The sequence below is a fragment of the Diabrotica virgifera genome, chromosome 4 (assembly GCF_917563875.1).
Source record: "Diabrotica virgifera virgifera chromosome 4, PGI_DIABVI_V3a".
NCBI lineage: Eukaryota > Metazoa > Arthropoda > Insecta > Coleoptera > Chrysomelidae > Diabrotica > Diabrotica virgifera.
This window is the reverse complement of record NC_065446.1, coordinates 115,835,189-116,385,296: the sequence shown is the minus strand read 5'-3', so window position 1 is coordinate 116,385,296 and position 550,108 is coordinate 115,835,189. Positions and strand designations below refer to the sequence as shown.

The window sequence follows — 550,108 nt, the reverse complement described above, 5'->3', positions numbered from 1 at the left end:
AAAAACTATATGAAGAATTTTTGAAATCAGAAGATCCCGAAATCGGTGACAACTTACTCAAGTCACTGGATGCAACTAGACTTAATAAATGGAAATCTACCGTAGAACATATTGATTTCTCCCGTTCCAGTCGGAAGGCATGGGGACTGATCCGCAAACTGGGCGAAGCAAGCAGAGCACAACACTTAAACAAATCAACAATTGAGCCAAATAACATAGCCAATAGAATAATTGAGAACTCTCGAGCTCCATCTGAGAAAACTCATACATCGATGGTAAAAAAAGCTCTTAAACAACTTAAATCAAATACCCCCACAACATCAGAATACTCACGTGCCTTCTCATTGGATGAAATAAACGAAGCGCTTAACCAAACCAAAACGGGAAAAGCAGCTGGTTTCGATGGAATATATCCTGAGTTTATAGTCCACACTGGTACAAAAACAAGACAATGGCTCAAAGAATTCTTTAGCGACATTGTGACTACAGCTATGCTTCCCCCAGAATTTAAAAGAACAAAAATTATCGCAATCCAGAAGCCTGGCAAAGACAACAAGCTGCCTGAAAGTTACCGGCCTATCGCCTTACTCAGTTGCTGTTATAAATTACTAGAACGACTCTTATATAATAGAATATGTAACACCATTGAGGACGCTGTACCAATTGAGCAAGCTGGATTTAGAAAAGGACGAAGCTGTTGTGACCAAGTGCTGTCCTTAACTACATTCATCGAAGCTGGCTTTGAAAGACGTGAAAAATCTGCCATAACATTTATAGACCTTACGGCTGCCTATGACACTGTGTGGAGAGAGGGCCTTATTTATAAGTTGATGAAAATCATACCCTGTCTCAAAACTTGTCAGCTGATAAACAATCTACTAACTAACAGACTGTTTCAGGTATATATAAATGATGCACGAAGTAGCGTTAGAAAACTTAACAACGGCTTACCTCAAGGCTCAGTGCTAGCTCCTTTATTATTTAACCTTTATACGGCGGATATACCTGAAACAAAATCGAGAAAATTCGCTTATGCAGACGACCTGGCCATTGGCTTCCAAGATAATAGTAAGGAAGCTGGAGAACGAGCTCTAAACGAGGACCTAACTACACTTAGTAACTACTTTAAGAACTGGCGCTTACGTCCTAACACAAGCAAAACTGAAACCTGTCTCTTTCACCTGTCGAACCAACTTGCGGGCGATACCCTCAATGTAACTCTAAATGATGCAGCTATCAAACATAACAACAACCCCAAATATCTAGGCATCACACTTGATAGAACATTCACCTTCAAAACTTGCTGGAACAACTTGGGGTGCTTCTGCAGATACTCTTCGGACCTCTGCTCTAGCTTTGGTTTTTTCAGTGGCAGAATATTGTGCACCAGTATGGTTAAATAGTGCACATACAAACAAAATCGATGTCCAACTTAATCAAACCATGAGATTAATCACTGGAACAATAAAATCAACCCCAGTGAGATGGCTGCCTACTTTGAGCAATATTGCCCCACCAGATCTACGCCGTACAGCAGCATTAGTGAGAGAGTATCAGAAAATTGTAGCCAACATACAATTACCAATCCATCAAGACATACCAGACATCTCAAAAGAGCACCAGCGACTGAGGTCTAGAAATCCTCCAATCAGAACTGCCCGAACAATTGGTGATTCCTATGATATACAAAGGCAATGGTCCACAAGATGGATGCCAACAATAGCAGCAGACTATATTCAGATATCCACCCCAACCCAGGGTTTCATCGGATCGGGTCTGCCCCGGCCCACCTGGACGAGGCTTAATCGCATACGTACCGGACATGGTAAATGTGCTGATTCTCTGTTCAAATGGGGTCGTGCAGAAAGTCCACAGTGTGATTGTGGATCGCTTAGACAGACCATAAGTCATTGTGTTTCAGATTGCCTAAATCGGGCCTACCGTGGAAACCTCCAGGACTTTGTGGAATGCTCCCCAGATGCAATTGAATGGCTATGTAAATTGGACATTAATATTTAGATTCATTCATTATGTTTTGGTGTTTGAATAATATATGTGTATATGTGTATATGTGTGTATATATGTATATATGTATATATATTATATTTGTGTATTTATCGTACTGAGAAAGTCCATACGCTAAATAAATAAAAAACCTCGAATGTAATAAAACTTATAATGAAATAATGGCATCTCCTGAGGTAAAATGTTCCGGAAACAAACTGAACCTCCGTTCGGATTTTCGGGTGAGGACTATTTCAAGGGGAACACTATTACAGGTGGGAAAAATTAGGATATGGTCTTGGAATCTTGGAAGTCTTACACAGAAGAGTGTGGAGATCGTTTAAAAGTTGCGTTAAAAAGTTGCGTCGAATTCGTTATGTAGAGATGGTTTAAAAGAAGGAGAGTACAAATTTCTTGCATTCAAGAAACTAGGAAAGGACAAAGGGCGAAAGAACTAGCTGAAGAATACAAATTGGATAAAAAAGTAATACTAGGAACGGAGTTGTATAGTTGTGTTGATAGAGTAATATCAGTGAAATTTGTAATTGATAAAGAAGTATTAAATGATGGGGTATTAGCTTTCTAATGAAGCTTTCTATTAGACATGGCGATTGTTAACACATTCTGTCAGCGAGAAACTCAACATACTACATACAAGAGAGGACAAGAAGGACATTTCATGATAAGAAAAGAAGATATACATGAATGTAAGGACTGCAGGGTAATAGTTAGTGAGACAATAAGAAAACAAAAAGTAACAAACAAAATATAAACCAAAGTAACAAAGAGGACCAAAGCGACGGAAGCGAGTAGTGTGTTGTGTGACAAAAAAAATTCCAACGAAGCTGAAGGAAAAATTCTATAAAACATAAGACCGGCTATGATGTATGTATGGAACTGAATATTGGGCAGTTAAAAGAAAGAGGAACAGTGAATGCATCTGGTGGAAATTAAAATGCTTAGATATTTGAGTGGGGTGACAAGAAATAATAAAATTAGGAATGAGTATATTAGGGATGACACCAATTGATGCCAAAATAAGAGAGCATGGGTTGATGGTTTGGTCATGTTCAACAGACCAATAGAGCCAAATGATGATGATGAACGTCGAGAGTTAATCAGCCAATACGAATAATTGCTGATCTACAAGTTCTTCTATAAGTCGTCTACAAGGAGTAGGAGAGGAAGACTAAAGAAGACCTGAGTGGAGACGCTTATGTAGGATGTGTCGGTTTCTATCTTGATATGACCCAAGATAGAAACTTATGAAGAAATGTAACTAGTGAAGATGCCCCGTATAAATAGGGATGAAGGCAAAGATAATGATGATGATGATTGGTGCAGATAAACAATTTGTTGGTCAAATTTTGTTAAAATTTGTTTCAAACTATAGAAGAAATGACTTTTGTTCTCAAAGTACCTAACAGTTTTAAAAAGGTTCTGAAACCGTTTTTTTTTTCATGTCTCAGCATGTTATTAGGCCTGGATTCCGCGTACCAAAAAAAAGTATATTAATAGCAAGTTGAAAATTTGTTAATAGCTTAACGCTATCTAGTCGGACAAACTTTGATGTACGGGAACACTGGAACAGGGAAAGTTTTAATTGTGGAACAGGTTACAGGTTTCGAACTTCAGACTACCAAAACATCCCATGTATTTTGTCGGACAGAACTTCCAATTGCTTTGTTACCTTTTCATTAAACTGTCATGCAAAAATCAGACTGCTATTTACCAACATAATTCCTGTAATTTGACATGTTCTACGTGTCGGACTTATTAAAATGCCCAACATATTTGTCGGACAAACATTTTTCATATAGGTAATAAAGTTTACTATTGAATAAACTTAAAAACAACCTGCTAGTTTTCACAACCATAAACTTGTCAGGATGACACGTTCCACAATTAAAATCACGTTCCACAATTAAAACTTCCCCTGTTCCAGTGTTCCCATACATCAAAGTTTGTCCGACTAGTGCCTAGACACCGTTAAACTATTAACAAATCATCATCATCATTCAACCCGGATCTATCCACTGCTGGATATAGGTCTCCCTCAGTCTTCTCCATGTATTCCTGTCTTGTGCTGTTTGCATCTAATTTTTGTCGATCCGTTTTATGTCATCAGACCATCTTGTTGGTGGACGACCTCTACTCCGATATTCTTCTTGTCTTGGTCTCCAGTGAATTTTATTCGTTGTGTCCATCTGACATTCTAGCTGCGTGCCCCGCCCAGTTCCACATAAAGGTCATAATTCTTTATATGGCATCTGTCACTAAGCCGAAGAACAGGAGTGACAGATGCCATATTAACAAATCAGCTTGCTATTAATAACCTTTTTTTGGTACACGGGATCCAGGTCTATATCTAAAAGAAGCTGGAAAAATAGAGAACTCGTATATTGGTTAATAATCAAAGAAATAAAAGCAGAAATAGGAATACCTACTTAAGAGTGCTTTTATGTAAATTAGATTCACAAAAATTCAAGAAGTATGCTGCAGGTAGTAAAAAACGTCGAGTTGCGATTATGATTATCACCTCGATGTGTTGCGAGAAAAACTGAGCTAGTATCCATTTTCAGATGGAATATATCTTTATTATGCCAAAATAGTGTTTTTTTTTCGGATAAAACGTTATTTACACCTTGAATTCTATGTTTTAGCCCAACTCATCCATTTCGTTGATAAGTAGGTTAAGCCCTTACCATTTAAGAATTTCTTGTTCGATTTTTAAAAACATTACTGTATTAACCCTAGTATACGGGACCGTTTTTGCCAAGTGTAAATACGGGACCATCGTAAATTTTACTACTCCATAGAAAAAAGCCTATATCTTTTACTTTGAATTTTTTATTCAGTGTATATAAAACAATTAAGATTCTTAGAATAAAAATAAAAGCATACAATTATGAAACATAATTTGGATATATTAGGGTTGTATCTGTTTATCACCATGACTATGACTGCTATCGGAGCCATAGGATTCAGTTTCCAAATTGTCCTCTTCCCAGTCACTATCACTATCTTCAAACAGATCTGGATCACTCTCTTCCCCGTTCATAATACGTGCCGCTTCCTCCTCCAGTTGTTTTGCGGACAAAAACTTTGTATTTGACATTCTAATAAGAAAAGCTCAAATATTAAATAGTATATTATGTAATTAGAATGAAAAAACAATTTACCTAATTTTTTGTTACTAAAACACTCAAAATCAAAATAAAAACAATAGGGCTTTTCATCGATTGTCATTTGTTTCGAGCTTCTGTCAGGTGTCACATAATATTAGTATATCTACGTCATACGTCTTTGGTTTGTATCATTGGCAATACCAATAACGTATGACGTAGATATATTAATATTAGATGACATATGACAGAAGCTCGAAACAAATGACTGTGAATGAAAAGCCCTATAATAGCCAGCTGATTTATTATGACATAAACACGGGACTTTCGTAAAATTTACGAACCAAGTGACGAAAAATGGTCTTAGAATTGGAAATTATAACAACTGTCTGCTACATTATCAAGCTCAATACTAATGTGGAAGGTACTCAATTAAGGAAATCGTTAAAATAAACGACGAGTGGACAAAAATGCCCAATGTATTATGAGCGTCGTAAAATTTACGAATGACCCGTATTCTAGGGTTAAAACAGTTGAAGTGCTCCAAATTCCAAAGTAATGGGAATATCCAGTCCAGTAAGAAAATAATTATTTAACTGTGCAATATTATAGCGTTTATTTAGTGCCTAATAATTACAGAAGACTTGGAAAGTGATAAAATCGAACGCAAATATGTTTTATCTAAAGTAGTACGAAAGATGCAAGCAAGAGGCTGATGGCAATTTCTTGAATCATCATCCTGCTTGATAGTTACTAATCTGACATTCCATTATTTGTAAATGTAAAATAAGCAAAGCATCGATGATTTTCCGTGTGAATCACTTTTTGGTTCTCCGTCTATGGATACCAGTGAAACACTGACGTCAAGGAAAAAGAAGCACACCAGTAGGAACCGTGTACCAGAGAGAGATAGCGCGACAAGAAACTTATTAGAGTAGGGAGCACGGGCGACCCAACCTAACCATACTCCAGCCCGTCGGCCGATCGATCCGAATGCCGGAATAGACAAAGACAGACTATGTTTTATGCATGGCAGCGATCGCCAGACGGGCCGGCAAACGGCTGAGTCACAGTAATTGATAATAACTTAGACATTGCTCTTTGCTGCTACGTTCGGGCTATTCGAAAACTGAATAACGCGTCTCTCTCTTTTGATGATAGAGTCCACATTACAGTTTTCTGTTTTGTCAGTGAGCTCAGGTTGCCTTATGCGATTAAAAATTAGCAGTAGAGAAAAATAAATATGAGTTTTTGTCGTCATCAGCGTTTTATTGGCTTTGCGAATCCTACACGGTTATATACCTATCGCAATCGCTATCTGCATTTCTCGCATTTGCTTGTTTATGTTCACATTTTGCCGCTGCAAAACATGTTTATTGTTCATGATGTTTGTCGAAAAATGACGTCATGCAATTAAATCTTGAATGGATCCACTGCTAACAGAATTTTCCATGCTAACAACACTTTATTTCCCCGAATTATATACAGGGTGTTACGAAACTTTCAAACAAATCGAGGTTTTTTTTAATTCATTTATTTGTCCATTACAATCGCTAGGGATTATAACTAACGCCATTGCAATTCAAAATACTATTATTGGTTGAGGTGGATTATTCCTCTGTCATTTATAGCTTTCTGTGTGGCTTTGCTGCTGTCGTGACTATTTTCCTTTTCTTCCTGTCCTTGCATTGAACTTTCCAGTCTTTAGCATTAATTGCTCTTATATCTTCTTCTACATCATCCAGCCTTCTTCCTCTACACCTGGACCATAGTGGTGTCCAGTTAGTTACCCTTCTCAATGTGGGCGTCTCTGTATATGTCCTATTCATTCTAAGCGAAGCATTTCCACTTTCCACTGTATTCCTTCACTCAAACGTTCTCTCCAGTTCTTTCTGTTTTACCAGTCCCCTTCTGCAGATTTCTTCTTTCTATTACTTCATCCCCTTCATCTCTGAAGGATCTTCGGATTTGACTCTCTTCCTGCTTCTTATTGAGCACATATCTGTTATTCTGTTTATCCAACGTTATTTGTCTGCTCTTCTGACATGTTCCAGGTTAATCTCTTATAATGTTCTATGTAGGTATCCAAGTTCATTCTCATCATTTTCTTAATCTCTATGTTATTTATTCTATCTCTTCTTGTTACTCTGCAGCTTCTCCTTAGGAATTCCACCTCTGTTGCTTTTATTTTACTTTTGGTTTTCTTATTTATTTTAAGTCAGGATACTTCTTATCATGATGATATTTATAATTATTTCTTTTTATACTGACGTTCTTATCCCACAGTACCGGGTCTTGTTTGTCCTAGTCCATTATTTATATAATCTTCAGATGCTCTTTTGTTCATCATCATTCTCTTTGCCTTATCCCTATGCGGGGTTGGCTTCCCTAATTGCATTTCTCCACACAATTCTATCCTGGGTCATATCAATATTAATCCCCTTTACCAACATGGCTTGCCTAATCGTCTCCCCCCACGTCTTCTTTGGTCTTCCTCTCCTACTCCTTCCAGAAATCTGCACTTCAGCTACTCTTCGTATTGGATGATTAACGTCTCGACGTTGAACATGACCAAACCATCTCAACCTATGCTCTCTCATTTTGGCATCAATTTGTGCCACACCTAGACTTCCCCTAATATACTCATTTTTAATTTTGTTCTTTATTGTCACTCCACCCATCCATCTAAGCATTCTCATCTCCGCCACATGCATTCGTTGTTCCTCTTTCTTTTTCACTGCCCAACATTCAGTTCCGTACATCATAACCGGTCTTATGGCTGTTTTATAGAACTTTCCTTTCAGCTTCATTGGAACTTTTCTGTCACACAACACACCACTCGCTTCCTTCCACTTCATCCATCCAGCCCTAATTCTACTGCATGCATCTCCATCTATTTCTCCATTACACTGTAATACCGATCCCAGGTACTTAAAACTATTGCTTTTTTACAATCAGTTCACCATCCAAAGATACCATTTTATTTGTAGTAACTCCATCTTTAAATGAACATTCCAAATACTCTGTCTTTGTCCTACTAAGTCTTAAACCTTTTTCCTACAGAGCTTGTCTCCACTGTTCCAGTTTTTGTTCTAAGTCTCTTTCACTATTTCCTACTAACACGACATCATCAGCATACATTAAGCACCATGGAATGTTACCCTGTAGTTTCGCTGTTATCTGGTCCATAACTAATGAGAATAAATACGGACTAAGCACAGAGCCTTGGTGCAATCCTACTTTCACATGAAATTTATCAGTCTCTCCCACACCTGTCCTAACACTAGTCGTTACTTCTTCATACATATCCCTCACAATCTTTACATATGCACCAGGGACTCCTTTCTTATTGAGTGCCCACAACAGAATCTCTCGAGGAACTCTATCATATGCTTTCTCAAGATCAATAATACCATATGAGCGTTTGTTTCTTTACTCCTGTATTTTTCCATCAACTGCCTTATAATGAAAATTGCGTCTGTTGTTGATCTGCCCTGCATAAAGCCAAACTGATTCTCGGATAAGTCGGTCTCTTCACGTATCCGTCTATCAATTACTCTCTCCCATATTTTCATGGTGTGGCTAAGCAGTTTTATAGCCCTGTAGTTTGTACACTGCTGTATATCTCCCTTGTTTTTGTAGACAGGTACTAATATATTGCTTCTCCATTCGTCTGGCATTTGTCCAACTTCCATAATTCTATTAAATAAACCTGCTAGCCACCTTGTTCCTGTCTCTCCCAATGCTTTCCATACTTCCCCAGGAATATTATCTGGTCCTACCGCTTTTCCTTTCTTTATTTTTTTTTGAAGCGCTTGAGCCACTTCCTCGTTTGTTATTTTGGTGACCATTGCTGCTACTGTCTCCGTTGACTCCACAGGCTGTCTGTCGAATTCTTCATTTAATAAGCTGTCAAAGTACTTTCTCCATCTCAGATGTTCCTTTGTTCGATATTATGAAACTTAAATACTTGTAATTTTCTGTTCCTTTGATTTGTTTACCTTCTTCTGTTTCCGCCTGTTTTATTTATATATTCTCCGTTGTTAGGTATTCAGTTTTCTTTAGATTTACTTTCATTCCATTCTTTGTATATGCCTGTATATTCTTAACAGTTATAATTATATTACAAAACTTGGTATCAAGTTATCAAGTGTGGTGGCTTCTTGTCCAATCATGCTTCCTTGCCTACTGAATTGACTTACCATTCTCCTCCATCCATCCCTGTTTGTTGCTCTTTATTCCCAACCACCAATTCCCTCTTTTCTCAAATCGTCCAATACGCTATCAAACCTTCTTTGTCTGGGTCGTGCTTTCCTTCTTTTCATGCTTGGGCCTCGTTTTAGGTAGGATCATCTTTGGCATCTTTTTCCTTTTCATTGTCATCACGTGCTGACGTGCTCCATCCAATCTGTGCCTTTATGAAGCGACTAATGTTTGGTTCGGTATACAGTTCCTCTAGCTTCCTGTTTGTTCGTTGCACCCAACCTTCAATCGTGTTTTTGCCTCCGTATATATCTCTGAGCATTTTCCTTTCCCATCTTTCCAATTTATCCGTATTTGCTTTTTTCATTGTCTATACTTCGCTACCATACGTCACTGTGGGATTTATTAACGTTTTATAATATATATAGGTCACTTTATTTTTCTCGATACATATTTGGATTTCATCAATGCCTTGGATACACCTCTTTCTCGAAATTATGTTCCCTTGATTCATTAGATATGAAAGTAAGTAAACTGTTCCTCTTCTTTTTGCTCTGTATTTCCGAGTATCATGTACTTTAACTTTTCCTGGTTTCTTTTTAGATCAAAATATGTATTTTGCCCCCTTTTTTAATATTTTTATATTTATTTACAAATCCAAACAATCCTTGAAGGTTTAGGACCGAAAAGATATATTTTTTATTACAAGTACATAGGTACTATTTAGGTACATTATTTTTTATTTATACAAAATACATTTTATCTTTTTTATATTCTTTCCATAAATTTCTTAGCCACTTTCTTCCATTGATGTCTGTCCAAGGCTTTATCTTTCCAATTCTCAATATTACTTTTTTGTAATTCTTCATATACGCTGTCCTTACATCTCTTTCTTGGTCTACCTTTTCTTCTTTTTTATATTGGCTTTCGTGATAGTACCATTTTCGGCATTCTTTCCTTTTGCATTATTTCAATGTGTCATAAATATCGTATTCCCTGTGCTTTGATTACTGTCGATTTTTTTGGTTCGTTATATAGTACTTTATTATTTCTTTTTCTCCATTGACCATTTATTTTCACAGCTCCGTGTATTGCTCGTTGTATTTTTATCTTCGATCTTTCTAAAAGGTCTATTGTATTCTTTCATGTATTTTCTCCTACCCTCAACCTGTCTTTTTTCTTTATCTGTTTCACAAATTATCATGTATTTTGTCTTTTCCTTATATATTAATAATAATAATAATTAGCGCGTTGAGCCTAGTATATAGGGTGACCAAACGTCCCGTAAAAACGGGATTGTCCCGTTTTTTAACGATTTGTCCCGGGGTCCCGAAAAAGTCTCTCGGGACGGCTAAATGTCCCGTATTTGCGTTGGGTTGATTTTTTGTATCTGACTATATTTTCTCTCTTTCATTTTTCTTCACTTTCGGCATTTGTTTTCATTCTTATTTCTCCCTCTTTTGTTACATTGTGGCCCAGTATTGTTCTCATTATTTTTCTTTCAAATTTCAGAAGGCTATCTTCCTCTTTCTTGTTAATCGTCGTTGTTTCCATCCCATATGTAACAACAGGTCTTTTTAAGGACTTATATAGGTTCATATTATACTTATAGTCTTGCTTCTTGCTTCTCAGCAGATTTATATTCATTCTATATGTTTTTCTGCCTTTCAGAATTCCTTCTTCTGTTCTCTCTTTTTTGGTTTTCCCTATGGTTACTTCCAAGTAGCTAAAGATGGATACAGTTTCAAAATGGTTCTGTGTTATTAGAGATTTCTGAGTTGTTGTGTCATCCTTCCCTATCGTCATGTATTTTGTTTTGTGCTGGTTTATCTCTAGTCATATTCTCTTCGCTTCCGTATGTAATATTCCAATTGCTTTTATAAGTCTTCGCCTTCGCTATTATGACTAGATCATCTGCATATGCTACTAATAGTTGAAGTTGATCTGTAATCATGGTTTTGTTTGCAAAGTTTGTCCTCCTTTGTTTACATTAATCTTCTTAGAAGTTGTTCCGTCGAAACTGATCCTTGCTCTGGTGTTCGTTAGGCTCACTGTTAGCATGTGTCTTAATTTTTCTGGGATTCCAACATTCTCTAGCAGCTCCATCATTTTCGTCCGATTAATTGTATCAAAAGCGCTTTTGAAATCCATGAACATAGGCGGGTTGACATTACTAGTGAATAACGAACGTGGCTCACGCTTACGTATTTTGCCCGTGCTATTGTTAGATATTTTATTATCTATTTTCAAACTCGAGCAGTACATTTGTATCTATGCATTGCATAAACTTATATTCTATATAATAATTCTCTTATATTATATTCTTAATTTTTTACATCTTGATATGCATTTATTTCTTACTGCCTTAAAACCTTCTTCCTCTTTAAGTGCCGTCTCCGAATCGGAGGTTGGATATCATCATCACTATCTTTACTCTATCTACCGCTGCTCTGAAGAGTTCTATTGAACTGCATCTAAGCCAATCCCTTAAATTTTTCAATCTTGAAACTCTCCTTCTTTCTTTTATCTTTCCCTGTATTATCTTATTTGGGTTCTTGCTTCAGAGTCCAGCTTTCAGTTCCATAATATGGATTGTAGTGTAGACAATATTATTGTAGTGTCGAAAAAACGTAACATCTCAAAGCTCTTACTCTCGGTTCTAATCTATGGTCTTTATTGCAGAGAATTATTGTTTTCATTTTTATAAACGCATTTCTTACTATTTCTATCCTGGCCGTTATTTCTGATAAATTCAGGTTTCCAGGTGTATTTATCAACTCTTTCTATCGGTACACGGTACACTTTCCAAATGTACCTACTAAGTTTTTTTGTATATTTGTTTTCTTTGTTATTATCTTTATAGACCTGGATCCCGCGTACCAAAAAAAAGTTGATTAATAGCAAGCTGAAAATTTGTTAATGGCTTAACGGTGTCTAGTCGGACAAACTTTGATGTACGGGAACACTGGGGCAGGGGAAGTTTTAATTGTGGAACAGTTTAAAAATTTGGAACGCAGATTACGAAAACGTCTCATGTATTTTGTCGGACAGAACATCCAATTCATTTGTGACCCTTTCATTAAGCTCTCGTGCAAAAATCAGACTGCTATTACTAACCAACATGATTCCTGTCATTTGACATGTTCTTCGTGTTCCACTTATTAAAATGCCCAGTTGGTGATAAACACCAGTCTGATTTTTGCATGAGAGTTTAATGAAATGGTAACAAATCAATTGGAAGTTCTGTCCGACAAAATACATACATGGAACGTTTTCGTAGTCTAACGTTCCAAATTTTTAACCTGTTCCACAATTAAAACTTCCCCTGTTCCAGTGTTTCTATTCTTCTTCTTAAAGGTACGTCTCCTCAATGGAGGTTGGCTACTACAATTGCAAACTCTTCTCTGTCTTCAGCTGTTCAAAATTTAGTCCTGTCCATTGTCGGATATTTCTGAGCCACAATAGTCTTTTGGTCTTTTCCTTCCTAGTCTTTTCCTTCCCTCGATCTTTCCTTTCACTATAAGTTGAGCATATTGGTACTTATTATTTCTCAGTATGTGGCCCAGGTATGATGTTTTTCTAACTTTTACTGCGTTGAAAAGTTCTCTTGCCTTGGCTATTCTATGCAGCACTTCTTCGTTTGAGGTATGCGATGTCCACGAAATTTTGAGAATTCTTCGGTAGATGCACATTTCAAAGGCCTCCAACTTATTTATGGTTGATGTTTTAAGGGTCCATGTCTCAACTGCATAGAGAAGAGTCGACCAGACGTAGCATTTGGATAAACGTAGTCGAATTTCGAGATTTATTCGAGAATCACAAAGCAGTTTTTTGCTTTTTTTGAAAGATTTTCTGGCCTGTTCTATTCTCGATCTTATTTCTAGATCAGGATTTAGGATGCTATCGATCCAACATCCCAAGTACTTAAATCTATTGACTTGTTCTAAGATGTGCCCATTTATTGTGCAAGGTTGAGGTACGTTTTGGTTTTTTCGGATTGACATCACTTTGGTTTTCTTCATGTTTATTTTCATACCAAACTGCTCACAGGTCGAGTTGGTCTTGTCGATGAGTCGTTGTAGACCCAAGTCGGAATCCGAAATCCACACCGTATCATCGGCGTATCTGATGCTGTTGATATTTACGCCATTCACCTTGACTCCATCCTTGGAATCCTCCAGTGCCTCTTTAAATAGAAACTCGGAGTAAAGATTAAACAGCAGAGGGGACAGAACACATCCCTGTCTAACTCCCCTCCTAATTTCTACTTCTGCGGATGTGGAACCCTCGATCCTAACTCTGGCGTTTTCACTGGCGAAGCGTCCATGTAAGCACTGTTACCATTGGTAACAGTTAAAAATCTTGCGAATACATATTTTATAACTACTATGAAATAACTCCATTTATATTTTTTACCAACAGAAATATTTGTTAATAGTACCTAATTCAGTAAATAACCAACTACTCGTATAACACACGAAAATATTGGCGAGATTATGCGAATCCTTTGCACATTATTATACGTTGTTACCACATTTGGCAGTGGTAACGCAGAAGGAACCTCGCTATCGCTCGGGACTAGCTCGTTTCTGAAAATTTTGAAGGAGCGACGGCTCTAGAGACGGCGCGTGGGTACGCTGTGTATATCAGTATTGTAACCATTTTTTGGATTGGTAACGTTGGTTTAGTACCTATTACAGACTACAGTGTGCGTGCATTTAAACATGGAAGAGTGTTGCTGCGTATTGCGTAATTGATCAAATACTTGAAAAGTCATTCTTCTTGTATTTTTTTTATATATAATTTTGAAGAAATGAAAGAATGAAAGAATTATTGAAAATGGAGTACTTAAAATATAAACAATAGTTTTCAAAATATGTTCTTTTTCCTACTTGTTCATTTTTTTATGTTAATTTTATGGTATTGGTAGAATAATATCTTTAGTTTGTTTATTATTTATTGTTATACCCATTACATTTTGGGAATAGTGATTTGTTTAATGTTATCCCACAGTATTGAATACAAAAACATATATTTGGGAGGTTTAAAATTATTTTTATTAAATAAAGATTTTTTACATCTGGTTTTGGTAACACTTTAGAAAAAGTCACGCGTCGCCACTGGGCATTTTGGTTCCAGTACAAGTTCTTTAGTAAATTGATGTCTTTTCCATATAAACTGACTTCTTGCAAACGTTCTAATAGTAGGTCGTGTCTTACTCTATCAAATGCTTTTTCGAAGTCTATAAAGCATATAAATGTATCTTTCTGTTGGTCGTAGCATTTTTGCGCGAGAACTAGTAAATTGAAGAGGGCTTCTCTCGTTCCCATGCCGGCTCTGAATCCAAACTGATCGTCTCCGATGATTGTTTCGCACTTTCTATAGATACGATTATGTACGACTTTTAACAGGACTTTTACTACATGACTCATAAGGCTTATCAGACGGAACTCATTGCAGTGTTGTGGGTTTGGCTTTTTTGGCTTTTTTCCCATACATCAAAGTTTGTCAGACTAGACACCGTTAAGCTATTAACAAATTTTCAGCTTGCTATTAATCAACTTTTTTTTGTACGCGGGATACAGGTCTATTAGTCTTTTATATTCATTTTTAGTTGTCTAGTAGTCTAGTGTTTTAGTAGCAGTTAAAGTTGTTCAGCAATTCATACATCCCTGCCTAACTCTTCTTCTGATTTCAATTCCTGAACTGGGTTCGTCATCTATTACAATTGGTGCTTATATTGCCAAGGTAGGTAGATATTCTTTAAATATTTATTGATGAAATCCCGAAGAGTTTCTTGCAATACAATATCGAAAACCCCTTTGTTTTTTAATTGCTAATCAAGCGGGCGCGACACTGTAGTATAAGTAAGGACGTTTGAGTTGGCATAAATTCATTATCTCGAGAATGGGCAAATTTGTAGAGAAATCCTCAGATAGGTCGATTTTTATTTTTAAATTGGGACTTTTTGGCATATATATAATACTAGTGACGACATCCATCTGAGCGTGATGACGTAATCGATAATTTTTTTAAATGAGAGTAGGGGTTGTGTGATAGCTCATTTGAAAGGTTATTTAATTCTATAGTCAGTAATATAAACCTTAACATAATTATTTATACAGGGTGTACAAAAATTTTTTTTTATTAAATTAACTTTGATCAAAATTGACAAATAGAAGAAAAAAATTTTTTGTACACCCTGTATAAATAATTATGTTAATGTTTATATTACTGAATAGAAAATTAAATAACCTTTCAAATGAGCTATCACACAACCCCTACTCTCATTTAAAAAAATCATCGATTACGTCATCACGCCCAGATGGATGACGACACTAGTACTATATATATATATATATATATATATATATATATATATATATATATATATATATGCCAAAAAGTCCTAATTTAAAAATAAAATCGACCTGTCTGAGGATTTCTCTTCAAATTTGCTCATTCTCGAGATAATGAATTTATGCAAACTCAAACGTCCTCATTTATACTACAGTGTCGCGCTCGCTTGATTGGCAATTAAAAAACAAAGGGGTTTTCGGTATTGTATTGCAAAAAACTCTTCGGGATTTCATCAATCAATGTTTAAACAATATCTACCTACCTTGGCAACATTGAAATTTTTAGTTAAATGTCCGATTTAGGCTTAGAAATGGCCGATTTCGCAATTTTCAAAATTTTTAATCGCTTATATAACAAAAACTATTAACCTAAGAGAAAAATCACTAAAGACCTTTTCTGTTTGGAATGATTCAAAAAACCTAAAAAATATTTGTTCGATGCAAAAAAGATAATTTTAGGAAAAACCCCTAATCTTTCCCCTCGCCTGGCAAGGTCTTATGCTCTTCAGAATCGCCTGTCATTGTACATATTTCTTCTAAATGACTTCTTCAAACACATACTTAAATTTGAACTTTACAGGAGAAAGTTTATTTTACCCCCTAAATTTGCACTTTTCTATTCACCTGGTAGATACACGTGCACCGCTGAGGCCTGCCAGGTCATGGTTTTTAGCCTTGGTGTGCTATGAATTATCACTAGACAAATTTCTAGCCTTACAGGACGACCGTTAGTCGGAGGGTTCACTAGCTCTTAGACTATAACTCAAGTTGGAATCAAGCGAAGGAAATAAGTATAAGAATAGAAAAAGCAAGAGCGTCGTTCACCAGCATGATGCAAATTTTCACCTCTAACAGCCTCACCCTACCTCTCAAAATCCGACTTTTGAAATGTTATATATTCCCGGTTTCGTTATATGAAATGAAAGCGTGGACAATGGCCGCAACATTGATGAAAAAAGTAGAGGCCTTCGAAATTTGGGCTTACCGACGTATACTGCCGTCCTCAATTAAAACGTGGTATCTGCAAAAAAAAATTGAAAATCGAGTTTTTGCTATATGTGGTTTCCTTGTGACCTTATTTATACTTCTGCAATGTCTGAAAGCCGTATCAGTTTACGTGGTACCAACCAAGGTTGGTCTGTGTCCATCAAACTGGCAAGTACCACCCGTTACCATCGAGCACTGAATCATGTTGCCCTTTGAGCACTCTTAAATTTATCGCTTAACATCGACCTAGAGTCGCTACTAACATCAGTTTTTAAAAATGTAAATCATATTTCTCGATGTCACCTATTCTATAAGGTTGCTAGTTTCATGTACTAAGCAGAACCCACTGAAGATGATCTGATCTAGATTGAAAACGTTTTGCGAATCCTTTTGGATGACTTTTTAATAGTTTTTCAATAAACTCTTTATGCCATTATACAAACGAAGTTTGTACTTGTTCTGTATGACTATTTATTTGTCTTTTTTGGTAACTATTCTTCCTGGTAAAGAATCCTATTTGTAAATAAAATGCAGATACGGCACTATTTCTGATCCAGTAATATGTCCGCGGCTCAATTAAAATACTCTATATGACTTTTTATTTACAGCTTTGATAAAAACATGATTTTTTTTAAGAATATATTTCTAAATAATGTTCAACTATCATTAGAACATGGTTTGCGTTAAAAAGTTGTTCAAACCTTTAGAGTCATGAGAAAAAACTTTGAGAGCCGATTTCTCGGTTTTAAGTTGGCTGCACATACCGCGTTTTATTTGAGGACGGCAGTATATTACGTATATCCTGGACCGAGCACGTGCCCAAAGAGGAGGTACTACGCCGGATAGGTAAAGAGAGAGAGGTAGGAATAACTATAAAGAACCAGGAGTGGTCCATATATAGAGAAAAACTGACGCAATATAATAAGGAGATCCGAAAAGCCAAAAGAGACTCGTGGCGAAAGTTCTGCGAGGAAGTCGAACAGGCTCCCGCATGCTCCAGAATCCACAAGGTCCTGGCTAAGGATGGTATTGTGAATCAGGTCGGCCTCTTGAAGAAAGAGGACGAAACGTATGTGGAAACCCTGGAGGAAAGCTCCTCCAGGGAGGAAAGGAGGAAAGATAATGCTCACCAAGGCACATTTCCCCGGCTCATCTATTGACAATAATCCTCCGGTAGAGGTAGCTTATCCCAGAAGGCCTACTAAGGCGGACTGGAAATTAGCTTCCGACATCACGAGACCGGAAAAAGTCAGGTGGGCGATCAATAAATTCCAGCCATATAAATCACCTGGAATGGACGGGATCTATCCAGCCTTCCTACAGAAGGGACAGGATGTGATTATCCCGCATCTAACAAAGATCTTTAAAGCTAGTTTGGCATGGAGATATATTCCAACTGCATGGCGAAGGGTGAAAGTCACATATATCCCCAAAGTTGGTAGGGTAATGGACCAGACCCCCAAGTCATACAGACCAATAAGTCTATCCTCTTTCCTAGCAAAAACGCTGGAAGGATTGATAGACAGGTATATTAGGGACGATGTGCTGATGGAAAAACCACTTAGCGATCGTCAATACGCATACCAGCCAGGAAAGTCAACTGACTTGGCACTGGATGATCTTAACAGACTGCTCTCAAAGTCGCTAGATGACAAAGAGATAGCGGTGGCGACGTTTCTGGACGTGGAGGGAGCGTTTGATAACGTCTCCTTCGAGTCTGTAACGGAAGCGCTTAAAAGGAGAGGAGTTCCTGCCTTCATATGCGAGTGGACAAAGGCGACCTTAGCAAACAGGATCATGGTGTCCTCGTTAGGTGAAGCCACCATTGAAGCGAAGGCAGTAAGCGGCTGCCCACAAGGAGGAGTTCTATCCCCATTACTGTGGGCTACGCTTATGGACGACCTACTTAACACGCTGTCCAGGGAGGGTTTTTACTGTCTGGGATATGCGGACGACTTGCTAATTGTAGTTCGAGGACGCTTTACCAAAGTAATTTCAGAGAGACTTCAAGTCGCTCTGAGGATGGTGGACAGCTGGTGTGAGGAAGAAGGCCTGAAGGTTAACCCTCAAAAAACATTCGTTGTTCCCTTCACCAGGAAAAGAGCACTGCAAGACTTACAGCCACTAGCGCTCAAGGGAGTAGAAATCCCATTCACAAGTCAGGCCAAGTACTTAGGGGTAATATTCGACCAGAGGCTGACATGGAATGCACACATTCAAAAAGTCACACAGAAGGCCATTATGGCCCTGAACAGATGTAGACGAATGTGTGGTAAGAATTGGGGGTTAAATCCTAAAATGAACCTCTGGTTATACACAAGGGTTATAAGGCCCATGCTAACTTACGGTTCAGTGGCGTGGTGGAACAAAACGCAACAGACCGGGGCGATTCGATTTCTCAGTAGCACACAAAGACTTGCATGCTTGAGTGTTACAGGAGCCATGAGAACAGCCCCAACGGACACGCTAGAAGTTCTACTAAACCTACCACCTCTACATATTATATATATATATATATATATATATATATATATATATATATATATATATATATATACAGAGTGAAGCCAGATCAACAGTACATCGGTTGATCCAGGGCCAAGCTCCAATAAGTATGATGCAGGGAACTGATAACTTAAGGCTATACCAGGACATAAAGGCAGACCCCGTTCTAGGAATGCCTGTAGACCGAATGGTTACGAGATATAGCTTTAACAAAAATTTTCAAGTCACAATACCAAAAAGAGAGGACTGGGAAACTGATCCGCCGATAACGGCAAACTCAATATGGTATACGACGGCTCCAAAACCGATATAGGTACAGGGGCTGGAATATATGGCTTAAAACCAAGGACGGAAGTCCGGGTATGTCTAGGGACATATGCGACCGTATTTCAAGCCGAAGTAGCTGCTATAAAAAGGTGCGCTATGGAACTAATCAGTCGAAATCTAGATAACGACTCCATCGTTATCTATTCGGATAGTCAAGCGGCTCTGAAGGCTCTCAGTTCGGTACAGGTCGATTCATGGCTGGTATGGAACTGTTTGAGTGTCCTCTCTCAGGTGGGAAGTCGAAACAGATTGACACTTGTCTGGGTACCTGGACATAAGGGTCATCGTGGCAACGAGAAGGCCGATGAATTGGCCCGAGAAGGCGCATCTACGCCACTGGTTGGTCCGGAACCCGTCTTTGGAATCGCAAATATGATAAAAAGAGCAGCTATAAAAAATGGGAGCAACAGAAGTCTCTTGAATGGTGGAACAACTCCCCAGGACAGAGGCAGGCCAAACAGTTCATCAAAGGACATTCGGCTAAATTTACAACAGACTTACTTTCGCGCAGTCAAAGCACTGTCAGAATGATAGTGGGTCTGCTGACTGGACACTGTAGACTCAATAGACACTTAAGTCTCATAGGCCTGACAGAAGAGGACACCTGTCGGTTCTGTCTGGAAGAAGAGGAAACCGCTCTACACGTTCTGTGTCATTGCGAAGGTCTCGCACGAGTGCGGTTTCTAGAACTCGGTGAGGAAAAACCGGAAGCACCAGGCTACATGAAAAGGCCACTATCAAGGCTGTTAAGTCTCATTAAGAGGACTAAGCTAGATGAAGTGCTTTAAAAGAAAGGGGAAACACAATAGATCTACTAAGGTCGCAGTGTATCAGGCTCTATTGGCATTCTACATTCTACATTCTACTATAAAGAAAAGAAAGTTGGAATACTTGGATCACGTTATGAGGCACAATAAATATGGAGTACTACAGCTGATCATCCAATAGAAAATAGACAGCAGAAGAGGTTCAGGGAGGAGGAGACACGCGTGGCTCCAAAACTTGCGGCATTTGTTCGGATTGTCATCTCTCGAACTATTCAGATCTGCCGTAAACAAAGTCAGAATAGCCATGCTGATTGCCAACGTTCGGAACGGACAAGGCACATGAAGAAGACCAGGTCCCATTTTCCCTTCGATTTTACCCTTCATAATCAGCTGTAATAACTCGTACCTATCATTTCTAAGTATGTGCTCCAAATATGCTGTTTTTCTCTTTTTAATTGTGGTCAAAAGTTCTCTGTCTCTTTCCATTCCGTGCAACACCATTTCGTTCGTAATATGATCGGTCCACAGTATTTTTAAAATTCTCTTAAAAAGCCACATCTCAAAAGCTGCTAGCTTTCTCATTGAGTCAACATTAACAGTCCAAGCTTCATTCAACACCATAAAGAAGAATAGAGTGCGGATATATCATTTTACCATCCGATATCGGATTTGCACATTGAGTCTTTGATTACTCATAAATTTCCTCATATTTAAAAAAGCTGTGTTAAATGGTTAAATAGAGCAAATGTCGTTCGTGAGTTACTGAAAACGATTAAAATAAGAAATATTTCATACCTACAGCATGTTATTAGAGGAGACCGGTACAGATTCCTTCAGTTTATCATGAAAGGTAAAATCGAGGGCCGCAAAGGAATTGTAAGGAAGCAGATGTCATAGCTCAAGAACATTCGCGATTGGACAGGAATACTCAGTGCCGAATTTCGATTAGCTGAAGACCGTGAACAACTTGCCAATGTAATTGCCAACGTTAGGGGGACCTAAGATGGCACTAAAAGAAGAAGAAGAATAGGAAGAAGAAGAAGAAGAAGAAATCAATATTCAAAAAATCCAATAGATGATGATAGGTACCTACTTCTTCTTCTTCAATTGCCATAATATGCATTCAGCGTTTACACGTTCATCTGTCATTTATTCGTAATCGTAATTGTCCAAACCCTTGGTTCCTCCGATTTCTCAACTTCAGGACACAGGAGTGCCCTATCTCCTACCATAGCTTACCCAGGGACTGATCTTGCAAGTGACGCCAACCTTGTTTTAGCAGGCACAAAACTCAAACTAAAGAAAATAATAACAGCCACCAAAACAACTACAATTTATCTAATAAGACTAAAAGAAGCTGATCTCTGTCAATAGATCAAAGAACAAAAATACACAAGGAAGTCCAGAAACTAGAAAGACAAGGACAACTTAAAGTTACAGAAAAATGGCAAGAGTTAGAAAATATCCTGAGGAACATCATACAACACAACTGGAGGGCGATATACAGAGCCGTAACTACGATGTTGTGGACTCCGGGGCAAATGTAATCTACCCCCAGCGCAAGGTGTGGTCCGGAAAAATGTTTGATATTTAACCCCTTGAAAGCGCATTTTCCCTCCTATGTGAACACCACACTCTCTTCTTTCTTCTTCTTTTTCAGCATGTCCTGCAATAACTATAAAATTAACAGCGCTAATGATTACAGCTTAATCTGTATCTGATATTGCGGACGGATTATCAACGAATGCGTTCGTTCGCTACAATGTAAATGGTCTTACTTTGTACCGAACGAATAACCAAGCGAACACCTACGAATTCGTGCCTTCGTTCGTGTTCACTTTGATTTAAAAGCACCTTAAGGTGCCTTAAGCTACTGCAGTGTGAGCCAAGCACACTCAGTGAAGCTGGTCAGTGTACTGGTGGGACTGATCCTATTGTGGTCATTTTATCTTATGTATACCTTTCTTTTCAATATGTGGTTCCTTTCACGTACCAAGATGTGGTCTGGGGTAAATTGATTAGGACAAAGTAGCTGGGACCTGGGGCTCTATTCCGGTTGCATTTTAGTTTTTATTTCGCCAAAATAACTAATTTTCTGTCACACGTTCTGTCATATGTTTACGAAAGGTCTCGGGGGCCCCAGCTTAGCCCGGGCCCCCTCTTCCAATGGCATTTTAGGTTTTATTACGTCGAAATAACTAATTTCTTGAGTAATAATTTAAATTTTTATGTTAAGGTCTCGGGGGCCCCAGCTTAACTCAGGCCTCAGGGACCCTGTTCTGTTCCAATTGCATTTTAGTCTAAAAGACTAATTTCCCCAGTGAAAAATTAAAACTATGTTGCGGTCTTTTCAAAATTGTGTCATTTGAAAATATTTCCTTGGGACCGGCTTTTAAAATACATATTTTTATTTTCCTCGTTAAAATCTATGCACGGGCCCCCCTTGGTCGGGAGCCCCGGGGCACTGCCCCAGTTGCCCCAATGGTAGTTACGGCCCTGGCGATATATCCCCTCAAAGCAAAAGCCAACAATGGATAACACAAGAAATAAATTCATTGATATTGGAAAGGAGGAAATACAAGAATAAAAACGAACACTACAAAAACGTAAATGAAACAATCAAAGAAGAAAAGGAATTGTGGCTATAAGGAAAATGTGTAGAAATAGACAGATTTAGACAAACATGACAGCTTTAATATACAGGAAAATAAACACCTGGCACCACAAAAAATCTGGCACTACAAAAAAGGGGTATTGGAAACATAATGGACAAAACGAAAAAATAATAATAATTGAAAGTGCAGAGAAAATAAATAGATCGGAAGAATATATTTATAAAATAGAAATAAATAGAACAGGTAGAAATGAACCTACAATTATTAAAGGGGAAATTGAAAAATGGGAGTGCGAAAATGGGAATTAGTGGCACATTACCGACAAACATGGAAAGCACTAGTAAACCCGGCAAAGACTCACAAAGAGTTGCAACGTCATTGATGATGATGAAATTGAAAAAGCCGTAAAATGTATAAAAAATGTAAGTAGAATTATTCAACGAAATTTACCATACAGGGAAAATTCTGAAAAAATGGCTAATATCCCAATAACCAAAAACTCAACGCAATGAATTGTGAAGAATATAGAACGATCAGTTGGATGAACCATGTTTTAAAAGTCTTCTTTCTTGAGAGTGATACACGAATATGTCTACAAAAAACTAGACGATAGATTAACCAACTTAGATTTAAAAAACGCTTTGGAACTTGCGAGACATTAATTCGAATTTTTTTCGAAAAAAAGATATCTTACTTTCCGGTTTTTAGTGACAGGAGACACATATACGAACAAACTATTTTCAATGGGAAATAAGCCACAATTTTACCAAAAAAATGATTTTATTAACGTTTCTATGCCCAAGTCGGGTGTCGTTGTCAAAATGTATTTTGACAACGACACCCGACTTGGGCGTCGAAACGTTAATAAAATCATTTTTTTTGGTAAAATTGTGGCTTATTCCCCATTGAAAATAGTTTATTATAAAAATACCATAAGAAAATAGCTTCAGAATAACGCATAATATACGAGTTTACAATAATAAATAAATTTTATTTAAAATTTTTAAACAACGTATTGATGTCATCGTTATAGAATCATTTATTTAGCTTTTTTACAGGCCTTTTAGGCCCAGAGCTTTGTTGTTCTTTCCATAGCTTTCTGTTACTTGTCAACTTCTTCCAGTCTGATATTCCCTTTTCTTTTAGGTCTTCTACTACCGCCTCTCTCCATCGCTTTCGTGGTCTTCCTCTCTTACTTTTATAATCTGGTACACTCCATGCTATTTTCTTGACCACTCTGTCATCGTTCATTCTTTCTATATGGCCGAGCCACTGCAACCTTCTTGATTTTATTACGCTATCTATTTGTGGTTCTTTGTAAATATTATAAATTTCCTCATTTGTCCTTCTTATATATCCTTCCTCTGCTATCTTCCCTCCTAATATTCTTCTGAATATTTTCCTTTCTCATCTTCTTACTGTTTCTTTTGTTGTTTGGTTGAGTATCCATGTCTCATATCCATATATCGCTGTTGGTCTTATTATAGTCTTATAAATCCTGAATTTCGTATTCCATGACAGCTGCTTTGATCTTAGTAAATAATTCATGGCTCCCGCAGATCGATTGGCTTTACTCAATCTGACATCAATTTCTTTCATTTCTTCACACTTGTTTGTTATCCTTGATCTTAGATATACAAATTTGTCTATTTCCTCAAACTCTCCTAATTGTGTATTGTGTGCTTACCTTGAACTTTGTGCCATCCCCCCTTTCTCGTCCTACTTTCATAACCTTGCTTTTCTTTTGATTTATTTGTAGACCCAGCTTATACGCTTCATTTACTAATATTTCTGTTATCTCTTTCAGTATCTTTTCACTCGTCGCTACAGTTGCCACATCATCTGCATATCCCACTAATTGATGAGTCTTGTACAATATGTGCCCATTTCTATTTAAGTTGCTATTCTTAATGATATTTTCTAGTAACATGTTAAATATTAGCGTTGATAGCGGGTCTCCTTGCTTAAGCCCTTATCTGACTGAAAAAACTGAGGTTCCTTCTTTTACTCTTACGTTGCAGGTAGTATGCTTCAATATCATCGTCACTAGTTTCTTTAGCTTCGTAAGTATTTCAAATTCTTCCATAACTTCCACAATTTTTTCCCTCTTGACAGAGTCGCACGCCTTTTTAAAATCTATGAAAAATACTATTGCCGGGATTTTGTATTCATAGCAGCTAAGTAACTCTTTCATTATGAATATCTGATCGGTTGTTCCTCTGCCTTTCCTAAACCCTGCTTGATATTCCCCTATCTGTGGTTCAACTACTACCTCCAAGCCTCCAGCCTGATTTTAACGATTGTCGCTATTATTTTATAGGCCACATCTAGCAGTGATATTCCCCGATAGTTTTTACACTCTGCCTCATCGCCATCCTTTAAAATCGGTATTATTGTAGCTTTTTCTATGTTATAGAAACATGTCAAGCGTTAATTCAAGAACTGAGGGATTAAATAAAAGTGAAGTTATTTAATACCTATATTACCTAAAAAATATTGACAGGTTTTACCAATTATCAAAATCTTCGAATTTTACAGAATGTGCCGAAGCGGTTTGATGTTGTGGGGAAGGGGTAGGTAAAGGTGTCTGGTTTGAAGTAGCTTGGCTGGAATATGCAGATGGAGATTGTGGAATACTTTGATGATGTACGGGAGGAGTCACTGTATAACTATAGTGTCCCATGTCAGCCTTAAATAATATATTATTTATGTGATGTTCTACTATGTTTCTCGTTGTTCTCGTGTAGCTTCTTAGCTTAAAAGCCACATGTTGCCCGTAGACACCACATGCGTCTGATGTTACATTATATGCAACAATTTTTAAAATTCCCAAGGCTTCATCAACCTTAGCATCATCTGAAGATCTCCTATCTGTATCTTCTGATATAGATTGCCTTTTTCGTTTTCGCATTGGAGTCGCCGATGTTACAGCTACAGTAGCTTTTCTTTTACTTTTACTAGTTTCTGGCGATGGTATCTGCAATTCTGCTTCATTAATTGTAAAATTAGTTAAAGTTTCTTTCACTTCTTCATTATTCTCATTTACTGACTCAATATAGACTTCCTGAAATATAAACGTTATGTATTAAACAAATTTGCCTAAAAATATTGATGTATAAATGAGCAAAAAACAAAGTATATGGAAATGGGGAACAACACATATTATGAAGACACACAACTGAAGACTACCACAAACAACTAGAGTAAAGAGTATTGCTTCAAAAAAGTGACGGAATTTGAGTATCTAGGAGTAATCCAAACAAGTAGGGGAAGAAAGCTAAGAAATGAAGAAGCTAATTTCGAGAGGAAGAAAGACTGCCGGAGCCCTACACAAATTACTAAGAACAAACAATATCTCCAGAAAAGCAAAATTGAGACTGTACCGAACACTGATCCAGCCCACAGTCTTTTACGGGAGCGAAACATGTGTTATGAACAAAAATCAAGAATATATGCTGAATACCTGGGAGAGGAGTGTTCTAAGTAAGATATTCGGGGGGAGTAAAAAACGATGAAGACGTTTGGAGGAGATGAACAAATGCAGAGATCAACGAGCTGTACCGCAAACCAAAAACTTGCCAGATGTCAGAACAAAGAAACTTAGATGGTTAGGACATCTTGATGGCCTACGAAAGGTGGGTAAAGGATAGGTGAAGGAAAGAAGAGTGGCTAGAGCATGTGAGGAAGACCTTGAAACAATCGAGATAACAAATTGGAGAACTGCGGCCGTGGACAGAGGAGAATGGAGAAAAACAGTGGAAAAATTCCAAGCCATGAGCCTTTAAGGCCTCTTGAGCTGTATATGTATTTTCAGGTTTACAAGCGAAGGGAACTATGGAGTAGAGCAAGGATTGTAGTGGAAAATGTTTTTGGGATTTTATCTGCTGTTTTCAGAGTCTTTAGAAAACCACTTTTACTAAATCCTGGATTCTACTATGTATGTATACTAGTTATGGATACTTAATGGAGAGAAGATAATATCGATCTTACATCATTTATGCCTTTTAGAAATATAGCACAAAAGTCTCCGACTGTCGCAAAAGACATTCGAACAGATTTCGCTCAATATTTTCTTAAAACACAGTAGGTACATATTAACAGTTTGTAAACTATATTCCATATATTCCATGAATGGAAGACACAAGATGGCCCAAAAAGATTATGCAGTGGGTACCACCAAACCGCAAAAAACGAGGAAGACCCAAAAAGACATGGAAAGAAGGGGTAACCAAAGCAATGAGTACAAGGGATCTTAGAGATGGCCAATGGGATGATAGAAGGACGTGGAAGTTAGACATCGGTCAACGTCGAAAGACGTTCTAAAACCGATACATACATACAAACTATAATACAGGGTGAGTCATGAGGAACTGTACATACTCCTACCTTGTATAGAGGCTCCTATGAGGAATAACAAATGACCATTAAAAAGTGTCTGCTCCCATTGTTTAATAATATACAGGGCGAGTTTCGCATTTTGACAGAAATTTGTATTCGTCATAATTTTTGAACGGTCAGATCGATGTGTCTCTTATTTTGGTAAATCGTTACACTATTACCACCTAATCAACTGATTTATTCAAACTAGAAAAAAATCAGGTCCGGCTTCAAAAAAATTAGTTCGTTTGGGTCGTAGAAAAAATTTCACCCTGTATAAGCTTTTTGAAAACTGTAATATGAATTTTACAAATTAGACAAATAAGCAATTAAAATGACATATTAATTTTTTTCCCCACACGATTACTTAATTTTTTATAAAAAAATCAAATTTGACTATGAATTAAAAGTTTGGTAAAGTGAACCATAGATTTAAAAAAAACTTTTATTACAAAAATTAATTTTTTTTTAACAAATATTTAATTTATGTTACCACTCAATCAACTGATTTATTCAAACTAGAAAAAAATCAGGCCCTGATTTAAAAAATTAGTTCGTTTTGGTCTTAGAAAAAATTTCACCCTGTATACGCTTTCTAAAATGTCTAATATGAATTTTAGAAATTAGACAAATAGGCAATTAAAATGGCATATTTATTTTTTTCCCCACACGATTACTTAATTTTTTATTAAAAAATCAAATTTGTCAAAATCAGAATTTTAACCTAAAAATGAAAAAAAAAATGAAATCACGGTTTAACTCGCTACAACTCTGTTTCAGTTTAATATTTTTTTTCTGAAATTTTTACAGCACATATCTCTTACCATTGTGAAGACTATGAAAATTGTTGTAGACTTTCAGTCATCTTCTCATAAAAGTTATGAATTTTAAAAAATGAAAGGTGCAGATCGCAAATAAACTATAGAGTCCAAAGAGAAGTGTTATGGGTTTTAGATCTAGACGTGGTATAGAAAAAAAAATGGTGAAGCTTTTAATTTTAAGAAAAACGGTCTTTAATTTTTTTTATTTTTATGGTAAAATTCCGATTTTGACAAATTTGATTTTTTAATAAAAAAATAAGTAATCGTGTGGGGAAAAAAATAAATACGCCATTTTAATTGCCTATTTGTCTAATTTGTAAAATTCATACTAGAGTTTTCAAAAAGCGTATACAGGGTGAAATTTTTTCTAAGATCAAAACTAACTAATTTTTTAAATCCGGGCCTGATTTTTTTCTTGTTTGAATAAATCAGTTGATTGGGTGGTAACATAAATTAAATATTTGTTAAAAAAAAATTAATTTTTGTAATAAAAGTTTTTTTTTAAATCTGGTTTCTAGTAAATATGGTTCACTTTACCAAACTTTTAATTATTCATAGTCAAATTTGATTTTTTTACAATAATTTTTTCACAATAATCAGGCCCATAGTAAGTTATGGCTGCGAAACATGGGTGCTGACACAGAAATCTGCTAATGCATTAGATGTGTTTGAAAGAAAAGTATTACGTAGGATACTGGGCCCAATAAGTGAAAATAACAACTGGCGAATTAGGTATAATAGAGAAATATACGATCAATATAGCGAACCAACTCTAGCACAATACACTAAACTGCAGAGATTACGGTGGGCAGGGCACGTGGTCCGCATGCATGAGAATAGAATCCCCAGAAAATTGCTGAATGCAAGAATGCAGGGAAGAAGACCTGTTGGAAGACCTAAAAAGAGATGGGAAGACGAAGTCGATGAGGATGCCAGGAACTTCCTGGGAACGCGTTCATGGAAAAGAACAGCGGTAAATCGAAATGATTGGAGAAGCTTGTTGAAGGAGGCCAAGGCTCGATTTGGGCTGTAGTGCCATTGGATGGATGGATGGAAAATTGATTTTTTTATAAAAAATTAAGTAATCGTGTGGGGAAAAAATAAATATGCCATTTTAATTGCCTATTTGTCTAATTTGTAAAATTCATATTAGAGTTTTCAAAAACCGTATACAGGGTGAAATTTTTTCTAAGACTAAAATGAACTAATTTTTTAAATCCGGGCCTGATTTTTTTCTAGTTTGTATCAGTTGATTGGGTGGTAACATAAATTAAATATTTGTTCAAAAAAAATTAATTTTTGTAATAAAAGTTATTTTTTTAAATCTATGGTTCACTTTACCAAACTTTTAATTCATAGTTAAATTTGATTTTTTTATAAAAAATTAAGTAATCGTGTGGGGAAAAAATTAATATGTCATTTTAATTGCTTATTTGTCTAATTTATAAAATTCATATTATAGTTTTCAAAAAGCGTATACAGGGTGAAATTTTTTCTAAGACACAAACGAACTAATTTTTTTGAAGCCGGACCTGATTTTTTTCTAGTTTGAATAAATCAGTTGATAAGGTGGTAATAGTGTAACGATTGACCAAAATAAGAGACACATCGATTTGGCCGTTCAAAAATTATGGCGAATACAAATTTCTGTCAAAATGCGAAACTCGCCCTGTATATTATTAAACAATGGGAGCAGACACTTTTTAATGGTCATTTGTTTTTCCCCATAGGAGCCTCTATACGAGGTAGGAGTATGTACAGTTCCTCATGACTCACCCTGTATATAACTATTATCTATATAATAAAAATTAAATCTTACTCTTCTTCACGTGCCATATCAGAATTATCCGACATTGGCGATCACCATTACGAAGACTTCTCGATATTCTGCATTATTGAATAATTGTCCTGCATTTCATATCTGAGGCCACCATCATACACTTCTACGGCCCTCTATTTTGCCTTTAAGGGTCAGTTGTAGTTGTAGTATTCTATATCGATTTTCCCTCACTATATGTTCCAGATAAGACTTTTTCCGGTATTTAACAGTGTTTAGCAGTTCTCTATCTTTGTTGATCCTTCTTAGTATTTCCTCATTAGTTTTTCGTGCTGTCCAAGGTATCTTCGGCATCCGTCTATGAATCCACATTTCCAATGCTTCAATTCTTGTCAGGGGCGATATTTTTAGTGTGCATACTTCTGCATCATACAAAAGTACATACCAAACATCTCTCTCTTTCTCTCGCTCTCTCTCTCTCTCTCTTCAATCCTGACCACCCGGAGAGAGTGTAATGGTCGAGAGTGATGTCGTGTATTTTCCGTCTCCAATGATCTCTGTCTTTGGTCATTTTTTTGACTCATGCATAGGTCTTTTGCTTTTTCCTGTAATTAGATCGATTCATCTTGTTGGGGATCTTCCTGTTGATCTTCGGCCTTACACCTTTCCCTGTATAATGAGTCTTTCCACGTTTTCTGTGTTTGCTCTCATAACATGTCCAAAGTATTTTAATTGTTGAAGATGGACTTTATGGAGAGTCGTTGGCAACTTTTAGCTCTCTTAAAATTTAATTATTTGCCCTATTGTCGGTCCGGTGTAAGGAATTAGTAACATTCGTCTCCAACAGAACATTTCAGTGGCGTCTATTTTTCTTCTTTCCGATTGTCTCAGGGTCCAAGATTCACATCCGTAGGTGAGTATTGGGAGTATTAACACGTTCGGTGCACATCTTGAACAAGCTCCACTTGGCTGGTGACGCTACTCGTGCGACATGGGCAACGAACTTGTTAAGCAGTTGCTCAACCTCATCTTTAACGCTCTTGAAATTTGACAGTCATTCCATATTTTGGTCATTTTTACTGTGGCAACTTTTGCCAGATCACATTTACGTATTACGTTTAATCTCTTTCTGTCATGATAGGGCAGTCAATGAGGGTATTTGGCTCCGAATTCCATCCTACTACATGGATTTACTTGATATTTTCACTTCACAGTAAGTAGGGAATACCTCAAGAAACATTTTGAACATAGAAATAACACTATAATAAAAGATATCATAGAAGGAAAACGATGCATTTAAATTCTGGTGGATGAGTGGTTAAATATACTTCTCATTTTTTCTTAATTAGTCTTCAATTTTTTTTGCAGCATATTTTGCAGCTTAGTTTGAATGTAATCGACATTTGATATTGCTCATTTTAAAGGTCTTTTCAAGCACTACAAAAGGTATTGGGAGCATTATACACCTAAAATCGACCGTTTCTCTGTTATTTAAGTTGAATACACCGGTTTGAGCATGCACCAGCCACCAAAAACACAAACTCTTCACCTACCATATCTCCTTTTGTATTATAACTAGAAGATTTATGAAGGAACGAATCTCTTTGCTTTTTTATAAGCTACAAACATTTTAAATTAGTTATTTTAGTTAGATGCATAGTTTTTAAGGAATTCGCGAAAAACCGTTCGAAAACGGTGTTATGTTTAAATGAAAATGGCCAATTTTCAACCACGAATAACTCAAAAAGTATTGAGTTTAAAAAAAAAGTTATAGAACAGATTTTGCTTAGAATTTGGTTCTCTAGCCAGCTCAGTGTCCAAAAAATTTTCTACCCCCGGGAATGGGTGGGAACCGCCCCCAAGATAAAAGCGCCATAGTATATAGGGTAGACTTTGAATTAGGAGATAAGTAGAGGCTATTCTTAAAGTTTCATTAAAATCTATGCAGTAGGATAGAATTCGGAGGTAATATCCTGTTCTTGCTCTCATTGACTGGCGTATAACCCTGTATTTGTGGTCAATAATCCCAGATATAAGTATGAGCTCACAACCTTAAACCGGTCAATTGTGGTTATGTGTGGTTAATTGTTATGTAGTATATCCACTATCATTGACTATTTGCAAGAAGGGCTGTGTCATCTGCGAAACGTAGAGGAGCGTCAAGGTTGTTTATTTTATGACCATTTATCGATATGCCCTTTTCCCATCCTTCAAGTGCTCTTCTCATAATATTTGTTCCACATATAATATATATATTGAATAATTGTGGAGATAGTATATTTATATCTTTGTCTGACACCCCGTTCTGGATGAAATTCGTTTGAAAGTGTGTCAATCCATCCAAACATAGTACTTAACCATTCTTTGTCTTAGTTCTAAACTGAGATGATTATTGCAAAGAAATGATTTCATTTTGATAAAAGTACATAGTTTAAGTCATTGCTATTCTGCGTTTTCTATTTTATTTCTATGTCTGGATCTAGTTAGTCCGTTATGAGTTATGTTATGACAGTTCCCAAATATGCCATTTTGTGAACTTTTTTTAACTTGGACTCCATTTAATTGAAGCTCTGCATTCGGATGTGGATTACGACTAAAAACTTGATTTTGTTCGATTTTATTTTAATGTCCATTTCCTCGTCTACTTCGTGGATCAAGCAGAATTTGGAAACCTTCAATATTTTCTGACAAAATTACTGCATCGTCCGCGTATCTACATAATTATATTAAGTAGTTCCCCGTTGATTTTTATTCCATATGACTGTCTCTCAAGTGCCTTTTTAAATAACTGGTCCGGTAAACATTGAACAATGTTGGCGACAAAATATGACCTTGTCTGACTCCTCGTTGTATGGAAATTTTGTCAATGTAGTTATGTATCTCCAATTTTTACGATAGCAATTTGATTCCAATACAAATTTTTAATGATACGAATATCTTTGTCGTCTATGCCTATATTTTTTGCATCTGCATTAATTTTATATGCTGTACCTACTTTATCAAATGCCTTTTCGAAGTCCACGAAGCCTGCAAATACATCTTTTCTTTGATCACGGCATATTTGTAATAGCATGTTTAGCGCAAAAAGTGCTCCCTGATTCCTATAGCATTTCTAAAACCTAATTGGGTATCTTCGAGATCTTCTTCGCATTTGCGTCTAATTCTGCTGTGAAGTATTTTTAGGAAAATCTCAAGAGTGTGGCTCATTCTCAGAAATCTAACTCACTGACTGACATCACGATATCTCCGATTGTTGTAAACGGGCAGTCATAAAAAATGTTTTGTATACCCATTAAATGAGTATCTACATTATAATACAAACCTACTTACCTCAACAGAGTCTCTAGCTGTTTTCGGTTCATCTCTATCTAAAAGAAATACCATACGGGAAAACCCAAACCATTTAGACACATATATTTCATCCGTTCCTAAAAAAGTAAACAATAATTATTATTATTTTTGGTAAGAGTTTTGAAAAAAACAACCTTTTGCTGTACCCCTCGATTTGATAAGTTTTATCTTTTCTCTTCGGAAACTAGCAAGCAAAATGTCCATCTTTTTCCTGGCTTCTTCTGAAGTACATCCTACTTTTTCAGCTATCAATATCCAGGCATCATTTTTTTTTATTTTATTATAATGTTGCTCATGCTTTGGATTCCATAACACAGGATAGCGTTCATATAATTCAATAAGATCTAAACATTTTTCTCTGGTCCATTCCATTTTTTTTTTCAGAAAATCAAAGTTCAGAACGAATCAAAGTTCTTTTTTAATTAAATATTTGCGCGAACACAACGAATACACTAAACGCCTATACCCTCTGAACATAAACGAACAAACGCTCGCTTTTGATCTTTCCTCTGTTACCGACACCCCTCCGAGAATGATCGCATGCTCAGTTCGGCAGAATAGGGCTTTTCATCGATTGTCATATGTTTCGAGCTTCTGTCACCTGTTGTATAACCTGTGTATCATATTAATATACACGGATTATACGACATTTGACAGAAGCTCGAAACAAATGACTGTGAATGAAAAGCCCTATATTGCCAAACGGAGGGAAATTTCCCTTTTTGCCGGAATTTTTAACACAAAAGGGAAAAAGTTAACTCAAAAAGTAATCTTTAGTCCAGTCCAAATTGTAAAATATTTTTTAAAAAATCCAAAAGAACATTTCTAAAGAATTAAACATATTAAGTATATCTTCTCCTCTAGTACCTAGCCATTGAAATGATCAAACTGATCCGAGTTGAAGTTATTTCTTTCTCTTTCTGCCTGAGTTTAATAAGAGGAATCACATGCCATGTGCAATGAAGATAAAAATTTGATCAGCGAATAATAATGACGTGTTTCGGGAAATCCCTAATCTCTTTTCTTATAAGTGAATCACAGTAATACAGATTACAGTTGAAAACCGACCGAAATTGTCTTATTCGGTACTTTCTTTATAGACGGAGAGATAGAGCCGAAAAATCATCGTCATAAGTAATATGGAGTTTTTCCTGTGAAATGTGTCCATTGTATGTTGACAATTATGACCCCTTTCAGGCTGACACCTCAGTGGATACAAGAAGTAGCAATAAGGGATGAAAGGAGAAAGTTAGTGCAGTCATTAAAGGTTTTCACCTCCTATTTTGTTAAACCTCCATCGATTTGCATGAAAATTGGTGACTAGTTAGAGCATACCTCAAGAAATAAAACTGATTTGGTGCCAACTTGCACTTTTACCCTGGTGGTGAATACCACCCCTTCTCGCGGGTGAAAACAATTTCATTAAAAATAACCCCACAAATCGATAGAGGGACAAATTTTAAGTAAAATTTGTTATATCATGTTATTAAAATAAATCAATACTTTTTGAGTTATTAAAGATCAAATATGTGTCTATTTAAGAGCATATGCGTGGAGTTACGGATGATAAAAAGACCATATTAATTAATTGTATGTTAGTAAAATATTATTTTTATCTTATTTCGATATTTGACACAATACTGGTAATGGGAGATTTTAATGCCCAAATAGGTAAGGAAGACTACATTAACCAAGTAGCAGGTAAGCACACAATACACGAAAAAACTAACGACAATGGCCAACGATTATGTAATCTAGCATCTAGTACCAATATGATTATCGTTAGTACAAAATTCGAACATCCCAAATACCATAAAGTGACGTGGATTTCCCCAGACCAAAAAACATGGTCACAAATAGACCATATTCTGATTACAAGAAGGAAGCAAACATCGGTAACAGACGTGAGGTCCTACAGAGGTGCACATGCAGACACAGACCATTTTATGGTGACTGCAAAAGTAAGACAAAAAGTCAAAAGAACACTAAAAAACACGACAACAAAAAATAAATGGCACGTAGAAAAACTGAATACTCCAGACATAAGGATTAAATATGCTGATGACATGAACAAAAAACTGAAGGAACAATCTAAACCTACAAAGGATATAGAAACAGAATGGAGAAATATAAAAAAATGTATAAATGAAACAGCGGAAGTACACGTAGGGATAAAAAGAAACAAAAAAAGACAAGAATGGTATAATGAAGAATGCCATAAAATGTTAAAAAAGAAGGTAGAAATGAGACAAATGTGGATAAGAACAAATAGACAGGATTATAGGGAAGAATACAATATAATAAGGCATGCATGTAAGAAAAAAATAAGGAAAATTAGACGTGAGTGGTTGGATGATAAGATAAAAGAAATAGAAAAAGAGAGTAAGAACAGAAACACAAAAGAATTCTATAAGAAAATTAGTGAGCAGAACAAAACGTTTAAAGGAAAGATAAAAAGCATAAAAGATAAAAATGGAAAAGTATCAGAAAACGATGAAGAGTATAAAGAAATTTGGACTAACTATTTTAAAGAATTATTAACAGAACAACAAGATCAAGACCTAAATGAAAACAGAGGAGAAGAGACAATGATGTTAGGAAACCAGCTACAAATACCAACAAAAGAGGAAGTTGAGGAAATTATTAATAGCAGCCGTAATGGTAAAGCCTCAGGATCGGACTGTATCAATATGGAGCTTATAAAATATGGTGGTGAAGAATTAAAAGATAGATTATACAATTTAATAAAAGACATATGGGACGAAGAAAAAATGCCGGAAGAATGGTACAAAGGACAAATTATCACGATTCATAAAAAAGGAGATCAACAGATGTGTAAAAACTACAGAGGACTGACTCTATTAAACACAGCATATAAAATCATGTCCGCCTTAATACAACGAAGACTGACCGAAGCTACCACGAATATCATAGGACACTATCAATGCGGATTTGTTAAGGGAAAGTCTACAACAGATGCCATACATACAGTTAAACAAATTATGGAAAAAGCTCATGGATATAAAATAGAAATTGAACTGCTTTTTATAGATTTTCGACAAGCATTTGATACAATAAATAGATCAAAACTAATGGTAGCTCTGAAAGAAATGGGAATACAACATAAATTAAGAAGATTAATACAAATGACAATGAGTAGAACTGTAGTTAGTATAAAAACTCAAGTAGGCGACACAGAAGAATTTGTCATCAATAAAGGGGTGAGACAAGGAGATTCATTATCAGCAACTCTGTTTAATCTTGCCCTAGAATACGTCGTCAGGAAGATCAACAAAGGCACCCTCCGAACGAGAGAAGGACAAATAATAGCATACGCTGATGATATTGTGCTAATAACAAAAAATAGAAAAACAATGGAACGAATGTTAAACGAAATGGTAACAGAAGGAAAAGTAATGGGATTAAAAATAAACCAAGAGAAAACCAAAATAATGAGATTTGACAAAAACTTTGAAAACAGAAAGGTTAGAGTAGGAGAATACACTTTTGAAGAAGTCGAAAAATTTAAATATTTAGGAATATTAATAACAAACAATGGAGAAAGAGAAACCGAAATCAAAGAAAGGATTATTACAGCAAATAAGAGCTTCCATGCAAATAAAAAATTACTTAAAAATAAGTTATTGAGTAAGAAATCAAAAATGAAAGTATACAAAACAATAATTCGACCGACGATGATGTATGCAGCCGAAACTCTTAGCATGACAAAAAAACAAGAGGAAAACCTTAGAATACAAGAAAGAAAAATACTAAGAGCAATATTAGGACCAATAAAAATAAATGACAATGAATTTAGACAAAGAACGAACCTTGAGTTACTGGAAGAAATTGAGGAGGATATAGTATGTAAAATAAAACAGCAAAGAGCAAAATGGCTAGGACACATATGGAGATCCGGATCAACTACGACGATATACTCAATATTGGAATGGACACCAGCTGGCAAAAGAAGACGTGGAAGACCAAGATCTACATGGTTACAAGAAGTAGTAAGTGATCTCAACAATGCGGGCATACGACATTGGAAAGGGAAAACCAGAGACAGGAAAGAGTGGAGAAAAATAACAGAGAAAATTAAATAACGAACATGAGGACTGATCTACCTCAAAACATAGATCTAGAGAGCGTAAGCGGCGTAACCCCTAAAGGGGTGTTTAGCCACTATATATATATATATTTCGATATTTAATTGAATTTTTTCTATCAATATAAACTGAATATGTCCAGAAACTGGGGGTGTCCAATAATGGGTACATTTGACATATTCGAATACACTTTTGCTAAATTTATAATATCGAAATAATATAAAAATAATATGTGCTCTTAAACAGACAAATCTTTGATCTTTAATAACTCAAAAAGTATTGATTTATTTTAATAACATGATATAACAAATTTTACTTATAATTTGTCCATCTATCGATTTGTGGGGCTATTTTTAATAAAATCGTTTTCACCCCGACAAGGGGTGGTATCCACCTCCAGGGTAAAAGTGCATCTTGGGGTATACTCTAACTAGTCACTAATTTTCATGCAAATCGATGGAGGTTTAACAAAATAGGAGGTGAAAACCTTTAAAGACTACACTAACTTTTCCCTTTCATCCCTTATTGCTACTTCCTGTATCCACTGAGATGTCAGCCTGAAAGGGGTCATAATTATCAATATACAATAGACACATTTCACATGCCACACTCCATATTACTTATGACGATGATTTTTCGGCTCTAGCTCTTGGACTATTATAAAAGTGGCATGCCTTAAGGTATGTATAGATATGCGTGCCGCGCACTTAGCGCCGTGTGTACGCCGTGCGTTCTTGGCGCCGACAGAAGTTGAATCATGTGCGCACCGTTTGTGTACCACTTGAAAACACGTACTAACGCGTACTAACGTGTACTAATCTAACGAACCCGCCACGAACGCGTACCGCACACACGGCGCGAAGTGTTCGGGGCGCATATCTATACGTACCTTTATACAAAGCTCGAACACCATGAAAACGACTAAAATCCAGGAAACGCTTCCTTGGAACAGTGCAGGATGAACCGTTCGAGTCTTTTCCTCTTCCCCGGGTTCAATAGATCAGCCAATCTCTGAATTTTGACGTGGAAAACTCTGAATAGGATGAGAACGGAAGTCGCTTCAGTAAAATCAAACGTGCTAAAATGGGGAAAATACAGCAGGATGATGTGAACTGTGACTGTGGAGAAATATAGAATATGGAACATCTTCTTACATGCAGAAACTGTCCTCATCGGTGTACCCTTGAAGATTTGTGGCTCGCCAACAAAGATGGAACCGAGGTAGCCCGATACTGGGTCGAAACCACATAAATGACATGTCCGGACACGATAAAGTAAGTAGCAGAAGTGATGAAGGTAGCAGAAGCAGTGACTTCCAAAGGTACTTCGACATAGATACTGTTAATCATACCTTCGAGTTTGCCGGAAGTCACGAAAAATCAATCACAATAACCCCGAGACCATCCAACTCCTCGACAATGACAATTTGGTCAGAAGACTAAGAGGAAGAAGTTCGAGTTGATGAAGTATAAAGCAGGTCGTTACGAGGATCCAGATAAAAAATGAAGAAATTCAACAAGTAAGGAGGGTCAACAAAGATAGAGAACTGCTAAAGACTGTTAAACATCGAAAAATGTCTTATCTGGGACATATAGTGAGGGGAAGTCGATATAAAATATTACAACTGATCCTTAAAGGCAAAATAGAGGACCGTAGAGGTGTAGGAAGAAAACAAGTTTCTTGGTTAAAAAACTTTTGTGAATGGACTCAGATATCAAATGCAGGACAATTATTATTCCATATTGCAGAAGATCGAGAAGCCTTCGCAATGGTGATCGCCAACGTCGGATACTTCTGATATGGCACGTGAAGAAGAAGATTGAACAAGTGGACAAGATAAAATACTTAGGAGTCTGGATAACGGAAGATCTAAATCCGAAATCAGAAATTCGATCAATAATAAGGAGTAAACAAAGAGTCAATCTGCAAATCCGATATCGGATGGTAAAATGTTGTATCCGCACTCTATTCTTCTTTATGGTGTCGAAGCCTGGACTGTTAATGTTGACTTAATGAGAAAGCTGGAAACTTTTGAGATGTGGGTTTTAAGGAGACTTTTGAAAATACCATGGACCGATCATATTACCAATATTACGAACGAAATGGTGTTGCACTGAATGAGAAGAGATAGAGAACTTTTGACCACCATTAAAAGGCTAAAGACAGCATATTTGGGGCACATACTTAGAAATGATAAGTACGAGTTGTTGCAGCTGATTATGAAGGATAAAATCGAAAGAAGAAGGGGTCTTGGTAGACGACAAATATCCTGGTTAAAAAACATTCGTGACTGGACCGGGTTAAACACACAGACGCTTTTAAGAAAAGCTGAAGATAGAGACGAATTTATAGAAGAAGATAGACTACAATGACCTCAGGATTATATCTAATTTATACTATAAACAACGAGCAAAAGTATCGTGTTAACGATCAGCTATCAGAGGAAATTGAAATCAGACGTGGAGTGAGACAGGGATGCGTGTTGTCGCCAATTCTTTTTAATTCCTACTTGGAAGAAATCTTGAAAAAAGCTCTTGAGGGTCAAACAGCTGGAATAAAGGTAAATGGAGTTCCCATTAACAACATTAGATATGTGGATGACACAGTCATCTTAGCTGAAAATATTGGGTATCTTCAGAGGCTGATGACCAGAATAGCGAAGTTTGGACAAGAATACGCTCTAACAATGAACGTCAAGAAGACAAAGTTTATGAGAATATTAAATACTCAAAGAAATAACGAGCATCTCTTCATAAACGGATCCAATATTCAACGAGTCGACCAATATGCATACCTTGGAACAATGATCAACTTCACAGGAGATTACTTAGAGGAAATCAAAATCAGAATAGAAAAGGCTAGAGCAAATTTTAACAAAATGAGAAAAGTGCTCTGCACAAGAGATTTGAAGTTGGAGCTAAGAGTTAGGTTGGCTAGGTGCTACGTTTTCTCGACTTTGTTTGATGGAATGGAAGCTTGGACCTTGAATACTGCATCAATGAAAAAACTAGAATCATTCGAGCTGTGGATGTAAAGAATTTTAAAAATATCGTGGGCAGAACTCGTCACAAACAAAGAGGTTCTGAGAAAGATGAATAAAGAAATGGAAATCTTAAACTTAAATACCATCAAAACAAAAAAATTGGTATGTCTCGGACATATTACACGTGGAGAAAGATACAACTTGCTCCAATTGATTATGCAGGGAAAGAATCAAGGAAAAAGAAGCATAGGAAGACGCAGAATATCGTGGCTGCACAACCTGAGAGAATGGTACGGATGTACATCAAATGAACTTTTCAGACCAACCGTCTCTAAAATCCGAATAGCTATGATGATTGCCGACCTCCGTCGCGGAGATGGCACTTAAAGAAAAAGAAGATAGCCAACCTTCATTAGTGGAGTCGGCACTAGAAGAAGAAGAAGAAGAAGTATAGAGCAGAGTACGGTGCGGCTAAGGATAGTTATTGAGCAGGTATTTAGTTTAAGTTTTCTTGTTAGTAATATCTTCTTTTTCTTCCACTTCATAAGCAATTCTGCTTGTTCATTGGCGAATTGATACCTCTATGTAAGCACTCCATATTTGGCACGGTCGGCTGATACTTCTTCTACCGATTATGATTTATCTCTTGCTGTTTTGACCACACGTGTCTTCCCCTTTCTGTTTCAGTGGTTATTCCACTCTTTTTTTCTATTTAGTATCCATTCGCTTATACACCGTACGTTACATTTTCTTCTAATATCTTCACTCATCTTCCGATCTCTCAGCGTATTTCCTGAGTACTATTATTTCTCAGTACTCTCATTTCTGCTGTTTCTAGTAGTCTTTGTGTTGTGGCTGTATCGGGTCTTGTTTTTGATGAATATGTCATTATTGGTTTTACACTGGCTTTATAAATTATTGACTTCATCTCAGTGTTAATATGTCGGTTTCGCCATATAGTTTTATTAGGATTCCTGTCAGTCTATTTGCTTTTGTACTTGATTTCTCACTTATTTGTGTAGGTCTCCGTAGCTGGACAGTGTAATTCCAAGGTATTTTATTTACATTACTTGTTCAATACTGATGCCATCAATTTCTATTTTTTTTTATTTGATTTTCTTACAGATTACTATTATTTTAGTTTTCTGAGATGAAATGGTCATATTGAATTATTTTGCTCTTATACTTGCTTCCATACAGCCATGATGTGAACAAGTCAAATTGAGCTCAATCATAGCCACCTTTACTTAACAAGCCATGAAGTTGAAACTTGGCAACATCTATTGGTAGACCGATTAATTCTGACAGTTCTCATTTGTTTTTAAATAATTTTCACTGTATTTACAGAGAAACTGAAATATTTTACAATATTTCGTGCTCCAAATTATAAAGAACATTAAAAGGTATGTTATTAAGATGATTTTAGTTCAATATAATATATTTTTATATAAACTTGCGTGCATATAGAAATCCGTCAACTTAAAAAATTTGTCATTTTTAATGTCTCATATTTCCTAAACCTGTTGGCAGATTTAAGTGATTTTTTTAATATGGTATAGCCTAATTCTTTAACAATACCCCTGTAATAATATTGTTGCTAACCAGTTAAATTTTTATGGTGTACAGGGCGTTTATAAAATACTGAAATTAAAACCCAACTATAGACTCCGGTTTTCTTAACATTCTGTTTTTTTGATTAATTCGTTTATATTTAACAACTAGATTTGTTATTTATCAATTCAGGGCGTTTCTAAATAAGTCCGACAAACTTTAAGGGGAAAGGAACAAAATGCAAAATTTGGCGCCTGTATTTTAAATGAAATCATTTTTTTCGAATTCTGAGAAAACTAATAAGTATTTTTGAAAAATTTAAACGCAGAATAAAAGATTACTTTATTACCGATGGCCAAAAGTACCTTAGAATGAATAAAAAGTTTTTTTTAATGACAAATTTGAAACTAAAAATCACACTAAATTTTCTTAGTTTTTCACCCCTGTAAGTTATTAAAATAAACATAGAAGTTTTCAGGGACTTTGGGCCCTCGGTCCTAACGTAATCTTTCACTCTGTGTTTACATTTTTGAAAAATACTTATTGGTTTTCTCAGGATTCGAAAAAAATGAATCCCGTTTATATTCTTGTTATTGGTTTTTTTTGTATAATAAACGTTACTTACAAGGAATTACATTTAATATTATTTTATACAAACTTCTAATCATAGGCGCCCATACACACGGGCAGGGGGGGCCGTGGCCCCACCCTAGCTTTTCGGGAAAGAAAAAAATTAAATTTATATTACATAAACGTATTTTTGTCAAATCAATATTGGATAATTTTGAGAGATAAATTGGAAACAACATATTTATTAATAAAAAAAATTCACATATTGGGTAGTTATTAATAGTTTAACAGAAAATCTTTGTGTCTGCGACAGTGGTCTGTATGGAATGTGCATAATATACATTTCCCACAATCACGGTATGCTACTAACGAAAACATTGAAAGAGATTAGAGGCGTGGGAAACATATACACTGTAATTGACACCCAAAATTACAAATTAAATGAATCATTTATAATACTGCAAAAAAACCATATCAGCAAGAAATCCGATCTCTGATCGATAATCACTAATGAGCCATTTGTCTTTAACAAGTGGTATAAAATAGTAATTATATTTTATATTTTGAAAAAATTCATACTGAAAAATAATTTTTAAAATTTATTGAGCATAGTCAAATTTTAGTTTGCAAAAGTATTTTTTTAGTACATAAGTAGATTATTTTTAAAGTGTTCATTATGATGAACAGAACAATTTTATTTAAATTAAAAACAGGCGATCTTTCATGATGAATGAGTGTTATATACAGGGTGTCCCAAAAGTAGCGGAAAGGCCGAATAATTCGCGAAATGAACATCGGATCGAAAAACTGAAAAATACATGTTCAATAATTTTCAAAAATCTATGCGATGACACTAAACAAGTCCACCACTTCAACCCCTGGGTGTGGAGCGGGGGGTAAATTTTAAAATCTTAAATGGAACCCCTAATTTTTGTTGCAGATTTGGATTTTCCTTGTAAAAATAAACAATTCGAGCATATTCGAGCCATTTTGCGAATTGTGGATAGCGCTATAATCGGAAAAAACGGTATATCGTGATACCACAGCAAAATTATAGAAACGGTCTAATATCTCGAGAAATATACTTCCAAATAAAAACTAAAAAACACGTGTTTAATATTTTTCAAAAATCTATAGAATGACACCAAACAGGATTTTTCATTCCACACTCCGGAGGTGGGGTGAAAGTTAACTTTAAAATCTTAAATAGGAACCCCCGTTTTTTCTTGCAGATTGAGTTTCCTCCTAAAAAAATAAGTAACATTTATTCGAACTTTTTTAGAATTGTTGACTTGACGGATGGCGCTATATTCGTAAAATGCGATTTATTTGCGCCATCTATCAACAATTCTAAAAATGTTTGGAATATGTGTGCCTTATTTTTCATAAGGATTCTATATCTGCAAAAATAAAGGGGGCTCCTTTTTAAGATTTTAAAGTAAAAACTTGGTTCGACACATACTCATGGTTAGTCTGCTCGCCAAAGTTGAAGGGAAGACTTTGCAAGCATTGTATTCTTTTCAAATGGGTTTTAAAGAGAGGCCCAACTTTTGTGGTACCCATGACATTTCCATTTAAAAACTTGGTCTAGTGTTTAAATGTATGAATAATTCCTCACAACAGGGTTCAAACTAGGTTTTTTAGGTGGTTTAAACTACAGTAGACTCCCTCTATAACGAGAACTGAAATGGTGAATTAATTATCTCGTTATAAGCGGATCTCGTTATATCAAACAATACATAATAATAATGAAATTTTTTGATGCCTCTTACGTAGTTTATTATGTGTCGATGGTCAACCTGAACAGTGAACAATGAGACTTCGCCGCCATAGATTGTAAATTTCCTATAGTATTCAGTATCGGTCGATAAACAGGCAGATGTTTATTACAGGTGGCCGAGTTTATTATAGCACTGGCCTCGATAATAAGACAGACGTTGGGCATTTCTATGTACAGGTAGTTGGGGCATTTATTTATTTATGACCATTACAACGCTAAAAACAGGTAAAGACAAGTATTGTTCGATTTAAATTTTCCTCGTTATAACCAAATATGCCTCGTTATAGAGCGTTATAGTTCAATAGGGATTTCATGGGACACCTAATGTACCTCGTTATAAGCGAAACCTCGTTATATCCGTGTTCGTTATAGAGAGAGTCTACTGTATATATTGTCATCCGAAATATACAAAATGTAATGTGCAACATCTTCACGTTTGGCCCCCCCCTAAAAATTTTTATATGGGCGCCCTTGCTTCTAATTAATAATATTTTCTTGTTCGACTCAAAAAATACTATAAATTTTACCAGAATTTGTACTTTAAAATCGTAGTTTCGAAAGCGGTAGTCCGAAAGTCAGACTACCGACGTCATCAATTGCGACGTTGCCTTTTTCTCTTCATGGCTTGTAAAGTAAAGGTGGCTATGGCTCAATGGTACCTCGAACATGAAACATTGGATATTTTAAACATCCATGTTTAAATTCACATAATTTTTCTATGTTCCTATGACGGATTAATTATAAAGGGTTTTTACCCAAATATTTTTTACTTTGGTGGTTAGCATGTTAGATTCAAGTTATACACATTTTAGGAAAACACTGATGATGATCGGTCTGCCGATTGAAAACTAGTTTTGTTTTGTGATGTAGCCCTGTATAGGGATTTTCACAAATATACCTTTTATAAAGGATTTTATGGTTTTTTGTAATAAATGGTATACAGCCAACTACAGGAAATTTTTTCCTCGCGGATTTTTTTGCTCTTATATTAAAACTGTGGACTAATCTTTGCAGACTATCTTCATCTTGGGCTATCAGTTTTGTGTCGTCTGAGTAACAGAGTATTTTTAATTCTTTGTTTTCCATTCAGTATCATCATCCTTTGTTGACGCTTTTGATGAATGCATCTATGATTAAAGAGCATAGGGCTCAATAAGTCCCCATGTCTTATTCGGCTGTCTATTTCTAGGTTCTGTAAGTTGTCCATCTATTCTGACTTCCATTTTGTTGTTTTGGTAGATGTTTTCAATAGTTTTTATGATAACATCTAGGGGAAGTTCTCATTATACAGAAGATGAATTACATCTTTGAGTCTTACTCTGCCAAATGCTTTTTTCAAGTTAATTAGACATAGACTTTAGTGATTTCTCAGTAATTTGCTTTATGACGAATATTGCATCTGTACACGAGCTGCCAGTACGAAAATCCTGTTGTTCATATGCTAAACTTATCCTCTGATTCATTAGTTCCCTTTAAATTTTAGTTGTAAGTTGTAGTAGGGTAGTATTTAACAAGTTGATACCTCTGTAGTTTTCTGGCTGTTTTTATCTCCATTTTTGAATAGTAGAATAATAAATTAGTTCGCTCGTTCTCCATTCTTCCCGTATTTTATTGTATTTTATAATTTTGTTAATTAATGTCGTTCCTGTGTATTACCTATATTAATTTCTTTATTTGTGATAATTTCTTCTGGTGTTACCGGTTTTAGCGTCATTTGTTCTTCCTCTGCATAGAGCTTTTTTAGATAGTCAACCCACGTATCCTTTTCTATGTGTTTTAGTTCTATAGCTGGGCATTCACGGTCAATCCGTTTGAAGCCAAGCCAAACGGCTTCAGTCAAATGGATTGACGCCAAAATCATAGCCCACTCACGATCACTCCAAATTGGTTATTATTTCGTATTTGACGTGGTTCAGTGAAAACGCACAATGTTGGATTCCGAAGAAGAAGAACTTTTACTTTGTGCGGCTGCTGTTTGTCATCATAAACTTATAAAAAAAAGAACAGAAATGGTGCAAAGAGTGGTTGAGAAAAAGGAGTACCTTCAAGCACGTGAACTTATTAAACGAATTGTCTGTGGAGCCAAGTGATTGGAGAAATTACCTGAGGATGGACGAGCCAGTATACTTCAAATTACTGGAGCTCGTTACTCCACTAATAAAGAAACAAGACACCTATGATAGAAGCTAAAAGTTCTCATGAGAGGCTTTGTGCATTGCTTCCTTTCTTAGCGACGGGTATGACTTACGAGAAACTTAAGTTTCAGCCCGTAATATCTTCGTAAGTTTTGAGAGTCATAATATACTAGACTAGAGACATGTAAAGTAATTTTTAGCATATTGCAGGATTATACAGTGCACGCACTTGAATAAGTGTTACCCCCCCGTCCCCCCGTTATTAACTTATTTATTTTTAGCACATAAGCAAAAGGCTCGGACAGGTCGATTTTTAAAATAATTAAAGTATATTATAGCATCAATGTTTCGAACTTTACGCGATTCCTCTTCAGGCGACAGGCATAACTTTGATTTTTTTAATGGGAAAGTACATCATGTGACACCTCATTTAAAAGCTTTTGAAATACTGATTACAAACATGTATGTTACGTTAATCCTTTTTGAGACAGTAGGCGCACAGCATCGGTCGAATTATTTTTAAAGGCATTCATTTTTTTCGAATCCTGAAAAACTAATAAGTATTTTTAATTTTAAACGCAGAATGGAATATTATGTACAGTATTATCGATGGTTGAAAGTCCCTGAGGCCCTTCTATAATGTTTATTTTAATAAGTCACAGGGGTGAAAAAAAAAGAGAAAATTTAGTCTGATTTTTAATTTCAAATATATCGTTCAAAGGCAACTTTTTGTTTATTCTAAGGGACACTTTGCCTTTGGCTATAATGTAATCTTTCATTCTGCGTTAAAATTTTTCAAAAATACTTATTAGTTTTCTCAGGATTCGAAAAAAATAAATGCGTTTAAAGCGAATTCAACCGAAATTTTGCACCTACGCTCTAAAAAAGGATTAAAGTAATATACATTTTTGTAATCTGTATTTCAAAAGCTTTTAAATGAGGTGTCACATGATGTACCTTCCCATTTAAAAAAAATCAAAGTTATGCCTTTCACCTGAAGAGGGATCGCGTAAAGCTCGAAACATTGATGCTATAATATACCATGATTATTTTAAAAATCGACCTGTCCGTTTTGCTTATATGTTAAAAATAAATAAGTTAATAAGGGGGGGGGGGGTAACACTGATTCCAGCACACTGTATGAAGGTTCTGTTTATTTATATAGTTCTTATCAGGCACCCTTCACAAGCATTTCAGTTCCTTATTTGTACTTATCAATAAATTCAATTAATGAATCAGGTCCGGATGCCATTTTGGTCAGTAATTCTACTGTGTGTCTGTCTTGATTCACTATTCAGTACTAAGTAGTGCTCGACATTGACGGGAGCGTGGCGCGATAGCATGACGCGGTGTATCGCCACTTACGAGCAGATGGCATGATGGCTTGGCGTCAAGCAATGGCGTGGCGCGATGGATTACGAAGTGACTGGAAATCCAGATTTTGGCGTCACGCCAAAAAAGCAATCGCCATTAAACACCGACGATCAAAATTTGGCTGTATATCACGCCATTTGACGCGACGCATGACCGTGAATTTCCAGCTTATTACCTCCGTTTTTGACCTCTTATAAAGCACCATATTTCCTTTTGCAGACAATAAAAATCATGTTTTATGTTCCATGTCTTTCGAAAAACGTTCCCAGTGATCATTTTTTATTCTTCTTGCAAGTGCTTATGTTTCGTTTCTTATTGTCTTATAATTATCGTAGTATGCCTCTTGCGTCTTGGTTGACATGTATTTTAAGTATCTAAGCTTTTTCTTTTCTTATTTTTCTAAGTGGGGTAGTTCCCTGGGTTGGCTGTATACCATGTAGTTAAAAAACTCTAACATGAAGTAAAACCACTTCTATGTAATAGGTATATTTAATAAAATTTTAAAAATCCCAATGGATTGAATAAAATAGGTTCATTCAGAACGTTTTCGGACCTATCAGTCCATCATGAGTGAATTCATATATACTTGCTAACTAGCCCCGGAACCAGAACCAAACAATGGTTGTACTTATAATCCAATCTACATTATAGTGTTGTAAAATTGGAAAGGCTAAACGACGATGTTAAAAGAATACCTCCGGGAACATGGTGAAACTCTAAACGAGAACGCTAACCAACCATCTTGGACCAACGAGGCCCAAGATGGTTGGTTAGGGTTGGAACCATTGTTTGGTTCTGGGGCTAGTTAGCAAGTATATATTAATTCACCGATGATGAACTGATAGGTCCGAAAACGTTCTGAATGAACCTATTTTATTTAATCCATTGGGATTTCTAAAATTTTATTAAATATACCTATTACATATGTAGAAGTGGTTTTACTTCATGTTAGAGTTTTTTATATTTTTCCTTCACTTCTGTACAAAACCATTGAGTTCTTCGCCTTGTTAGTAATTTAAGTTAGACAAAAACTGCTTATTGATGTTTACAGATCCAATTGCAGTTATGATAAAATATACCACGTTGGGATATTTTATTAAAAAAAAAACTTTTAAAATCGTTTTCTTCCGATTCCAAACAGACGTATTGGTGCAACTGACGAAAAAACGTTTTATTTCCGTAGTACTTACATACAATTAGGTAACCTAACCTATTATGATTTCAAAACCTACATACACCTACCATTGCTGCTAAAACTAAAGGTAATAACTACCCCAGAGAAATAAGAGATCGAATCTTTTAAAAGAGAAGACTCAAAAGTAGCTGGCATCAATCTAGAGTAGAGTTCCAGCTGACAAAAATAGACTGGACAACGCAACGCATAGCCGCTAAAGGTTCAAAAACAATTTTTTTATCTCCAACCGTCGCTAAAGTCATTTATTATTGTACCTACTCATTTGCGCTCATTTGCGGTAGTAAAGTAACACTTTATTGTACTGAAAGAAGAATTTTACTTTACCTGCCGCGATTATTAATCAAATTAACCGAGATTGAATGTAAGTAGTCGATGGCAGTAATCGATTATTTATTTGAGTGAACTTAACTTACTTTAATTATTAAAAATATTATTCAAAATTTACGTTATTATTAATTAAATAATTAAACGTAGGTATGTCAAAAAGTGAAATTCTGTAGTATTTTGCAATTACATATATTCATACAACATAAATCCAAACTTTACAGATTTAGTAATTAGGTATTCAATATTGATACCAACTATCGATTAAACATCGAAACCGGCCATCATGCAAAAGCATTCTGTCATTACTGTCATGCGAAATGTTTATTTCGTCTAATATTAAAAAAAATTTAAGTCTTTTGAGTTAGGTATTAATGCAAATAAAGTGTGAAATGGCGTTTTTGTTAATTCGATTATATATAGGACGGTGATAGATATTTACTGATAATTTGTTAGTAAATATATTTATTTAGATTTTCTACGATTCATCAAGGGAAAACTAACTGCGGGGAGGCTACAGTTCATAAAAAGTGACGTAACTATTAATGTTATTTTTAATTTTTGATATTATTTTAAGTATTAAAATTAGTTTAATATTTAAATAAAAATACAATTAAACTGTTTAAAATATATTTATTTCGTCGAAATAATAATAATAGAAATATAACTTCTTATGTGCGTACAAAGTACCCACACTCTTTTTCATTAGAAGGATGTAATTAGGTAAGTGTTAAGTAAGTGTTAATGTTTTTTATAATAAAAGGCGATAAAATTTTGTATACACCACGTCAGTAAAGACTCTTTATCGAACTCGTCTGTTACTCGCCTCGCTAGCTTCGCTCCCTCTGCTCGTAATATCGGACTCGTTCGATAAAGAATCACTTTACTGACTTGCTACATAAATAACTATTAGATTGTTGGAAATTGTTTTTTCCAAATCCCGTAATTGAAGATAGACGAATTCGAAGTTAAAACTTATCGATGGTGAAAGTTCCCAACCTCCTATGTCAATTTTTAGATATTTTGTTTTGTTACGCTAAATTAAAGAAAATTAAAAAAAAAGTCAAAGACGAAAGCACTAAACTTAAACAGAAGCGAATGGAGGAGACTGGGGGAAGCCTATGTTCAAAATTGGACGAATTAAAGGACAAAAGAAGAAGAAGAAGAAGAAGAAGAAGAAGAAGAAGAAGAAGAAATTAAAGAAAATATGTATTTTTACTGTTTACAAGCTCCTATGTCGGTATTTCATATATGGCCATCTAGAAGCCAATTAATGAAATAACGATATAGGAGCTTGTAAACAGTAAAAATGCATATTTTCTTTAATTTAGCGTAACAAAACAAAATAGCCAAAAATTGACATAGGAGGTTGGGAAGTTTCACCATCGTTATGCGACCAGCTTTTCAGCGGGAAAGAGCTTGCCCGCCCACAGATTTTGATTCCACACTCTCTTACGTGTCATAAGGTTCGACGATAGCAGTACCAGAAAGGATAGAGCAGAATTTGACAATTTGGCTCCAATACGTACGATGTTTGACGGTTTCATCCAAAGTTTTATTCTTCTTTACATGCCATCTCCGAGACGAAGGTTGGCAGTCATTATTGCTATTCTAACTTTTGACACTATAGCCCGAAAGAGTTCAGTTGAACTGCATGCAGACCATTCTCTGAGGTTTCTCAGCCAGATGTATCCCAAATAAAGTACTTGCCTCCTAGTGGCGGGATACGGGCAACAATACATTGGTTTATAGGGCAGTCCTTACAGTAGGGATCCTGGCCTATACAGAAAAATGCAGGCGGGTGTGGGGTAATACTGCACTTTGGTTGAATTGGTGGTGTATTGGCTAAACGTGCAGGGCAGGGTATGGTGCTGATAGAAAAGGCATTCAGGCATCAAATATCCAAACAACATCTTTTCAGGCCATAAAAATGAAAAGACCTTCTCCCAAGATATAAAAACTTATACTGAAATGATGGCATCTCCTGAGGTAAAATATACCGGAAGTAAAATGAGCCTCCGTTCGGATCTCCGGGTGAGGAGTATCTCAGGGGGAACACCGTTGCAGGTTAGAAAAATCAGGATAGGGTCGTGGAATCTTGGTAGTCTTACAGGTAAGAGTCTGGAGTTAGTGGATGCGCTCAAACGAAGGAGAGTTCAAATTCCTTGCATTCAAGAAACTAGGTGGAAAGGTCAACGGGCGAAAGAACTAGGTGAAGGTTACAAATTGTGGTATGCAGGGAGTAGTAACACTAGAAATGGAGTTGGTATAATTGCTGATAGTGAAATGAAAGATAACGTAGTGGAAGTTGTAAGAACGAGTGATAGAATGATGTCAGTGAAATTTGTAATTGATAAAGAGGTATTGAATGTTGTGTGTGTGTTTATGCTCCTCAAACAGGTCTGGGTGAGAATGAAAGAAGAGCTTTCTATGACCAATTAGGAGACGTCCTGAGTGATATTCCGTCAGAGGAGAAAGTTATAATAGGAGGTGATTTCAATGCACATGTGGGCCAAGCCAAGGCAGGATACGAAGCAATACATGGGGGATTAGGCTTTGGAACTAGAAATGAAGCTGGAGATGACATGCTTAAATTAGCAACAGCATTGGATATGGCGATTGTTAACATATTCTTTAAAAAGAGAGAAACTCAACTTATTACCTACAAAAGTGGACAACATCAATCCCAAATAGAATAGAATAGAATAGAAATATGCTTTATTGCCATGAAAAATTTTACAATTTTATCGACAAAGCTTATAAATAGTAAAAAAAAACAAAACAGTAACAATCCAATTTACTAAAATTACATAAATCGTCAATAAGTTAAATAAAATAAATAAATAAATCGAAGTTAAAACAGAAATAATCAATTGCAAAAATTTAAATAAATTGCAAATTCATAGTCTACCTAATAATTAATAAAAAAGGTTTAAAAGTTAAAAAGTTAAGCTGCTGCATATGACACCCAAATATAGATAAAAAAATAATAAAAATATTACTTGTGCAAAGGGTACTGTAATTTCTTAGTTATTGACTAAAATAAGACTACTTCATGATAAGGAAAGAAGACATACGTGAATGCAAGGACTGCAAGGTAATAGTTAGTGAGACAGTAAGCCAACAACATAAGCTGCTTGTTCTGGACATCGAAGTAAAAAGCGAAACTAAACAAAAATATCGGAGAGGACCACAAAAAATCAAGTGGTGGCTGCTAAAAGATGAGAAAGAAGGTCTATTCAGGAGAAGAATAGTAGAAAAAATATGTTGGAACATGAAAGGAAGCCCTAATACAATTTGGAGAAAAATGGCCAGTAGTATTAGAGAGACTGCTATTGAAATACTTGGGAAAACGTCAGGAAAAAAGTTTGAGGATAAAGAAACTTGGTGGTGGTCAAACGAAGTACAAGGAAAAATAAAAGAGAAGAGAAAATTATATAAAAAGTGGCAAGAAACCAGATCAAACACAGATCTTCAAAACTATATGGTGGCGAAAAAGGAAGCGAAAGTAGCAGTAGCAAAAGCCAAAGCAGAAGCGTATTCAAACCTATACGATCAACTTGATACCAGGGAAGGCGAAACGAAGATATATAAAATAGCCAAACAGAGAGCAAAGAAAGCAAAAGATTTTAATCAGATTAGATGTATCCGAGATGAAAATAATAAAATACTAGTTCACGAAAGGGATGTCAAAAAGAGATGGAGAAAGTACTTTGACAGCTTATTAAATGAAGAATTTGACAGACAGCCTGTAGAGTCAACGGAGACAGTAGCAGCAATGGTCATCAAAATAACAAACGAGGAAGTGGCTCAAGCGCTTCAAAAAATAAAGAAGGGAAAAGCGGTAGGACCAGATGATATTCCTGGGGAAGTATGGAGAGCATTGGGAGAGACAGGAACAAGGTGGCTAGCAGGTATATTTAATAGAATTATGGAAGTTGGACAAATGCCAGACGAATGGAGAAGCAGTGTACTGGTACCTGTTTACAAAAACAAGGGAGATATACAACAATGTACAAACTACAGGGCTATAAAACTGCTTAGCCACACCATGAAAATATGGGAAAGAGTAATTTATAGACGGATACGTGAAGAGACCGAAATATCCGAGAATCAATTTGGCTTTATGCAGGGCAGATCAACAACAGATGCAATTTTCATTATAAGGCAGTTGATGGAAAATACAGAAGTAAAGAAACAAATGCTCATATGGTATTCATTGATCTTGAGAAAGCATATGGGAGTTCCTCGAGAAATTCTGTTGTGGGCACTCAATAAGAAAGGAGTCCCTGGTGAATATGTAAAGATTGTGAGGGATGTGTATGAGGGAGTAACGACTAGTGTTAGGACAGGTGTGAGAGACTGATAAATTTCATGTGAAAGTAGGATTGCACCAAGGCTCTGTGCTTAGTCCGTATTTATTCTCATTAGTTTTGGACCAGATAACAGCGAAACTACAGGGTAACATTCCATGGTGCTTAATGTATGCTGATGATGTCGTGTTAGTAGGAAATACTGAAAGAGACTTAGAACAAAAAATGGAACAGTGAAGGCGAGACATTAAAATTGACGGGGAGACAAAAATCCAGAGTCAATGCTATGGAATTGAGGTTCCTGAGGAAAATAGCAAACAGAAAGAGGACAGACAAAATACGAAACGAAACAATTAGACAAAACCCAAAACTAGAACCAATCAATGAAAAAATAGTAGAAGGACAACTTAGATGGTTCGGGCACGTGTGTAGAATGTCGAACGAGAGGCTAACAAAACGAGTGTTCGAAACGAGAGTGCAGGGGAAAAACAAAAGAGGGAGACCAAGAGTTATGTGGGTAGATGAAATCAGGAAAGAAATCGAGAAGAAGGGATTGACATTGGAAAGTGCAAGAAACCTAACGCAAGATCGGAAAGCATGGAGACTACAATGCCAAACTCAACTCCACCAGCCTTACACCTAAAGGTAGAAAGGCTTAGGACTAAGTAAGTAAGTTTTGGACCAGATAACAGCGAAACTACAGGGTAACATTCCATGGTGCTTAATGTATTCTGATGATGTCGTGTTAGTAGGAAATACTGAAAGAGACTTAGAACAAAAACTGGAACAGTGGAGGCAAGCTCTGGAGGAAAAAGGTTTAAAACTTAGTAGGACAAAAACAGAGTATTTGGAATGTTCATTTAAAGATGGAGTTACTACAAATAAAATGGTATCTTTGGATGGTGAACTGATTGTAAAAGCAATAGTTTTAAGTACCTGGGATCGGTATTACTGAGTAATGGAGAAATAGATGGAGATGCATGCAGTAGAATTAGGGCTGGATGGATGAAGTGGAAAGAAGCGAGTGGTGTGTTGTGTGACAGAAAAATTCCAATGAAGCTGAAGGGAAAATTCTATAAAACAGCCATAAGACCGGCTATGGTGTATGGAACTGAATGTTGCGGGCAGTGAAGAAGAAAGAAGAATAACGAATGCATGTGTCGGAAATGAGAATGCTTAGATGGATGAGTGGAGTGACAAAGAAGGTTAAAATTAGAAATAAGTATATTAGGGGAAGTCTAGGTTGGGCACCAATTGATGCCAGAATGAGAGAGCATAGGTTAAGATGGTTTGGTCATGTTCAACGTCGAGACGTTAATCACCCAATACGAAGAATAGCTGAAGTGCAGATTCCTGGAAGGAGTAGGAGAGGAAGACCAAAGAAGACCTGGGGGGAGACGATAAGGCAGGACATGTTGGTAAAGGGGATCGACATTGATATGACCCAAGATAGAATTGTGTGGAGAAATGCAATTAGGGAAGCCGACCCCGCATAGGGATAAGGCAAAGAGAATGATGATGAAATTAATATTGAAAAATAATATTTTCTTTACGAAAAGAAAAAAAAATGTTAAATAGTGGTGTGGACGGACCAGCTAACAAGACAGTAAAATGTAAAATACGGATTTTAAATTTATTATTTGTTTTCTGTTAGCAGTTATTACTAACAAAACATTTTTTATTTAATTTACGACATTTTTCTTCCGATTTCAATCACACGTATTGGTGCAACTGACGAAAAACGTTTTATTTCCGTACTTACATACAATTAGGCTACCTATTATGATTTGAAATTCTGGTGGTTGCGCGATTCTGATAAAAATGCGTCTTCGATTGTGACGAGCTGTCGAGTTATCGGCTCGTAAACGGTGAGATAGAGATCCTATGCCTAGGTCACGGTTTTTATCATCGCTTCGCTTTGTCGTGCAACGAATGCACCAATTATTCAAATGTTTTGACGGTCATAACCATTGATTTTTATTTACGAGTTTATTGTTTATTTATTGCGATTGAGATATGGCACAAATAATTAAGGTTTTAGTGGCTTAAAAGGGGGAATGAAAAACACCATAATGAAGTATCGGAAGTACTTAAGGTATATCTACATAATTAAGGACTAAATTTTTCGTTTTTTCTACAAACTGTATCTATTATTCTATTATTAGTGCAGCCACTGAAGGTGGATATGAACTATTACCTTCGATTTCGTTGAACCTCCTTCTATTTGCATGAAAATTGGTGAGTGGTTAGAGTGTTAGAGGATATCTCAAGGAACAAAGGTGACATGGTGCCAACTTGCGCTTTTACCCTGGGGGTGGCTGCTACCCCTTCTCGGGGGTGAAAATTATTGGGGGTTACATTACATGGTTACATTACAATACATGGGGTTATTTTATTAAAAATAACCCCATGATTGTTATTTAAAGTTATTAAAATAAATCAGAACTTTTTGAGTTATTAAAGATCAAAAATTTTAATTTTTCGTGAGAAAAATGAATGTTTTTAAGATTTTTGTCAGTAACAGTAACTCAAAAACTATACGTTTTTACAAAAAAGTTGTTATTACCAAAAGTCAAGCCAATAAAAAATGAAATAAACTCCTTACCAGAAAATCCTTTTAATGTTAACTAAAAGTGAGTTATAGGTAATTTAATGTATGTATATTTTTTTCGGCGAGTACGTAAATCTAAGTATTCAAGCTTAAATAACGGGAAAATGATGCATTTTATAACAAAAACTTATTAAACATTTGTCAAAGTACTTAGAACTATCTATCATATGAGCCCCAGAAAAAGTTAATAGCATTAATATTTATGTTACAATTAATTTTCAAAATTTATCTTTTAAGAATTTTTACAAAAAATGTTATTGTTTTTTTGTAAATAACTCCGTTAATTTTTACGATATTAGGTTTACCTAAAACCCATTTGAAAACTAATTCCAATAGCTATTTAATCGCGCTGAATTTAGTCTTTTAAACACCTTCCTTTTTTTAATAAAAAGGTTAAATGGACCCGGTTACATGGTTTTTACAGCAAAATTTAAGCTTTAAACGTTTCTATCTCGGTTATTTTTTACTCTACAGAAATAACAAAAAAGGTAAAATATTTGGTAAAGAAAAAACTAATATTTGTTTATATATCATTTTTTACGTATATTGAATATTTCTGGAGTTATTATCAAAAGAATATGAAAATTACGATGATTTTAAAAATCCTGATTTTTTTAAATTAACTTTTTTTTAAATATGCATTCTAAACCGGTCAAAATTGTTGAAATCATTACTTATGCTAATATAAAGAAATTTTTTGTAAGGATTAGGTACTATTAATTTTAATTTTTGTAGAAATGGCGTATGTTTTATTTTTCACTTTTTCCTAAAAAATTCGAAAGGGTTCTTTTATTTTCATCATATCTTGCCTAATTTTGATGCTATTAGTTTCTTCTAGAGCTCATTTGATAGGTATTCCGAAGTACTATATATATATAGGGTCAGGAATTTTTCGTTTACTATAAATTAATAAATATAGTTTCTGTCCTTGTGGGATCGGTACTCACCGGAGGGACCGCAGACGTTCGGATACAATTAGCGTCTCTTTGCAAAGACAATGACGTCGACTTTGCAAAGTAACAAGACACTTACTCAACACACACACTATACATGATACTAAGTACCTCATGTTGTGACTGGCTGAATGACATAAAGTCCATGCCATTAAAAAAAAAGCTTGAATACTTAGTTTTGAGTACTCTGTGAAAAAAATATACATTGAATTGCCCATAACTCACTTTGAGTTAACATTAGTTTAGTTCTTTAAGTGAGGAGTGTATTCAGTTTTTTATTATCTTCAATTTCGGTAATATTAACTTTTTTGTGGAAGCTTATATTTTTTGAGTTATACGTGAAAACCGCTTTAAAACATGCATTTTCTTTACGGAAAAATAAAATCTTTGATCTTTCATAACTCAAAAAGTATTGACTTATATTAATAACTTTATATATCAAATTTTGCTAAGAATTTGTCCCTCTATCGATTTATGGTATCATAAATAAAATAAAATAAAATAATTTTCACCACCGAGAAGGGGTGTCATCCACCCTCAGGGTAACAGCGCAAGTTGTCATACTGTCACCTTTGTTCCTTGAGGTATCCTCTAAGTACTCACCAATTTTTATGAAAATCGATAGAGGTTCAACGAAATCAGGGGTGAAAACCTTCAGTGACTGCACCATATACAGGCACTAAAAGACCGTTTTTTGAAAAAAAAAATTTAAACTTTTTTTCAAAACGGTGCATCCTGTTTTCGTTTTTCTAAATAAAGGCGTTCTGTAGTTATTTACAAAAAAAAACTAATTTCAAGGTGACATCTTCAAAGAGCTCTAGCTCACTTAACGCATTTTCGGACTACATAGGTGAATTGGGTTAAATTGTCTTAAAATTATCTGACCAATATCTGGTCTTCGTTTGTCAGGAGAGTTTCTGGACACTCTGTATATATGAAGCTCTGAGACAGTGGAAAAATAAGTGCAATGGAGTGAGATTACCGATTGGAGATACTCTACACTCTACACTCTACACTCTACACTCTACACTCTACACTCTACACTCTACACTCTACACTCTACACTCTACACTCTACACGCTGCACTATGCAGATGACCAAATTTAATTGCGCAGGACCAGGAAGAGCTTGAATATATTACAAGGAAAATAATAGAGGAATTTACTATTCTAATTAGGAAATAAGCCACAATTTAAGTTGAAAAATGATTTTATTGACGTTTCGACTTCCACTTCGGATGGGTTTATTTATTCGGATTTATTGATGTTTTAACTTCCACATTTATATGTATTTTGTATTTCGATAACGACCTCCAAAGTGGAAGTTGAACGTCAATAAAATAATTTTTTTAACTTAAATTGTGGCTTATTTCTTAATTAGAATAGTAAATTACATAAACGCCACAAAGAAATAGTTTCAGAACAATAGAGGAATATAAAAAATGAGTTCTAGAGGTAAAAACCAAAAATAACATAATATCTATGCGTAGGAAGGGAAGAAACGGAGAACTAGGCTATTGATTATATTCAAAATAAGATAGCTAAAAGGAACTACAACGTTAACGGGGTTTTATTATTTCATATGGTCAATGGACATCTATATATGGAAAAACCGCGAAGTGCTACCATTTAAAGTGGTGCGCTTTTGAGAAATGGGTGAATTAGTCCCTGGGCACATGTTACATTAGGGTGAGTTCTATGCACTTTTGGTACAAACATATCTACATAAAAATTTTTCCTGGTTAAATTTCCTATCTAAATATCACTTTTTAAAGTCAATAATACTTTTTTTTACAAAAATATATTCAAAAGAAGAAGCACAAAGAAACCCAAAAGAAAGAAATTTTGTTTTTTGTCTCATAACTTTTGTCCACGAGGATATAGGTATAGACATTGCTTTACAGAAAAAAAATCTACATATTTCTTCTTTAAAATGGTGTTCAGTAGAGGTAATTAACATTTATAGTTTTCGAAATATGATTTTTCAAAGTTCGCCACTCACAGCAATTTTTGGCAATTTTCCTTGTTATTTCGCAAATATTGTTCTGTAACTTTTTTCTACTTAACTTTAGGTAGATGCAATGGTACACGTAATAGAAATAGAAATCAATTACCTTTAAAATGGTCTACTGCAGCGGTTCTCAATCTGTGGTACATGTACCACTGGTGGTACATCTCATCATTTGCGGTGGTACACAAAACACAAAAAAAATCAAAATAGTAGTACATAGTGAGTCTTGTTAATACAATATAAAAATATAGGTGGTACCAAATTTTTTAAAAAGAACTGTAGGTGGTACATGACTCAAAAAGTTTGAGAACCGCTGGTCTACTGTATAACGTTGTACAACTTTTTTTTAAGAGATTATGGTTTTTCAAGGTTTTATACTTTTAACTATTTTTTATAATATAATATAAAAATAAAATATTATTATTATATAATATGTTATATATTATATAATACAGTAAAACCTGCCTATAACGTTCTCTAAAAATGACAACACTATTGGCCGATATAAAAAGGTGGCCTCTAATACCAGGTTTTGTAGTCCACAAATTTTGGTTGGGGGAAATTTGAAACTGGCCGGCTAGTTCAGGTGGCCGGTTTTGACAGGTGGCCGTTAACACAGGTTTTACTGTATTATATTATATATAGTTTATAATATATTATATTATATAAATATTATATAATACGTAATATAAAGAAAATATTATTTTTTATATTTTTTACGATTATTTTTGAAATTTCTCATTATAACTTTTTTCTTCTACATTTAGGTATATATTATATTATATAATAAAAAAGCTTATTTTGTTTACTTTAAAATGGTGTATTACAAAAAATTCTAGGATTATTTTTGAATAAGATATTATTTTTCAAAATGTAATAAGTACTTGCAACGATTTTTGATTTTAGGATTATTTTTTAAATTTCTCATTACAACTTTTTTTCTCGCACATGACTACTATATATTGCTCAATAAAGAGGGCTTACTTTCTGTTCTTTAAAATGGTGTATCATCTACATTTAAATAATGGAAACCGAGTGATTCTTTAATATTTTTTAACCTGTATTATTTAAAATTATTTCTTTTACAAAAATTACATAAACATTAGTCTTAGAAAACATCACTTTAGTTAAAATTATTTAAACGTTGACATTTAAAAAAATTTCAAAATCAAAGTCCATCTCTTCTTCGTTAGCATTAGCTTCAATACATTCCTCTGACACCTCAGATATCTTAGAGTTCCCACAATTAGTACCCATGCACATGCACCTTTTACAAAATTTTGAACAACTAATTCCTATGTTCCTACAACCGCAGTTTTTTGTACATCCTTTGATACATTTACATGCTATTTTTTCAAGCAAAGCTTGTGGTGCAGGAGCTTTGACAGTAAATATTGGAATTAATCCATATTTTGAAGTTTGCCCGGCCGAGTCAAGTGGATCCAAAGTATTACCTATAAAAAATAAGATTCAATCATAACACACAATCATATAAAAAACTTACAATGAGAAATTAAAAAAATAATCCTAAAATCAAAAATCGTTGCAAGTACTTATTACATTTTGAAAAAACATATCTTATTCGAAAATAATCCTAGAATTTTTTATAATACACTATTTTAAAGTAAACAGAATAAACTTTCTTTTTTATTATATAATAGATACCTAAATTTAGAAGAAAAAAAAGTTATAATGGGAAATTTAAAAAATAATTGTAAAAAATATAAAAACTCGTTAAAAGTATAACATCTTGAAAAATATAACCTCTTTAAAAGAAGTCATACAACATTATACAGTAGAACATTTTAAAGGTAATTGATTTTTATTCCTCTTACATGTACCATTGCATATGCCTAAAGTTACGTAAAAAAAAGTTACAGAATAATATTTGCGAAATAACAAGGAAAATTGCCCAAAATTGCTGTGAGTGGCGTACTTTGAAAAATCATATTTCGAAAACTGTAAATCCCAATGACCTCTACTAAACACCATTTTAAAGAGAAAATGTGTATGTTTTTTTCTGTGAAGAAATGTCTATACCTATATCCCCATGGACAAAAGTTATGGGACAAAAAACAAAATTTCTTTCTTTTGCGTTTCTTTGTGTTTTTTCTTTTGAATATATTTTTGTAAAAAAAGGTATCTTTGACTTTAAAAAGTTATATTTAGATAGGAAATTTAACCAGCAACAATTTTTATGTAGACGTGTTTGTACCAAGAGTGCATAGAACTCACGCCCTAATGTAACTTGTGCCCAGGGACTAATTCACCCATTTCTCAAAAACGCACCCCTTTAAATGGTAGCACTCCGCGGTTTTGTCATATATAGAGATTCATTGACCATATGAAATAATAAAACCCCGTTAACGTTGTAGTTCCTTTCTAGAATACATAATCAATGGCCTAAACCTGAACCTGGAACAAGAGACAGTTACAAGCTGCAATAAATATTTATATCGGGGAATAAAACTAACGAATACGGGACGAAACAAAGAAAATATTAAAGAAAGGATAGTAAAAGGAAGACAGGTGAAAGGAGCCTTGAATTCGATACTGTTGCAAAAAAAAATCTTCTTCTTTCTTTAAAGGAAACAGTGAGATAGAGATCCTATGCCTAGGTCGAGGTTTTTATCATCGCTTCGCTTTGTCGTGCAACCTTTTGACGGTCATAACCATTGATTTTTATTTACGAGTTTATTGTTTATTTATTGCGATTGAGATATGGCACAAATAATTAAGATTTTACTAGCTTAAAATAGTATGGTATAACTAGACCCAAACCCAGACATCCAAAGTGAAAGTTATCCTTCAACACCAAATTGTTCTATATGGTCCACATATTGTTCAGTAAAAAGTCACACCATTTTGAGCGTCGGATTTGGGAGGGGAGGTGGGGAAGAAGTCAATAAATTAAGAGTTTTTTACGTTTTCGTCGATATTTCTAAAACTATGCGGTTTAGCGTAAACAATGTTCTATACAAAAATGTTCTACATTAAATTTTAAACAAGAAAGGTCCAATGCATAATCCTTCTAAAACGAACGGTTACAAAGGTACGGAGGTAGTATAGTATAATTCGTCCAAAAAATAGCCTAACCCCGTCATCCAAAATAAAAGTTTTCCTCCAACACCAAATTGTTCTATATAGTCCATAATATATTATTCAGTAAAAAGTTACACCATTTTGAGCGTCGGGTTTTGGGGAGGTGGCGGCAAATTAGTTTTTTACGTTTTTCGTCAATATTTCTAAACCTAAGCGGTATAGCGTGAACAATATTCTATACAAAAATGTTCTACATTAAATTTGAAACGAAAATTTTACTGTTGAAAAGAAATTCATGCTACATTGTCCATCGAAAGTTCAGATTGGGTTTCTCTTTACCACAGATTTATATGGCCTAGGCCTGTAGAGTAGAAGCCTCTTGATGAGGTTGACGTTCCTTCAAGGGCTTATCAGTAAGATACCACCGGTCAATGAAATAGCAAATTATATTTAGAAAACACAATCCTGGTAAAAAAAATCAGTTTCTTGAGTAATAATATTATAATTTGTCCAAACAATATAAAAAATATGGAAAACCTCCACTTTACACCCTTCGTAACATCGAAACCGTTGATTTCAGAACAATTATGCATAAAAACTTTTTCGTTTCAAATTTAATTTAGAACATTTTTAAAAGATGAAGTTTTTCAATCCTAAAAGCAACATTAATAATATTGAAAATATTAAAAATATTACTAAAAGATTTTTAAATTGAAAAACTTATTGGTACATTTTCCTGGTGACACCTCCAAGGCTTCTACAATTTGCAAGCAAAAAGGATGCTGCAGTGAAGACAAAGGGAAGGAATTCTACACTATGCAATTCACATCCCCGTCTGCAGCTTGGTAAAGTTTCAACGGAAAATGCACCTATTAGTTACTCTACGGAGCAATACGAATATAAAATAAAAATGTATACCATTTTTATTCAGTTGCAATGCGAAGGCAAAACAATCTTACTTTTCAATTAGAATACGGAGTGCAATCCAGCTCTGTGAATCGCGATTTCCGATTCTTATTGGAATCTCATCGGAGAGAGCGCAGGCTTGTTCTCCATATCCTAACTGACCAGCACCGAGAGCTTCTCCCACACATTGCAACTGAAACAAATAGGGTAGGTGACTAGCGTCATCTGGCAATTGAAAGATGAAGTTTTTCAATCCTAAAAGCAACATTAATAATATTGAAAATATTAAAAATATTTCTAAAAGATTTTTAAATTGAAAAACTTATTGGTACATTTTCCTGGTGACACGTCCAAGGCTTCTACAATTTGCAAGCAAAATGGATGCTGCAGTGAAGACAAAGGGAAGGAATTCTACACTATGCAATTCACATCCCCGTCTGCAGCTTGGTAAAGTTTCAACGGAAAATGCACCTATTAGTTACTCTACAGAGCAATACGAATATAAAATAAAAATGTATACCATTTTTATTCAGTTGCAATGCGAAGGCAAAACAATCTTACTTTTCAATTAGAATACGGAGTGCAATCCAGCTCTGTGAATCGCGATTTCCGATTCTTATTGGAATCTCATCGGAGAGAGCGCAGGCTTGTTCTCCATATCCTAACTGACCAGCACCGAGAGCTTCTCCCACACATTGCAACTGAAACAAATAGGGTAGGTGACTAGCGTCATCTGGCAATTGAAAGATGAAGTTTTTCAATCCTAAAAGCAACATTAATAATATTGAAAATATTAAAAATATTACTAAAAGATTTTTAAATTGAAAAACTTATTGGTACATTTTCCTAGTGACACCTCCAAGGCTTCTACAATTTGCAAGCCAAATGGATGCTGCAGTGAAGACAAAGGGAAGGAATTCTACACTATGCAATTCACATCCCCGTCTGCAGCTTGGTAAAGTTTCAACGGAAAATGCACCTATTAGTTACTCTACGGAGTAATACGAATATAAAATAAAAATGTATACCATTTTTATTCAGTTGCAATGCGAAGGCAAAACAATCTTACTTTTCAATTAGAATACGGAGTGCAATCCAGCTCTGTGAATCGCGATTTCCGATTCTTATTGGAATCTCATCGGAGAGAGCGCAGGCTTGTTCTCCATATCCTAACTGACCAGCACCGAGAGCTTCTCCCACACATTGCAACTGAAACAAATAGGGTAGGTGACTAGCGTCATCTGGCAATTGAAAGATGAAGTTTTTCAATCCTAAAAGCAACATTAATAATATTGGAAATATTAAAAATATTACTAAAAGATTTTTAAATTGAAAACTTATTGGTACATTTTCCTGGTGACACCTCCAAGGCTTCTACAATTTGCAAGCCAAATGGATGCTGCAGTGAAGACAAAGGGAAGGAATTCTACACTATGCAATTCACATCCCCGTCTTGCAACTGAATAAAAATGGTATACATTTTTATTTTATATTCGTATTACTCCGTAGAGTAACTAGGTGCATTTTCCGTTGGAACTTTACCAAGCTGCAGAATGTGAATTGCATAGTGTAGAATTCCTTCCCTTTGTCTTCACTGCAGCATCCATTGGGCTTGCAAATTGTAGAAGCCTTGGAGGTGTCACCAGGAAAATGTACCAATAAGTTTTTCAATTTAAAAATCTTTTAGTAATATTTTTAATATTTTCAATATTATTAATGTTGATTTTAGGATTGAAAAACTTCATCTATCAATTGCCAGATGACGCTAGTCACCTACCCTATTTGTTTCAGTTGCAATGTGTGGGAGAAGCTCTCGGTGCTGCTCAGTTAGGATATGGAGAACAAGCCTGCGCTCTCTCCGATAAGATTCCAATAAGAATCGAAAATCGCGATTCAGAGAGCTGGATTGCACTCCGTATTCTAATTGAATAGTAAGATTGTTTTGCCTTCGCATTGCAACTGAATAAAAATGGTATACATTTTTATTTTAGAACATTTTTGTATAGAATATTATTCACGCTAAACCGCTTTGGTTTAGAAATATTGACGAAAAACGTAAAACACTACTAATTTACCGACTTTTCCCCTCCGCTCACTACCAAACCCGACGCTCAAATTGGTGTAACTTTTTACTGAACAATATGTGGACCATATAGAATAATTTGGTGTTGGAGGAAAACTTTAATTTTAGATGACGGGGTTAGGCCTTTTTTTGAACCAATTATACAATACTACTAAACAAAATTTGCTATTTCAGTGGCCGATGGTATGTTAGTGATAAGCCCTTGAAGAAACGTCAACCTCACCACCCAAAATCATCATCAATTGTCCAAATAATATAAAAAGTATCGAAAACCTCCACTTTCTCCCTCCGTAACTTTGGAACCGTTTATTTTAGAAGTATTATACATCCAACCTTTTTTGTTTAAAATTAAATGTAGAACATTTTTGTATAGAACATTGTTCACGCTAAACCGCATAGTTTTAGAATTATTGACGAAAAATATAAAAAAAAAACTCCTTTTTACCGATTTATCCTCCACCTCCCCCCCCAACCCGACGCTCAAAATGGTGTGACCTTTTACTGAACAATATGTGGACGATATAGAACAATTTGGTGTTGAAGTACAACTTTCACTTTGGATGTCTGGGTTTGGGTCTAGTTATGCCATAACTGGATCATAGGTACTAAAAGGATAAATAGAAGTGGGTGAGCAAATGGACATTAAAATAATCTCAAACAACCAAATTTTTACTCTTTAGTCTTTATTAGTTTTTTTTTCTCACACATTTTCTCATTAATCTTTTTAAAATGATTCCCAGAGTGGAAGTTGAAACGTCAAATTAATATTTCGAGGTAAAAATGTAACTGTGATTACAACCGAAATCTAGCCAGTCCCATATAAACATAACATTTAACTTAGACATTAGACATGCCACAAGATAACAAACAGTTTCAGAACCTTCTTAGTCTTTAGTCGTAATCGTAACCTACACCAAGATGTAGACCTTCAATTGAATGGAGTCCATGTTGAAACAGTTCACAAAATGGCATATTTGGGAACTGTCACAACTAGATCCAGACATAGAGATCAAACGCAGAATAGCAATGACTAAAACTACTTTTATGAACATGAAGACATTTCTTTGTAATAATCATTTCAGTTTAGAACTAAGACAAATAATGGTTAAGTGCTATGTTTGGTCTGTACTTTTGTGTGGTGAAGAAATGTGGACACTAAATATATCGACCATGAACAGAATTGAAGCATTGGAATTATGAATTGATTCCAATGAAATTGATTCCAAGGCATTTGTAATATGCCGAAAGAACGCTGAATTTAAACTTATTACAAACGATCTCATGTCATTGGAAATGCTTCCACTAAGACGGCATTGGGTGGAATTTGTAGTTGAAGTTGTGTAGTTTCGAAAAAGGTGCTTCTGCAATAAAAAAGAATCATGTAAATGTTTAAATTCGGCATTTTTTAAGCATATTTCACATGCCTTAATTTTATTTGCTGCTAAATCTCAAAATCGAAATTTTATGTTCCCAAATGAAAACTGCACTCTTCACCTTTAAAATGCATTTTGATTTTTATCGATAGGACACTCAAATCAAAAGATACCGAATTTTTCGCTCCTACTATGATATCTACATCGTCTGCATAATATGCACAATATGCAGTAATATTTTTGTAGATACTGATTTGGTATTAGTATGGCAGGTTACATTGGTTTTTCTGATGACTGCCTCAAGAAGTAGGTTGAACAGCATGGTTGGTAATGCGTCTCCCTGTCTCACTCCTACATTGATGTCAAATAGGGGACTCAGTTCTCCATCTACTCTTACTACAGCTTTTGAACCCTGCAACGTCATTTTTATGAGACTGATATATTTTTTAGGAATACATAGAATAGAATAGAAATATGCTTTATTGTCATGGAAAAGGACCCCGCACAAACCTTATGGAAAATAGGTCCCAGTGGATTTCGTTCATACTTTGGGAAAATACCCTTTGAAGCATCCTGATAAAAAGTTCTCATGGGCACAACTCAATCGTATGAAGGATTTTCAAAATATAGAGGCCCAAACTCGGAAAATTATAAGATTTACGGGGTATTCCAATTCCGTGAGTTACTGGTTATTTGGCAACATGTAGAAGTTTGGATCAAGGAAAAATACTAGTAGTTTATGATTTTTTCCTGGCTATCCAATGGCGAACTTTACTTTGACCTTCATCTTCTAGAGTTTCGAGGGTTTTCGGCATTCAATTGATATAAACAGATTACTCATGGGTTTTTGGGATCGATAAACACGAATATGCCATCAGAATTGCCCTCCGGATGACGAGGTGGCCAGGGCCTCTGGAAGGGACGTCATCTTCTAGGGTTTCGATTGTTTTCGGCATTTAATTGATGCAAATGAATTACTGGAGGGTTTTTTGAGGTCGCTAAACACGAATATGCCACCAGAACCGACTCCCGGAGCACCTGATTTCCAAGGTCAATAAAAGGGGCTCCTGGAGTTTCGAGGGTCGAAGAACCCCAAAAACCTATAATTAATCCGTTTGCATCAATGTTGTACCAAAGAATCTCAAAACTCCAGGAGCCCCTTTCATTGACCTTGGAAACCAGGTGCTCCGGGAGTAGGTTCTGGTGGAATATTCGTGTTTAGCGACCTGAAAAAACCCTCCAGTAATTCATTTGCATCAATTAAATGCCGAAAACCATCGAAACTCTAGAAGATGACGTCCCTTGCAGTGGCCCTGGCCACCACGTCATCCGGAGGGTAATTCTGATGGCATATTCGTGTTTTGCGATCCCAAAAACCCATAAGTAATCTGTTTATATCAATTTAATGCCTAAAACCCTCGAAACTCTAGAAGATGACGTCCGTTGAAGGTCAAGGTCAAAGTAAAGGTCGCCATTGGATAGCCAGGAAAAAATCCTAGTCTAATAGTACTTTTCCTTGATCCAAACTTCTACATGTTGCCAAATAACCAGTAACTCACGGAATTGGAATACCCCGTAAATCTTATAATTTTTCGAGTTTGGACCTCTATATCTTGAAAATCCTTCATACGATTGAGTTGTGCCCATGAGAACTTTTTATCAGGATGCTTCAAAAAGTATTTTCCCAAAGTATGAACGAAATCCACTGGGACCTATTTTCCATAAGGTTTGTGCGGGGTCTTTTTACAATTTTGTCGACAAAGCTTATAAAAAGTCATGAAAGAACAATAACAATACAATTTACTAAAATTACATAAATCGTCAATATAATTAAAAAAATAATAATGAAGTAAAACAGAAACAATCAATTGCAAAATTTAAAAATTTAAATAAATTGCAAATTGCATACTCTACTTAGTAATGGTAGGGGAGCCCAAGCGGGGATTTTTGCAGTTACTCGAGCGCGTCAGATTAGCATATGGGAGAAACCTGGTACCCTGCAGATGAACCTCTACCATATATTGGCTCTTAACACAGGGGAGTTCGTTAAGGGGGGCCCGAAAAAAAAAATCTATCCTTAAAAATACTCGAAATTGTCAGATTAAGATAAGGTAAGTTAAGTACATGCAAAAGAGTGTATATTTCAAAAATCTGACGATTTGAGCAGGGGGTAAGGAAATGGGTGAGTCCCAAAGTTTCACAAGAAATAAGCGAATATGTCGCGAAATAAATGACAGATCGAAAAACTAAAAAATATGTGCTCAATATATTTTAAAAATCTATCGAATGATACCAAACACGACTTCCCACGGAGAGGGGTGGGGGGTAAATTTAATATTTTAAATACGAATCCCGCGATATTTCGCGAAATGAACATCAGATCGAAAAACAGTAAAATACACTTATTCGATACTTTTAAAAAATCTATCGAATGGCACCAAACACGACTCCCCAAGGAGATGGGGTGGGGGGTTACTTTAAAATCTTAAATAGAAGCCCCCATTTTTTATTGCAGATTTGGATTCCTTACGTAAAAATAAGTAACTTTTATTCGAAACATTTTTTCGAATTATGGATAGATGGCGTTATAATCGGAAAAAACGATTATTGGAAATGGAAAATTAAATTAAAAAATGGCAAGCGCCCACTAAAATGGAAAATTTTACTTAACTTTTTTTGGTTTTAGGACCTACTCTTCACAACCCAATAGGTCCCCATAACGCTCGAGTGACTGCACATTTAGCATACTTTGCTCCCCTACCATAACTAATAAGTTTAAATATGCATATGACACCCATATATAGATAAAAAAAATACCACTTGTACAAAGGGTACTGTAAGTTCTTAGTTATTCATTAAGAAATTCTTCTACTGAATAATATGGTCTTTCAGTTAGGTAGGCTTTTGTCATTTTACGGAATTTGGGGAAAGATGCTGCAGATTTAAGTTGTAGAGCAGTGATTCTTAACCGGTGTTCCGCGGAACACAGGTGTTCCGCGAAAGTGTTGCAAGTGTTCCGCGAAAAATATACGTTAATCTCGCAGACCGACGTGAAATTGTGTAGCTTCCAAGAGATCGGGAAGAATGAAAAATTCTCTTGACAATCTCGTCGGCGTGAGGTGCAGCAACAGATAAATTTGCAATATATTTAGAAAATAATATTTGGCTTGCCAAATTAGGATATTTGACTGACATTTTTAAATACCTCAATAATATTAACACGAGTGTCCAAGGAAAATCTGAAAATATTTTGTCTTGTACTGACAAATTATCAGGGTTTCAAAAGAAAATATCTCTTTGGAAAAATCGCATATTAGAAAAAGGTACATTGGATATGTTTCCCAGTATTAGCGCAAATATTGAAGAGATGCAATCCGTTATCATTGAACATTTGACGCTATTAGAAGAAACAATTGATCACTACTATCCTTCACTAAATACAGATAATTATGATTGTATTCGAAATCCTTTTATGTATCTCGATTAATATGTCGAAATACCAGCTATCATTTCAAGAGGAAGAAGAGTTAGTAGGCTTGTCAACGGATCGCACTCTAAAACTAAAGTTTTCTGAAATGCCATTTGAAAAATTTTGGATTTCTGTGCAAGCTGAACACCCACTTCTTTCTACAAGAGCATTAAAGGTTCAAGATTAAAGATTAAAGATTACTACAGTTTGCAACTTCATACTTGTGTGAATTAGGTTTTTCACCCTTCACAAACATAAAAACAAAGAAACGTGAAAGACTTGGGAATATTGATGAAGAAATGAGGGTAGCGCTATCGCATATTAGACCGGACATTGCTAAAATTTGCAAAAGTCATCAGGCTCAATTGTCGCACTAAATTTGTGTAATTTTTATGTTATTATGTTAGTTATGCCCATACATCTAATTGTAAAATAAAATGTAATAAAATGTAATTTACTAATCTACATATTTTTTGTTAATTTCTATGTTTAGAATATGTTTTTAGTATTATATTTTGTTTTTGCATGTATGTGCAGTTAAAGAACGTGTTTTATTTACATTTGTATTTACATTTGCACCCCTTATTTAGTGTTTCCTATAAAATAACAAAATGGTGTTCCGCGACTTTTTCAAAATGTGTCAAGTGTTCCCCAGCTTTGAAAAGGTTAAGAACCACTGTTGTAGAGGGAGATGGTTAGTGGCGGTTCTAGACCAAAAAAACTGGGGGAGCAAGGGAACACAACCGGTGAGTAAACAAGATAACGTGAACGAAAAGTCCTGTAAAAACTTGGGGGACAGCTGCCTCCTGAACCGGGTTAGAACCGCCACTGGAGATGGTCGCACAGAATACCTAGAACCTAGAATACCTAGAACCTAGATTAAAAACAATTAATCATTGGAGATGGAAGGAGAAAATACATAATGTTCATAAGAGTTTCAAAATTGACTTACCTGGGCGTAAAATTATATCAAAAGGGAAATGAGGAAGTGAAGATAAAGGCAAGACAAGAATAGCAAAAAGAAACAAAAAGTATGGAGTCTTTCGATCATTAATGAAATCCAAATATGTCTCAAGAAAAACAAAAATTAGAATCTACAAAACAGTTATCAGGCCTACAGCTACATATTTATACAGTTACAGTATAGTGCAAATGAAAGGAATAAATTCGTTATTTCATAAATCGACGACTTTAAGGAAAATTGCCGAAAGAGGTCAATTTTTATTTTTAAATTATGATATTTTGGCCTATATGTCATACTAGTGACGTCATCCGTCTGGACGTGATGACGTAATCGTTGATTTCTAAAATGAGAATAGGGGTCGTGGGCTAGCTCATTTGAAAGGCCATTCAATTATCTATTCAATAATATAAACATTTACATAATTATTTATACAGGGTGTCTAAAACAGTTTTTTTAAATTCAATTATTTCACAATATTTATGGATAGTCCATCGGTGCTACAGGAAGATTTGCAATCAATAGTATCAAAAGCAAATCTTCCTGTAGTACCGATGGACTATCCATAAAATTTTTCTCAAATCTCCCAGACAATGTGTTGGGAGTCCTCATCTCTCTAATTAATGATTCTTTTGAGGAAGGTAAATTTCCAGAGTGCCTAAAGACGGCCATCGTTATTCCTCTTCATAAGGGTGGTGAAAAATCTGATGCCTGCAATTATAGACCTATTGCATTACTACCGATACTCTCCAAAATTATTGAGAGACTCATAAAAGCCCGACTTATGTCCTTTCTCGTTGATAACAAGATTTTATCACAAAATCAGTTTGGCTTTTCAAACAATAAATGTACCACCGATGCCATGTTTGGTGTACTACATGAGGTTTATCAAGCATTAAACACTAATCTGCACACTGCCACTGTTTTTTGTGATTATACCAAAGCTTTTGATTGTGTAAATCACGACATTTTGATAAAAAAACTAGATTTCTATGGAATTCGAGGTATTTCTTTGAACTGGTTTCAATCTTACTTGAATAATAGGAAACAACCGGTTAGAGCAAATGATACAGACTCTAGTCTTAAAAATGTTGTATGTGGGGTACCACAAGGTTCAGTATTGGGTCCTCTACTTTTCCTTATCTTTATTAATGACATCACTAGTTTAAAAATCGATGGAAAAGTTTTTCTTTTTGCTGACGATACCAGTATCACTTGGAGCAACTCAAATATCGCAACTCTCAATGCTACTATAACTTCTGATCCACTTACAATAAAATCCTGGTCCGTTTCTAATTTACTCTCTTTTAACGTAGATAAAACAGTAGCATTATCCTATAAAGGAGGAACTATTCAACCATTACCTCTTCATAACAGCCAGATCAATATCGTTGATTCTGTAAAGTTTCTTGGTATTTTTTTAGATAGCAACCTTAAATGGTCTCTTCATATCGATGTGTTAAGCAAGAAACTATCCTCAGCTTGCTTTGCAATAAGATTTGTTTCGAAGGAAATGAATTTAGCCTCTTCCAAAATAACATATTTTTCTTTGTTCGAGTCCCATCTTCGATATGGTCTTACTTTTTGGGGTTCTGGTACAGCTGCCCAATCCGATGTTATTTTTAAATTACAAAAAAGAGCAATAATATATCTGTTTGGCCTCAGAAGAACAACACATTGCAGAAGCTACTTCAAAGATCACAGGATTCTAACACTACCTTCTTTATATATTTTAGAAACTGTTTGCTTAATTCGTAAATATCTACATTATGTCTTTCCAGCAAGACCTAGACATGACTATTCCACCAGAAATTCTACCTTTGACATCTATTTACCGATCCCGTCCAGTGAGTTAGTAAAGAAATCTATATTATATTCAGCAAAAAAACTATACAACCATCTCCCTCTACAACTTAAATCTGCAACATCTTTCCCCAAGTTCCATAACATGACAAAAGCCTATTTATCTGAAAGACCATATTATTCGATAGCAGAGTTTCTTAACCAATAACTAAGAAATTACAGTATTCTTATGTTTAAGTAGAATCTTAATATATATTTGAGTGTTATATGTAGCAGCTTAACTTATTAAATTTCTTAAGGTAGATTACGCAATTTGCAATTTTTTTTTTAATTTTGCAATAGATTGTTACTGATTTTTATTTCACTTTATTATGTTTTATTTATATTGACGATTGATATAATTTTAGTAAATTGTGTTTGTTATTGTTTTTATTTATGTTTCTTGTAAGCTTTGTCTATAAAATTGTTAAATTTTTCATGACAATAAAGCATATTTCTAATTCTAATTCTAAAAAAAGAAGAATGTAGGTATGTAATTTATTAAATTCAAAATATATTTTACTGCTGTTAAAAATCAGACAAAAATGTTTATATCACAAATAAACATTGCTTTTCGCTTAATTAAATGTTCAAATTTCCAAGAGGCAGATGGTGGCGGGAACTGGCTTGAACATTGAATTTAATCGAAAAGCAATGTTTATTTCTGAAATTAACATTTTTTAAATAAACTACACACATTCTTCTTTTATTTATCAAATAATTTAATTAAAAAATTTTTTGGACACCCTGTACGAATAATTATGTAAATGTTTATATTACTGAAAAGAGAATTTAATGACCCTTCAAATGAGCTAGCACACGACTCCTATTTCCATTTAAAGAAATCATTGATTACGTCATCACGCCCAGATGGATGACGTCACTAGTATGACACATATGCCAAAATATCATAATTTAAAAATAAAAATCGACCTATTTCGAGATTTTTCCTTAAAGTCGTCGGTTTACGAAATAACGAATTTATCCTTTCATTTACACCATACTGTAGGTACATGCGAAATATGGGTGCTTATAAAATAAGAAATAGACCTTTTAGAAAGATGGGAGAGGAAAATACAAAAAGCAATATATGGAGGAGTCAAAATAGTTGGTCAGTGGAGAAGAAGGAATAATAAAGAACTTGAAGAGCTATATAACGGACCTAACATAACGACGGTAATCAAAGGACAGAGAACACGATATTTAGGACACATTAAAAGAATGGGAAAGGAAAGAATGTCGAAAATCTTACTAGCAGGAAAGCCAATACAAAAAAGAAAAAGAGGTAGAACAAGAAAAAGATGGAAGGATTGAAAGGACAGCGTATATGAAGACTCTCAAAAATATTGAGAATCGGAATGAAAAAGCATTGGACATAATAGGCCTGGATCTCGCGTAGAAAAAAAAGTTAATTAATACCAAGCTGAAAATTTGTTAATAGCTTAACGGTGTTTAGTCGAACAAACTTTGATGTATAGGAACACTGGAACAGGGGAAGTTTTAAATGTGGAACAGGTTAAAAATTTGGAACGTCAGACTACGAAAACGTCCAGTCCAATGTATTTTGTCGGACAGAACTTCCAATTGATTTGTTGTCCTTTCGTTAAACTCTCATTCAAAATTAAGTATTTTCTCTGGGAAATAAGCCACAATTTTACTAAAAAATGAATTTATTAACGTTTTAAATTAAATAAAATTTAAATTTATTTTTTTACGTTACTAAATTCATTTTTTAGTAAAATTGTGGCTTATTTCCCAGAGAAAATACTTAATTATAAAAATGCCACAAGGAAATAGCTTCAGAACAACATCTCATTCAAAAATCAGACTGCTAGTTATTACCAACATAATTCCTGTCATTTATTGACATGTTCTACGAGTCGGACTTATTAAAATGCCCAGTTGGTGATAAATACCAGTCTGATTTTTGCATGAGAGTTTAATGAAAGGGTAACAAATCAATTGGTAGTTCTGTCCGGACGTTTTCGTAGTCTGACGTTACAAATTTTTAACTTGTACCACAATTAAAACTTCCCTGTTCCAGTGTTCCCATACATCAAAGTTTGTCCGACTAGACACCGTTAAGCTATTAACAAATTTTCAGCTTGCTAATAATCAACTTTTTTTTGGTACGCAGGATCCAGGCCTATAAATCAATGGAACGACTATAAGAAATATTAAATAAGTAATTGTAATGGAAAATTAAACTTTTCAGCCCCAGACCTTCCAGACCTGTTGAGCTTCATAAATAAATAAATAAATAAATAAATAAATAAATAAATAAATAAATAAATAAATAAATAAATAAATAAATAAATAAATAAATAAATAAATAAATAAATAAATAAATAAATAAATAAATACATAAATAAATACATAAATAAATAAATAAATAAATAAATAAATAAATAAATAAATAAATAAAATATCAGAAAAATAACCATTTCTTGAATTTGATTCGTAAACATACCTACTTCAAACACAATGCTTCATATGATACATTTTCTCGATTCTTCCAATATACTTCGTATAAAAAAAGAACCAAAATATCTGTAATTTCCGTATCTCATACAACACACCGATCAGATTTATTGTCATTTACGTTGGACACAAAACATAAATCTATTCTCCTTTTTGGTGGGCTACTAGAATAGAAACATTTTCCGCCGTTGAATTTTTGGAATGGAATATAAATTTCTTTGAATTAATTGCTGTTTCGCCAACAGAGTTGTTGGTTTTTCAAAACCCAAATGAACATTAAAAGAATTTGAATTTGACAAGTTTTTTTATTTTTTAGTTTGTGTGACGGGGATATTTTGAGCTGAATTTATCAATATTGATAATAGATTCGTATTTTACGTTTTTCAACCATTTATGTTACACTTAGGACCTTCATATTTCATCCTAAAAAACTTTATGATACAGTAAAATAATACTGTAAATTTCATTAAGATCAAATCAATAGATTTTGCAAAATAAATTTTGCAATACGGCTTTCGTAAAAAAAATTCATTTTTTCAAAATGTTACAGGACTGAAAATAAAGCAGATGGCAAGTTGAAAATTGTTTTGAATATAGAAGTGTACTGTACCTTTCATTTGCAATTTTGAAAAATTAAAATCGATTAACACCACGGCGTCAGGAATTTTTTAAAATAAACATTAATTATTGGTGCTACGCGCAGGACAGCGGATAGTTTGCTCTGATTGGGCATTCCAATGACCTTTGATAATGATTGATACATTTTAATTTTTATTACATTTCGATATAAATAAATAAATTTGTTTATTGCAAAATAAAAACACCTACTCTATCCTTTGAAATAACACTTTTATTAGCAAAAACTTTCTTTGTTCATATATTTGAACTTAAATAATAAAATTTTATTATTTTTAAACATATGCAATTGTTTAAACAATATTTCACAAACAATAATAAAATTAGTTTGATTTTTGTGGAATTAAAATATTAAAATACAACAAAATATAGAGTAAGAAAATAATATATTATATAAAGATTGGAAGAAATTTTGGTGGAAATCAACTTGTGTGAATCGAACACCGCTGTCCTGCGCGTAGCACCAAAAATTATATTTTATTTCAAAAATTTTCTGACGCCGTGATAATTAATCGATTTTAATTTTGAAAATTCGAAATGAAAGGTACAGTAAACTTCTATAAGCAAAAAAAAATTCAACTTGCTATCTGCTTTATTTTCAGTCCTGTAACATTTTGAAAAAATGAATTTTTTTTGCGAAAGCTGGATTGCAAAATTTATTTTGCAAAATCTATTAAACCGATCTTAAAGAAATTTACAGTATTGTTTTACTGTATCATAAAGTTTCTCTGGGTGAAATATGAAGGTTTTAAGTGTAGCATAAATGGTTGAAAAACGTAAAATGCGAATACTTGTTTTTGTATGTTTTTTCGCAATTATTGCTATTTTGCAACTAGGGTGACTATTTTTTAAATTTTTAACATATTCTATATTGTAGGAAATTTAACTACGCAACTTTTATGTTAGTACAACTTTTCTCGAAAATGAATACTTTTAAAGTTATAATCAAAAAACCAAGAAAAAAATCGAATTTTTCCTTCAATTTTTGACATTTTGATTATTTAAACAATGTTCCGGACCTTTTTGAGAGGGAGGATAACTCAAATATTATTATTTGATTTATTTTCAAGAAATTTCTGCAAAAAAATTTGAGTCACCTCTCAACGTCCATCTCAAAACAGATGCGCCCTGGACTATAATTGATAGGTAATTACGAACGAAAATACCATAGAAATATAATGAACTGTGGAAAATAAAACGTGGCAAACTATGTTCGATTTGAAAATGCATGATTTAGTCCATTCTTTCACGGTTTTTGCTCTAAATTTTAAAGAACCGCTTGGATTGACATGGAATTTGGCATACGTATTATAGCTTACATGTCAAAGAAAAAAAGTGATATTGTGCCGATGTGTGCTTTTGCCCTGGGGGTGACTTTCACCCCCTCTTGGGGGTGAAATAATATATGTCCAAAATAAGTCCGGAAATGGGTAAACTGACTAATTTTAAGTAACTTTTGTTCTATAGAGCTTTTTCGCCAAGTCAACACTTTTCGAGTTATTTGCGAGTGAATATGTTCATTTTTCAACAAAATAACCACATTTTTAGACGGTTTTTCGCAAATAACTCAAAAAGTAAGTATTTTGTCGAAAAAAACGTTCTTAGTAAAAATATAGCATATAAAAAAGTAAAAAAAATGATGTACGCTTTAGGTCTGTGGATCTCGTAGAACCAGAGTTATAGCCAATTAAAAATAGATTCATATTCACCAAATTTCGACGTGAAATATCCAAAAAATTAAGCACTTTTTGGGGAAAACTCGTTACAACTTTCTTAAAGTGTTTCAAAAAAGCTTTATTTCTGTTTTTACAAAAAGTTTCTAGCATTAAATTTAAGCAAGTTACGCTCAAAATAAAGTTGGTCCCTTTTGTTTTTGCAAAAAAAAATCGGGAAGACCACCCCTAATTAGCAACTTATATGAAATTAATCGTTACCGCTCCACAAATTATTTTACTTATGTTGTGTTTATATGATCCTGTAAGTTTTATGGATTCAAAGTGCTTATTTTTGAAAAAATTTGGTTTTAAAGTAAAATTTTTAAAAATTTAAATTTTGAAAAATATGCTTTTTTTCAAAATAACTTAAAAATTGTTAGAGATACCAAAAATCTCGAAAACCAAAAAAAGTCAGATTTGCTTTTCTGAATATCATGTATTTCTTTGGTTTTCTGTTAGACAAAAATTGATTAAGATTTGGTGTTTCTAAATTTGCATACATTCGTGATCAGTGACTCGTTCAACCCCTTTTAACTACAGCCCTTTCAATAATAATAACTTTGAGCCGATCAAACTTACAGATCATATAAACAATATATACACGAGTCAATAAACTTGTGAAGTCGTAACGATTAAGTTCATTTAAGATACTGATTAGGGGGTGATTTTCTCGATTTTTTTACCAAAACCAAAAGGGACTAACTTTATTTTGAGCGTAACTTCTTTAATTTTGATGCTAGAAATTTTTTTTATAAAACAAAAATGAAGCTTTTTTAAACACTTTAAATAAGTTGAAATGAGTTTTTCCCGAAATGTGCTTAATTTTTGGTTATTTCACGTTAAATTATTCCATTTGGAATTTGACGAATATGAACCTATTTTTCATTAGCTATAACTTTGCTTCTGCTAGGTGTAGATACGTGATATATACACCATTCTTTTAAATTTTTTACAGGCTATATTTTTACTAAGAATGTTTTTTTCGACAAAATACTTACAATTTGAGTTAATTGCGAAAAACCGTCTAAAAGGGTGGTTATTTTGTTGAAAAAATTAACATATTCACTGCCAAATAACTCAAAAAGTATTGACTTAGTGAAAAAACTCTATAGAACAAAAGTTACTTAAAATTAGCCAGTTTATCCATTTCCTGACTTTCTTTGGACGAATATTTTTTCACCCCCAAGAGGGGGTGAAAACCACCCCCAGGGCAAAAGCACATATCGGCACATTATCACTTTTTTTCTTTGACTTGTTAGCTATGTGTATGCCAAATTCCATGTCAATCCAAGCGGTTCTTTAAAATTTAGAGGTTTTGTAATATTTTACCGTTAAAGAACGGACTAATTTTATGACAGACACCATATCAGATTATGTAGGCTTATTACGCCAGTCAATGAAAGCCAAAACAGGATATTACCTCCGAATTCTATCCTACTGCATGGATTTTAATGAAATTTTGGGAATAGCCTCTACTTATCTCCTAATTCAAAGTCTACCCTATTATACTACGGCGCTTTTATCTTGAAGGCAGTTCCCACTTCTTCTCGGGGGTGGAAAATTTTTTGGTTAAAATATCCACGGAAGTGCCTAGGCCTAGAGAACCAGTTCTAAGCATAAACTGTTCTATAATTTTTTTTTGAAAACTCAATACTTTTTGAGTTACTCGTGGTTGAAAATTGGCCATTTTCATTGAAAAATTACACGTTTTCGAACGGTTTTTTGCAAATACAAAAAGAGATGTGGTAGGTGAAAAGAGTTTGTTTTTTTGGTGCATGCTCAAATCGATGTATTTAACTTGAAATAACAGAGAAACGGTCGATTTTAGTGTATAATGCTACCAATACTTTTTGTAGTGCTTAAAAGACTTTTAAAATGAGCAATATTAAATGTCGATTACATTCAAATTAAGCAAGATATGCTGCAAAAAAATTGATGACTAATGTATTTTAAGAAAAAATGAGAAGTATATTTAACCCCTCATCCACCAGAATTTAAATGCATCTTTTTCCTTCTGCAATACCTGTTATTATAGTGTGATTTCTATGTTCAAAAAGTTGGAAGGGTTTAAAATTAATGGTTTTTGAAAAAATAAGATCAAATTATAGACCGCATTTTTAAATTTTCTTAAAAATCTTCCTTTTTCTCCATGTAAGTTGGAAATGATAAGAGATACAGTAATGAAAAACTAAAACAAAATTTTTATATAAAAACCCTACATTTTTGTACGGTATCTTTTTTTCGAATCTCTTATCATTTTCGAGTTACATAGAGAAAAAGGAAGATTTTTAAGAAAATTTAAAAATGCGATCTATAAATTAATCTTATTTCTTCAAAAACAATTCATTTTAAACCCGTCTAACTTTTTGAACATAGAAATAACACTATAATGAAAGGTATTGTAGAAGGAAAAAGATGCATTTAAATTCTGGTGAATGAGGGGTTAAAAATACTTCTCATTTTTTTCTTAGAATACATTAGTCATCAATTTTTTTGCAGCATATCTCGCTTAATTTGAATGTAATCGACATTTAATATTACTCATTTTAAAGGTCTTTTCAAGTATGTACTACAAAAAGTATTGGTAGCATTATACACCTAAAATCGACCGTTTCTCTGTTATTTCAAGTTGAATACACCGATTTGAGCATGCACCAAAAAGAAACAAACTCTTTTCACCTACCATATCTCTTTTTGTATTATAACTAGTAATAGGTATAGCATAGGTATTACACATAACATTTTAGTAACTTGATTCTTAGTTGTCAGTTCAGCTGAGAATTGCATAGTATAGACGTATAGATCTAACCACATCTTACTAACCACAAAGTAACTTTGTTTTTGATGTAGGTATTTATGCCAAGTCCATTATTGGAGATAGAGCATTATCTAGCGACTCGATCTACTAAGGAATTAAAGACCTTCGATACTTTCAGCGATGATCGCTGTGTCATCAACATTATCTGAAGTTAATAGTTTCTCCCCCAATTAGAACTCAACATTGCACTTCCAAGGCTTTGTTGAATATTATTTCAGAGTACACGTTGAACAAAATTGAGGATAACACATAACCTTGTCTGACACCTCGTTGAATGAAAATTTTGTCTGTTTCTTTATAATATATATGTTACGGGCAATAACGTAAATCCGGCCAATAACGGAGTCATTGTCAATACCGGCCAATAACGGCCAATAATGTTAATATCCGGCCAAGGCATTGTCGACAATGGCCGGATATTAACGTTATTGTCCATAGAAACTGGACATTGATGATAATTTTTAATTCTTGATAACAATAACAATTCCATCATTGTCCGGTCGATGTCAACAATGCCCGTTGTTAATCGGTCAACGTTGAAATTTAGACCAAAAGCTGGGTTATGTTTATTATTTGCTTCATTTCTGTGCGCGTGCTGAAATTATTCGTAGTAAATTTAGGTAAAAAGCATAGATATAATAATATAATACACAATAAAAGCATAGATATAGTGTATTATACAGGGTGTCCCGAAAAGATTGGTCATAAATTATACCACACATTCTGAAGTCAAAAATAGTTCGATTTAACCAAACTTATCTTAGTACAAATGTGATCATAAAAAAGTTACAGCTCTTTGAAGTTACCAAATGAAAATCGATTTTTTTCAATATATCAAAAACTATTAGAGATTTTTTTAAAAATGGACATGTATCATATTATGGCAGGAACATCTTAAAACAAAATTATAGTGAAATTTGTCCACCACACAAAAATGTTATGGGGGTTTTGTTCCTTTACCCCCCCCCCCCCCCAACTTTTGTGTAAGTTCCAATTAATTCATTATTGTAGTACCATTAGGTAAACACAACGTTTTAAAAACTTTTTTGCATCTTAGTATTTTTTCGATAAGCCAGTTTTTATCGAAATTCGGCTTCTTTTTAATATATTTACATAAAAATTTTATGGGAGTTTTGTTCCTTTAAACCCCCCAAATGTATGTGTACGTTCCAATTAAACTATTATTGTGGTACGATTAGTTAAACCGTTGATTGAGGTATTGAGGTATTGACCCTCAATACCTCAATCAACAGTTAAACACAGTGTTTCTAAAACTTTTTTGCCTCTTAGTCTTTTTTTGATAAGTCACCTTTTATCGAGATGTGGCTTCTTTTTCAAAATACACCTAAAAATGTAAATTATAAATACATTTTTCTACGGCCGTGCTTAAACAGCCACTTTCTAGCACGCATTTCGTTTCCGAAAGTTGCACTTTTCCGCACGGCGTGCGTGAAAGTAAATTTTCCCGCACGGCGTGCGGGAAAGTAGAATACCTTCTAATGTGGCATTATAATATACTATAATACATGCAATCAACTAATATTTAGATATTTTTTACTAATTTATATAAAGTTTATCTTATTGTGTTCATGTTTTAATGAAATTAACGCAATAATTCGACGAAATAAAATTATTTTGACATAGTATTTAAAAGTCAAATCAGTAGACAATTACAATGGTTTTAAATCGTCGTCATGGAAACCAATACTGTCGTCGTGGTATCCCATTATTTTGAAAGTTTGGTTTTGACAACCTTGTCAAAGAATTAATTTGTGTATTTTCACTCCTAAATAAGAATTGATATGACTCTATTTTTTGTGGCTTTTTTCCAAACGTACGGCCCTAGAAAAAATATTGTTCCTAACTCATGCGGAAAGTGTCTTCCCCGCACTCGACTGCTTGCCCTAACTCCGCTATCGCGTCGTTCGGGTCAACGGCAGTCTCGTGCGTGAAAGTATCACTTTCCGCACTAGTTAGGAAAATAACTATTTTCTACGGCCGTGCCTAAACAGCCACTTTCCCGCACGCAGTTTGTTTCCAAAAGTCGCACTTTCCCGCACTAGTGCGGAAAAGTAAATTTTCCCGCACTAGTGGGGAAAGTAGAATACCTTGTAATATGGCATTATAATATATTATAATACAGTCGAACCCGCTTATTGGAATAGACTGCTTGCCAAGCAAAAGTATTACTATAGTCGGGATATTCTAATAATCGATCATTGGTTAGTAATATAAACGTTTCGGGTCCTCAAATTTATATTCCTTAAACCGGGATATTTCTTTAACCGGTATTCTAATAAGCGGGTTCGACTGTATATGCAATAAACTAATATTTAGATATTATTTACTAAAGTATTTCAAATTTATCTTATTGTGTTCATGTTTTAATGAAATTAACGCGAAATTCTTTGAAATAGAATTATTTTGACATAATATTCATAAGTCAAATCAGTGGACAATCACAATGGTTTTGAATATCGTCGTCATAGGGCTTTTCATTCACAGTCATTTGTTTCGAGCTTCTGTCATGTGTCACATAATATTAATATATCTACGTCATACGTTATTGATATATACCAATGATACAAACCAAAGACGTATGGCGTAGATATATTAATATTATGTGACACATGACAGAAGCTCGAAACAAATGACAGTCGATGAAAAGTCCTATTGAAACCATTATCGTCGTCATAGTAACCAATTTTATTGAAAGTTTGATTTTGACAACCTTGTCAAACAACGTATACATTTGTGTGTTTTCGCTGCAATTTTTAAAAAATTACATGGATTCATCGGACGAAGAGATCCCGGAAGCTGTCTTGATAGCCGCCGCGGAAGCAAATTTAAATTTGTTGCCTGCCAAATCCAAAGAGAGGTATCAAAAACAATTTATCCATTTTGTGAACTGGTGCGAATCCATGAAAGTAAGGAGCTATAAAGAGGAAGTATTTTTGGCATACTTTTTAGAACAGGGCTTTTCATCGATTGTCATTTGTTTCGAGCTTCTGTCCTATGTTGTATAATCTGTGTATAATATTAAGAGGAAAAGTAGCGATCAACAGGTAGCGAAAACGCGTTCCAAGATTGCGGCTGTAATTTTGAATATTTTTTCGAGATATTTGGCACACGTATTCGTAATATAATAAAGAATGGCCTTACAGAGCCCAATTTGAAAAATATATTAATATGTGGAAATTACTCTGTAATTAAATACAATATTTAAAAAAACGAGCCTGTACCGCCATTAAGAAGAACAAAAAAATACACTTTTTTCAAATAAACTTTTTTATCCCATGCCTAGATTTTGTGTCATTTTGGAACTACTAAAATTTTTTATTTCATTACTAGTTCCAAAATGACACAAAATCTAGGCATCGGATAAATAAGTTTATTTGAAGAAAGTGTATTTTTTTGTTCTTCTTAATGGCGGTACAGGCTCGTTTTTTTAATATTGTATTTAATTACAGAGTAATTTCCACATATTAATATATTTTTCAAATTCGGCTCTGTACCGCCATTCTTTATTATATTACGAATACGTGTGCCAAATATCTCGAAAAAATATTCAAAATTACAGCCGCAATCTTGGAACGCGTTTTGGCTACCTGTTGATCGCTACTGTATCACCTTAATATACACGGATTATACGATATTTGACATAAGCTCGAAACAAATGACTGTGAATGAAAAGCCCTATTGAGCAAAGTGCTTAAATCAAACACACTTTGGTCACGCTATTCCATAATTAAAAGTTTAATGAAAATAAAGCACAATATTGGTATAAGTAAGTTTTATAAACTAACAACTTTTTTGAAAAAACAAAATATTGGTTTTCGAACACAAAAAGCAAAATTTTTTGGTAAAGAAGATATAGCCAAATTTATGTTAGACGCACCAAACGAGATATATCTTATGATAAAAGTAGTTACCATTTTTGGTTTATCTGGGGCTTGTCGTAGAGCCGAACTTACGAAAATCACTCTCGACGATATTGAAGACAAAGGGAATCTAATAATCTTCAAAATTACGGACTCGAAAAACAACTCTGCGAGATCATTTGTTATCTCAGAAGAAATAAACAATGGAATGTTTTTGAAGCTATACAGAGAATACGTCAGTTTACGACCTTCAACCACAACTCATCGGCGTTTGTTTATAAAATTTCAGAAAGGAAAATGTACAGTGCAATGTGTAGGAATTAATACATTTGGAAAAATCCCCTCCGAAATTGCAGCCTTTTTGCATATACGCAATCCTGAAGGTTACACAGGACACAGCTACAGACGCTCATCAGCAACCTTCCTAGCCGATTCTGGAGAAACGATTACAAATATAAAACGTCTAGGAGGTTGGAAAACAACTTCTGTAGCCGAAGGTTACCTAGAAGACTCTGAAAAGCAAAAAAGAGATGTGTGTAACAAAATTTTAAGTATCGATTCTTTACAACCATCTACATCTACGTCGAGTGATCACAGCGAGCACAGGTCGAAGGAGAATACACAGTGCCAATTCAAGGATCAGCCTGCATCCGTTATAAATTTACAGAATGCTGCGAATTGCTCATTTATCTTTAATATTACGAAGCAATAAATAGACGTTCTTCTTTTTCCACAAATATTTTGTTGCATTTACTAGTAAATAAAAATTGATATAACTCTATTTTTTGTGACTTTTTTCCAAACATACGGCCGTAGAAAAAATATTGTTCCTAACTCATGTGGAAAGTGTCTTTCCCGCACTCGACTGCTTGCCCGAACTCCGCTATCGCGTCGTTCGGGTCAACGGCAGTCGCGTGCGGGAAAGTATCACTTTCCGCACTAGTTAGGAAAATAACTATTTCAGATTATTAACAGCTGTCTATAATCGTACTTAACCATATATGTATACAAATATGTGGTGGATTCGAAAAATATTCAAAATATCTCGATAAACACTGGCTTATCGAAAAAGTACTAAGAGGCAAAAAAGTTTTAAAAACATTGTGTTTAACTAATGGTGGCACAATAATAATTTAATTAGAGCGTACACAAAAGTTTGGGGGGTTTAAGGGAACAAAACCCCCATAACATTTTTATGGGGTGCACAAAGTACATCGCACACATCTTATGGAAAATATAATGTCACTCAAATTCGATAAAATTTATACGATTAGATTCGTTTTAATATAACGATCAATTCTTATCATTGCGCCAACTCTTAATTATGATTAATTACGGCGCAAATTGCAATTAAAGTTTATCGAAATCACATTTTTGGAGTCCATAAAATGTTAGTTTACAATCATTATTGCTCTGAGTGCTATTCATAACAGCTTAAATCCCGCTGGGCCTAAGCGGATTAGTGAAACTAATCCGCTGATTTAGGCAGTACCGAAAATCTGGGTATTATTTTAAAATATTTTTTCTCTATCTAACTTATGTACCTACCCATTTGCTTTCAGATTTATTTATATCAATTTCTGCTCTTATTTTTGAAAATAGTTCCATAAGATGTGTGCGATGTCCTTTCATTTTAATTTTTTTTAAGATGTTGCTGCCATAAGAATGCCACATGTCCATTTTCAATAAAAAATAAAAGTGTTTTCAATATATGAAAAAAAATCGATTTTCATTTTGTAACTTCAAAGGGCTGTAACTTTTTTTGTGTGTACTATTGTATATAGTGAGTGGTAAGTGAGGTTCAATCAACCTATTTTCGACCCCAAAATCTGTGGTATAATTTATGACCAATCTTTTCGGGACACCCTGTATATCTATGATAAAAAGTGTTACAAAGTGCTATGGTTCACTATCTTATATAAAAAAAATAATAAATAGGACATCAAACCTAATTTTATTTATTTATCAACATTGGCCATTTGCTGTTGGCCACTGGCCACCTAATTTTAGGTTATTTTTCTTTTTTCTACAACATTGGCCAATAGCTAATGTTATTGTCGTTAATGGCCGGGCATTGTCGTTAATAACCAGGGGAAATGGACATTCACAACAATGCCCGGTCTTTAACGTCAATGGCCAATTTACATCATTGTCCGTAACATACCTATTTTATTTGTCTGTTTCTAATAGAAGCTTCTTGAATTCAATATACGTAGATGTTGTAAAAGTCTCAGATCTTTATCATCTATTCCAATTATTTCTAAATACTCCAACACCGATCAGGGAGCGTTCAAGTATTGCGTAACGCATTTTTGGAGGTTTTTTAACCGCCCCCGCCCCCCAACCTGCGTTACGTAATACTTGAACGGTCCCTAAACGCTTTTTCAAAATCTGTAATTGTAAATTGGTTTCTGTACTTCCCATGATCTTTGAAGTTAGTAATGTTAGCATTGAGAACAAAGCTTCCCTTGTTCTCCAATAGGTATGGTATATTTACAATCTGCAGAGTACTTTTGTGAAAAGACTTTTTGGACACCCCGTATACTGAAACGTTCGACAAAAGTAATATACATACCATACTAGGCTTAAACCAACAGCGTCGCAATAAAATATAAAATCGTAATAACAAGACGTCTTTTAAAAATTACACCGACGAAGATGATAATTATTATTGCCTCTCTCACCGCCGCAATTGCGAACGCATGACATGTGGAAAAACCACATTAAAACAGGTAGGCAATAATGAGAAGAGCATTTGCCAGAATACTTTTTATTAATCCCCTATTCTCTTTTGATTCCGTTCTTTGTTTTTTCGAACGAAAGTGGATATTTCACATGATCATTTGGGTAGACATATTTACATCCACTTATCAAGGTCTCGTTATATCCTGCTTAAAAGCCAATTTTCGAAATAATCAACAGAATATTATTCATTAGGCAACTTTGGGAAAGTACGTTTTATAACAAACATCACTGCTAAGCTCGATACCAGAGAGATATTTTTCGTTCTATACAACGTTGCCAGCGGTTTACTATATATAAATCTGTGCTGTGCGTCTGGATTGTGATGCTAATTAAAATCCTTAGATTTGGTGTCTAAATCCGAGCAGCCGGCAACGCTGCTCTAACATAACCTTTCGCAGCAGGCCTGTTATGCAGGTGGGCCGAACCATTCCGGTCTAAACCGAGCTCCACCGATAGATTTAGACCGGTCTTGAGAGTTTGCTGTATTTTCGTGCGCGATCTAGTAACGTTAGGTGCTACGAGAGCTCTGTTTCAGCGTTCAGTGAGTGACGACGAAAGACGAAATAATATAGCGTGTTTAATTTTTGTGCTCGTTTTAAATTTTAAGAAATGTTGCAGCAGGCAGCAATGTCGACCTTCAGCCCCCATTAAAAATGTGGTTTGAGCCTCAGGTAAGCCAGATTTATCAGCTTTTTTCCTACAAAATGTTAAAAACGTCAGATAATTTTGTTTCGAGACTACCACTTTTGCGAATAGTTGTACAGAAAGTGTTTGTTTTGAGTTAAATACGTTCTGTAATTGAGTATATTTTGTAAGGTTTACATTCTGAATGTTGTTTAAAGCGTATGTGAACGGAAGTAAGTGGAAACTTGCACATTTTCAGTGAAAAATCGTGTTTTCCTTTTCCCACGTGACAACTGTCAAATGTGATCTAGTTACCTATGCTATCTCCGCATGTGTTTTGTTTTGAAACGAGCGGGATCGCAGTATGCATTGAAATGATTTTACGCGCAATCGCCCAGTGGAAGTATGGGCGTAATGCGCGTATTTGTGGCCGTGGTGTTGCGAAATGTATTCGAAGACTTGTTTGGGCGACTGGTTTATACTCTTGTATATCCAAAGACGATCGCAGAGGGACCGGCGCCAACGCTAGGCCATGGGATGGGATGTTTACGACGCTGGTTTTTTTCGTTTTGATCGGTGATGCATAGCGTCGCGCGAGTTTTTAAAATCAAATCGTGTTTATCGCGACGATTTCTACGTTTTTCGCTCCTTTTTTTTTTTCATTTTTCACGATTCCCTTTTCCACGGACTTCTTATAAATGCTAAATGTTTTTTTAAAAAGATTTTCTTCTTACGAAAGATGTCATTATTAGTTAAAATATTGTTTATAAAAGTATTAGGTATATTTTATTAAAAATACGCACAGTAGTCTGTCTGATGAAATAAAATTACAATACACATAAATTAAAAATGTAATTAGGTACAGGTTGGAAGAAACTTTGTATCAAAGTTTAGGTAAAAACAAAAGTTATTTTCAAGAAAGTAAATGATTTATACAAGGGGATTTTACAATAAGTGTCTCTTTGTAAAGACAATCAAGTCGACTTTACTAAGTAACAAGACATTTACTCAGTACACACATTACACTATAATCTGATTGCAAAATCAAATGTACCATGCCAATGGCATTAGTTGTAGAGAAATTTAAGCTAAATAAAAAAATACAACGAGGTCATTGTTTAAATAATGAAAAAGGGTCATATTTGTATTTAATTTACTTTTTTAACTGCTGCGTTAATTCATGTTTTTATGAAGGTTTTTACTTCTGCAAAGTTAAAGGGAAAAGCTTTCATTTAAGACATGCTAAATTAAATTTGACCCTTAATTTATTTAAATAATCAAGTAAATAATAATAGTAGGGGAGCAAAGTATGCTAAATGTGCAGTCACTCGAGCGTTATGGGGATCTATTGGGTTGTGAAGAGTAGGTCCTAAAACCTGAAAAAGTTAAGTAGTTTTCCATTTTAGTGGGCGCTTGCCATTTTTTAATTTAATTTTCCATTTCCAACCACTGTTTTTTCCGATTATAAAGCCATCTATCCATAATTCGAAAAAATGTTTCGAATAAAAGTTACTTATTTTTACGTAAGGAATCCAAATCTGCAATAAAAAATGGGGGCTCCTATTTAAGATTTTAAAGTAACCCCCCACCCCACCTCCGTGGGGGGTCGTGTTTGGTGCTATTCGATAGATTTTTCAAAAATATTGAATAAGTGTATTTTACAGTTTTTCGTTCTGATGTTCATTTCGGGAAATATCGCGGGATTCGTATCTAAAATATTAAATTTACCCCCCACCTCTCTCCGTGGGAAGTCGTGTTTGGTATCATTCGATAGATTTTAAAAAAATAGTGAGAACATATTTTTTTGTTTTTCGATCTGTCATTCATTTCGCGAAATATTTGCTGTTTTCTTGTGAAACTTTGGGACTCACCCATTTCCTTACGCCCGCCTCAAATCGTCAGATTTTTGAAATATACAGCCTTTTGCATGTACATGTACAACTTACCTTAATCTGACAATTTCGAGTTTTTTTAAGAATAGATTTTTTTTCGGCCCCCCTTAACGAACTCCCCTGTGTTAAGAGCCAATATATGGTAGAGGTACATCTGTAGGGTACCAGGTTTCTCCCCATATGCTAATCTGACGCGCTCGAGTAACTGCAAAAATCCCCGCTTGGGCTCCCCTACCATAAGGCTTGACAAACAAATTTGCAAAATATTATTACATTTGCATAACTTTTATAAGGTCTCATTTTTTTTGTTTAAAATTGCGTTTGAAAATTGTTCTAATTTGTTTATAACTTTATTTTAATAATGTAGCGGGTAGGTATTAAATATTTTGAAATGTTTCGATATTCGTCTTCCTGACAATTTTTCACACATTAAAAAAAGTTTTTCTAGGTCCATCTTTTGGCGAGACCGGAGATAGATAGCTTTTCCAAATTTAAAATTTTTTAATTTGTTTATTTATCAATATTAACATTTAAAACTACGTAAGTACATCTATCAACCCTACTACTTAACAATGTCAGTCATTTAGGTACACAATAGAGGTAGTAACAAAATTTTCGTTGAAAATTGTAGAATATTTTGAAAAATAATGATTTTATTCGTAGCGACCTTAATGAAAAATTTTTGTCTGAAAAGTGGTAAAAAAAGTAGTTTATCTACTCTATGGCATATTATGTATAAGTTTTTAGTTTGTGAAAACTGTCATTATAGATAGCAGTGCGTGAAGTGTTTAAAGTGTGCGTGAAGTAACAATGTATTTTAAATGGAACTTACTTTTTCGCACTGTTTTTGACACACTTTCATATAATCAAATATCCCTAACTTTCGCGTTGTCATGGTGATGACATATTGAGCAATCAATTACGACAAAAGTTTTGACAGTTTTGTGGTTTGAAAGAAGTTAGAATTTTTAAATATCAAAGTTCAAAAAATTGTAGAATAGAAATAAATTCCAGTGACGAAGAGTTACAGTTTTTTTATTTGTTCATCATAGATAAAATATTGTATGAAACTGTGCGTGAAGTACTTTTTGCGAACTTACGCGATGTATAGCACTCGCTCCGTTGTCGCTCGTGCTCTAAACATCGCGTGCGTTCGCAAAAAGCATACTTCACGAACTGTTTCATAAATAACTATTGCAATGTCTCCGTTAATAACGGAATAATTCCAATGTTTTTTTTTTCAAATTTGGGCTAGCATATAATAACATCTGCCTGACCCTTTTTGCAATAAATATTCATTAATTTGGTATGAACAATTTTTTTCCTCTAATATTGCGATATTCACTTGGACATAGAATCATCCAATTGAACATGATAATTCTTTGTTTATTTAATAAAATATCCAAAAATGTTTCATTTTCTATCTAACCAAGATGTTTCCATTGGAGAAAGTGTTTCTTTGTGATGTCGTTCCAATACGAGATTTGTAATCTGAAATGAACAGGTGTGTGCCTCAATATATTTTCCTATAAAAACTACAAACTGTTACTTTTGATGCAACTATTAAAGATTTTAATTTTTGTTGTTTCCGATATTTCGTTTGGTTGTCAAATTTTATTTAAAGCGTTCAATGCATGTTTTGCCCTTATGATTCTCGTCTGTATATCCATTATACACCCCCCGTTCCTTTCCAAGAGTGCTCCAAAATATGTGAACTTGTCTACCTCTTCTACTTTCTTACTTACCCGTTTATCATTATTTTTTTTATTTGGGTGGTTATTATTATTGTTTAAAAGTTTGGGTTTCTCTGTGTTTATTCTGAGTCAGACCGTGTCGGAGTACTTATTGTGCTAACCTCTCGATTTTTGTTTGCATATTTCAGTGTTCAGTTAGAAGGCAGATCCGCAAATTCAAGATTCTAAAAAACTGTTTTTTGTGAGTGGGACATATTATTACTTCCGACCATTCTTTTGGTAATTGTTCATTTCATATTTTTTTAATTAATATCTGCATTTCTGCCACACACGCTCTTATTTTGGTCAATTTTCCTACTGACGCGACGCTCACCAGTTCTGTTGTAGATGGAAAGATAGATGTAGAATGTAGACGGATCTATCTCTTGAATGTCAAAAAATATTCACTAAATTCTATTCTACATCCGTAAATGGCACAATTCTCATGCTATTTACGGATGTAACCTGAGGGAAATACAATATTTATGGTACTGTGTTGGCAGATTTGACCTACATTATTTATTCGTTCCTGTTAATGATGACCGACAGGAATTTTTAATATGCAGAGTTGGAATTCAGCCACTGTAGATACATTTTCATTGTAGTTTGACTTTGGAGTAGGTAAAACTTGTTCCATGAATAAAAAGGTCATTCCTCATGACGCGCTAGAACTTGTCATTTATATTCACGTCGTCCTTTATCGATGGCCTTACCAAGACCGCTGAAAAATCCTAATAAAATATTTGTTCTTTTAGTGCCCTCTGTGATTATCGAACATTGGCGATCATATTGGCAATAATAACTTTGTTTACTGCAATTCGAAACACATACTTAGGCGGATGTCTTTTGATACCACTCTCGTAGATTTCAGAGCCAGGATGTTCCTCTTCGGCCTATGCCACTTCTTCTGGCGATCTTGCCCTATATTAAAATTAAAACTTTGAGGTGTAGGTTCTCCACACATCTCTGAATGTCTCATTACATGGCCGAAATATTGTAACTTTCGAATTTTGATTGTTTTTGTTATTTCTGTGGTAAAATTTTCATTAGCGATGTGTTACGCTAAGATCGCTACACTGTTCAGGGCTTATTTTGTCGATATCATTACAAATGTTGACAGTAGCCAGTCTGTTGGTAAAATATGCCATATTTCGTATATTCTATTGAAGATGTTTGTAAGAAGGGAATGTTTAACTTTAAGGTCGCGGCATATTATGCACGTATTGTTTCCAGCACGTAGCGTAGTTTCTGAAAAACCTGATTTTACAAAGAGGTGTCTGATCCGACACGTTCCAGACAGTGTGAATTTTTCGGAAACTAAACGCTACGTGCTGGATTCGCTACCTGCATGATAATGATAATATGCAGCGACCGTTAAGGTCGCGGCATACTATCATGCACGAATCGTTTCCAGCACTTAGCGTTTAGTTTCGGAAAAATATTGACTTTAAACCAAGAATCATATTATCATGCCCGCACCGTTCCGGCACGTAGCGCAGTCTTCAAAAAACCTGATTTTACAAAGAGTTGTCTGATACTATACGCTCCGGACAGTATGAATTGTTCATTTTTAAAACCATTAAAATCAATATTTTTCGGAAACGAAACGCTACGTGCCGGAACGGTGCGGGCATGATAATATGATTCTTGCTTAATGGTTTTAAGTATGAACAATTCACACTGTCTGGAACGTATCTTATCAGACACCTCTTTGTAAAATCAGGTTTTTCGGAGCTACGTGCTGGAAAATATTCGTGCATGATAATATGCCGCGACCTTTATCGTCGAATAGTTTGGACGGGTTGCTTTCTTATTCTTTAATATTGTTATAGTTCTTTCCATTTCTTCGATGGTTATGTTTGGACTAGTCGATATATTTTCGATTTGAATTTCTGTTCTTTCGTCATCAAACAGCTCCTCACTCCCTTTACCACTCCAGTCTGTCTTGTTCATTGGCTATAATATTTATTTTTTTATCAAGTAAACTAGGTACTTGGTGTTGACCTATATGGTCTAGTTATTTCTTGCATCTTTTTGTACATATTAAACGTGTCATTATTTTTCTGCAGTTCTTCTTTATGAAGATATTTGTTGGTACCATTTTTTCTTTCCATCACGAATTTTTCTTCCGATTTCTCTATTGATTTTGTTGTATTCTTCAGTGTTTTTATTTTTCTGGTCCCATCTGTTTTTTATTAATCTCAATATTTCATCAGTCATCCATTGTTGTTTGCGTTTATTAATAGTTTTATACTTTTTGGTTGTTTCTTGCATACATAATGGTTTTGATCTGATTCCAGTGGTCTTGACGTTTTGCGTTTCTTTCGATTTTTCGAACTTCTTTTTCGAATACAGTCAGTGTTTATTCGGTTAAGTCGGTTGTTGGCGTTTTTATGAGTTTTATTTCACTGATTATGAAGTTATGATCTGAGGGGATATCTGCTTCAGGTAGTGATTTAGTTTCTCGATTGAATTCCGGTAGCTTTCAGTAAGTTTTTATAATATATTCGATCTGATTTCTTTTATTTTAATCGAAAAATATTTGTTACAATCCTCGAATTATTTATCAATGAGATTTCTGATAGTAAATAATAATGTTGTCTACAATCACTTCAAAAATTTCCACCAAACAAAATAGCGTTGCCAAACCGTTCGTTCGAATAACAAATGATTTGCTTGGTCTCTAACTTAGATTTTATTTTTCATAAACACACAGGACTCAACTATTTTAATTTTGGAATGGGACGTCAGATCTAAACTCCCCAGGTCTATTTTTAAGCGTTTACTGCTGCTGAGAAAAGCTACACTAACTGAAGATGCGATTCGCAGCTTGAAATAGGGTGGCAGACGGCTGGAAACTGTTCGAAAAATTAGAAAATGCGATTTGAAATGTATATTGTGATATATAAACTTTTTTGGTCTTTTATATTTCTGAAAGATCATGAAGATGATGTTTTTTTTTGTTATTTGTCTGTTGAGAAAAAGACTATGTGTATTAGAATGGTCCTAGTTCGCCAGGGGTTTAAAAATTTGTAGCACATACCGAAGACGAGTGTAATAATTGATATACCTACGTGTGAAATAATTATTGCTCTACGACTTATATAGTATAGAAAACAGCTCCGAAAAATACCCTGGAATGAAGAAGAAGGGTATTATACTACATGTTTTGCACGATGGAAGACCTTTTCAAAGTCAATAAATCTTACATCTATTTATATCTTTACCCCATTTATTTGTTTGTTCCAGGATATTTCTAAGGGTGCAAATGTGGTCAATGGTGGAGCGTTTGGAGCAGAAGCCTGCTTGGTTCTCAGTTTTTATCTAGTTCCGGCTTCAATCTTTCCAATATGATTTTGGTCAACACTTTGGATGTGGCGCTTAGTAAAGTTATTCTTTTTCTTTTGGCATCATAACCCTGGATGGATCTTTGTCTGGTTATGTCCTTCCATTCAGATCTCTCTTGTGCCCTTCTCCTCCATTGTATTATATTCATAGTTTTTAGGTCGGCTTCCACGTAATCCAACCATCTCCTTCTGGGCCTTTTCTTCGTCTTCCCATCGGCTTCCATTGTAACATTTTCTTTGCAGCCTTTGCATCTTCTTGCGTCTCTGGACATGTCCCAGCCATGACAATCTTTGACTTCACAAATCTTACAATATTATACCTTCATTCAATTCATTCAGTCGTTTCTCCTGATTCTCCATGTGCCGTCTTCCTCTTGCACCGAGCTATAAACTTTTCTCAGTATCTTTCTCTCGAATTTCCTGAGTTGGGCTTCATTTTTTTTTTTCGTCATTACCCAGGTCACAGTCCACAGTATAAAGAGGGACAGTAGAACTACTCTCCGAAAAATTGGAAGTAAAATCTTTCAACGCCCATGGCGACCGCGCAAGATTCCCAGTCGCTAGACCACTCTTGCATTGCTAGTCGCGTAGAAACGTACGGGTTTTAACAGGGAAAACCCGCATCCACCACTGGCGAATTACCACTGCCGGTATTACTTCTTGAGATCAAAGTGCCGACATAGAAGAGGTTTTTTACTGTCCCTCTTTATACTGTGCCCAGGTTTCACAACCATAGGTTACTACGGGTCTAATCAATTTTGTGTAATCATTTTTGTTTTTTTGTCTAATAATTTCGATGTCATCAATCTTTTATTAGCATAGTAGGTATGTACGATTCCCACTGGAAATACGTGCATTCATTTCGCTACTTACGGAATTCTTCTGATTGATTTCTGTGCCTGCCCAGATATATGAACTCATCAGGCCCGGCTCAAGACGAAATTTTCACCTGGGCAAGGATCCTTTGAGTCGCCCCCCCCCCTCCTAGTAAAAACCCCTATAAAAACAACAACAATCAGCTGGTTTTTAAGTTTGCAACACTTTTCAGTAACTGCTCATTTTAAGACCTTTGACAGCCCCACTGTAAAAATGTTCGTGTTAAATCAACACAGCATGATATCACAGGATGTTAACACCTTTTGTGTGTGTCATATTGACACCGTCTGTGTGTAATTTGGACACCAACTGTGTGTTATATTGACACCGTATGTGCATATGACACACAGACGGTGTCAATTTGACACTCACAAAAAGTGTGTAATACCATATAAATGTAATTGGATTGGAATGGACCAAAGGTCCTTTGCGATATTGATAATTTTTCGGCTTACTTAAGTTACCTAGCGATTGGTTTGCCATTAAAACTATCTAGTATTTGGTGTATAGCCATCGTTGTTATTATTAAAAATGTAATTTGATTAACCCCATTATTTCCAAAGTAAAAGTGTCGCAAGATAAGTAAAAGGAAAATGCACCACACGTTGTTTGTTCAGAGCTATGGATCACCAACTTAGTGGATCGCCCGCTGTTGGTGGTCGACAAAGCTGAGGAGTCGCGAATGCAAGGGCGCCTCCGGCGCCCTTACTTTCGCGGCGCCCCGGGCAAGCGCCCGGTTTGCCCGGCCCTTAAGCCGGGCCTAGAACTCATCAACATGTTAAATGTTATAGTTGTTTATCTTTTTCGTGCTTCAGGATCAATTTCCTTAAACTCATTTCATTAACCGTTGCTTGCTTCTACTAATGATAGCTACATCGTCTGCATAATATGCAGTAATTTTTGTTATAAATGTTATTAATTTTGGTTTTCGCCAATCTTGACGAATTTTACCCGTAGTTAAAAAACCATCATAAGAAGTATATTAAGTATACACAATGATTTTCAAGAAAAAGAAATATCCAAAGCGTACGCGTAAATGCAACCCAAGACAAATACGTTGAAAGAACAAGAGCAGAACCACCAGAGACAGCTTATGATGTAACAAATACTCCTACAATTTATGAATGAAGCGTGAAAATAAAAATATCATAATCGTACTTGTATTAAGATGTCATATCAACAACGATTACGTTGCGATAGGTCAACTACACCAATTAATTATAACATAGTTATAGTATTTTTATGTAAATACCGAGAGATAAACATTTTCATTGTTATGTTTACATTTTTAACGAGCGTATTGAATAATAAATCGTGCCATTCAATAGTGTAAAGCGTGTGTGATATTTAATGGATTTGAGTCAATTAAATTAATTCAGTTTGTGTTTATTATTTGACGGGAGATTATTATCGGTTTCACTTTCTTTCGTTTCGTTTGTTCGTATAAAAACGATCAATTTTTAATCGAAAGTGGAAGTTGATTTTTATATAAAAAACATTACATATTAAGTACAACTTTATAGTCAGATCTTTCCTTTTCTGTATCGTTCTTATTTTCGTTTGGAATTTAGCTTTAACCTGAAGATAATTATAAACAATGTGTCAAAAGTGAATAGTTTTTGTGTCCTTATTGTCCAAATCAATAAAACTTAGTACATATAATATATATTAAAGCTTCATTCATTTATTAAGCATTACCTAGGTATTATAGCTAAAACGCCATGGCGTTCAAAATTCTATTTTTGGGTGATGTCGATTATTCCTGTACCTTATTTAGCTGTTTGTCTTTGCTACTGTCATGACTCTTTTCCATTTCTTCTTGTTCTTGTACTGAATTTTACAGTCTAACATTCATTGTTCTTATATCTTCTACATCAGCGGTTCTCAATCTGTGGTAGGTGCATGTACCACTGATGGTACATATCATTATTTGCGGTGGTACACAAAACGCAAAAACAGCCAAAAGCAGCACCGTAGTTAACCAGATTACCTAGCTAGATAGGTGGGTATTTCAGTTAGGTGGTACCAAAAATAATAAAAAGTATTTTATGGTACATGACACAAAAAGATTGAGAACCACTGTTCTACATCATCTAGCCATTTTCTTCTAGGCCTTCTTCTACACCTGAGCCATCATCATCAACCCGTACGCGTCCACTGCTGGACATAGGTCTCCCTAAGCTCTTTCATCGGCCCATCTGGTTAGTGGGCGTCCTCTGCTCCGTAGTGCTTCTTCTCGCGGCCTCCACTCGACAATACGTTTTGTCCATGGGTTGTCTGGCAATCTGGCGACGTGTCCTGCCCAATTCCACTTTGCGACGCGATTTTTTCGACAGCGTCTGTTGTTTTTGTTCTACGGCGTATTTCTTCGTTTGGGATTCGGTCTCAGGGAGACACCCAACGTCTGGCGCTCCATGAGAGTTACGCGAGTCTTGTTCACTACCTTTTTTGTTAGTGTTAATGTTTCGGCTCCATAAGTGAGTACAGGCAACACACACTGGTCAAAGATTTCCCTTTTGAGGCATATGGGCAAGTCCGATTTAAATACATAGTTCAGTACACCAAACGCTGCCCAGGCTAATCCTATGCGACGTGGGAGTTCGCACGTCTGGTTATCTCGTCCCAACCAAATTTCATGTCCCAAGTACTTATAAGATGCAGTCTGCTCAATATCCATTCCATCAACAACAATATTACGATTTAGCACCAGATTAGTCATTATTTGCGTCTTGTTGATGTTAATCTTTAGTCCGACCTCTAAGGAAGCGTAATATAATTTGTTCAACATTATTATTGCATCATCCATACGATCGGCTATAAGGACGATGTCATCTGCGAATCTCAAATGACTGAGCTTCTCTCCGTTTATATTGATACCATATTCGTTTAGATCTGCCTTCTTAAATGTGTGTTCTAAAAGGGTTGTGAATAGCTTTGGTGAGATGGTGTCTCCCTGCCGTACTCCTCGCTGTATACAGAATGTATTTGTTTGTTGTTCAGACAGTCTTACGCTAGCCGTTGCCTTTTGGTAGATATATTTGATCATGTTAATGTACCGATGGTCTATTCGGCATTCTGTCAATGCTTTTAACATTTTCTGCTGGTTTATGGTATCGAACGCTTTCTCGTAGTCCACGAATATCAGTGCCAATGGTTTGATGTATTCCGCCAACTTCTCTATCAAGTTTTTTATTACCAGTAAGTGGTCGTTAGTGCTATATCCGGATCTAAACCCAGCTTGTTCTCTAGGCTGATAAAAGTCTAGCTTAGCCTCCAGTCTTTTTTTGATAATTTTTGTGAAAAGTTTATATATGTGTGGTAGCAAACTGATAGGACGGTAGTTTTTTAGATCTGTTATGTCACCCTTCTTGTGTAATAAAACAATGACTGCATTGTTCCATTCAGAAGGAGTTTTTCCTTGGTAAATGCATTCGTTGAAAAGTTTGGCCAAACCCTGGATAATTTTATTTCCACCTTGTTTGATTGCCTCGATTACTATTCCGTCATCGCCAGGGGATTTATTATTTTTCATCTCTGAAAATGCCTTTTTAACTTCATGTGGTGCTACTTCTGGCATTAATTCTGATTCCTGGTTTGTGATTTTGGGCAGGGGCTGATCTTGCCTTTTGTTGGTGCTCTCATACATTTCGCGATAAAACGGACAACCTTGAGGATTTCGACTTTATCCGTGCCAATTTTGCGATCTTTGTTTCTGATTTTATACATATTTTTGTTACCGATGTTATTCGTATTTCGCCTCAACTTTTAAACCTTTGTTTTCTTGAATCATGTGAGTTATTTCTCTTGTGTTGTTTTCCCTTATGTCTTTTCGGATTGATCGGTGGATATCTTTATTTAATTTCTTCAGTGTTGTGTAGTTGGAGTCGTATTTTTCCGTCAACTTAGCCATAGTGGTGTCCAATTAATTATCTTTCTCAGCATATCTGAGTGTGGGCGTCTCTGAATAGGCCCTATCCATTTTAAACGATGCGCGCGATTTTATGAATCTGACTATATTTTTTCTCTCTTTAATTCTTCAATTTCCGCATTTTTTTCATTCTTCTTTCTCCCTCACTTGTTACATTGTGGACCAGTATCGTTATCATTATTTTTCTTTTAAATTTAAGAAGGCTTATTAAAGCTAAAACTGAGTAAAATTTGATTCAAATGAATTGAATAATATGATGAATAGAGGAGAGAAGCAACAATGAAAATCGATTAGTAAAAGTAAAAGAGGCAATCGAATATGATGATGATGATTATGATAAACAATGAATGATTTCGAAACCATCAAGAAAACGAAAACTGCATATCTGGGTCACATCATGCGATATCAAAAATACCAATTCCTCCAACTTATAATCGAGGGTAAAATTGAAGGCAAGAGAGGAATAGGATGCAAGAAAATGTCCTGGCTCCGAAACATAAGGCAAAGGGATTAACGACATACAAAATCTGATACATATTGCAAAGTACAGAGAGTTAATGGAAAATGTGATCGCTAACATCCATAACTCAAGATACTCTACCCACAGCTGATACAAGAAGAGAATTTAATAAGTTGGTATAGATGATAAAGACCTTAGAATCATTAAAAACATACAAACACACCATAATCAACTTCGAATACACTTAGAACACACTTATCTTCAAATAATATCTAATTCGTAGTTTTCTAATCACAACCTACCGCAATACTACAGACCATATTTCAACAGGCGCGTGCCTTAGCCAATGTTTATGTTTATTGCAGGATGAAAGACATTTCAAGGGTTTCCATTCCATTCTCATTTTACTGGGCGCTTAATGGTTCTATTAACCAACCGTTAGGGCGTCTCTTTTATTTGATTTACGCTTACAATGGTCTTTTTAAGTGGGATCTGATGAATCAGGTACGAGATTTACGATGTTAACACTTGTTTTCTGGTGATAAATACTGTAAATATTGGTTAAGGTGGTTAGTGACACCACGCGCCGGGTTTATTTTCATTTACATTTTTTTAGTTCAGCATTCTACAAGGAAAAAGGATTTAATTTGCGGAAAAAAAGGTGTAAAGAACTAGAAAAATATTCATTGAAATTTAATTGAATCAATTGACATACGCGGCAGAAACACGACCTGACACTAGGGATGGACTCGAGCCGAGCTTTTGATAAGCTTGAGCTCGGCTCGAAATTTCGACTCGTTTCAAATTCAGGAAAGTTCGGCTCGTTTCAAATTCATCTCGGTTCGGCTCGAAAAAAATTTGATTCGGCTCGCAAAAAACAAACCGGCTTGAGCTAAGCTCGAACTTGTGACCATCCCTACCTGACACAGAGAGGACAAAAATATTGCTCGAAACAACGGAGATGAAAACCCTTCGAAAAATCGATGGTAAGACTCTATGGGACAGAGCTAGAAGTATAGATATACGACGGAGATGCAAGGTAGACAACATTAATAACTGGCTAGCGAAATTAGCGACCGTCATCGCTTCGACGAAAGAAATTTTTGAAGTGGAAATTTCTTTAGGGACGTTGTGCACTTTTTGGATGGAAAAAGTATAAATTAGCGACCGTCATCGCGACCATCATCGCTTCGACGAAATAAATATTTGAAGTGAAAACTTCTTGAGGGACGTTGTGCACTTTTTGGATGGGGAAAGGTACCTACTAAATTAGCGACGGTCATTGTTTCGACGAAATAAATTTTTGAATTGAAAATTTCTTTAGGGACGTTGTGCACTTCTTGGATGGGGAAAAAGTATTGAATTTGCGACCGTAATCACTTCGCTGAAATAAATTTTGTACGTATATAAATTATGTGTATGTATACATAAATAGCATAGGGTATACACATCGCGTTAATGATATAGGTATAGCGCTTCTTTTTGGATGGGCAAAAAGCATTGAGCTCGTAATTTATATACTATGAGAAGTTTTCACTTCTGTCGGCATTCCCACGAGTGCCTTCAATTTTTTTATTTAATTTTGTTACTTGTACCTATTTAAAGTTAGATACCTCAAATTAAAAAAAGTATAACTCTTTTAACCAGATAATAATAATGATATTATATTATGTACTTCTAAAGCCACTTTTAATAAACAATATTTTCTAAATTTTTCGTTATTTTATCTGTATAGTGTCACAACTCAAATTTTTTTAAAAAATATTAGTATTAGACCTAATGCGCTATTTTGTAGACCCTCAAAAACCATTATTACTTACTTAAATAATTATTGTTCTAATTTTAATAGTTTTTTAATTAAACCCAGAAAAGTTCTAGCACTAATGTTAAACGTCGTTTTCTCGATACTTTGCTTTTTCGACTTATGACACTATTTGTTATTTATCGATTTTAAACAGGCATACGACTACATAACTACATAGAAACAGTTTTTCAGAAAATTAAAGTAGAAACGAAAAGATACGGATTTAACAATAAACCAAACAAAAGCGCTATATATGAAAATGAGAGGAGGCATAAGAAATAATAGCAAATATGTCAAAATGAAAGGAGCAGAGGCTGTAATCCGGTCAACATCAAAATAGTTGGCAAATAACAAAAATTGCCGGAGAGCCAAATTTTGGTGGAGAGCTAGAGTTTACCATAACAAATAAAGTTTTAAAAGTCCCCATTGATCCCATGTGTGCAACAAAAGTTTTCTTGTAGTGCCTATCCGTTTCGGATGTTGGCGACCATCATGGCAATCTGCACTTTGCACACTGCTGCTCTGAAAAGATTTGTAGTGGTTGTATTGAACCACGTTCGTAGATTTTTCAGCCAGGAAATCCTTCGCCTTCCTGGTCCTCGCTTTCCCTCTACTTTTCCCTGCAAGACCAGTTGCAGCAGTCCATATCTCTCACTGTTCCTCATGACAAAAGTTATTCGGGGTCAAAGGTCAAAATTTGAGATTTTTTGGATTTTTCTCGAAAACGGTAAGTTTTATCAAGAAAAAACATCAAACCAAAGTTGTAGATCTTAACATTCTCTACAAAAATAGTCCTTACAATTTTTTTCCTAAGAGTTACCATTCCTGAGATATCGCGATTTTAAAAGTTACTTTATACATTATATGCACATAATAAGCCACCTATATACATAATGTGGCACTTAAGACAAGTAAATGCCTATTTGTGTCTCTTTTATATAATATATTATACTATTCTAAAAATATTTCTTCAAAAGATAATCAGTCCCAAACTGAATTTCCTCTATCCACGTGGCCTTAAAAAACATTTGGCTACAGTATTGTCCGTAGGTCTTGTTCATATTATCTGTTACTTTTAGTGGTTCAGTTCAAGTGAATATAAGTACTTATTACAAGCGTCTACCATTTAGCAGACATTACTGGCTTACAGTGACAGTGGTATTTGACGGCTACAGTGACTCGACAAAGAATATTAAAGCTGCAGAACAACGTCGTCGAACTACAAAAACATCATCGGGTTCAGAGATTATCTTTGATGAAAATATAACAGTTCCAGCGAATCAACAACAATTTTTCGCTAACATTAATAATAAATCTCGTTTCATTTCCATGTTAACTGACAAATTAACAGCTGCGAATATTGAAGTGAAACAAGCTAAAAATTACGCAGAAGTCCTTATAATTTAGACAGCAATTGAAAAATTTAAGGCAACAAACACAACAATTGTAGTTGGTGAAGATGTTGATTTGTTAATATGTATTGCTTACTTCAAGGACTCCAGTAGATGAAGTTATTTATTTTCTGAAACCTGGAAGGGCTCAACAGCGAACAGAGATATATTCTTCGAAAAGTTTATCGGCTTATCCCAAATGCCAAAAGTACATTTTATTTTTACATGCGATAACCGGCTGCGACCCTACGTCAGCAATGTACAAAAGGGGCAAAACGTCAGTATGTACTTGAATTATTCAAAAAAAAAAGTTTGTTACAGACTGACTGCTGTAAAGTTTTTACAGAACTTGATTCCACACCGCAAACAATAATTACGGAAGGAATTCGCTTTCTTCTTGCGGTTTATGGAGCTCCAAAAAAAATAGTTGTCTTGATAAATACCGATACCATTGTATAACTAGACCATGTGTAGATAAACAAACAAGTACAACTATCATGTCTTCCTCCAACATCAGCATCTGCTTTTCAACATTTGTATCCAGTATATTTTCAAGTTCAAACATGGCTAGGCAATGAACTGAATCCAGAAGACTGGGGTTGGAAATTTATAGATAATACTCTGGAACCGATTAAAACCTTACTCCCACCTGCTCCAGAAAAACTCCTTAACACTATTTTTTGCAATTGCAAAAAAGGTTGTAGTGCCAAATGTGGATGTAAAAAAGTCGGGTTGCTGTGTTCTCTAGCGTGTACCAACTGCCAAGGTCAGTCTTGCTCAAATGTCCAGTTTAGTATAACAGAGGAAGACTCCTGTGATTTTAATGAAGAGACCAATGACTCAGTCACATTTGAACAATTTTTGAACATCCAGCAAGAGGAAGAGGAAGAAAATAAAATCGAAGAAGACTTGACTGTTGAAGTAGACTTTCAAGAATATGAATCTGATTAAAATATCTAAAGAAATCAGTGGAGTAGGTCTACAGGGGAAACCACGGTAAAAAAAACGCGCCGAGTACACTACCTCACAGGTGGTGTGGAAACGTGTGCATCATATCATGTATAATGTGACTCTTAGAATCGCGATATCTCAGGAATGGCAACTCTTAGGAAAAAAATAGTAAGGACTATTTTTGTAGAGAATTTTAAGATCTACAACTTTGGTTTAAAGTTCTTTTTTGATAAATCTTACCGTTTTCGAAAAAAATCCAAAAAATCTCAAATTTTGACCTTTGACCCCGAATAATTTTTGTTGCACACATGGGATCGATGGGGACTTTTAATACTTTATTTGTTATGGTATACCCTAGCTCTCCACCAAAATTTGGCTCTCCGGCAATTTTTGTTATTTCAAATGTCTATATAGACCGGGTTACTGTCTATAGAATTGAAAAAGTATCAAAAGTTGAATACTTAGGAGTAGGGTCACTTGTCTAATGCATTATGAGTAATTATAAAATAATACATTGACTGAATATTAAATCGAATTCTGGGAATTATAATAGTGGAAAAGTCCCGTAACGAAATTTGAATTTATGTATTTTGTCAAAATATGTAAACAGAAAGTAATTTTGTTGTTGAACAATACAATTTAAACATTTCCATTATAGTAATCACCGTATTTAGCAGAGCCATTTGGGAAATGTATATCTAAGTACAAAGCATTTTTTCGACTTCCACTTCATTGAGAACTCGTTGGCGAAATTAAATCAACAAAAGCTTAGCTCAGAAAAGTTTCAAAGAATGTACGTTAATACTACGAGGACACTTGTTGAGCGGTAAAAAAAGAAGCAGATAACGGCGCGCCTAAAAAGTCGAGAGGCGACGGAATAAAAATATTCCAATAAGAGAAGACACTCTCCAACGTCTAGCAAAGCGCGCAAAGCGTCATCATTATTCGAAAACTTTAAAAGGAAATCCATCCGTCAGGACCCTTCTAAAGAAGGTCAGTTTCAGTCTGGCGAAGGAAAGGGCCAGACGGGGACACAGCCGCGATGAATGGGCAAGTAAGTTGCTTTCTCCGTGGCCACATTCTTGCATTATTACTCATTCCTCATTCCCTTATGCGAAATCAAATCCCTTTTGAGTTGCCAAGGTGTAGAGTAATCGAAAGTGAGTGAGTTCTCTCTTTTCATTCATGAATGGCCCCAGATTGAAAACGTCTATCTATCTCTCTCGCATGCATATAGAGACCCGACGTCGTCGGGAGATTCACATATATCGACTTTGAAACTTTTAGGTGCGGAATATAAGAAGCGACGAGCTAGTTTTGTTTTTGTTTTCTCTTTGCCTTCCATTCATGGAACGGCGAATTCAAATTTTTATTTCTATCGAAAGTTTTCGACTGCCGCTTTGTGTTCTTCTTTTTACTTCGAGAAAATGGTTTTATGTCAGTAGGTTTGGCGATCAAACTTATTCAAAGATTGTCTTCCACGAATTGCATTGAGGTTTACAAAATAAACCAAAGGCTGGGAACAAACTATTGACCTATTAAATGATGTCAATAAATCTTTTATATCCATTTGAAAATTATTTACACTTTATTTCTCAATTATTAACATCACGCTGATCATATATAAATAAAAAAAACTCTACTAAGTTGTAAATTAGAGCTAGAGGGGGTCAGATAATAGAACAAGTGATGTAGTGGAGTTTAAATATCTAGGCATCACACTGTCTAGCTATGGAAGCTCGAAACAGTAGTGGAAGATCAAGTGAATACAGCAAACAGAGCAGCAGGTCTCCTGAATGAAACAATAGGTATACATAAACAAAAATATCGGAAAAGCAATGAAAGGAAGAATTTACAAAACAGTCATCAGACCAATAATGACGTAGGTACGCGGCAGAAACACGACCTGATACAGAGAGAATAAAAATTATATGCTAGAAACTCTTCGAGAGATCGCAAGATCTCTTTCCGAGACATCAAAAACCGATGTTAAGACACGAAAAATCGATGTTAAGACACTATGGGACAGAGCTAGAAGTGCAGATATACGACGAAGATGCAAGATGGACAACATTAATATCTGGATGAAAAGTAGATTGGAACGACCACATAAGTCGAATGACAGCAAATAGAGTAGTAAGGACGACGAAAGACGGTTCCCCAATGGGAAGACGATCAACTTACTCGAGGCATATTGAAAAAACAGAGTCATGTCTAAACAAAAAGAACAAGAACATATCAATAAAAAACTGGAAGAAGGAATAGATGAAGATGAAGATGATAGTCAGTTTGGGTTCAGAAACGGATTAGGAACCAGAGAGGCGTTATTTGCTTTTAATGTAATAACTCGTAGATGCCTAAATATGAATGTGGGGGTGCATGTTTGTTACATTGATTTTGAAAAATTATTTGACAAAGTAAGACATGAAAAATCAGTCCAAATTCTAAAAACAGAAAACATAGACAAAAGGCACTTAAGATTAATAAGAAACCTTTACTGGAATCAAAGAGCACAAATTGTAATAGATAACGAATCCAATTCAGAAATTTAAATCGGGAGAGGAGTTAGGCAGGGATGTGTCCACTACTACCGGGTGTCCACTTATATTTTCCCCCATTTTAACTGCCTATAACTTCTAAACGGCTCAAGATAGAAATATGCGGTTTTCACTGAAATGTTTTATTTTAGTAAAAGTTTTGTCTGAATGGATGGAATTTTTTATATCGCTTTCAAATACGAAATAAAAAATGGCGGATTTTTGAAAAGAAGTTTGTTGACTTTTTTAATGGAACACCCAGTATATTCTTTTGTAAATTGAAAGAAAGGTCATTCACCTATCTAGCGATATAAAGTTTTTCAAAATCGGTTGTCAAATCACTGAGTAATTAATTTTTAAAATGAGAGGTGCAACGTGGATATCACATACCTAAATAACATAACTAAGCAAGTTATGTGATTTCCACATTGCATCTCTCATTTTAAAAATTAATTGCTCAATCATTTGACAACCAATTTTAAAAAATTTTAATCGCTGGATAGATAAATGACCGTTTTTTCAAGTTTTCAGGTAAATGACCATTTTTTATGTCGCTTTTAAATAAAAAATGGCGGATTTTTGAAAAAAAAAACGTTGTTGACTTTTTTTATTAAAACAACCAGTATATTTTTTGTGTCTTGAAAAAACAGTCATTTACCTATCCAGCGATATAAAATTTTTTAAAATCGGTTGCCAAATGACTGTGCAATTAATTTTTAAAATGAGAGATGCAATGTGGAAATCACAACATCATTTCACACAATCATTTTACTCAGTTATGTTATTTAGGTATGTGATATCCACGTTGCACCCCTCATTTTAAAAATTAATTACTCAGTGATTTGACAACCGATTTTGAAAAACTTTATATCGCTGGATAGGTGAATGACCTTTCTTTCAATTTACAAAAAAATATACTGGGTGTTCCATTAAAAAAAAGTCAACAAAGTTTTTTTCAAAAATCCGCCATTTTTATTTCGTATTTGAAAGCGATATAAAAAATTCAATCCATTCAGACAAAACTTTTACTAAAATAAAACATTTCAGCGAAAACCGCATAATTCTATCTTGAACCGTTTAGAAGTTATAGGCAATTAAAATGGGGGAAAATATAAGTGGACACCCGGTACTATTCAGTATTCAATATTTGTAGTAAGAAATGCGTTTGAAAAAATGACAACAATTCTCTGCACTGAAACCTGGGCAGTGAAGCTACATACAAGGCTACATAAATATAAGCTATAATCATTTGAAATGTGGTATTACAGAAGGATGCTTAGAATAGCATGGACACAGAAAAAAAACTAACACGGCATTATTGCGAGAAATGGGCAAAGAATACTGAATAATACACCCAATAAAAAATACGAGAGTTAAGTACAATATCTGGGACACGTAATGAGGGGACAGTGGTGTGAAATGCTATATTTATAAGATTGATAATACAGGGACAAATAAGAGGAGGGACTGTTTTAAATGTAGTTCCATAGAACTCTTCAGAGCAGTGGTAGATAGTTTAAAGCTTTCAGTGTTCAATTAACGCTTAAAGATAGTGATGATGATATCCAATCTCCGACAATGAGGGAGACGGCACTTAAAGAAGAAGGGTAAATTTGAAGCACTATCCAACCTTAATAGTGATAACAGGAAAAACCGGAAAAGGGAGAACAGACGAAAGATTTTTTATAGACAAGACATGATTCTGACAAACACGACTCACAAGACAACAACAATAAACCTAAAGAAAGAAGAATGTAAACAAATATATATAATATAGGCTTTTCAAAACTAAAATAAAGTATTGAAAATTGTAAGCAATAGTATTTACAAAATAGTATTCAATTCCCACGGAGCAGATTCGCTTTTCTAAAAATGATAAATCGTGAAAATAGTAGATAGTGACAGCGATTCACGTAAATTACTACTATGACCGTGACACCTGCCGCATGAGCATGAATCCGTCGATCTAGAAACATAAATAAAACAAAACCATTCTAAGTACATGTAAATAAAAACGCTAAACGAGGGAATCCCACTAAAATATTCGAAAAGTTTGAATCATCGTAATGTCTGTGCATAAAAATAGCCTGGGCAAATTATTGAAAAAAAGGTCATTTTTGGGAAAAGTTTGTTAGCAGTTATTTTATTGCTGGAATCGAATCTTAAGATTGCAGAAAGTGTGCTATTTTGTTTATTAACAAATGAACGCTCCGAAATCTTGTTTTTTATTCAATTATTGCTCTATAACTCCGAAGATTTTAACTTTAAACCGAAAATTCTGCACAGAGATATTTTTTCCCGATTTCCTTCGATGAAAATTTTCCTCGGAAAATCCGGATTTTCCCAACAAAACCTTATTTTCAACTAAAATTTTAGGAAAGTGATTATTTAATAATAATTAAATACCTTGGTGACATCAAAGCCGGCGAAAATCGAACAATTAGTTTAGCAACAATTCAATTGTTAATTAAAAATCTACAGTAGCGATAATAGAATAATGATGATACACCAGAATAACTATGATTTCGTATAAAAGGGCACTATACCTATCCAGCGAACTTTACAGAATTGAAATAGGACTATTTGAGCGGCCTCGCGAATTATTTTAACGTTAAAAACAATTTTTGGCGTATAATAATAATTAAGGTACCAAGGGTATTATAAGGATAGTAACGCTTGAGGTCAATGGTGTATATACCGAGGGCCTTTGGCCTGAGGGATATACGTTGACCGAAAGTGTGATTATCGATAATACCCGTGGTGCCTTCAACTTTTAATGTCCGACTAAATTCTTCTTTATATGCAAAAAATTTGAATGAATTTTGAATTAATTGGTTTTCAAATAAGTAGGTACATTTACCAGAAATAGTAGTAACGTAATTGTGGTAACCATAGTTTTACTTAGGTTTTTATTTGTCAACTAGACAGTATTTAACTAGTTATTTAAATTTAACGCCCAAGGGCGTTAGTTTTCAAAATAACGCCCTAGGGCAGGGCATTATATCATATTTAACTGACTTCAAAGTTATGTCATTATTTGTCAAATAATATACAAGTCGGACATTAACAAATAATATAATATCTCGGTAACTATTAGTTGGTCAGTCCAATAGGTAAATATGTTTGATTCAAATTGAGACAGTCACCAGATGTCCTCACAATTTCTGTCAGGGTCGCGACGTCAAAATGCATAGACACCAAGTTGGATACGATCCTATTCATAACACCCCAACTCGCATACATATTAAGAAAAATAAATATATAGAAGAGTATATTTAGAAATTGAATTAATGATGTCATGCTACTATACATTCTATATATAATAGCATGACATCATTAATTCAATTTCTAAATATATTCTTCCACATAGATTTATTTTTCTTAATATGTATGCGAGTTGGGGTGTTAAGAATAGGATCGTATCCAACTTGGTGTTTATGCATTTTGACGTTGCGACCCTGACAGAAATTGTGGGGACATCTGGTGACTGTCTCAATTTGAATCAAACAAATTTTCCTATTGGACTGACCAACTATCCCTATATAAACAATGCTGTTAGATTAAATTAAGAGAACTGTGTTGGAAAGGACTCGGCAATACGCTTCTTTTAAAAGAAAAAAAAAGTTGAATTGCGTGGAGTGGTTCCTGAGATACAACCGGTCAAAATTGAAAAAATATGTAGTTTTTTTTGTTATACATAAATTAATTTATTATAATAAAACTAAAGCATCTTTGGCATTTAGTAGTACGTTAGTTAGGTGGCTCTACTGGAGTTACGTACTTCGGATTAAAAAAAACTGAAGAAAATTGTTCTATACTATGTATAAGCCAAAAAATTATTTATAAATAATTAATTATTTATTTATAATTTTTTGGTTTTTATACAACTTTATAACTTTAAAAACATTCCTGAGGCCGCTCAAATAGTCCAATTTCAAATCTGTAAAGTTAGATAGGTATAATACCTTTTTATATACGTAAAATCATAGTTATTCTGGTGTGTCAAAATTATTCTGATTATTATGGCGACCATAAATTTTTAATTAACAATTTATTTGTTGTTAAACTATTTGTTCAATTTTCTCCGGCTTCTGGGAATATAGACTACTATCAAAAATCTTTTGTCACCAAGTCAGTTAATAAATAATTACTTCCCTAAAATTTTACATCTTTTATATTTTAAAATAACATACATATAAAATCAGAGTTTAGTGTAAAAACAAATTCTTACCATGTCGGGATAGTATCATAGGTTTTTTTACTGTTTTTTTCCTCGTGATTTACTATGGAATCACTAACACGAGAATTTTACTGTCATCATAGCATGTGGTTGTCTTTTTACAGACAAATCACATGATATGATTTTTTTCTGACGGATATTCTTAAGTTAAAGTTGATTTCATGTAATCGAATGAACTGTCTTCCAATAAAGTCGTCCCAGGAATACAACTCATAAATATTAACAATATCATTTTAAAGTTGTCTACTTTAAAATGTTTAATATTGTCTGAATTGTCAATACGAATGAGCCAGATAAAATTATTAAATTATTAGAAGAATTTTTGTACCAACCAACAAGAACACAATTTGTTTAATTTATTAATGTTTTGTACTTTGATAACGATTTTCGAAGTGGAAACGTCCAACAAATTTCAAATTGTGGTTTATTCCCAAATAAAATACTAAATTGAATACTGTCGCTAAAAATTTTTCCTTGTTTTGTCCTAATTTGCCCAGAGTAAAAATATTCGAAAAGTTTGAATCATCGTAATGTGCATAAAATAAAACAAAACGTAAACAAAAGCGGCAAAAGCGCGTGCCGGCGACATAATGATTTATTGACAAGTATTTATACCATTAATAATTAATTGTGATGTAATAAAAAGTTGATTTTATGAATGAAGTGTAACACGATAAAAGTGCTGTAATTACTTGCTTTGCTTTACGATGATGCCAAATCAAAAACGTGTTAATGGGAAATCGTTGATCGATGACTCATTCATTTTATTATCATCGTGAGAGTATTGAGATCAATCAACTATTTATTTTTATTTTGTACAAACTTTTACATCGCGATTGTTTAATTGTGTTTTACTGCTTTTACAAGACCAAGTTCAATGGAGTATTTTTGTATCTGTTGGGAAGTAAACGCAAGTTTAAAATTTAAATGTCAAATCGTAGACTTTGCTGATGTTGAAACTTCCCTGCTTTTCTTTTGATCATATTACATATTATATTAGATCCATAATAATTGATTATATATGTGTTCTATATGGTTCAGCTTCTAAACTTATTCTAAACAGAGTAGACGTTGTACAAAACTTAGGACTGTGCATTGTTTGGGAGATATGAAGTCAACTCCAACTCCTTACATGTATACATGTATTAGAAGCTTCAGAAAATCGATTCAATTATAGAAGAGAATAATGTCAGCCAGAAATTTTTAATTAAAATTCGATACCAAAATATCAGTCTTTATCAAAATATTAACAAATTAAATATTAAATTATATTAAATAAGTAATTAATAAATACTGGGAACTCAAAAACTCGACTCTACTTTGGGAGGCTTTTTTAAGTCTGACAAAGTTTGATTATAATAATTATAACTTAGTTTACAGCTTAGACTTGAAGATTTTCATTCTATTTTGATGGAGATCTTCCTCTGGATGTCTGCCTCTTACGTTGCCTTCAACTACATATCATCCATTCCATGCTTTTTCTTTTAGTTATGTCCAAAATATCTTAATATATTTTGGTTGATAGTTGTAGTGAGTCTAGTTTTTATGTTAAGTTCTTCTAGTATTGAATTATTTGTGCGATATGCGGTCCATGGTATGCGCAATATTCTATGGTAGACCCACATTTCAAATGCCATTATACGCTTCGAATCGGTTTCTTTGATGGTCCACGTTTTTTGAAACGTAGGTGGCTATAGAAAATATTAATGTTAGAGAACAAGGTATAACTTTGTGTTTTTTGTAATGTCAATGATCGTCCATGTTTTTGTGAGTTTGACTGTTGCTGATCTGGCCATTGTGATGTGTCGACGGATGTCGTGTTCGCATCCTCCACTGTTTTTTAGTAATAACGGAGCCTTACTAATTAAATTGTCTGACCACTTCGTTCCTGCCATGTTTCTTATCTGTTTGGTTATTTCTGTTTCTATCGATGATCATTACTTTGGTTTTTTGTATATTTATTTTCAAACCGTATTCTGTACTCACCATGCCCAACTTATTCATAATTTGTTCCAGTTCTTCTGCTGAAGACGTCAATATAACTGAGTTATCAGCATATTGTAGGTTTTTGATTTTTCTTCCTCTATGCATTACTTCAATCCCTACCTCTACCATTTCTTCTGAGTGTTATCACAGCGTTTATTCTTCGGCTTTTCTGAACTAGCATTTTTATCGTCGTCTCAACTTATGATTTCAGTATTTGTGGTTGAACATCAGTTTGGTTTTCGGGAAAATCACTCTACTACACAACAAGCCCATCGAATAGTAAATGAAATATCAAAAACTCTCGAAGAAAAGAAATACTGCAACGCTGTATTCCTAGATATCTCACAAGCGTTTGACAAAGTTTGGCACAGAGGTCTGCTTTACATAGTAAAATAAGCACTATCTAGTAACTATTTCCTCCTAATCAAATCCTACTTATCAAATAGATATTTCTCAGTAAAATTCAAAGATCAACAATCCAGCCTCTGTCCTATTAACTCCGGAGTTCCACAAGGTAGTGTTCTCGGGCCGCTGCTTTTCTCACTCTACACAGCCGATATACCAGAGTCTCATAATAACGATCGCTTCCTTTGCTGATGACGTAGCAATACTAGCGGTAAATGAAGATCACATACAAGCCTCACAAGACCTCAACACCATCTGGACATTACTCAGTGAATGGTACACAAAATGGCGAACAAAAGTAAATAAAACAAAATCATCTCAAATAACGTTTACAAACCGCCACAACACATGCCCACCTGTAAGAATGGAAAATGTACGAATACCAACAGTAACAGACGCTAAATACCTTGGCCTCCATCTTGACCAACGTCTTACTTGGAAAAAACATATACAGACTATAAGAAGACAGCTAGACTTAAAATTTCGGCAAATGTATTGGCTCCTTGGACGCAGATCAAAACTCAACATCCAAAACAAAATTCTTCTGTACAAAGCAATACTCAAACCTATTTGGTACTACGGACTACACCTCTGGGGCTGTGCAAAGTCAACATCACTGAATATCATCCAAAGATTTCAGTCTTAAGTTCTAAGATCAATAGTGGATGCACCATGGTATGTAACTAATCAAACACTTCACGAAGACTTAAATATACCTTTCATCGGAGAAGAAATCCATCGAGCCTCGGAATCACAAGACGAGCGTACCATTCACCATGACAATGAGTTAGTAAGGGAATTATTCCATAATGGCCCTGCCACAAGGAGACTAGATAGAACCTGGCCTCAGGACCTATTTTAAAACTTAAACATAAATAGAATAAGATAAGACAGCATTGGAAGTCTCTTCTTCGTGCCCAAAAACATGGAACAAATTTACTTAATACTCTTTTAATGATGTAGATTGTAAATAAACATAAAAAAATATTTGTGGTTCTTTACTCGTTAGAGAATAATATTATTTCGCAATTTTTTCCACACTGCTGCTAATATATTTTCTGGGTTAGTTATGGTAATATTTAATATCACTATTATCTTTGTTGATTTGGATCGGCGTTTTGAATTTTAGCAATTTCAATACGACTTTTAATCGTTTGAATTCAATCGCTTAAAAGAAAGAAAACATATTATCTTTGTCAGAAGAAAGCAGCAGATCATAAACCAGAATGTTCTGGCTCTTGGGATGAAGCTTAATTTATCAATACAAAAATTGCCCCTAGACAAACCTTTATAATACTAAACGCTTGACGAGAGTTTTAATTTAACCTCTTTATCTTGCCAACATTTTCTTAAAAAATGTTTTTTCATTAATCTGCTTTCTCTTCTATGTTCTTTCTCTATAAGTACTAATTTTCTATCGTATTTCTCCCAATTTGTTTGGCAAAGTTTCGTTAGTATTGAAAGGAATGCATTTTTCTTCGAATTGTTTGTTTTACAATCCCTTTCTTTTCTGGGGCTTTCTTCCAGTTGACTGAACTTTATGTCGCATTCACAAAGGAAAAATAACTATTAAATTTCATACAAGAGAATTGTATCATTATAAAAATATTGATAAATGTATGATCGTATGAGAGACCTATTTTTCATTCGTGCAATGAGCTTTTATTTCAACAATGTATATGGAAAGTTTAGTGATATTGGAAACGACCTTAAGCCATTCATAGCCCACTTACGTTGTTACTTTACGACTATTGTTTCTCTTTGGTGTAGGAATTCCACACACACGACACGATTCAAGGGTAGCCCAGTCGCAGTCGTCGAGAGACTTCATTTACGTATGCCGGAGACAAAGTATGCCATGTCATAAGTTTTATCAGAAAGGTCCATGACCCAAATAGACATGAATCGCAGCACCCAGCGGCACAGTCGTGTCATGTCGTTGTCGGCAAGCAACATGGGCATAATATGACTCGGGTTGTTGGAGAGAAATACACAGTAGACGAGAATTCACGTACAAGAAGCGTCTCTGATGTCATGAATGAACTTCACTTTCGATTACGATATCAAAGGAATCCGTGCTTCGGATAAGTTTGGAGAGAGTGAGAGGGATTGAGAAAGACGGGCAATCTGGGTGACCGAGACGAGGATTTTCCCAATAATAATAAATCCTAGTCGGCTGCGGAAATTGACGGCCTGTTGATATATCGCCACTTGCGCACTTTATATCCTTAACAAGGCGATTTGCTTGCTTTATAGGCTAGAAATGATACCGGCCCGTTCTTTTGCTCAACCATTCCGCAAATTCATAGACCAGGAAACATAACTCTATTATACATACTACACTATACTATACGATACATACTGTATGTGTTTACCAAAAATCGGTTAAATAGAAAACTTTGAAGAACCATATCTTGTTTAAAATTAGTCCTAGGACCTTCTATAATCGATCATTTTAAATATTCTTCTTCTTAAAGGTACGTCTCGTCAATGGAGGTTGGCTACTACAATTGCAAACTCTTCTCTGTCTTCAGCTGTTCTTATTAGCTGTTCAAAATTTAGCCCTGTCCATTGTCGCATGTTTCTGAGCCACGATAGTCTTTTCCTTTCTAGTCCTCTCTTTCCCTCGATCTTTCCTTTCGCTATAAGTTGTCATATTGCTACTTATTATTTCTCAGTATGTGGCTTAGGTATAGTATTTTTACTACAAAAGCGATATTACGTAGGTCAAAATTTTTGACGTAAGAGAACTGTCAAAACATTAGAATGTGACTTTTCATTATTGCCATGTTTATAATAAACATGACAATAATGAAAAGTCACATTCTAATGTTTTGACAGTTCTCTTACGTCAAAAATTTTGACCTACGTAATATCGCTTTTGTAGTAAAAATACTATATGATGTTTTTATAACTTTCACTGTGTTGAAAAGTTCTCTTTCCTGGCCTATTCTATGCAGCACTTCTTCGTTTGAGGTATGCGGTCTCCATGAAATTTTGAGTAGTGATGAGCAAAACAAGAACAATACCAATACCAGGCTAGTGTTGGTCTTGGTCTTGCACTAGCCGGTCTTGTTCTTGGTCTTGGTCTTGCTGCAAGAGTCTTGCTGGTCTTGCTGGTCTTGCTTTTTTGGTAGTAATAATTTGAAAACAATTTCGAATAAAATGTACATTGAAATAAATAAAGATGTGAAGAATAAAACTATATTTTTTGCTTTAAAATTTTAAAAGAATGTATAATATAGTTTCAAACGGATACCAATTTTAATATAGGTATTCACCTAATTATTTAATTAAAAAGTATGTTTCAAATATAAAGGTTTATTTTCAAATTTCAATTTTAAGTTGAATTGAGACACAACCTGCTTTTTATACATTCAATAGCATATGATATAAAAGAAAAAAAAGTGAAAAGAAAAAGAAGAAAAAAGAAAAAGTTATTAGTTAAATTTTATTTTATTTGGAGGAAATACGCGCTTTATTTAAGAGGAAACAGTAGCAATCAACAGGTAGCGAAAACGCGTTCCAAGATTGCGGCTGTAATTTTGAATATTTTTTCGAGATATTTGGCACACGTATTCGTAATATAATAAAGAATGGCGGTACAGGCTCGTTTTTTTAATATTGTATTTAATTACAGAGTAATTTCCACATATTAATATATTTTTCAAATTGGGCTCTGTACCGCCATTCTTTATTATATTACGAATACGTGTGCCAAATATCTCGAAATAATATTCAAAATTACGGCCGCAATCTTGGAACGCGTTTTTGCTACCTGTTGATCGCTACTGTATCACCTTAATTATACATACTTATATACAAGGCAAAAGCAAAACTGTGTTTTTTATGTGGAGAATAAATTTAAAAAACCTTCAATTTTAACCAGATGTAAAATTCCTATTGAAATGATGTATCGAACATGAACACTGATTTCTCATTTAAAAAAATATTTTCAGTTCATATGAACGTTTAACCTATAAAGTTTGTACACATACTTAGTAAACATTCTGCATATACAGGGTGGCTGTATCGTGTGATAAAGCTCGATTTCTCGGAAACTGTTCATAATAGAGAATAACTGAAAATAGAAAAATTAAAGAAAATCATTTTCCGAAGAATCCAGTATCACTCAACAAAATTTCATTATCATTAGCTTTTTTCCAATTAGAAACAAATATGGCGGAAAATCTATTATACTGGAAACTGTTGAACTGTCATAGGAATAATTGTATTTCTGTTTCTACATATACTGTTTTTTAAATGTCATTTGCAGTGGCGGCTCGTGATTTTTACAATAGGGGAGGCTATACCTAACTGTAAAATATCTAGACAAATTTGCACTAGCAAAAAGATGCGCCAAAAAATGTAATTTAAGGCCCCATCTTTTGACCATTTTTTACTTACATTTCATAATATCATCCTAATTCATAATTTCATGATATCATCATTTTAAAAATAGTTAGTCTAATAGTAAAAGTTTAATATCAAAGTTTGTGTCGTTTATTTGTTAACAATTCCATCTATTTGTAAATAGATAAATATGCATATCAAAATAAATACAGATTTAAAGTTTTGCAGTCCATACATAATGAAGCTTCAAATTTTTTAAGATACTCAACTGAATTTTTTTAATTCTAAACGCGGCCTACTGCGAATTCAAAAACACGATAAATTACCGATATTTTGCTTTGAGTTAGAGATATCGGAAAAAGTTATTTGAGCAAGTTGTTCCAAATATTATTATAAACCCACATACCAAATTTCATAACAAAATTCGCGCTTTTAGATTTTTCATTATTTTTAGTCAGGACCCTAAAATTCGTTGTCCCGAGACGCACCCAACCACCCAACGGAGCTGAGAAGCTACACTGCCTCCCTTGGTATATCTCCGGGCAGCGTGTGATGGCGCCGTAGATGCCACTGTTAGGAGACCGGATCTCCTTAAACGCCTGCTGCGCTGCACGGAGCATTAGCAACGGAGAAACTGGGCTTCTCGACTCCGTTCGTGCATCTCGGGATAACCCAGGGTCCTGCCTACAATAATATGTAATAAAACTGAGACGCGATCATGCGTTCTAATGCTAATGCTCCGTACGTATGGATAATAATTAGTGAGAATATGGAATTTATACGTTGTATAATAGTGAGAGTAATTGTTGTTTTCGCGATTCATGATAAACAAAACAGTATAGAGTGTGTAAAAAATTTATGGGGAGGCTGAGCCTCCCTTGCCTCCTCTGACGAGCCGCCACTGGTCATTTGTGGGTACTACAGAAACGACGTCATCAGTATTCTTTTCATAAAATGTGTTCTCATACGACAGTCTAATACGGAACATTTTTTTTTTAAATTCGATTGTGCTCCCTTTTTTTGACGATCGATTGCTTTTTTTGTTATTTGAGTGGCATGCTTACGTTAAATACCATGTAAATACTTACTGTTGTAAAATTATAAGATAACGCTAGAAAAGTTAGAAGAGGAATGTTAAAACCAATTCCCCTTAATCTGTTTTACTACCGATCGAAGTATAATACAGTAGAACCCCGCAAATCCGAACTAATTGGGGGGACAGCCTGTTCGGATTCTGAAAAGTTCGGATTATTCGAAAGTTAGCCTAAGAAGCTAACGAAGATGATTTTTAAAAGATTTGGACTGCCACCGATCCCTTTATGAAACTTTATCCGCACGTTTATGCCTCCAATATTCTAAAGCTTAAAAATATTTAGATTTATGAAATAGATCACTGAAATATTAAATCGCTAACGCTAGTAGTTTTGTTTCGTCACGGGACATGGGAATTCGGCCATGTAAATGATTCATTTAATTTGTAATCTGGATATTGATTACACTATGTTTCTTATCTTTTTCAATGTTTTCGTTCATAGTACCTATACCATGGGAAATGTGTATTATGCACATTCCTTTATTGATTGTGTTTAAGTTTTTATAAGTATGTACTACGTATAAAGTATATAAAGTAGGTATATAAAGTAAAGTATATAAAGTACGTATTTATTTTTAATAAATTTCACATGTCCAAATTCCTATTAATTTTACATTGTTAAATTTTCTGGTTCTCTGTACATATAATAAGCATGTTTTTAAATTTTTATTTTGAATTTTTAAAAAATTTTTCACTTTCTGTTCGGATTTGCCGAAAGTTCGGATTTGCGGGGTTCGGATTTGCGGGGTTCTACTGTATATCAAAATTGTTGATTTTTAGCTTAAAATATTATGTATTTTAAAAATTCGTTATTGTTTAAGGTTTATTAAAATGTCAGTATATATTATTGAACTAAAAAAATACAGTTAAATAATAAAAAAACAATTTCGCAAAAAATTGCAAGAGTCTTGCAGGTTGGTCTTGGTCTTGCGTAGTATTGCAAGGTTCGGTCTTGGTCTTGGAATACTTTGTCTTGGTCTTGGTCTTGCTGCAAGACCAAGACCAGTCTCGCTCATCACTAATTTTGAGGATTCTCCGGTAGATCCACATTTCAAAGGCCTCCAATTTATTTACGGTTGATGTTTTAAGGGTCCATGTCTCAACTGCATAGAGAGGAGTCGACCAGACGTGAATGATTCTGTACTGGTCTCTTTATTAAGAACATGCTCTGTAGGTATGAAATTTGTCTTATTTTAATAGACGCCTCTTGGCGATTGATCATATCAGACTTCAGAGTCCAAGTCTCCGTGACAGAAAATAATATTTTGAAAACACATTCTTTGAAATATTCCATTCGCAAATACTTTGTAACTTGAAAAATAACTCGGTAAATTTTAGTCCTTGTTTCTTTTTTAGTATATGTCCTTGTTTTTGGTAAATTTTGTGTAGAGTTTGTGGTATATTGTATAACAATTAACATTTGTACAATCAAGTATTGATCCCTTAATGTTCTTCTGTTTTATGTTCATTATATTCTACGACTTTGTGCACTGAACTATAATTGGAACCATTCTTGTTTTACAAACTGTTTTGATATTGTTATCAAATTGTCATTGACACACAAACATTTCCCTAGAAACCTTCATTGACGTCACTGTTTGCTACAACACCAGACGAATGACTGCACGTAACATTAATACAAAATAAGAATAAGGTTTTTTACGAATACTATGAGATATTGTCAGGAAGAATTACTGTTAAGATTACCTACTAGAAAAAACGCCTAAATTTATTCTAAATGTATTATAAAAGCCGTATAATGGAAGACGTAAGACGTCCAAAACTGGAAAAAGAAACTTAGTACAGTCTGCTGAAAAAACTTAGTACAGTCTCAGCCAAACGCAATCAAAAAAAATATATTTCTTAGTCGTTATATAGAATACTCTTAGAACTTCAGATGGGTTTTCTCACTATGCATTGCTCAACTATACTAAATTCACAATCAATATGCAGTAGAAATAAACAATCCAAGACACTTCAATGTTACGAGGAGCACTCCCAAATTATGATTTTCAATGTATATAATGTATTACGGACAATGATGTAAATTGGCCATTGACGTTAAAGACTAGAGCTTCACGATACGATACAATATCGATACTTTTTAAGTATTGAGTATTGTATTGGTTATGCCAATGAAGTATCGTATCGAGTATCGATATCGGCAATACTTTCTTATAAAAATATCGTATTGATATTGCTTTCGATACGATATCGATACAATACTCGATAAAATATCGACATAAAAAGGATTATACATCTGAGCTGTGTAGGCCCTTTATGCCCACTTTTGCATGCTTGGCAAATGGACATTATTCTAAAAATATTACGAATATTGCTCATAACTTATATTATATTCTTATAAAGATTGAATATGGCTGAATGCTTCTTTGAAAGTCGACAAATACTAATTCTGTATTGTTTTAAAACTACTTTTGAAAATATAGGGAAATCCCCGGAGATTCGGAATAAATCGCAATTCAATATTTTTGTTAAAAATTATTTTTGAGTCATCATCCCTTACCTCCATAATATTGCCACAAATGCCACATGATATAAACAGTGTAATCATAACAGACATTTACTCACTCTCAAGAATTTCAAGTTCATGCACTCAAGTGTAAAATATTATAACAGCTGATGCTTGGGTTGCAGATCACTTATACTTTTATGTAATAAATAATTATTACGATCTAAATACCTATTCCACAAAACATAATCAAACAACTGTGGCGTTTTATTTTGTTTTCTCGATATCGATATTTTCCATAATATCGAGGCAAGCGTATCGACAATACAAGAGTATTGTATTGATTTCAGATAATGAGTATCGTATCGACATTAATATATTGCTAAGGTATGTGTTGTATCGGTATCGTATATGTTTTCGATACGATATCAATACAATATCGATATTTTTATCGAATATCGTGAAACTCTATTAAAGACCGGGCATTGTCGTGAATGACAATTTCCCCTGGTTATTAACGACAATAACATTAGCAATTGGCCAATGTTGTAAAAAAAATAACCTAAAATTAGAGTTTTCATCAGCAACCGGTCAATAACGACAGTGGCCAAAAGCAAGTGGCCAATGTTGATAACTAAATAAAATTGGGTATGATGTCCTATTATTTTTTTATATAAGATAGCTTTTGAAGCCTAATCATTTTTATTTTGACAAGTAAGTGAACCATGGCATTTTGTAACACTTTTTACATAAATTTACTACGAGTAATTTCAGCACGAGCACAGAAATGAAGCAAATAATAAACATAACCTATCTTTTAGTCTAAATTTCAACATTGACCGATTAACAACGGGCATTGTTGACATTGACCGGACAATGATGGAAATGTTATCAAGAATTTAAAATTATCATCAATGTCCAGTTTTTATGGACAATAACGTTAATATCCGGCCATTGTCGACAATGACTAATTCAACAGGCCATTGTCGATATTGACCGGTTATTAATGTTATTGGCCGGATTTACGTTATTGCCCGTAACATACAGGTACATTGTATAAATCTCAAATCATAATTTACAAAGTTTATACATTGTAAATCATGATTCGAGGGTGCTACTGGTAACATTGAAGTGTATTGGTTTGTTTATTTCTACTGCATCTTGATTGTGAATTTAGTATAGATCTAATCTAATAGACAAAAATGCAGATGGAACTGCCGAACGTATTGTTTGCAACAGCAGAATTGTTTCCCATTGCCATAAATAGTATAATTATGGAACAGCGCTTTTTTACATCCGATCAGATTTCTTAGAAGCTTAGATTTTTTGAAGTAAAACACATAATATGTGGGGTATACAAAATATCTTGGTCGCAGTTGAGAAATGATCTATGAGTCCAAGTGACCCTACTGAAATCTACAATCTACTAGACATATCAAGGGGTATATATTATATCACATGATACAGTTAAAAATAAAAAAAGAAGGAAATCGGTGGAAAAGATTCGAAAAGAACATTTTTCTCACCGATTTGTTCTGTTAAATACCGTCTTTGATCAACATCCAGACTTTTTATCCACTACTGGACATAAGCCTCCCCTAATGTCCATCCATTCATCATACTTAGTCATCATCATCTTAGCAGATGTATTGTAGTTCATCATGTAGCTTCTTCAGCAGCTCGGATAGTTAAATTAATGATCAGAATGACTACTGTGTGTTGATCAGCTTTTTCGTAATGTCTGCTAATCGCTGTGGAGACCTGCCGCGTTGGCATTGACTCTGAGGCTCTCCTTGGACCACCAACCGTCCCATTTTGTAATCGCTTCGATGGATATGACCAAAGAACCATAAAATTCTAGAGTAAACAGTACTAAAGAGTCGTTGATTGGGTTTAATTACATCTAGAACCTAGACATTCATGGGGCGAGCCATGAATGGAATTCCAAGCAGTGGTCTCCATGTCCATATTTCAAAGGCGTCTATGCGTCGCCTATATAATTCTTGGACTGTCCATGCAATGCTTTCATAGTAAAATATTGATAAGACCAGAGTTGAAACAAGTATCTTCTTGTTTGTCATAGTACTGTGGCCATCATGCCATACTCCCTTTAGTTCAGTCATTGCTGCTCTTGCTAGTTGTATGCATGCATCTTCGAATTTCGGGTTCAAGTGCCTGTATTTATAGAGAGCTCCAAGATTTGCAGTAGCGCGGAGCGCAAGTGTAGTGGATACCTGCCTTTAAAGACTACCTCACACCCCGCAATAGTTCGGGTTTCAGGAAAGTGTTGTTGGCGACCAATAACAATGGTTTTAGTTTTGTTGTAGTTAACCATGAGTTCAAATTTAGTTAATAATCTCTTCTGGAGTGGAGGCTAGAAGTGCAGTGTCTCTGCGAAACGGAAGTTAGATATCTTGACAGGGGTATCAGCGGGCATCTAGTCGGTATCGGAGTATAAAGACTTACAATACGCCCTCCAAAAATCTATTACCTTTGTCCAAATCCGTCTGTACATTGCTTTCATCATCTTGGATACACTAAGATTTCTGCTTGAGTTTACGTGTTCATAGTCTGGCTTTATCGAAGAAATCTTTGATTTTGTTTGTGTCCGCATGTTGTTTATTTATTCCTTCTTTGACTCTGTATTTTTTCCAAGTATTTCATATCAATTGAATACCTTTCGCTCATGATATAAATACTGCGTTGAAAGGAAGACTGTTAAGGCGATATTATAGATTAGTGTGACATTTGTAACATAAACAAACAACATTCTTTTGCGTATAAATCCGAATAAAAGCGAAAAACAGAGGCAGGATTCCATGTAAAGAAAATCACTTGCACACCTCAAAAGCCGCGACAGCCGGTGTCACCTTTGGCATTGCTAACCTGCTTCGAGATGACAAAGAAAGAGAGTAAACTAAGGAATTCGTTTGGCACGTGCTGATTGTGGAGAACATAAAACTTGTTGTAGATTAGTGGTACACACAGCACAGAGAGCGGTCGTCAAGACGACCAATAATGCAATAAAAACGGGCATATGGGCGTAGCTATGGGCTTTACACCCAATCCGGCTTTTCGAGCCATTATCGGAAGTGAATGTGAGTGTGAAGTGTGACATACCTGTTCATTCAATACACGACTACTTGATACGGTAGGTCAGTGTCAGGGAAGAGGACCCCGATGATTGATGAGTGATTTGTTTGCGCTTTGTTTTGATTCTCCTCGGTCGACTTTTTAATAATGAGCCAACGCGCTGTTGCCGGTAATGCGAGTCTCACGTCAAATTCTACTTTAAAATTTATGCCATAATCTTTTAGTTTTAGATATATACAGGGATACTTAAAATTCCTGTATTAACTTTATAAAATATAAAGCGATGTAATGTGTATGTGCAATCCGTTCTTTAAAAATTAATTAAAAGAGACTCAAAATACGAACTTCCATTTGCTACAATGAATCGTCTTCTCTTCTTCTTCTCGTGCCTTATCCATTGCAGACGTTGGCTATTAACATGACAATTCGTATCTTGTTGGCGACTTGTCTAAATAGTTGTCTGACTGAACATTAGATATCCAAGTGTTTCTTCTTCTACCTGGACCTCTCCTTCCATCAATTTTTTCCTGGAGAATGAGTTGCTGGAGGTGCTATTTACTCTGTCTTATAATATGACCGCAGTATTCTAGTTTTTTTGGCACTATAAACGCCTGTTGTTTACTCATTATTTTCAGTATTTTCCGTTATATGGCGATATCCGAAAAATTCTTCTATATACCCCCATTTCAAAGAGTTTTTTCATCAACTGTCCAGTCAGGGTCCATGATTCCACATCATATAATAGAATTGGGAATACCTAAAATTTGATTAAACGGATTTTTTGATCTTGCCTTTTTAATCTTGCACCTAATCTTTGTCGTTGTGTTCCATTCATTGTGAACAGTTGTTCTTCTTCTTTATGTGTCGTGTCCATATTCAGACGTTGGCCGTCATCAGTCATCATGTTTACAATTTCCTGAAACCTCTCTATCGAAACAGTTCTTCTATTGTGGACCACACGATTGTCTAATAGGTATTACGCAGCCATGAAAGTTTCTTTCGAACAATCCATCTCTTTCCCTCCACTTTTATATGGCCGAAGTATTCTGTTTTTCTCCCTCTTATGATATTTATGAGCAGACGTTCTGAATTCATAATTTTAAGAACATCTTCATTGGAAGTGTGGGAAACGGGAAACCCACCATATTTTTAGGATTCGTCGATAGCGCCGCAATTCGAATGCTTCTAATTTGTTAAGCATTGTGATTTTTAATGTCCATGTCTCACAACCATATATATTTCTCTTACATCAAACTGGTTTCCAGGTCATAAAAAGCTTACGTGATATTTCGATCCAGGTTATTATCTCTTCATTATAGAGATTAGAGTCACAATTTACATTTAACCGGCTGCTAAGGTATTTATGCTTTACACATTCTATCTCGTCTCCAATAAAAAAATCAGTCTTTGTCTATAGTCTATATTAATCTTTCCAACTGCCATCTACTTACATCAACAAAATATCAGCATAATGATTGCACAACATAGTTAGATACTATTCTCTAGTAGAAAATACATATACCTACCTACCTGCTTTCTGTATTTTCCTGTTAATATATTGATGATTTTTATATTACCGTTTCTTCTTTCTTTTCAATATTTTTGAGAAAAATTTCAAATTGTGGCATAAAATTAGTTAAATTTTTTTTCTTTACTAATCTTTAAACGAAAATATAGGCTATCAAAATATTTATTTTGCCTGTACGGGCTTCGGAGGCATTGGCTAACAAAACACACATGGTTGTTTTGTGCAACGTGTTTTTGTATTATGAAATGTCACTTACTCTATTTACAAACATTTGTTTGTGTGCTCAGAGATACGAATTCGATAATACGTAAATAATGGAGTGGAAATTACAACTAGATTTTGAGAGAGAAAATCAACAGCCAAAATTAATCCTTCATTAACCTAATAAATCATACAAAACATTGGAGGGCATGGGTTTGAATATAAATGAAAGACTGTACCTGCGGGTTGTTTGTATATTGTATTAATACGCTCACAGTACAGTGAAAATGGATCTTTAAAAGTACCTAACAACAAATACAGATTATGGTTTATAAAGTCACGTTGTTTATGGATATAACAATGATTTTTGACGGGAGTGTTAGCCAACAAACAAGCGATACACATGACGAAGCAAAATTAAAGCTCCACTGTCATTTAAAACTTTAAAAAATGAACATTTTAAAGCAAAATATAAATAAAGCATGCGAAGAACAAGTGTCATAGATACAATTGGATTCCGCGATGCCAGGCTAAGGATACATGGACGAAAATTTACGGCGCCGTAAGAGCAGTAAACCTGACGAGGCATTGGTTGACTAACTCCTATTTCATCTACAATTGGTGGAGGAGTTAGCCAACCAATGGGTTTACTGCTCTTACGGCGCCGTAAATTATCGCCCGTGTGGCCTTTCGCAGGGTACGGACATGCCGAAGATACATGGCGTGCGCGTGCGCGGTGGAGGTCGCGGTAGCGGTCGAGGTTTACATCGATGTCGGGCAGAACATACCGAAGATACCTTCCTTTCAGTGTTCTTTGGGGTTTCTGAAGTGACTGACACGTTTTCTGGGAAAGTTAACTTTTTAACATTAATGTAGACATTTTTTTACAATAAATATTAAATACATAATAATAAATAATAAAATTTATTCAATAAATTACCACGCGATCAACAGCTCAATCGCGATGTAAATGAACTATTGTGTTCTGGCATCGGCATCGCTGTAAACTGCGATGTAGGTCGCGAGGGTGAACTGGTGAAATATCCTTGGTATATGCGATCTTTATAAGTAAATGAAGGTTTGTTTTGACATCTATGTAGCGACCGCGATCACGATCTCCACCTCGCATATCCATGTATCTTCGGCATGTTCGTACCCTTAGCTGAGAGGCTCTATTCGTTGTACAATTGTTTATGCAGAGCTCCAGGGATGTCAACTGTGTCATATATATTTGTTTTATCGACTACAAAAATGCATTTGATAGAGTAAAACATGAAGTTTATAACAATCTTGAAAGAAGCAGGCTTAGATGATAGAGACTTTATATATAATTTATATATAATTTATATTACAACCAAACTGCTAACATTAAAGTGGATGACCAGTTGACAGAGACAATCTTCATAGATAGATTAGTGAGACAAGGATGCATTCTGTTCCCGGTATTATTTAACATGTACCTACTCTGAACATATATCTTCGAGCAAGTACTGTGAGAACGCAGTAGTTTTTGCAGATAGCTTGGATATGGAGTAAGTAGAGAATATGGACTGGATCTCATTACGAAAAATAAAACAAAGTAACATGGTAGTCAGTAAGCGAGAAATATTAAATACACAGCTTTGGGTTAATCAACAGCCAATTGAGAGGGTAAAAAGCTACGTAGACCTTGGTACTAAAATAAACAGTCAATGGGACCACTCTACTAAAATAAAACAATGCATGGGTAAAGCAAGATCAGCGTTCGTACAGACAGATAAAGTATCTTTTCAGAGTCAAGATTTACCACTTGGTACCAAAATCTTTATCATAAGATTCTACTTGTGTTCTATGTTATTATACAGAGTAGAGGCTTGGACATTCTCTAAAGCTTCTTTAGGAAAACTCAAGGCCTTCGAGATGTGGTGTTAAAGGCATTTTAAGAATTTCATAGGTGAATCGTGGGACTAATGTTGAGTATTTATATGGGAAATAAGCCACAATTAAAATGAAAAAAATAATTTTATTAACGTTTCGACGCCCAAATCGGGTGCCGTTGTCAAAATTAATGATAAAATATAAAATTATTTTAATTTATTTCCTTATTTCCCATATAAATAATTAATGATAAAAATGCCACAAGGAAATAGCTTCAGAACAACACTAATGTTGAGGTCCTACGTAGAATGAGCAAGGAATGCGAGATTATTAACACCATCAAAGAGTGCAAATTAGAATATCTTGGCCATGTTATGGGAAATGAACAGATATATGGCTTGTTGCAACTCATTATTCAGGGCTAGGTATTCGGAAAGAGGGGAATCAGGGTGAAGAAGAATATCTTGGCTTCAAAACCTGAGAAAGTTTTTCAATACGTCTACAATCGGACTATTCCGAATAGCTGAAAGCAAAGTTAGAACCGCACCGAAAGAAAAAGAAGTCATTTAAAAATAATATTCAGATTATAAGTGTCTTATCAATAGAAATCAATTAACAGCTGTTGATTGTAAAAATGGTAGCCATTTTTTAAAAAACACATTAAATGTGATATTTTATACATTCAAGGGTTTTTACCCTGACCAGTGGTTAGATCCCTGGGTTAATTTTTAATAGTAGAATGTGTTTGTTCGAAGTTTTCTCTTCATTTGAGGTATTTACAACTATAAGACGATAACTCTGATGATGGAATTAAAAATGCTGAAAGTACTTAGCTGATTTTAATAAATTTATTTACACACTATCAGTCTTTGAAAACATACACCAGTTCCCGTTTTGATTTATATAGAAGTGTGTACAAGTCAAACAGTCTTTTTCTATTCTATTCTTATCAATAGGACTTGGATCTAACATTGCTATTGTACAATTAGAAGACAACAGGTCTTGTTAAGGAACAAGCTATTAATTAACCAGGTTACGGAGGTGAAAGATGTAGAAAAAGCAAAATACATAAAGTAGACATTTTCAGGCAATGACATCAGGAAGAAAGACGATAGAGGGAACAATAACAACAAGTGCTGCATTTGAGACTCTGGGGATTAAATCGACCCAAAGGGAGACCACAGATGAGGTGAGGAGAAAATGGATGAAAATCGTAATGTACAGAGAAAAATAGAAGCCAGAGGGAGAGGTTTATATCCGAACTTGGATGTAAAAAGGGTTTTAGATAGATATATAGATTACTTTTTCTTCTTCTTCGGCTATCCAACTCTTACAAGTGAGTCTTGGCAGCGTTTACTATTTTCCTCCACTCTTGTCGATTTTGCTCAATAATCTCCCATTGTTGCAGCCCCAACTTACGAGATCACTAGTTACTGCAATACTGCATCTTTCCATCTTTTTCTTGGGCGACGAACTGACCATAGAACATTTCTGCCATCGGACCTTTCCCAGAGGTTTTATTTAGTAGTGTTTTATCATTCGCTCTCATCCTACCCATCTTATACGATTTGCCTTGATGTATCGAACTATATTTTAATAGATATGTAGTAATCATAGATAGACTACTATTTTCTTTAATACCTATATCATTAGTGTATAGTATAGCACACGAGGAAGAAGTATATTATGTATGCTTCCTTTAAAAATAAGTATAGTAGACACAGGACAGCTAAATATTTTTCGAGTAATTTTCAATCGCTTGATTGTACTCGTAAGAAGTACAAAAACGTTAAACTTACAAGTAGAATTGACAACAGCGCCCGATATCATCAATAACAACTATTATTAACCGATCGCCGTGATTTTATAATCATCGTTTTTTCACGACCCAATCTAGTTAGTTATGGATGGAGGTCACGGTTGTCTCGATTATCTCTCTTGGCTTGCTGGCCGCCCCCCTGCAGACTATTGTTTTAGTGTTTGCTCTCTCCCGCTCTCTCTGTCTTGCCCGCATATCGAATTGCATTGCTAATTGCAGCAGTCGGCCAAACAACAAACAGGTGTCAGAGGAACCCATTATCATCCTTCTCTCTCGTTGAGGTCGCCGGAACAATAATCAAGTGTGGCACGTGCGTTATTTAATCTCATTTAACAACTCAACTACCTCAGTCGTGATGTGTTTCGGCGGACCGCAGAACGCCTCAGACATTACCCTAACCCTAGCGATCGGTCTTCTGTTTGTCTTATTGTTAATGGAGGCTCGTTTATCCTAGACAATTGCGAGCGACCTTTATCTCTGAAGATACAGTAGCTAGAATCTTACATTACTTGTATACAACATATCCTAACTTGACTGTATTTATTGTAAAATTGTTGAATTATGTATTTATTACCTGACATATCCTTTGTAATTGTCTTTTTGAACAATATAGAGAAAACAATCTTCTCCACATAGACTGGAATTTGACAAATTTTGTAATCAATGTCTTATTCATCATAATTTAATCAATAAATTATTTCTCACTTTGTCACAAAAACTGCTTCCAATAAATTTCAAATTAAGTATCGATGTGATTTGTAGATCTTACTTTCAAAATTTTGGATTTTTTATCGTCTATTTTTGGAAATATGCCTATCCCAACTCCTTCCATCGATCTCTATCCTGAGCAACATGCTCCAGTTTGTTCCGGCTATTTTCTTGATGTCATCTAACCATCTCCTCTTGATCGTCTACTTTGTAAGGTCTCAATGTTGTATTGTAGCGGTCCAAGTCTAGCAGTGTGTCAATTTTTTTCTGATTTCCTTGACTTTTTTTATGTTGCCCAGTCGTTCCTCTTTTTATTTGACAGTCGTATACCTAATATGGCCCTTTTCTTTGTGGCTAGTCGTTCATATTTCCTTAGAGTCCAAGTTTATAAATTATAAAAATCCACAAGGAAAAAGTTTTCCTGTACTTGGCTGTATACCATGTGATACAAAAAACAATAAATCCTGTATAAAAGGTATATTTAAATTTTTTGAAGATATTCTTCTTTAGCGACGAATCGATTGAGGGTAAAATTGTACATGATCCGCGCGCCTGCGCACACTGACAGTATGTAGTTCATTGCTAATCTTTCAAGATAGGTATGTATGTATCTGTAACCGTGCAAATAAGTCATTAAAAGAATATATTAGTGGTTTTAGGAAATGTACCTATTATTTATTATAATTCTTGTGTTTTTGGATTTGTGTTTCCCTGTAGTAAAATAATAAAATATTATGTAAGCATAACATTTTTACACTATATGTCGCCGTGTTGTGTAATTATATCCGAAACTTACATGTCTATTTCTAGGGCCTCGCTGGAGTAGTGGGAAATGCGTTAGCACTGAGATTGGAAGGTTGCGGGTTCAATTCCTGGGCGATTCATATATTTTTTTTATTTTTGGTTGTTTTGATAAGCATTTTTTGAAAGTGGTAGATAAGAAAGTTAGTTTGATTTTTAAATAAAATACAAATCACCTTTTAAGCATATTTACTAAGTTTAAATTACCTATTATATAATAGAAGAATATCTTCTTACGTGCGTACAAAGTACACACACATTCTTTTTTTTTAATATACCTTTTATACAGGATTTATTGTTTTTTTTATAAATTATATGTCATGATAGGAATGGTGACTGGTTGAACAATTTGCTCCTGAAGTATTGAGGTATTTTGCGGTTTTTCAGTATCCAACTAAATTTTCCAAATCCTGTCCATGTCAGTCTTATTCATCTTCCGTTGGGGTGAGTTGACGGAATTAATTAAAAATAATAAAAATAAGTGTAACGACGAACAGTAATATATTTATTTATTTTGGGTGAACAAGCGGTGTGTTTGCTTATATCTCGAAAGAGGGTTGATTGTTCGCGAGCCGAGGGTTTGTCTGCATCGTTTGCATGCTGTGTAGAGACTGGCCTCCGGACCACCACTTTTATGTCAACTGGTTTTGCGGTTTTGAGATAATGACCAGAAAGGGCCATAAATTCTGCATCTGCCTTTTAAGAACCTTTTTGTATCTCAAGAAGTTGACATAACGAGTGTGGCACTCTGGGGGTATCGCAATCTATTAGTGTTTCCTTGAAAGAAACATTAATCTTACACAATCTGTTTAATTAAGGGATAACATTTCGATTCTCGAAATCAACGGCATATGGTTTGTATATCACATGTGGATTTTAAATGACCAATGCCGTTTCGTTTTGAGAAAAGTTATCAAAAAGTAAGAAAATAAAATTAGCAAAAATAGTAATTAAAGCGTACCTCTATACTTCTAATGATTTCAGCACTTTCCGCAAATGCCTTTTCATAGTCTACGTAGGTAAGAAATACGGATAGTTGGTATTATTCATTAGCCTTCTATCAACGTTCTCATTGTCAGCAGGGCCTGATGTAGTATATCCTTTGCGGAAACCAGCCTGTTCTACCGATTGGTAATTATCCATTTTGTAAGTCAACCATTGTAAATAATTCTCATAAACAGTTTGTACACTTAAGAGGATCGGTACGTATTTTCGGCTGCAATGCTATTCAAATGGGGATTCATTTTTTTCGAATCCTAAGAAAACTAATAAGTCTTTTTGAAAAATTTAAACGCAGAATGAAAGATAACGTTATTAGCGAGGGCCGAAAGTCCCTGAGAACTTCTATAATGTTTATTTTAATAAGTTACAGGGGTGGAAAACTAAGAGAAAATTTAGTGTGATTTTTAATTTCAAATATATTATTCAAAATAAACTTTTTATTTATTCTAAGGGACTTTCGGCCCTCGGTAATAATATAGACTTTCATTCTGCGTTTAAATTTTTCAAAAATATTTATTGGTTTTTTCAGGATTCGAAAAAAATAAACACAATGTCGTGGTAATATTTTCCAAATCTATCTTTGTCTTACAACGCACTCAGCCGAATATAATATTGTCAGCATATATTGTCAGTCAGACACTGACAATCAGTGACAATTTTAAATATTTGACATTGCATCGGGAATATGTTCAGTTATTGATTAAATATTATTGTTATAGTATTTTTACTACAAAAACGTTATTACCTAGGTCAAAATTTTTGACGTAAGAGAACTGTCAAAACATTAGAATGTGACTTTTCATTATTGCCGTCTTTATAATAAACATAGCAATAATGAAAAGTCACATTCTAATGTTTTGACAGTTCTCTTACGTCAAAAATTTTGACCTACGTAATAACGTTTTTGTAGTAAAAATACTATATATAGTGTATTTGATAAATAATTGATTTAAGACGTGAACTTAATAAAAAGTTATTTATTGTGTATTATTTGTGGAAGATCCAAGCAGAGAATACATCAGGATAATATATTCTGTGATCCAAGTATTTTGTTGTTAAAGATGTTCAAAATTGTAAGCGTTCCATAACAATATATTATTAAAAAATCACTTTAACACTTTTCCTCTTTTCTCGATTGAGTATTAGTCTTTGTTGTACAAATAAATTATTACAATCACTGAATACATAGTTAGTGAAAAAATTATGACATTTATTAACTGAATTAATAATTTGCAATTATAAAAATAACAGTATCCAAGAACATTCAAAACCCATCTCTTTAAATTAATGATGACATTTTCAAGTAGAATGACATTCTAGTAATGTTTACATATCCATACCAGTGTGAATTTTACTACACGTAATTTGCCATGTAAAGACAGAAAAAGTAGGGATACACGTAAAATATTTGCGAATTATGTACCCATAGCCTTAAGGCTGATCTATCTTTCTTACGACGGGAGATGTATAGTATTTTTACTACAAAAGCAACATTACGTAGGTCAAAATTTTTGACGTATGAGCACTGTCAAAACATTAGAATGTGACTTTTCATCATTGCCACGTTTATGTCATTACTTGTCAGAGATATTTTTGTTTGGCTTTGTTTACTATAAAAATAATATCTATATATAATTACTTATTCTAATTAATGTTGTCAATTGGTTTTCATTACTTGCCGAAATATATTAATTAGCAACAATATTATCATAGTGTAGGTCTAATCATTAAAATAGATTATTTCACAGCTCACAGCATAAATTGACCGCAACCAGCAACACTGAACTGTCATTTGCTTTTGAATGTATGTAAAATATATATAAAAAACTCAGTCAAAGTAAAAAATGTTTGTTTTGTCTGATCAAAATCGGTCCGACTTATCCGGACTTCCGGGTTATAGGAGGCCGACTTATCGAGGTTACACTGTACCTCTGATCCCGCTTTTTTTATTTTTCTTGTGACGTTCATCACACGTATCTACGTGTGATAAGTTTGAAAATCTCCTCGTCTATTTTAAAATCCTGGTTTTATTGCAGTGATGAGTTGGTACTATTATACTAAATTTACAATCAAGATGCAGTAGAAATAGACAAACCAAGACACGTTAAATTATATTACTAGGAGCACTCCCGAATCATAATTTACCATGTATATACATTGTAAATCCCAAATCGTGATTTCCAAAGTTTATACATTGTAAATTATGATTCGGGATTGCTCCTAAATAGTAGCATTTAACGTGTCTTGTCTTGGTTTGTTTATTTCTACTGCATCGTGATTGTAAATTTAGTATAGTTTTCGAGTTCAATTATGTTAATTGGTGATAAGTTTACCTGTACTCATTTATTTATATAAATATGTTTTAGAAAATCTCTAGTACTATCATTAAACAATAAAATTAACTTCTTTCAACATCATTTAAGTAGGTACGCATGTGTACGTAGTACGTAAGATGGATGAACCCCAAATAGACGACACATACAATATTATCGTGAGGTATTTGTCCATCGTTGATGAATTGTTGTATACACAGTGGTATATTGATTTCCAAATTGGAGTAGGTCCTCTGGCGGACGTAATATAGATTTAAAGGGGTTAGTCCGCCGAGGGTGTATCAGTTTAGGACACTATTAAATATTCAACAACTAAGAAACACCTACTGATGGTTCGATGTATTTATGGATAAAATAATCCAAAAAGAGGACAATATGAATATAGTTCTAGATGTATTCTTTGTAAACAAATTCAGGAAATACGAATATTTCATCGTTCTCAATGTGTTCATGGGGTACAAGAAGTCAAATATTTATAACCCATAACCTAATTCGTACATACAAAAATCATCAAAGTGTGACGCAATTTTGAATCTAGGTAAAATTATCTTAACTCACGGTATAAAATAGCTACTCCATAGAATTAATGTGGTAGATATCTATAGTAATTTATAGGTACATTATAGCATTTGATCTTACATAAGCGTCATACATCATCGAGAGATGTAACATATGGTGACTAGCACTCACTAATTATATTAAACAAGATATCCCTCATTTAAAATGATGGTATTCTTCTTAAATATACATATTCTGTATATATTAATCGAGTCAGCGATTGTGAATTTTAAAAAATCATGATTTTTCTTCAGCTGCAATAAACTTTTTATTTCATATCACTTTTTTTCGTATTGAGGTCCCAAAATCTTCTGGGTATGATGGGTTGTTTTTTTTAGTACGACTATCTCCAATTTTTTTGACACCTATGGCTAACCTTCTGTAAATTTACCTTACTTATCCGCGGCCTAGTCTTGTGTTGTACGAAAATGTCCTGATGGGTCCCTGGACGAGCAGTGTGTGTCCCAGTTAATGTCCCTTTTGTTATAATTATTGATTTTTCTTTTGGATATTCGCTTTAGGATTATTTAGGTTAGTTAGGACTAAAACATTAACTTGTAACTGGCTGAATCACTAATGTATATGCCAATAAAAAAAATTCCAATTTGGATAGAATCTACTTAATTGTAATTTAAGTATATTGGTCTTATATCGTAGTGGTCAAATCATGTTGCCCGCAGGCAATAAAAAGTGTATCGTGTTGTAACTCGGTCGAATACCTTCTCGAAATCGATAAAACAAACATCAACGTTGTTTCGGAACTAACATTTTTTTTTTGTAAGAAGACATCTACTTTTATCGCCGATTTTGAATACATTGTACTTTAGCACAAAACGAATACAGTATGCATACTACAAGTGGGCTTGCTTTTCTTTGGTATTGTTATAAAGGGTGACTCCAACTAATCATCTGATATTTTTCCTTCGTTGTAAATTTTGTTAAAGAAATTGATTAAGGTTTAGGTAATGTTTTCCTCATCCAAAAGTTTAAGTAGCTCAGCAGGGATTTGGTCTGGTCCAGGTGTTTTATTATTCTTGGCTTGCTGTATTTGCTTTTCTGACTACTGATTTCATTTTTTTCACTAATATCTTATTGTTTTTGTGTAGGATTCATATCTTCTTCTTCTGCTAGCCTTTGTGAGTTTTGGCATGCTTAACAATGTTCCTCCATTCTGATCTGTCGGTTACTTTTCTTCTCCACTGCCTGATAATCATGATTTTAAGGTCTTCGTCACCGTCCATCCATCTTTTACGGTGTCTTCTCTTCTTCTATTAGGTGATTACAATTCTATTCAAAGCTGTAACACAATCTCACTACGAGTAAGTTCCAAATTAAGTAAATTTACTCACTAATATTATAATCATTTTCATAGTTGGCATGAAGAAGAAGAATTAAATAAATTCGAAAGCTAGACAAACGTCCAAGAGTTTTATTATATTGCTTAGACAAGACTATTATTGACTGGCACTCCACAATAAATATTATAATAATTTGTTTATTTATTTTATATTATATTTTATATAGTTTAATGGAGCAAACAACACTTTTGTTGCCTTGTTCTACGACACTATAATAAATGTATATAAACGTAGGTATAATAAATAAATCACTTCGGTTCACACCGCCTATTCAATATCATCACTTTTATAATTATGTCAACAGCACGTGTCACCGGATCATAATAACAGTAAATCACTTTCATCATGAGTGCTGGAAGCAACTCTGCAGGTGGCGCCGACAAGCCCTTTATACCAAGGTCGAAATAGCTTTTTCGGACAATGCACACAACAAAAGAGATGCACTTGTCACCTTCTGCTTCAATTATGCGTACGGAACGTAAACAGATCTACCTACTGACCTAGTCAAGCGACGACGGAGCAACTTCCTCTTCATTATTGAGAGCTTTTTGGCGCTTAGTGCGATTATTGCTCCACCCTCTTTTATGTCCAATTAAATAATAGGAGGCCAGGCAATGAGGCAATTTAGTAGTTGATCGTCGCCGTGGCGGAGCGGTGTCCTGTGTAATTTCTGCTCTTTTTTTATTAGATTATTTACAGCCGGTTGGCTCGTGCCAATCTAATCCAACAGGTTGGATTTTCAACACGAGATAATCTGATTCAGCAGAGATGATAGCAGTCATTCCAAAGCATGAACCTTTTATATTGTTATGGACAAAATCGGAGCACACTAGTTCGCTCCCGAGGTCAAAAAACCCTTTTAATTATGTACTAGTTCGCTCTCATGGTGAAGCGGATTAAGCACTTATCTACTTAAGTTCTAGGAAAATTAATATCGGCGAAAATGGTATTGTGATTTTTGTGTTTTATATAGAAAATATATATATATATAAAATATTGGTTGTTATATACAGAGCGTTTCCTTTTTAATTAGATATACCACATTGAAGGAAGCGCTAAATTCGGCAACATTGCTTATTATTCCACTATAGTACCGATGCGTGATCGTTCATCGGCAGATTCAAACAAATGCATACTTTCAAGTTCTGAAATTACTAATTTACAAGGAGTATGGAGTAAGTAACGTAATATGATAATATAATTTTGAGAAAAATGGTTTTGGTCAAGACTCTCTGGTGTTTGTTTATTATTTATGCACTGACTAAAACTCGTTTATTCACTATATTTGCTGGAATTACAGCGATGGCATCAGCCTATGTGTACAACATGACATAGCACTTTTTTCGCCGGGACCGCGCGTACTTGCCACCTTCTTAGCCTGACTAGAGAAATTAAAATATATTGTTATTCCTCACTGAACACGTTTATAGCGGTGATAGAGACACAGAAGAAAACGAATACGAAAGTATTACGAGAATTGGTCAAAGAATACGAAATAATAAATACAATAAAAAAAAGAATGTGCGTGTACTTTGTACGCACGTAAGGAGTTAAACTTCTATTATGTGATTTCACCGAAATTTATATAAACATGTACTTTAAACAGTTTATTTATATTTTATTTAAAGATTAAACTAATTTTTACGTACTACTTTCCAAATTTTTTTATTAAAACAATACCAAAAATTAAAAAAAATTAGAAAACACCAGGATTCGAACCGGGGACCTCTTGATCTCCAGTCGAACGCTCTACCACTGAGCTATACTCCTTTTGTTTGTGCGGGTGCGGACTACAAGATTTCTCAGACATACCTATTGTCAAATATACCAAGTGAAGTATTATAAAAATACTTTAAATATTAGGTACCTACTTATTATCTTATTCCCGAGGTAGATAAATCTAAAGATACAAAAATTATAATAAATATATTTACTAAAAACACTAATATATTCTTTCCACACCTTTTTTGGACTAACACATACATAACTTAAACCATTTAGCAATTAACGCCATACTGCCTGTGCGCGCATGCGCGAAGAATAATAAAAATTCACTTACAATCGCGCCTAAAGAAGTATAACTTCAATAAGAAAGCTGCAATATCTGGGTCACGTAATTAGGGGATAACGACATGAAATACTAAAATATGTCATGGATGAAAAATTTAAGGGCCTGATTTAAGTAAATGCAGTTGAATAGAACTCTTTAGAGTAGGGGTAGATAGAGTAAAGGTATAGTGATGATGATATCCAACCTCCGACTGGGACAGCACTTGGAAGAAGAAGAAAACCGATTTAGTCAACAGCAAGAATATTTCAGTTAAAGACAGGGACATCGAAGAAGTTGACTTAAGTCGAGAGCTAAAGAGAAAAATAAATCTAGCTTGGACTGCATTTGGAAATATTAAGGATATTTTTAGATTAAAGATTCCCGTGTTTCTGAAAAGAAAAGTATTTAATCGGTGCTTTCTGCCAGTGACGACCTATGGTGCAGAAACCCTAAGCGCTTGTCCATATGAGGACGGTTGGCCAGCGTTTGACGCCGCGGTTAGCCGACGTTTGCATCGTACACATGAGAGCGATTGACTGACGGTCTCATTCCTCCCCTAGTAAACTTACAACCGCCGCGGTTTGACGACGGATAGGTTGCATGTGACGATTTGTTCTTTGGCAACATAGGGCTTGTCCATATGCGGGCGGTTTGCCAACGTCGACTGCGCGGTTTATCTGTTTGACCCCTGTTTTTCTTGGTATTAGGGTGAAACTTTAAAGGCGGCATTAGGGTGATATAAAGTAAAACTGGTAAACCACTCGGTCGACGTTGGCAAACCGCCCACATATGGACAATCCCTAAAGCGTGACGTCGACGTTGGCAAACCGCCCTCATGTGGACGAGCTTTAAGATTCACAAGAACAACGACGAGTAAACTACAAGTTGGGAAAGAGTAATGGAAAGAATAATGTTAGAGGTTTCTCTACGTGATATATATTATAGTACATAATGATTACGCAAAAGATCAGGAGAAGCAGACATAATTGAGAGAATAACAACATTATTATGAATCTGGTCAGGGCATGTAGCAAGAGCACGATGATCGGTGGACAAACAGAATTTTGAAATGGAGATCCCGAATACATGCTAACAGAAATAGACGTCGATCTCCGACGAAATGGACCGATATAAAAAGAGTGACTACAAATTGGATTAAAATGGCACAAAATCGGTCTAAGTGGAAAAGCGTGCGAGAGGTTTATGTTCAGCAGTGGACGTTGCAGGCTATATGATGATGATGCAGATTGCTAACTTACTTGCTTAGTTAAAACTATATCGAGTTTTAAAAGTCATATCGATTTTATGTTATAGTAGGGGAGCCCAAGCGGTGAATTTTTGCAGTAACTCGAGCGCGTCAGGTTCTCATATGGGGAGAAACCTGGTACCCTGTAGATGTACCTCTACCATATACTGGCTCTAAACACAGGGGAGTTCGTTAAGGGTGGGCCGAAAAAAAATCTACCCTTAGAAAAACTCGAAATCGTCAGATTAAGGTAAGTTAAGTACATGAAAAACAGTGTATATTTCAAAAATCTGACGATTTGGGCGGGGCGTAAGGAAATGGGTGAGTCACAAAGTTTCACAAGAAAAAAGCGAATATTTCGCGAAATGAAAGATAGATCTAAAAACTAAAAAATACGTGCTCAATATTTGTCAAAAATCTATCGAATGATACCAAACACGACTCCCCACGGAGAGGGTGGGGGTAAATTTAAAATTTTAAATACGAATCCCGCGATATTTCGCGAAATGAACATCAGATCGAAGAACTGAAAAATACACTTATTCAATATGTTTGAAAAATCTATCGAATGGCACCAAACACGGAGGTGGGGTGGGGAGTTACTTTATAATTTTAAATAGGGGCCCTCATTTTTTTGCAGATTCGGGTTCCTTACGTAAAAATAAGTAACTTTTATTTGAAACATTTTTTCGAATTATGGATAAATGGCGCTATAATCGGAAAAAACGATTGTTGGAAATGGAAAATTTAATTAAAAAATGGCAAGTCCTCACTTTACTTAACTTTTTTTTGTTTTAGAACCTACTCTTCACAACCCAATAGGTCCCCAAAACGCTCGAGTAACTGCACATTTAGCATACTTTCCTCCACTACTATTACGAATATTTTGTAAAATAAGACTCTTTGAGTAATCCTCTTTGTTATTTTATAAAAAGTCAGCATAAATATTCTTCCGTGATTTAAAATACTAGAATATAAACAAATTCACCTGTTACACCATAATACATTACAATAAATCAAATGTATTGAATAATTATCTAGATATGCATAAATATGCAAATTTTTATTATTAACTTTTGTTTACATTTTCAAGACATTGACCCTGTTTTAAGATCTGATAATATTAATAATAATTATAAACTAGTATTTCTTTCAACATAAATAAATTAAATCCAATTTGTAGTGGAATACGGGATATATGTTTATCCGCTGTTTCGTTATATCAGCTCGAAAGTTTGCATTGTGATAAGATATCAGCGTGTTTTTGCTTGAGACCAGCCACAAATTATATTTTTCACTCCGGTTATATTCTCGAATATTTCTTTTGCCAGTTATCTCACAGATGGAGTCATCGGTGCATTTAATGAGAACATGCACTATCTTGTTCGACAGTATCATCTGACCTCATTATCAAATGTTTTGTTTTGTATTTCTGGAAATTATCTTCGTCAGTCCTATTTTTGTGTTTGATAGATCGGAATATACGAAGTTATGGAAAACATGAAATTAAGTCATTCAAACGTTTACTAGACATGCATTTCAAATCTTACCTATATTAAAATCACAATAAAGATGCACTAGAAATAAAAAAAAAACAAGACACGTTGAATGTTACTAGGAGCACTCCCAAATCATGATTTACAATGTATACACTTTGTAAATCATGATTTGGGAGTGCTCCTCGTAACATTCAACGTGTCTTGATTTGTTTATTTCTAGTGCATCTTTATTGTTATTGTAGTATAGTAAATAAACTAGCCACAGACTTGCTAACAATGGAAAATTATGGCAAAAATCTGAATTTTTCACCCTTGCATGTAAAACACTTCTTTTTATGTAAAAATCTTCTTAATTTTTAATTAATAAAAAACTTACACTTCATACAAACAAAATTTCTTTATTTTAAATGACTTTTATGGATAACAGTTGAAACGAATGACGACAGTTATTATACAGTAAGCACGTAAAGGTTGGAATAAATTAATTTACGTCATCCATCTGGGTGTTATGACGTAATCGATGATGATTTAAAATATTATAATAGAGGTCTTGTGATAGATCATTTGAAAGGTTATTCAATTATCTATTCAATACTGTAAACATTAACATATATATTTATACAGGGCGTCCAAAAATTATTTTTGAATTAAATTAATTAAGACAAACAGAAGAATGTATGTAATTTATTTAATTCAAAATATGTACATTTTACTGCTGTCAGAAAACAGAGAAAAAATGTTTATTTGACAGATGTATTGTTTTTCACTTAAATTCAATGTTAAATCTGCCATTCACCTTCCTATTAGCAGTTTGAACATTTAATTTAAGCGAAAAGCAATGTTTATTTTTCATATCAACATTTTCTGTCTTCTGACAGCATTAAAATATATTTTGAATTAAATAAATTACATACATTCTACTTTTTGTGTCAATTAATTTAATTAAATTTTTTTTTTGGCATTCTGTATAAATAGTTACGTTAATGTTTACATTAGTGAATAGAGAATTGAATAACCTTTCAAATGAGCTATCACACGATCCCCATTCTCATTAAACAAAATCATCGATTACGTCATCACGCCCAGATGGATGACGTCACTGGCATGTATATGCCAAAAAATCCTAACTTAAAAATAAAAATCGACCTGTTTCGGGATTTGTTTCCAAAATCGCCCATTGAGGAAAAAATGAATTTATTCCAACCTTTATGTGCTCTTTGTGCAAGTCAATGGTCAATAGACAATGAAAATTAGCTAGCAGTTATTTTATCATTCACCGACGCGCGGCGGCAAATCAAAGAATTAGAGCGGGCTGTATCGTCGCCCCCGTTAGCGAAATTATTTCGATTATTTTTTTGCACAAACTTACTCAAAAAGAGGTCCTTATAGCAAATTCACAGGGTGCCAGGCGGTGCCGTGCTCGAAAAATTGTTTAAACAATTTTTTTAAACAAATTTGCAAAAATAACTGTTTTGGGCCATTCTGAGCCAAAATTGCCTCTTGTGGTTTTTCTCTAAAATTGATTGTTGTCGAGTTATACGCGATTTAAAATTTTTAAAATGCGAAAATGGCCATTTTTAAGGCTTAATAACTCGATTAAAAATTATATTATTAAAGTCAGAAAGTGATAAAATCAAAGTTTAATACCTCTCCTTGAATATCCTGAAGAAATTTTTGTCATTATTTTATTACAAAGCTGTTATTTTTAATTATTAACAATTAGCGCTATAATAGTCCAGCTGTATCGTCGCCCCCGGTAGCGAAATTATTTCGATTAGATTTTTTTGCACACAGTTACTCAAAAAGAGGTCCTTATACCAAATACACAGGGTGCCAGGCGGTGCCGTGGTCGAAAAATTGTTTAATTTTTTTTAAACAAATTCACAAAAATAATTTTTTCACTTCGAACAATTTTTTTAGATAATTTGGGTCATTCTGAGCAAAAAAGGTGATTTTTCTCTAAAATTGATTGTTATCGTGAGCTATACGCGATTCGCTTAGTTATTAAGCCTTGAAAATGACTTCGCATTTTTCAAATTTTAAATCGCGTAGAACTCGACAACAATCAATTTTAGAGAAAAATTACAAGAGATCTTTTTTAATCAGAATGACCCAAATTTTCTAAAAAAAATTGTTCGAAGTGAAAAAATTATTTTTGTGAATTTGTTTAAACAAATTTTCGACCAAGGTACCGCCTGGCACCCTGTGAATTTGTTATAAGGACCTATTTTTGAGTAACTTTGTGAAAAAAATCTAATCGAAATAATTTCGCTAACGGGGGCGACGATACAGCTTGGACTATAGCGCTAATTGTTAATAATTAAAAATAACAGCTTTGTAATAAAATAATGTTAAAAATTTCTTCAGGATCGTGAAGGAGGAGTATTAAGCTTTGATTTGGTCACTTTTTGACTTTCATAATAATATTTTTAATCGAGTTATTAAGCCCTAAAAATTGCCATTTTCGCATTTCTCACATTTGAAATCGCGTTTAACTCGACAACACAAAAATTTAAGAGAAAAATGACAAGATACCTTTTTTGTTCAGAATGACCCAAATTATCTAAAAAAAATTTGGTCGAAATAAAAAAATTATTTTTGTAAAGTTTAAACAATTTTTCGACCTCGGCACCGCCGGCACCCTGTGGATATGTTATAAGGACCTCTTTTGAGTAAGTTTGTGCAAAAAAATCGAATCGGAATAATTTCGCTAACGGTGGAGACGATACAGCCCGCTCTAAATAGATATCGCCAAAAGGCCGTGAAAGCACAATACACACCCTTTAAAACATCGAAATAAAAGTGAATCGATTACAAAAATAGTAATTTAGCATTATACAGTGTCTCACAGACAATCATATATGAATATTAAATCTAAATATGTAATCCAGCCTAGTGCAGATTTTCCATCTTATCCCGCTACAGCTTTTATATAATGCACCAGAATGGAAACAAGAACCTTAAAGCCATTGTAGAATGGAGTTATGTCAAGTAAGAAAATACAGTAAGGTGAAATAAAAAAAAATGAGAGATGAAAGTTTTATTCACAAACTCACCAAGATCTTTGTTTTTTCTTTTTGGCCTGATTTCTCGTTATTATTTTTGTACATTATTCAAAACTTTTCCTTCTATTCCCAGTATACTGTAAGATAATTTATTTCCAGTGGAACTGATATTTGCAGACCATCTAAACTCTGAGATAAAATCAACTTAAACAAAACAATCAAGGTGAGTAGATTTTTCATTTATACGACCATTTCGTGTACATATTTTTAATAATTGTGTTTTACCCCCTCTGTGGCTCAGTGGTAAGAGCGCCTACCTTTGGACCTAAAGGTCGTGTGTTCGAATCTCACCTGGGTGGAGAATGTTTCGTTTATTACAAATTACTAAATAAAAATAGTTTCTATCCTTGTGGGGTCGGTACTCACCGGAGGGACCGCAGACGTTCGGATACAATAATTAACGTCTCCTTGCAAAGACAATGACGTCGACTTTGCTAAGTAACAAGACATTTACTCAACACACACACTGCACATTACACTAGTTACCTGATGGCATAAATCCACTATACCATGCAAATGGCCATAAGTTGTTAGCAAATGGCTCATTTGATAGATATTTCTAAGTACTTTGACAAATTAATGTTTAATAAGGTTATGTTATAAAATGCATCATTTTCCCGTTATTTAAGCTTGAATACTTAGATTTGGGTACTCGCCGAAAAAAATATACATTCAATTACCTATAACTCACTTTTAGTTAACATTAAAAGGTCTTTTTAGTAAGGAGTTTATTTCATTTCATTTCATTTTTTATTAGATTAGATTTTGGTAGTATGTAATAATAACCTTTTTGTAAAATCTTATAGTTTTTGTGTTATTTATGATAAATCGGTTAAACACATTTTCTCACAAAAAATTAAAATCTTTGATCTTTAATAACTCAAAAAGTTTTGATTTTTTTTAATAACTTTATGTAACAAACTTTGCTTAGAATTTGCCCCTCTATCGAATTCTATGGATATTTTTAATAAAATAATTTTTACTCCCGAGAAGGGGTGGCATCCAATCCCAGGGTAAAAGCGCAAGTTGACACCATGTCACCTTTGTTCCTTGAGATATCCTCTAACCACTCACCAATTTTCATGCAAATCGAAGGAGGTTCTACGAAATCGGAGGTAATAGCTCATATCCACCTTCAGTGACTGCACTAACTCTCTTTAAATATTAAGATATGTCAATTGGTGATCTTATTGTGGTATCCAAATGCATTCCGAATGCATTCATGCATGAATGATGTATCTTGGTTGTCTTTATTTTGTACCGGATTTTCAGCTTCTTTAATAATTTCTTCATTGCTTAATTTTGACAAATCTGTTAACGTTGATAAATAAGTCGATAAGATTCCAGACGTCTATTTAAGTCTCTTATCAGAGTATCGATTATAATATAGAATGTGTGGATTTTCATCTCATCACTAGCTAAAAAGTTTAGTTCATCATCGGCCCCCTCGTCAAATTGAATTTTTCTTTTTCTCTTTCTTATTTCTTTATATGTTTTATTTGGGCAAACTTTTTTGGCTTCCTTGCGGTAAAGTAATTTGAAAGAGCTTCATACTCTTTAATGACAGAACCAAGATCCATAATTTTTATATACAAATGAGGGGTCTAGATTCAAAACCGGACATTTCCACTTTATGTCATTCTGAGTAAACTAAAAAAAAACAATTCACAACTTAACTTTTCCCTATCTCAAATTGGAGGAAAAGTCTACTTTTGCATCTGAACCAATTCTTTCACACTGAATTACTACTAGGAACTGTCCAATTTTGCTCTTTATCAAATTGTTAATATATGGATCTTTAATCACAGATTACAGAGGTGTATTCAACTAATTTTGACGAAAAAGTGGAAATGTCCGGTTTTGCATCTAAACCCCTCAAATATTTTTTGTATAGTATTTGTGCCGCCCTAGGCAACTGCCTATATTGCCTAATGGATAAAGCAGCCCTGCTGCCCATGCTAAGGACCATCTTCTATTTAAATCAGCCTTTAGATTCAGCTTTGACAGTTCTATTTTTTGTCCCAAGTATATATTCGACTCAACTTTTTCTAGAAATAGGAAGGATAATTACTAAGATTAAATTGCAAAGAGAAGATAGAGATAGTACATAGTAGTTTTCATTTGCTCTTTATTGTAAAAGTAATGCTAGGCATTTCCTTTCATTAGTAATAATTCCAAGACCTTGTCCACCCTGTAGCAATGACAGCAGCGTAGCGGATAGTACAAAAAGTTAAATCATAACCTAGAATAGCTCTCCGTTTCTCGATCCAACTCCAACAACCAACACTCACTCACACTGCACACAACACCGCGTGTTTTGTGCTTTGTGCTGGCTCTTGCCAGTTTCAATATAATAAGGTCGACCTTCTAATTTCTAACCATACGAAAGCTAGTTCCAACGAAACCGACCAACTTGAATGTATAAACGCTACATACGAACGCTTGTCAGACTTCTAAAAACTCCGATGCAGTGGCGGTCCGCCATTTCATATTATAATATATAATTCAATAATAAATATCCCTTAATTACTTACGTGGATTTTTTAGAACGTAGACACTGACATGCAGTATGTCCTACCGTTGCCTATTCTCCTTTGTTTTCAATATGAATTTGTCTTATATCACTGTATGTATTTGTTTTTTACATATCAACTACGGAATGATCCTTTACACTGCTGTAGAATAAAATATTGTTCGAAATAAAAAAAAAGAATGTGTGTGTACTTTGTACGCACGTAAGAAGATATTCTTCTATTATATAATAGGTAATTTAAACGAAGTAAATATACTTAAAAGGTTATTTGTACTTATTTGATTTGAAAATCAAACTAACTTTCTTATCTACCACTTTCAAAAAAGAAGAATATCTTCAAAAATTATATAATAATATACTTACAATAATAAAATCTATAAAAAAAAATAAAAAAATAATAACTTGCTTGGGGCTTGAACCCACTTCACGTCTACCGCGCCGTACGAAAGTTGACGCCATTTCAAACTGCACCAAACAACTCTCGTATACGTCATGTGGGAATATACACAAACTAAACGTTTAAACCATAAAGGACATCGCACACATCTTATGGAAAATATAATGTCACTCAAATTCAATAAAATTTATACGAATAGATGCGTTTTAAATTAACGGTCAAATCTTATCATTGCGCCAACTCTTAATTATGATTAATTACGGCGCAAATTGCAATTAAAGTTTATCGAAATCACATTTTTTGAGTCAGTAAAAGTGTCAGTTACAATACTATTGCTCTGGGTGCTATTCACAAGAGCTTAAACCCCGCTGGGTCTAAGCGGATTAGTGAAACTAATCCGCTGATTTATGGAGTACCGACAATTTGGGTATTTTAAAATATTTTTTCTCTCTCTAACTTATGTACGTACCCATTTGATTTCAGATTTATTTATATCAATTTCTGCTCTTATTATTAAAAATATAGAGTTGGCGCAATGATAAGATTTGACCGTTAATTTAAAACGCATCTATTCGTATAAATTTTATTCAATTTGAGTGACATTATATTTTCCATAAGATGTGTGCGATGTCCTTTACATGAATTTAATAAAATTATTAGTTTGATTTTTGTCGAAATAAAATACAACAAAATATAGAGTAAGAAAACGATATATGAGATGAAGATTTGTAGAAAGTTTGTTCGTAATCAGATTATGTAAATTAAAGCATTGCCTACTAATAGGTAACTACATTATTTTGTTTACATTTTCCAAATAGATAGGTATTGAAACTATTAGGTATTTCCAACTGAAATATTTAGAATTACGTACCTGCGGCTTTTCAAAACTATTTAAAAAGTCACTATAATTATAAAGGACATCGCACACATCTTATGGAAAATATAATGTCACTCAAATTCAATAAAATTTTTATGAATATATTCGTTTCAATTTAACGATCAATTCTTATCATTGCGCCAACTCTTAATTTTCAATAATAAGAGCAGAAATTGATATAAATCAATCTGAAATCAAATGGGTAGGTACATAAGTTAGAGAGAAAAAATATTTTAAAATACCCAAATTATAGTTAGTTCATAAATCTTCTCGAGCTCTTAAGCATCTTATTATAATAGTTTCACTAATCCGCTTAGGCCCAGCGGGGTTTAAGCTGTTTTGAATAGCACCCAGAGCAATAGTGATCATAACTGACACGTTTATAGACTCCAAAAATGTGATTTCGATAAACTTTAATTGCAATTTGCGCCGAAATTAATCATAATTAAGAGTTGGCGCAATGATAAGCATTGACAGTTAATTTAAAACGAATCTATTCGTATAAATTTTATTGAATTTGAGTGACATTATATTTTCCATAAGATGTGTGCGATGTCTTTTGATTTTACATATTTCTGTCCACACATCAATAAAAACTAATATTATACAATATTTTTGTTTACCGATAACCTCCATATTGAACAATTATTGACAGATCATGCGCGGATCAATCAAATTTTACCCTCAATCGATTCGCCGCTAAAGAAGAATATCTTCAATAACCTTTATTTTTTCAAGAAAATTATGAACGCATGCATACATAATATTAAAAAACTGGTGGAGGTTCTTACAAAATCCTTTAGAATTGAATTACAAAAAAAACTAGCATTGGTAACTAAAAAATAGTAAAATAATGTTGAAAGTAGAACCACTTGATGAACTTGCTGCCATACTAATAGCGAAAGAATACTGAATGGACTGCTTTAACTATAGAAACGTACAAATTGACATGCGGTATGTGATACCGCAAGAAAACTTTACGTCAACGTAGCTCAAAGACTAAACCATACTAAAACTGCAAAAGTTGAGAGTAGGAACAACATTACACACCACTTGAAGGTACATAATATATGGTTTTCCAGGAATCTTTTATAAAACTAGTTTTACAACAAAATATATTTCTGCATTTCTGATTCAGGTTGTATGCCTGTTGTGTTTGTTGTCCTCTGTATTGTAAAAAGTTTCTTTTTTTTTCATCTTCTTCTTCTTGTTGTAATAGGACTTTGTCCTGTTTCTTCTGTTACAGTCTTTGCTGCGATCCGGAGCTCCAACTCTCGTACCATCGTTTTTTGGGTCTTACTATGGGTCGCTTGGTGTTGGACTTCTGTGTTTTCGACCAATGCGCCATACGTTCAGGGTCCATCCGATCTACGTGGTCCCTCCACATGCGTCGTCGCGCTCTTGTCCATCTCACTACGTCTTAAACGCCTAGCTCTCTCAATGTGTCTTCGTTTCGTATTCTATCTCTGAGATTTTTTTTTCATGTTTTGTCTTTTTTTCATTAAATTCCTCTCTAAACCATGTTGTTTTCTTTTTTGATATTTTAATGTTCGTTACTTTCCTGTCTCTAAGTGCTTCTTTTGTTGCGTTATTATGTTATTTTTCAGTTTTTCCCAGCTTTCCCCTCGCTGTTATTGTTTTCTATAATATTTAATTCTATGCAATCTTCTCAGCAAGAAAAAATGGCATTAACAGACGAAAGTCCTGCAACGACCAAAGGAGCAAATCAGAGAAGCAAAAGAATGCATAGAGATTGAAATATGGAAGACACAATCCGACAGATATACACTTGGTGTATAAAAGAAGTTTAAGGAAATATCGAAAATTATAGAATAAATCTAGTGAATTAAATATTTCTTTACTGTTTGTTGCGAGGAACTTAACACCACCTCATTAACTCCACACGTTTCTTCGTTCTTCTATCGTCCTTTTACGTACAGAATTATGTACTAAACAGATTATCAGATCCACAGCAAGGAATGTTTCTTATTCATTATTCACAGCGTCACAAATTCTATATGATATACCGATGAAAAAGCATTGTCAATCAAAAGAAACCTAATTGAAGGCACCAGTGCGCAGCGGTTAGATAAGACACGATATGGAAAACAAGTTGAGTACAAAAAAAACAAGAGAAGCATTTATAAATCATGGAAAAATGTATTACTCACCTACACCAACAGAATCCAGAAACAAAAACGACAATAAAGAAAAGGATCAACATAATATAATGAGGCTGTTTCATGGGGACTCTTTTAATATAGAATCTGAAACAGACGAGTCAAATTTTGCATCGCTGTCAAGTGTTAAATCTTAGACATCAAATACTTTTTGGACACGTGACCTTAAAAACATTTCTGCTCCAGTTAGTTCCTGGGGTTTTCTCCCTGTTGGAATTTTCGCTGCTTATGTAATAGTTCTGTGCTTTCATTTTTCCAAGTGGTTAAATGGTTGGTAAATGGTTGTTTCTCCAACTCCGGTGGTTAAACAGTTCCTCCTCCTCGGTTCTTAATCCCTTATAGCGATAGGAAGCCTTCTAGTATCTCTTTGTCACATCCTCCTCCGTTTGTTTTAAGAGATTCCAGAAAATATATTTTGTTGTAAAACGTGTTTATAAAAGATTCTAGAACACCATCTGTGTACCTTCAAGTGGTGTGTAATTGTACCTGCTCCCAACTGCTGCAGTTTTAATATGGTGTAATCTTTGAGCTACGTTGACGTAAAGTTATCTTGCGGTATCACGTACCGCATGTCAGCGTTTACGTCTTTAGTTAAAAACAGTCCAGTGTAGAGATTTAAAATTTCCGGAAAAATTGGGTGAAGGAAAAAAACCTGTTTTTTTTTTCGGAAAAAACAGGAAAAATACGGAAAAAATTAGGAAAAATACGGAAAAATTGAAATGTGAAGGAAAAAAACCTGTTTTTTTATCGGAAAAAAAAACAGGAAAAATACGGAAAAAATTAGGAAAAATACGGAAAAATTGAAATGTGTTACAATATTCTAAACAAATTCTGCATCCCATAGCAAAATTGATAAATTTAGTAGAATCGGATAGATCTATATTATCAGAAGTGCCTTTTGTCTTTAAGTATATAAGAGACACAATATTAAATATTTACAACAAGTTGACCAGACTAGTTCTCTTATCGAAAGCTTGCTAAAATATGTTGAAGAACGCTACGAATTTTGTTCCAAGCCGATTCACTTTGCAGCCAATTTTCTTGGTGCTCGCTTTAAAGGAGAACAATTGAATGAAGAGCAACTAATGGAAGCTATAGATTTATATTTCTGAAATAGGTCATTCACTAAATCTAGATGTACGGAAGGTAAATCTGGCCCAATTTAGAACAAAAACTGAATTCTTTTGGTCGAAATTATTTATGGGATAGTGCGAATAGTACTCATCCCGTTATATGGTGGCAAGGTTTGTGTAGCAGCCACTTATGCCAATCGTTTAAATGGATCTCCACCTTCGGCCTCTTCAGAAAGAAACTGGTCTTTACACGACCTCATACAACAAGCAAACGAAATATATTAGCACAGCATAAAATTCGGAAGTTGTTGCTATTCATTATAAACGACAGGTTATAAACGACAGATATGCATTTACAATGCTAGACCAGATCCAGATCCACTTTTAGAAGAACAAAAACATGTGGACAAAAAACATGTGGTTTTATCCGTCCAGGATGATGAGGCGGGGTTCGAGTCTGAATAAGATGCTTGGTCTTAAGATTCGGACTCAGATGATAATATACCACTGAGTGCTGTGGTTAAATAATGTGCTTTCTACGCTTGAAGTTTCGGTTTTGATAGTTTAAATTATTAGATAATAATTATAATTTTTGACCCTATATTAATATTTTTACAAAATACATAAACGAGTTTAAAATTGTTATTTTTTCACGTTTTAAGTCTCAATGAAAAATATTTAAAATTTACCATTTTTTTCCAATTTTTCCAATGGTTTGGAAAAAACGGAAAAAAAACCTGTTTTTTTTTCTCAATTTTTCCCGTTTTTCGATATGTTAAATCTCTAGTCCAGTGTATTCTTTCGCTATTAGTATGGCAGCAAGTTCATCCTGTTGTTCTACCTTCAAGCGCAAAACAATATTTTACTATTTTTGAGTTACCAATACTTTTTTTGGTTTATTTTTTTTGAGCAGTATTTTATTCTACGTATGTATAGGGTTAAGGGTATAGGGTTCTACGTATCCTGTTAAGGGTTAATATGCTGAAGATTTTTCTGTGCTCAGTCTATTATCATGATTTTTGTCTTTCTGCTATTCCCTAGCCGTCTCATTATGTTTTCCATTTCTTCTTGTTTTGCTCATTTTCTGTTAATTTCACAGGCATACCACTAGATGTGTGTGCCATTTTTATTCCACGAATTCACTTGTATTTATTGCTATTGGTACAAACCAAACAGTACCTAACAAACAAACATAATTTTTATAATTGATGATTGATTCCATTGTCAATCATGAAAAAACCAGGAAACATGTGTAATACACTCCCGATATAGAAGTATTTGTTCTAGTATTTCATTTGAAATATTAGATATACCTAGTAGGTCTGGATCCCGCGTATAAAAAAAAAGTTGATTAATAGCAAGCTGAAAATTTGTTAATAGCTTAAGGGTGTCTAGTCGGATAAACTTTGATATATGGGAACACTGTAACAAGGGCAGTTTTAATTGTGGAACAGGTTAAAAATTTAGAACGGTTAGACCACGAAAACACACATTTATTTTGTCCGACAGAACAGACTGAAACTCTCCGAACAGAGATTAAACTCTCATGCAAAAATCAGACTGCTATTTATCACTTGTCATAATTCCTGTCATTTGACATATTCTACATGTTCCACTCATTAAAACGCCCATTTGGTGATAAATAGCAGTCTGATTTTTGCATGAGAGTTTAATCTCTGTTCGGAGAGTTTAAGTCTGTTCTGTCGGACAAAATACATGTGCCGTTTTTGTGGTCTGACCGTTCCAAATTTTTAACCTGTTCCACAATTAAAACTTCCCCTGTTCCAGTGTTCCCATATATCAAAGTTTGTCCGACTAGACACCCTTAAGCTATTAACAAATTTTCAGCTTGCTATTAATCAACTTTTTTTTTCATACGCGGGATCCAGACCTATAGATGGTGAATGTTCAACATTGTGTTTATTTTTCAAAGTCTGTTGCTATTTGTTTGGAAGTCGAAATGTCAAATAAAGAGTCATCTTTAAAGTGGTTATTTGGTCAATTTATCAAGACTTATAATATCGTTCGTGAAACAGGCCGTTGTTATTAATCATTTAATAACTAAAATTAAATAAAGATTCGTTATAATACATCGCATCTACCAAACGTACTTGAATCGATACAGTTACGCGCGTGTACAGAAATATTTGAAATGTTTAAGTACGCGGCATATTCAAAAACAAGTGGTCGAAAAATATTCTCTAGTATACCTCGAACAGAGACTCGAGTCAGCGTTGTTGTATTTTAACAGTTACGACCAAGAAAGTCTGGATGTTTGTTTTATAAGTCGATAAGGCCGACATTCAACGGTCCGTTACACGCTGATACAGGCGATATTCGACCTAAAATTTCTCCCCTGCCTGGGCCCCTTCTAGCGATAAAACACGCCGACCCGACGGTTGTTGGAGGTAGAGATGGAGGGTCGGCGATACTTTGTGGAACCGGTATTTCAATTCATGCAACCGTTATAGGTATTAAAATCCATAAGGAAAAATTTCCTGTAGCTGGCTGTATACCATTAATTACAAAAATTGAAGAAAAAAATCTTCTGTGTAAAAGGTATATTTATTTAAACCCCAACAAAGGGCTACATTAAAACAGAACGTTTTTGCTTTAAAGAGAGCATCATCAGTGTTTAAGCAAGCTCTACATGCTAAGCCACCAAAAATACATAGATTAAAACCCTTAAAATGCCGACCAAAAGTCTTACATTCTAGTGTTATATATTAAACCCTGGCGATGGGTGAAATTTAAACAAGATATACCTCAAAGCATCATATGACTATACCACGAGTATGTGGGGGTTGAGTTGATTTCTCTGTCTTCACAAAGAGAAAGGTGAAAGCCAACTGATTACAGGTGACATATGATGCTTTGAGGTATATCTTGTTTAAATTTCACCCATCGCCAGGGTTTAATATATAACACTCCAATGTAAGACTTTTGGTCGGCATTTTAAGGGTTTTAACCCATGCATTTTTGGTGGCTTAGCATGTAGAGCTTGCTTAGAACACTGATGATGCTCTCTTTAGAGCGAAAACGTTCTGTTTTAATGTAGCCCTTTATTGGGGTTTAAATAAATATACCTTTTACGCAGAAGATTTTTTGCTTCAATTTTTGTTATAGGTATTCTTATGTAGTTATATTGAATATTAAAAAAAATATTTCAACCAACATGGCAGATATTTTGGATCAATGACTAGAACGTGTGTTATTAAATTATTTTATGGAATCTGAATGGTTGTTAAGGCAATGTTTTATTTAATCTTCTTATTGTCCCGTCTTCTAACGAAGGTTGGCGATCATTTGTTTAAACGCTTCTCCATCTTTTGCAACGTGAAATATCTGTTCAACACTGAGGTTAGTCCAATCTTGATATTCCTCAGCCAAGTTTTCTTCTCTCTTCTCCAGCCTTTTCGTCCCTCTGCTCTTTATTTAATAAGACTCTAACTTTAAATCCGGTTTATGAATTTTATCCACTGTAAAGCAGACTTGGAAGATCAAGGGAATAGAGCAAATAGAGCCGCAGGTTGTCTGTATGAGACTATACGGAGAAATAAAAATAATGAAAAAGAAATTAAATGCAAAATTTACAAAAATACAACATTAGACTAATACTGACATACATGACAAAAAGAATGCTAGAAACAGCAGAAATGAAAACCCTTAGAAAAATCTATGGTAAAATACTGTAGAACAGAGTTAGAAGTACAGGTAAACAACATACATGCAAGGTGGATAACATCAAGGACTGGGTGAGAAATAGAAGAATATAATCGAATAACAAATAGAGTAGTAAGATACATAGGAAGACGATGGAACGACAACTTGGGCACTGGAGGCACATTGAAAAAACAGACAAGGTCATGTCTACACAAAAAGAAGAAGTAAAGCAGACTTGCGAAGAAGTACGCTATCCTGACGAAATAACCTTTTCCTCATTATTATATGAGATTTTTGTTCTAATTTGGACTCAGTATGCTTATGAAATGGCGCGAAAACGGCCAAAATATCAAGTTATTGATTCCTGCTCTGGTATAAGCAACCAGCAGGATAAAGAAGTTTTTTACTCGGAATTTATCTAATTTCCATGTTAGGCTAGAGTTCTACTCTCCGTTTCAAATGTTAGAATCAGTATGGTCGTATATTGCAAGCGGGTTTGCCATTCTGTGAATTATCATAAATAAATCCTCCTTTAGTATTCAATCAGTTCAGCGATAAGCCTCTAGAAGTACCTGCCCAATACTATCTTTTACGGCCGCTGCCGTGAAGAGCGGCAACTTTGTCAAGAGAATTCTCATTGAGTTAGCATAGGGCTATCCTTGTACACTGCATCGCATGTTTGAAATACGCTGTAGAACAATTGTCGCAATATGTTTTGGAAAATCAACGTGTATCCAACATGATTTTTGATAGTTGATTTTGAGCTGCTTACTTCCTACCATGTTTCGTTATTGTTGTTATTATTTACCAATTTTCCATACACACCACTGCACTTTAATATTTAATTAATCATTCTTTTTAGATTGTATATAAATGATCGACTATTTATTGCGGTGTTATCAGTATACCTAAGATTTTAAATTTTTTAGCATTCATAGAATATCACACGCCATCAGCGTTCCTTTCCAAACGCCCACCTCTACTCGTATTTGATGACTCTGGCATTCGGAACGAAGCCGGATCCTCACGATCAGCCCCGACGTCATTCGAACGCGCTCTACGCGGTTCGTTGGTACCCTGAAAAAGAGGCCAACTCGATGTGCTGCTTGTGAACTTTTCCCCAACGTTAGCGTGAAGCAAGCTCGGTGCGACGTTGCCGGCTCGATTAGAAAACGACACGAGGCCTCGGCTCTTATCTGACAAAACACTAATGTAACGTTTCGGAATTTTTCATTAGCGTATTCCGAGAATAATGATTGGCTTGGAAGTAAATGAATAACGTAAGGATCAGTAAAAATGTAGATAATACCTACTAATATAACAGCAAGATATAATAAAAAATTGGATAGTTAGCGAAAAGACTTAAAAAAAATGTACTTTACTTCTTTGTTATCAATCAATAAAGGATCTGTTTTAAGCTCCTTCATGTATTAGTGTATGAGTAATGAGTAAAACGGAGAGAGTGAGAAGGGATGTATGTTGTCTCCACTGCTATTTAAGGTCTATACTGAACACGTTTTATAGAATGCCTCTATCAAGTTCAAATACAGTAATAGTCAATGAAGAAGTTATCATTATTATCACACAGCCAAATTTGTCCACTGTCGGACACAGGCCTCCTCAAGATGTCTCCACCCTTCTCTGTCCTGCTCAGCTGCAATGCAGTTTGTCGCTATTGTTTTAATGTCGTCGGTCCATCTGGTAGTTTAGGTGGTCTTCCACGACTTCGTTTGTCTGCCCTTGGCCGCCCCTCTAAAATCTTCTTTGTCCATCTGTTGTCTCTCTGTCTTGCGACATGTCCTGACCATTTCCACTAATTTCCACTTTAACTTGAGTTGCAGTGCAAATTGTTGAAGTTAAAGAAGTTATAAGTAACATTGAATACGCAACATGTTGGCAAAAACATCTGAGGATCTTGAGCTTTTACTACAAAATATATACCTTCATCTATAATCTATATTCTTCATCAAATAGAATCTCAGTAGATATAACAGTACCTTATATCTTTCTTCTCCTTAAAATGCCTTGTCTTAGAAGATCTTCAAATATTGCTTCATTCTCACCTCATGTCATTGTTAAAGTAGCTATGGTAAAGTTACAGATTCCCACCAACCCACAAAGACAAAACATATATAGGAAGACAACGAAAAATATTGTTATAATGTGTTTGTGAAGATGAGTCTAATCCCTGTAGTAAACTAAAGGAAGAAGAGTATTGGCATATTTATAATTTTTTTTCGATAGATACATATACCTTCTGTATAATTCCAATTTATTTTTTAATGAAATTTCGAAACAAAAGATAAAATACTGTAGCGACAAATATTTGATGAAAAATGGATGCCCAAGATACAAAACTGGCACAGAGAGCATCAAAAAAGAAGGGGAAGGACAAAATGCAAATAAATATAGAACAAGGAGATCGTTTCAATTTCCTATGTAGTGTTTCTTACACACTCAACAAAGGTGAGACATTGATCATGATCACAAACTTTATTTTTTTTTGGCTTTAAGGTAATACCCAACTTTATAGTTTTTAGTATATACAGGATGTTAGTAAATAATGCAACAAACTTCAGGGGGTACTTCTGTATGAAAAATACAAGCATTTTTTTGACATACAATTAAGACTATTATATTGATCATTGGCGCGCATACGGGCAATCGCCTGAATTTTTGTAAATAAAAAATAGTACGCCATTGAGGTATTTCAAAATCATTTTTGGATCACTCGTTTAATGTGAGACAAAAAATCTTTCTTATCTAGTTTTTTATATGAGGCGCTGTTTTTGTACAAAAAAATGAAACATCTTAAGGCGTAATTTTCATTTCATTGCGTTAAGATGTTTTATTTTTTTGCATAAAACGGCGCCTCATGTGAAAAATAGACAAGATATTTCTTGTCACAAATTGAACGAGGAATTGAAAAATAATTTTTTATTTGAAATACTCAGTGGCGTACCTACCATTTGTTTTTTCTTTAAAAAATTCAAACCATTACTCGTATGCGCGCCACTGATGAATAAAAAAAATTTTAATTGTATTTTAAAGGATGCGCAATAACTACCTCTTAAAACCCACCGAATTTCATTTGCATATCTCAGCCGATTTCAGAGCAATATTTAATTGAATCTCGAAGTCTGTAAATGAAGTATTTGCGGACATCCGTTTATATCCCTGTATATGACAAGCTTTATAGACCACCGAAGAACAAGACAAAGAGATAACTTTTTGGAATCAAAGCTAGTCAAATCAGATTTTTCAGAGGATTGAGAGGGAAAGAGTTCATAGACCATAGATATAATAACAGAATATATTAGGTCAGTCCGAAAAATAGCGTAACGCGCGCGGAACAGTTCGGGTCGGTGGTCTATCTATCTCTCTCTACCGTTGCTTAGCTTTCTCTCTCTAGCATATAATGGTTGCCACCTCTGTGTCACTGTCGTTCCAGTACTCCCACCTCTTGGTAGATACGCTCACACTCGCACGACAGACAAATATAGCTGGACCACCGTACTTGATATCGGCGTTACACCCCGATGCATTGAGTGGCATATGACTAGCCAGATCTATTGTTGACATATCTCTGTCATAGACTGATGAAGACAAAATGGAAACAACATATAACATAACCTGAAAATAGGTAGGTACTGTTCTCATTATCAAGGCGCTTTTTTCCTCTGAAGATATGTTCACTTTTTGTCCTCCCTTGAAATTTTGAACTTAAATATATTTTTTCAAGGCAGCTCTATAGGGCTTTTCATTCACAGTCATTTGTTTCGAGCTTCTGTCATGTGTCACATAATATTAATATATCTACGTCATACGTTATTGGTATCTACAATAATACAAACCAAAGACGTATGACGTAGATATATTAATATTATGTGAACACATGACAGAAGCTCGAAACAATTGACAGTCGATGAAAAGCCCTATTTATTTATAATTGTAGCTAATATAATATGTGATGGGGAAGGTACCACATAAAGATACAATTTTCGTAAATATTTTGTATCTTTTGTACACTTCTCCTTGTTGAGTAGCCACTACCTCACCAGTCCTTGTGTGGCAATCATAGCGTGAGTTCAACCTTCACGTAAACGAAACGGCAACGTCGCACATCCCACAAAATAAAACTCTTAAAAAAAGTCATATTTGCTTTTGAATTGAATCATGTGACATATTATGACAGTTATACGGCGCTCTATGAACTAAGCGATTGTTCATTAAATCACAATAAAAATCACACGTAATTATTGAGTTCATAACTGGTATTTTTAATTTAAATCGTCGAAATAAAATTCCGTAAAATATATTTTAAACGACGAGAAGTTTTCTTTGACATGGGGGATATAATTCCTCGTGGTAAAATTCAAACCCACGTGTTTTTTTAACTTGGCGCCCGAAAAGTGGGGGTGGATTCAGTATTGATATTAGATATTTTTAGACCCCGCCTTTCCTGCGCAAATGTTGGGTCTTTTATCCCTCGCCTCTAGATAGGCCTATTTTTTTTTCAGAAAAGTTTGCTCTACAGGGGATGGTAGTAACAGGAAAATTTGGAAATTAGTATTTCGATTAGATATAATCTGATACAATAATAGTTTGCGATGATAATGTACAACAGTTGAATGTTAATAAAATAACAGTTGAATGTTAACAAAAATGTTCCAATGAAGCCGTTTTTTTATTTTTGACATTTATTCATATTTATTTAAATTACTATACAGTGTTTTTCTGAGTTTTCCGCAAAAATAGTTTTCATGACTTTTTTTATATGAACGTGATAGTAGATAATTTTTTTAGTAGTAATATAAACCTTTTAATGGGCTTTCTTCGGCTTGTAATTTAGTTTATATCTATGATAAATCTTATAATGCCACATGCCATAATTTTCGTCTCTTTTATCGATATTTTCAAGTAAATTCTTACTCGATATAGTTTGCAATCCTTACGGTAGCTTTTTAGTTCCTTGGCTTTGGAATGAATCATTTGCGCTAAGTAGGCAATTGTCGATCAACATTTTAAACCTCCATCCCCCAACCCCTATCACCAAAAACGCCATTTTTTCGTTTTTATTTATTTTTTAGGTGGGTGCATAAAATCTAAAAACATCAAAAAATGCACACGCATAATTTAGGCTTTTACAAACATAGGTATCTAGTTTTTATAGAACCGTAGGTTGAGTCTATTTTTTTTATTTTGTGTAAGTAGTACTTTATCAAAAACTATATTTCTAATTTTTTCCAGATTTCGTAAGGTGCGTCACTTTCAAAAACCGAAAAATTAGTTTTTAGGGGTTTTTGAAGATTTTCCTCACTCTATAGACATCAACATAGATCAAATCATTATTTTTTATGGGTTATATAATTTATAATTTGAAGGAACCTGGTCCCTTACTACAATCAAAAATGAAATAAACACATTCAAACCCCCCAAAACATGGGTTTTTGTGGGTTTTAACGTATTTCGCCCAATTTTTGAATGTCCTAAAGTTTATTTTAAATTATTATAATGTAATAATATATTATATTATAACATATACAAAAATGTTGATATGATGTATGTTTAAGTCTATAAAATGGGTAAATCGTTAAACGGGTAAATAGTTTTTCTGGTTTTTGAAGATAAAGGGAAAATATTTGAAAAAAATTAAAAATACAGTATTTTGATAAAATGCACAAAATAGACCCTGTAGCCATCTTCAAAAAAAGTTCTACGCTTTTTTCGAAATAAAAAAAAAACAAAAATGCATTCGTACTCAACCTGTTGAGTGTCACATAAAGGCCCATTAAATTTTGAAAAGAACTACGATTCAACTTTTATTAATATGTGTATAATTATTTTGTTACATTATATACACAAATCACGACAGAGATAAAATTTCGTTCCCATTTCCCTACACTCATTTAAAAGTAAACATCAACACTTTTAACGTCGTCGTCGCGGCAAAAGTCACTAAGTCCAAAATAACAGATCTGAGAAAACGAACATTTAGTAATTTCTGCCTGACAACACGATGGTATTTTGGACTTTTGCATATTCAGTGCTCTAGGTACTTTCTAGGACTTCGTTATTTTTGCCAGACTATGAAAATTGATATTGTGAATCGATCAGGACACTTTACTCAATTTTTTACAAAAGTGGACTTGTGAGTGAGTTTTGCCGTGTCGACTACGAAATATTCTTCTTTTTTGTTAATTTCAGTCTTTAATATCCTCATCTATTTCATGCGTGTACCTTTCATGAGTTTTAATCATTTTAGTGGATCTGGGTAGCTTCATGATTCCAATATCTGCGTAAAGGTACGTATCCGTACGTGGGTGCTCCGTGCTCGGTGTACCTGCTCAAATGGATACGGCATGCGCTTCCCCATATATAAACCGCAAGCCGGTTGAACGAAGAGGGTGAGCGGCGAGCACCAACGTATCCACTATGTGGAGCTGCTACACCGAGCACGGAGCACCCACGTATGGATACGTACCTTAATATCTACAGTAATGTGTGTCTCCGGTTACTTAAACAGTCCTGAAAATTTTCCTAATATGAATTATTAGAGCCTTCCTGAACAATATCAATAGGATCAAAGAATAATAGATTAGTAACTGATCATACACAAAATAAATTGACAGCCTACCATAGCATGTTACATAGATTAACAGAAATTCCTATGTCAAAAAATAATATTGAGATAGAATTGAATATAATTGGGAAAATAACAGTATATAATAGATACAACTAACAAACTAAACAAAATTTTAAACCAAAATCTGTTTAAGAAAGCTCTGACATTCGTCTTTCCATCACCAGAGAACACTCCAGTATCTTCTGCTGATTGGCAAGATACAGGCTGAATACAGGCAAGATATCACATTATCACAAGAAACACATCAAAAAGAAAGGAATAACACTAGCTTTCAGAACAAACTACAACTTAAGCACTTACAGTTAAGCAAACAAAGGAAAAGCACTTACACAGTGGTGTATAAAATCTTACATTTGATGACTGCCCAAAAACTTACATCGATCAAACTGGTAGAACCTTCAACAGAACACGAAAGGGCTTTCAATAATAGAAAAACAGATTCTACGTTCGTACTTCATCTTCTAGATCATAATAATTCTTTTAATGACCAATGTCAAATTCTCTATATGCAAAATAAAGGCCTTTATTAGAATCTTGAAATTAATAAATTAAAAAATACAGATATAATTCTGAATGACCAAAGAACTCTCCCCTACTCTACTTATTCAATTAATAAAGACATACAAGTGTAGACGCATAGGTAGTAAAAACACATCACTTGACTTGAGAAAGGCACTCTGCCGAAACAGCTGCAGTGATTTTTAATTCATAAAAAAAATTGTGGATGTATTGAAAACAAAAGTTGTCAGTGTTTTATTGTTAAGTAATGTTATTATGTGCTTTGGTTTATTTTGGAATATCTCGATTTAGCATAATATTAATCAACGTAGTACATCACCCTGTATAGATAATAAACATTTAACATGAGCACTACGCTATATTCGAAAGCGGCAGAACAAGAGGTCGCCAGAAACAGAATAGAACGTCGACTATGGCGGTGGTGGGGGCCGCAACTGTGTTCCCATTGGTTCGTTGCTATGGCAACGGGCCGCCGTTCCCACTCTCCCCCAGAAAACCGGCAAAAACGAAATGTGAGCACTAAAGAGAGCTGGAGGAACGAGAGATCCGGCTGGATCGCTGCTCTGCTGGATTTTATTTTAAAACCTTCCTATCGCAAGTTGTTCGCCTTCGCCTCTCTGTTCTCTTTTTAGCTTCGGGGGTGAGTTTTTGCTTCGGTTTTTGTCTACCAAGGAGGGGTAGAAAGAGAGGAAATACGCGCGTATATATTTTTGGGTCATTTCGAATTTCTTTTCCCGTTCTCTAGATGGATAAGGTTATTAATGGAGAACGCAAACTGGTGTTCCTTGGAGGGAAAATTTAAAACTTGTAAGAGTATTTTTGTCATCTAAGAATAGGCCCATTTTGTCGCCAAGAAGGAAGATGTTTAATTTTGTAAAGTAGTAGGCTACACTGGTACTTTTGTATCATTAATCCTGATGATACAACTATTTGAATATCCAAATTTGAATGGGAAACTTACGAGGGTTGTACAATAATAAAAAATAGAATAAATGGGTGCGATGTAACTATGGACTTTCTATATCCCCACCCCTTATTTTAAGACGGGCAAATGAGCAAAGGGATTGAAGTCAGGTCTGTTAGATGGCTATTCCAATATTGCAAAATAACAATCAGGAAAGATGACAATGGAATCAACAAGTAGGTAGTGAAGAATGCAGTGCAGTAATTGAAAAGAAACAGGCATGTCAGAAACAGAATTTTTGAAATGAAAATTCTCCAACTTTTGACCGAAAAACCACTTTCACAGTGAACTACAAAATTTAGTATACATAGGTAAGCTTGGCAAGTTCAAGAGAAATCGTTGCAATACAACAAACCGGCATATTTATGTTTCGTGGACTTTAAGAAAGCATTTGACTGGGTCACATTAAAAGACGTTATCCATTTGTTATACTCGAAAGAGGTACCCCTAGGAATAATTAAAACGATCGAAAACATCTACCAGAACAACACAATAAAAGTAAAAGTGGAAGATAAACTAACTGACCCAATTGAAGCCGGCAATGGGATAAGACAGGGGGATTCCTTGAGTCCTTTATTGTTCAACCTGATCATGGACGAAATAATAAAAAAAGTAAGAACTAAAAAAGGATACCAAATGGGAGAAAAACAACTTAAAATAATCTGCTATGCGGACGATGCAATACTAATCTCCCAAAGTGAAGATGATTTACAACGTATGCTGCACCAATTCAACATAATCGCCAGAAAATTTAACATGTTTATTTCCTCACAAAAGACAAAATGCATGGTAATAACAGCAGATCCAATAAGATGTAAATTGGAGCTGGAAGGTCAGATAACAGAACAAGTGATGGAGTTTAAATACCTAGGCATCACACTATCTAGCTACGGAAGGCTCGAAACAGAAGTGGAAGATCAAGTGAATAGAGCAAACAGATTGCCTGAATTACACAATATGGAGAAATAAAAATATCGGAAAAGAAATGAAATGCATAATTTACAAGACAGTCATCAGACCAATAATGAGATACGCGGTAGAAACACGACCCGATACAGAGAGGACCAAAAGATTGCTCGAAACAGCAGAGATGAAAACCCTTCGAAAAATTGATATAAAGACTCTATGGGACAGAGCTAGAAGTACAGATATATGACGGAGATGCAAGGTGGGTAACATAATAACAGGGTAATAAACAGAAGAATAGAATGGAATGACCACATAAGCCGAATGACAACAAATAGGGTAGTCATAACAGCTAGAGACGGTTCCCCAGTAGGAAGACGATCAGTGGGAAGACTACGAAAACGATGGAACGACAACTTACTAGAGGCACATTGAAAAAAACAGACAGTGTCATGTCTATACAAAAAGAAGAAGAAGAAGAAGAAGAAGGTTAACTTAACCGCAAAAGTTTTGCACCACCAAAAATTATGCTCATTTTCAGTTAATTTTCTCGTGAACGGATTCCGCTAATTATTTCAGATTTTTCTTTGATATTTACACTGTTGGGTAAATGGTTACTCAAACTTCTGTTTTTAAGTTTATACCATGTGGAAGAAAAGATAAATGTTCTGCTTATGTTAAGTTTGAGACACCCTATAGGGAGCAACATGTATAAAGGTGGGTATACATATATCGAAATCGAAATCATGTTGTAGTCTCATGTTTTGTGAACAGTTCGTTTTTTAATTGGCCCGATATCTTTAAAAACAAAGAAAATAGGCGGTTTTACTCTTTAACATGATTTTTAACTGAAACAATACTAAATTAACAATAAAAAATAACAACAGTTAACAAAACTTTAAAAACAGAAAGAAAGATAACGTAAATATCGCAAGTTATCATAAGTGATCAATAGGATTCATGCCGGGTATGTTAGGAGGCAATTCAATATCTGAACATTTACTTCACTTAAAAATTGAACAATGACATGGTACGTGAGGAGGCCTTGCCTTATCCTGCATTACGATGAAATTATACATTTACCTTTCGCTATTTAACCCTTTGTCGTTTAAAGACGTCATACCGTTATACTACTGTCAGGTGCGCATGACGGCTTCAGGCGTCGTATGCGGATATGCACAACATTCGTTTAGAGATGTACCTATTTGTTTGATTTTGACTGAAACAAATTTTCTTTCTATCCAGTATGTAGATAAAAGTGTATTTATAACGTCAGTTTAGAAATTGATTTAGGCATATTTCGTCTGCAATCAAAGGGTTAAAGAGCCTTCGCGTAAAGACACCAAATACTCTATTGCTGCCAAATTCTACCACAAAACATCACAGAGCCTCCATTAAACAATCTCGTATCTCTTATGTTGCTCTGTGCATACCGTTCACTTAGTTGACAAAGAACTCTTATGTGTTCATAAAGTGTTCTCATAAGTGTCGATCATAACTATTAACGTTTTTTTTTCTGTTTTTAAAGTTTTGTTAACTATTTTTATTTTTTATTGTGAATTTTGTATTGTTTCTGTTAAAACACGTGTTACAGAATAAAACCGTCTATTTTCTTTGGTTCTAAAGATATCAGGGAAATAATTCAAGAAACATCAGAAAATATAAGACTACCACACGATTTCGATTTATACCCACCCTTCTACCTTGTCCTCCCTACAAGGTGTCTCAAACTTAACATAAGACAAACATTTCTTTTCTTCCAACCGGTATAAGTTCAAAAAAGAAGTAAGTATAAAAACCAAAGAAAAATCTAAAATAATAAATAAAATTAGCGGAATCCATTGGCCTGGATTCCGCGTACCAAAAAAAAGTTGATTAATAGCAAGTTGCAAATTTGTTAATAGCTTAACGGTGTCTAGTCGGACAAAATTTGATGTATGGGAACACTGGAAGAGGGAAGTTTTAATTGTGGAACGTGATTTTAATTGTGGAACGTGATTTTAATTGTGGAACGTGTCATCCTGACAAGTTTATGATTGTGAAAACTAGCAGGTTGTTTTAAAGTTTATTCAATGCCAAACTTTATATAATATATAAAAAAAATGTTTGTCCGACAAATATGTTGGGCATTTTAATAAATCCGACACGTAGAACATGTCAAATGACAGGAATTATATTGTTGGTAAATAGCAGTCTGATTTTTGCATGAGAGTTTAATGAAAGGGTAAGGCAGGCCACGCACTGAATCGGCATAGAGATCGGCTCGGCTAAGAACAATCGGCAGATTTTGCTATACATGGAAATAAATAAGCCACCGCGCACCGCCTAAGAACGTTCGACAGTCGATGGCGGTGCGCGGTGGCTCATTTATTTCCATGTATAGCAAAATCTGCCGATTGCTCTTAGCCGAGCCGATCGCTGTATGCCGATTCAGTGCGTGGCCTGCTTAACAAATCAATTGGAAGTTCTGTCCGACAAAATACATGTGACGCTCGAAACCTGTAACCTGTTCCACAATTAAAACTTCCCCTGTTCTAGTGTTCCCGTACTTCAAAGTTTGTCCGACTAGACACCGTTAAGCTATTAACAAATTTTCAGCTTGCTATTAATAAAATTTTTTTTGGTACCCGGGATCCAAGCCTCTTAATTCGTTCACGAGAAAATCAACTTTTAAAATGAGCATAACTTTTAATGGTGCAAAACTTTTGCTGTTAAATTTATATCACACGTTTTATTGTTGTTCAAACGTTTCTGCAAATTGTCATTATCAATGAACATTTCATTAATGTGTATTATGTATAAACATTGTTTTTGTGATACGTCGCTGGTCGGAGTCTCCAGCCCAGCAGCGCAGCGACCCTGCGGTTTCATCCCTATTCCTATAAAGCGCCGTAATACTAAAGAGGGCTGCGTTCCCCGTCTCGAAGCATCATCGTGAATCGTGAGGGTTCCAGTCCTCTCTGCTCTGCTCTCTTCTGCTCAGAATGGAACTTCCAGCTCTCGCGTTACCAATCGAGCCTCGGTGAAGTCCCCTCGAATTACACTGAAGATATTTAAGCCCCTGTTGCCGATCTTCTGTTCTTTCCCCGACAGAAAGTCATTGGAAATACCGATTCGTATATATACGAGCTAAGGTTTCACCCAGGCGTTATTTAATTTATCGCATCAGTTAAAATTCTTATTTTGTTACACATTTTTTGCAAGAATTTGAAATTGTATTAAGTCATGGAAAAGTTAAACAATAAAGGTGGCACGTAATTTCCCCCTTGTTGCCATATTCTAAATTGGAAAAAATATATAGGGAATAATCAGATTTTGTTGACATGCCATTCCTATTAAAGCGAGCATTTCATTGGCTTGAATTAGTGACGAGTTTATATTATGAAGTCATTATTACATTTGGCGAGATTGGAAATTGTAACTGATGCCTGTCATAATATTGAAGGTTAAATATAATGTCAAAATATTGTTTTCGAATGATAATCTGGGAAGACGAAATACAGATATATTATTGTTTTAATACAATTCAGTTAAAATATCACAACAATTTGAATCAAAATCAAATCGAGAAACTAAAGTAACAGAATTTAGTCTAAACAGTTTCATATAACAGTTTCATAGAACAGTTTATATTTTAACCAACTTCACATCTATAAACAAAAATCTTACATAAGCTTCTATACGCTGTGAGCTCGTACGTAGAGGGGATATTTATAAATTCGCGAGCGCCAGTAGTGGCAAGTCTGTAAACGTTTACCGGAAATTTGACATAAATGTCAAAGTGATTAATTTAAAATTAAAATTAAAAACATTAATGATAAAAAATATTAGTTGGTCAAAGCTGTGGTATATATTTTTACCTTAAATATACTTACGTTTTAAATACTGAATTTACGTTTTTTTAATGTTCCGTAATATGTAATTATAAATTCTTAGCGCCATCTACACGATAATTGTGAAAGTATCCGAAGTAAGAAATTAATATTTCATCAATAGAACGTCAAATTGATTAGCAAAATCTTAAAAAAATCTATTACAATTTAATTACTTTTTAGCGTTGTAAATATTAAGCGATAACAATTAAATAATACATTTAAAAATTACCGGTGAAAGTTGAATTAGTAATCCGCCAGGAGCGACACCAGCGAAGCTCAGAGCGTATAGGACAACATGAGTTTGACACTTATAGTACAGATAGTTATCTTTGTTTCACACTCTTAGGACAAAGAGAAACTGTATACGTGCTACTACTGTATTAAATATATGTTTTTTATTTGGCAACAGCGTTTTCCTGCTAAACTTGACAGTAGCGAAAAAACTAATAATATGAGGAAAAATGTGTTGAATTTGTTTGCCGTCAAGTTTGTACCAGTGGGTTATGGTGTCATTAAATCTATGACGTGCACGTCAGTTGAATCTCTGTCTTTTTTTTTCAATAATCAAGGCCCTGATGGATTTATATAATATACTAAATGAACAATACTATACCAAATATTAATAATATACCAAATGATTAATAAAGGCAAATAGACGTAAACAATGTGTACTGGGAAAGGCCAGATGGAAGAAGGTCTGTAGGACGGTCTAGAAGACGGTGGAAAGATGCAGTCAAAGAAGATCTGGAGAAAATGGGAGTGATACAATGGGATTTGTGGCACAGGACTGACAAACATGGAAGGCAATAATAAACGCGGCAAAGACTCACGAAGAGTTATAACGCCATTGATGATGATGATGACTAAATGAACAATTTATTCAAAAGCTTTTTAGTAAGAATAAGAAAGTGGGTCTTGTGGGGGAAAGAGGTAGAATATTTGTTCTGCGTCACTTTTCTTATGTATTTTAATACATAAACTTCCAATAAACTGGAAAAATAAACTCTATAAACTTACTTAATTTACTAACTGTTAAAAAGACGAAGAAAGAAGAAATAGAAAATTAAATAAAGGGACTAAAAACAATAGCCCAGGAATAACAGAAATATTGGTAGACATGATAAAAGCAGGAGGGAAAAGGCTACATAAAGAGATATATAATCTGATAAAAGCATTATGGGAAATAGAAAAATGCCAAGAGAATAGACCCACAGCAAGGATATGCCAATATACAAAAAAGATGACAAAATGAGACGTGAAAATTATAGACGCATCGCGTTGCTAGAAATAGTTTACAAAATCTTGACACAAATCGAAAGGAAAAAGCTAAATCAATCCATGGAAAATAATATTTTATATTGGGCATATAAGCGTCAAGTTTAGAAACAATAGGTCGAGGACACATCAAATATTTGCGGTAAAAGAAATCCAGACTAAGTGCTACGAAAATAAAACAGCAGTATATGTCGTGCTCGTCTACTTTAAACATGCCTACGATAGGGCAATGAGACAACAGATGTACGAACTAATGAAACTACCAAGTAAAATCGACAGAATGGTAAAAATGACTAACTGGAAATATAACACACGAAATAGCGTAGAAGAGTTATAAATCAAACAATTTTGAAACAAAAGCGGGACTACCACAAGGAGACCTACTGTCAACGACTCTTTCTTAATCTGATACTGAAAGGAATAACCAGAAAGGCAAAACAAATATACAGAAAACAATTTTTAAAAACGACCATTAATGTATAGCATTCACAGACGATCTAACACCATTAACGATAAGTAAGATAGAGAAAAAAAATTAATTAACAATTTAATAAAAGAGAAACAAATTGGGCTTATAATAAAATAAGGAAAAAACAAAATAATGATAATTGGAGAAACAGATAAACAAAAGAAGACAATTTCATATTAGATAAGTATAGAAGGAGAAAATAAATGCATGTTACGAGTTTCAGAATTTACTTCCCTGGGTGTAGAATTAGATTAAAAGGGACATGAGAAAGAAAGGATGAAGGCAAGAATACCAAAAAGTATGGAGCATTGCGATCATTAATGAAATCCAAATATGTCTCAAGAAAAACAAAATATAAAATCTATAAAACAGTTATCAGGTCTATCCTACAGCTACATATGCATACGAAACATGGGTGCTAAAAAAATCAGAAATATACCTTTTAGAAAAATGGGAGAGGAAAATACAAAGAGGAATACTTATATGGAGATTTGAAAATAGATGGTCAATGGAGAAGGAACAATAAAGAAATTAAAGACCTATTTAACGAACCAAAAAAAACGGCGGTAATCAAAGCACAGAGAATACGATATTTAGGACACATTGAAAGAATGGGGAAGGAAATAGTGGCGAAAATGGTACTATCACGAAAGCCAATATTAAAAAGAAGAAAAGGGAGACCAAGAAAGAGACGGAAGGACAGCGTATTTGAAGACTTAAAAAAATTTTGAGAATCGGAATGAAAAAGCATTGGTTAGAAACCAGTGGAAGAAAAAGGTTAAGAAAAGTATGTAAGATCATAAGAAATATTAAATGTATTTTATACAAATAAATGTAAATATGTAGTAATAATTGTAATGGAAAATTGTTCATACTTTTCAGTCCTAGGCCTTTAAGGCCTGCGTTGATCTTTATGAATACATGTATACAAGGTGTTTGGTAAATAATGGGCCATAGCTTAACCTTAGATTCCTGAGCTTAAAATAGGTCAATTTAAGCTAACTTACTGATATTAACGAAATACAGGGTGTCAAAATTAAACTTTTATTTTATTTGTTCTTGAATATTTCCTGAGAGGCACGAGATAACAACACGAAATTTGGTAATTTGGTAGGTGGGGGTTTTTTGGGATGAGAAATCTAAATTGTTGACCAAAAATGATGTATTAGAGGGCGCCACATACGCCTTTCAGCGTTCATTTAATATGTTCAATTTTTTTTATCCCCCCCCCCCCTCTACAGACTTTTTGAATCAAAACTTTTATTCTCTTGATATTTTTACTTAAAAATGGTATAATACATTCATCTCGCTGAACTCGACCGTTTTCTAGATAAACGCATTTTAAATCTGCAATGCAACGTAAATTTTTGCATAATATTATTGTAGTTACACCCGAAAAATAAACTTAAGACCATAATAATTTCCAAAAATTTATGGCAAATTCCTTCAAATGGAATTTGCGATGCAATGACATAAATATGAGAACTTGCACAATTATTATGGTTTCAAGTTTTGTTTTCGGGTGTAACTACAATGATGTTATGCAAAAAATTATGTTGCATCGCAGATATTAAATGCATTTAGCTCGAAAACGGTTAGTTTAGCTAGATGAATGTAGTATACCTTTTTTAAGTAAAAATATCAAGAGAATAAATGTTTCGATTCAAAAAGTATATAAAGTGCGGGATAAAAAAAATGAACGTATTAAATGAGCTGTGAAAGGAGTATGTGGCAATACATCATTTTTGACGGCGAATTTAGATTTCTCATCCCAAAAAACTCCCACCTACCAAATTTCATGTTATCTCATGACTGTCAGGAAATATTCAAGAATAAATAAAATAAAAGTTTAACTTTGACACCCTGTATTTCAGTTATTATCAACTTTAGTATTAAGGTAAGTTAGCTTGAATCGAGCTATTTTAAGCTCAGGAATGTAAGGTTAAGCTATGGCCCATTCTTTACCAAACACCCTGTATAAATATTGAAAAAATACAAGTAAAAAACAAATTTACAATAATTGAACTAGTTTTAGCTTGTTTTATGCTTTAAAATTTAAAATATAAAGTTCTGTAATTTTACTTCAAATATAAGCTTTTTTAAGAATAAGCAAAATATCGAAAAAAGGCATTTTTTACATTAAATTGTTAATAGGTAAAAAAACGCCGAAATTTCTACAGAAACGTATAGCACCGAGCTATAAAGTGTCTTGTAGACTTAACTGTTCCGTCTTTTCTGCGGATTGGCAACGTCGCGATTTGGATCTTGCCCCAGTGACGTCATTGAATTTGAATCATTTTCTCTCGGAGGGATTAATTGCGGAGGGGTGAACTTCAGGGGTTTTTTAGCGCTCCGTCTCCGTACTCCCGAAATTGTAGGTGCGTAGAAGAGAAAGTGGGTATTCTTGTCACTTTTAGGGGGAAAAGATAAGGTAGTTATAGGATTACAACGATATAGATGTAAATTAGACATTTTGATGTAAGGATAAATATTGTGCGTTGTTTTTAAACGGTTAAAGCCATTTTTTAATTTCGGTATGAATATATTGAAATAACCTAGTGGCAGTAGAGCCTTCGGAATATTTTTTTGCTTGCATTGTTGTTTTCACCCATTTTGAAAAAATGTGAAAACCTTGAATTATCCATGTCTGTCTGTTCCAGAGACTTTGCAAACACAACTCCTTCGTCATTGGACCAGATATGAGACAAATGAGGTGTCGCATGCAAGCTTAGAACCCAAGAATGATATTCAAGGTGAGAAATTTGACCTAGGACTTCCGGTTTTAGAGTTGCAACCGGTAGTACTGTTTTAAAGTCGCCAAAATAGTACAAGCGATATATTATTCGACGCGGCTTAGCAAGAAGAGAACAAAATATATACTTCCGGTTGCATGCCTGTCTGTCTGTCTGTTCTCGAGTATGTAACTCATACGTTATTAGAACTGATAGAATGACAAATGAGGCTTCTAGTGAGAGCTGGATGGTTTTAAATGTGACAAATTTAACGTCGGACTTACGGTTGAAGTGTTGCAACTAGACCTATTGTTTTAAAGTCGCCGAAATAGTACAAGCGATATATTGCTCAACGCGCCTTAGCAATACAAGAATAAATATGTATATACTTTCAGTTTTGATATTACCTACTTCTGGTTAAAAAGGAGTAATAGGAAGTGCCACATTATAGTCGCAGAAATAGTATATTTATGTGATAAAATCGTGCCCAGACATCTCGTAACGCGACAATTCGTAACCGGACAACTGGTAACGGACAACTCGTAACAGCGACAGTTCGTAATGGCGACACTTCGTAACGGCGACAGTTCGTAACTATATAAGTTCGTAACTGACAATTCGTAACGTCCAAACTTAATTATTTTGTTTATTTTTGTCAACGTGGATATTAACTGTTATTACAGGAATAATTGAAATTATCTTTATCAGTTTAACGAATCAGTTCCGGGATAAACACCTTTAACACATTTTATATTTTGTGTTTCAGAATATATTAAAAGTGTTTAAACACAAATAACTATTTACTTAAATACCTACAAATTTTGAACAATATTTCTAAAATCCCTTTAATATCCCTCTTATTGTTCCTTAAATTTGCATATATCTAGACAAAGGGATAATGATGTAATTAGTGAAATTTTTAAGCCGCCTTAACCGTCTTTAGACATTCCAAACTTTCCAAGTAAAGGAAAGTTTTTTGTAAAAACATTATTAATCCTTTAACTAGTCTGTACTGTAGAGTTTTCTGAATAATAATTGTAAGAAATTTAATATGGCAAATGAACTTACGTATGGTGTTAGTTCGCGTGGAAAACGGACTCTAATATACCAAAATTTCGAGTTTTCTCGAAATCATGTAACGGAATCTGGAATTGTGCATTGGAAGTGTCGGAATAGTTATAATTACAAGTGCAAAGCAACTGCGCATACAAATGGTGACGTTATCATTAAATCCAACGAAGGACATTCACATATTGTAGAACCTTTCGCAGCAGATGCAAGAAAGATGGTAAGTGAAATGAGATCAAATAAGAAAGATATAAAATAAAATATAAAATATACCTATGAAAAAAAAATTCTGAAACACGAAATATGAAATGCCTTAAAAATGTTTATCCTGTTACTGATTCGTTAAATTTATAACAGAAGTTCGTTTATAACTGTAATAACATTAAATTTCCACGTTAACAAACATAAACAGAATAATTAAATTTGGACGTTATACGAATTGTCCGGTACGAACTTGTATAGTTACGAACTGTCGCCGTTACGAACTGTCGCTGTTACGAGTTGTCCGTTACCAGTTGTCCGGTTACGAACTGTCGCGTTACGAGATGTCATGGAACCGATAATAATATATATGTATCATACTTTTTTTGGTAACAGTACCTAACCAGATCTTGATGCATTCTATTGATGAGTTTGCTACACAATTTGCTTCTTTGTATTGGACCCTATGTCCAATTGTTCGCGTATATAAAATCTAGCAAATTCTGTTTTTAATGTAAAATTGGCATCGACAGAGATTTTAGCTATATTCCACGTAGAGTGATGAGCTACAGCGAAACTACTATCGAACGAATACATCATGTATTTTTAGAGATTAAAGCTAAATTCTGTGGCTTGGTTCTAAAAGGGCCAATGTCAAAATCTTTACATTTGATAAAACTGCAGTTGCAGTTTTTGCCGAAAATACTTTTATTTATAGTTTCATCATAATGCAGGCTGTACTCACCAAATTTTGCCCAGAGGATAATATATTTGAACAGAATAAGACTGTTTTTATTTTTTTTTCTGGATTTAAAAATTTAAAAAAAAAACGACATTGGCCCTTGTTGCCTAAATTTTTTTAGTTGTATTTATTTTCTTTGAGACATTGGCCATTAGAACTAGAACAATAATAAACATTGTGGCTTTATACTAATAGTTTATTATGTAGCAACATAGTTAATTGTAGACAAAAATGACAGAAATAAAAATTAATAATAGGAAGATACAAATGGTAGTAAAAGATACATAAAGATAAAATTATTATTATTAAATTAATGGGAGAAACTGTTTCAAGAAACCTTTTTTTATCCTGAAAAATCACTTTCTTCCTCTGCTTCATCTTGCTTCATCTGGAAAGTGTTCCACTATATTAGCATTTGCAAGTATTTGTTAGTCTGCTTTAATTGCCTTCATTATATCTCAACTTTTGGAACTTCTTTTCCTGTTCTTCTATAGAATTTGCTATCAACTGGTTTTGCCCAGAGCTAGATAACCGATAAAACTCGCGTGAATTTTTCGCGCCTCTTGAGTAAATTTTTCAAAGCATTTGTTCCGACATGTATGTGCCTTTAGTTGCTTAGCTGGTATTGTTTTTCCCGAAACCGATTTACACTCTTTACTTTCTGATTTTAGTGATTTTCTCACGTTCTTCTTTGTCTTGTTTTCTTCTTCCTCTGCTACTATCTACTACAGTTGTATTGTCGATACCTTCAAACTGCTCTACTACATATTCGTCGTCTGTTGGTACATATTCATCATCGTTATCTTCAAACGGTTCTGGATCGCTAGAATCTGTATTTTTTGTCCATTATTTCTGATTGATGCTGATTCTGTATGACGTACCATTACTGTCACCGCCAGTTTTACACATTTCCATACCAAACCTTTCTTGTCCTTAAAATAATATCCATTTTACTAATTCCAAAACTTACTGAAGGCGCCGATACTGCTGATATCACAGGTATAGATAGATATATGTGTCAATTGCGGCGCACATGGGTTCGCTCCCAACCCCTATAAAACCACTTTTATTGTACACGAGTTCGCTCCGAAACTCATACCCGAAAGTTAAGTTATGACCGAAGGGTTAGGTCTTCCTACCTGAAGCCGGGAGCGAATCCATGTGCAGCCGTCAATTGAAGCTAGAAGCGCCAAATATACATTGTACCACTGAATATTCCACTAAATAATAATATCAATCATTGATAAAAGGGCCAATGTGTATATTGGTTCACTGAATATTTCGCAAATAACAATATCACTGATCAATAAAAGGACCAATGTCAAGTTTGGCCCTTTTATCCGAAACTGATGTGAATTATTTCATTATGACATTGGCTACCATTACACTAATATTGCGGCTTTCTGGTTGAATTTAACATTGGCCGTTTTAACATATGAAAGTATGTATCAAACGATGTTTAATGCACTGGTTTACTCAAAACAGCAAAAAATTGACATTGGCCCTTCTAGCTCCAAGCCACAGAATTATAAGAGATCAATAATTCTCAAAAAATACCGGTGATAAAATCTATAGGCTAAATTGATTTTGGTACAATAATTATTTTATTTGCTATTTGCTTAAGAAATAGGTAGACGTTTCTCACGGAAATAAGTGCGGACTATACACTGTGACGAATTCCGAGACATTTAGGGGTCGTGGTACCAGACATCATTAAATGTCGTACTGGAAATCTAACGTTAACATACAGACAAACATTTTAAAATAGACTAAAAACCAGCATCAAGTTAGCTTCTCGTTTGTTAAAATCTTCTAAGGATTTCTCCTGTATAGGCATAAAACATAAAACGCGAAGAGAAAAATGCCAGCGATCTGGCCTCAGAGAAACTCGCGTTCAGTACGTGAAACTTGCTACGGTTACGTTACGTCGTTGGTGAAGTGAACGGCTCGTACTCGCAGTGGTACCGGGAAGATAAAATAATGTTATATCTACGTTGTTGAGGCTTTTGTATAGACGCTTTCTATTTAATTTACTCTTTATAATAACCGTTGCTATACAGGATGATTGATGAAAGAATGTACGAATCGAGGCTACCACAATAGTACTACTCCATGTTGTTGTTAGTACTAAGTAGTTTCAAGAAAGAATATACAAGTTGGCTTATTAATTCCCGATTTCATTTTTTAATGGTACCTACTATATTGTTTAACTGGTACTACCTATGTCTGGTGGTACCATAGTAATGGTACGAAAACTAGTCCAGGTTAGATCGTATTCTTATCGAAACTACAGTTTTATTTGAAGAAAGCAGCACTATTCACACGTTCACTGCCATAATATTAAAAAAAAAAACGGTCCCTTTAGCAGTAGAACCACTCTCCGAAAAATTGGAAGTAAAATCTGTAGTCGCGCAATGTTGTTAGTCGCTTTTGCCCCACTCTCGCATTGCTAGTCGCATAGAAACGTACGGGTTTTAACAGGGAAAACCCGCATCCACCACTGGTGAATTACCAATTGCGTACTGCCGGTATTACTTCTTGAGATCAAAGTGCCGACAGAGAAGTGTTTTTACTGTCCCTCTTTATACTGTGCTTTAGCCACGAGGCTCACACGGCTATACTCGCGGCTGTTATTGAAAACAACATGAGACTTAACATTCATGTCTCAACGTCAGCCAACGTGTTAATAGGTTTGGTGATGATGATTGGTCACTTAATGATGATTGGTCAACCAATCGAAAACTAGTTCTGTGATGTAGCCCTTTTTAGGGATTTTAAATATAATATACCTTTTATAAAGGATTTTATTGTTTTTTTTTTTGTTAATAGGCTGTCCAATAAGTTTTGCGGTTCGATAAAAAAATTCACTTTGTTATTCAGTATAGTCTCTCTGAACATCAATACATTTGTTCCTACGAAATTCCAATTTATGAATGGGAAGGGCTGCGCAATACGGTTCCACGGCTGTTATGACCTCATCATTTGATGAAAAACGCTGTCCACGCTTCTTTCTAGGTATTGAAACAGATGTAAGTCGCTAGGGGCCAAATCTGGTGAATACGATGGATGCTCCAACGATTCGAACTTTAATTCATGGATTTTAATAATAAGTAGCGCGTCGAGCCTAATAGGACCATGACTTGTAATTTATGGATATTAGCCACCGTTAAAATACTCATGACACGGTGCATTGTCCTGATGAAAAAGGATTTTTTCTTCTGCAAACCGGGTCCTTTTAGAAGTCTTCAAAAATACACCAAATACATTTACGCCAGTCAATGAGAGCAAAAACGGGATATTACCTCCGAATTCTATCCTACTGCATTAAAATCCATGAAATTTTGGGAATAGCCTCTACTTATCTCCTAATTCAAAGTCTACGTTAGAAAGTGAAAACTCCATATCTACTTTTTGAGTTATTCGTGGTTGAAAATTTGCCATTTTCATTGAAAAATGTCACCTTTTCGGGCGGTATTTTGCGAATATCTTAAAAATTATGCATCTAACGAAAAAAACCACCTATATAAAACATTTTTGTAGCTTATAAAAAATCAAAGAGATTCGTTTCTTTCTAAATCTTCTAGTTATAATACAAAAAGAGATATGCTAGGTGAAAAGAGATTTTTTTTGTGCATACTCAAATCGGTATGTTTAACTTAAAATAATAGAGATGTTGTCGATTTTTAAGGTTAAATGCTACCAATATATTTTGTAGTGCTTAAAAAGACCTTTAAAACAAACACTGTTAAATGCCGATTACATTCAAACTAAGCAAGATATGGTGCAAAAAAATTGATGACTAATAATTTATTTTAAGATAAAATGCAAAGTATTTAACCCCTCATCCACCAGATTTAAATGCATCATTTTACTTTTACTACAATGTTATTTTTATATTCAAAAAGTTGGACGGATTCAAAATGCATGGTTTTTGAAAAAAATAAAATCGTCCCTTTTCTCCACGTAACTCGAAAATGATAAAGAGATACAGTAATAAAAGAAAAAACAAAATTGTTATCTAAAAAAAACCCTACATTTTTGTACTGAATCTTTTTTTCGCATCTCTTACCATTTTCGAGTTACATGGAGAAAAATGAAGATTTTTAGGAAAATTTAAAAATGCGCTCTATAATTTGATCTTAAAAACTCATTTTAAACCCGTCCAACTTTTTTAACATAGAAATAACACTATAATAAAAGGTATTGTAGAAGAAAAATAATGCATTTAAATTCTGGTGGATGAGAGGTTAAATATACTTCTCATTTTTTCTTAAAATACTTAATCAATTTTTCTTCCACCATATTTTGCTTAGTTTGAGTGCAATCGACATTTGACAGTGCTCATTTTAAAGGTCTTTTCCAGCACTACAGAAGATATTGATAGCATTATACCCATAAAATTGACCATTTCTCTGTTATTTTAAGTTGAATACACCAATTTGAGCATGCACCAAAAAAATCTCTTTTTACCTACCATATCTCATTTTGTATTATAACTAGATTGATGAAGAAATGAATTTCTTTGATTTTTTATAAGATACAAAAATGTCTTATACAGGGTAGCCAGAAAGTATGGAAACACGGTAATTTAGCGGGAAACCGCTAGACTTATTTTTATAGATTTTGGTGGGTGGTCTTCTAATGCGACCGATATTATAGTGTTAATTACATTGTTGTCATATCTTCTGTTTTTCTGTAAATCTAATGAACTTTCTTATTTCAAATGAAACATACTGTATATTTTTTGCGTTTTAAAGTCCTTAATAAATACTGATTATGTTTCATGTTATATTCCCTATACCTAAATGCCGAAATTATGGGTACATTTTTAAATTATTGTTACATTTATAAAAAAAAAATTAAACAAATTTTAAAAATCACATTTAGGTTCTTTAGATCCCTGGGAACTAAAAAGATCTTTTGTAATTTTCCTCAAAAGTTAATCGTTTCTGAGTTATAAACAATTTAAAACTGAAAAAAATCGAAAAATGACAATTATCAATATTCAAAAACACAAGAAAAAAAAATAATTTTTGAAATTACAAAGTACTTATGTAAATTCAAGCTCAAACGATCTTCTATCGGCTCCCTATAAGAATTTTTGGCATATTTTATTCTAAAACATTGTTTTTTTTTAATTGTTAATAAAGCGCATAATATGAGGACGGGTGATAGGGCTGCATTAACAACTAAAAACCAATGTTTTAAAATTACATAAGGCCAAATTACTTATCGGTACCTGATAAAATAAGGTTTGAACTTGATTTAGACACTTAGTTGTTTCAAGAATAGTATTTTTTATTTGTTTTTGAACCTTGAAAATCGTCATTTTTCGATTTTTTTCAGGTTTAAATTGTTTATAACTCGGAAACGAGAGGAAAATTCCAAAAGACCTTTTTTTGTTTCCAATGATCCAAAGAACCTAAAATAATGTCTATCCGGGCCGAAAAAATTGATTTTTATAATTTTTTGGTTAAACATTTTTTTTAATAAATGTAGCAGTAACTCCGAAATTATGGCATTTAGGTATAGGGAATATAACATGAAACATAATCAGTATTTATTAAGGACTTTAAAACGCAAAAAATATACAGGGTGTTCCATTTAAAATAAGAAAGTTCATTAGATTTCCAGAAAAACGGAAGATATGACAACAATGTAATTATCACTATAATATCGGCCGCATTAGAAGACCCTTACCAACCAAAATCTATAAAAATCGTACTAGCGGTTTCCGAGAAATTACCGTGTTTCCATACTTTCTCGCTACCCTGTATAGTTTTTTTCATAAGATGCATAATTTTTAAGGTATTCGCAAAAAACCGTCCGAAACGGTGTCATTTTTCAATAAAAATGGCAAATTTTCAATCACGAATAACTCAAAAGGTATTGAGTTTAAAAAAATTGTAGAATAGTTTTTGCTTACAATTAGGTTCTCTAGCCACTTCCGTGGTTATGTTGACCAAAAAATTTTCCCCGAGAAGGGGTATGAACCACCCTCAAGCGCCATAGGATATAGGGTAGACTTTGTTTCTTGAGCTATTCCCTACTTACAGTGAAAATATCAAGTAAATTGATGCAGTAGGATGGAATTCAGAGCCAAATACTCTCACTGACTGCACTAATTCATTAAACCGAAAATATCAAACAAGGAAGATTTCTAAAGACGAGCGCACTCAAAGAATTGCAAATTACCTCCAATAAACCGGGCATCCCGGGCAAACTTTTAAATCGTTTATTGGATCTTTATCAAGATAAACACCTCGAAGCTGTGAACGCGTGTCAAAATCATGCACTAACTACCATCCCATCAACGCTGCATCGGCATCGTATCGTTTCAAGTTTGCGATACTAGTTAACTTCAGAGCTTCACCAACCGATCTCCTAATTCGTAATTCGAACACCTAATCAAATGAATCGAGAACGAAGGCATGAATGAAAATGAATGAGAATGAAAAAGGTCTGTGCCGGTAAAGTAGATATCTCACGCTAATCGTTAAAATGCATTTCATTCCGCTTGCCAATTAATCACTTGTAATGGGTGCTTCAAAATCCAATCGATAATTGAAAAATTTGTTAATTGCTCTCTAATTAGTAGCCAGATTGTCCGTTTGGCTTATTATAATTATGTTTATTGTATTGTAATTGTACTATATGTATTTTATTTAGTGTTTATTGTATGTCATCAATGACATTTATACGTCGTCACATTAGTCTGTTCGCTAAACTCAGACACAACTGGCTAGTTATTTTAGCAAGTAATATATAAAAGTAATTACTAAATAGTTAATAATAATTACTAAATAGTTAGTAATTTTGCTAATTTTGGCGAAACTGGCAAAAAACAAAAAAATTACCCACTAAAATCACTAGCCAGTTGTGTCTGAGTTTAGCGAACCGACATACCAACTTAACTTACAGATTCTGTAACAATAATTCTATGTAGATAAGTAATGGATTCGACCGTTACTTGATGGAAGTTAATTTTATCTAACAATAAAACATTGAAAACTTTTGTTTTCAATATATACTTCCACAAAACTTTATTATAAATTAATTTCACTACAGCCGTTTCGGCAAAGTGTTTTTCTCAAGTGATAAATTTTACTGTGTGTCTGCACCAGTCTTTAAACTGAATAGGTTGAAGAGTGGGATGCTGTTTGCCTCAAGTTGGTCATTCAGAATTATATCTGTATTTTTTAATATAATAATTTCCATAGATTCTAATAAATATGCTTAAGGCCTTTAATTTTAATATGGAGAATTTGGAAACTGTTCATTAAAATAATGATTATGATCTAGAACAGCGGTTCTCAATCTGTGGTACATGTACCAGTCACCAGTGGTGGTACATATCATTATTTACGGTGGTATACAAAACGCAAAAACAGCCAAAATCAGCACCACTATTATAGTTAATTACATTACCTAGCTAGATGGGTATTTCAATTAGGTGGTACCTACCCTAAATAATAAACAGTATTTTGTGGTACATGACTCAAAAGATTGAAAACCACTGATCTAGAAAGTGAAGTGCGTACGTAGAAACTGTTTTTCTGGTATTGAAAGCTTATTTGTGTTCTGCTATCCGTTTGTTAAAATTTCTGCCAGTTTGACCGATATAAGTTTTTGGACAGTCACTATATGTAAGTTTGTATGTATACACCATTCTGTAATTCCTTTTTCTTTTGACTCTTATTGTGTATTTCCTTAAGTTGTTGTTTGTTCTGAAAACTGGTGTTATGCCTTTCTTATGTGTTTGGCTATTTTTGTTTATATGTTGCTTGTATATGCAATGGAGCAGAAGGTACTGGGTTTGTTCTCTGGTGATAGGAAGACTAATTTCAGGACTTTCTTATGCAGTTTTGGTTTAAAATTTTGTTTATTGTTTGTTAGTTGTACCCATGGTTTACTGCTATTTGCTTAAAGATGGAAGTTATTTTTTGACATGGGAATTTCTGTTAATCTATTTAACATGCTATGTAGGCTGCTAATTTATATTTTGTAGGATGGGATGATGAATTGTGTATAGTTTTCCGTAGAACAACATAATGCAAGCCCAATATAAACAAACATGAGTTCTTCGTATTTCATAAACCTACCCATACTAACCCAACTATACACAATTCAACATCCCATCCTACACAATATAAATTAACAGCCTATCATAGCATGTTACATAGATTTAGGGAAATTCTCATGTCAAAAAATAACTTCGAAATAGAATTGAATTGAATAGCATTAAGCAAATAAAAGCAAATAAGCAATAAAAATGGGTACAATGGTACAAAGAACAAACAATAAACGAAATTTTAAACCAAAAACTGCATAAGAGAGCCTGAAATTAATCTTCCCGCCACCAGAGAAAAACCCAGTACCTTCTGTACTTTCTACTCCATTACATTATATAGGCAACATATTAACAAAAATAGCCAAACTCATAAAAAAGACAGGAATAACACCAGCTTTCAGAACAAACAACTTAAACAAATACAGAAGAACAATAAGAACCAAAAGCAAAAGCAATTACAGAGTGGTGTATACAAATTTACATGTGGTAGCTGTCCAAAAACTTACATCGGTCAAACTGGCAAAATCTTTAACAAATGTATAGCGGAGCACAAAAAGGCTTTCATTAATTAACAGTTTACTATTACGCTACTTATACTTGCCAATAAATCATTTGATAAAACGGTATCTTAACCCTACTACAATGGGCGCGTTCACCAGATGCAAACGTTGGCAATCAGTTTGCGCTTTATGCTTCTGAACGACTTGCTAACGTCAAACATGTTTGGAAAGCGGTCGCCATTTTTGCAAGCATAAAATATTTAAGTTGAACTTTGCAAACGTGTTGAATATTGAAAAAATATGGCGGGAATTTAAATTGAATATATTATAGAATATATTTATAAGGGTTTTATATATAAAATAACGGCTACTGAAGACATTCAGCTACGTTATTATCTATTAAATCCATTTTTTTCCTCTAATAAAAAAAATAATTTCAAAAACTTATTTATTGAGAAAATTTATTTTAGGTTACGTTCAAACCAACCAAGCAAAATGTCAAATTTTAACCTACTAAACAACCACCGTTCAGCTCGCTGTCAACAAGTTTAAGAATAAAAGCGCAAACAGTTGTGAACGTGTTTGCATCTGGTGAACGCAGTCATCGTCGTTTGTATTTGAGTAGTACATACAGTCCGTCTAATTTACTTACCGTTGCACGTCATTATCTACGTTAGAGATCTAAGTTGACATTGTTGCCCAATTACAAAAAATTATTGAATTCATTTTAAATCAAATACATATCACACAATTTTTGCGGAAGTGGATTATACAGCAAAACAAATTAATATTCAATGTAAATAACTTTGTTAATAAAACTTTAGAAATAGAAAACAAGAATTAAGTTATAATCTTACGTTAAAGTACATAATAAAAACAGTAAATATAATGACACAAATACTTACAGTAAAGAGTATAAACAAATATGAAGTGTCATCACCGCAACTGTCAAATAAATGTTACCAATTTATGCCAAAATATCACCTTCGTTCGATTATAGTTACAGTGTATTCCGAACAAATGTGCTTCATAAAAACGCTTTATAATCAATTTATACAAATTAAATGAAACATATTATTGTGTATTTCTTTAAAGTAACATTAATATAAATCTTCAAATATTATTTCTATGCGTATATAATAAAATATGTCTAGTGGCTGTAATGCCAGTGTACTCGACAAAGTGATTCTAAAAAAGAACACACCTACCGCCTAAATATTTCGTGTTGGTATTATGTGACGTCACGGGCTATGACGCGGATGTCGTGCAACGGTAAGTAAATTAGATGGAGTATACCTATGTATCATTAAATTTCGAGAGGTAAAGATACTGAATAGCAGGTATAATAATTAAAAGTACAGTAGATTAACAATATATTATACACCTGGGCCGAACACTTAACCACACCATTCAAATACAAATTTGTAAAAAGCTTAAGATTAAGGTTTTTCTCAAATATCTTGATAGAGACTACACTGTTAAAATTTCAAGAAAATCGATGCATGTTGATGGAATTTGGAGTTAAAAACCTTCATATACTTTTATATTTGTGTTTAATCTATTTATTTAAATTATCTACAAGAACTTTAACTACGGAAATTATCAAGTTTCCTAAATATTTAAAATATGAAACGGTGAACAGTTTTCTCAGTATACTTAAAAATCCGTATTCCTCCCCTAATGCCAACACAAAACGCAACAAGACCTCCCTATCGACAAAAAAAAGTCCCCTTATCGGCTGCGTCCCCTGTACGTGGAACGATACAGTCAGCAGCAGATAAAAATGAGAGCCGTCTACCTGGTTCTTTCGAGTAATTCAACATGCTGGGCTTCCTTTCCTGTAAAAGTACCTGCAACCAGGTAGTGTAAAGTAAAGCCACTGGCCCATCGGTTTGGTCAGAATTCTTCAGAAGTAGATATTTTTATTTCAAGAGACCCCACTGAAAATTCGGGCTTTGTAGATAGGGCGATGGTGGTGGTTTTTCGTTGAAGGGCTTTAAGTTGGAAGTTTATAAAAATTTAAATAGGCAAAATCTCACTTCCCTCGTTTTATCTGTATATAACTTTTCTGATCAAATAAAATTACACTAAATCAAAATGTAATTCGGTACAGGTCGGAACAAATTTTATATCAAGTTTAGATGAAGACAAAAGATATTTTCAAGATAATATTATGATTTATACAACGGGATCATTGTTTAAATAATAAAAGATGGGCCATTTTTGCACACAATTTACTTTTTTAATTGCTGGGATAATTCATATTTTTATGAAGGTTTTCACGATTTTTCTACAAAGTTGACAGGAACAGCTTTCATTTAAGACTGGCTAAATTAAATTTGACCTTTAATTTATTTAAGTAATAATTATAAGTACAGCTTGAAAAGCACTATAAAAATTTCATTTTGCAAGAAAAGTTGCGTTCTGTTACCTATCAATATAAAGCAAAAAAAAAATTGGTTGAAAAATATTCAATAATTTATGAGATATTTAAATGTCTTTCCGATATTCGTGTTCCTGACAATTTTTCACACATTAAAAAAGTTTAGCTAGGACTATTTTTTGTCGAGATAGCTTTTTCAGCTTTAAAAATTCATAGTTTGTTTATGTATCAATATTAACATTTAAAACTGCTTGAGTACATCTATCAATCCTACTACTTAACAAATTAAGGGTCAAATTTAAATTAACAAGTGTCAAATGAAAACTTTCTTCGTGGGGGTCGTGTTTGGTATCATTCGATAGATTTTTGAAAAATGAACACGTATTTTTTAGTTTTTCGATCTGACGTTCATTTCGCGAAATATTCGCTTTTTTTGTGAAACTTTGTGACACCCATTTCCTTATGCCCCCCGCTTAAATCGTCAGATTTTTTAAATATACACTCTTTCGCATGTATTATATACACTGTAATATACACTGTTTTGCATGTACTTAACTTACCTTATCTTAAGCTGACGATTTAGAGTTTTTCTAAGGATAGATTTTTTTTCGGGCCCCCCTTAACGAACTCCCCTGTATTAAGAGCCGATATATGGTAGAGGTACATTTACAGGGTACAAGGTTTCTCCCCATGTGATAATCTGACGCGCTCGAGTAACTGCAAAAATCCCCGCTTGGGCTCCCCTACCACTATGTATGTATCCATTCTAGACCGTTGCGTTGTAATCTTCACAGTATACATTTTGGAATGAATGAGATTTTCTGAGTTCAAATATAAATTTTTGTTCAGTGTTTCTTCCTCTTATTTTACGTAATCTCTTTCATCATATCCTGCGATCTGATGTAGGTATGTAATAAAATAAACCAATTTTGGGTTCTAGAACTTTTTATTTAAATCAATCTCATTGATCAAGGTATATACATACACTTCTCCAAGAAATTAACGCAACATCTTAAAAATTGGTCATTTTTAATTTCTCGAATTTCCTAAACCTGTTGTCCGAGTTGATTTTTTTAACATGTTGTAGAATTAGCGATATATGTAACAGACGGACCTGTTTTGAACCTTATTCTTTAACAATATCGCTGTAATAATATTGTTGCTAGACATGTAAATTGTCATTGTATACCGGGTGTAGATACCAATAAAACTGTGATTTTTTCTCAACGTTCGCTTCACCCTGTGGAATATTCTAGCATTAAAATACTGAAATTAAAACCCTACTATAGCCTCATGTTTTCTTAACGTTCTGTTTTTTTTTATTCATTCGCATATGTTGGATAATAAAAAAGTTAGGTACTTTAACAACTAGCCTTGTTTTTCATCAATACAGAATACAGGGTGTTTTTAAATAAGTATGGCCTTTAACCCTTAGTCTCCCCACGGTACTTTTAAGTAGCACCAAATTCTGGTACCTGTAAATCCCAAGCACTTTAGTAGATCTAATTTGAGACTGTTTTTTAAATACCATTTATTAGTTATCAGCTGTTTAATACTTCAAATGTCATTCAGACAATTTAGTGTTAAATACACAATAAGATTTGTAAGTACTCTAAACTCTAAAGGATCTTTGGGAAAAACAATGCTTTTAGTTTATTTTAAAAAGTTATGACCGAAAAAATAAGGCGGACTTAAAAAAAAAATCCAAACGTGCTGACAGACTAAGGGTTAAGGGGTAATTCTGCATGAAAAATAATGACAGTTTGCTTTATAAACGTATGTCCGCAAATGCTTCGTTTCCGAGTTAGGGGGCGTTGACATTTTTCTGGCAAACTGACGATTTATTTATTGCTCTAAAACCGTTTGAGATATGCAAATGAAATGGTGGGTTTTAAGAGGTAGTTTTTGTGCATTTTTTGACATACAATTAAGAATTTTATGTTCACCATTGGCGCACATAAGGGTCTATTAACCGTATGCGCGTCAATGTTGAATATTAAATTCCTAATTGTATGTCAAAAAATGCACAATAACTACCTATTAAAACCCACCAAATTTCATTTGCATATCTTAACCGGTTTTAGAGCAATAAATAAATCGTCAGTTTGTAAGAAAAATTTCAACACCCCCTATCTCGGAAACGAAGCATTTGCGGACAAACTGTCATTATTTTTTCATGCAGAATTACCTCTTAAAGTTTACCATACTTATTTAAAAACATCCTGTATTGACGAAATACAAGGCTAGTTGTTAAAGTACCTAACTTTTTTATTATCCAACATAAGTGAATGAATAAAAAACAGAATGTTAAAAAATCATGGGGCTAAGTTGGATTTTAATTTTAGTATTTTATAAATGCTAGAATATTCCACAGTTTTATTGGTACACCCGGTATACAATGACAATTTACCTGTCTAGTAACAATATTTTATTACAGCGATATTGTTAACGAATATATAAGGCTATAACGTGTTAAAAAATCACTTAAATCGGACGACACGTTTAGGAAATTCGAGACATCAAAAATGACCCATTTTTAAGGTGGTGCGTTAGTTTCTTGGAGAAGTAAGTGTATAAATCGAAACAAATTCTTTCAACAACGAAATAAATCAGGAGAGTTTGCTTAATTTTTAGCATATATTTGCACACGAGTTGTACTTTGCAATAGCAGTAAGCAATGTCGAACAACGACAACGAAAACGACTCTGAAAACAAAACAACCTTGAGCGTGTAGTTTCTCATGACGTCAACAAGTAGTAGTGATCGGCCTTCATGTCTTCTCGATTTGATTTCTGCTTTTGCTGGGCTGACTTGGACTTGACTGGCTTGAAAACAAGAATCTACAGGTCGAGCAAGTCTCGTAAATTTCACGATTGCGAGCCACGCTTCACGCAACCGTGTTTGCGTACTTGTGTTTCGAGTTGCGTGGTCGTGCGGCGTTATATTTACCAAATTTAAATATAATCGTTTTCAAAATTAAATCAATATGTCAATATGGCTACTGGGTGTAAAAGATAAATCTTATTCTATCTGTTCTTAATGAGTTTTAGATAATTTTAGTTGTATTTCTTTGTAATTTTGTGTTGTACAAAGATTAATTTAACATTTTCTCTGGAAGTATTAATTTAGAAAGATAATATGCTTCATTGGTGTTGTGTTGTGTTTTGAAGTGTGAAATGCAAAGTAATTGTGATAAAGTCAAGATAAAGTTCACTTTTAAACTGAACTAAATAAGGTATCTGAGAGACAACAATGGTTAAATGCAATACAATGTACAGGTTTTACTAGCGAAATGAAAATTTTCCTGTCCTGTCTGCTGTAATCATTTTATATCTGGTAAGTTACAATTACAACAGTAACGATTTTTGAAGATGTTAACATTTTAATCTTATAGGAAAATCAGCCGACTTAATCGATAATAACAATCTCCAGATTGGGTTCCTTCAATAAATATGGTCTATAAACACAATGAAATAAGTTCCCCAAAATCTAAAATGGAGTGGTATCAAAGGAGAATTAAAGTGAAAAATATTCATATTGAAATTATTTATAAGGCACTGGACTGTCTTAAATTCTACAATAATACTAGGTGGGTAAATGATTTTAGACATTTTTCATTAAGAGTAGATTAAGATTAAGTAGATTTTCATTCAGTAGATTTAAGACTTGTTTACACAGGTAGAGTAATGATGCAAGTACTTGATAGAGTAGAGTAACTCTACCTGTAAAAATGCTCAGCACAGTAGAATAGCTGGTAGAGTGTATAGTTGGAGTTAAAGTAGAGTGACTAGCAACCTATGGCAAAGTAACTACTCTATGACCACCACTACTGCCAAAATGTCTACTCGGCTGCACACTCTACCCATGGAACACGCTCAATTATGGCAGAATAGAGTAGGTAGGAGAGTACATGGGGGCGCTGTCATTCTGGCTGGAATTGTGTTTTGTGTAAATAGTGAAAATGAAGTTCACCGAAGATGAAACTTTAAAACTTGTAGAGCTATAATACGGCGAATACCAGTGTTTATGGAATTTAGGTAGTGTATACTACAGAAATAAAAGTTTGCAGTAAGCTGCAGAGGATGAAATCGTAGAAAGAATGGCAAAGGGGGCTTTGGAGTAAACGAGCTTAAGCAAAAAATTAAGAATTTAAGGTGCACTTATAATCAAGAGTGTTTAAAAATACAAAAATCGGTTTCACTATACTAGCATCAGTACAGGGTGATCAGTTAAGGGTAGCGAGCATCCATATCTCATAAGATATTGGTCGTATAGATTTGAGAAAAAAAAATCATGATAAAAGTCGCCAAGAGAAATTGCTGGAAATTATTTTCGAGTTTGAGGCATAGTTTCGTCCGCTAGAGGGCATAACAATCAACACAAAGTAGAAAAATGGAATTTTTATAGAATTTTGTCTAATGAAAGTTTATCGATGATATCATTTTCATATTTACAGACCATTTCCCTACATTTTTTGTCTAAAACGTTTTGTTCTATCTATCAAAATAAAGCGGTGGGGGAAGTTCAATTGTTTTTTTAAACAAACCAAGGTTTCTTCCGTTTCTTTTGACCGATTTTAGCAAACTTAGGCTCATATGAAAGAGCATAATTTGCACTACAAAACGCTTATTTGGTTTTGAATTTTTTACGTTTGCTGTCGCCGCTAGATGGCGTTAACTGAAATGGTAGCAAATTTTTGAGTTTAAAAAAAAAAACAAATGTAATGGTATATTAATTTTTATATATTTTAAAAGAGGATAAATTTCTCTATAATTTAATGAAAAGAATTTATTATCTACCTTTTTTTGAACCGTTGATATTGACCAAAATATAATTTTATTACATTAAAAAATGGCACGCCACTGTTTTTTATCAAAATAAAAATCAGTTTTGTAATCTCTTATTAGTTGCTAACAAAAAGAACCTCTTGACTTTTTTTCGTTAGACAAACGGTTTTGGATTGAGAAAATAAGATATGTTTACATGGGGCGCCCATATCTCGAAACATTACTAATTTACTTTTTTTTCAATCTAAAACCGTTTGTCTAACGAAAAAAGTCAAGAGGTTCTTTTTGTTAGCAACTAATAAGAGATTACAAAACTGATTTTTATTTTGATAAAAAACAGTGGCGTGCCATTTTTTAATGTAATAAAATTATATTTTGGTCAATATCAACGGTTCAAAAAAAGGTAGATAATAAATTCTTTTCATTAAATTATAGAGAAATTTATCCTCTTTTAAAATATATAAAAATTAATATACCATTACATTTGTTTTTTTTTAAAAACTCAAAAATTTGCTACCATTTCAGTTAACGCCATCTAGCGGCGACAGCAAACGTAAAAATTCAAAACCAAATAAGCGTTTTGTAGTGCAAATTATGCTCTTTCATATGAGCCTAAGTTTGCTAAAATCGGTCAAAAGAAACGGAAGAAATCTTGGTTTGTTTAAAAAAACAATTGAACTTCCCCCACCGCTTTATTTTGATAGATAGAACAAAACGTTTTAGACAAAAAATGTAGGGAAATGGTCTGTAAATATGAAAATGATATCATCGATAAACTTTCATTAGACAAAATTCTATAAAAATTCCATTTTTCTACTTTGTGTTGGTTGTTATGCCCTCTAGCGGACGTTTGACAAACTCGAAAATAATTTCCAGTAATTTCTCTTGGCGACTTTTATCATGATTTTTCTTTCTCAAATCTATACGACCAATATCTTATGAGATATGGCCGCTCGCTACCCTTAACTGATCACCCTGTACTATACTTGTACTCTCCTCATGTGAATGGTATCAAGCCATTTTTGGTAGAGTACTACCACTACTCTACTCTCCTCAAAACTCTACCCATGTAAACAAGTCTTTAGAAACAGTGGAAAATGAGGTAGCTAGTAGAGTAGTAGTAGAGTAAAATATACTGGTTTAGCAAATTACAATGTTTTAAGGTAATACAGTAGCGATAAACAGGTAGTCAAAACGTGTTCCAAGATTGTCACTGTAATTTTGAATATTTTTTCGAGGCATTTGGCACACGTATTCGTAAAATAATAAAGAATGGCGGTACAGAGCCCAATTTGAAAAATATATTAATATGTGGAAATTACTCTGTAATTATACAATATTTAAAAAACGAGCCTGTACCGCCATTAAGAAGAACAAAAAAATACACTTTCTTCAAATAAACTTTTTTATCCGATGCCTAGATTTTGTGTAATTTTGGAACTACTAATGAAATAAAAAATTTTAGTAGTTCCAAAATAACACAAAATCGGATAAAAAAGTTGTATTTGAAAAAAGTGTATTTTTTTGTTCTTCTTAATAGCGGTACAAGCTCGTTTTTTTATATTGTATTTAATTACAGAGTAATTTCCACATATTAATATATTTTTCAAATTGGGCTCTGTACCGCCATTCTTTATTATATTACGAATATGTGTGCCAAATATCTTGAAAAAATATTCAAAATTACAGCCGCAATCTTGGAACACATTTTCGCTACCTGTTGATCGATACTGTTTCCTCTTAAGATAGTTTTAATAGTTATTTATGATATAAGTATTAAAAGTACAATTTTAAGACGCGCATGTGAAAGTTAACTTGAAAAAATAATTTTATTAATGTTTTGACTTCCACATTAGATGTCATTGTCAAAATACAAAATATTCATTATTATTAGGTTTGTTCTAGCAAACAGTCAAACTAGTCAAAAACCATCAGCAAACAGTTGGTCAGTAAAAGAACATAATGCAGTCACCAGTGCGATCCCCTCTACTCGCGCTGGTCCACTATTCGCTAATGGTTTCAAACTGATGCTAGAACAAACCTATTATTATTATGCATATCATTATCTGTAAATAATATTTCTTCTGATTGTTAATTGTAAAGGATAGAAAAATTACCATTTATTTTATTTTTTTTAGAATCAGCTGAGAGAAGTGGTCTACAAAAAACCAGGAAGGAAACGGAATATGTGGCTACGAAAGGCAAAAGAAAGGTTTACAAAGCAAATGTGACACATTTTTTTGAAATATTTAGGAATATCAGTAAATTGCATTAAAAAATGTATGAAAAGATTTTGTTCAATAAAAATGTTTATATTTATCAAGGATGTATTATTTGGTATGGCCACATATCGTCAGTGATGTAATAATACATCCTATCTGTTTTTTCATGAGTTTTGTAAGATAGACTAAAAACTTGTCTTAGGGTCACCTCCTGTTTTCATAAATTTTTTGACTTGTTTTGTAGTAAATTAAACTATCTATGAACTACAAAACAAGTCAAAACTTACATATGAACACAGGAGGTGACCTTAAAACATGTTTTTCCATCTCTCATACAAAACTCATGAAAAAACAGATAGGAGGTATTGTCACATCAGCAAAAATGTACAGTGATGAGTGCCCTAATAACCGGCAAAATATGGGCAACATATTTAGTTGTGAGATAAAAAGAAATGAAACTAGTTGAGCTGGGAAATTTAGCGAAATTAACCTTTAAATTTACGTTATATTGATCCCACCTTTACACATATCGGAGGAGTATGTCAACTAAAACTGTCACTGTGACAGTGGTAGTTTCCAAACTCGTCTGATACGTCTGAAGGTGGTACACAATCAATACAATCTAAATGTATAAGTTAATATCGCTACCCAGCTCGACTAGTTTCATGTCTTTTTATCTCACTACTTAATACATCTTTTGTGCTATTTTGCCGGTTATTACAGCGCTCATCACTGTATTTCTGGTATATCCAGGGAATGTCTACAAAATATATTTTGAATGTCCAGAGAACATTCGTGGACATTCATGGAATGTTCCAATAAAACATTCAGGTAATGTTTAAAATGCTGACACAGGATTTTCCTGGGATGTTCAGGGAACATGTTTTCGGGGATATTCCAGGAATTTTTCAATGTCTGTGTACCTTCTATGGACCTATATGGAATATTTTGGTGTTATTACCGCCGCACTCCACTTGCGATTTGTAATCAGGAAGATTGAACACATTGTTTCAAATACAAGTCAATCCATTTGTGACTAAATAATCATGGATTGACTTCTATTTGAAAGAATGTGTTCAATCTTCACAACTACAAATCGCAAGTGGAGTCCGGCGCTTAGAGCTACTTCCTCTTCAGTATTATGTATTATACTACAGAAATCAGGAACTTTCCTTCTAAATATATGTATGCATCTTGGCCATCAAACATATTCTTCCAAACATTTTTTTAAGGGGTTACATAGGTCTTGTGGGTAAAAAAAGTGACTTTTTAAAAAAATTATATCTCGAAAACTAAAATTTATTTTTATTTATAATTGGAACATGTAAAAGTATAGTACTTAAGGTAGTCTCAAAAAAAGTTTCAGCCAAAAATATTCATTTTTGTAGAGTTTAAGTTTTTTTGCGTTGGCAGCATAACTAAGTCCAGTCTCATCTGAAATCAAAAAGTTTCTTGTAGTTTATACCTCTGGCTAGAATATGAACGAAGGAATTAAAAAAAATGAAATTTGAAGATTTTACATAAGTTTAAACACATTTTTGACCCCAATTTTTCTCATTTTTAAAGTAGTTTTTTTTATAAAACAAAAATGACCTCATCTAATAAAAAATCCTTTGTTCATTCACTAGCCAGAGGTATAAACTACAAGAAACTTTGATTTCAGATGAGACTGGACTTGTTATGCTGCTCACCGCAAAAAAGGGCTGTTGTCGAAAAATTGCAGTCCACTCTACAAAAATGAATATTTTTGGCTGAAATTTTTTTGAGAGTACTATACTTTTACATGTTTCAATTATAAATAAAAATAATTTTTAGTTTCCAAGATATAATTTTTTTAAAAAGTCACTTTTTTTACCTGCAAGACAACAACTTAACAAATTGTTGATTTCAAATTGTAGCAGTTGTTTTGCAAAGTATGCTGCCCTCTTGTATTTTCTGTGTTATCTTCATCATACAATTACTTCATCTAAAAACTTTCTGCGATATATTCGCAACAACAAAAACAAACAAAACAAAAAAAAAATAAAACAAAAGTTTAACCACCTTCACACCACAGAATCAAGCAATCAAGTTACACAAATTTTCAAACACCTCACCTGACGACACAGCGTCTCAAGTACGATTGCGCGAATTGGTAAATATAACTCCGCACGACCACGCAACTCGAAACACAAGTACGCAAACACGGTTGCGTGAAGCGTGGCTCGCAATCGTGAAATTTACGAGACTTGCTCGACCTGTAGATTCTTGTGGCTTGAAATCGCCTCACCCGACGAGATATAACTATATATAGGGTGTTTTTAACTTATTGGCGCCTTGGAGGAAGCTTTATTAGAATAAAACATATTCGATAGAAATTCGAAATAAATTCGCTAGAACGAAGATTTATTCCATAAAATATCCCTAAGACTAATGTATTAGTCCTGGGAAATAAGATTTTTCTCAAGACTTGGAATAATCAAGCTCTGACAACTGCTTTAGTTATTGTAGATCTATAGAAAGAAAATCTGCCAAGAGTTAGGAGCCGTTTATGAATTATTAACGATTTAGTAAAAACACATTTTTCGATTTTTTGCACCCCATTAGAAAGCTAAAAGTTGACATAAAATTACAAAATTTGATATTTTAGAACATTGAAACAACTTCAAAATAGCGGTTTTTCAGTCAAAGTTAAAAAGTCAATTTGCTTCTTCTTCTTTAAGTACCGTGCCCAAATTTTAGGCGTGGGTAGCTTCCATGACAATTTGCCGATATCGTTCTCGATCTTGTGCGGCATGTAATAGTTGATCTGCTGATAAGCCAGTCCATTGACGAAGGTTTCGGAGCCATTAATATTTCTTCCTATCCTACCAATTTCTCTTTTTCCGTCGAATTTTACATTGAGTATTAACTGCAGCATCCTGTACCTGCTACCTCTCATTATATGCCCGAGATATTCAAGTTTTCTCTTTTTTATCATCTTGATTAAGTCACCTTCGCCTTGACCTACTCTGTTTAAGACTTCTTTGTTTGAAATGCGTTAAACCCAAGAATCAAGATATTCTGAGCATTTTACGATATGACCACATCTCGAAGGCTTCTAATTCTCGGATTAACTTTTGTTAAAGGTTCATTATTGACAATTAGTTGCATAGGGCCGACGTCTTCTTTGCTAACCACAAGTAACTTTGTCTTTGTTGTGTTTATGCCAAGTCCGTTATTGGAGCATTCTCTCGATCAAAAAGGAATTGAAGATCTTCGATACTTTCAGCCATGATCGCGGTGTCGTCTGCATATCTGATGTTGTTAATAGTTTCTCCCCCGATTCGAACTCCTCATTGCCCTTTCAAGGCTTCGTTAAATATTATTTCTGAGTATACATTAAACAAAGTTGGGGATAACACACAAACCTGTCTGAAACCTCTTTGAATGCAAATTTTGTCTGTATCTTTGCCATCTACCAGAATAGAAGCTTCTTGATTCCAATATAGATGTTGTAAAAGTCTCAGATATTTATTATCTTTGCTTCGCAAACTGCAAAATAAGGCAATCTCGTTATTTGTTAATAAATAGTATTAAAATTAACGTACAACTTGTATTTCATCCAAAGTTGGCTATTGGGGTACTTAACAAACCTTCAAAATTTCAGAGCGATCCATCAATTAGTTTAAAAGGTATTCTATTTGTTTATCCCAGAGCCCTTTTTTTTGCAAAAAGTTTTCTTCCTAGGAAAGCGTCGTAGATTAGCCAAAATCTTTCAGCTGAGAAGGATCTGCTTTTGGTTTTAGTCCATGAAAACTTGGCATGTCAAAAATGAGGGTTAGATGAGTGCCAAAGATGCTTTCTGGAAAAATGACAGGGAACACAGTGTTTAAAGAAAGTTAGATATACAGTGATGAGCGCCCTAATAACCGGCAAAATAACGCAAAAGATGGAAAACACATTAAGTTGTGAGATAAAAAGAAATGAAACTAGTGGAGGTGGGAGATTTAGCGATAAAAACCGTGATAAAAACCTACATTATATTTATTGTTTCCCACCTTTAGACGTGTCAGAGGTGTATGTCAACTAAAACTGCCACTGTCACAGTGGCAACAGCCAAACTCATCCGATACGTCTTAAAGATGGGAAACAATAAATAGAACGTAAATTTATAGGTTTTTATCACTAAATCTCCCATCTCCACTAGTTTCATTTCTGTTTATCTCACAACTTTATTAAGTGTTTTCCATCTTTTGCGCTATTTTGCCGGTTATTAGCGCGCTCATCACTGTATACTATTATGAATAATATGGCCGAAGTAAGCCAATTTTCTGTTCTTTACGGTGTTAATAATTTCTTTGTCATTTCTTAGCTTCTGGAGAATAGTTATGTCAGTTGTGTGGTGTATTATATGAGACCCTTAACATACGTCCGTAGCACTACATTTCAAATACCTCTAATAGTTTTATCGCATCTTGTTTCCGGCCTTCTTCTCCGTAGAGAGGACACTAAAGAAGTAACATTGAAGAATTCTTATGCGTATGTTGATATAGATAAGTTGCAGATAATCTTCACAAGACCGTTAAAAGAGCTTCTTGCTCTTTCAATACGAGTTTTTATTTCGTAGCTATGATCCCAGGTATCCTGAATATTGCAGCCCAAATAGCATATTTTCTCCACTCCTAAGAGTGTATCGCTTATTGTAATTTGGGCCGTTATTTTGGTGTTCTTATCAATAATCATTATTTTTGTGTTCATACAATTTAGTTTTAGGTCGGATTTGTTATATTTTTCTACAACAATCTCCATCATCCGTTGGAGCCCCTGCGCACTATCTGCCAGCAATACTGTATCGTCTGTATATGTAATATTGTTTATAAGTTGCTATTTACTGCAATACCATCTTGTGATTCGTCCAAGGCTTCTCTCAAGATGTTTTCAGAGTATGTATATGTTAAATAATGCTGCTGACAGTATTCAACCTTGTCTAACTCCTTTTCAGACTGTGAAAATCTCGGTTCATTTTCGAATCTCACTGTTGATTTTTGTTGAAGATATAAGTTTGAGATGTCTTATATCCTTACCATCAAGTCCTGATGTTTTAGGATATCGTTTAGTTTCCCATGTGGTATTGTGTCAAATGCCTTCTCAATTCTCAAAACCAATGAAACATGCATACACATCACAGTTGACATCTCTGGCACTTTGTGTTATAACTTGAAAATTGAAAAGTCCTTCCCACGTTCCGAGTCATGATTTCCATCAAATATGCTCCCGTGTCTACAAGTTGAAATAATCCAGAAACTTCCAATATCTGTTATCATTTTAATTTTTTTTTGCATTAAGTACTTAAAATGTTATTGTTTTTTTTTTCAGAACTGTGCCATGATGGGTTTGCAGACCACTACAGGAGTAGCAGCAGGAGGTGGAGGAACGGGATGTAAGCGAAAACTGGAAGCGGCAACTGCCCCCTTGGACTCATCGACGCCTCCGGCGAAGACGGGTCGCTGGGAAGCGGACGATTGCATAGCGCGTCTCCAGGCCGTGGCCGTCCCGACGGCCGACGCCTGGAGGACTCCGACGCCGTCTCTGGCCGCCTCCCTTCTCACCACCACCGTGGCTTCGTCGGGACCGGAGGCTGTCACCACCACGTTGGACGACGACTTCGACGACGAGGAGTTTGACGATGAGTTGTCGGATGACGAGAAGGGTGGAAGCGGGAGCACCATCCCCGAACCAGCCAGGTTTACACCATACCAGTATAGCAGGTAAGACCTATTTACAAGATATGTGTTTCAGCGGTACCTGTTGTCCCGTTCTGGCTATTCTTTCATGATTTTTTATGGCGATATGATCAATAGTTAATAAAGTTGATGATTCTTTCTTTCTAGTTTATCAGACGTATTTTAAACTGTATTAGGAAAAATACCCCAAGACTGGTGCTTAATGTATGCTGATGATGTCGTGTTAGTAGGAAATAGTGAAAGAGATTTAGAACAAAAACCGGAACAGTGGAGGCAAGCTCTGGAGGAAAAAGGTTAAAAACTTAGTAGGACAAAAACAGAGTATTTCGAATGTTCATTTAAAGATGGAGTTACTACAAATAAAATGGTATCTTTGTATGGTGAACTGATTGTGAAAAGCAATAGTTTTAAGTACCTGGGATCGGTATTACAGAGTAATGGAGAAATAGATGGAGATGCATGCAGTAGAATTAGGGCTGGATGGATGAAGTGGAAAGAAGCGAGTGGTGTGTTGTGTGACAGAAAAATTCCAATGAAGCCGAAGGGAAAATTCTATAAAACAGCCATAAGATCGGCTATGATGTACGGAACTGAATGTTGGGCAGTGAAAAAGAAAGAGGAACAACAAATGCATGTGGCGTAAATGAGAATGCTTAGATGGATGAGTGGAGTGACAAAGAAGGATAAAATTAGAAATGAGTATATTAGGGGAAGTCTAGGTGTAGCACCAATTGATTCCAAAATGGGAGAGCATAGGATGGTTTGGTCATGTTCAACGAGATAGAATTGTGTGGAGAAATGCAATTAGGGAAGCCGAACGAGGCTTCCGAGAATGATGATGACCCCAAGACAGGCTTGGTTCTAAGCAATATTCATCTCACAACACTGCAGTGAGTTCCGTCTCATCGGAGACGATCAGTTTGGATTCAGAGCCGGCATGGGAACGAGAGTGTTCAGAGTAAAAAATGCTACGACCAAAGAAAGATATATTTACATGCTTCATAGACTCCGAAAAAGCATTTGTTCAGATGGGAAAGACATCAAACTGTTAGAAACTTATATTGGAACCAAAACGACAGAGTTAGGATCGAAGGTTCCACGTCAGCAGAAGTAGAAATTAGGAGGGGAGTTAGACAAGGATGTGTTCTGTCACCCCTGTTAAATAGGCACTGACGGATTCCAAGGATGGAGCCAAGGAGAATGGCGTAAATATCAATAATTGCGGATTGTGTTAATTGCGGATTCCGGCTTGGGTCTACAATGACACATCGACAGGACCAACTGGGTCTGTGAGCAATTTGGTATGAAGATAATCATTAAGAAAACCAAAGTGATATCAATTCGAAAACATCAAAATGTACCTCAACCTTATACAAATGTAGGGCTAAATTTTTGAACAGCTAATAATAACAGCTGAAGACAGACAAAAGTTTGTAATTGTAGTAGCCAACCTCCATTGAGGAGAAGACACGTTAAGAAGGAGAAACTGTATTATTTATTATTATATACTCACTACTATTCTACTTACTATTATATACTTATATTATATACTTACTGTATTTCATTGTAAAATGATTTTCACAGTGTAAGACTTCATTCTCCTTTTGAATGTATTATATTAACATTACCTATCATCACCGAAACATTTTGGTAGATCAAGAACAAAAAATTTTTTCGAAAAGTTTATACTCGTCCTATGAAACTTCCTTCAACCTCTGGCACGTTTGTCGTAAACTTTGAACTTGCTGTTATATATTATTAATAACATAACAGCCATTTTCTTATAGTTGCGTCACCTATTATTAATCCATGTAAATCCAAATTGTATTTTCATTGAAGTAATCAAAAAGTTGCATTTACTTTGAAACAAAGGCCTAATACTCACGTAAAGTTTGCTCTACTTGTAAGTACAATTTAGCAAGTTTACAAGTTTCCCAAACTCTAAACTTCGTATAATATAACTTTAAAATCAAAAACTTTTTATCGTTGTGTAGTATTTTTATAAAAATTAGATTTAAGGCGAAAAATAATGGATTAAGATTAAAACAGTTAAGAGAAGAGAATAAAATGATTTAATAAAAAAGATGATTATTTATAGGCGAGCGGTTTACCCATAAAAAGACGCTTGAAACGGAATATACCGACTACATTTTTTTTGCATTTCTATCTACCGCACAATTCTTATTCGATTCTATAGTTCAAAATTAAAAGTATTTTTTAAAAATTTCAAGTAGGCCGGAAATTGTTAACAAAAATAACAAAAAAAAACCATTTTTCGAATCCCTTCGAATAAATTTTTTTTATCGCGTATCTCATCGAATTAAATACTTTTCCTCTCTTGGCAATTATTTCGAAAAATGCTTCCTTTTCGAGTTATTTGCAATTTTTGTTGAAAATTAGTTAAATTAGAAATTTAGGAAGAGCTATTAACAACATAAGGTATGCAGATGACACCGTGATTATGGCAAGCTCTGCTTGACAATGTCTGTGTACAATATGGACTAAAACTGAATATAAAAAAGATATATGAGTAATATGGTAATAGGTAACAAAGAAAATAAATATACAAACAAACATATAATATAATATATTATGTGGGAGATGTACTGATTAGAAACGGTTAATAAATTAATACAAATACCTGGGAACCTAGATTTCAGAAAATAATGATCAAATAACAGAATGAAGGACCACAATAGAAATAGCAAGAAATGCATTTGTAAAAAATGAAAACAATTCTCTGCAATAAAGACCTTAGATTAGAACTGAGAGTAAGAGCTCTTAGTTCAGAGAAATAAGGAAAAAAATATATTGTTGGGGACACAACCCCCTCCAGGCCGAAACCAAACCTTCTTGAGTAGTATGGACATCTATATTAAGAACCTATAATATGTTTCCTGCAGCCCATTTTGATGATATACATAGTTATAAACAAATGAAGATCAAAAAACGGTAAATTTTCGCTTTTTTCGTCTATTACCAAAAAGTTAAGCATTTTAAACAAATTTGAGAGTAAGAAACTCATAAATCGTATAAAAAACTTCAATATGGCGTTCGCTGAATATGTCTATCCTTATTGGTTGCTTAGAAAATTGCAAAATAAATCATAAATTTTGAGTTTTTATAAATATTCATAACATGTAAAAATTAACTTAGAACCTTCTTATTACACGGAATGCTGAGACTTCTGGTTAAATTTCAAAGCAATCGGTCAAATAGTTTAAAATTTATTTAATTTGTTTATCCCAAATTAATTTTTTTTTGCAACACTATAAGTCAGAAAATGATGAAGTTACAGTAATACTTTGGAGAGTTTATGAAAGAAGAAGATTTACACTATTAACTTAAAAAAATGACAAAAAATAATTCTAAATATTGCAAAAACATGTGAATTAAAAAAGGGGGGGCTAACTTCGTCCCTAATTGTCCTAGGACAATTGTTTTTCTTTCTAAATGTGTATAAAAATTCAGTCTTTCTAAATATGAAAAAATAATTTTTCTACGGGTAACGGTTAAAAAGTTATTCTAATTGTTTATAAGTAAGCAAAAAATCGACATGTTTTTGCAAAATAATTTTACACTGTTTAAAATTACTTTTTGTCATTTTTTTTAATTAAGATAATAGTATAAATCTTCTTTCATAAACTGTCCGAAGTATTACTGTGACCTCATAATTTTCTGACTTATAGTGTTTCGAAAAAAAAAAATGAATTTGGGATAAACAAATTAAATAATTTTAAACTATTTGACAAATTGGTCTGAAATTTACAATATAATTTGGCACAAGAAGTCTCAGCATTCAGTGTAATAAGAAGGTTCTAACTTAATTTTTACATAAGTTATGATCATTTATAAAATCTCAAAATTTATGACGTATATTGCAATTTTCTAAGCAACAAATAAGGATAGACATATTCAGCGAACGCCATATTGAAGTTTTTTATATCATTTATGAGTTTCTTATTCTCAAATTTGTTTAGAATGCTTCACGTTTTAGTAATAGACGAAAAAAGCGAACATTTACCGTTTTTTGATATTCATTTGTTTATAACTACGTATATCATCAAAATCAGCTGCAGGAAACATATAGGTTATTAATATAGACGTCCATACTACTCAAAAAGGTTTGGTTTCGGCCTGGAGGGGGATGTGTCACGAGAAAAATCTTATTTCTCTGCCCTATCTGAGATGTTACGTGCTTTCGATACCTACTACAATATGGACTTGAAAGTTGGAAACTGAAGCAAGAACACGTACATAAATCATTTGAAACGACAGGTGCTACCAGAGGGGGTGCTACACGATGCTTAAAATAGCATGGACACAGAAGAAAACGAACACGGAAGTATTGCGAGAAATGGGCAAGGAATACGAAATAAGAAACACAATAAAAATAAGAAAGTTACAATATCTGGGACACGTAATGACTGAAACAGCGATATGAAATGTAAATTTTATTTATTAATGTTTTGTATTTTGAAAACAATTTCCGAAGTGGAAATCAAAACGTTAAAATAAACTTAATTTAACGTCAAATTGTGTGGTGTGTATATCCCATAAAAATAGTAAGCTGCCATTTAGGTAATTCAATTCGCCCAAATTTGATTGTTTTAGCACATTTTTCAAATGCTTTAAAAAAGAGGAAAGGTCAAATAAAAACAATAACTTTGGCAACATGTTGAACTTTCTTGAGTTAATTCCACCACAAAATTTTCATCAAGATTTCGGGGATCTAATATTGCTATACCGTTTTAAATAAGTTTCTCTCACTTCCTACCGTTTAAAGTGAATCTCTACGTTAAATTCTTTCCGATACTATATACAATTTGTTTCTAATTTTTGTGTTGTTTTTTTCAGGTTTCAAACTCAAACCGACTATTGGCAATACTACCAGCCGCCCCAGCAGCAAACGATACGGTGCGAAGAGAACGGTAAGAGCTACCTCGAGTTGGGTGCTTCTCCCCCCGCTAGAACGCGTTGTTGTGACGGTAGGACGAGATGGTGTCACGTACCATGTTACCGACAGAGACGTTTAGCTGTTTTAAATCTTTCAATGTGCAAACTAGCCAGGTATAGACAATGTTCGGATCCGTCTTTGCGTAGATCGGTGCTGATATGTAACACTTTAAGGAGGCTAGAACGAGAAATGGAGTCTGAACCGCCGGAACCAAGTTATCCGTCATTACCAGCCCTATCGCCGATAACGGTACCGGACACCAACTACGAACAAAGCCTGAGGGATATGAACTGCTCGGGAAGAGCAACCCCCTTTCCTTCCAACCCTCCAGACACGGACTCCGGTCTGGGCGACGACGAGACCACCAGGCCGATCAACTGGGGCTCGGTTCTGAGCCTCACGAGCCAAACGGACTTGGAATCGCTCAATAACAATGAACTATACGCCGAGCTCGGTCTTAGTAGTAGTAGTAATAGTGAAAATTCCGAATGGAAAGAAAACGTACGGACTGAGAACGAATGGGATGGCTTCATGCATGTCTTAGTGGGGGGCACGTAGCATTAAACTGCTACTTAGTATTATAGGTCAGATGTAACAAGGCTTAAGAAATGAAAAATATCTTTTCGACACTTTTTAACAGGGTTGCCTTCCAAAATGTACAACAAAAACGTAAATAAGTATTTAAAAGCACAAAAAGTTAACTATTAGGGGTCGTAGTTCAACTTGCGAGCAAAATCTTGTATATAAATATACCTACGATATTGTTTTTAACTAAATTTTTTACAAAAACAAAAATTGTCTGAGTGTTCTTGACTTTCAAAGGTTCTATTAGACAGATAGCCTCCTGAGCTGTTCTCTCTCTTATTGCCTTTCCTCCTTATGGAGTATTGGGCGGTGTTGCGTTTCTTAGCCAAAAGTGAAAGATGGTTGATTGGCTGGATCAGCGCATACCTGAGCTGTTCTATCACAGTACTAATGTAATGACATATACCCGTTTTGTTCTGTTCTCTTTTCTTGGTTGCCATATACAAACTACTTTCTTGACTGACTTTTTCCATGTGTTTATATGTCATTCTACACTTTTTGACACTTGGCGCATATTCAAAATATTTTTTCATGCATTTTGAAACTTTTGATGCACCTTTGAGGTCTTTTGACATTATATACGTCACATTCTACGCGCTTGTCGCATATTTAACGCTGTTTGACATATATTCGACGTTTTTGGCGCATATTTGATGCTTTTGACGCATATTCGACCGTTTTATCACATTTTAGGTGTATATGCGCCGATAATGCCTTAATAACCTTCAACATGCGCCAAAAGCGTTGACTATATTCGAATACGCGTCAAGGAATGACGAATATGCATCGATTATGCGTTGAATACGCACCAAAAACTTCGAATAATCGTCAAAACCGTAAAGTAGCGTCCATTATGCGACAACTATGCGCCAAAAACGTCGAATAATCGTCAAATGCGAAAAGTAACGTTCATTATCCGTCGAATATGCGCCAAAAACCTCAAAAAGCGTAGAATATACTCTGAACATCTTTCCCAACAATATTCCATGCGTACAGCATGGACAGAATAGACATAAGCATTTTTTGACGTATTCCCATAACATTGGGCGCAATCTCACCAAATAGCCCATTATCTTGTAGCTTAAATACTATTATTGTTTATTTTTGATCCATTTTTCACGTATGGGTAATCCAATAAGTTGCTTACTAATGTGAAACCCAAATCTTGAATTTTGGATATTGTAATCGCAGAGTTATGGACAATATACGTGGTCCTTGATGAAAATACTTTCTTCTTTACCAAATAACGCCTTTTTTGGAATTACTTCTTTTGCTAACTGATTTTATCATTAAATACATCAGGGCATATATCTTTCTTCTGGCTCTTCCCGTATAATCCTGGCTTAGCCTTAATTCAGATCGAATTATTTGGCCGTTGCATGGTTGTTTTAATGCTGATTTCGTAAAAATTCCTTAGATATCAAGAATTCTCATACAGCTTTTTGTTTTATTTTATAACTTTGCTAAACTTAAACCTAACAGCATAGTATACTATTGGTATACTATTATAATAAACCACAAAACACAATGTTTTGGGTTTTGTCACAATATAGAGTTATTGAAGTGTTTTATAGCGCAATTTTAATTTGACATACATAATATACTCATGCGCAGTTTTGCATCCTTTATTACTGTCTTTTAATAAAATAAAGGATGCCTATATTAAAATTAAATACATGCCAGAGAACGCATATTTAAAGATACCCTTATTTTGACGTAACCTGTCAAATTATGCGTAGAAAGACATCTAACTTCGCTTTTATTTATCACATCCTGTATATCTTTGGATATTTGATCAAATATGTTTTTTTATATAATGAATATTGTTAATATGCGAAAACAACTATTTCTTCGTCATTAGCCCAGCTAAAATAGCTGTTTCTAATTATTGCTCTTCCATATTATAAGATGAGTATTATGGATTATGGTAGATATTCTATAAATGACAAAATAATTAAATTCAATGTTTTACTCTTTTTAATGATCTTATTTTAGTTTTTAATCTAGGATCTTATCGTAGGTAACAAATAGGATCTTATAGGTTATTTTTATGTTATACAAACGTCATTTGTCAAAATTTCAAATGTCATTTGTCAAAATAAGAGATTCCTTTAAAATGTTAGCAATGGTCGAATTCAGGAGATGAAAAAGTGAGGGAGCAGTTCCCGATGGAGCGGTAACAGTTGTGTTTCGTCTTGTGAACACTCTGTTCCCTAAATTCGTGACAGCCTATCACTTTCTGTTATATGTGAGGTACTTACCTCTGCACAATAAATTGTTTTTTTACTTCATAATCATGGTCAAAGACCATGGACTGTTTACCGAATTAAAACAAGCTCACTGTCATGGCGACCGTTCCGTAACACGTTCCGCAAGTAGCGCGACATTCAGAGAACGAATTCCCAATATGTAGTTGCGGAACCGCTCCGTCACTTTTTCGTCTCATGAATGCGACAAATAACTCTGTAATGTGACAAATCCTAGTGTCTCCTAAGTTGTATCACCTTTACATTATACATATGTAAATTAATGAACAAATTCGACCCCTGATCAACGAAACATGATACATTCCAATTCAAAGTAAACGATCTATATAGTTCGACTTATCTATTACCAAAAACTCAGATCGATATTTTTCATATACTGGCCTACTTTACTCAGGTTGTGATTTTAATATTTTAGAATGAATTATAAGGACATGGTGCGTGTGAGAATATGCAGCTGAAATTTCAATCGTTTTCGATTATTTTACATATTATTTCGATACTGCGGGCCTAAGTATGATGAGATACTTAATTTTTTATGAATAAGATTAGTGTGATCTCCGAATGCTCAATTTATTGGTCATAGCATAAGAAGACAACGTTTTAATTATGGATTACCAAGACCATTATTAACTCATCTCTGCTTTTTTTAATGGTTCAGGTATTTACCAAAAAAAGGTTCAGTTTACAATTGGGGCTGTTCCACGAGGATTCGCAGGGAAAACAGAAGTTTGGAATAACAGGAGGCCATGAGTCGTACCATCTTATCATAAGATTTATTCGTGGAGCATGCCCAGAACGTATCCTGAACGTAACCAGAGGGAGATCGCCTGCGCGTTACGTTTTCGGAGGGAAATATTCGACCTTATTGAACGTCCAATTTTGTAATGCGCAGGGGTTCTCCCTCTGGGTACGTTCGGGTTATACAGCGCGAAAAGACCTTAGAGGGAGTTATGACAGAACTGTTTTAGCATTTTTACTTTCATACCAAGAGAGAGGTTGTCGCTCTTGCAGAAGACCCCATCCGGTTGAAGGTGGATCTTTCGATGCGCGCTCTTATCTCTTGGTTGTATGTACCTGGTGCTGAAGTGGTTGTAGTGCGTCATTCTTTCTACAGGGGTTTAGTTGACGTAGAGTTGACCTTTTTCTTGCTAATTATCATAAGCTTTGTCATTTTTACGTTTATATTGAGTCCATATTGTTCACTGTAATACGTGATTTTGTTAATAAGGATACATTTATCAGTTTCGTTCAAAGCTTCGATAAATATTCTTTCAGAGTAGAGATTGCAGATTAGAGGGGACAAAATACAGCCTTGCCTCACTCCACGCACGTTTTTCACATATTCGGTGTGTTCACCTTTAGGTGTGTTATTGCAGAATAAACTTTCTGCTGTAATATTCTTGGTCCATCATTTATCTCTTTTTTAGCCCAAAGGTGGTAATCCTTTGGTCTTTAAATGGTTTCTCTAGGTATTCTTTCCACGTTCTTATTTTACTCTGTCTGTTTAAGATGATGTTTCCGTCAGAATCACTTAGATTTTCTTTCTGTCTCCGTCTTACTCTATCTGTGAGTTCTTTAACTTCCCTATGTAAATTGTGACTATCGTGTTTTGACTGTAGAGTCTCAATTTTTTCGCATCATTCCACTGATTCTTTTTCTTTGGCTTCTCTGATTATCCTTTTCAGTGCTTCTCTGAGTAATGTGTACCTGTACTGGCCCTTTTCCTTGGAAAAAACGTCGATTTATATTTATAGACCTATCCTTTCAGTTCTTATTCAATTTTTCTCCAACGTCCTAAGCATTTTTTTTTCACCTTTAGCATATTGATGATATTTCCAAGAATGTTCAGTCTTACCGGTCCAAAAACAAATAATGATTGACAAATGTCAACAGAAGAGATGGAATTGCTGCGGATTTAAGCTCTATTTGGACTTTTTTGCACTGCAGTCACGTTTCGTTCTTTTATAGGTCATTCCCGACAATATGGTGCATAATTATTTCATTATTAATGAAGCAGAGATGAGTCAATAGTCAATAGCGTTTATTGAAGATAGTTATTGGAAAACCGTATTTTTTTGCATAATCATTTATAACTCATACACTTTTTCGTTTGATATTGATTTTATTACCTAGTTATGTTATATGTAATCAGAATACCTATTCTGTTAGGCTACAACAAAAACAAAATACTTTATGCTATGAAGCTCAAAACGCAGATTTAAATTTACTTTTAGTACGCCATATTGGTGTGACGTCACGCAATTTTTGAGGTTATGATTCTAAGCGAACAGAATTTTCGATATTATCATAAGCTATTTTGTGGCTTTAGAATTAAAGCATCAATAAAACATGGCGACGTGACGTCACTACTGCTGTGGCGTATCAACTTGCTCCTGTAAGGGGGCATTTTTTGTATATATTGGAATTGTGAAAAAGAAAGAACAAGTGTGCATATTGTACATAAGAGAAATTTTATTCTAACTAGGTCTATATTTGTAAATACTTAATAATATATATGTTATTAGATACTTCAAAGATTGTGTAAAAATAATTTTATTGAGAAAAATCGCAATATGGTTCTACATAATTCAAATTAGCTCCCTGGCTCGTTTTTGGATCCCACTTTGAGTTTCATTGATTTAAACAAAAGTTTTTTTTAACTTAACCTAGTTCTAAAGCCAGGCAGTTAGATCATCGCAATTCACCTCTCACTTCTAAAAGTCTACATTGATGCCAGATTTTAGTAATATTTTTTCACAAGCTCAGATATGACCAGATTTTCTGTAATATCGTTTAGTCTAGGGCCAGTCTTGTTTCGTGGCCTATCAAAATGCACGTAGTTTTAGAGTGTATTTTTTATGTATTTGACTCGAATGGTTCTAATTATTGGATCAAGGTTTGTCAAACATCATTTTGTAGGTTTTTTAAAGAAACAAATTGCATTTTGTAAAAATGATTTCTATTTTTTAGTGTGCGAATGTTAATCAGCAAGTCAAATACATACAAATACACTCTGAAATACTGTGGACTTTGATCGGGCACAAAACAGCCCAGACCCTGAACTATGTGACCAGATTTTGTGTAGTATCATTTTTTATCATTTAAGTTAACAAAAATCCAGCCAGGGAGCAAAATTCTAGTCCCTCATTTACCCATTATTCAAGACAGTAGAAGCCAGTATTAGAAGAATTGGTACACAAAAAAACAGTTACTTAACATTTTAAAATTTGAATACCGTCCCGAGTACTTCTTGAACAATGGTAAATTTGAAAAATATTTGTAGATGTATACCATGTTATTTATATAGTAAATCAAAGCCTGGTTCAAACGTTTAATGTTTGTTGGCCTATTTTGTAAACACCCCACCCCGTATTTGACAGAAGAAAAATATATCTGTATTTTTGTTTTCAAAACTTGGCTGTGCGTCGCAAGGCAAGAGGCCATAGAAAAATATGAAGTAGAAGAAAATTTTTGCTTTAACAGGTGCTATAGAGAACAAAACGACAAAAACTATGAGGTTAAAGTAAAAATTGAATAAAAATTACTCATTTGCCATAATTTTTTACTTAAATCTTTTGATATTCACTAAAATATTTTTTTCTTCTGTTAATGTTGTGTGGTTTTAACTGATAAAAATTATTTCAACTGTCAATTTCTTGCCATGACATTATTGTTTTAAAATTTTAACCAAAATCTGTGCTTATTTTTCATGTCGCAGTGCAATGACTTCATATTTTGTTAGAAACAACAATTAGGGATTCCAATGAACTGTCAGTGGTGGCCGGTGGATGGCTAAACTGACATGGCCATAGACATAGATAAGGGGGGTGGTCATCGCGTATCTAATGTTTACATTAAATATTGACAAATTTGTAAAGAATATCCTGTCTGGATTTGTTTTTTTGTTAATTGTTTAGCGAAATCTGTGAAATTGTGATAGCAATTTAAATATGAAGTGGTTTAATAATTGGATACGCCTATGGATGACAGTTTTGCCATCCAGCAGCCATATTATATCACGTGATTTGGAATGCCTAATTTTATTGACATAACTTAAAGATTTATTCAGTTTAACAGACTGAATTTTTAGTAAAATTCGTTTTATTTGGTTGGCACTGCCATACATCGTTGTTGCTTCTTTTGCAACATCCCCATCGTCCCGCAGTCACTTTGCAGTGTGGGCAGCATATCCCAATATAAAATTTATGGAACCTTGCAGCTCAGTGTTGCCGGTTTTAAGCAGACGAACTTAAAGTCCGTCTAATAGAATATTCCAGAAGTCCAAAACATCTTGATTTGAAAATCTGTGGGTTTTATTATTTTTAAATAATTCATAGATAGGTACTAGGAAAGATATTTATACGATATTAAAGATATATCATTTGAATATTAATTATAATTAGCCTGTGATTAATATTATATTTACTAGTTATTTATGATATAAGTGTTAAAAGTACAATTTTAAGTCACGCATGTGAAAGTTTGCAGAATGAGCGAAGCGAATTCTGCAATTCACATGAGTGCCTTAAAAATGTACTTTTTAACACGTGTACTTTGTACGCACGTAAGAAGTTATACTTCTATTATATGATTTCAACGCAATAAATATACTTTCAACAGGTTATTTGTATTTAAAGATTCAACTAATTTTAACTTACTACTTTCCAAAAATTTTTATTAAAACAATACTAAAAATAAAAAAAGTTAGATAACACACGGATTCAAACCGGGGACCTTTCGATCTCCATCTCCGGTCGAACGCGCTACCACCGAGCTAAACTCCCTTTGCTTTGACAGCTTACAAGATTTCTCATACATACTGACAAATTTAATAGACCAAGTGAGGTATAAAAATACTTTAAAATTTATTTAATAGAAATATTAATATCTCTTGGCAACACTGTTCTTCATAATAATCTGTACTGAAAGGTGACCGTGGAACGCAGTATAGACGATAATGCATTTACTTTGGTTGTGAAAATAATTTATTTCGAAAAAATATTAGTAAATGCACAGATGTGTTTTGCATCGAAGCAGTAGGTATGACATAATGCTAAACAATGTTTCATGTTTGACATACGGCATATAAAGTTGATTCTTCTTTTTTAGCTAACAAGTTAAACTAAGTTCAGTTTCTAATCAAAGTTTCTAAAGTTTTTATATATTGGTTTATATTCTATGATATTATTTGCCAATTTTGATCAAATAAAAGATTATTCAGTTTGTCACAAACGATATACCTAACATTTTTATGAAATAAACTATTAATGTAATACTACATGTCGGTTTATGACGTTCTCCGCCGTTTTCCGACTTGTAATCGCCAGGTTGTTCCATAGGTCCTCTTTTATGTTTCTTTCTCCCAGCTCTTGATCTATTCCTTCGCTCCAACTTGTCCTCGGTCTACCTCGTGTTCTCTTTTCTCCTGGTTGTCATTTTAGTACTTCCCTTGGTATTCGTTGTTCATCCGTTCTTTGTATATGTCCGAACCAGCTAAGTTGTTTTATCGATAAGTGATCCATGATTGTTCATTGTATTGCATTCATTGGTAATCCTTTCTCTTCTAGATCTTCCTGTCGCACTTCTTCAAAAATCAATTTCCGTTGCTCCCAGTGTTGCCAATGTTCTTTCTAAGAGGTCCTACCTCACAGCTTGTATGAGTGATATTTTTCACTATAGTCTCATATATCCGTTTTTTATTTTCTTTGCTGATGGATTGGTCCCATAAAATGCTGTAATGGCTTTTCCCCCTGTCGTATTTTTTTCTCTTATGGCTTTGTCTAATGTTCCATCGTGCTAAATATTTATATCTATGAAATCTTTTTGTTGTCCTCCAATGTACAAGTATTCTGTTTTATTTTTATTGACTTCTAGACCCCATACTTTTCAATTAATTTTTGGGCCATATAGCTTAAATCGTCATAATCTTGAGCCTCTATTACTTGATCTGATCGTCTGCAAAGTTGAGTGTACATACCATAGTGTTGGTGAGTAGTATCCCATTTGTTCTACATTTTTAAAGCACTTTCGAGGTATATTTTAAATAAACAGGAGACAGGCAACATCCTTGCTTCTATTCCTTTGATGTTACAAATCCTGTTGTTATTTTTGTCCCTGTTTTTATTTTTGTTATGTGTTGATTGTATAGTACTTTGACGGTTTTTATTAATTCTATGAATTGATATTCGTGCTTTCCATTGATTGCCACAGTTTCTTTAGTGGAACGCTGTCGTAGGCTTTCAATAGGTCGACGAACAAAATATGCATTCCTTGATTGCGTGCCATCTTTTTTTGATTTTTTTCCAAATCTTGCAAATCATAGAATAATGCTATCTGGTGAGGCAATTTATTTATTGTTTTAAGTGCCTAAGAATCTGAACTTATTAAAAGATTTATCTATGTGATAAAACTGCATGTTGTCTTGCATCGATAAATATATTGTTTGAAAAATACCACATATATTGTTCATTTTTTCAGTGAATGCCAAACCTAGAAAAAAAATTGAGCCAAAAGATCAAAATATCAAGTAATTGAAGTTCTACATATATGTGAAGTCATTGTATTGTTCAAACCTCGTATCAATTTCAACTTCCATTGGTAACGAATACAAAACAAAGGGCACAAATAAAAAATGTTATAGGAAAAATACTAAATAAGAACTTGTTGTGGTGAGATATTAAGTTTGTTCCCACCGAATAGTTGAATTTTATAAGAATCATAAGGCAATCAATATTATACTGTTTTTATATAGATATAAAATTGCTGTGTCTAATTCTAAAGGAAAAATATATGTGCACAGAAATTTTTAAATATTTTGATAAACGTTGCAATAATGAAAAATTGAAATAATGTAAATGGGACCCTTGAAATGGCAAAAATGATTCAAACAAAAACAGATGGAAAGCCAGTGTCGAATAAGAATACCAATTAAACAATAATTTTTTATAATATCCAAATTTTTGTTCAAAATTCATACTCCACACTCAATAATGTAAAACCTTATTTTCTATTAAAACACAAATATCGTTACTAAATATTTGTTTTTAAATTCAATATAATTGTTAATAAAATCATTTTTTTAGTAAAATTGTGGCTTATTTCCCATCAAAACTAGTTAATTGCAAAAATGCCACAAGAAAATAGCTTCAGAACAACAATATAACAATGTTTCAATAATACTAAATAAAGTGCACCGCACACATCTTATGGAAAATATAATGTCACTCAAATACAATAAAAAATTACATGAATATAGTCGTCTCGAAATTACAATCATTTCGTATCACAGCGCCAACTCTGAATGTTGATTAATAACGTCGTAAATTGATATAAATAAATCTAACAAATAGGTTAAAATGAGAACAGAGATTTTGTGAATCTGCAGTTCGTAAATCTTTCTGCAGGTATTAAGGTCTCTTATCTTATAGATAATAAATGACAATGCACTTCCAGTGAAGCACGTCAAAATAAGGGTCAGCTTCACGCTGTGTTAAGCCGTTTTCAATAGCGACTAGACTAATAGTATTTATGAATAGGACAGTTTTATGAACTTCAAAAATGGTATTTTCATAAACTTCAATTACAATTTTACGCCGTTATTAATCAAAATTGAAAGTTAGCGCAATGATATGAAATTATTGTAATTTCAAATAAATCTTGTGTATTTGAGTGACATTACATTTTCCATAAGATGTGTGCGGTGTCCTTTACTATTCCCTATATATTTCACAGAACCATACTATGCATCTTCAATGTAATTGACTGAAATCTTTCAAATTTTATTTATTTTATCAACAAAACATTTATGTGACTGAATATTACTATGTTTTACCTGTATCTTCAGTTGCAGAGTGCAACACGAATCACAAATTTCCTGCTTTTGTTTCTACAAACTTACCTTTTGACTTCTTAGTATGTTCAACTATTTTGACATTGTCTCTTTTTTATTTCTTTCGTTTATTATTTTATTTCCTTTATTTGCCTAGTTTTCTTTCTTCTTCTTCAGCCTTAAGTAGGTAATCCAACTTTGGACATAGCTTTTCCCAATTCAATCTTCAATCCAGTGTTTTCTATTTTACGCCATTTGCTTCCATTTGTGTCCTCCAACTTAATGTCATCAGCCCATCTCATCTGTGGCCTTCCTCTGCTTCTCCTTCCTAACCATGATCTCCATTGTTGTATTTCGTGGTTCCATCTTTTATCCTTCAGTCGGGCATTGTGTCCTTCCTGCGAAGCTCCTTTTTAATTTGACCTAGTTTTTTTTAAAAACCTGTTAATTTGTATGCCCTTTATGCTCCTATACCTTTTATTGAAATATCCATAAAATGTCAAAATCACAATTAATTGTCAACGATGACAGTTAAATGACATTTAGAACAGTTAAATGTCAATAATGACATTTAAATGAAATTTAGGACAAGTAAATGTTAAGAATGACAGTTAAATGACATTTAGGACAATTAAATGTCAAGAATGATAGTTAAATGACATTTAGGACGCTTAGTTGAACGTATATTAGTGATTTATCAACTTCTAATATTTACGGTATCATTTAGACTGGTTTCTCATCTGATTTTTAGTACTTTAATGAGAAGGAAGAGTTCAAGGGTTTTGTAGTAGAATTCTTGTCGTCCCACATCGACGTAATGTCAATAAATTTTACGTACAACACTTAAATGTGTGCAAGTAACATGTGATATCATGTAATATGTTAGTGTTAAAAAATAAATTGGTATATATACATATTACCTCATTTATTGTTTTATATTTTTATGTTTTAATATAATGAAATGAGTCAAGATGATCGTGTTTGATTTAATTATATTCCTCCCTCCTTGGAAAATCGTGTACAAACCACTAGGTTTCAATAACTGGCTTCATGAGTGCAGTTATGTTGAAGTGCGCTGAAAGAAAAATCAAAGAAAGGTGAAAAAATGAATATAAAAAAAATATAGACAGATAATACTACTGAAAACTATAATAAAGTTAGTCACTGGTTTTAGATTTTTTTCAATTAACAACAGTAATGACGCCTGCTACAATAAAAATCTAAAATAAAATGTCTTAAAGCCTCAACTTCGCGAAAACATAGCGAAGTATAATTTTCTCCAAGGTTTTGATTTACATGTATCTAGTAGATTTAATATATAAACGACCTGTGGGCTGTGGATACAATTTTTTTAACTTACCTACATCAGAGAACAACGTGATCTATTCATACATTACTGAGCTATTTTTCATTTGACAAAAATTTTCTTTGTTGGAAAAATGAAATTAGCCACCTATTGGGTAGACAACCGACAAATCACTGTAATGTTGTTTGCCTATACAGTTGTTGACATTTGACACTTCCTTCCTTTTCCATGTTTGAGTTTGAAGTTTAGAGACATGACAAATGGATTTTGGTAAACAAAACAAAAATATTTATTGCAAAGTATACAAAAGCGAGGATTAAAAATAATGTTTTTAGGTATTTTTACGTCTCATAAATGTGCCAAAAACAGTGCTATAGTGAAAATAATTCATGTTAAACGAAATTATATGATAAAGTAAAAAATACCAATATTCCTATTATGTAATTATTAACATTTTTAAATCACTAAGTATTGGTTTGCAATGCACATTGATTTTAAAATGATATGGTAAGTAAAAAGTGGCAATAATCCATACTATAAGTTCCTGAATTTTATTTATTTTACTATCACTTCTAACCTCTACAAAGGTGTTATTTGGATCACACTTTTTCATCTTATTTGCTGTTGATATTTATTATTTTTATGTTTAATTCTCATATTTTTTGTTTTGTCTCGATTCTGGTATTCTCTTCAAAGAAATGGTATGTTTAGTGCTTACTGCTCTACATAAAATTGATGATACATGTATTTTCTGAAACAAAAACAATTAATCATGTAGGTACATATTTTAGCATAAATAAGTAGTACCCCAGGAAACGAAGCTGAAAAAGCACTTGAGAAATAGAAAAATTACTGCCCCCTATTTTTTTTTCAACTGGAATATCTGCTGGGCATCAATAGAAAAGGCGTACCATCCAGTGGCGGCTTGTGATTTTTACAATAGGGGAGGCTATAACTATAAAATATCTAGACTAATTTACACTAGCAAAAAATAAGTACTCTAAAAAATGTAGGTAATTAACGCCCCAACAATTCCATCTTTGTAAGATTGTAGGTTAGGGTGGGTCACTTTTGTATGGAAAAAAATAAAATTGTCCAATAAGTTTTGTAATAGTAAAAAAAACGTGACCCACATCCATTCATGAAAAACAACGAAAAAGAATTTTTCTAGTTTAACCCCTTCTACCCGCGCATTGAGTTTGAAAAATTGAAATTTTTGTTTTTTTTGAATTGTTTGAAAATCGATTTATCGTGGCTCATAGGAATAACAACAACGTAAACTAATAAAATAAAGTGCTTTTGGACTAAATTTTATTATAAAGAAAGAAAAATAAACAAATGATATGACAAAATAAAAATAAAATATCTTCAAATCACGTTAAAATCTTTCTTACTTTCGAACTTAGGCATAAGCTTCGTGAAATAATTTTATTCTTAATTAAAGCTTCTCTTGCTGTTTTGTGGCAAAGCTGCATAGATGCCTCTGTTACTGTTTTTACAGCCCGCTCCACAACTTGAGTATGACATGGTAGCCTCAGAAAAAGGACTTCATCATCACCACCTGACTCAACTAGGGAATGAAGAGTCTCATCCAGAACATTGATCAATATAGGTGGTTGCGAGTAAGATTGCTGCCAGTCTATCAAATCGATGTAAGACGAAGCGTTTAAATCTATCTTAGGTACTTCAAAGACTCGAAGCTGAAGGGATTCAGATGGTTTCCTTGCCTTTATAATGCGTCTAGCGGCAAGTTCTCTCACATGTTTTTGTTCGTCAGATAACATAGATAAGAGCAAGTTCTCTGGGTGCGCAAAGTAAGCATTTCGCTTTATTACAGGATCAACGACAGTCTTCAATTCTTGCGGAAGATATCGAGAATAAAATACCAACTTACAAAAGTGCCTTGCTCCATCTTTACATGTCGGATTTAATTTGATTTCGAACCAAATAGGAGCATATACTTTAACTACAAAAGTAGCGAGTTGTTTGAGTTCGTTTGTAGGTATCTCAGTGGAAACATATAAGCGCAAAATCCTGTTGGCCTTTGTTAGCCACCTGGCATGCGACATTTTTCCCGGAGAGCGATTAGACAAATCAGAAGGGCACTTACCACTTATGACGGCAGATGTGATATGATAAAGGTAACGTTGATCAGAACTGAGGTCTTTTATATTTGAAATGTTTGGTAACATACCTTCTATATTTTCAAACACGACAACAGAGCGCTTCTCGCAATCATCTAATAACTTTCCGATAGCACCTGAATAAGTATTAGGTCCTGTTGTGGTGCCATCAAGTTTTGCAAATAAATGTCTTAAGGGCAGTTCATTTAAGTGTAAAAGGCATATGATCCATTGAAGTGGTCGGTGTAAACGCTTTTCTAAGAGCCGTATGACTCCGCCGTATTTTCCCGTATTAGTTACCGTCCCATCACAACCTATGGCAAGAGTATCCTCTAGAGACATATTCAGTTGACCTGTTACTGTTTGAAAGATAACAGACTCCAATCCTTTTGCAGTTCCATGGCTTGGAACAGCATATCCGACAAAAACTGATCCTGGTTCTTTAATTATTGAAATATGTTCTTCCACAGATGTTGAGCGGTACTTTTTTCCCCCTTTCATAACAATTTTCAGGGTCTTATCTTTTCGTCCTTCAAAAAATAAGGCAGGAATAGTATCTAGTTGGCTTTGAGATAAGGTTTTTTTTCGTAATTTTTGTCTCGCTCGTCGCAATTTCGACTTATCGATTACTTCGTTGTTGATTTTCACATCTTGCAAAACAGCAGAAGCGACAGCAGCAGCTGCTCTATCGGATATCCCGTATCCGTCACAGATAGTTGATAAATTCTTGAGAGATGTCATTTCACGTTTTTTTGATGCTGGTTTTGATGAACTTGAGGGCAAAGTTTGTTCTTCATCGCTACTTTCAGACGTTATTGTAGTATTAGGTTTTTTGTGAGAACTTGAGGGCAAAGTTTGTTCTTCATCGCTACTTCCAGACGTTATTGAGGTATTAGGATTTTCGTGAGAAGGGCCTGGTTCACAAACGCTAGAATCGAAATAGGATTTAAGCTTAATTTTTCTATCACTCAGTTTTCTTTTCCTCTTACTTGTCAATAAATCAACAGTTCCCATAATCATTTTTCTCTCTGTTCTCTGATCTATTAAAAAAGCTCGTTCTTCCTTAGGAATCTTTTGGTCTTTGGAACATTTGCATAACTCATCTTTACACTTACATGAACTCAAATCAAACAGTTTTTCCGAATTTCTATGAAAATCTTGAATTTTTTCTTCTGATAAACGCTTCAAAGATTTTATTAAATTTTTACACTTCGCGTGGTAACTTTTTATCAATTGCATCACACGATTATGAGACACAGTAGGAATAGACGCTTTTCTCCATAAATATTCAAATTTAGATGACACTATTTCAGATACTTCATTAATAGATGGCTCTTTTTTTGAATTGTTCTCAAGTTTAAGCTGATGTCTTACTAAATTGTAATATTTTATAACTTGTTTGTAAGTGGGTAGTTGATTTTCGTTAATTTCTTCCGGAGCACCAAATATGGGACAACTTGTGGATTTTCGGGTATTATTTGAAATCTCTATGATGCACAAAGTCACAAAGCTAACAAAAACTACTTAAAATCGCGAAAACATTAGATAAATGCGCGCGACCTTTCTCCCGGAACTCATTAGGTGCACTGAGGCAAAGACGCGTGATCGACAGTTTACGCCCTCTTTCCCCACTCCTTCCTCCGCAGTATGCGCACGATTATTCTCATATTTTGGATTGATTATTATTTGTATTACGTGTATCTCTGAATATAAGAATGTAATATCATTTTATGCCATGTAATTTATACAATAAACTCTGATAAAATAAATGTAATTTTAACAATTTTTCCAAATTTTCAAACGTCATGCGCGGGTAATTAATGTTAATATAAATAAAAAATAAATATGCACGTTTTTAAGTCTCTACCCAGGTCATGTTTTCCGCACTATTACAAATCGAAATTAGCAAAACAATATTTTCGACCCACCCTATTGTAGGTATATATCCATACATCAGTATCAGAGGGCACCAACTCAAAAAACATAGTTCTTCACAAATCAACTTTAACTTATTTTTTCTGGAAGCAAATATTTTAATCTGTTGTAAATGGTCCATTTGTTTTTCAAATAGAACAAAATTTTGGAATTAGATGTTTATTTTATGGTTCTTTTAGATGATATTTTTAATTAATTTTTTTTTAAAGAATTCAGATTTTTTTTTGAGTTGGTGCACTATGAAATTTTCGACACATGATTTTTTAACAGTTAGTGCATTTTGTATAGGGTATTTGTATGGAAATCAAATAAAATTATTTAAGTATTTTTTTTCTTATAAAATCACTATTGTTTCCTTGTTATGAAAAAATATAATAAAATCAAAATATTTCTGAATTGTCACTTTCTTCAGCAGCGGCAGGAGTTGGTAAGTTCTGGAAAAACTGAAGGTTTATTGGAGAGGATCAGAGGTGGTTCTTCATAAACCACGCTCGTTCTGTTTTATCGATTATTTATGACATTATAATTTTCGTTAAAATAAGACTTCTTTTACATTATTTTGTGTGGCTGGTTTTTCTCAACTCTTAGAATTTTTATTTTGCTCCATTTTATTTTGTCTCCGGCTTCATTTATATTAAAATTTTTCCCAATTTTTTGTAAATTATTACTTCATACCCTTCGACAATTTCTTCTGTAGCGTACCAGGTCGTCCAGTTTTTTTTTTTTCATTTTTCTTCTTCGATTTGTATAGACATGACTCTGTCTTTTTTTTTTCAATGTGCCTCTAGTAAGTTGTCGTTTTCCATCGTTTTCGTGGTCTTCCCACTGATCGTCTTCCTATTGGGGAACCGTCTCTCGCTGTCCTGACTACTATATTTGTTATCATTCGGCTTATGTGGTCATTCCATTCTATTCTTCTGTTTCTTACCCAGTTATTAACGTTATCCACCTACCATATCCGTCGTATATCTGTACTTCTAGCTCTGTCCTATAGAGTCTTACCATCGATTTTTCGAATGGTTTTCATCTCCGCTGTTTCGAGCAATTATTTTGTCCTCTCTGTGTCGTGTCGTGTTTCTGCCGCGTATGTCATTATTGCTCTGATGACTGTTTTGTAAATTCTGCCTTTGATTTCTTCTCCGATATTTTTATTGGAAGTTTTCTTAACCAGGCTAATAATTATCGGTACCATTTGCGATAAAATATAGAGCTGGTTTCCTTTTAGGTATCTTTTTTTTTCTTTTTCTATGAGGGCATGCATCGCATCACCCTCATTTTGAGTATGTCCAACTACTAAGAATTTATGAGTTATGCTTTTTATTGTTAAGTTTTGACAGCAATATAAAAACAAGCAAGCAATGAACTTGTTTTTGTTTTGGCCTAGGCAATTATCGGAGTAAAATATGTGCTCATATTGAGGTCCCATGGTCCTTTAGATACTGTCAAAAACACGTACTTATTTCATTAACACCTCTGCTTGCGATACGTTCGTGCCACAAAAAACTATAGCAATGTTTGTGAGAAATATCAAATATAGTGAAGTTGTAACATAGAAGGCGTATCATGTAAAAAGAAAATCACTCCGATCTCCATTTAGTAGTGATAATACAACTTGGAGATGAAAGCAACAAACTACAGTACTGTCATCTTCCTTTGAATCCTTGATATCCAACTCCTTCTCTAACCGAATCTGATTTTTTCTCTGATATGTGCATCATACTTAAGTTGTTGTAATACTTCTTGTATTGTTATGTTATAACTTGTTACAATTGATAATGCAAGGAAGAATACAGGGTAGAAGGAGTCGCGGAAGAAGACGCATCTCCTGGTTAAACAATTTGAGAGCTTGGTTTAATTGCACTTCTGCTGATCTCTTTAGAGCAGCGGTATCGAAAGTGCGAATTGCCGTGATGGTTGCCAACCTTCTTAGAGGAGATGGCACATGAAGAAGAAGAAGAGACTTTCAGAATATTAAAGCAATTAAACTACTATATTGTTCTTTAGTTAGATCTCATCTAGAGTATTCTTCTTGTGTATGGTCTCCATCTTATAATATTTACATATCAAAAATCGAGACAGTCCAACACAAGTTCTTGAAATATGTAGCATATAAACTGGGTATACCTTTTGAGTTAAATCAAGTAAATTATCATCAAATTGAAACCCAACTTGGCATTTTCTCATTGTGAAACCGACGAATAATTAAAGATGCAAAGATGCTTTATGGCATAGTTAATTCAACAGTTTTGTGTCCTCAGCTGCTTGAGCAGGTTGGTCTCCATGTACCTCTCCGCACAACATGATTAAACCAAACTTTCTATGTTCCTATTCACAGAACCAACTATGCTTATAACAACTTTTTATCTCGATCACTAAGATGGGCAAATATTCACCCTGATCTAGATTTTTTTGCGCCAAAAGCTGAATTCATTTCGGGCCTCAGGCATATGTTTATTTGAGTAGTTGTGGAATAGATAGTCATTGTTGTGATATGTAAATCTGTTTGTGATATTTATATTTTATTGTATAACTATTTTATTAAGTATATTTTAATAACTATTGACACACATAAGTATATTGAAATATTATATTATAAACTTGTAATCATATTGGGCAGCAGCCCGTTGAAAATAAATAAATATTATTTTAACCCCACATACCAAATTTCATGTCAAAATTTTCACTTTTAGTTTTTCATTATTTGTAGTCAGGACTCTTAAATTGGTTGTCCCGAGATGCACATAAACGAGGCTAGAGGCCGGTCTGCCTCCCTTGCTAAATCTTCGGGCAGCGACAGCGTGTGCTTAAGGAGATCAGGTCTCCTTAAACGCTGCCCGGAGCATTAGCAAGTGAGGCTGGCCGGCCGGCAGCCTCTGTTACGTGCATCTCGGGATAACTCATTTTAGGGTCCTGACTACAAATATAATGAAAGAACTGAGGCCACAATCATTTATAACGCTAATGCTCCGTGTGTGATATGGGTGTTTGGTAGGTTGATGGAAATTTTTTAAGGGATAATAGGGGACGCCATTTGCAACATTTTTTGCTAATAATGTATCGCTCAAACTGTTAAACCACTTCATAGCAGGTTGTTCTGAAGCTATTTCCTTGTGGCATTTTTATAATTAAGTATTTTCTATGGGAAATAAGCCACAATTTTACTAAAAAATGAATTTATTAACGTTTCGAAGCCCAAATCGGGTTTCGTTGTCAAAATACAAAATACTATTAAAATAAACAAAAATGTTGTTGCTAAGTAAAAAAAATTCTTCTAATAATTTATTTAATCTGACTCATTTATATTGGCAATTCAGACGTATATTATACATTTTAAAGTAGAAGACTTTAAAATGATATCGCCAATATTTATGAGTTGCGTTCCTGCGACGTATATTCTTGAGTTGGGATTGATTTCATGTAATCGAATGAACTATCTTTTAGTAAAGTCGTCCCAGGAACGCAACTCATAAATATTGGCGATATCATTTTAAAGTCTTCTACTTTAAAATGTATAATATACGTCTGAATTGCCAATATAAATGAGTCAGATTAAATAAATTATTAGAAGAATTTTTTTTACTTAGCAACATTTTTGTTTATTTTAATAGTATTTGGTATTTTGACAACGAAACCCGATTTGGGCTTCGAAACGTTAATAAATTCATTTTTTAGTAAAATTGTGGCTTATTTCCCATAGAAAATACTTAATTATTCATAGCAGGTAGATTGTTTGTTAGCATAGCAGGTAGATTGTTTTTTGTTTGTTATGCGTTCGGATAATGACGATAGCTGATGGAAATTGTATGCGAAGAGTCAGTGTTGTAGGTTTACATTTTTATTCCATTCGTAAAACAGGGAGGTAGTACGCCTAGATAATTTTTAAACGTGAAATGGACGGTTGTCGAATATTGACAAATTTAACTTTATTTCTGAAACCTTAACAGTTTGAGCGATACATTATTAGCAAAAAATATTGCAAATGGCGTCCCCTATTATCCCTTAAAAAATTTCCATCAACCTACCAAACACCCTGTATAGTGATATTGTGGAATTTACACTTTGTATAATAGTAAGTCAAAAAACAATAAGGCACCTGGACCAGATGAAATCCCTTCAGAAATACTCAAACTACTGGATGAAAGGGGAATTTCAGCACTACATAAAATATTTAATTTTATTTATGAAACTGGCTACTATCCTCAACAATGGTTACACTCTACATTAATTCCCTTAAACAAGAAAGCCAGTGCAAAAAGACGTGAGGATTACAGACTCATTAGCCTGATGAGTCACACTTTAAAGATATTCTTAAAAATACTACATCAAAGATTATACAAAAAATGTGAATGGGACTTCAGTGATTTTCAGTTCGGTTTTAGGCAAGGTTTAGGAACAAGAGAGGCAATAGTAGCAACACAGGTGCTGGTCCAAAATTGTTACGATCAGAGGTAGGACGTATTCCTATGCTTTTTAGATTACGAGAAAGCGTTTGATTGTGTCCAACACCACAAGTTAATGCAGTCAACTATTTATAATGGGAAATAAGCCACAATTTTACCAAAAAAAGATTTTATTAACGTTTCGAAGCCCAAATCGGGTTTAGTTGTCAAAATACAAAATACTATTGTATTATAAATGGCTTATTTCCCATTATAAATAGTTGATTATAAAAATGCCACAAGGAAATAGCTTCAGCACAACATTAAGTTAATGCAGATCCACAAGAAACTTTATTTAGACCAAAAATACATAAGATGCATTGAAAACGTACTGGTATCAAACGGCACAATTAAAAATAGACAATTCTATATCCAAACCCATACATATAAGAACAGGGGTGTATGCTTTCCCTTCTTTTATTTAACATTTGAAGACCTGCCCGGAAAAACGTTGTTGTTTTTTTTTTATTACATATTTTCATTTACAATCTGCTTCATCGAAGCTATAAGCAAATAGTTTGAATGTTAAATACATGAGGGAGAAGCTGCCCTGTGGCAACCCTCCTATTATAATTTTTTACATTTGATCACAATATGTATATATTTAATTTATTAAATCTGTTGGCCATAGTTTCTTCAGTCGTCTTGCGAATTCGGGAGGAGTGTTCAGCAGTCTTGCTTCATCATTTGGATGACTTCTCAGTCCATCAAGGTAGCTCTTTGTGATCCTTGGAATTTCTTCCTCTACCAAGGGTGTAGCTGAGTCCTCGTGTAGGGTTTTATTGCTTACATACCAGGGTGCGTTGAATATCATCCTCAATATTTTTGATTGGACTCTTTGTATTATCTTGATATTTGATGGCTTTGAGCATCCCCAGAGTTGAACACCATAGGTCCAAATTGGTTTTATCATAGTTTTATACAAGAGCAGTTTATTTTCAATATTGAGTTTTGATTTTCGACCAATAAGCCAGCTCATTTGTCGTATTTTGATGTTGATCTGGGTTTTCTTGGCTTGGATGTGCGGCTTCCATGTTAATCTTTTGTCAAGGGTTAGTCCCAAATATTTGACTTGTATGCTGACTGGTAATTGTGTATCATTTAGTGTTATTGTTGGGCATACATTTCTTCGGTTTGTAAATGAAACTTGGGTTGACTTCGTTTCATTTACTTTCACCTTCCATTTGTTGAGCCATGTTCCCAATTGGTCAAGGTGGTTTTGCAGTTGTGCAGACGCGATAATAGGGTCCTCATTGACAGCGATTATGGTGGTGTCATCAGCGAATGTTGAGATTTGGGTTGTTTCAGTGGTTGGGATATCTGCGGTAAATAATAGGTAAAGGAGAGGGCCCAGGACACTACCCTGTGGTACACCTGATTTAATGGGAAAATATGTGGAAGTTGATGTGTTATATTTTACTTGGAAGTAACGATCTTCAATGTAGGATTTCATGATTAGGTAGTAGGGGGTTGGAAGAATACATTTGAGTTTGTATAAAAGTCCAGTATGCCATACTCTATCAAATGCCTTTTCTACATCTAAGAATGCCGCTGTGCAATATTTTTTTTCCTCAATAGCAGTAAGGATTTTTGTTATAATTCTATGAGTCTGTTGTGTTGTGGAGTGTCTCTCTCTAAAACCAAACTGGTGTGTGGGTATTTCTACATCTAGGTTAATGTCATTCTTCAGTCTACCAAGTAGTAGTCTTTCGAAGATTTTAGACATTATCGGCAACAAGCTGATTGGCCGATAGGATGATGTTTTATTTGGAGGTTTACCCGGTTTGTGTATCATTATTATTTGCGCAAATTTCCATGTGATTGGGAAATATGTCAATCTGATTGCACTATTGTATATTGTAGTTAACATGACCAATGCTCTTCTCGGAAGATGTTTCAGTATTAATCCTGTTATTAGGTCAAATCCAGGTGCTTTGTGGTTATTGCATTTTTCTATTTCTAGTTTAACTTCTGATGTATTGAATGGTGTTATTGGGAGCGTCATAGGGCAAGCACTATCCAGGAAGTCTCTTATTAAGTTTCCATCATCATTATTCTCTACTTGGTGTTCTTTAAAAATACCAGCTAAGTATTCTGCAAATGCTGAAGCTTTTTCCTCGTTTGATCTTCCCCAAGTACCATCATCTTTCTTAATTGGCGAGTTGTGTTCTGTAGGTCTCTTTAAGTGTTTTGTTGCCTTCCATATTGAGTGATCTTCTTTAGACAAGGTACTAATGTAGTGTTCAAATGTGGCATTGCGTGCTTCATTTAGCGCTGTTTTTAATTGTCTGGTTAATCGATTATATTCGTGTTTGTCATTAATGTTGCGGCTTCTTTGCCATCTACCTCTTGCTCTTCGTTTTTCGACTATTAGTTGTCTAATATAATTCGAAGTGGTATTTTTGTTTTCTTGCTTTGGAGTTGATGGTGTAGCTCGATATGCAGCTTGCTGAATTTGACAGGTGAAGTGGTTTATAGCCTTATCTATGTCATCTTTTTCTTTGAGTCTGATTCCAAGATTTATATTCGTGTCAAGCTGGTACTTGAATTCACACCAATTAGTTTTAGGGGAAGTCAACTTGGGTATTTCAGGTCGTTTGATTATGTGGGTGCTGATTGTTGCTATGATTGGTGTGTGGTCAGACGAGAGATCCCAACTTGCTTCTATGTTTGTGTAGTTTGCTGCAATTCCTTTTAGGATAAAGAAGTCGAGTAGATCTGGTAGTCTATTTGTATCGGACGGCCAGTACGTTGGTTGTCCCGTCGATAAGTAGGTGCAGTTTGTGTTGTTGATGACATCTAGTAGGCTTCTGCCTTTTGGTGTAATGAGTCGTGAACCCCAATTCGTATGCTTAGCATTCCAATCACCTCCAACAATGAATTTGTTACCTAGCTTGTTGAATACATAGTTCTTCGTATTCTTCAGTTGTGATTCTATGTCTAGGAGGGCTATATATTGCAGCAATTTCGAAGTTCCAAGGCCTGGCATTTATATTAACTATTGTTGCTTGTAGCTTATCTGTTTTATGTTCCGGCATTTGATGATGTTGTATATTGTTCCTTATAATTATTGCAGATCCTCCATGGGCTGTTCCATCTGGGTGACTAGTGTGGTAGACTGAGTATTGAGGTATTTTAATTACGCTTCTTTCTGTGAAATGCGTTTCGGATACAAAGAGGATGTCTATTATGTTGTCCTCTAGGAATTGGATTACTTCTGCTTTATGGTTTGCTAAACCATTTGCGTTCCATTCGGCTATTCGAACAGATCTAATGAATTTTATTAATTAATGTTGTTAGCGTGGTAAGGATCATGCTGTTTTGATTCATTAGTTGGGTGAACATTGCTTTAAATTCGTTTAAGAATAAGTTCATCTGAGACCCTATGTCAGCTACTTGATTTCCTGCTCTTACTGCTTGGGCATAGGATTGGGTTCCATTCTGTTGTTGGTACTGTGATTGTTGACTCTGATACTGTGAAGTTGGTGCTGGGTTAACATTTTGATGTGGGTTCTGATTATTATGGGTTGACTGATTTCCGCGTTGTCTATTATTTCTTACATTTTGCAAGTCCTTGTAAATTACGCAGCCTTTATAGTTTGCAGTGTGTTCTCCGTTACACAGGGCACATTTTGCTGGTGTATTTCTGGGTTTTGTACATTCTGGCGTTGGATGACTTCCTCCACATTTCACGCATGCGTAAGGTCTTGTACAATACGCTTTTTGTGTGTCCATAACGTTGACAGCGCTGACACTGTGTTATATTTTTCTTTCTGTGAGGAGGTTCAAAGTTGACTTTCATATTGCCGATAGAATCCAGTGTATAGATGTGTTTGTTGTTTTCTTTCGGTTCTAGGTCCACATAGAACATTGACAGTGGTGATTTATTGACTCTGTGTAATACGTTAATGATATTACGGACAGTATGCCCTGATTTAGCTAGTTCACTTTTTATTTCTTCAACTGGCATCGAGTGGTGTAAATTTCTTATAACTACCCTATAAGCTCTATCTTGTTTTGCTTGGTATGTGTGGTGAACTATTTTGCTACTATTTAAATGCTGTATAAGTTTTCTGTATGACTCAATAGTTTTTGTGTTTATTTTTATTGTGTCATTTGGGAGAGCTTTCGACTGGTAGTCTTCTGCTTTAATGACTGTCGATAGGTTTTCAGTCATCTTTTTGATATCATTTACCCCATAGATAAATATAGGTGGAGGTTTAGGTGTTACTGGTGTGTTATTATTATCAGTTAGGTTTTCTAATGGTTCAAATCTGTTGTTTGTACTCACTTGCATTGTTGTTGTGTTATCATCTTTGGGGTTTGCTTTTCTTTTTTTTGTAATTTTTTTGACTGTTTGCCAATCATGGACATTTTCTATGGTTTCGTCATCTTCATCGCTTGAGTTTTCCATGACAAGTTCCTCTCCACTGAGGATGTATTGGGAAGCATTTGATGTATTTGGTTGATCCATTTGAGGTGCAGGGAGGTTTTGGTTATATTGGTGATTATTGTTTGGGAATGGAGTAGGCGGGATATATTGGTTTGTTGTCTGTTGGCTGCTCGGGAATCCATAAAATGGGGGCGATATTACTGGAGGTTGTTGAGGCTGTGTATATATTTGGGGCACATTATACAACCCCCCATTTGGCACTTGATTTTGGTGGTACATTTCCTTAATATAGTACGCCACTGAGTTAAAAATTAATCACATAAATAGTAATTTAGAATTAATCACTCAAATCGTTTTTTAATTATTATTTCACTAATTACCATAAACTAGTCCCGGCCGATAGCCGAGACCGGCACAAAAACTTGGAACTTGGATCTCGAGAGCGATATGGTACGTCTTTACTGCTCGGAATCCAAATACACACTGGAAAAACGTTGTAAGCGACAAATTTTTATAAAGTGATGTCTTAGTGGAAAAACGTTCTTTATTCGTTAAGCAAACTAGTGACGCTATTTATTAGCATTATAATAATAATACCGTATAGCATTTTTGCCGGGGAGATCCTTTTGGACAGTTCCGGCTCCATTTACATCTTTAACCCTGTTTTAAGTAACTAGTGCCGATGTACACTAGCCCAGGGGGACCGACGGCTTTACGTGCTTTCCGAGGCACGGTGAGACGGCTCGTGTCATTATTGGAAATGAAAATGGTTTGTCTTTGGCAGGGCTCGAACCCACGTGCACTGGCGTATGAGGCCAGCGATTATGCCGTTACTCCACGGCCGCTCACATTTATTAGCATTAATTTCAATTCATTAATAGTCAAGTAATACAAATAAGCAACACTTAAATTCACAAAATTTGGTGAGTAAAATAATAAAACAGTTTTTTGTTATGAATAACAACTTGTCACTATAATCGGAGAATACAGTAAGCGAATGGGATTAGAGATTAATACCAAAAAGACTAAATTCATGATCATCTCCAGAAACTTGGATGCAGTTGAAAACTCCACCATAACACTGAATACCAAGTCCATTGAAAGAGTCAGCAAATTTAAATACCTGGGAACTTGGCTTTTTGAAGACTGGGCATCGGACAGGGAAGTAAAATGTCGGACTGAGCAAGTTCGACAAGCTTTCGTAAAATTCAGGAAGGTACTGACTTGTTCAGAGTTCGATCTTCAATTGAGACTAAGGTTTACCAAGTGCTACGTATGGTCTGTGCTGCTATATGGCGTAGAGGGCTGGACACTCAAAACGAGGGATATAAACAGATTAGAAGCCTTCGAAATGTGGCTTTATCAACGTATCCTAAACATACCATGGACGGCGAAAGTCCACAAATGTAGATGTCCTTAAGAGAATCAACCAAGAACGCCAACTTTTCGAAACCATCAAGAAAAGGAAAACGGCATATCTGGGCCACATCATGCGAAACGAAAAATACCAGTTCCTTCAACTTATAATCGAGGGTAAAATTGAAGGCAAGAGAGGAATAGGACGCAAGAAAATGTCCTGGCTCCGAAACATAAGTCAGTGGACCGGGATTAAGGACATGCAATCTCTGATACACATTGCAAGAAACAGAGAGTTAATAATAATAGTAAGAGTGCTTGTTAGCTGAGAGACACTCCGATCAGAAGATATCGAATTTTCACCATCGAGTTGATACAAATTTTATTTAAAAAAATGATTTCACGCGCGTAACTGACATTTAAAAGCGCTGGTTGCTTCAAACGTTGTTTCTAAGAGAACGGTTCATTCTGCACAAAAAATGCTAACAAACATTTTTGTTCAAAATCTCAGCTACATTTGTTCTTTGAAAAAAAATTTATACGGCGTAAACATATTCTTGGTAATTCGAAGTTATCGGTTTCCCTCTACGAGAAGTTGTTTTTGGGGGAAGCCCAGGGGTAGGAGTGGCAAACTTTTGCATCCTTTTTGGGTTCCCAGAATGGATATTATCAGTAGTAATTGCATAAGAACTCTAAAATTCTATATTAATTTTAGAGATCGAGTGCAATTTATTGCGATGATTTCATGAATAAAACTGTTCAAAACCAAAATTTTATTGTAATTTATTTATGTAAGTACAAATTAGTACAATTAAACACACAGTTGTTATAAATATTAATTTGACGGTTGAAAGTCATCACTTTTATAATTTTTAAAACTTTAATTGTCATTAATGTCACTGAATGTATTTTTTCGTAGCAACAAAGGGCATCTGACGTAATGACGACGGGAAATTATCAAAAATTATCTGTTTAATTTAGATTTATGTAGCTTTCTATTGGTCAGAATCTCCTATGAATGAAATAATCTGGTATAATATCACAAGAGAGTGAGAATAAATTGAAAATAATGCGACAGTTTTTCGAAAATTTGTTGTCTGGCAATAGACAAGAGAGCCCGCAGAGCTCGAGTGGCTATTGCCCAATGACAACAAATTTGAGTAAAAATGAAGCATTATTTTCTTATTTATTCTTACTGTCGTGTGATATTCGTAAGATTATTTTTTAATACGTATATTATGGATATTTTCTTAAATGTGACAGTTGTCAAAACTAGGAAACTGGTTGCCATTAAACAGAAACAATCTACTTAAAAAAATTCTATTGATAATTTTCTACAGTAGATAATTCTCAGTATAATTTTAATCTGATTGGACAGAATTAAACACGTGATCAAATATCTTACTATACGACTGGAAGTTAAAATCAAAAAATAATCAGTTTAATTTTTATTTCTGTAGCTTTCTATTGGTCTGAATCTCCTATGAATGAAATAATCAGTAGTAATTGCACAAGAGCTCTAAAATTATTGAATTTGTCCCAAGTGACACTTTGACAGTTTTAATTTCACGACCCGAAGGGGAGTGAAATTATGTCAAAAGTGTCACGAGGGCAAAAATTCGATATTAATTTTAGAGATCGAGTGCAATTTGTTGGCGATTATACTGTTCAAAACCAAAATTTTATTGTAATTTATTTATGTAATTACAAATTAGTACAATTAAACACACAGTGTTATAAATATTTGACGGTTGAAAGTCATCACTTTTATAATTTTTAAAACATTAATTGTCATTAATAATGCTTGACGACGGGACATTATCAAAAATTATCGGTAGTAATTGCACAAGAGCTCTAAAATTCTATATTAATTTTAGAGATCGAGTGCAATTTGTTGCGATTATTTCATGAATAAAACTGTTCAAAACCAAAATTTTATTGTAATTTATTTATGTAAGTACAAATTAGTACAATTAAACACACAGTTGTTATAAATATTAATTTGACGGTTGAAAGTCATCACTTTTATAATTTTTAAAACATTAATTGTCAGTAATGTCACTGAATGTATTTTTTCGTAGCAACGAAGGGCATCTGACGTAATATACTTGACGACGGGAAATTATCAGTTTAATTTAGATTTATGTAGCTTTCTATTGGTCAGAATCTCATATGAATGAAATAATCTGGTATAATATCACAAGAGAGTGAGAATAAATTGAAAATAATGCGACAGTTTTTCGAAAATTTGTTGTCTGGAAATAGACACGAGAGCCCGCAGGGCTCGAGTGGCTATTGCCCAATGACAACAAATTTGAGTAAAAATGAAGCATTATTTTCTTATTTATTCTTACTGTCGTGTGATATTCGTAAGATTATTTTTTAATACGTATATTATGGATATTTTCTTAAATGTGACAGTTGTCAAAACTAGGAAACTGGTTGCCATTAAACAGAAACAATCTACTTAAAAAAATTCTATTGATAATTTTCTACAGTAGATAATTCTCAGTATAATTTTAATCTGATTGGACAGAATTAAACACGTGATCAAATATCTTACTATACGACTGGAAGTTAAAATCAAAAAATAATCAGTTTAATTTTTATTTCTGTAGCTTTCTATTGGTCTGAATCTCCTATGAATGAAATAATCAGTAGTAATTGCACAAGAGCTCTAAAATTATTGAATTTGTCCCAAGTGACACTTTGACAGTTTTAATTTCACGACCCGAAGGGGAGTGAAATTATGTCAAAAGTGTCACGAGGGCAAAAATTCGATATTAATTTTAGAGATCGAGTGCAATTTGTTGGCGATTATACTGTTCAAAACCAAAATTTTATTGTAATTTATTTATGTAATTACAAATTAGTACAATTAAACACACAGTGTTATAAATATTTGACGGTTGAAAGTCATCACTTTTATAATTTTTAAAACATTAATTGTTATTAATAATGCTTGACGACGGGACATTATCAAAAATTATCGGTAGTAATTGCACAAGAGCTCTAAAATTCTATATTAATTTTAGAGATCGAGTGCAATTTGTTGCGATTATTTCATGAATAAAACTGTTCAAAACCAAAATTTTATTGTAATTTATTTATGTAAGTACAAATTAGTACAATTAAACACACAGTTGTTATAAATATTAATTTGACGGTTGAAAGTCATCACTTTTATAATTTTTAAAACATTAATTGTCAGTAATGTCACTGAATGTATTTTTTCGTAGCAACGAAGGGCATCTGACGTAATATACTTGACGACGGGAAATTATCAGTTTAATTTAGATTTATGTAGCTTTCTATTGGTCAGAATCTCATATGAATGAAATAATCTGGTATAATATCACAAGAGAGTGAGAATAAATTGAAAATAATGCGACAGTTTTTCGAAAATTTGTTGTCTGGAAATAGACACGAGAGCCCGCAGGGCTCGAGTGGCTATTGCCCAATGACAACAAATTTGAGTAAAAATGAAGCATTATTTTCTTATTTATTCTTACTGTCGTGTGATATTCGTAAGATTATTTTTAATACGTATATTATGGACATTTTCTTAAATGTGACAGTTGTCAAAACTAGGAAACTGGTTGCCATTAAACAGAAACAATCTACTTAAAAAAATTCTATCGGCAATTTTCTACAGTAGATAATTCTGAGTATAATTTTAATCGGATTGGACAGAATTAAACACGTGATCAGATATCTTACTATACGATTGGAAGTTAAAATCATTAAAAAATAATCAGTTTAATTTTTATTTCAGTAGCTTTCTATTGGTCAAAATCTCCTATGAATGAAATAATCAGCAAAATTCAGCTTGTTCGTTTGATTTTTAGAGGCCAAATCTGACTTTTAGAGATCGATTGGACTAATAATACTCTGGCAATTATTTTAAATTTTTGCAAAATTTTGGAATATGTTTAAGTTGTAGAATAATTTTAACATTTGTTTTTAATACAGATTTCTGTCCTCTACAAATAGTTTCTAATGACTTTTGATGTAAAATAATTAGGGAAGCGGGGAATTCAACAGTTTAGAATTTCCCATTGAGTTTCCTATGGCCGTTCAACGATTCAACACCCGGTATATTTGTGTGTGTGTATGTTTGTGTGCATGTATGTGTGTATGTATGTATGAGTGTACCGTGTACCTATATACATTTCATATATACACTAAGCATCAAAATTAACGCACCACCTTAAAAATGGGACATATTTGATGTCTCGTATTTGCTAAACCTGTCGTCCGATTTTAGTGATTTTTTAATATGTTATTCGCGGTGTGCAAGTACTTGATGATCGGTCATATTACCTGTACGTACGCCAATGGTGATTATAAAATTCTTAATTGTATGTCAAAAAATGCGCAAAGTCAGAAAAGTGGATTTTTATATGTTAAACGTCATCTACAATGCTTAGTTTTTCACAATATTAAAATGAATGAAAAAGTCGCTTTTTTGCTTAAATGTTGACATAAAAAAATGTTTTAAATAAAAAACGATGAAGCAGTAAAAATTTTGATACCCAGGAAATGGTACACCTTTTCTATTGACTTTATCCAGATATTCCTGTTAAAAATAGCAGGCAATAATTTTTAGATTTTTTAAGTGCCTTTTTGGCTTTGTTTCCAGGGATAGGTATATATAGGAAACAATTGAAAGAGATATTAAAAATGAAATTTGATTAGGTTGGTAATTTTAACATCCTATAAATCGGCCTGGATATCGCGTACCAAAAAAAGTTTATTAATAGCAAGCTGAAAATTTGTTAATAGCTTAACAGTGTCTGGTCGGACAAACTTTGATGTACTGGAACCTGGAACACTGGAACAGGGGAAGTTTTAATTGTGGAACAGGTTACAGGTTTCGAACGTCAGACTACGAAAACGTCCCATGTATTTTGTCGGACAGAACTTCCAATTGATTTATTACCCTTTCATTAAACTCTCATGCAAAAATCAGACTGCTATTTACCATCAATATAATTCCTGTCATTTGACATGTTCTACGTGTCGGACATTAAAATGCCCAACATATTTGTCGGACAAACATTTTTTCATATATTATATAAAGTTTGATATTGAATAAACTAAAAAACATCCTGCTAGTTTTCACAATTATAAACTTGTCAGGATGACACGTTCCACAATTAAAACTTCCCCTGTTCCAGTGTTCCCATACATCAAAGTTTGTCCGACTAGACACCGTTAAGCTATTAACAAATTTTCAGTTTGCTATTAATTAACTTTTTTTTGGACGCGGGATCCAGGCCTAAAATGATTCTACAGGACTGTAGACTGTAATTGATAAGGGTTGTCATTTGGCATTGTCCCTTCTAGCTGCTACTTTGTTTTCAGGGAATGGCTTTACGTTTAACTAAATGTATGACGTCATTCAAAAAGCTCCAAAATGTGAAATTCTGCTCAAAAACAACCAAAAACCAACAAACATTGGAATCTTCTTCAGACAATTCAAAAAATGATTTATCCAAAGAAAGAAAATATCCAGAAGAACCTACAACGTGTTGTATGTCAGGCTGTGCTAACTGTGTATGGATAGAGTATGCAGATGAACTGCAGAAATATTTCCAGGATGGAGGGGAGAGAGCTAGAGAAGAAATTAATAAGAGAGTCACTGATCCAAACATGAAGGCGTTTTTGTCACATGAGCTTAGAATGAGGAATATAAAATAAATGAAAACTTATTTTCCTGGTTTTATTTTGCTACCCATTTAACAGTAAATCTTCAGTTTATTGTTGAATTTCTAAGTTTTATTGTTTTATATGTCAAGATTTTTGGATTCTACAAAATTATTTGTTTTGTCAACTGTTAACTCCATAGCTAAAGGGTTTTTCTCAACAGATGAATTCTCCTTTTCTTTTGGAAATAAGGTTCTCTAAGGTAGGTAGGTATTTTGTTTGTATCCACGGTAGTCTGTGGATTTTATAGTTGTTTTGTATAACTAAAACGTTCCTTAGGTTTGTTCTTGTGCAACATTTAAATAAGGATTTTACAAAACCGCGACTTTGATCCCTTATAACTACCCTCGTCCCCCGCTCTGGTTTCCGCCCAGAATTAGTATTTTGTATAGCACCACCAGAAAAAAAAGCTCAGTTTGGCGCTCCCCAAACAGGGGCGCCCGCCTGCGGTGCATCCCTTGCAGGCCCGTTATCGCCTGCCCTGGCTGGAAGACATTCTTAATCTAGATTCTAGATATGCCTAACAAATATAATCAGCCTCATAGAAATGGTGCAGCAGGATTCAAAAGCCGCAGTTAGAATAGATGGAGAACTGACTGCCCTATTTGACATTGATATGAGAGTAAAACAGGGAGGTGCACTATTAAACATGCTGTTCAACCTATATTTTTTGAGGCAGTCATCAGGAAAACCAATATAACCGACTGTATAAATACCAAATCAGTACGAATTACAGCATGCCAGACGATGTAGATATTAATAATTAGTAGGAACAAGCACGACTAATGCAAATGTTCAAGGAAACTGATCCTGAGGCACGAAAAAGAAGGCTTACAATAAGCGAAACAAACACCTAGTACACGACCGTTAAAGGAACACTTGCCAATGAAAATAATATCTCGATGGACAACTACACCATCGTATGTGTGGGTGCCTTCACATATCTGGACTCAAAAGGCAATCAAAATAATTCCGTAAGTAGCCAAATTAATGTACGGATTTCCAGTGGGAATGGTATAATATCTATTATCCTAATAAAAAATTCATGACATCGAAATTATTAGACAAAAGAACCGAAATAACTAGCTATACAGAACATTAATTTAACTCCTAGTTCACTTATGATTGTGGGGTGGGACCTGGGTAATCACAAAAATAGATGTAGAGAGAAAAAAGGTACTGAGAAAAGTATATGGCCCGATGCAAGAAGAAGACGGCACATGTAGAACTAGGAGAAACGATGAGATTATTGAATTAAATGAAGAGCACGATATTGTAAAATTTGATAAAAGTCATCAGGGACTGTCATGACAGGGACATGTCCAGAAACAAGAAGATACAAAATCCAATAAAGAAAAATATTACAATGAAAGCCTCTTAGGGCAGTCAATGAGGGTATGTGGCTCCGAATTCCATCCTACTATATCGATTTACGTGATATTTTCACAGTAAGTAGGGAATAGCCCAAGAAACAAAGTCTACCCTATGCCCATGTGTGCTTTTGTCTTGGGGGCGGTTCCCACCCCTTCTCGGGGGTGGAACATTTTTTGCTTAAATAACTACGGAAGTCGCTAGATAACCTAATACTAAGCAAAAACTGTTCTATAATTTTTTTTCGAAAACTCGGTACTTTTTGAGTTATTCCTGGTTGAAAATTGGCCATTTTCATTGAAACATAACACCTTTTCAAACGGTTTTTTGCGAATACCCCAAAAACTATGCATCTAACTAGAAAAACCATATAAAAAACATTTTTGTAGCTTATAAAATAACAAAGAGATTCTTTCCTTTATGAATCTTCTAGTTATAACAGAAAAAGAGATATGGTAAGTGAAAAAAACTTGTTTTCTTGGTGCATGCTCAAATCAGTGTATTTAACTTGAAATAACAGAGAAACGGTCGATTTTAATTGTATAATGCTACCAATAACTTTTGTTGTGCATGAAAAGACCTTTAAAATAAGCAATATTAAATGTCGATTACATTCAAACTATGCAAGATAAACTGTAAAAAATTTGATGACTAACGTATTTTAAGAAAAAAATAAGAAGTATATTTAACCCCTCATCCACAAGAATTTAAATGCATCGTGTTTCTTCTACAATACATTTTACTATAGTGTTCTTTTTATGTTCAAAAAGTTGGGCGGGTTTATAATGAATGGTTTTTGAAAAAAATAAGATCAAATTATTGAGCGCATTTTTAAATTTTCTTAAAAATCTTCCTATTTCTCCACGTAACTCGAAAATGATAAGAGTTGCCAAAAAAAAAGATGCCATACAAAAATGTAGGTTTCTTCTAGATAAACATTTTGATTTTATTTTTTATAACAGTATCTCTTATCATTTTCAAGTTACATGGAGAAAAAGGAAGACTTTTAAGAAAATTTAAATATGCGCTCTATAATTTGATCTTATTTTTTTCAAAAACCATTCATTTTAAACCCGCTCAACTTTTTGAACATAAAAATAACACTATAGTAAAATGTATTGTAGAAGGAAAACGATGCATTTAAATTTTTGTGGATGAAGGGTTAAATATACTTCTCAATTTTTTTCTTAAAATTCGTTAGTCATCAATTTTTTGCAGCATATCTCGCTTAGTTTGAATGCAATCGACATTTAATATTGCTTAGTTGAAAGCACTTTTCAAGCACAATAAAAGGTATTGGTAGTAGCATTATACACCTAAAATCGACCGTTTCTCTGCTATTTCAAGTTGAATACACTGATTTGAGCATGCACCAAAAAAACAAACTCTTTTTACTTACCATATCTCTTTTTGTGTTATAACTAGAAGATTGAAGAAGGAACGAATCTCTTTGTTTTTTATGAGCTACAAAAATGTTTTATATAATTTTTTTAGTTAGATGTTTTTGCTTAGAATTAGGTTCTCTAGCAACTTTCGTAGTTGTTTAACCAAAAAATTTTCCACCCCCGAGAAGGGGTGGGAACCGCCCCCAAGACAAAAGCACACATCGGCATAGGGTAGACTTTGAATAAGGAGATATTTTCAGGCTATTCCTAAAATTTCATTAAAATCCATGCAGTAGGATAGAATTCGGAGGTAATAACCTGTTCTTGCTCTCATTGACTGCGCCCTCTAGGAAGACGAAAAAAATGGAAGGCCCAGAACGAGATGTTTAGATGACGTGGAAGACGACCTGAAAACTATGAATGTAAGACAATGTAGGAAAAGGTCACAAGAGAAGTTTGAACGGAAAAGTATAGCCAGACAAGCAAAGACCCATCCATTACCAATTTCACTTTGCTACGTACCTCTTACTAACCGAAATCTTCGTCATCTTCTCGAAAATTAACGCTGCTAACTCTATCAGATTGATTTACACGAATGCGAGATTCGCTTCGGTTTACTCTACCAGCAAAAAGTGTATTTCTATGGTGAACTTCCAAGAGATGCTTTACACTTAAATATACCATAGATATTATAATTAATAAATGACCAAGAGCCCCCACAATTCCCATTACAGAGCACATAATTAAGAGTTTGTAGGAGACCTCTACTTTAGTAACACAGCCACGTGCAAATGCGGTTTCGTTGGTACAGGTTGTATACTTTGGTCTACAACAGCTCAGTACCAGGCCGGTTTCTGTTTGCACGTGAACGTCATTTGTACCATTGTAACCACAACATCGCTGCCTTCTTTGAAAGTTATCGACTTTTTTTTGATAATGAGGCATTTTATAATGGAGATAGCTGAATTCTAGTATCTCTTCAGTCGTTCGTACCACTTTTTGTCGATTCTTCAAATCATCGTATGAATGAGCTATCAGCACTATAGCTATTATTAGTGTTATCGCTAGATATACCCACCGCAACCCTCTACTCTTGGATTGGACTGATATAAAACCTACAGCGTTGCTGGACATCATGAATATTCCTAACACTTTGAACCATTCTTTCGTCGAGGACAATGCTTCAGCTACAATCAGAGTACGCCATCTCACAAATCCAGAAATTATTAAAATGGCTCCCATAATAACTCCTGTTAATATCAAGGTAACTACATAATTATTATAGTAGGCCTTATGGGGCATCACTGGGTAAACATTTATAATTTAAAAACATTAAAACTAAACATTTCAAAATATGACGCTCAAATAAAAACGTCAAAGTCACATAAAAAAATAAATGATTGAAGTAAGATAAACCGTCCCATCATAATATGAATATTCTTGAAATAATCACAGACAAACTTTATGTGGCAGAACAGGTGTGAGGATAGTTTAATAAGCATTTGAAGTTGACTTCAAGGTGGTTAAAGGTTGGTAAGGGATCTTGGAGGCAAAGGAGATTGTCGATAATCCTTTTGCAATAAAAGTCTAAGAAATGCCCACTGATTCCCGACGTTAGTAGGGGTTCTAGGTTCTAGGAATAGAAGTCAGCTCTGCCAGCAAATCCTACTTTCACGTCCACGAACACATTTATGTCGCGTAATCACTGGGTGCATAAAACTGGAACATATCGGCTAAGGGTAGAAGGCCCTACAGAAATCTTCCTGGTCCTCCTAGAATGGGGGTTGGAGCGATGGGTTTGCTCCTCATTCTTCGGAAACAAATTATAGTTGAAAAAATTCGAACAAGTCTTGGACATGGGCTGAAACAAACAACGAACACGGCAAAGAAAAAGGTAGGTACCTACCTACCTATATGAATTTAGGTTGCTGTTCGAACGTACAGGGAATTCGAACAAAGGATACTGAAGTCTTCAGAGAAATATCAACATACAACATGGATATCGCAGTCCTCAGTAAAACATAGAAGAAAGGAGAAGGTAACGAAATAAAAGGAGATTATGTACATTTCTACAGCGAAGTCAAAAAAGAAAAACGAGGAAAAGCGGGCGTTTCCATAGCAATCAAGAAACGATATTAGAAAAATATTAAGAACTGGTCTGCCATCAACGAAACAATAATCGAAATGAAACTAAAACTACGAGGACAAGACCTGATAATAGTAGGTATTGTAACAATAAAACGAGCAGTTCGTCTATACGAAATTTATTTATACAAGCTTACAGGTCGAATTTATCTTATACACTAACTTACTCCTAAAAATTAGAGTCATTATATATATTGAATACAAAAATACCAGATAGGTTCCGAACGTTCCAGAAAAACGGAACCGCCCATCCCTAGTAATCCGTGGCCTTGGCTGCCGAACATTCACGAGAATTCATTTCCTCGCTGCTCGCTGCGTCATTCATATGTATATTTCGATAAACATCTGGTTGTCGAGATGGGACCTGTTACACAGGGGTTGGTCAACAGTATTCTTTTGTTACACTGCTCCCCTCTTAAGATCTCAGCGTCCCGATTAGCAACTCTAGATCAAAGGCCCAGGATGGCGGAATCTACAGGACTCTCCAGCTCTGCATACACCCTTCAAGAAAAAACAACAGTCTACTGTTTTTGAAGGGTACGACATCTTCGGGTTAATGCAACACACAGTAATTCGTACGATCGTAGGCCGGTTTCTCGGAAGATTATTTCTACTGCATGGCCTATTTTTGGTAAAGCCAAATTTTTGATGTCATAATTACACATGATTTTCTTCAAATTCGTTAGAGCACGCCATATGCTCTCGTAGCTTGGCGTGTCCATATAAGACTTCCTGGTCACCATATACAGCAAAGATCGAGGACCATCTTCTAATCGCAGTAGTCTTCCAATTTTAGGCTGCTGATTTCTTAACTCGTCCAGGCGGCCGATCTTTCTATTGGATACGGACGAGATTCCTTTAGTCATCTCGAGGTCTTGGGCAACACAATGGGCTGTGAGACGTCTTCCTGAACACTAAACAGATCTTGATAAGCTTATGTGGTCACGCCGAATCTAGCACTCTTTCTTTCTGCGTAATTTGACACAAATTCTTTAAAACTTCTTTCATCTCATGTTGGAGGACTCATGCTTCTTCCATTTCATTTGAGCCAGCATATGGTGCCAGACGATTTATGTGAATAAATTTTGGTTTACCGTTTGGCAACTTCTTAATGCTGTATATTACGTCATTTATTTTCTTCTTAACTTCATACGGCCCTTCCCATTGTCTTTGTAGTTTGGGACATAAGCCTCGACGACGTTGTGGATTATAAAGCCAGACAAGATCACCTACTTCGAAGCTTTCATTCTTGTTTCGAGAATCATATTGATCTTTCATTCTGTCACTGGCTATCTGGATGTGTTGTCGGGCAAGTTCATGAATGCTGTTCATTCGTAACTTCAGGCGGTCGACATATTCTTTGCCTGCAACATGTTCCTCGGAAGGTCTGCAGCCAAACTCTAGGTCGCAGGGCAAACGAACTTCACGACCCAACATCAGGCCGGTTGGTGTCTGACCTGTAGTTTCATTCACGGCCGAGCGGTAGGCCATTAGGAATAAATGAATATGCTGGTCCCAATCTCTCTGATGTTCAGATACAACTTTGGACAAGTGTTTACTCATCGTTCGGTTCATCCTCACGACCATTCCATCTGATTGAGGATGCAGGGGTGTCGTTCTGGTCTTATTGACACCAATCAATTTACAAACGTTTTGGAAAAGGGCTGACTCAAAGTTTCACCCTTGGTCGGAGGGGATCTCCAAGGGAATACCAAATCGGCTGAAGAATTCTGTCTCAAGTACCTCTGCAACGGTAGCAGCTTCTTGATTTGGTAATGCATAGGCCTCAGTCCATTTCGTAAAATATTCCATGGCTACCAGGATGTATTTATTTCCAGCATCGGTTTCTGGAAATGGACCTGCAATGTCGATTGCTACTCTTTCCATAGGACTACCACCCTTATACTGTCTCATGGGTGCTCTCTTTTTACCAACTGAACCATTACTGGATGCACACAGTCCACATTTCCGGCACCATCTTCTTACATCATCTTTACATTTCCGCCAATAGAACCGTTCTCGAACCTTTTGTAGAGTCTTCGTAATACCAAAGTGTCCACCTGATGCACCGTCATGCAACTGACGCAATACTTCTGACACTTTACTTTTAGGTATTAGGTACAATCAACTGAAGCTTAGATTCTGTACCATCATCACGACGAATTTCGCTTTATGGCCAATACAAATACCCACAAAGCCACAAAGGTAAATAAAGAAATCGCATATTCTAATACAATGGGCGAATCCAGTACCGGTGCTAGGGTATAAGGTGCCCGCCTTCAAAGCTAGCATAGGCGCTCTTTGATTTTTTTTAATTGGTATTTTGTCTAACACCAGCAGAAAAATTAGCTCATTTTGGCGCCCCGCAAACAGGGGTGCCCGCCTGCAGTGCATCCCTTACAGGCCCGTTATCGCCGGCCCTGAGTCAATCAATCGAAAACCTTAAAAAGGAATTCGATGATGGTTTGAATAAAATTTACTTGGTATTAGGTCTACCAGTGGCGGCTCGTGGCTTTAGGGACAGGGTCGGCAAGGTTTTGTCTCCTCAGATAGGTATGCCATCTAATTAAAAGGCTTCAATTTCATAGAAGATTTTTTGTTTTTGTTTTCTTTTATTTTTTTTATTTTTTTTTTGTTTTTTTTTGTAAACCTGTTTATAAATTAACTCTAGTCTATGTTGTTTCGAAGTAGCAAAATGGGTTATAACGTCATTGTAAAATTTATTATTGTTTTGGAGAGGTTTTAAAAGTTTTTTTCTATTGACATTTGAGACAAGTTTGACATTCTCTCTTGTTTCATGGTGTTTCGACAATACATTTTGACTTTTTTGAAACAAGAGAAATCCCGTTCATTTGAGGCAGAATTTGCCCACATTTGAGCACAATAATTTATTAAATTCGGGAACAGTTTGTTGTACCTAATGAATTGCAGTATATAAAATTAAACATATTTTGTAAGTTATCCCACCTTCCGAAAATATTTAGATCAGCATGTAAAACTGTTAATCCGTTTTCTTATGTTATATGATTAAAGAATGATGGATAATTTTTAATGAACTTGTTAATACATAGATATTTTGAAAATTCCTTGTAAATAATAATTGAGTTATCCTTCCGCTCAAAAAGGTCCGGAACATTGCTTAAATAATCAAAATGTCAAAAAATTAAGAAAAACTTCGATCTTTTTCTTCGTTTTTTTGATTTTAACTTTCAAAATATTCACTTCATAGAAAAGTTACACTGACATAAAAGTTGGGTAACTAAATTTCCTACAATATAGGATTGGTTAAAAATTTTAAAAAGTGTCATCCTTGTTGCAATACAGCAATAATTGCGAAAAAAACATAAAAAATAAGTACATATTCGCATTTTACGTTTTTCAACCACTTATGCTAACACTTACGACCTTCATGTTTTAAGCAGAAAACCTTTATGATATAATAAAACAATACTGTAAATTTAATTAACATCGATTTAATACATTTTGCAAAATAAATTTTGCAATCCAGCTTTTGCAAGAAAAATTAATTTTTTCAAAATGTTGCAGTACTGACAATAAAGCAGATAGCAAGTTGAATTTTTTTTACATATAGAAGAAAGGCACAGTATTCTTCTATACGTAAAAATAAATTCAACTTGCTGTCTGCTTCATTTTCAGTTCTGCAACATTTTGAAAAAATTTTTTGAATACTTTTAAAGTTATAATCAAAAAATGAAGAAAAAAATCGAATTTTTCCTTTATTTTTGGACATTTTGATTATTTAAACAATGTTCAGGACCTTTTTGAGTGGGAGGATAACTCAAATATTATTATATGAGTTATTTTCAAGCAATTTCTGCAAACAAATATGAGTCACCTCTCAACGTCCAAATTAAATCTCAACGTCCAAGTACGTGTCTCTTTGCCGTTTGCAGATCACCGCTGTGTTCGGCAGATTGTTTTTCTGCCGTACTTGTCATTAAAATAAATACGGGGAATGTATAATTGGTTGCCTATCGGCTAATATTCCGTAGCGTCTTATTACAACCAAATCTTAAATCGGGGTACGGCTAGCCGAAGAGGACTGGAAGAGGACCATGAATTCACACAACCGCAATCGGGTGTATGGCTGGCTAGGATCCTTAATTTGAAAAGTCTCTTACGCACAGCGCACAGGGATCACTTAACGTATCAGATCGTTCGAATTCTTTTAAAAACAATGAATAAAATTTAGTCTGTATTATCTCACAGATATTTTTTTTATTTCACAGAAACGAATATCATCAACTCTGATTAACTTATATATTTAAAAAAATCTATAATGTGTCAATAAATGTGTGGGTCGGCACTGCCGACCCTGCCGACCCTGACCAGCCGCCACTGGGTCTACGCTACTTTTAGAAAGCGAGTATAAAAAACTAATTTAAGGTTAAAGAAGCACAAGAATTGCGAAGATTCGGCAAAGAACTATCATCTAAACTTTATCGAAGACTCAATCGATATGAATTATTAAACATTGGAGAAAATGAACATCTGATAGCCAAAAGACACACTAACAAAGAGGAAATCAAATTTTTTGTGAAGAAATGAAGAAATTTGGTTCTAAAAATTTTTGTGTTTAAAACTTATTTTTATCTGCATTTTTTTAAATAAAATTAGAAGTTTTGTTATGTGGGTATTTGTATTTTTATTTACATCATTTATCTTATATATGTTTATATACATCGTTTATATCCATCATTTTTATTAACGTATTTTTATTTACATTTTTTAAATAAAATTAGAAGTTTCGCTTTGTGGGTATTTGTATTGCCCATAACGCAAAAAATCGTCGTGTGTGTCCGACGGTCTTCGTAGTTTCGCATTGTGGGTCTTCGCATTATATCCACAACGCGTTCTGTGCATGTCAAAAATTCCAGAAACGCGATGAGAGAAATAAACGAAATTCACAACGCGTTGTGGGTGTAAATTTCTGTCAAGGCCGAATACGGTTATTGAGTACAACGTTATACTATACACGGATTAACGCCACCTATTAACGCCACCTGATGCGTACATATAGAGTATAGAGAATGCTGAAGGAGACATCGATTCACCGTCTAACATTCCAGAATTGCGGACTAAAATTAAAAATTTTTTGTGCCAGAGGGCACGAGCATTTTTAACATCTGTTTTATCGGGAACGTCGTCGTAAATAATGATTGCAAAGCTATATCATGTATACTAAATACATAAATATTCATAAACATTTCAATATTCAATTCAGTGTTGTTTTGAAGATATTTTCTTGTGGCATTTTTGTAATTAACAATTTTTAATGGGTAATAAGTCACAATTTTACTAAAAATGATTTTATTAACGTTTCGACGACGTCCAAATCGGATGTCGCTGTCAAAATACAAAAAATATTATTAAGTTAAACAAAATGTTGTTGCTTAGTAAAAAATTCTTCCAATAATTTATTTAATCTGACTCATTAATATCGGCAATTCAGAAATATATTATACATTCTAAAGTAAAAGACTTTGAAATTATATTGCCAATATTTATGAGTTGCGCTCCTGGGACGACTTTACTGAAAGATTGTTCATTCGATTATATGAAATCAACCCCAACTCAAGAATATCCGTCACAAAAAATCATAGAATGTGATCTGTCTTTAAAAAGATAACCACATGCAATGGTGACAGTAAAATTCTCGCGTTAGAGATTCCATAGTAAATCACAAGGGAAAACCAGGAAAAACCTCGTGACACTATCCCGACATCGTAAGTATTAGGTCTTACTTTAGTTTACTCTCAAAACTAATACCAAATTTTGACCTTAATATGTACATACATATGTATATAAATAATACTAAAATATAAAATGTACTAACTCGATATGTTATTGATTTACTAATCGTGGTATTTTCTTTCTATTGACTTCCTCCTTCAGTATATTCTACCGAGGAATTTGCGACACAATTGGTTTCATTTAGCATAATTAGAGCCGCTTCTTTGATTTTTCTCTTTTTACTATCTGTTTCTTTCAGGACTATACTTGAATCTCTCATCTGAACTCTATGTTCATTATCCCATGCGTGTTGACATATTTGAGATCTATCAAATTCTCTATTTTTAATATAAGACTGATGTTCACTTATTCTAACGTTTAATGGTCTTGATGTTATGAGTTATGATGTTTCACCTAAATCAAATTGTTCGCATTCACAAGGTATTTTATAAATACAATTATTTGTTCTTTGTTGTTGACTGTCAGGTTTAGTTTTAGTTAGAATAGATCTCAACAACAATAGAAACAACGAACACATTGAGATCTATTCTATCTAAAACTAAACCTAACAGTGAACAAGAAAGAACAAAGAATTGTATTAATAAAATTCTTTGTGAATGCGAACAATTTTATTCAGGTGAAACATCAAGACCATTAAACGTTAGAATAAGTGAACATCAGTCTTATACTAAAAATAGAGAATTTGATAGATCTCAAATACGTCAACACGCATAAGATAATGAACATAGAGTTCAGTGGAGAGATTCAAGTATAGTCCTGAAAGAAATATATAGTAAAAAGAGAAAAATCAAAGAAGCGGCTCTAATTATGCTAAATGAAATCAATTGTGTCGCAAATTCCTCGGTAGAATGCAGTAGGATGTGGTTACCCATACTAAAAGAGGGAGTCAATAGAAAGAAAATACCACGATTAGTAAATAAATAACATATCGAGTTAGTACATTTTTTATTTTATATTTTAGTATTATTTATATATATATATATATATATATATATATATATATATATATATATATATATATATATATTGTTATATTTCTATTTGATATGAAAATTAAATTTTGATAATTATAAACAGAGTTCAATTTAATATAAAATATTTCCAATTTTCTCAACCACGGGCATATAAATTTAGAACAACCTGTATACAACAAATTGTTATATTTAATTTTAAGAAGTGATTAGAATAAGCGTACGAAACTCGGAACAATGTGCTTAGATAAACAAAGTGAATGACGCGTACCATTATCGTTCTTCTCGGAAGGTCGATCATTAGCCTATGCTAAATAAAACTCAGTGAAATAGATGATAGTTCATTATTGTTTTTCGCGGAAGGTTTCGATCATTAGCCTATGCTAAATAAGACTCATTTGAAAGAGAGAATAGGTCATTAAAATTTGTAAATAGTTAGAAAGTATTTTAGAATGGGAATTAAATATTTTCTTTTGAAATCCATTAAGCATATTTAGAAAGATTAAAAATTGGTTTTGAGGAATATTACGAATGAGAGTTGGTGGTGGAAGATTGATTTGTGAATCTGGAAGGGATATTTAGAAAGTAGGGGAATGGATGACAAAGTGAGATCAGAATGTTTTGAGCTGTCGAGAAGTGAAGTCGAGTAGTAGACGGTAGTGTTCGAGGAGTGAGATAGCCGGTGTAGTTCCGTGAGTGTGGAGTATCTATCGTGGAACGAGAAGTAGGCCAGGTCGAGAGTAAAAGAACCTCCTTGAGCCCAGAGTGTCCCGGTAGCTGATAGCAGTTTCGAAAAAGGTAGAACACAGCATCACGACAAAAGCAGGAACGAGAGCTATTCGAGCTAGTTTTTCAAAAGAGAACATCACTGGAAGCCAGGACGAGGTTTGATCGCAGCCAAGGATAGCAGGAAAGGGTTTTGTGTGAGGACATTTTCAGTTCACCAGGAAAAGGTCAGTCTCATTTGTTTGGACATGAATGTATGGGTTTTTCGTATTAAATTCCACATAAAAAATTGAATAACATAATCAATAATATCAGAAAAGCTTCATCAAACTTAAATAGAGTTGTTCCTAATAACTCCTAATAGTTAAATGTTAATAAAAACTTTCAATTGAAAACCAAAAGGAAATAAGATTCCCATTTGTAAATGTTATGTTTAAGAATAATAAGAAATAGCAAATATCAAGCATTGATTGCCTTTTAAATAAAATAAAAAATATTTTGATTATAATTGTAACCCATATGTGTATTTTTTTACTCTTTTCTTTTCTATCCCGATTAGGAACCATTAAGAAATATTTAGAAACCACGGAAGTAAGTAATTAATTTATAATTCGCCCTGAGATTGAAAACATATTGATATGTGATCTGGTTAATTAATTGGATTAGTATTAATACATTGATTAAATTAAGTAATATATAAGAATATTATCTCATATCAATAATCAAGATCACTTCAACTGTCGTCCAACGTGGAAAGCATTGTAAAGTATTTCTAGTGGCAAATTTGAAGGATAGAAAGAGTAAAGCCGGTATTTGAAAATTTATATGCCTGTGGTAAAAAGTGAGATACTTACATTTGATAACATAAAATTTTAGATCTCTTTAGGTACAAATTTTACATAACTGATTTAATATTTTATTTTTACGATATTTACATTTGATATATTTATTGACAATTTATAATATTTGGGTAAAAAAAAAGTCGTATTGGTAACATACTAGTAAAATTTCATATTTGGCGGGGATAATACTTCTTGAAAACAAATGTCTGTGACAAGAAGCCAAAGCAAGGATAACAAAAAACAAAAAGAACATTCAGACCAAGAAGATATTTTAGACACGACAATCATGGCATCAGAACAGCAAGAATTATCAGGAATAGATAAACTATTACAACTGATGCAACTCCAGTCACAAAAACTGGATGACAATCAAAGAGAAACAAAACAAGCAATGGATGAAGCAAAAAGGACGATGGATGAAAATCAACGTGAAACAAAACAAGCCATGGAAGAAACATCAAAGAAAATGGATAAAGTGGATCAAAAAATGGATGAAACACAGCAAAAAATGGATGACAATCAAAAAGAAACAAAACAAGCAATAGAAGAGAACAATAAGAAAATAGAGGAACGCATAGAAAAGTATGAAAAGGAAATAAAAGGATGTTTGACAACAATGAAAAACGAGATAGAACAGCAAGAAATGAAAATTAAAGATCACATGCAAGAACAAGAAATAAAAATGAAGGAGTTAACGAATTGCCAGAAAAAAGAAATGGAAAGTTTGGAAAACAAGTTGGAAAATGCTATTCAAGTAGACAGAGAAGAAGTGGAAAAAAGAATCACAGAAATAGAAAAACAAGTCACGGAAAACAGGACGCAACAGAATGTCGGAGAAAGAAGAGAAATGGTTATACATAGCACAGATGACGTGAAGATAAGGTTTGGCGGGGATGTAAGAAGATTACACCCAGTGCCGTTCATAAATAGCCTGAAAAAGAAAATACAGCACATCGGAAATTTCGATACAGCAAAAGAAACTATCAGAAACCATCTCAAATATGAAGCAAGCCTATGGTTCGATAGTAAAGAAGAAGAATTCGGCAATTGGCAACAATTTGAACAAAAATTTTTGAATTATTTCTGGGGAAAGGTCCAACAATTGGAAATTAACAAGGAATTGCAAAATGGGAAATACAATGATAGGATGGGTGTATCAGAAAGGACATATGCTTTGCAAATTTACAATAATGCAAAACATTTACAATATAATTACTCATCGGAACAATTAGTCGAACTGATTGCAAGACATTTCGAGGAAACGCTGGAAGACCATATCACATTGCAAAATTACAAAGACATAGATAGTTTATGCCAATTCCTACAAATAAGAGAATCACGTCTAAGAGAAAGAAAATCAAGAAGGTCGCGAGAAGATTACAGGCCCCGAGAAACACAAGATTACCGAGATAGAAATCAAAATAGGAGGGACTATACAAGACGAGATTTTAATCCCAGAAGGGAAAACGAAAATAGAGACAACGGAAGAGGAAATTATGAACAAAGAAATAGGCAATGGAATGAGGACAGAAATCGAGAATACCAGAATAGAAACACCACACGCTCAAATCAAGAAAACAGAAATAATGGTAGACAAAATGAACAGGGATATCGAGAAAACCGAAACAGATCCGACAGACCAAGAGAAAATAGAAGAGAAGTAAATAATACCCAGACAGATGAATATGACGGAGAGAGACATTATGACGAAAATATAAACAACGATGAGCAACCGGCGTCTTTTCACGACGGCGCTCACTAAAAACCAAAAATCAAACAGGAATCTTTTGTCACCCCAAGGAGTTTATTAAATTGGCAGGAAACAACGAAAAGAAAAATGGAGTTAATTTAAAATTTGTGGATGGATTTATCAACGAGAAACCAATTAAAATTATGATAGACACTGGATCTGAAATAACATTGGTCAACAGAAAACTAATAGAAGAAGTTAACTTAACAAATTTAATTTATAAAATACCTAGGGTAAATTTAGTGGGCGCAAACAAACGGACATTGGCAACTATAAATGAAGGCATACGAGTAATGGTACGACTGGGCAAGAATATGTATGCACTACAATGTGTAATAATGCCGAACATGTCACATGACATGATAGTAGGAGTGGACGAATTGGCAGAAAAACATGTAGTGATAGATTTTAAAAATAATACGATGAAACTAACAGAAGAAAAAGAAAAAGAACAGGACAAGGAACATGAGAAACAAAATACGGACGAATCAGGTAAAAAACAAACAGTGGAAATGAATTTGGCAGCGAAGCAAGGACAAAGAAGAAAAAGGAGAAAAGGTCAGAAAAAGATAAAAGAAAATGAAACCTGTGGCTCCTCAAAAGAAGAGTTGAGCCCAGAAGAAGAAAATTTGAGAGTATCAGAAACAAAGGAAACCTGGGATTCCTCAAAAGAAGAGACGGGCTCAGGAGAAGAAGAAATAAAGCTAAAAAATGAAAGTGAAAAGAATATGATTGAAACAGTGGTATTTGAAGAGGAGGTATATGCAAACGAGGATGCAGAATGCACGGTAAACATGTGTGAAGAATCTAAGAAAAAAGACAGAAAATTGATATGTGGAGAAGGGAAAGAAAAAGAATTGCGGTTGATGTTAAGAAACTACGAAAATTTGATCAATGAGGAAAACAGAGTGGCTAAAAAGTACGAACATTCATTTGAGGTGAAAAACTTGGGAAATTTTCGATCAAAGACTTACCCGATTCCATACAAGTATCGACAAGAGGTGAAAGAAGAAATAAATAAAATGTTGGAAGATCAAATCATCGAAAGATGTGATTCACCGTATGTTAACCCGATTGTGATAGTAAAGAAAAGCAGTGGAGAATTGAGATTATGTTTAGATGCCAGGAATATCAACCAGCACACTGTATCACAATATGAATCACCTCTAAACATCGAGGCCATTTTTGGAAGAATCACCGGGTCACACATATTTTCGAAAATTGACTTAAAACACAGTTTTTGGTTGATACCGTTAGCTGAAAAGTGTAGAAACTACACCGCTTTTTCTATTGATGGTATTGTCTACCGGTTTAAGGTAGTGCCGTTTGGATTGCAGAGTGCTTGTGCTGCACTCGTCCGAGCTCTACATACCATTTTGAATCGCCACGAAGATTTCATAGTTCATTATATCGATGATTTATTAATTTTTTCACAAGATACTCAGAGTCATCTGAAACACATAGAAATAATTCTGGAAGAATTGGACACAGCGGGATTGAAATTAAACATTGAAAAATGTCAATTTTTTCAAAAAGAAGTCATTTATTTGGGTTTTCAATTGGACACCAAAACAGTAAGATTATCCGAAGACAGAGTCAAGCTCATAGATGAATACCCAAGACCAAGGAATTTGAAAACATTGAGAGGTTTTCTTGGCACGATTAATTATTTTAAAAAACTGATTCCCGATTTGAGCCAAAAGGAAATCCCTCTGATAAAGTTGCTTAAAAAAGGAATAAAATGGAATTGGAAAGAAGAACAGGAGGAAGCTTTCGAAACATTAAAACGAGAATTCGCAAAAGGAACGAAAATATACCACCCCATTTACAATTTACCTTTTATACTCCGAACTGATGCGTCCATACAAAAATTTGCAGGAGTTCTGTCTCAAATACAGAACGACCAAGAAGTGCCGATATGTTTTATATCGGGAGTGACTAAAACACATGAGAGAAAATATAGTGTTACAGAATTGGAGTTTGCCAGTGTACTATATTGCGTAAACAAATTGAGGTTTTACTTATTGGGAGCAAAATTCACAATCGAAACAGACCATGCAGCTTTAGTACATATCATGAAGAATAGATTAGTAAATAATAGAATACATAGAGGCATTCTATTATTACAGGAGTATGATTTTGAGTTCCGATATATAAAAGGAAAAGACAACATAATAGCCGACGCTCTAACACGGGATGAGGACACGGGAAAAAAGGAAACAATTACTCTACAGGTGGGACTAAATAGATTAATACAAGAAGAAGGGATATATTCGTTAAATGAGATAAGGACAAACCAAGAAGACCTAGAGGAAAGAGAGAAAAGAAGAGCGGAAGTAGAAAATGACATATATTTTAAGAGAATAGACGGAAAGGAACTATATTTAGTGACACAGACATTGGCCGAAAAGATAATAAAGAAATTACATGAGGACAATGGGCATATCGGTAGCAGAAAAGTTTGGCTCGTTTTTAGGGAAAATTACATCAGCCGACAGGATTACCGCATTGCAAAGGAAATTACCCAGAAGTGCGATGTATGTCAAAAATATAAGAGTCGGAATTTCAAAAACGAAAATGTTGCCAAAAATATTGAAGCCCGAAACAAACTAGACATTGTAGCAATAGATATGTTAAGCGATCTAATTATGACCACTAAAAGGAACAAACATATTCTGGTAATGGTGGATGTGTTTTCAAAATACGTAAAATTATATAGTTGCCGCACCACAAAGGGGGAGGAGATATTAAGAAAAATCGACAATTTTATAGCCATAGTAGGAACACCAAAAAAGATTCTACTGGACAATGCAACGTATTTCCGAAATGATCGTTTCAAGGGACAACTTCGAGAACGAGGAATAGAGACAAATTTTGTCAGCATCAGGCATCCACAGAGTAATCCTTCGGAACGATTCATACAGGAAGTGACGAAATTTCTTCGCATTGCAACAGATGGTCAACATCGCCACTGGGACAGGAAAATGGCGGAAATAGAAAGGTATCTAAATACAATTCCGAGCACAGTAACAAAAGAGACCCCAGAATACATCATGAAGGGTGTATTGCCGATAAGGCCATGGGAAGACCAAGAGCCAAAAGAATATCAACAGGTGATTGAAACCGTACAGAGAAGATTACGGCGAAGCAACGAAAAATATATCCAAAGACAGGAACAAAATAGAAAAAGAAGACCAGTGACTTTCCAAAAGGGTGAAAAAGTACTCGTGAGGGCATTACGAGTATCAAATCTTCCTGGGGGCATTTGCGCAAAGTTGATGCCTGTTTTCGAAGGCCCGTACATCGTGAATAATAAAAATGGGATAAATAGTTATGAGTTGAGGCACAGGAACTCGGAAAAGATCCGAGGAATTGATAATATTCACGATGTATACAAATATCACGAATAAAAGACAGAATTACATGAAGTAGATAGTAAGTTAGGATATAAGACGTAGATTAAAGTAAGGAAATATACAGGGAGTTGGTTTTGCCTCGAGAAAATTTATTTAAAAATGCAGATAAATTTTATCGAATACAAGGCGGGGATTTGTTATATTTCTATTTGATATGAAAATTAAATTTTGATAATTATAAACAGAGTTCAATTTAATATAAAATATTTTCAATTTTCTCAACCACGGGCATATAAATTTAGAACAACCTGTATACAACAAATTGTTATATTTAATTTTAAGAAGTGATTAGAATAAGCGTACGAAACTCGGAACAATGTGCTTAGATAAACAAAGTGAATGACGCGTACCATTATCGTTCTTCTCGGAAGGTCGATCATTAGCCTATGCTAAATAAAACTCAGTGAAATAGATGATAGTTCATTATCGTTTTTCGCGGAAGGTTTCGATCATTAGCCTATGCTAAATAAGACTCATTTGAAAGAGAGAATAGGTCATTAAAATTTGTAAATAGTTAGAAAGTATTTTAGAATGGGAATTAAATATTTTCTTTTGAAATCCATTAAGCATATTTAGAAAGATTAAAAATTGGTTTTGAGGAATATTACGAATGAGAGTTGGTGGTGGAAGATTGATTTGTGAATCTGGAAGGGATATTTAGAAAGTAGGGGAATGGATGACAAAGTGAGATCAGAATGTTTTGAGCTGTCGAGAAGTGAAGTCGAGTAGTAGACGGTAGTGTTCGAGGAGTGAGATAGCCGGTGTAGTTCCGTGAGTGTGGAGTATCTATCGTGGAACGAGAAGTAGGCCAGGTCGAGAGTAAAAGAACCTCCTTGAGCCCAGAGTGTCCCGGTAGCTGATAGCAGTTTCGAAAAAGGTAGAACACAGCATCACGACAAAAGCAGGAACGAGAGCTATTCGAGCTAGTTTTTCAAAAGAGAACATCACTGGAAGCCAGGACGAGGTTTGATCGCAGCCAAGGATAGCAGGAAAGGGTTTTGTGTGAGGACATTTTCAGTTCACCAGGAAAAGGTCAGTCTCATTTGTTTGGACATGAATGTATGGGTTTTTCGTATTAAATTCCACATAAAAAATTGAATAACATAATCAATAATATCAGAAAAGCTTCATCAAACTTAAATAGAGTTGTTCCTAATAACTCCTAATAGTTAAATGTTAATAAAAACTTTCAATTGAAAACCAAAAGGAAATAAGATTCCCATTTGTAAATGTTATGTTTAAGAATAATAAGAAATAGCAAATATCAAGCATTGATTGCCTTTTAAATAAAATAAAAAATATTTTGATTATAATTGTAACCCATATGTGTATTTTTTTTACTCTTTTCTTTTCTATCCCGATTAGGAACCATTAAGAAATATTTAGAAGCCACGGAAGTAAGTAATTAATTTATAATTCGCCCTGAGATTGAAAACATATTGATATGTGATCTGGTTAATTAATTGGATTAGTATTAATACATTGATTAAATTAAGTAACATATAAGAATATTATCTCATATCAATAATCAAGATCACTTCAATATATATATATATGTACATATTAAGGTCAGAATTTGGTATTAGTTTTGAGAGTAAACTAAAATAAAACCTAATACTTACGATGTCGGTATAGTATCACGAAGTTTTTTCCTGGTTTCCCTCGTGATTTACTATGGCATCTCTAACGCGAGAATTTTACTGTCACTATTACATGTGGTTGTCTTTTTAAAGACAGATCACATGCTATGATTTTTTTGCGACGGATACTTGAGTTGGGGTTGATTTCATGTAATCGAATGAACTATCTTTCAGTAAAGTCGTCCCAGCAAACGCAACTCATAAATATTGGCAATATCATTTTAAAGTCTTTTACTTTAAAATGTATAATATATGTCTGAATTGCCGATATAAATGAGTCAGATTAAATAAATTAATAGAAGAATTTTTTACTAAGCAACAACATTTTTGTTTAATTTATTAATATTTTTTGTATTTTGTAAAATTGTGGCTTATTACCCATTAAAAATAGTTAATTCAATTCAGTACTGTTTATTTTGCTGCATGCTGTATTTGCGGATAACCTAGAAGACCTACAAGTCTTTACGAACAAATTAACGCATTACAATCTACAATATGGATTCAATATAACATATAACCGCAAAGAAGACAAAGCTCATGACAATTAGCAAGAAAAAGATAATAGGAGGTCAACCAAACCCCAATAGAAAGAGCGAGGCACTATAACTACTTCGGCACCATAATAAATAAAGAATGGACCAACAACCAGGAGACAAGAACGCGCATCGGAAAAGCTAAATCCACCTTCAACCGGATGGGAGCTTTCCTCAAGAGCCACAACATCTCTCTTGGCATAAAAGTAAGAATGCTGCTTCTCTGTCCTTTTTCGTGTGAATCCTGTGTTGAATCGTAGACCTTGAACGAAGATATGTGCAGAAGATTGGAAATATTTGAAAATTTAAAAACGTAAATTTCTAAATAGGCGTATTCGGCAAATGAATAATCTCATATCTAGAAACTTAAGCCTTTCCGGTCTCATGAACTTTTATGGGTGACGACAATAAACTATAATACTTTGTACGTGACTATTGAAAGATTTGAGAATTGAAATTTGCCAAATTTTAGAACAATATTTCTAAATCTAAAACCCATTTAATGTGACTACCACACTCTCGGCGAAGTTACTTCTGCAAAGTTGTCCGAAGTCCGAAGTGTAGTAGTCTGTGAACTATGTTTGTTATTTCTCATCTTAGTTACTGTCGTATGCTTATGTCATGTTATTCTAATTTCATTAATCACCTCATGCTGATTTCTTGTATATTAAAACCTAGTTTATAAAGGTTTTGCAGTTTCATTACAATTTAATATACAAGAAATATCAAATATGGATAAGCTGCTACGACCAGACAAATTCGATGCAGATCCAAACTCTTCTAGATCGTCTCAAGAATGGATACATTGGAAAGCTACTTTTGAAAACTTTATTTCCTCTGTAGTTGATGTCTCAGAGAAGGATAAATTCAAACTACTAGTAAATTACGTGAGCAACAATATCTATGAACTTATCTCTGATTGTACAAAGTATTCTGAAGCCAAAAGTATTCTCGAAGCAGTTTTTGTTAAACCCAAAAATGAAATTTTTGCCAGACATATCCTAATGACTAAAAGACAACATACTGGTGAAAATATAGATCAATACGTTCAACATCTTAAGGTGCTTTCCAAAGACTGTAATTTTCTAGCCGTTTCTGCAGACCAAAATAAAGAAGATTATATAAGGGACTCTTTTAGTAGTGGGTTTCTTTCTAATGACATAAGACAACGTTTACTAGAAAACAACAGTATTACTCTGCAAGATGCCATACTGAAAGCCCAGTCTCTGGAGTCAGCTTCAAAACACTCTGAGGCTTATATAACTCCTGTACAAATTATTAATGCGGTTTCATCCGAAACCAGAGAGCAAACTAATTATACTTCTGCAGCTGTGAAAATGTTACTTGGAAATGTTACTTTTGTGGATCAACTGAAAGACATCCTCTTAGCCTATGTCCTGCTAGAGACAAATTTGCAAGAACTGCTCGAAAGTTGGACATTTTTCCAAGGTATGTAGGCTTCAGATGTCCAATTCAGCGTCAGCTGCCGTTTTAGCTACTACTACATCTAGTTTGAATCTTAGAACTCTTGCTGCGGCTCCTCAATACTTATCTAAAAGTGTTATTAAAATAAAGGTGAATGGAAATACAGCTGAAAGTTTAATACACACAGGTAGTTCTGAGTCATATATCAGTCATAATTATGCATTGTCTATAAAAGTGAAAACATTTGGAAGTCATGCAAGCATACTAATGTCTTCAACAGCTATGGCAAACTCAGATTGACTATCTCAGGACCTTGCTTTGTTAATTTAGAAATAAACGGACATTCCTATAAAAATGTCAAATTATCAATAATTCAAGATTTATGTGCTGATGTATTAATAGGTCACGACTTGCTTAAACAACATTCTTCTCTAGAAATCACTTTTGCTGGCTCAAAAATACCTTTAGTTATCGACCGTGTGGATAATATCTGTAGTTTGGCATACTTAAATATAGAGCCGCCCAAATTATTCTCCAATCTATCAAATGAGTGCAAACCAATAGCAATAGCAACTAAATCAAGAAAATTTTCAACTGAAGATAGAAAATTCATAACTGACGAGATAAAGAATCTCCTATTGAATGGAATCATAGAAGAAAGCAACTCTCCTAGGCGTGCACAACTACTTATTACAAAAAGTGAAATGCACAAAAAGCGAATGGTGGTAGATTATTCACAAACGATTAATAAATTTACTTACTTAGACCTATCCTCTCCCAGATGTTGAAGATATTGTTAGAAAAGTAGCAAGATATTCTGTGTTCAGTACAATTGATCTTAAAAATGCGTACCATCAAATTCCAATAAAAAATGAAGAGTAAATATACACTGCTTTTGAAGCCAACGGCCAACTATATCAATTTTGCCGGATTCCTTTTGGGGTAACCAACGGAGTGGCCTGCTTTCTAAGGGTTATCGATGGTATTATTAAATCCGAAAATTTAAAGGGAGTATATGCCTATCTTGATGATATTACTGTTTGTGGATTAAATCAACAACAGCATAATGAAAGTCTTAATAAATTTATGGAAGTAGCGAAGAAATACAATTTAACAACAAAACAAAATAAAAGTTCTTATACACTAAATTCAATCAAACTTTTGGGTTATCAAATAGAGAATCAGACCTTAAAACCTGATCTTGAAAGACTTGATCCTTTAAAGACAAAGAAGTTACCCTTACCAAACGATTCACAATCACTAAAGAGAGCTGTTGGAATGTTTGCACATTATTCCAAATTTATTCCACAATTTTCAGACAAGATACAAAAACTAGTCACATGCAGTACTTTTCTTTTAACAGAACAAGCAGCTGAAGCTTTTCAAATTCTTAAATCTGAAATTATTTCTTCAGCTGTTACTACAATTTATGACAAGGTTCCTTTTGTTGTTGAATCCTTGAATCTGATGCTTCAGATTTTTGTATTGCTGCTTCTCTTAGCCAAGGAGGAAGACCGGTTGCTTTTTTTTCAAGAACTTTATCAAAAAGTGACAGAAATCATTCATCAGTGGAAAAAGAGGCTTATGCAATAGTGGAAGCTCTTAGAAAATGGAAACATTTCTTGATAGGTAAACATTTTCGACTTATAACTGATCAAAAGTCTGTGTCTTTTATGTTCAATATGCACCACACTAGTAAGATAAAAAATGAGAAGATTATCAGATGGCGCCTTGAAATATCATGCTACAGTTTCGATATTCAGTATAGACCAGGAGTTGAGAATGTAGTGCCAGATACTTTTTCACGAGTGCGCTGTTCAATAAATCCTCGACCAAGTCTATTTGAACTACATCAATCCTTGTGTCATCCAGGAGTCACCACAATGGTCCATTGGATAAAGACACGTAACTTACCATATACTATTGATGAAGTCCGTGAAATGACCAATCGCTGTCCTATCTGTGCAGAAATAAAACCAAAGTTTTTGAAAACTCAAGGAAGATTAATTAAAGCAACTTCGCCTTTTGAAAGATTGTCTCTGGATTTTAAAGGACCGCTTCCATCTAGATCTCATAACAAATATATCCTAACAATTGTTGACGAATATTCTCGATTTCCCTTAGTATATCGTATATCCATGTCCAGATGTTTCAGCGAAAACTGTTGTGAAGTGTCTTACAAACTTATTCTCTTTATTTGGAATGCCTAGTTACATCCATTCAGATCAAGGGGGGCATTTATGTCTCAAGAAGTAAAAACGTTTCTCCATTCACAAGGAATACCGACAAGCCGAACAACATCGTATAATCCTGAAGGCAATGGCCAGACAGAAAGATATAATGGAATTATATGGAAAACGATTTCTCTTGCTTTAAAATCTAAAAATTTAAAAACTGAACAGTGGGAAGAAGTAGTTGATATAGCTCTTTATTCAATTCGTTCTCTTTTGTGTACAGCTACAAACAGTACCCCTCATGAGCGAATGTTTCATCATTCTAGAAAAGCTTTAAATGGAACTGCACTTCCTTCATGGTTGATAATCCCCGGAAAAGTGTTTATGAAAAAGAATGTGAGGCATTCCAAATATGACCCTCTTGTTGAAGAAGTGCAACTGATTGAAGCAAATCCGAACTATGCTGTTGTTAGACGTGAAGATGGCAAAGAAACAACAGTAGCTTTAAGACAACTTGCACCACGAGGAGATGTATCTCTACTTGACTGTGACAATGTTACTGGATCGGAGTCTGAACCTTGTAATGAACAGTTTATCAAGGATCAACCAAGCCCTAGATTGAGTGATACATGTGAGGAAAATACAAATATTTCTCCTGTTAACGTTCTGGAAGAGGGTGGCATTGAAACTGATTTGAGGGAAGAAAATAAAGACATTTTTATTAGAAGAGGTACAAGGTAAAGAAACGCTTCTGCTTACGTTAAAGACTTTGTTGAAAAATAAAGCTGGGGTGAATGTAGTAGTCTGTGAACTATGTTTGTTATTTCTCATCTTAGTTACTGTCGTATGCTTATGTCATTTTATTCTAATTTCATTAATCACCTCATGCTGATTTCTTGTATATTAATACCTAGTTTATAAAGGTTTTGCAGTTTCATTACACGAAGTACCGTCACTACACACTCGTTCTACTTAGCGAGGAACACATTCACGCCGGACGATAAGGACTTCGATTCCTTTGACTCGATCGCAATACCTCCACCGAATGGAAGTAGACCGAGGCACAGCGAAGTCGCACAAGGTGCCTGTCTACACTCTCGTAATTGTGTAATCTCGATCGACTTCGCCGAGAGTGTGGTGCTCGCTTTAGAAATGGGTTTTCTCTTTAATCTTTACCTACGTTTAGTATTTCGATACAATTATCCAGAGGCGTAACAGAGGCCCCCGCAGCATGAAGCTTACGGGGGGCCCCTATATGTCAAGGGCCCCATCTTGTTGTCTAATATATGTAAAAATGTGTTGTTATATTATTTGCCTACATACGTTTTTTAAACAGTGCAGTATTGAAAATGAAGTTTCTTTATCCGAATTGTAGATATTGTGACATTATTTATAGGCCGCTCACGACCTGGCCTATTTCGTTCCGGAAGATTCTGGCGGCGAACTGTCTGAGACCCTTTCTGTGGGCGAGACAAAAGACACTTGTTTACAATCGGCGTATCTAGAAGGCCATCGATAAACCTTTTTTATTGTTCTGTAAATAATATTTACCTTTCGATTTTTCTGGAAATCAGTAGACTAATTGTACATAACTATATAAATAATAGACATTTTTGGAATTAGAGTTCAGTTGTGAATTTAAAACCGACGGTGTACTTTGATATGTAACGGGCGCGTTATATTTTTTTGTAATTAGATAAATTAGTAGATTTTGTGTAATAAATAAATTTATATCGGGGTTTGTAAAATAAAGGATATAAATTCAGTGTTTTTCATTTGTTTAGAAGTAAGTTATTAAAAATAAATAAAGTCAACTAAAACTAAACATTAGTGCCTAAAAGATCATATAAAAGTCAATTTTGTAACAATGTATTGTAGAAAATTGTAGATATATTCGCTCATAGTAGATAGTGCACCAAGAAAGTTGTTCATCTCATAGAATTCATACTAATGTAATCATTTAGTAATTTTTGTTCTATTTTATTCTATACCAATAAAGATGAAAAATGTAAGTTGTCATAAACAATGCATGAATACACCAATAGCTCAGTAAATGACAGTTTTGGAGTGAAATTATCAGCGTCACGACGGACGTATTTGCTTGACAAAACTTACGTGCATAGAAATCGGTCAACTTAAAAATTTGGTCATTTTTGATGTCTCATATTTCTTAAACCTGTTGGCCGATTTACGTGATTTTTTAAACATGTTATAGCCTGATTCTTTAATAATGCCAGTGTAATAATATTGTTGCTAAACATGTAAATTTTCATTGTATACCGGGTGTACCAACAGAGGCGGCTCTAGCCCATGCAGTCGATGCCCTGGCGCTCTTTGGTAGACGCGCAGTCAAAATGGAATAGTCGAGTAGGTACCTACCTAGTACTTGTACATAGGATATTAGATACTCTTATAATGTAAACAAAAAATTATTTCGCAAAATTATCCCGCGACAACTTTACAAACGCCTTTGAAAATGCCCGACAAGTCCCAAGAAATTTGACCTTTATAGGTTCCACAACAGATTTCGGAACCATTGTCGGTATGTCTTCAAACGAATCAAAAGATCGCCGTCCGTCCGTTGGGCGGACAGCCGGGCGGGCGGCAATCTATAAATCGCGCTTATTAAGTGCCAATGTAATTTTTCATTAATCGTTTTAAAGCATATTTTATGTATAAACAAAGTAAAAGGCTCTTTGCAGTGGCGTGCTGAAACTTTTCAAGCGGCCCGGTGATTTTATAGAAAAACGGCCTCCCATCCTTATTTTATCTTCTATTATCAGAATTTTTATCTCTTATTTATAAGACAAAAATACTTCTTCTATTTGTATAAACATGACTGTCTGTTTTCTCAATGTGACTCTAGTAAGTTGTCATTCCATCGTTTTCTTGGTCTTCCCACTGATCGTCTTCCTATTGGGGAACCGTCTCTCGCTGTCCTTACTACTTTATTTGTTGTCATTCGGCGTATGTGGTCATTCCATTCTATTTTTCTGTTTCTTATCCAGTTATTAATATTGCCACCTTGAATTTCCGCTGTATATCTGTACTTCTAGCTCTGTGTCCCATAGAGTCTTACCATCGATTTTTCGAACGGTTTTTTGTCCTCTCTGTGTCGGGTCGTGTTTCTGCCGCTTATGTCATTATTGGTCTTATGACTGTTTTGTAAATTCTGCCTTTCATTTCTTTTCCGATATTTTTATTTCTCCATATTGTGTCATTCAGACAACCTGCTGCTCTGTTTATCTCTGTTATCTCTGTTATTAAAACTCTATCACTTGTTCTATTAGCCCTCCAGCTCCAATTTACATATTATTGAATTTGCTGTTATAACCACGCATTTTGTCTTTTTTGGGGAAATTAACATGTTAAATTTTCTGGTGGTTATGTTAAATTGGTGCAGCATATGTTGTAAGAAATGTTTGATCTCCTACGAAGAGTTGAGTACGAAAGCAGTATAAAGTTAGTCTGAAAATCAATAAAGCTAAAACAAAAATAATGGTGGTCGACAGATTCGACACTATTCAACTGACTAACATGTTACAGGAATACCAAATAGTAAACACCTTTGTCTATCTCGTGTCTAGTACAACTAACGATGGTAACTGTGAAGCAAAAGTTAGGAGACGTATTGGTATTGCTAAAAATGCGATGAGTCGCCTAACTAAAGTTTGTAAAGACTCAAAATATCAAGATGAGACTGGTGAATGCCCTTGTATTCTCAATATTTCTATACGGGGCAGAGACTTGGACTCTTTGAGTCCAAGTGTGGTGCTTTTGAGAGCGGATGCCTTTGAGATGCGGTGCTGGAGAAGAATGCTGCGCATACCTTGGACAGCTCATAGGACAAACGTTTCCATTCGAAACCAACTCTAAATTAAACAAAAGTCTGTCCACAATATTTCTGTAACGAATTCTGCAATTCTTATGTCACATTGTTCACAGAGGTGACGATAGTTTGGAGATATTAATTGTTTCTGGAAATGTTCCGGGCAGAAGATCAAGAGGACGATCACCAACTAGATGGTCCGACCAAATTAAGAATTCAGCTGGAAAGTCATTCTGCAAAGCACTTAGAGCAGCTGAAGATCGAGACCAATGGAATAAAATTGTTAGGAATATTGGAAGAAATCACGATCCTCAGTAATGGGGAAACGACAAGAGAGAGAGAAATGTTGTAAATCATCTTCATTTTAGACATTAGTATTGCATCGTCTGCATAGCAGATTGTTTTAAGTTGTTTTTCCATTTATAGAAAATATTATAAAATCTATATTAAACATAAATACATTTCTAATGGATCTATCCTCGCTAATTTCAAGATAACCGCCATACATCGCCTGGTTCTGTCCACTCAGCAAAACCGAAAACATCCAAAAATACTTAACGAACTTTTCCCAGAAACACATATTATCTAAAAAATATATACAATTGCTGAGTCGTATTTTGTGTAAAAGTCTGTGTTTATATTATCAGCCGAATAATACCTATTCATGGCTCAATTGAACGTCTTAATTTTAACCGTTTTGAAATACAGGATGTGTATAAAACAGACAACTGGAATTAATGCAATATTATTCAAATGGCTCGAACACTATGTATGGAAATAAAATATTTTTGAAATGTTTTGTTAATATCATTCGATTAGAAATTAAAAATAATTTTGTTACATCCAAAATTTTTTTGAAAAAACTTATTTGACCGGCCTCAATAGGCCGCGGCCTCTCGGTGATTGCACCGATTCATTTATATGGCCAGCACGCCACTGGCTCTTTGGCACAATAGGTAAAGCCGCCTCTGTGTACCAATCAACCTGTGTTTTTTTCATAGTTCGCATCACACTGTGGAATATTCTAGGATTTATAAAATACTGAAATTAAAACCCAACTATAGCCTCAGGTTTTCTTAACATTCTATTTTTTGATTCATTCGTTTATGTTGGATAATAAAAAGTTAGGTACTTTAACAACTAGTCATGTTCTTCATAAATACACAGTGTTTCTAAATAAGTGCGACAAACTTTAAGGGGTAATTCTGCATGAAAAATAATGACAGTTGGCTTTATAAATGTATGTCCGCAAATGTTTCGTTTCCGAGATACGAGATGTTGAATTTTTTCTTACAAACTGACGATTTATTTTATTGCTTTAAAACCAGTTGATTAATGCCAATGAAATTTGGTAGGTTTAAGACGTAGTTATTGCACATTTTTTGACATGCAATTAAAAATTTAATGTTTACTATTAGCGCGCATCCCAACAAACATATAATAGCTGGTCAAGCTAAATACTGAGTACTGCAGCTGATTAGTAGTCGCATAAAAGTGACAAAGGCTGTTTAAGCTATTTTGCTGTTTAATATGTCGAACAAACACTGCTTCAGGTTATTTGTAAGCCCTTTTGCAGCCAATTGACTTAAGCTGAATATTAGACTGGAGAAGCGCTATTTAAGGCACTTTGTATTATAGTATGCAGCATTTCTTATTCAGCTGAATGCTAAGCTGAACTAGCGCTGCTGCAGAATTTTTGTCTACTTTTGATCAACTATGTAAAAAAAAACTGAACAAGAGGCTGAGGAAGCGCTATTTAAGTCAGTTCATAATACATTATTCAACCTTCTCTATTCAGTTATATTCTGGGCTGAAATAGTGCTTGTCCAGAACTTTTGTAAGTACTTTTAATCAGCAACTTTATAAAAGCTGATATAAAGCTGAAAAGGAGCTTTAATTTAATTAAATCGTTCATATTCGTTGCAAAAGGTGTATACTTAAGTTCGATGAAAAATGGCTTCTGCAGCTGATGATTATTAAGTATTATACAATTGCTTATATTTGCTATATAATTTTAATTATTTAGATAAAAGATATACACTGTGCTTTACTTAATATATAAAAAATATGGATAAAAAATCAATTCAAAATTTTAAAAAAATAAAAAAATCTGGCCATTATTACCGAAAATTAAAGGTAAACCGTTCAAATTATGAAGAGTTTTTAAAAAATCTATATGCACCAAGTAGTGTTTCTTCTCATTCAAAAGCTAACGACACAGCATCAGGATCAGGTAATTTTGTTTTAATTTTGTGAGTATATTTTAAATAAAAAATAATTTGTTATATAGGTTCTAAAGAACAGGAGTGTATTTCTAGCACATCAAGTGATCTTGACGATAATCTAATGGAAACCAGTGAAACATCAGATGATGGTGACCAGTTTATTGATGAAGACATTTTTAAAACAGAAGATACTGAAACGCAATTATTGCCTTGTTCAAGTACCGAATTGGGAAATTGGGCAATCCGACATAATATTACACATGCAGCTCTAAAAGATCTCCTACAAATAATCAAGAGACAGTATGATTCTAGTTTATTTATCGATGCTAGAACATTATTAAAAACGCCACAAAATACGAAAAAAAGTTGTAAAGTTATACAGGGTGGAGAATATTGGCATCAAGGTCTTGACGTTTGTCTAACGAACACTTTTAAAAACTTGTCAAAAGACATGTTAATACAGCTCAATGTAAATATAGATGGGTTGCCAATATATAAAAGTTCCAAACGTCAGTTTTGGCCAATTTTATGTAGCATATATGAAATGCCTGATATACAAGCTATGATTGTTGGCATTTTCCATGGAAATAACAAGCCTCTAGATATAAATGAATTTTTGGAGCCTTTTGTTGAGGATGTTAAGCGGCTGCAATCAAATGGACTCTGTGTTAATGGGCATATGATTCACATAAAAATTAGATGCTTTATCTGCGATTCACCTGCACGGGCATTTATTAAAGGTATCTGTTTTTTTTAATTATTGCTTAAATTGACTAGTTTATTTTACAGGTGTAGTCAATTTCAATGGGATTAATGGATGCCTTAAAATACGTGTAATATGACCGATCATATTACACGTATGCACGCTAATGGTGAATATAAAATTCTTAATTTTATGTCAAAAAATCCGCCTTAACATGTTATGTTTTAAAGCAATAAATAAATCGTCAGTTTGTAAGAAAAAATTCAACATCTTATATCTCGGAAATGAAACATTTGCGGACATACTTTTATAAAGTCAACTGTCATTTTTTTCATGCAGAATTACCCAAGTTTGTCGCACTTATTTAGAAACACCGTGTATTGATGAAGAACATGTCTAGTTGTTAAATGTTAAAGTACCTAACTTTTTTATTATCCAACATAAACGAATGAATCAAAAAACAAAATATTAAGAAAACCTGAGGCTATAGTTGGGTTTTAATTTCACTATTTTATAAATGCTAGAATATTCCACAGGGTGATGCGAACTTTGAGAAAAAAACACAGTTTGATTGGTACATCCGGTATACAATGAAAATTTACCTGCTTAGCAACAATATTATTACAGTGGTACCTTGTTAAAGAATCAGGATGTTCAAAAAATTACTTAAATCGGCCAACAGGTTTAGGAAATATGAGACATCAAAAATGACCAAATTTTTAAGTGGGCCGATTTCTATGCACGTAAGTTTAGGTACACTCCACTTTAAAGTTGGATTTATGCCGTTGCGTTGGTTGCTTTTACTTGGGGTTAAAAACATACTTTTAAAATAAGTCTGGAAATGTATAAATTGACTAATTATAAGTAACTTTTGTTCTGTAGAGTTTCTTTATCTACGTTAATACTTTTCAAGTCATTTGTGAGTGAAAATGTTTATTTTTCAACAAAAAAAAACAACGTTTTTAGACGGGTTTTTCGCAAATAACTCAAAAATAAGTATTTATCGAATTAAATATTAGATATCGAAAAAATATTTGTAGCGAAAAGGTAGCTTATAAGATACAAAAAAATGGTGTACTTATTCACGAAGTCTATCGACACAATAAAAGCACAGTTAAAGCTGCTGAAAAATTATTCTTATTCGTCCAAGTCCAAATCGAATATTTCAACCTAAAATATCCAAAAAATGAAGCAATTTTCGGGGAAAACTCATTAAAACTTTTTTAAATGTTTAAAAAAAGCTTTATTTTTATTTTTTTATAAAAGTTTCTAGCACCAAAACTTTACGAGTTACGCTCAAAATAAAGTTGGCCCCTTTTTTGGTAAAAAAAAATTGTGAAAATCTGCCCCTATTTTGCACCCCAAATAAAATTTATCATTAGCGCTTTACCATTTTTACTTTGAATATTTATTGTTTATATGATCTGTAAGTTTGACCGGTTCAAAGTTCTTATTTTTGAAATAATTGGGTTTCATAGTAAAAAAAGTTTTTTTATTTTGGAAAAATGCCTTTTTTTCAAAATAACTTAAGAAGTAGGTATTAGTGATACGACAAATCTCAGAGTAAAAACTGTAGGTCTTGCTTTATAAATATTTTGGCTTTATTTTGTTTTTCTGTAAAACAAAAATTGGTTAAGACATGGCTGTTTAAAATTTGCATATACTCGTGATTAGTGACTCGTTCAAGCCCTTCAACTAGAAACTAGAACCCTTTTCAAAATAAGCACTTCGAACCTGTGAAACTTACAGGTCGTATAAAAAAGTTAGGTAATTTGTAAGGCGATAATGATTAGTTTCATTTGGGGTGCTAAATAGGGCTTTTCATCGATTGTCATTTGTTTCGAGCTTCTGTCATGTGTCACATAAGATTAATATATCTACGTCATACGTCTTTGGTTTGTATCATTGGTAATACCAATAACGTATGACTGTATGACGTAGATATATTAATATTATGTGACACATGACAGAAGCTCGAAACAAATGACTGTGAATGAAAAGCTCTATAGGGGGAGATTTTCACAATTTTTTACCAAAGATGGGATTAACTGTATTTTGAGCGTAACTTTCTTAGTTTTGATGCTAGAAACTTGTGTAACAAATAAAGCTTCTTTTAAACATTTTAAAAAAACTCTAATGAGTTTCCTCGAAAAGTATTTCATATTTTGGTTATTTCACGTTGAAATATTCGATTTGGAATTTGACGAATAAGAAAAACTTTTCATGAGCTACAAATTTTCTTTTGCTGAGTCGATAGGCTTCATTTTTGTTTCATTTTTTTATAAGCTAGATACATTTCTGCTAACAATATTCTTTTCGATCGAATACTTACTCTTTGAACAATTTGCGAAAAATCGCCTAAAAACGTGTTTTTTTTGTTGAACAATAAACATTTTTACTCATAAATAACTCGAGAAGTCTTGAGTTGACCCCTTCGGTGGTGACACTGAAAATTACGCGGTATCGCCATATTTTACGTTGATTTACTGGGCTGTAACAAATATAGGTATTTGTTACACATGTTGCATTTAGAATTTTTTAAAGAGGGCCCTATATTTCCAATTCTAGTTTGTTACGCCACTGCCTAGAAGCCATCCTGCAAGGAAAAATATTTGGAAAGCGAGGTCGAAGAAGACACCCTGGTTAACGAAGAAGAAACCAGGGCCTGGTTAAAGAACCTAAGAACCTGGTTTAACAAAACATCTGTGCAGTTTTTCCGAGCAACTGCAAATAAGATATCGATTGCATTTTTATCTATATGGACAATATTACATAGTTCATATATCTATATTATCTTATGAGAGAAGATTACATAGTTCATTATTTTATTAATGAAAAGTTGAGGGTTGCGCACTGTTAACTTTTAAACTTCATGAAAAAACAAAGTTGTTACGTCTACATTAGTTATTACAATTAACTACTAAATATTTTACTTTTGTGGAATCAAAATCCAAATTCCTTGGATTTTGATCTGTTTTGTAAACGCTTATCAACTAGTTTAATTACAATAATTAATTAAACTTTCTTATCTTTATAACAACTTGAACATTTTTTTACATCTATGATTTATTATAAAAAACACCATTGGGTAAATAAAGCAAACAACTAATAATGCACAAAGAAAATACCGAAATTATTAATGTAATATAAATTGCCTACCATATAGGCTCCGTTGGACTGATGATACCATTATATCCGTAGCGATGGCAACACTGCTTTATCATATGTTTTGTGTCCCCATCATAATAAAATTGACGTTTCTAAGTGTGATACCGAATTTCTGGTACAATGCAGTTGATTTCGATTTTCAGAATGTTTATTTCCATGTTCGTACTTTAATTTAAATGGTAGTAACGTGGAGATTATTTATACAGACAATTTATTAATTACAGTGAAATGACAGTGAATTTGTTATCGCTATTATCGATAAAATTCATTCAGGATTTGTGAAGTTTTAGTGTGATAAATTACAAAAATGTCCAAGGTAAGATTTTTTAATGAATTGCGACAATAACAGCAATTATTGGGGTTCATTGTTTATCAAAAATCCTTGAACTATTTGTATTCTTGTTATGGGAAATGCATTACGTACACAATTGTTGATTATTAACAAAGCAGTGCAATAATAATTATATTAGGATAATGTATGTTTGCCGAAATTTTATGCTTTTCATTACCAATTAAAGAACAGAATTTCGTAAATATTTAGACAAGTTTTTAGTAATATACCTACCTATTTAAATTGGTTAGTATAATAATAAAAAATCATATAATGTTGCACATAAATGCTATCAAAATTACTTTTCTAAAGATACATCCAATTGCCGCAATTTTAACATACCAAACGGTTTCATTATAAAGACATTTATTTTAATTTATTCCTTATATTATCCGAAATATTATTATTTGTACTCACCAAGTTTATCAGTAATTAATAGTCCGGACAATTAAAACAAAATTTTGCAAAAAACCAAAAAACTAAAACATCCTAGAATGAAAATTTCATAGATTTTTAATAAACTTTTGAAAATAAGCTCCACTTACTGTCCATCAAAATCTACCCTATGCTGATATGTGCTTATTGTTTTTAAGGGTATAAACAACCCCTTTTTTCAAAAAACCAATAAAAGTTAATAATGCAGTATATAGATGCTTCAGAAGTCAAATGGTGTAAGCCACGTTCTCCCTAAAAATGACTTATGAGATGTAACACACTTATTATATAACGGGTGGTGAATCGTCAAACGGGTCATAGGAAACTCAATGGGAAATTCGAAATTGTTGAATTCCTGCTTCCCTAATTATTTTACATCAAAAGTCATGAGAAACTATTTGTAGAGAACTAAAATCTCTATTAAAAACAAATGTTAGATTTATTTTACAGATTAAACACATTACAAAATTTTGCAAAAATATACATTTGCCAAAATATTATACTAAAGTCACAATAAACATGCACCAGAAATACACAAACCAAGACACATTGAATGTTACAAGGAGCACTCCCAAATCATGATTTACAATGTATATACAATGTATATACATTGTAAATCACAAATCATGATTTACAAAGTTTATACATTGTAAATCATGATTCGGGAGTGCTCCTAGTAACATTCAACGTGTCTTGGTTTGTTTATTTCTACTTCATCTTTATTATGATTTTAGTACAGTCCAATTAATATTTGCCCTCCAACAATTATACAAACAAGTTGAATTTTGCTGAGAATGTTAATTTTGAGACCCCAAAAAAGATGCGTGTGTCCTAAAACCAAACTCGAAAAAAAGGGGGGGGGGCACGGAGGCGAAAAACAATATAGCTATTTAGCAATAGTCTGCATGCTGTAGGAAAAACAAGAAATATGGCTCAAATAATTTTGAACAATGTTTATTAGTTTTTTAACTTTTTGTGTAGAAAGTACTGTTCTCTCTGAAACAACGCCGGATGCAACCGGATCAATGCCCGACCTGTACTTGAAATCAATTTCTTAAGGCTATGGGTACATAATTCGCAAATATTTTACGGCTATCCCTACCTTTTCTGTCTTTACATGGCAAATTACGTGTAGTAAAATTCACACAGGTATGGATATGTACATATTACTAGAATGTCATTCTACTTGACAATGTCATAACTAGCTTAAAGAGATGGCTTTTGAATGTTCTTGGATAACTGTTATTTTTTGTATAATTGCAAATTATTAATTCAGTTAATAAATCTGATAATTTTTTCACTAGCTATGTATTCAGTGATTGTAACAATTTATATGTACCTACAACAAAAACTAATACTCAATCAAGAAAAGTGGAAAAGTTTTAAAGTGATTTTTTAATAATATATTGTTACTATGGAACGCTTACAATTTTGAACATCTTTAAAAACAAAATACTTGGATCGCAGAATATATCTTGATGTATTCTCTGCTTCTATCTTCCATAAATAATACACAATAAATAACTTTTTATAAAGTTCACCTCTTAAATCAATATTTATCAAATACAGTATATATCAATATTATTTAATTAACAACTAAAAATATTCCCGATTCATGTCAAATAATTATTTAAAATTGTCACTGATTGTCAGTGTCTGACTGACAATATTCTATTCGACTGAGTGCGTTGTATGACAAAGATAGATTTGGAAAATATTACCACGGACATTGAGTTCATTTTTTTCGAATCCTGAAAAAACCAATAAATATTTTTTAAAAATTTAAACGCAGAATGAAAGACTAAATTATTACCGAGGGCCGAAAGTCCCTTAGAATAAATAAAAAGTTTATTTTGAATGAGATATTTGAAATTAAAAATAACACTAAATTTTCTCTTAGTTTTTCACCCCTGTAACTTATTAAAATAAACATTAAAGAAGTTCTCAGGGACTTTCGGCCCTCGCTAATAACGTAATATTTCATTCTGAGTTTAAATTTTTTAAAAATACTTATTAGTTTTCTCAGGATTCGAAAAAATAAATCCCCATTTGAATAGCATTGCAGCCGAAAAAACGTACCGATCCTCTTAAATAAAATGTGTATCAACTCGACAGTACAAATTCAATATTTTTTGATTAGTGTCCAATCGACAAAAAGGCATTGTAAAGGTGAAAAGGGCAGCTTTCTTATCGAATTTTTGCATTTTGTTGCAAATGAAGTTTCTATACAGCTGTTAAATAAATGAAAATTGTGCAATTTTTGACATTTTTTTTAATGATTCTTATGGGGGACAGCATCCAACAATAAACTACTCTGTATTTTCTTTTCTCTTAACAAAGTTCCTTTTGTGTTCCTAACTCTAGGAAAAACAATTCTTCACTGCTGCCCTGATATTCAATGCTTACTTTTTAAATTTCTTATTCTAATAACAATAATTTAAATCTTTAATAGGGCATGTATCAGATTGTTTTGGGTCCACAGCAAAATTAAATAAACGAATCTCTTCGTTTTTTATTAATTTCTTATAGTTTTTTTTAAACCGATTAAAAACTCGTTTTTTTATGCAATTCACTCCTAAATAAGTCAAGAAATATGCATTAAAAATTATATACAATATTTTTTGCTTAAAATATGTCCCGATATCCATTTGTTGAGTTATTTTTGATATAAAAAATTTCAACCCCGAGTTGGGGTGGTTTACTTTTTAATTCATTGTGGAAATAAATTACTTTTAAAACTAAGGTTTTTTCATTGTTTTAAAAATCAAATCATCTTGAAGATTAGAAGATTAAAAAAGATTATATTTATAGGAATCAAGTAAAAACAAAAAACCAGAAATTTTTTTATAAAATGAAGATGAAAAAGCATCTAAACTTTTATTTAGATGATTGTAGATATATATTCTAGATGTAAATTACCTTCAAAAACCTATATACAAATTTTCTTTGTCTAGATGTATTGTTCTTTGACAAGACTATAAAAACAGCCACACACAGTAGACCAGTTCTTTTGTGACTCATATTTTGCAATTGTCTTTGTTTCGCAATAATTTCTTTATATTGTTTTAATTTTAATACTAATCATGAATCAAATAAAACGGCTTATTTATAACAACACATTTATTTTTTTATCCATGAAATTTAACTAGAAAGATAAAAATTCACAATTGGCAATTGATAAAATTTGTAGGTGGTTTTAAAACCTGTTTAAATTTGCTCATAAAAGGAAATACAATGATTATAGCATTATTTAGTTTGTTTCTGGCGATTTTGTAGACAATTTTCAATCTTTTTTGGTCATTGTATGTAATTATTATCTGAAGTGCTTCAATGTCATTCCTTAGTATTCACACATTTTCACCTGTTTAATTTCTGTTCCTTCAATCTGAACTTGGATATTCCCACTGTCTTTTGCCACGATTATCTCTTTTGATTTCTTCGTTCTTCTTTGGTTCATACCCAAATCTTTGCTCTATATTATTACACTTCTTCTGTTGTATTGCTACATCCAAGGGCGCCCATATAAAAATTTTTAGGGGGGGTCAAAACGTGAAGATGTTGCACATTACATTTTGTATATTTCGGATGACAATATATACAGTAAACTCTCTCTATAACGAACACGGATATAACGAGGTTTCGCTTATAACGAGGTACATTAGGTGTCCCATGAAATTCCTATTGAACTATAACGCTCTATAACGAGGCATATTTGGTTACAACGAGGAAAATTCAAATCGAAGAATACGTGTCTTTACCTGTTTTTAGCGTTGTAGTGGTCATAAATAAATAAATGCCCCAACTGTCTGTACATAGAAATGCCCAACATCTGTCTTATTATCGAGGCCAGTGCTGTAATAAACTCGGCCACCTGTAATAAACTTCTGCCTGTTTATCGACCGATATTGAATATTATAGTAAATTTACAATTTATGACGGCGAAGTCTAATTGTTTACTGTTCAGGTTGACCATCGACACCTAATAAACTACGTAAGAGGCATCAAAACAAGGCATCATATTATTGTTGTTTGATATAACGAGATCTACTGTAGTTTAAACCACCTAAAAAACATAGTTTGAACCCTGTTGTGAGACATTATTCATACATTTGGAATGGAAATGTCATGGGTACCACAAAAGTTGCGCCTCTCTTTAAAACCTGTTTGAAAAGAATACAATGCTTGCAAAGCCCTGCCTTCAACTTTGGCGAGTAGACTAACCATGAGTATGTGTCGAACCAAGTTATTACTTTAAAATTTTAAAAAGGAGCCCCCTTTATTTTTGTAGATTTAGAATCCTTATGAAAAATAAGTCACATATATTCCAAACATTTTTAGAATCGTTGATAGATGGCGCAAATAAATCGAATTTTCCGATTATAGCGCCATCCGTCAACAATTCTAAAAAAAGTTTCGAATAAATGTTACTTCTTTTTTTAGGAGGAAACCCAATCTGCAATAAAAAACGGGGGTTCCTATTTAAGATTTTAAAGTTAACTCTCACCCCCACCTCCAGAGTGTGGAATGAAAAATCCTGTTTGGTGTCATTCTATAGATTTTTGAAAAATATTAAACACTTGTTTTTTAGTTTTTCATTTGGAAGTATATTTCTCGAGATATTAGACCGTTTTTATAATTTTGCTATGGTATCACGATATATCGTTTTTTCTGATTATAGCGCTCTCTATCCACAATTGGCAAAATGGCTCGAATAAAATTTGCTTATTTTTACAAGGAAAATCCAAATCTGCAACAAAAATTAGGGGTTCCATTTAAGATTTTAAAGTTACCCCCCGCTCCACACCCAGGGGTTGAAGAGGTGGACTTGTTTAGTGTCATCGCATAGATTTTTGAGAAATATTTAACATATATTTTTCAGTTTTTCGATCCGATGTTCATTTTGCGAATTATTCGACCTTTCCGCTACTTTTGGGACACCCTGTATATAACACTCATTCGTCATGAAGGATCACCTGTTTTTCATTTAAATAAAATTGTTCTGTTCATCATAATGTACACTTTAAAATAATCTACTTATTAAAAAAATACTTTTGCAAACTAAAATTTGACTAACTATGTTCAATCAATTTTAAAAATTATTTTTCAATATGAATTTATTTCTGCTTTTGAAGATGGTTCTATTCGGTGTATATACACAAAACTCAAAACTTAATATAGAAAACAAATATAATCACGTGCCAGTTCTTAAAGACAAATGGCTCATTAGTGATTATCGGTCAGAGATCGGATTTATTGCTGATATGATTTTCTTTGCAGTATTATAAATGATTTATTTAATTTGTAATTTTGGGTGTCGATTACAGTATATATTATGTTCCCACGTTTCTAATCTCTTTCAATATTTTCGTTAATAGCATACCGTGACTGTGCGAAATGTGTATTATGCTCATTCCATATAGACCGCTGTCGCAGACAAAGATTTTCTGTTAAACTATTAATTGCCCAATATGTGAATTTTTGAAGTTATACTTCTTTAGGCGCGATTGAGAGTAAAATTTTTCATAAATCTGCGCGCATGCGCACACAGACAGTATGACGTTTAGTTGCTAACCTTTCAAATTATGTATCAGCGCAAATAAGCCATTAAAATAATATATTAGTGTTTTTTAGTAAATGTATTATTATTATAATTTTGTGTCTTTGGATTTGTCTTCCTTGGGCGTAATAATAATAAAACATCTATTTTTATATTTCACTTGTCACCGTGATGTGTAATTATGTATATCTGAAACGTCAGTAACATGCGCCTTGATGGCCTGGTTGGTAGAGCGTTGGACCGGAGATCGAGAAATCGCGAGATTGCGGGTTCAAATCCCGGATGATTCATGCTTTTTTCTTTTTTTTTTTACAATATTTGGCATTGAAGTTTTGGTTAATTTTTGGTAATTATTGTTAATTTTTTGTATTGTAACTGTTAAGTATATTTATTTCGTTGAAATTATATAATAGAAGTATAACTTCTTACGTGCGTACAAAGTACACACACATTCTTTTTTTTATTAATAAAATATGTTGTTTCCAATTTATCTCTCAAAATTATCCAATAATTTTTTGACAAAAATACGTTTATGTAATAAAAATTTAATTTTTGTTCTTTCCCGAGAAGCTAGGGGGGCCATGCCCCCCCCTGCTCGTGTGTATGGGCGCCTATGGCTACATCATCTGCACACACAACCTGATATCTTTGTTTTTTTGTTTCGTTACACTATACCTATGTAGTTTAAGTTCGTTTCTTTTATAATGTCGTCCATAAACGTAATAAGTAATAAAGGACTTAAACTTTCCTGTCTTACCCACTCTGTCGTTGTGAACTCTTCTGATATCATATTTTTACTTATTACACGGTTTTGGTGAATTTTTGGTACATATATCCTTTCCAGACTTCCCTATACATTTGACCTTGGCACTTTATCAAATGATTTTTCCATATCTTGAAAAGTTAGGTATGTCTTTTGTCCTCTCTATAGCCTTTTGTTGATTATCTCATCGATTGTAAAAATATGATCCTGTGTACTGTACATATGTATATCTCGTCTAAAACCACTTTGGGATTCATCTAGTGTTGGTTCTATTACACGTCTCAATTTCTTTTCTAATATTTTATCGTATATTTCCGTAACTATGCTACTTAGGGTACTTAATTCTTCTATAGTTAATCCAATTCTTATTATCGCCCTTCTTTAGGATAGGTACAATCAAGCCTATTTCCCAGTCTGTAGGTATTTGTTCCTCTCCATGTTGTATTGAGTAATTCCAGTAGCTTTTATTTTCCTTTGTCACCCATACTTTCAATCATTCCCGCCGTAATTTTTTCATGCCCCTTCCATCTCTTAGTTTTCTTATTACATCTATTTCCCCATATGTAATGTTTTCTGTAATGCCATCTATAATTCTTCCTTATTGTTTTTTTTATTTTTCTTTCTAAGTTTTTGGAAATATTCTTTCCATATCTTCATTATTGTATCTTCTTATGTCAATAAGTCCCCGTTCTAGTTCTTTATTGACGTTACATACTTATTTGTTATTATTACCCCTTAGACCTGTTATAACTCTTTAGAATAATTTTTGGTTGCCCCTGCTGCCTTCTTATAATTTGTCTCCAAAATCTTTCCTGCAAAGACAAGCACTTTTGGATTTGTTGGTAACAAAACGAACATATGCCAATAAGAGTACTTCTTGATTCTTTCAAGCAGGCTGGTAGAACAGTTTTTAACATGTCTGCAACAGTTGGCTAAATCAGTTGTTCTCAGATATTATGAGTTTTTCCTGATTTTGATGTAGTGAGATGTTTAAGATACCAGCAAATCATCATTGTCTCATTTCGAAACAAACATGTTGGTATTTGGGTGGTACTTCTGTAGTTTCTGTATTCTAAGCTAGTATGGGATTGTGTGGGGAACCTAAATAAATTAGGTGACTGTACCGAGGTTAAGGTAGAATGGCTACCAGAAATTGACTCCAAAACTGTGGAACAGGTGAATCACTTCAAATATCTTGGATCGGAAATAACAAGCTATGGAAATCTCTCAAAAGAGGTCAGATAACAAATAATGAAAGCAGCTAGAATCTGGGGATGCCTGAAAGAAATCGTATGGAAGAACAAATATCTAAATACTGAAAGCAAAGTCAAAATATATAAAACAACAATAAGACCTATTATAACATATACGGCAGAAACAATACCAGACACAAATAGAACGTTACAAATGATGAGAACATTTGAAATGAGAACACTAAGAAGTATACAAGGCAAAACTCTACGTGACAGAATAAGAAGTGAAGACATCAGACAAAACTGTGGAATACAGGATATAGGAAGGTGGGTCAGACAGAGACGGAGATATTGGAACAAACATATAAAGAGAATGGAAGACAGCAGACTGGTTAAAAGCGCAAAAACGAATAACCCAGTAGGTAAAAGACCACAGGGTAGATCACCAAAACGATGGCGAGAATGCCGGACCTCATCGTCCGAGGAAGACTTGATGGCAATGAACACGCAGTAGCCTACTAGCATGATCGATCATGCTAGAAAGAAGAAGAACAAGAAAGTTACCAGAAAGTGAGTAGCTCACAAATCTCTGCCATGGTGGAGGAATTCAAGATGACAAAGACAGGTGAAACAGTTCATTGTAGAACATTCGCCAAAATTTACGGCAAACCTAATAATAGGGAACTGTAAGCTGAATAAGCATTTGAAGCTGATGGGATTGGCAGATGATGACCTATGATTCTATCATCTAGAGCAGTGGTTCCCAACCTTTTATGTCTGGCGACCCACCTTCTGATGTTTTTTCATATTCGCGACCAATCCCTCACCTCCATCGGTTGCAAGCCTGACATGTTTGGACTTTGGACCAAATAGTTCCATTTTCGCAAACAAAACTACCCAACTACCCAAGGAATCCAAAATGTCTTGACCAATGTTTAGCGTGTGGCAAAATAACATTTCTTCTTCAACTGATCCATTGAAACTAAACCTTACTAAGCATAAAAAATTAACTTTGTCAGCAATATCTGTACTTTCGTCTAATTGTAAAGAATAAAAGTAAGTTTCTTTCATTGCAGATATTAAACTCCCATTTACGTTAACAGACATTTCCTCGATTCTACGTTTCCCCGACGCCACATTCTCCATATTTGACATAGTCAAAGTCATTTCTTTGAAAAACATCAAAGGTTTATTTAAGGTTTCTGGATGTTAGGTTGACATGTGGTTGAAATTAGGTTTGGAAGGCTTCATACTTTCGTTAACCAAGATTTCGAAACAAAGGGGTACATTGGGGTATAGGTTCTTCTTCCTTACCTACCTATGAACGTGAATCCGTGTTGAAGGTATTCAGGACAATATTTTCGTAAAATTTTCTTCCCTTTCTTAACATTTGAAAATACTTGAGTTACTTTAGCGTCATTGCTAGTAGATGGACGATCAAGCTCAACTTCGCCAGTAGATTGCAGTTTTCTCTTAACACAAGAACTACTTTTCAGTCAGTTTTCCATCTAAATCCATAATAAAATAGTATAAAAAGTAGTGAAAAATTCACTACTTTTAAACGGCAACAGCGCTAGAAAGAGTATCAAGCCACTATCATGTTATTACTCGGGGAAATACCAGTGTCAGACTGAGAACAAGAACCGAGGTTTGGGTCCGAGTAAAGGCTGATGGAACTAGGACGAGGACGTGGACGACACGGCTGTCTTACCTACTCAGCTACTATAAGAGGCACGCCGCGACCCACTAGTGGGTCGCGACCCACCGGTTGGGAAACGCTGACCTAGAGGAAGAAAGAGAAGAGCACATTTTGTGTCAGTGTGACAGCCTGGCAAATGTGTGGTTCTTTGAATTAGGCGAAGACGTTTTAAATTAGACCTTTTAACAAGGGTCAGGCGAATGTAATCTATGGATAGAGAACCACAATAGATCTGAAAAGGTCGCAGTGGAATAGGCCAAAAACCACCTCATTGAATCTATTTGTCTATGTAAGCCCTACAATGATTGTTCCGAGCAGCCAACACATACCAAAGGTTTAAACGAATTTAAATATTTATGTAGAGAATATGTTAGAAAAAGTATTGAAATTCACTTTTCCATTTTTTCTACCCATGTGCTAATAATAAAGCTATTATACTTTTATCAAGAAACGTGTTTTTAAAATATGTACATTCATATTTATTTAAATATACAAAAATTAATACATTTGGTTAGTCATTTTAAACGAGATAAAGAAAACGATTTTATTAGGTCAAATTATTATTATCAATGTTACATTATAAAAGATTAAAAACATTTTGTTCTGACGTCATATTATCTTCATATTCTGTACATAATGTTATCAATTTAAAGGAAATCAATGCAAATTAAAGTAATATTGTACATATTATTACTGCGAGGCATAAGTTAGGGATATAGAAAATCATGCTCATTTTCATAGTTGATTTTTCCGTGAACAGATTAACGGATTCCGTTATTTTTTTTATTGAAGTTATACTTCTTTAGGCGCGATTGAGAGTAAACTTTCATAATTCTGCGCGCATGCGCACACAGACGGTATGGTATAAACGTTATACGGGATCTGATTGGGTGTTAAAATCATCTGTCAATAATTGTTCAATATGGAGATTTTCAATAAACAAATTAATGTTGTGTATATTAGTTTTTATTGTTGTGATGGCAGAGAAAAATGCAAGTTTATAATATTGTAATGATTTTTTAAATAGTTTTTAAAAGCGACAGGTACGTAATAATTGTAAATGTTTCAGTATCCTAAAAAAAATTCATAGGTAGGACCTACCTATTTGGAAAATTTAAAAAGAACCTACTAAAATAGTATGTAATGCTTTGATTTACATAATTTGATTACCATCAAAATTTCTATCAATATTCACCTAATATATTGTTTTCTTACTCTATGTTTTGTTGTATTCTAATATTTCTTTCAATTCTAAATAATTTCAATTCAAAATCAAAATAATTTGGTTAAATTCAGAACCGTCAAAAGTTTAATCCGTTTAGTTAGTTGATCTTCGCACATGATGACACATGGTCTCCGTGGGTAAAAGTTTAAGGTGAATGAATTTCAATACTAACTGCGCTGATAAGCGGGTTCGAACCCCAATGGAAACTTTTATTTTTTTTATACATTTTATGATTGTAAGTTTATTTATTATATATATATATATATATATATATATATATATATATATATATATATATATATATATATATTTTTTTTCAGAAAATACGTATTTAGTTAAAAATTTTTCCTACATTGTTCATAAATCATTTGTGGCATTTTTCAATGAGTTTGTTTGTGTGTGTTTTATTCTTTTATTATTTTAATTTTTGGCACTGTTTTAATAAAAATTTTTGAGAAGTAGTAAGTATTAAAATTAGTTTAATATTTAAAATAAATATAAATAAACTGTTTAAAGTATATTAATTTCGTTGAAATCATATAATAGAAGTATAACTTCTTACGTGCGTACAAAGTACACACACATTCTTTTTTTAGAATTTTCTTTAGTATTTAGACAGTTCTGCAAAGGTATACTCAAACTTATTTATTGTACTTATACCGGGTGGAAGAAAAGAATTATTGTTTTTCTTATGTTAAGTTTGAGACACCCCTGCAGGGAGGACGAGGTACAAATGTGAGTATGCATGGGAATCGTATTGCCTTCTTCTTTAAGTTCCATCTTCTATCGAAGGTTGGAAATCATAATGGCAATGCGGACCTTGTTGACTGCCGCTCGAATCAGCTCTGCACTACTGCATTCGAACCATTCCCTTTTCGTCTTCCCACATTTCGCTTTCCTCGGATTTTGCCTTGCATAATAACTTGTAATAATGAGTATTTTTGCCCTCTCATCACATGTCCCAAGCAGGGCCTCGTTTAGGTCAATTGACGCCCTAGGCAATTTTCTAGTAGCCGCCCTTCAGCCATGTACCATTTTTGCGAAAAAAAAAATTGCAGAAATTTGCAAAAACATTAAAAATGGATGTTTTACGATGTGTATATACCTATAACAGAAAAAATTATCATTCCAGTTCGATCACACCAGAGACTTCTTTTCAAAAAAAAATTTTCTTGACAAAATCGACAAATTGCACGTTCTTGCGTCATACTTGATGAGAAATTATTTTTTATTCTTGACATTTAGAAAATGACCTTTCAGCGGACACGTTAGCGCCTGGAATGCACACGTAAATGTGCAAAGCAATGTCAAAATTAGGGAAATATCTTTCAATCCACTTAGTGCAGTCTCTGAAGGTTTTCACCTCCGATATCGTTGAACCTCCATCAATTTTCATAAAAATTGGTGAGTAGTTAGAGAATACCTCAAGGAACAAAGGTGACATGATGCCAACTTGCGCTTTTACCGTGGTGGTGAATGCCACCCCTTCTCGATGATGAAAATGATTATTTTTTAATAATTCCATAAATCGATAGAGAGAGAAATTCTAAGCAAAATTTGTTGTATAAAGTTATTAATATAAATCAATACTTTTTGAGTTATTAAAGATCAAAGATTTTATTTTTTCGTAAAAAAATGCATATTTTAAAACTGTTTTTCACGTAGATCTCAATAACTATAAGCTTTTACAAAAAAGTTATTATTATCAAAATTGAAGATAATAAAAAGCTGAATTCACTCCTTGCTTAAAGAACTAACCTTATGTTAATTCAAAGTGAGTTATGGTTAATTGAATGTATATTTTTTTCGACGAGTACTCAAATCTAAGTATTTAAGCAAGTATAACGGGAAAAAGATGCATTTTATAAAATATAACCACTAACTACTTGTCAAAGTACTTCGGAGTACCTATCAAATGAGCTCCAGTAGAAGTCAATATCATCACAAATAAGCAAGTTATGATGAAAATAAGAGAACCCTTTAGAACTTTTTATAGGCCTTGGGCCCGCATATACAATTATTATTTATGACCACACCGTTGAAACTTTTTGTACTTGTTATTTGGGTGGAGTCGGACAAATTTTGAGCTTGGCGCATTATGGTAGTGGGGCGTTTGTCTGTCAAGCGGTGACGAAGTTGTCAATTTTATGCAAGAAAAAAATTTATTACCACATTGGTCATTCTATTTTAATCAATGGATTTTATCATATAAACAACGAAAACAATTTTGTCGGACAAAAATATTGGGGCATATGACGCGTCGGACACGCTAAATATGTCAAATTTATGAAAATAATAAATTTATTACCACATCGATAATTTTAACGGTATCTATCATAAAACCTTTTTACAATAATGTGGTAACCTTGTCGGACAATTTTCACGGGGCATATGCGCAGTCGGACGCGCCGAATATGTCAATTTCCTGAAAATTTTTTATTTATTACCACAGATGTCGTTTTTATTTTGTACTGTTCTTTTACATGTGTAACGCATATTGGATCACTTGTCGGACAAAAATAATGGGGCGTTTTGGTACAATTAAAAGAAAAAATAATTTTTATGCATACAGGGTGTTTGGTAAAGAATGGGCCATAGCTTAACCTCAGGTTCCTGAGGTTAAAATAGGCCGATTTAAGCTAACTTATCTTAGTACAAAGTTTATAATAGCCGAGATACAGGGTGTCAAAATCAAACTTTTTTTTTATTTATTATTGAATATTTCCTGATAGGTATGAGATAACAACATGAAATTTTATATCTGGGGGTTTCTTGAGTCGAGAAATCTAAATTCCTTACCAAAAATTATGCATTGCCCAGAGGGCGCCACATATGCCTTTCAGCACTCATTTATTACGTTCAATTTTTTTTATCCCTCACTCTGTATAATTTTGACATTAAAATTTTTATTTTCCTATTAGTTTTACTTAAAAAAGGTATACTTCTTTCATCTTCCTAAACTCAACCGTTTTCGAGATAAACGCATTTTAAATATGCGATACACCATCATTTTTAGCATAATATCATTGTAGTTACACCCAAAAAATAACTTAAAATTTATGAAAATAATAAATTTATTACCACATGGATAATTTTAACGGTATCTACCATAAAACCTTTTTACAATAATGTGGTAACCTTGTCGGACAATTTTCACGGGGCATATGCGCAGTCGGACGCGCCGAAGATGTCAATTTCCTGAAAATTTTTTATTTATTACCACAGATGTTATTTTTATTTTGTACTGTTTTTTTACATGTGTAATGCATATTGGACCCACTTGTCAGACAAAAATAATGGGGCGTTTTGGTACAATTTAAAAAAAATTAATTTTTATACATTTTTGACCTCATATTAAATTACGTATTTTTCGGCTCATATTACCCGTATGCGCGCCAATGGTGAATATTAAATTCTTAACTGTAGTTAAAAAATGTGCAATAACTACCTCTTAAAACCCACCAAATTTCATTTGCATATCTCAACTGGTTTTAAAGCAATAAATAAATCGTCAGTTTGTCAGAAAAACTTCAACACCCCCTATCTCGGAAACGATGCATTTGTGGACATACGTTTTTCTCGTAAAGCAAACTGACTTTATTTTGTCATGCACAATTACTCCTTATTGCCATACTTATTTAAAAACACACTTTGTCTATGAAAAACATGGATAGTTTTTAAAGTCCTTAACTTTTTTATTATCCAACATAAACGAATGAATGAAAAAACTGAATGTTGAGAAGGAATGAGGCTATAGTTAGGTTTTAATTTTAGTATTTTATAGATGCTAGAATATTCCACGGGGTGATGCGAACTTTGAGAAAAAACACAGTTTGATTCATACACTAGCTTTGCAATAAAAATTATGTGTGTACCGACAATATTACTACAGGGATATTGCTAAAGAATAAGGCGCTAATGTTACGAAAAAATCACTTAAATCGGACAAGAGGTTTATAAAATACAAACCATCAAAAATAACCCATTTTTAAGGTGGTTGATTAATTTTGGTCCAGAGTGTACATATACAGGGTGTTTGGTAAAGAATGGGTCATAGCTTAACCTTAGATTCCTGAGGTTAAAATAGGTCGATATAAGCTAACTTACCTTAGTACGAAAGTTGATAATAACCGAAATACAAGGTGATAAAGTTAAACTTTTATTTTATTTATTCTTGAATATTTCCTAACAGGCATGGGATAATAACACGAAATTCGGTAAGCAGGGGTTTTTCGGGACAATAAATCTAAATTTGCCACCAAAAATGATATATTATCCAGAGGGCGCCACATACGCCTTTCAGCGCTCATTTAATAGGATCAATTGTTTTATTTCTCACTCTACATACCTTTTGAATCAACACTTTTATTCTCTTAACATTTATACTTAAAAAAGGTTACTATATTCATCTCGTTAAACTCAACCGTTTTCGAGATAAACGCATTTTAAGTCTGCGAGGCAATATAATTTTTTGCAAAATTGTGATCTGATATTTGCTTACATACTCCTTGAACAACGACAAACATCGTTCTGTAGTTTTTTTTTCCAATTAAAAAAAATTTCCGACACAAGTATCAGGTTATAAGTAGTTATATTCTAAATCAAAAAATCTAAGTGTCCGACAAAAATATTGGGCCAAATCCAAAGTCGGACAAAAAATTTAATTTTTATTAATAAACTGTCTTTTAAACAATACTGGGTTCGTGCAACCCTTACCTTTAAAACCATTTATCCGACAACATTAGTAGGTTATAAGTAATTATATTCTTAATCAAAAAATCAAAGTGTCGGACAAAAATATTGGGGCAACTCGACAGTCGGACAAAAAATTTAATTTTTATTAGTAAAGTATACTTTCAAATTATGCTGGGTTCGTGCATCCCTTATCTTTACAACCATTTTTCCGACAAATGTAGTAGGTTACAAGTAATTATATTCTTAAACAAAAAATGTAATTGTCTGACAAAAATGTTGGGGCAAACGAACAGAAAACTTAATTCTTTTAGGCTATCGACGAGGAGGTATTATCAAAAAAAAATTTAAAACAGTGTTTCTCGGTTACTTTTGAATCGATTTAGCTGAAAATTGGTACACACGTTAAGTAAAGCATTTAAAACGGTATGACGTAGATCGGAACCCAAAATTGTCTTAAAAAATTTTCCGACAAGAAGGAAAATTTTAGAAAAATTGTGATCTGATAATTTTTGTACATACTCCTTGAACAACGACAAACATAGTTCTGTATTTTTTTCTCGAATTAAAAAAAAATTTTCAGCACATGTATCAGGTTATAAGTAGTTATATTCCAAATCAAAAAATGTAAGTGCCCGACCTAAATAGTGGGGCACATCCAAAGTCGGACAAAAAATTTAATTTTTATTAATATACTTTTAAACTATTCTGGGTTCGTGCATCCCTTATCTTTACAACCATTTTTCCGACAAAAGTAGAAGGATACAAGTACTTATACTCTTAAACAAAAAATTTAATTGTCTGACAAAAATGTTGGGGCAAACGAACAGGAAACTTAATTCTTTTAGGCTATGGACGAGGAGGTATTTTCCAAAAACATTTTAAAACAGTTTTCTCGGTTATTTTTGAATCGATTTAGCTGAAAATTGGTACACACACTAAGTAAAACATTTAAAAGGGTATGACGTAGAGTTGTACCCAAAATTTTCGCAAAAAAATTTCGGACAAGAGGGAAAGTTTTAGAAAAATTGTGATCTGATATTTGCGTACATACTCCTTGAACAACGACAAATATCGTTCTGTAGTTTTTTTTCTCGAAATAAAAAAAATTTCCGACACAAGTATCAGGTTATAAGTAGTTATATTCCAAATCAAAAAATCTAAGTGTCCGACAAAAATATTGGGGCAAATCCAAAGTCGGATAAAAAATTTAATTTTTATTGATAAACCATACTTTTAAATTATGCTGGGTTCGTGTATCCCTTATCTTTACAACCATTTTTCCGACAAAGATAGTAAGTTACAAGTAATTATATTCTTAAACAAAAAATGTAATTGTTTGACAAAAATCTTGGGGCAAACGAACAGAAAACTTAATTCTTTTAGGCTATCGACGAGAAAGTAATATCAAAAAATTTTAAAAGAGTTTTCTCGGTTATTTTTGAATCGATTTAGCTCAAAATTGGTACACATATTAAGTAAAACATTTAAAAGGGTATGACGTAGAGCTGTACCCAAAATTTTCTTAAAAAATTTTCCGACAAGAGGGAAAATTTTAGAAAAATTGTGATCTGATATTTGCTTACAGACTCCTTGAACAACGACAAACATCGTTCTGTAGTTTTTTTTCTTGAAAAAAAAAAATTTCCGACACAAGTATCAGGTTATAAGTAGTTATATTCCAAATCAAAAAATCTAAGTGTCCGACAAAAATATTGGGGCAAATCCAAAGTCGGATAAAAAATTTAATGTTTATTAATAAACTATAATAAATATTAATAACTATAATAAATGATTGTGAGTAAGTCTGTGTTTCATTACTACATTTAATAAACTATACTTTTAAATCATGCTGGGTTCGTGCATCGCTTATATTTACAACCATTTTTCCGACAAAATAGTAAGTTACAAAGTAGTAAGTTAGTAAGTTTTCTGTTCGTTTGCCCCAAGATTTTTGTCAACCAATTACATTTTTTGTTTAAGAATATAATTACTTGTAACTTACTACCTTTGTCGGAAAAATGGTTGTAAAGATAAGGGATACACTTACCCAGCATAATTTAAAAGTATAGTTTATCAATAAAAATTAAATTTTTTGTCTGACTTTGGATTTGCCCCAATATTTTTGTCGGACACTTAGATTTTTTGATTTGGAATATAACTACTTATAACCTGATACTTGTGTCGGACATTTTTTTTATTTCGAGAAAACAAAACTACAGAAAGATATTTGTCGTTGTTCAAGGAGTATGTACGCAAATATCAGATCACAATTTTTCTAAAATTTTCCCTCTTGTCGGAAATTTTTTTGGGAAAATTTTGGGTACAGCTCTACGGCGTACCCTTTTAAATGTTTTACTTAGTGTGTATACCAATTTTCAGCTAAATCGATTCAAAAATAACCGAGAAAAACTGTTTTAAAATATTTTTGGATAATACCTCCTCGTCCATAGCCTAAAAGAATTAAGTTTCCTGTTCGTTTGCCCCAACATTTTCGTCAGACAATTAAATTTTTTGTTTAAGAGTATAATTACTTGTATCCTACTACTTTTGTCGGAAAAATGGTTGTAAAGATAAGGGATGCATGAACCCAGAATAATTTAAAAGTATAGTTTATTAATAAAAATTAAATTTTTTGTCCAACTTTGGATGTGCCCCACTATTTATGTCGGGCACTTAGATTTTTTGATTTGGAATATAACTACTTATAACCTGATACATGTGCTGACATTTTTTTTTTAATTCGAGAAAAAAATACAGAACGATGTTTGTCGTTGTTCAAGGAGTATGTACACAAATTATCAGATCACAATTTTTCTAAAATTATCCCTCTTGTCGGAAAATTTTTTAAGAAAATTTTGGGTTCCGATCTACGTCGTACCCTTTTAAATGCTTTACTTATCGTGTGTACTAATTTTCAGCTAAATCGATTCAAAAGTAACCGAGAAACACTGTTTTAAATTTTTTTTTAATACCTCCTCGTCGATAGCCTAAAAGAAATAAGTTTTCTGTTCGTTTGCCCCAACATTTTTGTCAGACAATTACATTTTTTGTTTAAGAATATAATTACTTGTAACCTACTACTTTTGTCGGAAAAATGGTTGTAAAGATAAGGGATGCACGAACCCAGCATAATTTGAAAGTATACTTTACTAATAAAAATTAAATTTTTTGTCCGACTGTCGAGTTGCCCCAATATTTTTGTCCGACACTTTGATTTTTTGATTAAGAATATAATTACTTATAACCTACTAATGTTGTCGGAAAAATGGTTTTAAAGGTAAGGGTTGCACGAACCCAGTATTGTTTAAAAGACAGTTTATTAATAAAAATTAAATTTTTTGTCCGACTTTGGATTTGACCCAATATTTTTGTCGGACACTTAGATTTTTTGATTTGGAATATAACTACTTATAACCTGATACTTGTGTCGGCAATTTTTTTTAATTGAAAAAAAAAACTACAGAACGATGTTTGTCGTTGTTCAAGGAGTATGTAAGCAAATATCAGATCACAATTTTTCTAAAATTTTCCCTCTTGTCGGAAAATTTTTTAAGAAAATTTTGGGTACAGCTCTACCCTTTTAAATATTTTACTTAGTGTGTGTACCAATTTTGAGCTAAATCGATTCAAAAATAACCGAGATAACTCTTTTAAAATTTTTTGATATTACTTTCTCGTCGATAGCCTAAAAGAATTGTTTTCTGTTCGTTTGCCCCAAGATTTTTGTCAAACAATTACATTTTTTGTTTAAGAATATAATTACTTGTAGCTTACTACCTTTGTCGGAAAAATGGTTGTAAAAATAAGGGATACACCAACCCAGCATAATTTAAAAGTATAGTTTATCAATAAAAATTAAATTTTTTGTCTGACTTTGGATTTGTCCCAATATTTTTGTCGGACACTTAGATTTTTTGATTTGGAATATAACTACTTATAACCTGATACATGTGCTGAAAATTTTTTTTTAATTCGAGAGAAAAATACAGAACGATGTTTGTCGTTGTTCAAGGAGTATGTACACAAATTATCAGATCACAATTTTTCTAAAATTTTCCCTCTTGTCGGAAAATTTTTTAAGAAAATTTTGGGTTCCGATCTACGTCATACCCTTTTAAATGCTTTACTTAGCGTGTGTACCAATTTTCAGCTAAATCGATTCAAAAGTAACCGAGAAACACTGTTTTAAATTTTTTTTTTGATAATACCTCCTCGTTGATAGCCTAAAAGAATTAAGTTTTCTGTTCGTTTGCCCCAACATTTTTGTCAGACAATTACATTTTTTGTTTAAGAATATAATTACTTGTAACCTACTACTTTTGTCGGAAAAATGGTTGTAAAGATAAGGGATGCACGAACCCAGCATAATTTGAAAGTATACTTTACTAATAAAAATTAAATTTTTTGTCCGACTGTCGAGTTGCCCCAATATTTTTGTCCGACACTTTGATTTTTTGATTAAGAATATAATTACTTATAACCTACTAATGTTGTCGGAAAAATGGTTTTAAAGGTAAGGGTTGCACGAACCCAGTATTGTTTAAAAGACATGTTTATTAATAAAAATTAAATTTTTTGTCCGACTTTGGATTTGACCCAATATTTTTGTCGGACACTTAGATTTTTTGATTTAGAATATAACTACTTATAACCTGATACTTGTGTCGGAAATTTTTTTTAATTGGAAAAAAAAACTACAGAACGATGTTTGTCGTTGTTCAAGGAGTATGTACGCAAATATCAGATCACAATTTTTCTAAAATTTTCCCTCTTGTCCGAAATTTTTTTGGAAAAATTTTGGGTACAGCTCTACGTCATACCCTTTTAAATGTTTTACTTAGTGTGTGTACCAATATTCAGCTAAATCGATTCAAAAATAACCGAGAAAATCTGTTTTAAAATATTTTTGGATAATACCCCCTCGTCCATAGCCTAAAAGAATTAAGTTTCCTGTTCGTTTGCCCCAACAGTTTTGTCAGACAACTACATTTTTTGTTCAAGAGTATAATTACTTGTATCCTACTACTTTTGTCGGAAAAATGGTTGTAAAGATAAGGGATGCACGAACCCAGAATAATTTAAAAGTATAGTTTATTAATAAAAATTAAATTTTTTGTCCGACTTTGGAGGTGCCCCACTATTTATGTCGGGCACTTAGATTTTTTGATTTGGAATATAACTACTTATAACCTGATACAGGTGCTGAAAAGTTTTTTTTAATTCGAGAAAAAATACAGAACGATGTTTGTCGTTGTTCAAGTAGTATATACACAAATTATCAGATCACAATTTTTCTAAAATTTTCCCTCTTGTCGGAAAATTTTTTAAGAAAATTTTGGGTTCCGATCTACGTCATACCCTTTTAAATGCTTTACTTAGTGTGTGTACCAATGTTCAGCTAAATCGATTCAAAAGTAACCGAGAAACACTGTTTTAAATTTTTTTTTTGATAATACCTCCTCGTCGATAGCCTAAAAGAATTAAGTTTTCTGTTCGTTTGCCCCAACATTTTTGTCAGACAATTACATTTTTTGTTTAAGAATATAATTACTTGTAACCTACTACTTTTGTCGGAAAAATGGTTGTAAAGATAAGGGATGCACGAACCCAGCATAATTTGAAAGTATACTTTACTAATAAAAATTAAATTTTTTGTCCGACTGTCGAGTTGCCCCAATATTTTTGTCCGACACTTTGATTTTTTGATTAAGAATATAATTACTTATAACCTACTAATGTTGTCGGAAAAATGGTTGTAAATAAAAAAATTTCAGGAAATTGACATCTTCGGCGCGTCCGACTGCGCATATGCCCCGTGAAAATTGTCCGACAAGGTTACCACATTATTGTAAAAATGTTTTATGGTAGATACCGTTAAAATTATCCATGTGGTAATAAATTTATTATTTTCATAAATTTGACATATTTAGCGTGTCCGACGCGTCATATGCCCCAATATTTTTGTCCGACAAAATTGTTTTCGTTGTTTATATGATAAAATCCATTGATTAAAATAGAATGACCAATGTGGTAATAAATTTTTTTCTTGCATAAAATTGACAACTTCGTCACCGCTTGACAGACAAACGCCCCACTACCATAATGCGCCAAGCTCAAAATTTGTCCGACTCCACAAAAATAACAAGTACAAAAAGTTTCAACGGTGTGGTCATAAATAATAATTGTATATGCGGGCCCAAGGCCTATTAGGAAAAAGTGGAAAATAAAACATACGCCATTTCCACAAACATTAAAATGTATAGTAATCCTTAGAATAATTTCTTTATATTAGCATAAATAATGATTTCAACAATTTTGACTGGTTTAGAATCCATATTAAAAAGAGGTATAATTTAAAAAAATCAGAATTTTTAAAATTAATAATTTTCATTTTCTTTTGATAATAACTCCAAAAATACTCAATATACATAAAAAGTGATATATGTATAAACAAATTTTAGTTTTCTCTGTATCAAATATTTTAACTTTTAATTAACGGAGTTATTAAAAAAAAACAATAACTTTTTTGGAAAAATTCTTAAAAGATAAATTTTGAAAAATATTTGGTGCATAAATTTTAATGCTATCAACTTGTTTGAGGGCTCATTTGATAGATATTTCTTTCTAAGTATGTACTTTGACAAATTAATGTTTAATAAGGTTATGTTATAAAATGCATCATTTTCCCGTTATTTAAGCTTGAATACTTAGATTTAGGTAACTCGCCGAAAAAAAATATACATTCAATTACCTATAACTCACTTTTAGTTAACATTAAAAGGTCTTTTCAGTAAGGAGTTTATTTCATTTTTTATTAGATTCAATTTTGGTAGTAATAACCTTTTTGTAAAATCTTATAGTTGTTGAGTTATTTACGAAAAATCGGTTAAAAACATACATTTTTCTCACAAAAAATTAAAATCTTTGATCTTTAATAACTCAAAAAGTTTTGATTTATTTTAATAACTTTATGTAACAAATTTTGCTTAGAATTTGCCCCTCTACTTCGACCTCTACTTCGATATGCCTCTTGTCTTGGTCTCCAGTGTATTATTCGCTGTGTCCATCTGTTATCTGACATTCTAGCTATGTGTCCAGCCCAGTTCCACTTTAGGGTCATAATTCTTTCTATGGCATCCGTCACTCATGTTCTCCGTCTTATCTCCCTGTTCGCAATTCGATCCCGGCGAGAAATGCCTAACATTGAGCGTTCCATGGCTCTTTGGGTAACACAAATTTTATTTCTTACTTTCTTGGTTATTGTTAAAGTTTCTGCACCATAGGTAAGTACTGGCAACACATACTGATCAAAGACTTTTCTTTTGAGGCACATAGGTAGTTCTGACTTAAGGACATAGCTCAGCTTTCCGAATGCCACCCAAGTGAGTCCTATGCGGCGGCTTAGTTCGCACGTTTGATTATCTCTTCCTATGCGTATCTCATGCCCTAAGTACTTATAAGAGGTGGTTTCTTAATAGGCATGCCATTTACTGAAATCTTTTCGCTTAACACCAGATTTGTGTTAAGTGACTGCACTAACTCTCTTTAAATAGTAAGATAGGCCAATTGGTGATTTTATTGTGGTATCCAAATGCATTACGAATGCATTCATGCATGAATGATGTATATTGGTCGTCTTTATTTTGTACCGAATTTTCAGCTTCTTTAATTTCTTCATTGCTTAATTTTGGCAAATCTGTTAATAACACGAAAACGTTGATAAATAAGTCGATAAGATTCCAGACGTCTATTCAGGTCTCTTATCAGAGTGTCGATTATAATATAGAATGTGTGGATTTTCATCTCATCACTAGCTGAAAAGTTTAGTTCACCATCTGCCCCCTTGCCAAATTGAATTTTTCTTTTTCTCTTTCTTATTTCTTTATATGTTTTATTTGGGCACAATTTTTTGGCTTCCTTGCGGTAAAATAATTCAAAAGAGCTTCATACTCTTTAATGACAGAACCCAGATCCATAATTTTTATATACAAATATTTTTTGTACAGTATTTGTGCCGCCCTAGGCAACTGCCTATATTGCCTAATGGATAAAGCAGCCCTGGTCCCAAGTACTCAAGTTTTCGTCTTTTGATAGTTAGTATTATTTCCGGTTGATTTCTTATCCTTCTAGTTACTTCCACGTTCGACATTCTTTGAATACATGATATGCATAGGATTCTTCTGTAACATCAAAATTCAAAGGCGGACAATTTATTCAGATGGACTTGTTTTAATGTCCACGCTTCCAAGCCATAAAGAACAGTAGAGTACACGTAACACCGAAGCATCCTTAGGCGCAGTTCTAACCTTATATCCCGACAACAAAGAAACTTTTTAAGGTTAATGAATGATGCACGTGCTATTTCAATACGTGTCTTAATTTCTTTGGTTTGGTCTACATTTGATCTGATCCACGTTCCTAAGTATTTGTAGTTACCCGCACTCTCAATTACAGTATCTTCAATAGTCAATTGGTTTTTTGCTTGTGCTGATTTAGTCATGATCATGCATTTAGTTTTCTTTAAATTCATCTTCAGTTCGTACGTTCTCGTACTCATGACAGCGTTCAGTAAGGCGTTACATTACGTTCTGTAAATCATTGTTGTTATCCGTTATTATTACTGAATTGTCTGCAAAACGTAAGTTGTTCAAAACTTATCCATTTATAGATATACCTTCTATTGAATCTGAGAGCGCTTCTTGAAATACGTCTTCACTGTAGACATTGAAGAGTAGTGGGGACAGCACGCAACCCTGACGGACTCTTCTCTGTATTTTGATATCTTGGTTGTCCTGGTTGTCAACCGTATTGTAGTCTTATGTTTTGTGAACATTTTCTTTTTTGAATGTTCCTGATACCTTTAGAAACAAAGAAAATAGGTGGTTTTACTCTTTAACATGTGTTTTAACTGAAAAAAAAAAAAAAAAAATAAATTAACAATAAAAATTAACAAAACTTTAAAAACAGAAAGGCACATAACGTAAACAGTTCTTGTCGACACCTATAAGAGATATGTGTCGACCAGGTAAGCGGTATGCACAGCGCAAAGTAAGAGAGACGAGATTGTTTAATGGAGGCTCTGTAATGTTTTGGGGTGGAATTTCTTTGAGAGAAAGTACGGATTTGGTGTCTGCGTGGAGGCTCTTTAAATAGCGAGAGGTATATTACACATTTTTTTTCTTTGAACACTCTGTTACTTTCGCACTGTATATAGGAAATAATTTCATCTTGGTGGTATGATAAGATATGGCCTGCTCACTTATCGTATCTCGTCAGTTAAAACACATATTAAAGAGTAAAGCCATCTAGTTTCTTTGTTATTAAAGATATAAGAGAAATTAAAAAAATAAAATGTTCACAAAATATGAGACTACAACATAATATCGATGTATACCAACCTTTGTACCTTTTCCTCCCTACAGGGTGTCTCAAACTTTTGTTTCGGTTAAAACACATGTACTACAAAACCGTCTATCTTCTTTGATTTTAAAGATATCAGGGACATTCAAAAAACAAAATGTTCACAAAATATAAGACTACAATAAGATTCCGATGTATACTCACATTAATTTGTACCTCGACCTCCCTACAGGGTGTCTGAAATTTAACATAAGAAAAACATTTCTTTTCTTGCACTCGGTATAGGTACAAAAAGAAGATTGAGTAAACCTTTCCACAACTGTGTAAATACTAAAAAAAAAATTTAAAATAACAAAAAAATTATCGGAATCCGTTAATTTGTTCGCGAAAAAATCAACTATGAAAATTAGCATAATTTTCTATATCCCTAACTTATGCCTCGCAGTGACATACTATAACCTATAACGATCGAATTAGCTAAAAAGAGATAGGGCGATAATTATCCTTACGTGGACCAAAAGTGACTTTAGACTTTAGACAGTAATAATAATAAACAAAAAAAAAATACTAAGGCCACGTTGCTCAGAGTCTATTAGGGGGGTATGGATATGACTAATAGAAAAATAACAGAAGAATAACAGGTAGATAACAATTAGATAACATCAAAAATGAATAACCATTTTCAATTTCGTTGCAACACGAAACTACAGCCTCATCATTATTCCAGTTCAATCAGAGAGCGCAGCAAGCCCCTCTACCGGTTTCGAAACTTATTAGCCTCTCATCAGGAGGCACATATGCTGCTCTCTCTGACCCAACTAGGAGAAACCCCGGCGTGCAGTAACGGATTGCAACGAACGAAATGGCAGGGATGTCCTAGCGGCAACTGCTAACAAAAGACTAAGTTTTCAATCTAATAGCACATAAAACAACACCAACAAATGCTACTCTACATCCTACCAGATTGAGAACAATGGAAACCTTCTCTGGTAACACCTTCGAGGCTTCTACAATTTGCAAGCCATAACGGATGCTGAGACTAAGGAAGATGAGGGAATTTTACAATTTATAATTCACGTCCCATCTGCTCAGCGCGGTAAAGTTCCAACGAGAATGGTTCCCTTCGTACTCCAATCAGAGTAAACATGTAAATCAAAAATGAATAACCATTTTCAATTTCGTTGCAACACGAAACTACAGCCGTATCATTATTCCAGTTCAATCAGAGAGTGCAGCAAGCACCTCTACCGGTTTCGAAACATATTAGTCTCTCATCAGGAGGCACATATGCTGCTCTCTCTGATCCAACTAGGACAAACCCTGGCGCGCGGCGTGCTGTCACGGATTGCAACGAACGAAATGGCAAGGATGCCCTAGCAACTAGCTAGCCTAGCCTAGCGGCAACTGCTTGAAAAAGACTAAGTTTTCAATCTAATAGCACATAAAACAACACCAAAAAATGCTACTCTACATCCTACCAGATTGAAAACAATGGGAACCTTCTCAGGTGGTTCATCTCCTGGATGGCCATCTCCGTAGCGGAGATGGCACCTGAAGAAGAAGAAACATATTATTTAAATTAAGTCAACTTACTGGCCTATCTTCGGAATACCATTATACAGAATGTTTCATTAAGAATTTTCCATATAGTAACAGGAGAAACTTTAGCACAAAATACGAAGATTTAACCTAAAACACTTCAATAAAATATTCCTCCTTACCGAGATACAGAGTGTTTTATTACAAATATTCTAAAATGATTTTAGCCCATTGTTAAAGCACATTTTAATCTTTTTTGTTCAAACTTGACACAGTTTACACATGTTAGGATACTTTGACTCGTCTTAAAAGATAGTTTTCCGCTGTTACCAGAGGCGAGCTGTAGGGATATATACTTCATTTTCGCCCCCTTTCCCCCTCACAATCTACGCCACTGTCGTAATAATAATTTCAGCATGTTTTTTTGATTCCTTGTTACTTTTTACATAAATATCCTTTTGTCTCATTGCGAAAAGTAAGTAGTTTTCAAGTTATTTGCGTTTAAAGATAATGGATTTCATAAGCCTATGTATTTTAAACTACATTCAATAAGATGATGTGTTTAAATTACATAATCTTATCCATTACATTAAAACGCAAATAACTGGAAAACTACTTACTCTACAGCATTGAGACAAAAGGATGATATTTACGTAAATAGTAACGAAGAATCAAAAAACATGCTGAAATGATTATTACGACAGTGGCGTAAATTGAAAGGGGGAAAGGGGCGAAAAGGAAGTATATATCCCTACAGCACGCCTCTGGTAACAGCGGAAAACTTTAACACTAGTTAAAGTATCCTAACATGTGTAAACCGTGTGTCAAGTTTGAACAAAGAATATTAAAAGGTGCTTTAACAATGGGCTAAAATAATTTTAGAACATTTGTAATAAAACACTCTGTATCTCGGTAAGGAAGAATATTTTATTTAAGTGTTTTGGGTTAAATCTTCGTATTTTGTGCTAAGGTCTCACCAGTTACGATATGGACAATTCTTAATGAAACACCCTGTATAAGTACTGATAACTTTATGTAAAGAGTACGTAACTTTTTATTCCACACAATTAGAAAAGTCAATACTTCAATTGTATTTGAATGTAATTATCGGGATATCCAATTACAAAAAAAGATGACTTACATATTGTTTAATCTCAAATATTCAATTTTTATATCCGATATTAAACAATAGTTATATCACCCTGTACATAATATTAAAGCAATTTGTTATTGTATAATTACAGATGCGGCCTGCTAATTTAGTTAATTATTACAAATCATAAACAATAATTTCGGCTATGGCACATTAATAGTGATGACTTAATATAATTTCTTTGTTCTTCAATATTTTGTAATTATATTCGTCGCGTGGGGTTAACCTAGAAAGATACTGCCACCGAAAAAAGCGTACATTCAGAATCATTCATTCGAATCATTTCAAACAGTCAACATGTGATTTTAGATCATTCCTTCGATTCACTTCACAGAGACAACATGTAGTCTCGTAACGATTATCAGTTTATCATTCTTATAAGTAAGACAGTAAGACTACGTAGATTAGTAGATTTGTAAAGCTCCCGGGTTTGAGTGTCTTTTATAAATAAAGTTTCATCTTTAATTTGGTGTTTCATTATCGGCGATCGAAGAGTTTGAGCTAATCCGATTTTATTCACAGATTAATGAAGTCCGCAATTTCACTGTTTTTTGGTACTAAGCACATATGCTTCTATACGTGCCATATTAGAATTATCCGTTGTTGACGATCACCATTGTGAAGGCTTCTCAATCTTTTGCAACATGGAATTAATTGTCGTGCATTTGATGTATGCCCCAGATAAGAAAATATCCGGTGTTTAACAGTCTTGAGCAATTCTCTATCTTGATTGACCCTCCTTAGTACTTCTTCATCAGTTTTTCTTGCTGTCCAAGGTATCTTCAGAATCCTTGTATGAATCCACATTTCCAATTCTGTTCATGCTTGATACTTTTAGTGTCCACACTTCTGCACCATACACAAGTACAGACCAAATATAGCACTTAACCATTCTTTGTTCAAGTTCTTTTAAACTGAGATTGCAAAGAAATGTCTTCATTTTCATAAAAGTGGTTTTAGTCATTACTATTATGTGCTTTATTTCTGTCTGGATCTAGTTGATCCGTTATGACAGTTCCCAAATATGAAATTTTATGAACTTTTTCAACTTGGACTCCATTTAATGGAAGCTCTGCATCTGGATGTGGGTTACGACTAGACTAAAAATTTGGTTTTGTTTGAGTCTATTTTAATCCAAATTTCCTCTTTTACTTCGTGAATACGATAAAGCAGAATTTGGAGACCTTCAACATTTTCTGAGAGAATTATTACTGTATTGTCTTAGTACGTTCTTTAACGGTAAAATATTGCAAAACCTCTAAATTTTAAAGAACCGCTTGGATTGACATGAAATTTGGCATACACATAGCTAACAAGTCAAAGAAAAAAAGTGATATTGTGCCAATGTGTGCTTTTGCCCTGGGGGTGGTTTTCACCCCACTTTGGGGGTGAAAAAATATACGACCAACGTAAGTCCGGAAATGGATAAACTCACTAATTGTAAGTAACTTTTGTTCTATAGAGTTTTTTCATTAAGTCAATATTTTTCCAGTTATTTGCCAGTGAATATGTTCATTTTTCAACAAAATAACCACGCTTTTAAACAGTTTTTCGCAAATAACTCAAAAAGTAAGTATTTTGTCGAAAAAAACATTCTTAGCAAAAATATAGCCTGTAAAAAATTTAAAAAAATGTATATATCACGTAAAGTATATGTAAAGGTGTATATATCACGTCTCTATACCTAGTAGAAGCAGAGTTATATATAGCTAATGAAAAATAGGTTTATATTCGTCAAATTCCAATTGGAATACTTTAACGTGAAATAACCAAAAATGAAGCACATTTCGGGGAAAACTCTTCTTCTTCTTCTTCTTCTTCTTCTTCTTCTTCTTCTTCTTCTTGTAATAGGACTATGTCCTGTTTCTTCTGTTACAGTCTTTGCTGCGATCCGGAGCTCCAACTCTCGTACCATCGTTTTTTGGGTCTTCCTATGGGTCGCTTGGTGTTGGGCTTCTGTGTTTTCGCCCAATGCGCCATACGTTCAGGGTCCATCCGATCTACGTGGTCCCTCCACATGCGTCGTCGCGCTCTTGTCCATCTCACTACGTCCTGAACGCCTAGCTCTCTCAATGTGTCTTCGTTTCGTACTCTATCTCTGAGTGTGATACCTCTTATGGATCTTAGGGGATCTTATGGATCTTATGGATCTTACTCTATGGGGAAAACTCATTACAACTTATTTAAAGTGTTTAAAAAAAAAATTCATTTTTTTATAAAAAAAATTTTTAGCATCAAAAGTAAACAAGTTACGCTCAAAATAAAGTTAATCCCTTTTTTTTTGGTAAAAAAATCGGGAAAATCACCTCCTAATTAGTATCTCAAATGAACTAATCGTTACGACTTCACAAGTTTCTTGACTCGTGTATGTATTGTTTATATGATCTGTAAGTTTCATCGGTTCAAAGTCCTTATTTTTGAAAGGGCTGTAGTTAAAAGGGGTTGAACGAGTCACTGATCACGAATGTATGCAAATTTAGAAACACCAAATCTTAATCAATTTTTTTCTTACAGAAAAACAAAAGAATACAGAATATTCAGAAAAGCAATGCTGACTTTTTTTTTTGTTTTTTGAGATTTTTGGTATCTCTAACAATTTTTAAGTTATTTTGAAAAAAAGCATATTTTTCAAAATTAAAATTTTTGAAAATTTTACTTTGAAACCAAATTTTTTCAAAAATAAGCACTTTAAATCGATGAAACTTACAGATCATATAAACACAACATAAGCAAAATAAGTTGTGGAGCGGTAACGACTAATGTCATTTAAGTTGCTAATTAGGGGGTCGTCTTACCGATTTTTTTTGCCAAAACAAAGGGGACCAACTTTATTTTGAGCGTAACTTGCTTAAATTTGATGCTAGAAACTTTTTATAAAAACAGAAATAAAGCTTTTTTTAAACACTTTAAAAAAGTTATAATGGGTTTTCCCCAAAAAGTGCTTAATTTTTTGAATATTTTAAGTCGAAATATTCTATTTGAAATTTGGCGAATATGAACCTATTTTTCATTGGCTATAACTCAGGTTCTACGAGGTCCAGGGACCTCACGCGTACACCATTTTTTTTACTCTTTTACATGCTATATTTTTGCTAAGAACGTTTTTTTTCGGCAAAATACTTACTTTTTGAGTTATTTTCGAAAAACCGTCTAAAAATGTGGTTATTTTGTTGAAGAATGAACATATTCACTCGAAAATAACTCGACAAGTGTTGACTTGGCGAAAAAGCTCTATAGAACAAAAGTTACTTAAAATTAGTCAGTTTATCCATTTCCTGACATATTTTGGACATATATTTTTTCATCCCCAAGAGGGGTAAAAGTTACCCGAAGGGCAAAAGCACAAATCGGCACAATATCACTTTTTTTCTTTGACATGTAAGCTATGCGTAACCCAAATTTCATGTCAATTCAAGCGGTTCTTTAAAAATTAGAGCAAAAACCGTGAAAGAATGTACTATCTGCGTATCTAATTACATTAAGTAGTTCCCCGTTGAATTTTATTCCATATGGCTGTCCCTCAAGTGTCTTTTTAAATGGTCCGAGTAAACGTTGAACAATGTTGTGGACAAAATGAAACCTTGTCGGATTCCTCCTTGTATGCAGATTTCGCCGGTGTAGTTATCTCAAATTTTTAGGATAGCAGTTTGATTCCAGCATACATTTTTAATGACACGAATATCTTTGCCATTTATTCTTATATTTTTTAGCATCTGCATTTGTTTTACATGCTGTATTTTATCGAATGCCCTTTCAAAGTCCACGAAGCATGCGAATACATCTTTTCTTTGATCGCGGCATTTTTGTAATAGGATATTTAGCGCAAAAAGTGCCTCCCTGGTTCCCATAGCATTTCTAAAACGAAATTGGGTATCTTCGAAATCTTCTTTGCATTTGCGTCTAGTTCTGTTGTGAACTATTCTTAGAAATATCTTAAGAGTGTGATTTATTAGGGTAATTAATGGATATTCTGAGCATTTTTTAGCATTGTGTTTTAAGATATTGCGACAAAGATGGACTTGATTGAACCAGTCTGTGGTAATCACTTCAGAATATATTGCATTAAAAAGCTTTAATACTACATCTAGTATGGATGGTATAACTAGAGCCAAACCCAGACATCCAAATGAAAGTTATCCTCCAACACCAAATTGATCTATATGGTCCACATAATGTTCAGAAAAACACCATTTTGAGCGTCGGGTTTGGGGGGGGGGGGGAGAAATCGGTATATTCGTAGTTTTTTAAATTTTTCATCAATATTTCTAAAACTATGCGCTTTAACATGAACAACCTTCTATACAAAAATGTTCCACATTCAATTTGAAATACAAAAAGTCCTATGCATAATGCTTCTAAAATGAACGGTTCCAAAGTTACGGAGGTAGTATAGTATAATATAATTGGTGCAAAAAAAGGACTAACCCAAACATCCAAAGTAAAAGTTTTCCTCCAACACCAAATTGTTCTATATGGTCCACATATTGTTCACTAAAAAGTTACACTTAACTTTTTACTGAACAATATGTGGACGATATAGAACAATTTGGTGTTGAAGGAAAACTTTTACTTTGGATGTCTGGGTTAGGCCTTTTTTTGGACCAATTATACTATACTACTTTCGTAACTTTGAAACCGTTCATTTTAGAAGGATTATGCATCGGACCTTTTTTATTTCAAATTTAATGTAAAATATTTTTGAATAGAAGGTTGTTCATGCTAAACCGCATAGTTTTAGAAATATTGACGAAAAACGTAAAAAACTACGAATTTACCGATTTCTCCCCACTTTCCCCCCAAACCCGACGCTCAAAATGGTGTGACATTTTTCTGAACATTATTGGACCATATAGAACAATTTGGTGTTCGAGGATAACTTTCACTTTGGATGTCTGGGTTATGCTATCTTTTGGATCAATTGTATCATACTAATCTATGTTATATTCATCTATTAGCTTCAGCAACTTAGTTGGTGTATCGTCTGGACCACATGCTTTCCTAATTTTAGCATTTTTTATGGCGTGTTTTACATCTGATTTCATAATTTTTAGGCCGTCAGTATACAATTTTGGTATAATTTATTAAAATTATTTATGTCATCTTCAAACAACTCTGATATATACAGTTGCCATTATTTTCTTATTTCGTTCTCATTTACAATAATTTTGTTGTTATTATCAACTAGTACAGAAGGTACCTACCCGTTTTTTAAATGTTGGTTCTTTTTTTTACTTTTTTGTGTACATTCAATAATTCGTGCCTAGATAGTACATCCTCCATTTCGTCTCACCTTTCTCTCATCCATATTCTTTGGCTAATTTGATCTACTTTTAATTCTTCTCTGTAGACGTTTATAAGTCTATAAGTTCTGTTTCATTCGATATTATAAGTCGACGTCGTTCCATCAATTTCAAGATGTCGTCTGTCGTCCATTTATTTTTCTTGATTTATTTTACTACAATTCATAACTAACAGAAACTACTCAAAGGACCCCGCACAAACCTTATGGAAAATAGGTCCCAGTGGGTTTCGTTCATACTTTGGGAAAATACTCTTTGAAGCATCCTGATAAAAAGTTCTCATGGGCACAACTCAATCGTATGAAGGATTTTCAAGATATAGAGGTCCAAACTCGGAAAATTATAAGAGTTACGGGGTATTCCAATTCCGTGAGTTACTGGTTATTTGGCAACATGTAGAAGTTTGGATCAAGGAAAAGTACTAGTAGTCTAGGATTTTTTCCTGGGTATCCAATGGCGACCTTTACTTTGACTTTGACCTTGACCTTCAACGGACGTCATCTTCTAGAGTTTCGAGGGTTTTAGGCATTAAATTGATATAAACAGATTACTCATGGGTTTTTGGGATCGCAAAACACGAATATTCCATCAGAATTGCCCTCCGGATGACGTGGTGGCCAGGGCCACTGCCGGAGACGTCATCTTTTAGAGTTTCGATGGTTTTAGGCATTTAATTGATGCAAATGAATTACTGGAGGGTTTTTTGAGGTCGCTAAACACGAAAATGCCACCAGAACCGAGTCCCGGAGCAACTGGTTTCCAAGGCCAATGAAAGGGGCTCCTGGAGTTTCGAGGGTCTGTGGTACTACATTGATGCAAACGGATTAATTATAGGTTTACGGCACAATGTGATTCGTGGGTCGGATCTGATAGTGTATGCATGTTCAGCAACCCCAAAAACCTAATAGTAATCCATTTGATTCTTCCGAAACTCCAGAAGATAACCTGTCTTAGGCACCAGGTGCTCCTGTGTCTGTGCTGATCACGTATTCGTGTTCAGCAACCCCAAAAACCTATAACTAATCCGTTTGCATTAATGTAGTACCAAAGACCCTCGAAACTCCAGGAACACCTTTCATTGACGGAAATCAGGTGCTCCGGGAGTCGGTTCTGATGGCATATTCGTTTATAGCGACCTCGAAAAACCCTCAAGTAATTCATTTGCATCAATTAAATGCCAAAAACCATCGAAACTCTAGAAGATGACGTCCCTTGCAGAGGCCCTGGCCACCACGTCATCCGGAGGGCCATTCTGATGGCATATTCGTGTTTAGCGATCCCAAAAACCCATGAGTAACCCGTTTATATCAATTGAATGCCGAAACCCCTCGAAACTCTAGAAGATGACGTCCGTTGAAGGTCAAGGTCAAAGTAAAAGTTGCCATTGGATAGCCAGGAAAAAATCATAGACTACTAGTACTTTTCTTTGATCCAAACTTCTACATGTTGCCAAATAACCAGTAACTCACGGAATTGGAATACCCCGTAAATATGATAATTTTCCGAGTTTGGGCCTCTATATCTTGAAAATCCTTCATACGATTGAGTTGTGCCCATGAGAACTTTTTATCAGGATGCTTCAAAGGGTATTTTCCCAAAGTATGAACGAAATCCACTGGGACCTATTTTCCATAAGGTTTGTGCGGGGTCCTTTGATACTATTTGGAAACAAATAAAAACTTGTGCCTTGTGGGATCGGTACTGACCTGAAGTACCCACGCAGACGTTTGGATTCAATAAGTGTCTCTTTGTAAAGACAATGAAGTCGACCTTACTAAGCAACAAGACATTTACTCAACACACACACTACACATTACTCCCCTCAGTTAGTGACAGTAATTACATGGTTAAAGGTTCTAAACCAAGGCCAGAAAACAAAAAAACGTGTGCCTTGTTCGTGAATATCGAATCGATAAGCCTTTTGTAAAGTATTGTTTTAAGAAATTTGTATTTACTTTTGTCCTTGTTTCAGAACACGCTTTTAAGAAACAGATTCAACGAAAAAGCACCGGCTAGAATCTTCACAGACAACAAATATGAAAAGTCAAAATTCCATCGTCCTATGCCCTACGTCCACTTCTTAGGCCTCCTATGTCTAATTCTTATAGTATTTTCATTAGTGATATTCATCGAAAAACAACTACCAGTAGCGTTAAAAATAGAAGACGAACACAAACACCCAGACACTTTCATAGCGGAAAGAGCGTACAACGTGTTAAAAAATTTAACAAAAATCGGTCCTCGGATTGCGGGCAGCTACGAAAACGAGGTTCTGGCAGTCGACGTGTTAAAGCATGAAATTGACAGTATCATACGGGATGCCAACGAAAACCATGTGATAGAATTAGACATTCAGAAGGCGTCAGGTGCTTTTAACTTGGAGTTTCTCGATGGAATGACTAATGTATACCAGGACGTACAAAATGTTGTTGTTAAGATCGGATCTAGGATTAATTCACCACATAGTTTGCTTGTTAACTGCCATTTTGATTCTGTAGTCGACAGTCCAGGTAAGTTATTTTATATTATATGTACAAGTGTACAAGTCGACAAAAATATTTGAAACCGCCAAGGTCAGACCGATCGAAATCGGTTACGCGACGTTGTCAGATCAATCGGGTTTCAAAAGTTTTTCGGTTTTTATTTGTTACCTGTTTTACACTAAAATTTCCTTCTGCTTCCTCCTGAGAAAATTTTAAAACATTATGTATAATTTCACGGGATTGTGCACTTATGCCCGATTTCACCAACGATACCTAAACAGTTGCCTTATTAAGTAACTCTTATCGAAAGAAACTTCCTAAGTAGTGATGTAAAATTCCCGGGAATTTATTCTCGAGGGAATATTCCCAAAATTCATATCTTTCCGGGAATTTTTGGGAATTTATAATTTACACCGAAACTGATATACAAATAGTTATGTATTACATTAAATTGAAACTTATTGTTGGATTCATATTCTAATATGATGAAAATTAGGCAGAAAATAATTCAACAACTTCTGAAGTTTAAAAATACAAATGAAATTAGTGAAAAAACTTATACAGAAATAACAATTACTGATATAAATAAACGAATACGCCTATAAGTAGTGACAAAAAATATCACAGTATATTCACTCTCACTGTCATTTCAGTGGAGTAGCGTGAGTGTCGGCTGCCCGGGTCGGAAGACAATTTTACCGCCCTCTTATTTAGGTATTTTAATTTAATGTATACTATATATTACATACATTAATTATAGAGAACTTTTCGGCGAGAACAGTCATCATTATTTTGCATTATACAGGTTAGATTTTAAATAAAAAAGTTTATCTAAGTTTTACAATCACGTTTATTAATACAAAAATTCTTTTACTTTAACCAATTAGATACATTGATATAACTCAGGTACCTATCGCTTAGATTAGGTACACCTTAACGATCGACAAGATTAAATAAAATCAATTTCTAATTAGAACTAGATCTATACTATAATGTAATATTTTTATTTTTATTGAAAAGTAATATGAGTATTTGTTAGAATTAAAAACAAAACTTCCGTCTTCAATTAAAAATTTATACGTCTACTTTTTTTAAGAGCAAAGTCTTTTATTGCACCGTCAATGTCTATCGCATCACACACCTCTTGCTCAATAGACAAAATAGCCAAATTACATAGTTATTCTTAGAGTAGTCATTGTCGATCTTAAATAATTTTTAATCAATTTCAATTTTGAAAAACTTCTCTCACAGCTGGCATTGCTTAGAGCAACTGTAAAAAATATTCGGAACATTATTAAAATATTGGGCAGAGTCTCTTCCAGCTTGGATTTAACAATAAATTTAAATAATTCAAGTGAGTCTGCATTAATCAATTTATTTTCGTTGCCTGTAACAGCAACGAAAGTCCGCAGTCGAAGTTTTCCAGCTTGAAATCCTGCTCGTCAATTTCGTCAGATGCGTAGTCTAGATTACATTCAGTGTTGTCTGGATCTAATAATATAGCTGGCGTTAGATAAGCAATCTTATCTGTTAAATTCTGTAGCTGTTGAAAACGCCCACGAATTTCTGCAATAACTCTATCTAACGAAGAAAACAGCTTTCGTCTCAACTCATTTTCACAAGACAAGTTAGCATCTCTAGTTCCGTCATCAAAAATATGCTTTCTTGTTATGCGCCTCCGAGGTTTTATGGAAATTCCAAGTTCTTCACACTTCACACATATTTTTTGCATAACCTACAGCGCCTTTTGCCCATTCCTCTCTTTTTTCTGTCAATATCATCTGCAAAGCATTTACTTTCTAAGCGCACAATCTTATGTCAAGTCCCCTTGTTTGTAAATATTTTTTGTGCATCATTCACTTCATGTAGCAGCGGTTGCCACAGGCCCAAAAAACAAAGAAAGGAAAATGACTGCATCGAAACTAGTAAAGCACCTGCATCTGTCCTAGTGTTTAAGTTTTCACCTGCCTGTCAGTTTTTCCAAAGTGACGAGAATGTCTTTGTAATGATGCCATGTCACATTTAGGCATCGCCTCTTGCACTTCATCGCGTGTCTTGAACCCTTTTTAAGCTTATGCCTGTAGCTGCTATCGGAACTTCCCAACGATATGTCGATGAGGAAAAAAAAGAATAGCAATGTTTTAAAGTGCCAAAAAAGTTACTGAATCCACCTGAACTGAGGCAGCGTTTAAACAAACTAGGTTTAACGAATGATTTGAGCAAGGTACGATTTCAGCTCCTGAATAGCCATAACAGCAGCATTATCATATGCTTGGCCTCTACAGTTGCTTATATCTAGGCCATCAGCTTGAATCTTGTCCAAAATCATCTTTGAAATTCCTTCAGCAGTTTTGTTTTTAGTTTCAAAGAAATCTATAAAAGATTCCATTACTTTTGCCTCCTGATTTTCAATTACTACGTACCTTAATACCTGACTTTGTTTGATCTTTATGAGAAAGATCTGGAGGGCTGTCGAATATAATTGAACAATACTTAGCCTTTTTTATTTGTACGATGATATATTGGCGAACATTATTTCCCAAAATGACAATAAATTCATTCTGTATGTTCACGAAGTACAGGATCCTATTTTGCAATGAAATTAACCAATTCTAAAAAGTTTTCTCTATTGTACTGGTGTCGTTTTCTATATGTCCACGTAAAGACAAATTTTGTTTGGCAAGGAATCTTATAATATCAAACATTCTGATAGAAATTTCCTGCCATTTCTTTATTTCTTTTGCTACGATGTCTTGCTCTTTTTTGTCAATAGTCTGTCCTTCTCGAAGTCTGCTCTCCAACTTTTTCCATTTGCAATAATTTTGGATGTGTAGTGCACTTGATTCGTGATTTGAAACCTTAGGATTTAATTTCCACCAAGTATTAAATCCATCAGGTGAGCAAAATTTAGATCCATTCGGTGTATTTACGTTTAGTACGTTCTATAACGGTAAAATATTGCAAAAAACCGCTTGGATTGACATGAAATTTGGCATACATATAGCTAACAAGTAAAAGAAAAAAAGTGATATTGTGCCGATGTGTACTTTTGCCCTAGAGGTGAGTTTCACCTCCTTTTGGGGGTGAAAAATATATGTTCGAAATAAGTCCGGAAATGGATAAATTGTCTAATTCTAAGCAACTTTTGTTCTATAAAGTTTTTTCACCAAGTCAATACTTTTTGAGTTATTTGCGAGTGAATATGTTAATTTTTCTACAAAATAACCACGTTTTCAGACGGTTTTTCCTTTTCAAAGCTTCAAAATAATTTGGTCGATTCTTGATAACTCGAGATCTTCTTTCTGTTTCTTCTTCAAAATCAGATGATGACTCAAACCGATCCAGATTTTCGATAAATTGTAGTGCTTCCATATTATGAATATGTAGTACCAAAGCAGAACTTATTAATATAAAAGAATACAAAATTACAACTAATATAATATTACAGTATAACAATAGAAATATTAAGGTAAGAAGCAAATCATTGACAAACGTCACAAGTACATAGGTCAAAACTGTAAAAACATAACCTCACTTTCAACGATAAGTAATACCTAAAAAGTTTAGGGAGATCGCAAAACGTATCCTACGATACGGTAATGCTTAAGCGGTTTAGACAATAGGAATGTTCACTAATTTTTAAATATAGTTAAATTCAATAGATTATATAGTGTGTATATAAAAACGTAGCAATCATAAAACTGTTTAAAAATGTATATTTTTTAAGACAAATGAATTTATAATGTTGATTTTCTTGGAGGCTAGAAAAACGGCTCCTTGCGGCGAGGCTACCGCGTGTGACGTCAGCAGTCGTATCGGCTTTGATGGACGACTAGTTTTGTATACTTATTTACGAAGTGTATTTGAATGTGTGCAGTTCTTTACTTATTTAATTGTTAAAAATGAAGCCAAATAAGTGGTGTTTTGTTCCTGGGTGTTTAAATACCTCTAAAAACAATTCTGACAAGATTTTTATTACATTTTCAACCAATTTAAAACGTAAAAATAAATGGTTTGTTACAGCTAAAAGGGATATCAAGGAATTATCAGTAAAACGAAGTTTTTCTGTTGTAAAGATCACTTTATTGTAAGGTATGGATATTTTCCTAAATAAATGAGTTTTTAAATTATTGATTTTTACCCAATTCTATATGTTTTAGATTTAAGTTATTTAGTTTAGCTTTCTTATAAAAAAATAAATTATAAAAATTCTTAATACAGTCGAAAACTTCGAATTTTGGACTTCTAAATAGTATCTGTAAGAGAACAAAATAAAATGACTTGAACTACATAACGTCAAACAGGTAAAGAATAACACTGTGGAAATGGCGCGCGCTGGAGTATACGACTAGTGACGTCAGAAGCGTTTTCGAGCATTTAAAATAATGCTAGATTTCTAATGAAGTTTTTTTATAGACAGGCTTTTTTAATTTTCTTAATATTTTAGACAATTATTCCTAGGGTGTTTCTTAATCGTTTTACATGTTTAAAATGACTATCTAATTTTTTGTGAACATCCCTATTCTTAGCGTATGGTGAACTCCGTTTTAGAGTTAGGAAGTACCTAAGCCCACTTAGGTAATTCTTAAATGTTTAGGTATCGTTGGTGAAATCGGCCATTAGTATCCTATTTTTCACGACACTTGTAATGTTAATGTTGATTAAAAATATATTAAATGTGTTCTAAATAAACAACTATTCGACGATTTTATCTGGCAATGTCGCAATACCACTGATTTCGTGCACAATGCATTTTATTGTTTTATGCAAATTGGCAACGTGTTGTAAAAGTACCCCGCACAAACCTTATGGAAATTAGGTTCCAGTGGATTTAGTTAATACTTTAGGATAATACTCTTTGAAGCATCCTGATGAAAAGTTCTCATGGGCAGATCTCGATCTGCTGGAGGATTTTTAAGATATAGAGGCACAAACTCGGAAAATTATAAGATTTATGTATTCCAATTCCCGGAGTTACTGGTTATCTGGCAACATATAGAGGTTAGGATCAAAGAAACGTACTAGTAAGCTAAAACTTTTTTCTGGCTATCCAATGAAGACCTTTACTTTTACCTTGAACTTGACCTTCAAGGTCATGCCAAGGTCACGCGTTCTTATTAGAGCGGCAACCTATGTTTCTAACTGCAACAATGAATATAATGGATATATCTACGTTTGAATATGACCTTGAAAATCATGGTCAAAGTTATTGGATTATTGGGTTATAGATGCTAAAGTAATGTAATAGAAGTTTGAGATCTTTCCACGGTTTAACGATACCGACCTTGATCATGACATTCTTGATAGTATCAAGGTCATGAGAATTTTTATTCTTCCGACAAGTGGACGAGAAACATTGTACATTGGAGACCATGCAAACACAGTCATAGTAGAGGAAGACCACAAAAACGATGGCTAGACGACATCAAAGACAAAGTGGGGAGAAACTAGCACCAAATAGCACAAAACGGGGAAGAGTGGAGAGCTCGTCGGTAGGCCTTTGTCCAGGAGTGGATGCGAACAGGCTGAAGAAGAAGAAGGAATCAACGTTGATTTACGAAACTCACATAATTGATAATATAATCGCTACATTTGGAGGAATATTCACCTTTATTTTTAAGGTCCTATTCGAACGAAGAATATCTATATCATCTTTTTCAGAGTCAAAAATATTGCCCCTTTTGAATAAAAGTTCTCATGGCCTTGATACGATAAAGAATGTCATGATCAAGGTCAAATTCAAGGTCGGTATCGTTAAGCCGTGGAGAAATCTCAAACTTCTATTACATTACTTTGGAATCTATAACCCATTAACCCAATAACCTTGACCATGATTTTCAAGGTCATATTCAAACGTAGATATATCCATTCTGTCCCTTGTTGCAGTTAGAAACATAAGTATGTTCCCGCTCGAATAAGAACACGTAACCTTGGCATGACCTTGAAGGTCAAAGTCAAGATCGCCGTTGGATAGCAAGGAAAAAGTCCTATACGACTAGTACTTTTTTTTTATCCTAACCTCTACATGTTGCCAGATAACCAGTAACTCCGGGAATTGGAATACCCTGTAAATCGTATAATTTTCCGAGTTTGTGCCTCTATATCTTAAAAACCCTCCATCAGATCGAGATCTGCCCATAAGAACTTTTCATAAGGATGCTTCAAAGAGTATTTTCTCAAAGTATGAACTGAATCCACTGAGACCTAATTTCCATAAGGTTTGTGCGGGGTACTTTGTCTTTTTCTGTATGGCATTGGGATTGCAGCAAACATTGTAACGGGCATGTTCTACGCAATTTAGATCTCTATGAATTTGTCGGTGATCGTCTCAGTCGCTTTTCAAACGTTGACTTTGTGTACACTTCGACGTGCAGTAAATGAATATTTTACAAAATGGATACTTCACCAGTGAAGGCAGTCCAGGTAATTGTATAATTACGGGTGGGATATAGTCAGAGAACTGTCACCCGTCGCCTTCTTATGACGAAGTCGGCAGTCTCAAGGGCTTACCGTCACTACCAGGAGACCGGTTGCTACAGTCGACGATCAGATTGGGGTAGGCGACTAGTAATGACAGAAAGGAATGATTAGTGTTGGAAAATTCTCGAGAATGGAAAATCGGAGAATATTCTCGAGAATATTCTCGATATTGAGAATGTTCTGAGAATGAACCCCATGACGCACTTAAGAATATTATTGAAGATGAAAAATAGGGCTTTAAAAATCATGATCTTATATACAAAATTATGAGACGAAACAACAGTGTTCTTTGTATATAAAAAAATACAAAAACAACAGAAAACACAAAATTTCTTTGATAAAAAAATGAAATTTTCTTCTTAACAGCAAATAATCGATGTGGTAGGTATGATAAAAGATGAGACCTCAGATTCAGAATCTATTTCTATCATTAGCTCATCCTAGTCATCTACAATCTGCCGAATTTCAATGTACTGATGAGTTGTGGGATTTTGTTTTTCACGAGTGGCCAGCTCAGTCATGGATTGGTCTACGTCTAACAATTTTAAATTGTGAGCAATAAAAGTTACCTTACGAGCCCGTTCAGCAGTGTGCCGGTTTCTTTTAGAGGAGTGGATAAAAAAACCATATTTGTGAGATATTTGTGCGATGTGCTGTCCAGGGTATGCGCATCATTCTACGGTATACCCACATTTCAAAGGCCATTATACGTCGTGAGTCGGACTTTTTAATGGTCCAAGTTTCTGAAGCATAGGTAGCGATAGGAAAGATAAGCGTCCGTACCAGGCGCAGTTTCGTGTTCCTGGTTATGGCCGTATCTTTTTCCATATTTTAGTGAGTTTGACCGTTGCTGATCTGGCCATTGTAAGGCGTCGGCGTATTTCTTTTTCGCAGATGTATAATTGGTTGACCATTACAATATTTTAAATAGATAACCAATCCATGATGCGAATAAAGATAATTTGAAACAAAAGTAATCTATCGTGACAGTACTTCAGAATGTTAACGGATAAAATGACAAAATTGTAATTCTACGTTAAAAATTTGTCAACGACGCAAATATAAATATTGTACTCGTATGACATTGATATATTCGGACATTTTATAGTGAAATTGTATTCTATATTTATGTATTTTTTCCTTAAAATATTTTAAATATTAATATTCTGGCAAATATTTCTATAAATAAAAAAAACAAGTAAAATCCTTTATAAAAGGTATATTTATTAAAATCCCTAAAAAGGGCTACATCTCAGAACTAGTTTTCGATCTGATAACAGATCATCATCAGTGCTGACAGATGCTAACATGCTAACCACCAAAATACAAAAATATTCGGGTAAAAAACCCTTTAAACTTGATCCGTCATGGAAACATAGATTGTAAATGTGAAATTGAACATGGATGTACAAAATATGTCATATATTCTGCTCAAGGTACCATTTGAGCCCAAATCGTCTTGATCATCTATTCAACATGTGATCAACTCGATTTGGGCTCAAATGGTACCTTGAGCAGAATACATGAGATATTTTGTACATCCATGTTCAATTTCACATTTATAATCTATGTTTCCATGACGGATCAAGTTTAAAGGGTTTTTACCCGAATATTTTTGTATTTTGGTGGTTAGCATGTTAGCATCTGTCAGCACTGATGATAATCTGTTATCAGATCTAAAACTAGTTCTGTGATATAGCCCTTTTTAGGGATTTTAATAAATTTACCTTTTATATAGGAGTTTACTTGTTTTTTGTAATATATGGTATGCAACCAACTACAGGAAAACGTTTTCCTCGTGGATATTTATATAAATATTGATATTTGTATAAACATAAATATAAATATTGTGACAATTGTCAGATTTAACTAAAATGTCATGCAGTGATTCGCGACATTCTTAAAATCTCATATGAGGTCAAAATTAATGACGCACTGAGAAAAGGGATCAACAGTAAGCAACAATATTTACTCCAGGGTAATAAGCTAGAAATAGACCATGTTCGGGACACTCAAAGATCCAGGTAGCTGACTACTTTTTTAGATATTGTATACCTATAGGATGAAAACCTACCTGTTTCCTGCCTAGAGTTCGCGTCCATTTTTTAAATATTAACATTTTTTTTATTTTTTATTTAGCGTATGGCTTAAGTATATCACAGAATATATTTAGATTTATGCATTATACAATGCATCACAAACAGATGTCCAATTTTTTTATATATTCGATTGACCCTTCGGTTGCCATTACAAAGTTTATAGGGTCGCCTGTGTATGCTCTGCGTGGGCAGTCCTGAACGATGTGACTGATCGTCTGTCTTGCAGCGCCGCAGTCACAAGAAGGCGAGGGGAGTTTACCCCATCTGTGGAGGGAGTCGGCGCATCTTCCACAGTTTGTTCGAATTCGATTAAGGGCTGCCCAAATCTTACGGGGACGTTCAAATTCGCCAGGTTTCCCTATGATGTCCGGTAGACTATGGTAATGCGGATCTGTCCTACTTTCCCAATCTTCTCTCCATCGGGTATTTAAGTCAAAGTTGGATTGCTGCAGCGCTTGAGCAGATTGTAGAGGGGGTAACCTGGATCGGAGACGGTTTCCAAGAATATAGGGGATGCCGTTGTGGACTAGAAGCTGGCGACTGTCCATTATTTTGTTATATTCTTTAACCAATGCATGTTCGCGGCGTAGGTTGGGTGGTGCTATATTACTAAGGGTAGGTAGCCACATTGTAGGGGTGGGCTTAATTGTGCCTGTTATCATACGCATAGTACGGTTTAGTTGGGTGTCGACCAGGTGGGTATGCCTGCTATTTAGCCACACTGGAGCACAGTATTCTGCCACCGGATATATCAGGCTAAGAGCAGAGGATCTTAATGTTGATGCTGTGGACCCCCCATGTAGTGCCGCAGAGTTTCTGTATTATATTGTTGCGTGTTTTCAATTTTGCTGCTGTTTTCGTCAGGTGTTCTCTGAATGTGAGCGTTCTGTCTAGAGTAACCCCAAGGTATTTCGGGTATTTATTGTGTTTTAACAGCTTGTTATTAAAATACACTCGCAATTCTCTGTTTGCCAACTTGTTGTTTAGATGAAAAGCTGATACTTCAGTTTTTGTAGTACTTGGCTGTAGTCTCCATTTCTTAAGGTATTCGCTGAGGATGGATAAGTCATTCGTGAGAGTGATTTCTGTAGTTTCTAAAGATTGGTGGCTTGTTGCAAGGGTCCAGTCGTCAGCATATCCAAACTTCCGAGATTCGGTTTCAGGCATGTCAGCAATATAGAGGCTGAAAAGTAAAGGGGCAAGGACAGAACCCTGTGGAAGACCATTGTTAAGTTTCATCTGTCTACTCGTCTCCTTTCCCATTATAACCTGGAAGGCTCTGTTGGTCAGCATGTTGTCAATGAGGTTAATTATCTTTCTGCAGGGGATAATGCGGGCCAGTTTATATATTAATCCCTGTCTCCAAACAGTATCATATGCTGCTGTTAGATCTATAAATACTGTTGCTGTCTTTTGTTTCTTTTGAAAACTAGCTTCTATAAAAGTTGTTAATGACAGCACTTGGTCCGTACAGCTTCGATGAGGGCGGAAGCCAGCTTGTTCAATGGGGACATTTTCTAGTATCCTGTGACTAATTCTGTTGAGGAGAAGCTTTTCTAATAGTTTATATACCATGCTGAGTAGAGCTATGGGGCGGTAGTTTTCTGGCTTATCGTTTGATTTGCCCGGTTTCGGAATTGCAATTATCTTTGTTCGCTTAAGTGAGAAAGCAATATTACCTGGAAAACCTGTTACCTGGAAAAGGAAATATTAACAATTTAGTGCAAATGCACCCCATTCAAAAGCTAAAGAGTTGACATAAAATTACAAAATTAAATTTTTTAGAACATTAAGAAACCTTCGAAATGCCGATTTTTGAAAGTTAAAAAGTTAATTTTGTGCTACGCAAACTGCAAAATAAGTGAAAATCGTTATTTGTTAATAACTTTTACTAAAACTACCTTATAACTTTAGTGTTACACCCAAACTTGGGTATTGCGGTACTTAACAAACCCTCAAAATTTGAGACCGATCTATTAATTAGTTTAAGAGTGATTCTAATTGTTTATCCCAGAGACCTTTATTTTGCAATAACATAAGACAAAATAATGAAGATAGGGCAATTCTGCGTATGCCAAATGAAAGTAGAAAACTGATGCTATCAAAATGTACTAAAAAAGGTAAAAAGGTTATTTAATATACTCAAAAATCCTAATGCCAAATTTGTGAAATTTTGTAGTTTATAAACATTTAGAACAACTTTAAAAATATTGTCCGTAGAAAGAATCATTTTACATATTAGAAAAGCTGGCATTTAAAACTACTATCATTTTCTATATCTCGGGATCTACTGAATATATTTTGATCGTTCTTTTTTAATTCGTATTTAATTTTTCTGTACATTACAAATATGCAATTTGTCTAGACATTTATTAATTAATAAACAGTCTAATTTGTTTAAACAATTTTTGAAAAAATAATTTTTTCCCAAAAATCCATGATTTTAATCATATTATCGTTATTAATCATAGAAAAAGTTAAGGTATATTTTAATAAATAAATTATCTTCAATAAATAATTATCTAATAAAAATCATTTATTTATTAAAGTGTACTTTTTGTATGATAATTAATAATACTATAATTAAAAAAATAGATTTTTATAAAAAAATATTTGTTCAAGAATTGTTTAAACAAATTAGACTGTTTATTAATTAATAAATTTATAAAGAAATTGCATATTTGTAATGTACGTAGAAATTACATACAAATTAAAAAAAGAAAGATCAAAATCCATTGAGTTGAACTGGAGATACAGAAAATTATATTCGTTTGAAATTGCTTTTTCGGTATTTTAACTCGGTAGATTTGTAGGTTCCCCTAGTAATCGTTTGAACTACATTTTTGAAAAATCGTAGAGGGTGCTGTGAAGGTACAATGTTTGTGCAAATTTTTTATAAAAAAATACAAATCCCATTCGTTAAAATGGCATTAATGAGATTCCTTAATTATTATAAACAAATTAGCTGTGAATTAAAAAACACATATGGCTAACTTTGTCCCAAATGAACCCAGGATAAATTTTTTTATTTGAAAATTCGTGTTAAATATATACAACTTTTCGAATATACAGTAAATTTTTACAAGTTTTAAAAGTTTACAGTAAACTTTTCGAATATACAGTATGGTGCAAATGAAAGGAATAAATTCATTTTCTCGAGAATGGGCGACGCTTGAGATAAAAACAGGTCGATTTTTATTTTTAAATTATGATATTTTGACATATATGTCATACTAGTGACGTCATCCATCTGGGCGTGATGACGTAATCGTTGATTTGCTCATTTGAAAGGTAATTTAATTCTCTATTCAGTAATATCATCATTTACATAATTATTTATACAGAGTGTCCAAAAAATATTTTAAATTAAATTATTTGACAAAAAAAGAAGAATGTATGTAATTTATTTAATTCAAAAGACATTGTACTGATATCAGCAATAAGAAAAAAAATATTTATATCACAAATAAACATTGCTTTTCGCTTAAATTAAATGTTCAAACTTCCAAGAGGCAGGTGGCTGCCGGGAGCTGGCTGAACATTGCATTTAATAGAAAAGCAATGTTTATTTGTGAAATAAACATGTTTTTCTGTTTTCGGGCAACAGTAAAATGCATTTTGAATTAAATAAATTACATACATTCTTCTTTTTTTGTCAAATGATTTAATTCAAAAAATTTTTTGGACACGCTGTACAAATAATTATGTAAATGTTTATATTACTGCATGTATAATTAAATGACCTTTCAAATGAGCTGGCACACGATGCCTATTCACATTTAAAAAAATCATCGATTGCGTCATCACGCCCAGATGGATGACGTCACTAGTATGACATATATGTTCAAATATCATAATTTAAAAATAAAAATCGACCTGTTTCGGGATTTTTCTTTAATGTCGCCGGTTTACGAAATAACGAATTTATTCCTTTCATTTGCACCATACTGTATAAAAATATTGTTTCTACGGACAACATTTTTAAAGTTATTCTAAACTACAAAATGTCAAAAATTTGGTATTAGGATTTTTGACTATATTAACTATTTTTTTATCTTTTTTAATACATTTTGATACTATCACTTTTCTACTTTCATTTGGCATACTCAGAATTGCCCTATTTTAATTATTTTCTGTCTTATCTTATTGCAAAATAAAGGTCTCTGGGATAAACAAATAGAATAACTCTTAAACTAATTAATGGATCGGTATCAAATTATGAAGGTTTGTTAAGTACGCCAATACCCAACTTAGGGTGAAACACTAAAGTTCTAAAGTAGTTTTAGTAAAAGTTATTAACAAATAACGATTTTCACTTATTTTGCAGTTTGCGTAGCAACAAATTAACTTTTTAACTTTCAAAAATCGACATTTTGAAGATTTTTCAATGTTCTAAAAAATTGAATTTTGTAATTTTATGTCAACTATTTAGCTCTTGAATGGAGTGCAAAAGATCGAAAAAGTCGCGATTTTTGCACTAAATTGTTAATAATTATAAAACAGACGCGAACTCTAGGCAGGAAACAGGTAGGTTTTCTTCCTATATGTATACAATAACTAAAAAAGTAGTCAGCTACCTGGATCTTTGAGTGTCCCGAGAAAATCCTTATTACTCTGGACTAATTAGCTGTTGGTACTTTTTAAACTTTGTTCACTTCAACCATAAACAAGTAGTCCTGTCGCCAGTGGGGGTACAACGGCCTCCTTAATCCAGATGGACTTACCCAAGTTTTTTTTATGTATTTTGACCCGCAGAATACGAATTTTTTGGGTAACAGTCGATCCGGGTGTCGATAAGATTGTTATAAACAAAGAACTTGAGGAATCACATAACAGCGATTTTTCGCAAAACAAAACATTGTTTTGTATTTTTTGGCTCATTCTAAGCAAAACATGTTTTTACAAGTTTTTTCGTAGGATGCATAGTTTTCGACATAAACGCGGTTGAACTTTCAAAAAATCGAAAAATTGCAATTTTTGAACCCGAATAACTTTTGATTGAAAAATAAAATAGCAATTCTGCTTACCGCATTTGAAAGCTCAAGTCAAATTCTATCGGTTTTGATTACTTTCATTGCTAAAAATTAATTTTTTTATTGTTAAACAAAGCTATAAACATATAGTGATTGAATGATGTTTTCAATGCATTTTCCATTTGAAATCGAACGAGTAGGCGCGCATACAGATAACTCCTACGTAGATTACGTACATTAAAACGCATGCATTGGGCACGGGAAACACTATGTGTTTATGGCTTTGTTTAACAAATAAAAACTTAATTTTTAGCAATGCAAATAATCAAAACCGATAGAATTTGACTTGAACTTTCAAATGCGGTAAGCAGAATTGCTATTATATTTTTTAGTCAAAAGTTATTTGGATTCAAAAATTGCATTTTTTCAATTTTTTCAAAAGTTCAACCGCGTTTATGTCGAAAACTATGCATCCTACGAAAAAACTTGTAAAAACATTTATTGCTGAGAATGACCCAAAAAATACAAAACAATGTTTTGTTTTGCGAAAAATCGCTGTTATGTGATTCCTTAAGTTCTTTGTTTATAACAATCTTATCGACATCCGGATCGACTGTTACCCAAAAAATTCGTGTTCTACGGGTCAAAATACATAAAAAAACTTGGGTAAGTCCATCTGAATTAAGGAAGCCGTTGTACCCCCTCCCCTGGCGACAGGACTAAAGCAAAATGTGCGATATAAAAGATACTTCAAAAAATATGGCGTAGGAAAGAGATAACTGTATTCATTACACTCGTACGTATTATACTCCTAATGACCCTATTCTTCCCTAAGCTTAGGATTGTACAATAAAGCGTAAAAGTCTTTGTTTACTAATTATAAATATATATATACAAAATAAACTTAACAAGTCGTTTACATAGTTTATCACTTCCGGAATGCGTACTTCAATATTTGTTAGATAATATTGTTTGTGTAGGTTCCAATATTCCAATCCTCAATGTATGGTTGTTTAGTAATTTGTTACACCGATAAAAACGAAATCGTTTCAGCTAATATTTATTTTTTTGTTTGTTTAGAAAACCCAAAAAAAAATTGTCCACGATACAGATCCAACAATCGAAGTAACCATAACGTAAAAAAATTAGAAAATAAAAATATTAAGTATGTATATGTATTTGTGCTGATATTGTAAATGATGTTGTTCTGAAGCTATTTTGATGGGAAATAAGCCACAATTTTACTAAAAAAATGATTTTATTAACGTTTCGACGCCCAAATCGGGTGTCGTTGTCAAAATACAAAAATATTAATGAATTAAACAAAAATGTTGTTTTAAAAGCAACAACATTTTTGTTTAATTCATTAATATTTTTTTGTATTTTGACAACGGCACCCGATTTGGGCGTCGAAACGTTAATAAAACCTCTTTTTTTTTTAACAAAATTGTATCTTATTTCCCATCAAAACTAGTTAATTGTAAATGATATTGTAAATCACAAAGATACTCTACAACATATACAACTTTGGACACGTACCAACAGAATGGCTGAAGTCTGAGTTTATTGCAGTTACAAAAAAAAACAGGAGCCAAAAATGTACGAGCCATTCGAACCAAATGCGATCCTTCACGAGCCTAACGTATTTCTCAGGGACCCATTTTTTTTTCACACGTCTTTATAGCTCTTGTCTAGGAACTGTGTCGTACGCCTTCTCAAAATCTATAAATACCAAATGTAGCTCTTTTCTACTCTTTTCTTATCGCCGTATTTCTCTATCAACTGTCTTAAAGCAAACAAGGCATCTGTTGTCCTCCTTCCTGGCATAAACGCAAACTATTCTTCTCTTATCGATGTCTCCCACTTTAACTTTCGCTTTACAGTTCTCTCCAAAATTTTCATTGTGTGGGCATTAACTTTATCCCTCTATTGTTTATACAGTCCTGAATGTCCCCTTTATTTTTATACAATGATACCAAAACACTCTCCATGCATTGGGCATGCTTTCTTCCTCAATATATCCTATTCATCATTTGCCACAATACAAAAATGCTTTCCTCTACTAGAGCCTTCCAGACCTCCACAAGTATTCCATCAGGTTCTACTGCCTTACCATTCTTCATCCCAGCGATAGGTACTCAACCTTTTTTTTTTTCTGGGCCACATAGTAGTTATTGCCACAGCTTGCGGGCGGCAATCTAGGTGAAGAAATTATACAGTATGGTGCAAATGAAAGGTATAACTTAGTTATTTCGTAAACCGGCGACTTGAAGGAGAAATCCTGAAACAGGTCGATTTTTATTTTTAAATTATGATTTTGTGACATATGCCATACTAACGTCATCCATCTGAGTGTGATAACGTAATCGATGATTATTATAAATTAGAATAGGGGTCAAGTATATTCAAATGGGAAATAAGCCACAATTTTACCTAAAAATGATTTTAAATCATTTTTAGGTAAAATTGTGGCTTATTTCCCATTTGAATATACTTGATTATAAAAATGCCACAAGAAAATAGCTTCAGAACAACATTAGAATAGGGGTCGTGTGCTAGCTTCATTTGAAAGCTTATTCAGTTCTGTATTCAGTAATATAAACATTAACATAATTAAGTATACAGCGTGCCCAAAATTTTTTGTTTTGAATTAAATTCATTGATATAAAAGGAAGAATGGAATATGTCATTTATTTAATTCAAAATATATTTTACTGTTGTTAGAAAACAAAAAAAAAAAAATGTTTATTTGACAAATAAACCTTGCTTTTCTCTTAAATTTATTGTTCAAGCTTCCACCCACCATCCTCTTGGCAGTTTTAACATTGAATTTAAGCGAAAAACAATGTTTATTTCTCAAATAAACCTTTTTTATGTTTTCTGACAGCAGTAAAATGTATTTTAAATTAAATAAATTACATAGATTCTTTTTTTTGTGTCAATTAACTTAATTCAAATTTTTTTTTTGACACCCTATAGCAGGTGTCACCAATTAGCGGACCGCGGTACGCATCCGGACCGTGAGCTAGGTCCGGACCGCAGACAGGTTGTATATAAAAAAAAATGTCATTTTTCTCTGATAATTTGATTTTGTAAATAGTTTTCCCCCTTATTGTTATACTTACTAATCATTAATTTTGACATTAAGTAAGCTGTAATATAAAATTGTCATGTGCATTTTTTATATTAATTTCCTCACTACTATAATATGTTAAGTAGGAGTACTTTTCAGATGTGCATTTAATTAAAATAATTTTCAGATTTAATAAGTTTGCAACAAACACCTTGCATTGAAACTAATGTAGAAAAGATATCATGTTAATTAGCATTTTGTACTATGAATATTTATTTTAAATTCCTCAGTTTCCTTTCTACAAAATTGAAGATGTCTAAAAACTGCATTAGCATTAAAAATATAAATTCCTAATTTTTTAAATATTCTCAGCAACAATTTACATTACTTAAGTCTTCAAAATATACTTATAATAATATCAAAACAATACACAATGAATTTATATTTTATTTATTGTACCAGGAAAACTTACAGAAGAGTATACAGTAACCAAAAAAACAATCAGATATTGTTAGCTTTCCTTTCCATATTAGTCCCTGTGTGAGGCCACTTTCGTATGAAAAATGTTTCTGACTCGATTTCTTTGCGGATTCCTGTTCAAAAATGTCCCCTTTAAACAAATCAGAAGGGTGCCGGGTGAAACAATTTTTTAAGGAAATTCAAAATTACTTTTTTGCCTCGAAAAATGTATTTTTAGGTTTCTTGGGTAATTATAAACAGTAAAGGTCTCTTGTCATATTTCTGAAAAGTTGATAGTTTTCGAGTTATAAGCGATTTAAAATCTTAAAAGTGCGAAAATATGCATTTACGATGCTTGAAAAAAAATGCCCCAAAAAAGTTAAAAACATATTTTCGCGGGCAAAAAGATGTTTTGAATTTGATAAAAAAAAATATTAAACAATTTCTGCCCAGACACGCAGACGTTCGGATACAATTAGCGTCTCTTTGCAAAGACAATGACGTCGACTTTGCAACGCAACAAGACACTTACTCAACACACACACTACACATAACACTAGGTACCTAGGTAGGACTGCAAAATTCACCGTATCCACCATGCCAATGGCCATTAGTTGTCTAGGCATTAGCTAAATAAAAAAAAATGTCTGCCCAAAAATTTCGCCCGGCACCCTTCTGATTTGTTTATAGGGGATATTTTTTAACAAGAATCCACAAAGAAACCGAATCAGAACAGTCAGACACAGGCAGCATAAATCCGGACCCTGGAAGTGTCATAGGTTTTCGAAACGGACCCTCAGGGAAACTAATTGATGATCCTGCCCTATAGGTATAGGTAGTTACGTTAATGTTTATATTACTAAATAGATAATTGAATAATTTTCAAATGAGGTAGCACACGACCCCAAAAATGATCGATTATGTCATCACGCCCACATGGATGACGATAGTATGATATATTATACGTATGTAAAAAATCATAATTTAAAAATAAAAATCGACCTATTTCCTGATTTTTCCTTAAAGTCGCCCGCTTACAAAACAAGGCGCTTACATCCAGGTGCGAATCAGTGAGTGAGGATCGGTAAACATTTTTTGCATATTTCATTGAATATGACGCACATGTATGATAAAACAAACAAGTTGAGGAGCAAAAGCGCAACTTTTGAGAGTTTTATTGTTATCCGGTACTAATTTCCAGAAATCTTCATATTGATTTGCATCTCTTTTTTCTTGCTCCAGATTGCCTCCAGATATGCATCATTTTTAAAATCAATTAGTTCATCTGACAACTTTGCGCTAATAAATCCCAATGCTGCAAATTGTGTACTAGCGGCTTCTTCTAAGTGTCAGGGATTTTGCACTAATAGAAAACATTTCCTAATTTTTCGCAAGTCATTAAAGCTTTTCTGAAATTCATTGCTCAAGGAAACTAAGTAATTAGAAAAAGTAGCGTAGTTTTCTGGAGATACATCAATTCCATCTTGTTGAGCTTTTACCAATGTCGAAAAGTTATGCTGATTTTTTATATTAACCTTTAACTACACGCGCTGGCGTATTTTGTACGCCAGATATAAGAAGTCTACTGCAAATATATTTAAAAATTTAGTTTTTGACCTTGTTTATCCCTCTAACCTATCACTGGAATGTGCTTTACAATTTGGTTTTAGTTTCGTTATAATCGGCGTTCTGGGAAGATCGTAATTTACAGTTTATTATTTGTTGTTTCCGGTGGTGGACAATATACACCACGATTATATTAATATTAATCGTAATATAAGTACATATTGCAATTGATTTTTAGTCATTATGGCACAAAATATATTTTTCTTTATAAAAAATACTTTTTCTCCTGTAAAAAATCACATTTCAAAAAAATTTTTATTAGTAATTTTATTTAGCATGGAATCCAGTTATTCCATGATTCCAGTTATAAATCCCAATTGGCTTGCTGAGAAGGAACTCCAAGTATTCACTGATGCCAAATAAGGTTTATAACAAACAACTATGTGTATTTTTCAAAAAAAAAAAAACAAATCCGCTGTTTTTAAGTGTATTTTATTATGGCGTATAAAGTACGCCACGCGTGTAGTTATGTTATAACTTGATGCGCGGGTAGTTAAAGGTTAATTTCCTCGATGTACCTTCATTTTTAGCTTGTCCTCGAAAGCAAATATTTTACTTTTCAACTGCGAAATAATTTTATGTTTACCTTTTAATTTGTAAACGACGATTAAGTTCGCTAAGTTTTTCTGTTATATCGCAACTAAATGCTAAAAGCTATCACAGACTATCTTACTTAAGTTCAAAATAATTTGATCGTTTACAGGGCCCTTTAGTTAGCCTTCGGGCCACATAAAAAACGCAAGAGGGTCGCGGGCCGCAGGTTGAGTATCACTGCTTCATCCTATTAAACGGCTCGACAACATCGTCTCTCGCTATCCTCGGTGTTACATTCTCATTTTGGATCCCGTATTCTCTGTCTCTCCTCTGCTGTTCTTCATTTAGCAACTTTCTAAAGTACTCATACCATCTTTGCTTTATTTCGACATCGGTTCTTAACGGTTCTTAACACTCTTCCATCCGCACTCCATAGACGTATATATTAGCATAGACCGAGCTTGCATACTCTCCGCACTTCCTGACGATAAAATCTCTTGGAAAGGTTTGCGGTATCTCTTTCTAGCACATTGTATCGAGAAACTAAAATGAAACTAAGTGGGGTATACGCACGGAAGGCAAGGATTACAATCGCAGCTTTACTATGCGTAAGAGTAAACCTGCACTGAGCCAAAAAGAAAAGATGGTGTCGTCACTTCGCTCAACATGACACTCTGTCTATGTTAATGTATATGTCTATTTCGACAACGACATCCTAGTCCAGAGAAATAAGGCTTTTGTCGGGACACTTGAGCAGCCAGGTAGCAAATGGGTTTTTTGGGTACTATATACCTAATACATTATAAATACAAAAATGCCCGTCACAGTTCGGACGCGAAACTTAGTTATTAACAAATAAGGATCAAAAATGGCAGTTTTTTCGTTTAAATCGCTACAGGTAAAAATAGGGTAATTAAATATCTTATTTATAATATTTTTCTTTTAGTAGATGAGCCAAGGTTTAAAATGGCACTTTTTGAATTTTGGTCCGATCATTGTTGCTTCGGAAATTGCAAAATAAGACTAAAATTTCGAAAATAAAAAATTCGCTATAACTTTTGCGAAAATGGCCTTAAGACTTTCATATTGCATGAAAAGTTGAGTCAAGAAGTCCTTATAATGCACAAAAAATTTTTAGACGATTCGTCAATTCGTTTAAATTTTATTCAATTTGTTTATCGCAAAGAGCTTTTTTTCGCAATGTTATTGTTCAGAAAATGATAATGATATAGCAGTTCTGTGGGAACCACATGAAAGAAGAAAAGTCATATTTTCAAAAGTATTGAAAAAAATCATTAAAAAGTCGTTTTTATCACTCCGAAAACAGTTTACTAAAATAGAGTCATTTTTGGCTTATAAACAATTTGAATAGCTTTGTTAATATTGACTGTAGAGTTTACTTTGGGAATTCAAAAGCTAGTATTTTTACACGAATTTTCAAAAAAAGTTACTTCTATATACATAAAATTCTCCTGTAATAGTGTTAGTTACCATACTACTCCGAAACCGCTTTCGATTTCTATGCGATTTTACACGTATATCCTATAGGACTGAGAATAGGTTTTAATCTATTTTTTATACCCATAAGTTATACGGAGGGTTGCCCCCTTGACATTTTTTAAATTGTTTTGGACAAAACTATCTACTTTAATTTTATATGATGTAGAATTAAAAAATACATACAACCCTTAATTTTACTCTGCTATCACCAACCCCTATTTGTTAATAGCCATCTATATATTTACATCTATAAAATTCTCCTGTCATAGTGTTAGTTGCCATACTTGCTTGACCGATTTATATGAAATTATAGTATATTCGGTAAGTCTTAGAATCGGTCGTAAACGATTTTTCATAACCCTGAGTGATAAGGGGGCTTCCCCCTAACATTTTGTAATGTTTGGTAGGGGTATGTATACATAACGTACTCTAAAGGTAAACGAGTACATGCAAATTAAAAAAATTCAGATCAAAATCCATCAACAACCTCCGGAGATATTAATCGCAGCATATGTTTGAAGAATCAATTTCATTTTTTGAGTGCACGGACTTTAATATTTCCCCTCCACCGACCACGAATCGATTTCATTAGGACGTCATTTTTTAAGCTTTATTAACCACTCTGTTGAAGATGAAAGTTTACTCAAACTTTTACACATAAACTATATACCTTCAACTTCAAAATGGTTCTAGTTCGGTTGCTTAATTGTTATAAACAAAGTAGCTGTCAATTAAATGAAAAAAGTGGCTAACTTTGACCGTAATTAACTTAGGCAAAAAGTTTTCTTTTAAGTTATACTTCTTTAGGCGCGATTGAGAGTAAAATTACATAATTCTGCGCGCATGCGCACACAGACACTATGATATAAACGTTATACGGGATCTGATTAGGTGTTAAAATCATCTGTCAATAATTGTTCAATATGGAGATTTTGGATAAACAAATTAATGTTGTGTATATTAGTTTTTATTGTTGTGATGACAGAGAAAAAAGTTTATAATATTGTAGTTACTTTTTAAATAGTTTTTCAAAGCGACAGGTACGTAATAATTGTAAATGTTTCAGTATTCTAATAAAAAATTTCATAGGTACATACCTATTATTAGGAAAATTTAAAAAGAACCAACCAAAATAGTATGTAATGCTTTGATTTACATAATTTGATTACCATCAAAATTTTTATCAATATTCATCTAATATATTGTTTTCTTACTGTATGTTTTGTTGTATGGTAATATTTCTTTCAATTCCAAATAATTTCAATTCAAAATCAAAATAATTTGGTTAAATTCAGAACCGTCAAAAGTTTAATCCATTTAGTTAGTTGAACTTCGCACATGATGACACATGGTCTCCGTGGGTAAAAGTTTGGGCGGGCATTTTTTCGACGCTAAAGTACCTGGGGGTCTTAAAAGTACCCGTGTTTTGGACGCTGCCAGAAAGTAAAGTTAGGACCGAAGGGTTGGTCTTCCTCCTTTGGTAAAAGGTCTCCGTGGGTAAAAGTTTGGGCGGGCATTTTTTCGACGCTAAAGTACCTGGGGGTCTTAAAAGTACCCGTGTTTTGGACGCTGCCAGAAAGTAAAGTTAGGACCGAAGGGTTGGTCTTCCTCCTTTGGGTCCTTTAAATTTAGCGTCCAAATCATGCACATCCAACGGGTTGTATAAATTCCACTGATGTAGAGTAAGAGGTAGAATAGGATTTATTCGGTGAGACATTCTGTATAGTAACATCTGATGACATATTGATAATTTATTTACGGTACTACCGAAACTAATTACTTTCGTTTCCCGCAAAAAACAAACTGGTAATTTGTTTGTAATCCATAAACCGGTGTCTATTTACAATAACTCATGTACTAGACAGGAATATAAACTAATAGTGAATATGGAAATTTCAACGTTAGTAAGTAATCGTGGTAAAATTTTGCTCAAAGTGAACAGTTTTACTTTTTCTCAAGATAAAGTACTAAAATCGGGAGACACGTATTGGAGGTGCGTAAAACGGTCGTGTAAAGCGAAGATATTCACGAAAGGGCCAGAAAAGTTAGTGATCCGAAGTAATCTAGAACATAATCACGAGTGTGATATCAAGACGCTTAATAGACAGATTGTGCGTAGCAGTGCCAAAAGGAAGGCTAAGGATAATTTGACCGAAAGGCCGTCCAAAATCATACATAGAGTACACTAAAATTAATAGTGTTCATGAAAGTAATAGACTTAAAGATCCAAAGAGTAGAAATAGTATATTAAGTATGGAGAACGGTAAGGGTTTTATACCGATCGAAGACAATTGTTTGGAGGAGGAGCGGAGCGACGACTCCAATTATTGTCTGAGATCGGCTACCCTTAACGTTCGACATGCTTATAACGTTTTTTGCACGATTGATACCATTATAAATTATAAAATTAAACATTTTCGTCATATTGACTAGTTTCATTCATTTTATCAAGATAGATACTTTGGTTGTTAGGTAGTAACTAGGGTGCATAACAACAATGGAGAATTGAGTTTTTATTTAGTTGTCAATAATTTTAAGTACAATTTTGATTATTATAAATTAAAATATGAGCGAAAGTGAATTTGAAGAAATTGAACGGGCTTGGGAAGAAGGGTTCCGCAATTATTCCCGAAAAATCCAAAATCCGTTATCAAAATACCTACCAAAGTTTTAAAAAATGGTGCGAAGGCAAGAATTTAAGAATCGAAGAAACGACTCTATTGGCATATTTCGTTCAAAGACATATACAGTTGAAAGCTCCTGGAAGCCTCTGGGCAGAATATTCAATGATTAAATCAACCGTTTTTCTTTATGATGGCATTGATATTTCCAAGTTTTCAACTTTGATCGCGTATTTGAAGAGAAAAAATGTTGGATACTACTAATGTATGCGATTCTGCAGGAGTTTCTGTTAGAAGTGAAACCACAGCCCAAACAAGTGGGATTTCATTAAATAATTTAACAAATTGTACCATAAGTTTCAATATTAATAAATAATTCGTTAGTTTTCTTTATTCTTTCAAAACATAAATTAAAATTAAGAGATTTTTTAACTCGACGGTAAGTGAATTACTTACCGTCGAGTTGGAGTACTTACCGTCGAGTTGGATTACTTACCGTCGAGTTGCTAGTAAATGTCACCTACTGACGTAAAATCTGTCACGGTAAACAGCCAAAAATGATCAATCGTACAAAAAAAAATTATGTTCGTTAGAGATAGGATACATGAGTATCAAACTAACTGTATCGATCGATACCATTTCGTAAAATGTATGTCGTATTTATTTCAAAGTGACAAATAAACCTTATCAAGCTTAATCTCTAGAATTTTATTACCTGACTTTCCATTTACATTTCAATTAGACCCAGCGTCCAAATCATTATGCAGAAACAGGCAATTTTATTTTTCAGCGTCGAATTTTAAATTTAGCGTCCAAATCATGCACGCCCAAAAGTTTAAGGTTAATGAATTTCATTACTAACTGCGCTGATAAGCGGGTTCGAACCCCAATGGAAACTTTTATTTTTTTATACATTTTATGATTGTAAGTTTATTTATTAGATATATAATTTTTTTTCAGAAAATACGTATTTAGTTAAAAATTTTTCCTACATTGTTCAGAAATCATTTGTGGCATTTTTCAATGTGTTTGTTTGTGTGTATTTTATTCTTTTATTATTTTAATTTTGGGCACTGTTTTAATAAACATTTTTGAGAAGTAGTAAGTATTAAAATTAGTTTAATATTTAAATAAAATATAAATGAACTGTTTAAAGTATATTAATTTCGTTGAAATCATATAATAGAAGTATAACTTCTTACGTGCGTACAAAGTACACACACATTCTTTTTTTTGACAATTCGTGTAAAAATACCAGTTTTTCAAATCCCATTGTAGTTTTAGCATACAGTCAATATTAACAAAGTTATTCAAATTATTTATAAGCCAAAAATGACTCTATTTTATTAAAATGTTTTCGGAGTGATAAAAATAACTTTTTAATGATTTTTTTTAAATACGTTGAAAATATGACTATTCTTCTTTCATGTGGTTTCCACAGAATTGCTATATCATTATTATTTTTTGAACAATAACATTGCGAAAAAAAGCCCTTTGGGATAAACAAATTGAATAAAATTTAAACTAATTGACGAATCGTCTTAAAAATTTTTGTGCATTATATGGACTGTTTGTCTCAACTTTTTATGCAATATGAAAGTCTTAAATTCATTCTTGCAAAAGTTATAATAAATTTTTTATTTTAGAAATTTTAGTATTATTTTGCAATTTTCGAAGCGACAAATGATCGAAACAAAATTCAAAAACTGCTGTTTTAAACCTTGGCTCATCTACTAAAAGAAGAATACTATAAATAAGATATTTAATTACTAGTGGAGTCAATGAAGGTGGATATGAGTTATTACCTCAGATTTCGTTGAACCTCCATCGATTTTCATAAAAATTGGTGAGTGGTTAAAGGATACCTCAAGGAACAAAGGTGACATAGTGCCAACTTGCGCTTTTTGCATTTTAGGGGTGAAATACACCCCTTTTTTAAAAATTATTTTTTAGATTTCTGAAAGTGTAGTCACTGTAAGTTTTCACTTCCTATTTTGTTGAACCTTCATCGATTTTCATGAAAATCGGTAAGTAGTTAGAGGATACCTCAAGCAATAAAAGACATATAGCATCAACTTGCACTTTTGCATTTTAGGGGTGTAATACACCCCTACCTTTTAAATTGTAAAAAATGCAGATTTCCGCATTATGGCGCAAGTAATCTCGTTTAATTAAGAAAAATAAATATTTTTTTTATATTTATGTGCATGAATTACATTTTTTTTTTAATTTTTCAAACCTTATAGCAACCAAAAATCCGAAAATTAGCAAGTCGAAAATCACGAAAACCTTATTCTTCTATATTTCTGAAAGTGTAGTCACTGAATGTTTTTACCCACGATTTCTTTGAACCTTCATCGATTTTCAACCTGAAAATTGTTGATTAGTTAGAGGATACTTCAAAAAACAAAAGTGATATGGCACCAAGTTGCGCTTTCTGCATTTTAGGGGTGAAATCCACCTTTTTTTTAATGATAAAAATGCAGATTTCAGCATTCTGGCTCAAGCAATCTCGTTTAATTAAGTAAAATAAATATTTTTTTACATTTATGTGCATGATTTATAATTTTTATTAATTTTTTAAACCTTATAGCAACCAAAAATCAGAAAATTAGCAAATCGACAATCACGAAAAAAATTAATCTTTTATATTTCCAAAAAGGCAGTCACTGAAGGTTTTCACCCCTGATTTCGTTGAACCTCCATCAATTTTCATGAAAATTGGTAAGTAGTTAGAGGATACCTCAAGAAACAAAAATGATGTGGTACCAACTTGCGCATTTATCCTGGGGGTGGATGTTACCCCTTCTCATGGGTGAACACTATTTTATTAAAAATGACCCCATAATTAGATAGAGGAGTAAATTCTAAGCAAACTTTCTTTTATCAAGTTTATACATTTTTTATTTAAATAATATTTCATAATTTAATAAAATATTATTGGTACAGTAAAACCTGACAATAACGGCCACTAAAAATAGAAAACAATTGGCCGTTATAGAAATGTGGCCGCTAATGCTAGGTTTCCTTTTCCACAAATACATAAAATATAATTGAAAATTTATTTATTTTAGTAATTAAAGCAAATCCAATTAAATATAATTCTACAAACAAACGGAACATACTAAAACTAAATTCAATTTACTACAATATAAAACAATATCTATACGAAAAAACAACTACAAGAAAAACAGAATTTTTGTTTGTTTTACATTTTTTTAGATAAACGAAACATACTAAAACTAATTTAATATAGGTAATACATAATATAAAACAACATACTATAGCTACTACGAAAAATACGCTTATCACTAAAGTATCGTCGTGCTTACATGCTATATTCAACAAAACCAACTTGGTAGGGCCTTTAATTAGATATCGCAAATCACTTTGGCTGATTTTGTCTGCATATATATTATGTTTGAGAAATCCCTTTTTTTGTGAGACTGGATATAGGACATTTCTCAAGTATGAATTCACATTCATGGTATATCGTTGCTATACAGGGATAATAATCTGTGCAATGTTATGGTACAGGCTACGTTAAATATGAAGTAAATGTGAAAGATATACACTGGTTATTCATTTCAATTTAATTTGATTGTTTTTTAATCGTTTACAATATTTAAAATAATTAAAGACATAAAGTTAGGGATTTCAAAAATAAATTCAGTTCTCACTGGCAGGGTGGGACATAAAGTGCCATACAATAGCATTTCATTACAATGATCATTACAGGCATTACAGGCTGCTCCGTTTGAGAAAACTCATACTCTCAAACTTTGAGAAAACACTCATTCAGTTTCGACCAACCCTGTATTAGCTAAAATTAAACGTTTTGCTAGATAAATAATTTTTAACAATAATAGATTATATTAAAAATCACTTGAACATAAATTGATTTTCTGATGTCAAATCACTACAATTATACAGGGGGTGAATATTGCTATGAAATTTGAAAATAAAAACGTAATTATCTTTTAAACTACTTCGTATAACATCACAAAACCTGATATTTTAAGAAATAAAACATAGAGGAGAATCCAAAAATGTAAAAATATACAGGGTGTTCCATTAAACAAAAGATAATTTTGTTTCACCCTGTCAATATGGGTGCCCTGTATATTTGGAAATGTATTTAAATTCTGATATTATCTATGCCCCAATCTCACCTAAATAAACTTTCTTCGTATCTCCTACACCAAACGACTAATTGGACTTCCCACAACCTGTATACATACAAAATCTCCGCTATAAAATTTTTTCAAAGAAAATGTTATTGGTTTTTTAAAAATAACTCCGTTAAATTTTGAAATATGAGATTTATCCAAAAACCATTACAAAGCTAAGTAAAAGTTCTATAACACTGTATTAAACATAATTTTCTAAATCCTTTATTTTTTTTAAATACAAGGTGAAAGGGCCCCGGTTACATGGTTCTCGCAGTAAAATTTAGGTTTTAAATGTTTCTATCTCGGTTATTTTTTGTCGTAAAAAAATATTAAAACAAGAAAAAGCTTAAATAAAGTTAAAACTAAAATTTTGTTCTGTACCATTTTTTAAGTATATCGAGTATTTTTGGAGTTATTATCAAAAGAAAATGAAATTCACGAAAATTTGAAAAATTCTAATTTTTTTAATCGTATTTTTTTTCAAAAATATGCATTCTAAACCGGTCAAAATTGTTGAAGTTATTACTCATGTTAAAATAAATAAAGTTTTAAATGGGGTACTATAAATTTTAATTTTTGTGGAAATGACGTATGTTTCATTTTTCATTCTTCCCTAAAAAATCTGAAAGGGTCCTCTTATTTCCATCATAACTTGCTTAATTTTGATGCTGTCGACTTCTTATACAGCTTTTTGATAGTTACATTTAAGTACTTTATTAAAATGTTTAATATCTATATTTAACAAAGTGCATCGTTTTCCTGTTATTTAAGCTTGAATACTAAGATTTGAGTACTCGCGAAAAAAAAATATACATTCAATTGCATATAACTCACTTTGTAAATGTAATAAAGGATTTTTCGAATAAGGAGCTTATTTATTTTTATATTATCTTCGATCTTGGTAATAACAACTTTTTTGAAGAAACTTATGGTTTTTGAGTTATTTATGAAAAACTGCTTTAAAACATGGATTTTTTTCAGGAAAAATAAAAACTTTTGATCTTTAATAACTCAAAAACTATTGATTTATTGAAATAACTTTATATAACAAATTTTACTTATAATTTGTCCCTCTATCGATTAGTGGTATTATTTTTAATAAAATAATTTCCACCCCCGAGAAGGGGTGGCATCCCCCCCCCCAGGGTAAAAGCGCAAGTTGGCACCATGTCACCTTTGTTTCTTGAGGTATCCTCTGCATACTTACCAATTTTCATGAAAATCGATGGAGGTTCAACGAAATCGGAGGTGAAAACCTTCATTGACTCCACTATACCGTATTTTTACCAGTAGCGATTTAAACGAAAAAACTGCCATTTTTGACCCTTATTTGTTAATAACTAAATTTCTCGTCCGAACTGTGACGGGTATTTTTGTATTTATAATGTACAGTAGACTCCCGTAAGTTCGGCCACCTCGGGACCGGACCCTAGGCCGAACTTAAAAGTGGCCGAACTAACCGATGCTTATCTAAAACATGTCCATTTACTGTTTGTATGGATCTAGCAAAAACAAAACACTTGTACATTAAGTAGAAGACAACACAGAGGAATACTCTGACATATATTTAACAAAAAAATAAATTTTTTCTATTTATATATTTAACATCTTCTTCTTCTTCTTCTTCTTCGTCTAGCCATTCACGTCCACATCTGAACATAAGCCTCTTCAAATCTTCCTTTCCATTGTTTTTTGTTGTACGCTACTTGTAGCCAATTTTTCCCGGCAGTTCGTTTCAGATCATCTGTCCATCTCATAGGAGGTCTGCCTCTGGGTATTTTGTGTTCGTATGGTCTCCAGGTTAGAATTGTTCTGTGCCATTTGTTAAGATCGCTCCTAGCTACATGTCCAGCGTATTCCCATTTCAATTTTGGTGATTTTTGTACCACATCGGTGACTTTGGTTTTCTGTCTTATCCATGTGTTTGTTTTTCTGTCCTTAAGTGATATGCCAAGCATTGCTCTTTTCATCGCGTGTTGAGTGACTCTGAGTATGTTCATATTCTTTTTTGTGATTGTCCATGTTTGTGCCCCATATGTTAATATCGGAATAATGTATGCATCAAAGACTTTAGATCTAAGATGTAGTTTAATTTGCTGATTTCTGAGTATATAGTTCAGTTTGCCGAATGCTGCCCATGCTAACTTTCTTCTTCTTATTTAACATATATATTAAAAAATAGACCGTTACAAAAATACTATGAAACAAGACTTACAGAACTCTAGGCCCAATAAAATTTAAAAATATTATTGCACATTGGTGGTTTGGCTTCTTAAACACTTAAAAGTCATTTTTTTGTCTGAATTTTCTTCTCTAATAATAATTTGTGATGTGCAAAGTGTGTGACTAATGCTTAGAGAGCCGGCCGGACTAAGCGGAGACCGAACTAACCGAGGCCGAACTTACGGGAGTCTACTGTATTAGGTAAATAGTACCCAAAAACCCATTTGCAACCTCGCTGCTCAAGGGTCCCGAACATGGTATATTTTAGTGTTGTTCTGAAGCTATTTCCTTGTGGCATTTTTATAATCAACTATTTATAATGGGAAATAAGCCAAAATTTTACCAAAAAAAGATTTTATTAACGTTTCGAAGCCCAAATCGGGTTTGGTTGTCAAAATACAAAATACTACTAAAATAAACAAAAATTTTGTTGCTAAGTAAAAAATTTTTCTAATAATTTATTTAATCTGACTCATTTATATTGGCACTTCAGACGTATATTATACATTTTAAAGTAGAAGACTTTAAAATGATATCGTCAATATTTATGAGTTGCGTTCCTGGGACGACTTTACTAAAAGATAGTTCATTTGATTATATGAAATCAATCCCAACTCAAGAATATCCGTCACAAAAAATATCATAGCATGTGATCTGTCTTTAAAAATACAACCAAATGCAACGATGACAGTAAAATTCTCGAGTTAGAGATTCCATAGTAAATCACGAGGGAAAACCAGGAAAAAACCTCGTGATACTATCCCGACATCGTAAGTATTTGGTCTTACATTTAATTTACTTTCAAAAAACTAATACCAAATTCTGACTTTAATATGTTTAATACATACCAGGAACGCAACTCATAAATATTGACGATATCATTTTAAAGTCTTCTACTTTAAAATGTATAATATACGTCTGAATTGCCAATATAAATGAGTCAGATTAAATAAATTATTAGAATTTTTTTACTTAGCAACAACATTTTTGTTTATTTTAGTAGTATTTTGTATTTTGACAACGAAACCCGATTTGGGCTTCGAAATGTTAATAAAATCTTTTTTTGGTAAAATTGTGGCTTATTTCCCATTATAAATAGTTGATTATGGTATATTTTTGCCTTATTTCCCTGGCGTATCCCATTTGGACGTCGAAACGTTAATAAAATCATTTTTTTAGTGAAATTGTGGCTTATTTACCATTAAGAGTAGTTGTATATGTCTATGCTGCACTCTTAATGTGACAACTGAAATGTTCTATATATTTATTATTTTTAGGTGCTAGCGACGATGGGGCAAGTTGTGCCGTTATGCTAGAAATATTAAGAGTTCTCTCGAAATCGACGAAAATTTTGAGGCATAACATCATATTCTTATTTAATGGCGGAGAAGAAAATTTCATGCCAGCTTCGCACGGGTTTATCACCCAACATAAATGGGCAAAAGAGGTAAATGATTATAGTTTACTAGCTGACCCGGTCGCGTAATTTCGTTTGCGTGTTCATTTCAAGACATCGCCGGTTTTGAAAATACACGGAAACGGCAATACATATTTGGTTCCAAGCAAGTGTTGATTTGAAAGAGCTAACCTCCGAACTACATACGGGTTTGTATTCGGTGCCGCCCAAAATCCCGACGGGCCAAAATCCCGACATGCAACAATCCTCGCGTAAGTAACAATTCCGATTATTGTTTAATACTTTTAGTACAAAATACTTTTGTTTAGTAACAAAAAATAAAAAAACAGATGGCCATAAACAAAAAACAAGAAATAAATGTAATTACATGTTAAAAAGAAACTTATCAAACCTGTCGGGATTCTGGCCTGTCGGGATTTTCGCCTATCGGGATTCTGGCGTGTCGGGATTTTGGCCGTCGGGATTGTGGCTGTCGGGATTTTGGCTGTCGGGATTTTGGGTAGACCCGTTTGTATTGTACCGAAACATGCGGCGTTGAAATGCTACATACCAGTGCGCAGTACTACGTCGATTAATTAAATTAATGTTTTTGTGTTTTATAACTACTTCAAAATTCAAAAATTCATTATTTACAAATCGACTCTTTACTACAAATACCTCCTACCTATCTTCGCCGTATGCAAGTACTTGGAGGGGATACGAGAAACGATCGTGCGCGAATAGCGGAGAAATCTTGCAACTTCCTTAAATAATTAATTGTCAATTAAAGTTATCAAATTTACGTATATTTCATATCTACTGTCAATGAAGAAGAAAAATTATATGTTGCTCCACAATATTGATATGATATGCAATTATTACATAAAAGTTAATTTAATTAATTGTATTTTGCTTGTAGTAGTGCATTTTAATAATTAATTTATATATATATATATATATATATATATATATATATATATATATATATATATATATATATATATATAAAAAACACTTCTGACTTTCGGTGGGTTGGAGTCAATAAAAAGGGGCTGTTAGAATACTATTTTTTATTACTCGAGCTTTCGAATGTGTTTACATTCATTTTCAAGAGCTAAAAAGTAGCTGATAAAGTGGAAACAAAGATCATGTAAAAATATAACTCACCAGATAAATCTAGATTGGTTATTAAAACTTGCTAACATTAATACATATAAATAAGAGGAAAACTATTCATATCCATAAAATGAATTCTTCCCAGACTGCATAATATAAATTAATGGCCAAAAGATTTAAATTTTTGAAATGAATTTTGAATTTGAATGATCGGTAAATTGGAAAAAAATTTTATTACAAAAAGTCAATGTCAGTGAAAAAATCAGCCTACATCGACAAGTAGCTAAAAGTAATTTATTTAAATATATTATAACGTGATGATTTGTTAAAAAAAAAGAAAGAAGAAATAAATACGTAGAGAAAAAAATATTTTAGTAGTTTACAGAAGTACAAAAGAAATGTAATAAGGATGTGAAAAAAGTGAAATATTTATGGTGCTCTGAATATTATTTAAAATTATAAGGAAATGATGTAATTATAAATTTTGCTTAAATTTTGAATTTCTGATCTTTTATTTAAACTATAATCACTTCTACTAATAGATACCATTTCCAAAAAAGTCCTTTTGAATTTATTACCTTCATTGCACAAAATTTTTATGTTGTCAAAATCCATGATATGATCTTTGTCAATCACATGCTCTGCCAAAGCACAAGACGGTTTTTTGATTCGGCAATCACTTTTGTGGGAAATTACGCGACTAGATAAATTCCTGCCAGTCTCACCAATATATACAGCCTCACACTGAGTGCAACTAATGCCGTATACTACATTAGTTTTCTCTAATTTTTCTATAGGATACTTTGTCTTAGAATACAGAGATGTAATGGTTTTGATGTTTTTTGTTGTTATTTTTATATTGTCAATAACCTTCAAAATTTTTATTAACTTAGGTGTTAATGATGGTATGTAGGGGAGTGAATGATAATAGATTTGAATAACAGATGCAGCGTTTTGAGATCTCACAACAGATGGTGTCAGATTATTAAAATTGTTAGAAAAAAGTATTCTGTGTAGCATGTGTGGAGGATAAGAGTTCTCAATCAAAATATTTTTTAATACTAAAAGATCAGCTTGTAGGTAATCTGGATGGGATAGCCTCGTGACACGTTTTTTTAAACCTGTTATAAGGTTCATTTTTATTCTGTTGGGATGATGTGAGTAATAACTTATAAACCTATTACTGCACATGGGTTTTCTGAACCATCTAGTTTTTAAAACATTATTTGTTGTTCTAATAATTCTCATGTCTAGAAATGGTAGAGAATTGTCTACCTCTTCCTCAACTGTGAATTGTATGTGCTGATTATGGCTGTTAAAAATGTTGATGGTTTCATAAATTTTATCTCTTGGAAGTGCTAAAACCAAATCATCCACATACCTCTTTATGAAAGGAATAAAAAAATTGCAGTTGTTAACACAATCATTAATGACATCATCCATGACATAGCTACTCAGAATGGGTGAAAGACTAGAATCCATAGGGTTGTTATTATTTTTTATATAACCCATTATTTTTTCGATGACATCCGAAACGATTATGGGCAATCCACAGTCAGAGTTCTGAAAGAGTGGACCAGAATTACCATCAAACTTGCTGCTTTACACAATCAGAGGAATTTTTTGCTTAAATGTAAATCCAATGGATGTTTCCCTAGACATGTTACAGATAGCCTTGTTAATGTCAATTCTGTCCTACATCATCGTACTGGGAATATTCACCATGATGCCCAAAGATTATGTAACAGATTTTCAAAGAATATTATTAATATGGAAATTAAAATCACTTTTACTGATATTTACTATTTTGAAAAACAACTAAATGAATTACGTTCTAAAGCTTATAATATTTTAAATTTTCATACCTTCAATGAATTTAATCGTAGACAGAGAATCAGATATAACACACATTTTCATCAGATTAAAAGAACACAAATTAATAAATTTAACAACTTGAAAATTGAAGCTTTTGACAAGATACAATTTCAGGAAAAATGGTTTAAGAATTTAACTTCTATTGAGTTTCCTTTTGAAGTAAAAAAACTTTTAGCACTGGGACCTAAGTTTTCATTATGTCCTTCTAAATCAGATATTAGAGTTCCACATTTACTTGCTGATATTGAGTCAATGATCAGACCACTCATAATTGTCAAAAGGATATTGTAAGATCTAAATGCACAAATGTTATTACCAACTTCTTACATAAAGAAGTAACAGATCATTTTTTAAATAAATATTATATACAAACCAAACAATTTCTTAAGAACCATCCTGAGATTTATATTGTCAAAAGCGATAAAGGTAACGTAACTGTTGCGATGTGGAAAGAGGATTACCTCCAAAAAACTGGAGAACTTTTAAATGATACTAAGTATTACACTAAACTTAGAAGAAGTCCTGTTTGTACACTGCAACAGAAAGCTAATAGTTTAATATCTGAATTGCACAAAAAGAAATTTATAGATAACAAAAAAGCAAAGGAACTTAAAATATACAATTCTATTGCTCCACGTTTCTATGCTCTGCCTAAAATACACAAACCGACTTTATCTATGAGACCGATTATATCATCTATAGACACTCCCAATGGACCAGTAGCACAGTTCCTCACTGACATCTTAACTAATTCTTATAATGTTAATAACAACATGCATATTAAAGATTCATTTGACTTCAGCTCCTTTATCAATAATTTTCAATTACCACCTGACTACATATTAGTTAGTTTTGATGTAAAGTCTCTTTTCACCAATTTACCTTTAAACTTAATCATAAGTAGTATAGAAAAGCATTGGAATGAGATTTCACAACACACCACTATTGACTTATTACATTTCAAAACACTCATCAACTTTGTCTTTGAGTCAAATATTTTCATTTTTAATGGTGTTTTCTATAAACAAATTTTTGGTAGCCCTATGGGTTCTAGTCTTTCACCCATTCTGAGTAGCTATGTCATGGATGATGTCATTAATGATTGTGTTAACAACTGCAATTTTTTTATTCCTTTCATAAAGAGGTATGTGGATGATTTGGTTTTAGCACTTCCAAGAGATAAAATTTATGAAACCATCAACATTTTTAACAGCCATAATCAGCACATACAATTCACAGTTGAGGAAGAGGTGGACAATTCTCTACCATTTCTAGACATGAGAATTATTAGAACAACAAATAATGTTTTAAAAACTAGATGGTTCAGAAAACCCATGTGCAGTAATAGGTTTATAAGTTATTACTCACATCATCCCAACAGAATAAAAATGAACCTTATAACAGGTTTAAAAAAACGTGTCACGAGGCTATCCCATCCAGATTACCTACAAGCTGATCTTTTAGTATTAAAAAATATTTTGATTGAGAACTCTTATCCTCCACACATGCTACACAGAATACTTTTTTCTAACAATTTTAATAATCTGACACCATCTGTTGTGAGATCTCAAAACGCTGCATCTGTTATTCAAATCTATTATCATTCACTCCCCTACATACCATCATTAACAAGGTTATTGACAATATAAAAATAACAACAAAAAACATCAAAACCATTACATCTCTGTATTCTGAGACAAAGTATCCTATAGAAAAATTAGAGAAAACTAATGTAGTATACGGCATTAGTTGCACTCAGTGTGAGGCTGTATATATTGGTGAGACTGGCAGGAATTTATCTAGTCGCGTAATTTCCCACAAAAGTGATTGCCGAATCAAAAAACCGTCTTGTGCTTTGGCAGAGCATGTGATTGACAAAGATCATATCATGGATTTTGACAACATAAAAATTTTGTGCAATGAAGGTAATAAATTCAAAAGGACTTTTTTGGAAATGGTATCTATTAGTAGAAGTGATTATAGTTTAAATAAAAGATCAGAAATTCAAAATTTAAGCAAAATTTATAATTACATCATTTCCTTATAATTTTAAATAATATTCAGAGCACCATAAATATTTCACTTTTTTCACATCCTTATTACATTTCTTTTGTACTTCTGTAAACTACTAAAATATTTTTTTCTCTACGTATTTATTTCTTCTTTCTTTTTTTTAACAAATCATCACGTTATAATATATTTAAATAAATTACTTTTAGCTACTTGTCGATGTAGGCTGATTTTTTCACTGACATTGACCTTTTGTAATAAAATTTTTTTCCAATTTACCGATCATTCAAATTCAAAATTCATTTCAAAAATTTAAATCTTTTGGCCATTAATTTATATTATGCAGTCTGGGAAGAATTCATTTTATGGATATGAATAGTTTTCCTCTTATTTATATGTATTAATGTTAGCAAGTTTTAATAACCAATCTAGATTTATCTGGTGAGTTATATTTTTACATGATCTTTGTTTCCACTTTATCAGTTACTTTTTAGCTCTTGAAAATGAATGTAAACACATTCGAAAGCTCGAGTAATAAAAAATAGTATTCTAACAGCCCCTTTTTATTGACTCCAACCCACCGAAACTCAAAAGTGTTTTTTATAAACAAGTCAACAAAGTACTTCTTTTTTCTTTATATATATATATATATATATATATATATATATATATATATATATATATATATATATATATATATATATTTGTACAAAAAATCACTATATATATATATATATATATATATATATATAATATCAGTTACTCTTTTTACCCTAAGGTGTACGGGAATTACTCCCAGGGTTACCCCTAAGAGTTTACACTTAAATTTCATGTACAAATTTTCCCCACTTTTTTTTGTGTCTTGCTAATATTTTTGCTTCCGTCCACGTTTTTCCTCTCTTCTTAAGTGTGTCTCCAATCACGTCATCCCATGTTTTCCTTGGTCTGCCTCTTCCACGTTTGTGTTGAATTCTTTCTTCCCACACTTGTTTGACTTGTCGGTTGTCATTAATTCTCTGCAAATGTCCCCACCAACTTAATTGTTTATTTTCTACAAACTCCAACACAGACGGAATTTCTAATTCTGCTCTGACATCTACATTTCGTATTCTATCCTAGTTATCCCCTTGACCTTACGTAAATATTTCATATCCATCGCTTGTATTCTGCTTCTTTCTCTATCATTAAGGACCCATGATTCAGACCCATAAGTTAGAATTGGTCTGAATTTAACTTTGTATACATTCATCTTTGTGGCTTTTGATACTTCTCTTTTACTTATAAATCGTTTATTTAATGCATGGTATGTCCGAGCCGCCTTCTCTATTCTGTCATTTATTTCAACATTATGTTTGCCTGTTTCTTGTATAATTACTCCCAAATAGCGATACTGCGACACTTGCTCCAGTTCTTCATCTTGTAATTTAATTTTTAGATTTTGTTGTTCATGTGATACTGCCATTACTTTGGTTTTACTTTTATTTATCTTCATCCCATTTTCTGCTAGTATGTCGTTCCATATTGTAAGGTTTTCTTGCAAAACTCTTTCACTTTCTGCTGTAATGACAATATCGTCTGCAAATGCACATTCCGTGATTTCTATTCTCTGAAGATTTTTAAATCCTACATACAGCTTTCTTTTTATTTTATTGTTACACTGTTTCAGGATATTATCCATAAAGATAATGAATAGTAAAGGGCTCATCACACCACCTTGCCTCAGACCTTCAGCGGTTTTGAAACTAGTTGATTTTGAATTTTGGCTTATGACACAATTAACATTATTTTGATATAGGCTTTGTGTAATCCTTATTAATTTTTCATGGACGTTTTTTAGGTGCAACATTTCCCAAATCTTTGCTCGTGGCACTTTATCAAATGCTTTTTCCAGGTCTATGAACGCAAAGCACACCTTTTGTTTTTTCTGATACGACTTTGCAATTATTTGTTTTAATAATTTTAATTTTATTTACTACATACAATTGATCATTCCAAATCACGTGATATAATATGGCCGGCAGTTTACATCAGTTTTTGTAAAGAATATCCTGTTTGGTTTTGTTTTTTATTGTTAATTGTGCACCGAAATTGTGATAGCAAATAAATATAAACTAGTTTATCGCCTACAGAACTGAATTATCCCATAGTAGTTATTGACACAAACTGGTAACTAATATGGGATAATTCAGTTCTGTAGGCGATAAACCACTTCATATTTAATTTGTTATCACAATTTCGCAGATTTCCTTACACAATTAACATAAAAAAAAACAACCAAACAGGATTTTCTTTACAAATTAATGTCGATGTAAGGTTAGATTTTGCTCACACCCGGCCATGTTTGACGTTTCATTGGAATGCCTAATTGTTTACCTTTTAATAACATAACCTTAATATTACTTTTTCTTCTTATAATTTTTTTGGGCTATGGCCTTGACAGTTGTCCAGTAACTATGATCAATATGATTGGCCAATATAATTAAAAGTGCGAAAAATGTTGCCAAGCTATGAAACCAGGTGTCGCTTTTCCGAACTTGCACGGTCCCAATACCAATTTTATGCAAAATGACATATTTAAGAGGATCGGTACGTATTTTCGGCTGCAATGCTATTCAAATGGGGATTCATTTTTTTCGAATCCTGAGAAAACTAATAAGTATTTTTGAAAAATGTAAACGCAGAATGAAAGATCACGTTATTAGCGAGGGCCGAAAGTCCCTGAGAACTTCCATAATGTTTATTTTAATAAGTTACAGGGGTGAAAAACTAAGAGAAAATTTAGTGTGATTTTTAATTTCAAATATATCATTCAAAATAAACTTTTTATTTATTCTAAGGGACTTTCGGTCCTCGGTAATAATTTAGTCTTTCATTCTGCGTTTAAATTTTTCAAAAATATTTATTGGTTTTTTCAGGATTCGAAAAAAATAAACACAATGCCGTGGTAATATTTTCCAAATCTATCTTTGTCTTACAACGCACTCAGCCGAATATAATATTGTCAGCATATATTGTCAGTCAGACACTGACAATCAGTGAAAATTTTAAATATTTGACATTGCATCGGGAATATGTTGAGTTATTGATTAAATATTATTGATATATAATGTATTTGATAAATAATTGATTTAAGACGTGAACTTAATAAAAAGTTATTTATTGTGTATTATTTGTGGAAGATCCAAGCAGAGAATACATCAGGATAATATATTCTGTGATCCAAGTATTTTGTTGTTAAAGATGTTCAAAATTGTAAGCGTTCCATAACAATATATTATTAAAAAATCACTTTAACACTTTTTCACTTTTTTCGATTGAGTATTAGTCTTTGTTGTACAAATAAATTATTACAATCACTGAATACATAGTTAGTGAAAAAATTATCACATTTATTAACTGAATTAATAATTTGCAATTATAAAAATAACAGTTATCCAAGAACATTCAAAACCCATTTCTTTACATTAATGATGACATTTTCAAGTAGAATGACATTCTATTAATGTTTACATATCCATACCAGTGTGAATTTTACTACACGTAATTTGCCGTGTAAAGACAGAAAAAGTAGGGATACACGTAAAATATTTGCGAATTATGTACCCATAGCCTTAACCAAAATATTTTCATTCGTTGGATATGTGGAAACACAACATAATTTCGTAATACCAAAGTCTACTTCCTTTTTGTTTGTAAATTTATAATATAAATAAATAGCTCCTATCTGCAGAATTGCAAATTGTTGAGTTAAAACTAAAATATGTTTTTAATAGAAGTATTATTGTACATTACAAAAAATGTACTTATATACCTATATCGTAATAGTTTTTTAAGATATCACATTTTGGTACTACTTTGAGTTGTTTGAAAATTTATAAACAAAAAGGAAGGAAACTTTGATATTACGAAATTATGTTTTGTTTCCACAGATCCAACGAATGATAATTTTTTGGTTAAATATGTCATTTTGCATAAAATTGGTATACATATAGGAAGTAAGTGCAGAAGTGCAGTGGCGTAGCTGACAGGCCCGCATAAAGTCTTCAAGCTTAATACTTCTACTTTCTTTAAATTGAGGACCAAAACATATTTTCCGAATAACCATCAAAATAGGTAGTCGAGGAAATGAAGCATTTTGGCTCGCAATTTTTTCGTCCAGCATGGATTTACTTGAAATTTTCACAGAAGGTAGGGAATAGTCCAAGGATGATTTTCTATATCATGCCGCTGTACGCTAAAACCTTGGGGGTGGTTGCCACCCCATCTCGGGGGCGGGAATTTTTTATAACATTCTAACCATGTAAATCGATGTAAAAAGTAATTTTAAGAAAAAAATGTTTTTTACAATTTTTTCGTAAAACTAATATTTTTCGAGTTATTCGCGCTTGAAAGTAAAGAGAGTTTTTTGAGAATACCTCGAAAAATATGCATTTAATTAAAAAAACTTCAGATATCAAAATTGTATCTTTTAGTGACACAAACTAAATTATTTTTCTGTAATATCTTTAAGACCAATACAAACCGAGATACGGCATGTTAAAAGTTAGCTTTTTTGTCAAATGCATAATTTTAAATATTCAAAGTAAAATAACGGAAAAACTTTGCATTTTTCGAGGAAAACTTAAATAACCTTTTTTTTAAGTATACAGCTAGGCCTTTCAAAAAAAAAATAACAAAAAGTTTCTAGTCTGAAAATTAAGCGACTTATGATCAAAAAAATGTCGGTACCTGCTTTTCTCTATGAAAAAATCAGTGAAAACAACCCCCTAACTACCATCCTAATTAAAAATTGGTCTTCACCTTTTTGTAATTCCTTTTATGTTTGTATTATCAATACACTTAAGAAGATCCAATGAATGATAATTTTTTGGTTAAATATGTCATTTTGCATAAAATTGGTATACATACAGGAAGTAAGTGCAGAAGTGCAGTGGCGTAGCTGACAGGCCCGCATAAAGCCTTCAAGCTTAATACTTCTACTTTCTTTAAATTGAGGACCAAAACATATTTTCCGAATAACCATCAAAATAGGTAGTCGAGGAAATGAAGCATTTTGGCTCGCAATTTTTTCGTCCAGCATGGATTTACTTGAAATTTTCACAGAAGGTAGGGAATAGTCCAAGGATCATTTTCTATATCATGCCGCTGTACGCTAAAACCTTGGGGGTGGTTGCCACCCCATCTCGGGGGCGGGAATTTTTTATAACATTCTAACCATGTAAATCGATGTAAAAAGTAATTCTAAGAAAAAAATGTTTTTTACAATTTTTTCGTAAAACTAATATTTTTCGAGTTATTCGCGCTTGAAAGTAACAGTTTTTCGATGAAAAAATCGACTTTTTAGAGAGTTTTTTGAGAATACCTCGAAAAATATGCATTTAATTAAAAAAAACTGCAGATATCAAAATTGTATCTTTTAGTGACACAAACTAAATTATATTTCTGTAATATCTTTAAGACCAATACAAACCGAGATACGGCATGTTAAAAGTTAGCTTTTTTGTCAAATGCATAATTTTAAATATTCAAAGTAAAATAACGGAAAAACATTTGCATTTTTCGAGGAAAACTTAAATAACCTTTTTTTAAGTGTACAGCTAGGCCTTTCAAAAAAAAAAATAACAAAAAGTTTCTAGTCTGAAAATTAAGCTACTTATGATCAAAAAAATGTCGGTACCTGCTTTTCTCTATGAAAAAATCAGTGAAAACAACCCCCTAACTACCCTCCTAGTTAAAAATTGGTCTTCACCTTTTTGTAATTCCTTTTATGTTTGTATTATCAATACACTTAAGAAGGTTGACCTATTTAAAAGGCTTAATTTTAGAAAAACTGGAGTTTAAATAAAAATTACTTTTTTGGAATTTTCCATTTTTCACCTTTTACTTCAAAATATCTTCGAAAATACTGGAGATACAAAAAAATTGATAAACTACTAAATTGTAGCTTTTTTAATAACTAAGATTTCCTTGTACATAGATTTTCATTACAGGGAACAGTTAGCGAGATATAGCTGTTTAAAACCTCTATTTACGAGCAAACACCCCCTTATTCGAGCCCGTTAAACCCACCCTAATTAAAAACTAAGGGATCTTACGGAACTTAGTTTACACAGTCTTATAAGCCTTTAAAAATCCTACAAATTAATTTTTGAAAAAACTTTTTATCGCCAAAAATGAAGGAGCTATGTTTATAAAACGAATTTTTTTTTCGAAAAGTTCGGATAGTCCGCTTATGGATAATTTTCAATGTATTAGGTCTGGATCCCGCGTATGAAAAAAAGTTGATTAATAGCAAGCTGAAAATTTGTTAATAGCTTAAGGGTGTCTAGTCGGACAAACTTTGATATATGGGAACACTGGAACAGGGGAAGTTTTAATTGTGGAACAGGTTAAAAATTTGGAACGGTCAGACCACGAAAACAGCACATGTATTTTGTCCGACAGAATAGACTTAAACTCTCCGAACAGAGATTAAACTCTCATGCAAAAATCAGACTGCTATTTATCACCAAATGGGCGTTTGAATGAGTGGAACATGTAGAATATGTCAAATGACAGGAATTATGACAGGTGATAAATAGCAGTCTGATTTTTGCATGAGAGTTTAATCTCTGTTCGGAGAGTTTAAGTCTGTTCTGTCGGACAAAATAAATGTGCCGTTTTCGTGGTCTGACCGTTCCAAATTTTTAACCTGTTCCACAATTAAAATTGCCCCTGTTCCAGTGTTCCCATATATTAAAGTTTATCCGACTAGACACCCTTAAGCTATTAACAAATTTTCATCTTGCTATTAATCAACTTTTTTTTCATACGCGGGATCCAGACCTATATGTATAATACCACAGAACCGGTTCGTATACTGGAAGATGACTAAAAAACTATTTGTATTTGTATTTGTACATATTTGTAAATTCGTTATTTTCTGTAAATAAATGTTTTTGTAATTCTTTAATTCTACTTTTTTTTCTGTATAGATCTATTAAAATATCTACTTATAAAAACTGTAATTTTATAAGGGTAGTTTTTAAGGGTTTAAATATTATGATATTCTATCCTAAAGTATAAAACAATCATTATTTAACCAATCAAAACCAAATTTTACCCATATTAAAGTTTACAATGTTTTTATATATTTTTGACAATAAGGGGTAGTTTACACCCCTAAAAATAATCAACGCCTTTAAGCATGATATAGAATATGAAGTACAGGGTGAGATGATGCTAATCCCAAATTTTTATGTAAATCGATGCAAGCCGAAATTATTCTTTTATAAGTAAATTTTTTATATATAGCTCTAACAAGGTTGGTTTTAAGGGTTGAAATATTATGATAATATATTTTACAGCATAAAACAATCATTATGTAACTAATAAGAACCAATTGTTGACAATATTAAAGTTTAAAATGTTATTTTATAATTTTTTACAATTAGGGGTAGTTTTCACCCTTAAAAAACCAAAAGCGTACAACGGCTCAATATAGAAAATGAACTAGAGGGTGTAATGAGCCTAATCCCAAATTTTTGTACAAATCGATGCTGGACGAAAAAATTGCGAGGTTTGCCATTTTTTCAGCTTCATTTCCTCGACTAAGGGAATTTGGGAGGAAGTAATGAAGCGGGCAATTGACGTACCTAATAACTCTTACTCTTTCTGGGTGCAATTTTAGCGATTCGTACATGTTGGTAGTTTAGATGAAAGTGAATCCCAAAAAGGTACTTTTTGTCGATGGTTCTTTTACTAACTAATTATGATCCTGTTTTAGCTAAATTAACCGATAAAAACAATAACTTAAACAAATTACATGAGCCCCAAATACAAAACGAAGTTATAAATTTGCCGGCTTAAGAAACTGAAAACACAGTGATTAAGTTAATTAAAAAAGTTGTTTTTATTCAATAATAATTCTTGATACCACTCAGGATATTTCCAAAGACGATCAGCTTAGTTTTATTTTCTGGTATGTAAAAATAACTTGCGACGAAAATAATTTACCCTCCAAAGCAGAAGTTGTCGGAAGTTGTTTGGGGTTTATTCGCATATTAGACCAAAGTGCAGAAGGTGCTGTAAATGAAATTTTAAAATTTATACAATCAAAGCACCTTTCCGTACACAACTGCAGAGGAAAGGGGTATGGTGGGGCAAGCGTTATGAGTGGTGTATATGTTACCGTTAAAACCCGATTTCAGTTAAAACCCGAATTTACTAGGAAAAACTAGTGTTAACTACGCGCTTTAGACAATATTCTAGTTTTAACTAGTCAAAACTACATTAGACTGCTAAATTCAGTTAAAACTAGATCAGAAAACTAGAACAGAAAATCTTGAACAAAGGTAAAAAAAAACAAAACCCCCGTTAAGATAGGCAAAATGCCCTCACTCTCAGAATTCAATTGTTTTAATTTTTTTACGTTCTGTGCAATTAAAAAATGAGATAACGCGGATTTTTAGCTCGCCACCCCCCTTACTCCTCCCCCCACAGCCAAAAACGTAGATTTTTAGATTGAATTTTTTTTAGTTGGGTTGCAATTGATTTAAAAATTTCAAAAAATTCACACGTGTAGCTAAAGCTTTTACAAAACATGTCCATTTTTTATGGACCCTTAGGTCGAGTGTACATAACCTCAATTTTTTTTTAACTTTTTTAAAACCTATAATTTTTTTTTGAAGGGGGCTGCAGGTCCAATTTTTTTTGCATTTTGTGTATTTTATCAAAAACTATCTCTCTGATTTTTTTCAGATTTTTCCGTCAGGTGCGCCATCTTGAAAAATCCGGAAAACTGTTTTTTTAGGGGGGTTTTGGGGATTTTCTCCATTTTATAGACTGCAACATACATCAACTCAAATTTTTGTTAATAGATTACGTATAAGTTGAAATAACTGAGTATATTAGGATATTCAAAAATTGGGCGAAACACTTTTAAACCCCCCCCCCCCAAAACCATGTTTGTTTAAAGTTTTGTAGAATTTTTGGGGGTCTAATTATATTTTTTGAGGTCAATACAGCTTGAATATTTTTTTTTTATTTTTTTACGTTCTATATGATTTTAAAAATTTAGGACTCATCGCAATTTTATCCCACTTCCCCTATTCCCCCTCCCCCACAGCCAAAAATGTCAATTTTTCGATTTTTTTTAAGTTGGTTTGCAACTAAATTATTAATGTTTTTCTGAAGCTATTTATTTGTGGCATTTTTGTAATTAACTATTCTAAATGGGAAATAAGCCACAATTTAACTAAAAAATGATTTTATTTTCCATCTGTAATGCGATAGAGAGAATTCGATAATCTGTGACGCACTGAAAAAATGGTTTGGGACGATCTATATGAATAAGTCAGATTAAATTAAATTATTAGAAGATTTCTTTACCAAGCAACATTTTTGTTTAATTTATTAATATTTTATATTTTGACCACGACGTCCGTGGTGGACGTCGAAACGTTAATAATAGTTATTTATGATATAAGTGTTAAAAGTACCCGTTTAAGGCACGCATGTGAAAGTTTGCAGAATGAGCGATAGCGAATTCTGCAATTCACATGAGTGCCTTAAAAATGTACTTTTTAACACGCATATCATACAATATTTTTTCTACAAACGTAATTACAGGACAATATCTACAAAAACTTTTACTTGAACGTGACTGACATTCCATTTTTATATTTTTTTGACATTACATCAAAATTGTCTATACGGTCAATACGAACTGCAGTGCCTTAAAAATATTTTAAAGCACTAGTGTCTTAAAGTAGCATTTTTAACGCACGTATGGAGTGCTAAAAATTGCATTTTTAACACGGTTGTAGAAAAAATCATTTTTTAGTTAAATTGTGGCTTATTTCGCATTTAGAATAGTTAGTAATTATTAAATTATAAATTACAAAAAATTCACACGCACAGCTGAGGCTTTTACAGAACATCTATTTTTATGGACCCGAAGGTCGAGTGTACATATTATAACCTCATTTTTTTTGTTTTTGAATAGGTACGTATAACTTTTTTTGGCGATGGCTGCTAATTTTTTTTGTGTTTAGTGTATTTTACAAACCATCTACGTTTGGCTCATAATGCAAATAGTCCACGCTGTATGCTTGTCCCGTTAGGTAAATTATTCCGATTAATTTTTTTGCACAAACTTACTCAAAAACAGGTCCTTATAACAAATTCACAAGGTGCCAGGCAGTACCGCGGTCGGAAAGTTGTTTTAAACATTTTTTTAAACGAATTCAAAAAATCAATTTTTTCACTTCGGACAAATTTGTTTTAGATTCTCTGGATCAAGCTGAGCAAAAAAGGTATCTTGTGATTTTTCTATAAAATTGACTGTTGCCGAGTTACATGCAATTTCAAATTTGAAACACGCGAAAATGGCCATTTTCAAGGCTTAATAACTCGATTAAAAATTATTATTATGAAAGTCATAAAGTGACCAACTCAAAGTTTAAAGCCCACCCTGCAATAGCCTAAAGAAATTTTTGTCATTATTTTATTACTAACTATTATTTTTAATAATTAAAAATGAGCGCATGTATGAATGCATGAAGCATGTATTGAAGCGGCCGTCCGCGAGAGAGAGATGTACAATATTCATTGGACGTTTAAAAAAATATCGATTGGAAGTCGAAAATACATACGTTTTAAAAAAATAAAAAAGGAATTTTGAGGTTATATGTATTGTACACTCGACCTACACGGGTCTATAAAAAATAGGTATGTTTTGTAGAAGCCTCATAAAAATTTTAAATTAATTGCAACTTTAAACAAAAAAAAAAAAAAAAAAATAGAAAAATTAACGTTTTTGTGGGGGCAGGGGGAGGGGGTGGTGGGCTAAAAATGCGATTAGTCTTATTTTTTAATCACATATAAAGTAAAAAAATGAAAAAAAATATTCAGGCTGTAAAGATCTCAAAAAATATCATTAAGCCCGCAAAAACCCTTACATAACTTAAAAAACCATGGTTTTTGGGGGGGTTTAAAGGTGTTTTGCCCAATTTTTGATAATCCTAAAATACTCATTTATTTCAAATTATACATAATCTATTAACAAAACCTTGAGTTGATCTATGTTGCAGTCTATAAAATGGAGAAAATCCCTAAAAACCCCCTAAAAAAACAGTTTTCCGGATTTTTCAAGATGGCGCACCTGACGGAAAAATCTGAAAAAAATCAGAGAGATATCTTTTGATAAAATACACAAAATGCAAAAAAAATTGGACCTGCAGCCCCCTCCAAAAAAAGTTATAGGTTTTAAAAAAGTTTTAAAAAAATTTGAGGTTATGTACACTCGACCTAAGGGTCCATAAAAAATGGACATGTTTTGTAAAAGCCTCAGCTACACGCGTAAATTTTTTGAAATTTTTAAATCAATTGCAACCCAACTAAAAAAAATTAAATCTAAAAATCTACGTTTTTGGCTGTGGGGGGAGGAGTAAGGGGGGTGGCGAGCTAAAAATCCGCGTTATCTCATTTTTTAATTGCACAGAACGTAAAAAAATTAAAAAAATTGAATTCTGAGAGTGAGGGCATTTTGCCTATCTTAACGGGGGGTACCCTTTCAATATTATGTACCTGCTGAAGACATTTTTGACATAATTGAAGCTATTGCTATTGGTTATGGAGGTTTTAAACGTTGCTATTGGTTATGGAGGTTGGGATAGGTTGAAGACTAAAACCGCCAGAAAATACGCAAATATAACAATTGATATGTTCATATTAATATGTGAAACCTGCCAACGGAAGAAGAGTAGAGCGAAGAGGGGTCTTGTGTCGAAACCTATATTGCATTCAGAAATGAATAGTCACTGTTAGGTAGATTTGATCGATATACAATCACAAGAGGATCACGGCTACAAGTTTATTATGGTTTATCAAGACCATTTAACAAAATTTGTTTTGTTGAGACCATTACAACGTAAGAGGGCGGGAGAAGTGGCTTATCAATTTTATCAACGGATATATTCTTGACTTTTGGCGCACCATGCATTTGGCCGAGAGTTCGGTAATGCAGTTATAAATGAGGTAATGTCATACTGGTCTGAGAAAAAATTAGTTGATGGAAAACCAAGGCACAGCCAGAGTCAAGGTTCAGTCGAGCGAGCTAACCAAGATATCAAGAAAATGTTAGCAGCCTGGATGCAAGACAATAACACAACAACGTAGTCAAAAAGATTTGAGTTTTTTACGTTTACGATCTTGTCCAGAGTATTTTACGTTTTAGAGAAATTATTTGCAAACAACCGGGGTAGCAAATTATTTACCGAGTTTTCGTTGAATCTGGAAATTACTGAAAAGTTTAGTAAAAACTAGTTTTGACTGAAATATGCTTAGTCTTAACTAGAATTAACTGAAAATATTTGATAGTACTAGTTTTCACTAGTTCAAACTGGAATTGTCTAAAGCCCACAGTTAAAACTAGTTTTTCCTAGTAAATTCGGGTTTTAACTGAAATCGTCAGGCGTACAAAGGAGCATAACTGAATTGAAAAAACAGTTTCCTATGTTCATTTTGCATCCCATAATCTGAACCTAGTGTTAAATGATGCCGTTGCTGGTGTACAGGAGTTTTTTACGATATAATTAAGAGATTACATATAGGTATGTTTATTTTTGTGCAAGTATTAAAAGATGAGATGTACTATGCACTATTATGACTTTGAATTTATCGCGTTTGCCAACGCGTTTGCAAAAAGGTTATGTGAAACCCGGTGGTCATCCAGACATGATTCTGTTATGGCTTTGCGTCGAGCTTTCTGACAAGTAATGAAATCTTTAACGAAAATTTCACTGCTATCAAAAAACCATGAAAAATTAGAAGCTAATGCATTATTAGAGCATATCAATAATTTTTAATTTGCCGTTAACATTACTATTCAATCTAAACTACTTAACTTTATTCATCCAACATCAAAACTTCTGCAATCTAAAACGGCAGAGTTAACCTTCAACTTTTTGAAAAAACTCGTGATAATCTTCGAGAAATGAGAAATTTGTTTTCCGAAATTCTATCAGAAGCAGCAGGAATAGCAGAATAGTGGGGATTATATAGGAATTAAAAAAAAACGGATAAAACGTATAAAAAAATTTACGATGAGCTCAGCTGCGACGAAAAAATAACTTGTAGCAAAAAAGTTTTGAAGTTAATGTTTTCAATGTAAATTTAGATATAATATTGCGACAACTTACTAATTAATATGTTTGTCGGATTAAGAGACATGAATGTATAGGTTTTCATGTCTATTCCCAAAAACTCTATTAACACTAACTGATGAAGACTTATTAAAAAAAGGCCAAATATTGTTATTTACACATATTTTAGTAAATATACTGTTATTAGTTGTCGTTATGTTTATAATACGGAGGCCCACAAAAATTGTCGCGGGGGGCCCCGCAATCTTCAGCTACGCCACTGCAGAAGTGTGGACGCTAAAGTAATTGAAGCATTGGAAATGTGGATTCATAGACGGATGCTGAAGATACCCTGGACAGCAAGAAAAACTAATGAAGAAGTACTAAGGAGGGTCAATAAAGATAGAGAACTGCTAAAGTCTGTTAAACATAGAAAAATGTCTTATCTGGGACATAATATAGTGAGGGGGAGTCGATATAAAATATTACAACTGATCCTTAAAGGCAACATAGAGGGCCGTAGAGGTGTAGGAAGAAAAGAAGTTTCTTGGTTAAAAAACATTCATGAATGGACTCAGATATCAAATGCAGGGCAATTATTCCATATTGCAGAAGATCGAGAAGCCTTCGCAATGGTAATCGCCAGCGTCGGATAATTCTGATATGGACGTGAAGAAGAAGATAGGAAGTAAAGGTAGTATAGAGAAAGGTAGTAGATGAAATAAAAGTAGTAAAGAGTCGATTTGTAAATAATACAATTTTTTGAATGTTGAAGTAGTAAAAAACACAATTACTTTTTTTATAATTGCAACTTAATAAACAACACGTAAAATGAATAGACGTAGTACTGCGCACTGGTATGTAGCATCCCAATACTGCATATTTCGGTACAAACCCGTGCGTAGTTCGAGGCCTCGAGGGTTAGCTCTTTCAAATTAATGTCTTGCCATTCACGTGTCTATTTCAAAACGGCGATGTCTTGAAATTAAGACGAACACGGAAATACGCTACCTGGCCAACTTCTTATCGCGTTAGAATTAAAAAAAAATTAGAGCGTGGCACTTGCGGAGTGGCGACAGAAGTGAATACTTCTTATATATTCGATTATATTCGGTTCGATTCAATTAGATTCCATTCCATTATATTTAATTTTATATATTACGCCTATAATATACATATACTATATAGGTACCAAATTTAATATATAACATATATTAGTGATTTTACCCGTTAATTTTAGGATTAACAAACTTTCAAAAGAATTTTTGTTTCAAATTTCTAAAATAATAAACGTTTTCTACACATCTAAACCAAGTAGGTAAATAAGTATAAATAAAGTTACATAAAGCTTTTAATTATTTCCTTAATAAAGTAACCAATATTTTTTGTTAATTTGTTAATTAACAATACGATTTTACACCCTTCAAAATTCCATACCGAGCGACAAGAAGAAGTATTCACTTCAAAACAATTATTTTTCAAATCAAAATATCTTTTTAAATCAAAATAATGAAAATCAAAATATTTTAAAAACAAAAAGGATTACGGAAACAACGTATATGCTTTGTTGATACGTAAAAACGTTATAATTTTTTATTATTATTTGAATATAACAAAATTTGTTTAAATCCAAAGAATAGATAAATAATATAATTCCTTTATTCAATTTAAATAAGTGTATATATACGTATATTATGTTGTTTATACCGCAAGCTCCTAACCTCTCGCGTCACGAGTTTGAATGAGGCTCTCGCGTCACGCGTCACAAGTTTGAATGACGCTCTTGCATCACGATTTTGAATGACGCCCAAGACGACTTTACACCTGCCAAAATTCCATACCGAACAATACGAAGTATTTACTTCAAAAAGAGTGTGTGTACTTATGTACGCACGTAAGAAGTTATACTTCTTTGTTACTATTTAAATCTTCTTCTTCTACGGCACTACTGCCCAAATTGAGCCTTGGCCTCCTTTTTTTTTGCCTCCACCCTTGCCTGTCTGTGGCTGCTCTTCTCCACACACGGACTCCTAAAAGGGCTTGTGCGTCGCTGTTTACTGTGTCTTCCCAGCGCTTTCGTGGATTCCCAACCGGTCTCTATCTTTGCATTCTAGCATTCAGTGCTCGTTTTGGTAGCCTATCCTCTCCCATTCTTATCACATGTCCGGCCCATTGCAATCTTTGTATTCTAATGAAGTCTGACAGGGGCGTTTCCTTATAAAGTTGATAAAGCTCGTTGTTGTATCGACTTCTGAAGATTCCGTTTTCCCTCACAGGTCCTAGTATTCTCCTAAGTACTTTCCTTTCGAATGTGTCGAGTTTGTTTTTGGATGTTTCTTTCAGGACCCAGGCTTCACTGCCATAGCATGTTATTGGTCGAATTAAGGTTTTATAGATTCTCATCTTTGTATTTCGGTGGACACTTTTAGACCGAAATATATGGGTGAGGGTAAAATAAGCTATGTTTGCCTGCGTTATTCTCTTCCGTATTTCTCCATCTTCTGATCCGTCGGCATATATTTCTACTCCCAGGTATGTAAACTTTTCAACCGTTTCAATGTCATCTTCATGTATAATGTTTTCTGGGACTATATTTCTTCTCGTCCGAGTCATTATTTTTGTTTTTTTTGTGTTAATTTCCAGACCTAGCATTTTTGTTTGTGTTTTTAACTCTGCATTATGTTTCCTGTGCTCCTGTTGATGTTCTACTCACTGTTACGAAACACTGTTACGAAACCTGAACTATTTAAATAGATTTTAAAAATATTACCTCCATCTCTTAGTTTTCTTGAGATGGAGGTATTTTTCTTGTCTTTTGTAGAAAGAAAAACCAATATCAAGATTAAAATTCATTCAAAATTACCTATTTAATCTTAACTCCGCCCCCTATTGAGCAATTCTATAAATTCTTTTAAAGCTTTTCCCTCTATCGAACAACCGCCAAAGCTTTTTCAGATCTCGATTGAAACTTGGGATACTTCCCAACAGAGGGCGCACACCTAGGAGTAATAAAATTAAATAAAATATGTTTAATTTTAAAAATTTAATAATGTAAATATTTTTTTATTTATATACTCACGGACAAAAATATTACATACTTTGAAATTAACGTGTGATATAAAACATTTTGTGCTGCCCCCAGTGTCATAGAAATACAGTGCATTAACACGAATTTGATATCCAATATGGTTGGCAAATTGCAAAACATGATCTTCTAAAATGTTTTTAATGTACAGCTGGTTCCAAAAAAAACTGATACGACTCTTAAGAGGATCGGTACGTATTTTCGGCTGCAATGCTATTCAAATGGGGATTCATTTTTTTCAAATCCTGAGAAAACTAATAAGTATTTTTGAAAAATTTAAACGCAGAATGAAAGATTACGTTATTAGTGAGGGCCGAAAGTCCCTGAGAACTTCTATAATGTTTATTTTAATAAGTTACAGGGGTGAAAAAACTAAGAGAAAATTTAGTGTGATTTTTAATTTCAAATATCTCATTCAAAATAAACTTTTTATTTATTCTAAGGGACTTTCGGCCCTCGGTAATAATTTAGTCTTTCATTCTGCGTTTAAATTTTTCAAAAATATTTATTGGTTTTTTCAGGATTTGAAAAAAATGAACACAATGCCGTGGTAATATTTTCCAAATCTGTCTTTGTCTTACAACGCACTCAACCGAATATAATATTGTCAGCATATATTGTCAGTCAGACACTGACAATCAGTGACAATTTTAAATATTTGACATTGCATCGGGAATATTTTGAGAAATTGATTAAATATTATTGATATATAGTGTATTTGATAAATAATTGATTTAAGACGTGAACTTAATAAAAAGTTATTTATTGTGTATTATTTGTGGAAGATCCAAGCAGAGAATACATCAGATATATCCTGTGATCCAAGTATTTTGTTGTTAGAGATGTTCAAAATTGTAAGCGTTCCAAAATAACAACATATTATTAAAAAATCACTTTAACACTTCCTCTTTTCTCGATTGATTATTAGTTTTTGTTGTACAAATAAATTATTACAATCACTGAAAACATAGTTAGTGAAAAAATTATCACATTTATTAACTGAATTAATAATTTGCAATTATAAAAATAACAGTTATCCAAGAACATTCAAAAGCCATCTCTTTAAATTAATTATGACATTTTCAAGTAGAATGACATTCTAGTAATGTTTACATTTCCACACCAGTGTGAATTTTACTACACGTAATTTGCCGTGTAAAGACAGAAAAAGTAGGGATACACGTAAAATATTTGCGAATTATGTACCCATAGCCTTAAAGCGTATTTTGTAGAAAATTGAGGAGTGTATTTTGAAGGATAAATAATTATTATTTACATTCTGTCACTGTCACTGCCAAATCTTAAAATTTGTCACATAACTTATTCTGTTCAACGTCAAAAAATGGCTGTTTGTTTGTTTATTTTATTATTTGTCTGTCATAATAAATATAATATAATGTCAGATCAATCATACACTGCTCAAAATGATCAAATCTTATTAAGAGTCGTATTAGTTTTTTTAGGAACCAGCTGTACATATCAGCTGTCATTCACTCAATCACCTCCACAAGTTCAGTATCTCCTTTCCAAGTAGTACCACTCCATAGCACTATGCCGCCACCACCTTAATAGCACTCTGTATGAGGTTACATCTGGCATAGCGTTCATTATATGGAAACAAGATTTACAAAACAAACTTCGTCTACAGAAGAGTTGGCGAACAGTATGTCAGTTGTAACCTCATACAGAGCGTTAGTTTTGGTGGTGGCGGCATAGTGCTACGGAGCGGTAATGCTTTGAAAGGACATACCGAACACGTGGAGGTGGTTAGGCGAATGCCAACTGATATGTACATTGAAAACATTTAGGAAGATCATGTTTTACCATTTGAAAGCCATATTGGAGATGACATATTGGTGTTAATGCACATCTTCATGTCGCTAGCATAGTGAAGACTTACCTTGATGAGATTCAATTTAAAAATTATACTGGCCAGCATAAAGCCCACATCAGATTTAAATTCGATTATAGTATTTATACACACATCAAAATAATCTAGGGGACAAAAACAAAATGCGAGATTACAGTCGGATTTCAAATAATTTATTTCAAATATTTAAAAAAGAGGTTATAAACAAGTGTCCCGAATATAAAATAAACATTTTTTCTTAGAATTATCGCAATAGCTCTTAGAAAAATTAAGAGAGAACTCCATAAGTCAAAAAATGCTAACATAAAAAAATTAAAAAACTAATTTATTGCCCCTTAACTCCCAACAAAGTAGTCTTTAGGTTAAGTTAGTATAGTGTCTGACCTCCACGGTTGTTGATTACTGCCCTACATCTGTTAGTCTAACTTATGATGAGATGGTCAGTGTCTGGTAGAAAGAAGACTGGGACTGGTACAAAGAAGAAGCCTCATAGTGGAATGGTGAATGATTCAGAAGGCAAGATTATAATAGATTTCAAACAAAAACTCACAAGATGGATAGAATACGTAAAATAACTTTTTGACGACGAAAGAGAATTAATAACAGTGAAACGAGAAGAAATGAAGGGTTTAAGGATACTTAAACAAGAACTTGAATATGCTTTAAAAAACACCAAGGATGGTAAGACACTAGCGCCTGATGAAATACCGGTTGAAGTATTAAAACTTATTGATGGAGAAGTGATGAACATGATAATCGAGTTATTTAGCAATATATATGATACTGGAATAATACCACAAGACTGGTTAAGGTCCACATTCATTTTAATACCTAAAAAATCAAATGTAAAAGAGTGCTCGGATTACAGAACGATTGCCTTGATGAGTCATATGCTTAAAGTTTTCTAAAAATCATTCATAATAGAATTTTCCGCAAACTTGAAGAAGATATAAGTGAAACACAAATGGGCTTCAGGAACGGCCTTGGTACGAGGGAAGCACTCTTTGGTGTGGGCGTACTATTTCAGAGGTGTTTGGATATCAATCAGGATGTATACGCCTGCTTTATAGACTTTGAGAAGGCCTTCGATAGAGTCCGACACGACCGACTGAGACAACTTCTAATCGAAAAGAACATTGATGAAAAAGATATTAGAATAATAACTAATTTGTATTGGAATCAAACAGCACAAGTCAAGGTCGATGATGAAATGACTGAGGAGATCAAAATATGTAGAGGAGTAAGACAGGGGTGTATTCTGTCTCCTCTTTTGTTTAATTTTTATAGCGAAGTCATATTTAAAGAAGCTCTGTCGGAGGTTAGTTGTGGTGTAATGATCAACGGAAATACAATCAATAATGTGAGATACGCTGACGACACAGTGATATTAGCAGACTATCTTGCAGATCTGCAACGACTGATGGAACGCACTATCCACTACTGCAACAGCTACGGACTTACATTAAACCTCAGAAAAACTAAATGGATGGTAATAACAAAAGATCCACACGCCAGGAATGATTTGGTTGTTAATAACACCGTTATAGAAAGGATATCCTCCTATAAATACCTTGGAGCTGGCCTGGATCATACAGGCGATCAAACAAAAGAAATAAGAGCAAGAATAGAAATAGCTAGATCAACATTTAACAAGATGAAAATATTTCTCTGTAGTCGTGACATAAATCTTGATCTGAGAGTGCGTATGCTGCGGTGTTATAACTTCTCCACTTTATTATATGGAGTTGAGTCATGGACCATGAAGATGGGCAGCATTAAAAACATTGTAGGTTTTGAGATGTGGTGTTACCGTAGAGTGCTCCGTGTATCTTGGGTGGACCACGTGACGAATGCCGAAATTTTACGTCGGATCGGAAAAGGATGTGAAGTTGTACTTACTGTTAAAAGAAGAAAGCATGAACACTTTGGCCATGTTATGAGAGGTGACAAACACTCGCTGCTGAGACTGATCATCCAGGGTAAAATCAGGGGTAAGAGAAGTATCGGTAGGCGCAGAATATCTTGGTTAAGAAATCTGAGGGAATGGTTCGGCTGCAGTTCCATCGACCTATTTAGGGCGGCCGCCAGTAAAATAAGAATAGCTGTGGTGATTTCCAACCTCCGATAGGAGACGGACTTTAAGAAAAAGAAGGTCAGTGTCTTTCTGCGGTATTTTGCTCCACTCCATTGAAAGGCCCTCAAAACAGTTACTGTCTTGTATTGAACGCTATATTTTGTTGTAAAATGCATCTGCCCAATATGTCCCATACATGCTCAATTGGGTTTAAATCTGGCGAATGTGTAGGCCATGATAAAATCTCAATTTCATTATCTTCGAGGAATGATTGCAAGACCCTGGCATTATGTGGACGCCATTGTCGTGCATTAATTGAAATTGGGAACCAGCTTGTTATGCAAAGGCTACAACAATATGTTCGAGAATAATATCGTGGTAGTCTGTTGAATTTATAAACCGTTCCAGACAAACGAGATTGGTTATTACACCAAGAGTGATGCCACCTCATACCATTATGCTGCCGCCTTGCTGACTATGAACCTCCTGCGCGGCGACCAATCGTTCAGCATTGCCAGATCGTCTCCAAATTCTTGTCAGTTTCATATCTGGTGCAAATCCAAATCGAGACTCACCTGTGAACAAAGTAGAGACCCACTCACGTCTAATCCAATTGTGTTCTTGTGCCCACTGAAGTCGACGAGCGCGATTTCCTCTGGATAACACAGACACTCTCACAGGTCTATGAGCATCTAAAGCTACTTCATGCAGTTTATTTCTAATAGTTTGGCAACTTACAAACACCTGATGGGTCTCTTGCAGCCTTATTTGTAATTGTGATGCAGTTATAGTGAGATCTCGCAAAGCCTGCAACTTAAGAAAACGGTCTTCAATCTGGTTGGTTATCCTTATACGTCCTGTATGACGTTTAGCAACGTCACTAGTTTCATGAAACCTTAACCACAAACAATTAATGACAGTACTGTTCGTGTGGAGGGCCTCAGCAACGTCTCTTAGTCTCTTTGACTTCTGTCAGGTCTAAGCATCCCGACAGCACGCCACTGAATTTCGCGATATAAATGGTGTCTCTTCATTATTGGCAATTCTAAATAAAAATCTACATAGACATCGAAAATCAAGTATCAATAAAGAAATATTACTTCTTAACTTATAGACAAAACGCATACTGAAGTTTTGTTTTATTTTTTATAGCCATTCTTCTCGGCGTTACCACGATCGAAAAACAACAATAAATATTAAAATCATAAATTTATTTTTGTATTTGTAGCTAACATTGATTTAAAGCTGTTAATATAAGTGTCCCCTAGATTGTTTTGATGTGTGTATGATACTTAAAAACATCGCATTCAAAAAGAAATGCTATCCATATGATACAGGGGGGCTAAGGATAACAGCACAAAAAATTTCATTCCCCATGCATATTCAATATTTTGTCCGTAAGTAGGTATAGGTATATAAAATTCGCCATTATTCTCATTTTTCGTTTTTTTTTCTTTGTCTGTTATGTCACAATATTTTTTAAAATTCTCAAATGCTATAATAATATGCACATATGCTTTAGATTTCAGTATTTACAGTACATTTGTGACAAGTTGGTGGTTAAATATAGAAATTATGTTATCAAATAAGTTATTACCTTATTAATTTTAATGAAAGGATGAATTTAACCATAACGTAAAAAGATAAATGCTTTGTAACGATAAACAACATCAAGCTCAAGATTTTACATAGTGGTTTCGAAAAATATTTTTTCTACAAACGTGTAAAAAATGCAATTTTTAGCACGCCATAGGAGCCTTAAAAATGTTACTTTAAAGCACTGGGTGCTTTAAATTTTTTAAGGCACTGCAGTCAAAAGTGAAATGTCACATTTTGAAAGCAAACGTCAAAATATTTATATTTCATTTATTAACATTAGGTAATATTAATAGTACAATTTGTGCAATTTGAAAAATGAATTTCTTGCACTGCAGTTTTACCATTTTCCATGGTTAAGGCGGAATGAGTAGAAATAACTGATTTAATGAGTGATTTAAAAATGTACTTTTAACACGTAGATCATACAAACTATCACCTTTCAATGTATTAAAGGTTTTTTTAAAATTTAATTTAAACTGTATTATTGCATTTTTAACACGTTTGTAGAAAAAATATTGTATGGTATATGTGTTAAAAGTACATTTTTTAAGGCACTTATGGGAATTGCAGAAAAACCTTCACATACGTGCCTTAAAATTGTACTTTTAACACTTATATCATAAATAACTATTTTCTACAAACGTGTTAAAAAAGCAATTTTTAGCACTCCATAGGAGCACTGGGTGCTTTAAAATTTTTAAGGCACTGCAGTTAAAAGTGAAATGTCAAATTTTGGAAGCAAACGTCAAACTACACACACCGGCAAAATTAGCCGAACACCTTAAAAATAGAACATGTTTGATGTCGCGAATTTACTAAACCTATTGTCCGATTTGAGTGATTATTTTAGTATGTTATAGCCTTATTAGTTAAGAATATCGGTGTAATAATATTGTTGCTAGACAGGTAAATGTCATTTTATACCGGGTGTTACAATCATACTGTGGTTTTTTCTTAAAGTTCGAAACACCCTGTGGAATATTATAGCATATATAAAATATTAAAATTAAAACTCGATTGTAGACTTAGGCTTTCTTAACATTTTCTTTTTTGATTCATTTGCTTATGTTGAAAAATAAAAAAGTTATGTGCTTTAACAACTAGCCATGCTTTTTATCAATAAATCCTCATAGTAGGGGAGGAAAGTATGCTAAATTTGCAGTTACTCGAGAGTTATGGGGACCTATTGGATTGTGAAGAGTGAGTGCTAAAACCAAGAAAGGTTAAGTTAAGTTTTCCATAAAGTGTGGGACTCTCCACTTTTTAATTTAATTTTCCATTTCCACCAATCGTTTTTTCCGATTATAGCGCCATCTATCCATAATTGGAAAAACTGTTGCGAATAAAAGTTGCTTATTTTTACGGCAAGGATCCAAATCTGCAATAAAAATTTGGGGCTCCTATTTAAGATTTTAAAGTAACCCCCCACCCCACCTCCGTGGGGGGTCGTGTTTGGTGCAATTCGGTACATTTTTGAAAAATATTGAATAGGTGTATTTTGCAGTTTTACAATCTGATGTTCATTTCGCGAAATATCGTGGGGGATTTAATTTAAAATTGTAAATAGGAGCCCCCAATTTTTATTGCAGATTTGGATTCTTTAGGTAAAAATAAGCAACTTTTATTCGACACATTTTTTCGAATTATGGATAGATAGCGCTATAATCGGAGAAAAATGATTGTTTCAAATGGAAAATTAAATTAAAAAATGAAAAGTCCCCCACTTTATGAAAAATTTAACTTAACATTTTTCTGATTTTAGCACATACTCTTCACAATCCAATAGGTCCCCATAACGCTCGAGTAACTGCAAATTTAGTATACTTTCCTCCCCTACTATGAGGATTTATTGATGAAAAACATGGATAGTTGTTAACGCACATAACTTTTTTATTATCTCACATAAGTAAATGAATCAAAAAGGAAAATGTTAAGAAAGCCTAAGTCTACAATCGATTATTAATTTTAATATTTTATATATGCTAGAATATTCCCCAGGGTGTTCCAAACTTTAAGAAAAAAACAGTATGATTGTAACACCCGGTATAAAATGATATTCACCTGTCTAGCAACAATATTATTACAACGATATTCTTAAATACCTAATAAGGCTATAAGATACTAAAAGAATCACTCAAATCGGACCTGTGGTTTAGGAAATGCAAGACATCAAACATGTCGCATTTTTAAGGTGTTCGGCTAATTTTGCCGGTGTGTGTATTTATATTTCATTTATTAACATTAATATTTGAATTAAAATGAATTTTTTCAAATTAATTAAATTGATTTTTTTCTACATTTTCTTGCATTTTAACGAAAAATCCACAACCGCGTTTTAAAAAACCAACAGACGTCTGACAGATGCTTCAAAACTTCCTTAAACAATTAAGTTAACAATGGTTGCTAAGGTCCGTAATATACGATGCAATTTAAAACTATCTCCTTTCAATGTATTAAAGGTTTTTTAAAATTTAATTTACACTGTATTATTGCATTTTTAACAGGTTTGTAGAAAAAATATTGTATGATATACGTGTTAAAAGTACATTTTTAAGGCACTCATGCGAATTGCAGAATTCGTTTCGCTCATTCTGCAAACCTTCACATGCGTGCCTTAAAATTGTAGTTTAAACACATATCATAAATAACTATTTCGAATTAAAATTTTTCTTTTTTTGTATTTTGTGAGAATATTCGCCATAATAATGTATAGTTTTTTTTACACCATCAACGAACAAAAAGCGCACCGACTTTTTTAAAAAGCAGATTTCGTGGACGTATTAATAACAAAAGTTTTTTAGTGTTTTATTGTTAGATAAAATAAATTTCCATCAAGTAACGGTCGAATCCATCAATAACTAATTTCTTGTTTTACTAGGTGCGCGCTTTTATAAACTTGGAAGCATGTGGAGCTGGAGGAAGAGAAGTGTTGTTCCAGGCTGGTCCCAATCATCCTTGGATCTTGGAAACTTACTCCGAAGAAGTGCCTTACCCCTATGCTTCTTCCTTAGCGCAAGAAATTTTCCAAAGTGGCATAATACCCGGAGATACTGATTACAGGATCTTCAGGGATTTTGGAAACCTCTCAGGTAATGTATATCTAATGAATTCTTTATCTAATGAACTCTTCTATGTTTCTTCCTCTCAGCTCTTTGTCTATTCCTTCGCTCCAACTTGTTTTTCATTTTATTATTTCATTTGGTATTCGTTGTTCATCCATTCTTCGTATGGCGAACCAGATAAGTTGTTTTGTTGATAAGTCATCTGGGATTGTTCTTTTGATTCCCATTATTTCTCTAAGGCGTTCGTTTGTAATCCTTTCTCTTCTAGATCTTCCTGCCGATCTTCTCCAAAAATCCATTTCCGTTGCTCTCAGCATTGCCAGTGTTCTTTTCTTTCAGGAGCCATGCCTTACAGCTATTTGAGTGATACTTTTCACTAGGTATAGTCTCACATGTACTCTTTTTATTTTCTCTGCTGATGGATTGGTTTCATACAGTACTGCTTAACATTGTGATAGCTCTGCCGTATTTCTTTCTCTTATGGCTTTATCTAATGTTCCGTCTAGTGCTTTATCGCGGTTATGTTGTCTGAAATGAGATCTTTTTGTTGCCCTCCAATGCACAAGTATTCGGTTTTCTTTTTATTGACTTCTAGACCCCATATATAAGCGGTTTCCAAACTTTTTTAGCTTGAGGCACACTAACTTAAAAACTCGTTCAGTCACGGCACACTTAAGTAAATAATCTCTATAATGAGTATAATCATAATGTATTGGTAATATGTATGTACTTTTTTACTATGTTACTTTCTTTAAAAATATAATTTAAAACATAATTCAGTGAGTTAATGCTGTGATCATTATGGAAACTAATTGGGAAAATTAAGAAAACAAAATTTTAATGCACTTACAAACGTATATTTTGTGTTAAAAGAGACGAGTTGATAATAAAAAATAATGGAGTATAAAACAGAATGTTCGTCTAATTAAAAATAGTGTCACCATATCTAATGCGATACTTGTGCTTGGTGACCCTTCATTATTAAATCCTTTCTAGGTCGTATTGTAGACAAGCACACCCTCAAGTCGTCCTCTAAAGATTTTAGCTGTGAACGATTTTTGTTCTTGATGGCGTTCATCGACGAGAAAGCAGATTCACAGATATAAAAAGTTGAAAACGGTATTATTGCATTCATAGCTTTCTTTGTGACCAGTGGATATTCATTGAAGAGGGGAATCCAAAATGATGCAACATCTACATTAACTTTGATTTTCTTCAGTTTTGACAGAGTCTCTGCTTCTTCAACTAGTTTGCTGTACTTAAGTTTAAGTCCACGGTCGTTTTTATATCTATCAGTTCACCCTCTTCATCAGTAGTGAACAAGGCCGTGTCATAAGCCGACTCGATGTATGGATTTCACACCTAGTCCATTGTTGACGTATCGAGGGAGAGAAAATACTTTTTAATATTGTCATTCAGCTTACTAATACCACAGTATATAGAGGTTCAGTGCTAATACTTTTCAAAAAAAGGTCTGACAGATTTGGTTCTACATTGCAATTGTTTGTTAACCCAAACATGTCCCACATGGCTTGATTTTCAACTTTCTTTATCCACAGTAAAAGCTTTTGCTGGAAGGAACTGATTTTATCAGTAGAGGTGAGGATGTTTTCTTTCTTTCCCTGCATGCCCTCATTGAAAACATACAATTCCCCAAAAATATCTGCCAAAAACGTAACTTTGGTGTACCAGGTGTCATCACTAAGGAAATTGGCATATTCAGACTGTTTACAAGTAAAAATACTAACAGCTCCTCTTTAAGTTCATAGAATCTTTGAAGGACACGTCCACGAGATAACCATCTTACTTCTGTATGCAACAATAGCTGCGTATGCTCGGAATCCAAAGCAGAACACAAACTGTTAAATAATCTCACTTTTAAAGGCCTACTTTTGATGTAGTTTACCATTTTCACAACAGTTTGCAAATCGTCATTCAGTTCAGGCATCAATGACTTCAAGTGCTTCTCTGTGTAAAAAACAATGTGTGAAAATAATATAATAGTAAAAAAGACGGTAAAATTTCGCGGCACACCTTCATGGACTTCAGGGCACACCAGTGTACCGCGGCACACTGGTTGGGAACCTCTGCCATTACTTAACTACCAAAAAGGTGGTCAAGAAATATGTGGTGGAAATAAGACTTACATGAACGCTTCAAAAGGCTGTAAAAGCTACCAAAAAAATTGTCATAAACTTTCTACTGTTTTTATAGTGCGTTATATAAATTTAACCGGTGTTTTATTTTCAGGTTTGGATTTCGCGTGGTCAGCGAACGGATACGTCTACCACACCAAATTCGACTCCGTGGAATACGTCCCCCTCGGTTCCCTCCAGAGAACCGGTGACAACATCCTGGCCTTGGCCAAAGGCATGGCACAGGGCCATCAACTCTCTGACGTGAAGAAATACCAAGCGGGGAATCTCGTATTCTTCGATTTTTTAGGAGCCTTCGTTATAAGATGGCCTATGCTAGTCGCTGATATAGTTAATATATCGTCTGTGATATTTTCGTTATATTCGATTTACGGAAACTTTAGAAGTGCTGAAGTTACCGACGGTAAGTTGATTTTCGATATTTTATTCATTCTTCTTCACAGGTCTTGTTATAAAACCTATTTTTAATAAAAGCCCATCAACATCATTGCTGATGAGTGTAAAATAGGCAGGAGAATAGTTCTGTACAGAGAAGAGACACTAAAGGTCAAGAGTCAAGAGTGAAGGAAAAGACTGAAATATGGGCGATTACACAAAAGGTTTGTTCCAACACAACAAGAAACCGTCCATGTAACGATCACCGTCCTGTGCAGTACCATGGAACGTATTATTTCGTTCCCATGGAACCCATGGAACGTTAATTATCTAGTAACGTAATCGTTACATGACGGTTCTTCGTTGTGTTGGAACAAACCCTATAAGAACGTAGGAACAAACCCTATAAGAACGTAGAAAGCGTTCTCTAAAGAGCAAAGAAGTGTGTCATGCAGAGCGAGTGAGAGAGAGAGAGCCTCTAAATAACGAAAGAGAAAGTGTCTCTAGTGAGCGAAAGAGTGAAATTATCTAGAATTATCTAGAGCGAAAGAGAGTTCTCTCAAGATCAAAATAGTGCATCTATAGAACGAGAGAGTCTCTAAAGGATATAGAAAGAATCTCTTCACGGCGCAAGAGCAAGATAATATCAAAAGAGGTCGAGTTAGAGATAGAGAGCGAAATGGTACAATTCTAAAAAGCGAAAGAGGGGGACTGTCTCTAGTGAGCTAGAGAAAGCATTTCACGAGAGACAGACAGAGCTTCTCAAGAGATAGAGAGAGTTGGAATGGAAAATAGAGGAAGACGGGTAAAGATAGACAGTATAGAAATGTAGAAATAACAATGATAAGGAAAGGAGGTACATAGAACCGGAAGTACAGAGATGAGGAAAAATAGTAGGGATAAATCGATATAAATATGGAAAGAGCGATATGTAACTGCTACTGAACAAAAAGCCCAATAGAGAAATCGTCTATAAGAAAGAAGTTGATAAGGAGAAGCAATAATGAGATAAACTAATGAGATAAGGAAACAAGAATAGGCAAACGATAGAAATATCAAACAAAGATAATAAAGAACATATATACATAAAAACAAAGACAGAGGGATGAAAAAATACAAGAGGTAAAAGGAGTATACAAATGTGGAAAGGAAAATACAGAGATGAAATTAGAAATACAAGTGTGGAAAGAAATTATGAAGACAATAAATTCGGGACTGATGAAGAAAAAATGAGAAATGGGAGACTGATAGAGGGAGAGAAATATAGGAGGAACGGACAGGTGAGTATAAAGATCAAGAAATATATAGGAGTAATATAATTGAGTAAATGTATAATGGGAGACACCCTCTCTTCCTATATTGGGAGAAACCAATAAAGAATGAAAAATAGAAACAGGAACTGTAATAAAGAACAAAGAGAGATAAACAGATCTGTAGAGACAGAGAAGATACTAAAGAGCAAGACAGAATAAATATACTGGGAGAATGATAGGGTCTGAGGGTACTAGGGATGGAAGAAAGATAATATAATATGTAAGTAATATTCAAGTAAATAAAGATTTGTTACCCATAGGACAATGGGGAGAGGTAAAACGAGAGAAAACAATAAATAATGACGAATCTAAAGGTATGAAGGAGATATTAAGGAGGATAACGAAAAATAAATATACTGAGAGAATGCTTGTGAGAGAAATAACATTAAGACAAAGAAAATATCTAAGAAGTATTCAAGTAAATAGTAAACAAAGAGATTATTAACTAAAAAACAGCGAATAGTGCTAAACCGGATGAAAACAATAAAGAATGACGAATTGAAAGAGAGAAATGTAGAGAAATGTAGAAAGAGATATATAGAGAAACAAGGCCACACGGGGAACAAAGATACTAAAATATAGTAGGGAGAGTATTTGCGGCTTAACAATAAAAAACCAATTGAGAAAGCGTCTATGAGGAGACACAAAAAGGAGAATAGAGAAAAGGAGAAATGTAGCCCGGTAAATGCAAGTACGGCGAATGAAGTAGCTACATAAAAACATAGTAGGAACATTAGAAACAAAGAAAATGTCACCATAAAATAGTAATAGTATAAGAAGGAGAGAGAGAGCACAAGAACGACACTGGCAGATAAAGACACAAAGAAAGGCGAGGGAGCTAGCACATAGAGAGAAAAAAAAAACAACGAAAAGAACACTGTACATTTTTACATGATATATATTAATTTACCATATTTTGTAGGTTTAAAGAGAAAAAAATACACCAGAAAGCTTGTAGGCTGTATGGTAGTAGTTTTTCTTTCTTGGGTAATATCCGTGATAAGTACATTAGGAATCGCCGCCTTAATCAATTGCTTAGGTCGTACCATGAGCTGGTACGCCCGTCCTTTATGGATTTTCTTTTTGTACGTGATACCCACTCTAGTCATTTCCATGGTAACAGTATTATATCACGCCAAAGTGTACAATAAGGTATGTATTCAAATATTTTTAATAAATAATAAATATACTCGATGTTTAAAATAAATGCTAAGTCAAGCTTTCGACATAATTTTTGGGGTCATCTTTTTTGGGAGAATGAAAAACATCGATTTACCAAGAATCTGTGCGCGGTGGAAACAAATGTTTCAAATAAGAAATGTAGCTGAGATAATTTTGAACAATAATGTTTACTATTATAGCACTTTTTGTGTAGAATGAACCGTTCTATCAGAAACAAAGTTTGAAGCGACCGGTCATTTTTGTATGTTAGTTCAGTAAAAATTCGATATCCTTTGATCAGAGTGTCCTATCGACAAAAATCAAAGGCGAAGAGTGTAGCTTTTTTATGCAACTTTTGCATGTTGCCGCAAATGAAGTCAGTTTCTATAAAGCAGTTAAATAAATAAACGTTGTGCGATTTTTGATATTCCGGTCACGGTGGAATTTCCATTAATAGAGACTAATTTTCAAAACCTATAGCATGAAATTTCGATTTTGAGTTTGGCAACAAATATGAGGCATTTTAGATATGCCTAAAAACTCTGAATTTAAACTTTCACATTACAAACTACATAAGGCATTTAAAACTGCTGATTTTAGATTGCACAGGTACGCTATTCGAAACTACACAACTTCAGCTATAAGATACACCGAATTTCATCCTCATGGAAAAATGTCCTTTGACGTGAGTAGATGTATATTGTATGGCCAAAATGAGGAGGAGAGACACCTGGCAGTCTAGACTAGACTATCAGCCATGTGATGGATGACCGAAGTTATCTTTAACGTAAAGTTATCCTGTAGTTAAGTTATAATCCTCGAATTGGTGTGATGTATCATATTTAACTTAACTACTTGCGTTATTTCTTGACAGTTCTTGAGTTATACTGCATTCGCTCTACCGAGATTCAATTTGACACATTCGGAATAGGAAACATACAACACAAAAATTCCTACCTCACACTATTAACTGCTAAAATCATTAAAATGCTATTCATTAAAAAAAGAAGAATTATTAGAAATAGTGGGAGTGTCTACTAATCTCATAAAATTTTGTGAAGTTTATTTCTACAAAATATTTTTATTTTGTACAATAAATAATTTTTTCATTTGTTATCAATACATTATAATGGTGTAAATAAATAATTATTGATTAGCTTAAGGTTTATGTTATTTTTATGTCCGTTTACTATTAATAATATTGGCTATGAGCAGGTGCGTTGGTTGTGTAGTAATTTCCAGTCACTTCTGACAAAAAAGAAATTACTAACGTCAGTATCAAAGTGAATCTCGATAGAGCGAATTCAGTATATCTGATATATCAACTGTCACTTTATAACGCGACGTTAAAACCATAGAGGTATATATTAACATAGAGAGAGCCTACCTTCCGCGCTTCCTGACGACAAGATCTCATGGACTGGTTTGCTGCATCTCTTTCTAACACATTGTATCGAAAATCTATGATGACATTCAGTGTGAATATAGGCACGGAAGAGGAGGACAACTGTAGCAGATTTACTATGCGTAAGAGTGAAACAGCACTAATCCAAATAAAAAAGATGGTGTCGTCACTTCGCTCTGAAAGACACTCTCTCTATGCTAATATATAACTCTATGGTTAAAACTCAAGTTATGAGATAACTTTGTAGTTATGTAATCATATGTAAGGTTAGGTTCATCTTTTGACTTGTTTTTAGACAGAAATAAAGTGAATTTAGAAGCTAATAATTTAATAATTAACAATAGAAAGGTAATACAATTTTAAAAATTATACAAAAATCAAATCGAGAGATGTAAGTTGAAATTTTATTTTAAGTACCTACTGAGCTTTCTATCCAGAGTTGCCAGATGATATTTTATAAATCCCCCTCTTAGAAACGGAAATTGCCTCAAATTGAAGCTCAAATACCCCAAATTTAAATTTTTGCCTCATTTTAATAAATTAGTAGTCAAATGAAGAGAACAGTAAACCAAAATTATACTACTGATCAACGAGGGCCCTGGAAATAATTATTAGTTCCTATCGTCTTCGATTATATGGTATTATAATATACACTTCTATGTTCATTCCCAAATTTAATTTACCATGACCCCTTAAAATCCTCCGAACCTAAATAGCTGTTTGCTGTTCGGTCAACGACGGGTTTTACTTTTACGGTCATCTACCCATCTTGTAGCATGTTCCGAACAATCTCTCGCTCTCACTCCAACTTGTAGTATTTCTACATAAGATTCTATTTGTTACTTCAAGCTTTGTTCCTCAAACGTTATTTCTAATATAACGTCGAATAAATAACTATCTCATAACGGTGACGCATACATCACACCGAGTTTTACCAAAATAGTTATCGTTATTCCTGAGAGTTATCTTAACTTTAACTCAAACGTTAAAGATAACTTCGGTCATCCATCACACGGCTGAATATCTAAAAAGAGCTGAAGGTCAGCGACCTGGGCATCTGGTGTGTCAAGACATTAACCGGTCTAGAAATAGCATGGTCAATATTCTCATAACATGTTTAAGGAAAATTGGTGGTTGGTGGAGCTCCTCAGTAGTTTATCGGGAATCATGAATACGTGCAATAAATCGTTTTCGCGCTCGGGTAACCTGTCCCGACATATGAAAACACGTAAATACAGACATGTGAATAGTGATAATGAGCATAATGGGAATTATTATATTGCCAAAAAAAGATTAAGACCGCTTAATTTGGAAGTGATAGATGCTACTGTTTCAAAATTGACACATGCGTTTAAAAACAGAATTGCATCTTATCGTTTTAATAGTGATAAAAAACAGGATTATCACAGATTTTTAAAAGATGTTAAACCCAAAGTTTTGAGCATCTTGAGTGAATATCTACATCAGCACAATACGATTAAGGTAAATTTTGAAATATTGTTATTTATCTAAAACCTGACTTACCTGACACCAATCTATCAGATATCAAGTCCATGAACACAGCAATAAAATTATATCTATCAGCACTGATAGTCCTGTCGCCAGTGAGGGTACAACGGCCTCCTTAATTCAGATGGACTTACCCAAGTTTTTTTATGTATTTTGACCCGCAGAACACGAATTTTTTGGGTAACAGTTGATCCGGATGTCGATAAGATTGTTATAAACAAAGAACTTGAGGAATTACATAACAGCGATTTTTCGCAAAACAAAACATTTTTTTGTATTTTTTGGGTCATTCTAAGCAAAACATGTTTTTACAAGTTTTTCCGTAGGATGCATAGTTTTCGACATAAACGCGGTTGAACTTTCAAACAATAGAAAAATTGCAATTTTTGAACCCGAATAACTTTTGATTGAAAAATAAAATAGCAATTCTGCTTACCGCATTTGAAAGTTCAAGTCAAATTCTATCGGTTTTGATTACTTTCATTGCTAAAAATTAATTTTTTTATTGTTAAACAAAGCTATAAACACATAGTGATTGAATGATGTTTTCAATGCATTTTCCATTTGAAATCGAACGAGTAGGCGCGCATACACACAATTTCTACGTAGATTACGTACATTAAAACGCATGCATTGGGCACGGGAAACACTATGTATTTATGGCTTTGTTTAACAAATAAAAACTTAATTTTTAGCAATGCAAATAATCAAAACCGATAGAATTTGACTTGAATTTTCAAGTGCAGTAAGCACAATTGCTATTTTATTTTTTAATCAAAAGTTATTCGGGTTCAAAAATTGCACTTTTTCGATTCTTTGGAAGTTCAACCGCGTTTATCTCGAAAACTCTGCATCCTACGAAAAAATTGCAAGACCATTTTTTGCTGAGAATCACCCAAAGAATACAAAAAAATGTTTTGTTTTGCGAAAAATCGCTGTTATGTAATTCCTCAAGTTCTTTGTTTATAACAATCTTATCGACATCCGGATCAACTGTTACCCAAAAAATTCGTGTTCTATGGGTTAAAATACATAAAAAAAACTTGGGTAAGTCCATCTGAATTAAGGAGGCCGTTGTATCCCCCCTGGCGACAGGACTACGAACTGAATGAAGCATTTGCTGATTTTAAGGAAGCACGGATGACACAAGCTTCAGAATTTCAAGAGAAAGATTCAAATTGGGTATTACAGGAAATGTTTTTAGATGTTAACATAAACGAATTTAGTAGTATTTCTGCATCGACGTATATTCGTCTGCCAACACCTATAGCAAGAACACACGCTATTTTAAATATCGGAAACAAAGATAATAAGTGTTTTGCGTGGAGTGTTATTGCAGCTATTTTTCCTGCCGCAGATTGTTTGTAATGTGAAAGTTAGAGTTGAGTAGAAATGTCAGAGTTTTTTATATTTGTTGCCAAAACTCAAAATCGAAATTTTATGTTATAGGTTTTGAAGATTAGGCTCTAACAATGGAAATTCAACAGTTACCGGTTAATGAAAGTGATACTTTTTTTTAATCTCATTAGAATCGCAAAAAATGGTAAAAATCGCATAACGTTTATTCATTTAACAGCTTTATAGAAACTGCCGTCATCATCATTCATCATTCTCTTTGCCTTATCCCTATGCGGGGTCGGCTTCCCTAATTGCATTTCTCCATACAATTCTATCTTGAGTCATATCAATATTAATCCCATTTACCAACATGTCCTGCCTAATCGTCTTTATAGAAGCTGCCGTCATTTGCGGCAAATCGCAAAAACTACATACGAAAGCTTCACCTTTGACAAATTTCGATTTTTGTCGATAGGACACTCTGATCAAAAGATATTGAATTTTTACTGTCCAGTTGATAGAAATTTTATTTAAAAAATTGATTTTGCTTGCGTAACTGACATCCAAAATCTCTGGTCGCTACAAGCGTTAGTTCTGAGACAACGGTTGTTTAAAATTATCGCAGCAACATTTCTTGTTTGAAACATTTTTCCTATGGCGTATAGAGTCTTGGTAAATCGATGTACCCCCTACGAAGGGGGTTTTAGGGTGAAGCCCGGTGGTAGGAGTGGCAAACTTTTTTGAATCTTTTTTGGGGTCCCAAAATTGATATTATCTGCAAAACTCTTGTTCGTCTCGTTTTTAGACATGAAATCTCTGACGTCTGGAATAATGAGATATATTTTCGTAGAAAAGTGTTATATGTATAGGCTTGCCATAATTGCGAAGAGACAAACCGAGACGCAGAAGAGGAAGAGGCGCATTTTCGTTTTGCTTTTCGCTTTATTTGTATTTTTCATATTTGAAATACAACAGTGGCGCACCTAGAATTGTCCTCTGGGAGGGGTTGACTTGGACAGCAATTTTTTTTTGTATTGTTTGTGAAAGACAAGTTCCATTTTCCTATAGGCGAGGAAATAATGAATTACGTTATGAAACCTTTTGCATTCGATTCCGGAGAGCTTTAGGAAAATTCTTGAATAATCGGCATGATGGACAAATGAAAATGCATTTCCAAAGTGTTCATAAAGCAAAAATTTACAACTCAGAAAAAAGATATGGAAATGAGTTCAATTTTCATACTTGTGGTCGCTGAACAGAAATATGGGGTCGTCGAAGCTGAACGAGGCACCTGGTGCCCGGTATCCCGGTGGGCACGCCGTCTCCTGGAGTTTTATGGGAATTCATTATGAAAATCGTTGAAACTTTATGTTAACTGTTATACTTAGGTTTTTCCGAACTGTTATTGCGAAAATTCGTTATGAAAATAGTTGAAATTTATTATTTCAGGGTTTTTGATGTCTCTGAACAAAAATATTACACGGAAGATGCTGTATGAGGTACCTGGTGCCCGGTTTCTACGTCGTCCCCTGGAGTTTTATATAGAAATTCGTTATAAAATTCAACAGTGAGTAACAATAACAGTAAGTTATTTTAGTTCAGAGTGCAAATTATGAAAAAAAAATTCGAATTTTTTTTCAGTAAATAATAATTCTTTTAGATATAGAGATGTTGTCAGATACTTGAGTATATGATTAAAACTCTCAGTTATCTTAAAAACCCCGGAATAACAAGTTCCAACAAATTTTATTACGAATTTCCATAAAATTCCCGGAGACGACGTAGAATTGTAGCGTGCAAACCCGCTACCACCCGCTACTTTGTAGAATTCATTGTAATGAGACCCACTCTGCATTTAGAGGTCCTCCCAGGTAGCTGTTGTTTTTCGCTTTTAGCAAACATTCATTAGTCGTTCCATCTATACTCTTTTTGTGCACCCTGTATATACATTTTCAATTTTAAAATGAAGTTAGTGATGCCCGATTTAAATTAGAAAAATTATTTCCATTTTCTCAAATAGTATTTATTGACAAAATATTGTCATTTTCATTTTAAACCGTTTAATTATTTCCAGTAGTCGTTCTTTCTAAATATTTTATTCCGAAGCAAAGTTATTTATCAAGTCATTAATTTTTTTTGTAATTTTAAAACGTTCAACTTTGCCAGTTTCAATAAGAGTGTCTTTTTCGTTATCAGCTAATACTGACCTTCAATTCATTTCTTTTACTTTCATAAATACCATGCTGGTGCCTTTCTGGTTCATTTCTATAATATCCGCCAAGTAGGTAGCACAAGCTAAGTCTTTAATTGAATCTTATATTTGCCTGTCAGCAGAGGCAGTTTTTTTATATAAAGTAACTTCACAATGACTATAATGTAGATCCTAAATTCGAACCAATGAAATGAGAAAATAAAGCATCTATACCGAAATGCATTCCTTTTTACTGATAGTGTACCGTATGCCTGGAGAATGCAGATTAGTAGAATACAAGGACCCACATAAAGTCTCATGCTCGCCGTGTTGGTGTTGGTGATGTTATGTCGAAGTTGTTTCTTGGTCCAATGTTGGAGATGAGTTCGATATATCATTGTCAATATGAACACGACAGAATCAGGGCACCACGTACCTAGTACAGCATCTTTGTTGCAATATTCGTGTTCAGCGATCTCAAAACCCCGAGATAATAAATTTCAACTATTTTCATATCGAATTTCCTTAAAACTCCAGGAGATGACGTAGATTCCTGGTACCAGGTACCGACCCTATATTCCCCGACCCCTATGTTCACCGACCTCAAAACTCCCCGAATATGAAAATTGAACTCATTCTCATGATTATTTTTCGAGTTGTGAATTTTTATTTTATGTGAACAGTTTGACATGCACTTTGGAAACGCAAGAACGCAATTTTCATTTGTTCCTCATGCCAAGTGTTCAAGAATTTTCATGAAGCTCTTCCGAATCGAATGCGAAAGGATTCATCACGATCCGTCTTACTTTTAAAAAGTTTAAAGGTTTAGGCGATGTTTAAAGGTTTACTATTCTTTATATATTTTTTATATGCCCTGGGAGGGGTTTTAACCCCCAAAACCCCCCCCCCGGGTGCGCCACTGAAATACAATGCAAAAAGAGATAAAGTACAATTAATACGAACAACACTAAAAATTAGTCCAGTTCTATTATTCGCCCACGCTTGTTTAATATATTTCACTACAATGCAAATTCTTCAGATTATTTTTGTCGTGCTTGTCATAAAATTCACTGTATGATATTTTTAAGTTTAATTTACACGTAAGCAAGGCTTTCTTCCACAACGTATTCTTCCATCCTCCCCCGATCATCAGACCACATTTTTTTCATCTGTGAAAAAATTCTTTCCACTGGCGCTGAAGTACCGGGAGACACATAGTAAACTCCACAATTTTTTTTTGTCTGGCACCTCAATGTTGCTTTTAATGGATGAATAGCTGGACCCATTTCTCGGAGTACCTAGCTACATCAGAACTTTGGAAGAAGCCTTTTGCTAATAACACCTTATCAAGTCTCATTATTCATTATTAGGGTTTTCGATTGAGGTTTTTGCATTTCGATTATATTTTCTGCTGCTTTTTCGAATTCATTACAGTTAAGTTTATTTTTCAAGCAGATCCACTCAAAATCTTTGGCTCCGTCGAAGCTCTTTTCCCACAATTCTAAATACGAAATGCAGCGCTCATAAAAAGCTTGAACGTCATTCATGAAATTTTCGACATGTATGGAGTCTTCCAATTTATTTAGTTGCTTAGCTGCTTGTGGAAGAAATTTGTTTTTCATCCTGTTTTGAAGATTAATTGTTAACTTTGTCAACTCCACACCTACATCTTTCGCAGTTGAGTTAGTCTTCTCCACTTGAGTTAGATTAAATGGCTTTGTTAGTCATTTAATTTAGTAAAATACATTTAACTGTCCGAGCACAAACAAAAAGTAAAGTGCTCCAATTTCTGTTGTGAACAAGTGTTACAATGCAATAAGGCAGTTCACTTGAGCAAGAAAATAAGACTTCAGGCCTTCGTATAGCTGCAGGACCCTTTCCACAACTGGTAATAACGACAGAAATCTTGTATTTCCATAGGTTTGTTCCAACACAACGAGAAACCGTCCATGTAACGATCACCGTCCTACGCAGTATCATGGAACGTATTAATTCGTTCCCATGGAACCCATGGAACGTTAATTTTATAGTAACGTGATCGTTACATGACGGTTATTCGTTGTGTTGGAACAAACCTCATGTTTCACTAATTTTTTGTACTTGATGTCAACGGTCTCACAAAACTCTTGACCATAAATTGCATGTTAGATTGCATTGTGAACGATGTGCGCGCTGCAACCGATACCTTTTATGTTAACGCCGAGACCTTTCTTGAGACTGAAATAGACTCTGTTGGTGCCTCTTCTGTTTACCCCTCCAAAATTTCTATTGCAGTTGTCACTACAGCAAGTAACCACCATGTTTTCTATTTCGTTTTTTTTTGCTAATATTTCAGACGTTTCTTCGGCGCCAGATCCAAAATCAAGTAACTTTACAGATATACCTCTCAGGTACAAAGTACCTAACAACTGTCAGTGCCAATTTAACATCATGTCTGTTTGATGTATCTGTTGAAATGCTCAAAAATTGCATTCTTTTAGCTCGTTGTGTAGTTCATCTCTTGCCATCGCGCATCGGTGCGATCCATATACCATGGGTGCGATCAGTCCCGTATTGATCGCTTCGCACTTGGTACTGCAGACCCGAATTTTGGCTTAAATAGCGTTGATATTAATTTTGAGGAGCAAACAAATTTTTTGAAACTTATATCATGCATTGCTGTATGGAATGCAAAAGTAGCTTCTTTAGCAGCAATGGAAAGTTCATTTTCTCGGCATTTTTGAAAAACGATGTTATGTTAGATAAGCTTGCAATGACACTTATGCGGGCCTTGTGTTTCAAGCACTTTAGATGATCCCTGATCAATGGCCGGGGTATCGGTGTTGTTCACGTTTGACCTGGACACTAATGCAAACCGGCCGGGACGCCGGGACAGGGATCTCAAACCGGCACTGTCCATTTCAAACCGGGACGTATGGTAAGCCTATATATGTATATAATGTGGTTTTAAATTTATTTTAGGACATTGAGATGTCGCCTTGGACGGTATTTCAGTTATATTATGACGCATATCAGTTACTATGGACTCTAGTGCTATTGCTAGGTGTAGCAGTTAGATTGCGTTCGAGTTTTATAGCTCTGTTATGGGTATTCTCAGCAGCTTTAGGAAACATATTGAAGTCTGCATTGTTTACTAGATGGAGAGGTAAGATTTAAATGATCATAAAGCCATATAAAACATATATAAACAACTAAACTTACATGGAATTAGCATGTATTTCAAATCAATATTTATTTCCACTAGTTTTTAAAAAACCTGTTATTGTTGCGAAGAATAAACGTTTTTATTGAAAATAAACAAACCGATAAAACAATCAGATAATATTATAAATTATTTGCTTTAGTTTAATTCGAACAAGAATAAATAAACGAACTTTTGCGTTCAAAAACGAAAATATGCCTTATGTGTGGTTAACGTGCAAAGGGGAAAGATTGGTAGTCTTGTGGACCAAGGCATGTGTCAGAGGGACATAGCTGCAATGGTAGGAGTAACATAGAGCGTTGTTTTAAAAACCTATGCTAGGTATCAGGAATTCGGAAAGCTTAAAAATAGAACAAGGTAGAGTCGCCAAAAAGGTAACGGCTCGCCACAAACGTTCCATTGTCCTAGCAGCTATAAGATACCCAAAAACTCTTCACCTGCAGCTCCAAAGGCAGCTTTGGGAATCTACAGATGTGTTTCAGTTGAAACGATAAGAAGAAGTCGTGCCCAAAGAGTATACAGCAGAAGACAGTTACTGGTTCCCGAGTTATCCAGGCAGCACAAGATTGATGCCTAAATTGGTGTCTTCAACACCAAAACTGGAACATTGGGAATTGGCAAAATGTGCTATTTTCAGACGAAACCAGAACTTGTGTAAAGTCAAATGACCGACGAGTTCGTGTTCTTAGAGTGCGAGGAAGACAAACAAGCCGGTAAACTGCCAGAGCTGTTCACATATAATATAAAGGAGAAAGTGTCATATTCGGGGAAGGCATTATGATCGATAAAAAATTCCTTCAATTTTCCTCCAACCAAAAACATCTCGCAGGTAAGTTGATTTGATTCTATAATCTGTAGTTAGGCGCTGGAGAGGTGCAATGGAAGAAAATTTAATTTTCATGCATGATAGTAGCAGAGTGACTACCGACTTCCTTGCAGCAGAAGATATCACTCTTCTGGAGTGGCCTGCTTGCTCACCCGACCTTAACCCTATACAGTATTTGCGGGATATGTTTAAAAGAAAAATTAGAGCTCTCCCAGATTATCCATACAGCACCGCACGGCTAGTACAAACTGTTCTCGAAGAATGGAACAACCTACCGTAACAAAATAGTGACAATTTGATTAGGACCGTGTCCATGCAAATTGAAGCTTGCATAAGGTCTAGGGTGGTAAGACCGACTACTCAAAAACATAAATAAATAAAAACAATTTAAACATTATTCGTTCTACATTGAATTTTTGTATGCTATTGACTTTAAAACAAATAGTTTCAATTTGTTATTTTAAAACTTTTTTTTATTTAAAAAGACAAAGTCGCATCCACCCAAAGGTTATTAGCGACATCGCATCCCATCCCTGTAAAATTTGTAATATTAAATTTAACATTTTCTAACAATTAATCATTGTAACAATTAATTACAATTTGTGAACAATTGAACAGTTGTAACATTTATACATTTTAAGTAACACAATATTGTCCGGAACTAAATTTTTGTTGAGGAGTGCTTTCAGGTTATTTGTAAAATTGTAAAACTGTCTTTGATTTGCATATTTAAGACAATCTATCAAGACGTGCTTTATACTGTCTACTATTCGCGGTGTGCAAGTACTTGGAAAGGGAAACGAGAAACGACCCTGCGCGAGTCGCGGAGAAATATTGCAACTATCTTAAATAATTCATATTGTCAATTGAAATTGTCAAATTGACGTATATTTCATACCTTCTGTCAATGAAGCAGAAAAATTATATATTGCTCCACAATATTGATATGATATGTAATTATTATATAAAGGTAAATTTAATTAATTGTATTTTGCTTGCAGTACTGCATTTTAATAACTAATTTTATTTACTACATACAATTGTTGATGTTTTCATAACATAACCTGAATCTTATTTTTTCTTCTTATTATTTTTTTTGGACTATGGCCTTGACAATTATCCAGTAACCAGGACTAATATAATTGGCCAATATAATTAGAAGTGCGAATAATAGTACAGAGCGTAGAAATAGGGGTCGCTTTGCCGAACTTGCACGGTCCCAATATTGCATGTTTCGCATTTTGTAGGTTCACTATTTGAGAAGAGATAGGCGTGAGTATACCTACAGTGTCCAAGTCGTAGACGTGTAATAATAGTTTGGCATCTTCTACTCCTGGCAGTGGACTTCCATGAAAAAATGTCACTTTTGATGGTTCTGAGTTTAGAACTAGAGTCATTCCACTCCCGATTCCACGCACTCAACACCCTATTTTTGAAATAAACTTTTAGATCGCCTGCGATACTCCGACACTCTGTTTCTGATGGGTCACTGGTGATAGCGTTACGCGCACTAGTATCTGCTTCTTCATTCCCTTCTATACCTATATGAGATGGTATCCACAGGAAGTGGATTCTTCTGAAATTTTCTCGATTTTTCACCAATTAGATGTTGGAGCATAGCAAGACGATGGAAAAATCCATCAATATTCCACTGAAGTAGAGACTTGAATTTTAATGTTGGCTTAATTGAGATCCGTCACTTTCCCAGTCCGATGCCTCACTGCCAAGATAACTATAGATTTTTTTCTTTATGGAGGCGAATTTACGTTTTATGGATCTTTCCTTTAAATGGGGGTAAACTTGACTGAGCATATGGAACAAAGCTGATAGGTCTGTGGTATATTCTTGAATCGTGGCTGTAGGATCTGTTGATCCCGTGATATTCGTTAGGAGCATGTTAAGTTGATCACAGTTTAGAGGGAAAGGTAGAGGGTGATTTTCTATGAAGTTTTTAGCAGGGTCAAGTAAGAGATAAAATGAGCATTCAGAAGTGCTTGCTGAACTAATTTTAGCTTTTTTAGATTTTGCGTGGACTTTAGGTGGTGGAAAAATGTTACATTCTTTTGAAGATGGATCTGCTTCAGGTGAAATAATTTCATCAAAGTTACGTTTTGGTTGATTAATTATGTGACTGTCCTTATTTGATGCATCTACTTTGTTCGGTATCTCCGGGACACTAGAAATAGATATTTGTTCACACTGAGAATGGTTTGTCTCATTAGGTTCTTGCAAAAATATATTTGTTGCACTGGATACCGATGCTTCATTGTTTTGGTTGGGGATTAGTTGAGCTAGTGGTCCGGAGCACTGTGATGCAATGTGACCTGACTTCTTGCAGCTAAAGCAAACTAGACTGTCTTGAGAAATGAATATTCTATATAGCGTGTTGTCAAAAACAAGAGTAAATGACTCTGGTAGTGTTAGACTGCGAGGACTGATATATATTTGTCTTCGAAAACTAAGGATGTGATTGTACTCAGGCATAGAAGCACTAATTTTGAGGAATGTCATGGGGGAGACAGGAACTTGCCGATTTTTTGTAACTCATTGATTATCAAGTCGAGCGGTATTGAAGGACATACGTTGGAGAGCACAAGTCGTTTCGCTGGTGTAACTAACCTTCTTCCTCTGACAATTTCACCTTGTATTTCTATTTGACCATGATTATTCATAAAATCATCCACTATTTGTTTATTGGATAAATACATACATATGCGATTATTAGATAATCTAGAAGAGAAGATTATATTTTTCGGTTCAATTATATTTCCAAGTGGGAGAAGGTAGTCTTGAAGTTTGGGGTTTTCTAAAGCACTAAAGATAATTGCTTGCTGCTTTAAAGGAAATTGCATTTTCGACGCTGCCAAAGAGTATGATTGTGATGCGTTTATTTGACTTTGGTGGTCTTGAATTGTAGAACTGTTGTGTTATTCCATATTTGAATTCATTTCGATAAACGTTAAGTGAAAAGTAAGTCCGACCCTGTACACCTGCTAAAACAGGTATATCGGTCTTTACTAAAAGTGGTTATTTTGCTGGTAAAACTGGATTTGTTTATTGACAACAATAACAAATAATTGCAATTTGCTGGCTTTAATGCCAATTTAACTGGATATTATGTAAAGAGTTTGTACACTTACAGTTTATTTCAATATATCACTGAGATTCACAATTTATAACTTATATTAAACTTTGTTAATATTAAAAATATTCGTCGCCCACATTGAGTACAACATTATAGTTATCGATGCAGAACCGAACTCCTAAAAACTTTATTGTTTTCTTTAATTTTTATGTATTGGTGATTAAATTGCTTAAAAATAAATATTGCTTGACTTCGTATGTTGGTTTTTGTTTAAATTCGCTTGAAGTAATAAGAAACATCAGATGATTCCATATAAATTTGGTTGTGTGTATGTGACATACATGAATCCCCTTAAATATTTTAGGTTCAAAATGGCTCCTCCTCCACATCTCCGTATTCGGCCTTCCGTTCGTGCAGTGCTTCTACCTTATCATCGGAGCCCTGTACCTCTTCATACCAATAACTGGTAGAGCCGGATCAGGAAGCCACGCAGAATTCGCAATTGCTGTCCTAGTGACGTCTATGTTCGCTAATTTATTCACTTTCGTAGTGCCCTTGGGGATATTGGTGAGAGGGATCGAAAGGATCTTCAGTCTGTTGACCGGACTGTTTCTGTTATCGTTGGCTCTACTAATACTTACACCTCTAGGATTCCCGTACTCTGGAGAACCGGGAGCTTTAGCCCCGCAAAGGTTTATGATTGCGGTAAGTGTGGGCAATTAAGAGAACTTTTACTTTTTAAATTGGAAAAAAGACAATTTTTAAATATTTTTTAATTCATTACATTTAATAGTTTGTTATACAAGGGGTTTGTTAAGAGGGTTTCGAGGTACACAAAAAATTTTTTTGGTACTTTTGGTTGTTTTTTAATACTGTAGTGGGCATCTTCCAAAATATGCATTTTAATTTGGGAGACACTTTTCTGCATCTCTTTAACATTTTTTTTTAAATTACAACGTGATTCAATTTGTGAGACCTAAAACTAATAAATAAACCTTTAAAAAGTAAATTTTTTTATCTATATTGCCTTTATATGCGATTTTATAATAGGTTCGAAAAAAGTCTGAATTTTTTGGGTGAATTTACGCCTTTACTAATAAGGTGAGCGGTTTTTCTTAACTTTTTAGAGGTTTATTATTAGTAGTCGTGTATATCTTCTTATTCCCTAGGCATCATAACCCTGGATGGATCTTTGCCTGCCTGGCTATGTTCTTTCATTTAGATCTATCTTGTGTGACATGTCACAGCCATGACAGTCTTTGACTTTTCACAAATCTTACAATATCATACCCGTCATTCAATTCGTTAATCTCGTCGTTTCTCGTGATTCTCCATGTGCTGTCTTCCTCTTACACCGGACCATATACTTTTCTCAGTACCTTTCTCTCGAATATCCTGAGTTGGGTTTTATCTTTTTCGTCATTTAGCCCGATCAAAGAACAATCTGACAAAAAAAAAATAAAGGTAGGATGAAAATTTGGGCACAGGTAGTTGAAATTGTCTATTATTATACAGGGTGTCTGCGTAACTTGGAACCATATGGGAAACTTTTTTAATATCAATTTTACGAAAAAAAGTCATTCTTTATAAAGTGCTCTGCATAGTCTAGAACCTAAGATGCAATCATCAGATATCAAATTTTGTCAACAGTATACGAGGTATGTCAAAAAATATGAATTTCGCTCAAGAGCAAACTACCTTTATATTTCAAAATATCAAAAATTTTATTATGAAAAGTTATTTGTAATTAAAACCCATATTCAAATAGGCAATAACAGCCTTCTACTTGAAAAAAAAATTTTCTGAAATTTTCCTAAATTACCGATCCCGAACATCATTTTTATCTATTTCACATGTAATATAGCTAATGAAAAGTAAGTTCTTCTTCGTCAAATTTCAAATCGAATATTTCAACGTGAAATAACAAAAAAAAAACGGAGCACTATTCGGGGAATACTCATTACAACTTTTTTAAAGTGTTTAAAAAGGGTTTATTTTTGTTTTAAAAAAAACTTCGAACATTAAAAGTAAGTGAGTTACGCTCAAAATATTGTTGGTCCCTTTTATTTTTTGGTAAAAAGAATTGCGAAAATCACCGCCTAATTAGCATTAAAATAAAATTAATCGTTACCGCTTCACAGGTTACTTTACTTATGTATTGTTTATAATATGATCTATAAGTTTCATTGGTTCAAAGTGCTCCTTTTTGAAAAAAATTGGTTTTAAAATAAAAAAAATTAGTTTTGAAAAAAATTCCAATTTTTGTTCAAAATAACTTAAAAATTATTAGTAATACCAAAAATCTCAAAGAGTAATAAAATGATTGTTTTGCTTTTCTGAATATTTTGGATTTCTTGTTTTCCTGTTAGACAAAAATTGGTTATGCTATAGCTGTTCAAAATTTGCATAAACTCGTAATTAGTGACTCGTTCAAGCAATTTTAACTACAGCCTTTTCAAAAATAAGCACTTTGTACCGATGAAACTTACAGATCATACAAAGAATACATAAACAAAGTAACTTGTGCAGCGGTAACGATTAATTTTATTTGGGATGCTAATTAGGGGGTGATTTTCGCGATTATTTTACCAAAAAATAAACAGCACCAACATTATTTTGAGCGTAACTCACTTACTTTTAATGATATAATTTTCTTTAAAAACCTTTTTTAAAACGCTTTAAAAAAGTTATAATGAATTTTCCCCGAATACTGCTCCGTTTTTTGGTTATTTCACGTTGAAATAGTCGATTTGGAATTTGACGAAAAATAACCTACTTTTGGTTAGCTACAACTCTGCTTCTACTGGGTGTACAGACTTCATGCATACAACATTTTTTTCACTTTTGTGTAAGCTATATTTTTGCTAAGAGCAGTTTTTCGATAAAAAAGTTACTTTTTGAGTTATTTGCGAAAAACCGCCCAAAAACACGTTTTTCTTTCTTAAAAATGCATAATATATTCACTCAACATATCACACCCTCAGTAATATAGAGGCACAATTTAAAAAGGTAGATTTTTGGGAAATAGCGTTTAGATTCTGGTTTCCAAAATTACAGCTATTTTTGCAAATAACATGCTTATTATTTAAGTTATAAATACGAAATTTGGTAGATTTGTTATTTGATACTTGCACTATGAATAGCAGTGAGAAAAAACATTAATTTAAATAAATTCCATTAATTACATGTAATTGAAAAAAATACTTTCAAGTTAGACATATAGGACCATATAGTACAAAATAACATAACAGAAATAAGGAACTGTTTAAGTTTGATGCCTTATATTATTAATGCCCTGTCACTGTTTATGCAAAATAGCGAACTATTATGAATTAGACCCATTTATTTATTATATTTTGCATAATATAACGGCTCAACTAAATACTATTCTACATAATACAAAATGTTAAAACACAAACTAACCAGGATTTTCGTCATAAAAAGACATGTTACTGATTGCTCCCTTGTAGCAGTAAAAATCAGAGGTGGCCGGGGAGAGTGAGAGAGAGAGGCACAAATATATTTACCGAACCATTCATGTTATTTTTCTCCCTCTGTCAACGCTAACCGGTAGAGAATTTTATTTTGTGCCCTTATCATTTAAAATCACAGTTAACACAAATTTTGAGTTAAGCCCTTATATTACTGAGAGTGCGATATTCACTCTCAAATAACTCGAAAAGTATTGACTTAGTGAAATAGTGAAAAAACTCTATAGAACAAAAGTTGCTTAGAATTAGTCATTTTATCCAATTCCGGACTTATTTCGAATGTATATTTTTTACCTCCGAAAAGGGGGTATACCCCCCATTTCCGTAAAATGGAGGGGATGTAGAATTGTAAACTTTTCTTATATAATAGTAGACAATTTCAACTGCCTATTCACCAATTTTTTTCATTCCTTTATTTTTTTTGAGGTTTTCGTAAAGTTTTGTGTTCTTTGATTGGACTAATTAGGTTTCGCAACCATAGTGATTTGATTTAAACCTTTAAAGAGTTAATTTTTTTTATATTTATATGGCCTTTATACGCGATTTTATAAGAGGTTCGAAAAACGTCGTTTGGGGTGAATTTACACCTGTACTAAAAAGGTGGGCGGTTTTTTTCAACTTTTTAGAGGTTTATGATTAGTAGTCATATATAAAATATAAAGAAGTATCAAAAAATTTTGGTTTACTGAGATTGGTGTAGTAGATTTTGAGAAAAATGTCACAGTTTTGAAAAATGGGATTTCGAGAAAAACGCGTTTATAGTATTTTTACTGTTATTTTATCGAATAAAATGGTCATATTTATTTCTGATCTAATCAGCGATTCCTGGTGCATATTGGGTGCTCTCACTGTCCAGTAAAATCTGTAAATGGTCGGTCCAAACTTTTTTTTTTTATATAATTCTGTCCTCTTTTGATGTCTCGCTACTCCTTCTATTGGCTTGAGGAATAACAGCTTTGTCGATATTTCAATGTATTACTAGATTTTAATTTTTTGCCAAGGAACTGGGTAATTCGGTATTGTTTTCTGCAGTAAAGTGATGATTACCTTTAAACTGTGTTTTAAATGACAACCAGATCCAGGCATTTTTTCCGATTTTAAATATAATAATTTTCGATAAATTTCAATGATATAAAACACGTGTTCGCTTTATAAGTTTTAGAATCGAGTTGCAGTTGCACATGTTAGGCGTCGCGCGCGTTGTTTTTTACAAACGACTTTTAGCTCAGCTAGGTACCGTTATAAATACAGATATAACTTAGTTTCTATTTCGAATTTCTTAATACAATTTTAGGACAGTATTTCTATGAAACTAAAAAATGTTTTTACGTAAAAAAATCGTTTTTTTTTTAATTTAGGAAGTAAAAGTCCCCTTAATTAAGTTGGATGTACAGGAGTATGCAATAAAGAAATCTTGAATCGTTTTGTAGAACACTCACAGAACATTCCACGATGTAACAGGAAAAATCCAGAACGAGTCCACGGGCTATTGGATCGCCGACATGGACGTCAACAGTCCACATACGGTGGACCGACACGTTCGTGAAATGCAAAATGCGGAGTTGGTTACCAAAGACTGTGAAAGCTATTTGTATTGCGGGCTACCGTACCTTGTACCTGTTCTGACGATGATATGGAAAACGCATTGGGTGCCAGGACCTCCACCGGTGCTCCTTACACCCGTCAGTATGAATATTTTGAATAGAACAAAGACTGGCGTCGGCGAAAAAGTTACTATTAGAGTTGATGGTAAGATTTTCTTTATTAAGTTTATTTAGTCAGCGATGGGTAGATAGCTTTTCAACAAAAATTTTTCGTTTATAAATTCGTAAAGTCTGTCCGTTCGTTCGTTCGTTCGTGCGTCGCCGCTCCTGCAATACTTAGAGCCAATTTACCGATGGATTCTTATGTTCACCGAAGGCTAAACTAGTTTATCCTATCGCGTTTGGGTCAAACTAGTTTGGCCTAGGTCAAACTAGTTTGTTCTGAAATCGGGTTTGGCCGGTAACATATACAGGGTGTCCCGAAAAGAATGGTCATACATTATACCACAGATTCTGTGGTCAAAAATACGTTGATTGAACCTCACTTACCTATATACAATAATGCACACAAAAAAAGTTACAGCCCTTTGAAATTACAAAATGAAAATCGATTTTTTTTCATATATCGAAAACTTATAGAGATTTTTTATTGAAAATGGACCTGCGGCTTTCTCATGGGAACAGCATCTTTAAAAAAAATTAAAGTGAAATTTGTGCACTCCATAAAAATTGTATGGGGGTTTTGTTCACTTAAATCCCCCAAAACTTTTGTGTACGTTCCAATTAAATTATTATTGTGGCACCATTAGTTAAATACAATGTTTTTAAAACTTTGTTGCCTCTTAGTACTTTTTCGATAAGCCAGTGTTTATTGAGATATTTTGCATATTTGTTGAATCCACCACATATTTGTATAAGGCTAAGTACGATTATAGAGACCTGTTATAATCTGAAAATTTATTTGTAATTTACATTTTCAGGTATATTTTAAAAAAGAAGCCACATCTCGATAGAAGGTGACATAAAAAAAAAGAGAAAGAGGCAAAAAAGTTTTAAAAACACTGTGTTTAACTAATGGTACCACAATAATAGTTTAATTGGAACGTACACAAACATTTGGGGGTTTACAGAAACAAAACCCCATAAAATTTTTATGTAAATATATTAAAAAAGAAGCCACATCTCGATAAAAACTGGCTTATCGAAAAAATACTGAGGGGAAAAAAAGTTTTAAAAACGCTGTCTAACTGACGGTACTACAATAATGAATTACTTAGAACGTACACAAAAGTTTGGGGGGGTTTAAGGGAACAAAACCCCCATACAATTTTTATGGGGTGGACAAATTTCACTATATAGGGGAGTGCAATTAGAACGAAAACATGCATTGTTTCGGAAAAATTCAAACAAGCTTATATTTTTCTAAAACTTTTTTTGTTAGTTTATATACATGTTAAAGTAAAAAGTTCTACTCGCAGATTTGGCCGCTAATCTTTTATTAATTGTTTAAACAATAACAATTGTATTGTATAAATAATTTTAAAAATATCGTTAAATTCATCATTTTACTTTGATCAAATATGTTTCTATTTTGTTTTTATTTATGCTGAATCCGAATATGGCATTGCAATTTGAAAATTCTTATACAGAAGCTCTTATACAGTGTGTCTGCGTAGCTAGGAACCACATGGAAAACTGTTTTATTATCAATTTTACGAAAAAATCTTATTCTTAATGAAATACTCTGAATAGTCCAAAATCTAAAATTCAACCATCAGATATCAAATTTTATCAAGTTTATACGAGTTATGTCAAAAATATGAATTTCGTTAAAGAGTAGAGTACCTTTATATTCCAGCATATCAAAAAATGATATTATGAAAAGTTGTTTGAAATTAGAAACTATGTCTAAATATACAATTACATCATTCTAATCGAAAAAAAAAAATTAAATTTTTTCTCAAATTAGGGATACTCATCATCATTTTATTACAATTATGATAACTATTTTATTATCACTTTTACGAAAAAAAGTTATTTTTCATAAAATGCTCTCCCTGGTCTAAAATCTAAGATACAACCATCAGACATCAAACTTTTTTAATTTTATACGAGGTATGTAAAAAATATGAATTTTTCTTAAGAGTTAAGTGCCTTATTATTCACAATATTTTAATTAGAAGGATGTAATTGAACACTAAAACAAATTTTTTAATTCCAAACAACTTTTCTTAATAACAATTTTCGATATTGTGAAATGTAATGGTACTTTACTCTTGAGTGAAATTCATATTTTTTGACATACCTCGTATAACATTAATTAAATTTTATATTTGATGAATGCATCTTAGATTTTATACGATGCAGAGTATTTTATAAAGAATAACTTTTTTTCGTAAAACTGATAATAAAAAAGTTATCAATAGGTTCCAAGTTACGCAGACATACTGTATAAGAGCTAAAAAATTTTTTTTTGCTGAACATTTATTATTGTTGAAGCTTATTATTAAATGTATTTTAGGTAAGTTTTACAGAAAAAAGTTTTGATCACTTTGTACAAACATTTTTTTAGCTGGTAATTTTCGGTTTTTGTATTACATTTTTGTTATCTTTCTTAATTTTCTTAAAAAGAAATAGTTTATTTCATTTCTAAAGTAAAATAATTTAGTGCATTTTAGAGACTACATCCTAAGCTTTAAAAAAGCACTTATAAAACTGTAATAGATCTGTTCAAACTTGAGTAATACCGTCTTAAAGTGGTGCTAATTCTATAAAACTACGAAGATTTCAAAAACTACATTTTTTGAGACTTCATATCATTTGAATTAAATTTTTGAGATTTTTTTTGAACGAAACATCATTTAGTAAGATGCTTGAAAGGTAAGTTGTGCAAAACTGAGAGTTTTATAAGAAAAACTGTATTAGTTACACATTTTTAAATCATTTTTAAACAAAATTCATGTAAGGCTCACTTTCCGCCCACACCGTAGTTATGCCCATACATTTTATTTATTTCTATTATAACTATAAGATAGCTTAATTATTCTTCTTTCATGTTCAATTTGTAAAATTTCATTTGATCCATTAGTTAAAGAATTACATTAAAATACTCAACCATGCACTTCGCCATACGTTAGTTTACAGTGCGCCAATGTTTGTGAGAAGGGTGACTTTAGCGTTATAATTAAAAAAATATAGAAGATACAGATTTAATTTTAGAAAATTCTTTATAGAAGGTTTTTTTTGTAAAATTTTCTGAATTTTTCAATGGTCAAATCAGTTTTTTTGTAGAATTTATATTTTCGGAGTTATTTAAAAAACATCTAATTTCGTAGTTCATTTGTTTAATAAAAAATGAAGCACCCACTTCTCGAGTAGAACTTTTTGATATGTTGTTTATTAAACATTTCTTAATGAAATTACAAAAAGTTCTATCTTGTTTGATTTTTTCCGAAGTGAAAATCTATATGCACTCCCCTAATAATTTTGTTTTAAGATGTACCTGCCATAAGAAAGATACGTGTCCATTTTCAATAAAAAAATCTCTAATAGTTTTCAATATATTGAAAAAAATTGATTTTCATTTTGTAATTTCGAAGGGCTGTAACTTTTTTTATGAACACATTTGTACTGAGGTAAGTTAGGTTCAATCGAACTATTTTTGACCCCAGAATGTGTGGTATAATTTATGACCCAATCTTTTCGGGACACCCTGTATATTAGGTACATAATAAATGTTGCAATTTTGTTTAGAAAACTTACTCGAAAAAAATCTGTAGACAAAAAAATGTTGTGAACATACCCATCATACATCATACCACTTATCGATTTCTCAATTTTTAATTGACGAGCCCAACGAAATTGTACATTTTTATCTCGAGGAAAAAAGTGCACATACTTATTGCTTCCGAACGATAATTACTGCCTCACGGTACAGGACAGTATTGTTTGCACTTACTTTTTAACATTATGGTACCTTATTATGCCTTATCTAATATTATTTACAATATTTATAACTATTTAACTAAATGCTATATTTTTTTGTTTCCCTACATTCTCTAATTCAAATTTTTGCCGCTTTATGTCGCCACATAATGACACTTTTTTTTACATAGGTCCTACACATATTGGAGTAATGATTTCTCCGGTGCCTGGTGTCGAAATTGCCGATTGGAGTCTACCCACGCAAGAACCTTTGGCCGGACCTCTTTGGAACGGAAGAAAAACTTACTTCATCTATTATGCCTACGGTCTGGAACCTGTGCCAATAACAGTTACAATAGATTTTAAGGTAAGCACTTAGTTTTGTTCGAAACGTTTAAAAACCAACTATTAACATCGAGCAGGAAGAACAGGTGGCTTGGAAAAAGTGAACAACAAAGATTTCTGATGTAGAAAATCATTGATATATACAGGGTGAGTCATGAGGAACTGTACATACTCCTACCTCGTATAGAGGCCCCTATGGGGAATAACAAATGACCATTAAAAAGTATCTGCTCTCATTGTTTAATAATATACAGGGCGAGTTTCGCATTTTGACAGAAACTTGTATTCGTCATAATTTTTGAACGGTCAGATCGATGTGTCTCTTATTTTGGTCAATCGTTACACTATTACCACCTAATCAATTGATTTATTCAAACTAGAAAAAATCAGGTCCGGCTTTAAAAAATTAGTTCGTTTTGGTCTTAGAAAAAATTTCACCCTGTATACGCTTTTTGAAAACTCTAATACAAGAGATAAACTTTACAAATTAGACAAATAGGCAATTAAAATGGCATATTTATTTTTTCCCCACACGATTACTTAATTTTTTATTAAAAAATCAAATTTCTCAAAAACGCAATTTTTCCATAAAAATAAAAAAATAAACAACGTTTTTCTTAAAATTAAAAGATGCACCATTTTTTTTTTTCTATAACACGTCTAGATCTAAAACTCGCCACACATTTCTCTTTGACTCAATAGTTTAACCTAGACGTGATCAAATAAGCAAATTTTAAATTTTTTCACTTAATTTTTGCGATTTAACTTTGCAATTCACGAATCTGCACCGTTTATTTTTAAAAATTCATAACTTTTACGAGAAGAAGACAAGTCTACAACAATTTTTATAGTCTTCTATTTTGACTTTGATTTTTTAATAAAAAATTAAGTAATCGTGTGGGGAAAAAATAAATAAGCCATTTTAATTGCCTATTTGTCTAATTTGTAAAATTCATAATAGAGTTTTCAAAAAGCGTATACAGGGTAAAATTTTTTCTAAGACCAAAACGAACTAATTTTTTAAATCCGGGCCTGATTTCTTCTGGTTTGAATAAATCAGTTAATTGGGTGGTAACATAAATTAAATATTTGTTCAAAAAAAATTAATTCTTGTAATAAAAATTAATTTTTTTAAATCTATGGTTCACTTTACCAAACTTTTAATAATTATTCATAGTCAAATTTGATTTTTTTATAACAAATTAAGTAATCGTGTGGGGAAAAAATAAATATGCCATTTTAATTGCCCATTTGTCTTATTTGTAAAATTCATATTAGACTTTTCAAAAAGCGTATACAGGGGGAAATTTTTTCTAAGACCCAAACGAACTAATTTTTTAAAGCCGGACCTGATTTTTTTCTAGTTTAATTAAATCAGTTGACTGGGTGGTAACATAAATTAAATATTTGCTTAAAAAAAATTATTTTTGTAATAAAAGTAAATTTTTTTAAATCTATGGTTCACTTTACCAAATTTTTAATTTATGTAGATAAGGACACACCCTTAAACTTGATAAAAATAATAAACTTAAAGATAAAACCCATAACTAAATTAAAATTCATGGTGACGTTTCAATTATTACTTTAATCATCGTCAGAATAATAAGCTTCTTGAGCGGATGCTTTTAAATAATTTTAAAGGAACAAACATAATTAATGAAAACGTAAAAATGACATTGACAATCATTGGGTTAAGTTAATAATTTCAAACACGCCACGTCTTGTTGCGTGTTTAAGGGTGGCTTCAAAAGAAATATGGATAATGCCTCCTTGATGCTGAGTTCTGTTGGAGAACTTGCATGACCAATGATTGAGAAGTCCTTACGACTAATAGGGTGGTTAGAATCAGTCATATGTTGGAATACTGCTGAATTTGGAACTGTTCTTGATCGTCTTCCTAAGTGAGGAGTGATACCTAAGTGTTCGCAACATCTGACATTAAAGTGACGTCGAGTCTTCCCGACGTACGTAGCTGCACAGCTACTACATTTGAATTGGTATATAATGTTAGATGCGAGATCACTAGGAATCATGTCTTTCACATGGAAACGAGATCCTATCCTTTCCAAAGTCGTGAAAGCAAATCTTAATTCTATAGAGGGAAATGCTTTTTTAATTATTCTACGGATGTTGCGTCGGATTTGTAAGCTGTGGTAACCAGTATATGGAAGTTTGATATAGATCTTTTCTTTGATTTCTTCTACTTTGTTGTTTGGTTGGAATTTGTTATTGAAAAAACGTCTGATGTATCTTTCTAAGAAGTTCAACGAAAAACCATTTTTACTTAAGATCATCTTTATGTTTTCTAATTCTTCATGTAGGAATTGCCAGGTTGAACAGATAGTGAAAGCGCGGTGAACAAGTATATTGATTAAACTTGTTTTGTATTTGTTGGGAATGAAGCTATCTGCGTTTATATACAGGCCGGTGAAGGTTGGTTTTCTGTATATTGAAGTGGAAAAACCTGAAGGTGATCTGAATATGTTAATTCCTAAGAAGGGCAGATTTCCATTGATTTCAATTTCACTAGTAAATTTCATATTGTGGTGTTTCTGGTTGAGATAATCTAAAAAATGTTGAATGTGATCGGTATGTTTGAAGATGAGAAAAATATCATCCACGTATCGTCTATAAAGAAGTGGCTTAAAATCAATTGGACAGTCAGCTAACCATGTTTTCTCATGGTGACATAGAAAAGTGTTCGCGAAAACTGGTCCTAAAGGAGAGCCCATTGCAACGCCATCTATTTGTCTATACACTTTTCCGTCAAAACTGAATAGACATTCTTTGGCAGCTAATGTCAGTAGATCTTTAAATTTTGACTGCTTCATTCCTAAAAAGCTTGAATTGGAACTTGGAAAAAGTGAATTTATTATTATGTTGATAAATTCACTTTTTCCAAGTTCCAATTCAAGCTTTTTAGGAATGAAGCAGTCAAAATTTAAAGAACTACTGACATTAGCTGCCAAAGAATGTCTATTCAGTTTTGACGGAAAAGTGTATAGACAAATAGATGGCGTTGCAATGGGCTCTCCTTTAGGACCAGTTTTCGCGAACACTTTTCTATGTCACCATGAGAAAACATGGTTAGCTGACTGTCCAATTGATTTTAAGCCACTTCTTTATAGACGATACGTGGATGATATTTTTCTCATCTTCAAACATACCGATCACATTCAACATTTTTTAGATTATCTCAACCAGAAACACCACAATATGAAATTTACTAGTGAAATTGAAATCAATGGAAATCTGCCCTTCTTAGGAATTAACATATTCAGATCACCTTCAGGTTTTTCCACTTCAATATACAGAAAACCAACCTTCACCGGCCTGTATATAAACGCAGATAGCTTCATTCCCAACAAATACAAAACAAGTTTAATCAATATACTTGTTCACCGCGCTTTCACTATCTGTTCAACCTGGCAATTCCTACATGAAGAATTAGAAAACATAAAGATGATCTTAAGTAAAAATGGTTTTTCGTTGAACTTCTTAGAAAGATACATCAGACGTTTTTTCAATAACAAATTCCAACCAAACAACAAAGTAGAAGAAATCAAAGAAAAGATCTATATCAAACTTCCATATACTGGTTACCACAGCTTACAAATCCGACGCAACATCCGTAGAATAATTAAAAAAGCATTTCCCTCTATAGAATTAAGATTTGCTTTCACGACTTTGGAAAGGATAGGATCTCGTTTCCATGTGAAAGACATGATTCCTAGTGATCTCGCATCTAACATTATATACCAATTCAAATGTAGTAGCTGTGTAGCTACGTACGTCGGGAAGACTCGACGTCACTTTAATGTCAGATGTTGCGAACACTTAGGTATCACTCCTCACTTAGGAAGACGATCAAGAACAGTTCCAAATTCAGCAGTATTCCAACATATGACTGATTCTAACCACCCTATTAGTCGTAAGGACTTCTCAATCATTGGTCATGCAAGTTCTCCAACAGAACTCAGCATCAAGGAGGCATTATCCATATTTCTTTTGAAACCACCCTTAAACACGAAACAAGACATGGCGTGTTTGAAATTATTAACTTAACCCAATGATTGTCAATGTCATTTTTACGTTTTCATTAATTATGTTTGTTCCTTTAAAATTATTTAAAAGCATCCGCTCAAGAAGCTTATTATTCTGACGATGATTAAAGTAATAATTGAAACGTCACCATGAATTTTAATTTAGTTATGGGTTTTATCTTTAAGTTTATTATTTTTATCAAATTTTTAATTCATAGTAAAATTTGATTTTTTTATAAAAAATTAAGTAATCGTGTGGGGAAAAAATAAATTTGCCATTTTAATTGCCTATTTGTCTAATTTGTAAAATTTATATTAGAGTTTTCAAAAAGCATATACAGGGTGAAATTTATTCTAAGACCCAAACGAAGTAATTTTTTTAAAGCCGGACCTGATTTTTTCTAGTTTGACTAAATCAGTTGATTGGGTGGTAATAGTGTAACGATTGACCAAAATAAGAGATACATCGATCTGACCGTTCAAAAATTATGACGAATAGAAATTTCTGTCAAAATCCGAAACTCGCCCTGTATATTATTAAACAATGGGAGCAGACACTTTTTAATGGTCATTTGTTATTCCCCATAGGAGCCTCTATACGAGGTAGGAATATGTACAGTTCCTCATGACTCACCCTGTATGTTAGATAGAGAGATAGTTTTTCAAGAGAAAAAAGACATGGAAGGGGATAGTACAAGTAGTCATCACAGGAGAGAAATAAAGATAAACGCTTATCAGGAGATATATCAATAGAAAATAAGAAATATGTAATTAAAAGATAAGTAAATGTAATTGCATATAATATAGGGTATAGAGGGAGAAAAAGGGCTAGAATATTCAAAAAAGACATAGGGAATGAGCAATAGAAAGCTAAAACTGAATTGAATAATAGAATACTATAAATAGACAGAAATAAGTTGAGATACAGAAATATAGACAGAAAAAATAGAGAAAAGTGGAGCAGGAACGTTGAGAGGAATAGAAGGGTTGATATTGATAGGGAGAATGGGAAGGGAAATAATAAAGAAAGAGAGGCATTACTTGAGAGAAATCGTTAGAAATTGGGACAAATCGAAACGATAGGTAAACGATATGAAACAAGTGATAAATAGGGAGAGGGAAATCTAGAGAGAAAATTGGAACGCAAAGAAGGTAAAGAAGTATTCGAAAATAGAAAAAGACGGTATGACTTGTACACACTTCTATATAAATCAAAATGGCAAACGGGTGTGTTTTCAAAAAACTGATAGTTTGTAAAAACTTTATTAAAAATCGGCTAAGTTCTTTCAGCATTTCAAAATGCCATCATCAGAGCTTTCGTCTCAACGTCAATGAAGAGTAATCGTTGAACAACACATTATAATAATTAAAATAAACCCAGGGCTTAGCACAAATACAATGACCAGAGGCTAAGCCCTGGGTTTATTTTAATTATTTTAATGTGTTGTTCAACGATTACTCTTCATTTGAAAAACAGAAATAGAGATCAAAATAGAGAAATAAGGAGTAGGGAAGTAAGCTACTGAAACATAGAGCAAATACATAAATGGCCATGTGGAAATAGATAAAAGGTAAAGAAAGATAATGTGAAAGACATCTTACTATAAATAGAATGAACAGAGCGATAGAAAAATGTAGAAGAATGAGATAGAAAACAAAAGAGGAACAGTTGTAATGGAGAAATAGAAGGCTAGATATTCTAAGTAATAAATAAATACTGGAGAAAAGTGAGAAAACGTGAGAGCCTGTCAGAAAGAAAACAGAAGAACTAGAAAGCGATAAACAGAATGGACACAAGCGAATAGAGATTGAAAGTGGTATACAATAAATAAGATAGGGGGAAAAGAAGAGCGAATTATAAAAGAGTAATAAATAGTGTAAAATAACAGCCTGTAAATTATAAGCGAGCAAAAAATATGCTAAGTAGTAAGCGAATACAAGAGAGAATAATATAAATGGAGGTTACGACAGAAGTGAAGAGAGACATAAAAAAGGTGCCTAAATATAGAGAGAAGTAAAGAAAAAGGGAGTGAGACGTGCAGAGAAAAAAAAATAGAGAATTATTGTTATATAAATTGAAAGCAAGTAAAAGAAAGCAAAAACTAGACAGAATAATAGTGATCGAGAAGTAGACAGATGTAAAGGGAGAAATAAAGAAGGATACATAAATATATAGGGAAGAGATATAGAGGGGGCAGAGAGAAATGTAGGGAAGGAGAAATGAAGGGAGCGTCACAAAAGGCAATACACTTTAAGAGAGACACAGAAAGCGAAGAAAAGAATGCCAACACCTGTTTCACTATTTACTTTTCTACATTCAACATTCATTGTTGGTCTCCAACTCTTTTATTCGTTTTTGTTACCTTTTTATACATAGTTATCTCTTTTAGGTACCGAGTGAACACAAAGGACCTATAATGGACCTGGCAGTGACATCCCACTACCTCTTCGGTCCGGGGAAAGCTACGAAAGAATTCAAAAAGTTCATCAACGAATTTCCATCATGGACGGCTATAAACTATTGGACGGCCTCGTACGAATCGTGGATTATTTAGGAAATATATATCATTTAACAATTAATACTGGAATTTTAATGGAAGTCATTCATTTAATATATACGGGGACGTTGAAGAGATAATACGAGGTGTGGCTGTAAAATAATGAAGCTCACGTTGTAAAATGTTTGATTTATATTCTTACAACGTTGTTGTAGGTCTTTCTGAAAACTTCTTTGTTATTTCTGCACCTTTACCCTTAAGATCCCCCGATATGAAGGATACGTCGGCGTCGTTAAGATAAGCAAAAAGCCCCTTACTCCCACAATTCCTGCCACCCCTCCCCCACCCCTTCCTCAAAAACACCATTTTTTCGATTTTATTACTTTTTTTTCGGTGAGTTGCAAACCATTTAAAAATTTCAAAAAATTCATACGCATAGTTGAAGGGTGATTCCATTTCAAATCATTCAATTTTTGATCAAAAAAACCTTTGGATCTCCGATTTGTCTGAAAATTGGTGTATAGCATCTGCGGAATGTAAAAATAAGATATTTAAGGTCGAATTGTCTTTTTCTTTTTTTTTTCTCAAAATGTTTTAAATTTAGACTACCATTGACTCCCCTAAAGATTAGAAAAATAAAATTTTGGGCAGCTCGGCATGCAAGGTAATATGCTATCCCGATTGGACTAATATACTTTTGAGTCTGATATTATTGCATGTAACTTTTTTTGTATTGTAAAATTATTCAAATCCTTTTAACCACTTAAAGACCTATGTTTTGGCTATCTGTGGGCAAATTTTCAGCCAAATCGAATATGATGTATTTTGGGAATGGAGGAAAATGTAAAACGGTATTTTAATGCTTTCTACACTAAAATTTGATCAAAAACGTGTTTTGAATTAAAATGACTTGTTATAATTCCTTATAATGACATTTTTGAGTCCCTTCTATTAAAATATTATTTTTTACATTGATACTTTACGATAGAAAATGCAAATTTTTAAATAAACACCAAATCTCTGTAAAATCGCATAAAATAACATTCCGAGAAAAAAAAAAAAGAAGAAGAAGAAGACTTTTTGACCTTAAATGTCTTATTTTTACGTCTCGCAGAAGCTATACGCTGTGAGCTCGTACGTAGAAGGGATATTTACAAATTCGCGAGCGCCAGTAGTGGCAAGTCTGTAAACGATTACTGGAAATTTGACATAAATGTCAAAGTGATTAATTTAAAATTAAAATTAAAAACATTAATTATAAAAAGTATTAGTTTGTCAAAGCTGTGTTATATATTTTTACCTTAAATATACAATACGTTTTAAATACTGAATTTAAGTTTTTTTAATGTTCAGTAATATCTAATTATAAATTAATATATTAATCTTACCGCCATCTACACGATAATTGTGAAAGTATCCGAAGTACGAAATTCATATTTTATCAATAGAACGTCAAAATGATTAGCAAAATCTTAAAAAAATCGATTATAATTTAATTATTTTTTTGCGTTATAAATATTAAGTGATAACAATTAAATAATAATTTTAAAAATTACCAGTGAAAGTTGATTAGTAATCCGCCAGGAGCGACACCAGCGAAGCTCACAGCGTATACACCAATTTTCAGAAAAATCGGAGATCCAAAAGTTTTTACCTGAGTGATTTGACATGGAATGTAACCTGAAGCTTTAACAAAACTTGTCTATTTTTTATAGGGCCGTAGATTGAGTGTACATAACCTAAAAATGTTTTTTTTTCGACAAAAGGATATAACTTTTTTTTTGGAGATGTATTTCACATATTCAGAGATGCTAGAGATTTCTTGAAACATGCAAAAATCTCGGTTTTCAAGTTTTGGATGTTTCCGCTGGATTTTTTTTGCGGTCATATGCCATTAAATGGCACGTTTCAAAGTATGTTCTTGAAAAACATGAGATGATGTATTTTCTAGCCGTAGAGAAATATATGCAACCTCATCTTATACCTATCCTTATATACAGTGATGAGCGCTCTAAAAACCGGCAAAATAACGCAAAAGAAGGAAAACGTAATACATTGTGAAGTAAAAAAATGAAACTAGTAGAGGTGGAAATTATCAGTAGTATTTGCACAAGAGCTCTAAAATTATTGAATTTTTCCCGAGTGACACTTTGTGTCACGAGGGCAAACATTCTATATTAATTTTAGAGATCGAGTTCAATTTGTTGCGAATATTTCATGAATAAAACTGTTCAAAACCAAAATTTTATTGTAATTTATTTATGTAAGTATAAATTAGTACAATTAAACACACATTTGTTATAAATATTTGACGGTTGAAAGTCATCACTTTTATAATTTTTAAAACATTAATTGTCATTAATGTCACCGAATGTATTTTTTCATAACAACGAAGGGCATCTGACGTAATATACTTGACGACGGGAAATTATCAAAAAGTATCGGGTATAAGTATATCACAAGAGAGTGAGAATAAATTGAAAATAATGCGACAGTTTTTCGAAAATTTGTTGTCTGGCAATAGACACGAGGGCCCGCAGGGCTCGAGTGGCTATTGCCCAATTACAACAAATTTGAGTAAAGTGAAGCGTTATTTTCTTATTTATTCTTACTGTCGTGTGATATTCGTAAGATTATTTTTTAATACGTATATTATGGATATTTTCTTAAATGTGACAGTTGTCAAAACTAGGAAACTGGTTGCCATTAAACAGAAACAATCTACTTAAAAAAATTCTATCAGACAGAATTGAACACGTGATCAAATATCTTACTATACGATTGGAAGTTAAAATCATCAAAAAATAATCTGTTTAATTTTTATTTCTGTAGCTTTCTATTGATCAGAATCTCCTATGACTGAAATAATCGATATAAACGTATAAATTAACATTATATCACATAGTTTCTCACCTTTAGACGTATCGGAGGAGTATGACAACTGTCACTAAGAGAGACTCACTAAAGAATTTTATAAAATACTCCTGTCACAGACGTCTAAAGGTGGGAAACTATGTAATGTAATGTTAATTTATACGTTTATGTCGATAATTTCCACTTCCACTAGTTTCATCTCTTTTTATTTCACAATGTATTATGTTTTCCATCTTTTGCGTAATTTTGCCGGTTAGTAGCGCAATCGTCACTGTATATGAAAACTAAACCCTGGTTTTGAAATGCTTTGAGAAGTTTTTACTGGATTTTTCCAACTTTTATTACCTTTATTACCATTTTATTACATTTATTACCATTAAGCCGCGCACTTCAAACAAAACCGGTTTCAAACAAAATAATGGTAGTGAAGGCATTTTGCCTATCTTAACGGGGTACCCTTTGGCTTTAAGGGAAAACAAAAATTACATGGTGCGAGTGCAGGAGAGAAGGAGAACGCTTTTGTAGATTTCTCGGTTGTGATAATTTTTTGTACAATTTTTCCATTAATTGCTATCGTTCTTACTTTCTACAATTTTGGAGCATGCGCAGTTCTTTCGTGGAAGCCTTGATCTCTTTATTTTACAACCACATCTTGCATAGTAGTCGCTAAACCCGTTGAAAGTCCAATTAAGCGCAATTAGGAAGGAGACATGCTCAGATAAACCAAAACGAGGATTTGCGTAGATTCAGCTGGTTTGGCGGTTGTTATAATATTGCTCTGAGACTCCCTTAATACCTTCTACTTAATTTTTTTATATAACATTCTTATTCTAATAGTTAAAATTAACTTTTAAAATATGCTTATCTTAAAGCATAACTCTTTACTCTTTGAAACATCTCGAAACGAGATATTCAGATGACATTCGGGTTGTTTTTAGCTTATTAAGTAAATTTTTACCTGTTATTCCAAGCTCAGTCTGATAGTATATATACTTAGATTTAAGTACGCGGAGAGTTTTTAAAGATAATTCAGACTTTTGTATATATATATATTAAGTGATTCATTATCGTTCCTATATTATTTATAATATATTTATATTTTTATTGCGCTTGTTAAATTTTTAAGGAAGTCTTTGCAAATAAACAACAACGCTACAAGTTTTTGTACGGGTGTCTTCCCTTTTAATAACTTAAACCTATTGAACAAGTTTTCCAAAACGCGTTTTGTTTCTCTTTTTTATGTTTGGTAAGAGGATTTATACTTGTACGATGGCTGCCATACAGTGTATCGAAGCCAAATGGAATAAATTCATTATTTCTTGATTGAGCAATTTTGGGAAAAAAATCCCCGAGACAGGTCGATTTTTATTTTTAAATTACGATTTTTTGGCATATATATCATACTAATGAAGTCATCCATCTGGGTGTGATGATGTAATATGTCATCGATAATTGAGTGAAAATAATTTCGACCACGGGTCCAGTATTCTGTTAACTGAGGTATAGTAGTACCAAGCGGCGCCGCTAGGAGAATACTCCAATAATGCGTCGCAAATTACTTTAATGGAACATGGTCATTTTGTACTTTATAACCGAGTAAGGTATGACGAAAAAGAAAATAATCGTTTTCGTTTTGATTCAATTCGAGTCTATAATTCAAAGAGGCTTCGCAAGAAGACTGAATTGAACCATAACGAAACGAAGAAGAACTGCATATGAAAAGGGATAGATTCCGAAACATCAGGTATCAGAGAATGGCAAGAGACTCAAATTGAATCAAAACGAAAACGATTATTTTCTTTTTCGTCATACCTTACTCGGTTATAGAGTACAAAATGACCACGTTTCATTAAAGTAATCTGCGACGCATTATTGGAGTGTTCTCCTAGCGGCGCCGCTTGGTACTACTGTACCTCGGTTAACAGAATACTGGACTCGTGGTCGAAATTATTTTCACTCATTTCGTCATTCCCCGTTAGAGGACAGTCTAACCACACTCCGCTGCAAATATTTTAATATCTGCAGTTCTTCTTCGTTTCGTTATGGTTCAATTCAGTCTTCTTGCGAAGCCTCTTTGAAAATCGATAGATTCCGAAACATCAGGTGTCAGAGGATAGCAAGCCACTCGAATTGAATCAGAACGAAAACGATTATTTTCTTTTTAATCGATAATTGTTTTTAAATGATAATAGGGATCGTCTGCTAGCTCATTTGAAAGGTTATTCAATTCTCTTGTCAGTAATATCATAAATTTTTTTTTCGAATTAAATTAATTGACACAAAAATAAGATGTATGCAATTTATTTAATTCAAAATACATTTTACTGCTGCCAAAAAACAGAAAAAAAAATGTTTATTTGACAAATAAACACAGCTTTTCGTTTAAATTAAATGTTCAAACTACTACGAGGCAGGTGGGTGGCACCTTGAACATTGAATTTACGCGAAAAGCAATGTTTATTCGTCAAATAAACATTATTTCTGTTTACTGACAGCAGCAAAATGTATTTTGAATTAAATACATATTAAATACATACATTCTTCTTTTTGTGTCAATCAATTTAATTCAAACATTGTTTTTTGGACACCCTGTATACATAATTATGTTATTGCTTATATTACTGAATAGATAATTTTATAACCTTTCAAATGAGCTAGCAGACGACCCATATTGTCATTTAAATCGATTACGTCATCACGCCTAGATGGATGACGTCACTAGTATGATATATATGCCAAAAAAATCGTAATTTAAAAATAAAAATCGACCTGTTTCGGGATTTTTTTCCAAAATCGCCCATTCACGAAATAATGAGTTTATTCCATTTGGCTTTGCCACACTGTATCTATACAGTACGTAAATCGTTCAGCTGGACATAGCGAACGTACATTGTATATAATTGAAGAGCTCAAAGCTAAAAGGATGAGGGTCCCTTATTTGTCATTATGGAGATAATACCAATTTCTTGTACTTTATCTCATGTAAAATATTGCATGGTATGATGGTATCTAACTAAGCAATAAAGATGAAGGTGTATAAGGCATTCAGCTTTGAAAAATACGTCTTCTAGGCTAAAAGAATGAAGGTGCTACATATGCAGGTTAAAAGGATGACAATCCACCTAGTTCAGATTGCTGACCACAGAGGTCTCTGCTATTAGTGCTGTTTGTTGTCCAGATGTTTTGTAAAAATGTACATACCTGTGATTATTTACAGCTTTCTGTTATTCTGGTGTAAATTGGTGTTATTCTGTAAAGTCTCAGCATATTTTGACACACTGCCTCAGGCTTAAAGCTTTTCATTGAATCCATTACTAACAATCTTCTACTGGATTTGTAGCTTTGTGTAATCAACAGAAGCAGATCTGTATGATATTACTTTTCAAAATATAGACTACCTTATCTGTATTTTTAGTTTCATTTTAAGACACACGAGTTTCGACACTGGCGTCAGCCGGTAAAAGAAATAATGATTATGTATGTATAATGTTAGTGGACACACGTCTTATCGTGGATAAGACACGTTAGTGGACCCTCATCCATTTAGCCTGAGATTTCATGACATCAGAAGATAAACAAATTTATATTTATAGTAATTTGTACAATGATAACCGAAAAACATAACCTATAATATGTTTCCTGTAAGTTACTGCATGAATTAGTAACCAAAATGAAGTACCTTTTCTGTTAATTATTTTTATATCTCGTTTTAAAATTTAAAAACCTAATTTCTCAAAACTTGCTTTTTTGGACCCTCATCCTTTTAGCCCTGAGCTCTTCAATTAGATACATAAATACATACATTGTATTATATTGAGATAATTGTGGCAACTGAGCTCTCTCAATGACAATATGGTTGTTAGCATTAAGGGGTATTAACCTCAAAATTGACAACTCATTTCGAATGACATAAATAAACGTCAAAATATGACAATGTAGTTGCTAAATAATTTTAGCCTAAGGGAATGGAAAAACTGTTTAGTTTTGAAATTAGTTTTTTAAATAAAAAATAAAAGTACAATCTCAATAATCATAAACTTTGTTTTTGATTTATTTATGGACAGCCTTGTTTCAAAACTCACTCATTCTATTCGTTCTAACAGCTCTATTGCACCAACAACTCGTACTCGAACAGAAGCTTCAACTAACACAGGTTAGCGCAGTTGCCACAATTCTCTCAATGTATATTCCCTATGTCCATCTGAACGATTTACGTACTGTATGATTTCTGTTGTTTCAAATATAGGCAACCAGTAATCCTGTATGCTGTTTGAAAAATATTCTAGAGGTCGAACCACAGACATAATAAGAATAGACAAGGTAGGTATGGACCGCTCTGAGCATCGAGGTGTAACGCCAATATCAAGGACGTTATTGGTCAATGTTCACTTTGCGTGGTGTAACCATCTTTGTCTGTCACATATGCGGTATCGCGAGGAAAAGGGAGATGTATCGACCACCTACCGACTGCTCCGCGTTACACTATTTTGCCTACCATGCCTAGTCTATTCTTATTATGACTATGGGTTGAACTCTCTATGATCTTATTAAGACACAATTGAAAACAACTAGAGGACGTTATTTTCGGGAAAAAAATAAGGGGGCAAAAATTTTAAAATTAAACTTGACTGAATAGAAGAACATTTTGAAAGATCTCGCTTATGTTAGCTTTATTTATGATTTTTATTATATAGTAATGAAGTTTTTGACTTAATTTATCAACTTTCTATAATCTATTCCACGGGTTTAATATAACACTTAGGGCTAAATGGGCTGGATGCTTTTTAGGAACTTTTGTTTTCTATTTTGCCCCACGGTTGAAAATTTTTAATTAATTAATTATTGCGTATATACTTATGTGCATAATTACACTAAAGGTACGATTCCGGCAACGACTGCAGACGGCTGTTACAGTTTTTACCATGACATACGTATTTACTTTGCACTATTAAATTTGTATAATTATTAGCAACTGACGTTCTATGTCAGAACAGTTAGATGCCAGAATCATGCCCGATTTCACCAACGATACCTAAATATTTAAGAATTACCTAAGTGGGTTTAGGTACTTCCTAACTCTAAAACGGATTTCACCATACGATAAGAATTGCCTAAACCGCTTAAGCATTACCTTACGTTAGGATACGGTTTTCGATCTCCCTAAACTTTAGGTATTACTTATCGTTGACAGTCAGGTTATATTTTTACAATTTTGACTAATGTACTTGTGACGTTTGTCAATAATTTGCTCCTTCCTTAATTTTTTTGTTATTCTGTAATATTAGGTATATTAGTTGTAATTTTGTATTATCTTTTTTATTAATAATATAATATGTGATGGAAAATAATATAGAAAATCATTTGGGAGTTTTTTACAGGTCTATTGACAAAATTATGTAGTCTACATACTACCTAACAAACTAGTGTTGTGTTTCAAAAACCCATTCATGATATCACCAAAAGTGTGTCATTAAAAATTAATACTAAAAAGCAATTTTCAACATATTATTTTTTTAAAATTATTTCGTTAATGACAATTCAACTAACTTTAATTTTTCGTCCTATGTGAAATTTACAACTCTTTTCTTTTCTTCCATTTCACTGTACATATACAAATAACATACAAGACTATATTTATTATATACAAACTTAATTCACAAATAACCAAGTACTAAATAAAATAATTATAACAGTACAAAACTGAATAAAACCAAATTGGCAAACAAACAATAATGACAAATAATCGAAAAAGTAAGGAAATGTCATCTTATTCTTCTTTTTATTTATCAAAAATAGTTCAAACGTACCCGAATTAATACCTAGGAAAGAATTTCCTAGATAAGCAGTTCTTTTAGTTATGAAACGCTATTGTTTTTAGGTATTGACTTAGGAAGTTCCTATCGATAAGAATTACTTAATAAGGCAACTGTTTAGGTATCGTTGGTGAAATCGGGCATATGTCTCGTACAAATTAATAGTGCAAAGCAGTGACGTCTGTCAGGACGACAACTGCAACTGCCGTCTGCCGTTGCCGTCTGCAGTTGTCGTCTGCAGTTGCCGTCTGCTGTCTGCAGTCGTTGTCGGAATCGTACCTTAACAAGCAATGAATAGTTCATCCATCTATTATTTAATTTTTCACACACATGATTGAAAGCTGAATTCAAAACTCAGCAATGACTTTGTCATTGGACAAACAGACTACGGCAACACCGTTTCAAGCTTCTAAACTTTCACGAAGCAGCTTTTTTAAATTTCATTTTACAACACAGAAAAAAATAGAATTGTTGATTGTTGAATTTTGATATTTAAGACACGATTCTGACATCGACGGCAGGCGGCAGACGGCAACTGCAAGCGGCAGTTAGAGTTGTAACAATGACGACGTCATTACTTTGCACTATTAATTTGTATAATTATTAGCAACTGCTGTTCGGCAGAACGTCAGTTGCTAAGAAATATACAAATTAATAGTGCAAAGTAATGACGTCGTCCTGGCGACAACTGGAACTTGCCGTCTGCCGTCTGCAGTCGATGTCGGAATCGTGCTTTAGTTGTATTATATATTTCAATAATGTAGGTATATTAACAAAACAATATACGTTATTTATTTATGTATCTATTTATTTATTTATTTATTTATTTTTACAAAACAATTTTACGTTCAAAAATTAGTTAGTTTATACCTTTCTGAAATAGAATTTACTTTTTCAGTCATCTATTTTCCCATTTAGACAAGGCGAAAACGGCGGGTTCGTTGGGAAAATATTCCCATGAGATTTTTTTGCATAATTACATTCGTGAGATACAGCTGAAGCAGATAGACGACATCGAAGATATAAACGCGAGCTGGGAGAAAATTAAAAACAATATTGAAGAGGCAGCAACAGAAGCTCTAGGAAAACGCAAAGTCATACTGAACAAAAGAAACAACAACAATACACCATGGTTCAGAAAAGAAATAAAAGACAAATGTAAAGAGAAGAGAGACGCCTACATGAAGTATAAAACATCAAACACTCCAGAATCCAGAGACACCTATAGAAGAATACGAAATGAAACAAAGCAATTGGTAAGAAGAACAAAAAATGAACACTGGGAACAGTTTACAAAAAGGATGGAAAGCGACTTCTACGGAACACAAAAACAAATATGGAGATTCATAAGAAACCAACGGAAAGAAATGGCAGAATTGAAGGAATACAATAACATACCAGCAAACGAATGGGAAAGATACTTGACGGAACTGTTTAAAGGAAAGGAAAATCATAATCAAAATAATAACCTACCTGAATTAAGACACGAAATTGAAATCAGTTTTCAGGAAGTAGGGGTAGCCATAAATTCACTCAAAAATAGGAAGTCACCAGGACCAGACGGAATAACCAACGAGCTTCTAAAATACGGAGGAGAAAGTATAACCCTAGAGATGACAAAACTTATACAAAAACTAATATTGCACTGCAAGATACCAGACGCATGGGGAAACAGCATAATGATACCAATGTTCAAAAAAAGGGACAAAGAAGACCCCAACAATTATAGAGGTATAAATCTACTAAACACCGCACTTAAGCTAACCACAAAAGTCCTAACCAACAAAATCAATAAACTAACAACTTTATCAGATGAACAACAAGGATTCAGATCCGGAAGATCCTGCGTAGACGCCGTATTTGTACTGAGACAAATCACAGAAAAGGCCATTGAGTACAATAAACCAGCATATCTATGTTTTATAGACCTGACAAAGGCTTTCGATCGCATCCAAGTCGAAGACGTCTTACATTTACTGTATGGAAGAAACATACCAATCAATATTATACAAACCATCGAAAACATCTACTTTCATAATCGAATACAGGCAAAGATAAATGGAAAACTAACGCAGATTATACCAGTACAAAGTGGAGTCAGACAAGGTGACTCATTAAGCCCACTGCTCTTTAATATAATAATGGACGAAATAATAGAAGCAGTACGTAAAGGTCGTGGTTACAGAATGGGGAATAAAGAAATCAAAGTATTGTGTTATGCAGACGACGCCGCATTAATCGCTGAGACAGAAGACGATCTCCAAAGATTAACACACATCTTTAATACAACAGCCAAGAAATACAATATGATAATATCAGCAGAAAAAACCAAATGTATGACAACATCTAAATACCCACTACGATGTAAAATCGAAATTGATGGGAAAATAATAAAGCAGGAAGCAAGGTTTAGATATCTGGGAATTGATATAACCAGTTACGGAGATGTTGAAGAGGAAGTACGACAACAAAGCTTAAAATCAAGTAAAGCGGCGGGATCTCTTAATGACACAATCTGGAAGAACAAACACTTAAGACAAGACACAAAAGCAAGAATCTATAAAGCAGCAATTAGACCTATATTAACATACACGGCGGAGACAAGGCCTGACACATCTAAAACGAGACGACTACTAGAAACAACAGAGATGAAAATACTCCGACGAATATCAGGGAAAAGTCTGTTGGATAGGGAGAGGAGCGAAAACATAAGAAGATCATGCAATATAGAAGACATAAATGGATGGGTGACAAAACGGAAACAGGAGTGGAACGAACACATTAGTAGAATGGCAGAGGATAGGATAGTACGAATAGCACGAGATAAGTCACCAAATGGACGAAGAAGTATTGGCAGACCAAGAAAAAGGTGGTGCGATAACCTAAACAATTTAGGAGGATAATATTGAAGAAGAAACAGCTTTAAAGCCTACATACAAGAAGGAAGAAGAAGAAGAAGACATTCGTGAGACATCCCAGAATAAGTTTCAAGAAGTCGTCCACGTGAAAATGGGCCAAATTTTTTTTAACAATTTTTTTAATCAAATTGCAAAAATCAATATTTTTGACCCCGAAAATTTTTTTGTAGGTTTTTTGGACCATTCTGGATAAAAAAGGCTGTTATAATTTTTCTCTAAAGTTGATCGTTTTCGAGTTATAAGCAATTTAAAATTGAAAAAAAAACGAAAAATGGCGATTTTCAAGGCTTAATAACTCGGTTAAACGTTATTAATATGAAAGTCAGAAAGTGACTAAATCAAAGTTTAATGCCCCCCCTACAAGATCCCGAAGAAATTTTTGTCATTATTTTATTACTCAGCTGCTATTTTTAAGTAATAATATTGAGCGCCATGCATGTGGTAGGCGGCCGTAAATGTGAGTGCAAGTAAGATGCACAATTGGACTGCCGGAGTGGCATTTCTCTCGCACTCAGCATTTACGGCCGGCTACCACGTGCATGGCGCTCAATATTATTACTTAAAAATAACAGCTTAGTAATAAAATAATAACAAAAATTTCTTCGGGATCTTGTAGGGGGGGGGGGGGGCATTAAACTTTGATTTAGTCACTTTCTGACTTTCATAATAATAAGTTTTAACCGAGTTATTAAACCTTGAAAATCGCCATTTTTCGTTTTTTTCAATTTTAAATTGCTTATAACTCGAAAACGATCAACTTTAGAGAAAAATTATAAGAGACCTTTTTATCCAGAATGGTCCAAAAAAATTGTCCGGGCCAAAAATATTGATTTTTGCAATTTGATTAAAAAAAATTGTTAAAAAAAATTTGGCCCACTTTTCACGAGGGCGACTTCTTGAACCTTATTCTGAAATGTCTCACGAATGTAATTATGCAAAAAAATCTCATGGGAATATTTTTCCCAACGAACCCGCAGATTTCGTCTTGTCTAACTGCATAGAGTAGAACCCTAAAGACCGTGACATACACGCAAACTTGTAAGTACGCGAGTTTAAAGATCGCGCACTTAGTCGGCTCGCCGTCGGTGACACACGGTAAACTTACTCATACTGCATTGCGATGTCGTCGAGAGAAGATGCTTTGTGTTATTTAGGAATTCTATCATATTACATTTTAAAAACTAATGAAAAAGACTGGTTTCATCATTTCATCACACTGATACAGCAGACTGAATAGACGAAACTAGCAACACGCCAGAGATGATTTTATTCTATAATGATACCAAATCCTCCTCCTCCTAAGTGCCTTCTCTATTGAGGTTGGCGATCAATATGGCAAATTTCTCTCTGTTCTGGGCTTGATGGATTAAGTCATTCCCTGTTGTGTGGGTCCAATCTCTAATGTTTCGGAGCCAGGATTTTTTGTTTCTTCCTATACCCCTTTTACCTTCGATTTTGCCTTCTAATATTACCTGGAGCTGCTCAAATTCCCTATGGCGAATTATGTGTCCTAGATATGACGTCTTTCTAATTTTGATTGTGTTGACCAGATGAGGACGTGTGTTCATTATTTCCAATCTCCAGCACTTCTTCATTTGTAGTTTTGCTGGTCCAGCTTATTCTTAGCATTCGGCGGTACATCTACATTTCGAATGAATTCAGTTTGTTGACGTCATACTGTTTTAATGTCCCGGTCTCACAGCCATATAGTAAGAGAGACCACACATAACCCTTTAGTGTTCTCAATCTTATTGTGACTGATAGCTTGGGGTTACAGATCATTTTACGCATGTTCATGAAGCCAGATCTTGCTATTGCAATGCGTCTTCTAATTTCTTTTGATACCAAATGTGGAGTAGATATTGTACATAAAATGGCGTCACCTTACAATGTGTCTAGAAATATTAAACGATGGCCACTTAGAATTTTTTAATGGGGTCCTAAATATCGCCAGTATAAACGCTTACCAAACATAGATAATAACCTTAATAGGGAATATATTATTAACAACCAAGACAATTTACTAAAAAATATTATCAATGTATCTAGTAAAAAGTTACTTGCAAATTAGGCTGCATCCTCAGAATTACTTTCTCATATTCGTTAAGCTGTTATGAAATACTCTGGAATGTCTACACAAAACCGACCTAATCCACCACCAGGTAAAAAAGCATTGCAAATACTGTAAGAAAAGGAAAGCCAGATATATTGCACACTTTGCAAATGTTGGTTATGCATGGATCCTATCGTAGCCTGCTGTGAGAAGTGTATTCAGCAAAAACTTAGAAACCGTCCTCGTGATTAAATTTTCTGTTTTCTGTGTACCTAATTTTGGTGAAATCATTGTTTTTTAGTAGAGTTTGATTATTGTTTTGATCAGGTTTTGTTAAATAGAAGAATAATTTGATTTTTGTAAGTGTGGTAAGATGTCAAAATTGTGATGTGAAATATATCACTTGTTTTTGATCTATTTTAATTTAATACCAGGTAGGCATAAACAAACAAAATATTTTTATCAGGAGGAAGAAATTAGCCTATAAATAATTAGGTTTGCTCAAAAACAAATAATCAAAAATAATTCAGTATATAGCTTAAAATAGATTTTTACGGTTTTCTCAAAACTTATAAAACGTACAGTGATACACGTACGGGCTACGAGTAAGATTTCAAACCGGTTGGATCGACGGCGTACTTACTCGGCGTACTTAAAGTACGCGTACTTACGGTGACACACGTGCGAAAAAGGTCGTCGAGCCATAAGTTCGCGTACTTACTCGCGTGTCTGTCACCCCTTTAAGGTTTTTATGGCTAACCATATTAATGAGCTCGATACAGTGACAACTGAAATCTACTACTTCAGTTGTCAGAAGTCTACTTATTGAGAAAACATTGACTGAAGAAAGATTATTTACTACAGACAGAACAATGCTATTAAATATCTTTTGTGGTAATTACTAGCTCACCATTTAGTCCAGAAAGCCACTGCGCATCCGCTAGGAAAAATATTCCGATTCGGATTTTTTGCACAATCTTACTCAAAAAGGACCCCTTTTAACAAAAAGTTTTTTTAGGTTTTTTGGATTATTCCAAACAGAAAAGGTCTTTAGTGACATTTCTCTAAAGTTGATAGTTTTTGACATATAAGCGATTAAACATTGAAAAATTGCGAGTCGTGTGCTAGCTCATTTGAAAGGTTCTTCAATTCTTTATTCAGTAATGTAAACATTTACATAATTATTTATAGAGGGTGTCCTTCTACTTCTTTTTTTGTCAAATAATTTAATTTAATAAAAATTTTTTGGACACCCTGTATAAATAATTATGTAAATGTTTATATTACTGAATAGAGAATTGAAGAACCTTTCAAATGAGCTAGCACACGACCCCTATTCTCATTTAAAAAAATCATCGATTACGTCATCACGTCCAGATGGATGACGTCACTAGTATACCATATATGCCACAACATCATAACTTAAAAATAAAAATCGACCTGTTTCGGGATTTTTCCTTAAAGTCGCCGGTTTACGAAATAACGAATTTATTCCTTTCATTTGCACCATATTGTCGGTGGAAAATAGTGTCGCGCACGCTTGATTAGCAATTAAAAAACAAAGGAGTTTTGAATATTGTATTGCAAAAAACTCTTCGGAATTTCATCAATCGATGTTCAAAGAATATCTACCTACCTTGGCAACATTCAAATTTTCAGTTTTTCACATAGTTTTTGAAGGTTAAAAATGGCCGATTTCACAATTTTTCAATTTTTAATCGCTTATATGTCAAAAACTATCAACTTTAGAGAAAAGTCACTAAAGACCTTTTCTGTTTGGAACGATCCAAAAAACTTAAAAAACTTCGTTCCGTGCAAGAAAAATAATTTCAAGAAAAAAACAAAAAACAAACGTTTAAAAAATGTTTGACCCACTTTTGGTCCTGGCAACATGCCAATTTGTTAAAAGGGGTCCTTTTTGAGTAAGATTGGGCAAAAAATCCGAATCGGAATATTTTTCCTAGCGGATGCGCAGTGGCTTTCTGGATTAATTACTTTCTAAATTTTACTAACCTGCTAAATTCCCCAATAGAAGAATACAAACGATAGGATTGTGGTTCAAATAAGCATAGAATACAATCTAAACACTCCAGTTTGCGAACAATTTTCGTAATACAGTAGAGTGTCCCTATAACGAACATGGTTATTACGAGGTTTCGCTTATAACGAGGTACACTAGATGTCCCATGAAATTCCTATTGAACTGTAACACCTCTATCACGAGACATATTTGGTTATAACGAAGAAAAATGAAATCGTAAAATCTGTATCTTTATCTGTTTTTAGCGCTGCAATGGCTATAAATAAATACCCCAACTACCTGTATACAAAAATCCCCAACATCTGTGCAGTTATCGAGGATAGTGCTGTAATAAAATCCACCGGCTATAATAAACTTCTTGTTCTGTTTATGTATCGACCGATATTGAATACATATTGTAAGAAAATTTACAATTTGTGATGGTCAAGCCTTATTGTCGAGGAAACAATATTTAGCATCTTATATTGCTCCGAATGGCTTCACTATGGGAAGTTAATGATTTAGAAAACTATATCTTCATATGTATGCACAATATTATTTTTGTCTGATATAACGAGATCCGCTTATAACGAGGTAATTAGTGTGCCATTTTAGTTTTTGTTATAGAGGGAATCTACTATATCCATGCATATGAAAAAGGATACAGTCTTTTAATTTATATTTTATTAAAAAAAATTGTATCTCCTATCTACACAATGTTCAACTCTTCCGAAAGCAGATCTATGTCAGTTTCTGTTTCATTATCTTCAAAAAATATTCTTTTTCTTCTTCATCCTCTAGCTTGTTAAGCCAGTAACATAGCCACTGTGCTACGGACGACCCTTTTAGAGGGCGATAGGATGTCATTTCAATTCCTAATATTGAAGATGGTAGGTAGAGTTTAAATTAATTGGCTTTGTTATTCACCGAAATAAATGTTCTGTCTTGGAATTTCTTGTTCTACAATCCGATGTACTGCATGATCGAACCATTTTTATACAAATCCACAAGGAAAAATATTTTCGTGTAGCTGACTGTATACCACATATAGTGTCTACCTCAAGGGCACCCCAAAATCGCTTACACACAATTAAAGTTAAAAAAGACCTGAAGAATTTAAAATCCACGTGTCCACTTGAAACAGAGTACTCCAACCCTTTCACCTGTGAGGAAATCACGGAAGCTCTTAATGAAATAAAAACGGGAAAAGCCACTGGCTTTGATGGCATTCATGCTGAATTTTTAAAGCACAGTGGCATATTTACTAGGCAATGTCTTGCAAAATTCTTCTCAGACATTCTTCAGACGGGAAATGTTCCTCATCAACTAAAAAGAGCAAAAATCGTCGCTATTTTAAAACCAGGGAAACCTAACGATTTACCAAAAAATGATCGTCCAATTGCACTTCTAAGTATGGTCTACAAACTTTTTGAAAGAATGCTATATAATAGAATTAGCCAAACAATACTTCAACATATTATACCTGTGGAACAAGCAGGATTTCGACCAAACCGCAGCTGCTCAGACCAAGTCCTAGCGCTGACTAACTATATATATAGAAACAGGCTTTCAAAAACAACTAAAAATATCTACTGTTTTCATTGATTTATCAGCAGCGTATGATACCGTGTGGAGACAAGGGGTAATATATAAATTAATGCGAGCGATTCCATGCACAAAGATTACTGATGTCATTAATACAATGCTATGCAATAGAAGTTTTTAAGTCATCGTGGGCGATAAGACCAGTACCCAAATGAAACTAAACAATGGTCTCCCGCAAGGATCGGCGCTGGCCCCTCTACTCTTTAGCCGTTATATAACAGTCATGCCTAAAACCACATCAAAGAAGTTCGGGTATGCAGATGACTGGGCACTTGCTACGAGCCATGAAGAATTGGAAACTACTGAGCAAATATTAACAAATGACCTGGTTACCTCGGGAGATATTTGCGTCACTGGAGATACCCAATACCTCCACGACGGAAGTATCATGCTTTCATTTAAACCATAGATTGGCTAATTATTATCAATTAAAAATCCACTTTGACGACAGACTCCTCAATCATACTAAATACCCAAAATATCTAGGTGTGACACTCGATAGAACGCTAAGCTTTAAAGAACATCTTACAAAGACGACTGCAAAACTTAGAACACGTAACAATATTCTACAAAAGTTATGCGGTACTACATGGTGTACAAGAATTCATCTGTACTCAGTAGATATATCTTAAAAACACCCTGTAATTATCTACGATAATTACTTTCAGTTATTTATGTCATCATAACAATATTACAACCTTCATTCGATTATATAAATATTGTTATCCTAGATCACGATTCACTAATAATTGCAGAGTCAATTATAAACACTTTTCATGGTCGATGCTGAATAGGCATTTCTAAATATATAAACAGCAAAACTATAACAAGGGAATTCTTATTATTATATTAGACATTCGTCATTCTATTTTGTGATCAGACGTAATATTTCCACATTAAAGATAGTGTCTGTCTTTCTTCACGAGACGTTCTTTGGGTGCGGTGCTACCAGCTTATGCTCATGCGAGTGTAAATAAAACAACTCAACAAGTAAAAGCGTATCAATTATTCCACCCCTCGGATAAGGGATAACCACCCTCACCGGGAGAAGATAGCCTTAAGGCCAGGGCTGTCATATGGCGATCCAAGACCAGGGAAGAACTCAGGACTGGTAAACAGGACAGGTATGGAGAAACACGTCAATGTTCAGGCACCTAGACCACCTTAGACAACAGTGTGGTATGTAAAATGGATGGAGACATCAGGCCGACGCGGAGCTGAAAATGGAATAGTATGGAGATGGAACATCGTGGGACAATGGAAAATGGACAATGCTATGGAACGTGCAGCGAGGACTTGTGATGCGAACAAAGACGTGTAAAAGTGGTAAGTCCATATTAGCTATTTTTATGGTATTTCCTGATTAATATAAAGTATAAACATTATGTGCTACCTTAATTACATTAATATATGTTTCAAGTTTACCTATTTTTACTTAATTATTCTATTCTATTACCAATATTTATCAATATACAAAGATTTTTTTTACCCTCATATTAAGTTATTATAGGACGCAATGATACAATTTTATATGATTTTTTACATATTTATCAACGTATACTTTATCCTTGCTGACTTTTATTCATTTATTATTTGACTACTGATTTTTAGTACATTTTTGCAATTTTTTATGATTTTAATATTTGCTATCGTAAATATACCTATCAAAATAAATATACGATATATAACAAATATACGCTATATGCATAATACATTTAAATTATTATTCTAACTACTTATTTACAAGGGTTAATATAACGTTATTTATTTTTGAATTTTTTATTACCACTGCAATTTTTACATATTTTTACCATATATTGACGTATTATTTTATCTCCATATTTTTTTTAATATATATCTATATACTACATATCTATATACACCGTAAGACTATCGAATTTATATTTTCGCTAAGAAGTGCAGGAGCTGAAAAAAAAATTATGTATAAATGAGTAGCAACAAAGTTACTTGGGAAGATTTTGTCAAAATAGTTGAGGAAATTGCACAAGAAATAGACAGGCAAAGCAGAAGAGTCTTAAAGAAAAAAGTTCCGAAATCTAAGGACATAAAGGAAGAAGTGACGACACAGCTAATTAAAGCTTATAACAAGTTCACGCAATTGACTAGGAAAAACTGGGAAGCACTTTCGGACAAACAAAGGGAATCGTGCAACAAATATTTTGGAAAAATCGGAGACAAAGTTATACGATCATTTCAAGCAGTAAATGTGAGAACAGTGGTTCCAAGTTCAATACATCAACCAATCGACAAGGAAGTTGAAGAGGAACAAAGCGATGAGGAAATAGAAGAAGGAAAAAGCGACGAGGAAGGAGAAGAAGAAATAATTAACGACGGAATAAAAGAGGAAAAAGGTGACATAAAACAAGATATAACAATATTAAACATGGCTTTGACAATCAATGAATTTTTGAATATCGCAAGCAAGATATTGCCCAACGAGTTCGATGGAAGCGCAGGGAAATTACAACCATTTTTAGACGCATTAGAACTACTTGGAAAATTGGCAGAAGGTCATGAAGACACAGCTGTAACGCTAATAAAAACGCGACTCACCAATAAGGCTAGGAACCTAATAACCACAGAAGATACGATTCCACTGATAGCTGAAGCACTAAAGAAAGAATTAAAAGGTGATAATCCGAAGAATTTAATAGCCAAATTAGCCAAAAAAAGGCAAGGGCATAGAGATGCAGCAGTGTACGCATCTGAAGTGGAAGAGTTAGCAGAACAATTAAAAGTAGCATACATAGCGGAAGGAATGCCACTTGACTTAGCAAAGAAATATACGACGGAAGCAGTAGTAACAACAATGAAACGAAACGCTAATGCAGAGAAAGCTAAGCTAATACTGGAAGCAGGTAACTTTACATCACCGCAGGAAGTAGTATCTAAATTTTTGTCGATCGATACGCACGGAGATATAGCATGGAGATTATGCATAGATTTTAGACAACTGAACAAGAAGATAGTTACAGACAAATTTCCATTACCAAGAATAGATTCGATATTAGATCAACTAGGAAGAGCAAAATGGTTTTCAGTTATAGACTTAATGTCAGGCTTTCACCAGATACCATTAGAAAAATCATCGAGAAAATACACATCGTTCAGCACAGAAAATGGAGCATTTCAATTTACCAGATTACCTTTTGGATTAAATGTAAGCCCAAATAGCTTTTCAAGAATGATGTCAATAGCATTTTCAGGATTAACACCAGACAAAGCATTTCTTTACATGGACGATATCGTAGTAATTGGAATATCCGAAAAACATCACTTAGACAACCTGAAAAAGACATTCGAGACATGTCGAAAATTCAATTTGAAACTTAACCCAGGAAAATGTCAATTCTTTAGAAGGGAAGTAACATATTTAGGACATGATCTTTCTCAAGAGGGAGTATCACCAGACAAAGCGAAGTATGCAGCAATTGAACAATATCCGACACCTAAGACAGCGGAAGAAACAAAGAGATTTGTAGCATTTTGCAACTATTACAGACGTTTTATAAAAAATTTTGCGGAAATATGCAGACCACTCAACAAATTATCGAGGAAAGGAGTAGAATTTTCGTGGACCGAGGAGTGTGAAAAAGCATTCAAAAAGCTTAAAGCATCTCTGACGAAACCACCAATTTTAAAATATCCTGATTTCAACAAACAGTTTATCTTAACAACAGACGCATCCAATGAGAGTTGTTCAGCAATCCTAAGTCAAGATTATAACGGAATTGACCTACTTATAGCATATGCATCAAGAAGTTTTAGTAAAGGAGAATGTAATAAACCTATAATCGTTAAGGAATTACTAGCGATTCATTGGGGAATTAATTATTTTAAATGTTATCTATATGGAGCACCAACATTCAAAGTAAAAACAGACCATAAACCTTTGACACACCTATTTGCAATGAAAGAACCAACCTCAAAACTCACGAGGATCAGATTAGACCTAGAAGAATATGATTTCGAAATAGAGTATATAACAGGGAAAAGTAACTACGCAGACAGCCTTTCAAGAATAACATTGCATCAACTAAAAAACCTATACATAGACAACGCCCATATACTAGCTATAACAAGAGCTCAAGCAAAAGAAAAGGAGAAAGAAGCAAGACAAACAAAGGCTGAAAGTGAACTCGCACTACAGCCAGAAGCCACCAAACAGACAGTAAGGAAGGTACTAAATAATTTAGAGGCGCATAGACTACCAATTTTGTCCTTTGGAGCAGAACTAATCTCACCAAGACTGAGCATTAGGGCCAAAAACAAAATAAAATGCAGCAAAAGCATAGCCACAGGATTGAATCGTTTCGATTTAAACCAAGCGTTGGTACAGCTTGATAAGCTGGCGGTGGAGAATGCGTAAAGTAAAAATATACGTAAATGATATTATTTTTAAAATGTGCACAATTGATGAATTTATTAAAGAAGGAAATAAAAAATTGAAGAATATAGAAATATACATATGTGAAGTACCAGAAACAATAAAAGATGACAAAGAAAAACACAGATTAATAGGAGAATACCATAATCACCCGATATTCGGAGGACACGTAGGGAATAACAGACTAATTAAGAAGCTAAAGGCAAGATTCCGATGGAAAAATTTGGAAAAAGACGTAAGAAAATACGTAAAACAATGCCACAAATGTCAAATTAACAAACCGAAAAGAACACATGTCGAAGAGTTCGTGATATCGGACACATCTTCCAAACCATGGGACATAGTATACATAGATACAATAGGTCCATTCACGAGAAGTAATGAAGGTAATAAATACTGTATCACAATGTTGTGTGAACTGACAAAATACGCGGTCAGCATACCAGTGTGCAATAAAGAAGCAGAGACAATAGCAAGAGGAATCTTTGATCATTTCATACCAACATACGGACTCATGAAGCAAATAAGAACAGACCAAGGCACAGAGTATAAGAACGAAGTAATGCAGGAATTAACAAAGCTATTAAAAATAGAACACAACTTTTCAACGGCATACCACCCACAGTCCATTGGAAGTTGCGAAAAACTACACAGAACGTTGAACGAGTACGTAAGAGCATTCATAGACGAAGACAGAGAAAATTGGGATGTGTGTTGCAGAATGTTCACATACTGCTACAATACAACCCCTAACGCTTATCATGGATACACACCGTTCGAACTGTTATATGGCAGGAAGGTTAACCTACCGGAAGACCTTACACATGAGATTCAACCATGTTACAATATAGATGCCTACTACAATGAGTTACGATACAAACTACAAAGCGCACACGAGAGAGCCAGAACCTTCTTATTAAAACACAAAAAAGAGCGGCAAGAAAAGAATAAGCTCAAAGCAACACCACAACACTTTAAAATAGGAGACCTAGTCCTTGTAAAAAGGGAAGAGAATGGTAAGTTTGATAGTCTTTATGTAGGTCCTTTCACGATAACAGAAGTAAATAACGTTAATTGTAAAATCAGAATAGAAAACAATAAAATCAAGGAAATACATAAGAATAGATTATATGCTTACAATCCGAAAACACAGTGAGTGACAAGTGTTACGAAACAATGTTGTTAAACGAACATTTTATATTATTTATGTATTTGCGTAGGCTTAGGAAGTTTGTATATAAAATAAATTTTTTGTATTGATTACAACACAGTATGGGTTGGTAGCACGACTTGCAAATTTCCCTCCCCGTAGTCGGAAAATTCCTAAAAAGGGAAGGTGTACAAGAATTCATCTGTACTCAGTAGATATATCTTAAAAACACCCTGTAATTATCTACGATAATTACTTTCAGTTATTTATGTCATCATAACAATATTACAACCTTCATTCGATTATATAAATATTGTTATCCTAGATCACGATTCACTAATAATTGCAGAGTCAATTATAAACACTTTTCATGGTCGATGCTGAATAGGCATTTCTAAATATATAAACAGCAAAACTATAACAAGGGAATTCTTATTATTATATTAGACATTCGTCATTCTATTTTGTGATCAGACGTAATATTTCCACATTAAAGATAGTGTCTCTCTTTCTTCACGAGACGTTCTTTGGGTGCGGTGCTACCAGCTTATGCTCATGCGAGTGTAAATAAAACAACTCAACAAGTAAAAGCGTATCAATTATTCCACCCCTCGGATAAGGGATAACCACCCTCACCGGGAGAAGATAGCCTTAAGGCCAGGGCTGTCATAATGGGATTCCTCAACGACTACACTTAGGTCGACAGCGCTGGGACTCGTGTATCCCGTTGCAGAGTACTGTGCACCGGTATAGCTGAACAGCCCACACACCAAACGTATTGATGCCCAACTAAACCAGACTTTGCGTATTATATCAAGTACAATCAAGGTCACGCCAACGTATTGGCTACCAGCACTATGCCACATAGCCCCCTCACACATCCGTCGAGAACATGCCCTTGTCAGGGAGTATAGAAAAATTAACAGTTAAGTCGATCCTGTGCTGCGCTCTCACGTTGGTATTAACGATAGAGACATAAGTAGGCTTCGCTCAAGAAAAAACCCTCTGGATTCTGCAAGAATACTAATTGAAAGGAATTTCGAAATAACCGACCGTTGCGTTGGCAAGAAGATTGGGAGACGAATGCTCCACCTGACATCCCGAATATGCCATGTATTTCAAGCAAGCCAGAGGGTTTCAATCAATCAAGATGGATCTGGGCGACACCTAAAAGAATTAGAACCAACTGTGGTAGGTGCTCTGATTCACTTTTTAGATGGGGAAAAATACCTTCTCCAAATTGCGATTGCGGTGCTGAGAGACAAACGATTAAGCATTTGGTGGAGGAATGCCCCATCAGATCGTACAGTGGCCAGTCAGATTTTTTAGTGGCGACCAATGAGTCAATTGAATATATTTCCCAACTAAATTTTCGTTTATAAAAAATTTATTATTATTTATAATGTATTGTTATCTTTATTTGTATACAAAAACTGTGATATAGCCATACGCTAAATAAAAAAAATACAAAAAATAAGAAAAATCCTTTATCAAAGGTATGTTTATTAAAATTCCTTAAAAAGAGGCTACATCACAAAAGCAGAACTAGTTTTCGATCTGATAACAGATCATCATCAGTGCTGACAAGATGCTGACATGCTAACCACCAAAATGAAAATATTTGGGTAAAAACCGTTTAAACTTAATCAGTCATAGAAACATTGATTTCTTCTTCTTCAGCCTGTTTGCATCCACTCCTCGACAAAGGCCTCCCCATGAGCTCTCCACTTTTCTTTGTTTTGTGCTATTTGGTGCCAGTTTCTCCAACATTTGGCTTTGATGTCGTCTAGCCATCGTTTTTGTGGTCTTCCTCTACTACGACTGTGTTCGCGTGGTCTCGAATGTACAATGTTTCTCGTCCACCTGTCGTTGTTTTGCCGTGCCACGTGTCATACCCAGTTCCATTTCATTTGCGCAATTCTCCCAATTACATTTTCCACCTTCGTCCTTCTTCGCACTTCCTCATTTCGTACGTGTTCCCTCAGAGATACTCCTAACATAGCTCGTTCGATCGCCCTTTGTGTTGTTCTCAATCTATTGGCTGATACCTCTGTAAGTGTCATGGTCTCCATTCCATAAATCATAACTTCTTCTTCTTCATGTACCATGTCCTTTCAGAACGTTGGTTACCATCATAGCTATCTTAATTTTATTCACTGCCACCCTAAATAGCATGCTTGTATCCACACCATACCAATCTCGCAAGTTCTTCAACCATGAGGTTCTTCTTCGTCCTGGAGTGCGTTTGCCTGCTATTTTTCCTTGCATGATATTTTGTAGCAACCTATATTTGGGACCTCTCATTACATGTCCGAAATACTCCAGCTTTCTCTGCTTGATGCTTTTTATGATCTCAGTAGTCTTGCTGAGACGTTCTAGTATTGTGAAGTTTCAAATCTTCTCCACCCAGGAAACTTTTAAAATCCTTCTATAGCACCACATTTCGAAAGCCTCAAGGCGATTTAGATCGATTATATTCACAGTCCAGGACTCGACACCATAAAGTAAGACAGAGAACACATAGCAGTGGAGTAGGCGGATCCTCAATGCCAATTTTAGGTCTCTGTTACATAACACCTTGGACATCCTTCTAAAAGCTGCTCTAGCCTGCTCTATCCTAGAAATCATAACTGGTAGAATACATCTGTTGAATACCCTTTTCTTTAGATTTATTAGTATCGTTTATTTTTTTAAAACATCACTGAGTCTTCCCACTGCTACCCAAGTCATTCGGATTCTTCTAGTTATCTCTGCCGTTTGATTCTGTTTGCCTAGTTTGATCGTGTGACCTAGGTATAATATACTCTTCGACACTTTCGATTTTACTTCCATCTAAGTTGATTGCGATATTTTGGTTTGTCATCACTTTTGTTTTATTTAAATTCATCTTTAAACCGATTTTCTCAGATTCTCGTTTAAGTTTTTTCAGCATGCAGATCAGTTGACTATAATTTGTTGAACATTGACTATGATAATTAAAATAAACATGGATGTATTAGATATCACATGAATTAGACCCCGGGTACCATCTGTCCCTCAAATGAGTTGTTCACATGTTGAATGATTGTTGACAATACTTTCATTTTGGTGGTTAGCATGTCAGCATCTTGTCAGCACTGATGATGATCTGTTATCAGATCGAAAGCTCGTTCTGCTTTTGTAATGTAGCCCCTTTTTAGGGAATTTTAATAAATATACCTTTTATAAAAGATTTTACTTATTTTTATACAATTATTCTTTAACCACAAACCCAAAGATTACCCAATTTATGTTACAAAAACGATGTCTTATCTAATGATTATTTAAAAATACACTCGTATAAATAAAAAAATATGTAAAAAAAATTAAGAAACGCATTTCTTTAGTTACGAGTGACTAAAATTAAAAATATTATAAAAAAATGAACTAAAAAGCAAAAAATAAAAAAAAACTCTAACTCGAAGGATTATTCGAAAAAAAAACCTGTTGACAGATTCAAAATCTCACACATTCGTTAAAAAATTGAAAAAATCTAACACATTCGTTAAAGTAAAGCGTGGGGCACAAAAAGTAAAATAGTATCTATGCTCAAACCGTTTATTCGATGGAGACGCGCCCCACGCTTTTCTTTAACGAATGTGTTAGATTTTTTCAATTTCTTAACGAATGTGTGAGATTTTTTTCAATTTTTTAACGAATGTGTGAGATTTTTGTATATTTAATCTGTCTAACAGTTTTTTTCGAATAATACTTCGAGTTTGAGTTTATTTTTTATTTTTTGCTTTTTAGTTGATTTTTTTATAATATTTTTAATTTTAGTCACTCGTAACTAAAGAAATGCGTTTCTTAAAAAAATTTTTTCATATTTTTTTATTTTTTACTTTTTAGTCTTAAGGCCGCGTCTCACCATCAAATAATTTGATCAAACAGTTTGAGCAAACTCCGGAAGTACGTCAAAGTGACGTCACAATTGCAGTTTTTTTAAATTCTAAAAATCTGTACTCTCACTATCAGTCTAGTTTGATCAAATTTTTTGTATTGAGTTGTCTAACTTGTTTGTACTTTATTTAAAATCAAAATTTTTCATTATTATCCACAATGAACACTCAGGATGTGACGTCACTAACTGTCACTTTCAGTTTGCTCAAACCAGTTTGATCAAATTATTTGATGGTGGGACGCGGCCTTTACACTTTTCAAACATCGTCATGTTTAAAAAAAGGATGTATATATGATAGACACATTTTTTTTGCATTTATTTCAACATTTGATACATACGTTGTACATTTTCTGTAATGTCTTCATACATTTCTTAAATCAAAATCATTATTTACACCTATTACAGTTTTCACAGTCTTTCTATCTCTTCTAATGCTTTACTGTTACACGGTGTAGACGCTGTTAATTTCTCGCAATGCAGTTCTTCGATGCGCAAGCCGTCTAATGATCGCACTCGGCCCAATGCAACGTAAGCCTGTCCTTCTGTAAACACTTTCGGGCTCAAGTTAATTGTTTCGGGCCTAAAAAATTAACGTAAAAAGTGAAATTATGTATAGTTCATATAATTAGCTACAATCTGTAAAAGTTTAGTGTTTCTACATTGTAAAAAACAAGAGAATTTAAGCATTTTCCAATAAAATCGTTTTTATTTAAACAATTAATAAACATAAAAAAAAAATCTTTATTGACTATTCGTGTATTGTTCTCGCGAATGCATATGTCTGCAAATTTTCATTCATTTGCATTGAAGAAAAGGCAGTCAAATTGACGTCTAAAGATTTGACCCAAACGATTGAACTAAAGGAAAGCGCTTAAAAATGATTATTTTTCGGCCAGGAGATTATATTACCTTACACTTTAAAAAACCACTCTCACAAAATTCCATGTAAATATTACGAAAACACGTGAAATTTCAAACATTGTTTACATTTTTTTTTGCCCCCTTATTTCTTTGTCCTAACAGACAAGACGCGCACTAAACTTTATAAAATTGGCTTCACTTATTTTCTCCGAGTGCTATGTCTAGTTTATGTTATATAGGGTTGTTCTAGCATCAGTTTCAAACGGTTTGAAATTATCGGAAGCATCCGCATTTGTTTGATGGCATTCAACACAAATTACTAGTTTGAAACTACTAGTCGAGCGTTCTAACGAAAGTAAATTTTGATTTACTGGCTAAGTAAATTTTGATTTACTGGCTTGAAGCGGTCAAAAGGTTTTGCGGATTTTGTTCGGATTTTCAGTTTGTGAACAGTCTTTAAATAAAAGTAATATGTTTTGACTATTACTCACCATTATTTACGTTTATAACATTAATTTTCAATATTTAGCATAAATCTTGAAAATTTGGATACATACTTATAAATAAGAAAAATGTATTTCTAATCTAACCTCAAAATTATAAATAAAAACAAATATGAACCAGTCACCGAACAGAAATTTTATTTGATATTTCACGTGGGTATTTTCTCCGATAAAAAAGCGTTCTAGCAAAAAACAGTTTGCTACCAGTTTGTGAATTGAACATGCGCAGTAAAGCTGTACAATAATCTGGTATCAAACCATACAAAACTACATGCTAGAACAAATCTGTTTACTATAGGTAGGAAAACGAGAAACCGTCCCTGTAACGATCATTATCCTGCGCAGTAAACAAAATAACCCATGGAACGCACGATTTACAGACACAAAACGCATGGAACATATTATTTTATAGTAACGTGATCGTTACATGGCGGTTCTCGTTGTGTTAGAACAAACCTTACATCTATATATAGAACAAAAAATGTTAATGTTGGCAACAAGTAACACACTGTTTGTATAGGTTTAGGTTTAGAACAACATTTTTTAGGCACATATTGTATAAAACACAAGCGTTTTTGTTTATTTATTGCCGAACTACATCCAGCGATTTCAAATTTCCAAATTGATAATGGTTTTGGAGCTGTATGGTAAAGATTTTAAATTTTCTCTGATAAATCTGTTTCTACTTTTAGAAACTTTTAAATCTTCTTCTTTAAATCCATAATTTTAGTTTTCCTGAATTAGAACTTACTTTTTGAATGTGCCATATCGTTTATGTGAGTGCGTTTGTTCGCTCACCTGAGTCTAAAGTGAATAGAAGATCTTTGTCACAAAAAAGTACTACAAAATGGATACGTAATACGTACGAATTAAACTATTACGAAACATGTAAAGAAGATCAACCCGTAAATGGAGAAATAATATGAAAACATAGTAAACAAAATGTAGCATACTTCTCTCTATCGCAGGTATTTGGATACAAAGACATCCATAGAGAAATAAAGTTTAAATTATATAAAACCATCATACGGCCTATAAGAACATATGGCGTAGAAACATGGATCATTACTGAAAAGACAATAAACCTTATTAATACTTTTAATATTAAGGAGGATATTGGGACCCATTTGCGACAATGGTATATGGTGTAAGGTTAACAAGTTATACCAATGTTACAGAGAACCCTCTTAGCAAACTGCAAAAATACAAATATTGCGCTGGGCAAGTCACCTTATAAGAATGGAAAATGACAGAACACCTAGTAGAACGCTTAGTGGAACTATGGTGGGACGTCGGCCAGTAGGAAGACCAAGGAAGAGGTGGATAGACGAAGTGAGAACCGGATGCTAAAGAGATATTGAGAGTGTACAACTGGAGGAGGGCAGCCAGAGACAGAGATACTTGGAGGCAGATGCTGGGGGAGGCCAGGCTCCGACTTGGGCTGTAGTGCCATAGAAGAGAGAGTTAAAAATTTATCGAAGAAATTAAGCTACTGATAAGTCACAGGTAAGTACGGAAGACAAGCACCAAAGGGGAAAAGGAGGGAAGCAATCAAGCTAATGTTAACTGATAGGAAAGTATGCGCAAAAGACTGAAAATGAAGTGAGGACAAAGCAAAAATTTACATAAAAAATGATCAGATTACGGTAAAAATGAAGCGACTATAAATGACTCAAAAAATAGGCGATAGAAAGGCAAAAAAAAAACAATTTGCTATAATTTGTGACTGGGAAGGAGATTACCGTAACACCAAAATATGTTTTTTTATTTAAAGCATTTATTTTAGAGCTTTTTATTTTTATTTTTGTACAAATATATTTACGATTGTATTATTTGTGCCTTAGAAATAGTGAAAGTGAATGATCAACATCATATCATTATCTACCATATAATAATAGTTTGTATTATACGAGCCAAGAGCATGTTGTATCGTTACCCTATTATAAGCCTGCTTCAAGTCGACGAACAGGTCATATACTGCTGTTTTATGTTCGTGGCACGTAGTCTGGATTTCTTTCAGTACCTACGCCAGTCAATGAGAGCAAGAACAGGATATTACCTCAAAATTAAATCCTACTGCATGAAAATTATTGAAATTTTGGGAATAGCCTCTAGTTGTCTCCTAATTCAAATTCAACCCTATATACTCTTCGGCGCTTTTATCTTGGGGGTGGTTCCCACCCCTTCTCGGGGGTGGAAAATTTTTTGGTTAAAATAACGTTGGAAGTGGTTATAGAATCTAATTCTAAGCAAAAACTGTTCTATATTTTTTTTTTCGAAAACTCAATTCTTTTCGAGTTATTCGTGATTGAAAATTGGCCACTTTCATTGAAACATAACAACACCTTTTCGAACGGTTTTTTGCGAATACCTTAAAAACTATGCATCTAACTAAAAAAACTATGTAAAATATTTTTGTAGCTTATAAAAAAACAAAGAGATTCGTGCCTTCATGAATCTTCTAGTTATAAAACAAAAAGAGTTATGGTAGGTGAAAAGAGTTTGTTTTTTTGGTGCATCCTCAAATAGGTGTATTCAACTTGAAATTACAGAGAAACGGTCGATTTTAGGTGTATAATGCTACCAATACCTTTTGTAGTGCTTGAAAAGGCCTTTAAAATGAGTAATATTTAATGTCGATTACATTCAAACTAAGCGAGATATGCTTCAAAAAAATTGATGACTAATGTATTTTAAGAAAAAATGAGAAGTATATTTAATCCCTCATCAACCAGAATTTAAATGCATCGTTTTTCTTCTACAATACCTATTAATTTAGTGTTATTTTTATGTTCAAAAAGTTGGACTGATTCAAAATGTTTTTGAAAAAAATAAGATCAAATTATAGAGCGTATTTTTAAATTTTCTTAAAAATCCTCCCTTTTCTACATGTAACTTGAAAATAATAAGAGATACAGTAATGAAAAATAAAAACAAAATTTTTATCTAAAAAACCCTACATTGTGTATATCTTTTTTTCGTATCTCTCTTCATTTTCTAGTTACACGGAGAAAAAAGAAGGTTTTTAAGAAAATTTAAAAATGCGTTCTTTAATTCTTATTTTTTTCAAAAACCATTCATTTTGAATCCGTCCAACTTTTTGAACATAGAAATAACACTAAGATAAAAGGTATTGTAGAAGGAAAACGAGGTTAAATATACTTTTCATTTTTTCTTAAAATACTTTCTCTTAAAATAGTTTCTCTGTAATTTTAAGTTTAATAACACCGATTTAAGTATTCACAAAAAAAAACAAACTATTTTCACCTACTATCTCTTTTTGTATTATAACTAGAAGGTTTATGAAGGAAATCTCTTTGTTTTTTTAAAAGCTACAAAAATGTTTTATATAGTTTTTTTAGTTTTAGATGCATAGGTTTTAAGGTATTCGCAAAAAATCGTCCGGAAAGGTGTCATTTTTCAATGAAAATGGACAATTTTCAACCACGAATAACTCAAAAAGTATTGAGTTTAAAAAAATATAGAACAGTTTTTGCTTAGAATTATTTTCTCTAGCCACTTCCATGGTTATTTTGACTAAAGAATTTTCTACCCCCTTGAAGGGGTACGAACCGCGCCCAAGATAAAAGCGCTATAGTATATAAGGTAAACTTTGTTTCTTGAGCTATTTCCTACTTACTGTGAAAATATCAAGTAAATCGATGTAGTAGGATGGAATTCGGAGCCAAATACCCTCATTGACTGCCCTACAGCGCAAATAGTTGGTTTGTCGTCGACCTATAATTATTGTTTCATATATTACATTGTTTCAATCCTGCCTAAGTACCTATTGATTTAGTACAATCTAGAGATCTAGTCATCTAGAATTTGAAGTACTTCTAGCAACGCGATGCCTCTATAGTTTTCACATCTCATTTTGTCACGTTTTTTCTGTGTATTGGGTATACCCTTGCTAAAGCTCATTCTCTTGACAATTTTTTTGTTTTCCATATTTTTTGCTTTTTATCATGTGTCTTTATGTCGTCCTTTTCCTCCTGCTTTAATAATTCCCGCCGATATTTCTCTTATTCCTGGGCTTTTATTGTTTTCTAATCTCTTTATTTTATTTTCATTTCTTCCTATGTAGGTATTTCTACCACTATAAGTGATCATTTTCAATTTCGTGGAATGTTTCACTTTCTTCTGCGTTTTTGTTTAACAGTTGCGTACGCGTACTACATATTAGAAATATAAGAAATATTTCCGTTCACAAATAATCCAAGACGAAATATTGATAATTATTCGATTTTTCTCTGGAGATTCTTCATTTTGTTGCAGCTATATAAGTGTATTTTTAAGAAACAGTAAAAAAACACATTTTTAATACACACACTTGGTTTGTCTACATTACATCAAAATGGCGTTAAAAACTGACCAAAGTTAATCTTACTTAGGAATGAGGTCCCAAAATTCATAGAGGAATACTCAAGCAGAAATTATTGATAGGAATTCTCAAACAGATATTACTATACAGGGTGATTAATTAAGAAAATCCAATCTCTGAGTTGTAGATTCTAGACATCAAAATATTAAGATTTAACCCTAATCACTTAAATAAAATGTGGCTCGTTGCTGAGTTACAGGGCGCTTTATTTAAAAATTTAATAACTATTTTTACCCAGTTCTTTAAAACTATATGACGTATCCTTTTCATATTTGGCAGCGAATGGAGGTACTGTTCACCCTACTAAATTGTGATAAAATAAATGTTTCTAGCTACTACCAGAGGCGTACTACAGGGGCAGTGAATTGCTCGTTTAGTGCAATATTTCGATTTTCCAATACTTTCTATGTAAATAATATACTCTTCATTCGTAAAGATAAAGTAATTAGTTTTCGAGATATTTGAAGTTGAAAATGAAACGGCACAGCTATTTTGATTAAAATATTGTGCCCCTTAATTTTTAACTTCTAATATCTCAAAAACTAATGATTTTATCGTTACGTATGACGAGTATATTATTTAGAAAGTATTGGAGAATCTAAAAGTTATGCTAAAATAGCAATTCCGTCAGTGGCGTTGAATTTAGGAAGGGTCAACCATTCACTTTCCTCTGTCTTTGGCAGGTTCTTTGTTTCTACTATATCGTTTCTTAACAAAAATTGCATCCTTTAAAGCTTTGTCTAAAGCTTCTGACTGGTGTCTTAAGGTATTTTAACAAGAGCTATTTTGTAGGTTTGGCTCCATCTTTTGTAACACCCTGTATACGCATATTTTTCATTTGACCTTTGGTTCCGATGCAACTATTCCAAATACAACATAGTAAAATAAAAGGCTCTTTGTTATTTTAATGCGGCTATGTGCCATTAGGAGCAATACTAGAATTTGTTACGGTTAGCAACGTATTTAAATCGTTAGAACCTTTTATGTTCAACAATTTCTCTTGGTTTGTATATGCATGTTGGGTAAGTACAATTCTGATTTGTAAATTCTTTGGTGCGTACTTTATTACTTATATTATTGAAACGTGCGATGCCGTCACAGGTAGAAAACAGTCAGTGTTGTCAGATTGTACGGTTTTTTCTTTGTATCAATTATTTTAACACAAATTATTTTAATGTCAACTGAAAAAAATCTTATACAGATTTTTAAAGTTTCGAAAATGTATATGAGGGATAGCTGATGATAAATCCTTGAAGACATACAGCTGATTTTGTTTTGGTTTAAGTTTAAGTATTTCATATGAATAAAAATATTTTGATGTGATGAATTTCTGCTCACAGTACATAAGAGTAAATACTCTCTATTTAATTTTTAAATCGGTGGAAATCGTTGTTTTAGTTGTCCAAAACATCTTTCAATTAAGACACGCTCTGTGATTGATTGAAAATCAATCTGAACTTTCAATTAATACCGTGATTGATATATTCATCACCGTAAAGAGATGTTTTTTTAAAATTTTTTTGTGGGTGCAATGGATCACACCCACGGCACACGGAAAAGTGTACTTTGTTTGCCATCTTTCTTTAGTCTTTATTATACCAGAGTATGAGTACATTTTATCCAACGTGGGCATTTTTCTATTATCTGATCAGCAACTTGCGTCACAACCTTAGACACAGTAGTTTGATGAACACCAATATCGTCTCCCACTCCTGTTTGAAATCCGGGATCACCTACATATCTTAAAAATATTTTCATTTCATCAAACTTACATATAGCCCATCTCTTGTTTCTTCCGATTCTTCACTCAAAATATTATTTAAAAGCCACTCAAAATTTTCTTTGTTAAATCGATATAATACTTTACGATCACACGTACTTCTTCTTGATTTATAATATTTTTATATTTTTATTATATTATTATTTATATATTTTTGTTATAATATTTTGTGTGAAACATTAAACGTGAAACATGAAACAAATAAATTAAAAAAAAAAGTAACCGTTTCATGAGATATGCTAATCGATGAACCAAAAATAAAATTTGGATAGTCGGCAATGGATAGTGACGTGGTCGTTGCTGTCGGCGGCGCCCTTTAATTGCTTTTTAATATCAAAGAAACGTGAAACATAAAACGTGAAACATGAAACAAATAAATTGTGAATAACGAAACCGTTTCATGTTATTTAGTGTAGGAAACAGAGGTTGACTTCGCAAATAAGTCCGGTTTTATTTTTTTTTCTAGTATATCAAGGGGTGCTTTTAATGAGACTAACTTTTTCTTAAAATATTTCGCCCGGGAACACCTATTTTCATCCCTTTAAAGGGGATAGTTTGTGGTTTTTGCAAAACGTAGCCCTTCCTGTACGTTATTGCAAAAAATTTCCGAACAGAAATATGAAGAGGACTATATTTCCTACAATTTATTCCGCGACAGCATATATCTATCACACACCGTTTAGCGGAGGTGGCGCCCCAAAGTTAACAAGTTTTAAAAAAAGATGTTTTAAAAAAATTATTTTTCCCTAACCGTAATGGGAATCAAGAAGCAATCCAGCGGCAATTAATCACAAATAAATGTCTGATTTTTTGGTATAGGTTTCATTTAAGGGCAATTGTCCATTTTTTAATTACAGGGTGTTAAATTTTAAAAAGCCCCTTTTTATATATACCATCTGAACCGCTTATACTAGCGTAATAAAACTTTCAGCGATTACCCATGTACAAGTATTATTTACAAATTTGTATAATTCACCCCATATTTTCCCCGAAACCACTCCAAAAAAAGGAAAATGAATAAAGAAAATATGCAAAAATTGACTCTGGACCATCACTGTGGCTTTAAAGTGCAAAGAAAGTAAAATATGTATAGGTCATAATATGTAGCAGACAGTGTGTTCTTTTATTTGTCATAAGTATTTATTAATAAAATGAATAGGTGACGAAAAAAAAAAAACAAAAACTGGAGCCCGCCAAAGCATTTCTAAGGTTTGTGACGCCACTGTGCCGTAACGGTTGCTTATACGAAAAAAAATGCATAGGACCTTATTTGTAGAGCAAATAGTGGTCTTTAATTCTGTATAAGCGTTGTTTCAAAAAAATATATAGGTAATGAGAAAATCGTAAAAACATGCTCGCCAAACCTATTTTCAGGGATGGGGGTAGTTTTCCGCAGTGATGTTGCAATAACCATAATATATATGTATTTATAAGGAATTTTCCTCAGGATTTTTCTCTATCCCCTTTAAAGGAATGAAAATGGGTGTTCCGGGGCAAATCTTTTAAAAAAAGTTAGTCTCATAATAAGCACCCCTTGATATACCAGAAAAAAAACCGGACTTGTGTCGAGTTTGCGAAGTTTAACCTGTGTTTCCTACATTAATATACTAATCAAAGAAACAAAAATAAAATTTGTATAGTAAATAATGGAATGTGATGATGTCGAGGTCGTTGCTGTTCTGCAACTCTCAATATTTGGTTGCAAACGAATTAAATAATCATCTTGCTAAATTTCAATCATTTTATAGAATGAGTATTCAAACATTTACATTGTTTTATTGTGGGTCCTGGTTAAAAAAAAACGATATTTTCTTGTTATTGTCTATTCGAGTACCACTCCAGGTTATAATTAGACAACTCTTCGTTCTGCTCCACCACAGAAACCAATAAAATATTAAATTTTTGGTCGGCACTTATTTTACGCACGTAATTAATTATTCAAAACAATGAAACTGATATCGAAAAATAGAACACGTCCTATTTCATGAAACAGGTTTCAAGAAGATAAAAATGTTTCATGGGCATGAATCACACTCGTTTCATAGATATGCGGACGTCTATTTGTTTAGCAGTGTTTTATTAGCATGAAACGTGTTTCACGTTTCATGTTTCTTTGGTGTGCACCTTCGGAAGATAAAAATGTTTCACACGCATGAATCACACTCGTTTCATTGGTATGCGGACTTCTATTTGTTTAGCATTGTTTTATTTTCATGAAACGTGTTTCACGTTTTATGTTTCATGTTTCTTTGATGTGCGGCCTTACCTTAGACCCCAAATTTACGGAGTAGATTCTCATCCTAATGAGCCTAAAGATATTTTTATTCATTTCAAAATGAGAATATTCTCACAACAAACTGTACATAAGAGTACCTACTCAAGCCGAGTATCTGCTTCTGTTCTTTATTCATACCAAGTGGAGTATTTACTCCAAAATTGGGAGTATAAACTACATTCTCATTTTTATTCATACGAGCCTGTAACTTTGTTTTTAGAATAATGATGTAATATAACCACTTGAAACTATGACAATTAATGAGTCATTGAAGTGTGCTAAATCTCATCTAGATCAACTCAACAGTATGTAAGTTATTTAATTTGTTTATCCCGGAGAGCGATTACTTAAACAACTGTACTTGCCCAAACAGTGATTCTTAGAGATATATATTTAGCAGATACCACTCGATTCTTTCAGGATTCAATTTTAAGATATGTATATTAAAAAATTTCAACATTTTATCACAAATTGTCATTAAAAAACTGTATGAAATAGAGCGGACTTTTTAACGTATAAACATTTATAATAACTTTGATATTTTCTATGTCATGCGCTTGTAAGTATGTTCACTGAAAAGATGGTGAAGAAATACAATCTTAAAAAAAATTAAGCTGATGATGAAAAAGGAACAAAGCAAAGCTGTACGTCTTCAAGGATTTGTCATCAGCAACCCTCATTAACGTTTTAGAACCTTCAAAAACGGGTATAAGATTTTTACGCGAAATATGAATTTTTCACAAATATCCTGGGGTATATATGTACATATTATCATTTACTAAAATTTAGAAAATTGTCAAGTTATATTGGCTACTCTGCCTGTGCCGTCATCGCATATTTAAAATAAATAATTGTATATTGGATTAATCGAACGGCAGTGCAAATGAGATTGTACAGCATATTCACTAGTTTTCATATCATGAATCTGGAAGTACAAATTGCAGTAAAGCAATATTAGGAGGCCACTACCATTAAAATTTTTGTTAATATATCGCCATGTTGATTACGTCACTGTTTAAGTTGGCTATCTTGAAAAAATATGAACTTTTGTTTGTCGAAATTTGTTATTCCCTCTGCCTAAAAAATATTTATTTCACGCATTTAAAAAAATTTAATTCAGACATTCTTTAGTCCGGTCGTCAGAGATTCGACCTCTAAAAACCATACGAACAAGATTAGTTTTGCCGAGAATGTCAATTTTGGGACCTCAAAAAGACACTCCTACACGCAGGCTTCCCCCTAAAAGCCCTCTCGTAGGGGGAAAACAGAAAACATCGATTTACCAAGAATATGTAGGCCACAAAAAAATGTTTTAAACAAGAAATCTAGCTGAGATAATTAAAAAAATGTTTATTAGCGATTTTTGTGTAGAATGAACCGTTCTCTCAGAAACAACGCTTGAAGCGACAGGCGATTTTAAAAAAATGTAAGTTACGCGCGGGAATCAGAGTCCTGTTGACAAAAATCAAAATGCGTTTTAAAGCTGAAGAGTGCAGCTTTCATATAAAATTTTTGCATTTCGCCGCAAATGAAGTCAGTTTTTATAAAGCTGTTAAATAAACGTTTCGCGATTTTTGCCATTTTTTTTCGATTCTCATGAGATAAATAAAATTTATTACTTCCATTGACCGGTCACTAAAGAATTTTCATTGATCTTTAAAAACTGTAACACAAAATTTCGATTTGGAGTTTTGGCTACAAATATGAGGCATTTGAAATATATGCCTAAAAAACGCATTACAAACGATCTAAAATGTTTAAAACAGCTTCTTTTCAATTGAATAAGTACATTTTTCGAAATTACACAACTTCAACTACCATAGGCGTAACCAGGATGATCCTAAGGGGGGGTTACAACTACTGGAAGGTCTCTGAGGGCTATGGTGTTAAGCGTATAGAGCTCAAAGTACATCCCAATGGGGGGGGGGGTTACAACCCCCAAAACCCCCCCTGGTTACGCCTATGTCAGCTACAAATTCCAGCCAATGCCTTCTTGGTGGAAGTATTTCCTATGACGTGAGATCATTTGTAATATGAAAGTTTGAATTTAGAGTTTTTTTAGACATATTTCAAATGCCTCATATTTGTTGCCAAAACTTAAAATAAAATCGAAATTTCATGTTATAGGTTTTGAAGACTAAGCTGTAATAATAAAAAATTCCATATCCAAATAAACTTTATTGATATCATGAGAATCAAAATAGCAAAAAGGCAAAAATAGTATTTATTTAACAGTTTTATAGAAACTGACTACATTATCAGCAAAATACAAAAATTGAATACAAAAATTTAATACTCTTTACCTTTAAAACACATTTTGATTTTTGTAGATATGACACTCTGATCAAAAGATATCGAATTTTTACCGTCGAGTTGATACAAATTTTATTTAAAAAAAGAATGTGTGTGTGTACTTTGTACGCACGTAAGAAGTTATACTTCTATCATATGATTTCAACGAAATCAATATACTTTAAACATTTTATTTATATTTTATTTAAATATTAAACTAATTTTAATAGGTACTCACTACTTTCAAAATTTTTTTATTAAAACAATACCAAAAATTAAAAACAACACACGCAAACACATTGAAAAATGAAACAAAGAAATGATTTCTGAACATTAATTGCTGACAAAAATTTTAACTAAATACGTATTTTCTGAAAAAAAAATATAATAAATATACTTACAACCATAAAATGGATAAAAAAAATTAAAAAAATAAAAATTTGCATTGGGAATTGAGCCTGCCTCTATAAGGTTGTTAGATTTTGAACTTACCGCACGCAGAACTTAGGTAGCGAGACATTTGAATGATGTGGGAAGATATATCAACTAAACGTTTTAAACTATTTGACAGTTGCTTATTCTCTTAGTTAATTAAATAAGTTTGATTCTTGCGGGATTAAAATATTAAAATACAACAAAATATAGATTAAAAAAGCAATTTATTAGATAAGAAGATTGGTATAAATTGTATTAAGGGAAAATGAAAATGTAGTATGTCAAAGTGTGTAAATAATTTTATTTCCTTAGCTGAGCGCTTTCGACATAAACGTCATCATCGGAGCTAATGCTAAAATAAAAAAAAAAAAAAAAAAAGAGATCTTGTAAGAACAAGAAGTACAAAACTCTTTTTTACTTACGTCAAATACTAAAAAAGTACCGCTACATAGAGGTGTAAAAAAGTGCATCTTAGGAATGTACATTTGATTTTTAAATTTTGAATGCTAGCTTAGTCCTCCGTACAACAGCAAACAGCAAAAAAACAGAAAGAAACGGCCACATACACGTTGCACAAATAAAACATATAAATTTTTTCATGGTCCGGGTGTCGATATCACTCGTCCATCCTTGGCCTAGTAACAACAGCTGACTGACAAGGTCGGATATTCAAATCTGCTTTTATCTGTTCTGCGTTGACGTTGACAGCTGACGTTGAAACATGAATATTTTAAACATATTGAAAGGAAAATTGAAAATTTTTACAACGAAATTGATAAGGAAATGTACCTTAGATGTTTGTACTAATCAACTATTAAATTAATTGATGACATGCTTGATTTTGAGACTAATTGGCCCAACTTACATACACTGTGTTAAGTTCAAAAATTAAATTAAAAAACAAAAAAAAATTATTAAACAGAAAGTAATGAGAAAGATCAATTTTGATAGTTTAATAATTTTTTTTCTCATTACTTTCTGTTTAATAATTTTTTTTTGTTTTTTAATTTAATTTTTGAACTTAACACAGTGTATGTAAGTTGGGCCAATTAGTCTCAAAATCAAGCATGTCATCAATTAATTTAATAGTTGATTAGTACAAACATCTAAGGTACATTTCCTTATCAATTTCATTGTAAAAATTTTCAATTTTCCTTTCAATATGTTTAAAATATTCATGTTTCAACGTCAGCTGTCAACGTCAACGCAGAACAGATAAAAGCAGATTTGAATATCCGACCTTGTCAGTCAGCTGTTGTTACTAGGCCAAGGATGGACGGGTGATATCGACACCCGGACCATGAAAAAATTTATATGTTTTTTTTGTGCAACGTGTATGTGGCCGTTTCTTTCTGTTTTTTTTGCTGTTTGCTGTTGTACGGAGGACTAAGCTAGCATTCAAAATTTAAAAATCAAATGTACATTCCTAAGATGCACTTTTTTACACCTCTATGTAGCGGTACTTTTTTAGTATTTGACGTAAGTAAAAAAAGAGTTTTGTACTTCTTGTTCTTACAAGATCTCTTTTTTTATTTTAGCATTAGCTCCGATGATGACGTTTATGTCGAAAGCGCTCAGCTAAGGAAATAAAATTATTTACACACTTTGACATACTACATTTTCATTTTCCCTTATTCATTCAAGTGTGTACAAACTTATCAGTCTTTCAACTATATTTATAAATTGTATTGGTAATCAAATTATGTAAATCAAAGCATTACTACCTACATTTTTCAAATAGGTATGTAGGTCCTAATCTTTTATTACAATGCTGAAACGTTTAAAATTACGTACCTGTTGCTTTTAAAAACTATTTAAAAAGTCACTACAATTATAAACTTGCTTTTTGTGTCTGTCCTCACAACAATAAAAACTAATATACTACATACAATTTGTTTACCCATAACCATTGACGTATTAATAAAATAACCGACATATTGAACAATTGTTGACAGGTCATTGTAATTACCCAATCAGAGGACGTATAACGTTCAAGCTGTGCCGGGCACCAAGATTTTGATGATTTCGCGCACATATAAATTTACTCCCAACGCGCCTAAAGAAGTATAACTTCAAAAATTGTATCTCGCGCGTAATTGACATTCAAAATCGCCGGTCGCTTCAATCTTTGTTTCTGAGAGAACAGTTCATTCTACACAAAAATTTCAGCTACATTTTTTTTCTTTGAAACATTTTTTTCTACGGCGTACAGATTCTTGGTACTTAAATTGATATTTTCCCTGCCACCCCTAAGGGGGGGGGGTTAGGGGGAAAGCCATGGAGTAAGAGTGGCGAACTTTTTTGCATCTTTTTTGGAGTCCCAAAATTGACATTCTCAGCAAAATTGAGCATGCTCGTATGATTTTTACAGGTTCAGATTTTCATCTCTGACGAGTGGACTATAACGAGTTTTATCATGATCAACTTAAGTCAATAAATGCTTGAGCAGTAGTCTTTAAGAATTACCTATTATATCGAAGACAATTATTTAGGTAGAGAGTAGTGTTAGTGTGAAGTGATAACGTAAACAAACACCAAATTTTGATACTTTGGATTTTATAAATTTTCGGTGATAGTTCGCACACCAATTGTTAGCTTTACCGGATAATATTACCATTGTTATAGAGGTTAAATAAAATTACATTTGGTTTATTTGTTTTATTTACACTTATTTTCTTACCTCTCAGGCCAGAACTAATTAATATACAGTGTGGTCAAAGAAAACAGTCCACCTCGATATTTGGCAGTATTTATTAGATTTTAAAGAAATGATGAAACAGGTCGATTTTTGATATAAGGGGACACATTTTTACGGTACATACATCTGTCATTTGTCAACCCCCTCCCTTCCACTTCCCCACCACTTATTTTTAAATAGGGAATAGGGGTAGTGTGCTAGCTCATTTGAAAGGTTATTAAATTCTCTATTCAGTAATATTAACATTAACAAAATTATTTATACAGGGTGTAGAAGAAAAATTATTTTGAATTAAATTAATTGACACAAAAAGAAGAATGTATGTAATTTATTTAACTCAAAATACATTCTACTGCTGACAGAAAACAGAAAAAAATGTTTATTTGATAACTAAACATTGTTTGTTGCTTAAATTCAATATTCTATCTACCAAGAGGAAGATACCTGAGACAAAACTGATACCACTAGACACATGGCAAACCGGACTGGATATCATGAATTATGGTTCTAGGGAAAACTGGCATGTGGCAAAAGAAGTTATAAACCAGGACAAAATCAAATGGGCAATAAACTCATTCGAGCCATATAAATCACCGGGTCCGGACGGGATTTATCTAATACTTCTACAGAAGGGAAACGACCTTCTTTTCAAAAAATTGTGTAAGATACTGCAGGCTAGTTTAGGGCTGATTGGGGTACATACCAAAAGCATGGAGGCTGATAAGGGTGGCTTTTATACCCAAACCTGGCAAAATCGGACAGGAAAGGGCCAAGTCTCTGAGGCCATTAAGTCTGATGTCATTCGTACTGAAGACCTTAGAAAAACTGCTCGATAGGCATATCAGGGATGGTGTATTGGTTGAAAGTCCGATACATCGGGGACAATATGCATATCGAGCGGGAGTCTCCACAGAAACGGCACTGCACCATCTTGTACAGAGAGTGGAGTACGTTCTAGAAAACCAAGAGGTGATGTTGGGTGCATTTCTCGATATTGAGGGAGCATTTGACAACACCTCCTACGAAGCGATCACAAGGGCGATCCGTCTAAAAGGAATAGACGAAACAAGCTGTAGATGGATAGACTGCATGCTGAGAAGCCGTGTGATATATGCTACGTTGCTAGGGGATACAGTGTCAGCTCAGGTAGCCAGAGGCTGCCCACAGGGGGGAGTCTGATCTCCTCTATTGTGTAATCTGGTCATGGATGGCCTGATAGCTAGACTCGACAACGATAGGCATCACGTCCTGGGCTATGCGGATGACCTAGTCATCTTAGCCCACGGAAAATTTAATGGTACAGTCAGAGATCGAATGCAACAGGCTCTGACCGTAGTTACAGAATGGACTTCAAATGTAGGGCTTAACATCAGTCCTCTAAAGTCCAAAATCATGAAATTTACTAAAAGAAGGAATTCAGAGGAATTGGGTCCTCTAAGTCTAAATGGTGTACATTTAAATCTGGTGAGTGAAGTAAAGTATCTCGGGATAATATTAGACTCAAGACTTACTTGGAATCAGCAGATAGAAAGAATAACGAAGAGAGCGGTATCTACGTTAATGGTAGCCAGACGTACTCATGGAAAAATGTGGGGTTTGAGACCAGACATGGTATATTGGACTTATAACATGGTGGTAAAACCCACAATTACATATGCATCAGTGGTATGGTGGCCAAAAGTGCAGCAAAAAAGTGCCATCATCAAATTAAGCAAGGTGCAAAGACTTGCTTGTCTCGGGATCACGGGGGCTATGAGGGGCACACCTACGGCAGCTATGGAGGCACTACTGGATCTCCCTCCTTTACATATAACAATAAGAGGTGAGGCGAGAATGGGCTATTATAGACTGCGAGAAAACCTGAGCAACGTACCAGTTAAATCAGGACATAGTAAAATAACGAATGAAATTAATGATGCCGAATGGATGATGATTTCTGACCATATGACATCAAGATATATGCCTGAAGTACCTTTTCAAGTGGACATTTGCCCACGAGACGAATGGGACAGAGGAAACTCTCGACACAGACTGCAGGGTTGCACCTGGTATACGGACGGGTCTAAAACTGCAGACGGTTCGGGCGCAGGAATATTCTACAGTGGTGGAAATTTCAACTTTTCTATTCCACTGGGGGAATGTACCTCCGTATTTCAGGCAGAGATTTTTGCAATCTTGCAGTGTGCAAGAGAAAACAACCTGAGGGCATTCGAACTGCAGCGGGTTAACATATGCACAGATAGCCAGGCAGCCATTGGGGCTCTTATAAGCCCTAAGGTGAACTCTAGGCTGGTGTGGGAATGTCGACAAGAACTTGATAGACTGGCACAACATAACAGTGTTATACTGGTATCGGTTCCAGGTCATCGGGGCATATACGGCAATGAAAGAGCTGATGCACTTGCCAAGAGAGCATCAGCTACAAAATACCTGGGTCCAGAGCCGGCCGTGGGAGTGCCAAAAAGCACCGTCCGCGAACAAAAAAAAGCCTGGATCCGAAGCCAACACAACTCACACTGGGAGAGTGTACCCGGTCAAACACATGGCAAGATGTATATCGGACGGACATGTGCTAGTAGAGCTGAATTACTGCTGAAAACAAGCAGAGGAATCAGCTCAGAGTCATAACAGGTTTCCTCACTGGACATGCGCCAGTTAAGGGTCACTTACATACAATGGGGCTGTTTCATGGAGACTTGAGCTGCAGACTCTGTAACAGAGAACCTGAAACAGTCAACCATATCTTGCATGACTGTGAGGCATTGGATCGGAGGCGGCAAACACTTTTCGGAGACATCGAAATGACTCCAAATTTATATGGCACCCACCCACTAGACCTGTACAAGCTGGTACAGGGTTCCAGAATTCTGGAATGGGTTTCATAAACAATGGAAGATGTACAATAAGCCAAGTGGCTGCAGTACAACCGGTTCACAACAGACGGCTTCCAGGAAAAAAAAAGAGGAAGATGGGTGGCAGCTTGAACATTGAAATTAAGCGAAAAGCAATGTTTATTTATCAAAAAACATTTTTTCTGTTTTGAACATTCAACAGCAGTTGAATGTATTTCGAATTAAATAAATTACATACATTCTTCTTTTTGTGTGAAATAATTTATTTAAACAATTTTTTCTTGGACATCCTGTATAAATAATAAAGTTAATGTTTATATCACTGAATAGAGAATTCAATAACCTTTCAAGTGAGCTGGCACACGACTCCTATTCGCTATTTAAAAATAAGGGTTGGGGTAAGTGGAAGGGAGTTCTTGACAAATGACAGATGTATCTACCGTAAAAATGTGCCCCCCTTAGATCAAAAATCGACCTGTTTCTCATTTCTTTAAAATCTAATAATTGCTGCCAAATATTGAGGTGGACTGTTTTCTTTGGGCCACACTGTATGTATATTCCTGGTCAAAAAAATCGGGACGTTTGCATTTTGTATGTTTTTTTTATAAATTCTGTAGTTATGTGGTTTAAATAGGGGGGAAGTAAACAATAATTAAAATCGTTTATTTAAAATACCAAAAAAGTAGTATTAGACAAGGCGAAAACGGCGGGTTCGAAGGGAAAAATATTCCCATAAGATTTTTTTGCATAATCACATTCGTGAGACATCCCAGGATAAGGTTCAAGAAGTCGCCCAAGTGAAAAGTGGGCCAATTTTTTTTTAACAATTTTTTTTTAATCAAATTGCAAGAATCAATATTTTTGGCCCGAACAATTTTTTCTTTAATTTTTGGACCATTCTGGACCAAAAAGATCTCTTATAATTTTTCTCTAAAGTTGATCGTTTTCTACTTATAAGCAATTTAAAATTGAAAAAAACGAAAAATGGCGATTTTCAAGGCTTAATAACTCGGTTAAAAGTTATTATTATGAAAGTCAATATATGACTAAATCAAAGTTTGAAGCCCCCCTACAAGATCCTGAAGAAATTTTTGTCATTATTTTATTACTAAGCTGTTATTTTTAAGTAATAATAATAAGCGCCATGCACGTGTGCGGCAGTGGCGGCTCGTCAGAGGAGGCAAGGGAGGCTCAGCCTCCCTATAAATTTTTTACACACTCTACACTGTTTTATTTATCATGAATCTCGAAAATAACAAGCACTCTCACTATTATACAACGTGTAAAGTCCATATTATCACTAATTATCCATACGTACGGAGCATTAGCATTAGAACGCATGATCGCGTCTCAGTTTTATTACATATTATTGTAGGCAGGACCCTGGGTTATCCCGAGATGCATGAACGGAGCACGGAGCCGAGAAGCCCAGCAGTCTCCGTTGCTAATGCTCCGTGCAGCGCAGCAGGCCTTTAAGGAGACCCGGTCTCCTAACAGTGGCATCTACGGTGCCATCACACGCTGCCCGGAGATATACCAAGGGAGGCAGAATAGCTTCTCGGCTCCGTTGCGTGCGTCTCGGGACAACGAATTTTAGGGTCCTGACTAAAAATAATGAAAAATCTAAAAGTGCGAATTTTGTTATGAAATTTGGTATGTGGGGTTATAATAATATTTGGAACAACTTGCTCAAATAACTTTTTCCGATATATCTCTAACTCAAAGCAAAATATCGGTAATTTATGGTGTTTTTGAATTCGCAGTAGGCCGCGTTTAGTATTAAAAAATTCAGTTGAGTATCTTAAAAAATTTGAAGCTTCATTATGTATGGACTGCAAAACTTCAAATCTGTATTTATTTTGATATGCGAGGTATCTATTTACAAATAGATGGAATTGTTAACAGATAAACGACACAAACTTTGGTATTAAACTTTTACAATTAGACTAACTATTTTTAAAATGATATGATATCATGAAATTATGAATTAGGATGCTATTATGAAATGTAAATAAAAAATGGTCAAAAAATGGGGCCTTAAATTACATTTTTTGGCGCATTTTTTTGCTAGTGCAAATTTGTCTAGATATTTTACAGTTAGGTATAGCCTCCCCTATTGTAAAAATCACGAGCCGCCACTGATGTGCGGGGCTGTAAATGCTGAGTGCGAGAGAGAAGCTATTCCAGCAGTCCAATTGTGCATCTTACTCGCACTCACATTTACAGCAGCGTCAATACGATACAACCACTCATTGTTATTAATTAAAAATAACAGCTTAGTAGTAAATTAATGACACAGATTTCTTCAGGATCATGTAACGGCGACTTTAAACTTTGATTTAGTCACTTTCTGACTTTCAAAATAATAATTTTTGACAGAGTTATTAAGCCTTAAAAATGGCCATTTTCGCGTTTTTCAAATTTTAACTTGCTTATAACTCGAAAAAGATCAACTTTAGAGAAAAATTATAGGAGACCTTTTTTGTCCAGAATGGTCCAATAAACCTAAAAAAAATTAGTCCGGGCCAAAATATTGATTTTTGCTATTTGATTAAAAAAAAATTGTTAAAAAAAAATTGGCCCACTTTTCTCGTGGGCGACTTCTTGAACCTTATTCTGGGATGACTCACGAATGTGATTATGCAAAAATATCTCATGGGAATATTTTTCCCAAAGAACCCGCCGTTTCCGCCTTGTCTATATGTAATGGGGAAAATAAGTACCTAACCCAAAAAAGTAATAAGTAATGCAAAAAATTAACATTGTTCGAATAATTAAACAAAAGAAAGAATACAATTTTATTTGCCCACAGTTCTTCAGGTTTACTATCAGGTACTGTGGTGTCCACATCTAAGAATATTAAACAATTTAGACGGCATGAAAACCTTTATTCATTATACTAAATGAACATATGCTAATATCTGAATTACATATTGTAGGTTATCTGTAAAGTTGGTCATAGATAGATTTGTAGAGGTGGGAAGTAACATAACTGTTACAGGTAGCATACATTACATCCCTCCACACCAAGATCCGAATATAAAAACCACATTGTCATAGTCTTAATTATAAATCTAAACGATCAGGCGGTCTGATGGTTCTTCTCAATCTTTCCTTAATATTAGGTGACTGCAACCCAACGGTTGATTGTGATGCACTGTCTTTAATTGACGAAGGAACCGCACTGATATCTTCACTCGAAAATTCGGTTTCAACACTACCGGACACTCCTTGGGTCTCACTGGTATTTTTTAAGGTTACCAAAGCTTCAGTTTCGCTTAAAGGTAATGGCAAACTTACAGAAGTACTTGGAACTGAACTTAGTGGATCACACGTATCTCTATCCTTGTCATCAGAAATTTTAGATATTTCTTCATCGTAAAAATGACCACATTTAACAATTTGGTCCAAATTTCTTTTCCATTTAAGACTTGGATTATCTAAAGGCTGACATAGAAATGTTTGATGTCCTAATTTTCTAACTATTATACTCTTTGCCCATTTAGGCTTTTGTGCATTTACCCTGTAATCCCTAACATAAACATCTTCTCCTTCTATAAATTCTACCACCCTATTACCTTTATGGTATTTTATCTGTTGTTCTCTAGCTCTCAATGTCTTATCGTTAAATGTCAAAAAGTCAAATCTGGTTTTAATTTTACGCCCAAACATGAGATAGGCAGGAGTTTGAAATGTCACTGAATGAGGGGTAGTTCTGTAAGAAAATAAATATTTTGAAATCAACTCAGATATACTCTTGCTCTGGGAGCCTGTTAACATTTTGTTTATTGCATATTTTAGGGTTTTAACTGAGTTTTCGGCCGCTCCGTTTGTCGCTGGATGATAAGGAGCTGAAGTTTTATGAATAATGCCATTATTTTTACAAAATCGCTGAAACTCCTCTGAATTAAACTGTGGACCATTATCTGAAATAATTTGATTTGGCAACCCAAATCGGGCAAAACAATCTCGAAGTTTACTGATGGTATGTTCTGAGTCAGTCTTTGACATCTCATATACCTCGGGCCACTTCGAGTATGCATCTGTAATAACAAGATAATTCTTCCCATGATACGGTCCTAAAAAATCAATGTGAATTCTATCAAACACATGAGCTCCTTCTTGGAATTTAATTAAAGGTGCCTTCCGTGGAGTTGTAGTATTCTTTAAACATGCTTCACAAGATTTTACAAACAATTCAATATCTCCATCTAAGCCAGGCCACCAAAAATATTGCCTTGCTACTGTCTTCATTCGAACTATTCCGCTATGAGTACTATGCAATTCCTGTAAGATTTGTTTATGAAACTTGGAAGGTACCACTACCCTATACCCCCACATAATTAAATTATTATCAATGGTAAGCTCATTAGCCCTGTTAGCATATGCTTTCAATTCATCTGGAACTGTTTTTGGCCAGCCATCTCTTACATACTTAAAAACTTTGCTCAAACAGATGTCTGACCGTATTCCTTTAATTATTTCTACAGCGGTAACTGGTAATTTATCCTCTACCAGAAAATTAAAATAATCAAACTCAACATCACTTTGTACCTCCTTAGGTATGGAAAGAGGCAAGCGTGAAAGTCCATCAGCTGTTTTATTCTCTACTCCCTTAATATGTTTAAAGGTGTAATGAAATCCACTTAAAAATAGTGCCCACCTCTGCAGTCTCCCTGCTGCCATTTGCGGAATGCCCTTTGTCTCTCCGAATATGGCCATCAGTGGTTTGTGATCAGAACATAAAAAGAAATGCTTCCCTAATAAATATTGATAAAATTTTTGTACACCCCAATATATTGCCAAAGCCTCTTGGTGTATAACGGAATACTTAGCTTCATGTTTGCTTAACACTCTTGAAGCAAAACTGATTGGCTTCTCTGACCCATCTGGATACACATGCATTAAAACAGCACCTAAGCCCACGCTGGAAGCATCACAAACCAATTTTAAGTCCATCTGTGGATCATAGTGTGCAAGGCCCGCACCTGAAGAAATTTCCCTCTTTGCCTTTAAAAATGCATTCTCACACTCTGAAGTCCACTTAAAACGTTCATCTCTTCTTAATAACCTATACAATGGCTCCAGTACTGTTGATAAGTTGGCCACAAAACGACCATAATAATTGATCATCCCGACATATGCCCTAACTTCAGAGATATTTTGGGGTCTGGGGCACTCTATAATGGCTTTAATTTTTCCTGGATCTTTATGTAACCCTTCCTTATCAATAATATGCCCCAGATACCTTATTTCAGGCCGGAAAAACATGCACTTATCTAAATTTAATTTAAAGCCTGCCTTCTGAAGTCTATTAAAGACATTTTCCAAATTTTTTAGATGCTCCTCTCTATTAGGACCTGTTACCACAATATCATCTAAGAAATTAATAACATTTGGAATACCTAACAAAACTTTTTCTACAATTTTTTGAAAAATGCTACAAGCCGGTCTTGTACCATATGGTAGCCTGTTTACCTGATAAATACCTCTGTGTGTGCTCCAACTTAAAAGTTTTTTTGTCTCTTCCGTTAGCTCCAATTGGTTGTAAGCATTTTTCAAATCAAGTTTTGTAAAAAGGTGCCCACCCTGGAGGGCTGCAAATAACTCCTCCACTCTTGGCAATGGATGCTTGACATCAATTAGAAATTTATTTACGGTTATTTTGTAGTCAGCACATACACGGATTTTGCCTGTCTCCTTGACAATGGGAACCAGTGGGGTGCCCCATTCAGCATTTTCAATCAAGGTAATGACACCCTTACTTTCAAGTTCATCTAATTCTGCATTAACATCCCTTTTAAAAGCAAAAGGTAATGGCCTTGGTTTGCAAAATATAGGTTTTGCATTTGGTTCCATTTTTAAGTCAACTTTTTCAAACCTATAATGCCCTAATTCATTACTAAAGAGAGAACTATATTTTTTTACTAACCTGGCTATCTCTGCATCCTGATCTATTTTATTTATATTAATGTTAGGAACTCCCGGTAATTTAATCTCGAAATTAAATGTCTTCATTAAATCTCTACCAATTAAGGCTGTTGTTCCATTTTTTATTATAATTAACCTACAGTTATCTACCCTAACATTATTATATTGAATAGTTACGAAAATCTCACCTAAAGGTGTAATAATACTTCCATCAAATGATCTGAGTCTAACTTTAGTTGGAAGTAATGCACTGGTTTTGAAATATCTGATATAAATATTTTCAGGAAGGACAGAGATACCTGCGCCTGAATCCAGTTCCATTAAAATAGTACAATCATTAATTAACATATTTGCCTTGTGTGGTTTTATAAAACCATTATTAACATTATCAAAAGAGGTATGGTACATGTTTACAAAATCAAAATCTTGTACATTTTCTGAATCAGAATTTTCACTCTCTACAGGTTCTACATAATGAGTACTTTTTCCTTTGTTTTTATTACACATTTTAGCCAGATGGCCAACCTTCCGACAGATCTTACAACTATATTTTCGGTACTTACAATTTCTAAAGTCATGTTTTATTCCTCCACACGCATTACACTTTGACTCTCCATACAAACCTCCTGAACCTCCTTCTCGTGCTTCTCTATTTCTGCCTTGGTTAACACTGGTGCTTGATATCTTATTTACTGGAACTGAAGTGTTGGCTTCTACTGCTGCAGCTTCTTTTCTCAACGCCAACTCATATAGATGTTCTAAGGTTGTTGTATGATCCTCCTCACATAAGCGATCCAGGACTGGTCCCTTTCTCACACCACAAACGAATTTGTCTTTTAAAACATTGTTTAATGTAGTCCCAAACTTGCAATCTATTGCTTTATTTTTAATTCTTACGTAAAAGTCTGCCACGGACTCCTTTTCAGCTTGTCTCAAAGAATAAAATTCTATTCGTTCCTTAAAAACAGAAACTTTTTTAGTGAATTGCTTTTGTAGAAGGATACATAGTTCATCGAAAGTCTTATTCTTAGGTAAAACTGGGTCACACAATCCTTTTAATATTTCATAGGCCTTATCACCAATTATTGTCAATAATACTGGAACCATTCTATCATTCTCTACATAATTTGCAATAAAATATTGCTCTAACCTCTCCTGGTATATATTCCAATCAGTACCTATCCGGTACTCTTGTAAGCCGCCTATTGCGCCCCTTAGAACACTCACTTGAGTTGAAGGAAATACTGCACCTTCCATTTTGCACCTTGCAAATACTAAATAAAACGTTTATTCAAGCGCCTTGCTTGTAAAATTGTCTACTGCTTATTTATCCTCGTCGCCATATTATGTGGTGTCCACATCTAAGAATATTAAACAATTTAGACGGCATGAAAACCTTTATTCATTACACTAAATGAACATATGCTAATATCTGAATTACATATTGTAGGTTATCTGTGAAGTTGGTCATAGATGGATTTGTAGAGGTGGGAAGTAACATAACTGTTACAGGTAGCATACATTACAGGTACTGCCTCCCCCTACATCTGCGGAGGATTTTACTACGTCTAGGCATGCTTGCAATAAGTTGCTGAATCTAGTGTTGGGGTATATATTCCCATTTTTTATTCAACACTATTTTCAGCTCTTAAATCGTTTCTGACAATTGTTGCCTCTTCCTTAAATTGTCCCATAAATGTTTGTCGGACTACAAGTGGGCCAATCCAAAACGGGAATTCCGACATTATCTAGGTAGTCCATGACAACTCGCGCAGTATGTGGATTGTGGACGCGCACTACCCTGCATAAATAAGAAATTATCCCCAAGGAAAGGAGCGTAGGGGACAACATTTTCCTACAGATACTGTCGTATGTATCTGTGCGCTGTTAGAGTTTCATGTTCAATAAAAAGTAACTCGGTGCATCCATTGAAAGAAATACACGCCCATACCATAACACCTTCACCACCAAACCGCGTTCTGTGTGAAATACAGCAACGTGAAAATCATTTTCTGATCTTCTGAAGTCTTCTCCATACGCGTTCGCGTCTGTCTGGAGATGGTAAGCAACAACGCAACTAATCAGAAAACATTACAACCCTCAATTACTAAACAGTCCAGTGTCTGTGATAATTCGTAAATCTCATCCTGTTAGCTTAATAAGCTGTTGTTAATTTAGGGCATGATACTGGCTTATGAGAATGTAAACAACTTTCATGCAGAACTCTTCTTAGAGTGCGTGTAGAAATATGAGTTTCTCGAGCTGCTAACAAACGATTAGCGAGAACATTTTTGACGTTAAAGAGCGGTTCCATAATGGGGAAATCTTAAAAAAAAACTTCCATCACTCTGATCTCTGCATCTTTTTTAGCTTGATCCTGTATTCTTCTGGCCTTCTGACCTTTACGATACTTCGTATATGGTCCATGTGGTGAGACCGCTTCCGTCTGAAAAAATTTCTGATTCGGTTTCTTTGCGGATTCCCATTCAAAAATGTCCCCTTCAAACAAATCTGAAGGGTGCCAGGCAAAATTTTTGGACAGAAATCGTTAAACAATTTTTTTAAACCAATACAAAATATCACCTTTTTGGCTCCGGAAAATATGTTTTAGGTTTTTGGGTCATTCTAAACAAGAAATGAATCTTGTCATTTTTCTCAAAAGTTAACAGTTTTCGAGTTATTGTCGATTTAAAATCTGGGGCTTACTTACGTTACTTTAGAGGCTTAAAAACTCATATTTAATAGTGTTTTGAGGTTGCCATGTGCTTGATTTGAAAATTAGATATTCTTCTTCAAAATTCTGAAGATAGATTGGATCTACCTTCAATTTATATCCTTGTTTTTTAATTGTTCATAATTAGTGTGACCAACTCCAATTCAGTCGAACTCGGGACAAAGCTGAAAAAAGTACCTGAAATCCGGGACTTTTTAATGAAAATCGGGCCATTTTTTTAAATATTTTAAAACTTTAATATCATTTTATTGATTATTTAACATTTTTATGTTGACAATGATATTTTTGTTGAGATTAAGCGACAATTGATTGTAATGATAACTACATTTTTCTTAGTTTTTGACGTTTCGACTCCCAATCCGGAAATAGTTCTCAAAAAAGGATATTTTTGATGTGGTACTAGTATTACAAAGAGCACTAAACGCTAGAATGCTGGGAAAAAGACCGGTTGGAAAGCCAAGAAAACGCTGGGAAGACACAGTAAACAGTGACGCACAAGCACTTTTAGGAGTCCGTGTATGAAGAAGAGCAGCCACAGACAAACAAGGGTGGAGGCAAAAAATAAACGAGGTCAAGGCTCAATTTGGGCTGTAGAATCGTAGAAGAAAAAAAAAAAGATTGTGTGTGTACTTTGTACGCACGTAAGAAGTTATACTTCTATTATAATATAATTTCAACGAAATAAATATACCTACTTAACAGTTACAATACAAAAAATTAACAATAATTACCAAAAATGAACCAAAACTTAACAATGCCAAATATTAAAAAAAAAAAAGAAAAAAATATGAATCGTCCGGGATTTGAACCCGCAATCTCGCGATTTTTTGATCTCTGGTCCAATGCTCTACCAACAAGGCCATCAAGCCGCATGCTACTTACCTTTCAGATATACATAATTATACATCACGGTGACAAGTGAAATATAAAAATAGATGTTTTATTATTTTACGCCCAAGGAAGACAAATCCAAAGACACAAAATTATAATAAAAAAACCTTTTAAACCACCTTTTTCAAATTGCGCAAGTTGTATTATTAATATTAATGTTAATAAATGAAATATAAATATTTTGACGTTTCACAATTTGACAATTCACTTTTAACTGCAGTGCCTTAAAATTTTTAAAGCACTAGTGCCTTAAAGTAGCATTTTTAACGCTCCTATGGAGTCCTAAAAATTGCATTTTTAACACGTTTGTAGAAAAATATATTTAAAAACACTAATATATTCTTTCCACACCTTTTCTGGACTGATACATACATAAATTAAAACATTTGAAGTATAACTTCAAAAATATAATATGAAAACTATTTAAAAAGGCAGTATAACTATTAACTAACCTTTGTTGTTTCTCTTCCCACAAATTTTAAAACGCAACAACCATACATAACCAAACCGTCAACCGTCCAAACCACAGCTGCGCTACAGCTGCCATATTGGATAATTTTTGACATGTCATTTGAACATCCAATCAGAAAAAAGTTATAATGCGCATGCGCCGGGATCGTAGGTTTTAACATATAACAATTCAAGTATATTCAAATGGGAAATAAGCCACAATTTTACCTAAAAATGATTTTATTAACGTTTCTGATAATACGTGTCTGAATTGCCGATATAAATGAGTCAGATTAAATAAATTATTAGAAGAATTTTTTACTAAGCAACACCATTTTTGTTTATTTAGTATTATTTTGTATTTTGACAACGACACCCGACTTGGGCGTCGAAACGTTAATAAAATCATTTTTAGGTAAAATTGTGGCTTATTTCCCATTTGAATATACTTGATTATAAAAATGCCACAAAAAAATAGCTTCAGAACAACAATATAACAATTCACCCTCATATCGCGCGTAAAGAAGTATAACTTCAAAATTTAGTATTACATTCTAGAAATTGTCGACTTTTTTGCATCCTACCAATTCAATTTGATGTGATCTCTTAAAAGAATAACGTATTCAAAATTTCAAAAAAAAAATTTTAGCAAAACGTTGAAAATTCGGATGGCCCGGAAGCCTTGTCCGGGATGCCGGGACACGACTTCGTAATTCGGGCTAGTTGGTCACACTATTCATAATGCATGTTCATCCGATTTTTTTACCGGTGCGGCGCGCTCGTTTTCAATAATCTATTTTCCTCCAAAAAATATATATTTTTTTATATTTTCTGGGTAATTCTAAATACAAGAGGTCTCTTGTCATTTTTCTCAGAAGTTAATAGTTTTTGAGTTATAAGTAATTTAAAATCTGAAAAATGCGAAAATACCGATTTTCGAGACTTGAAAACTCATTTGTAGATTATTACTTTTGAGGTTACCTAGTGTCTAAATTCATGTTTTTAAATTTTAAGATTTTGATGAGTAATCGGTGTGTATTTCAATATAAACAGTTGTTTTTTAATGGTCAATTTTGTACGTCCACTCGACTTTAATTGGCAGAAATTGTTTAAACATTTAAAAAAAAATCAAAATATTACGTTTGCTATTCTGGAATATATTTTTTTATGAGTCTTGTGTCATTTTAAATAAAAAAGATCTGTTCTCATTTTTCGCAAAAGTTGATAGTTGGCGAGTTATAACCGACTTAAATCTGAAAAATGCGAAAATGAGGCATTTTTGAGGCTTTAAAACTCATATCTAAATTATAATTTTTGAGGTTTCTAAGTGACTAAATTGAAGTTTAAATATTTAGTTTCAAAATTCTGTAGAGTAATCAGGTCTTGTTTCAATTTATATTAATGTCTTAATTTTATGGGCAACCATTTATTATCCGGCTTAAAATTCGAGTGAGCGCACATAATGAACAATTAAAAAACAATATTCTAAATTGAAATACGCCCCAGTTACTCTACAGAATCTTTAATCATAATGTTTATACTTTAATTTAGGCACTTTACAGCCTCAAAAATAATACATATCTGAGTTTTCAAGCCTCGAAAATGTGTATTTTCGCATTATACTCAAAAAAGCATATAACTCGAAAACTATTAACTTCTGAGAAAAATGCCAAGAAACCTTTTTTATTTAAAATTAGCCAAAAAATCTAAAAAAATATTTTTCGGATAAAAATAGGAGATTGTTGAAAAAGAGCGCGTCGCACCGGCAAAAAATCGGATGAATATGCATTATTAACAATTAAATAACGACGGTATAAATTGAAGGTAGACCCGATCTCTCTTCAGAATTTTGAAGATGAATGCCTAGATTTCAATTTAAGCATATGGCAACCTCAAAAACCCTAATTTAAATATGGGTCTTTAAGCCTCGAAAGTACGTATTTTGTCATTTTTCAGATTTTAAATCGCCAATAACTCGAAAACTGTTAACTTTTGACAAAAATGACAAGTTACCTTTCTTGTTTAAAATGACCCAAAAAACCTAAAACCATATTTTCTGGAGCCAAAAAGGTGATCTTTTGTATTTGTTTAAAAAAATTGTTTAAACAATTTCTGCCCAAAAATTTTGCCCGACACAGAATCAGAAAGTTTTTCTCACCATACCATATGGAACAGTAAGAGCATCATGGACGGTACTTTTGGCAATATTCAAATAATTTGCAGTATAACGTATACTGCGACCCAGAGGCGTGCGGTCCATGGAAGCGGTGGAAGCACCGCTTCCCTATACTTCCATATAAGAAAATACATATATTATTAATTAGTATTTAATTATTAACAGTGTTTCCCTAATCTAAGTAATCTATTATGTAACTAATAGGCATTGAAACATTATTAAAAATTGATCGCATGCGAACGGTCTCAAATAAGCACACAATTCAACGATTCAGTCCGGTCCTGACGGAAGCGCATCTCAAAATCGCTGCTTGTCATGCATTTGCCCCGTTCAAAAATTGGTCAGGGTTTAATAACCTCACCCGCTAGTCATGTTCCTTTCACGCGAATTTTGATACGCCTGGAAGCGCTCGTCCGACCGCTTCCGATTCCGAAAACGAGAAGCGGAGTCTGTTACTGCTGTTATAAGGGGTAGATTTAGGTACAAATGGCTCGATTTCAATTTTTTGCTTAATATTTTTACTAATATTTTATTTGACATTTTGAGATTTTTCCTTTTACTGATATTTTATAGTACCTACGACATTTTACAGACGAAGTCAAGTGACATTGCATTTTGTATAAGACAATTTGATGACTTATGATGATGAAAAAATGAGCTGTTAAACAATATTGGATAAAGCTGAAAATATGGGCTTCGAACCTAAAAGAAAAATAATGATGATTGATATTGTCGGCGAAAGAGAGACCTATCGACGATTATACATCGAAATTTTTGATAATATTCTACAACAAATGAATTATCACTTTGAAAATTTTAAAGAAATAAAATATGTAGAATTATGTAATTTTAATATGTCGAATTATAATTCATTAAAATCTCCCACAGAGGTATGTACCTTTTTAGTTCAGTACGATTAAATTATGATTTTTTTTATTATTTCATTCATAGGAGATTCTGACCAATAGAAAGCTACAGAAATCTGAATTAAATCGATAATTTTTTATAATCTCCCGTCGTTAAGTATATTACGTCAGATGCCCTTGGTTTCTACGAAAAAATACATTCAGTGATATTAATGACAATTAATGTTTTAAAAATTATAAAAGTAATGACTTTCAATCGTCAAATATTTATAAAAACTGTGTGTTTAATGGTACTTACATAAATAAATTACAATGAAATTTTGGTTTTGAACAGTTTTATTCATGAAATAATCGCAACAAATTGCACTCGACCTCTGAAATTAATATAGAATTTTTGCTCTCGTGACACTTTGACATAAATTAAAACTGTCAAAGTGTCACTCGGGAAAAATTCAATAATTTCAGAGCTCTTGTGCAATTACCAGTGTGCGTCTTGGAAGAGTGTTGCCATCGTATACGCTAAAAGCTGATTGGCTCCGCCATCTTTTGCTCAGATTTCCGGATTAATATGGAAGGGGTAAACAACAGATGATCAGTTGTTCCTGTAAGGTAAAAGGTTGCGAATTCGATTGGGGAAAAATAATGTGAAAATGAATTCTTTCCCAAAAGAATCTGAACGACGGAAAGTGTGGATTAAAAATATAGGGTTAAAACAAGATCCAAACAATATGCTGTTGTTTGTGAAGTAAGTTCTTCAAGTAAAATTAATTGAGTATTTGCATTTGATGCATTCTGTTTATAATATTTATATCATTAAAAAATATTGTATTCAATTTGTTGTATATCTGTTAGTGTTAAGTTAGTTACAGATGGAAATGATGGGTAACACTTAGCAGGACTGACAGTGTGTGTCATTTTCGACGTTAGTTATCCAAGCTAGTGGTTAGGGAACATACGTATTGTATCCATAGATATATAATACTCTAGATTGCGCCCTGCGATCTTAAAATGGGTGACGGTTGCGACAGAGATAAATGAGCCTATTTGGTCGGTAGTCTCTTTTTAATTTAAGGGGAATATCGAAGACGTGACTATCCCACTTTATCGAGTAATATGTGTTGACTGTTGGAGCGGGTGGTGACGAGAAATGGTCTTTGGTCTTCGGACGTGGATGACGGTGGTTCGAATCCCATACCAACTTTACCTTTTTTATTTTTATTTAATCAATATTGCGTTTATTAGATATTTTACATCTGAAAAATGGACCTAAGTAAACCTAGCAGATAATAAATGTACCTATGTATAGTAAGTTAATATTGGAATACATAATTTGTGAACTGCATAGTAAAATAAAAGTCATTCGTTATTAATATAAATTCGTCCTTATTCGAATGATGTGAATAATATTTGTTTTGCTTCTACTTTTTTAAAAAATTGTAACAATAGTTTCATAAATAAAAATAATGTCTAATTATAATTGAATCGGTCATTTGAAAAACAGCAAAGTCCACAATTTTGAGAAACTAACTTTTTGAGAGGAATAGACTCCTTTAAGATAAACGTTGTGTGAAAAAACGACACCAGTCCAGTAAAAACATTAGTAGGAACAAAACTATAATATAACTGAATTTTGATGTCATCCATTTCATCCATCTTTCGACTATATAGGTAGTTAAGTTTTTGCTCTTCTGTAAAATTAGGAATATGTGACTCGTGTTGTTTTTGAAATGACCGATTCAATTAATAAATCGATGGTACATTATGTTGATATTAATTATTGGTAATTTTTTACGAATATTTTTAATTACTTTATACTATTCTACCATTAACTTATTAAAAAAAATAACATTGGCTTTTATATTTTTAAAAATCTATAGGTACCTACACAGTTTTTCTTATTTGTTATATATTTCTTTGCATAGATTTATTTTAGAGATGTAATAATATCTAATAAACGCAATATTGATTAAATAAAAAATAAAAAAGTGAAGATTGGTATGGGATTCGAACCAGGATTATCCACGTCCGAAGACAAACGACCAGTTCTCGTCGCCATCCGCTCGAACTGTCAAACCATCTAAAATACTCGACAACAGAGTAGGATAGTGACGTCGTCGATACTCCCCTTGAATTAGAAAGAGACTACCGACCAAATAGGCTCATTTATCTCTGTCGCAACCGTCACCCATTTTAAGATCGTAAGGCGCAATCTAGAGTATTATAAATCTATGATTGTATCCGACTAGACTATATAAAGTTAATTGTGGCACTGTATGGGTAATGTACATTAAATAAAGTTGTTTAACCGAATCCATATTTAATTGTCAGTCTATCAAGTATATTACATAACATTTGGCGACGAGGTCGGTCTTAAACAACTTAAAAGTTTTCACATGTCACATGTGCTCGTTTTAAGGTTATGGTCGCAGTTGGCAGGATAACCAAACCACAGTACAGTTTGTCAGCGATCAGTGACAGTGGCAAGTGATCGTGGTGTGACTCGGTCCTTAGACAAGGAAAGAGAGCTTCGGGCTGTAACAGTAAGGTTAGGGTGACGTAACCTTGTTTTTTTTTTGTTGATGTCCAAGGAAAAAGTCATGGCATTAGTAGGAAACATTGAGCAGTTTAATGAAACAGGTGGGGAAGATTTCAATTCGTATTTAGAACGACTAGAGCACCTATTCATAGTCAATAAGGTAGATGAAAATATGAAGATCTCCCTGTTCATTACACTTGCAGGTCCTATGGTTTATCAGACTCTCAAAAATCTGGTGGCCCCAAAAAAACCAACAGAATTAACATATGCTGAAATAAAAAGCAAGTTAATTCTTCATTATGCGCCACCTGTGTCAGAAATTTATGAGAGATTTGTGTTTTATAACTGCCAACAAAAAGTGAATCAGTCAGTTAGTGATTACATGGTGGAACTGAAGAAGTTATCCAGCACATGTAATTTTGGGCAATTTTTAGAGGATGCACTGAGAGACAGGTTTGTTTGTGGCATGATGGATGAAGGTATTCAAAAAAAATTGCTTGCGGAAGCAGGTCTGACATTTGCTAATGCATGTCAGATAGCCCAAGCATCGGAACTAGCCCAAAAACAGGTTAGGAGTTTAGCGGACACAAGCAGTAATGTCAATAGCTTAAAAAAATCTGGCTTCCAGCAGTCTAGCAGTGATAAGGTAAAATGTCCTAAGTGTGGAAGGAAGCATGAGAAAGGAGATTGTCCAGCGTCTAGGTGGAAGTGTTACGGGTGTTCTAAGGTGGGACATGTTAAGAGATTATGTCCAAACAAGAAGAATTCATCTACCATAGGGGTTGTAGAAGAAAGTGAAAGTGACAGCGTGTTTCAGTGTAACGAACTCAATGAAGATTTGTGGAAGTTGAATATGTTAAAAGATGAAGCTTCAGGGGCGCCACACAAATTAAAACTATTATTAAATGGTGAGTTATATATTGATTTTGAGGTTGATACTGGAGCTTGTAAGTCAGTAATATCTGCAGATGGTTACAAAATAATGTTCGGTAATCAGGTAAAATTAAGTCCTGTAAGTTATAAGTTAAATGTGGTTTCAGGGCAAGGTATTAAAGCTATTGGAGAATGTAATGTCAAGGTTGAATTAGATAATAATAATTTTATATTGCCACTAACAGTAATAGAATCTCCAAAGCAGTTTACCCCCTTATTGGGTAGAAATTGGCTCAATGTCCTGTTTCCTGGGTGGCAACAGAAGTTTTCATCTGGATTTGTAAATTTCCTTCAAGGCTCAAATACTGTCAGTGAGTTGAAACTCAAATTTCCAGTAGTGTTTGACAATAATTTGTGTAACCCTATTAAGATATTTAAAATTAATTTTAGTATTAAAAAAGATGCTACGCCTATTTTTAGAAAACCTTATTCGATGCCATATGCATTAAAACACAAAGTAGAGGAAAAGTTGGGCCAAATGATTAAAGTTGGGATTCTAAAACCAGTTAGTTTTTCAGAATGGGCCTCGCCCATAGTAATAGTCCCAAAAAAATGTGGAAATGATGTTAGAATCTGCGTGGATTTTCGAGTCACTGTAAATAAGGTCTTGAATGTAAATCAATATCCTCTTCCTATACCAGCAGACATTTTTGCGAGTTTAGCAGGTGGAAAGATTTTTTGTGTTTTAGATATGTCTGGAGCATACCAACAACTTCAGGTGCATTCAGATTCTCAAAAATATCTTACCATTAACACTCACATGGGTATGTTTAGGTATACTAGGCTTACATATGGAATTGCTTGTGCACCAGCTTTGTTTCAATCTGTTATAGACCAAATTCTCTGTGGTATACAAGGTGTTAGTGTGTACTTGGATGATGTTTTGATTGCTGGTAGTTCTTTGGAACATGCAAAGGAAATTTTAGGTAAAGTATTAAGTAAATTATCTGAGTTTAATGTAAAACTAAATGTAGACAAGTGTAGATTTTTTGAAAATCAGGTTGAGTATTTAGGACATTTAATAGATAAAGATGGTATACATCCTACTAAAGAAAAGTTAAGGGCCATTGTAGATGCTCCAGAACCCAGAGATTTGACACAGTTACGTTCATATTTGGGTCTAATAAATTTTTATAGTAAATTTGTACCTATGTTATCAAGTCAGTTAAGGCCCTTGTATAAACTTTTGGAGAGAGGTCAAGAATTTTCATTAAATAAGGAGTGTATTGAAGCATTTGAAAAAAGTAAAAGATTAATTTGTGAAAATGATGTCCTCGCACATTATGATACAAATAAAACCATAGTGATAGCATGTGATGCAAGTGCTTATGGAGTGGGAGGTGTGTTGAGTCATAGAGAAAGTAACGGTCAGGAGAAGCCAATATTTTTTGTTTCAGGTTCCCTCAGTAAGGCTGAAAAAAACTATTCACAATTAGAACGTGAAGCCTTGGCTATTATCTTTTGCGTTAAAAAATTTCATAAATTTATTTATGGTAGATCTTTTATTTTGGTCTCAGACCATCAACCGTTAAAAATACTTTTTAACCCAGATCGCAATATTTCAGTATTGTCTGCTTCACGGATTACTAGATGGAATGTCATTTTATCAGCCTATAGCTATACTATAGAATATAGAAAGGGGTCAAAGATGTATGAGGCAGACATGTTATCACGATTACCTTTGAGTGACGTAACTGGTATTGATAGTTCAATTAATTCATTTAATTTAACAGAGGATTTACCTATTTCATATGAGGATGTAGCTAAAGTCTCATCAAAAGATGGTATTTTGTTACAGGTGATGGATTTTGTAAAAACAGGTTGGCCAAATAAATGTGGAGATGGTGAACTTAAACCATATTTCTTGAAAAGAAATGAACTTTCTATTGAAAGTCAATGTTTGATGGTAGGTATAAGGGTGGTAATCCCCACTGTATTACGTGAAAGTATTTTGGAATTAATTCATGAAGGACATATAGGTATCGTACGGTCTAAAATGTTAGCTAGAGCAGTAGTGTGGTGGCCGGGGTTGCAACAGGATATTGAGACAATGATCAATAGTTGTCAGGTATGTCAGATAACGCAAAATAATTCTGAAAAGGCTTTAGTGTCTTGGCCTAAAACTGAAAATGTATTTGAACGAATACATGTTGATTTTTTTTATAAAAACAATTGTACATTTTTAATTATTGTAGACTCTAAATCAAAGTGGGTTGATATACATGTTATGAAAAAGGGTACTTCAGTATTACACACCTTAGACAAGTTGAAGGTAACTTTCTCTTTGATGGGTCTGCCAGTTATGCTGGTGAGTGATAATGGTCCACCGTTTAACGCTACTGAATTTACAAGATTTTGTCAAAACAATGGAATAACCATTCTAAAAAGTCCACCATATCACCCTCAGTCAAATGGGTGTGCAGAGAGACATGTTCAAACAGTCAAAGCTGCATTGGAAAAATGTTCCATTCAACAGTCGGAGCTCACTATGGAGCAGCAAGTGGTAAATTTCCTATTTAAGTATAGAAATACACCAAGTGCTAGTACTGGGTTAAGTCCCAATGAAATTGTCTTCAAAGTTAAACCTAGAACCAGAATTGACCTTTTAAAACCCAGAAAGGAAGGGAAAGTTATGTTCAACAAAAATGTTGACTATGTAAAACCAGATGTCTTTACTACAGGTGAAAAAGTGTTAGTGGGCAAATTAGGTCCATATGTTCAGGACAAATGGGTAGAAGGGGTTATTGTAAGATGTGTAAGTGCAACTACATATTTTGTAAAGGTAGATGATAAAATTATGTATAAACATGTGAATAATTTAAGAAAATTAACTAACACACGTGTAAACTTGGATGTTGAAAAATGTACGGAGCTTTTACCAGTATCACATGCAAATGTAGGCAATGACATGGTTCCTATAGCTAAAATTCCAAATTCGGATGAACAAGACAAAGGAAATTTGATACAGGTAAAATCTCCATCCATCCAAACAGAGGCACACCCTAGTAGTAGCCTGTCACAAGCAGTTAGTGGTGACTGCGCAGTAAATTCACCTGGAACTGAAACGTCCCTGAGACGTAGTTCCAGGATAGGCAAAAAACGTGTTAGATTAGACCTTTAGTTTAGTAGGGAAGGAAATGTTGTATATCTGTTAGTGTTAAGTTAGTTACAGATGGAAATGATGGGTAACACTTAGCAGGACTGACAGTGTGTGTCATTTTCGACGTTAGTTATCCAAGCTAGTGGTTAGGGAACATACGTATTGTATCCGACTAGACTATATAAAGTTAATTGTGGCACTGTATGGGTAATGTACATTAAATAAAGTTGTTTAACCGAATCCATATTTAATTGTCAGTCTATCAAGTATATTACATAACACAATTTTTGAATGTTTAGGAACACTACTTCCGACATGTGGAAAAAAGTTAAGACAAGATGGCAGCAGAAAATTAAAATGCAATGCTGTACCAACAATATTTAGAGAAGAAAGCGAAAGTATTTAATTATTTATATTGGTTTTTTGTTTATTCACCAATTTAACACTATAGATATTTGTATAACAAGAGAGCGAAGTGCACCTTTTCCTCCCAAGAATAAAGTTTACTAGTTTACTACAGTAATCATTCAAGGGAGGAAAAGGCACTTCTCCCATGTTATACATTTTTCCACCTCCCTCAAATAAGTCTTTTTTTCATTTTTAAAATATTTTATAACTGTTGATTGAATACAGGAATTTGTGTATTCAATCAACAATAGAACTAACAAAATTTATTAGAGAACTAAAACTAACAAGTAGGTACAGTATAACTATCAAATTATTAATGAAAAATTTTTAAATCAAAATAACAATTTACTGTTTTTACCATTTTGCAACATCTATAAATAAAATTTAAAATGTATGGATACTTACCTAATAGAAAATAGAGTAATAGTATAGGGTGTCAATAAGTTATTTCATCTATGCTATGACATAGTATGACGTCAACATCACTTTTACTTTTACTCCCTAGGGATTAAAAGTACTTTGTTTCCCTAGGGAGAAAGAAATATGACTATGCTCCCTACAATGAGGCCAGGAAATGTATACTTTGGATAGAGGTAGGTGGGAAAATCTGTTTTATTCAGTTATTGTGATTTGTTTCTTAGAGACAATCGGTTTGTTCTAGCACGAGTTTCAAACAGTCTGAAACCATTAGCGAATAGTGGACCAGCGTGAGTAGAGGGGATAGCACTCATAACTGTATTATGTTCTCTCACTGACCAACTGTTTGCTGACTAGTTCGACTGTTTGCTAGAACAAACCTATTATTCAAACAAAATGTCCTCTACGTCAGACTGATCAGAATTTTAAAAATGTGTCATATCAATCAAATCAAAAAATTTCAAAAATTGTTCCTGTAACCATTTTTAGTGGAAATAATAACAGTACTTATATTGGATCAGAGAGCCACCCAATTCATTGTTAAAGTATGATAAACTAAAAGTTAAACAATTAGGCATGCACTTCATATTATATTTAATGAAATATAACCCACTGGTACTCGTACAAACTTGACGGCAAGCAAATTCAACAAATTTTTCCTCATTTATTAGTTTTTCACTACCGTTAAGTTTGGAAACAAGCGCTGTTGCCAAATAAAAACATATACAGTCGGAAAAATGAAAGAATACCCATGAACTGTAATAGGAATGGCATATCAAAAAAATCTGACTATTCTCTATATATTTTTTCAAATTTAGAATATGGCAACAAGGGGAAAATTATGTGCATTCCTCATTGTTTGACTTTTCCTATATCTTTAGTATCAGGTCATCGTACAATACAAATACTTCCTGCAATGATTGGAAGTAATGCAGAACAAGAATTGAATTTGGAATCGCCGAGAAAAAGGATTGGTGTACAAAATAAGAAAGTATATAAAGGAAAACAAACATCTTCCATAAGCGATCAAAATTGTATAACTGAAATTCAGGAAATAGATTCTGCTCCACCTTTAGGTATAAAAAATATTTTGACATTTTTTTTATTTAATACACAATTTAATTTACCATCTGATCATGAAGCTATAAGTAAATGGTGTGAATGTTGAACACATGAGGGAGAAGCTGCCATGTGGCAACTCTCCTGTATAATATATTGTTATATTTCTATTTGATATGAAAATTAAATTTTGATAATTATAAACAAAATTCACTTTAATATAAAATATTTTTAATTTTCTCAACCTCGGGCATATAAATTTAAAACAACCTGTATACAACAAATTGTTATATTTAATTTTAAGAAGTGATTAGAATAAGCGTACGAAACTCGGAACAATGTGCTTAGATAAACAAAGTGAATGACGCGTACCATTATCGTTCTTCTCGGAAGGTCGATCATTAGCCTATGCTAAATAAAACTCAGTGAAATAGATGATAGTTCATTATCGTTTTTCGCGGAAAGTTTCGATCATTAGCCTATGCTAAATAAGACTCATTTGAAAGAGAGAATAGGTCATTAAAATTTGTAAATAGTTAGAAAGTATTTTAGAATGGGAATTAAATATTTTCTTTTGAAATCCATTAAGCATATTTAGAAAGATTAAAAATTGGTTTTGAGGAATATTACGAATGAGAGTTGGTGGTGGAAGATTGATTTGTGAATCTGGAAGGGATATTTAGAAAGTAGGGGAATGGATGAGAAAGTGAGATCAGAATGTTTTGAGCTGTCGAGAAGTGAAGTCGAGTAGTAGACGGTAGTGTACGGAGAGTGAGAAAGCCGATGTAGTTCCGTGAGTGTGGAGTATCTATCGTGGAACGAGAAGTAGGCCAGGTCGAGAGTAAAAGAACCTCCTTGAGCCAAGAGTGTCCCGGTAGCTGATAGCAGTTTCGAGAAAGGTAGAACACAGCATCACGACAGACGCAGGAACGAGAGCTATACGAGCTAGTTTTTCAAAGGAGAACATTACTGGAAGCCAGGACGAGGTTTGATCGCAGCCAAGGATAGCAGGAAACGGGTCTTGTGTGAGGACATTTTCAGTTCACCAGGAAAAGGTCAGTCTCATTTGTTTGGACATGAATGTATGGGTTTTTCGTATTAAATTCCACATAAAAAATTGAATAACATAATCAATAATATCAGAAAAGCTTTATCAAACTTAAATAGAGTTGTTCCTAATAACTCCTAATAGTTAAATGTTAATAAAAACTTTCAATTGAAAACCAAAAGGAAATAAGATTCCCATTTGTAAATGTTATGTTTAAGAATAATAAGAAATAGCAAATATTAAGCATTGATTGCCTTTTAAATAAAATAAAAAATATTTTGATTATAATTGTAACCCATATGTGTATTTTTTGTACTCTTTTCTTTTCTATCCCGATTAGGAACCATTAAGAAATATTTAGAAGCCACGAAAGTAAGTAATTAATTTATAATTCGCCCTGAGATTGAAAACATATTGATATGTGATCTGGTTAATTAATTAGATTAGTATTAATACATTGATTAAATTAAGTGACATATAAGAATATTATCTCATATCAATAATCAAGATCACATCAACTGTCGTCCAACGTGGAAAGCATTGTAAAGTATTTCTAGTGGCAAATTTGAAGGATAGAAAGAGTAAAGCCGGTATTTGAAAATTTATATGCCTGTGGTAAAAAGTGAGATACTTACATTTGATAACATAAAATTTTAGATCTCTTTAGGTACAAATTTTACATAACTGATTTAATACTTTATTTTACGATATTTACATTTGATATATTTATTGACAATTTATAATATTTGGGTGAGAAAAAGTCGTCTTGGTAACATACTAGTAAAATTTCATATTTGGCGGGGACAGTACTTCTTGAAAACAAATGTCTGTGACAAGAAGCCAAAGCAGAGACAACAAAAAACAAAAAGAACATTCAAATCAAGAGAATAATTCAGACCAAGAAGATATTTTAGACAAGACAATCATGGCATCAGAACAGCAAGAATTATCAGGAATAGATAAATTATTACAAATGATGCAACTCCAGTCACAAAGAATGGAACAGAAAATGGATGAAACACAATAAAAACTGGATGACAATCAAAGAGAAACAAAACAAACAATGGAGAAAAATCAGGAAGAAACATCAAAGAAAATGGATAAAGTGGATCAAAAAATGGAGGAAACACAACGAAAAATGGATGAAACACAACAAAAATTGGATCAAAAAATGGATGAAACAAAAAGAATAATTCAAGAAAATCAGAAGGAAACAAAACAAGCCATAGAAGAGAACAACAAGAAAATGGAGGAACGCATAGAAAAGTATGAAATGAAAATTCAAGATAAAATAAAGGAGTTAACGAATGGCCAGAAAAAGGAACTAGAAAATTTGGAAAATAAGTTGGAAAATGCTATTCAAGTAGACAGAGAAGAAGTGGAAAAAAGAATCACAGAAATAGAAAAACAAGTCACCGAAAACCGGACGCAACAAAATGTCGGAGAAAGAAGAGAAATGGTGATACATAGCACAGATGACGTGAAGATAAGGTTTGGCGGGGATGTAAGAAGATTACACCCAGTGCCGTTCATAAATAGCCTGAAAAAGAAAATACAACACATCGGAAATTTCGATACAGCAAAAGAAACTATCAGAAACCATCTCAAATATGAAGCAAGCCTATGGTTCGATAGTAAAGAAGAAGAATTCGGCAATTGGCAACAATTTGAACAAAAATTTTTGAATTATTTCTGGGGAAAGGTCCAACAATTGGAAATTAACAAGGAATTGCAAAATGGGAAATACAATGATAGGATGGGTGTATCAGAAAGGACATATGCTTTGCAAATTTACAATAATGCAAAACATTTACAATATAATTACTCATCGGAACAATTAGTCGAACTGATTGCAAGACATTTCGAGGAAACGCTGGAAGACCATATCACATTGCAAAATTACAAAGACATAGATAGTTTATGCCAATTCCTACAAATAAGAGAATCACGTCTAAGAGAAAGAAAATCAAGAAGGTCGCGAGAAGATTACAGGCCCCGAGAAACACAAGATTACAGAGATAGAAATCAAAATAGGAGGGACTATACAAGACGAGATTTTAATCCCAGAAGGGAAAACGAAAATAGAGACAACGGAAGAGGAAATTATGAACAAAGAAATAGGCAATGGAATGAGGACAGAAATCGAGAATACCAGAATAGAAACACCACACGCTCAAATCAAGAAAACAGAAATAATGGTAGACAAAATGAACAGGTATATCGAGAAAACCGAAACAGATCCGACAGACCAAGAGAAAATAGAAGAGAAGTAAATAATACCCAGACAGATGAATATGACGGAGAGAGACATTATGACGAAAATATAAACAACGATGAGCAACCGGCGTCTTTTCACGACGGCGCTCACTAAAAACCAAAAAGCAAACAGGAATCTTTTGTCACCCCAAGGAGTTTATTAAATTGGCAGGAAACAACGAAAAGAAAAATGGAATTAATTTAAAATTTGTGGATGGATTTATCAACGAGAAACCAATTAAAATTATGATAGACACTGGATCTGAAATAACATTGGTCAACAGAAAACTAATAGAAGAAGTTAACTTAACAAATTTAATTTATAAAATACCTAGGGTAAATTTAGTGGGCGCAAACAAACGGACATTGGCAACTATAAATGAAGGCATACGAGTAATGGTACGACTGGGCAAGAATATGTATGCACTACAATGTGTAATAATGCCAAACATGCCACATGACATGATAGTAGGAGTGGACGAATTGGCAGAAAAACATGTAGTGATAGATTTTAAAAATGATACGATGAAACTAACAGAAGAAAAAGAAAAAGAACAGGACAAGGAACATGAGAAACAAAATACGGACGAATCAGGTAAAGAACAAACAGTGGAAATGAATTTGGCAGCGAAGCAAGGACAAAGAAGAAAAAGGAGAAAAGGTCAGAAAAAGATAAAAGAAAATGAAACCTGTGGCTCCTCAAAAGAAGAGTTGAGCCCAGAAGAAGAAAATTTGAGAGTATCAGAAACAAAGGAAACCTGGGATTCCTCAAAAGAAGAGACGGGCTCAGGAGAAGAAGAAATAAAGCTAAAAAATGAAAGTGAAAAGAATATGATTGAAAAAGTGGTATTTGAAGAGGAGGTATATGCAAACGAGGATGCAGAATGCACGGTAAACTTGTGTGAAATATCACGAATAAAAGACAGAATTACATGAAGTAGATAGTAAGTTAGGATATAAGACGTAGATTAAAGTAAGGAAATATACAGGGAGTTGGTTTTGCCTCGAGAAAATTTATTTAAAAATGCAGATAAATTTTATCGAATACAAGGCGGGGATTTGTTATATTTCTATTTGATATGAAAATTAAATTTTGATAATTATAAACAAAATTCACTTTAATATAAAATATTTTTAATTTTCTCAACCTCGGGCATATAAATTTAAAACAACCTGTATACAACAAATTGTTATATTTAATTTTAAGAAGTGATTAGAATAAGCGTACGAAACTCGGAACAATGTGCTTAGATAAACAAAGTGAATGACGCGTACCATTATCGTTCTTCTCGGAAGGTCGATCATTAGCCTATGCTAAATAAAACTCAGTGAAATAGATGATAGTTCATTATCGTTTTTCGCGGAAAGTTTCGATCATTAGCCTATGCTAAATAAGACTCATTTGAAAGAGAGAATAGGTCATTAAAATTTGTAAATAGTTAGAAAGTATTTTAGAATGGGAATTAAATATTTTCTTTTGAAATCCATTAAGCATATTTAGAAAGATTAAAAATTGGTTTTGAGGAATATTACGAATGAGAGTTGGTGGTGGAAGATTGATTTGTGAATCTGGAAGGGATATTTAGAAAGTAGGGGAATGGATGAGAAAGTGAGATCAGAATGTTTTGAGCTGTCGAGAAGTGAAGTCGAGTAGTAGACGGTAGTGTACGGAGAGTGAGAAAGCCGATGTAGTTCCGTGAGTGTGGAGTATCTATCGTGGAACGAGAAGTAGGCCAGGTCGAGAGTAAAAGAACCTCCTTGAGCCAAGAGTGTCCCGGTAGCTGATAGCAGTTTCGAGAAAGGTAGAACACAGCATCACGACAGACGCAGGAACGAGAGCTATACGAGCTAGTTTTTCAAAGGAGAACATTACTGGAAGCCAGGACGAGGTTTGATCGCAGCGAAGGATAGCAGGAAACGGGTCTTGTGTGAGGACATTTTCAGTTCACCAGGAAAAGGTCAGTCTCATTTGTTTGGACATGAATGTATGGGTTTTTCGTATTAAATTCCACATAAAAAATTGAATAACATAATCAATAATATCAGAAAAGCTTTATCAAACTTAAATAGAGTTGTTCCTAATAACTCCTAATAGTTAAATGTTAATAAAAACTTTCAATTGAAAACCAAAAGGAAATAAGATTCCCATTTGTAAATGTTATGTTTAAGAATAATAAGAAATAGCAAATATTAAGCATTGATTGCCTTTTAAATAAAATAAAAAATATTTTGATTATAATTGTAACCCATATGTGTATTTTTTTTACTCTTTTCTTTGCTATCCCGATTAGGAACCATTAAGAAATATTTAGAAGCCACGAAAGTAAGTAATTAATTTATAATTCGCCCTGAGATTGAAAACATATTGATATGTGATCTGGTTAATTAATTAGATTAGTATTAATACATTGATTAAATTAAGTGACATATAAGAATATTATCTCATATCAATAATCAAGATCACATCAATATTTTATATTAGTTCACATAAATAGTTAATTTATTAAGTCTGTTGGCCATGGTTTCTTCAGTCACCTTTCAAATCCAGGAGGGGTATTTAGCAGTCTTGATTTGTTACTTGGATGATCCGTTGTCCATCAATGAAGTTTCTTGTGATTATTCTAATTTCTTCCTCTACCAAGGATCTGGCAGAGTCATCTTGTATAGGGTTTTGTTCAAGTGTAAACACTTTTTTGCGCCAGTCCAGAGCTGTCTGCCAGCGCTGTCTTGAATAGAAAGGTGGTCTATCTTTCATGCCACTGGCATTCCAGTGAGACTGGCACCAGTTTCTGGATACATGTAAACGTTACTTTATTTTATGTAAATATTATTTTCATTCTAGAATCAAAGGGAGACTCTTTTAACAGATAAATGACGCTATCATTCTTTTTGTTCTAGAAAAACTGTAAATAGTATTTAAGGCAACGATTGTGAATGAGTGAGAAGTCTAATAAAGCCACGACGAGATACTGTATTAGAGCGTACGATTTGGAGGTATTTTTGATTAGATAAATTTTGTAAAGTACAATATAAGTTAGATTTGATAATGTGTAGTATTTCCTAATAAATTAAATACTATTAAGTGTTTATTGTTCTTGTAAGTTAGTGTGGTAAATAAATAATATGAAGTAAGTCTGTGTATTTAGATTAATATAAGTGTTCTTATTTAAAAATAAATAAAGTCAATTCAAAATAAATATTAATGCCTAAAAATCAAATTAGTAAAATCGCTCACATGTCACTAGCAAAGAAACTTGTCAGCTTTTTGTTTCCGGTTGATTTGGACAGGTTAAGAATTTAAAGTGGTAACACTACATGTTAAATAAATCATTTTAAATTGTTTACAGTTTTACTCACAGTAGGAGATGTAAAATCTTTCATAGATATTGATTCACCACTCAAGAACTAACAAATTGTGAAGAGCACAAATACGCCTGTACTTCGTTATCTGTCCAGGGCCGATATCAATTGATTGTCACAATATTGTATAGGTATAGAATAATTCATTTTATTACAATTAACAGTTTTTAGGTTTCCATATTTCTAAAGGAACAACAGACCCTTATAGGCTCGCTATATACTTATACTATGGCCAAAAAGCGGTAGTGAGAATAGAAGACATAACATCAGAAGAAATAGAAATGAAAAAAAAGGTGTTTGACAAGGGTGTATACTTTCACCAATATTATTTAATATATAGGTACTCAGAAGACATATTAAGTAAGACAATGGATGAAATAAACATAGGCATTAGAATTAATGGCATGATCATAAATAACCTGAGATACGCTGATGATACAGTTCTTTTAGCTGAATAACATGAAAACCTACAGATACTGCTTACTTAATAAAGTGACCGCAGTAAGTGGAGAATATGGACTATCGCTTAACATAAGTTTTATTCCAGCAATGTTCCATTAATTTTATCTGTCTCTTCCACATTAACCAAGAAGAGGTGTTGTTTCTGATACATTTCCAGTGGATACATTACCAGCTATTCGTGATGAATAATGAGTAATACAGACTTAAAAATTCATACAGACCTAGCAGTCATTACTTAGCTTTTGATTAAAATTGACAAATCTAAACGCACAAGTGGTCTATTACTTTTCTGTCCAAAAAACGTTTATATGTTTTTTGTCATTTTGAATTAAACACCTATAAGTTCGTTTATGCTTTATGTTTCTAGCTTGATTCTATTTTTGAAGTTATTAGGTGCGATTGGGAAAAATGTTGTGAGTTTTTTATAAAACTAACAGTATGCACTATTGTGCACACAGACAATATAAAGTTAGTTGCTAAATCTTTCAAGTTAAGTATCGGTGGAAATAAAGTGTGAACAAAATATATTGGTGTTTTTAGTAAATATATGTTTTATAATTTTTTAATTTGTGCTATTCTTTTAATGAAATTTTTTGGAAAGTAGTAAGTATTAAAATTTAATTTAATATTTAAATATATTACAAATAAACTGTTTGTTTTGAATCTATTTATTTCCTTGAAATAGTTGAAATCATATATACAGTAGACGCTCTCTTAACCGACCATGACGGGAGCTGCCCATAGGTCGGATAATCAAGAAGATGGTTAAACCGAAAATCTTTAAAACTACCCTCAGAAAGACATTACATATGTAACTCTATTAAAAATATATATATCTTATGATCTATAAACAAAAATGTAGTATGTACATATAGTCTGTCCACTATAACTTTTCCCATGGGCCACAATTCATTTTCAAACAAATTAAGTCAAAATATAAAGTGAAACGAATGTCGATGTGTATATACATATGTAATTAACAATATCACTCGCAAGACAAATTATGAAACTTGTACGACCTCTAATCTAAAAATAGTATCCAAAAAGGTGTAGGGTCGGTCGGTTAAGAGGGCGTCTACTGTAAGTATAACTTACATACATAAAAGTACACACACTATTTTTTAATCCATGTTTAAACACTGGTTATGTCACTAGTATTAAAAGAGGCACCTAAACACATTTTGCAAATTATCACAAAAACTAATCTTATAAGTAACAGACCAGTTTAGCTCCAGCATCCTCATCTGATCTTACCCCTTTTCTAGCAACAGTTTATGCCTGGGAGAATCCACCTGCAGAATAACTGATAAATGCTTATACTTTTCATTAACAATAACCATACTAACTCCTTCCACGCTATGTATTCTGCTTTACTATTTTGACCAGCTTCTTATCTTATTCCCAGTATCTTCCACACATCCGAACCTAAATGACTTCAACTCATACTCTCACCTTTTCTACAGAATTATCACAATACCGTTTTAGCTTTTTAAGAAGCAAATGATATTTTTACACAATCAGTGTGAAACCAATTATTGCAAGCTCCACTGCAGTCCATCCATAATGAGACCAGAATTTTGTTTACAATGATTTGGTTCAGATTAATTTAGTTTCTGTTATGAATTAACGTCTTTTTTTCTCCGAATCAACATTGCACTATCTATAGGCACTTCAGACTTTCTCAAAACAACAGTTCTAATAAAATAACATAACATTAATTTAATCAAAATATAATTTTGCATTTTTTCATTTTTTGCAATGTTTCTATATAACCTCAATCTTCTTTTTACAACTGACAGTTATGTAAAATTTATATTTTTGTGTGCGACTAGGGCAACCAGTGATCACTGAGGGCGGCCATATTTTGCTCTGGTTTCCGGGCTTGGCTACACTATCCCTGGACGCACTCTGGCAATTACTACTGATAATCTAGCTTTGCATTGTCAGTTAAATGTCATTTATAAAACACCTGAAATTAGTGATAAAAAGAAATACTTAGGAATCGGTTGAATTTTTTGAATACTACTGGTTTAAATCAGTCTCTGTGTGAAGTGGGCAAGTTGTGTGAATTAAGTAGTAGGTACTAACTATCCCAGCTACAAGTGCATCAGTTAAACGAAGTTTTTCAGTATTAAAACGCATCAAAAGTTTTACAATAAATTTTACAAGTGAAGACAGACTTTCCAAGTTAGCCCTATTATCCATTGAAAAAGAGTGCATTTATTAAACAATTATCAGAAAATCCAAAATTTTACGACGATGTTATCGACAAAAAATTTGCATTGGTTGATAAGAGAATAGGACTCAAGTATAAGTAAATAAGTGTCATATTGTTAAAAGTTGTGTGTTATGGAAGGTGATTCGAAATCGGAATATAAAAACAATTTTGAATAGAACTCTTCTTTTTAAGTTTAAAGAAACCAAGCCTGGAGCAGGGACTCGACCCTGAGCAAACAGTACAGATCGATGATAAGTCACTAGATATACGATATACTAAGTCACTAGAGTCACTAACCTGCATTGATCGGGGTAGGATTTCGTTTGTGAGTCCTTGTATCCAGGACTCCCACATAATAAGCACTTTGCTGATAGAGAGCCCATATAGCGCATCAGAGTGCTATCGGAGGGGAAGTGGATAGTATGAAGCATTGGGCGGGATGGAGTGACGCCCGCTTATAAGAGTAAATCCTCCTTGCCTCAATGAATTTGTATCACCCGAATCTCATTCTCAAGGCGTGTGCATGTCTCTCAGACTGGGTTAAACACTATACCTAATTTCTTGTAGTTCTTGTTTTTAGTCGATATAAGTTAACAGGTAATACATACATTAGGTATATACCTATTAAGTAGGTATATATTTTGATCTCGACCCTCGTAAGAAAATATTTGTTAAACCCTAAATGAATCGCTTTCTCTTCCGAAAATGTCACCGCACGCCACTGCTGCGACCATCTTCATGTCTGTATTGCCACAGCTTTTGCATTATTTTCGGCAGTCGTACTAATACGATTTGGAGACATTATTGTACAGTGATTTAAATTTATTATACTAAACGTGAAACTATGGTTCAAAACAGACGAACCACTCTGCAGCACGACTCTGTGGATCCACAAAGTGGCTGAAACAGGCGATTTTTGTAGTCCCAATGATTTTGTAATGGACGCCACTGTCGCCAGCCACTGTAGCTCGTCTGGAATGGTACGTTTAATTTACATAAGAATTTCCGGCTAACCATCGGAAGCTACTTGGTGGATCTACAGAGTAGTGCTGCAGAGTGGTTCATCTGTATCAGTGAAGGCCGGTGAGGTAGTGCAATGGAGCCATGGCACTATCTTATTTTTATGCAGAAACATATTTTTTATCTTTAAACCGTTTTAATGCCCGTTCATTTTTTGTGCGTACATATTTCTTTTCTCTTTATAAATTATATAAAATCTGGCAACTGTGCAGTGTAGTACAACCCTCGCCACTCACAGCGGACGGGATGATCGCATCGTGCCAAAAGCTTAGATGGCTCGGCTGAAAAGAGAAAGATTTTACGGGCATTCTATGTAAGTCACAGAGATAGAGCAATTTTAATACACGTTTAATGAGACTATGTTAATTATGAGACTATTCGTGCCAGGCTCGACAAGGAATATCTAATATTTTGTACCATGCTCATCATAGCGAATAGTGGATCGTAGACCCAAAAAGATTCTCGTACAGGGTAGTACATTATATTTTCGAGTTTTTTTACGCGCTCGCTCGCTCGTTTTTGTATTTTTAATTATTACATTTTTAATGATTAAACTTTTTATTATAAACTATTATATTTTTAAGTAATTTAACATTTTTTCATTTTTAATAAAAACCCGAGTTAAATTCAGCTTATCGTGATAGTCTAATTAAACACAATGAACAAGAAGTGGACAAAGAATCGATATGTTTTGAATCAAATTAAAAATTATATCTATATGGTTTTGTGGAGCTTTCGAGTTAGTTTTGAGAAATCACGACGAAAAGGAAAATTCAGAAAATAGAGGCATCTTTATGGAACTGTTCAACGTTAGCCGAATTAGACAACGACTTAGGTTCATATTCAAAGTTCCATATCTTTAAAAGCATGTACCTCAAAACAACACAAAATGAACTCCTTCAGTGCATCTTAGATGTTTATCACGAGGAAATAAGGAAAGAAATTGAAAATTATCTTTGTGTTGCAGTGATTGACGATGAAACGACAGACGTCGCGTCGCTGGTGAATTTCTGTTAGTTATAGTTTTCCGATATTTGTGTAAAGGGTGATAAGTTGAGAGATTTTGGAGATTTTGCTTGTTGGACGGACATTATGTCAAATCAATCACTAAATGCATTTTAAATGTTTAAATTTCTTGACACCTCAGAAATGGTATATACCTACATAATTTAGGCAGCTGCCCGAATTCTGGCACTAATTCTGCGCACGTTGAAAACTACAACTATCTTGGTACAATAATAGGGATGTTCACTAATTTTTAAATATAGTTAAATTCAATAGATTACAAGGTGTATAAAAACGTAACAATCATAAAACTGCTTAAAAATGTATATTTTTTAAGATAAATGAGTTCATAATGTTGATTTTCTTGGAGGCTAGAAAAACGGTACCCTGTACACTTAAAGTGATTCCAGCCGCCACTGGTCTGTATTGAACCTAAGGACCCGTTCTCATCACAAGCGCTTAACACGCATTTTGATAACGCGCGTTATCGTAAATTTAATGCAATAAAAAATGCAAAAAATCTGTTGCTAGTAGATAAGATAAAGTATAATTTTTTGCCAAATGTCAAAATTTTGTTTCTATGATGACGGGGTCATTTAAAAACATTAAAAGAAACATTTTTATTGTTATGAATGAACGTTTTCAACGAAAATTTTGTTTTTTTCGTTTATGAATTCGCAAAGTCTGTTCGTTCGTGCGTCGCCGCTCCTGCAATAGTTGGAGCCGATTTAAAGATGAAGTCCTATGTAGTTTTGTCTCCTGAATCCCAAATCCGAAAACGGCATTTCGACATTTCGAACCATTTTCGATATAGGTAACCGACCTCAAAGTCAACTTCCATCATTTCGGGACAGCTATTTAGAATCTTTTACCTATTTTAGATAGCAAGACTGCTACAAACGCATTAAACTTAATGTACGTAAAAATTCAAATGAAAATTTCATAATATTTCAAACCAGCGCGTGAATTCCACTGACATCAGCTATAAACGCTTGTGACCAGGACCCTAAAATAGGTACCTTTATAGATCACAATATTTAAATTAGAAGGATATAATTGCACATTAAAACATAGTTTTTAATTTTAAACAACTTTTCATAATAGCAATATTCCATATTATGAATTTAAATACGTAAATAAACAAAGTTTTCGTTATGATAGTGCTCGCATTTTCAGCTTGTTTATTATTAATGTTTACGTCTTCCCCATTAAAATCACTATACACTGACGATTTAAAAAAAAACATACAAAATGCAAGTGTCCGGATTTTTTTGACCAGGAGTGTATAAAAACAAACAAAAATGTCCTATAGAATTAAATATTTCAAAACAAAGTACTAATTATTGTAATTATTTCTGAAAGGGCTCAAAGATTGGAACAATTTACTATTGTTTTCACTCATTTTGAAAAAATGGGAAAACTTTGAATTATACACGTCCGTCTGTCCGTAAACACAACTCCTCCGTCATTATACCAGGTAGAATGACAAATGAGGTGTCAAATGAAAGCTTATAATCCAAAGATGGTACTAAAGGTGAGAAAGACCCAGGACTTCCGGTTTTAGAAATGCGACCAGAAGTACTGTTTTAAAGTCACCGGAATAGTACAAGTGATATATTACTCGACGCACCTTCGCAGGACGAGAACATATATATATATATATATACTTACCGGGACAAAATTTCGCCACCCTAAATTTTTGAGTAAGTTTGGCAATCTATAACTTTATTATTTGTACTTCGATTTTCAAGATTCTTGCATCAGTTTGTAGGTACATGTATTGATGTCGTTTTTTGTTATCCCGTTAATAAAAAAATTTTGTTAGATGGCATTATAGGGGGGTGAATGGAAGCGTTGTATTTTCTCCTAACTTTAAAAAATTCTGTGGAAAAATTGGGGGGCTTATTTTGTTTCATACTCCTTTTATATTATCCTGGAGGTATCACTAACGTTTTGTTTTTTGAATTATCCGAATATCTCTTTTCTTGTAAGAGCTGCAAATAAAAACACTGCTTTGAAGGTTTTTTTAATTAAAAATATCAAACGCACTAAAATTAACAAAACAAAACAATTCAATAGCGGGTATGTCCACCTCTTGCAGCAACGACTGCTCGCAATCTGTTAGGCATCGAATGAAGATGTGTTATCCTTGCCTGGGGAATAGCCCGATATTCCTCTACCAGGGCAATAACTGTACCAAATTTTCTGGAGGCCTAGGATGACGGCGAATAGCTTTTTTTAATTCATCCCATAAATACTCAATAGGATTGAGATCTGGGCTGCATGCGGGCCATTCTAATCTTATCAACCCAACCTCTATTTTATGAGTCAATCAGTGTTTTTATTTACAAAAAATGGTACAGCTCTTACAAGAAAAGAGATATTCGGATAAGTCAAAAAACAAAATTTTAACGATGCCTCCGGAATAATATGACAGGACTATGAAACAAAATCAACTCTTCCATTTTTCCACACAATGTTTTAAAGTTAGGAGAAAATACAACGCTTCCATTCACCCCCGTATAATGATATGCAAGCAAAATTTTTGTGTTACCGGAAAAACACCAAACGATATCAATACATGTAGTACTTTTTGACTATCAAACTATCAAAAATTTTGGGTGGCGGAATTTTGTGCCGGTGAGTGTACTTCCGGTTTCATGACTGTCTGTCGGTCCCTCCGAGAATACAACTCATCCGTTATCAATACAGATATAATGACAAATGAGGTGTCGAATGAAAGATTATAACCCAAGGATGGTATTAAAGGTGAGACATTTGACATCGGATTTTAAGTTTTAGAGTTGCAACTGTAAGTACTGTTTTAAAGTCACCGAAATACATAGTATAAGCGATATATCATTCGACGTGCCTTAGTAAGATGAGAACATGTGTAAAATTTTGGTTTTTATATCATTTCCGGTTAAAAAGTTGTAACCAGAAGTGCCATATTATAGTCGCAGAAATAGTACATGTAACACATCAATCGAAGCGTATTGAAAAGTCGAGTTTGAACCTTTAGTTCCGGTTTTGAAGAAATTTCTGTTTTAGGTCTGGATCCCGCGTACCAAAAAAAGTTGATTAATAGCAAGCTGAAAATGTGTTAATAGCTTAACGGTGTCTAGTCGTACAAACTTTGATATATTGGAACACTGGAACAGAGGAAGTTTAAATTGTGGAACAGGTTAAAAATTTGGAACGGCAGACTACGAAAACGTCAGATGTATTTTGTTCGACAGAACTTCCAATTGATTTGTCCTTTCATTAAACTCTCATGCAAAATCAGACTGCTATTACTAATCAACATGATTCCTGTCATTTGACATGTTCTTCGTGTTCCACTCATTAAAATGCCTAGTTGGTGATAAACGTTATTCTGATTTTTTGCTTGAGTTTAGTGAAAGGGCAACAGATCAGTTGGAACTTCTGTCCGACAAAATACATCTGACGTTTTCGTAGTCTGACGTTCCAAATTTTTAACCTGTTCCACCATAAAACTTCCCCTGTTCCAGTGTTCCCATATATCAAAGTTTGTCCGACTAGACACCGTTAAGCTGTTAACAAATTTTCAGCTTGCTATTAATCAACTTTTTTTTCTTATGCCGGATCCAGACCTATTTAAACAATGATAACCCAAAGTTTAGTAAAAATTACTCAAAATTAGTAAAATCGTATTAGCCCAGGGCGCATCTGTTTTGAGATGGACGTTGAGAGGTGACCCAAATTTTTTTGCAGAAATTGCTTGAAAATAACTTAAACCATAATATTTGAGTTATCCTCCCACTCAAAATGGTCCGGAACATTGTTTAAATAATCAAAATGTCAAAATATGAAGGAAAAATTCGATTTTTTTATTGGGTTTTTGATTATAACTTTAAAACCATTCATTTCTGAGAAAAGTTGGACTGACATGAAAGTTGCGTAATTAAATTTCCTACAATATAGAATTGGTTAAAAATTTAAAAAATAGTCACCCTTGTTGAAAAAGAGCAATAATTGCGAAAAAAACATACAAAAACAAGTATTCGCATTTTACGTTTTTCAACCATTTATGCTACCATTACGACCTTCATATTTTAACCAGAAAAACTTTATGATATAGTAAAACAACACTGTAAATTTCATTAAGATCGGTTTTGCAAAATAAATTTTGCAATCCAGCTTTCGAAAAAAAAAAAATTCATTTTTTTTTAATGTTGCAGGACTGAAAATAAAGCAGATAGCAAGTTGAATTTTTTTTTGCTTATAGAAGTGTACTGTACCTTTCATTTGCAATTGGCAAAATTAAAATCGATTATTTACCACGGCGTCAGGAAATTTTTTAAAAAAACATTAATTTTTGGTGCTATGCGCAGGACAGCGGTGTTCGATTCACACAAGTTGATTTCCACCAAAATTTCTTCCAATCTTTATCTAATATATTATGTTCTTACCCTACATTTTGTTGTATTTTAATATTTTAATTCCACAAAAATCAAACTAATGTTATTATTGTTTGTGAAATATTGTTTAAACAATTGCATATGTTTAAAAATAATAAACTTTTATTCTCTAAGTTAAAATATTTCAACAAAGAAAGTTTTTGCTAAAAAAGTGTTATTTCAAAAGATAGAGTATGTGTTTTTATTTTGCAATAAACAAATTTATTTATTTATATCGAAATGTAATAAAAATTAAAATGTATCAATCATTATCAAAGGTCATTGGAATGCCCAATCAGAGCAAACTATCCGCTGTCCTGCGCGTAGCACCAATTAATCAATGTTTATTTAAAAAAATGCCGGACGCCGTGGTAGTTAATCGATTTTATTGCAAATTGCAAATGAAAGGTACAGTAGACTTCTATAAGCAATAAAAAATTTCAACGTGCTATCTGCTTTATTTTCAGTCCTGTAACATTTTGAAAAAATGAATTTTTTTTGCGAAAGCTGGATTGCAAAATTTGTTTTGCAATATCTATTGAACCGATCTTAATGAAATTTATAGTATTGTTTTACTGTATCATAAAGTTTTTTTTACGTGAAATATGAAAGTCCTTATTGTAGCATAAGTGGTTGAAAAACGTAAAATGCAAATACTTGTTTTTGTATGGTTTTCTCCCAATTATTGCTATTTTGCAACAAGGGTGACTAGTTTTTCAATTTTTAAGCAGTTCTATATTATAGGAAATTTAATTACGCAACTTTTATGTTAGTACAACTTTTTTCGAAAATCAACACTTTTAAAGTTATAATCAAAAAACGAAGAAAGAAATCGAATTTTTCCTTCATTTTTTGACATTTTGATTATTTAAACAATGTTCCGGACCTTTTTGAGAGGGAGGATAACTCAAATATTATTATTTGAGTTATTTTCAAGCAATCTCTGCAAATAATTTTGAGTCACCTCTCAACGTCCAAATGTACTAATATTTTTACAGATGCGCCCTGGTCTATATATCAATGGACGCAAAGTTACACGAAGAGTTCAAAATTTAATATTTAATATCGACTTCCAGTTCTACTTTCGATTACTTTGGGTACAAACCTAGGACTTACGAAATCCAATTACTTGTTTTTATTGGGAATAAGGCACAGTTTTACTTTAAAATAAGTTTACTTGACGTTTTGATTTCCACTTCGGAAATCGTTCTTCATGATAATTTAGATCAATATCTGATTTGAAAACTCACTTGTCCTTGATGTACTCGATTTGTTTAAACAATTAACACTATGGTGTGTATTCTTAATGATATACGTACTAAATAAGTAATGCCATGAGACGTATTTGATTATTTTATTATCACTCACAGATGTATTGCTGAATATTTATGTAAGTATTTGATATAATTTTGTAGTCACGATCTGGAGTTCTTCTTCTTCCTTTATATAAGCAATTTTTCTTGTTCATTGGCGGATTGTTACCTGTATGTTTCTTTTTGTAAACCATAAAAATCATGTTTCAGTTCTTTTGTGAATCATTCTCGGTGCTCCTTTTTAATTCTTCTTACATTTGGAGTTACACAGAGTCTTATCATCATCATCATCAACAACCCGTACTCGTCCACTGCTGGACACAGGTCTCCCTCAGCTCTTTCCATCTTTCCCTGTTTTGTGCAGCTTGCTTCCAGTTGCCGACAATACGCTTCAGATCGTCAGCCCATCTGGTTGGTGGTAGTCCTCTGCTCCGTAGTGCTTTTTATCGTGGTCTCCACTCAACAAAACGTTTTGTCCATCGGTTGTCTGACAATCTGGCGACGTGTCCTGCCCAATTCCACTTCAGCGACGCGATTCTTTCGACGGCGTCCGTTGTTTTTGTTCTTCGACGCATTTCTTCGTTTGGGATTCGGTCCCTCAGGGAGACACCCAACATCTGGCGCTCCATAGCCCTCTGAGTTATGCGAATCTTGTTCACTACCTTTTTTGTGAGTGTTAATGTTTCCGCTCCATAAATGAGTACAGGCAATACACACTGGTCAAAGATTTTCCTTTTCAGGCATATGGGTAAGTCCGATTTAAATACACAGCTCAGTTTACCAAATGCTGCCCAGGTTAATCCTATGCGACGTGGGAGCTCGCACGTCTGGTTATCTCTTCCCAACCGAATTTCATGTCCCAAGTACTTATAAGATACAGTCTTCTCAATATCCATTCCATTAACAACAATATTACGATTTAGCGCCATATTAGACTTATTTGCGTCTTGTTGATATTAATCTTTAGTCCGACCTCTAAGGAAGCCTGATATAACTTCCGTATCATCCATACGATCGGCTATAAGGACGATGTCATCTGCGAATCTCAAATGACTGAGCTTATAGCAGATATATTTTAATAAGGCAGATCTGCCTTATTAAAAGTGTGTTCTAAAAGGGTTGTGAACAGCTTTGGTGAGGTGGTGTCTCCTTGCCGTTCTCCTCGCTGCATACAGAATTTATTAGTTTGTTGATCAGAGAGTCTTACGCTAGCCGTTGCATTGTGGTAGATATATTTTATTATGTTAGTGTAGCGATGGTCTATTCGGCATTCTGTCAATGCTTTTAACATTTTCTGCTGGCTTATGGTATCGAACGCTTTCTCGTAGTACATGAATATCAGTGCCAATGGTTTGTTGTATTCCGCCGACTTCTCTATTAAGTTTTTTATTACCAGTAAGTGGTCGTTAATGCTATATCCTGATCTAAACCCAGCTTGTTCTCTAGGCTGATAGAAGTCTAACCTAGCGTCCTGTCTTTTTTTGATAATTTTTGTGAAAAGTTTATATATGTGAGATAGCAGACTGATAGGACGGTAGTTTTTTTTAGATCTGTTATGTCACTTTTCTTGTGCAATAACACAATGACTGCATTGTTCCATTGGGAAGGGGTTTTTCCTTGGTAAATGCATTCGGTGAAAAGTTTGGCCAAAACCTGGATAATTTTATTTCCACCTTGTTTGATTGCCTCGATCACTACTCGGTCATCGCCAGGGGATTTATTATTTTTCATTTCTGAAAGTGTCTTTTTAACTTCGTATGGTGTTACTTCTGGCATTGATTCTGATCCCTATTTCGAGATAAAACGATTCGACAACCTTAAGCATTTCGGCTCTATCCGTAGCAATGTTGTTGTCTTTGTTTCTTATTCTGTACATATTTTTTTAGAGTAGCACACAGAGTCTTATATCTGAAGTTAAATGTATTTAATAAATATTTACAAAGATTTACAAAAAACGAAACAACAGTCTCTTGAGCAACAAGAAGCAAAATGAGCATAAAAAGCACTATAAGAGGAATAAAAGCGACACATAAAAAACACATAAAGTAAGATGTGCTTGACTTAAAGATTCAAATAACGTAGATATGTCAAACAATTTATGAGAAAAAGTCTATCTTTAAAAATTAGGAATCAACTTTAATATCTGCTCTAGTGACCATGACATAATATAATAATACTACACTGTACAGTAGTGCAATGAGTAGTGAAGTTTTGTGTCTGGTGGCTCAAGAGCATGAGACCCCAGAGGCCATGAAGAAGACGTCAGAGAGGATGTCTAAAGCTTGGCATAGTAACAATCGACGTGGTTCAACCCTGAAGCTGGCGAGTTTAAATTAATTTTAGTAATAATATTAGAATCAGAGATAAATGTGAAGAAGACCAGGATGAAACACAATTTGGCTTCAGAAATGGACTGTGAACCCAGGTCGCACTCTTTGCACTAAATGTATTATTGCAGAAATGCCGAGATCAAAGGAAAGACGTCTTTGCTGTATTTATTGACTATGATCGAGCAGAACATCACAAATTAATTAAAATATTAAAGGATAAAGGAGTTGATAGCCAAGATGTACGAATCATAGAAAAATTATACTGGTGTCAAACAGCGACAGCTTGCATAAATGGAAAATCAACAGAAATATGCAAAATACAAAGAGGTGTCAGACAGGGTTGCATACTGTCCCCACTGTTATTCAATTTATATTCAGATAGTATATTTAAGTATGCGCTGCATAATTTGGAATGGGGTGTGAAAGTTAATGGAATTCTTCTCCTTCTTCTTTTATATAGGCAGTACTGCCTATTTTTCTTCAACGGTGCTTTTCATTCTGCCCCTAAGTTGTCATTCCATCTTTTCCTTGGGCGTTCTATACTTCTCCTGCCTAACGGTGACTTGTCCCTGGCTATTCTTACTATCCTTGATTCAGACATCCTGCTTATGTGCTCATTCCACTCTTCTTTTCTGTTCTTTACCCAGGTATTTATATTGTCTACCCCACTTCTTATCCTATCCTGTAGTCCTTTTCCAGCAATCCTTCTTAAGAACTTCATTTCGTTGGTTTCCAGATGTCTTCGTGTTTTGCTGGTATCTGGTCTTGTTTCGGCCGTGTAAGTCATAACTGGCCTAATAACTGACTTATATATTCGGGCCTTTGTTTCCAATCTTAGGTGTTTGTTTTTCCGAATTGTGTCGTTTAGGCATCCGACCGTTCTACTGGCTTTAATTATTTGGTCTTTTACCTCTTCTTCGATATTGTTGTCGGCTGATAGATTAATTCCCAGATATTTGAAAGTCATTACTTGTTGTATAATTTGATTGTCTAACTCCAATTTGCATCTTATTGGTTCTTTGGCAATTACTAAGCTTTTTGTTTTTTTGGCTGATATTTTCATATTCATTTCTTTTGCGTTAATGTTGAACTCGTGCAATAATCTTTGTAGGTCGTCTTCGCACTCTGCTACTAACACGGTGTCATCAGCGTAACATAGTATTTTTATCTCTCTATTGCCCATTTTGTACCCTCTTTTTTTCTTCACTTATTTTATGATTGCATCCAATATTATGTTAAACAGTAGAGGGCTTAGTGAATCTCCTTGCCTGATTCCTGTGTTTGTTTCTATGGGTTCTGTTATTATTCCATTGGCTTTCATTTCTATTTTATTTCTTACATATATATGTTTTCTATCAGTTTTATAATATCCAGTCAATCCAGTGGTAAATTTTTCTCATATAGTAGGTGTATCACATCTTTTAATTTAATTCTATCAAACGCTTTCTCTAAGTCTATGAAACAGAAAAAGGCTGGTTTGTTATATTTTAATGATTTCTCCGCTATTTTTTTTAACACAGAAACTGTATCGTTACATGATCTTCCACTTCTAAATCCTTGTTGTTCATCCGATATATTTATGCATGCTATTATTTTCTCCATAAGTATTTTTGTTGTGAGTTTCAGTATAGTGCTCAGTAAATTTATCCCTCTATAGTTACTGGGGTCTGCCCTATCACCTTTCTTAAATAACGCTATCATTTGAGTGGTTCTCCATTCTTCTGGGATTCTTCCTGTACTTATTATTTTACTTATAAGGATATTCAGTTCTTTGTGAAGTCTAACTCCTCCGTATTTTAAAAGTTCATTAGCTATTCCATCTTTCCCAGGAGCTTTTCGATTTTTCATCTGTTTTAAGGCGTTCTTTATGTCTTCCTCTTTAATTTCTGTTTTCTCATCCGATTCTAATCGTGGTGTTTCCAGTTCTTTCTGATTAGCTGTTCCATAGAGGTTTTTTAGGTAAGTTGTCCATGTATTTGTATCAATATGTTTTACTTCTATCAATTCCTTCATCTCTGCTCTTTGACCTCTTATCATTTTCCACATTTCCTTTTTCATCCCATAAAAGTCGTGCTCCATCTCTTTTGAAAATGCTTCCCAATGTTCTGTTTTCTTCCTTCTTACTATTAAGTTTAATTCATTTCTTACTCTTTTATATTCTTCATATGTTTGTCTCGTTCTTTTGGACTTGTATTACTAGGTAGATTTTCTTTTTTCTTGGCATTTTATTTTTATTTCTTTACAGAACCATGGAGTTCTCCTTTTATTTCGTATATGTTTACTTATCTTACGTTCTCCAAGTGCTTCCGTTGCTGCCATTTTGATATTATCTCTGATCTTCCTCCAACTTTCTTCTATGTCTTCATCCGGTGTAATGCAGTTTTCATTCAGTACTTTTTGCAGTCTTCTCTGGTATAGATCTCGTGTTGACAAGTCTCGTAGCTGTTCTACCTTTATTCTTGTCTCACATTCAACAGGGTCTTCTTTCCTGTTTCTTTGTAGCTCTATTCTGATTTTTCCAAGTACTAGGTTGTGATCGCTTCCAATATTAGCTGCACTTAAACATCGTATGTCTAGTACTTGAGAGTGGTGGATGTTTCTGTTTGTCAATATATAATCAATAACGGATCTGTGTCCTCTTGTATTTTGGAATGTAGATTTTTTGTTGATCTTTGTGTCTGAAGAACGTATTGTTTATTCGAAATACGTTCTGAGAGCAAAAGTTAATAAGTAGTTCTCCATTTTCATTTTTGTTGTCTTCATTGAAGACATGTTACCGACTCTTGCGTTCATGTCTCCTAAAATGTATATTATCTTATTGGCTGGTATTTCGTCGACTGTTTGTTGAAGCTCGTTATAAAAGTGGACTCTGTCGACTTCAGGTTTGCAGTTTTCTGGACTATAAACTCCTATAATATTTATTTTTTGCTTCTCTAATTTGATCTTAGTAACTACGATTCTTTCTGATATGTATTGACATTCATATATGTTGTCTGCCCATTTTTTGTGTATCATCAAGGCCACGCCTTCTTTGGCTCTCGTATTTTTTGGTACACCACTATAGATCAAGAAGTATTCCCCAAGCCACATCTGTCCTTTCCCTTTCTTTTTTGTTTCCTGGATCGCGCATATCTCTATCTTATTTTCTCTCAGTTCCTTTTCTAACTCCTGGTCTCTGTTGGTCAATGATTTTATATTCCATGTCGCAATTCTGAGTATACTTTTCCTATTCTTTGTCCTGATTCTCGCCGTTTTCGTCATCTGTGTATCCGTCCTGTTCCGAGGCATCCCGTTGGTTCTTTGAGCATTGCTTCATTTTACGATAGGTAGGTTGCTAACCTCGCCTATTAACCCTCCACTTTTATCCATGCTTGGGATTGGCTGTGATAACTGCCAAGCTACTCGATGCACCCGATAGTTATCCCAGGCAGTGTTCTTGAAATTCAATGGAATTCTGATAAATACAATCAGAATGCAGACGATACAGTTATTTTAAGTGATGATATGAATGGATTTCAACACCTTTTAAATGCCATTGACACAGTGGGAAGAGAGTTTGGCCTAAACATAAACTGTTCAAAAACAAAATACATGGTATTTAGCCGTTTGGTCCATCAATATTCACGGTTATATGCTGATGGTCATATAATTCAAAGAGTACCCAGTTTTAAATATCTTGGTTGCCATATTACTGAACAACTAGATCCAGATAAAGAGAAAAATTGTAGAATCGAGATCGACATTTTTAAAAATGAGGTCATTCTTCTGTATTGATAACTTGCAACTTCAACTTCGAAAGCGCATGATTAAATGTTACATTTGGTCAGTCCTCTTGTATGGTGTCGAAGCATGAACATTAAAAATATCCACCATTATTCGTTTGGAGGCCTTTGAAATGTGGCTGCACAGACGTAGACTTAAAATACCATGGACGGCTATGCTGACAAATGTGGCAGTCCTAAAGAGAGCAAATGCTACCCGCGAGCTGCTTGATAACATCAAATATAGAAAGATGACTTATTTTAGACACGTAGTAAGGGGAGACTGGTATAATATTCTTCAACTTATTATGATGGGTAAAATCGAAGGACGCAGAGGGATTGGTAGAAAACAGGCCTCTTGGTTGAAGAATATCCGGGAGTGGACAGGAATAAAGAAAGCAGAAGAGCTATTTAGAACAGCTCGAGACAGAGACAGTTTCGCCATGTTAATCGCCAACGTCAAGGGGACTTGATAGGGCACGTTAAGAAGAAGAAGAATAATATTAATCTTCGTCTTAGGTTTTAATTGTGACAGATGAAGATAACTGCAGATGAGACATTCCATAGCCGAGGGGAGAGGGCTTAGTCTTACCAAAATATCTCTACTTCCTTCCATAATGTTCTGGCCAACTATTAGGGATTGTAAAAATCAGTACACTTACTGGTGGTGTTGTTAGAGAACAAACCAACCTCACTGGGACAAAACAGACAAACTTGAAGGTTGGTTCCATGTAAAGTTGAAGACAGGATCATAAATCATATCTATTACTTACTTTTTCCAAAGTCGGCTAAAAAATAGTTGATTTTGATTGACGTAAGGTTAAAATTTAAGGGGCTCTGTTTTTAAACCAGGTGGAGTAATTAAAATTTACCGCGCCGTAATGCTTGTTTGTAATTGGTCCAACAGTTCAACCTCAGGCAAGTTGACTCCACTGTTATGTCTCCGTAACTGGTTATATCTTTTCCCAGATATCTAACATTTGCTTCCTGCTTTATTATTTTCCCATCAATTTCGATTTTACATCGTAGTGGGTATTTAGATGTTGTCATACATTTGGTTTTTTCTGCTGATATTATCATATTGTATTTCTTGGCTGTTGTATTGAAGATGTGTGTTAATCTTTGGAGATCGTCTTCTGTCTCGGCGATTAATGCGGCGTCATCTGCATAACATAATATTTGGATTTCTTTGTTCCCCATTCTGTATCCATGACCTTTACGTACTGCTTCTATTATTTCATCCATTATTATATTAAAGAGCAATGGACTTAACGAGTTACCTTGTCTGACCTCGCTTTGTACTGGTATACACTCTGTTAGTTTTCCATTTATCAAAAATGAATAACCATTTTCAATTTCAAGATGGGACGTAAATTGTAAATTGTAGAATTCCCTCATCTTCCTTAGTCTCAGCATCCGTATGGCTTGCAAATTGTAGAAGCCTCGGAGGTGTAACCAGAGAAGGTTCCCATTGTTTTCATTCTGGTGGGATGTGGAATAGCATTATGTTGTTTTATATGCCATTAGAGTGAAAACTTAGTCTTTTTCCATTTATCTTTGCCTGTATTCGATTATGGAAGTAGATGTTTTCGATGGTTTGTATAGTATTGATTGGTATGTTTCTTCTATACAGTATCTAAATGTAAGACGTCTCCGACTTGGATGCGATCGAAAGCATTTGTCAGGTCTATGGAACATAGATATGCTGGTTTATTGTACTCGATGGCCTTTTCTGTGATTTGTCTCAGTACAAATACGGCGTCTACGCAGGATCTTCCGGATCTAAATCCTTGTTGTTCATCTGATAAAGTTGTTAGTTTATTGATTTTGTTGGTTAGGACTTATATGGTTAGCTTAAATGCGGTGTTCAGTATATTTATACCTCTATAATATTGTTGGTGTTTCTTTGTCTCCTTTCTTGAACGATGGTATCATTATGATGTTTCTCCATGCGCCTGGTATCTTGCAGTGCAATATTAGTTTTTGTATAAGTTTTGTCAGCTCTAGATTTATACTTTCTCCTCGTTGCTGCCTCTTCAATGTTGATTTTAATTTTCTCCCAGCTCGCGTTTATATCTTCGATGTCGTCTATTTGTTTCAGCTGTATCTTCTGTGCTAGCCTCCTTTGGTAAATTTCTCTTGTAGAGTCGTTCCACAGTGATTCTACATTGAATTTTTCCTCGGTGATTTTCGTGTAGAAAATGTTTTGGTGGTATTTTCATGGAATTTCATAAGTGAATTAAGTTATATCAGCGATTTTTTGTGTTTTCTGCGTTATTCCTTTAATTTTTAGATTTTTAATCTGATTTTATATAAAAAGCAGTTATTTTTAAAACTCTTTAGCGATGTATCACTATAATATAACATTTATGGATTACCATCGAAGGGCGACATGATCAACAAAAAAAAAGATGTATTTGGTGATTTTTCTAGTGACTTTCTTAGGTGTGAATCTGTCTTGTTAGTTTACTCCTCCTGGTTTAAAAACAAAGCTTCATAGACTGAAATTTTTTGTTTGGCATACAGTCCGTACAATATAGATACCGTTGCACGTCATTATCTACGTCAGAGATCTAAGTTGACATTGTTGCCCAATTACAAAAAATTCTTCAATTAATTTTAAATCAAATATACCACATAATTATTGCGAAATGCATTATAAAACAAAACCAATTAATATTGAATGTAAATAAATAAAAACATTAGAATTAGAAAACAAAAATTAAGTTATAAAGTCTTCTTATACTTGTTGTAGATCTGTCGATCTGTTAATTCCGACGTTGAAGTATTTCTTGAGAGGTAAACTGCCAGCTATCTCTCCAGCTTTTTGGTGGTCTACCCGGTGGACGCTTGCCTGCTGGTTTTCCTTCTAGAGCAATTCATGGTTGTCTGTGCTCCTCCATTCTTTTTACATGACTGAACCATTCTCTTCATCTTTGCCTGCCCCATCTGACTACATCTTGCACGCCACATTGTTCCCTGATGATGTTGTTTCGTATTCTATCTCTTCTTGTCTTCCCTGCTATTGCCCTTAGTTTCTTCATTTCGGCTCTTCGTAAAGTTATAAAGTAAATAGTAAAAAACAATAAATATAGATAAATAAATATACAGTCGAACCCGCTTATAGTCTGGGCTGATTGTCGGAGAATAGGCCATTTTTGGGAAAAGTTATTTACCAGCAATTTTATTGCTGGAATCGAAGCGTATGATTATATATATTAATAATATAGGTATGCAAAGTCCATAGATAGTGTGCTACTTTTTTTATAAACAAAATGGCGCCCGAAAATCGTGTTATTTTCAATTATTGCTATATAACTCCGAAGATTTTAACTTTACAACAAAACCACTCAAATAAAAATTAACCGCAATTAAATTCTGCATAGAGATATGGTTTTCCCGATCTGCTCCGACGAAAATTCTCCTCGGAAAATGCGGGTTTTCCCAACAAAATCTTTAATTTTCAAATAACGTTTTAGATAAGTAATTATCTACCAATAATTAAATAATTTGGTGACTTAAACGCCTTCTTGGTTCAGATTATAGTTCCAGAAGCTGGTGAAAATTGAACGAATATTTTAGCAACAATTCAATTGTTAATTAATAATTTACGGTCGCAATAATAACCAAAATAATTGTGATACACTGATCAAACTTTGAAATCTTATAAAGATGAGATGCCTATTTAACATTTTGTACACAAAATATAATTTTTTTATTTTTTTGCATAATCTTTAAATGTTTAAAAAATAGTATAAACAAATTAACGTTTCTCAGAAAGTTTTTATTATATTCTAATTTTAAAAAATAGTTAAAATGCGTATTTCAAATATCTTGAAAATGAATGCTTTAAAACCTTTTTGCAACCATTTGCAAAAAATTATGAAACAGCAAAGTAAACATACGATGACTACGTTGTTTATAATTTTTTTTTAATTCTTTCAAAGCGTAAAAGTGAGTTTAAAGTACAAGCTAATTAAAGATTATAAATATATATTTTTTGTAATTTACACGCGCGAAAGTAGACTAATACAGTACTGTAGCTAAAATTTTCACTGGAAGCGACGACCGCCGCGCGACGTACACTTAGTAAATAAAATTATAGTATTATGTATCTGCGTGTCAGTCGCTTCGAGTGAACATTTTAGCTCCGGCTCTGTATCAAGCCTACTTTCGCGCTAAAAATTACAAAAAAAGTATTTTTAATCTTTGATTAAAATATAACTATTGAACTAATATTTGATATTCTTTGTGAGTAATTAGATTGTACCACATACTCACTTTTAAGCTTTGAAACAATTAAAGCAAATTATAAACAACGGAGCAATCGTATATTTACTTTGCTGTTTCATAACTTTTTTGCAAATGGTTGGAAAATTTTTTTAAAGCATTCATTTTCAAGACCTTTGAAATACGCATTTTAAGTATTTTTTAAAATTAGAATATAATAAACAATATCTGAGAAATGTTAATTTGTTTATAACTATTTTTTTAAACATTTAAAGATTATGCAAAAAAATGAAAAATTTATATTTTGTCGACAAAATATTAAATAGGCATCACATATTTATAATCTTTTTAAGTTTGATCAATGTCTCATGATTATTTTGGTTGTTATTGCGATTGTAAATTGTTAATTAACAATTGAATTGTTGCTAAAATATTCGTTTAATTTTCACCGGCTTCTGCAGTTATAATCTATACCAAGAAAGATTTTATTTCACCAAGTTATTTAATTATTGATAAATAATTACTTGCCCAAAAAATTTATTTGAAAATTCGAGATTTTGTTGGGAAAACACACATTTTCCGAGGAAAATTTTCGTCGGAGCAAATCGGGAAAAACATATCTCTATGTAGAATTAAAATGGGGTGAATTTTTATTTGAGTATTTTTGGTGTAAAGTTAAAATCTTCAAAGTTATAGACCAATAATTGAAAAAAAAACAAGATTTGGGGGCGCCATTTTGTTAATAAAAAAGTAGCAGACTACCTGCGGACTTTACATACCCATATTATTAATGTATAGGATCATAATATTCGATTTCAGCAATAAAATTGCTGGTAAATAACCTTTCTTTGTATTTTACTAATTAGACCAGCGTATTATAGCTATATTTTTCAAAATTTAAAGATTATGCAAAAAAACGAAAAATTTATATTTTGTCGATAAAATATTAAATAAGCATCTCATCTTTATAATCTTTATAAGTTTGATTAATGTATCATGATTATTTTGGTTATTATTGCGATCGTAAATTGTTAATTAACAATTGAATTGTTGCTAAAATATTCGTTTAATTTTCACCGGCTTCTGGAATTACAATCTATACCAAGAAAGCTTTGATGTCACTAAGTTATTTAATTATTGATTAATAATTACTTACCTAAAACATTATTTGAAAATTAGAGTTTTTGTTGGGAAAACCCGCATTTTCCGAGGAAAATTTTTGTCGGAGCCAATCGGGAAAAACATATCTCTATGCAGAATTTAAGTGCGGTGAATTTTTATTTGGGTGTTTTTGTTGTAAAGTTAAAATCTTCGGAGTTATAGAGCAATAATTTAAAAAAATACGATTTGTCGGCGCCGTTTTGTTTATAAAAAAAAGTAGCACACTAGCTGCGGACTTTGCGTACCTATATTATTAATATATAGGATCTTATAATTCGATTCCAACAATAAAATTGCTGGTAAATAACTTTTCATGAATTTTGCTAATTAGCCCAGAGTATTATTAGAATACCGGTTATAGGAATATTTCGGTTTAAGGAATAGAAATTTGAGGTCCCGAAACGTTAATATTAGCCACCAACAATCGGTTATTAGAATATCACGGTTATAGGAATACTTTTGCTTAGCACGAAGTCTATTCCAATAAGCGGGTTCGACGGTATATCTATAAATATAATAAAGAATAAAAACAAAGCTGAAGTGTCAATACCGCAACTGTCAAATAAATGTTACCAATGTCACCAATGCCAAAATGTCACCTTTGTTTGATCGCAGTTAGAGTGTAATCCGAACAAGTGTCCTTTATAAAAACGCTTTATATACCACTTATACAAATTAAATTAAACAAGTTACGGTATGTTTATTTAAATTTACATTAATAAAAATCTTCCAATATTAGTTCTACGCGTATATAATAAAATATGTCTAGTGGCTGTAATTCCAGTGTACTCAGCTAAACGATTCTAAAAGAGAACACACCTACAACTTAAATACAGGGTGATCAACTTCTGTGACAAAGTCCAATATATCTGCTATTATAAAATATATGAAAAAAGTTGTTAATAAAAGTTATAGACACCTTTAATATACATATTTTAAAATTAGTGAGAAATATACAGGGTCCTCCATAACACGGTTCCAAACCAAAGTTGTTTTTTTTAAATGGAACACCCTGTATTTTATTTTAAATCTGGTTTTTCTACATTTTTCTGATTAAAAAGATATAACACTTGTCTAGGGTTATACTGAGTGTTTCAAAGTTATGAGCACTTTTATCAAAAAATCATACTGATTTGATCGCGCTGTATGATTCTAACAGTATAATATAAACTTATTTTTTTGCTGCTGTTGACTGTCAATATTAAAGTAGTTTTGCAACAACGTACAATTTTTTTATCACTACACAAATTGTATACAGGGTAAGTCAAAATGCAAATAAAAGATTTTCTTCATATTTTTAAATGGAACACCCTGTATTTTATATTACCATCGAAAAGTTCTTTCATTATACTTGCATATCTTTTAAATATTCCCTATACCTAAAGTTATTAGTTTTCGAGATATTTTAGTTTTATTGTTGATAACTAATAGATACGTTTATTACAGTAAATTAATATTACCTCCAATGAGTTTGTTAATGATAATTAAAATTAGACTGCATTTCATTTTTTCTCCAAGTTTATGGTGAATTCTATACAATAACGACAATTTTATATTTACTAACAAAATGATATTAATTTTCCGCGAAGAAATGGGAACTATAAATTATTGCTGAAAGTTCTTGTTTAAGGTGACTTTGAAATAATTGACACAAGAACTGTCAGATGTAAGATTTTAATTATCTGTACGTTTTTATTTTTGTTATTGATTATAGTCGTTTGCCATATTGTTATAATTGTTACGTAACAATGAATTTTAGTCGTGAAGAAATGACAGACATGATATGGATTTTAGGAGAGTGTTTCAAAAACTCATTAGTTGCCACAAGAATTTATAAGGAACGGTGTACATAGCGTCAACAACCAAATAAGAGAGCATTTGACAACTTATTAGACAGGTTTAATCGTACTGGTTCTGTTTATGAAGCAAGGGAAAAACAAAAATGATTATTACGGATGAAAATGAATTAAATGTTTTACTGCCTGTTACAGAAAATTCTCATACAAGTATTCAAAATATTAAAAGAGAGCAAGATATAAGTTATGGATCTATCCAAAACATACTCAAGAAAAACAACATGCACCCATATCATATAAAATTACATCAGAAACTTGTTGGGGATGATTTCTAACGAAGAGTACAATTTTGTCAATGGTCACAACAAATAGTTATACAGAGAGAGTTTGTTCTTTTTTTTTGAGACGAGGCAACACTCATCTAATATAACATACTAATCATAGGCAATTACGTTATAGGTCCTTTGTTCTTTGAGGAATCGGTAAATGGTGAGGTTTATTTAAATTTTCTAGTGAATCATTTACCTATTCTACTTGAAAATGTACCATTAAACATCCTCCAACATAATATGTGATATCTTCACGATGGAGCCCCTGCTCACTACAACGCACTTGTCAACGGTGAACTCGATGAAATATTTTCTGAAAGATGGATAGGAAGAGATGGGCCAGTTCACTGGCCACCCAGATCACCAGAATTAAACGAAGTTGACTTCTTTTTTGGGGTTATATTAAAGACGTAGTGTATAGGACACCTCTAACAATAGTTGACGATATGAAAATATGGATTCAAAACGCCTTTCAAAGTGTCACACAACAAATGCTTACAAACATCAGTAGGTATTTCGAAACTCGTCTCCAGGCTTGTGTAGACGTTATGGGAGGTCATTTTGAACATCTTTTATAACATAAGAAGTACGTTGAACATTTTTTTATTCAATTTAGTTTTTTTAATAAATTTCAATAAATTAAAGTATTGTTATTAATAACTAAGTAATACATGTTGTTATCAACAATAAAACTAAAATATCTCGAAAACTAATAACTTTAGGTATAGGGAATATTTAAAAGATATGTAAGTATAGTGATAGAACTTTTCGATAATAATATAAAATACAGGGTGTTCCATTTAAAATTATGAAGAAAATCTTGTATTTACATTTTGACTTACTCTGTATACAATTTGTGTAGTTATAAAAAAATTGTACATTGTTGCAAAACTACTTTAATATTGACAGTCAAAAACATTAAAAAAATAAGTTTATATTACACCGTTAGAAACATACAGGGCGATCAAATCAGTATGATTTTTTAATAAAAGTGCTCTTAACTTTGAAACACTCAGTATAACCCTAGGCAAGTGTTATATCTCTAGAATCAGAAACATGTAGAGAAACCAGATTTTGAATAAAATACAGGGTGTTCCATTTAAAAAACATAACTTTGGTTTGGCACCGTGTTATCGAGGACCCTGTATATTTCTCACTAATTTTAAAATGTGTACATTAAAGGTGTCTATACCTTTTATTAACAACTTTTTTCCATATATTGTATAATAACAGATATATTGGACTTTGTCACAGAAGTTGATCACCCTGTATTTCGTGTTGGTATCATGTGACGTCACGTGCTACAACGCGGATGACGTGCAACGGTATCTATATTGTACGGACTATATTCCACATGCCACCCATATTCGAATTTTGTCATATTTTATATATAATGTAAAGGAATTGGGAATAAATGTAATTGGGAAGCCTTTTATCCTATTATCTTTTAGCATACAATCATTTTTCACAAATTACACTTAAATTACAATTAATCTTATGAGGTCTTGATTTGTTGGTAAATGAAACACAAATTGGCTGGATGAGACACAGCCGAATTTCAAAACAATCAGCTATGCCGACATCTTGCCTACTTGAAATTTCAACAGATTTTTTAGTTTCTTCAATTGAATGTAGCTACTGCAGTGGATGGAAGACAATGGCTGCAATAAAATAAAAAGTACAATTAATTAAGTGACATATAGGTTCATAATAAATATACTTTTAATAATAGAGGACAAATTTTTCATCAAAATATATCAATATGTACATGTACAGTGCTAGCCAAAAGTCCCTTCCTTCTCTCGTATCTTTTGAACGGTTAAGTACCTATACCTACTTATAATAATTGCGTTCGCGGGTACAGTGGACAAATTGTCGCCGACAATTTCTAACCTCACTTAATATAAATAATACTGTTAATAGATAAATATACAAGGTATATTTACTTTTAATTAATATTAATAACTAATTATTAAATTATAATAGGTAAATATACCTTGTATATTTATCTACAAGAATAAAAAACCGCTAAACGCCGTAAAAATGAGTGGCGCATAAAATATTCCAGCTACAAAAGATCTGATATGAATGTTACGTGGCGCGAAAATGGATTTTCATTTGATGCAAAACAAAATTCTAGTTTTATTTTAAAAGATTTTTCCATAATATTTGCTAAATTTGAAGTAAACGCGCCACAAAAGAGTAACTTTGATACAGTTTGAATTTTGAAACTCTTTTGTGGCGCGTTTACTTCAAATTTAGCAAATATTATGGAAAAATCTTTTAAAATAAAACTAGAATTTTGTTTTGCATCAAATGAAAATCCATTTTTGCGCCACGTAACATTCATATCAGATCTTTTGTAGCTGGAATATTTTATGCGCCACTCATTTTTACGGCGTTTAGCGGTTTTTTATTCTTGTATCAGGAGTTTTTCAAAGTTATTTATAAATTAAATGTATGAAGTTGAATGCAATGTTCCTCTATTACACGTCAAGCTTTATAAATGGTCACCTTTGTTGCATTATCTCCCAAATCATCTAGTGTCCATCGAATGTACACTAGATTTTTTTCTATTCGAAATAGATTGAAAAAAAAATATATTGAGATGGCCGGTAAATGAAGTCGGATTGTCCGTTGCCAGATCAAATTTAGCGTCGTAACCACTACAACTCATAAACCATTTGGGGAATAATCGTTAATTGGATTATACTTTTGTATCTTAATAACTTCTCTAAACGGCTTAACCGATTTTGATCAGTAAACATGAGTTTGAAACGTATTGACCAGTAGTATCTGATGGATCTAAGGTCAAGTATGATAACTGAAGCTATTAGGTACAGGAATTATTTAGCTTTCGAAACCGTTTTTCCCACAGAAAATAGATTTTATCATATTTATGAAGCCTATAACGTAAAAATTTGAATTTTCCCGGATATGAGGTATACATCGTTAGATTCGTCTTGAGTCCTTATACAAACGCTAAGTTATTGGCACAATTCGTACGTTGAAATGTTGAGTAATTGTCAAAAAACCAAAATTTTCAAAGTTTAGTTTTTCAGTTTTTCGGCTATACTGAGCCGTGTGTATGTCTGATCCTGACGGCTTGGACACCATTTGAAAGCTTAAGTCAACACTATTGATTTGATATATTTGCGGTTCTCATGCCTCTTCTTGATCCGAATATATATACCCCCAAAAAATATGCCGTTTTGTACCTACAAAGTCCTATAGCTGGCTTATGGGTGGTCAAAAGTAACAAACTACACCGGTTCTAAATCGACCCTGACCCCCTCTTTAAATACAGAGAAAAAATATCAAATCGGTTTAACTTTCAAACACACATACATACATATCCACAAACATTTTCCCTTTTTTAAATAAAAATTGAGTCACATTTCTAAGCTCTATAACTTTTGAATGGTATAACCGATTTTCAAAATTAGACATGCGTTGGAAAGGTAATGATCAGTTCTATTAGAAACCGTAAAGGTTGGACTTACATTTTCGAAGTTTTTGGGAGTTTTGGGGACCAGAACGAAAAACAGACCCTAAATAGGAAGGGCCGTAAAATCGACACCCTTGGACCAAAATGGATGGTTGACATATGAATGGGTGAGTCTTTTTCTGAACTTGAAGATGGGAGTTGGCACAATTTTCAATTCAGTCAGATTTAGAAAATTGAAAATTTCGTGTATATAATAGTGTCGCGTGTAGGGGGGTGTATTTCTGCGCCACTGGCGAGAACTGCCGTTATCTGGTAATCTTTCCGATATAAAACTAACAGCTTCGATAACTAATAAATCGAAAACTATTAATTTTATCAAAAAAATGTATAATGAACATTTTTTGTTTATAATTAATATTTTTACCAGCATTTGCGGTCAAAATATAAAAAAAAATTTCCACCCTCGAGATGAGGTGGCAACTACCCCCTTGGTAAAAGCGTCTTTCGGCATCATATAAATTTTGATCCTTGGACTATCCACTACTTATTGTCAAATTTTTAAACAAATCTATCCATTCTGTAAAAATTGCAAGTGAAAAATTTCAGTTCCTGGACTAATTATACCTTTGGAGCTCTATAATTTCTGAACGGCTTACCTGATGTTGATCACTAAACATGAATTTGAAACGTATTGACAAGTAGTATCTGATGCATCCAAGATCGAGTATGATAACTGAACGTATTACAGGAATTATTGAGCTTGAAAAACCGTTTTTCCCATAAGAAATAGATTTGATCATACTTATGAACCCTATAACTTAAAAATTCGAATTTTCCCAGATATAAGGTATACACCGTTAGACGCGTCCTGAGTCCTTCTACAAACGCTCAGTTATTGGCGCAATTCGTAGGTTGAAATTTTGAGTAATTGTCGAAAAACCAAAATTTTCAAAGTTTAATTTTTCAGTTTTTTGGCTATGGTGAGCAGTGCGTATGTCTCAGCTTGATCGCTTAAGGGCCATTTGAAAGCTTAACTCAACCCTATTGATTTGGTGTATTTGCGGTTTTCCTGTCTTTTCTTGAACCTAAGATATATACGCCCAAAAAATATGCTATTTTGTATCTACTTAGTCCTCTAGCTAACTTACGGGTAGTCAGAAGTCAAAAATTAGACCGGTTCTGAATCGGCCCTCACACCCTCTTGAAACACAGAAAAAAAAAATTCAGATCGGTTTAACTTTTCCACATACATACATACATACATACAAACATACATATCCACAAACATTTTCCATTTTTTAAATAAATATTGAGTCATATTTCTGAGCTCGATAACTTTTGGATGGTACAACCGATTTTCAAAATTAAACATACGTTGGAAAGGTAATGATCTATGCTATCAGAAGCCGCAAAGGTCGGGCTTAAATTTTTGAAATTTTTGGGAGTTTTGGGGACGAGAACGAAAAACAGGCTTTAAATGGGAAGGGCCGTAAATTCCACACCCTTGGACCAAAATGGAGAAGTAACATATGGATGGACGAGTCTTTTCGTAAACTTTAAGATGGGATGTGGCCCAATTTTCCATTCAGTCAGGTTTAGAAAATCGAAAATTTCGTGTATATATAGTGTCGCTTTTAGGGGTGTTGTGCGCCACTGGTGAGAACTGCCGTTCTCTGTGGATTAACGATATTATTTATACCATTTTAAAGTGCACATGCGTTGTGCTGCTAATTTGTGGCCGACTAGCCGCCGACAGGCACCCGCGAACGCGCTTAATAAGTGCTAATAAATTAGCAAACAAAAATGGTACCTTCAAGCAGCTTTCACACTTGATCAGTTCGCAATTTGTAAAGAAATAGCTATTTGTATAACAAGGGAGGAAAGTGCTACTTTTCCTCCCGAGAATGAAGTTTACTGTACGACGCGTAGCGGAGGGCAGTAATCATTCAAGGGAGGAAAAAGCACTTTACTCCCATGTTATACATATGATTTTTCCACCTTCCTCAAATAACAAGTCATTTTTTCATTTTTACTAATTTATTTATGTAACTAACCAACAAAATTTATTAGAACTAAAACTAACAAGTAGGTACAATATAACTGTCAACTGTCAAATATAAGTAATAGCTATTTGTATAACAAGGGAGGAAAGTGCTACTTTTCCTCCCGAGAATGAAGTTTACTGCCCGACGCGTAGCGGAGGGCAGTAATCATTCAAGGGAGGAAAAGGCACTTTACTCCCATGTTATAATATGGTTTTTCCACCTTCCTCAAATAACAAGTCATTTTTTCATTTTTACTTAATGTATTTATGTAACTAACCAACAAAATTTATTAGAACTAAAACTAACAAGTACGTACAATATAACTGTCAACTGTCAAATATAAGTCAAATTAATAATGTAAACATTGTTAGATCAAAATAACAATTTACTGTTTTTTACCATTCTGCAAAATAGAGAGTGTTTTAAAATAAACGTTAAAATGTATAGAAACTTACGTAATAGAAAATAGATATTGTACAGGGCGTCAATAAGTTACATTTCATGAATGAAATACCATGACGTCACTTTTACTTTTCCTCCCTAGGGAGGAAAAATATTTTCCTCCCTAGGGAGGAAAATTACAACTTTGCTCCCTACAATCAGGTCCGGAAAAGTATTCTTTCGGTAGAGGTAGGTGGAAAAATTATTTTCCATGGATGAAATTACAGCTGATAAAATGTCGCTAAGAGAAGCAGCTTGTGCTAATTTTTTTTTTATTTAGCTAATGCATCGACAACTAATGGCCATTGGCATGGTAGGTACGGTAATTTTGAACAGTTAGGTACCTAGTGTCATGTGTAGTGTGTGTGTTGAGTAAGTGTCTTGTTACTTTGCAAAGTCGACGTCATTGTCTTTGCAAAGAGATGCTAATTGTATCCGAACGTCTGCGGTCCCTCCGGTGAGTACCGATCCCACAAAGACAGAAACTATATTCATTTATTAATTTATAATAAATGAAAAATTTCTGACCCTGGTGAGATTCGAACCCACAACCTTTCGGATTTTTTCGATCCAAAGGCAGGCGCTCTTACCACTGAGCCACGGAGGGGTTTTGTGCTAATTTGAAAAGTGGAGGACAAGGCTATACACGTTGTAACTACAAAAGAAAGCGTTCCACGGCTAAATGTAGTTGTAAAGGCAAGGGGCTTTTGTGCAATTCGATGTGTCATGGTAGTTTAAATTGTTGCAACAAATAAGATAATACTTATTGTAACACATTTCCTTTGTTTTGTTTCTTTCTCATAGTAGCTATATGCTTCTTTTCATGAGCATTTTTCAGTGCGTCACAAATGATAGAAAAAAGGTAAGTGCGTGATAATATACATTTTAGTGACATGGCATTTTAGTTAAATCTGACAGTTGTCACATTTTATTTGCAATTTGGCATAAAAACAAATCAATTGTGTTTATTGCATTTATAAAATGGTATTTTGTTTGACTGTCAGATAGAAAAAGGAATTCCTGGGTAAGAAATATCACAAAAGTTAAAGATGCTACTCGTCAAACAGCTACACTAAAATGGAAATTCACCGGTCATACGATTAGACAAAACGACGAAAGATGGAATAAAATTATTACAGAGTGGAGACCATGGACATATAAACGAAAGAGAGGGAGACTACAGATGAGATGGGTAGATGACCTAAAACACCAAACCGGCTCAAAATGGATGCACATGGTTCAGGATAGAGAAAGATGGAGGAGCGAAGGGGAGGCCTATGTCCAATATTGGATGTCACAAGGCTAATAGATAGATAGATTTTCTTTTATTTGTATAGTCTTATAAATTGTACAGATTATATTGGTAGGTATGTTATATGATTCGTAAATAATTTTTTTTCGATTATAGCTCCATCTATTGTCAACTAGAATAGATGTTATAAATTTCACCGACGAAATGTAATCACCGACGTGCATTTTTTTCTGTCACATGCAATTTAATGCGTTAGAAAGAAATCGAAAAACGGTGACGCACTGAAAGATCCTCATGAGAAAAAGCATATATAAAAATTAAAAAAAAAACTCTGCTATGTTGATAATATTTTAGTTAACAATCGCTATTTGGGCTTTGTTTTAAACACAATAATCTTTTTATGTTTATTAAAACAATTTTTACAAATAAAACAATTTTCACATACCCAACTAATTTTTTTATTTTTCATTGATAAAAATATATATTTTTAACATACACCAAAAATATATGACGAATGTCATCATTCACCGGTGAATTTTAGAAAATATGATATTTAACCAATACTTCGGACATACGCCAAGCGACTTAATGAATGTTGACATTCACTGATGCCTCTCAACATTCACTGGATTTCGGATTTTCACAGTAACGTATATATTTTAGGACAGATTTTAACGCTCAGCAAGGAAAACCAAACGGCAGAAATAAAAAGGCGAATCAGACTGGCCTCGGTAGCATTCAGTAAATTAAGCTACAGTTTGAAAAACAGAAAATACTCGCAATATCTTAGAACGCGGCTTTTTAACCAGTGTATACTTCCTGTTTTCACAAATATGGCTCCCAAGTTTGGACACTTACAAAGGAGAATATCGATAAATTTGCAAAAGCGCAAAGATCGATGGAAAGACAGATGCTGCATATAAAACTTAAAGATGGCAGAAGGAACGTCTGGATTAGAGGAGTAAGCAAAGTGACAGACGTTAAGGAACAGGTGGCAAAATTCAAATGGAAATTTGCAGGTCACACCATCCGACAAGCAGATGAAAGATGGAACAAGAAAATAATTTACTAGCGACCATGGGAACGAAAAGAGGAAAACTGACAGAGCGTGTTGCGACATTATGAGTGAAATAAAAAAATGTAATAGAAAAAGATAAAAACTGAAGACGGGATTCAACCCAACGTGAAAAAGATTAAACGCAAGAAGAGATAGAGAAATCTCTGTCAAAATTTGGTATTTATGACCCTTAAAATAACACCAAATGCTAAAATTTATTATGGGGAATTCTCACGACGAGGTCGAGGCGCGTGTTGAAGCGAGCTTCAAGTGGGTCCTAATTTAAACGTCGGCAAAGTGTCCAATATCAAACATTCATTATTCATATTCGATGTTGAACAGTATATTTTTATCACCCCGTATATGACATGAAGCAATTTGTTATTTTATAATTACATGTACGGGTCTCTAATTTAGTTCACGAATTGTAAATTGTATACAATAATTCGGGCAATTGCATTATTTAATTTGATGATCAAATATATTTCTTTGTTCTCAATATTTGTAAATATACTCAACGCGTGGCTTGACCCCAATACTAAGTGCCACCGCTGATAAAGAATACACATTTAGAATCATTCTCAAGAATCACGTCAACCAGGCCAGAAGTGCCTTTAAATTCAGTCTTGATCAGTCCTCATCTAAGCGCGTAACAGGCAGTGTTCAAAGTTCTCCCGGGGTAAAACTTTACCCTAGTGTCGGTTCCATCAATAAATACCTTTACCGCTATTTGGTGTTTCCCTTAAAATATACACAAAGAGAGATATAATATGTATAATAGTGGAAAAGAAAGAGAACGCAGATACCCTACAAGATGGTAAAATTAGTAATATTTACTTTGTAATAAAATGTCCCGAGTATGTCCCGAAGAATACAGGCAACCAAAAAGTTGACGGCCCTCAGTGGTGGAGATAAAAATATTAGTTGCTTTTTTTAATTCTCACAATGATAAAAATTAGAACAAAACGTAGTTTGACCATAAAATTACCACGCCACTGATCGTACCCTCGGCTGACGAGACATCCACATCATCCACAGGCTAATAAATTTTAGCATTTGGTGTTATTTTAAGGGTAATAAATACCAAATTTTGACAGAGATTTCTCTATCTCTTCTTGCGTTTAATCTTTTTCACGTTGGGTTGAATCCCGTCTTCAGTTTTTATCTTTTTCTGTTACATTTTTTTATTTCACTCATAATGTCGCAACACGCTCTGTCAGTTTTCCTCTTTAGCCTGTGGATAGTGTGGATGTCTCGTCAGCCGAGGGTACGATCAGTGGCGTGGTAATTTTATGGTCAAACTACGTTTTGTTCTAATTTTTATCATTGTGAGAATTAAAAAACCAACTAATATTTTTATCTCCACCACTGAGGGCGGTCAACTTTTTGGTTGCCTGTATTCTTCGGGACATATTCGGGACATTTTATCACAAAGTAAATATTACTAATTTTACCGTCTTGTAGGGTATCTGCGTTCTCTTTCTTTCCCACTATTATATATATTATATCTCTCTTTGCCGACGTTTAAATTAGGACCCACTTGAAGCTCGCTTCAACACGCGCCTCGACCTCGTCGTGAGAATTCCCCATAAGAGTGAAAGAGGAAGGCCTCATACGAGATGGAACGACACTTCAAAAAGCATGCCGGATCCAGATAGATGGCCACAGCGATGTGGCCACAATTTGGGAAGCTGTCACTTTTGCCTTAATAACACATCGCAATTGACAGATTAATTTTCACGGCATACCTTGATTTATAGAGAAGAAGTTTTCAAATCGAATGGTATGCAATAACCAAAAATTGTTTAAGTTGTTATTGAAAAAAGTGGAATAATAGAGGTGTTTAGGCATTTTCGATGTGTGTATTTTGTAATAAAATTTGATCAGCCGAGTGTAATAAAATTCTGCCAAAGTTGTTTAATATACCTAAATAATATCTTCAAAACGATCAGTCAAAACGTTAAAAATTCCAATACCATTAACTTCTCTTTGTACGAAGTGTATATGGAGGTAGGCTTATAATTGTCCAACGACATTACACTCTTTCTTGGAATGAATAAGCAATTTGCATATAAAGACCCGCATATAAATTAGTTCTACGTGCGATTGTCTTCATGTCTACATAAACCAAGTGAGAGCCATCCGCTTTAGAGATGTAAGTTACATAAAGTAGTAACAATACACCTTTCAATTTTTTATTAAGTGATGATAATTTGAACGACCATCTGTAATGTTATTGAGATGTTTGTACCTACTACCAGAAAGAATATTAATATAAATTTATAAAAGTGTTAGTAATATCCCAATGAATATTAAAATAAATTTAATAAATAAATCATCAATAATCATTTCGTTGTGAAGCGAAACAAGAGCCGTCTTAATTTTAGTTAGTTCAGAGAGCGCCAAAAGCACCCTAACTAGTTTCAACCCTTCTTAGGGTCTCATCAGAGAGTGTTTATTTGATTCTCTCTAGAGAATTAAATAAGCTTTATTTAATTATATTTAATTTAATTTTTTAAATTTATTTAATTTATCAATTCGCTTCACAACAAAATGATTATTGATGATTATTTATTATACGCTGTGAGCTCGTACGTAGAGGGGATATTTACAAAGTCGCGAGCGCCAGTAGTGACAAGTCTGTAAACGTTTACCGGAAATTTTGACATATATGTCAAAGTGATTAATTTAAAATTAAAATTAAAAACATTAATTATAAAAAATATTAGTTGGTCAAAGTTGTGGTATATATTTTTACCTTAAATATACTTACGTTTTAAATACTGAATTTAAGTTTTTTTAATGTTCCGTAAATTAATTATTATTAATATTATAAATTATTAAAGTATTATAAATTAATCTTAGCGCCATCTACACGATAATTGTGAAAGTATCCAAACTAAGAAATTCATATTTTATCAATAGAACGTCAAAATGATTAGCAAAATCTTAAAAAAATCGATTACAATTTAATTACTTTTTTGCGTTGTAAATATTAAGCGATAACAATTAATTAATAAATTTAAAAATTACCGGTGAAAGTTGAATTAGTAACCGCTAGGAGCGACACCAGCGAAGCTCAGACCGTATAGGGCTTTTCATTCACAGTCATTTGTTTCGAGCTTCTGTCATGTGTCACATAATATTAATATATCTACGTCATACGTTATTGATATATACTAATGATACAAACCAAAGACTTATGACGTAGATATATTAATATTATGTGACACATGACAGAAGCTCGAAACAAATGACAATCGATGAAAAGCCCTATTTTTATTAGTTCTACTCCTAACTGAGTATTGGGAACTAATCTTTGTTGGAATTTTACCGTGCTGGACCGGCGGGAAGTGAGATGCAACCTGATAGATCACCCTCGGCCTTCTTAGCTCCGGCAATTCGTTGGCTTGCAAATTTTAGAAGACACGAATAGTGTAAAGAGGAGATTATTTCTAATAAAGTTTTATTTTTGATATTGGAATATTAAAAGTAAAACTTTCATTCGTAAAATAAATTTATTTATTTATTAATGCGCACAATAGGCCTTTAAGACCTAACAGGACATTTTTATAAAACATAATCATAAGATTCTTCTTATACGGCAGTACAGCCCAAATTTAGCCTTGACCTCCTTTATTTTTTGCCTCGATCCTTGCTTGTCTGTGGCTGCTCTTCTCCATACACGGTCTCCTAAAAGGGCTTGTGCGTCGCTGTTTACCGTGTCTTCACAGCGCTTTCTTGGCTTTCCAACCGGTCTCTTTCCCTGTATTCTAGCATTCAGTGCTTTTTTTGGTAGTCTATCCTCTCCCATTCTTATCACATGTCCGGCCCATTGCAATATTTGTATTCTAATGAAGTCTGACAGGGTTGCTTCCTTATAAAGTTGATAAAGTTCGTTGTTGTATCGACTTCTGAAAATAACGTTTTCCCTCACAGGTCCTAGTATTCTCCTCAGTACTTTCCTTTCGAATGTGTCGAGTTTGTTTTTGGATGTTTCTTTCAGGACCCAGGCTTCACTGCCATAACATGTTATTGGTCGAATTAAATTTTTATAGATTCTCATCTTTGTATTTCGGTGGACACTTTTAGACCGAAATATATGGGAGAGGGCAAAATAAGCTCTGTTTACCTGCGTTATTATCTTCCGTATTTCTCCATCTTCTGATCCGTCGGCATATATTTCTACTCCCAGGTATGTAAACTTTCCAACCGTTTCAATGTCATCTTGATGTATAATGTTTTGTGGGACTATATTTCTTCTCTTCTGAGTCAGTATTTTTGTTTTTTTCTGTGTTAATTTCCAGACCTAGCATTTTTGTTTGTTTTTAACTCTGCGTATGTTTCCTGTACTCCTGTTGATGTTCTACTCATAATATTAATATTATCGGCATAAGCGGCCAGTTGAACCGTTCGGTTGGTCAGTAGGTTTCCTCGTCCAGTTTACATTTGCCTAACCGCATACTCCAGTGCCAGGTTAAACAATGTTGGGGCCAGCCCATCGTCCTGCTTTAGTCCCTGCGAAATTTTGAAAAAGTCTGTCCGGTGGTTTTGTATTCGTACACATGCCTGAGTTTCATCCATTGTGGCTTTAATGAGTCTTATTAGCTTGTGTGGTATTGCCAATTCAGCCAATATATAGTATAGTTTGTTCCTTTTGACTGAGTCGTATACCTGTTTGAAGTCTACAAACACGTTGTGAACAATATCGTGTTCGCATGATTTGCTCAAGATCTGTTTGAGTGTAAATATTTGATCCAGTGTCGATCTTCCCCGTCGGAGGCCCGTCTGATACTCTCCAATAATATTTTCTGCTAGTGGTTGAAGCCGCTGGTTTATAATACGTAAGGACATTATACAGGGTGTTTGGTAAAGAATGAGCCATAGCTTAACCTTAGATTCCTGAGGTTAAAATAGGTCGATTTAAGCTAACTTACCTTAGTACAAAAGTTGATAATAACCTAAATACAGGGTGTCAAAGTTTAACTTTTATTTTATTTATTTTTGAATATTTCCTGACAGGCAACATGAATATTTCCTGACAACAACACGAAATTTGGTAAGTGGTGCTGGTATTGTACACCCTACTAAATTATGTTAAACAAACGTTTGTGGCTACTACCAGAGGCGTACGACGGAGGAATGTGAATGGTTGACCCTTCCTAAATTCTACGCCACTGGCGGAATTGCTATTTTAGTGCAATTCTTTGATTCTCCAATTATTTCTATGTAAATAACATACTCTTCATTCGTAACGATAAAGCCATTAGTTTTCGAGATATTTGAAGCTAAAAACGAAGGAGCATAATACATTAATCAAAATAAGTGTGCCTTATCATTTTTAACTTCAAATATCTCGAAAACTAATGACTTTATCGTTACGAATGAAGAGGATATTATTTGCATAGAAAGTATTGGAAAATCTAAAAATTATGCTAAAATAGAAGTTATATCAGTGGAGTAGAATTTGGGAAGGGTCAACCATTCACTTTCCCCTGTCGTACGTCTCTGGTAGTAGCCAGAAACGGTTATTTAACATAATTTAGTAGGGTGTACAATGCCTATACTTTCTGCCAAGTATAACATGAATATCTCAAATTATTTTAAAGTATTGTCTTTTTTTAAATAATTTATTCTTTATTTAAAACTTTAAGAACTAGGTGTGCCTGGTAGTATAAAACTATTTGACATATCCTTATGGTACTTGGCAGAAAGTGTAGGTACTGTACACTGTACACCCTACTAAATTATGTTAAATAATCGTTTGTGGTTAATACCAGAGGCGTACTACAGGGGAAAGTGAATGGTTGACCCTTCCCAAATTCTACGCCACTGATGAAACTGCTATTTTTGCATCATTTTTAGATTCTCCAATACTTTATATGCAAATAATATACTCTTCATTCGTAACGATAAAGTCATTAGTTTTTGAAATATTTGAAGTTAAAAATGAAAAGGCACACTTATTTTGATTAATGTATTATGTTCCTTCGTTTTTAGCTTCAAATATCTCGAAAACTAATGGCTTTATCGTTACAAATAAAGAGTATGTTATTTACATAGAAAGTATTGGATAATTAAAAAAAGTTGCACTAAAATAGAAATTTCGCCAGTGGCGTAGAATTTGGGAAGGGTCAATCATTCACGTTCCCCCGTCGTACACCTCTGGTAGCAGCCAGAAACGTTTGTTTAACATAATTCAGTAGGGTGTACAATACTAGCACCACTTACCAAATTTCGTGTTGTTGTCTCATGCCTGTCAGGAAATATTCAAAAATAAATAATATAAAAGTTTAACTTTGACACCCTGTATTTCGGTTATTATCAACGTTTGGACTAAGGTAAGTTAGCTTAAATCGACCTATTTTAACCTCAGGAATCTAAAGTTAAGCTATGGCCCATTCTTTACCAAACACCCTGTATGCTGTACATAGTAGAGAGATTCCACGGTAGTTTTTGCACTGGAGTTTGTCTTCTTTTTTATAGATCGGGCATACTATACTTTTCTTCCAGTCGTCGGGTATTTTCTCTTCTTGCCATATGTCTTTGATGAGCGCGTGGATGTGACTTGCTAGGTGGTCGCCACCTACCTTATACAGTTCTGCTGGTATTTTGTCAACTCCCGGAGCTTTATTGATTTTCTGGGCCTTCGAGGACTAGCTTCGAGAACTTCCTCTATAGTTGAAGCTTCTACTCCATTATCTACTTCATTCACTTCTACGTAGTTCATACCCATTTCATCTTCCATATCTACTTGTGTTCTAAGTAGGGTCTGAAAATAATGCTTCCAGGTTTCTGTGACTTTCTGTTGGTCACTGATTATTTGCCCACTTTCATTTTTACATAGACTTGTTTGAGGTTTATACCCACTTCTTATCTTTTTTACGTATTCGTAAGCCCCTCTAATTTCTTTTTTTTTTAAATTTTCTTCCATTTTTTCAATTTGTCTATTTCCTTAGGCTCTCTTTTTCTTTCTACATATCTTGTCTGCTTTCCGTCTTGCGACTTCAAATAATGTTCGTCTTTCCCGTGTTCTTCTTGTTATGTACATTTTGCCTGCTTCATTTCTTTCCTCTGTTGCTCGTCTGCACTCGTCATCAAACCATGCTCCTCTTCTCTTCTTTTTCTTGTTTTCCAGGGTGGACGCTGCTGCTGTCAGTACTGCTGTTTTGATATTACTAAAGTTGACCTCTATGGAGTGCAGTTCTAGCGTCCTTAACTCATTTGCGACATCTTGTTCGAACTTCTCTTTACATTCCTGGATCTTCAGTTTTTCCAGGTCCAGTTTGTTTGTTCTTTGTTGTCTTTTGTTTCTTTCCCTGTTAAATCTGCATCTAAAAGATCATCAGATTATCTAATTAAAATTGTTTAAAACAAAACTCAAACTGAAGTTCAATACAAAATTCTTAACTACTCTGAAGAACCTGATGAACAATATTTCTCCATTCACTTCTGTTTTGTGCTTTACTTTTCCAGTTCCTCACCTTCAAGTGTTTAAGGTCTTCCTCCAATTTGTTAACCACTTCGTTCTAGGTCTACCTCTTCTTCTGGGACCAATTGGTTTTCTGGGCATAACTAGATATGAGGCATTCTGTTCGCTGCCATTCCTTCTACATGTCCCAATGTCTACATGTTCAATGTATTTTGAATTCATTTGGGCTCTTAAACTACCTAATTCTTTCTTCCCTTTTGCTATTTTGGCATTGAGTTCCCACTCCTCTTTTCCATTTTCGTCGAATACTATACCCAGGTATTCAAAATTGTCCATCCGTTTAAGACTATAACTTATACCACTTACAGACCTCACACTAAATCTTATTCTTTTTTTTATTCTGCCAATAACTATAAATACAAAAGACTAAGTTTTCACTCTAATGGCATACAACATATCCCACCAGAATGAAAACAATGGGAACCTTCTCTGGTTACACCTCCGAGGCTTCTACAATTTGCAAGCCATACGGATGCTGAGACTAAGGAAGATGAGGGAATTCTACAATTTACAATTCACGTCACATCTGCTCAGCGCGGTAAAGTTCCAACGAGACTGGTTCCCTTCATACTCCACACAGAGTAAATGTAAATCAAAAATGAATAACCATTTTCAATTTCGTTGCAAAACGAAAATACAGCCGAACCATATTCCAGTCCAATCAGAGAGTGCTGCAAGTACCTCTACCGGTTTCGAAACTTATTAGTCTCTCATCAGGAGGCACATATGCTGCTCTCCCTGATCCAACCAAAACAAACCCCAGCGTGCAGTCCCGAATTGCAACGAACGAAATGGTATAGATGCCCTAGCGGCAACTGCTAGCAAAAGACTAAGTTTTCACTCTAATGGCATACAACATATCCCACCAGAATGAAAACAATGGGAACCTTCTCTGGTTATACCTCCGAGGCTTCTACAATTTGCAAGCCATACGGATGCTGAGACTAAGGAAGATGAGGGAATTCTACAATTTACAATTCACGTCACATCTGCTCAGCGCGGTAAAGTTCCAGCGCTGAGCAGATGTGACGTGAATTGTAAATTGTAGAATTCCCTCATCTTCCTTAGTCTCAGCATCCGTATGGCTTGCAAATTGTAGAAGCCTCGGAGGTATAACCAGAGAAGGTTCCCATTGTTTTCATTCTGGTGGGATATGTTGTATGCCATTAGAGTGAAAACTTAGTCTTTTGCTAGCAGTTGCCGCTAGGGCATCTATACCATTTCGTTCGTTGCAATTCGGGACTGCACGCTGGGGTTTGTTGTGGTTGGATCAGGGAGAGCAGCATATGTGCCTCCTAATGAGAGACTAATAAGTTTCGAAACCGGTAGAGGTGCTTGCAGCACTCTCTGATTGGACTGGAATATGGTTCGGCTGTATTTTCGTTTTGCAACGAAATTGAAAATGGTTATTCATTTTTGATTTACATTTACTCTGTGTGGAGTATGAAGGGAACCAGTCTCGTTGGAACTTTACCGCGCTGAGCAGATGTGACGTGAATTGTAAATTGTAGAATTCCCTCATCTTCCTTAGTCTCAGCATCCGTATGGCTTGCAAATTGTAGAAGCCTCGGAGGTGTAACCAGAGAAGGTTCCCATTGTTTTCATTCTGGTGGGATATGTTGTATGCCATTAGAGTGAAAACTTAGTCTTTTGCTAGCAGTTGCCGCTAGGGCATCTATACCATTTCGTTCGTTGCAATTCGGGACTGCACGCTGGGGTTTGTTTTGGTTGGATCAGGGAGAGCAGCATATGTGCCTCCTGATGAGAGACTAATAAGTTTCGAAACCGGTAGAGGTGCTTGCAGCACTCTCTGATTGGACTGGAATATGGTTCGGCTGTATTTTCGTTTTGCAACGAAATTGAAAATGGTTATTCATTTTTGATTTACATTTACTCTGTGTGGAGTATGAAGGGAACCAGTCTCGTTGGAACTTTACCGCGCTGAGCAGATGTGACGTGAATTGTAAATTGTAGAATTCCCTCATCTTCCTTAGTCTCAGCATCCGTATGGCTTGCAAATTGTAGAAGCCTCGGAGGTGTAACCAGAGAAGGTTCCCATTGTTTTCATTCTGGTGGGATATGTTGTATGCCATTAGAGTGAAAACTTAATCTTTTGCTAGCAGTTGCCGCTAGGGCATCTATACCATTTCGTTCGTTGCAATTCGGGACTGCACGCTGGGGTTTGTTTTGGTTGGATCAGGGAGAGCAGCATATGTGCCTCCTGATGAGAGACTAATAAGTTTCGAAACCGGTAGAGGTGCTTGCAGCACTCTCTGATTGGACTGGAATATGGTTCGGCTGTATTTTCGTTTTGCAACGAAATTGAAAATGGTTATTCATTTTTAACTATAAATACCTTTTCAATAACTGTTTTAAGTATTTTTTCTTCTCCGTCATTATGTCTACCGGATTAATAATAAAATTTCGGTCTTTGCCTTTGATATAACTACAGTGACTGTTTTAGAAAGACCTCACCTGTTTGTATTAAAATTTTTCTTCTATCTGTTTCATTTTCTACTCATTATAGTATATCTTTTTCTTTCTACATAGATCTTTAAGTTTCCCTCGAATTATTCTATATTCTTGTTTTTTAGAATCTCTACTATATTATGTTAATAATTCTTGTCTGGTCTTCTTCTGTTCTTTTGCTATCGCCTAAAAGTGAGCGCGTTGTGCTCACAACGAGGCGCCGACCCTTACTCCCTGGTATCCCTCGTACTGCTCGTACCATATTATCGATCGCCAGATGCATTATTTTAAATGCGAGCGTTCACCAAAATGAAGAGTAGGATACTAAGCTCTAGGAGGATACGATGCGATGGTCTCCGTAGTGAACGTAGCCTTATTACAATCTTCGTCTATTAACCAATCTTTTGAAGTCGTCCTTAACTATTTTTTCGTATTTTTTTTACTTCTTATTCCTTAATTTTTCAATATTCACTTTTCCTTCGTTTTATTATTCGTTTTCACTTTTCTTCCTGCCTCCTCCCACATATGACTTTAACGAGGTAATGGCCCGAATCGATTTCAGCTCCTCTCACTTCTTACGTTTTGTATATAATAGTAATCTTAAATTTTGCTTCAATTATAACACGATCTATCTGACTCACCATCCTTCCATCTGCGGAGACCGACGTACTTTTATATAACTCTTTTCGTTTGTTGTGTGCTTCTGACCACCATGTTTTTCTCCATCGCAAATCCAGTAAGTTTTTTACCATCATCGTTTGATACTTTTTTATGTTTACTGTGGTTGTGGTTACCAGTTACTGCAGTGTACAGAGGTTCTTTTCGCACTTTAGCATTACAATCACCCATTATTACTTTCACGTCATGTTTAGGTAAGCGTTCGTATTCGTCATTTAGCTGTTCACCAAACTGCTAAAAAATTATGAATCTATCTAAAGCCATCTAAAAAAAGTATGAAACAAGCTTAGAGTAAGTCCTATTTCTTTCGGATGTTTACGTTAGTTTAGATGTCCTGGAGTTTTATTATTTTTTACCTTTTTTCGAAGCTATTTCGAATCCCTCTATATTTGGTAGGTTCGATCTGATTGGGTCTGATCATATGATTTTTATTTTATGTGTTATAAAAGATTTTGTATATATGTAAACAAGGTGTTTCATTAAGAATTGTTCATATCGTAACTGGAGAAACAGCAAAAAATACGAAGATTTAACCCAAAAAACTTAAATAAAATATTCTTCCTTACCGAGATACAGAGTGTTTTATTACAAATATTCTAAAAGGATTTTAGCCCATTGTTTTAACACCTTCCAATGTTTTTTGTTCAAACTTGACAAACAGTTTAGACATACTAGGATACTCTAAATACTGTTAAAAGATAGTTTTCCGCTGTTACCAGAGGCGTGCTGTAGGGATATATACTTCACTTTCGCCCCTTTCCCCCTCACAATCTACGTCACTGTCATAATAATCATTTCAGCATGTTTTTTTATTCCTTGTTAGTTTTTACACAAATATCATCCTTTTGTCTCATTACAATAGAAGTAGTTTTCAAGTTATTTGCGTTTAAAGATAATAAATATATTCCATTCCAAGACTATGTATTCTAAATTACATTCAATAAGATAATGTGTTTAAAATACATAATCTTATTGAATCCATTATATTAAAACGCAATTAACTTAAAAACTACTTACTCTATCTAAAAATGATGTTATTTACGTAAAAAGTAACGAAAAATAAAAAAAAACATGATGAAATGATTGTAGATTGTAAGGGGAAAAAGGGACAAAAATGAAGTATATATCCCTACAGCATGAGTCTGGTAACAGCGGAAAAATATTTTTTAACACTAGTTAAAGTATCCTAACATGTGTAAACTGTGTGTCAAGTTTGAACAAAAAATATTAAAAGGCGCTTTAACACTGGGCTAAAATCATTTTAGAACATTTTTAATAAAACAATCTGTATCTCGGTAAGGAAGAATGTTTTATTTAAGTGTTTTGGGTCAAATCTTCGTATTTTGTGCTAAGATTTGTCCAGTTACGATATGGAAAATTCTTAATGAAACACCCTGTATATATTTTTTTCATTCGTCGTTTATTTCTTCTAATATTTTCAGGGCCCTATCATTCATGATTGTTAGCATGCCACACTGTCTATTATTTCTAGTTCCTTTATTTTCTTGTGGACAAGTTTGTCATCGTGATTTTTCTGTACTTTTATCTTTTCTGTCTATTATCTCTTCACATGTTTTTGTCAGCCACTTCTCCTTTACCTCCAGTATCTTTCTTCTTATTTGTTTGTGAATACCTTTATATTTACCTACTGTTCTTTTTTCTTGTGTTGTCTTCTCAAATTCATCATTTTTATAATTTCATCAGACACCCATGGTTTTTTTGCCTGTTGGTTGTGTTTTTTAGATTGCTTCAGTTTGTTTAATTATGGTATTTAATTCAGACCACAACTTGTCGATCTTCTCCCTCTCCACATTCCATATTTTTATTTCTAAGTTCTCGACATTTCTGTTTAATGTGACGTGTTATATTTTGATTCATTTCTTCTTTCTCCAGTAAGTTCATGTATGGCTTTAGTTCTATCTTTTTTTTATTCTTTTTAGTTTATTTTTAAATTGGGCTACAAGCACGGTGTGGTGGATGGGAACATCTGCACCGGATAATGTTTTTGCACTTATAATGCTATTTCGCCATCTTTCATTATTCATTAATACAGTGTGTTCATAAAGTGTGGAAACGATCTACTATCTCATGACTTAATTATTTTCATAGTTAAAGCTCTGACAGGTCGATTTTTATTTTTAAATTATGATTTTTTGACGTTTATCCCATAATAGTGACGTCATCGATTTGGGCGTGATGACGTCATCGATGATTTTTTTTAAACGGGAATAGGGTCGTGTGATAGCTCGAAACGGGAATAGGGTCGTGATTTGACAGGTTATCCAATTCTCTATTCAGTAATATAAACATTAAATCCAATATTTTTACAGGGTGGTCAAAAAATAATTTTTGAAATAAATTAATTGACGCAAAAAGAAGAATGTACGTAATTTATTTAACTCAAAATACATTTTACCGATGCCATAGAATATAAAAAAAGCTTATTTCATAAATAAACATTGCTTTTCGCTTAAATTAAATATCAAACAGCCGCCCACCTGCCTCTTGGCAGTTTGAACATTTAATTTAAGCGAAAAGCAATGTTTATTTGTCAAATAAACTTTTTTTTCTTTTTTCTGACAGCAGTAAAATGTATTTTGAGTTAAATAAATTACATATATTCTTCTTTTTGCCGCAATTAATTTAATTCAAGAATTAATTCTTTGGCAACCCTGTATAAATAACGAAGTCAATGTTTATACTACTCAATAGAGAATTAAATAACCTTGGAAATGAGCTACCACACGACCCCTATACCCATTTAAAAAATCATCGATGGCGTCATCACGCCCAAGTCGATGACGTCACTATTATGGGGTATACGTCAAAAAATCATAATTTAAAAATAAAAATCCGCCTGTCAGAGCTTTAACTCTGAAAATAATTAAGTCATGAGACAATAGACCGTTTCCACACTTTATGAACCCACTGTATAGTCTGTGCCTGATTTCTGATGCATTTTTTTTATTGTCTTGTGGCGATTTCCACGTGTATAATCTGTGAGCTGGTAGTTTGATCTATATGCTATAGTCAAAGCCCGAATTTCAGGCACTCCTAGGTTTGACTAGGCAATCCTCAGGTCTGACTGACGGTCTTAGTCAAAGCCCGAAATAAATTACAGTTTCGGCCTTTGACTAGTCAAACCTAAAAGAGACTAAGTTGGTCAGGCAAAGGTCGAAATTCAGTTTTATGAAATCGGGGTTTGACTAGTCAAACCCCGATCAGCTATTAAAATGTCGTAATTTGTTATATTAGGTTTAATAAAACGTCATTTTTTTAATTTTAATGTTTATTATTTTTATATGGTCGTAATTAAAATGAAAAAATTAGTGTTTATTCTCACATGTTGAGGCATTATGGCATTTAGATTTGAACAATACGTTAGACCTTTTTCACTTACCTACATAATTTTGAAGAGCATTTCTTATTGCAGTAGCATTTTATAAATCCTTGTCCTCCAAATTTAAAATCTTTTGTACTAATTTCTCTTAGAGACAGCTTAACGTCTAGAATATCTTCGACATTAAGTAAACTCTCTTTGCATTCTCTTATTTGATTTCTTGAAAAAAGTGTGTTTATTTTTCCTTATTTCGTACCAACTCTATATAAACCGTCAATTGTTTTATCGTCAACTGTGAAAGAACATATTGCAATCTGAGAAAAAACTAAGTATCACCATAATACTAACGAAGCCCTGGACCGTCGTCACTAGGAGAGGAAGAAAATTGTCAAACAATTCAGATTACTTCTTCAGATGTGGTTTGTTGTATTTGCCAAAAAGAGAGCTATGACGCATATACGTGCATAATTTGTAGTCTGGTGGTATATGTTGTATACGTTGACAGCACACTTGGTGCATACTATGAAGATTTTGAAAGAAAAGTTACATGCATGCTTTGTGCACACACAGAAAAGATTAAAATAATTAAAGGAAAGGGGATTGAAGGTCTTTATGCCCAGGTAATGCTATGGAACAATTAAGTAAAAAAAATCCTCTAATTACGATCGGAAAAACTGTATCACTACCGATCCCTAGCTTTGATACAGCCAAAGGAGATGCTCAAAATATTTTGGGTATTATACAAGATAAAACAATAATTATTGACGGTTTATATAGAGTTGGTACGAAATACGAAACAATAAACACACTTTTTTCAAGAAATCAAATAAGAGAATTTTCTTAATTTCGAAGATGTTTCAGACGTTAAGCTGTCTCTAAGAGAAATTAGTACGAAAGATTCTAAATTTGGATTACAAGGCTTTGTAAAATGCTACTGCAATAAGAAATGCTCTTCAAAATTATGCAAGTGTAAAGATCTAAAATCTAACGTATTGTGCAACTATAAATGCCATAATGTCTCAACATGTGAGAATAAACACTATTTTTAATTACGACAATCTAAAAATTATAAACATTAAAATTAAAAAATGACGTTTTATTAAACCTTATCTAATAAATTACGATATTTTAAGCTAGATCGGGGTTTGACTAGTCAAACCCCGATTTCATAAAATTAAATTTCGACCTTTGCCTGAACAACTTAGTCTCTCCTAGGTTTGACTAATCAAAGGCCGAAACTCTAATTTATTTCGGGCTTTGACTAAGACCGTCAGTCAGACCTGAGGATTGCCTAGTCAAACCTAGGAGTGCCTGAAATTCGGGCTTTGACTATAACATATATTATATTCATAACAATCATGTTCTGTTCTTGACATAAATGAAGAATGAGCAGAATATGTATTAGAAGAATGGGAAATAAAAAAGGTGTAGGTGAGCTTAGGACGAGATAAAGCCTGTAGAGGCCGTAGAGTTATAAGAGACTTTGAAAGAGAGTTGTCACGTAACATCAACAAAAAGTACCAAGTAACCTTAAAAAGGGGTAATAGCTCGAAAATTACACCTTAAGACGCAATTACTCACAGTTTAAGAAAAGAACAAGAATCATAGCATATGTTTTCCTAGCTCAAACAATCATCCCAAGTTCAAATTTGTTGTCGTTTAATTTTTTTGTAAAACAATGTAATGAAAAAACGAATTTTTATAGACTCTGATTCATAAATACCAGTAGCTCGAGTACCCGAGAAGAATAATGATTAAGTAATGATTGAATGGGTGCGGCGACCACAAATTCTTTAACGTATTCATCAAAAAGTATATGGCAACGGTACAGGTGTGGGCTAACGCATTTATATACAGGGTGTATGAAAAGAAGGGAGACGGTCGAAAATTTTGCGAAACGAACACTGGATCGAAAAACTAAAAAACACGTGTTCAGTATTTTGCAAAAATGTGTCTAATAACCAGTGTTGCCAACCGCATTTCTCTAGATTATCCGATGATCGCTCATCGCTCGAAAAAGATCCGATTCGTCACGAAAAGATACGCTCATAAACGTAACCAGAGGAAGGGGTTTGGGGGTTATAACCCCAACCCCCATTTGAATGTACTTTGAGCTCTTTACGCATAACACCATTAAGTCGACTTTACACTACATGATGTATCGCGTGATTTATCACATGATTTGGCCCATGACGAGCCGCATGACAATGCTTATGATAAAACACAATGCTTATGACAAAATCATATGACAAATCACATGATAAATCATGTAATGTAAAACTTTAAAAACGGTAAACCCTGTAGTTGGCTGTATACCTTCGATAAAACAACGTGGAATGAAGTAAATACTTCTGTTGTATATCATAGGTATATGAATTTATTAAAATTCTTAAAATTTATCCACAAGGGAGTGGAAGTACAAAACGTTTTCGGTCAAACTGACCATCATCAGTGTAAACCTGGAAATAAGTGAACCACTTAGATTGAAAAGCAAAAGGGTGAAATTTTGACAGTTAAAAATAGAAAATGTGGTTACTTACGTCCAGTGTACAAGTAATTGTGACTAGCTTCTTCAATAGGTGTAAAAATCTCTAAATAACATTATTGCTACATTATATGCTACATAATAATCGACATTAAGTCGATGTCTTAAGATTATGAATATCACATGTGGATGTTTGTCATCCTTGCTCGGAAATAGGGCTTTTCATCGATTGTCATTTGTTTCGAGCTTCTGTCATGGGTCACATAATATTAATATATCTACGTCATACGTTATTGGCATATACCAATGATACAAACCAAAGACGTATGACGTAGATATATTAATATTATGTGACACATGACAGAAGCTCGAAACAAATGACAATCGATGAAAAGCCCTATAGGGCTTTTCATCGACTGTCATTTGTTTCGAGCTTCTGTCATATGTCGTATACTCCGTGTATATTAATATTATACACAGATCATACAACATATGACAGAAGCTCGAAACAAATGACTGTGAATGAAAAGCCCTATTGCACAAGGTTGTTGTGATTAGGTGAGAGGTTTACAACCAACTGAACCAACTGATTAGACAGATTGGTGCCAGAGAATTTATGACAAGATGTCAAAGGAAGGTAGGTAGATTTTTCAAATGTCATCCGAAAAAATTTTTTGACAAAGAGAATTAATATTTAACTTTAATTGTTATATTGGAAATATGCAACTTTTAAAAATGTTTGTTGTGAATTCTAATTTTTAAATAAAAGTTAATGAGCTGTAATATATTCATTAGTGAACTGAAATCAAAGGCAAAAATCTGCTCATACTTCTGTGACGTCATAGACTGTTTTTCAAATTTAACTGAGTGAAAATAATTATATTTAGTTATGTAGAGTTGTGATGTTGTGATGAATAAATATTACTGAATGTAGTAAAATCTGTTGAATTTGAAAGGATTGCAAATAAGGAAATGGTTGGTTGCATATGTTTCAGGGAACTAATGAGTACAATAAGAAAATACTCTATAGTTCTGTCATTGATTAATAAGTACAGGAATATTTATAATCAATGGTTCTGTACTGTAAATTATGGGAGGTATTAAAGGAAAAGAACTGATATTAAATGACGGAAGTGGAATTGAAAAATGTACATATCTTAATCAAACAATTTTTAGATTTGTGATGTCTGAATGTAAAAAGTTTGCTGCATATTGAACTAATGAAAATTTAAATTTTGAAAATTATTGAAAATAGATAATATGGTCAGTTGCATATGTTTCAGGGGACTAATAAATAAAATAGAAATACTATTAAAAATGTAAATTGTGTGAAGTATTAAATGGATTAAGACTAATATTAAATTAGGAAAAATTGAGCTGAAAGAAATGTACATGTTTTAACCAAAAAAAGAAAAAAAATACTTTTGATTGTAGAGCTCTAAATGTAAAAAAGTATGTCACATATTGAACTATTGAAATTCTAGTTTTGAATATTGTATTGATCAATATTGAGATATTGGAGTAAATTTATTAAATATTGATAGCTGAGATTTATTTTTAATTTTAGTATTAATGAAAAGCAGAGTGAATCAGTAAAAAACTATAGGAAATTCAACAAAATTTGGTTATTGCCTATATTAGAATGTCATATCTGAAAAGATCAAGGGTTCTAGGTGAAAATGATTATGTTAAGTGAAAATAATGAGAGAATGAGATGAAAGAGATAGAGTATTGTCAGAAGCATAGAGGGAAAGAAACTAAAAGATTTTTTGATTAAGTATATTGTTTGGATTTTTATTTAGTTTAGGTTTATAGTAGTATGTATAGGAAAGAAAGTCAATGTGAAGGCGGATTGAAATATAGAATTATGGAAATAATTGTCGATGAATGGGGGTAAAGTCACGGTTAAGAGAAAGTTGACGGTTATCACAGTTTGGACTTGTCCTTGTGTCGTCCTATGACGTCACAGAATATGAGCAGATTTTGCCTTTGATTTCAGTTGACTAATGAATATATTACAGCTTATTAACTTTTATTTACAAATTAGAATTCACAACAAACATTTTTAATAGTTGCATATTTCCAATATAACAATTAAAGTTAAATAATAATTCTCTTTGTAAAAAATTTTTTCGGATGACATTTGAAAAATCCACCTACCTTCCTTTGACATCTTGTCATAAATTCTCTGGCATTAATCTGTCTAATCAGTTGGCTGTATAGGGCTTTTCATTCACAGTCATTTGTTTCGAGCTTCTGTCATGTGTCACATAATATTAATATGTCTACGTCATACGTTATTGGTATATACCAATGATACAAACCAAAGCTCGAAGCTGACACATGACAGACACATGACACATGACAGAAGCTCGAAACAAATGACAGTCGATGAAAAGCCCTATACGCTGTGAGCTCGTACGTAGAGGGGATATTTACAAATTCGCGAGCGCCAATAGTGACAAGTCTGTAAACCTTTACCGGAAATTTGACATAAATGTCAAAGTGATTAATTTAAAATTAAAATTAAAAACATTAATTATAAAAAATATTAGTTGGTCAAAGCTGTGGTATATATTTTTAACTTAAATATACTTACGTTTTAAATACTGAATTTAAGTTTTTTTAATGTTCCGTAATATGTAAATATAAATCAATCTGTCAATCTTAGCGCCATCTACACGATAATTGTGAAAGTATCCGAAATAAGAAATTCATATTTTATCAATAGAACGTCAAACTGATTAGCAAAATCTTAAAAAAATCGATTACAGTTTAATTAATTTTTTGCGTTGTAAATATTAAGCGATAACAATTAAATAATAAATTTAAAAATTACCGGTGAAAGTTGAATTAGTAACCGCTAGGAGCGACACCAGCGAAGCTCAGAGCGTATACCTCTCACCTGATCACAACAACCTTGTGCAATTTCCGAGCAAGGATGACATACATCCACATGTGATATTCATAATCTTAAGACATCGACTTAATGTCGATTACTATATAGCATATAATGTAGCAATAATGTTATTTAGAGGTTTTTACACCTATTGAAGAGGCTAGTTACAATTACTTGTACACTGGACGTAAGTAACCACATTTTCTATTTTTAACCGTCAAAATTCCTTTTGCTTTTCAATCTAAGTGGTTCACTTATTTCCAGGTTTACACTGATGATGGTCAGTTTGACCGAAAACGTTTTGTACTTCCACTCCCTTGTGGGTAAATTTTAAGAATTTTAATAAATTCATATACCTATATACAACAGAAGTGTTTACTTCATTCCACGTTGATGTAATGTAAAGTCGACTTTAGGTACTATTCCATACCTCCCAGAGTGGCTCAGCCCAAAACAAAGATCGATAATAGTCTACGAGAAATGCAGGGTAAATTGAAGATGGAATTACAAAAAAAATGTATGTCTTTGTACTCACTTTATGATGCTCAAAAAATTACAGGATTTCAATGCATATTTTTGATGCTTTTATGCTATATCTATATACTTATCAAAGTTGCGCGTGAAGTTAGACGTGTTAATGACAGTAGCGATTTTGGGGGCGACCTCTCCCAGAGACAAATATACATTCATTTTTTAATTGTAGCATTTATCCATTATAAAAAAGTATTTTTACAAACCAAAGCTTATTTCAACATACGTTTACGTAAGCATTGCATTGCACAAAATAAAAATAAAATTAAATTAAGGGGCTATCCTAGTGTAAAAGTACAAAATTCACATACTTTTTTGGGAATTTCTAAAATAAAAAGTACTGTACCAATTGTTTTGAAAATTTGCATGAGCATTCATTATAAAACGAAGTAGGTACAGTTACGGTCACTGAATAGTTTACACCTGCATTTTTATATTGTAATACTGTAAAATTGCAGTGTCGTATGGATTTCATAAATGTCAAAGTCAAAAAGTCAATGCTTGTCAAAAATTTCGCTAGTGTTGAAACATAAAATAACGATATCAAACTCCTCCAAAATGGTTATAATAAATTTGAATGATGCACAAAAGCAACAGCAATTGCCAAACTCGAAGAAGGTTGGTTTTTAAGACAAGTTGCTGCAGATTTGGACGTGAGCCATATATGTGCATATGGAAAATCAAACAAAGATTGGATAATTTTGGATAGATATAAAATAAAATCGGTATTTTTAAACCAGACTTCCTTGTTTTCATTATTAAGACCATCATCCATTCCATTCAAAAAATTTCTTTCTATACTTTCCATTTTGTTAAACTTTGTAAAATATATTTTTATAGTATTTTTCTTTTTTAATTTTAAATAACCTATTCTAGATACACCACTGTTAACGTCACTTTGACGTAAAAGGTGAGTTTAAACGAGGTAATAATTTAAAAAATCGTCTCCTTGATACGTAAGCCTGTAAACTATTCAATGACCGTAATTGTACATGCAAAACAATTTTTATAAAAAAATATTGAACATTAAACGATTTATGCGCCATCTACTGGCACCGTGAAAATAAAAATATGGCTCCACTGCTGCAGTGATTGGGACTAATAGAAATCCTGAAACATAAAATTTCAAAGTGATTGTTGAAATATAAGTTATCTCCTATACTATCAACTACGATTTATGAAATAGATTAAAATTTGGAAAAATGACGAAGTGTTCAAATTTTTTTTTTAAATTAGCTAAAATATTTTCAGTTTCAAAAACCGCCAAATTGACATTTTTTATCCGATCAAAAAACCCCTAGTTGGTGGTATAGAAAATAACTTATATTTCGATAATGACTTTGAAATTTTATGTTTCCGGATCTCCATTAGTCCTAATCACTGCAGCAGTGGAGCTATGTTTTTATTTTCACGGTGCCAGTAGATGACGCATAAATCGTTTAATTTTCAATATTTTTTTAATGAAAATTGTTTTACACGTACTTCTTTTTATAATAAATGCTCATGTAATTTTCAAAACAATTGGTATAGTACTTTTTATTTTAGAAATTTCCAAAAAAGTATATGAATTTCGTACTTTTACACTAGGATAGTCCCTTAAATAAAGTTATATCGTGCAGTAGTAGCTATCATAATTTCAAGACTAAAAACCCATAAATAAAATCGGACGGCAGAATCCCTGTTTTTGAAATTTCAATTGGATCAGTATGTCTTAAATGGAAACATTTGTGAATTCAAATTCTAAACAAAACAATTGGCACATACTAAACAAAACAATTGGCACAGGTCCCTTTTGTCCCTTCTTAGAAATGATCATGAAAACTATTGCATGCCGCTAACATTCATCCAGTCGGCTATTTATAGAAATTTGGGTGGAACCAAAGAAAATTAATGTATTGTTGGGAATATATGAATGAGAAGCGGATTTTTTTAAGTTTATTTTTGTTATTAGTCTGTTGTAGTAAATTGGTAGATACACTGAAAAATATACGCAAATATCCGATTTATTTAAAGATACGAAGAAGACACGAAAGCTCTCAAAAAGATACGCAAATCGGATAATTATACGCCGATTGGCAACACTGCTAATAACACCAAACACGACTCCCCACTCCACACCCTAGAGGTGGGGTGGGGGCAATTTTAAAATCTTAAATAGGAAACCCCATTTTTTATTGCAGATTTGGATGTCTTAAGTAGGTATACAAAAATAAGCAACATTTATTTTATAAAACATTTTTTCGAATTATTGGGAAACATACTAGGAAAATTATGAAAACGGTCTAATATCTCGAGAAATACACTTCTGAATGAAAAAATTAAAAACACACGTACAGTATTTTTTTTTAAATCTGTCGAATGGCACCAAACATAACTCTCCACTCCATTCCCTAGGATTCTACGTGAAAAAATAAACAAGTTTTATCTGAATTTTTTTTCGAATCGTGATAGATGGCGCTGTAATAACAGAAAAACATATACAGATCCGAAGTCTGCAAACAATGTTTTATGGTATTGCTACAGTAACTGTAACTGTAGCAGTACCATAAAGTAGTTTTTTAAAAATGTTTTATAATTTGTAGAATCAGAATCTGCAATAAAAATGAAGGTTCTTATTAAATACTTCAAAGTTGCCTCCCACGGTGGGGTGCAGATTGTAGATTCTGATTCTACAAATAGGGGAGTGCAACTAAACCGAAAACATGCATTGTTCGGAAAAATTCAAACAAGCTTATATTTTTCTAAAACTTTTTTTGTTAGTTTATATACATGTTAAAGTAAAAAGTTCTACTCGGGGATTTGGCCGCTAATTGTTTATTAATTGTTTAAACAATAACAATTTTTTTGTATTAATAATTTTAAAAATATCGTTAAATTCATCATTTTACTTTGATCAAATATATTTCTATTTTGTTTTTGATTATACTGAATCCGAATATGGCATTGCAATTTGAAAATTCTTATACAGAAGCTCTTATATAGTATGTCTGCGTAGCTAGGAACCACATGGAAAACTTTTTTATTATCAATTTTACGAAAAAAAGTTATTCTTCATAAAATGCTCTGGATAGTCAAAAATCTAAAACTCAACCATCAGATATCCAATTTTATCAATTTTATACGAGTTATGTCAAATTACGAGTTATGTGTAAATTGTGGGTAAAGAGTAAAGTACCTTTATATTTCAGAATATCAAAAAATGCTATTATGAAAAGTTGTTTGAAATTAAAAACTATGTTTAAATATACAATTACATTATTCTAATCGAAAATTTTTTTTCAATTTTTTCTCAAATTACGGATACTCATCATCATTTTATTACAATTATGATAACTATTTTATTATCACTTTTACGAAAAAAAGTTATTCTTCATAAAATGCTCTCCCTGGTCTAAAATCTAAGATACAACCATCAGATATTAAACTTTTTTAATTTTATACGAGGTATGTAAAAAATATGAAATTTTCTTAAGAGTGCCTTTATTATTCACAAGTGCCCTAAATGCCTTTATTATTCACAATATTTTAATTAGAAGGATGTAATTGAAAAGTAAAACTTTTTTATTTCCAAACAAACAACTTTTCTTAATAACAATTTTCGCTATTGTGAAATTTAACGATACTTTACTCTTGAGTGAAATTCATATTTTTTGACATACCTCATATAAAATTCATTAAATTTGATATTTGATGAATGCATCTTAGATTATATATGATGCAGAGTATTTTATAAAGAATAACTTTTTTTCGTAAAACTGATAATAAAAAAGTTATCAATAGGTTCCAAGTTACGCAGACATACTGTATAAGAGCTAAAAAAAATTTTTTTTGCTGAACATTTATTATTGTTGAAGTTTATTATTAAATGTATTTTAGGTAAGTTTTCCAGAAAAGAGTTTTGATCACTTTATAAAAACATTTTTTTAGCTGGTAATTTTCGGTTTTTGTATTACATTTTTGTTATCTTTCTTAATTTTCTCAAAATAAAATAGTCTATTTCATGTCTAAAGTAAAATAATTCAGTGAATTCTAAAGATTGTATCCTAAGTTTTAAAAAAGCACTTATAAAACTGTAATAGATCTGTTCAAATTTGAGTAATACCGTCTTAAAGTAGTGGTAATTCTATAAAACTACGAAGATTTCAAAAATTACATTTTTTAAGACGTCATATCATTTGAATTAAATTTTTCAGATTTTCTTTGAATGAAACATCATTTAGTACGATGCTTGAAAGGTAAGTTGTGCAAAATTGAGGGTTTTATAAGAAAAATTGTATTAGTTACACATTTTTAAATCATTTTTAAACAAAATTCATGTAAGGTTCACTTTCTGACCCCACCGTACTTATGCCCATATATTTAATTTCTTTTTATTATAACCATAAGATAGCTTAATTACTCTTCTTTTAGTTCATTAGTTAAAGAATTACATTAAAATAACTCAACCGTGCACTTCGCCGTACGCTACTTTACAGTGCGCCAATGTTTGTGAGAAGGGTGACTTTAGCGTTATAAATTAAAAATTATAGAAGATACAAATTTAATTTTAGAAAATTCTTTATATAAGGTTTTTTTTGTAAAATTTTCTGAATTTTTCAATGGTTAAGTAAGTTTTGTTCTGAAATTTATATTTTCGGAGTTATTTAAAAAAACATCAAACTTCGTAGTTCATTTGTTTAATAAAAAATGAAGCACTTACTTCTCGAGTAGAACTTTTTGATGTTGTTTATTAAACATTTCTTAATGAAATTACAAAAAGTTCTATTTTGTTTGATTTTTCCGGAGTGAAAATCTATATGCACTGCCCTAAGAACATTCTTAAAAAACTGTATTCAGTACCAAAAAAAAAAAAATAGTTTGCAGTATAGGTTTTTCTGTGATTACAGCGCCATCTATCACGATTCGAAAAAAAAAAAAATTAAAATAAAACGTGTTTAATTTTACCCGTAAAATCGTAATCTGCAATGAAAAATGTGGTTTTCCATTTAAGATTTCAAAGTTGTCCCCCACCCACACTTAGGAGGTGGGAGTGCGTGTTTAGTGTCATTCGATAGATTTTAAAAAAATATTAAACATGTATTTTTTGATTTTTCATTTGGAAGTGTATTTCTCGAGATATTAGACCGTTTCTATAATTTACCTATGGTATGACCATAAATCGTTTTGTCTGATTTTAGCGCCATTTATCAACAATGAGAAAAAATTTACTATTCTAAAGGGGAAATAAGCCACAATTTAACTAAAAAATTTTTTATTGATTTTATTAACGTTTCGACGTCCACATCGGACGTCGTTGTCAAAATACAAAATATTAACAAATTAAATAAAACTGTTGTTGCTTAGTAAAAAATTCTTCTAATAATTTAACTTAATCTGACTCATTTATATCGGCAATTCAGACATATATTATACATTTTAAAGTAGAAGACTTTAAAACGATATTCCCAATATTTATGAGTTGCGTTCTGGGACGACTTTATTGAAAGATAGTTCATTCGATTACATGAAATCAACTCTAACTCAAGAATACCCTTCACAAAAAAATCATAGCATGCGATCTGTCTTTAAAAAGACAACCACATGCAACGGTGACAGTAAAATTCTCGTGCTAGAGATTCCATAGTAATTCAGAGTTTACTGTCACTGTTGCATGATCGCGTGCTATGGTTTTTTTGTGACGGATATTCTTGAGTTAGAATTGATTTCATGTAATCGAATAAACTATCTTTCAATAAAGTCGTCCCAGAAACGCAACTCATAAATATTGGCAATATCGTTTTAAAGTCTTCTACTTTAAAATGTATAATATATGTCAGAATTGCCGATATAAATGCGTCAGATTAAATTAAATTATTAGAAGAATTTTTTACTAAGCAACAAAATTTTTGTTTAATTTATTAATATTTTGTATTTTGACAACGACGTCCGATGTGGACGTCGAAACGTTAATAAAATCATTTTTTTAGTTAAATTGTGGCTTATTAAACGCTTTTCTTTATTTCAATAGTTTGCATCAAATCTTTAGACGTTAATTTGACTGACTTTTCTTCAATGCAAATGAATGAAAATTTGCAGACATATGCATTTGCGGCAACAATACACGAATAGTCGATAAAAAAATTTTTTTGTTTATTAATTGTTTCAATAAAAAAAAACGATTTTAATGGAAAATGCTAAAATTCTCTTGTTTTTTACAATGTAGAAACTTTAAACTTTTACGGATTGTAGCTAATGATATTATGAACTATACATAATTTCACTTTTTACGTTAATAATTGTTTACGTTATGCTTCATAAATAAACAATAAAGTTTCAAATTTTGAACGCTCTTGTATTTGTTTATATATAAATCGACGTTTTTTCGTGTCAAATTTCAATACGATACGAAACAAAACTTCAACCAAAACTCTAATTAAAAAAATTCGTGTTTTTATCGTAGTCTTAGAAAAACCACCGGTAGAGACGTTTTGTGCTACAAATCTTTGGACGTTAACTTGACTGCCTTTTCTTCAATGCAAATGACTAAAAATTTGCAGACATATGCATTCGCGGGAACAATACACGAATAGTCAATAAAACATTTTTTTGTTTATTAATTGTTTAAATAAAAAAACGATTTTAATGGAAAATGCTTAAATGCTCTTGTTTTTTACAATGAAGAAACTTGAAACTTTTACAGATTGTAGCTAATTATATGAACTATGTATACATAATTTCATTTTTTACGTTAATTGTTTACGTTATGCTTCATAAATAAACAATAAAGTTTCAAATTTTTTGCCGATTCCGACCACTTTTCATGTTTGTACATCATATGTTTTATACATATTTTAATAAACATGACGATATATTTTAATGTTTGAAAAGTGTTAGACTAAAAAGTAAAAAATAAAAAAATTTGAAAAAAATATTTTTAAGAAACGCTTTTCTTTTGTTACGAGTGACTAAAATTAAAAATATTATAAAAAATCAACTAAAAAGCAAAAAATAAAAAAAAATTGAAAAAATCTAACACATTTGTTAAAGAAAAGCGTGGTGCGAAAACCGTTTATTCGATGAAGACGTGCCACGCTTGTTTTTGACGAATGTGTTAGAATTTTTCAATTTTTTTTATTTTTTGCTTTTTAGTTGATTTTTTTTTATAATATGTTTAATTTTAGTCAATCTAAAGAAAAGCGTTTCTTAAAAATATTTTTTTTCATATTTTTTTATTTTCCATTTAGAATAGTTAATTACAAAAATGCCACAAAAAAATAGCTTCAAAACAAAACGAGAAAAAATTCTCATTGTAAAAGTTACTTATTTTTTTAAGTGGAATCCAAATCTGTAATAAAAAATGGGGATTTATATTTAATATTTTAAAATTTGTCGCCCTCCTCGCTTTAGGGGGTGGGCTTGAGGTCGTGTTTGGTGTCATTCGATTGATTTTTGAATTATATTGAATTTGTATACTTGAAAGTGTAGGTACTTCAGTTTTTCGATCCGATGTTTATTTCGCCAAATATTCGACCGGCCGCTTCTTTTCACACACGCTGTATATTATAATAAATGCTATCTGCATTTTTGAAAAATTTTTCTTTCGCGTATTGTTATAATGACATGTTTTAGCACACTTTGGCTTCTTCAGATAAACGTATAACTAACTAATAAAGGTTTATTACAATTTTATGATTGGAACAGGATGCATTTCTATAAAAAATTTTAACAATGGTGAATTATTGATATATCTTTGATCGTTAAATAAAGTGTCCATGCTGTTTTATTTAATGGCTTATAAAGCTTCTATATTTGTTTTTACATCACTGTAGAGTTGTAATTTTTGTAAAGTTGAAAAGAGAAGACTATACGCGTGGAAGTCACCAGCAGATCAAGAAGAGAGAATTGTAAGAAATCAAATAGACTATGTATGTAATTAGACAAAGATATAGGAATGCAATTATATCTCCAAAAACATATCCAAGTGCCGACATAGGATCAGATCACAATCCAGTAGGGACCAAAATTAGACCAGATGCATAAATCGATACAAATAAATTAAGGAACCCACTCACAAGACAACGCCTGACAGATGAAATCAATTATCGATTAATGAGTAATAAAGAACAAATTCTGCAAAATACTGAAATGGTGCAGCAGATTCGTGCAAATGTTATAAGAATTGTGCATTTACTGATAGAAGCATATAATTTGGACCACATATACTACACACACAAAGGTTCAAATTTAGATATGAGGCCATCTCAGATTTTGCCTTCAGATACAAAAAAGGCGGCATTCAAAATGGCGACTATACATATGTGACTAATAGCACGATAACTTTTGAACGCAGAGTCCGATTTCAACCAAACTTGGTATATAGGTTCTTTTTTTAAGTTTAAGATCGAGCTCTTAAACCAGAAGAATCGGTTTACCAGTTGTGTTTTTCCTGATTTTTTTGTAAAACTATGTTGTTTATTTTTTCAATTCTTTCACCCTGTATATATTAATTTTTCAAAAAGGTAATACCGGCGTTGAAAAGAGCGGAAAATTATTTTTTAGGAAATGTTTTGAACTCTTTAGTTATATTAATTATCATTTAATAAATGCACAACGTATCTTCACATGTAGGTACCTCTGTGCGGCAGATTCGTGCAAATAATAATATAATAATTATTGTGCATTTATTGGTAGAAGCATATAATTTGGACCACACATACTACACATAAAAAGATTCAAATTTAGATATGAGGCCATCTCAGATTTTGTCTTTTACAATAATGGCGGGCATTAAAAATGAATCTGCCGCCCATAGGTACATGTGGACATACGTTATGCATTTATTAAATGGTAATTACTTAACATAACAAAAAAGTTCAAAATATTTCATAAAAATTATTTTTACACTCTTTTCAACGGCGGTAATACTTTTTTGAAAAATTTATATATATATATAGATAGGGTGAAAGTATTGAAAAAACAACAACATATTTTTACATAAAAAACAGTAAAAACACAACTTCTGGTAAACCGATTCTTCCGATTAAGACCTCGATCTTACTCATCAAAAAGAGAACCTATATACCAAATTTGGTTGAAATCTGACGTCTCGTTCAGAAGTTATCGTGCTATTAGTCACATATGTAGAGTCGCCATTTTGAATGCACGCCATTTTTGTAAAAGGAACAAAACTGAGATGGCCTCATATCTAAATTTGAACCTTTATATGTGTAGTATATGTGGTCCAAATTATATGCTTCTACCATTAAATGCACAATAATTCTTATAATATTTGCATAAATACGTTATGCATATTAAATGGTAATTAACATAACTAAAAAGTTCAAAATATTTCCTAAAAAATTTTTTTACGCTCTTTTCAATGGCGGCATTAACTTTTCAAAAAATTAATACATACAGGGTGAAAGAATTGAAAAAAACAACATATTTTTACATAAACACCAGGAAAAACACAACTTCTCTAAGACCTCGATCTTATACATCAAAAAGAGAACCTTCCCGGAAAGGAAAAATACCCGAAACCGGTATAGACTCTTCCTGCACTCTTTGATTTAACTAGAGTATAATGCTGGTGCATTTTCGGATTGCAAAGAAATTGAAAATGCTTATACATTTTCATATTGAAAATGTTTATACATGAATAATATTTCTTATCATAATATTTATTTTACCTTTAAGTTTCATAGGTATATACAGGGTGTAACGAAAATACAGGTCATAAATTTAATCACATATTCTGGGACCAAAAATAGTTTGATTGAATCTAACTTACCTTAGTACAAATGTGCATATAAAAAAAGTTACAACCCTTTGAAGTTACAAAATGAAAATCGATTTTTTCCAATATATCGAAAACTATTAAAGATTTTTTATTGAAAATGGACATATGGCATTTTTATGACCGTAGCATCTTAAGAAAAAATTATAGTGAAATTTGGACACCCTATAAAAATTTTATGGGGGTTTAGTTCCTTTAAACCCCCCCAAACTTTTGTGTACGTTCCAAATAAATTGTTATTGTAGTACCATTATTTAAACACAATATTTTTAAATCTTTTTTGGCTCTTAGTACTTTTTCGAAAATTCAGTTTTTATCGAGATATTTTAAATATTTGTCAAATCCACCACATATTTGTATATGGTTAAGTATACGATTATGGAGACTTGGTAAAAATATGAAAATTTATGTATGATTTACATTTTTAGGTATATTTTGAACCGTATTAAAAAAGAAGCCATATCTCGATAAAAGTTGCCTTCTTGAAAAAATACAAAGAGGCAAAAAAGTTTTAAAAACATTTTGTTTAACTAATGGTATCGCAGTAATAGTTTAATTGGAGCGTACACAAACATTTGGGGGGTTTAAAGGAACAAAACCCCCATAAAATTTTTATGTAAACATATTAAAAAAGAAGCCGCAACTCGATAAAAACTGCCTTATCGAAAAAATACTAAGAGCCAAAAAAGTTTTAAAAATATTGAATTTAACTAATGGTACCACAATAATAATTTAATTGGAACGTACAGAAAAGTTTGGGGGGGTTTAAGGGAACAAAACCCCCATAAAATTATTATGGGGAGCACAAATTTCACTATAATTTTTCTTTAAGATGTTCCTGCCGTAAGAATGCCACATATCTATTTTCAATAAAAAATCTCTAATAGTTTTCGATATATTCGAAAAAATCGATTTTCATCTTGTAACTTCAAAGGGCTATAACTTTTTTTATGTGCATATTTGTACTAAGGTAAGTTAGGTTATGTGATTTAATTTATGACCTGTATTTTTGTTACACCCTGTATATACAGTGCGCTGGAATAAGTGTAACCCCCCTTATTAACTTATTTATTTTTAGCACATAAGCAAAACGCTCGGACAGGTGAATTTTTAAAATAATCATAGTATGTTATAGCATCAATGTTTTGAACATTACGCGATCCCTTTTCAGGTGACAGGCACAACTTTGATTTTTTTAAATGGGAAAGTACATTATGTGACACCTCATTAAAAAAGTTTTAAAATACTGATTACAAACATGTATAATACTTTAAACCTTTTTAAGAGCGTAGGCGCAAAATTTCGTTCGAATTATTTTTAACGCATTTATTTTTTTCGAATCCAGAGAAAACTAATAAGTAGTTTTGAAAAATTTAAAGACAGAATTAAATATTACAGTATTATCGAGGGTCGAAAGTCCCTGATATCTTCTATAATGATTATTTTAATAAGTCACAGGGGTGAAAAAAAGAGACAATTTAGTCTGATTTTTAAGTTCAAATATATCATTAAAAATAAACTTTTTGTTTATTCTAAGGGACTTTCAACTCTCGGCAATAATGTATTCTTTCATTCTGCGTTTAAAGTTTTCAAACATATTTATTAGTTATCTCAGGATTCGAAAAAGATAAATGCGTTTAAAAATAATTCGAACGAAATTTTGTGCCTACGCCCTTAAAAAGGATTAAAGTATTATACATTTTTGTAATCAGTATTTCAAAAGCTTTTAAATGAGGTGTCATATGATGTACTTTCCCATTTAAAAAAATCAAACTTATGTCTGTCACTTGAAAAGAAATGGCGTAAAGTTCGAAACATTTATGCTATAATATACTATGATTATTTTAAAAATCGACCTGAACTTATTTTAAAAATCGAGCGTTTTGCTTATGTGCTAAAAATAAATAAGTTAATAAGGGGTAACTCTTATTCCAGCGCACTGTATATCTACATAAAATGTTGGTAGGTATATTTTTACATTGTTATGTCGACCCACATCCTCAGTAGTTACACAACTTTTTCGCCAGTATTTTACAAAATTCTTTAAATGACTAAAATTTATTCCGGTTACAACATTTTTAGTTTCTTCTCAAAACACGATTTCATTAACTAGCGTAATTGAAGAAAATGCCGTCCACAATTGTACACCTATTTACAACTGGTTTCTTCACATCTGAAAACAGATTACATCATTAGCTGGTTGTCTAATACGTCACTTGTATTAGTAGAAAAATATTATGAATTATTTCATTCATAGGAGATTCTGACCAATAGAAAGCTACAGAAATAAGAATTAAACTGATAATTTTTGATAATTTCCCGTCGTCAAGTATATTACGTCAGATGCCTTGCGTTCCTATGAAAAAATACATTCAGTGACATTAATGAAAATTAATGTTTTAAAAATTATAAAAGTAATTACTTTCAACCGTCAAATATTTATAACAACTTAACTGTGTGTTTAATTGTACTAATTTGTACTTACATAAATAAGTTACAATAAAATTTTGGTTTTGAACAGTTTTATTAATGAAATAATCGCAACAAATTGCACTCGATCTCTAAAATTAATATAGAATTTTAGAGCTCATGTGCAATTACTACTGATAATTATTATCAGTGGATTGTGGCAGATTAAACATTAACAATGATGACGTATTGTTTAATATCATTTTAAAAGACTTTTGGTATACAGAGTGGGCCAAAAATCTGGAAACGCCTACAATTATCTCTTAAATGGATACTCCGAATTGTACAAAAACTGGGATACGTCTATTCTGCAATATGGAGATTTCAAATTTAATTCTTGCAATGTTGCCAGATTTACTATTTTTCTGATATCATTAGTTACTTTGGGTTTTCAATCTCTAATCTTGTCTTTAATCCTGTTTCTTCATAATTGAATGAATGTTATGTGAATCAAGATTCAGATCAATCGAATCAAGAAGATCTCGAAGAAGATAATAGCCAATGTGATTCAGAAAATAATGATCTACTAACGTTTGTAGTAAATGCTGCTCATATTTATTTGGTTAAATTAAATATATTCCCCGTAAAGATTCTTTCAGGGTCTATTCAATTATTTTAGTTGATAATAGAATTATTAAATTATCGTCGTTTTTCGATCCAATGAGTCACCTGTAGTACATTGAATTACGGTTTTTGCTCCAAATTTTAAAGAACCGCTTGGATTGACACGATATGTCAAAGAAAAAAAGTGATATTGAGCCGAGTGTGTGCCGTGTGTGTGCTTTTGCCCAGGCCCAGGGGATTAGTTTCATCCCTTCTGGGGGGTTCAAAGTAAGTCCGGAATTCGAAAAACTGACTAATTCCAAGCAACTTTTTATTTTATAGAGTTCTTTTCACTAAGTCAATACTTTTCGAGTTATTTGCGAGTAAGTATGTTCATTTTTCAACAAAAACAAAGAACGTTTTTAAACGGTTTTTCGCAAATATCTCAAAAAGTAAGTATTTTATCGAAAAAAGCATTCTTAGCAAAAATATAGTCTGTAAAAAAGTGAAAAAAAATTGTATCTGTATGAGGTCTCTAGATCTAGTAGAATTATAGCTAATTAAAAATAGGATCATATTCGTCAAATTCCAAATAGAATATTTAACGTGAAATAACCAAAAAATGAAGCACTAGTTGGGGAAAACTCATAACAACTTTTTTAAAGTGTTTAAAAAATGCTTTATTTCTGTCTTTTTTTAGTTTCTAGCATCAAATAATCTAAACAAGTTACGCTCAAAATAAAGTTGGTCTTTTTTGTTTTCGCAAAAAATCGGAAAAATCACCCCCTAATTAGCAGCTTAAATGAAATTAATCGTTACCGCTTCATAAGTTGCTTTACTTATGTTGTGTTGATACGGTTTGTAAGTTTCAACGGTTCAAAGTGGTTACTTTTGAAAAAAATTGGGTTTAAAGTAAAATTTTTAAAATTTTTATTTTTGAAAATAACGCTTTTTTTTAAAATAACTTTTCAAAAATTATTAGTGATAGGTACCAAAAATCTCAAAGAGTAAAAAAAGTCGGCTTTGCATTTCTGAATATTTTTAATTTCTTTGTTTTTCTGTAAGACAAAAATTGGTTAAGATTTACTTAGTGCTTCTAAATTTTTATACACTTGTGATTAGTTACTCGTTTAAGCCTTTTTAACTACAGCCCTTTCAAAAATAAGAACTTTGAACCGATGAAACTTACAGATCATATAAACAATACATACACGAATAAAGCAACTTGTGAAGTGGTAATTAGGTGGTAATTAGTGATTTTCCCGATATTTTTACCAAAAAAAGGGACCAACTTTATTTTGAGCGTAACTTTTTTTAAACACTTTAAAAAAGTTGTAATGAGTTTTCCCCAAAAAGTGCTTCATTTGGTTATTTCACGTTAAAATATTCGATTTGGATTTTGACGAATATGAACCTTGTAGTTCATTAGCTATAACTCTGCTTCTGCTACGTCTAGAGACCTAATACATACACCATTTTTTTTTTCACTTTTTTACAGGCTATATTTTTGGTACGAATGTTTTTTCGACAAATACTTATTTTTTGAGTTATTTGCGAAAAACCGGCCAAAAACGTGGTCCTTTTGTTGAAAAATGAACATATTCACTCGCAAATACCTCGAACAGTATTGACTTGGTGAAAAATCTCTATAGAACAAAAGTTGCTTAAAATTAGTCAGTTTATCCACTTCCAGACTTATTTTGGAAGTATATTTTTCACCCCCGAGCAGGGGTGAAACACACCACCAGGACAACTGCACACATCGGCACAATATCGCTTTTTTTCTTTGATTTGTTAGCTGTGTATGCCAAATTTCATGTCAATCCAAGCGGCTCTTTAAAATTTAGAGGTTTTGCAATATTTTACCGTCAGCAAACGGACTACTGTTATTAGGGATATTTAGTTTATTTTTCATCTATATTTGGGTTAAGAACCTTAAATTTTGCCTTTAAATTTATTTGCTTTGAATAATCTCTCTTACAGTTCCTGTACTTGTTTACTTACCATTCCGTAGTTATTATGCTTATATTCATTTGCCTTGGTTCCAGAGAGTATAAAATCTCTTCAAAGGGAGTATAAAAAATATTTTTTTTCTCTTTGGGGTATTTACTGCTAAATTTTCAAAATTCGGTATTCCCAACGCGCAAATCAAAGTATTACATGAAAATAATATTACACGGATGAAAACTATTTCCAGATAATGTAAAATACTCACAAAAATACTCCCATTTTCTAATTTTGAAAGTATATATTATTTTATATAGAGTGTTAGACACATTAAAAAATCTGAAAGAATTCAGAAAGGGAGTTCTACTAACCAATCAACATGATTTTTTTCAGATTTTTTAAAAGACTAGGTTCACATATGCAGGGCCGCGCCGTCCATAAGGGCGAAGAGGGGCGGCGCCTCTCGGCGCCCAATCAAAAAGGCGCCGCGCCGGTAGGTGCCGAACAAAAGATTTGACAATACCGAAATTACTAGAAATATTAGTAATATTTTATTATCTTGTAAAATTGAAAACTTACCAGTCATATATACCTATCTAAATATTAAAATAGCAGTTAGTATTACTTTGATCCCACAAGTAGTGTACGAACCCTTATTTATCTCATTAAACTGAACTATTAGTCCATTCACTCACGGTAAAATATTGCAAAACCTCCGAATTTTAGAACAGCTTAGATTTGACAGGAAATTTGGCATACACATAGCTAACATGTCAAAAAAAAATTGATATTGTATCGGCGTGTGCTTTTGCCCTGGAGGTGAGTACCACACCTTCTCAGAGGTGAAAAAATATAAGTTCAAAATAAGACCGGAGGTAGACAAACTGACGAATTGTAAGTATGTAACTATAAAGATAAATTATGAAGTTTTCAGATTAAGTCGATACTATTTGAGTTATTTGCGAGTGAATATGTTCATTTTTCAATAAAAAAGCACGTTTTTAAAGAAATTTAAAAAAATTTGGAAAAAATTTTGAAAAAAAGCATTTTTTTAAAAATTTCAAATTTTTTTTAATAATCACTTTGAAACGGTGAAACTTAGAGATCATATAAAAATATATAAGTACATAAATACATAAATACATAGGTAAATTGTAAAGCTGTAACGATTAATTTCTTTTGAGATGCTAATTAGGCGGAGATTTTTGCGATTTTGTTTTATAAAAAAGGCACCAACTTTATTTTTAGCGTAAGTGGCTTACTTTTGATGCTAGAAACATTAAAAAAAAAAATAAAGCTTTTTCGAAAGACTTTAAAAAATTTATGATGAGTGTTACTAGAAAAGTGCTTCATTTTTTGGTTATCTCAACTTGAAATATTCGATTTGGAATTTGACTAATAAGAACTCATTTTCCACGAGCTACAACTCTGCCTCTACTTGGTCTACTGACTCCATGCATACACAATTTTTTCATTTTTTTTATAAGCTATGATTTTGAAAAATTTTTTCAATGAAATACATACTTTTTGTGTTATTTGCAAAAAAACAGTCTAAAACGGTGGTTTTATGTTGAAAAATGAACATATTCACTCGCAAATACCTCGAAAAGTATTGCCTTGTGGACATATATTTTTTCATGGAAAAGGGTGGCACTCATCCCCAGGGCAAAAGCACACATCGACGCAATATCAATTTCTTTCTTTGATATGTTAGCTATGATAGTGTAATCTGTTCTCTAATAGTGTAATCGTTGTTTTTTGTAAATATTTATAGTATTCAAAATAACTTATCAGCATATTACCTTCATGCTGCTGAAAATCTAAGAGCAGATAACTAAGAGTTACCCAGAGAGACATGCTAGGAATCACAAAGAGAGACAGAATACCAAATAATATCATCAAGCAAAGAAAAAAAATCAAAGACATAGTAGAACATGTAGCAAAAAAGAAATGAAAATAGGCAGGTCATGTGGCAAGAACACCGTCATGTGGAATAGCGACCGCGGGCGGACAAACGAAGCAGAGATCGGCCACCAACGCGCTGGAGTGACGATGTAAAAAGAACTGACGGGAACTAAATGATGGTAGCTCAAGATAGGGTGACGTGGAGGAAATTAGAGGAGGTCTATGTTCATCAGTGAACGATAACGGCTAGACTATGATGACGATGTTACTTTTCTAACACATAACAAATATAGTTTGTAGGTATACCGTATACCGATTCACTAAGTTGCAAAAAACTATTTACAAAGGGAGGAGGAAAGGGGCGCTTAAAATTACTTGCCCCGATGCGCTTGAAAGCCTTGCCGCGGTCCTGCATATATGGAATTTTAAAATAGTCCTATTTTCGAAAGTACCTACTTTTAATGTGAGCTTTGAAGCGCATTAAAAAATCTTAAAAAAATGAGAAAGAGAGCATTCTGACGAATTGGAATCCAATGGTAAGAGGAAGATATGAGAAGGTGATGGAGGAATGAGGTGAATGAAAGAGTGCCATCAAAAGATTTACGAGATGGAAGGTGAAGTGATCGACAAATATGCAGAGCCAGGCCAAAAGAAGGAAAACGGCAATTAGCTGAAGAACTTTTTTATTTATTGTTCATACATATGACCTGGCCTCTAGTGACTAATCCAGGTCGTTTTTTTCCTGATGGGATTACAGATATTTTTTTTTATATTTTTACATTTTTTACTAAACTACTAAATCTATTTTTACAATTTATAATTTGCCATAATCTATTAATTACATTTAGGTACATTCCATGTCAAATCACTCAGGCAAAAAAATTTGGATCTCCGATTTGTCTGAAAATTGGTATATAGCTTCTGCGCTACGTAAAAATAAGATATTTAAGGTCAAAAATCTTCTTCTTCTTTTTTTCTCAAAATGTTGTTTTATGCGATTTTACAGTGATTTGGTGTTTATTTAAACAAATTTGCATTTTCTGTCGTAAAGTATCAATGCAAAACATAATATTTTAATAGAAAGGATTCAAAAATGTCATTATATGGCATTATAACAAGTTATTTTAAATCAAAACAAGTTTTTGATCAAATTTTATAGTATAAAAAATGTTAAAATACCGTTTTTTACATTTTCCTACATCCTACATTTCCTACATCGATTTGGCTGAAAATTTGCCCACAGATAGCCAAAAGATAGGACTTTAAGTGGTTAGAAGGATTTGAATTATATTACAATACCAAAAAAGTTACATGCAGTAATATCAGACTCAAAAGTATATATTAGTCCAGTCGGGATAGCATTTGACCTTGAATGCCGAGCTGCCCAAAATTTTATTTTTCTGATCTTTAGGGGTGTCGATAGTAGCCTAAATTTAAAATCACGAATGAATTCCTCCGTTACGTTAGCCGCCATCTTGATTTTAAAGGAGAACCTGTTTTGCTCAATATCTCCGCCATTTTCAACTTTTCGACAAAAATGGTAGGAACTGAAATTGTTCCAAATAAATCGTATTTATAATTATTACAATTTCTTTTTAACAATTTTTGTCGTGAGGTCGATATTTTCGAGTTAATTTTACTTACAGTAGACGCCTATATTTTTGACTATAATATTGTATGTAACTTTTTTGGTATTGTAATATAATTCAAATCCTTCTCACCCTTAAAGTCCTATGTTTTGTCTATCTGTGGGCAAATTTTCAGCCAAATCGATTATGATGTATTTTGGGAATGGAGAAAAATGTAAAAAACGGTATTTTAACGTTTTGTACACTATAAAATTTGATCAAAAGCTTGTTTTGAATCAAAGTAACTTGTTATAGTGTCATATAATGACATTTTTGAGTCCCTTCTATTAAAATATTATGTTTTTCATTGATACTTTACGATAGAAAATGCAAATTTGTCTAAATAAACACCAAATCACTGTAAAATCGCATAAAATAACATTTTGAGAAAAAAAGAAGAAGAAGATTTTTTGACCTTAAATATCTTATTTTTACGTCCCGCAGAAGCTATATACCAATTTTCAGATAAATCAGAGATCCAAAATTTTTTTTGCTCCAAAATTGAGTGATTTGAAATGGAATGACCCTTTAACAAATTTAAAGAAACAATATATATTTGTTAAAATATTTTTGGTACTATCAACTCCCTTCTAAGTTATAAAGACAGTCCCTCTATTTTCAGAAGAGAGTTGGTAGTTTTTTTTTAATTTAATGAATTATTTATTGAATTATTATTTTTATTTATTTATTTTATATTGAATTATTATTATGTATTATAATTGTGAATATCTATTTTTGAATTTATATTTTATTTTATTTATTTTAACTTTATCTTACTCAACTTCATCAGGGTTGGATTATTTGTTGTCTTCTTCTATTATTATAAATTTCTTGTTGTTTTTTAGATATTATTTCTGTTAGATTGTTTAATATTCCAAAATATTCTTCATTTTGTAATATATCTCTTATTTCAATTCTTTCTAATCTTCTTCTCATTTCTCTATGTTCTTCATTTTCTATAGTATTTTCACAATGTAACACTATATGTTCTGGTGTACCTAGTTCTCCAAATTCACAATATGCATCATCTTTTAAGTTAAATCTTTCCAAATATGTTGGGTACGGTCCATGTCCTGTTAAAAAGTGTACTAAACCTTGTTTTGGATTAAAATAATTTGGAATGTTTTCTAATATTGGTATAAAATTGTATAAACGTCTAGATTTTGTTGAATTTTCCCATTCATTTTGTCTTTTTCTATTTATTATTTCTTTTAATTCTCTTTTATTTCTTATATCTAATCCTATTATTTGTATTATTTTTTCATATTTTTCTTTTTTTAGCCAATAATTACATGCTCTTTTTTGTGTTTCTAATTGCATTGGCATTACTCCAGTTAAAACTGTGAGTGCCTGTGTTGCAGTTGTTCCAAATGCTCCCGTCATTCTTACAAGAAATCCTCTCTGAGCTCTATTCAGTTTTTCTGCATTTTTTTTTATTTATTAATCTATGTGCCCATACACTTGAACCGTACCCTACAATTGATGCAAGTATTGTACTTAGGTATATTCTCATCTGTCGGAACGAAATTCTATATTCCTTCTGTGCTAGACTAGCAATGCTATGCATGATCTTCGTTGCCTTTTCACAGACACAACTCATGTGTTTTGTAAATAATTTTTGTTCGTCTATTATAATACCTAAATATCTTGTTTCCTTTTTTCTTTTTATTGTTTTCCCTCTAATTTTTATAATTGGATCTCTTTCTAAATTTCCTTTTATTAAACTATATGTTGTTTTTGAATCTGATATTGTTAATTTTACTTTATTCATCCAATCATTTACTCTTATTAATACTTCATTTGATTTAATTTCTAATTCTCTTCTTGAGTTTGCATCTATGCTCAACAACAAATCATCTGCATATGCTATGCTTCCAAGCACTTCAGGATCTATAGTCAACTGTTCCAACAGTTCCTCTAGCATTACATCCCAGAACATAGGTCCACATACTGATCCTTGTGGACATCCTTTTGTGATATGTTTTGTCTTTTTTCATGTTGGACAGCTTAGGCTTGCATATCGGTCTTGACAGTAGTTTCTGAGACTTCCGTACAGATTCTTTGGACATCTCATTCTTCGAAGTCTTTCAAAGAATGACGGCCACCAAAGATTGTCAAAAGCCCCAGACACGTCTATAAAGATCATTAAAACATACTTTTTTATGCTTTCATTTACTATTTCAAATATCTTTATTTAATCACTTTATTTATTGCATCTTCTGTTGATCTACCTTTCCTAAAACCATACTGACCAGGATGTAATCCAATTTCTGTTCTTATTTGATTTAATTTTTTACATAGTAATTTTTCTTGTAATTTTCCCATTGCATTCAATAAACATACCGGTCTATATGATTTCGGTAAGGCAGGATCTTTATCTTCCCCTTTATGTATTATTATAACTTCTGCTTGTTTAAAAATATTGGGAAACCTTCTGTGTCTAAGACATTCATTATATAATGATGTTAGTACTGGAATTATTAGCTGAACAACTCTGATCTATACATAGACAGTGTTCGGAAAGTATGGAATACGTTAAGTATTTTCTAAAATATTTTCAAGAACAATTGTGAAACACGCCGATTTTTAATTTAAATTCTTTACAACTTACAAAAAATATATTTGACAGGGTGATTCACACTTTTGCCAGGATGTCGGATAACAAAATACATGAAGAGATTGACATTATCAAACACAGAGGACAGAAAAAGTAGATGACGACTGCGTAGAAGATGAATTGATGCTGTGGAATAAGACCTTAAGCTTCTAAGGAGCAGAAGGTGGAGGGAAGTGGCTAGGAACCGATGGGAGTGACGACTTATCTGCGAGCAGACCAAGATTCACAAAAGATTGCCAATTGAGCCAATTATAATGATGACCCACTTTTTTAAATGCAGTATGCGCTGAAATAAACAGTACTGAAATGAATATAGAAATGTTTATGATTATTTATATATCTAGTATATATATTACAGCCTTTCACGACGACGCACATTCCCGATAAAACGGATGTTAAAGATGCCCTCTGGCCAGTGGCGGATCTACGGGGAGGGAAAATGAGGGAATTTCTCCTCCTAACACGGTCTAAAATTAAAGAAAAAAATGTTCAAACGTAAAAATATATTACCAGACATGAAACCGAAACCACAAAAAGACAAATTCAATCCAATACACACACTAGTTAGGAAAATTAAGGGAACTTAATCCCTATAAGTTATTATTTATGTCTTTATGTAATCTGAGTTTATCTTTTTTTATGTATTTTGGTTGGTTTTTCATTGAAAGTTCCCCCTTAAGGCAAATTTCCCCTCCCAGGTAAATTTCTAGATCCGCCACTACCTCTGACAAGAAATAAATCTTTAATTCTAGTCCACCATTCCGAAATGGCAGACGGTAGATCTGCTTGACTCGTTCAACATTCCTCATGTGTACGCATCTGGTGGCGTTAGTTCTGGTGAGTGGCAACTCCTAAAATAATCGCGCAGTATTTGAAGAGACTTCCTGGCAGTGTGACAGGTTGTCCGGTCCTGCTGAAACCATTGTTGATTTTAAGCTTGGACCGTGTTCGTGACCTTTTCCGTATGACCGAAAATAGTACTCCGCTATAAAAATTTTTTCTGCAAAACTGAGAACCATTCTGAAGCACCTAACATTATTACTACATTCACATACGTTATAACGACGTTCGGAAACCACTCAGTACGTTTCGGCGCCTGTCACATACAAATTTGAGGCATACGAAGTTCAGTACTGTTTATTTTGCCGCATACCGTACAATACCTTATAGGCGAGACAACGAAGCATTAAACCTAGAAATTTTGTGCAGTAAGATGAATCGCCATGAAACTTTTTGTATTCGATTCGAGAGAGTGTCAGGCAATTTTGTGAACTAAATTGATCTCCGGCAAAAATTTTTGTGCATGAGAAAATGCATTTTCAAAGTGTATCTCGAAGAGATGGAAAATGAAAAAGGACCCCGCATAAACCTTATGGAAAATAGGTCCCAGTGGATTTCGTTCATACTTTGGGAAAATACTCTTTGAAGCATCCTGATAAAAAGGTCTCATGGGCACAACTCAATCGTATGAAGGATTTTCAAGATATAGAGGCCCAAACTCGGAAAATTATAAGATTTACGGGGTATTCCAATTCCGTGAGTTACTGGTTATTTGGCAACATGTAGAAGTTTGGATTAAGGAAAGGTACTAGTAGTCTAGGATTTTTTCCTGGCTACTTTCCCGGTCTTTACTTTGACCTTGACCTTCAACGGACGTCATCTTTTAGAGTTTCGAGGGTTTTCGGCATTAAATTGATGCAAATGAATTACTGGAGGGTTTTTTGAGGTCACTAAACACGAATATGCCACCAGAACTGACTCCAGTTGCACCTGGTTTCCAAGGTCAATGAAAGGGGTTCCTGGAGTTTCGAGGGTCTTTGGTACTACATTGATGCAAACGGATTACTCATAGGTTTTTGGAGTTGCTGAACACGAATACCCCATCAGAACAGACATCGGAGTACCTGGTGCCGAAGGCACGTCATGCTTTGGAGATTCGAGAGCTTTCGGTACTAAATTAATGTAAACTGATTACCCACAGGTTTTTGGGGCTGCTGAACGTGAATTCGATATCATATCCGATCCACGGAGCACCTGGTGCCTAAGGCAGGTCTTCTTCTGGAGTGTCAGACAGGTTTCGGCATTAAATTGATGCAGATGGGTATTACTCATTAGTTTTTGGGGCTGCTAAACACAAATACGCCATCAGAACAGACACCGGGGTACCTGGTGCCTAAGGCACGTCATCTTCTGGGGTTTCGAGAGTTTTCGGTACTAAATTGATGCAAGCGGATTACTCTTATGTTTTTGGGGTTGCTGAACACGAATATGACTTAGATAAAAGACTCTGGAATATCTAGTGGCCACGATGAATACCATTATCAAAATAGAATGTAGTAAATGATATTAAAATAAATGAAGGAAAGACATTGTCAGATATGAATTGAGTTTATATTTTTTATAAATAATTAAAACAATTGAAGAGCACAGTATTGTTATTTTATTAATATTTTTGACTTTGAAAACGGTATGGACCTCGAAACTCCAGAAGATGACGTGCCATAGTGCATGTTCGGTAGTATGCATGTATGCATGTTCGGCAACCCCAAAAACCTAAGAGTAATCCATTTGATTCCTCCGAAACTCCAGAAGATAACCTGTCTTAGGCACCAGGTGCTGCTGTGTCTGTGTTGATCACGTATTCGTGTTCAGCAACCCCAAAAACCTATAACTAATCCATTTGCAATAATGTAGCACCAAAGACCCTCGAAACTCCAGGAGCTCCTTACATTGACCTTGGAAACCAGGTGCTCCGGGAATCGGTTCTGGTGGCATATTCGTGTTTAGCGACCTCAAAAAACCCTTCAGTAATTCATTTGCATCAATTAAATGCAGAAAACCATCGAAACTCTAGAAGATGACGTCCCTTGCAGAGGCCCTGGCCACCACGTCATCCGGAGGGCAATTCTGATGGCATATTCGTGTTTAGCGATCCCAAAAACCCATGAGTAATCTGTTTATATCAATTGAATGCCGAAAACCCTCGAAACTCTAGAAGATGACGTCCGTTGAAGGTCTCCGAGGTACTTTGTGCCCAGGGTGGAACTCGTCGCTTGGGACGATCGAATAATTCGCGAGACGAACGAATAATTCTCGAAATGAAGATTGGATCAAAAAACTGAAAAATACGTGTTCAATGTTTTTCAAAAATCTATCGAATGAGTCTAAACACGATCCCCGCACTGCACCCCCTGGAGGTGGGGTGGGGGCAACTTTAAAATTTTAAATAGAAACTCCCATTTGTTGTTACTGATTTGAATTACTTACGTAAAAATAAGCAACTTTTATTTGAGACATTTTTTTGAATTCTGGATAGATGGCGCTATAATCGGAAAAAACGATTTATCGTAATACCATTGGTAAATTATAGAAATGGTCTAATATCTCGAGAAGTACACTTCCAAATAAAAAACTAAAAAGTACGTATAAACATTTTCAATTTCTTTGCAACACGAAAATGCAGCAGCTGCATAATACTCTAGTTAAATCGGAGAGTGCAGGAAGAGTCTATACCGGTTTCGGAGGTCTTTTCCCCCTCATCAGTAGTCCCGTATCCTCTTCTCTCTGATTTCTCTAGGTATCACACTTTGAGCCTTTGCGAATTGCAAAGAAAGAAATGTCACGGATGAACTAGAGCCATCTACCGAAAAACAAAGTAAGTTATCAATCGAAGTAGCACAGAAAACGACAATAAATATCGTTCCCATACCACTAGATTGACAACAGGTGGAATACTTTCTTTGGTTACACCTCCTGAGCTTTTCAAAATTTATAAATCAAACAGGATGCCGACGAAATTAAGACGAGAGAATTTTAAATAATTCACAACTCATCTGCTCAGCGTGGTAAAAGTTCCAACAAGAAAGATTCCTTAATACT

At 33.6% G+C, this 550,108-nt stretch overlaps 7 protein-coding genes and 4 long non-coding RNA genes across 15 annotated transcripts; 7 read left to right on the top strand and 4 right to left on the bottom strand.

The window, feature by feature from the left end:
• Positions 1 to 25,398: 25,398 nt before the first annotated feature.
• Positions 25,399 to 33,673, bottom strand: LOC114335176 (uncharacterized). The gene is made up of 3 exons (XM_028285359.2): positions 33,353 to 33,673; positions 33,198 to 33,295; positions 25,399 to 25,956 (listed from the first exon to the last, which is right to left on the bottom strand). Exons 1-3 carry the CDS (start codon positions 33,588 to 33,590, stop codon positions 25,399 to 25,401), a joined length of 894 nt encoding a protein of 297 aa, XP_028141160.1. The 5' UTR covers positions 33,591 to 33,673.
• Positions 33,674 to 87,553: 53,880 nt separating this feature from the next.
• LOC114335183 (uncharacterized) lies at positions 87,554 to 214,678 on the top strand. 3 transcript variants are annotated; one of them, XM_028285368.2, is made up of 5 exons: positions 87,554 to 87,746; positions 144,383 to 144,446; positions 172,321 to 172,413; positions 197,704 to 198,095; positions 202,929 to 214,678. In XM_028285368.2, the coding sequence occupies exons 3-5, from the start codon at positions 172,402 to 172,404 to the stop codon at positions 203,584 to 203,586; spliced, it is 1,062 nt and encodes a 353-aa protein (XP_028141169.1). In that variant the 5' UTR covers positions 87,554 to 87,746; positions 144,383 to 144,446; positions 172,321 to 172,401; the 3' UTR covers positions 203,587 to 214,678. The 3 variants fall into 3 exon arrangements, with proteins under 3 accessions (XP_028141169.1, XP_028141167.1, XP_028141170.1); XM_028285369.2 differs by lacking the exon at positions 172,321 to 172,413 and having other exon boundaries at positions 87,555 to 87,746; XM_028285366.2 differs by lacking the exons at positions 144,383 to 144,446; positions 172,321 to 172,413.
• On the top strand, positions 188,196 to 192,463 carry LOC126883114 (uncharacterized). Its single transcript, XR_007697505.1, has 3 exons — positions 188,196 to 188,693; positions 188,752 to 188,946; positions 192,283 to 192,463. It is a non-coding gene; the product is annotated as an uncharacterized LOC126883114 (long non-coding RNA).
• Positions 214,617 to 215,220, bottom strand: LOC126883117 (uncharacterized). The gene is made up of 2 exons (XR_007697508.1): positions 215,069 to 215,220; positions 214,617 to 214,783 (listed from the first exon to the last, which is right to left on the bottom strand). It is a non-coding gene; the product is annotated as an uncharacterized LOC126883117 (long non-coding RNA).
• A 43-nt stretch (positions 215,221 to 215,263) lies between these two features.
• Positions 215,264 to 234,974, top strand: LOC114335185 (oxidoreductase-like domain-containing protein 1). The gene is made up of 2 exons (XM_028285374.2): positions 215,264 to 215,284; positions 234,628 to 234,974. Exon 2 carries the CDS (start codon positions 234,631 to 234,633, stop codon positions 234,961 to 234,963), a length of 333 nt encoding a protein of 110 aa, XP_028141175.1. The 5' UTR covers positions 215,264 to 215,284; positions 234,628 to 234,630; the 3' UTR covers positions 234,964 to 234,974.
• Positions 215,552 to 239,092, bottom strand: LOC114335184 (uncharacterized). The gene is made up of 2 exons (XM_028285370.2): positions 238,248 to 239,092; positions 215,552 to 215,765 (listed from the first exon to the last, which is right to left on the bottom strand). The coding sequence occupies exon 1, from the start codon at positions 239,025 to 239,027 to the stop codon at positions 238,254 to 238,256; it is 774 nt and encodes a 257-aa protein (XP_028141171.2). The 5' UTR covers positions 239,028 to 239,092; the 3' UTR covers positions 215,552 to 215,765; positions 238,248 to 238,253.
• Positions 239,093 to 256,254: 17,162 nt separating this feature from the next.
• On the top strand, positions 256,255 to 256,980 carry LOC114335178 (uncharacterized). Its single transcript, XM_050649294.1, has one exon. It carries the CDS (start codon positions 256,255 to 256,257, stop codon positions 256,978 to 256,980), a length of 726 nt encoding a protein of 241 aa, XP_050505251.1.
• Positions 256,981 to 269,117: 12,137 nt separating this feature from the next.
• LOC126883112 (endoplasmic reticulum metallopeptidase 1-like) lies at positions 269,118 to 400,239 on the top strand. The gene is made up of 11 exons (XM_050648359.1): positions 269,118 to 269,363; positions 304,270 to 304,807; positions 335,818 to 335,987; positions 365,568 to 365,778; positions 368,002 to 368,310; positions 370,518 to 370,747; positions 380,161 to 380,344; positions 384,677 to 385,017; positions 389,234 to 389,552; positions 393,463 to 393,638; positions 400,050 to 400,239. Exons 1-11 carry the CDS (start codon positions 269,355 to 269,357, stop codon positions 400,212 to 400,214), a joined length of 2,652 nt encoding a protein of 883 aa, XP_050504316.1. The 5' UTR covers positions 269,118 to 269,354; the 3' UTR covers positions 400,215 to 400,239.
• Positions 400,240 to 439,728: 39,489 nt separating this feature from the next.
• On the bottom strand, positions 439,729 to 440,048 carry LOC126883115 (uncharacterized). The gene is made up of 2 exons (XR_007697506.1): positions 439,870 to 440,048; positions 439,729 to 439,799 (listed from the first exon to the last, which is right to left on the bottom strand). It is a non-coding gene; the product is annotated as an uncharacterized LOC126883115 (long non-coding RNA).
• A 403-nt stretch (positions 440,049 to 440,451) lies between these two features.
• LOC126883116 (uncharacterized) lies at positions 440,452 to 442,099 on the top strand. The gene is made up of 2 exons (XR_007697507.1): positions 440,452 to 440,926; positions 440,986 to 442,099. It is a non-coding gene; the product is annotated as an uncharacterized LOC126883116 (long non-coding RNA).
• Positions 442,100 to 458,769: 16,670 nt separating this feature from the next.
• Positions 458,770 to 472,935, top strand: LOC126883111 (uncharacterized protein K02A2.6-like). Of its 3 annotated transcripts, none has more exons than XR_007697503.1 (2): positions 458,770 to 458,790; positions 472,701 to 472,935. XR_007697503.1 is itself a non-coding variant. In XM_050648358.1 (2 exons), the coding sequence occupies exon 1, from the start codon at positions 460,625 to 460,627 to the stop codon at positions 464,633 to 464,635; it is 4,011 nt and encodes a 1,336-aa protein (XP_050504315.1). In that variant the 5' UTR covers positions 460,283 to 460,624; the 3' UTR covers positions 464,636 to 465,012; positions 472,701 to 472,935. The 3 variants fall into 3 exon arrangements, 1 of the variants encoding a protein (XP_050504315.1); XM_050648358.1 differs by lacking the exon at positions 458,770 to 458,790 and adding an exon at positions 460,283 to 465,012; XR_007697504.1 differs by lacking the exon at positions 458,770 to 458,790 and adding an exon at positions 465,049 to 465,615.
• Positions 472,936 to 550,108: the final 77,173 nt, after the last annotated feature.

What these genes read in the sequence shown, in the direction of transcription:
- LOC114335176 (XM_028285359.2), bottom strand. Translation starts at nt 33,590, where the DNA reads ATGGAATGGACCAGAGAAAAATGTTTAGATCTTATTGAATTATATGAA. An exon ending in ATCGAGGGGTACAGCAAAAG is followed by an intron (nt 33,296 to 33,352) that starts GTTGTTTTTTTC and finishes TTACTTTTTTAG; the next exon opens with GAACGGATGAAATATATGTG. An exon ending in CAGCTAGAGACTCTGTTGAG is followed by an intron (nt 25,957 to 33,197) that starts GTAAGTAGGTTT and finishes TTTATATTTCAG; the next exon opens with GAAGTCTATATTGAGTCAGT.
- LOC114335183 (XM_028285366.2), top strand. An exon ending in ACACCATACCAGTATAGCAG is followed by an intron (nt 198,096 to 202,928) that starts GTAAGACCTATT and finishes TGTTTTTTTCAG; the next exon opens with GTTTCAAACTCAAACCGACT.
- LOC114335185 (XM_028285374.2), top strand. Translation starts at nt 234,631, where the DNA reads ATGGCTTTACGTTTAACTAAATGTATGACGTCATTCAAAAAGCTCCAA.
- LOC114335184 (XM_028285370.2), bottom strand. Translation starts at nt 239,027, where the DNA reads ATGCCCCATAAGGCCTACTATAATAATTATGTAGTTACCTTGATATTA.
- LOC114335178 (XM_050649294.1), top strand. Translation starts at nt 256,255, where the DNA reads ATGGATAAGCTGCTACGACCAGACAAATTCGATGCAGATCCAAACTCT.
- LOC126883112 (XM_050648359.1), top strand. An exon ending in AACATAAATGGGCAAAAGAG is followed by an intron (nt 335,988 to 365,567) that starts GTAAATGATTAT and finishes TTGTTTTACTAG; the next exon opens with GTGCGCGCTTTTATAAACTT. An exon ending in CGCAAAGGTTTATGATTGCG is followed by an intron (nt 385,018 to 389,233) that starts GTAAGTGTGGGC and finishes ATCGTTTTGTAG; the next exon opens with AACACTCACAGAACATTCCA.
- LOC126883111 (XM_050648358.1), top strand. Translation starts at nt 460,625, where the DNA reads ATGTCCAAGGAAAAAGTCATGGCATTAGTAGGAAACATTGAGCAGTTT.